This window comes from Daldinia decipiens (assembly GCF_022478715.1).
Source record: "Daldinia decipiens strain CBS 113046 unplaced genomic scaffold F4813scaffold_7, whole genome shotgun sequence".
Classification (NCBI taxonomy): domain Eukaryota; kingdom Fungi; phylum Ascomycota; class Sordariomycetes; order Xylariales; family Hypoxylaceae; genus Daldinia; species Daldinia decipiens.
The window spans coordinates 694-516,597 of NW_026054550.1; the positions used below are offsets into that span (position 1 = coordinate 694).

Below are 515,904 nucleotides of genomic sequence, written 5' to 3' on the forward strand. Positions count from 1 at the left end.
CTGGAGTCCGACATGATTACGAATGGACACCATCAACAACTCGTCATCGTTCCTGAACAAGTTTGGTATCATTCATCGCCACGCAGAGATCAGCACAGGGCCAAAACTATTGCATATTGCATATTGCATACATATCGCCAAGATGTACCCTGCGGGACTGCGGGAATACACTAATAGTATTGACTTGTTCCAAAAGTACAACCAGATTAATCCGTGCCTGAGTGCTTGCATGTATGATATGATATGGCTATCTATGTAGGTAAGGAGCTCCTAAAAGGTCGGTCTGAAGTTACTTGGAGAGGTCGTATTTGTGTGATTCGTGACACGGTAACGAATGGCTTAGCACGTCTAGTTAGGCTTAGTTCCCTTGGTACTGATAGGCGTCGGTAGGTTTAAGTTGGAGCTAAACTTAAAAAGAGTACCTACATACATGCATGGGGGTACCTAGCATATGCATCCGTCTCTCCCGAACATTAAATCTTTCTTTTCCCACGTATTATGTACATACATAGAAATTCTTACCAAACGGACTCGACTCCTACTTATCCTACTACCATGGTCATATTCCAACCACGCAGTTGCTAAAGACACGAGACCTAATGGGTTCAAGCCGTTAGATATATGTTCGTATCGAAAACATGAAGACGCAGGAAAGATTTTCACCTGCGATGTAGGTCTTTCTCGGCCGGTCCTGTCCTGACTAAGAGGCAACGATATGCAGCCCGGTCTCTCATTTTTTGGAAACACTACCGATAGAGGAAATAGTCATGTTGTATTGGCCGCGCGATAACCCCCCAATGCAACTCTGCACTGGCATCTGGCACACCACCCACCCATATCGGCTTATCTTCACTGATCCTGTCGAGAGAGAAACGCCCACATGTAAGACAACTGAAAAAGAGATAACCTTCCAGCTACCCGAAGCCACACACACACGTCTTTTATCACTCCTAGGCTGAGAATGTCGCAACCCCCGATCACCCGGAAATCAAGGTTTTGCCCGTTCAAGCATATGGTTTTTTCAGACGACAGATGCACCTAAGAAATAGCCTACTTTCGCCTCCGTATACCAGGGGCCCCTGCCGGTCAGTATGTGCGGTTAATCTTGCAGATGCGAAGGCCGAGCAAGACCGCTTTTCATGTATGCGGCGGCTAAGCGATAAGAAAATAGCTGGTATTCGTTTCACGTGATTGGATGTTGTGGTCTGTGGAACGAGCTGTTTATATTGGCTACCATATTGGAGCACGAGTATGCGTGTTGTTTATTACCTATTATTTGATTGATAACGGGCATCTCGGAATTCCTAGGTTGGATCTGTATTGTCCTGCTGTATGACATGGCAACGATGATCTGCTCATGGTTGTTGGAAATATATAGAGGCTCGTACCTAGTCGAGCACGATGACATGACCTCCGGAGCTCCGTAACGAACATATGTTTTTTCTGGGGAAGATAGATAATTGTTGGTAAGAATCTATCTAACCTGTATGTTCGGAATTTGAAGCTCGCTACGCTGACTAAAGCCTGGAAGACCTGGATATTGCGCATACTATAATCCAGGTGGCTTCACGTCTAGAAAGACAAGTTAGCCAGCCTTATACAGCATATACAGTATAGCAGGCTTGAATTCGGAATAGGTAAGGCCTAAAAATATCAATGGACTAAATAACAAGCACGCTGTCATCGAATTCAGAGTATATACCTAGCCCTCTTAGAGAACCCCTTCGAAGTATCCCACCGAATATAACTATTCCAAAGCCATAAAGCGATATACTACCGAATTGCCCATTCCCTTGCCTCTATACGATCTCATCGTAAAACAAGGCAGGCTTGTCGCAAACTCAAACCCTAAACTCTCCACCCGTTTCTTTGTAGGGTAATACCGGAACCAAACTTAGCCAGCCAGAGCCCGCTCCCTTGCGTATGTAAATGTACGAATATCAGGGAGGGGACGGCCCGGGCGTACGTCTACGTCTACACACACCGAGAGCGTGTAGCCTATTAATAAACTCTGGGCCCGTGGGTACGGGTGCCTACGTTATTCCGCATATCACGAACGTCAGCTTTCTCGTCCTGACGCCCGCTGCAAGTAGCCTGCCGCAGCTACCCGTGTCGTCCCCGATTTCCATTCCACTCCACTGTCGACGTATGTTCTTCTTTTCCCCTATAGAATTTCAGACTGCTGGCTCATGTACTTAGGATAGCCCTTAAGTTTAGCAAGTTTGACCAGCCTGGGGTAGATTAGATGGCTCGGGTTCACTCCTTATCCTATTGAAGTTGATTATAGGGCTTTCCCCCCAGAGCTTCTTAGCCTCACATATAACCTGTGACTTGCGATATTACTTGTCTCGCGCTACCATGGTAATGAACCGGCGCGGTGGTCTCGCTTATGTCAGGTTGCCCCATATCTGAGTATAACCTTGATGTCTTGTACAGGAGTATAGGAACTTGAAATACCTAGACATAGTAAGTCTCAGCTATGAGCTAAAATAGACTCGCTTATTACCCGCTTCACGAATATATAACCTTGAATCCATTACGTTCCCTGAACTGACCGTGGAAATATGTATGAAGTAACGCATGTATTAGCTATGCCACTGATATTTGACAATCTGATCCATTCCGTGAGTTCAATATCCGATACCGCCCATCCCGAATCATTCTCGATACATCGTCGGTTGATCGCAATACCCGGAGGAAAGTTCAAAAACTATCCATCCTCTGTCGCGTTCCCAGCTCCGGGGGATCGAATATCATATTCTCGTTAAAAGGAAACCGATGCCAAATCAGCAATTCACAGACGAGACTCCATGCAATTGCAGGAATTCTTTCTTTTTAATTGTTGATGCTAGACGCAAGGCTGGAGCCTGATACCTTGCCTAACCCAGATGCAGCCAATCATGAGAACCGTCCACACTACCAACTCCGGCTCTAACCCATCTTATATCGACGAAGGGTAGAGCATGATACGAACTGAAGCACCGAAAGACTTGGAGGGGAGGGGAGTGGCGAACTTCGCTCGGACGACGCCGGAGTTGCCTGATGTAATTATTAGCATTATACTTTCCAATATGGTAAGGTAGGCAGAAAAGACATACCGTGAGGTCGGGTGACCTTGCCCCAGATCACGCGGATCTTGGTTCCTCGGATCTCCTTCTGGCCCTTGTAGACATACGCAACCTTCTTTCCTAGGTAGAAGCTGCGCCAAATATGTTAGGTTCAAATTCAAGCAGTATTGATAGTTCCTAAACCTACTTGGCGGCGTCGGTGTCATCGACACCCTCGATCTTGATCAAGCTCGTCTTAGGGTGGGTGGTGTGTCGGCTACGTTGGTAGCTTAGGTGACGTCCCCTAAAATACGAATCCCAGTCAGTATTTGCTTCATTTTCCCGCGTGCCTGATTGAACAATGTCGTCGTGAATTCCTATGAAAAGGCGGTCGGAATGTCGGGGGGGAAACTCCGGTTCTTCTCGCAAAGAATTTGGTTCGGGGGTAAATAATTTATAGACTACTCACTTGACGTATACTGTAGGCAAACAAATTAGTATATATTTAATAATTGAATTGTTTCCAAGTAGATTGAAGCCATTAAGTTGCAAGGCGCGAAAGGAAGTACTTTACGCGACCGCGATGCCGGATCAATCCCGTAGGTAATCATAGTACTTACATCTGTGACCTGCTTCGGAAGGCATCTTGACTGAGTTTTCCACGGCTCTCAGAAATCCGAAATGGTACTGGAATCCGGGAGAAGTCTTTCGCAGAAGAAGACCTTTGTACGCTGGGCGAGTTTCTGTCGTCGAATGTTGTGATGACCAAATCTCAAGGTGGGTTAGGCTTGACGATGGAGGTTGATTGATGGAGATGGATTGGTGCGAAGTGCTAAGCGAAGCCCTGTTGCAACCACAGAAAAAACATTTTTGACTTTGGTGTGGTGGCTGAGAATTTCTTATCACTGGCCACATGTGGCTTGGATATAGACCCCACGTCCACTACCTACACTATAGGTACCTAGGCCCAAGCATCACGATCCCCCACTTCACTAATACCTACCTAGGTACCTAAGTATTCCGTACCACCTTCTAGAAATCAACCTTAAGCTCTCCGAAGAACGCCCTGAGACGCCAGAACAATAATCTCAAAACTTTGATAAAATCATAAGCACCAAGAAGCCAAAAAATGAATCATTATCACATGTGGCCTCCAAGACTACAGCAGTACCCAGCATATAAAACCAGACTATACTAGAATCCACAGTGCTCATGACCTTGCGTTTTTGAATCGGATCTAATCGGTAGCACTGCAGAAATCTTATCTCCATTTAATTCCGCGAGATTGCAGCTCTTGAGTGTTGCTCTAACTAACAACTCATAAAGACAAGCGGATGAATGGCATGCATGGATAGTAGTAACACCCAACAGATGACTTACCAGCATCGCGTACAATAACCCAACCTTTATAGCGTACAAGAGTGGTTTGGCCATCTGTGCCACTCAAGTAGGGGGCCAGCAGCTAATAAGTCAAAGTGTTGACAAACACTAATCCAGCGTTCTCTTCATCTTACCGCAGTCATAGCTATTCATTAACCTTTCATGTATCATTGCTATGTCTTAAGCTATTAGCATTCAAGATCTGAGTGTCTTGTTTGCTACCTAGTCTTAGACACCTATCCCAAATCCCGAAGGATAATGTATTAGCGAACACAGCACATGGCTACTCGAGTCCTCGCGGTGCTACATCTCATGTTGGAGGCGAATTTGTGTTCATTACAGTAAATCACCGTGTCAAAGTCGTGCCGCGGCCTTCCGTGTGATACAGCGGCACTACACGCCCTCTTTTCCGCCTCATTACTAGTCTATCAATAATCCCTCACACATTTGTGTGTCAAGTAGGTGTGACCGCTGCAAGAGGCTCACTCTACTACCATCCCGATGCAACCATGTATTAGCCAGGTGGTTTGCTGCCTGTAAGACTTGGGAACGATAAAAACAGAAATTATGGCCCAGGGATAGCAGAATAAATATCTGCCGAGGCACGTAGTAGACACCGCTGAGTGAGGAGGGAGGCTTATTACACAAATCCATAAGCCCCACGGGATGCAACAACAAGAAGCGCTCGCTCGTTCGCTTGTTCGCCCCGCGGCCGCAGGACCCTTCCGTTGAGTCTCAAATTACCCCGCGGCCGGCGCAGCAATTGACCTGTTCTGTTCTCCACTAATGGACTAGCTTAACCGTCCCTAAGTTGGTAACAATAAAGGTAAGCTTTCGAGTGAAAGTTTAACCTAGATAGCTTCAGGTAGGAGGTCTAAGCCGCGGTAAGGGGAGGATTCAAAAGAGGTACCTAAAGCTCTCTTCGGCTCCCCACTACCCTAATAATACCAGCTGTAATAATATGTACAAGTCTATCCACTATTACTACGGTCAATTTAAGCCGTTCTCGGCCATTTCCCCTTCTACCGCCGATGTCTATTGGTCAGCAGTTATTGAGCGATCAAGGCACAATACCACGGTGCTATTATAAGCAAGTAATGCATACCTACATACGTCAATAAGGGCTTCTCTTTTCAGAATTGTACGCGTATCTTTGCTCAACGCTTACTCATAACGTTTAGTTAATAGCTAATAGACAAGATGTATTTACCAAAGCGAGGCTAGTAGGCAGAGTATGTTGAAACCTTATAAAGCTAACAAGTCAAGTTTTTCTTCTTCGTTTATTACCGATATATACCTCATAAAGCAGATGCTCGAGTTAAATAATTAGGGTTAAAAAAGAGAATGAAATATAAAATAAAAGCAATGGTAAAAGCAAAACTGATGATCATACATCATTATCCAAAAAGAGTTTAGAGGTGCGGGTGTTAATATTCTAAAAGTGCTTAGACCGTGGAAATAGCGCTCTTGCTAATACGGCTCCTATGACATATCTGAAGGACCAACCCACTCTTAGCCACCTAAAGTGAAGTACCTAGGCATCCTATGGACCTAATGTCGGCCTTAACAATCAATTACCGCCTGTGACCGACAGCTATTCGCCCGTCCCGCCCGGCCAAACCAGACATTACCTATTACTTCCTCCAACGACTTGATCCCTCCGCCTTCCACTCGGTCCTTCTCATATTTTCACGACATCATTTCCCCTAAACTACATAAATACCCCTCTCCATCACCCATTGTTATAGTTATTTCCGTCTTTACAATTATCATCCTGCCCTACCGGCAAACCAGTCGCAATGGATTCCCCAGCAAGGTAAGCTCACAAATACCCCGCCCCCGCCCCGCCATTCAATCGTCAAACCTGGATACAGAGAGCTTCAGGGTTGCGCTTGCGAAAGCTTTTATTGCGTAACTCTGTCTCTTGTTTAAGAAGGATGGAATATATGGATTTGTGTATAAGGAATTGCTTTTTTACGTATGGAACATGTACTAATAATCCCTCCCTAATAGTGGTATGGAGCTGAAGGACAACACGGTCATCGTGGTCCTCGGCGCATCGGGAGATCTTGCGAAGAAGAAGACGGTACGTATAATAAACAACTGTTTTACCACAGTTAAAGCTCCCCAGCTAATTTAAGTATCATAGTACCCTGCCCTCTTTGGCCTTGTAAGTATTTACATCAAATCCGACGTGCCCGGCGCGGCAGACTGAGAACTAACGCACTCGGAAGTACCGCAACCAATTCCTCCCTAAAGATGTTAAGATTGTCGGATATGCGCGAACAAAGATGGAGCACGAGGAATACCTCAAGCGAGTCAAGTCATATATCAAGACGCCTACCAAGGATTTGGAGAAGCAATTGGCAGAGTTCTGTGAGCACTGCAGTTACGTGTCTGGCCAATACGACCAGGACGAGTCCTTCTTGAACCTCAATGCTCACCTTGAGAAGCTGGAGGACGGTCGTCACGAAACACACCGTCTCTTTTACATGGCCCTCCCACCTAGCGTATTTACTATCGTCTCTCAACACTTGAAGAGATGTTGCTACCCTCCTAAGGGTATCGCGCGAGTTATCGTAAGGACATTTTCTTCAATATGGCACCTCGAAACACGTTTCTAATTTTTCTATGCAATTAGGTTGAGAAGCCCTTCGGAAAGGATCTTGCCAGCTCGCGCGAGCTACAAAAGTCGTTGGAGCCTGACTGGAAGGAGGATGAGTTGTTCCGTATCGACCACTACCTCGGAAAAGAGATGGTGAAGAACATTCTAATTCTTAGATTCGGTAACGAATTCTTCGGTGCTACCTGGAATCGACACCACATAGACAATGTTCAGATCACATTCAAGGAACCTTTTGGTACAGAGGGTCGTGGCGGTTATTTCGACGAGTTTGGAATTATCCGAGACGTCATGCAGAACCATCTGCTCCAGGTTTTAACGCTGTTGGCCATGGAGCGACCTATCTCTTTCTCGGCGGAGGATATTCGTGATGAGAAGGTCCGTGTACTGCGAGGTATCCCGGCTATCGAGCCGAAGAACGTCATTATCGGCCAGTACGGAAAGTCACTCGACGGTAGCAAGCCTTCTTACAAGGAGGATGATACCGTTCCCAAAGAGTCGCGATGCCCGACCTTCTGCGCCCTGGTTGCTTACATCAAGAATGAGAGGTGGGACGGCGTTCCGTTTATTATGAAGGCGGGCAAGGCCCTAAACGAGCAAAAGACGGAGATTCGGATTCAGTTCAAGGACGTTACTAGCGGTATCTTCAAGGACATTCCCCGAAACGAGCTCGTGATGCGAATCCAGCCGAACGAGAGTGTTTACATTAAGATGAACTCTAAACTGCCTGGTTTGAGCATGCAGACGGTTGTCACAGAACTCGATTTGACATACCGACGACGGTTCTCAGACCTCAAGATTCCCGAGGCGTACGAGTCGCTGATTCTAGACGCGCTCAAGGGTGACCACTCCAACTTTGTCAGAGATGACGAGCTTGATGCTAGCTGGAGGATCTTCACCCCCCTGCTACACTACCTTGATGACAACAAGGAGATCGTCCCGATGGAATACCCCTATGGTGAGTAGAAAATATAAGCTCGTGATACTAAACACGCACTAACCTGCATGATAGGCTCGCGAGGACCGGCGGTCCTTGATGACTTTACATCGTCATACGGGTACAAGTTTAGCGATGCTACAGGTTACCAGTGGCCGATGACATCTGCCGCGCCCCCTAACAAGTTGTAAGTAGATATCGGCATGGCGTTTCAGCGATAGATTTTGGGCAGTCTTGTAGACTTCCATAGAGCAAGCAAACCCACTGATATATTCCCCCGATAGTTAATTGTTAGTCTTGCATCGGCGGTATCCGTCGTGTGCGATGTTGATTAGACTACTGGTAAGGGGCGCATGAGAATGTCAAGCTTGGGGCGCAGAACGAAAAATGTGATCTCCTTTCGACGTGGGATCCTCGGATAGGGGGTGCGGGACTATTAATAAGGTCTGCACCGATATTTCCATAGAAAGCAACGTTAAGCTCTAGTTTAAGTAGCTTTTAAGTAGTGATTAGTTTTTGTCTTATAATATGAAGAGCCTCCTAGATATTGTACAGGCTGGCCGGAATCATTTATTCCACTAAGACTTGTAGCAGATGCGTCGTGAGGATTGCGGGGATCCATTGCTGTAGGCTGTAAGCTGTAAGCTGGTAGACATTGATATAAATGCCAAGGCTAGAGAGTATGGCTCATAGTGATATATCTTGGACAATAAAGATAAATGTCGGTCGGCTGTGTTGCCAAGATTCAAGATTCATGAGTCTCTCTGTGTTCATTTACTCAGCCGCATTACCTTTTTAATTCGAAGGATTCTATGATGTTTCTGGCGGATCATGCTGACTGAGATGGCTAGCCTAGGTTAGTAGTATAGTAGTATAACTCGAGGTAGATCTCGGGTCGGGCTAAGCCGTGCTGATTCTAGTCGTGTAAGCTTATTGCATCTACTAACTCCTTGTCTCATAATTTGGTTTAGGAGGTGAGTACTGGTATTTCCTGGTGGGTTGCATGGTAGGACTTCAAATTAGCCCGATCGCCTTCGATTTGACATCTACATGTAGAATATGCGTACTATGTAGTGATTATTTGCAGGGTATGGATGGACTAGACAGGTAGCCAAGACCGGGGTCGGGGAGCCTATGTAGGACACCGAAGCTACCCACACCCACGTCGTTGTCCTTCCCGTATATACGCCGTATTTAGAGAATTTTATAGGACTCGCGATTGGTCTAGGCTTCGGTTAGATCTTGATGACACCGGCCTCGCGTATTGGCGCAGGGCGGTCCGAGATAAGGTATAATTAAAGATTCATGGGTTCGATAGAACCCGTCACGACATTGTTTACCTGGTTGATCATTTCAATCTGCCTCCTTTTGATTCGATAGTTCCCCCAAAGCGGGTTCCGCCCCCGACACCGTACCATATGTAGACTCTCGCCTTTGACGTGCGTTTTTAAACCTTGTCGAGAAAGCAACAGAAAGGTTATTAGTTGCCTGTTTCATCTCGGTTGGGTTCATTAACCCAGTCCTTGGCAAACCCATCCATCGCCTCCAGGCTAGGTACCACATCTTACATAAAGTACTACATAACCAGTATCGTTTCCTTATGGTCTTGACGACTTCACGTGTACCTATGCAGGGTATATGGCAAGCTGTTCGCCATGGGGACTGAAACAATAGACTCGAAGGCGACTTTAGGGTCAGCCTTCGACGAGAAGATGGCGCCGCCAACTGCGTCTACTGATAATGCCATTGCTACGAAAGAAGAGGAAGCGCAGCGCGATGCTAAGCTGCGGCCGGAGAGGGAGGCTGTTTTTAGCGACTATATTGTTCGTGTCTCACCAAGTAGCATGATATATCTGGATATTGCTAATGTCGGTTTAGAGGATCTTCAAATATGCTACCTTCTGGGATTTCGTTCTAATGGTTGCTGCAGTTATAGCAGCCGGAGGATCAGGTGTCGTACGTATAGATGTTACAACTAGACTTATGAGTATACCGGGTCGACTAATAGCTTGTCTAAATCGAAGACTCTTCCGCTGATGAACGTTGTATTCGGTAAGGCTCTTTACAAAGGCACGAGTAAAAGCTCGCTGTAGATGCTTATTAGTCTAATAGGTGCACTTGTCGGCGACTTCAACGGCTACTTTCTCCCTGTTCCTACGCAGACGGAGGCCCAATTCAGGGCCTCTCTTAACAAGAATGCGTAAGTCTAAAATGTGACGCTATGAGCTAGTCGCTGATACTATATACAAGATTATACATCTTTATTCTATTTATTGCGCGATTCGTTCTTACATACATCAACAAGGTATATTGATATTCAGCACTTGCCGTTTAGAATACTTACTTACAGCAATAGTTTGCCTACCGGCTGATTGGCATTCGGATGTCTGCAGCTATCAGACTTGATTATCTTCGCTGTCTGTTCAGCCAAACGATCCACGTCCTGGACTCGATGCCCCCTGGTGCTGCAGCAGGGACGATCACGACGACGGCGAATACGCTCCAGCTAGGCGTTTCAGAGAAGCTTGGCGTCTTCGTCGAATTCGTCGTCATGATCGTTGCCGCCACGATCATCGCATTCGTTTACAACTGGGCTCTCGCTCTGGTAACATGCTCTGTTCTCCTCTTTATCCTCATCGTCATAAGTATTATCATCCCATTCTATGTCAAGGGAACGACCAAAGTCACCAAGGCGGAGACCAAATCGTCTTCGGTAGCAAACGAGGCTTTCTCGGCTATCCGTATGGTGGTTGCGTGCGGTGCCGAATCCCAAGTTGCGAAGCGTTTTGCTGTCTGGGCTCAGCAAGGACAGAAGCACGGCCAGAGGATTTCCCCCCTTATTGGCATGCAGATGTGTTTAGTTTTCTTCGCATTTAACGCCGCGTTCGGGCTTGCGTTCTGGTACGGATCTAGATCGTTTGTTGAGGGCCGACTCGATAATGTAGGTACCATCGTCGTGGTGCTTATGTCGGTCATGATGATGATTATTTCCATCGAACGAATCTCGACGCCTCTCATCGCAATGGGTAAGGCTACGGTAGCTGCTTGTGAATTTTTTACCGTCATAGATGCCCCTCGACCAAACACCGGCGAACTTAAGGAACCCGATGTTTCAGCGAGCAGCGATATTATATTCAAGGACGTGGATTTTGCATACCCGAGTCGACCGCATGTCAAAGTCTTAGACCAACTTAACCTTCGAATTGAGACAGGGAAGCTTACGGCTATTGTTGGGCCTTCTGGGTCTGGTAAAAGTACTATAGTCGGCCTGATCGAACGATGGTATACACTACATGACCAATACATCATCGCGAAGGCTATCGAAAAGGACCCGGCAAAGGAGGCAGCGAAGAAGGGTAAGGGAAAGAAGAAAAGCCAAGACGAATCTGACGACGAACCCCCCGCTGCCGAAGTTGAAGACGCCGGCCCGGCCGTAGAATTAAAGGGATCAATATCTACCTGTGACCATGAGCTAGAAAAGATCAACCTAAAGTGGTGGCGGTCTCAGATCGGGCTTGTGCAGCAAGAGCCATTTTTGTTCAACGACACTATCTATAAGAATGTCGCGTACGGTTTAATAGGTTCGGAGCTCCAAGATGAGCCCGAAGAGCGGAAACGAGAGCTGGTGAAAGAAGCCTGTAAGGAAGCCTTCGCTGACGAGTTTATCGACCGACTTCCGGACGGATACGAGACTCTTGTCGGTGAAAGCGGCACGAAGCTATCAGGTGGCCAGCGCCAAAGGATATGTATCGCTCGAGCCGTCATCAAAAGACCTAAGATCCTCATTCTCGACGAAGCTACATCCGCGATCGATGTCCGAGGCGAGCGTATTGTGCAGGCAGCGCTCGACAAGGTATCGCAAGGCCGAACTACCATTACCATCGCCCACCGACTCTCGACGATAAAGAAGGCCGATACTATTGTTGTTTTGCAGAAAGGAAAAGTTGCTGAGCAGGGGACTCACGATTCCCTCCTAGAGAATGAGAAGGGCGTTTACTATGGTCTCGTCCACGCCCAACAGCTTTCGCTAGGAGAACATACTGATGCCGAAGATTCCGAGGGCCCGGAGGAAGAGGACCTAGGGGCGATTCTTAGCCGCGAAAAGAGTGCTGCGTTCTCTGAAGCTGCGAACGCGCCCAAGGCAGCTCCGTGGAAGAGAAGAGGTTTATTTGGAAGCTTTGGACGGTTGCTGTACGAGCAGCGAACTCGGTTCCCCTTCTATGCAGTTATCATCCTGGCTTCTATGTGCACAGGGAGTAAGTTGGAACAATCAAAGTCCGTGAGAAGGCTTGAGCTAACAAGTAATATCAGCATCGACTCCTCTACAGGCGTACCTCTTCGGAAAAATCATTGTCGTCTTTGCTTACATGGACGATATACCTAAGTTTACAGCCGAAGCAAACTTCTGGTCCTTGATGTGGGTGGTTCTCGGCATAGGTACAGGCGTGGCATACTTCGTCCTGGCATTCACGTCAAATCATCTTGCTCACGTAGGTATCCCCGCTGCAGTAAATTGTCTATATGCTGAACTTGCAAATGTAGTACATCTCTGCGACATACCGACAGCAGTATTTCGAGAGTATCTTGTATCAAAAGACATCCTTCTTCGATGAAGAGCAGAATTCAACGGGCTCGCTTACGGCTCGAGTCGGGAGTGATCCGAAGCAACTGGAGGAACTTCTTGGTTTAAATATGGCTATGGTTTATAATTCGTGAGTATCTATTTATATATGACATTATGTCTACATTCTTGCTAACACGGTCTATGTAGATTCTTCACTCTCATCGGCTGTTTAGCTATAGCCTTTGCCTTCGGCTGGAAGCTCGCCATTGTCGCTACATGCGTCACGATGCCTATAGGATTTGCAGCGGGGTATCTTCGCCTTAAGTACGAGATCGAATTCGAGAGACTGTACGCAGAGGTCTTTGCCGAGTCATCTAAGTTCGCTGCCGAGGCTATCTCGGCTTTCCGAACCGTTTCTTCCCTTACCCTCGAAGATACCATCGGTAACCGTTACGAGAACTTGCTTAGCCATCACGTCGTCGAGGCTTACAAGAAGGCGAGGCTGAGGACGTTCGTATTTGCTTTCTCGGAGAGTGTCGGTTTAGGTTGCCAGGCTCTTATCTTCTGGTATGGCGGCACCCTTCTGGCTTCGCGAGAGTATAACGCTTTGGAGTTCTTGATCTGCTATATGGCGGGTAAGTGAGGGTTAATTTTTACTTGGATGACTTTGAGTGTCTCTATGCATGGAGCGCCTAAGATATACCAAAAAACCCCCGTGTTACTCTTAAGGAAACGGTTTACTAACTATAATCCTTCAACCAGTCATTCAAGGAGCCGAGTCAGCAGGCCAGGGCTTCGGCTTCGGTCCCAACGCCGCCCAAGCCTCAGCCGCCGCCAACCGCATCCTAAGCATCCGCGAGACCCGCAACAAGGACCTAGGCGACAAGAACACTAATATCCCCGACACACAAGGCGGCATTAAGATCGAGCTCAAGGACGTACACTTCAAATACCCTACACGTAACGTCTCTATCTTCAAAGGCCTCAACATCACGATCGAGAAGGGCCAGTTCGTAGCCCTAGTCGGCGCCTCCGGCTGCGGCAAGACGAGTATCATTTCTCTTCTCGAGCGCTTCTACGATCTTCAGCGCGGGCAGATCCTGGCGAACGGCATAGACATCGCACAAATCAACGTATACGACTACCGAAGGCACTTATCGCTAGTGGCTCAGGAACCGACGCTGTTCCAGGGTACACTACGCGATAACATTCTGCTAGGCGCCGACGTAGCGGACGTCAGCGAAGAGGACCTGCATGCGGCGTGCCGCGACGCGAGTATCCACGAGTTCATCATGTCGCTGCCCGAGGGCTACAACACCGAGGTCGGTAGTCGTGGTGTCTCGCTATCCGGCGGCCAGAAGCAGCGTGTTGCAATTGCCCGCGCCCTGGTCAGGAAGCCCGAGGTGCTCCTTCTCGACGAAGCCACAAGCAGTCTCGACTCCGAGAGCGAGAAACTTGTCCAGGGCGCGTTTGAGCGAGCCGCTACGGGGCGCACCATGGTGGTTGTTGCGCACCGGCTGGCTACGGTGCAGAATGCCGATGTCATTTTTGTTCTGGGCGAGGGCAAGGTGTTGGAGAAGGGGTCGCATAATGAGTTGCTGAAGAAGAGGGGTTTTTACTGGAACATGGTAAGTCGTCCCTCTAACCCCTTTTCTATGAGGATAATTGAACAATTACTGATCTTACTTCGCTTTTAGTGTCAGAGCCAGGCCCTCGATAGGTAAGGGAGGATGTCAAGTATAATGAGGGATGAGTATACGTAATAGATAATACACATGTTGGATGTATAGGGACTGGACGATGGCTATTAAAAAAGGACGGCATATACATGCAGCATTATCTCGAAGGATCATTTGGGTTGGGTTGGTTGGCATACCCGATTTTTAGAAATACCTTTTCAGCTCTGGTCTTTTGTATAATACGAAGTCAACTCAGTGTAAGCTTCTTTCCTTTTACGATCGGGATGGGCTGCTAGTCGAATAATAAGTGGTCGTGGTAACGCTATAAAAACATCGATCCAAGGAGATCAACGTAGACAATTTGATGATGCCGCAACGAAAATATAACTTAAGTCTCTTCTCGGGCAGATATCTACCTAACTTATCTTTATATTAGGTACCTATATACGTAACTACCTACCTATCTGTCCGCTTTTCGAGGGGAGGAGGTGAATCGTTGGGTCGGGCTCGTGTTTCCGATATCCATGGCGCCAGGTCCCACGACGCAGTTTTTCGGCGGTCCTGGGTTCGATCCCAGTTTCGTGCTTTTTTTAGTCTTTTATTTTGTCTTTTCTGGTATTATTTCTTGTCAGTTATCGGTTGCCTATTCCTATTCCTATTCCTATCCCCTACCCCTTTTATTCATCAGTCGTAATCACGTGATTACTTACATTGGACACAATACAACACTGTCGTTTATAATAAACTGTTTCTTTAATAGGTACCTAACATATAGGATTAAACTGTTAAGTCATGTATTTATTAGATGTCACTTAATCCGGCGGGTTCGGTGATATGAAGGATTTTGGATTCTTTTGTCCCCAAGATGGCTTTTGTAAGATTCTAGCTAAGTACAAGCAATTGAATCAACAACATGTAGCGATGCTAGTAGTAACATATCGAGAGTTTTAGACTATTTCGTCTCCTTTCTCTACACGAACTTCAAGCCACCTAAATACTTCATTTCGTCCGCTGGTGGGGTTGATAATAGCTACTTAGTTTTGGGTTGGCTAGGGTTGGCAACTTTTGCTAACTGAGCGGCGGCTTCTTTGCGACCGGCATAGATTGCATCCATCAACATAGCCATATGGGCACAGTCATCTCGCAGCGAGTCAATCCGCTTGCTGATCTTCTCTTCGCAAGCTACCCGCCTCTCGAGCGCTGCTATTAGTCGTTGACATTGCTGCAGATTATGGTTGGAACTAAGATATGTGTTAGTGCGTTTATATATTTTAATTCGAGCAGATGAGATAAAATAATCTTACATTTTCTGTGTCTCGTCATGATAATGCTTCTTAATCTTATTCCTTAGGCCAGTTAACTTTTCAGTATAATCTTTGTCAATGCTCTTCTGGATCTCGGTCCGCTTCGATTTCCATCTGTCCTATAACACAGGTTAGGAAAGACGTTAGCATCAAATATTTTGTGGATGGTCTATATCTAATAACACTAAATCATGATAAACCAAGCTGATGAATGGTAGATGGGCATACGATGCTTTCCATAGCCTGCGGTATACTCGTGCTTGGTTTATAGTTGAAGCTGAAATTCAACTCGACATCGGAGCCTGAATCGGCTTCAGTTGGGGTAGGTTCTTTGCGACGAGAAGCCATTGTCATATGTAATTTCTAATGTAACTGGTCTATGATATAGTTTGGATCGAATGCACAGGAATGGTTATCAACGGGGATCCCAGGAACTGGAGAATGTGATCTTGGTTGACTGGATTCACGTTCTGGTTCAATTTGATGTAGATTGCTATTTGGAGTGAATTCTGGGTCCTTCAATTTTACAAAATCTTAAGGTTCAATGTTCTATTAAAGGTTTGATGTTTTATATTCTAGGAAACGGCAGCCATTACGGACCTTTACACATCGTACTTACCCTCCTGATGGCCATAAGTTCAATACTCTACATACCCCCTTTCATTACATAATCACACAGGTGCCACTATTTATTCCGAGGCATTGCCGCTTACCAGGCTTATCAGGCTTATCAGCCAAAAAAAATAATTGACAGCCAAACCCCACTGAAATTCGGCCTTCTCAATTCCCCATACGGTATTTGACTTGCGTTTGACTTGCGATCGATTTGCGATTGCGACGAGGTCAATTCAAATCACGATGGGTCTTGCAGGTCCTAGGAAGTACAGAAGCCCTTATATATATATATCCCGACTTAAATATGTGCTAATTCGTATACTCCTATAGCCGGCGAAAGCTCCAGCACGATCCGAATAATACGAAATGGAGCCGTGACGAGACGACCTTCGGTCAGAAGATTCTGCGAGCACATGGTTGGGAGCCGGGAAAGTTTCTAGGAGCGCAAGATTCCTCGCACTCTCATTTACACACGGCTGCGAGCGCCGCCCCTATAAATGTCCTCCTAAAAGATGACACCATGGGTTTAGGAGCGAAGCCCCGGCACAAACAAAACACCGAATGCACTGGCCTCGATGTCTTCAAAGATCTCCTCGGTAGACTGAACGGGAAATCCGAAGAGGTAATTGAGAAAGAGAGGAAGGTGAAGTCAGAAGTTAAGACTTGTTTGTACGTAGAGAGGAAATACGGTACCATGAGATTTGTCAGTGGAGGTCTCTTGGTTGGAGACCAGATAGCGGGATTGACTAGCACGACCGCCAAAGCTGAAACTCCCACAGAGGACGTGAAGGAAGAGGATATCAAGGAGGAATCAGTCACCTCGCTGGAGGATGTTCCTGATCGCCCCGTGAAGAAGCAGAAGAAGGAAAAGAAATCCAAGAAAAGGAAAGCAGGAGACGTCGACTCCGCCGATGAGCCCGATGCTACCCTCGAAAAGAAGCGAAGGAAATGGTTAAAGGAAAATATCTCACAGGAAGACTCGGCTTGTACCGTAAAAGCCGAAGGCTCTAGCAAAAAGAAGAAATCCAAGAAGTCTAAATGGAAAGACATTGATGGATCAGAGCCACTCGAGTCGGAGAAAAAGAAGAAGAGCAAAAAATCAAAGAGGGACAATGGGTGCGAGACTGAGAACGATGACACATCTATTCCGTCAGAAGAGACCCCGGTAGAAAAGTCCAAATCAAAGAAAGAGAAGAAAGAGAAACACAAGAAGGACAAGAAGCAAAAACAGTCGAATTCGTCAGCGGATGCATATATTTCAACGGGCACTTCAACTCTTGCGTCCGACGCTACCCCTCAAGAGAGTGGCACGTCGACGCCCATTGGGACGGGCACTTCAACTCCTCAACCCATTTCTGCACGACATTTGGCTCGGTCCCGCCACATCGCATCGAAACGGATGGCCATAGCTGATTTGCAAGCAATGAATCAAGTAAGTATTGAAATATGAAGTTATTCTGTATTGGATTGCCAAATGCTAATCATGGAGGCAGATTTTCATGGTAAAACCGGTTTGATATATAATATTAGCGATTTGATTAATCGGAGTGTTTGCATTAGAACGCTTGGGCTTTGATGCCCGTAGATATGATTCAACAATATAAATAAGCCTCGATCGAAAATAGAGAAGAATGATGAAGCTTTAAATGGGCCTTAATACTAGCAAAGAGACCAGCTGCGCAACTAAGTCTCTTGTGAGCTGCCGTAGACAAATGTTATTACCTACTGTTTATATAGACGGAGATAGCTGCATGTTTTTCTAGTAGTAAGTAAACATCGTGTTAATATCATGTTACATGGCGGAAGTAATAGAGAACATCCTACCTCTACATGGCTAGGCTTGGCTTGGGCTTGCATACCCGGGGTCTTGGGCAGGGCAGAGTTAGTCCCAATTCATCTCACCGCACAGCGCGATGCTTACTTCTTTTAAGATTGTTATAATATATTTGAAAGTACTATGCTGTTAAATTCTTTCGTTCAATAAAGATAACTACGTGAAGAATAAATAGTTTATTTTTATCTCACGGTTATATAAAAAACATGACGGATGAGAGACCGAACCCATTGCGCCGGGCCGGCTCGTTCCCGCTCCAAGACCAACTGCATTCTTCACAGCAACGTCGGAATGACTCTTTACAGCAATTCGCAGATAATGTACGACATGTTTCGCCTCAGGGTCGGGATCGTGTCCACTTCGTAGCTGAACCCGAGGAGCTTCGTCCGGTGAGTATCGCTTATGAGGGACTTTAGGCCTTAGCTAACATACCTATAGTATGAACTTGTCACCGATAATCAATATGTCCATACGCCAATCCTCTTGCCCGTTTCTCGTGCAGGGAGAGATTATGTCAATCCACAATATGCATATGCTCAGCCGACGCCAGTGAATCCGACGCAGTACTCTCGATTCCATGTACCCGAGGCTGTAACGCCTTATGCCACGCCGTGGCTAGATCGAGATCATCGTAGCCGCCGCTCTACTGCGAACTCATATATCTCAGATCGTAGCCAGTCTTACATACCTGCGAGGAATGAACGCGGAAGAGTCAGGTTTGCCGAGGCAGAGAGTCTACCGCACCGTTTATATTCTCAAACTTCATCGCCGTCGCCGCCTGCACCACCTCCTAGGTACCCAAGCGTCTATACGGAGGATGACTCTAACAGTTCCGACTCGGAAGCCTCTCTTCGTAACCGGTCCCGTTCGAGGTCAAGGCATAGCCGGTACCAGAGCTCATACGTGAGCGATTCGGACGAAGAAGAAGGCTTCGATGAGCTCATGGGCGGCAAGGTATTTCTATTTATCCCTTCGCGAACTTCTAAGGCACTTTCAAAAAGCGGCCATAGTATCGAAAGCGACATTTCATTTGAGAAGTCCGAGGATGGGATCTCTAGTGCAAGGGACGAGCCAAATGTTCCCAGGGCCAGCGACATGCTTCACATATATCAATCTCAATACACCGGGGATGCGGTCTCAGACGGAACACATACTGCAAAATTGACCGTAATACATGACCCTAAAAAGCAACGACAGCCGCTTTTTAGATGGGTGTAAGTGGCTCGAGATTATAGATTGACAGTATACTAACGCGCCTCAAGGCATCTGGAGCAACGTATGATGAATCTTGATGAGCTCTCTGTACGTTAGACAAGTCAAGTCTATCCCGCTATCTGCTAACCTAACGGTTAGGCCGAGATTGCACGAATCCCCGCCATTACCGACTCAGAACGCAACGGGTTCGCGAAGCTACTTGCCGAAGTCAAGAAAGCTTCTGTTAAGGTCAGGCCAACGGCAAAGGGGAACAATGTACGACATATGGATCCGAAGCCTATTCGCGTGACCATCCCCCCCGATGGGCGTACAAAGGGCCAGACCTCGAGGTTTGTGACTTGGCTATGTGTGCCGTACTTTTCGCTCGAGAAGTATTCGGGACTTCTGTCAGCTAGCACAGTCTCTTCTTTTCCAATCGAAACTTTACTTCAATCGGAATATGCTCGCACTACGGAAGAGCGCGACATGCAACAGGCTGTCTGCAAGAATGGCGAAGTTCCCGATGGCCACTGCTTCCATATTGCACAACTGTGGTGTATCGTGTTAGACAATAGTAAGTCTACACAATTGGGAAACCATCTAGTAATTCGAGCTAATCACCGAAAAGCCTTGCTTATCACATGCGGTCGAATGCCGAGTTCAACTTTACGAGGTGATATTATACGTATAGCTAACGAGCCTCTTAAGGAATCTATCGGCAAAGGGAAGAAAGTATACGTATCTTACTATGACACTGTTCTTTGGGAGCTTCCGTTGGAATCCTGCTTGACTTGGTTTGTAAGTTTCTTACTCGATTAATAAGACTGAAGGCAAATCACTAAAATATCTAGGACTTCTTGATACACTTCCGCGAGTTCTGGCCACAGGCGATAAGGATTTATCATCGTGACCGTGTTCTAACAGGAACCGATTGGCCCCGTATTCTCAATATGGTGAAAAATGTGAATACTAGAGTTGTTCTTGACCTTCGTCTATGGTATGTCTCTTTTACACTCATTATAGAGAAAGGATCGACTGATATGAAGGAAGGATACACCCGTCTCCTCCAGCCATTGGTATTTTACAGCCAATTAGAGAAGCCGAAGACGCCGAACGCAAAGAATTGGCGACAGAGAATGACGATAACAAGAATACAAAAACAGAGAAATATCAAACTACTGACGACAAATTCCATGTATTCTCGTGGTTGGAGATGACTGAAAGTGAGGGTGACAATAGGGGGCTGGACGTCGAAGCACTGGTTACAAACCTCCGAGAAGTAGAAGAATACCTACTTACGTCGACAAGTATGAGGGATCGAAACGCATATCACAACTGCAACGTGTCTTCACAGAGCTCTGTCCATGCGTATCTAAGAGGTAAAGGGCTGAGGATAGAAAAGACTGACGAGAATTCCGAGGAAAAGCGAGGGTACGAAGCCAAAATCGATTTATACAACGCGGCCGATATTGTCTTTTCTTTCTTTCTCCCACAATCCTTAAGCGAAGACGCACCGACAGTAGGGAAGTTCTGGGGTGCGGTTGAGAGCTTAGTCGAGGTACGGTTTCTAGTTGGCCTTCAGCCGTGGAGAAGTGATCTAACCGGGGACTAGATACCAGACGCAAGAGTCAACGAGGACGATCGAGCCCAACGAGAAAGAGTATCACGACGGAATGCTAATACGCACAATAATCTGCACCCGCTTAGATCCACTCTCAGAGGACTGACAAGAGTGATACAATCATTTCAGGATATCCTATCCCACGCGCCAGCATCGCTCCGAACTAAGGTAGAGGTGCCCGACAGCCTCGATCGTGCTTGGCTGCATTTAGTCATTGCCCTTATTCAGGCGTCACAAAACGACGAAGCTTGGAACGAAAACATAAGTGTCGCGGAGGCTTTGATACGAAGAGGAATGAACGACATCAGTAAGTGACCATTAAGGCAGTTTTTGCTTTTTCTTTTACGTATAGCTTCGAAAGACTATTTCTATATCTACCTATAAAACCCGTGCTAAGACGTCGCCGTCAAAGTGGATGAATTGTCTACGGAGGACCTACTCTCCAGCTCCGTCATCCAACCGATGGAACTCGTTACATTAATCAGCTTAAAGCTGCTCCAAGACTCTACGGGGACGTATTCGAGCATTAATGACACGTATTCCGATTATCTCAAAGGGCTGGTAAGTTTTACTGAACCTCTAGATTTACATGTTGATACGAAACAGGCCTAGGAAAATGAAATTACCACCAACAACTCCGATCGTTCGCATCAGTTCCGCATCACTTTTTTCAAGCAAGAGGTCGCCGTGATTCGTCGAGTGATTGCATCACAGTTGAACGTTGTAGATGGCATGACCATGCCTCAGAGACCATCTTGGGGCGACCAAACCCGCAGGGAGAGGGAGATGCTAGATAGGGAGCGCGATAAATCAAAAGCCGAGGCTGCGAGGATGCGATCGCGATCTTATCAAAAACAAGGCACAGCATACGTGGACAAGCTCGACGCGTACGAAAGTTATGGCCATCACTATCCCAAGAGCGTATCAATCCTCCCCGGCCCCTACTTCACGCCAGCCGGCCACCCTGACGCTTTCTCTAAACTGGCATCCACCGATCCTGGCGGGTTCAGGGAGCTCCTCGGCCGCGAGTGCAAGGCCTGGTTGGAGCGCAGGGACAGCGAATTCCTGGAGCTCGACGTCGAGGCGTCACGGCTCGAGATCATGGTAACGCTATGATGCACGGCTAATAACATAGAGCGAATCGCTAACACTCCCCCGCAGAATGCCAACAAGATCGAAGTGACTAAGGATCGACAGGAAGCAGCGGTCTACGCCTTCACCATGGTCACCATTATCTTTTTGCCACTCAGCACCATCAGCTCTATCTTCGGTATGAACTCGAGCGACGTGCGCGACATGGACCTCGGACAGTGGGCGTATTGGGCGGCGGCCTTACCTACTACCATCGCAGTAATCATCATAGGTCTGTGGTGGATGGGCGAATTACATAACTTGATCGACTGGGTGAGAGGGCTCCCCTCCCGGTCGAACAGGAGCTATGCACGAGTGTCGCGACCAGCTGCAAACGGCGTCATATATTACCCCCAGGGAGACTATGCTGGGAGAGACCCGCAACAGGTGATGAGACCATATAGCCGGGCGACACTGGGCCCGCCGGTGCCGCGGACGTCATGGCGGTACTAAATGTAGTACCTTAGCACTATAGTAACCTAACCTAGCAGCTTGGGATAGCTTGAATCCGTTGTTTTCTCCTGTTTGGGAAGTTCGCCTATCTAGATCGGATTCGGATATCAAAAGCCATGCAGCCACGTCGCGCAAACCCGCCTCACTTATTCCTGGGGTCAGGTGGCGCTGGTTGGTGGGTGGTTTGCTTTCGATAATGCCGTCGCAGATCCCTTACACCATGCAAGCCCTCTCGCAAGCCCTCAAGCCTTCAAGCCCACACAATATACGGTAGAACATGTGCATGCAGCTTATGCAAGCATCCTGCCCGTCGTGCATGCATCCATCATCCATCCCACGTCGGCGTAAGAAGGAGCAGCAGCAGCAGCAGCAGTAGCAGTAGCAGTAGCTTTAGGTTGAGAATATGATCGCAAATCCGTCCTATCGCATCGTGCCACTTCGGCTCGTAGCCTACCTATGGAAGACCGATTTGTCGATGGACCAGTAGCACAAGGAGTCTGCCAGTAACTAATGCCATATAGTGCGGATATGTGATTGGACGACGAATTCCCCCCTCTCGGAAAAGAACCCCCAAGTCTTTAGCTCGAACTTTTGTTGGGGGGGAACCGGCTGTGAGCTGCCCAACTCAGCCCGCAAAGGCGTCATGCAAGCTCCTGCCTCGTCGGGAGTCGAGAACTTAGGGGTCCTTTACATCCCCCTCCCCCCATCCTCCCCGCTTCCCCCATCTTCAGCCTCTCGAGCCGGTCTACGGGAATCGGGAACGTTCCACCCGGTTCTAGGGAAAATAAACTGGGCTACTCGCGGCTAATGCTGTCGAAAGACGTCGACGATGCGGTCAGAGCGCACCCCGGGACTGCGAAACTAAGCTGCGATAGGGGGAGGGGGGACGATACTACATAGCTTACGCTCGCTACGTCATTAGATTAGATCTTGATCCTTCGCACCGGTAGTGTGATATCTTATAACCCTACTTTGTTTTGCATGGCCGGTCCGCATGTAAACAAGCTGCATCGATATGCGAATAATAATATTGTGGGTGGGTGTTGTGTTTAATCGTATAACTAATATAGTTGCTTTAACTAACCTAAATAGCTTATAGGCTTATACACACGCAATGTGTTAAAGAGGACGAAAAAGCAATATGTTGCATTTTATAACAACCTTCTTTTGCGCACTTGGAGAGATGGAAAATAGTATAATCGGTTGTAGTTAATTTAAAACTTATAGCTAAAGGTAGGTAATATGTCAACATGTTACACGGGCCGAGTATACAACATGTATAACATGTGTAACAGTAGATCTCGGAGTTTCCCATAGTTCGTTTTGTATCCAAAACCTGCGCTCTTGCGTTACTGCATGACCTAATCTTATTAATAGTACGTCACGCGATTTTGTTGCCGTCTCAGCAGACAGAATACATCAAATTAGATTGATTGGTGTAAATCTATACATTAGACTTGACATATAATCACGCTGTTGCTCTTTTAGGATAGCTTTGGAAATATGATCCACATTGATCTTTACGAATCGAATTAGACGATTATTACAGGTGAAGCAAAGTCTTTCAAGCGTTGGTAAGTATGATTCTTATTGAACGATTAAGTATAGTTAACTAGGTTAGACTATATTACTCTAACTTGATTCTATCAACAATTGTTTAACCTAGATGAGTTAACACTAATGCTTTCCAAGCTAGATAGTTAAGAGAGGGTTAATATTATAAACTAATAAACATGCTTTACTCAACTTTGCATGAGACTTTTTTCGACGACATCATTTCATTCCTCGCCTCCTACACTAGCTATTATCTAAGATCGATAAAATAGGGCGACCAATATATTGTCTTCGATACAGCATCATATGGATCCTTGGAATCGATCTTCGGGACTTTTTTTTTCGGTGAGCCTAAAGTACAATTTACGTATCGGAAAAGCCTCAACTGCCATTCATTTTTCAGGGTCCACACTTACGTGTCGGCGTGAAGCGCCACGCGTGGTGAGGCTCGCCAATTCATATTATTGATATTCTGTCAGTTTCCCAGTGCAGTCAATTGCTCGTCCGGCTTCTCGAATACGAACGTCTCGTAATATGTTCCAATACGGCCTCTGCCGATCAACTAAGCACTACAAGGAGCATACCCATAAACCTGGAATCGCCATGCTATTACTCGTTTACCTTACAATGGAACCTGTACGTAAACTTTAGACTCGTAGGAATATTTCCGAAGCTGATTATGCCAACCTACTGCGGGTTGCTGCAATCGATCAAAGAATCGACAGGACGAAAAGATCATCACTCCACATCTCTGGAGTTGAGCTGTTGTTATTAGCTATCATAGCGAGGAACATCAGATTTAATATACGCTTTGAGAGCCACTTACAACATTCTGTCCAGAGTAATTACGCGTAATAGTTCCGATTGTCAAAATGTGGGCTATTAATATATACTAAGAAGAAAAGTTCTGCAGTATGCATGCAGGGCAAGACACAAGTGTGTGTCGTGTACCTGATCATGTCACAAATAAGGTTATATTGTAAATATATTGTGTGTTGTTGATCTTTTCTCTCTACATGATAGGGCCAAGTTAACGTCCCATATGTTCCGTATGTTCCATATGTCCCATATTCCGTTAAGGGCAAATATTGAAGGGTCTACCGAGAAAGACGTCTGCAAGGTCGCAGGTTGCAGGTCGCAGGTCGCAAAGGACAGCGAATAAGGTCGTATATGAGTTAAAGATAGATATGATATAAATGGTAATTCCGAGAAAACAGGAACAACGCAGTTGTGTAAAGCAATATAAAAGCTGATACGTCAGGTTTTGGTCGATTGATGAACCCCACCACCCTTTACCTTTTAACTACCCTTTAACACAAGCTCGCGAGCTAATGCCAACCAATGTAAGCCACTGAAGACGTGCCCATGATACCATGCAGCCCATGATGCACCCCTGCAACGACCCCTTGTAAGACTGATGAGATTTTACATACATCCTGACCCTACCTGACCGTGGTCTTGCAAGTTATGGGAATACAAGATTGTGGCAAAGGTTTCGGAGCCCAAGCAAGCCAAGGTCACGCTGTCGCCACAGGATGAGCGTTGGGCTCGTGTTAGTGTGCTACTGACGCTACCGACGCTACTGACACAACCGCGCGCCGAGAAGTCTTTGATCTGTTTTTCGAATATTTAACTTTGTGTCAGTTCCCGTTCTCGGTTCGTTTGATTCTGCCTACTTCTCTACATACTCTTTAGGGGCGATAGCTGGGCGAACCTATATTGGGATAACTTCTAGAAATTATTCTTACCTGTCTGTGGTTTTATTGTGGTTTTATTGTGGTAAAAAAGGAAACTCGTCGCACAAATCGCATAATACGGCGCTGTACAGAATATCGTCGTACAATAGCGTCGCACCGTTGTACCTACGCTACCTACCTAACAGTCGTACTTTAACCCTACGGAATTACCTACCGTTTTCCAAGCTTTTCTTTTTCAGCAGCAAAGCAGCCGAGCCACTTAACTCACTGCCCCCACACTGCACACTGCCTACTGCCCACTGCATAGGTGTCTCATAGCCGAAAAGACCCAATTACACGGCACCTTCCTGTCGTATTAGAGTTCTGAACGTTCTGGGCCCTGCAGCCAACTGCCTTATCGGCTTTATCGATAGAAGTAGCGGCCTCCTAGACGATCGAAAATCCGGTTTAGATAACCGTAGAACTTGTCGTGACGTCCCCAGCGTTCGTGAGTTCATGACGTAAGCGGCATCGCGATTCCGGTTATCCCCCCCCATCTTCGCTTTCCATATCTAGATCCGAATCCCCATCATGTGGTTCTACACTTCAACAGGTTAGCTTTTCTCCTCTACACTCTCAACCACCTATAACCTATAATTACCAATTACCAATTCGACACAACCTCCCATTTATTCATTTGGTTGCGAGGGGATAATTCTCTTCATACCATTTGTCTCTATCCTATCCAATTATTATCCTATCCAATAGTATACTATCAATTGTCAATTGTCATTCACGTACATCAATAAGTCTAACATCATGACTACCTACTATGCAGCTCCCCGCGAGAAGCGTTATCACAAATATAAGAAGGTTCTTTACCTAGAACCTCCCACCAACGGTAGCAAGACCGTTCGCACCCGCGTTACCACCATTGTCCCTCCCCCTGAGCCCGAGCCCGAGTTTATGCACTGTCCATCACCCGCCCCGGCGCTCCCAGAGCCCAGGTATACGCCGCCGCCGGTCATAGTCGAACCCCTACCGCCGCCGCCTCCTCCACCTGCATCTGTACACTACTATCCTCAGCCTGAGCCTGAGCCTATGCCTATGCCTATGCCTATGCCTGTACGTGAACCCTCGCCGGACGTCGGGATCGAGGTCATCGCAGTAGACGTAGACCCCGACCAGTCCAGCAGATCCGGCAGGTCCAGGTCTTCGAGGAGCTCCAAGAGCTCGTCGCGAAGCTCCAAGTCATCGTCGCGCAGCAGCGGCAGCGGCCACAGCAGACATGGCCGAGATCGCGAGGTCTACATCGAGCGGGAACGCATGGTGCCCGTTCGCGTACCCGTGCCGTATCACGTACACCACGTCGAGTACGAGCAGCCCCAGCAAGACTCGTTCCGTTACATAGAAGCCCCCAGGCGGTACGAGCCCCCGCGCCGGCGGAGTCCAGATCACGAGATCGTCATCGAAGATCATCGTCACCGGAAATACATCCGCGACGGCTAAACGCAACAACCCTGCGATCTAGCTTGTATTATATATATACCTACCTATATATTACGATAAATGTTTTATTTACCTCATGAGATATGGGCGGGAGTTTGGATTAACGTTTTAAGATTGTCACGAGACTACGAGTACGAAACCGTACGGAAGTCATGATCTGCGATTGGGAGTCTTTTTATATTTATTTGGAACTTGGAGCCTCAGAGAGAGAGAGAGAGAGAGATACGAGGAATTTGGAGTTTGAAAGTACGTTTTGAGTTTGCCTGTACACATTTACGGGGACATACCGACTGCCGGCCAGGCTATTTCCTATATTAATACTTTATAATGTATATCACATCACGGAGCAGCAGTACTGCCCGGACTGTTTGATGTTAGGCGGTAGTGGTACTACCCATACAATTAGGACTAAGACTTAAGAGTTTGCAGTCTTCGATATTCAACGTTAATATGAATTATTATTCAGATATATACCAAGAACTTTGATGCACCGAAGTGATGCCCAGTGAGATAGTATATCAGCCTTGGATTTAAATGGCCGTTCTTATACACTAGCTCTACTTCAGGACTCTAATTGTACAGGTAGGTACCTAGGTAGTTATTAGCCTCCACAAGAGATAAGAGTTGGACTTCCTTGCGAAGCAGTTTCCACTCCTTCCAGGTCCACCTCGCGATACAAGATGAGAAATCCCACTTGCCCGTCTAGGTACACTACATATTGAGTCTCCAGCAAGTTGTTCACCGCCATATTCCCTACCTATGTATTCGCACCTTGGTCGGCCGGTCGGGCTGGGTCTTTGAGTTGTACAAGAGACAGGCTGCTGAGTTGTACAAAGAAAATCAACAAAGCCCCGATCGTAGAAATTCCCGATGGCTTGTAACACGAGGATTGCACCGATGTTGTGTATCTTGTATCTTGTATCTTGCAATATATCGTTTTCGGGGGCAATGCATCAGTACCCAATTTGAATTTTTAATTTCAAAAAGCCTCGTGGTCGATGGCTGTGTGTATATGTACACTTTGTTTAGGTACCTACCTAGGTAGGTCATGGAATTGCATTTCCAGTGAACATATTAGGTATCTTGCATCAATGACCAATTTTGCTTTAGTTCTTGAAATATGCCATGCAATGACAACAGTGTAAAAGGGCAACTAGCAAGGCTAAATCTAAATTGTGATTGTTCTTTGCATGTGTTTGTTAGATTTTATGCAATGATCAGGCTAATTGCACCGGCGTTTACCAATAATATACATACCAATAATAAGGGGATGATGGGTTGATTACATAAGCGTGAAATAGGGGTAAACAGTATAAGTCATGAATATTCCGTCAGCATCACACATCTTGCTATCTACACGCAAAAAGGCACTCATACGCATATATCTGCAGCTATCCGCCAATATATATCGTTATTCCATTGTCAAATCTGTTGTAGTGTTGATCTATCTCTATGTAAGTGCATATAACCCACCGCTTTTGCAAAGTCATGGATAATTCACATGTAACTAACTATTCATACTATCTGACATGTACAATTACAATAGGATATATATAAAACCAATATCATGATGCACACTTAGCACTTCTTTTTAGCTTCAATTCCAGATCATTAGCCACACATCATCCATACCGCTCATTAGATTCTATCCCCAATGAATGTTTCTGTAGATTCGTCAGGCCACATTGCACGTCCTTGGAGTAGGTATTTATTCATGCCTTCGTCTCCTTAACACAAGAGATTCTTTCCTACATTTCTCTTATCATTCTACTTTTTGGCTTCTTCTATTCGACTTTTAGGCAAAGCCAATTCCCTCATTCACAAATCTATCTAAGTATCTCTCTTTTTAGCCCTTCTTAGAGAAAATTACCTCAGCCATTTCTAACGAGAAAGGGGTTTTGATTCAGAGCACTCTACTAGATGTTTATCACACGGGAAGAAGTCTTGTCTTTGCTGATATGAACAGAGTTTCTTAATAGGTAGGTATCTATGTTTCTATATCGCATGATACAATCTTTTCCAACAGGCTAATTATCACTAGGACATCAGGCACACCATCCTTCCTCTGATTGGCGGGCACATTAGTCCAAGACAACAACAGAAGAACCACCATTGAACATAGCTACAATGTATTGGAACACACATCATCACAATTCATCAATATCAACCAAGAATGGGGATTTACGTTTTGTTAATAACTGGGAGGGTCTTAATCTAATGAACAGAAACAAAACATAACAATAATAGCAAGTCGCCAGAACCGACTGCTTTGGCCTTATAACATGAAGGCGTTGGTCTCTCCTCATCCAGCCCTACCCTGAGGCTCCTCATAAACTCGTCATAGGTTCATCCATTCTTTAGGGTATCATTAACCGTTAACCATTATCCACCAACTCCTGAACAAAAGAAAATAACAATGATAAGGGAGTGCCAGAAAGTCGGCAAGTTCCCGAAATAACCAAAGGGAAATTCGTCAAGTTCACACCAATGGCTAGACTATCCAAGGTAGTGTTTATGCCTGGTTGCCGTCATTAAAGAATCCCTGGTAGTCAAAGAAGGGGATGTCGCCGCCATTGTCCACCTTGCCATCGACCTGGTCTCCTGGCTTGGCCGGGTCTTGAGATGTGCTCGTTGGAGACGAGCCAGAGGTTAGAGCATGGGTATAGGTTCCCTCTGCTTCTTGACCCTGAGGCAGGTCTCCGCCCCGTGGGGGTTCTTGATTCCCAAGACCTTCCTGGGCATCATAAGAAGATGGAGCCTGGCCCTGAGCTACACCTGGCGCGGCCTGGCCCTGGACTTGAGCCATAGTCGGATCAGAGTTCTGCATGAACATGGAACCCTGAATTTGGCTCTGGACTTGGCTCGAGTAAGGAGGTAGAACAGGAGTGAGCTGTTGTGCAGGCATCTGTCCCGCTGGAAGTTCCTGTACACCTTGCCCGCCCTGCAAGATCTGCATCTCCAGTTGGTTGATTCGCGACTGGAGAGAGGCATTGTCGCTAGCGAGCATGGCGATACTCTGCCCACGGTTCTGGATGTCAAGCTGGTAGATGTTGATCCTCGCATTAAGCTCGTGGACCTGCTGGGACAACGCCGCGTTCTGCTCTTGGAGCCTCTGCACATTACTTCTAGCATCCTGCAGTGCGTCCTCCTTCTTCTGACGACTTTTACGAGCCGAGACCCTGTTCTGGTCTCTCGTGTGAGCAGCCTTGCACTTAGAGATCATCTCGTTTCTGATCCGTGTCGCCTCCTTTCTCTCCTCGGGCCACGAGTCAAGGATCTTGGTCAATCTCATTCCCGGTTTCCACTTCAGAGTTGACGAGTCCGACATTGACAAGTCGCCGTCTTTGTCGTTTGTTCGCCTCTGCTTTCCCTGCTTCTTCGTGACCCTATGAGCAGGGTCCCGCTCCGGACCAGACGTACTAGAGTCCGCGCCGCTTCCAGAGGAAGAGCCGACCATGCCTAGTCGGCGTTGTGGCATAGGCGGTCTGGAGCTAAGGGGACGAGTCATGGCAGGTCCAGGAATAGATGCCGGGGAAGGCATTGAGGACTGACCAATTTGATATTGGTGAAGCATCCCTTGGCTTTGCAAACCCATCGGCATACCAGGGGCATTCTGGTCTTTGAAAAAGAGTTAGCAAATTCATACATTCCACTACTCTTCATTCCTACTTACTGGTCTGGCGAGAACCATAGGCTAATGCCATGTTCATGTTGCCTGCCCAGCCTTGATAGCCCTGGCCCATAGAGGCAGCGGCCATTGCCCCAAATACAGTTGGGGTTATAGGTGAAATAGGTGACATGGATGGCTGCGGCGTGGGAGGTAGATGATGATGCATAAGGGGCATTGGCGACATAGAGCTCGCCGAAGACATCCCTGAAGCCATTCCTGATTGCGTCGTCATAGTAGACGACGTGGCGTTGGCATTGTTGAATGCCATGCTGTTTGCCTGACCTGTTGACGAGTTGTCAGGGATGCCTCCGTGTGCAGCATAGATGTCGCTTGCCCCAAGAGGAGGAGCAAGGGGGTTGAAGTCAGGGTTTCTGTATTATGTTAGCTCTTATGTCTATAGGGACTTTTATTAGGGTACTATAACTTACCCCTCTCCCTGCCAGTTAGAGTTGTTGTCTTGACTCATCTTGATAGGACTTCTCAACGTCGTCTTTGGAAATACGTAGGTAATGGCGAATTGTAGAGGAGTGCTGGAAGTTGTGATGTAACGTTAGATGTGTAATGATGGATGCGTAGGGGAAAAGGGGCAAGGCTTACATGAATTTATGTAGAGAGGTAGACAGGCCCTAGATAGAAAGAGTCAGTTACTTGTTGCGAAAGTATTGTATCATGAGTCTTCAATGTCACTCAAGTCTAGTCATTGTTGGACAATAGTTTAGATGAAGAGATCATACCTAACAAACTAATGCTACCGGGTGTAGTCTTAATTGAAGTAAGACAAGGTAGACTCGTAGTCACGAGTATTCTATTCAAGGTTAAAGACCATCCGATGTATAGAACAAACATTCAAGACGCGACTTGACTAAGGAAAGTTGCGGTAGGAAAGTAGTTTTGGGTAGATGGGAGAGACTTACCAGAGGTTGGATTGATCCTTTGGATTAATCAAGTTGAACCGGTAGTATGACTTGCGACTGTTAAGGGTTGTGTCGCGTCGAGGTATGTAGTAAGGGGTAAGAGGTAAAGGGCAGCGGGAGGGCAAGGTGATATGTTGTTCTTGTTCTAGCTGTAGTAGTAGCAGAATAAGAGTTGTGTAGTGAAGAAATGTTGAAAGTGAATTCTTAAGATTGGTTGAAGGCTGTATTGTTAAATAATTAATTTCGAGAGGCTGTTTACCGCCTTTGGCATATTAGGAACATAGGTACGGACTCGAATTCAGTTGGAAAGAACGTCCGTTGCTATACGACTTGGCGCTAAAATATAAGGAAAAGAAAACTCTACAGTCATGCACAGACATAGTTTGGTAGTCTTATCAGTGTGTTCCTGCCGTAGAGGCGACGAACCTGTGAATGGGGCCATTTGTTAGCCCCCCTTTTTCAGTGAATCAGTAGCAATCAACAGCTGCCATCCCACTCACCTACAGTCACCTACAGTTACCTAAAGGAACTTACAGACACTTACAGACACTTACAGACGCTTACAGACCCATACAGTCACTTACTTTTCAACAATGACTTAAAGAGCAAGCACTCCTCGTCATGCACAGACTGTCACTAGGTGCCACAAATAGAAAACTTCAACCTCAGATGATAATTATGGGGCAACAGGTTTCTCGGGGAGTACTCTAAGAATTACTTTACTCTGGCAGCTACGATAAGCGACACCAGTTGGCAGACTTTTTCTTGAAACAAACTGTCCTAGCTGCTGGGTAATTAAGGCGCGTCGGACGACCCTTCCCCATGATGATGTACAAGTTATGTTCAATGTTAGTAAACAAACCAAAAAAAACCTTTTAAAGAGCCTCATGTACGTAGGTACGTATTTCCAAACCACGGAACCAATGCCGTGAAGAAGTAGGTAAGTAACCATGTTCCGTACTTACCATCTGCTAAAGACCGTTTGTTTACTTGCGATATCACAACTCGAGAACCAGTTAATATCTCCCCTTCCTTAGATCCCGAGGCTTCTACCCTTCCTACATCCTATTCTACCGTGTCCCTAGTTGTCTCCGAAACAGGTCTACAATACGCAACAAAAGTAAACAAAACATTAGCACTTTCTGAAGTATATCTGAGGTCAATTGAAGAAAATAGAAACCAAAATAATACAAATAGCCGGGAATATATTAGGTATGGGTACTGTTTGGTAAATTGTAGCCCTTATTACTGGAATGTATCTTGTGATAGGGGTAAAAGAGGAGGTAGGTATCTACAACAGTGCCTATGATGCTGAAGGATTCTAGACTTGTTATATTCAGTATGTTAGATCGGGTTCCCGCAAAAATATTGAAATAAACAAGTCGCAAAATTACAGCTTGTCTTGTTGTCTATGAACTTAAACATATGCTAAATATCCAAGAATACCAAGGTATAAAACTCTGCATACAAAAACTATCTTATAGAACACAAAGAGTTCAATACCACAAATGGCGCGTCCTATTGGTCAATCTTGTGCTTCTTAGATCTTGGGTCTCCTTAGAGGAGGTTCTCGTTTAGGGGCTTGATGATAACTAGAAGTAATGTCTATTTCATGTGATAATGCCAATAATCAAGCAAATCACATATATGATCACATCTCCAAAGAGAAAATAAAACGGGGAGGACTATGGGAGACAATATAGTGCAAAGTAGTATTAAGCTAGCTGATTTATCGTCCCGGAATCTGAAGTGATTGAAGTAGACGAATTATAGGGGTAGATTCTGTAAGGCGACCCCCCTTAATCAGCTGTTTGTGCCCTAGCACTATCCCCATTCCGCTTCTCCTGACTGCCTAATCTGTTGTTTCCTTGGTCAACACATCTTCTGTCACGTCGTCTCTGCACCATGGAACTATATAAATATTTTTGTGAGTGGGGAAGTCGGCAACCTCAACTTCAGAGTCTGTGTAATAGTCATCGTCGCAATTATCTACATGTTCTCCGCACTTCCGGCAGGGTCGTACCCTGCAGTAGCAACTTTAAAGACAGGAATGTTAGTTACTTGCTAACCCAGTAATATGGAATGGCACAAGGGGGGTTAAGAAAGGAATAAGAACTTACGGTACAGTGCAGTCGTCGCTATCATAGCCTTCTGTTTGACTTATGTGGCATTTGCAAAAGCTCTTTCGGTCTTGCTTCTCAGCCGGCTCTTGTAGACTGTCATCCAAAGAGGGTTTGGCCTCGTTGCCATCCTTAAAACACTTGTTGCAAATGGGCAACCCAGGATCATGGGCGGCGACGGAACTGCCGGAGTTATTGCGACTTTCGGAAATAGGGACGCCGGAACTTTCTTCTGCGCGTTTTGCAATAAGCTCCATGCAGAAATCTTCGCCGAGTACCGCTGCTATTTGCGACATGAAGGCAATAATTGTGTTGCAACAGCGAGGGGCAAGTTCATCGTGGTTAAAAAACGAAAGGAACATGCATCGTAAGCAGTTCACGCAGTAGATGTGGGAACAGGACGCCTCATATGTGAAGGTAGGAGGGTAAGAGCCAAGACAGGCATCACACAACACCACGTTGTCGATGCACGAAAAGTCTGACTGACTCATTTTGAAGGCTGTAGACGTTAATGATCGGGTGAAAAGATGGATATAGAAGATGGAAGTGAAAGGAGAGTTAGTGTTAGGTTATATATATACCCTGAAGCCATTAACGATCCAAAGCCTAATTATGGGGAGAAAGCTGGCAGGCTATTCATACGATTATTCAAATTTGATGATATATTTATACCATAGAAAATATGAAGTATTAAGATACTATCCCTTAATCCTCAAGGTTTAATAGAATCAAATATCAGTATATCCAAGATATTCCATTAATCTCATAAACATGGTCTTTCCTTTTATATAACCAGCCCAAGTTAATAAGCAATCTTCATATGGAAACTGCTTAGGTATAGCCTATAAAGATAAAGCCTACTGCTGAGAGATAACAGTTAACCCGATTCCCTTACAGAGACTTATTCCGAAGATCACGAAAAATCGATTCCGAGAAGCCTTTTCAACAATACGTTATTTAAGCCTCAACGGTTTCCCTAGCTTGACGTAAGCTAGAGTCGCCCCGGGACTAGGGAAAACTTACGCTCAACCTACCCTTGTCAAAGGCGGTTGGCTTATGGGGTTGGTTGGATGCCGCGTGGAAGGCATGTGAATACCACGTTGACCTTTTAAGACTAGGTAAGTCCTGGTGTATGTACTCTTACAGCCATACCACCCCTGTGCATATATCCACATCAGTCGCTATGTGTGTTAGATGTGACCAATCAAATATCGGCGTGATGCTTTCGCATGTCATACATATGCCCCAGAGGGCTCACACTACCTAATGCAAGTCTCAAGGCTGAGGAAGACTTCCTGGACTGACAAGGTTAGCGGAATCTTACATATATTCTGCTTGTATGCGCGTCATCTCCGGCTCAGATGAGTCTAGTATGATGAAGTGTAATATTATTTTTTATTCCGGCCTCTCTTTACCCGAGATATAATTGGTAGAACTTTCAATATTTCTACCTTTTGTGCCGCCTCCCCAACTACGTCCCGAATTCGCAGCACTCCCTCCGAAGTTTTTCTACAGAGAATATACATCGTGAACCAAATAACATGCTCCAATACGCGAACACCATGCCACACCAATTATTACGGAAAACAACCCCGGTAAAAGAATGGGCTTAAAAGGTGGCAACGGCAATGGCTATGGATTGCGTTTCCGAGTGTGAGATGGATACACTGATCTCCTTGACGCCTGCCTTCTTGGCAGCATCTTGGGCATCACCGTGAAGCTATAATCAATTAGCGAACTGGTAGTTATGGGAACCATGCGCGGTCTACTTACGGAAACAATAGGGGCACCTGTCTCGTTAGGGAGGATCTCAATATCTTTTAGGGGAGCCCCTGCGCCCCTACTTTGGACGCCTAGACTCTTAAAGACTGCTTCCTTAGCGCTCCAGCGCCCGGCAAAGGAGCTCTGTGGACTCGGCGTCTTTTGGCAGTACGCAATCTCCTTGTCTGTGAAGTTACGCTCGATAAAAGTGGAGTTTTCGATGTTAACAGCCGCAATGTCTTCTACATCAACACCAACCTTGTTGTTCTTTCCTGTCTGAAGACTCTGGGCTAGGCCTTCCACCATTTCCTTCGTGCTTCTCGCCTTCATAATATGGGGCTTGGCAGCCCGCTGGGCAAAGTCGGCAGGGTAGATAAGCTCGGCAGTCTTGCCGTTCTCAGAGACTCTGGCATCGGGATTGAGGAGGACAGAGGAGAGCTGCTCCTCAGTGTACGGCGCGTGGTCCTTGGCTTGGAAGATGGCATTGTTGACGATACCGTTGTGCATGTAGCGATAGGCTTTCTTTTGACGAGCAATTACCTTCGCGGAATACTCTGCATATATGTCCTTGTCTAGGGCCGCATATAGGTACCTTGGATGAACACCGATCGCCTGTGCACCCTTCTGTCCAAAGCCGAACGAAGTGAGCGAGAAGGCCTTCACACCATCGGTCTGAAGGCTTCGGCTGGGGTAGACGATTAGGTCGAACTTCTCCATGTCCTTATCGACATTGTCGGCATTACGATTGCCAGGAACTAAACCACTGTTGAGAACTTGCAAGCAACCGTTGAACATCCAGGCTCCAGCAGGACCCTTGGGATGACCAGTAAGGTACTTCTGGAAAATACCTAGAACGGCATTTCCCTTCTTTCGACCAAGGTGGCGCAATTGTTGGCAGATAACTGATGACTCGTTCTTGTCATTGGCTTTGGTTGATGTACCATGGAAGGATGCTACATCTAAATCATCTATCGTCAGACCCCAAGTAGCAAGGGCGCCACGAAGAGGGGCAATTGTAGGATCTTGTTTCCAGAAATTATTCCCGAGACTTCGCAAGGCCTCCTTCTCTTGTCTCTCTGCTTCTTTCTCAATATGGACGGCACGAGCCTGGGTATACTCTTTCTCGTCGAATTCGTGACCTTGAGCCCGCATAGCTGCTGCCTCTTCATATAGGTATTCTAGCTCGGACTCTTTCCAATTGCGAACCTGCTTCTTGCGAAGCTCAATCTGCCGACGGCGGTACTTCAGGTCTAGCAGAGGCGATGGGAATTTGCTGGGAGCCTCCCGAGCAGTGGTCAATAAACCTTGTCCAGGGGCTGGGACAGACCGTCCTATCTTGTCACTTGCAGTAGTGGTAAGAGCAAGGATACCATAGATCGGTACACCCATATCAAGTGCTAATTTGGCTGTCATAATGATTTGGATACCGCAGCCCTGGGATTCCATAAATCCACTTCTCGTGGTAGTGGTCGGCCGTGACATTTCCTGCGGTGTACGCCCGTGGGCGAACTCGTCAAGACTGTTGCTCGTTGCCTTCATGTTGGCAAACTCATACGAACCTTCTTCGCCAAAGTCGTCAAAACCACCAACCAAGCAGATGCGTGCTTTGCCCTCCATGATAGCCTCGTAACCAACATCAACGGATTCGACTGCTGTAGCACAAGCTCCGACAGGGGTCTTGATAGGGCCAGAGGAAGATAACAGAAGCATGTTGACCCAGGCAGACATTGTGTTGATGAACGACTCTTGTAAAATATCCTTCTGGACGTCATGGTCCATCTTGCGCTTGGTGTATATCCCATTAAGAGCGTTTATACCACCTTGACCTGAACCAACGCAGTTGCCGACTTCGGATACGTGGACATACTTGTAGAACTCATACGGGTCAGTAATACCTGAGGCGAGGAGCGCTTCGGCAACAGAGACAAGCACAAATAATGTCACACGATCGACCTGGGAGATAATATCGTCGGGCACACCATATTTCTTGGCATCCCAACCTGTGGGGATCTGTCCGGCAACGAGGCGGTCGAATTTGAGAGCCTTTGGAATCCAGAGGCTAGCACCCTTCCTGAGACGAATAGTGTATTCGCCGGTCTCTGTAATCTCAAAAATCTCGCACTTTTCGCCATGTTGCCTCTTGAAGTCCTCAGCTGTCTCCTTAGATCCCTCAAACGGTTCTAGATCTTCTTCGAGCTGGACTTCGTGCAACATCATCTTCTTATTGGGATCATACCCATCGAAGAGTTCTGGCTCAATAAGACGTATGCCGGAGTGCTCGAAAATATACTTTTCGTACTTCTGCTTGACATCCTTGTCTTCGACTGGCTCGCCGGTCTTAGCGTCGACCCAACCGGAGTAGGGCTGGCCTTTGATGGGGCCGTTGTGGTTCTTGATCAAGCCCATAATCCACGCCATCTCGACACAGCCCTCGAGTGAGAACTCGCCATAGGCCTCCATCTCCCAACGTGTTCTGGAGTTACCCCAGGGTCCTATTTCAGAAAATCCAGTGACGACAACGACCTTCTCTAAGTCTACCATACCCTTTAAACCGTCGTTAAAAGGTTGAATTTCCTTCTCCCAGTTCGGAAGTGGCGGGAAATCGAACTTGATATTGGCACGCGGTTCGATAATCTTCTTCTTGTACAATGCTTCCGAGTTCTCGCCGTTTACGATCTTATTCTCGATAGCTGTCTCTTTAGTGACCGCTCGGCGAACTTCACTCGTTTCCATAATATCCTTACGCAGTCGAGTCATGGTATCATTTAGGTTGGGAATAAACTGGAGGCCGCCATTCAGATCTGCGAATACGGGTTCAATTTGACACAAGTCTACGATGTCAGGAGACATGAGACCAAGAAGGTTGAATGCCATTTCCTGCTGAGAGAATGTGCGTACACCGAACTGCTCGACGCCTTCAGCCACGATATTGTTGCCAGACATAAGACCCGTGCCACGGGTCCAACCAATGACGGCGCCGCAAATGGTGAGATAGTTGGCCCAGTCTTCCGAGTGCCAACGGTTGAAAAGAGTCTCGAGGCCTAGTTTAGATTCTGAATAGAGACCGTCGCTGCCAAATGTACCGTGGTTGGGAGACAGAGGGATTACGACTTGGGCGGGACGAGTTTCAAAGCCACGCTCGGATTTCTGTGTCTTGACGCAACCCAAGAGCCGGATGAGATTTGTCAACATGATACGGTGAGCAAGTTCAGACTTAGAATCAATGCCGTCGATTTGGCGACCGTTCTCAGATATCGCAGCGAATGGGACGATGTAATCGAGATCCCACCCGAGCCCATTCTTGGCATCGTAAATATAGTCAACAAGTGCTTCCACATCCTGCTTGCTGCCTTGATTGAACGGGACAACAACGAGTTGAGACCCACGAGCGCCACACCTGGCGTACATTGCCTGGTAATACTCGGTCACCTGTCGCGAAAATCGACTGGTTGTTACAATGACTCTGGCACCTCCGCTGATGAGGCCCTGTAGGACTTCAGCACCAATCGAACCGGCACCTGCTCCAGTCATGAGAACATATTTGTCCTGATAAGTAACTCCAGATTTAGCAGCTTCCTCGAGGCAGTCTAGGTAGATGCCAGTTAGTCGTTTGCTATATTCCCAGCCGTGCAAGTTGTGACGCTTCAGATGCAAGAACGGAATAGTCTCCATTTTGCCCTTGCCGTTTTGGCCATTGGCTTTCAAGGCAGCCTTTTTGATCAACCCATTTGCTTTTCCGGGTTCCTTCGGTAATATCTGACTCTCATTCATCGCGAGCGAGCGGAGAACGTTGCCATAGAGATTCTTGAATTCAAGTTTCGCGGTCTTGGACATTTTGTGCTGCTCTTTGATGAGCTTCACAAGACGTCCAAGATCATTTTGCACTTTAGTCCGATTGCCGTACTCGGAGATCTTCCCACCTTCTGCCATTTGTTGGACATAGTGTTCGAGCTTGCGGCAACTCTGTCGAGGAACCTCTTCGTAATTGAGATTTCCGCGAGCGTCGATGGACGTGTGGGGGCCGGTTGGTACGGCTACGTCCTTGTAAGCTGGCGGGACATTCAAGACTTCTTTGCAATTTTCGATGAGCTGTTGCCCAAGCTCCTTAGCAAGTTTATAAGTCTCCCCACGTTCCGTCGGACAGTTGTCGATGTGGTACTGCATGAACTCGAGCAACAGGGGGTTTGACTTGCTCATGATGCGGATGCATTGGCTCACAATTTCTCTGTCGACAACCTGCAACCGGCCGAAAATAACATCATAAAACATACTAAGAGCGTCTTGACGCGCCCAGTTCCAGGAAGAATCGTAAGTACGTGCTTTAAGAGGACTAAAAACAGGCTCGATACCCGTTGCGTAAAAATCGCCATGTTCAGCACTCCAAAGGTCTAGCTGCGCCTGTAGCACCTGTTGCGATTCTTGTGATGCCTGTGCAGCCTTATCACCTGCTCGAAGGTCCATTTTCAGGTATCTCGCGAGTAACTCTAACTGTTGTTTGAACAAAGCTCGTTGATCTTTGGTGAGCGCATCAATGGCAGCAGGATCCATCATCATGCCGCCAGAGCCACCGGATGCCGGGCCAGCGGCAACGGCTGTAGACAAACTAATACCAGCGTTTGTAGCATATTTCTGTGTAACGTCATCTAGATATGCCTTGGCATCGTTTTCAGAGCCTAGACGTGATGCTGGTTCCATAGTAAGGGCTAGTATAAGGGCACCATCTTGTCTGCCAGGACCGAGGCCCCATCTCGTCTCCAAGTACTTGCGTGCACTTGTCATATTAAACCCACCCGGCATCTTGGAAGAAATCAGGCGGGCAATAAGTGATTGGGACTGCTTTCCAAGCTGACCATTAAAGGTCGCCTGCATTAATCCTGATAACTCATCTATAGGGGTATCTTCTGGTTTTTCGGGAGTTGATCCAAATTCTTTTCCTAAGTCACCGACGATTTCGTTCTGGAGTGTAGATTTTCCTGTACTTTGATTAGCTCTTGAACCCTATACTCGACGTAGCATATACGGACCTCCGACTAAATCTTTGATAGCTTTGCTTAGAGGTACTTCTAGGAATGGCTTCTTCAACTTTTGCGCAATCAATGCTCTAACTATCTCAAGGGCAGATATCGGAGCATCGTCTACAGCTGCGGCAGGACCTGTGCTAGGTGCGGGAGCGGCAGCAACCGGGGCTGCGGCTGCCGCAGGTGCTGGCGGAGAGCTTGATGATGCCGCTGGCGCAGCAGCAACAGGCTCTGGTTCCTCCTCAATCGGGTCTACGTCGTAGTAAATCTCTTTTGCGTCTTTATTATAGCAGAGGATCTGTCGTTGGATAGATTTGGCAGCATCGAAAGCTTCATACTTAGACGCGATTGTTCTCTTTGCCATAACGCCTAGGGTATCCGCTGGCCCAACTTCGACGATACGCTCGGCTGTTTTCTCGCCGAGGAAGACATCTTGAGTTTCGATCCATCTCACGGGGGAGGCAAACTGGTAGGCAAGAAGCTCAACTAGTAAGGTGTGAGCGAGCTCCTGCTCGACTTCTGGACGCATTTTGGGAGGTAAGGTCGAAATAGTTGGGCAAATGGGATTAAGGATAGGCCGCAAGCAAGACGAGTTTGAAAGACTGTAGTGTCAATACTCTAATGGGTTCTGCTTGTTTGATCTTACGTCGGCTAGGAAGGGACGGATTAATCGGTGAAAGACGCCTTGTCCGTGTCTAACAAGCCCTCCCCTCTACGATCAAGTAATGCAACGAGGATTCGGGGTGGAAAAGAGCGTATGCCAAGCTCAACTGGAAGCAGTGCAGCCGGCAAGTTTCAGAGGAAGATGAGAGGGAAGAGGGAGGAGGGAGGAATTACTGATCGATCAATTGAGTAATTAGGTTTGTAGTATGGAGATTATGAAGCGTCGCCGTCGTATGGCTGGCGATCACTTTTGACAAAAAGTTTGCCTGGGAAAGACAGGCCTGAAAATGTACAAAGTACGAAGAGGGTAGGGTTAGTTTACATGTACTATGTAGGTACGTACATGGGTAACTCTTTCTCAGGCGGGAAGGATGGCCAAGTGTAACAGTCGAAAGAGCAGAGCTTTCCCAAATGTTGAACTGCGGCTATGGAAAATTTTGGTGGGATCATTAAGATAGAGGGTTGCTGTTCCCCATTTCCGGGCCAATGGCTGGACTACATGTACCTACATAGTGGACAACAACCTTAGGTAGTGTAGAAGACAACGGCCTAGAGCAACCCCTCCCCCCATGCCGCAGTCATGCAGAAAAGCTGCAGTGCCACCGCAACTTCTACCTAGGTACGCATTAAATTACAGCAATAGGTACTCAATACTATCAAAATTGTATCTTTTAGGGTCACTACAACGTCGCCAGCAAGTAAACAAATACATGTATATACATAGGTAGGTAGGTAGTGAAGACCAGAAAAGAGATACACCTCTACAAAGCATTCATTTATTTCACTATGATTTGCCGTCGAAACATCTTTGCCCCACTATTTCTCAACCATCTTCCATGGTCTATGCCTATCGTAGATTAGTCTCTTATCAGACCCCTTCTCCACAGAGACCCAGCCCGCAAAGTCGGGGTTCGTCGATTTACCTTTGCCTTCCTTGTTAATACTGAATAGGTGCATGTATTGTCTTATTCCGACATGTAGGTCTGGGTCTAACGAGCAACTAAGAAACCTTCTTCGCCATTGACTTCCCGAGGACAGATTAGATTCAACGGCTAATACTAAAAGAACCTCGTGGTCTTGCCCATAATTTTAGCTCTTGAAATATTTTATTTAGGTATGTATGCAATTTTGTGGCTAGTCGTCATTCGACTTCAGACTAATGCAGGCTTGACGAGTAGTGTCCCCAGGAATCCTATTCCGTGATAGGTACCAGGAACCACCCCAGCAGCCTAGTGGTGCCTCTGAATGGCTTGGCGGTAGTTTGCCTGCCGTACCATTCCAGCGGTCCAACCTCTACTAGACCTCCACAAACAGGGGTTTCCCAACCCAAGTACATGTACTTGTATGCGAGTTACTAACGTACATATCTATCTATCAGCGATAACTTCCATGCATATTATTATCTTGATCGTTTCCGAGGATGATTCTCATTTCCCAGAGTAGGATTTAAGAAGCGAGGCTACGAACGCCATTGATCTCACATCGTATGGATTTTGCGAGGATCTTCAAATGCACACTGACAAATAGGGGAAATTCTTACACAGTAATTGGCTAACCCTATTGTCTTGATCTCGAAGGCGTAACAATCTTCTATGATATTGCATCATATTACCGTCTCTCTGCATGCTGAAGCCTGTGTGGTACATACATAGTAGTTCCGATGACACGCATCGAGAGCGGGTTTGGAGATCTCTTCAACCCTGTATTTTGTTTAAGCAAAAGCCATCCTGCTATCTGTGATGAGGACTCGGAAATGCATGGTGTGGAGGCATGCGTACCCATGCAGACAGGCCACGTTCCAACGTTCCAGCGCTCCTTTAAAGTGAAGACACGATAATGGCCCGACGGTTCTCGTTCTGCTTTCGTAATCGTTTTGGTTACCTGTATAATGTGTAGTAGCGTTTAACTTTGATATACCATTCGATATACCGATTTGACTAACAACCAACTCGGAATCAGTCAAGTCTCCACGTCCCTCCACACTCAGCATCTGCCGACTCGAGACCAGCAGCATGTCCTATCAAGTTTGTGAATCTTGAGCTAAATATTTGCCTAACGTAGCTGGGGTTATGATCACAAATCATTCGAAAATAAAAGTCGATTTGAGATAGAAAGAAGACATGGGGTCTAGAACTTTGATATCTTAGAGTAAGGAGGTTAGGTAGGATGGGATGAAAGTTGGAGGGGTACATAGTGTATAAACGAGTACCTAGGTACCTAACACTTACAAATATTCAAGTACAGATACAAACCACTGCTGTGGTACCATTAGAGTGGGGCAAGGCCACAGCTGCAGGGTTAGGTAGTTTTACAATGTGGCACCCTAACCCAAACAAATCCCCAACAAGAACTTAAATTTTTTTTCTGTCGAGGGCGATGTCTTTTGTGAATATTCGCTAGGCCTGTTTACATAGATATTTACGTCGGGTAAAAGATACAACGTTGAGAGGGGCTTGACAGGGGCTTTAATACTGAAAACCGAATTCCAAGGTACCACAAACCTTAACTGCGTGCGTATGCATTGGATGTCGGTAACGAAGTTCTCTTCAACTGCATCCGACCCGCCACGACGCTGTCTCTTACATATCGAAGCTGCAATACCACATCTTTCCCAGCTTCAGTCCTACCCTAAAAAACTTTTCTTTCATGACTCTGCCCTCGTGACAGGTAATTGTCTTCGTCAGTCAGCTCTTCGATAGCGAGGCTGCTATTTACCTGGTCAAATCTGTGGGCGCAATTCCCAAGTTTACCATCCGAACCACATTGAATAATTTTTCCCCGCCGAAAGATTCCTAACATTACATCTCCTGCTCTTTACTGAGTTCACGGAGATATAATTAATAGTAAGATAGACCTCCCAGAAGAGCCTGATTAATATGTTAATCTCTAACATAAAATCAAGCACCGATACCTGCCTGCCTCACCCGTTATTCTTCGATACCCTTAATCATGTACGGGACCGCGGGCCCAGGCCCTCAAACGGGCGTATCTACTCCCAGATCAAACTCATCCCTCCGACCTCTCACCATTGTGCATGGATCTCTGGAGGCTTCGTTCCTCGTGCCTACCGGTGTTCATTTCCATGCGTCCCAACTCAAAGACCGGTTTACAGCCGGCCTTCCAGCACCCACCGATGAATTAGCTCTAGATGACGAGCCGTCCTCCATAGCAGAACTTGTTGCGAGGTACATGGGATTCGTAGCGCACGAAGTCGAAGAGGGGGAAGATGATGCCCAGGGTTCGTACGAGGAAGTCTTAAAACTCGTTCTTAACGAGTTCGAGCGAATGTTCCTTCGGGGAAACGATGTTCACACCCTAGCAAAGAACCTGCCAGGTATTCTCGCAAAGCAGATTGCTGTTGTACGATGCTATTATGCAGCTCGTTCAGTAGCAAATCGTGCTATCAGACCACATGAATCTGCGCTTCTGAGAGCTGCAGATGAGGGCACTGCTGGTATCTATAGCATCTTTGGTGGTCAAGGAAACATTATCGAATACTTCGACGAGTTGCGTGAAGTATATGAGACGTACCCCTCTTTTGTCGGGGAGCTCGTCACGACATCGGCCGACCTACTTCACACCCTTGCTCTAGAGTCGAGGGCAGAAAAGTTATACGCAAAGGGACTCGATGTAATGGAATGGCTACGCAACCCAGATGCAACTCCCGATCCTCAGTACCTCATTTCTGCTCCCGTGAGCTTACCTCTAATCGGGTTGGTACAGTTATGCCACTATCAAGTCCTAGGAAAGGGGCTTGGTGTACATCCTGGAATTCTGCGAGATCGCATTCGCGGCGCGACCGGCCATTCTCAAGGTGTTATTGTTGCAGCAGCTACCGCTGCCGCAGATTCGTGGGAGTCATACGAAAAGCTAGCGAAAGATGCCCTTACAATTCTATTTTGGATCGGTGCTCGTAGCCAGCAGGTTTTCCCCAAAACTTCGTTGACTCCCGTTATGCTTCAGGACTCGATTGATAACGGCGAAGGGGACCCAACTCCCATGCTGAGTATCCGGGACCTACCGCAGAGTGAGGTACAAAAACACATCGATGCCACGAACCAGTATCTTCCCGAAGATCGTCACATCGCGATATCGCTTGTGAACAGCCCTAGGAATATGGTTGTTACTGGCCCGCCAATCTCACTTTATGGTCTAAATCTTCAGTTGCGAAAGGTTAAGGCACCAACGGGTCTTGATCAAACTCGAATTCCTCACACAGAACGAAAAGTTAGATTTGTGAACCGTTTCTTGCCCATTACCGCACCTTTCCACAGCAAATACCTTATCGACGCAACTAAACTGATTGATGAGGACCTTAAAGATGTGAAGATCGACTCTGCGTCTCTAGGAATTGCTGTTTACAACACTTGCACCGGCGCTGATCTGAGAGATGAAGTTAAGGGAGATATTGTCCCCTCTTTAATCCGTATGATCACACGCGACCCAGTCAACTGGGAGAAGGCAACTATTTTCCCTGGAGCAACCCACGTGTTGGACTTTGGCCCTGGTGGTATTTCAGGACTCGGCATCTTAACTAGCCGCAACAAAGAAGGCACGGGCGTACGTGTAATTCTGGCCGGTACCATTGACGGTGCCGCTCAAGAAGTTGGCTACAAGTCTGAACTCTTCGACCGTGACGAAGAACACGCTGTGGTATACGCGAATGACTGGGTCAAAGAATACGGCCCTCGGCTAGTCAAGACATCAAGTGGCCATACGTACGTGGACACTAAGATGAGCAGGTTATTGGGCGTGCCTCCGATTATGGTGGCCGGTATGACGCCAGCCACTGTCCCGTGGGATTTTGTTGCAGCAACCATGAATGCTGGCTATCATATCGAATTAGCCGGTGGTGGTTACTATAACGGTAGGACCATGACCGAGGCGCTGTCCAAGATCGAAAAGGCCATTCCAGCCGGACGAGGAGTTACGATCAACTTAATCTATGTCAACCCCCGTGCTATGGGCTGGCAAATCCCATTGATCGGCCGGCTCCGTTCCGAGGGTGTTCCTATTGAAGGCTTGACTATCGGTGCGGGTGTTCCTTCGATCGAAGTTGCCCAAGAGTATATAGAAACTCTTGGGCTCAAACACATCGCCTTCAAGCCAGGCTCTATGGAAGCCATCCAGGCCGTTATCAATATTGCAAAGGCAAACCCGACCTTCCCTGTCATCCTACAATGGACTGGCGGTCGAGGAGGAGGTCATCACTCGTTCGAGGATTTCCACCAGCCCATCTTACAAATGTACCCGCGTATTCGACGGTCGGACAACATCATTCTTGTCGCTGGCAGCGGATTTGGTGGAGCCGAGGACACATATCCATACCTTACCGGTGAATGGTCCAAGAAATTCGGCTACCCACCGATGCCTTTCGACGGTTGTCTCTTTGGCAGTCGTATGATGGTCGCTAAGGAAGCGCACACGAGTAGGGATGCTAAGCAAGCCATCATAGACGCCGAGGGGCTTGACGACGAGGAGTGGGAGAAGACTTACAAGGGTCCGGCTGGTGGTGTTATCACTGTACGATCGGAGATGGGTGAGCCCATTCACAAACTCGCAACCAGGGGTGTCAGGTTCTGGGCAGAAATGGACAGCAAGATCTTTAGCTTACCAAAAGAAAAGCGCGTTGCTGAACTGAAAAAGAACAGAGAGTACATAATCAAGAAGTTGAACGATGACTTCCAGAAGGTGTGGTTTGGCCGAAACAAGGCTGGCCAGACCGTAGACCTCGAGGATATGACCTACGGCGAAGTTGTGCGCCGGATGGTAGATCTTCTCTACGTCAAGCACGAGTCACGATGGATTGACCCATCATTCACCAGGCTCACGTGTGATTTCATTCATCGCGTTGAAGAAAGGTTTACTCACGGTACTGGGCAGCCTTCCTACCTGCAAAACTACTCGGAACTTAAGGAGCCATTTTCTGCTATTGAGAGGATTCTTTCGCATTATCCTGAGGCTGAGACTCAGATTATAAATGCTCAGGACGTTCAGCACTTCTTACTTCTATGCCAACGTCGGGGCCAAAAGCCCGTGACTTTTGTTCCATCTCTTGACGAGAATTTCGAGTTCTTCTTCAAGAAAGACTCGCTCTGGCAATCAGAAGATCTTGCGGCGGTCATCGATCAAGATGTTGGGCGTACTTGTATTCTTCAAGGCCCTACTGCTGTCAAGTACTCAACCGTGCTAGATGAGCCCATCAAGGACATCCTAGATGGAATCCACAACACTCATATCTCTAACTTAACCCGGGACATATACGCCAACAAACCCGAAGCCATTCCAGTCATTGAATACTTCGGTGGTAAGCTCATCGATACCGAGGTGCCATTGGATATCGAAGGCCTTATAGTATCATATGACCAACACAAGAACACATACCGCTTATCATCGTCTCCCGGTGTTGTTCTACCTTCCGTTGACAGTTGGCTTGCGCTGTTGGCAGGGCCAAACCGCAATTGGCGCCATGCGTTATTCACTTCTGAGGTATTAGTGCAAGGTAACAAGTACCAGACAAATCCGATGAAGAGAATCTTCGCGCCAATCCGTGGTCTTTTCGTTGAGATTCTATATCCTAATGATCCAGCTAAAACATCCATCATCGTTCGCGAGCAACCACGACACAATCATTACGTCGATGTGATTGAAGTCAAGCTAGATGGCAAGAGTGAGATTGTCGTTAGCATGATCAAGGACACCACTGCTCTCGGCCAGCCCGTGTCGCTACCACTCCGGTTTACATACCACCCTGAAGCTGGATATGCACCAATTCACGAAGTCATGGAAGGACGAAATGACCGTATCAAAGAATTCTACTGGCGTGCTTGGTTTGGAGATGAAACTCTTGACCTCGACGCTCCAGTCACCAGCAAATTTGACGGAGGGCGAACTACCATTACTAAGAAGGACATCAACGACTTCGTTCACGCTGTTGGCAACACCGGCGAGGCGTTCGTTGATCGACCTGGCAAGGTTATGTTTGCCCCTATGGATTTCGCTATCGTCGTCGGATGGAAGGCCATCACAAAACCCATCTTCCCCCGAAAGATCGATGGCGATCTTCTTAAGCTTGTTCATCTCTCTAACGGCTTCCGTATGATGCCAGGTGCAGATCCCTTGAAGAAGGGTGACGAGGTTAAGACGACGGCTCAAATCAACGCTGTAATTAACGAAGAGTCCGGCAAGATGGTCGAAGTATGCGGTACGATTTATAGAGATGGTAAAGCTGTTATGGAGGTCACATCACAATTCTTGTACCGTGGCGTTTATACGGACTATGAAAATACCTTCCAGCGCAAAATGGAGACGCCTATGCAAGTCCATCTTGATACTTCCAAGGACGTTGCAGTTCTGAAGTCCAAGGACTGGATTCAGTTTGACAGCAATGATATTGAACTGCTCGGCCAAACATTAACATTCCGCCTACAGAGTTTTTACAAGTTCAAGAACAAGACTGTCTACAGCAGCGTCGAGACCCGTGGTCAGGTGCTACTGGAGCTTCCTACCAAGGAGATCATTCAAGTAGCAAGCGTTGACTACGAAGCCGGTTCGTCTCATGGTAACCCAGTTGTTGACTACCTCGCAAGACACGGTTCTTCCATTGAGCAGCCGATAAACTTTGAGAACCCTATTCCCCTCAGCGGCAAGGCACCTCTACAGCTAAAGGCACCGGCTTCAAATGAGACATACGCGAAGGTATCTGGTGATTACAACCCTATCCACGTTTCTCGTGTCTTCTCCAGTTATGCCAACCTTCCTGGCACTATTACCCACGGCATGTACTCGAGTGCTGCGGTGAGAAGCCTAGTAGAGACTTGGGCAGCCGAGAATAACATTGGCCGCGTCCGCAGTTTTCACGCCTCGCTCGTTGGTATGGTACTGCCCAACGATGACATCCAAGTCAAACTTGAGCATGTTGGTATGATTGGTGGTCGCAAGATTATCAAAGTTCAAGCGAGTAATAAGGAGACCGAGGAGAAGGTGCTACTTGGAGAGGCTGAAGTGGAACAACCGGTAACAGCGTATGTTTTTACTGGTCAGGGATCTCAAGAGCAAGGCATGGGTATGGACTTGTACAATTCCAGTCCCGTTGCCAAGGAAGTCTGGGATAGGGCCGATAAGTATCTCCTAGATACATATGGTGAGTTTACCCCGTATCTGATCATAGGTGCCGACCTATTAACATGCTTTAGGCTTCTCTATTTTGAACATCGTGAAGAATAACCCGAAGGAATTGACTATTCACTTTGGTGGTCCTCGGGGTAAAGCAATCCGCGAGAATTACATGCAGATGAACTTCGAGACCATTGCTGCAGATGGTTCCGTGAAATCCGAACGCATATTCAAAGAGATCAATGTGAAGACGACATCGTACACGTACCGGTCACCCACAGGTCTTCTATCAGCAACCCAGTTCACACAGCCCGCCCTTACCCTCATGGAAAAGGCTAGTTTTGAAGACATGAATGCCAAGGGTCTCGTACCACGAGACAGCACCTTTGCTGGCCATTCCTTGGGCGAATACTCTGCCCTTGCCGCGTTAGCCGACGTTCTGCCCATTGAATCACTAGTCTCAGTTGTATTCTATCGTGGTCTGACAATGCAAGTCGCCGTGGAGCGAGATGCCCAAGGCCGATCGAATTATTCGATGTGTGCTGTCAACCCTAGCCGAATCTCCAAAACTTTTAGCGAGGGCGCCCTCCGATACGTGGTTAGTAACATCGCCGAGGAGACAGGCTGGCTGTTGGAGATTGTCAACTACAACATCGCCAATATGCAGTACGTCTGTGCTGGTGACCTACGCGCTCTGGACACCCTCACTGGCGTCCTGAACTTCTTGAAGTCACAGAAGGTGGATATTAACCAGCTTCGCCAAGACTTGAGCATTGAGGAAGTGAAGGCGCACCTCGTTGACATAATCAAGGGTTGTGCTCAAAAGACTTTGGAGAAGCCCACACCCCTAGAACTCGAAAGAGGGTTTGCTACTATCCCTCTTAAGGGCATAGACGTGCCATTCCATTCCACATTCTTACGATCAGGCGTCAAGCCTTTCCGAAATATTCTCCAGAAGAAGATCAACAAGACTTCGATCGATCCCGCCAAGTTAGTCGGAAAGTATATTCCTAATGTAACAGCCCGGCCATTCGAGCTTACGAAAGAATATTTCCAAAACGTATACGACCTCACAGGGTCACCCAAGATCGCGCAGATCCTGCAGGATTGGGATAGTTATCAGGGAGACGTCAATGGTGCCAACGGTGTTAACTCACCTCCTTCGCAGGTGAACGGTTACTAAAATATGGGTCATACGAGGAGGCGCTGTGGTATTGAAAAACAATATCACATTGGCGGTGTTTTGGGCTTGTATTCATCAGCACCTGTGCTACTATATTTACGACGTTCGGATGGAAAAACTTGGTGTTGGGGTCTGTCCGCAATAGATAGGTTTGGGGTGTATCTAGCTATCCAAACAATGAATTATTTAATAATTTTAACACATCTTAGGTTGTATTTGACATGGTGCGTATGATATACACATGTAATCTATCAGGTTACGGTAAAGGGGATTGAATTTTGACCTAGGTGAATTATGTATGATGGGAGCTTATTGCGTTGTTTTACAATATAAGTTCTGCCACGCTACCAGTTTATATGATCCTAACATAGGTAGTCATCATTGCCGTACTTTCGTCTTGAAGATGCTGTTGTTGAGACTACCATGCTAAGCTACCTTAAATGCTTTCATAGTATAATTTAAGGCTATAATCGTTTCTATAGAGCCCATATAGGACCACCATAAACCCATTCCTTTATATTTGGAGGTCCCATGCGTTCCATAAGCAGGTAGTGTAGTAGAATGAATACTCTGCGTCTAGGAACAAACGCTAGATGAAAGACTTAGCTTCACCTTAAGTCCATATCCCGTAAACGCTATCTAGGTTATGTGAAAACCACAAGACTCTTTTATCCTACACAAGATAGCATAGCAGTCTTCTACGGTAGTGCAGTCTTCTAGAAGCCAGCGTTTGCCCACGCAGCAGAATCGGTTCGTCCCGTCGCGTCCAAGTCCTTAAAATCATATCCAACCCAATCCGGTCAATTTTATTCCCACCTTTCCCGCCACAGCTTCATAGCTCGCCGTCTTCCACTATTCCCAGGTCGACTAGCTTCTTATACAGTATATCGGCAACAGCCTTCATGCCCTCGGCCCGCGGATGGTACGCGCCCCCCGCGTAGAACAGCTTCCACGTGAACCCCGAGACCCAGGGCTCCGGGGCCCCGATCGCATGGTCCTCGCTCGCCGCGCCCACGGAAACTAGCTCGGCCCAGGCCTCGCGGCCTTGGACGGCTCTAGCCGTCGCTTCTAGGAGCCGCTCGCACACGGCGCGGTGGTGCGCGACTCTGTCCTCGCCGAAGGGCACGTCCGTGCCCGCCTGCGTGTGCGTTCCGAGCATCGTTAGGTACTCGACGACTAGGACCTTGGCCCGGGGCGCCTTCTCGTGGATCGCATCCAGGACCCCGCCGTACCTAGCCGCCAGCCCTGCGACGTCGAGGACGGTGGTGGCGAGGGGTGCACCGCCCGTGCCGCGCACGCGCATGACAAAGGCGCCTAGCCAGGATGCGCTTAGGGTGTCCTCGAACAGCCCCCCGATGTACCCGATGTCGTTGCCGCCGCCGAGCACGAACACGACGTCGGCGTCGGCAGGCAACCCTTGGATCTGCGGCGGGAACAGGCGGCCGCCGCGATCTTGCGGCTCCGTGGTTATGTTAGGCAGGACGGCGCCGGAGACCGTCAAGTCCGTGAGCTGGGCGCCGGCGCGCTTGGCTACCAGACACGCGAAGTTTGCGCCGGAGCGCCCCGCCGCGTCGTCTACGCACGGCGGGATGCTGGGGCCGGCAGCGAAGGAGGAGCCGAGGTTGGCTATGTGGAGGGGCATGGTGGGAGATGGAGTGATGGGGGATATATATATATATATATAAGATGTTATAGATCTGCTAAGATGGGAAACGGGAGATTGTTACACAGGATCAGGGTTAACCAGGGGGTTACAATGCTGGCTGTTTGCAGTCTGCTGTTATAGTTATCACAGCAGTTTGGTGTGTCGATCAGGTCGCCCCTCTCTCTTAGCCAAGACCGGGTGGGTAAGAGTTAGATATCGGGAGGTTGCGTATGTAAGACAAGATTGAGGAAACGAACGCGTTGACGACAACGTAATGAATGGAGCTTTCGGATGACGAGAGCGAGGATCGGCTTCGGGCTTTTTTTTTTTCTTTTTTTTCCTTTCTCTTCTTCTCTTTTAGAGGGGGAATTCTGTTTCACGACGTTTGGTGTTGCCGGTCCGGGGAGTTTCTATCCTTGCCCCCCCTCTCTCTCTCTATGTATTTATCCTTATTTTTACTTTTGTTGCTAATAATAAATAATATGTCGGATTTAATAGGCGTAAATAGGCGTAGTTAGCCGGATCCTCGGTAGTTTTTGTCTACGTCGTGTCTCCGGTACCTGCGCTGGCCAATCAGGATGCGGGTTACGGTATTATTTCCTGTCACACCGCTTTGCTATGCGACGGCTGGCCTTACGAATGCTGGAGCTTGTCTGTACGATGCTATTTGAGTCTTGTCTTGTGATAGTAGTGAGCGTAGTAGAGAGCGTAGTAGATAGACTATAACTATTTACTCTCTCGAGTAAGACAGTCCGATGGGCCGATGATTGTGTTATTTGTACCCGGGTAACGGTGAATTCTAAGCGAACATGTATTGTATAATGTTGCAACTTGAGGATGTCGTTTGAATTAAGCTATTAGACGTCATCGCCTGTTGTTCTACTAGTCATACCCATAACCCTTGAAGTACCACCACCGGTGCAACGCCATGCAAGACATAATAAAGGCGAGCTAAGTACGAAGTTGTTGACATTTACTCTCAGCTATCTCCTTAAAGAGAAAGTGAAGCGGAAGAGGAATAGGAAAGTAAATCATTAGTGGAAAACGGAACTTGGAATAATTGTTTGGAGTTAATTATCACCTTTAATACACAAGTTAACTATAACTAATGTAACTAACTAGTTAGGTAGTTGACTAACATCAAGTACCTAAAGATAAAAGATAATATTCCCTTACCTAATGGTAGACTTGGAAACAATATGTATAGTTAAAATATATTGTCGCAGCTGAACTAAGACATGAGAGCTAAGACATGACCTAGGAGGTAAAGATAGCGATCGATAGCTTAATTCTCGGCGGGGTTATGGGGGACTGGGGCTGCTGGAGAAATTCGTAGCTCCAAGGACAAGCACTAATAGGTCCAATAGGTCCAATAGGAATGTGGCCCCGGGTGCCGGCGTTGACCGACTTCCATCGGACGTGACCATAACGCTGTGCACATGTTATCCCTTAAGTCGGTACCTTAGCAAAAACTCTGGTAAGTTCCGGTCCTTGGTTTGATACAGGAACCACCAGTGGGATCTCGCCTAATCTAGAAGACTGCCTTATCTATGTAGTGTACCTACCTTCATGTAGTTAATCATCTAGGTTAACCTGCCTTTTAGTAACCTGTACTTAAGTACCTAATGTACCTATATACCTAAGTACATACCTACCTAGGTACAATACCTTAGGTAAGATAGTGTACCTAAACTTCTTTGTTATCACCAAAGTACAACCATTTTTTCTATTTCTATCCCTCCCCCTTTTAAATTCTCCGTCGACGATACACCTCCCTGTCGACTTCGGTTACGTCACTTGCATCGTGTCACGAAATTTGATTACCCATGTTGAGATCCTGGGTGCATAATTTGCTAGGTTACGCGTTTGGGTTAACCATAGGTTGGAACTGATATAGTTGAAGACGGGTTAAATGGAATTATATTGAGCAGACATAGTCTTACTGGGCTTATGATATCTCGCCGCGCTGCTCCTGATTGCAACAGGGAATTTGAAGAATCAGCAAGGGTTTATTTTGGGGTTTGAAAATAAGACCAGACACCCGCGTTTGGGTTATGTCAAGAAAAAGAGAGACCGTCGAAAGAGTCAAGCAAGAGACCAATTCACCATGGCTCCTCTAGGGAACGAGAAGAACCAGCTATATCTGGGCTTGTTCATACACAGTGTCAAACTCGGCGAGCTCCAATATCTTCATGACACCGCAGTCTGCGTGGACAAGTCCGGCAAGATCGTTGCTGTCGAGCAGCAATACGATCAGAAGAAAGCCGAGGAGACTTTATATCCTAAGCTAGGCTGGAAAACAGACGATGTCACCGTCACGATAGCAAAAGAGGGCCAATTCTTCTTTCCTGGGTTTATTGGTAAGAATACTCTTCACCCCCTTTCACTTGAAGTTATCCCTTTGCTCACCAGCGGCAGATACGCATATTCACGCACCACAGTATCCTAACGTGGGCATATTCGGCAAGTCTACGCTCCTGGACTGGTTAAACACATATACTTTCCCCATGGAAGCATCCCTCTCCTCACTCCCCAAAGCTCGCAGGGTATACACACGCTGTATCCAGCGAACCCTGGCCTACGGCACCACCACCGCAGCTTACTACGCCACAATCCACGTGCCGTCCACAAACCTGCTTGCAGACCTATGTCTATCCCTGGGCCAGCGTGCCTTCGTCGGCCGGGTGTGTATGGATAACCTTGGCCCGGACTATTACCTCGATGAATCCGCGTCACAATCCTTAGCCGCAACACGCGCTACTATCGACCACATCCGGAGCATCGACGCGGACTTCGATCTCATAAGCCCCATTCTAACCCCCCGCTTCGCACCCGCGTGCAGCGTAGACGCCATGGCCCAGCTCGGCGCTCTGCACAAGGAAACTAACCTCCCGATCCAGACGCATATCGCGGAGAACGTTGACGAGCTCAAGCTCGTGCGGGACATGTTCCCCGACAGCAAGAACTACGCCGACGTGTACGACCGCTTCGGATTGCTAGGCAAGCGCACGATCCTCGCGCATGCGATCCACTTAAGCGACGAGGAGGTCGACCTCGTCGCGAGTCGCGGGTCCAAGGTCTCCCATTGCCCCTGTAGCAACTCGGCGCTGACGAGCGGCGTGGCCCGTGTGCGCTGGCTGCTGGATAAGGGGGTCGGCGTGGGCCTCGGCACCGATGTTAGCGGCGGATATAGTCCCAGCGTACTCGATGCCGCGCGCCAGGCCGCTCTCGTGTCGAATCATCTCGCTATGCCATCGCGAACCGGGGAGAAGCAGATAGACGCCGAAGCAGAAGACGACCGTGAGCGCGTCCGGCTAAGCGTCGAGGAAGTACTACACTTGGCCACCCGAGGCGGCGCCGAAGTCGTTTGTTTAGGAGAGAAAATTGGCGGATTCGAAGTAGGCAAGGAATGGGACGCACAGCTAATCGGGCTCGGACTCGTTCCCGACGAAGACGACGGCACGGAATCAAAACAAGACGAAGACCAAGACCAAGAACACGATACCGGAAACGTGGATATCTTCGGCTGGGAGCGATGGGAAGACCGCGTCGCAAAGTGGGTATTCAATGGCGACGACAGGAACGTGAAGAAAGTTTGGGTGCGCGGACGGCTTGTGCATCAGCGAAGATAGAGCGAGCGAGCGATACTTGGAGCAATTTCAACTCGGCTTACTTTAGACACGATATGCTGTAGATAGCTTGATACATAGACAAAGCCTGTGTTTATACATACCTAGGTACCTACCTACATACCTGGACCTACTGATTACTCTAATTTGGTATGTTATGGCATATATGTATTCCTATTTTCTCCTAGGGTTTATAGACAGAATCGCAATAATCGAAGGGACGGCACTTTGATTAAAATATGTGTTATGCGCAACGGGTATATAAATTTCGATACGAGGAAGATATCTCGCTCCTTAGGAGCTCGTTCCGCACTGCAATGAGCACGGGTACTAAGATGGACGATAAAAAAGTCTAAAACACATCACATAGTGGTATCGTCAATGTAACTAAAGCAGTTATCCACATGAAAAGCTATAGCGCATCACAACGCGCCATGTGGCCTGTTAGAATAACAACGCTCGCATCTCGGACTAATGCCGTAGCTAATACATATATCACAGCATCCTTTTCCTGTCTTGGGTATAAACGTATTCCTTGTTGTTGTTGTTGTATATTTAACGCCGGGGGCACGTAGTGCGAGGCCTCCCTAGGGGCATGCGGCGTGTGGGGCTATCTAAGTCTATATACACGGTATATTCCTGATATCCCACAGATCTAACCCGAAGGCATACTATATTCAAACCGTTTCCGTTCGCCCCGCCTTTTAGGCTCGTGCTCAGTATCGTAGGTGTTCGTAGTTGATCCCTTTACGGGGGAGCAAGCCAGGGTCCTGATACAAATACAGATACAAATATTATGAAAGGTGTTTGCTGAAGGAAGCAGCAGTTCTAGTTTCGGTTTCCCGAGGTGCGTTCGCGCCCTATTCGGGGCTGTAAACGTATTCCTTCATCCATCTGTACAAGTATATAAATCCTTCGGCCGAAATCACCGTCGTTCCCTAATATAACATATGCTCAAATGGACAAAATCGCCATCAAGGGTAATATAGGCATGTCCTAATGTGTAGAGCCGTTGGCCCTTAGCAACTCATATATGCTCTGGTCGTCCGACCCAGACCCGTAATTGTGCCCAGGGTAGTTGGACATGTTAGATCTGTGGTTGCTATACGCGGTCAGATTTGAGCTTGCAGTACCGCCGTAGCCGCTGTTTCGATTACTGTAGGCGTTTTGGTTTGCGCCGGCGCTACTATTATTGTTGGCGTTAAAGCGGTACCAGGTTTGCTGGGGTTGCTGGTGTGGCTGACTCGTGCTCGGCTGCTGTGCTGAGTAGGAATTGTATGATTGAGGCTGGGATTGGGTGTAAGGGGTATTCTGATGGGAGGTCCGTGACTCCGCAGAATTTGTGCCATAGTTATTAGAGGTAGATGCAGTAGTTGATGCCATAGGGTAAGCATTGGTTGCTTGTGGTTGGGCGTGTGCCTGGCTACCTCGAGCTTGTGAGGTGGGCCATTGAGAAGTTGCAGTACTACTGCTGGTATTATTGTATCCGGACGATGAGTTGAGGGCTTGGGAGAGAGGGTTCGATGAACTTGTAGTCCGGGAATAATCATATGCTGGCGCTGAGGAATAGGACGCCGACGTTATAGCAGCTGTATGAGCCTGGTACGAGCCAGGTTCGTACGCAATGCGAGTCGAATCCTGGTCGTTGTTTGCATTATTATATTGACCATTAATTGTGTTGTCATAACGTGGATAGGGGTCATAGCTTGGAATCGAGGCTGATGCAGTTGTACTGTAGGACGCACTGACAGCAGCTTGCGGGGCCTGCGGAGGAGGGCGAGATGTGGATACAACGGGTGTATTGGTCTGTGACCTATGGTCCTGTCGCGACTTTGCGCGAGTTGCAGTCTGGTACGGTGACCCCGTTGCAGGCGACGGCTGCCTCTGATTTTTTGCTGCGACCTGCGATACGGCCGGCGGTTGTCTCATACTGTCATTTGCCTGCTGTCTAACTTCCACGTCAGACTTACGTGACCTTGACCGCCTAGATGTTTGCTGCTGGGTTAATGTCGGCGACGCTGTAGTAGCATGCCCTGTTGTGGAAGGAGAATTCCAATTGGGGACATGCTGCGGTATGGTTGGCGGTGGTACTGGTGTGGGTATCGGTGTTTGCTTATTTTGGGTGGCGGGAAGACTACGTCGGTCAGACATGGGCGTGTTTTGCGCCTTCTGACTCGTTTCTGGGACCGGTCGCGGAAAGGTTGAACCGGATGGGTGCTCAGTCTGATGGGATGTCGACGGAAAGACTAAATTAGGAGACTCGGATTGGGTTTCACGGGCTTGAGATTCTGGGAATGTTAAAGTCGACATTGATGTCAGTCCAGTCGAGGACTGCGGATTTTGGGGAAATGTGAGGCCATTGCTATGGCTCTGGTAGTATTGCGTTGTTGAATGTTGTATAGAAGGTTGCGTGGTAGCGGGAGGATGCTCAACAGGTCCCGACAAGATGTTTGGATCTGGGATGAATTCTTCATTATCGGGATCTGGGATTGGCGGCGCAATAGCAGGTGCTTGGTACTCTACTAGGATTTGCATTGTTGGCATTGGCGATGGTGCCTCCTGAGATTGGATTTGGGCCTGGAATTCTTCCCTTTCTCCAGGTAGGTCGGAATCTTCGTTTTCAACCACTTCACCAGAGATTACCACTCTTTTCCGTCGTGGTTTCGGTGGCAAATAAATGCATTCTACCTCAGCTGCAGTACAGACAGAACAACTAGGATGTTCTTTAGTGCACTAGAATGTGTTAGTATTAGATTTCTATTTAGTAATAAAGTGCAAGTTACCTTGAGCTTCCTGTCTCTGCAAGTCTCACAACTTCCGCGTGTTTTCTTGGTCGTCAGTTTTAGAGTGGAAGTTGTCGTTCCAATTTCGCCGCTCTGTTGTACTGACACTACCGCACCATCACCGATAGAAACTTCAGTTACTGTCCCGTCAGACCTTTTCTTTCGGGAACGCCTCTTCTTCGTGGGCGTCTCGGTTATTTCAGGAGCAGACGCCTGGCCTGGTACAGTAGCAGGGGTTGTATTGGTAGATTGTTCTTCTACGGGAGTTGAATTGGCATCCTTATCATCTGGATGGACAATTCTCAACCTCTCGGCGCCATACTTAGCTAACATATCTAACGAAGTTGTCTGTAGACTTGGTGCCTGATTTGCAAATATGTTGAATTGTTCCTCAGAGAGTGTCGCAGGATCGATGTCCCTTCCGTTAAGGAGATCTATCGCCGTTTGTCTACGGCGTTTGACTTCATCAGGGGGAACAATCGGAACCGATGTAACGTATACACCGCCGTGGTTTACACCCTGCGATTCGGCCATGTTCTGGCTATTTTGGCCATCCCCAGGAGGGGGACCTCCCATCGGTGCTTCTGGAGCCTTTTCCTTCTTCCTTGAACGTTTCTTGCGGCTCCCTTCTTCGCCTTCCACTGGTGGGGGTCGCTTGGCCCTTGGCGTCCTCTGGCTTCCCGTGCCGCCATTGTTGACGGGAGGGGGCGGTAGAGTAGGTGCTATAAGGTCTACCAACTGCGCGACAGTCTTGTGTATGGGCGTGTGATCATATTTAACGATGACGCCTCTAGCGGATTTCGAAAAGGCAATCGTGAGGGTTCCGCGACAATCAAAGGCAGGACGAGCTATGATGATGTCAGCGGCTTAAGCACGCAAGATTTTAACATCCATACTTACTGGCATTAATTGGATCCAAGCCACCTGGCCCGCTATAACTACCAATTGCATGCTTCTCGGTGTTTTTCGCATTCGCGCGATTCCATGCCTGCAGCGAGTCTTTGCAGATGTACATGAATGCCCAGCCTTGTGAATCCCGAGAAACTTTTCGTACTATCCATGAACTGTTATCTACAGTTCCCATCGCACCGACGATATGCTTTGCGACGGCGCGCTGGAGGATAGGGTCATCGCTAGGTTGGTTTTGTACTGTTTCGATGGCATTCACGGATCGGGTAATGGGTTGATGGTGCGATTGTTCGGTAGGGTTGACGATATCGTCGGCGGGACTATTTTCGGTATCTGGATTTAAGTGAAAGACTACATTATGTCGAAGCTCGAATGTAAAAGAGGCATGGTCTGCGCGCGTATCGGACGATCTAGAAGCGAGGAGGCGGTGCAGTCTGTCTTGTACATCTTGAACAGAGTTACATACCAGATTACCCCTGGTTGATTCCAAGAGGGCATCCATTCCGCCGATGACTCCAGGGCCGTTCTGCTATTCCCAGAAACCGCTGGCTGAATTAGGCGCTATGTAGATGGAGCGAAATGAACAAAAATAGATGCAGGTGGAGAGCTTGACTAAACGCGTTGGAAGTCGCAGCTCTGGGGCAACTTGGTTACCTAAGGTTAGGTAAGGCGTAGCTGAAGTACCTAGGTAGGTAAGGTTCTACAAGTCGCTAGGATGTCCAAGACTATTTAGTAGAGATGTTACTTAAAGGAGAGAAGTATCAAAACACTCGAAATATTATGGCAAAATATAATTATAAATATATTTCGTGATGTTTAGGTGACTTTTGCCACTTAAAATTACCTATTTAAGCAAAGACTAAGCTAGAATATTTAAATAGGTTTGTATTTTGCTATATAAATAAAGCAATATAATATTTATTAACTATTTCAAATAACATCTCCACCAAATAGCATTGAAGATCCTAGCGACTTGTAGAACCTTACCTACCTTAGATACTTAGATACCTGAGAACGCGGGGTTGGTATGCCCGAGTTTACGAGGGATATTGTCTTGGGGACCTTTTTTCGAAAGAGGAAGTTCGTCCGTGCGGCGTTTTTTAAGCGTTTTGATTCGGTGCATCCCCAAAATAAGTAGAATTAGCCACGTGCTTTTCTAAGTCCCCACTTTTATCTTTTTCTCGAAATACATACCTATCTTTATAGAAGCTTAGGTTCAAACCCCACACGTTTTCCCCCTTTTCCTTTTTTTATTTTTATTTTTATAAAGGTCGATATTCGAGGTTTCCAGGTGCCGCTGCCGGGGAATGGCGCGCGCAGCGCGCCATTCCCCGGCAGCACCATATTACCTTCGTAAACTCGGGCTATTATGGCGCATCGCAGGGGTGCCCTCATGTTTAAGTATTAAATTAACATTTGAACTTATACAGGTTAATAGCACCTTACGTACTGGCGTACTAATGATATGTGATGTGGCAAAAGGCCAACACCTACCTAACTTTCTATCATAGACCTTTTATATTGATTCATTGGCAGTTGCATCTATACCTACCTAGGTACTTGGATACCTCCTATTTCTCGTGATAGAGACTTGCGTGTGGTTAAATGCAAAATTAAGACAAGTGAGTATAAACAATAGGAAATATAATTACCCAGTTAACCAAAGATCGCATCGGTTGGTCATATACGTAAGGTACCTAGATACCTCCTAACCGCTGCTCCTCAGTAGATGTAAGGAGAATTACAGCTGGGATGCTCTCGGGTGTGTAAAAGGGATAACTGCGTCTCTTACTACTCATCTGGAAGTGATATCGTTCTCAGCGCCGAAGCCAGGCCTACACCTAGCCGCCTTGGACGCCGATAGCTACATAATTCAAATCCCTCGATTTATACATTATCCTCAATCCATTCCTCAAGCCTCTCGATGAGAGTCTTCTTCAACCCCTTCGAATCAATCCCTCGATCGTTCAAGATCGGTTTCAATTCAGCTACTGTCAGCTTTGACAAGGTTCCTTGTTCATATCTTTCCTTCAGTTGTGCGTTGTTCATACCTGTACTACTAGCGCCCACTTTCGTTGCAGTTGCCCTCGATTTCTTCGCTGCTGGCCTAGGCTCATCGTTCCCCTCGTCAATGTCCATCTCCCGCTTGATAGCATTGGCATCTCTAACCATGCCCAAAACGTTATCCGCTGTCCGTGACCACTCTTGGATATATGCACCACATCGGTTATGGATCGCCTTGTACTTGGGGACGGTCGCGTCGTCTGGTTTGTCAGGTACCTCTTCCTCTAGTGCAAGGGCTTGAAGGATTTTATAATGCCATTGAAGTGCGGGATTAGGATATTTTGATGGATTATAGGTGGCAGTTGGCAGCTGCAAGTTTCCAATAATCTTGTTCATCGTATCAGTCAACTGGTTCGTGGTTCTGACGAGATTACCCTGGCCAGGGCTCTCGCGCAGGTCGTCAGCGTACGGAATCGGATAAAGCCATAAGCCAGCCGGTACGAAATATATGCCCGACTTGCGGTCTGATTGCGCAGTAGAGGGAATAACAGCTACTAGCTGAGGGTTTCCGTTTGTTCGAGCAATATGCCACGCGATGCCGATCTTCTTAGACTTTAATAGTTTCTGCCATAATGCAGTGAAGACACGCGAGGACCCAACGTAACCTTGTTCGCTTGGGAAGATGAAGATGGATGTTTTGATAGATGCCCAGAATCCTAGCTGTGATCTGTCTTTGAAGCCAATGATTCGGATTATCGGACCACCGAATTGTTTGATGGATTTCTGCTCTTCTTCGCCAAAATAGACATATTCATTGCCAAATTTATATGCTTTTTTGACTTCGCCCGTATGTACCGTTCTAGCGCTATCTTCAGCGATATGGGCACTCTCGCCAACGGCAATCTGTGCTTTCTCACCATCTAGCCAAATATAACAGCTGCGTGCGGGGGTCTGCTTGTGAATTATGTTATACCCTTTAACTGAGATCTGAAGTCCAGGGCCCAGCTCAAGCGGCATATTGCTAAAATATGCTCGCTTTGGAGTCTGTCTAGAGTTTATATTTGAGGTTAACGAACTCAGAAGTGTCTGCCCGCTGCCAGACTTCGATGTAGAAACCCTCCCAAGATGTGTTTCTTCGACAACCGGGTCCCGATAAACAATGTCCTAGGAAAGGTTAGTGAACGAGAATAACAGTCAGATCTAAATGGGCGAATTACGTCGTAGAACTTGGTGAAATCAAACTTTTCGTCCTCGCGAGTGATTGCGAAGAGTTCTATAGTGACACCTAAGTCGTACAGATCTTTTGCGAGGCATGCTGCGTTTTCCCTAAGCTCTTTGCTTTCCTTATGAGGATCATCATTGTCTGTGATAATGAACAGTCTTCGGGATCCGAAGTTCGGTGCCTTGGTGGTGAAGAGATTATTCGCCAAGAAAAGCAATCTTCCTATTACAACTCCTTCACTAGATGGTGTGAGAATCTCATCAGCATCTTCCCCTCCCTCAAGAAGGTCTTTGAGATTCTTCACATCTTCAGCCGCGGGAACATCGAGGTCGGTATAGACATAGCAGTGCGGATAAGGAGGGTTCTCCTCATCTCGGTACTTCTTCTTTTCGGTGCCGAAGAGAATAATGCCCATCATATCTTTCGGGTTAGATATAATTCGCTGTTGTATCACCTGATATGCGCACTTCAGAGCAGCAAACACGGGAGGATCTTTGTCTGCCTTCTTGTCATTTGACTCAGGAGGTGGTCGTAACATTGAATTGCTCACATCGATGGCGAAAATGAGGGCATCTTTCTGAGCTTTGAAGTCCTAATTGATGATTAATAGGAGGGACTAGAATATATATATTTAGACGAACGAAATACCTGTTCGCCAATCTCTTCTTCTTCTTCTTCCTCTTCCTCTCGTCTCTCATAGTGATCTGCCATGGCGGATGGTGAATTCTTCCCCTGTTAAGTTGGGTATGAGAAGAAAAAAGGTCACATATGATTCAGGTAAATTGAGAATGTATTTTATTTGTTTTTATATGGACATGTGTTAATAGCAGTAGATCATGAAACCTAAGGTACCTAAATTTAGGCAGACATCGCGCTTAAACGCGTATGATTTAAAGAGGTTTCTTATGAAATAATCGCGTTATCAGGTGATTTTCAAGTAAACCCATATATGTACGAAGTACGATACTTACATGTAGGTATCTAGCCAAGGTACTTGGCTGTCTAGCTCCTGCTAGGCAATTCAACATGTTTCATTGGCCCTCTAAGGTACCACTAACATTAATCGGACACTCGGGCCTGGTCCCTCGGAAAGCCGGCCCCGAGCATTTCGTCATTGATTGGTGAACTTTTTCGAGACTAATTCAGATTTACTTACCTGTCCTATTAGAGCTACCCGTGCTTTTAAATAATTTCAAGAAATGTTCTATACCCTTTTGCCGTCAAACTGTCATAAAGTAATGAGTTCGTGCAATATGGCAGCACGCCATTATATTGCGCAGCTCGCGCGCAGAGCAGCTGGTACTGCTACTGCTAATTCTACACCATTATGCATCCAGCCATTGAAGAACAGTGCCCTACAGATGAGATCATTCGCGACGCCAGCGCCCCCTGTCACACAAAATGCGACAGGATCGAAAGGCCCAACAGCCATGGTTTTCCTAAATATGGGCGGTCCATCCACGGTAGACGAAGTTGGCGACTTTCTGAGCCGCTTATTTGTACGTTTAATTTCGTACGGTACCATACGTCTCAGTGTATGTCTAACATATAAGTAGGCAGACGCCGACCTAATACCATTGGGACGACTTCAAAACTATATAGGCCCCCTCATCTCAAGCCGAAGAACTCCAAAGATTCAGAAGCAATATGCAGAGATTGGTGGCGGTTCCCCAATTCGAAAATGGTCAGAATATCAAAGTGAACATATGTGCAAGATTCTCGACCGAATATCGCCTGAAACAGCGCCTCATAAACCCTATGTCGCATTTCGCTATGCAGACCCTCTAACCGAAGAAATGTATAATAAATTGCTGGCGGATGGCTTCGGAAACGGCAAGGGAGGAAGGGCTGTGGCGTTCACACAATATCCTCAATACTCTTGCTCTACAACGGGAAGCAGTCTCAATGAACTATGGAAATGGCGGCAACGATTAGAAGGGAAATCCGGACCGGGTACGATTCAATGGAGTGTCATTGACAGGTGGCCGGTACATCCGGGATTAGTAGAGGCATTTGCTAGCAATATTGAGAAAACGCTGGCAGAGTATCCAGAAGACCGACGGAGTCAAGTCGTCCTATTATTCTCAGCTCACAGCTTACCAATGACGGTAGTCAATCGAGGTAGGGATTACACATATTAGTCTCAAGCCATCTCAACTAACAAATTTTCAGGCGACCCGTACCCCGCCGAAGTTGCCGCAACAGTATACGCCGTCATGCAACGACTAAAGTTCTCTAACCCTTACAGATTATGTTGGCAGTCACAAGTCGGTCCTCAACCGTGGTTGGGTCCTCAAACCCAGAGCTCGGTTGAGGAATATATCGCCAAGGGACAAAAAGACCTTGTTCTTATCCCCATTGCGTTTACTTCTGATCATATCGAAACGCTCTTTGAGCTCGACAAAGAGGTAATAGGAGAGTCCGGCCATGCAGACACAGTTAAACGAGTAGAAAGTCTTAACGGTAACCCCATATTTATTGATGCTCTCGCAAACCTTGCGAAGAGTCACTTGGACAGTGGCGTTGCGTGCTCGCACCAGATGGGCCTGAGGTGCCCTGGTTGCAAGAGTGAACGATGTTCCGAGTCGAAGAAGTTCTTTGCCTCGCCAGAAAATGCTTTTGCAGTATAGGATATGCAACTATTTTCTCGGGAATCATCATGCTCATTAAGACATCAACACATCTGTAACTGATTTTTTGGTAGTCGAGAGTGACTAGAAAATTAGGCGTTTTGGTATTAGCCAACTACTTATTTAGTGTTTGGGTGTGTTATACGAATCGCGTTGGATTAGAAATCAATCAGTTTTGATTGAATGAACCTAACGACTCCCAGTTTATGTATTAATAAATATGAATAGAACGTTCAAGACTCAGCTGTTCAATATATATCACTACTTCAAGCAATTCCCCTTATCTACCTCTTACATACGCCTAAATATGAATTGATAGGTATACTAAGGGTTATGTTATGTAAGTTAAGTCTAGTTATGAGGTAGGTACATAGTGGAGTTTAGAAATCTGTCAGTTGTCGGATCCTGCTGGACCCCGAATTCCTGCACCCCACGAACATCTGCATCATCAATTAGCTGGCGATAACTTGAGCATGTCTCCCCACTCTGATGATTGCCTACATACACTTTGTACATAGTCTAGCATTACACTTGATTTGAGATTTAGTAAGCAATGCCTTCTCTTCTTGCTTCGTACATCCTCCTTTATTATTGCCTTCGTATACCGTATACCAAGAGTATACACTACAGATTACGTAGGTACCTTTTGCTGTGAGAATTATGTACGTATGTCTCTTGATTTACATCATAGCTCAATGATCAAGATCCTAGATAAAAGATAAGATTACGAAGTATACCTCGTTGTACTGATTAGATCTAGGAACTGATGGGATCCTTAACACCCTTCCTATCACATCACGCCACGGCCTCCACCTCTGACAATATGTACTTGTACCTACTAGGTTACATTATTGTATTTCTAATACATACATCTGTAGGTACCTAGGTAGGCTTTACATCGCAGCTAGCGCGCATTTCATCTATTGTCTCACGCTAATTACGGATGCGAATTTAAAAACGCGACTCGCGTATAATGACTGAATGAAATATAATGATGTATAATAGATCAAGTATGCATATGATGAAAAAAGAGTCGTCACTTATCCGATAGTCTAAGTTACGTACGTACCTATGTACGTATAATGTAGACATTCAATGTTATAGAATTAGGTAGTTACATACATGTACCATTTAATGATGTTGATATGTACCTACCTATGTAACATGGAATGACCTATGTACCTAACGGATCCATCAACCCACGGATCCACCCACTCCCAAAGATACGGGATTCAACTAGGTTAGGTTAATAGATAATCCAATATAACCCACACGTAACTTTCGCATCACTTTCTCTAACGCTTAGCGCTGGCATTTTTCGGCCGTTGGGTTGTCGAGACACCCAATATCAAGCAAAGCCAGGCTCTAATTGGAATCCTGGAATCCTAACTACACATCATCAACGTAGATCGACCAATGGTATCTTAAACACTTATAATATAACTTTCGGCATGGAGCTTCTCTCCACCTTCTTCTCTCATTCCCTCTTTCTAAACCCTCTAGGTCAATGACAGACCTCCGTCGGGTTCCAAATAAGACATACCATCGAAGCGGAGGTGATCGCCTTATAGCTGATTATATAGTTCTCTATTCAGGCGTTCTAGTTAGTTACATAGTGTAACGGCGCATCATCAAAGCACTAGGTTACGGAATCCGTCGAATACTCCGGCGTATCCGGTTCATCGTTTCATATTTGGCGGTGCTAGATATTCGAGTTGTTGAACGGCTCCTAGAACTAGCCCGTAATCGCGCAATAGGCCCCCAGCCAAAATGACGAGCAATGCGCAACCCGTCGAAAGAGATAGTAGGCCGATCTTGCTTATAGACGAAGAGGAAGACCAATGGGAGGGAGCAACGGAAACGAGTCCGCTGGTCGGCGCAAGCACAAGTAATGCGACAGAAGATGACAGGAATGGGAAGGGTCAGGAGAGCTGGATAGGACACGAAGATTTCGCCGATCTCCCATGGTGGCGGACACCATCGGTGCGTTGTATACAGATGAGATGCAAAGAAACTCCAATAGCTAACTTGAAATCAGGTATACTGGCTTCTAGCGCCGTATCTTCTGTTCTCTCTTGCATTTGGCGGTATTCTCGTGCCGAAGCTCAATTTGTAAGCCATACAACTTCAGCGCACTTCCATTAACAACAATCGCTTACTAGAACATTACTTCCTTTAGAATTGTTCAGTTAATATGTCGTACTCACTTCACCGACCGCCAGCAGCTTGAACCGAATTTTATAAATCTACTAGGACCTTTAGGCGCCGATGATGACTTATGCACCAGCGCCCCGGTCCAAAAGAAGGTCGCTGCTTTCACACTTATAATAAGTGCTCTTACCGGCGCCTTAAGCGCGATCACGGCACCAAAGGTAGGAGCACTATCTGATCGGCACGGTCGAAAGCGCTTGATGGTGATGGCGTCATGTGGCGGTTTAGTCAACGAGTGTATCACTATCTTGGCTGCAAAGTTCCCAGATACCGTCAGCTACCAATGGCTAGTCCTAGGCGCGTTCTTCGATGGCATAACGGGTTCCTTTACGGCGGGTAGCATATTAACTAACTCGTATACAAGTGATTGTGCACCTCCATCTAAGCGCGGAGTACATATTGGCTACCTACATGCTTGTCTATTTACTGGCTTGGCGTTTGGACCTCTGATTGCTGGTTATTTCGTCAAATGGACGAGTTCCCTGATATCGATATTTTATGTCGTCTTGGTTTGCCACGCCGCTGTCATCCTATATTTCTGGTTTATTCTTCCCGAGTCGATATCAAAGAAACGTCAGCTCGCTGCACGCGAGAAGCATCGTGCCGAAAACGAAGCTGCAGCCATTGAACTTAGATCCGGACTTCCAGATTCAGTTCAGGTCTTCATTGGGCCACGAGCTGCTTCTTTTGTCGATGACCATATGGGAACTTGGCTTCCCGCAATTCTGAGCGCCAACCCATTTGCTCCCTTAAAGATACTAGTCCCTGGTGGGAGGGATAATAGTCCTCTGCGGCGGAACCTGATTATCCTTGCTCTCATCGACACGATGCTCCTAGCTGCCGCTATGGGTGCTGGTACTATTATTGTACTCTACTCTGAACACATCTTCCATTGGGACACCCTAGAAGCCTCGGAGTTTGTATCGGTCGTTAGCTTGGCGCGCGTTGTCATCCTTCTCTTCATACTCCCAGCCATCAACTACGTATTCCGCGTCCTGCCACTGCGCCGTCGGAGGCGTGAGAATGGCGACGTGAATGTGATCGAGAAAAGCTCCGGGGCTGATAACCTAGATGTATGGCTCCTACGTTTTGCTCTCCTTAGTGATGCCGTGGGTATCTTTGGCTACATATTCGTGCGTTCAGAAGAATTTTTTGTCCTCTGCGGTCTGGCTACCGCATTTGGCGGTTTAGCAAATGCCACTATCCAAAGCGCGATCACGAAGCATGTTCCAGCCCAGCGTGTGGGCTCCCTGCTGGGAGCTATTGGCCTGTTACATGCACTCGGAAGGGTTATTGCTCCCGCGCTTTTCAACGGCGTCTATGCTGCAACAGTCGAGACTTTTCCACAGGCTTTCTTCGTCCTGTTAGCTTCGATGTTCGGATTAGCGATACTCGGAAGCTTCTTCGTAAGACCTCATCGTGAGTCTCACTCCACCTCGATGCCTTAAAGGCTATAAAAACTAATTTTATTCATAGTACATTTGAAAGATGACGGCTATATTGCAGTCCCGGTTCGAATTCCCGGTGATACCCAGGACCCAAATGTCATGTCTGATGAAGAGATTATCGGTGATTCCTTACCACGGGTTTAAACGACTTATTGTATCGATATAATACCACATACGGCAACCTTATATATGTACGAAAGGAAAGATGTAAGTAAAAAGTCGTTGACATCTAGGTCAAATGACTACCTTTATATATATGACATTTCAGATGATATACATTATACCTACCTACCTATGTACCTAAGATATATTCATATGTACGAATTCAAATCGGTGCTGGCGTAAATATTTTCTGCCTGCCTTGCACCAATATATGTACAATCTAGTGTAATATTGGTTAATTTTAGATTTGTTTATACTGTTGTCTGTTAAATATAGGTAGTCTTACACCTTAGGGGTAACAAGATTTACTAAGGATTCGAATCTATAGACACAATTTTACGCACGCACGGCGATAGAATATGCTTGAATAGGACCGGTCTCGCACAAAACTCCCGATCCCAAACCCAGTGCTATCTTCCATCAATCTACCCGAAGCGCCTAATTTAATATGCCGAGAAACCAACTGGTCATTTGCATGTTCCCTTTAATTCTATCCTCAGGTTACAGTGAAACTGGTACCAGAGCATCAATAGATTTCCTTTACTCCCCAACTAACAGCCAATACGCGAGCTCCAAGGAAGCAGCTCGTTGAGATAGCATACGACAGCGCTGCAAAGAGAATCAGCGCCAACCAGCCTTGACGCTCGTCGCTGCCGATCCCCAAAAGTGCACCGGCGATAGGGAGGGCGGTTAGGGTACCGAAGCTGCCGACCATAACCGCCGTAGAGTAAACGCGGCCATAATCACGGGCGTCGCAAAGCTGACCGATACACACGGGGTACAAACCCAAATTGCTTCCGGAAACGAACCCGAAGGTGACGGCAAACACGATGAGCAAGGCACGCGAATCACCGGCAGGAAGCCAGAAAGCTAGGATAGTGACGACACACAGCGCGTTCGTTATTGTAATGACATTGAAGCGGCCGAAGCGGTCCGCTAGGAATCCGGGGAGGAATCGACCGAAAAATGACCCAGCGTTAAGAATCGCGAGGAAGGTGTATGCATCGTTGGCATCTTGGCCGTGAGCTGCGGCGTACGAAACGATGTACGCCAATGGGGTAAAGATCCCCCACTCCATAAACCAGACGCCGATGCAACATAGAGTGAACTTGACATCCTTGAAGAGGGTCCAATCCGGTAAGATGCGTATTGGGTGGGCACTTGGGGGTAGGCGGGAGCGCACGAGGAGGTTGGCTATGACTGATAGGAACAGCAGTATGAAACCGATGATCCTCGTGCTCCATGCAAAGCCAAGTTTTGGAATGACAGCTTGGAGGAAGAGGGGGAACACAATTCCGCCGACAGATCCCGCCGTCGCAGCGACACCAACAGCCAAGCCACGACGCCTCTTGAAGAAGTGTGCTATCACTCCATAGGCAGGCACGTTGAGAAGAGCACCCCCTATACCCCCGAGGACCGCGTATGCGAGGAGGATCTGGTAGTATTCTATTTTCAATTATTTAGCACATGTTTTACTAATAGATATGATAAACATAAGGGGTTCTAAATAGGGGTACTCACCTTCACATAACCCTAGGATGAGCTGACTGGCGATGACTAACACGCTACCGATGGCGATAAGTAGTCTGGGACCGTGCCTGTCAAAAATAGGACCGACCTGGACGCCAAAGAAAAAGACGATGAATAGATATACGCTAAAGACCCAGCCGATAGTTGAGGAGCTGTAGCCGGTAAGCTGGTGTGTCGAGAAGTACGATTCAAAAACGCCAACCGAGTTAATGAGACCGAACAGACAAAGCATGGAGCAGAAGGAGCCACAAACTACGAGCCAGGCCGCTAGGCCGCCTTCAGGAAAATTATCGTCGTTATTACTGTCGTCCCCATCCAACGATAAAGACGATGGCGATGCCGCAGTTGCATCCTCGATGGAACGGGAACGCCCCTTCTGGCTCTCCTTGTCCTCGCCGGAATTAGATATGGAATTGGTATTGGGAAGTTGCTTCTTTTCGTCAAGGTACTCCGACGGAAGTGACATGACCCCCGTCGGGACAGTTTGATTTATGAGGCAGCTGTCATCTGCATTCTGTGGCGTGAGGGTCATGGATGACCTCCCTCGTCTCTAATTACAATATGGTTCTTAGTACGAACAGCGAATCGGAGCTAACTTATTAACAAGACTCTTTGAAGATATAGCCGTCTTCTCTGCCTTACGCTTGAGGCTCTCTTTCGACGTTGAAAGAAGGTTAAAATTGGGAACGGCAGAGGAATCCCGTCCAAGTCTTGTCAATTATACGGCGGGAGAATCTGGGGAAAGATAAAGACAATTCCATTATAACTACTAATAAAGAGTTCGTATGTCATACGAGCCCACTCGGAATAATACCGTTACATAAAAGTTTCCTTGTTAGTTGGTAGTATCATACCACCCACTCCGCCGTCCCCTTTCGCGTCTTACACAACTTCCCCGATCTTCCCGCGCCCTCCTGTCCTCGTATTGGTGTATGTAACTGTCACCTTGCGGCTCGCGGGGATCTACGGTGACCGCTAGGTCTGTACTTATTTCTTATTCGTCAATTACAATGAGGTGACCGCTACGGATGCGGTATATAGGTAGTCTATGTCTTAGATAGCTAAGATGCTTCACGAACTCCCCACAAAATCAGACGCGGAATTGGCCAATGAGATATTGAACGTCGTCCCAACAACACTTTTAGCTGACTAGGTCATGTCAACTTATGGAGTAAAATGCGAAGCATAGCCCATGCTCGGCGTTTGACATTTATATTGTGGCAAACCTCCAACCTTGAGGACTTAGTACGTAGGTATACATGGATTTTACTGGATGGCAGGTAAAGACAAAATATCCCTGGCTAGGCCTCGCAAGTCGCCATCGGGTCCACCGAGCTGAGAAGCATAGTCCTAGTTTTCCATACGACCTCGCCAATAGCAACGGTTGGGATTACTTATGCATACCGCATATAAAAGCAGAAAGTATAGGCGATAGGCGATAGGTCTTTAGTTTAAAGACAATAGGGGGGAAATCTTCACGTCCGTCTTTAATTTAATTGAGTGATATATTACGCTTGCTTAGATCTCGTAATAGTGCTCATATAAATCATTAAAAGTGTGATTGTTTAGTAAGCGGTAAACGGTGATCAGCTCTTATTTGTACGGATATAAGATGTGCTTGTCATAGACATTCATTCGATTGAAAATGTGTATGCCTGGGATAATGGCACACTGGAACATAGATAAGACAATATATAATCACATGAAAATATAAATACTTATCGATGCTAATAAATTGACATCCACGCGTTTTTTTACTATTAGTGTTAGTGATCGTGTTGTTGTGTTAGTTCCAAGTCGTTTAAATAAAGCAGAAGACACATATAACTTGAAGACTTATTACTGCTTAGGTAATTATACCTGGGACTTATAATAAACGATCTAACCTAACCTAGCAAAATGATATGGTGCTAAGATGGCATTAAAGAAGATGACATATGATATTCAAACTTTAAGCATCTAAATTAACGACGTGATAAGTTCAATGACGATGTTTACTAAACAAACTTCATTATCGGGGTACAGCGTAAACCATATATCGTACTACTAAATTATTCGCGTCTAGACGATCTGCCTCATGAGGAGTATGATGCATTTATCCGAGCTATACTCAATCGAACATCACGTTTAGCGTCACTCGGTTCTGGTCAGTTTGCCAACCCTTGATTACCATTCTCCAAGTCAGCAGTTTTGCGCCTCATCGTAGTAAGACTTAAGCCAAGACGAAATTGGAATCTGAAGCGTTCCTTGTTTAACCGCAGGGCAGTCCACACGCTTTATATATAACATGGCTGCTAAGCAATAGCACACTCTATATTACCCAGGCCATGCAACGAAATCGCATCTCGATAGTCAATCTCATATTCAGAAACATCGCTCACAAACGAAACATGAGTTCTCAGACGGCCGGGCCAATTCACTTTGGCCCGTTTGAGGTCACGCCTCAGGTAAGTCAACTTACATATAACTATTTCGGAATTGTAGCTCTGGCTTGAAAAGACACATAGCCTACCTAAGTCCAGGATGAGAGAAATAAGAATGAGATGAATCTTGACGGATAGATGAATAAACACCATCTACTTATTATAACCCTCTCTACCAACCAAACCAAACTAACCACGCCCAGGTCTTCCTCACAACACCGCACTCTTTCGCCCTCGTCAACCTCAAGCCTCTATTACCCGGACACGTGCTGGTCTGCCCGCGACAGCCACACAAACGGTTAACCGAGCTCACCGCGCCCGAGCTCACCGATCTCTTCCAAGCCGTGCAGCGGGTCCAGCGCATGCTAGCACGGCACTACTTCACATCTCCCTCGCAGCAAAGCAACAACAACAACGACGACCACGACGACCACGCCGTCGGCACCCCCGAGGCCGGGTCCTTCAACATCGCGATCCAGGACGGCGTCGAGGCCGGCCAGACCGTTTCGCACGTCCACGTCCACGTCATCCCGCGCATCCGCGGGTCCACCGCCAAGGAGCAAGCCGGCCCCGGCGACCAGATCTACGAGTCGATGGCGGCGGAGGACGGGAATGTCGGCGGGGCGCTGTAAGTTTATGTTCTGCACTCCCCCCTTGTTCTATCCTATTGTCTAAAAACAGGGGAGAAGAGAACCTGTAGTCCGAAAGTGAGAAGCTGAAACGAAGTTTGTGTATAACTACCTATATATATGCTAATGATAACTAACCGAAGATGGGATCGGGAACTAAGGAAGCTCCAGCAGCAGCTGGGCAAGCGACCTGAACCCGGCGGAAGCTTCCCCAGTATCGAAGATTCGGAGCGGCACCCGCGGACGGCGGAGGAGATGGAGGCCGAGGCGAAGGTGTTTCGGAATGTATTGGAGCAGATGGGAGAGGAGCCTAGACAATGACTGTCCTGGTGAAGGGTCCCGTAGTTTGAGCGTGGGTGCGCCTTACTCTAATCTAGTGTATAATTGGTGAGCTATATTTTATGTATAATGTCTATGTCAAGTGAACGATTCATGACGAACGCATTATATCATAGTATGCGATCCAGGATTTACTAGCCATACGAGCTTCTATTTCTCACCGCCGGAGATACAGCGAACCTGTCGAAACCAAGAGCAATTAAGGGTGAATCATTAAAAACAAGCGCTAGGCTTCATTCAACAATGAAAATGCCATTTATAACCTGAACACCATACGCATGCCCCCAGCCAATGCCATACCCCAGGACCCCAGGACCCCAAGTCATTTACACGTCAACCACTATTATGAGGTGCTTATCACAAACCCCTGAGCAGTTCATCTAACGATATAGGCTTTCTCACGGCATTATTCAAGCCTTCGTGAAACGTAACCCAGATCTTAGCCTCGCCCTTTTCTTGCCCTTCTCCGGCGGCCCTGCTTCTAGGCCTACCGCTGGCATCAGTCTCCCTCAGAGCGCGAGTATCTGTGTTCTCGATAACGCGTCCGAAGAAGTCTTTCTTCACGCCGAGTATAGGCAACCCCGGCAGTTTCGACGTCTTATTCTCCTTGTTGTCGTTGAATATAAAGGAGGTGTCCTCAGGTGCCGCGCCATGCGGGTCGCCGCCTCGGAAGCGCGCCTGTCGGGCCAGCTTCTCCCGCTGTAGTTTAGCTAGCTGTAATTCCTGGTCTAGCACCTGCCGCACGGCGTAGCGTGTCGGGGCTTGTGTACCGTGGATGACGGCTGCAGATGTTTCGAAAGTGACGAGGGCATCGAGGTCGCTGTAGATTTATTAGTAACCAATTCCGGAAACCCGACGTCGTGAAGAATGTTTTACTTACGGTTCCATGCGGTAAACCCACTCCGGACCTCTACTAAAGGGTGATTCGCTCTCTATCTTCCCCTTTTGAAGCTCGATACCGACTTCAGCTAGCACATCAGCGGCTCGCTTTACCATGGCCTTCTCTGTGTCCTTCCGGACGCTTGCCGTGCTCCGTTGATCTCCACTACCCCCAACGACAACAGGTTTCACATCCGGAGACACTAGGCGGATGAGATATGGAAGGAAGTCTGTAGCGATATCCTCAGCACTGCGGAAAGAACGCATGAGCGTCGGCGGTAGCTGAGCCTGCATTGCTTGGAGTATTGCGCGGTTCTCCTTCCCGGTCTCGCGAGCGACGAAGTCTGCTCTCGGACCTGAGAAAGGCAGCGGCGGAGCGTCATCATCGGCATTACCTCCACCCCACTTTTGGTTGTAAGCTAGATTGGCACGCCGGATAGGCATTGCGAATAAATGGTGGCATGCGAGAATAGGTTGGCTAAGATAAGGGGCTAACTCCCAGTCTTGACTTCCGAACAACCTAGACGAACATGCGTCGTGAAAATGCATCCACTCGTAAGCGCAGTCCGGCTTAGACAGGAATGAGTCGTCATTAAACTCATGGTTCGGATAGTCTAGGAAGACCTCCGTCATTACTCGGTCCACATCGCCGCTGGTCTCGACCATCTCTCTCAGGCGCTCCATTCCGTACTTCTTCTGCTGTTCCGAGAATCCTAGCTGTGCTTGTGGCTGTTCACTTTGGTGTTTTGGGATGGGAGCCGTAATGAGTACATTGCTCTTTGGGAACCCAGCGCCATCTTGAAAGATGCGCGTGACGATATCCCTCACGTTACCGCGCCCCACGCCTCTCGCACCACCACCGCCATGGGACAGATCATGGACAATATTCCGTTCAACCCATTGTCGTGTTAAACTCGGCGGACCTTTGAGAGATGCAGACCTGACACGGCCCGCAACCCATTCGCCCACGACCATAATACCTCGTAGATCTCCCTCAGCTGTGCTCTCTGCGCCCTTCTTTGCATCCATACCATTGCTCATGCCCCACGCTGCCTCACATAGCTTTCGCGCGGCGTCCTTTTCGCATGGAATACCCTCTTTCTCGAACACCATCTTGAGGCGAGTCACAACTGCGTCAATAGTAGGTTTGCCAACATGGATAACCTCGGCTAGATTTGACTGTCGTAGAGGCCTGAGTGACGGATGATAAATATCATTGCAGATTAGAATAAGAGGCCGCATTTGGCGGAAATCATCACCTTTCTTTTTACGACGCCCTGACTGTTGAGTAGTGTCATCTTGCCCGGATGCGTTTTTCTCTCCGATAGTAATCAGGTCCATAAGGGCTTTAATAAATCCACCTTCTCCAGAACCACCAGAACCGGTCACGACACCATCAACTTCGTCAACAATTACGCACACGGGTCGTGCAACTTTCTGTTGTTTCCCGTCCTGGGGCTTATTTTGCTGCACAGTTTTAACATTTTCCGTTCCTAAACTGGTGCGAATCCGGTTTTTAACGACATCTCGACTGCGGTCATCACTGGCATTTATTTCCACTACTTCGTAACCTGCCTGCTTCGCGCAAACATGAGCAAGCGTAGTTTTCCCCAGTCCAGGAGGGCCAGTGAGCATCAAAATTTTTCGGTGCGGCTTTTCTTCTTCAGCTCCCGCTTTTGCGCCCAGTCGTCTCGTAGCAGTCCTCGATTTTGCTGTTCCCGGAAAAACTATCGGATCCCATCTTTTTAGCCAGCGTAAGACTTGCCGGTTCGTAAGGTCATCGCCCACCAAGTCCGTAAAGTTCCTCGCTCGGTATTTTTCAGTCCACAAGAGTGTCTTCTTCGGTTTCTTGATAGCTTCCACGGAAGTCATTGGCTGATCCGGTACGGTATTAGAACCCGAGGTCGTGTTGGTGAGTTCCTTGGAAGCAGCCTCTATTATCTCGTGGATCTCGATGCCATAGTAACTCTTCTTTGCTCGACCCTCTTTCGTTTTCGAACGCGCGGCAACTATCCTTTCATAAGACACACCAGCACCAGCCTTCTTCTGCTTGACGTTGACTATATTACCTGAACAGGTAGTAATCTTAAATGTGCTTTGCGCTTGACGAGAGGCAAATCGGTCAAATATGGAGGGTACATTGTTCGATTGGAACAACGTGCTCGTTATAGAGGGCTGGCTCCTATTGACGTCTTGGCTCGGCTGTGAAACGGTCTCGGGAGGTACCGAACTAACTTTCTTAAGGTCAAGATTGGGAATTGTTGACGGAGGTGAAGACGGCTCGGTGTACTCTATGGCTGCTTGGTCACTAGGGCTACTAAGCATCCGTCTTTTAGTTGCTGGCTCTTGCAGCATATCCTCATCGTCGGAGTCATCGTCAACGAGGAAGCCACTTTTCGCACGGGATCGAGGATTCGGATCAGGATGTGGTTTCGTGCGCTTTGCCGCTGCCACCGGGGAGGAGCTAGCTGGATATATAACGGGAGACGAAGCAGATATCATTTTTGACAGGCCAATTCAGTTCTCTAGAATTGATAGCTTTGAGGTCACCAATGTGTCTTGTTGCTTGGACGTACCGTATTAAAATTGGCCCTTGTACAGTTGTACAGGGTAGGTATAAAATGTGAATGTGAATGTGAATGTGAATGTGAATGTGAATGTAAATTGAAGACGCGCGAACGCGTCCTAACACGCGTTTGGTGGGGCTTGGGTAATTAACGTATGTGACAAGTACCTAGGTATATGCACTAATGCAACACTACATACATAGCTACATAAGGTACCTATGTCCATATCCTGCTGGATTGAATTACATGTATTGGTGGGGTAAGTACATACATGTAGGTCTTACGCGGTTTGTAGGATACCCCGTTATATCAGTATAGAAATGTTGGTGTCTTTATGGAACTACCTAACTAAACCTCCTATCTTAGGTATCTATCTACCTACCTATCTACCTACCTACCTAAATATGTTGAAATATTCATATCTATTCGAGCTCATAATATCATACTATAGGTCCATCTAATGGAGCTTTGAGTATCGAGAAAATTCGCGCTAAAGTATCTACGATAACTTCCTATTGAAAAAACTTAGCAACATAGCATTCGAATACTAATAAGGGATAGCTTACCGCATGCTCATTCAACATGGTGTTGAATATTTCCCAGCTAAGTTCTTCGGTACCCAGTCGCTCGATCGAGGTAATAAAATCAGCTCCAATGTCTGGCTCATTATCTTCTTCGGAGACTAGTTCATTTTCCTCGTCCGAGTCGTCCTCGGCGTAGAGCAAGGGGAAGAGACTCAGAACCTTTATTGTTGGGACGTGAAGGTCAGTTAGATCGTATGGACGATGTGGAAGAAAGGGTAAGGCAAGCTTGTAGCCTTCTCGTAACGGGTCTCCTACCATGGTATGGTGATCAGGGGGACATTCTGAGATAACATCTTGGATATCTATCGTTCGCTCACTCTCTTTCTCGACGATAACGACCTGTTGCAGATCCTCGTCCTCAGAATCATCTCCAGAATACGGCTCGTCCTGCCGCGATTGGTACATCAAGAACCTAGGAACCAGAATTGTTATTTCAATGCCTGTTTTTGTATTGTTTGGAATAGCAAGGCTCCGGAATAGTCATCTCATGTAATCGTTGACATCGGTACCGCGGGCTGAAACGAGCCAGCTGAAATGTGGCCCCCAATTTCCGGTGATAACACCGTGGTAGGCGCCCTCCCCTCCCGCATATGCGCACTATGGTGTGGCGAATAAGTCCACACCAGCTGACAGACAGCGCGAGTGAAAGCATCTTCATCTATACAGAATTCTCCTGAGGTGGTACACGTTGGTGGGAAGGGGAAGAACGCATGCCAACTAAAGATATCAAAGAGCAGTACCTCGACGCCTGAAGATGGGGTAGGTAATATTCTCTCAAATAAGTGCTTGAATTTATTCCGTGAGAGATCTGCAGGATAGTTGATTGTCAGTCCTGAATATTGAGTGATCTTCGGCTGTAGAGCTACCTACATCCTGTCTCCGGGCCGCGTAATTGACAGAATACTTGTCTTATGTTCTCTCCTGGAGGTTCATCTTCTCCAATGCCTATATTATATTTAAGATCCTCCGTATATCTCTGATACACAGCATATAAGGTGAGTTAGAGTTGATGTGGATCTTAGCGCGGCGATGTAGACCCCACATACCTTTACTCATAAGACCGTGATCGTGATCAATGAAATCTTGGACGCTTTGGTTGGTGTCACGGCGTTGGTGGTTGAGCCCGAACTTCTCATAGCTCTCGGCGCTTATGATACAATTAGGCTCAATGTTCATATTCGCTATAAATATGAAGGTATGGATGATTGGCTAGGCATTTGTTGCGACCTTGGATATAAAGAATACCAAATGTGGTGATTTGGTAAGAAAACAAGTCGGTCTGTTACAATCAACATAAACCACTGCCTGATCGACAAAGTGTTGGCAATATTCTATTGCGCTTGTATGTATATTCGCTTAAATGGATACATCTTTTAATTTCCTCCTCCTTTTGTTATTACTCCCGAATTCGTATGGTGATATATGACACGTCGAGTTTCACCTATTCAGAACCTCACTGCCTAGACTTTTTCATCACCTTTCCCTTATATTATTCAACATTAGTATGAAACATAACTTTAAACAGTGTGATCACATAAATATATGAATGAGTCCCCGAGATCAAACATGTCTCTGATATGAGCTAAAGGTAACACATGTTGCCTCCTGTCTATAGACTATGATAAAGTTAAATCTCGAATAAAATAGCCATGTGCGTTAGAATATTATCATGAGAGTATGTTTTGGGCGGGCTTCCGTCTTAAAGTTCTCAGACATGGATGAGAGTGCAATATTAAATATTGAGAAGTACATAATGGCCTTTTAATAGTTGTCATAAACTGTATCAAAATGTAAATGCATATGCTATATATTGGGTTAGGGTTCTAAGACATTTCGCGTTTTCTATTCAGGTTTGGAATATCTTTTTGTCATAAAAAAGGAGTAGGAAGGAGCAAGAAAATAAAATAAAAGATAAAAGGGGACAAAAAAGCTCGGGTCCCAGAATTCGAACCATTGTCATTTGACCTGAACAGTTGGCCTTACTGCCGCCCTGACAATGATTCGAACCTATGCCCTACGAAAAACTCGTCGTAGAATTATTTCATCACCCTTCTTCAAATAACCGCTTGACCACGGCCGTGTTGGGTTTGCAGCATCTGATAAGGGATGGCAGAGTGTTTGCCTAAAGAACTATTTAAGTCAACTTCGGATGCACCACGCTGCCTAGCAACCGGCAGATGCCAGCAGATGTATCAGCAGCCTTTAAGTTGCTACTTGAATAGCACCTTGTACATTTCTACAATAGCCCTCTGCTACACTACTACAATATTACACAGCTCTGTCGATATATGCTTCCTGCCCCTGTCCCTTTGCTAGCGCATGCAGTTTGTATAATAGGAGGGTATGTACCTTGATGATCATATATACAATTCGCCCAAATCAAGGACCAACTAATTTAATTAGAGTACAGCATCGTCCGGGAGAAGGCCATTCCTCCATTTCATCGCCGAATGCTTATTTGCCCAAGTTAGCACAGCATCGTAATCGGCGCATTCGTGTTTCGATCCCCAGCCTGGGCCGTATTCCGACTCTCCCTCTAAGTTGGTATCCGCGGAACACATGATGGATTGGCGGAGATAGTCGAAGCAGTGTGACGAGTGATGGGCTACCTCTTCCGTCAATTTGACGCCGGCGTATCCTTGCTGGTAATGCTTGACGACATATGACAAGCAATGAAGCTGGTGAAAAACTGACATCATGTATGCGGGTCCGTCAGACGTCCGGTTGATGGCTACTGTATGGGGCTTTCCGAGAATATCGTAGACTTCATAATCGGGAATCTGGACGTAGCCTCTGGCGTCTATAGATGCCAATCAATGTCAACTAGTCAGACCCCATTCATATACTTGATTCATGATCGTACGTACCTGCGCTTAGCGGTATCCAGTTGTGAAGAGTATGGAGGGTGTCATGCTCGTCGAAGAGCATGTCGTCGCGTACGTATTTAGCATCCGGGAGGAATGTGTATGTCTTTCGGGGAACTTCAAGCATGTGAACAATCAGGGTCTTGTCGCTATCAAGTTATACTGCGAAGGGGAGCATAGGTACAATTCGGAACTGGAGTTTGTTTGCCATCTATTCGTTGGTAAACTATATTGCCCAATAGTAGAATTATGATGACTGCCATTGCAATCTCTAGTGCGAGTCGCAGGTATCGTGTTGCCTTGCGAGGACCTCGTCCTTCCCGAGACCAAGCAACATCTTCCTGGGGCGCCCCAGGTTGAAGGAACGCTTGCTCTTCCTCGTTATCGTTTTCCTTGGTGGATGCCATGGTGGAAACTCGCGCGAGATTTTGAAGAGGCTAACGATTAGTTCAGAATGCGCTCTAAGCATAAAGTCGCGAGACAAGAACACGAACGATAACAGCTGATAATGGGAACGGCGTGGAGTGATAAATCGTTTGGGGCTTATTAGGCAATGTCGAATTTACCTAAAAAGGAAATTCTACGACGCTCCGTTCCGGGTTGGGTCTAACCTAGGAGGTAGCGGGGCCTATGAATAATCTAGAGTTGCACTCGTTGGATTATTCAATATCGATGGAAGTCGAAATATACCATTCATTGACTACCTAAGCGAATAATAAGCAACAAGAAAGCCAAGTTTAAAAGTGTTGTATATGGCGTAGAGACAAGGGTTGAAAATCCCCTATATCCCGGCAAACGGGATAGTAAGTAGGTTGGCAACTTTTGGCTTTATATCAGAATGTTTTATTCTACACTCTATATTCTATGCTCTATAGTCTATATTTGGTCCAGCTACCTGTTGCTGCTTTCCTAGTCTCAACTCCAGTGTATCTTATATCCCTTTCAACGACGGTTTTGCGTACCGCAAACAGGTCGCGGAGTAAAATAGGTTTCCTGCAATCACTTCTACCATTCCACGAGCAAATCGCCACTGGTTACAAGAAAGACCGCAGTGCGAGAGCCGTGCAAGCTCTTCGTTGATTTGAAACTCGAGGTCCCATAGATATGCTCGGAGAAGGACCTTCGCTGCTCGAGGCGAAGTATTGAGAAGAAGTTCTAGAACTCTGACGCCGTTGATCAGTGCAGCGCCATTGTTTTTCATAGCGTAGACCTCCTTATCGTACGAGTATAAGTCGTTTGCTAATGAGAAGTGTGTCATGTACAGGTGGTGTAAGGTTGCAAGAGGCTCCATTTCGGACGGAGAGACGAAAATCTCGCATGACAACATTATAGCTGCATTGCAAAAGCTATGGATAGTTCAGCACTGTCGCGCGTTGATTCTAACGAGGAAACTTACTCGACACCTAAGTCGCCAATGCGGTAGTCAATATAGTCGTTTAAAGACTTAAATGTCATGGATCCGGGCAGGTTATCGCGTGTATGTTGTACCCAGCTCAATATGCCCTTCACGAATAGTGGCCCGACAACGGGGTCCTCTTGTATGCATTCCAGTGTAAATTCTTTGAATATGTTGTTTTTACACAAGATCTCTGTACCCTTTTCTTCTTGGCCAACAATGTCGGCGAGAGCATCATCGATGATTGTAGATTGCTATGTCGAGCGTTAGTAGGTAATGCCCAGAGGCGAAGTTGCATGGCAGTATCATATATATACCTCTGTGGATTCAACGACATCTGCAAAATCCTGTTAGTACCACTGGCATTGATTCAAAATACTGAAAAATACTGATTAATAGTATACCATTAAGTATCTATCACTGGAGACCACGTGTTTAATGCATGAGAGAGCATTGTGTGGTTTTTAATGGATCGCGTTCTTTCCCAGGGAAGATATTGTAAGAAGAGATACCCAAAGAAATGGTTACTCTCAAGAAATGGGAATATCTTACCGTCGTGCATGAAAGTAAGCAAGGTTGCTTTAACCATTAGTTTCGCCCGAGCCAAGTTCGCTGCAGGAAACATGTTTATTGCTGCCGTAACACAGGTATCGAGGAGTTCCCGTTGCTTGGCCCCTTTCAAACTCGAATTGGTAAACTCTGTTGGCAAAGACCCTTGTTGCCCTGGTGCCGCAGAGACAATCTGATGCATTAGGGCTTCTGCTACCTCCTCTGCTTCTCTCCAATACTTGCACTGTGCTACTGCAGGTATTAATGTTGGCCATGGAACTCCTACAGAGCGCGGATCAAAAACATCGCAATTTTCGAGACCAGAAACAGTGTTAGAAATTCCTTCCTTTAAGAACTCGAAACTTTCGTATTTGGTGTCTGAAGTGAATGGTATCCCGACGGGATCGAATGAACAGGTTATAGGTCGCATGCTGTACTTCGTTGGGAGTGAGTAATAGATATCGGACTGGCTGAGAGATAATATGAGTAGAAGTGGTAGCTTTATATACCTTGTATCCGTAGTGGTATAATATATTCGAGCTTCGTTCCTCTAATGGTCTAAACGGGCATTATAACTAGGCTGTCGAGGTAGACTCATGGGTTCTAACCGCTGGTTTTGGATCTGCAATATTAGACAAGTAATAGGAGCGACGGAGGTGGATATCTCTGTAGACTCATGTTATATGTGATTTGAATGCATAGTGTATATGTAGGCAAGGTACAGATCCGTACTCGGGAGGATAACTCCGCCACAGAATGCCACACATAAGGCAAGGTAAAACTCTTGAATATTTCGAAAGCAGACTAGCGGTGTCTGTGTATACCGTTTCTGGAGAATGGACGCTATCGGGATGAGGTCGCTGCTATATCCTGGCTTATCACTAAGACGTATGAAGGTCACTTCGGGATGGACGGTAGTACCATTACAGGGACTAATCCATACTTCTAATTAGACGGTAACGATATGCAGCAGATCCATTTCCACTAAAGCAATGCGTTGTGTATATGTAGGCTCCCCCCCCTGGAAGTGGTGTTGGCTTCTTTGCTAGGTTATCCATGGCCTTCGGTAAGATCATGACGTCTTGGTGGTTACTGGGGATCTGTTGTAGGATATGTAAAATCGAAAGTTTAATTGAAGATAACTAACCAAATAAAGACACTTTGTAGTTTATTTCGATGCCTAGGCTCACTGTGGAGATAAATATCGGCACGTCCCGTTTTGATATTGTCTGTGGAGTGGATGCTTGTACATATATACGGTTACAAGGGTATCGGTATTAGACTATTGTATAACGACAGTTAGAGAGTATAGGTTTCTGTTAGGTAAACATATTTGATTGTTGCCTTTACAAGGTGAATGATACCTTCAATGCTTGGCTGATATTCAAGTTTGGGGATACTCTTACAACAATGAATTGCTTAAACCAATAGCCGAGGGACCAGGATGCTGCCTATCTTAGACATCTAAAGTACAAAATAAAACACCCTTAACCTAGAACTTTCTTTACTGATGATATTGAACAGTACTAGCGTAGTTGCTAGACACTTCGTGATGGTAATTCAAGGCTATGAAACATAGCTAGCCAGCCAGTTGCCAGTCAGGTTAGTAGCCTATTGGTTGAAATCCACTCGTATACATATCTTCCAGAATAGGTATATTTCAACATAGATCTTCGCTCGGACAGTTTTAACACCCAGATGATGCAATTTAGATACTATAGTATATGTTTAGGATAAGCACCTAGCTGTTAGCTTGTAAATACTAGATCAGCTACTAGCCTGAAATCCAAAATATAATTTCCAGTAATAAGTAGCATGCAAACCCGAAGGGGCTTTATCTAAGGCGATTCCACCTTGCTCTTGACGTGATATATAGAAGTTGATATATTCTGATATTCGATTCAGTATATTTTATAGGCAGATGTCTGTATAAACGTTTACATATGTGTTATAGAGAAGGGGATATTGTTTCAACGCCATCTTGAATCCAGCTAGGTATTACAATCCTAGAATAACTGTCGGATAACACGACTCTGATATTGCTACCGATGGCGCGGGAGGACCCCCCTAGTACCGCTGTGGAGTTAAATAGGATCACCCACGGACATGGATTAGGACATGCATGCTTAATTTAACGTTGAGGCTGAGAGTGGCGCGTAAGCCAGTAAACGTTTGTGCCGCTTTGAAAAGGGCTTCATGAAGGTGTGGCTCCGAGGATGGACAACAGTACGTATATACACCACTGTAATTCCTCCACTGCGTAACGATGTGCCCCTTACCGCGCTTCTGAATCGCATCCTTGGGATTTTGTCGCTTTAATAAACTGCTATTTCCCTACCAACGGTTAGATACACCCATGTCTGATCGTATGGCCCCTAAGACTCTAATGAACTAATTTGTTAACATCGTGAATCTGGCGTGATATCTGCCCCTTGGATCATGCTAGATAGACTGTAGAAAAAGGAATTGCTCCACGCTCGGTTCCCAAGGAAATGGCACAGGGGAGGCGAACCGTAGAAAAAAAGTCGCCCCCGACCTCATGCCTTAGGTACCTCTTACATGGGTAGATACGCTTTGACATTTACATACCTATCTAGGTATGATTAGCAATGTTCTAGATGACGCACCTACCCGAAAATGGTTATTCCAAACATTCTCCAGTAACCAAGTTGAATGTTTGAGCTGTAAGATAAAGCCCCTGCTCTCCGGAGAGAACATATCCATCTAGCAAATCGGAAACAAAGGTTCATTATCTGATCCACTACTTTATATGTGCTAGTTAAAGAAGGACACAAAGAAGGATATTTTTACTCCACCGAACAAAAGTAGGCCCTGGCTCGGGAGAGTGTGGAGGTATGTATTGTACCACAAAAATCTTTTGCCAGGGTCTCCATGGAATGGAACGACATAGGATAATCTTTTCGTATCCCATAAAGCTCCGGACATGGGTAAAAAAGAATTGTCCCCACTACTTAAACCTTCGAGGGTCACGTGCTATTACAACATTATAATAGTTTAAATGTTATAAAGAGAAAAGAAAAGTGGTTTAATTTTAATTTAATTCATTAAGTATTTATTATTTAATGACCCTTTTAAAAATATTTTATACAATTTTTATTTATTTTAAAATATTATTTTAGTTGAGTGGATATATTTTTAACCCATGTCCGGTCTTTTATGACGGTAGGCTAGGTCCACTACCCTTCCTTCATATGTAGTGTATCTCTTAAGGCACTAGTTCGCACCCCTTCTCTTACGTGATGATGCTATTGGGACCTAACACAACAAGTTCTGGAGCGAAACAAAGACACTCTAGTGAGTACCCGCAAAGAAATGATCAAATTAGAACCATGAGAATACGCGTATTTTTGTAGAGACGTTTACAGAACCTGTCTTTCTTCTTGCCCCGGTGATATACAAACAACCAACCAATAAATTTATCATGATGTTGCTAAGAACTATACTCAGTTAATAGATTATGTAGCCTTGCTCTGGACTATTTTTAGGCTACTATTTAGATTAGCATACTTGAAAAGGGGCCCGCCTTGTTATTTGTGTTGTCCTCTGCAAGAATTCGTGGCAATATATTGCGGATTGAAGATGCTCATACTTCTAGGTAGGTCACCCCACAGTTCCTTCTACTAGGTTAGTCATTCTCGGCGAGAGCGTGTGAAGGATTTGATCTGTGTTGTTCCATCTCAAATGTATCTTAGTGTGTACAGAAACAAATCCACATAGTATTGAGTTTGCCCATTGGGCAAATGATACGGTCATCATCCCCTCATATGTTTCTTCACATCATCTCCGCAGTGGGCCGTACCAGCTGGCAACTCCCGCAATTGCCCGTTAGGCCTTTATCCTTGCTATGTAAACCTAAGAAGCCCTTGGCAGCTAACTAGTCATACAAGACCTTACCCATCCTAGATATTCTGCGTTTTCCCGTTTATAATAAAAAATAAGAACATCACTACCGCAAGTAACATCAAGATAATAGCATATAGTATAAAGCTCCTCGGCGAACCTAAATGATCGGAGCGAATAGGGCTGGTGTGGTATTAGGAAGCAGAGGAGAATTTGACTTGGCTTTTCTTAGCTAGAGACGACTTTTACATAGCACATTTCGGTGTATGTACATAGAATCCATGTGCCTGCGTTTGCGAGGGTAAGGTAATATTACACAGGGTACAAGGATTGGTAATACCGCCTGTTCTGGGTCTCTGTAAGCTCTTCCCCAACCACCCTTGGTTTCCAATACGGATATCCCCTATTGGCACCTTGGCGCCATAACAGTCACGATCACCCTTGTACATGAGGGAATCGTAAATAATGCATAGAATAGGCTACTCCATAAGGATTTGAGCGGCCCAAAATATGTTACGTGTTTGGTTGATAAAGATAAAGCCAACTAGACGAAGGTTCGCCATGAAGTAAATGGGGAAAATGGGGAGAATGGGGAAAGAAAAGGTAGGTAGGGGACTCGCTCTTAAGGAGAGGTAGACGAACTATCAACGAGGTAAGTATGCAAAGCAGACTAACCATTAGTCGCGCTATTGGTAGTAGTGTATATGGTATGCATGCAATCAGGATACTGCTTGCTGCGCTATGCTTGGAAACTTACGGGTCCAGCGTTGATCACAGATGCAAATACCCCGATGAATGACGAGGGCTGTATGCCATTTTCACCTTCCATTTTCGCTGTGTCGTACATTATGCCGAGAAGCCGTAAAATAAGATCTGTAAAAGAAGTGACATAATATCGACGAATCATAACGGATGGTAGGACCTATTTCGAGAGGCTGGTTTTTAGGTTCTCGTTCCAAGAACACGAGTCTATAGATAGAGGCTTTTCCTGATAGCTTATAATGTCCCGAGGCCTTGACGAAACACATTTAAGCCCGAGAAGTCCCCCATTTCCGTAGCTCTAGATGGGCGGGTTCTTTCACGGATTGTACATAACAAGCGATATAGATGGTATATGTATTTTGTACTAGTGTATCGGAGTACCTATATAATGAGACTACGGCAATGAACTCATATTTTTAACCTATAGTAATGGTTTTCAGAGAAATAAATAGACAAGAATAATACCATCCTTATGCGCCAGTCCTGCGTTTTCCCACCGAAGCCCACTCGGTTTACACACTTACTAGAAAGAATTATGAACAACTAATAGCAATAAAATTGATTTAAATTTAACACATATTTTACTTCTTTAATTAGCCTTTATTTACTAGATTTTATGGCGAGGCTTGGTGGGGGGAAGTAGGGGACTGACATATAAGACTAAGAGGTTAACTGTACATAAGTAGATATAGACGATAACTATCCGCTACACGAATTTAACTAATGGTAGTGTAGATTAATCATAATGACCGATAAATATTGTCTATGATACTCAACTTCTATCACTAAGAGGACTTAGAAGTTCTTACAGCCATATATGAGACATCTAGGTTAGAACAAAGGATAATCTCGGTGCGTATAGTTAGTTGTATGCCTTCTTATCTTACCATCTTATCTTATCATCCATGTTTGGTCCTGGCTTGGGTTTAAGATTAACCACACATGCGTAAGAATTTGCTTAAGCGTACATAAGATATCCTTTCTTCTTCCGTAGGTAGCTTCCGTACTTCATCACCCGCTAATTGCTTAAAGTGCTGGGGACCATCAGTTCTAGAAAATAGATTACTCTAGGCAGTTTAAGTATATGCGTCTTTTTTTTTTAAAAAAAAAATGAATACTTGAAAAGACGCTGAAAGAAAAATGCGACGAATATAATTTAGGGAATTGTACGTCAGAAGGAGGGGAAGTAAAAAGCTGAACGAAGTCGCCTATTCCCAAGATCAAAAGGGGTTGAAGTTGAAGAATGCGATAATAAGAATGTAATTTAAGTACAAATATTTATGTATGCAATATATGCTAGTATATGGGGGATATGGTATAAAAGATAGGGCGTATACTGAGCTTCCCGATATTTTGCCGGTGCTTCTCTAGGTACCTAGGTACCCACCTGCAGCTTTTATCGACAAGCTCTTGGCTTCGCGCCAAGGCTTTTTATCATCCGTCGCCTTCGCAACAAGGAATTTCCAACAAGGCTGGCTACTTCAAACCGTCTACTACCTCCCACCTAAAGTCGCGACACCGAACGCGAACATAGGTAATCAGGATGCCGGTTGTTAAGGGAGGAGTGTGGACTAATATCGAGGATGAAATCCTCAAAGTTTCTGTTTCCAAATATGGTCTAAATCAATGGGCGCGTGTATCGTCGTTGCTACCGCGAAAGACGCCTAAACAATGCAAAGCCAGATGGAACGAATGGCTCGATCCCAGCATCAAAAAGATAGAATGGAGTAAGGACGAGGACGAGAGATTGCTTCATCTGGCCAAGTTGATGCCAACTCAATGGCGGACAATCGCTCCTATTGTTGGCCGCACTGCAAACCAGTGTTTGGAACGTTACCAGAAACTTCTCGATGAAGCCGAGCAGCGAGAATCCTCAAGCCTTGGCCTAACCGGTCCTGAAGGGGGCGAGACCCAAGCACCCACAGCCGACGATGTACGAAGACTGCGACCAGGCGAGGTCGACCCAGATCCCGAGAGCAAACCCGCAAAACCCGATACCATCGATCTCGACGAGGACGAGAAAGAGATGTTAAGCGAGGCGCGTGCTCGCTTGGCTAACACGCAAGGAAAGAAGGCAAAGCGAAAGGCTCGAGAGCGTCAACAAGAAGAATCGCGTCGGCTTGCTGCTTTACAGAAACGCCGGGAACTCAAGACCGCTGGTATTAATATCAAGGTGGTAACCCGCAAGAAGGGGCAGATGGACTACAATGCCGACATCCCATTCGAGAAAGCACCCGCTCAAGGTTTTTATGATACTGCGGACGAACAAACACGAAACGAGAAGCAACGAGCTGCTTTCGATCCTCGGAAGCAGCAGCTTGCGAACAAGCGTAAAGGTGAACAGGATGACGAGACGGAAAGGAAGAGACGAAAAAACGACAAGGATGCCCCTTCAGCTTCCATGCAGGCTGCCTTGAAGGCCGGACAGATGCAAAAGATTCGGGAGGCAGAGCAAAGCAGCAAGAGGCGAGCGCTCGTTCTTCCATCCCCCCAAGTTAGCGATGGCGAGCTTGAGGACATAGTCAAGATGGGTATGATGGGCGAGCGAGCAAACCTGCTTGCCCAGGCCAGCGAGAACGACGCGACCAGGGGATTGGTAAACACTTACTCTACCCTGAACTCGCAAACGCCGATTCGAACACCTATGGCTCCGCCACAGGAAGATCGGGTTGCTAATGAAATAAGGAATATTCGAGCTCTTACAGAAAACCAATCGGCATTGTTAGGGGGGGAGAATATTGATCTTCAAGAGGGGGCCGGTTCGACGGGGTTCGAAGGTGCCACCCCTCGAAAGCAAGTAATGTCGACGCCTAATCCCTTAGCTACGCCTTTACGTACCAGCATAAATGAAGTCGGTGCTACGCCTCGAAGGCCCGGCCAAACACCACTACGGACTCCCAGGGATAGCTTCGCGCTGAACGCTGGCGATGGGGATATGTCCCTGGTAGGGGGGTCAACTAATGATATGCGACTCCGAGACTTACCAATGAAGCATCAGCTCAAGCATGGTCTCGCCTCCTTGCCCAAACCGAAAGAGACAGAATGGGAGCTCGAAATACCAGAGGACCAACGAGAAGTCATAATGATGGATGAGACCGAAGAGGATGCTGAGGTGCGGGATCAACGGGAGCGTGCTATTAGGGAAGCTCAAGAGCAACTAGAGAAGAAGAGGCGGACTCAAGTGATGCAAAAACAATTACCACGACCGGAATCTGTCAACTTCGAAGCCCTTATCCAACGGGCATCCTCGATTTCCGACCCTATCGAGGCTCAAATTGCTAAAGAGGCTGCTTTACTTATTGCGAATGATGCGGTGAAGTTCCCGGTACGAGGTGTTAAATCCAGTGTTGGCCCTTCCCAAATACAACAGATCGATGACGCCTCACTGGCTGAGGCACGACTAAAGATTCTTATGGAGGTTAATACTAAGCCTAAACCCGAGGAGATCCAGGCAAGTTGGGAGCGAGAGGGCAGCAATGCGCTTCTCCTTGGATTGGGCTGCTACGAAGATGATGGCGAGGAAGAGCAGGTAGTAGCAATGAAAGCCGCTTTCGATGTGAGTAGACCAACGTTCCTAAAAAAAAAAAAAAATTATTTATACATATTTGGTAACTCATACTAATATTTTCTCTATAGGCGATACAAGACTCTACGATGGAAACCGTGGAGAAGTGCGCAAAGCTTGAGAAGAAGCTCACACTCCATCTGGGCGGGTATCAGCAGCGAGCTAAAACGCTCCGCTCAAAGATGGGTGAGGCATACGAAGCCTTTGAAAAGGCGAGCTTCGCTCTTAGCGCATTTAGAACGCTGGCTGTGTCGGAGGAGATTGCTGCCAGGAGTCGACTAGAGGCCTTGAGGGAGGAAGTTGGCTATGTCAGCCGCAGGGAGCGCGAGGCGCAGGAAGCGTACCGCCAGACCAAGGAGGAGCTCGACGCCTTAGTGGACGGCGTCAACGGCTACCATTAATTTCATCATTGGAACGGGTTCGGTTCAATTGCATAGATTGTATATTATTTAACGCATAGTTACCTACGTACTACTACTGACTGCAGGATAGTAGAAGCGTCGAGAGAAGGGTCACACTTTATGGTACAGCTTTTATTTAGCAAAGGATACCTAAACTGACTATTGCAACCTAGATCAAACCCCGTTTAAGCTTATGAAATGAGTTCGAGAGCAATTGAGAACGTAAAACATCATGTAAATGAATCAAGCGCTTAGACATGAGGCCCTGAAATTGCTATATCCCTCCTTTTCCTTGTAATTTTCTTTTTCTTTCCCTTTCTCGACTAATCTACTATTTGACTCGACTGCCCCAACAACAATGTTCACTTACAGATAGTTTACCTAGGTACCCAATTAACATCCTACTTCCTTGCCGCAAGCCTCGGCAGCTTGACGGGCACAACCAACAAAACACTAATAGCAGCGAAGCCTACGAGAAACAGGAAGGTAAGTCGGATCGACGCCTCGTAGCTAGCCACGACCTGGTCGCGCACGGGGCCCGGCGGCAGCGCGGCGACAGCCTCGACGCTCTCGCGGACCTTCTCTATCAATGCGTCCTTCCAATCCTGGCCCAGGCCCTCGGGCGGCACCACCAACGCGGCCAGGTACCGCACCAAGGCGTTCTGGAGCACGAGGGACGAGAAGGCGACGCCGAGGACGCTGCCGAGGGCGCGCCAGAGGACGAGGGTGGAGGTGACGACGGCCTGCTCGCGGTGCTCGGAGGCGGCGAGCACGGCGAGAAAGGTGCCTGGGAACTGGAAGCCTTGGGCGGCGGACGAGGGCACCAGGCACAGCAGGTACGCGTAGGTGGGCCAGCCGCGGTGCATGGTGGCGAGCAGCGCGGTGCCGCCTAGGTACAGAGACGTGCCGATGGTGAGCGGCCACTTGAGGCGGCGGGTGTACGAGATCAGGAAGCCGGTGAGCGTGCCGGTGGTGCTGGCCGTGGCGACGGGGACGACGAGGTAGAGCCCGGATGTGGTGGCGCTGGTGAGGAGGACGGCTTGGAAGAAGAGGGGGCTGCGAGGTGGTTTCTTATTAGATCTTTTGTACTTTCTTTTTCTCTTTCCCTCTTCGTGCTGTTGTTTTAGGTTTCCGTGAACTGTGTACTCTTGATATCATAATTTCTTATAATATACGTAACAATGAAGGTTTTGAGGCGTGTGTTCTGTTAAAATGCAAAACGGGTATGGGGCAGGAGGAGGGGGGGCGGAGAGGACTCACGTGTTAAATAAGATGGCGTTTAGTAGGAAGGAGGCGATGAAGTTTGAGAAGATGATATTAGCTCTTGGTGGCTGATGTAGGAGGATTAAAGGCATGATAGGTCGTTCGTGCTTCGATTCTACGTATAAGCATGCTGGAACGCAGACGATGAAGATAACAAGCGAGGCGATTATGAACGGGTGCGACCCTTATTTGCGTGTTAGTCTATATTGTCATAATAGCCCCCTTTCTCCCCAGGGAAAGCATATTGTTACTTACAAGGCAAGACATTGCCTCCGAGGTTCTACACAATTGCAGTTAGCAGATATAATTAAACCAATGGTTGCAGGTCCCTACGTACTATTCCCAAGATCAAAAATGTGGTAGATATAGTTAGTAGGATGGATCCTTTGAAATCGAACGTCTTCATTCCCTCTTTAAAAGTCTGATGTTTATCCTGTAGGCCCAGATCACCGGGGATGCCGTAACAAGCCACCACTAAGCAGAGGATGATGGGAAGGACCTGGATGCCGAACTCCCAGCGCCAGCCGAGGCTGTCTGCCATGAGTCCGCCTAAGGCCGCCCCCAATGCTGAAGCTAACCCATAAACAACGTTAATGTAGCTTTGATATGAACCTCGACGCCTTTCGCTCTGGTCAGTATTAATCTATTCGCGATGACCATTTTCCGTCTTTAATTGGCCATGACAGTAGGACGAAGGGGGACGTACTCGATAGGCACCAGGTCACTTATAATGATATTTCCCATCCCCAGCACACCTCCAGCGCCGAGCCCGCAAGCAGCCCGCGCAAGGATGAAGCTCGTCATGCTCTGTGCAAGAGCACACCACAGCGTCGAGAGTGCGAAGATGACTATAGCAGCTAGGTAAGGCGGCTTCCTACCGATAGTATCAGAGAGGCGGCCAATGACGGGCTGGAAAGCCGTGCTCGTCAGGAGGAATGCAGTCGACAACCAGCTAGCGCTATTAGAGCTGCGGAAGTAACTTGTGATAACCGGGTGTGAGGATGCCATCTAGTATATTGAAGCGTCTGTATTAGCTTTGCAACCCTACCCTGTATTAGGTATATACACTTCGACGTCCTCTCTTGAGAAAGTCGAAATGATAGGGTTTTATTCCACTTACTATTAACTATTAGCCACTGCAAGCAAACCATTTTAGAAATAACAATACGAAATGTCTTTTTATAGATACATACCAATAGTCCCATCAAAACACGCAATGAAATGCGTCAGCATAATACTCAGGAACACAATTTCGAACCGCTTCTTATCCGTGTCTATCAAGTATGCCGGCCTCAGCTTGGCACGCTGGACATCAGCAGCCTCGAGGTCGGCCTCGTCGTCGCTAACAGCACTCGATAACGAATCTTCAGGCTGCCGCCCGTCCAGCGTAGGCCGCGGCGAGAGCGACGTATAGCTGCGGGAAATGGAAGCGCGGCGACGCATCGTGCTCCTAGATCGGCGACGCCCCCGAAGCATGGCTGACTCGAAGGATTCGGGCGCCAGACCCGACGCCCCCGACGTAAAGCTGCGTGCCACCAGCAAATCCGACTCGTTCGGGTCAAGGTCATTTTCGCTCCCGCTGCCGTCGTCGGCGATGCTGCTTTTGCCATTGGCCCCGCGAGGAATCGCGATAGGGCGTGGTTCTTGGGAGTGTCTATCCCCCAAGAGAGCTGTTCGCTCCGTGACAGGTTCGGAGCCATTCCCGTGCGGTCGAGCATCACCGTCGTCGCCCATCGTGACGGCGAACAGCTCGGGATTATTCCAGCTGCTAGGGACTGTTCTTCGAAATTGAGTATAGTAGCAAGTTTTGGTCTCGTCGAGCCACCAAAGAGATTAACTACCAAAGGATTTGACAATTCCCGACGCCGTTAGAACGAGGCTTTGCTTAGATAGATATAAGTGACCTAACCTAGTATATATTAGGTAGCTGTTCTCGACACTGAAAAGAAGTTATTGTCAGAGCAATTAATATACTAGATTTTCTCACATGGAAAGAGAGAAAAGTACGATTTATAAGTAAAAAGTCGACAACTCTAAGACAGAAGGAATAGACGAGTCGGTGAAGGAAAAGAAAAGAAGACAGAAAAAAAAAAGCTCATTGCAGGTGGAACTACATAGATGGATGTTGATGATAGGATAGGTGCCCCTTATAGAAGCCAACCGTGGTACATGCGGGTTGCTACTATGCGCACAAGGTGGACTGGTGGACGGACTTGGTGAACGGTGGGTTTTCATGAGAGGCAGCAGATCGTTTCCGAAATATGCGGGGAACCGTCGAGTGCCCGATCCTCGGTCTTCAGCGTTTGGCCAGAACTGTCCGTCCGCGTGACCATTGCTCGGTCAGACCCCAAGGTGTAGTTTGTAATTTGTAGTTTGACTTCTACATAGATACTATGTGGTCTAACTACCTACCTACCTACCTAATATAAGTCAGTCAGCTAGTAACGCCAACGCTGCTTCATAACGTACGATCGTCCTTAACGGCTTAATATTTCCTAAAGAGTTCGTATGCCGCCATACACCATTGTTTTGGTAGACTCTAGTATTCAACTTACCTTGCCCCTAGTTTTCTTTTCTTTGCACGATAAAATGAGGTTGGTGCACATATCACAAGTTGAATTGTCTTTTCGCTGGGCATGCCCACTTCGGCGATATTCACGGCACTAAGCCGTATTGCGTGCTCAGAAATGGAGCTTATCAAAGTGTAAATATGAGTAATACCCATTTCTAGCGTATGAGATTTTCTATCATAAGAGCGTACCTGTGCTGCTGCCATAATATGCAGCGGTCATGATGATATTCCTTTCCATGTTGGTGTGAACGTATGCCTCTCCAAACTCCGGAACATCCCTAGTCTATATTATGATGTTAAAATCCTAGACGTCAACGTCTTTGGACTTCGCTTGAGAGGCACCGCATAATACACCTGCCCCAGTGATTCCGCCGTCGTGACAAGGGCTCATGACGACCCTTACAGGAGCAGCATCTCCAAATTCGGCTTGAATTATCGAGTCGAGAAACTTCTGACAGTCTGCTAAGTAATCCTGAAAATGGACGATGCACCCACCCGTGTATCCCACAATCAACTCTACCTTGGGTTGTGGCTTCGTCTTAACGGTATGGCTGTTGGTCTTATCTTGGAGTGATTTTCGAATAGGAATATCCCCCGCACAAGCAAGCAATCCAATTATGGCTGCTGCAACAATAGCGGCAGCCCTAACTTCAATAGCCTTAGCTATCCTATATAAAACTTCCGCGATTTCTTCCGTCCACCGGAAAGGTGCCTTAGCAGTCGATTCCGGAAATTCAGCCTCCAGCTTCTCCAGTAGTATTTCTGCAACCGGAGGGCGGAAATGACTAAGAAAGGTAGTTGTAAGGCCAAAGCGTGTTAAAAGCCGCGGGGGCAAAATATCCGAAGGGATATTTAGGTGGTTTTCGATGTAGTCTAGTAGCATTAGTCGCCCAAGCTCGCCCAAGTATCGACCCGCCGTCATGTATTCAAGGGGTTGAAACCCAGGTGCCTCGCCTTCAGAGTCGAGCTGAGTATCCCATTGACTGATTAGGTCAAACTTTCGTAGGGCTGGTGCTGTTCCGTTAATACTCCATTCAGTATTAACAGCAATTTTCATGTCATCGCTTGAATTTTCATCCAGGACTTCAACTTTTCCGGGTTGCTTGTCCTTGTGGAGAGTGCTCCTCTTAAGGGGTATCGTTGCGTTGCTACCAGTGCCGCAGATAAGTCCCATTACCGCCTTATGGGTTTCATCTTCTTTAGATTGGTATATGAAGGAGACCAATGTCGCAACTGAGTCGTTTAGGATAGCTGCAACTTTGATAGGAGGTAAGTCTGGAGTCCTAGACCTCTCGTATCCATTGACCAAATGAGTCCCAAGGTGTAGCCTAGAGGTGATAGCGAAACCTTTTCCCATTGCCATTAGTGTTGCGTCGGCTAAGGTCTCCTGCACCATTGGAAAACTGAACGTGACTCCCATAGGAAGTTCTTGGTCGCGAGGTAGGTCAAATTCCCGACAGCCTTCCCGTACAACTTCTGCAATGCAAGCCCCGATCCACCTGAATAGCGAATCGGCATTCTCATTTTTAAGTACATCTGAGATCGGCCATGATTTCTCAAGTAATCGACGGATGTTGAACGTCGATTCTCCGTTTAAAGCCCCCAAGTCGCCATTGGTACTACCGCCATTGCCGATTTTTTCGTTCCCGAGTAGCTCAATAAAGCCAACCCTTAAGTTAGTACCACCACTGCTAGCTGTTAGTTCAAGTTACCAGATGCATATACGTTATATTGACTGGATTCGTTCGTACATATCAATAGCTAAATATCTGTACTATAAATTAGCCTACCGGTCGAAAGCAGGCGGAGCTTCAAAGGCGAAGTCTTCCGAACGCTCAATTATAGTATTGGTGGGTAAATTCTATGGTAACATACCGTCCCTTTTCTCTACCTGCGGTGGGCCGTAATACTGACTCAGATATCGGGGTCGGGAGGAATTGATTCAACGAATTGGCAGATAGATGCTGAAATGTTCGGTAGAACTCAAGTGATAACGCATGCGCCTTTGCCTCATCAACGGAAAGGGGCCCAAGGAAGTCTTGAACGCCGGATTTCATAGTTGCGATTAGCATGCCCATTATCTAATTCCTGAGTCGTGTATAAAATGCGATTTTAGTGTTAGTTAAGGAGTAGGACGACTTCGTGATGACGTCGAGGTCATGTCTACGATAAGTAACAAGTCGATAAGTCGTGAGAGGCGGCTGGGTTTAGGCGAGTCTAAACGGAGCACAAATACTAAAAGAAAGTACGTATGCTCTGATAAAAGATAGAATTAGGAAGTTATATATGTTCTAAGATTTGTCTGAAGGAAAGTTTGCGAAAATCAGCTTCGAATCGAGACTACCCTATATAGTACGAGTGCTATATGTTCGTTATGTTCGCTGGTAGCTTCAAGTGACTTGATTCTAAGAGGGTAAGAGTCAGAACGAACTGCCGAATCAGCGACTGTATATTTCTAGAAACGTTACAGTTGCAGGGATGTTCATTGGGTACCGCTGTAGGTTAGTGGACTATAGTGGGTAGAAGGACTGAATGTATCGACTTGTATCGACTTATGCAGGTAAGGGACAGCAAAAATATGCGTAAAATATGCGCGAAGGTACGTGTAGCATGGGAAACTTAAGTGAAAGTAATAATATCGAAACATCAGGCAATCGCTCCTAAGACATATCGGAAAAACTGGATGGAATAGGTAAGTCAATGGTAACGTTGAACGGCCTTATTCACCCTGACTCGATTCCGAATGGTGATGTGTGGGTTAGAAGGGTCAGTCTCATGGTCCAGTCAGAACTCGTAATACCAGATCTACTAGAAAGGACTGCCAGGGTTACTTGGACTAGGGGACCTAACCAGGGTATGTGTATGTACATTCGTACAATTTGTAGGTAATGTAAGGTTCAAAGTCGCTGCCACCGGAAGCTACCATGTAGATTAACAGGCTGACAGGTAAGGTTAAGGCAGGTGGGTGGCAGGTGGGTTTTATCAGCCACATCGATAAATGCGACCTGCGCCCCACGTTTCTAGATCTCTTAGGGCAATTCTTTTCACGTAAGCAGAACAGAGAACAAGGCAGATAGCAGAACCAACCGGCGCCTGACTTGCCGACTCGGCCCAATTTCAAGCAGTACATGTAGCTCCAGTTAGTTTCCATAGTAAACCTTACGCTTTTGCGCCCCCATGCATGTACTACCATTAGGTACCTACCTATGTATGTATGTGCTGGGCCACTTAGTTACATGAGATCCGCGACAGGAGGCTCCTCGGGAAAGCCCCTTAGGTCACCTCTTGAATCCAGTCCCGTGCCTAACGTTAGTCACGATAAACTTGCATCCCTTCCCATACCATCGTGACTTGATTTCGTCATTTGCTATCCAATAATAGCAATTCCAGTCTTCATTTTTATTGTTGCAGTGCTTTTCTAAAATTTTAATACGAGATGCATCGTAGAGCATTTCAGTAATCACGTTGTTTACCAGTCTTTAGAAAAATTAATAGGCCAGACTACCTGAGAATATGGCTACCAAGATCAGTCTTCCGATAATGGAGGAGAAGCCGGCGACGCGAAATCACTGTCGACGTCAACGCCGACCGATCCTTGCAATGACCCTCATCGTCGCATCTCTCTACGCGCTTTACATAGTATTTTACAACCATGCCGTATCCGCATACGCTATTATGTTTGTCCCTGAACCCTCTCGACAACAATCATTGACGCCAACCTCTAGCATTTCTGTGTCGACGGATTCAGAACTCGTCCCTCTAGAGGCGCACATAATGAGCAAATGCCCTGATGCTAGGGATTGTCTTAGAGACTTAGTGCTACCCGCTATGATGCGCATAAATGAGAAGGTCAACTTTACATTGTCGTATATTGGAACGCCGACCGAAAATGACGGCGTCCAATGTAAACACGGCCCCGCCGAGTGCATGGGTAATATCATCGAACTCTGCGCCTATCATCTGTACCCGGACCCCAAGAGCTATCTCGGTTTCACCATGTGCTTGACGAGGGATTACAAGATGATCCCGCAGCGAGAACTAGTTGAAGACTGCGCGCTGGAACACGCTATTGACTTTGAGAAATTGAACGATTGCGCCGCAAAGGATGACGGAGCTATTGGAATGGCTATGCTGAGAGAAAGCATCAAGAGGAGTACTGATGTACGTTCTACGTATTATTATCGGAAGTAATATTAGCTGACTGATAATTTAGGCGGGCGTCACAAAGAGCTGCACGGTCCGACTTAACGACGAAGTATATTGCATTCGAGATAACGGGGAATGGACCGACTGTGCTAGCGGGCCGGGTGTTAATGACCTTGTCATTGCGGTTGAGAAGCTTTACCGGAGTTCTTAAGTGGCTCATAAATTTCGATCCACAGATCCGATGCTTCACCCAACGTGTAGCCTATCGAGATACTATCCATCCCAACCTCTTCATCTCCTGACATGGATTCGAGTTGTTCGATGATACTATCCAACCCAATCGCTTTCCCGACCGACTGAGTAGAAGTTGCCTCTAACATGACGTGCACAACATGGATATGGAAATGGTAATAAGTTGGCTGGTAATGAACAAACAGTTTCAGTTGATCCGTGTCGATTTGTGGATATGTCTTCACCGTGGCGTCTATCAGCTTGGCTTTCATATGTTTCAGCCAAGGGATGTGTTTTTTCTTAAGGTCCCTCAAGCTCCAGATATCTCGTCGTTCGACTATACCCAGAAGGTGTAACGCTTCGATTGTCTTTCGGTCCCAGTGCAGATTCGGCAGCATTAGGAACCCTTCGTCTCCATCCTGGCCCAATGGTGTTCTATAAATGACGTCTTCGACTTCTTTCCTCCCTTCGATGATGTTGAAGACCCAATTCAATCGGCCCTCTTCTCGATTTATCTGCATAAACGGTCGCACCTTATCGCGGTAGATCTCGGGTGTCTCTGTCACGAAACGGTATCCCTGCTTGCTATGTTTCTTGATATGCTTGTCTGTGCAGGGGCATATCATGGATATCTTGAAGTCGGCAAATTTGTCGTTCTCATTTTCCTTGAGGATGGGCCCTCCCGAGGCTAGGAACCACGAATATATATCATTATTGCCTAGGTTTGTGATGCTGCGTAGATTAACAGGCAAGATGGACAGATACTCTTTGGCGTCGGGGATAGGAGCGCGTTCTAGTATGAGAAGCGCAGGTTGCGAGTCAACTTGTCCATATAGCGTGATGTCTCGTCCTGCTTCACCTTTTTACGCTGTGTCAGTTCTTATATCATATATCCTAATCTTATAGCTCTAGAGAATGCACATATGGAGGATATCATTTTGGGTAGCATTGTCGATAATAGGATTCTTTTATAACCATGACGCACCTTGATTAATCACGCGCTCAAATTGGAACTTGGGGATTAGCGCTTCAACACGACGTTTACTTTCTTCAGTCGCCATCCTCGGTATAATTTGGATTATATTGGGGGGGGGAAGACATTTGAAGTCAACTTCTAATATGTATATAATACGGCCGTTTTATCTCGTATCGACAACGCCTTATCGGAGCTACCCCTCAGTCGGTGTACCCCATCTAGTATGTAACTCGGCGAACAGGCCAACTAAATCTAACTCCGCGGGCCGTACCTGGAAATGAGCCTGCCTAGGGTACATGTATGTATCCGGGAGTGAGATCCATTCTAGCATCTCATCTAGGTACTAAGGTATCATGCATTTAGCCATTCACCTTGTGGAATACAATCTCATATTACCAAATCCTGTACAGGATTAATGAAGTCGAATAGGTACGGAATCATCAGTTTTTGATAACGAATAGCAAAAGACATGAACCCTTTTATAACTCAAGTACCTAGGTACCTACCTAGGTACCTATCACAATATTCAATATATATATGTGATGCATAGTAGCTTAATAGATCAAACGTGAAATTCAGCTAAGACAGACAGCTTCCCGTGTCAATTTATCAAGGTATGTTAAATAACATGTAGGTATGCGAGGCTATGTAAAGACCCCTTTTTAATTATTCCATAATAAAAGCTGGTAGCAGCCGATGCCGTCCTAACCGATACAGCCGCAACTTTTCCGCTGTTTGCTCACTAACCTCCTTATTATCCGATCGTATTACGGATACCGCGGTATTTCATATGTTAATTTCCAATTTTTTTTAGCTGCTAAGGTACCTAGCGCAAGACTTCCGGGGGGAGGAAAGGGGGGAAGCGGAAGATTTAAAAATCAAAATGATTAAAGACCGCCTAGCTTTTCGAAGAAAGATACTGGGCGTGGTAGGACAGGTTAGCAATGGGGGATGTATAGATGACCTATATGTACAAGACAGCTTGATTAATAAGATATGTATTTTTCATCTACATCAGTATTTGACACCTGGTTTAGATGTAACATGCAGCCTTGTTTATAATGTTTGAAAGAAAAAAAGGGGCAGTCATCCCTTAGGGACTTTAACCCCCCATGCTACATACGAGCTGTTTCTTTTTTGCCATGCCAGTTTTAGGGGTTATTAACAATATAATAAAACTAAAACTAGGTTAAGCACTGGATAAATCTGAGCTTAATATTTAAGGGTGATGTGGTGTTGGAACACATGTAGTGGAAATAACTGGGACGGACTTACTTGTCATCATTGATTTAACCACTACCTAATGTAGCAACCATATTAAAAAAAAGAACTATTAGTAAAAGAGGCAACGAACTATAATATATCTGCCTGACTTAGGGGTTTATTGTAAACCCTTAAATAGACAATTTTAATAACACCATATTTAAGCATTCCCAGTTTTCATTATATCGAGACACTACATGCTAATAAGAACGGTATATGAGCAATATGTGTGAATTAATTAACTAACTAAGCTAGTTATTTCATTAGTGAAGACAGAAGACTGACTTGTATTCAGATTCTCATTAAGATGTTTTGTATTTACTGTGCTTAACAGTAGTCTCTTTAATCACTCATTCCAGTGCTATAATCTCACATTAGTCTTATAATGTGGCAAAGTGAAGTTTGGAGCTGAAAAATGCCACCTAGCTAGCTGCCTTCTAAGTTATTTGTATGCAATCATCAAGCGTTTAGGTAATGTCTCAAGCATCTTCCATTAAGCTGCTAAGCTCGAAAACCTTGTTTGTACTACACTCACAGATTTATATAACCCAGTGTTAAGCTCAGAAAGGTGGCCAAAGCAATTTAATTTAATATATTTGTGGACGCCATCTCATGAGTTTATCCTTAGTCATAGGCGTCCTACTTACTCGGGGACATTACCCTTTATACCCTTTATATCAGTCCCCAGAGGATAAGCCAATATAAACAGGTGACTGTAATATGCCAGAGGTGACACCTAAGAATCGATCAAGTGTTGTAAGTGACAATGGAACTATACTACAATATCAATTAGTTACATGATCCGACATATCATATTGATTTGCGATATGAATGAAGTGGGAGCTGCAGTGTCTGTCATTAGCCTCGGAAGGGGCTCTAATACTGTAGCTCGAAAATATTAGAAAATAACGTATCTCAATACGTATCTACTCTTTCAGCTCTTTTATCAAGTCGTGCTAGATACCTTTATTACTCTAATAGCGAGTGACATGATGCCGCTCAAAACACAAGGCCAGTGGACCGCATCAACATCCGGAGCATAAGTATCCTCGATAGCATGGAAATGAATTATCTAACGGACTATGGGCTTTATAAACGACCATCAGATGGCAGTGGCCCATTCCCAGGAATTCAGTGATGACCGTCTAAGTTTAGTATGCTAGCTATTAGCGGCATGTGGAGGCTTCACTAGACTGACCCTAAGCAGTCGCTGTGGGAAGTTACAGAGACCATGTCCGAAACTATCATGCGGATGATGGGGATTGTCAAGCTAGATGTCGAGGTATGGGAGTCAGAACTCAGTAGGAAAACCCTACTTCTCAAATACCTTGCAAAAGAAACTGTCTGCGTGTAGGAGAGTATATAAAAAAAGAAGAAGAAATATACAACACCGGGGATTCGCTGGTCGTCACCGACCCAACTACTGATCCGGCGATATCCGGTTTATCTAAGGGGGAGAGCGGACGGGATCCCGAGCTTTCCAGATTCTATGGTCGTATGTGGAAGGGTGTGCTTTAATAGAGCTTATATATCATCAATGATAAGACCACGGAGGTTTACCTCCCCTGAACTAGCACCCTGGATATCTCACCAAGTAATTCTTATGTTCATTATAAATGGTAGCATCTGATTTTCACAAAGACTTCCAGGATGTGTGTTAACGAATATTTACTCATACAACCTCGACTACGAAATAGTTGAAACATAAACCAAGACGACAGTGTAAACATCTCTAGCAATATGAAATTTACTTAAGCCAGGACTCGACCCTACACTATTAAGCATGGGATATTAACTAATATCTACATTAGCTTCATAGTTCTAGAACCCCAACCGTACCTGCGTTAGATTAGGTACCTACCCTCTCCCACCAGAGATAAAGAATGGCGACATGGTAGTGAGGATGACACCACAAGCTACATTTCAACTACCTCATCCCATGACACCATGTCTCAAATAGCAGCCGTAGTAGGAAGGTAAATACCGAGGTTTACCTAGGTATGCTCCGCGGCAAAATAAGCACTCGGCAGCCCCTGACCACGGCAGAGCATCGCGTCAATGGTCAGACTTAATATATCGGCATGGTAGGTGGCCCCCAATGGAACGTACCCGATGGCTTATCGATTCCACGTGTGTCTTCGCTGGAGATAAGTCAGTAGCAGTGGATGGCTGTTAATGCCGTGGTATGTTTCACAGCATACCGTTACCATGCAGTAGACATGTCACCGTCCATGATATTCAACGCGTCTGCATTATGCACTTAGCGACCACAATTCGTCTAGTCTGGGTCTACGACGACAAGGGGATGAGTTTGAATCAAGTCTCTTCTCTAATTGGGCTCGTACGTGTACGTAACTATCCGACCACCCCCTTCGAACTCCACGCTTCTAAACACATCTCCTCCCAATCCCATGTGAACAACGCCCAGGGCTCTGTAGAATGGCTTTACAAGAAGCCTAACGCGAGGTATTTGTAAGTTTGCCTCAACGACTGCTCTTATCGGCTTCAAACGTCGATAATCGACCCCTTATCAAAAGCATCTTGCTCGTCTCCGGGCAACCCCAATTATTCAAACAATTGATCATTTGCACATTGGCCTTTTGTCCGAACCTAATTCCTTCATTACCACCAAGGGAATACTTTTGGCCATCCGTAAATCGAGACGCCAGCCACTCCACTTCGTCCGTTTTATAACGCCATTAAACAAAATCCACAACACCCGCCACCTATCTGGTATTTACAGTAGAACAAAATATGTATATCGCGAGTATATATCTCACAAGGCCAAACCTGTACCGTCGCCGGTCCAACGGTACAAAGCTAGAAGTTCCCGGCGACGCTGATGCTGCTCGCCAAGGTCTTCGGGCACGCGACCGCGAACTTGGGCGAGAGCGCTACGCATCACCTTGCTGAAGTTGCGCTAGAAAGATGTTAGCTTAATTAAGAAGAAGATACTGTGGACTTAATTACTCACCTGATATTCGGTGTTTAGCGTAACAACGCACGCTTCGTGGGCGCGGATGATAGTTTCGCAGGCACGGACTACACTAGCCGAAGCCTCGAGCTGTAGCTTGTCGGCAATTAGTAGTAATAGGAATGAGCCTTGTAGTAGATATATCCCGAAGAAGAAAGGCATGAATTCTAAGCCTGGGTCGTATTCGAGTATGTTGCTAATAGCTTCTGCGGCAGATACGGCGTGTCCGGTAGCTGTGATGAAGCCTTGTGACGAGATCCACAGGTCATTATCATCAATGAGATTTATGGGGTCCCACTTTCCGGTGAGCAGAATATGCAGTACGTGCATGACATGTGTTCCGTAAGACATGACGATACGGGTTTGAATATCGGATTCGGTCATGCGTGAAGAGCTGGTATGTACAGACCGCCCTGATGGCGAGCCGATCTGGTCTAGTTCAGACGGCATCTCCAACGTAGCAGACTGTTCGTTCTTATCCTCAGAACTGGCGTTAAAGTGTTTTTGCTCAAATATCTTTAGGCTTTGCTCGTACGCCTCGAGATGTCGCACAATCTCAGCCTGCTGGTCATCCCATTCCCTGGCCGAACGGAAACCAATACCAAAGCGGGGGTGATTACGAGCATGGTGAAGATCAACGATCTCGCCTAGTATAGTCATCAGGGGCAGGAAGTAACCAAAGATACTATGACCAGTACACTCAAAGTGTGGCCCACGCACCCGAACTCCTTCAGATCCTGACTGTTCCGATAAGGCAGGATCCGTGGTATTGGCATTAAAGTTTCCGTTCTGCCATTCGGTGTCATCCATGGGCTGGAGAAGACCCTCGCACTCGATATCCAATAAGAATAGTGGCCTGTTGTAGCACAGTGCTAGGTGACGGTCTACAATATAGGTAAGCCACCATATCCGCCTTCGCTCTTCTCGTTCCTCTTCGCTAACAGTTCCGGGGGCGACGTTGTTACCAAGACCATCCTCGGTTTCGCCATCTGCATCGACATCGTTGCCATTATTACCTTGGACCATTGAAGGTACGCTCGCCGGGAGCTCTCGGCCAAGTTTTAACTCTCTCGCGAGAGACCACGCAGCATTCCACCATCGAAGGCTAGCACCTTTGTATTCACTAGCGGAAACCACCGTGGCTAGGTGGATATAAGTGATAACGTCGTCAAGCGTCCCAGCGGCGCCAAAAGCCCCAGATTCCCCCGTGAGATTTTCCATACTCATAGAGCCAGGAAGGGCTACACCTAATCCTCCTAGGGCTACACCATCTATTACTGGACTGGAGACTGGCGAAGCCTCACCAGATGGAGTGTGTATTAATGGCTTAAGCAAGCTAACAGTGAGTTCAAGCAACTTCTGGCAGATCTTGCCTCTCGCAGACGGAACGCTGGTTAAAAATGGGGCATCGCTCGTCTGTGCTGCCACCCAAAGAATGCTTGCTAATAGTGCTGGCTGGCATTGGCGAGGCTTGCTAGGATGCAAGAATGATCGTTTCCGAAAGACAAAGCCGAGAACATAGGGTGACATTGGGTGAGCGTGAGCAGATGACGAACTGGCGAAATACAAATCGATCAAGTCGCAAGCGAGAGAGACAGGAATGATATTTCCAAGGTGGGGTATTAGAGGGTTAAGAACTGGGTATCTTAGCTGCTGGTGGTAGTTATTTTGGGGGATGTGAGATTGGAACTGCGGTGGAGGTGAAGATATTGACATCCACCCAGGCGACGCAGGCTCTCCGCCTATAGGGTATGCGCTGAGGGGGCTGGTCCCTATACGAAATGTCGGCTGGGCGTTAGTTGAGTAGTTAGTAGGACTTTGTGTCTGCAACGTGTAAGGAATCTCAGGGTAATTCGAGAGACTGCCTTGGTTTGAGTTGTATGTATTGTGCGTAGTCCCGCCCATCAAATGACCCATTCCTTGCCTGTCGTACGGGTTCTGAACATTCCCATATCCATTAAGATCTAACGAAGTAGGGCTATCAAGCTGGTCCCGCTCCATACCACTAGGATGACCTGCTAAATGAGCCTGGTGAGAGCTCAACTCCGCTAAGCTATCGAGACTCCCTGTCCTTTGACTGCGCTGTATGGCATCTTCGTTGATATCGTTCAATGCCTTATCACTAGAGGCTGTCTGTTGTTCCGGCTTCGCGGAAGACGCACTGTCCATTTGTTGCTCGCCGGAGGCTTCGTTGTCGTCGGTTAGGTTTGGCGATTTCTGGCCATTTTGAGCGGCGGCGGCGGCAGCCTGAGCAGCTGCTTGCTGGGCAAGATCCTTGCGGGACGCTTTCCCTCGCTTTTTTCGTTCTCGGATATACTCACAGCCCAGTCCAAATTCTGATTCTATTAGTAACCTTAACTTAGTCCTAGGATGCCTCGATATGGTTACCAACCTATGCAATGGGCACAAGGGTGCTGTCCATCACACTTGGTCCTCAGCTGGTTGCACTGGTCGCAAGCTCTGCTTATCCTCCTTCTGATGGGGCCGGCTGCTCCTGTAGCCCTCGTACTAGGCCCCCCGTAGGGATGTTGTCGATGTTTTGGTTGTGGTGCTCGGGCTAGATGGGGGGCATGAACTCCTACATGTTGTTGAAGGTGCTGGATAGTGTATTGAGAGCCATGACCAAAAGTGTCGAGGCCAGCCGCGTGGAGGTGACTCCCAGGCACATGGCCGTTTGAAAGTAATGTATTAGAAGGTAAGGCGTGGTACGGTGAAAACCGCTGGAGTGGGTTAGACAACATATTCGAGTAATCCGTGGTTGCGAATTTTACGCGATACGTTTTAAGTGAAAGCAGTGGTCTGTCGACGATCTGGTCTAACTCGGTAATATCATGAACGATAGGCGACTTCGAACGAATGCAAGCAGTTAGGGCGAAACATGAATGCGTCCAAACTGTAGCAGTGTCCGATTTGTGTCGGAGAGGTGCGAGATAGCTTAAGCTATATGTTTGTCAAGGAGTGGTTGTGTCCTGCAGCTCTTGGCAAAGTGTAGCCTTTCTAGACAGCGGTACTTGGACGGACCGAAGACCTTTTCACTGTGGAGATCTAGAGACATGAGCATGACACTACGTTCAACAGCATAAGGGACCCCAAAATAGTCAGGAGGGATCGCCACGGTAGTATATGAACGGCACTGGTATGTCAAGCACGGATGTCAAAGCATGTGGCGGGGTTGGAGAGCCAAGAAAGCAGCGAATCGAAGACGGGATGTTGTACAAGGGTCTAGGAAGACTGAAGGTGAAGATACATACAGGGCAAGGTAGGATATGGAAGTATTCCATAGCATTGTAGTGAGTTGGACTATCTGCTACTCTGTCCCGGTCCTTAGCAATAGCGGTTGCTTTAAGGGAGGGACTACTACTAGGTAGAGATTTCGGAAGGACGGTGGACCAAAGGAAGTATAGAAAAGGCCTGGTCTAACCAAGGCAATTTCTATCTAGGTCTGGAGTACTCTCCTAGAAGAGGGCAAATAAATTCTGCGTCCTTGGCATGCATACAAGGAGAGGTTCCTGCTTGCCTCTGTGGATTCGATTGGAGAATGGTTACCCCTTCTTGTCGGAGCAATATAGACAAGCGCAGGTAGATTGACGATGCAATATACAACGGCGGAATAGGTCCAAGGAGATGGAGTGACAAGACGGGGATATGAGGGGTGACTTGTTGGTCATTCTAGTAGCAACTCTTCCTAGGAGTCCTTGCCTCGGGCATTTCTATTATATGACCCGCTTTCTCACTTGAGTTTACGACATGGTTGGTTAGGTTGCAACGAGGGTACAGGGGTTCGTATTGACATACAGACGACAGTACTTCGCATATTAGAGGACTACATAGATTCGGGCGACTAGTCACCAGGACCGACTAGGCTATGAGATAGTGGATGGGAGAGAATTCGGGTTAGGAATGACGACCCCAGAAGAGGGCACACTAGCTCAGCGAGGCCCACAACGACCGGTGTGAATCTTTGGAATATGTGAAGAGATTCCGCGCCTCTCTAAACGGACTTAGAGGGTGAGTATACGATGTAGTAGGGTATAACGGTCAGTTCATAGTAGATATGATTGGATAAAAAGCATTATTGTAAGTGGCGAGATAGGTAGCAACATAATGCTGTGTTGCAGCCTCGTCTCCATACAGCTGTTGTGCTTGCAGAGGGGCGGCACGCTTGTGAGAAACAAGCGCGAAGAGTAGTTTTACTCATAGTCTATTAGGGCCGTTCTGTACTGGAGTACTAGATGATGGTGGAGGGGATGAAGCGCGAGTGACTGTCAAGGATATTACCTATGTATGTACCATCCCTGATACCCCGTACCCCAGTTGCCCAGTTGCCCAGTTATTACCAGTCTTGGCAAGCATAGAGACCCACGAGCTTTCTTGGACAGCTTCATATTCGGCCAGGTGTCGCCGAAAAGCTCTTATCAGTTTTTAGCATAGGCAGTTCTGTTAGTAATTAAACGGAGACGCATCTTAATGCTTGAGCTTGATATTTTTTTCTCTTTTCTTCGGGGACGGCGTCTAGTATTTCGTATACGCCCGTGGCCGTGACTATTTCAACGGTACCTTCGATTCAGGTACCGTACTCAGATGTGCCCTTAATCTGTAGTCATACTATGTACCCGAGATCTTGGTAGTCTCGGAAACAGACATTAGTCTGTGCACAAGTTTTACCCAGTGATTTGGTCTCATGCTGCTAAATATCTAAAGTTGTAGGTTAGATGAGATCAATAGACAGACCAGTTGTTCTGGACATTCCTTCCCCACGATCTCTCTGATTAGATGGATGGTCGTCTCGGTGAGCCGATAGCTCGTAGATTGGCCCACCGTAGATGTAAAGGGTAGTAATAGTAATCAGGGTCCATAGGGGTAATGCTGGAGGGTTGACAGCTTAGGACTTCTTTTAATGTCGTTGTCAGGAAGATGTAGGGTTGCAACAGGACATATTGCTTTATGCTGATCTTGTCTGGATACGGCCCTTCGATGAGGGAAGTTGGTGAAAATGTTATAAGCTTAAGTTGAGATCGTAATCGTAACTTGAAAAAGGTTGAAAAGGGCAAGTGAATTTTGGATGACCGAATAGCGTGTGCCTAATACAGCATCTGAGTGCCCTGTGACTGCCACTCTGGCGGGGATGGGGGATGACTACATATGTACTAGGTTACATATGTACCTCTAGTAAATGAGCTAGATGTAGCTAAGCGCATCGCCTAATAACCCCGTATTATGTAATTTACTTCTACTTCTAGTTAATTGCTTGAATTCAACTTCCTCACACTGTATTTTCGAAGCTTGTCTTTCTCAACACGTTGCTTACTACCAGCTTTCTATTCGAAGTTACGAAAACAGGCACACTTGCAAATACTACAGGCTTTCACATTCAAAAGCTCATGATGCGGATGATCATCTACAGGTAGGTCTGGTATGTGTTACGGATCGACGATCATGTCAAATCAGGGTTATAAGTGATACCCCGGAGCTAGGGGCCTCCCGCAACCCAATCCTAATATTCAAAATGCTTATTCTGGTCCTGCTGCATCTATGACAGACTGCAGGGCGCCCCATATCTTGACGCATCCCCGGACATAGGTACTATACGAACCATGCTTCCTGCGATATAGACTGCATATTTATTACTGAGCACTTGTATTGACAGGCGTGCTAACCCCCAGGTAATGCGGCCCTATCCCATGTGCTACTCTTAACATGTTCGTTAATGGCCGAAATAGGGACGAACCGTTACGAATACGGGGCCTTATATCTCTCCGTATGTTTGGGTAACGATGAAACACCCCTTCGGATTTTCAATATTAGCTAAGTTAGTTTCGTATCATCGTCCTTTTTCCTAATGTGTTAACCTAAATGATGACTACTTTAATATCTTAAGGCTGCCTTGGTTTATAGCTACAGAAGCGACTCTTATATTTAAACCAGTCGCCATGTCGCTCTGATAAGCATCAAATGGAAACCTATATCTTTCTAGGATCCAGTAATAGCGATCTCTATCAAAGAAACTCTTTCTTATATTAGTAGGGTTATCAAGAGTAAAAGCAAAAGGAAAGTCTTATCGAGTACGCTTATCGGCACAGAGATCCCCGGGGATCTCACGATTGGATATTTACTCTATATTACAAGGAACTTTAGTCAACACGGCACTTCAATCTGTTTGATGGCGATATTCATACTTGATTTCATACTGCAAGCCATCCAAAGTTAGCTGGGTAAACAAGTATCACACCTAAGCTTATTTAATTGCCCTACCATTCTTTTCTGAGTGGTGGTTGTGCTTGGCACGTCATAACTCCTAGCTTCGGCTACCCGTGCAGTCGCAGCTTACACAATGGCTCACAATGTGACATAGTAAGAGATACAACAGACATCTCTAGTATATGTTGCTATAGTACTCCGCTTCTACTACCAGAGGTTGGGATGAAGCCTCAACTTGGAACTACATATCTATGCTAGCGGCGGCTTAAGAAGGATCCATTCCAACTTTTAATAGCCGCAATCTTCGATCCTCATGTGTCCTAAGTTGCATCGCGGGAACCCACCATACCGGATGTCTACTGGGTTGTAAGCTGGATAGTCGAGCCGGAACTCGGGCCCCCTAGTTACCAAGGGTAACCGGACCGAACTTCCCATTAGCACAATGGAACTGCACCAAATTATCGCAAAAGACCCCTGTTGGTGGATTTTCACCAAGTCCCAGTAGATTTTTTGTCACTTTAATTCCACGAACCATCCGAATACTTCTAAGAAATTCTAATGTTTATACAGCTGACAAGACACTTTATGGTAGGGCTAAGCGCTAACATGACTTCCCCAGAAAGCTACATGTACTCAATAAGGGAATGCTATTAAGACACGGAATACGACGCACGGTATGTCCGACTTGCACGGTCGCCATTGACGCCGAAAGTCTGGGGAAGTTATTCTGGAGAGAAACTTACATCTCATTGCTGCAGAAGGCGTCATGCTTACCTTGATATGGTATCTGGAGAGACCTGGAGAAATATGCTATGCATATTCGGGTGCCTAAAGCAGCGTATGACTTCAGCCCACGTCTCTAGTTCTACAGTTCGACATCATGCTTCACCTCTAACCATATAAATCGAAACTGGACTCGGGCATAGCTAGCTCGATTATACAGCATACATGACGACAAGCGAATTTACGATTTCATAAATCTCGCGATCTATGGCTGCACTAGTCTCTCTAAGATCGAAGGAATGCGTAAGTAGCGTCGAAGCTCGGAGCTTGGAGAAATTGCGCGACTGGCTCCTTTAGATATATTGTCCGGGGAGCGATACGCTACTATACAATACTATGTAGGAAGTCCACTTGCGGTCACCACTACGACTAACCCACGGCTGTGAAACAGCACGCGGTTCAAACTAGGAAGGACTCTTCTCACTACATAACCCGACATGGAATTAACTTATTAAGATGATGAAGTTTTCGGAAGTTTAAAATGTTAGGCAGACTCCACTGATCGGTAGTTGAAAACTCGGCCACCTTACCTCCCCAGCTTGGAAATGCGTGTAGGTATTCCCGTGCCAAGATGCCCAGGGTGCGATCCAACGGACACTGCAATTTGAGATGTTGGAAGTCAAAGCGGAACAAGGTCCGACTTTCCACCACGATCGAACAGGGACCACTCTCGTACAGAAAAGTTGCTCAGAAACCAAATGAGCATTTCTCTTCTTTATTGAGGAGAGATGGTATTGTCTCGCAACATTATGGTACTAATTTCCAATGCGTCACTTTGGCAGCCATTTATCAATACGTCTCGGCGCCTATTTTACTCTGGAACTGGGTACTTGACGCTACATATGAGGCGTAACGTACGGCTATTTAGCCCAACGCGCTTGACAAGCGCCGCGTCTGCAGGTTCGCGATCTAGGCTATTCTACCATGAGCTTTACGTTAGGTATACGATGGCTTCTGAATAGCCCGTTGATCTAGGACTATATCAGCTGCGGGATACCGGAGAAGTAACAATACCCATATGAAGAATACTAGGTTAGGTTTATACGTAACATATATTGGTCTTGAGCTCCCTATGTTTCTACCGCAGGAGGAAAACCAGGTTTGCAAGCTAGCTGACACACTGCTAACGATGCATAGTAAGAGCGAATAACATCGATATCCCCAAGGGTATCGTGTAACGAGACCGCTGCTCTAGGTTCACGTGATATTGCCTTTCTTATGGTCATTGCGGCTTCTTTCCCGTGGCGACAAGGTCGGAAGAAAGGAGGAAAGTAAATTGTTACCACGTGGTGGTATTCTTTTTGGTTAGGGTATACCATATCTCCCCTGCTACAGAGTTGGGTTACAGTGAGCATACATGCATTACCTCTGAATGGCAGCTGCACCTCAGCAAGAATGGGCCCTATCAGAGGGATGTCTGGGGGAGAAGTGGTAGACTCGCAGCATCATGCTTTGCTCTATGCACTTAACTTTCTCCAAAGGACCGGAAAACTAAAACTCAAGATCTACAATAACGGAACTACGCCATCCAAAATCTACTTCAGGAAGTGATTGGCGACCTTTTTTGGTGGTCTAGATTAAAGATAAACATCTTATACGTCTCGATGCCACATGTATCGCCAATCCGGTACTACCGCATCTCGTAGATGCAATGAAACGGCAAGGCTCGTACAGATGGGCCTTTTTAAACCACTCGAAGCTCGAGAAGCCGTCATAATACACGCTACCAAACCCTACTATACGTACCAGTCGGCATTGGTGCCTGCATCAGTGGGAGCTGGCCGACATGTCATGCCCAGGTCCCCAGATCGTGCAGGTAAGACATGGCATGCTTGCAGACGCCCACAAGGCTTAAGGCTCCCGATGTTCCGTTCGGTATTGGGGGCGACGGGAATTTTTGAGAGTTATGCCAGCCTCTCTCAGTGGTCGATCTTAAGACGGAATGTTACCCCAGAGATGGCGGGTCTGCTCCCAATTCAGACTGTCCCTCCGAGGGTCCATTGGGTTACCATTCGGCAAACTGCGATCTGGGGTAGGACATGCAAGTACAGATATTTGCGGTCCAATATACCATAAGCCGTACGCGCTAGATCCAGACATCCGCGTGCCTTGCAGATCGAAGCATCAGCATCCAGAGATCCGTCGTCGCTGATCCGGAGAGACCCTTCTCTTCTCTCCCGGACTCGCCCTCACCCCGGCTGACGAGATAGCTACGGACATCTCGCTAGACGTCCCGAAGTCATGCCCTTTCTAGCAAAGATTTGCGCTTCGTTGTCGTACCCCGGCATGAGAAAGAGTCTTGGCCGCCCTTATTTGGAGATCACGGAGCCACCCCAGATTCTGAACCAAACAAAGAATCAGCTATGCTATTCCAACTTGCTAGCATCGATGCACGTTATGATGACTCGAATCTCAAGATATACTGACGAATATGGCACAGCCGAAATCGCAGGTAAAAACGGACAGCGGTTCATGGAGTAACCTTTCTTCCCGTCCCAGAAGTCTGGCGTTAGAGATCATGCGAGAATTACCTAGGGCCTCCTTGATCACATCTAACATGACGCCTTGGATCAAGCTTCACGTAGTTCGTTGTCATCATACTCATTACTAGATATGGGCTACAAGTGATCACATGTCCATATCCTATGTATCAAGTTGACGGAGACTGTCCGTTAAGTCCTAGCGATTGGGGCATCACAATACTTCACTATCCTATATTAAACTCAACTGCTTTACCACAAGAGCTTCCCCTAAGTAGCTAAGTCATTAGTGCTACTATCTCTCGGATGATAAACATGCCACGATCTACATACTCTCTTCTACAATTTGCCCCTTTACCTAGTCGTAACTTCTCAAACGAGTCGAGATTGCTTAAAGGGGTTCGTAAAATAGATGAAACGCGGTTCCAGACCGATGACAGCAATCAAATATTTTGCCACTGCCACTCAAAATATGCACATATACCAGGTCGCAGTAACATATGAACGGTCGATCTTTCTTCCATTCGGCTCCCTGCATTGTCGATATTGTCTTAATACTAGCATCTTCTAGGTAAGAGCAGAAAATCTAGCAGATCTCCCAATCTAGATGCTTAAGAAACATATAAGCAACGAAGGCCATGGCGATATGCAGTTCCACTGTTAAGGACTAGTGCAGAGTTTACTTGTTGGGCCACGTCCAAAGAAGCTTTGCTCATCCGCACGTTGAAGCCCACTATGTTCCATTTTCTGATCGTCGGTGGAGAGTCCGGGGGTGGATCTCGACCTGTCGCTCTTGGGGCCTCTTGGACATCTCTTGGGTTTCGCCTCTAGTTTTAGCGTTCCCGAACGGTCCTCATATGTATCTTGGCATTATAGACATCACGAACCCCTTCGATTTGCAACTTCAATTATTCACTGTTTGCTAGTTCTGACGCCGTTAGTAGTAGTAAAGCCATTTAACTTGAAGAAATATAATAATTGTTACCTCAAAACTCGAATAGACGTATATTCCATAATGCATTCGAGGTAGTAGTCTGTCTTGTTCAGTTGATAGCCCTGAAGCGTCGCTTTGGAATTTATTATGCAAGAAAACTTAGGAACCCGCTGTAGAAAGTAGTTGTTAGTACCAACTGAATCGTAGAGCTTTCTATTTCTCAACCATATATTATGATTTGTACAGTCAACGTTCAATATGAAAGTTCATTCAGGTCGTGACCATGCCGATATTAAAAGAGATACAGAGAAAAATGGACGAAATTGGAATAACTATAGTGTCGATTAATAGGATCTGACAAAGGAGGAGACGTGTAAGTAAAAACTGTTAGTATCTTGAAAAATTATGTTGTCTTTAAGCATAGGTAGATAGGTAGGTACTTACCCAGTATTCCTATAACTAAAACAACCACATTAATATGTCTAACCTAGCTGGTTCCAAGGTGTGAACTCATTTTGCATTTTATATAATTCTCGTCATCATTGAACGACAGCAAGGCTAGGAACAGACGTAATATCATTATACAAAGCATACTGTCGTAATTTTCTTAAATCATGCCCCTCGCTTGCCCAAGGTCCTTATATAATTTCAAGATTTCACATAACCTAGCACGCTGGCTCTAGCAAACGCACGGTACTAGAAATACACACTTGAGTGTTAGCCATCTTTTTACTCCAAATTGGGAAGATCCCATCCGTCCATGGAAGAAGATAAGTTATTGAGGCCCTCGAAGTTGAAATCCATGGAAGCAAGAGAACGCCCAGAATTATTGCCGGGCGGATTTGAAGTGAATATGAACATGGATGGATCCGATATATTCGAGCCGGATGGCCCGTTCCCCATATTCCAGGTATCGAAGCCAGACTGCCAGTTTACACCATCCTTAAGATACCAGTCTTGTCCATCAACGGCGTAAATGGAATTCGAAACCTGGTTTCGTCTCGCATTTTGGGATGCTTGGTTAGAGCCAGCATTGTCTGGAATTCGAGAGAAAGCCTGCGGATAATTGAGAACGTTCTGTGTAGTCGGAGGCTGGCGCCAATCTGGACTAGCTAATTCGTTTGTATCTAAGGGCACAGAGTTGCCCATAATAACCACACTATCCAACACTGGTTGCAGGATTTGTGCGTCAGGTGGGAAGCTGGGTGGTGATAAGGTTAAATTCTGCATTCTCTCGGGTGGGACGGTTGATCCTGGGCCGCCTGTTGGTGATGGGACTGAAGTCGGGGGAGTATTGTGACTCGTGGGACTGTGTTCAACTTTCCCTGGCGATGACATCGCAATAGCTGGAGGCGATGGAGATATAGCCATGTGCGAACGGGGTGAAGGTACATCGGATGTCTTGAAAGTACCCCATCTTTCATCCGTACGCTGTAAAACATGAGAAGCCTCTTCAGGAAGCTCAATATTCCACTTACGAGCGAGAACGCTAATTATGCTAAGAGTTCGTCGCCCACAGAGCCAATCTTCTGCAATCTCCTCGAGATGCTTTACACCGTGAATGATATCCCTCCTTGCAGTCTTCTCAGGGAGGTTGAGTATATGAATAGTACAAGCAGAATGTAGCATATACACTGCGATATTACAGATTTGGCGCAAGTTGTAGAGCTTTTTATACAATCTCATCAATTTGGAGATAGCACCTGCATTTGCGGTACATATTCTCCGGGGAGATACATGAGGTGGTAAGGGGGACGTAGCTGGACAGTATTTGAGAAAAGGGCGGAAGAGGTGGATATATTGAAGGTGGAAGAACATGCTAAATTTGATCAACCACGCTATCTCGACTCTGATGATAGAGAACTTACTGCATTAAAATGACGTTGGGTAATTGGCCCTCCTTAGGTTCAAGTTCCTTGGGCAACTCCTTTCGCCAATCCTCAAGGCGCCGATGTAGTTCACTCAACTTTTTGAGCTCGACTGACTTGCCGCTCGATCGCCCTATGTGATTTGGATGATAGAAGAATAAGAGAAGGTCGCCACTAATTTCACACAATTTGGATAATTGTAGACCGACCGTACGGGTTCGCGACGGCTGCCTCGCTGATTCTTCAAAACCAGAGTCAGTATATGGACACCAGGGTTCGGCATCTTCGTCCGGGAAAACGTCATATTTGGGAACGCTGTAGGAATTCTTTGGTAGTTGAGGAAGTCGACCCAAGTAATTTGACCAGCATTTATCGAACACGAAGCAGCCCCAGAAAGTGACTCTCCGCGCATCTATCTCGTGGTCGTCCAAATTCTCGTTATCGCCCTTGATGCCACCGATATCTAGGTTGAGCCCTAAATCTTGTGCCATCCTAAAACTCATACCGCTATATACCCAACCTTTAGCCTCTCGACCACAACCCGCTTCTCGAACAGACATTAGAGCCAAAGCCTGAACTGTCGTTAACCGGGGCTTTTCATACTCGTCGTTATCAACAATCAGTCTCTTAGCCTCGGCGAAGAAGTGATCTCCTTTGGTCCAGCTATCTCCATTCGTACCGAAGGCGCAAGCAGCATCAGTAAAGTGGCACCCTAGCGCGAGCATCGCATTGACCAATAAAGGCGAACAATATGCAACCTTATTCGGTGAAATATTTGATCTCCCCTTTAGAAAGTCGCGATAGAACAGAGCCCGTGACAACGTGGTGAAGTACGGATAATGCCAGTTGAAGTACATATCGAGAAGATGTTTGACAACCTCTCGATCCTTTGTTACATCAGACCAACTCGTGATAGGATCTATATCGGCTGCGCCGGTAGTATTCCGGGACTCGTATTCAGGATTCGGCGCTCCATGTATATCCCAGTGTATCAGGTGAGACGTACCACCGATGAAGCGCGTCGAGCCGTTCTCTAGCCGTAACTCACCCATCTTCCTGGCAAGGTCTCTCTCACCCTCAACAGGCATATCGGTAGTATAGTCATTCTCTATCTGATCTTCATCTTCTATTGTCACACTGCCGAACTCTTCTTGCTTGAGGATTGACTCGGCCACGGTATCCAAGCTATCGCAGGTTCGTATTCTCTTGACTATTTCAGGGACTTCTTCTTCGTCTGCATTAAGGATAGCTTCGATTAGGATTTGGAGAGTAGAGTTCCGCGCCTTCATACTGTCGATTTTTTCTCTATAAACTCCTTTTCGGCGATGATCCGAGTTGGGATCATAGACACACTCAGTACCATACACGCTTGCGCACGCGGCGCAACTCGGGAGTGCGCCATCGCATTTCGACTTCCGACGACGACAGGCTATGCATGCGCTATATATATCAAGGTCAATTTGTATCATAATGAAAGAGCAGCTGAGAAGATATTTGGGATATTTGGGGTATCACGTACGTGCTGACGCATCGTCGCTTTTGACTGGACGGATCCCCGCCCCTCCTTGACTTCTTCTTGGTTGGGGGATGAGAGGAGTCAGTAAGAGAATGGCCAGAAGTCAAGGCGGCCTTTGGTCGTAAACCCGACAGGTTGGGCCCTTCCATAATAAAGTCTTACAGCAGCGGATACAGCAGCGGACCAAGTTAGCTTAGCAATTGTATCGGTGTATCAGTGTATCGGGGTATCAGAGCGAAGTTGGCGGTAAAAGAGAAACGTAATGGAAAGTGCGCAGTTTTTGGGACACATGCAAGCTAAAACTTGATAGACATGGATGTGACAACGATAATATTTCCGGGGGAGTGCTAAAATGGCGACGTCCTATCCGGCAGTTTGGGTCGATTGAGAAAGCGGCCAATAGAGGTAGCCAATAAGTGTTGACGGATCTCGACGGATCTCGACGCTGATGCTGATGTTGATGCCGATGCCGATGTTGATGCCAATCACTTCTTTAGGGTTTTATTTTGCAAATAAAATAAGTATACGAGGAGAGGAATTCCTCTCTTATTCTTTGGCGGTAATTTCCAAGTGGTAATAGTAAGAGACGATAATGGCGTCGCGACCATTGGCCCATGGAGGGCTCGGCGGGGGCGAACCCTTACGGCAATTCGGTTACAAGATAACACACTTGATCAAGAGGTTTTCGGATTCATAGATGAGATCTTGAAACAGAGTGAGATTATAAGATTACTTTGTCGATGGCGTACGCTCGTCGCCCAAAAAAGCAATTACACGACGGTGCACGACGCAAAAGATCAGCAACTTAGAACGAATAGATTTCATCAGCGGAAGTCAGTCGCAGATAAGAATATGAAAGATAAGTCGCGCATCTCGTATGTATTATATAATCTGCCAATTAACGAATAAGGAGACATCCCGCTAGCCCACTAATCCGCTAGTGCTTCCACTCTTACATGCGTTGAGCCGCCTGCTTACCTGAATCGGGAATAGGTGCATAAAATGTACAGTATCTTTGAATACATCTTATACCAAAAAGTAAAATAATTCATTTGGTTTTGATGATTTCTTAAACTACCTAGGTACCTACCTATTGATAAAGAGGAATGTAATTTGAATGTAAAAAGCCAATAAACGATAAGAGGTATATTAAGAAGTAACTAGTTAGGTCCTAACCTAGGTACCTAACTTTAAAGAATTTAGTTACATTTCTTAAATACTTGTTATTATATGTATTGTCGCTATTATCAATAACGTTGCCTTCTATAAAAACTATATGCAAACAGCCTTCTCTGCCTTCCCAAAGAGTTATAGCATGCTTGATGCCAAGGTGTTACGCCAGTTCTATTCAATCCTACGTTTTTACAATGTTATGGTCAAGAGCCAGATCCATGTGAATTTTCCCCTGCAACTAGGATATAAACGAACCTGGTGCGACGGTTACATATATCCTATTTAGTCTACCCCATCCAAAACAATCAACTTAGAGGTTCGTATACTAGCCTGAACTATCATCTCATTAACACCTGTTCATCGACGATGTCGGAGATGGCGCAAGGACGTCTAATACTGAAAGTTCCGATGAATCTGAACCTTTGTTCTTGATAGACGATAGAATATACGGATGAGCATTCCAATTCTAAGGCGAAACTTTAGAGCTGTTGGCTCTAACCTAAAAGACCTTACATTGCAACTAGGACTGATTCGAACTTGAGTGTTGTGTTCCTTATACTAGTGATACAAAATCAAATACTCGAAATAGAAAACTATTTGCGAGGAGACTGTCCAACGTTGATGTGAAGGTTGACACAAACAATCTAATAACATGCTATTCTCATAGGTGCAAAGTGCGGGGCATAATCGGACCCAACACTCACTCCCTTAAGAGTACCTTGGCCAATCAAGCTCATCACTGTTCACTCTTCATTACCTACCTAAAGTCATCGTGGTACCGGGACTTACCGATGAGTTATTCGGGATTAAATTGTGTTATTATTGACATGGTCAGTCCATGTAGAATGAACAAAGAAAGGCTTGGCTGAGGCGTTGGCTACGTCAGTTCAGATAGAAATGAAGTCTGTAAACCAACCTATTAAAAAGACTTCCGCATCGGTCAGCGGCCGGGCCGGATTCGGTTATTAGAAAATCCCACGGGATCCGAAGCAGTGGCTGGGGATTCGTCAATGTACGATTTGTTTGCTTTGGTGGAGAGTTCTAACAACAATTACTGCGCCGTAATTCAGAGGCCCTCGTGGATTATGCTCCTTTCCTACTACACGTGGTTAGGTAAGTGCAAGGAGGTGCGATGTTACAATATGAGGTTCTGGAAAGCTGTCGCAATGGGAACCGCAATGACCGATGTCCAGCTGAAATATAAATACGGGAGAGGGAAGCAATAATCTTGAAGTACCTAGCTACGATCAACCTAAGCAGCTACGACTTCACTCTCCTAATATATCCTACAGCTCGTCTCTTCAAGTCCAAAAAGCAAAAGTCGTATCAAATCATTCAAGGCACTATGCGCAATAATATCCTTCTTTTCTCTGCCTTCGCCCTCCAGGCGTCGGCCTTGAATGAGACTATCTCAGGCTACAAATACTTCCTATCCGGCCCCAAATTGGCCCAGACGAAGACCGAGTACGAGCATGCCGCAGCAGAAAAGGCCCTATCTTTAGTTGAGGCGCGTCTAGATGGGCCTCTCCCTGTTCTCCCCGAGGACAGTGTTGCCGCCATTCTGAAGCTCAAACAAGATATCGGTACCGATGAACTTAAGGTGCTCCTAGCGCCTGATCAAGACGACGCCGACAAGTTCTGGCATGACGTGATCAGCAGGTCGGGCGACGGATGGGTACCTGCCGACGCGCGGGGCGTCGTTTTCCTACCTAACGTTTCGTTTGCGCAGTTCGCGGCTTGGTACGCGTCGCCGAACGCAGATGCTGCCAACTTGGCCGCCAACCCTGAGCACTACGCAAAGGAAACCGTGACCACTCCCACCGGTCTTGCATCCGAGATTCTAGAGGGCTGGGGAGGCGTGACCACCAACTTCACCATTCCCAACTTCAACGCGCCAGACAGAGCTAAAGACCCATTCTTACGGGAATTGCCTGACTTCCCCGTCCAGCAAGCCGGCGACAAGGTCCTGCGCGACGGAACCAGGTTCGGTGCTCTGCACATCTCCCTCCGCCCCGTGAAGGGTGCAGACTACGGCCAGCCGATTGATGGATTCGAGGTGTACTCGACTGTGTGGTACCAGGATGGTGCTGAGGATGACCATTTGGAGCAGGAGCGCCGCCACATGGTCATTGAGATTGTCAACTTAACCCTCCAGGCCCAGAAAGATATTGAGAGCGGCATGTTCGCTGCTTAAATGAAGTGACAAGATTTTGAATCATGTACCTAATATATATCTGTTAGTTAACTACCTGTTCAAAGAAAGAAAAGTATATATTAAGATGGGATGTCCCCAGATCGAGAATTAAAGGGCAGGTCTAAGGCAAGGGCCGGAAAAGATGGGTTCAACTTAGCATTAATATGAAGAAACCCCGAAATGACTATCCAAGCTAATGCGTCGTGTCTTATTCGTAACGGATGAGTTCAAAGAATCAGGCGACTTTCGAACGCTCTCAATGCTCGTGCTTACCACTTCCTACTTCAACTGTCTCCCATTGTTAAACGTAAATTAATAATGATCGAAGCCCAGAACCATTTATATTTTACGTATTTAGTTCCCGTCAAGATAATCCATGGGGACTTGGGAAAAAGAAATAGGGGCTATATACTGTAGATTTCGTTAGTCTACTGTACGTTACGGATAACTAAGTCATTTATTTAGGAACCTGCTTGTTTGATCTCCGGGCTGTATCGTTATCATACTATAGGCCTACTCGGATATAAAGCATTACGAGCCTTTAATGAACAGATGTAAAAGAACGAGGGTCATGGTGATGGGTATATACATTAACTTACACTGGACCTTTTGTTATGTTATCGTGTCATAGTGCTTCTGCTGACCTTCCGTCCTCTCTTCTTGAGACATGCAGGGATTGCGCGCAAATGACCGATGAAACTTATAATATAAGAGTAAGATAGGTATTAGAGTCAAGTAAATTTCTCATACAGCCGTGCATGTGCACGATCTCATATAATAACCATAGCTAAAATGGGGCATCCAGTCTGATTTAATTATCATGATGAAGCGCCTCGGCTTGTTTCGGTGGTCCTACCTCGGCTTGTTTTCAGCTCGGAGTGCTACCCATCTTATGCTTCACTAAGTCTACCTAATTCGAGGTTTGAATATCAGTATCCTTCAACATATTATCGTTGGTTGCCGCAAGTACGTCATGGGGGACTTATATTTAGGATAGGCCCTTCCTGATGTACCTACGTACAAATAGCATTAGGTACATGTACTTCATCCAGTTTCTCGAGGTTGCCCCTCACAGGGTCTTACTTGGTTTAGCTCCGACCTAAATCCTTGAACCGGTTTGCTGGAGAGATCTAGGTTAGCTAACTGAGGCAGGCGGTGAATTATGCATTAGCTCCCCAATAGATGGATATAATCCCAAAGCCAAATATCCATGCAAGATCCCGCATTGTGGGGGTTGTATATGCCATATACCGAGCAGTTTTAGGGGTTTGGACCAATCAGACACCAGTAAGAGTATCTATTAGGGTACTTAGTCCCCCTTTTATTTGATATAGTATACCGAGTAGCAGGGATACATAACTTTTAGTATTCTGCCAGTCTCGTGCGTCACTCACTATTTACTGGCAGGTGCCACAGGTTTTTGCTCTTCCCAAGCACCTCGGTCTGTCCGGTCTGCCCGGTTTTGATACCAGATAATATTTTCGAGTCTTCGTTGTCACATGAGTCTGTAAGACATCATATGCCCGTTACGACGCTACCGAGCTGACATTTAAAGGTTCGGATGCGCCTCTGAACTTACAAAGTTTTCGATTCTCGTCTGTATGAAAATACTCCATCTATTAAGATATCCGTTTGCCTCTTCCTTCGGATTCCCTACCTGCGCTCGAGTCTCACGGAAATCCTTCCTATCGTATAATTATACTAGACGCTTCTCACATTTCTCCACCATGACACCGGGATTCTTAAGCGCCCACGGCACCAGAAAGCACAAGGTGACCGTGATTGGCTCTGGAAACTGGTGAGTCTATCTGTAGTCTGTTCTCTCGTACCCGAGGATACTAATTGCGACGTGGAAAGGGGTTCGACAATTTCCAAGATCGTTTCTGAGAACACGAAAGAACACCCTGATTTGTTCGAGGAGGAGGTTCAGATGTGGGTGTATGAAGAGGACGTAGAATACGAGGGCAAGACCCAAAAGCTTACATCCGTTATCAACACGCACCACGAGAACATCAAATATCTCCCAAACATCAAGCTCCCCACGAACCTCGTTGCGAACCCCTCCCTCGAGGATGCCGTCAGCAATTCGTCTATTCTAATTTTTAATCTGCCTCACCAGTTCATCCACAGAATCTGTGGACAGCTCAAGGGGAAAATCTTACCGTTCGCTCGAGGAATATCCTGCATTAAGGGTGTTAATGTTACGGATGAGGGTATATCGCTGTTCTCGGAATGGATTGGCGAGGGTCTTGGTATTTACTGCGGCGCCCTGTCAGGCGCGAACATCGCATCTGAAATCGCAGCTGAGAAATGGTCCGAGACTACGATTGCGTATGATCCGCCACCCATAGACAACTCGCGCAACCCGTCTCGAAATGCAACGCCTCGCTCCGCGACTCCAAACCGCAACTCACCACTAGCGTCTGCCGACGAGCTAAGCATCACCCCCTTGGCCGATACGCAGCACCGGGATGTCAGGGGTAGGATCAGCAAAACTAAGCTGACTCCAGTCCCGCCCGAGTACCACCCTCTGGACCACGACACTTTCAAGACGCTTTTCCACCGCCCCTATTTCCACGTACGCATGGTTTCGGATGTTGCAGGTGTTTCTCTCGGCGGTGCTTTGAAGAATATTGTCGCTTTAGCCGCAGGGTTCGTTGACGGCAGGGGCTGGGGTGACAACGCGAAGGCGGCCATCATGCGCGTGGGACTACTCGAGATGGTTAAATTCGGCCACGAGTTCTTCGGCGAAACCATCTCAACCGGCACATTCACCGAAGAGAGTGCCGGCGTAGCGGACTTGATCACGAGTTGCAGCGGTGGCCGAAACTTCCGATGTGCCAAGAAGGCTGTCGAAAAGGGCATCTCTGTCCAGGAAGTCGAGCAGACGGAGCTCAACGGCCAGAAGTTGCAAGGTACTAGTACGGCCGCCGAGGTAAACTCATTCCTGAAGCAGCGGGGTCTCGAGCAGGACTACCCGTTATTCACGGCTGTCCACAATATCCTCGAGGGGCGACATACTGTCGACGACATTCCCGACCTTGTTGCGAGGACTTAGATATCATCACGGCATGGTTCAAGTAAGATTGTAAGCAATCTAGGTAGTTGCTAATAGAATAATACGATGAACTGATGGGAAAAGCGTAACGGGAAACGTTTGGACAGGGCAATGGTCAATTGGTCAGGCTGCATTATTCACAAGGGGGTGCGGTAGAAATAGGCTATAAGGACATTTCAGCATGGTATGATATCCCATGACATTATTAGATTCGTCACATAAATTGATTGCCATGCTCGTAGTGCAACACCGCTTATGCTACCAATCCGCCAGCAGAGCATTCTTCTCGCCCCCCCACGCTCGTGTACGTATTCTGCTCGTCCTACCCGAGTCATCTTCCTCTTGTACCGTCCGCTCCCCGTCCCCAAACAGGGGCTTAAATACATAATCGTAGACTTTCCACATTAGATTCCGCTGGATCGTTATTGCTGCCTCCAACCACTTTGGTATACCGCTGCCTTTACCAGCTAGCAGGTAACCAAGCAGCGTCAACAGCGCGAATGGCGGCACCACTGTGAGTACGAATAGCCAACTTCCAATATATTGCATCCACGTCGTGATGGTATACGCCTCCAGACGTGCGAGGTACGTCTGATAGTCCTCCGGTAGATAATGCTCGCGGGCGCCGTCGCGGATCAGACGCAGATACCGCGGGCTCGGCTGCGCATAGCCCGGGGTTCGTCGAACGGGCAATAGCAATTTCTGCCACCAGCGCTTCTTATCGTCGCCGCTGTCGTCGCCGCCGTCGGGGGGCTCGAAGGAGGGCAGTTGTGGGGCATATAGGGTACGCGCGAAGAACGGTCTCGGCAGCTCGGGAATAGGGGGCTTTTCGGGGACGTGGAAGGGCGGCGGCAGCGCTAGACACGGCGTTAGGATTTCTTCGTAGGCAGTGCCTTCGGTATGTATGATCCGGGTGTAGTCCTCGCGCGTGACCTCGTAGACCACGCCGTAGAGCCCTTTAGACCAGGACGGGCTGTGGTCCGGAGGGAGCGAGGGGAGCAGTGTTCCCGGAAGCCATTTCTCTTCTTGGACTATCTCGTCTTGTCGGTCGGATATTGATCTTGCGCTGGATGGGGGAGGGAATGGGGGTCTCGGCGGATCGCCCGGGATAGGCGGCATGGGGATCTTGCGCGGCGACACGTTCGCAAAGCATGGCTCCCAGTAGGCTAGCCCCGGCAGGTCGAAAGCCAGGTCGAAAGTCGGCACAGATACGTTGATCATGCTTAGCGGTTTGATGTGGCGCTTGCCGAGGAAAGTCTCGGCGGAGAGATTGGAGCCGTAGGCGAGGTATAGGACGGTCGGCGCGGATGAGGCATCGTCGGGAGAGTCGGGAGAGTCGGGAGAGGCAAGGGCAAGACGTTCGGGAGATGTTCGTGGGATGCTTGAGAGGGGAGGGTAGGATCTGGGCTGAGGCGCACGGCGAGGCTTGATAGAGTTGTAGATGCGGTGGATTAGAGTATGCGCTTGTTGGGACGGGTCAAGCCGGTAGCTAGAGTTTAAGAGGTCATCCTCGATAGTATCCGAGCGTATGGCCATAGCTGGGTGTAACGAAGCAAAATAGAGAAATGCAATGTATTGGAACTAAGATCCTAGGTAGGTAGTTTAAGAATACGTAACTACCTATCGTTAGGGAAATCTAAAGTGTGAGATATATGTAGGTAGGTACCTATGTATGTATGATCTTGAGAGTAATCGTTGGAGAAGATTATCAAGATAGTAGGTACCTAACCTAGTCGTGATAGGGACAGCAGAAATGACAGGGATTGAGATACCTTGTACATATGTACATACAGGTATGCAGTATGTACTCGGCCTGTAAGCTCTACGAATCCCGATAAATGATTACCTGATTAGGCAATTAAGGTACTTGTAGTAGGTATTGAGCTACAATTATTTACTCTTAATAATAAGTCAAGTAATATAGGTACCTGTTAACTATAGGCTTCACTTAACAGTATAACGTCGTCTATATGATCATACTTATAGATAAATGTGGTCTATCAAAACCGCATAACTTGTCAGGTACGCATACAAGATCGATTAATCCCGAAGCTTGTCCCGACAGGTCGGTCCGTCGTTGATCACTAGGTTACCTATCTAGGTACCTAATGTATGAATTATATTCCAAGAATGGAATGTGGACCTACCATTCTACGCTTATGATTCGCTCATCATACGAAGATAAAGAATTTGACTATGAGCCGGCGATATACCTAGAGGCTGAGCCGCTTACACAAGTCGGCTTGCGTAGGTTCGCTTACTTCTTGAATCATAGCAAAAATATATGCGGCTGAATTCGCCGTCCTATAATTGCGATTCATTATACATTTACATAATAAGATCAGCTCCAGCTGCCTCTTACCCCACGTAGGAATCGCAACAACATTGGGAATGGCAATTTCAATGACCCTATGTAGGTCTCAGGGGTGATTTCGATAGCTTAACAATCCAATGCAACTCTAGACATCATATTTCTTTTCCCCCCCATCTTTGAACTTCGTCTTGCTTATTTTTTCCTTTCCCTGAGACGTTACCGAGCGAGCCGGCGGAAATTACACATCAGCTCGGCGACTCCATCGTATTTTTGCTGCGCTCATGATTCCCGACTACGACACGATCAACGAGGCGTCAAATCAATGCATCACGATCATGTAAGTGGTCAGCGACGGAGGGCCGTCCCGTCCAACGGCATTTGCCCGCCTATCAACCCTCATTACTTGGCACATAACGGCGCAGAGGCCCGTTTAAGTCTCCGCCAGGACAATCATTGGTCAACTCCGTAATACTTGGCTGTAGCACAGCGTAGATCGATGCTGTTTTAGGAACTTTTATACGTTTTGGGCACTCATGCTTCTAGTGACGAGCTGAATGAGCCGCATTACTTATAAAATATATAGAAACTGTTTCAGTATCATGGCTTAAGGGGTCTTGTGGGTTAGCGGCTTTGGATTTTCTTTTGCGTTGTGGTTTTATGTTTTGATATCGTATGACCGTCTGCGCTTAGTTGGGCCGGGAAAAACGGAGCAGTTCACGATATGGCATCATTCTTCAGCGCACTACTGCGACTACTCTTTAAGAAGAGGCAGCAAGAAGGTCATATAGATGAGGAACAGGGAGCACAGAATGCCGCCTCCGCGGCAGGTGTCGGCTCAACTCCTATGGGCTCGACGTTGGGGACCAGCACAAATATTCTCCCCCACACCCATCAAAGCTACCTCGTACCTGAGGGCAACCGCCTTACCCTCTTCCGTCTTATGGTGGGTATTAGTACTTCGCCGTATCTCGGCTACAGCGAATCGAGCCCCGTGGGAACCCGCCCGGCCGCTAATATCGGCATATACGCGCGGGTCGTACACTCAGAACAGAAGTCTAAAGACCGTTACAAAGTATTTTCAATCCTTATAAACGCGTGCTACTTCTTTCAGATCGTGGTAGCAGCATCGATCACGGCTATGGGCGCAGCAGGAGTTAGCCACGGGGCGGTTACGGCCTTCGGCGCCATCAACACCATCATCGCTGGACTCTTGACGTTCTTGAAGGGCAGCGGCCTGCCGGCACGCCTCAAGTACTATGGGAACGAATGGAAGAAAATACGTGAATTTATCGAACAGCGCGAGCGTGACTTCTCCCGTACGGGCTGTACACTTGACGTTTACGAAGTTGTCGCAGCCATAGACCGAATGTATAATAACACCAAGCAAGAAATCGAGATGAACACACCGGATAGTTACACGTCGGTAACGAGAAATGTGCGAAATTTCAGAGACAGTAGCGATAATATCGTGGATATCTCGAAGGTGGACGGTTTGGCGCACAAACTGGCAGCGAATATGGAGAGCAAGGCGAAGAATGTTACGAATCACGTTCGCGATCAGGGAAGGCAAATGCAAGAGGCTGCTGCTAGGGAAGTCGAGAGCCACGCGGCGTATCTAGATCGCGAGGTCGAGGAGCGGCGCGCACAGGCAGTTCGAGCAGTCGATGAAAGCCAGCGTGAGATATCGAATCAGAGGGATCGGATAGAACAGGCTGGAGCACAAATCGTGAGGGACTTGAACGATACGCAGAGGACAGTGGCAGGGGAAATGAGAGCAGCGGCATCTGCTCAGATGCAGAGAGTTGCCGACAAAATAGGCCACCATCATGAGCCAAGGCACGAAGAAGATGAGAAGTGATGCGGGTCGAGGCAAATGAATAGGTAGCTAAAATATTTTAATGCTCTGGGATATCCCGTACTTTAGATTGTACATATTATCGAAATAACTCTGCATAATATTGTATTGTTGCACAATACAGTTCTCACAGATGATAATTAGGTACCAGGTAGGTAGGTATCTACATGATGCCCTCCACACCCCCATATATCGACCCAACTGGAAAAGTAAATACTGAATAGCGCCAAGGCCAATACTATAAACAAGTAGATGGATTTCGTAGAGACGCGGTTGATATTTCTTGCACATTATTTTAGATATTCCATAAAATTGAAGTTATCTAGGTTAGCTCTTATACAGTAATATACCACTGGTCTGACATTACACTTTCTGTTCGACATCTTTGACCTTACTACGTCTAAGCCAAACCTGTTCTATGCGATGAACTTGATCCGTTGCCCTGGCCTTCTGGTATACGTCCTGAATATCCCCGTAAAGCACCCAGGAAAGGAGCGCGCAGGTCACGGGTAGGGAGATGGCCCAATAAACAAAGAAATAATCCTCACCCGCTGCAAACCGCCCGCCCATGGAGAAGATAGATGCGACGAAGGAGCACGGGACGATGATTGTCACAATCTTGGTCAACTGTCCTGAAGTCCGGGCTAGTCTGTTAGCTGCCGCTGTCTGTACCAACGTTGCACGCTGCGACCACATTTCCATGTGGTCGGCTATAGTCGACTCTACCCTCGCTAATTCCTCGTAAATCATCGTCCATGATTTCCCTTCTTCCTCCGAGCTGTCTTGTACGCGTTCCTGCTGCACATTGCCATCCTGTGATAGATTGCGTTGCGGTGGCGGAGAAAGGGTATCTCTGCACCGGAATTTCCACATGATAGAATTAACGGCATTCTTTTCGTCGTGGATAACTTGTCGGATTATCATGAGAGCTTGATATGAGTCAATTGTACTGGTATCCCAAGACGATATCCTCGCCTGATATTTGCCACTGTTGGATGTGTCGTGTTCCATTTGGTCTTCTATAATTAGATCGTGCACTTCCCTCGCGCGACGAATAACGAAGTCTTCCCAGGCAGAACGGATGATATTCCGGACGAACATCGTACCTGTAAAGGGATCCTTCGTATGTGGTAGCTTGTCTAACTGGTCTGAGCCATAAGCCGCAACTGCGGCGTCGAAGGTGGATCGCTGGGACGACTGACGAGTATCTGATCTAATGCCCGTGTTCATTACTTCATACAAGAAATCTCTATTGAAAGATATATCAGTCAACTCGTAGCGGGCAGGTGTGTTCGAAGAGTCAGTCGATTTTGGACGAAGGTAAGTCTTATATGGATCGATCAATACGACGGCTACGGGTCTCGATGATTAGCACACGACATAGTATAGGGTAAAGATAAAGAAGCTCTTCACATACCAGTCCACGAATCAGGCTCGTAGCTCTTTCCCCAGTATGATACAAGACTTTCGAGACTAGCATACGTTAATCTCGTGTTCTTTTGAAGTTCTAGACGGGAGAAATTTCCAGCCTCGACGTAATAGTCCCCATTAGGTACGTTTTCAGGTATACTACGCCATCGTGGCACCGTGACCTTCCAGTAGGTTGAACTGTTCTGCTTGGCATACGCGTCGTCGATAACACTAAGATCCACGAATCCATCACAATGAGCCAGAAAAAAGTGAGGTGGAATGTCTAATTTAACGCCCAAGAGCTCGATTATCCGAGGATGCATATCCTGGACGAGAATTATCCGCCGATTCTTGGTTTCAGATGTACCGTCCTTTGGTGTATTCTCCCAGTGCATGAGCATGTCCCTTGCATCGTCAAATTGAGGATTGTCTTTGCCACGATGATCCCCCTCAAATTCGAAGATGCAGACCCTGGAATCAATGTCAAAGCCAAACTCTTGCCAAGGATGTCTGATGTGCTCTCTGAAAAGCGGGTTTTGGGTGTTATTGACAACAGCCAGAGCCCATTCCTTGTAGGCTTTGGTCTTCTCTCGCATGACTGGGTCATTTTCCCAGTAAGTGTCATGGTCTATTAGTAGGTTAGCTAAGTTCATGTATCTCTATAAAATTGAAAGTACCTTCAAAATCCAACCTCTGCATCTTGAGCAGACGTGGTAGATGTAATGAGGTTACAAGGCGTGTAATGGCGGTATTGCTAGAAAATTGTATCAGCTACAGGCTTGATAACCTCGAAGATTCCTCTGATTTATATAGTAGTTATTTGGTTTGCTAAGGATTAAAGATTTCGCTGATCATTATCCTACAAGGATGCTCTCAGCCGCTGCGAAGATCCCACAATTGGAAAGATGCAGGCAATATTATCAATATTTCAGCCGCACTGGAGCGCCTAGGGCGGCATAATACTGGTAGCCGACCGGAATAGCATCAAAAAAAAGGGGGGCGCATCCTGCCAAACATACTGACAACACACAAACTTCTAACAGCGACATTTTGATAGGCCCAGCATTGAATAAATAATGAAGTGTACGGTTCCAAAGCCTAGTTTATGCCTTATTTAGAAATATATTTTACTTGAAATAAAGGCCCGTTCACGGGTTTGCAGGTGACGGTGGCTTTTCTTTAACATTTAGTACTTTATATTAATATTATTCCTTATACCTACCTAGGTATGCAACCAACCGAGTCCAAGTAAATAGTAAAAATGATATAATTCTTGTTCAAAAGTTTACTTTTATTTGATACCATTTTCAAAATATAGGTATATGTTGGTAGGGGTGCGCCAACTTTTTTAACGCTATTCTGCCGATTAGCGTATCATTACACGCCTGAATAAGACCTAAATGTTGAAATAGCCCATTTAGATTGCATAATTAAATCACAAGTTATCACGTACTAAACGGTACGATCTACTGTGTAATTCTGCCGTATACTTATGTGCAAATAACACTACTTAGGTAAGTATGTTAATGTCACACAACTAATACGTACTGAATAGGCCATATATGAGGTCTAATTGATGATATTCATGATGATCTGATTGATTGAGGTAAAATCGTGGGAACGCGTGTTACACCGCTATTTTACATGAGACTAGGGATTTTCAGGTCACCTGACATGGCTGACTAATCTGACAGTTAATCAAGGTTGTAAAAGTCTGATCTACAGTACACATATTAATAAAAAGATTTCCTTATAACTAGACGCACATCTTCCTATTTGTAACGGCACAGCAAACCCAGCTATGACAGTTTTATTTTCTTTTTCTTTTAAAATGCAATACTCCGAGCTAATCCAATTATTCAATATTAAGAACTATAATTTTAGATGCATCGAGTTTAAAGGAGCGCCGAACCTAGAGAATAAAACATCGTATCCCACTTTATGCCTAAGCAAATAGTCATTCTATATAAGTTACAGGCTATAAATTCTATAGTTTAAATAGTCACTGCTATATTATTGAACCTTATCGCCGCCAATTTAAACTCTACCCTATAAACTACAATTAGTGGAAGTATGTATCATCGGGAAAGCCTCGAATAGCACGAGGCCCAAGCGATGAAGAAGGTCATCAACACAAAAAAATGCAATACGTGCGTACCGGTCCTGCAGATATATAGTAGAGGCACAGGGACGAAATATTTTCCAAGCTCGTGCTTAATATCTAGTATAGTGCATTAATATATAATCGCTATTATACCACGAATCACCTTCACTTCACCATAATTTCGACACATCATTGGTACAACTAAAGCCAGTTCAAGCACATCTATGAATTCTATAACTCTAAAAATGACCGGAGAATCATCAACTCGCACTCAATATTATACAGAATACTCTCAGTCTATATCGCAACCATTTTCTAATAGCGAATCCCCCGACCAAGCTGAGCTTGGGCAATTTGGCTGTATCAAATCATTCGGTTCACACAGCTCAAACAGCGGTCATTATCCGTACTGGGGACGCGAAAGAGATCGTTATCACTGGCAAGAAATGCTCGTCAAGAAACTCGTACACGCCAAATATACGCGTCTGGATCAGACCCAGCATCCCCTTCTCTCTTATTTCCGACAGCTTGCCAGGGCCGAGGAGCTCGAGCTTTGGTATCGCAAGAGGAAGTTGAGAAAGGAGCAAGAGAAGAACAAGCGCTGCCGAAACATCCCATGAGATATACAGGAAATATGATGGCTTTAATATAGAAAATTTGTATCTGTAAAACCTCGCTGCCGAAGAAGATATTTGGCAAAATGGCAGAAGCATCATCAATCGGGTTGTTAATAGACGGAAGTGTTGAGCATTAGACTTGAACAAAAGTCGACATTGGTTCGGTTATAAAATGATCATAGAGCTTATAGCATTACTGATCTAAGTTAATATACTAAGGACTCTTAATTTTAATAATTAAGCATTCTATGAACTACCTACTCTTAGTGCTTATCAAGTCCTCATATTATTCCACACTGAACTTGGCTCGTGATAATGGTTTCGTAAAATAATACTGGATGTGGCATGGTAGCTCACGACGTTAAATCAGAAGTACAAGCTTAATAATTGGTTCCTGTTGCTACATAGATAGAGTGATGTGTAAGAGTTACGGTGACAGTTGGTACAAGGGTGATAGCCATACCCTCTGTGGTGAGCACCAGAATATCCCCTCGTCCAATATACAAGCCCTAACGAAAGCAACCTTTAAGGTCGTCCTAAAATAGAATATGACTGGAAATAAAATGCGAGGATCTTGTTAGGTGTTGGTATACAGCCTTCTTGTATAATACCAACATATGGTGGTATGTGGCGACTGGTGGAGATGTCATGCATCCCTTGCTTCGTAAATACGGGGAGCATTTTCCAGAAATATGTGAGTTAGATAAAGGGAATAGGATACTAGAGGTGCGTAGCTCTTTTGCCGCGTATTACTTCTGGCCCTCGTTACGACTTACTTCATACCTACTATAGACCCCTGAGTATAATCATAGATATATCGGGAACCAAAGAAGCAACATCCGCTTTGGCAGAGCAAGCTGCGGAGATCATCTATGCTGTTCGGCGCGAGTAAATATAGATCACATCATGCTATCCCGAGTGAGTGAATTAGCGACTGTTGGTAATGCAAGTCATCGAGGAATGCGTATCTGCATAAGGTAGGTAGCTAGGTCTCCTTTAGCCATACGGGACCTACAAGAAACGTTTCATACAGTTAAAGAGATATATAGCTAAAACTTGAAGCTTGAAAGCTCGATAAATTGCTTTCATTCGTTGCTGTGATAATAAGGGGGCCCTCATACTTCGTAGTGCTGACGACTAAATACATCCCGCGGCTTGGATAGCACCGGTATATTCTCCTTCAGGCCTCTGCAGTACCAGAAACGTCCCAGCGAATCTCCAAGATCCCCAACAAAGATCCCTTGGGCTCAAACACCCGGTGAAGGACGAATCGTTTATCTGCCGCTGCGAGTAGAGCTTTCCATTCGTCCAGATATCTTTCGCGACCATTGAAGTAGCATTTCAGACTCAAATCCACCGACCTATTGAATTTCTGTTAGCAGGCATGTTTTTTTTCATCGTAACCTCACATCGACACCTAGCGGCATACCTTTGAATTCGCTCTCTCCACAATGGAATAGTGTCTGGCTCTGGCATGCATACATCCTGAATGAGGATCTTTGCCCCGGGTCGGAGGGCCGGAATCTGTGCTTTCAAGATTTGGAGAGCGTATTTGTCGCCCCAGTTGCGGAAGACCATGCGGAAGAAATAGATATCTGCCTGTACCGTCTGCGGATCGAAAAGCTCATGTTTCATAAACTCGACGTGTCCTTTCAGCTGTTCGGGAACATCTGTTTCTGCGCCTGCGATCATCATCGCCGCGTCTTGGACAAGTAGCTTAACATTCCCAAAGTGATTCGCCAGCTCTATGGCCGCTTGACCTCTTGATCCACCAACATTGACGATGAACGCGTTTCCTAGGGAAGCCCAATCGTAGACGTTGGAAACGGCTTCGATGGCGTAACCCGGGACACGGTCTATGGCTTACATCAAAGATGCAAAGCGCATCGCCCGCGTAGGGTCCGTGCCGAGGACCTCGTAGACCGACTTGTCGGTGTTGTTGGCAAGACAGAAGCCCTGTGAATATTAGCACGGGCTGTAGTTTAATCATCAAGTTTCGAAACGCCCGAGCAGACAAGAAATATAATCAGCTCTAGGACATAGGACATGGGACACACTCACCGTCTGGTTGGGTTCTTCGGACGATGGCCATTTCTGTATCGCGTCTACAATCTACAGCAAAGCATCTATTTTAGCTCATTCCTATGCGGTTTTCCGATCCAAAGGAATCTTGCATGCTTACCCTAGTACAGGCTGGCCAAGTATCCTTGTTTTCAAAGTTAACCCAGGCATTGATATACGGAATGGTCAAGAATTGGGAGACCTTCGTATGTGCCACCATGCCAGGCTCTGGTTCTCTCAGGATGCGCATAGCCATCGCATGCCTAAGTAGGCGTCTAACAAGCAGTTTATCCAGACCTGTTTTTTCAGCAATTTCTCCAAAGGAGACCTGGCCACCAGCAGGTATCATATCCGCAATATGGAATCGGCAGATTGTGTCAATGCTGACCAGGTTGGAGATCTGGAAGCATTAATTCATGAAAAAGCCTGGCTAAATTTGAGGAGGTCTTACAGCACCAAATTTGAAGATCAGCGTCAGAGGATCCATGAGCAATTCATTGAGTTCAGCAGTTGCGTCAAGAACAGCATCCTGAAGATGGGCCACATTAGCGGGGAGGAATTCGGGATTGTCCTCGGCAAAGGATGGGGATGGCACCCCCTGGGCTGATAAACGCTCTTGCAATTCGGCGACGGAAGTGCTTATCTGAGCAGCTAACTCGACGATTCTGGGAGTGGTGTTAGGTGATGCCATTGTTGCTGAGAAATAGGATTGAGAAGCAGGAGAAGCGCGAGGGTTGACGAGACGTAAAGCGTAGTTACGATAGGGGAGATGGTTTATTAGTATAAAGATAGAGCTCAAAAGGGGGACTTGTGATGACCAGTCTTAGGCTGAGGCGATGTTAAGACGAGTCATCGAGATTCGCCTTTATTCTTAATATTACTTTCGAACTTGAAGGTAAGGGAGCGATCTCCCACCATTGTTGGTAGCACAGCAGTTGTTGCTGTCAGGAAACCCTTGACCGAATACAAGGCTGCAAAGCCGAAGTATCACTACCTCACTACATTGGGCACGAAAGTAGGTCCATGGACATGAAGTACATCGAAGGTAGGAGTGCCAACAAAGGAACTGATCCTACAGGAAATTGTGTGTTAGCTATCTCAAATAATTAACAAAAATTTGGTTGGAGCCATATCTTGCAGCCGACCCCTCTGGCTCTCGCCGGTGTAGAAACTAGGTTGTTTTCCGCTTTGGCAGCTAAGCCTCGCTTTCTCAACAGCGCAGACGCATTTGATCAGTGACGAGATCTTCGCGATGTCGGTAGGAATGAAAACCTCATAGCCGTAGTGTCTATAACTACATCGAGATCGCGAAATGAAGCTATTCAAGCGCTGTTTCGTATCATGCGTCGGTATTTCCCCCGGTTTCGTGTTAGTTTCGCAGGCCTTACATCCCGGCAAAAAGCTGTAAAGTGGAGGATTGGAGGATTCGAACCAGGCGCAAAGATTAGCCGAAATTCAGCCGGCCATATATATTTGTAAGTACCAACATACCAAATCTCACTTTCTTGTCTTACCTAGGTACCTAGGTACATAACTTGGCGAAATATTCGATCATGTCTTTACAACTTATAACTACTAGAATGAAGTTTAGAGTCTATTCCATATTAATATGACTGTTGGTATTTTTTCCGTTTAATGTATCTCGAGGGCATCTTTTATAGAGTGAATACCTTTGTCAGGCATTTATTTTGACACCTCTTTGCCGCGCCGTGTTGGCTGGCCATTTTGCATATGTTACGATGCATGTACATAGATCATGCGACATTATGTTCTTTCCACCCCTAGCACATAGCCTAACAAAATGCTCTGTAATGGTGTAGAATATTTGCCCACACCCTCGGACAGCTATGATCGTTAATACCTCATAGCATGCATTCGACATTATGGTTCTCCTAGAGTTAACTGCGCCGCTTCGCTGATGCCATCTTCGTTAATATATAACATGGATTAGGTAGTTATGCATTATGCATGTCGAAGTCACTCGCCGTGGACTAACACGTCAACAAGTTTCTGCGAATCGTAGAGTAGCTTGCCGAGTACTGCGGTTTGCCTTGGCGATGGCTTAACAGGTATCACCGACTTAGTCGTCTTTCTTGTGTACGCTGCGAAGATTATACCGCGATTTGCTGTCCCACCTCGTGCTAAATGCTTCTCACCAATAGCATCCCGGGCCGTCGAGGAACAATTGGTATAGAAAGAGCATGCCCACCCACGAGATATCATCTCAGGGGATGCGAGCTCATCACGGTACTCATTCCAGCCCCTGCACCCAAGCATTTTCCTATGAAACTCACCGTGAATTCGAAAAGGTGACCCAAATTCACTTAGGCCATAAGCAGCAAGTATCTGGCCAGTCATTTCCAACTTTGGATGTGCAATGACAGAACACTGAGTGGTAGCATCATCTACGTCCTGTGCGTTATGTTGACCATGGGAAAGGATAGATTGATGAGGATTCGAGCCGTCATCTTTGTCTTTCGGCCAGAGATTGACGACGTATACCAAGTCAAACTTGTATGTTTTTGCGATTTTAGCAGCCCACATTGCCCCTGAAGTCCCCGATGAAGTAGTAGGTGAATAAGTCAATGAGAGAAATTGAGAGTCAGTAGGTGTACAGGGCGGGGTGAGTTCTCCAGGTACAAGATTGATGGCGGCAGTAGGCGCGATCGGCACGTGTTGAGTAGAACGGCTTCTGCCGACAGGAGTCTTTAGTGAGAACTTCGGAGGTGGTGTTGGCGGTATATCGGCTTCTGGCATGGGAATAGCGGGCAGACTCTCTGCAACGTCTTCGTCATCGAGAGCATAGAAGTCATCAAGTGACGGCTCTCTGATATCGCAACTCTTCGTTAAATATCTAGTAATAGTTGATAATGAAGCTAAACTTGTGGATTTTCGCACCAGTTGCGGTTGGGAAATAAATGTTATTTCACTCTGGGCATTGTAGATCAGCGGTGGATCCTGGATCTTGGCTCCCCATGATTCTCGAACGGCCCGTAAACGAGTTGAAATTTCCGTACTGCGCCGAGTGTTAGAGTCGGATGATGGTCGCGGCGCAAACTCAATGGGTGAAGATAAGCCATTAATCGACGTTGATCCATGGATCGTAGTTTGCTCATACTCTTCCTCCACATCTGATGCGGGTGGAGAATCGGGAGGATGTGCGGAAATCGGATACAGCACATGATCTCTTGTCGGAATCGTTAAATCTTGGGCTAAAGCTTCGTTTAGTCTTCGGGATGACTTTCTGGGCGGTAGATTAATCAAGTCTCTCTTCGTCCTAGGAGAAGGAGGAGATGATGATGTGGGAGATAGTCTCGAGGCTAATGATTCTATGTCATGGTTGGAGACTCTAGCTAGGCGATTGTCAATAGAGTCAATGGAAGTATCTAAACCGAGATTATTGAATAGCGAAGATAAACGCCGGGGACACCAATCTAGTATGTTCTCCGCTTGGAACTCTTGGATAGTATGCTCTCGTGTCGGTCCTTCGACAGTGCCGTCTATAGCAAAGGTCTCCGCATTTTCGTTCTTGATAGTGTTATCCGGAAATCTGAAACGGGAAAACATCCCCATACCGTCTGGGCCCTCATCTTCGACCAGCAGTGAGATTAATCGAATTGGGTCGCTAGGATGATGCCGGTGATTAGGAACGATGCTGATCGAAGATCGTCCTTTTAAACCACCATGCGGATCGGGCAAACTTTGAGAGCGCTCTTTAACTACTTTACACCATGGATTTGGTTCTTCCCGAGGTTTCATATGTATTGATGTTGGGTGCATGAAAGATGGTGATGGAAAATGAGGACCACTGAGCGATTGCGTTGGAGTTGAGACAATTGAGGGATCTTTAGTTCTTGTTTCCCTCTCCTTATCCCTCTTCCTTGAAGTACTAAAAAGCCTCTCTAGCTTCTCTAGCCCGTTGACCATCCTGTCCACCACTTTGGAAGCTGTTAGTGGTTCTGGTTTTGCCATCATGTTAGTTTGTGTACGGTAAATATTTGGTATAAAAAATCGCATATAGCATCATAAAGATGTAGGATTAGAAATTAATTGTACCTAATGCTTGATATTCCAGGCGAAGGAATACACAGTAGAATAAAATGGTTACTTATTCACAAGTGTGACCTTATTCGGACGAGGACGATGAAAAGCCGTGAGTCAGTGTGTGGTTGACGAACCTGACTGTATGGGTACGTAGATGTGTCTAGTCCCGAAGAACACAATTAGAGGTGTCTAGCAAGTGAATAATGTAAGAGGGCAATTCGTGACGAATTGGGGCGTAGACCAGGTGGCCTTGATGGTGTCACGAGTAGGAGATAATAGAGTACATCTCATCTCGAGGTCCGCCGCACCGGCATTACACGACAGATGAGCCGAGGGCTAGTGTTAGATGGTACAACAGGTTGGCTCAAGGAATACCGAATAAATTTGAGGGTTGAAGTATAGAAAACAAGATGGGATAAGCAGATGTTGTGTTGCCAAGGTGTTTATACATAGTAGTGTTGAGGGCTTCTTTTTGAAACAAAAATCTACCCATGAGATAACTTGGCAAACTGACATGCCTTAACCACGGCTGGGGTAATGAGTACAAGGGATAATAATGGAAAACGGGCCTAGATCATAGTGGTGTCTGGGGCGGTTCAAGGCTGGTAAAGTTCAATTTCGGCATATGTGCAGACATAGTTCTTGACGAGGTGAGCTCAAATAGTGACGGCATAATACAAATGAAGTGGTACGATGAAAAGGAATGACCTAACTGATGGTTATTAAATGCTAGGAGGTGTATCTGTGGTTGGACATGAGAATATCTGACCACTAGACTACCTGGCTGAGTATGCGAATTGACCGGGATCGAGATGAATAAATTTGATGGAGTAGTTCCAAGGTTGTGGTTGTAGTCGTAGTTGTAGTTGTAGTCGTAGCTGTGGATAGATCGCGTACGCGTGTATGGTCTTCAGCTTGGCGGGTAGCTGGGCCATGCAATTGATTTTGTGGTGGCGGACGATGCAGGATACAGATAGGTATGAACTTTAGAATCTCATTTCATCTGAAGTTTCGCGCAGTGATGGGGGCTGCGATGTGGAAGAAACCAACCAGTCGTTCGATTGATACAAGGTAGCCACGACGCCATTGGCTGTGATGGCTGGTAGATGACCGGTTTGGGAATGTAGACTAGTTGGCTGGGGGTCAGGGATTCTCACCTGTTCTAAACAAAGCATGAAACAAAACTAAAATACCTAATAAGAATAAGTTCCTCTGAAGTTCATTCTCGGAGAAGGCAGTTACGACCAAGTCTGATAGTCGTATACTACGTAGTATGTGAGACTTGTCCCCCTTTCCCAAAGAATCTAGGAAGTCGTGGGGTACACGAATACATGAATACCGAGGGAGGGCCCGAGCCATCTCGAGTCTTCCGAGTACAACAGCCTTGTACACGGGTTTACCGGTTTCACTCAATTCAATGGTAGGTACTTAGCTATTAGTAATGATTACCATCACTTACATAGTACCTTGAGAATTGGACGGATGGACAGGTTATTGGATACACAGCACTTCAGGTCTGGTTGTATGTAGTCTGGAACCTGGATCTCTCGCAACGGTTTTGATGGAGCTATTAGCCAGCAATGGTGGGTTGCGTAAGACAACTCAAGCCACTCGAGCCGGGGATAAGCCAGCCCCCCTTATCCCTTCTTAAAAAGAAAGACAAATTCTGGTCATGAAATTCGGACCACTACCGAGAGAGTTGCATCGAAGTCGACAAGCCTAGTGTACTATGTAATGAGCGGCAGGAAGAGCTAGGGGTGCTCCCATGGTTCCACAATAGAAGTAGAATCCCTTTCCTTTGAAGGACTTAGAAGTGCCAAAGGGAAAGGTTGGTACCTAGTGACTTCCTAACTCCTAGTGTAAGGGAGTTTATAGAATACGCAGGTGCTATTAGCGGTATAAAAGCAAGAGGTCCGGTGATTATGTAGGTACTTGTAGTTATGCACTCAATAAAAACATAGTTCGATGTGCCTAATCCTAATAAGATTTGAAGTTGAAGCTGGAGAGACAGGACAGATACATACGTAATACGAATTTACCTGTACCTATTTGGGTCTAGCGGAAAGTCAATCTTGGCAATGAAACACGCTAAACTTAATTGGATAGATTAGCGTAACTGCGGCAGTAATAGCACCACTGCAAGCCTTACCTAACTGCTCTCGTAATTACATACATCTTCATCATTCTTCTTGTCTTAGAATATCGAACGCATTCGAACATTCGTGGAAGTTATAGATGAATTCTAGTTTAATGAAAACACTTTATTGAAGAGTCCATTGGCTGCCTCTCGGACCCAAACGTCCGTTGTTGTCTCAGTCAAGATCAGCCGCCTAAAAAAATAAAATAAAATAAAAAAGTACCCTACCTACGATGATCTCGTCTCATTCTCAGTCACAACGTTCGAATATCGAATGTTTTCTTTTCTTTTTCTTTTCAGCTTCTCTGCGGGCGTCGAAAGCTCTGGCTCACTTAGCCCAGATAAGATTTCTAATGCTTCTAGGCATATACACTGAGAAACCAGGGACTTGAGGAACTTTATTATGTCGGATCCCGCGCGTACGTAGGCGGATAGGCTGTACCTCATAACATCGCAAGCTTCCGCCTGGACTACGCAAGATACGCAAACTACAAGGAGATCATTTAAGCTCCGAGCCCTGCATCGGGAACTAACAGATGCCCCTGGACCTTTTTCTTCTTCTCGTCCCATCTTATTGGAAGACCGAATGCGGCCGGCGAGGTAATCCTTGGCAGGACGCCATGCTTCGAAGACTAAGATCTGATAATGCTTGGAGAGTGTCCCAACCGATCGGGTCACATCAAGGTCAGCCGACATGCGTGAACTATCGTCTACTTTGTCACATAAAAATGGCTTAACGTTAGCCAATCACTCCCAGTTCCTGTCAAAATTCAGATTGCAACAAAGTCTTTGCATATGCAAGTCGGGGTTGACTCACAATAGCTCATGGTCTACTACATCATCAGGAACCATCATTACTATAGCCGGTATCCGGTCCGTGGAGTCAGATCCGGGCGATTTGCATGCTGCATTAAGCCTGGCATTGCTTATTTAGATAGGCTGTCTTGTTAGCCAGAGTCGACATGTCATACCAGACGCAATCTACCAGCTTTCAGGGGCATATGGTTCATTAGCCAAAGGAACCCTAGATTCTCAATCTACCCGACCAAACTAAGAATCTGGGGTACTTCTATTCAGAAGGTTCCATTGGAAGACCATACTTCTGTCAGCAGCAGCCTTGCTGAACGCCTCATCCGAGTATGACTCTATATTATCAATAGAGGCGGAGGCTTCGCCGTAAACTACATAGCCTCTCTAGAACTACTTGTTCTGGCAAGACGCTAAGATTGGCTAGCTCATGGATGAAGGACAAGGAGCTCTCGCGGTTCTCACACGTCGTACGTCTCCGGGTTTTATGTCTCGGTGCACGGTAACCTGCGTTCACGAACCAATGAGCCTCGAATGGAAGCGAAAGGCCCGATCGGTTGACTTATTAATTTAGTGGACGAAGAGCCCAAGCTCCATATAACCCTTATTACCCCCATGTCAGGTTTGTCTCCAAATCTACACAGATGCATCATCCTGTGACAGTTGTGCTGAAGTACTACGGTCTTAAAGTCAATTAGAGGTATCACATCAATTTTGATCTTAGGCGTTCAATTTTCGGGTTCAAGATTGACTGTTATGACGAAAAGCTTCTTTGGCGGTCAGATACATACCTATACATTCTAAGATCCGACTAGTATCCCATATTTTTCTGTCCTTCCATATCTTCTAAGCCTTCTCGCATCATCAACTCTGTATCCCCTCTCAATCACTTCGTCTTAATCAGAGCTGAGTCTGTGCGTGCACTAAACATTCTTCCGAATAGCATGCTTTCGCAATCCACAGCAGAAGCATGTGGATGTTAACGAATCTCCGAAATTTGAAGCCGTCACGGAGTACACAAACACGACAGATTGTAGAACTCGTCTAGACTCCAAATTTTGAAATTGAGTGCCACAAATATCGAGGACTAGTCTCACTGCAATTCAATGTGTATTTCGCGGGAGCTTAAGCAGAAAGGCAGACTCTCTCGCCGGGATGTTTCTAATCAGATATGTGGTGGCGGCATTATGACATTGCCTCTAAGTTGCGTTAAGTTTCTGGATATTATCATGTTCTCGCACGAATGAGTATCGCAATATTGTAGCACGGGGGTCTGACATTTGTCAGAGTTACAAGGCGTGATCACACTGCATTTTGATGCCTATCTGACATAGAACTAACTGCTAGCTTGCATATGACAAGAATCTGTATATCATGGTCACATATACCGTCGGTTCTCTACTGAAATTAGCCTATGTACAAGTAAACATTTGGTCGAACTATGTGAGATGACCTTATACGATATATATCGGGCTAGATTCCAGGCCATGCAAGCTTGACAGATTTGGATGAGCCGTCTTAATACAACAGTGATGCTAATTGCATGTTATCTTCATGTGAGAAAATCTTTTTGGCTCATAGTCGTGGCTGTGCTGTTGTTCGTAGACCATGGCTGGTTCTAACTGCAACTAATTAGCATCGAGAGGGAATGAGATAGAACAGGGTAGTCTATGATATAGATATATACCTTTGCTTCTCAGTCGGTTCCCCGATCACGTTCAAGAATGCTGTGTGGACCTCGTCCGTCAGATCACTAGCCTGTAAACTCCTACCCTTCTTCCCAAAGGCAAGGCGGGAACATTCCTATAGGCACAAGTTAGCAAGGAGAGCACGGCTTCCTTGGCTTCTCAAGGCAACTTACCCTTGTGATAGCCGCGCCTCCGAAGACAGCTAATCCGAGTGTCTCTGCCTCGCTAAGGTTGCCGCCGTGGTCCCAGATCTTTTCTAGGTACGCATTTCGCCAGGCCAAGAACGTCGCAATACTTCCCGTAAGCGTGTCTCCCTGGCCGCCGCTTCTCTTATACCCGCCTTGCACATCGACTGTTAGTGTCGTCTCGCCGTTGCTAATGAAATCCTTGCCGCCCTTCTGCACGATCGTCACGCCGCCGAGCGCGCGCGATAGCGCCTCGACTTGTTTGGGCGAATCTGCCCCGCTGCCCGCCTCTTCGCTCTGAGCCGACGAGCCCATCTTGATGCCCTTCCACAGCCGCCCGAATTCGACTACGTTCGGCGTAAGCACGACCTCCCGCCAGCCTATTACCAGCTCGGGAGTCTTGAGCACGATAGCCAGTGCGTCTGCGTCTAGTACTACGGGCATCTTGCGCTCGCGCGCTGCGGCGAGGACTTTGGCACAAGTCTCCTGCATCAACGGATCCCGCCCCAGCCCCGGACCCACGACCAGCGCGTGCAGCCGCGGCAGCATATCGATGATCTTGCTGGAGACTTGCGCGGGGTCCGTGTCGGCGGGGGAGCTTGAGTCGGAGCCCGGGGGAGGAGATTGGCGCATGAGCGGGTGCACCATCAGGTTCGGGCTATACGTCTTAATCACGGCGGCGGCACCGGGTGTGCAAATGACGTGGGACTGGGGAAGAACAAGTCCCGAGTTAGCTTGTCGTGATCTCTTACTCTTAAGCTATATACCAAGAAACCCGTGCTACGTACCATATCGCAGCCCAAGCGAGCACTCGCCATAGCTGAAAAATACGGCGCGCCAGTATAATCCTCACTACCGCCAATAACAGCCACGCGACCCAATTGACCTAGAGCAGGATATCCCAACCATCAGCATTGAGTTCCTCGGCTCATCTTAGCTTCGTGGTAGCTAGGTGGGCATCTAAGTTGGCACCGAGAAACAAATCCACATCTATCCCGATTCTCCAGCTCCGCCATAGAAACCTATTCGCAAACAAATAAATAAACATACCTTTATGAAACTTCTCCAGCATCGGCGGCACCAGCTGGCGCACCTTACCTAATACCTCGCGCGTGGCCGCCGACATCTTCTCGGTGGTCTCGGAGCTCATGTCTTTCCTCTTTGTGGTGGGGGGGAACGTTTGACGATGCCGCTGTTCGTTCCGATTAAGCCGCGGGGTTATAAGAATAGTATAGGTAAGCAAAATACTAGATACAAGGGCAATTACTGCTGAAGTTCAGGTTGCTTAAAGAAGCAATGCAAAGTATTAAAAATGAATGAAGTAAAGAGAAAAAAAAAGGTTGCATGAGAATGTTATAGCTTTATCCAAGCGGTAGTTGGAGAATTATCGCATGTCCGATATGCTATAATCTAACTACGACATTCGATACGGAACTTATGATGTCACCAAGGGTCACTCTGGGAATCTAGCTTATTGTAACCTTGGAATCTCTATGTACCTAAGGCACTCTTTACCTCTACGATATTTTTAGGGGAGAAAGACAGCTTAGGACAAGTTTCAGAACAAAGGAATCGAGTGCTCTTGAGTTTTTGTCTCTAATTTACAAGGGTTTGGAGTTGGAGTGATTCCACCTCTAACCCGTATCCTCACTAATCGGCACCCTTGAATAATGTACCTCTCTAAACGAAACATGATCCGCCATCAAAGGCCCCTAAGGTATAGATAGTCCCCCTCCCGCTTGAGATATCATGATTCATTTAAGCGATAAAGCTCTTGGTGAAGGTGGAGACGACGTCCTTTAATCTTTGCTCGAGGCCCTTGCTGAGCGCACCCTCCTTGTCGATAGTAGCGAGCAGGTCAGACTCGTTCGTCTTCAGGTGAGCCAAGAAATCGGCCTCCCACTGTAGAACCTTGTTTACGGGTACTTGGTCGAGGTAACCGTTGACACCGGCGTAGATAAGGGGAACCATCTCGTTGACGGCCATAGGGGAGTATTGCTTCTGCTTGAGAAGCTCCGTCAACTGCACATAGATACATTAGTTAAATTCCATAGTAAATACAAGTTCCAGGTACTTACACGTTCACCACGGTTGAGGGTCTGTTTGGTAGCGGCATCCAGATCGGAACCGAACTGGGCGAAAGCAGCGACTTCACGGTACTGGGCCAAGAAAAGCTTGAGCGAACCAGCGACTTGCTTCATGGCCTTAAGCTGGGCAGCGGAACCGACACGAGACACGGACAGACCGACGTTGATGGCAGGTCGGATACCCTTGTAGAAAAGTTCAGCCTCCAAGAAGATCTGGCCATCGGTAATGGAAATGACGTTGGTAGGAATGTAGGCAGAGACATCACCACCCTGGGTCTCAATGATGGGCAGCGCAGTCATGGAACCACCACCGAGCTTGTCGTTCATCTTGGCAGCACGCTCCAGCAGACGGGAGTGGAGGTAGAAAACGTCACCGGGGTAAGCCTCACGTCCGGGGGGACGACGAAGGAGAAGAGACATTTGACGGTAAGCGACGGCCTGCTTGGAAAGATCGTCGTAGATAACGAGAGAGTGCTTGCCGTTGTCACGGAACCACTCACCGATCGAGGCACCAGTGAAAGGGGCAATGTACTGTAGAGGAGCGGCCTCGGAAGCAGTAGCAGCGACGATGATAGAGTATTTCATGGCGTCGTTCTCCTCGAGGGTCTTGACGAGCTGGGCAACAGTAGATCGCTTCTGACCAACGGCAACGTAGATACAGTAGAGCTTCTTGGTCTCATCGTTAGAGTTGTTCCATCGCTTCTGGTTGAGCATAGCGTCGAGAGCAACAGCAGTCTTTCCGGTTTGACGATCACCAATGATCAACTCACGCTGACCACGGCCGATAGGCACCATGGCATCGACGGACTTGAGGCCAGTCTGGACGGGCTGGTTGACGGACTGTCGGGGTAAGATACCAGGGGCCTTGAGCTGAGCACGGCGCTTCTCCTTGGTGTTGAGGGGGCCCTTGCCATCGATAGGGTTACCCAGAGCGTCGACAACACGTCCAAGTAGTTCCGGACCGACGGGGACATCGACCTAGGGATAGTTAAACCGTCTTGTTCGATCGATCGGTTTGCATCATTAAACACTCACAATTTCTCCGGTACGCTTAACGGTTTCTCCCTCCTTGACGAGACGATCGGAACCGAAAAGCACAACACCAACTTGTCCAGCCTCCAAGTTCATGCACATTCCCTTCACACCGGAAGCGAACCTATTCGATGGTCAATTGTATGCCTCCCATCTTATAAGTAGTGGGGAAACCTACTCGACGAGCTCTTCGGCCTGGACGTTGGCCATACCGTGCACACGCGCGATACCATCACTGCACGAACCTTAGTTAGTAAATATAATTCAATTGGTCAAATGCATATATGGAAATATTCGGCAATGGTGACAAGAAGGTAGGAACCGCTCGGGGCCGTAGTTTGGTGATATGGGGTAGGAATGATTTGCGGCGGGTTGAAAAATCTCGCTTCAAAGGCTCCACACGTACCCGACGGAGAGGACACGACCGGTCTCTGCTAAGCTAGATTCCTCTGATACACCACGAATTCTCTGTTCAAGAATGGAAGAGACCTCTGTGGGGGAAGCTTTCGCATCGGCGTAGGATCGGGCCTGAATGTTGAAGGCGGCGGGTGCGGCATTTCGTGTCTGCAAAAAAAAAGCCCCGGTCAAAGTTAGCCGACAGTCCGAAAATGTCAACGTGCGTGAGCGAGTATGCCGCAGTTATATACGAGAAGCTTTTACAAGCTCTATAACCCCCCCAATATCCTTCATGAATACCATAAAAAGCTCTTATAAAGCTTCATATATGCTCCGAGAATGCATTGGGATCGATCGCATATCCTTTCAGATGGAATTGGGATGGGGACTCGACAGGACCGGGATTTAAACCTACCGCAACGACTCTACCCGAGGCAGAGATTGCGCTCACGGCGCGTGTGGACTGTCTGAGGGCGTTACGGAACATATTAAAGAGGGATATCTAGTCCTCCGCAATAAAAGGAAAAACCAATTGCAATCAGATTGCAATTGAGAGGGAGAGGAGATTAAGGAGGACGGGTGTTAATATTGAGGTTTTGCAAATGGAGACTTTTTCGGAGGGAGTGCAAGAACTGGGTGAGGCGCTAGAAAACGAAGTGGCAGAGAAAAAAGACGCACGAGCCTTATTTTAACTAGACCCGAAAGGCCCCGACTATGTAGGTAGTTGTGCGAGTAATTGGAGCTAACGTGGTCAGTGCTTTCCCCCACCTACTAATCTTTGTATGTATTAGGTACCTAGGTACCTAACCTAGATCTTTAAGGTTGTATAGGTACCTAGGTACTATTAGTTGCCTGTAAACTATGACGTTGAACAGTTATATATACAATGCTTGTTAGTTACCCCATAAGTCTATAATAATATAACAAAAACAAATAAAGGGCTTCATTTTCATTCTTGTCTTAAAAGAAGTGTAGTTATATGTTCACTTTCTCTAGTTAGTTATATCTAACTACTAATTATCATATAACTACTTGGAACTGTTTCTATCAAGTCTACGATAACAGAACATGAGAGTAATTAATGAGAAAAGGCAGGAAAGTATACGAAAAGAGGTCACTTTTCTTGATTGGGTACCTAACTATGTAGCCTTTGTTCCGCCCGAATTTACCTAACTAAGACGAAAATATTTGATGGTACGATGAGTTTATCATTGGAATTCACATGTCGTTTAGTGGTCACCCAACAATACAACTCACGACTCATTCCAAGGCTTTGGATGGAGACGACGAGGCTTTCTTACATTCCACAATACCCACCAAAGAGATAATTAGCTATAGGTATATGGATGAGATTATGCGAACACTGAGAACGATCACTATGAAATGTTCAATAAATACCTAAGGTACTTACTTGTAGCACCTTCTGCTTTATGTACTTTTACCATAGTTAAACCAGTCCGGTTTGCAATAATCTCGAACTGCCGCTCGGATCACTGTAGCGAAGCTATAGTCAGCATCACCGTGTCCATGCTCACGACAAATCGATGAGGGGGTCGGTCATAATTTGCTCGTTTATCAAGACCCTCGTTCGTGGTTCTTCTTCAGGAAGCGAGTTAGCTAGTATATTGCGTATATTTACAGATTCATCATCACCGCAATCATGGATACATCGCCGAATGAAATATATAAGAGCTCCTATATCCAGCGTCATTAATCAGCCAGCAGGTGAGCCGCGAATATTAAGGGGTATTGCTTGCCCTGAACTGGCTGTTTTTTATGGAAATCTGTTGCAATATTTTGGGCGTCTCTCATGATTGGGCCATTTTCGTGTTCTTTTTGTATATTGGGGATCATATCTACACGATCCTCAACCGCGCACCTGTTTGGTGGAATGCTAGGAAATTTGATCAGATTTGCACATAATGCATATCCATAACTACCTCCAACATCGATGATCAGAGGTCTCTCTGAATTAACGGCTGCATACTCTGCAACCCATTCAAAATTGTAGGCGTCCGTTAATGGCCATGCATAATTGGGCATCACCCCCGAGTGCAAAGCTCATAGGTTGAGTGTTACTCAGGGGTTCTCGTGGACCATACTTTTCGAAGAAAGCTGGAAATTTTGAAAATATGGGTTGGTAGTCATCATGAATCATGGCGAACCAGCAACCACTAGGATCACCGCTCTTATAGGATGTGATAAACATGAGTGGGTAACGCGGTTAAATGCCGGCGACACAAGCTTACCAGTCGAGACAAGCATTTGACCCATCTGGGCTGAGAAGTCAGAGATACAAATACGAGATAGCTATTGTGAGCCAACGTACAAACAAGAACCTCTTGAGCTCTAATAGAGTCTGCTAGCTCCCCATACGAGATGCTACCTTCGGAGGGAATCTTGTTGAAAAGTTTCCACCTCATAAACATACGGATGGCAGCCCAGTCACCAAGCTACTCAAGCCGTCATTAGGTACATTGGGTGCCTGTTATAATACTATCATGAAAATATATACCGTGACGGTCTGTTCAGCAGCCAACTACTCAGGGCCTATTAGTTCATCCATCAATCTTCTCGCGATTCCCGCCGCCTCTCGTCTCATAAGAATATCATTGTTGTCAGCAGTACGCAATTCTTGGATTTGATCTGAGAGCTTATTGGTTAAGGCCTCTAAGCTATCAAGCGATAGGTTCGTCATTATTCTCAAGATTACGATTCGAAACGATATATAGAATGCCTTTATAATGTTAAATTCATAATCGTTGTTTAGTTAATACCGCCTCGGTTTTATAAAGAGATACAATAGACTAAGTTATTATAGACAAAGCTATAGTCTAGATAAATAAAGAATTCTTTCACGTTCAGGTGTGTAACGCGCGAGTGACAATAGATGACTCTTTCCAGGGAGGCTCATTATATTATTAATCTTTGAGAATTAATATATATATAGCTACTTCTCTTCGGTGCCATAGAGAAAAATATTAATTATATGGCATGTATTCTCTCGAATATACCTAATAATATTATATTATTCAGCATGTCGACTCCGGCGAGTTTTAAATACTATCACCCTGGGGTGCTTATTCCAACCCTGGATGTTTCAGAAGAGGACCAATGGTCCGAAGACCCTCTGATTCTTAGGGATGGTGTAGTATTCATTGGTTCCATCAAATTTAATAAAGTATTCAGTGTTCAATCTAGGGGCACAGGGGAAATCCTCATCAACAAGGTTTATAATGTTGGTGAATGGCCTGGGACCGACGACGAAGACCTACCTTTAGAGCTTCGGGTTTCCACGGCACCAATTTCAGGATACCGCCGTTTGCCGAGACCTATCGTGGTTGACGGAGTCAAGAGAATACTATTCAACGAACTGGTCGCTTGGCAGCGGATACGAGACGGCGAGAACGCAATTTATTCTCTGTACTTTAGGTAAGTCTTAGGAATAACCTTCCTCTGGATTTCATAATTTAACCATTCGCTACAGATATTGCAACGGCGGAACTTTGCAGCAATTAATAGAAAAATACACTGAATGGAACCGGCCAGTACCAGAGCATTTTGTTTGGGTAAGTACCTCTTTATAAAGCTCGTGAAGCATTTAATAATAATTATATTCACATTAAAAAAGGAATACTAATAGAAAACGCTAACTTTCAATGTTATAGTTGGTAGCTGAGAGACTTGCCACAGCCATCCGATTCTTAATGTTTGGTATGCCGCCAGGTAGCCATGACGAACCAGAGGACTGGGAATGTAAGTATTTAAGTGAATATCTCCTATCCTTCAAGGTTCTATAAACTAATTCATCTATGAATAGATATCTCCCACCGCGACCTTGTGCAGAACAACATTTTCATTCACTATCATCCCCGTCGTCCAGGCCGGCGACCAAATATTGGTTTGGAAACTAACGCATTCCCCGAAGGTAAGTGTTCACATTTATTTTAAGATAATACTCTGAACTCCTAATAATTCGAGCAGTATTTATTCTAGAATGAAGTTACTAACTTTTATGATTTTAGTCATTGTAGGTGATTTCGGCGAAGCAAATATGGAGAACGATCCCGAAGGTATATTATCAAATGCTATCATCGCGGAAATAGGTGTTCGTCCATGGGATGACATGGTATGTACCCTAGAAATGCTCCTCTTAGGAGTATTCCTCGAGGAATTCCTCAAACTCCTTCATCTGCAGTGGCTAACTTATAGTAGTAGGTTATAATCTCCTGTTAATGTTAATTTGAGGAAATATTAACTATAGCCTCAAGAGGTTGGAGTAAAACTGACTGGCATATTAGATACTTCATGGGAGAAACCCTTCGATTAATGGTTCAAGCACATATACCTCTGGCCGAGGACGAGAATGAAATTGACAGACCGAATCAAATCCCCGTAAATACAGTGAATAATCGCATCGCCCCTCCTGACACCCCTTACTCGGAAGAACTTATCGAACTACTCGAACACTTTGAATTTCCCAATTCTGAAGACCTCGTACCCATATCAGAGACAATACAAGACGAAGACGGAAATACCGTACCTCTTTCTGATTACCTCCCTACTGCTGAGTGGATTGTCGACACGATGTTGCCGCTAGCTCGGAGAAAAGTTAGGCGATATCGAGGTATCGGCCGAAAGCCTGTAGGATATTTCGACGCCCTAGACGTATCGTGGACGAAGCCCGAGAGAATAATGCCTTTCAGGTAAGTTAAACCAGATTTATTTGTTGATTAACATGCACTTAAGAAGATCCATAAGAGTGTCTTTCACTTTCGTAATTTTCCTGGGTTAAGTACTCAGGTACCTATTATAAGAGGATATAACTAACGCTAATATGTTTTGGACAGTTATACACATCCACCGGGGTAAGTAAGCTCTAAAATTATACATTACCCGAATTATTCAAGCTTGAAATCACTGACTAGAAAATATCTGAATAGTGGACAGGACGCCGGCAATACACACAACGGTGGTTTACGCGCATACACAAACTGGAACCATATAGCCCCTAATCATACAAGTTTTCAATATAGGAACCCGGCTTTTGAGGTCCTTCCTACCAGTCCGCCGGCCGCTCCGCTCCCACCTCCGCCGCCTGGTGGCGACTCAGACGTAGAGTCAACTCCAGATCCTGATTCAGATAACGATTCTGACAATGATGGGCCCGACGGCCCGGATCCCGACGAAGATAGGACTGGCAATTACAGGCCCGGTAATAGATCCTGGAACCCATAATGAAATCGTCGATAAGTATAGGTTAGGTACCTATTATATGGTTCGTATTTAAACGCTTTTCTAGGTTCTTCGTTAAGCGTATTTGCTTAATGAGTTTTATTTTACTAATAATCTAAGCCGCTTAAGGTTTTAGACGTTGGCGATTGTTTAGGGATTGTTTGAAAAAGTTTTTGATATCTTAGAGAAAATGTAGGAAGAATATATTGTATTTTTATCATCCTAGATGCATAGAATTTATACACTTGTTATATCTTGTTGAATCCGATGTAGACTAGATATTAAATAGTAACCTAATGTATATGGAACTTGCTCTACGTGCTTAGTGGTGTTGGGTAATTGAGAAATTATCGTCGCAATACCCGTTTATATTATTAACCTTATTTCTAGATCATGTTGAATTATGTGAGGCTCTTTGGGAGAATGATATCATGTAAGGGGTCGTAAAGACTGCTGTCGGCCGAATTACGGCTGGCAATTGAAAAGAGTTATATTTGAACAAGCCGGCAGATACCTCCGGGTCAGTGTCAAAGATCTTCTGCTTCATAGTTCTGACATTTCCCACGGAGAAGCCATTGGAATACTTGATTCATTCACCCTTCGTGTTTTAAATCTAGAAAGAGCATACTAGCGTTATATTTGACCGGGAGTGATTTGGGTATGTATAGGGGGTTATGGATCCGCAATAGATGTTTAGGAACGGGCAAGACGACACAAAATTGTATCCCGTCCAAGGAGCCAATAAGTTAATAAGTATAAGGTAGGCACATACACGTTCAATAATTATGTCGTAAAAGTAGGTGCCTAGGTAGGTAGCTGATAGTCTACGTCCGTTTAGACGGGGGTAGGTTCTTTGGTGGTTGGACGTGGTTTATTATACGGATACGGCGTTGTTCTAAGTCTAACTTATCAACGACCTTCCTTTATAGTACATTTTCTATTACCACTCCCTCAATTCATTCCCTGGACCAGAGAATACTGGACTTACCCATGCCTTGGAGTCCTTTGATAAGGCCCGTACCTGTACCTCATCAATGTCAATGCCAAGACCTGGCCCGCTCATCAAGTCAATATACCCATTTGTGACCTTCCAAACCTCAGGATTCAGTGTGTAACTTGTCAGATCCTGCCCACCAACATTGTAGTGTATACCGAGACTCATCTCCTGTATCGCGAAGTTCGAGGTTGTAGCGTCAACCTGGACGTTTGCCGCCAACGCGATTGGCCCTAATGGGCAGTGCGGCGCCAGCGCAACGTCGTATGTCTCACAAGCAGAAGCAATTCTGCGCATTTCGGATATACCTCCAACGTGGCAAATATCTGGTTGCAATATATCAACACATCCAGATTCCAAGAACGGTCTCACATCCCATCTGCTGTGAAGACGTTCGCCAAGCGCGATTGGGCAATGCGTACGAGCTGCAATATCCTTGATACCACCAATATTCTCACTTAGCAAGGGCTCCTCGATAAATAGAGGGTCGTAAGGCTCTAGTTTGGCAACTAGTTGCTTTGCCATCGGCTTATGCACTCGTCCGTGGAAATCTACCCCGACATCGAGACCCAACGCCTTCACTACTTTAACACGTTCCACACATTCATCGAGCTTACGAGGAGAGTCTAGCCATCCGAGATCTTCGGTACCGTTCATCTTGACCGCATTAAACCCTTGGGCTTTACGGACATTTCTGATTGAATTTAGAATCGAGGTATAGTTTGAGTGGAATGATACTTACGCTTGTGTCTCCACATCACTTGGGCGATCACCCCCTATCCACGCGTATACGCGCAGTTTATCTCGGACTTTTCCACCTAGCAGCTGATAGATTGGAACGTTTAGTCTCCTAGCTGGAGATCTTTTAGCACTCTAGATTTTCAACATACTCTCGGGGTGTTTCGTACCTTTCATGTCCCATAGCGCAATATCTATCCCGCTCAAGGCACTCATGAGAACGGGCCCCCCTCGGTAAAAACCTCCACGATATGACAGCTGCCATATGTGCTCGATATCACTTAGTGTTTGGTCAGTAATCGCGATAATTTGAAAATCTCAAAGGATGGTGTTAATAACTCACTCGGCTTCGTATCCTATATACTTTTCCGCCCAGGCATCAAGACAACCTTCCACGGCCTGTGTATGTCCTTCTAAGGAAGCTTCACCCCATCCATAACAACCTGTGTCATCCACGATTTTGACGAATAACCAACGTGGCGGCAGCCGAAAATACTCGATTTTGTTTATTTTTCCCATTATACCTTCGAGAAATTCCGTGTACGTTTCGAAGCTCTAACTATAAAAATAGGGTTAAGACATGCTAGCAGCCTTTATTAATATAACGGGTGAGGGGTATAAACAACGTTCTCCTCGGAGGGGCAACCTGGGGTACCTGTGGGGTACTGTCCAATAAAATACTCGCTCACATGAGAGCCATTCCCTAATTTGTCATAATATGGCCTGATTGATGATCGTAGCTCTAGTTATGAAGAATCCACTTGGGTAGGTCACTAATCGAGCCTAAAGTACTGAACAAATTTTCTGAAACGGTTAAAGAGGCATTTATGTGGTAAGGGATAATGTCAATGCGACTGTTAGTTACCTCAATTATGAATGTCTCGATGGTATTATTAAATATTAGGTAAATAAACAGAGCTGGTGTCCTTAGCCTACGGTTGTATAAAAGGGGAGTAAACAACTTTAAATAATAGGTACAAGGGTGAGAGCTAGCTAAATATCAAAGAATATTCAATTGATTAAAAAATGAGGTAACTATTCCAGTCAAGATGTTTCTGTTTAGTTACAGATAAGTTACAGGTAATAGAATAAAACGGTAGCAAAAGGTTTGACTACAGAAAGTAGCTTTGGAGGGGTTAAACGAGGCCTTTCTTGCTATTTCTGACCTTTGGTTTTCAGTTAATATTAAGGCTTAAGCTATGTCAACTTCGTTTGGCGGTGGATATTGAATGTAATTTGAAATCATCCAGGCCAGCGGCAGTAGCGTAGCAATAATAACAAGGACTCTAAATCATAGAACAAATATCTAATGCCCCTAGAGGGGATCCAGCGAAAGGCTTTACTCAATATACATAGAAGTTTGAAACGGATGAGCCATCCTGTCCTACCCTCTTATTCGTCCTCGCGAGCATAGTTCGCAATAGCCAAGTGCAGATAACAACTCCTACTGAGAAACCAATAGCTGCTGACATAGCCTTGATAAACTGCGGCGCATCTGAATCCGGCCACAGGTACTATGAAAATAGTCAGGATTGCATTTGCAGATACAGTGTTCATTAAACCAAGCCACAAGAGAATTACCCTAAGGTATGCTCTTCTTGGTGGGCCAAAAAGGGGTGGGGGTATAGTACTGACAGGACTGTAAACCGTGGCAATACTACTAAACATATTGCACATAGCAATCGCAGCAGCTTTTTTCTCATCTGACTGGTTTAAGGTCGAGCTTGTCCACCCCAATATGATATCATTTACACCATAGGTACCTCCCACAAAGATCACTTTAACCGAATAAATTAGCCATAACTTCTTCTTGGTCTTACCAAAGAATTAGTAAAAGGGATGTTTTTAATGTTACGTACTTATCCCCACGTAGCGAGCGGCGGTATTAAGTGTCGCCATACTAATGGCATATCCGATAATACCGACTGCTTTTGAGAGCGTGATGTGCCATGTTCGCTCGTCAAAGCGACCGCTAGACCAGGAAATGGCGACTGATACCAGAGAGCCGAGGATATATGGAGGGCAGGTAAGAACGAGGGCCGTCGTGGTGTCCAGGCCGAGGTTTTTGACGACAGTTGGTAGAAAGTTCCGAAAACCATGACTAGATAGATGAAGGTTTAACGCCAGACAGAACAACCAGGTTCTATAATCAAGAACAGCTTCTTTGAAACCCTTCATAACGCTCATAGTACCTTCACGCTTCCATGTAGTATCGTTAACAATACGGTCATGGGCTAACTGTCGCTCTTCCGGAGTCAGCCACCGATGCTTAAGTGGACTGTCTGGCAAGAGAAAGAACCCAAATATGGCAACTACTGTCGAGAGTGACCCCTGAATGATGTATAACCTATAAAAGTTAGCCTATATTAAGTTTTATAGGCTGGTTATAACTTCTTACCATTGCCATCCAGCAAGGTCATAGACGCCCCCTAATTTCGTAAAGATAGGGGCAGCAATGAGCCCAGAAAAAGCACTTGCTGCCGTGCTACCTGTGTGAAAGATCGATATCCGTGTGGCAATCTCTCTCCTCGTGTAGAACATGCTTAGCATATATAGCATCCCGGGATAGAACTTTATATCCAATAAGTCAGCAAGAACTCAACAATGTCAGGGATTCTTACCGGTGCCTCTACGAAACCAAGCACTAAGCGTGCGATTAACATTGTCGTATAGTCGTGCACTAAGAACGTACATAGAGTCGTGATGGACCATGCTGTCATAAACCCTACACAAGCCACATTAGTGCGTGCCATGCATGCTTTATAGTATGACATACCGGCCATGAAATATGACGGACGGACCCGGTTTATAATCATATTACACGGGACCTGTGCCACTATATAACCCACGGAAAATATCGCTACACAAGTGTTATACTGATATCCTTTCATGTGTAACTGCTTGTCCAACCCGTCGAGCTTGCCGTTAACTATCGCGTTTCGATCTAGGCAGCTTATAAAGAACATGAACCACGGAATAGGCTATCACAAGAGTAACAATCAGTAGCTCGACTGAGGAGACTGTAGAAACACCATCTTACAAGAATATACAGGTCTAACTTCTTGACCAGCCTCTTTTCCGCTGCAGCACTATTGGTATTTTGGCCAAGGTCGTCTGTCTTCGCTTCGGGCCTTTCGAGTGAAACATCGTCTGTAACTTGTTCGATGTACTCGAGTCTTTGGCTTTTCTTGCTGTTCACATTTGAAATATGCTCCATATTGCAAAGAACACACTTGGCAACGATGGATTCGATAGAATTGAATATATTAGGACAGTAATAAAGTTACTAGATTCAGAAATTCAAACTGAAGACAGACACGAGCTTTAAGGTGCGTGCCTCCTATGAGTAATGCACCAGAATAAGACGCTCAGGCACAAATCTACAAGCATTGACGCCGAAACTTAGAGACCCAAAAGGTCTAAGGGCAGCAAGCCAAAACATTCTCCTTGACCCCTACTCTGGGGTATCACAACAGTTTCCATCCAATAGTAAATATGTACCTAAGCATTGGAACAGCAAGGATCGAAAAAATCCAGTGGGATCTAAGGATATGAGGCATTTCAACATGATATAATATACCTAATAATAATGCACCTTATAGTCTGAAAGCCAGTGCGCTCCTATGTCGTATACTATTGAGATGCGGAGGTGGAGGAGGCACTCTTCGGTAGATTCACAGCGTCGTATACGTGACATCTAGACCAGATATCTCCTGATTGCGAGAACACCAAAGCTTAGATTATTGACAGGTTAACCAGCTTAGAGGTTGTCAGTTGACCCAGAAAAAATCTGTTTTCTGCATCACTACCTTAGGTACCTAGGTACCTTTTAAGTTTTGGTACAGTCTCTCTTATACATGAGGTATGTTAGGTACTGTGGAATAATGTAGTAAAAGGATGTTGTATTAGAAAAGAATTATAATACCCCACTTTAAGTGGTGGAAATCTTATATATGCGTTTAGACGTCGCACCTTCCAACAGTACCTAGTTAACCGTAGCGGTCCGTATAAGCGCCCCACCCCGAAATCTACTCCGAATCCGACCCATTTTAAGTCCGAATACTCATAGGCACGACATTATATAACTTACCTAGGTTAGGAGGTAGGTAGCTGCGCTTTTCTTCACAGTTATGATATTGTTAAACTTACCTGCCAGGAACTTATTTAATACACATATTCCGTAATTTAAATCATTACCTTTCATATTGTGAACAATGGCAAGTATACCAACTTTCCCTATCCGGGGTCCATCATCGGGAACAAATTTGCTTGTACAGTGGTCGCTATCGGACCTGAAACTGATACAAAGCTCCGCGTAGGGGACCTGGTTTGTGGTATGGTGTATGGATCTAATCCATCTGGTTGTGAAAATGGTGCCTTTGCGCAATATGTTCGCATACCTCCCACTCTAACTCTTCGCATACCAGCCGGTTGGAAGGTTGAACAGTGTCAGAGATACCCGTTGATTGATGTCATACACAGAGTGAGTGTCTAGGGTAGGTAGACCAAATAATATATTGTATTGATCTAGTAACGCCTGGCCTTCTATCCTCTTTCGAGGGCGCTGTGCGCCCCTTATATAGTAGATGGACCCCTGTAGATACCCCTACCCACTTATACCCTGACAAACAGGCGGCGGCCATGGGACTAGGGCTCGTTACCAGCTGTATTGCACTTTGGGGAAGTGCCTTTCATCTCCAACCGCACCCCGAAAACCACGCCCAAGAGCCTTTTCCTGTGCTGGTATATGGCAGGAGCATAACTACAGACTCGGAGAGCTGTTCGAGCCGAATTTCCGATTGCGTATGAAATTCTCGGAGAAGATATCCATTTGTCTAACGGGTATGAAAGGCAAGCAAGTAAGAAAACTCGTGATCAGGCGGTACAATGGTCCAACATGCTGCAAGGCCTTCTCGATGAAGGGAAGTTGAGAGCACATCCGATGCAAGTACTACCAGGGAGCTTTAGAGGAATTCTAGATGGGCTAGATTTATTAAGGTCAGGTGCAGTGTCAGGAGAAAGTTTAGTTGTTATTATTGAAAGCTAGATTACCTCTTAGGTACAATATATCAGTAGATGCAATAATAAAATATGGAAGCCGAAATCGACATTGTATGGATAATATACAAAGGGTAAATTTATAATACAATATCAAAACAAGTTTGATTCCTACTAACTAGTCACAATGCGGTACGGTCTATCCGAACTGCTAGACTACTTCTCTGAAACCTCCAGTACTAGCCCTTTTCTCTGCTGAACTACTTTCCAAGGTCTTCATATCTTCTATATCGCCATTTGGGGGGTTTCCCATAGTTTCTTTGAGTCCATACTGTGTATCCAGCTCCTTTCTCAGGGGTACTTCTCGCTCTAATAAGACTAGCAACGTTGCAAGGCCAGCAAAAGCTACTCCGATCAGAAACACTCGTTTCAAGCCTTCTCGATACACGGCACGAATCTCCGTTTGAACAGATGGGGGAAACCGTGTGACAAAATTGGCCGCCGCTTGCTGATACGCACCACCGCCGGAGAGTAGCCGGCGTGCCTCAGGATCAGATACCATGTTCAATAACTCATCGATGCGGTTGTTGAAGATGGCGGCTGGTATGGCAACGCCCCAAATGCTTCCGAATGCGCGGACAAAACTCCACGCAGCGGTAGCAGCCGCTTGGTATACCTCGGCCACGGGTGCTTGAAAGGCAGGCAAAAGGGTATCAATGACAATGCCAATGCCAAGAGCACTGATACACTGAAAGACAGCCCATACCGCTACGGAGGTATTCTCTCCCATTGTCGATAACAAGCCTATACCAAGAGTAGTAATTGCGAACCCAGCAAAATGTAGCGGCGTAAATTTGCCCCAACGACTAAGGGCAATTGCCGCAATCGCAGCGCCCGGGATCCCGAAAAGAGATTGGGGTAATAGGGAATAGCCCGTGCGGTACGGCGAATATAAAGCGACAGCCTGGAAATAGACGGGGAGGAAATATAAGAACCAGTAGTACACCGTGGAGTTTAGAAAGGTATTAATGATGACAATGATAGACGTGCGATGCGCAAATAGTCGCACCGGCATGACTGGCTCTGCTGAGAAGCCGCTCATCTCAAAACCTGCGAATAGGAAGAGGCCAAAGAATCCTAAAATAAATGGTACTAGAGTATGCCACGACGACCATGCAAAGACGGTTCCCGCATACGTCAGTGCATAGAGAATTGCTACAGTGCTAGCCATGAGTATACCGTTGCCTGAAATAGGCAATCAGCGTTTATTCATTCAGTATAGTAAATAAGAAGGTTGTTATCACCTACCTATAAAGTCGATGCGCCTCATTTTCCGGGAAAACGATATGGATTCGCCATAGTTCACATGTAGAAACAGAAACATTACTATAAGTGATGTCCCGCCAATTGGGAGGTTGATCCAGAAGACCCAGCGCCAGGTCGTCGAGACAACGATGGCGCCGCCGATGAAAGGGCCTAAAGATGTGCCAATCCCAAATATAGCCAGAACAACAGCTGTATATTTACCTCTTTCACGTAATGGGACTAGGTCAGATATTATGATATCTAGTAGTAAGGAGTGTGTGAGCGCTTCCTCAGGGGCCCCGAGAAAAATGCTTGAATTAGGTACTCACTGTTCATCATAATGATACCTCCAGACCCTACACCTTGCACCGCGCGGCCTGCAATCAACATAGCACCAGTATCTGCCCCACCACATATACCGCTGCCGAGAGTGAAGATGGCTACAATAGTAATGTAAATCCATCGTCGACCAAAGATGTTGCATAGTTGCCCGAGCAGAGGTTAGAACGCGGCACTGTGTGGCAGCCACTAAGTTAGCATTGAAAGGCGAATCCCTCGTCTGCAACTGAGCGAAAATAACAAACCTGCAAATAAAAAAGGCGTTCGTTGTCCAAACGAAATTCTCTCGTAATTCAAGCTCTGTCAGAAACACGGGTGCTGAAGTTGTAACCACAGTATGCTCTAACGCAGCTAGAAGGGACGTAATGCCGAGTCCTATGATGACAATCCAGAAGCGGAACCCACGTCTAAAGTCTTGAGGGATGTTGTTGTTGGGCCTAGGGGAATCTGTTCCTCCTATTGAAGATAGGGTATCCGACATTTTTGCTATAGAAGGTAGGTAGTTAACTAACTACCTGTTTTCCTAACCTCCAAACATAGGAACACTTTACTGAGGGAGAAGAGCGATGTAAATTTACATCCGAATAATTAACAAGAGAAAAATATACTAGTAGCAAATAATGGGAGGCAGGTAGTATGGGCCATGTACATGAAATTATGTCTCTTATTAAAACGCCAAGGCAACAACCAACAAGAGACAAATTTGCCATTTACATTTTGTCAGATTGACCACTTGACCAAAAGGTATCTTGTAATTTCATAAATGTCATTACTTAACATATGCGGCATTATCCAACAAGGGGTCTATGTAGCCACTAGAAGAGCATAACCATTATCCCTTACGTCCAAGTCTCGAAGCCAAGGATATATATCCTCATCATGCGAAGAATAAATGCCTAGCTACCTCTACTTGATGCTATCAATTCCTTTCATTATTATTCCTCCAATCGTAGTAGGCGGTAGGTACCTAAGTTAAATGCATTATCCGCACACCAAAGCTAGGATCACGCGAAGACTCGTATTCGACTTTTTTTTTTACATACTGTTAAATTATAAAGACCTTGATGAGGTGAAACCATCACAATTAGATTACTTTAAAGCATCTTTGCCAATTGAATATGCCCACGTTTGGTTCGGGCAGCAGTGCCGATTGGAAGCCACGTAACACAGCAGTGAACAAGCACAACGGCAAGGCGTATAAAGCAATCACAATAGTTTCATAGGAATAGTAGCTATAGCTTTTATATAACTCCATAATTCGTAATATATGTTATTGACTAACGCCTAACCCATATATTCATAGTTCTAAGCGCAGTATTATCATAGAACAGAGCTTACAAACAACAACATCGCCTTCAAATCCTTTACTTACCTCCTACACATCACGATGCCTTCCAAAGAAAGATACTCCAGATCCATAATTATCATAAACACGTTACATTTGTTAACGCCGTTAGTCCTCGCATCGCCGTTAGCGTCGCCTACAAAGCCACTATTATCAGTCTCGGATTTTACAGACCAACCGGGAATAAGCAACTCCGGAAGCAGATATGGCAACGCCACGATTGAAAAAAGACAAATGTCAGAGGGATCATCGTGTGAAGGGTCCGAGGGCCAATGGAACTGTCTTACGAACCAGTGGCAACGCTGCGCCGCTGGACAGTGGAGCGTCGTGATGGACTGTGCTGCAGGGACGATATGCACACCTGCAGGCTTAACAAACGATTTCTTCGTACAGTTTGCAAACGGTGCTGCCGGTCCGTCAACGAGCGATAGCACACGGGTATCTGAAACTAGAGTTATGCATTCGGGGTTAATTGTAGTATTGGGAGGTATAAGTCTGATGAACACTTTAGTTACCAGTTGAAATATTCATTCTAGATATCTACGAGAAGCATAACATTCCGCAGATACTCGGAGAGAAAGTGGGTAGATAGAAAAAAGACTCAAGCATTAAACTCTTACTGTATAGAAAGGTAAAAGAGCACATTAGGTCCCTTAGCTACATACCTACCTAACTTATCAGCTCTAAAAGCTGTAACTACGAAAAGACTGAGATGGTTATAAGGTGATAGCTATTTTAGGTGGGCCAAGTAACTCCGTAGCTCGAGTCTTACTTCGGAAGACCGAGCGGAAACAGGGATATCTACAGGCAAACTATACGACAGATATATCAGCCAATAGACGCTTTAGATACGTTGCACAACCTACCCTATTAGGCTCTTCAGCAACTGAGAGAGAAAAGCAGCATACCACGTGCCATTTATGACTACAGATAATATCCCAGGCTAGATAATCGATTCTTTGTAAGTTAACTAGGTTAAGTCTTATATAGTTATATTTTATATATACTAAAGTATCAGTAAAGCTAGTTACCAACAATTAAAAACTTTTAAGTATCATCTGCTTTTCTGTAACATTCTCCCGCCGTCGTTTCAGTATTTACTACAACATATTGTCATAAAACCGCTTCGTCAATCGTTGTTTTCAAGGGTCTATCTACGCAGCCTCTGGCTTTCGCGCATATACAACCCGCTGTGGTATGTATGCGTGGATCGTCCTGCTAGACCGTAATTCTTTGCGGAAACTTGCGAGAAATACTTGCATTTCCTCCAAGGAGCGGCCTAAGACCGTGTTCCACATAAACACAACATAACCTATGAGAATATGTTAGTTTCTAACAGATTTACCAACCAGATAGTCAAATAAGAGAAAGTCACTCACCTTCTAGGTCCTGCTCAAGAGTATATTGAGCCCATTGCCCAATCTCCTTCAACTTCGGGTCTGCCGGCCAAGGACCCATAGGTACCTATGATATGATTAGAAAAGCTGGACAGCCTAAACTCGGAAAAGTCAGACAACGCACCTTAATATCCTTGACCGTCATGTCTACAAAACCAGCGTCTTCAATCCCTTTCCTCTGGACGTCGTCTGAGATGAGAGTAAACGATAAGCCTAGCTTCTTGCCGCCTTCGGTGAACAAGTCGCGCCACATAATCATAGCCGAGTCGGGTTTTAGGGTGCCATCGTCGCTACGGTAGTCGGCCTCGACCTCGAAGCTCTCGATCCATCCACCGGGTTTGAGCGTTTTGAATGCTTGCCTGAATAACTTCGGCCAATCTGCCACGCTGCCTACCATGTACCGGATGTGTATGTAGTCGAAGCTGTTAGGGGCGTATGTCCATTCTTGCTCCAGGTCGTCGATCTCAAATTTGACGTTGGGTGGGCACCACGATGGTTGGATCGGTGATAAATCTGTTCCAACAACCTCACAGTTCGGGAATTCGTCTCCTATGTCACTAAAGCCTTGTTAATTTTCCGAATGCAATATGACATGGAACAATTTGATTACATTGGCCATAACCCTGAATAGTCGGTCAGTAATAAACTAGTGATTTATTTTGAGGGTTAAATCACCTGTTCCAGTACCAATGTCAAGTATTCGCTGTAGAATGTTAGCCAAACTCCTGATAAGGTAGATCTGTACGCTCACTTTTATATCATCCTTTAGAGGTGCTAGGAAAAGATTGCCACCGAGACAAAGGGTCAAGAAATGGTGACTAAAAGTCATTAGAAGATTTAAAACAATTCGAGTCATTGCGGCTCACTTCATGTCATGGCTTCATTTTGCCGCTCATCGTTGGGCCCCCAGTACTTATCTGTTCCATGCCTGCCGCTGTTATACGTACGACCATTAAGTGTGCGATATTCCAGAACACTCTCAGTCAGGGATGCTGTCGAACTCGCACTATCGCTTCTTATTAGACTTGTGTTTTTATATCGTCATGACTATACTAGCTTCGGCAGGGTAACCCTTATTAAGAAATGGCACTTCTTACTTATCACCTTCTCCTAGAGCAGAATCTGCATCATCATAATCATCACCCTCCTCCTTATAGATAATTGTCAGTTAATTACACGCGCTACAACCCTTCTTAAAATTGATGGCTTTGAATATGTCGGATCTTCTTACATGTGGAGCAACTTCAATTGGCTCATCTGTCCATCCTGGTACTACATTCGGCGCTGGTTGTTCTGTAGGGCTAGCGGGCCCAGCCGACGTAGCTGGTTTACCTAAAGTCGTCGCCGCTGGCGTGGGCTCATCGTGATTAGCCATGTTAGAAGAGTGATGAAAGACCTTAGATAATATCTTGGTAACCTCGAATGCATCTGAAAATGAGGAGAAGTGGATAGTTTAAATAGCGCCGTTAGTTCTACATGTAGGATTCGGATTTGGGATGGAACAATACACCAACTGCATGGCTCATAAACTAGTCGGCATCGAATGTTAGTCGCTAGCCCGGTCTAGACTAACCTTTTGATGGGTAACTACATAATAAAGAACACGAATACGCACCTAATTTGGCATAGAGATGCTGTTAGTTAATTATATCCGATCACGTGGAATCGTCTTACTATGATAATCGATGACATTTTGATATCTACAGTTGGCCGGTTAAATGGTCTAAGAGAGTTGCAGACCGGTGGCTCCTCATTGGACACGTAGAATTTTGCGAATGTTGGTGTACATACATAGCTCCATAGCTGGGAATACGACTTCCCCATATCAGCCCAAGGTTCATATCACATTAGATTACCAACAAGGTCATAGATTTAGAAGATGTTGAATTAAGTAATATGGAGATTGCTTATATTACATACCTCTAGAAGTCATGAAATTCAGGAGTTTGGCACGCTATGAAGTAGATATCACGCATATGGGAGTCGATATAAGGGGTTTCAATCTATTGGCTCCATCCGTGGGGATTAATCCCTGGGCACAAAATTGAAAAATGGAACCATATATCACAACGTCTCGTGTTCCAACCATGACCTCGTATCGAAACCATTTGCATCTCGTACACTACATGAATACCTCAATTAACCAAGTTTGAAATTTGTATATCTATTTACCTCTTCGTACCTTCATTTCTTACGGGAAACTATAATATCTTCATAACCATAGTAGGATGTGATTCCTAGAATAGTGATATTGTTGGTCAATTAAGATTAGAATAGGGTCTAGCTATTGTTTATATATGCATACGATGCAAGCTGCAACTGCCTCATTGTATGAGTGCCTGGGTCACTCTAGCTACGGGATCCACAGCATTGAGAGATAATAAAAGATTTGCCCATTCTCAAGTACTAAACAACAACCTCCCTATACGGTTGATACGTGCTATTCCTATGAATGGCTTTTGTTGGACTTCCTGCCCGTATATTTATTTGCCTAGTAATGCCTGAAACTTCAAAAGGAGCAGGCCGACTCATAAAGTAAAAAAGGAGTTATATTTGTCCCAGGTACTCAATAGATACATCTTATTCTATAGTAATACAATTGGGATCGGTGACTTAATATACGCCAAATTCTATCGTGCTGGTGCATTTATTATTAATTCATTGTTCAGCATGATATGTCGCAAAAGGCAAATTGTACCAAACTATCAATTAAGAATGGCTTTCATAGCTACATTAAGTATAGGGATTAATTCGGATATAATGACCTTACTCTTCTGATAGGTTCGTTCGTTTTGCCTCTTCCCGAAACTCATACTTATAAAGATATTGTGAACTAGGTGGTACGTAGGACTTGTCAAACTCAACCTAAAGATAATATCCCAGGGTTGGTATAAAGATATTGCTTATGCGCAAAGATCCTCCACTCACAGCACCAGCGTTTAGAGACTTATACATCACAGAAAATCATCTAAGACCGTTGGCGAACACGGCCCCAGCCCAAGTTGCCTCACGGATAGCTGATCTAACACGGTCGTGTTGTGCGTCACGGGGATTCCAGTCTAGGCTGAAGTCGAATCTGAGGTTGATGCCAGGCATTGTCACGACTCCAGCGGGTGTGGCAGCCCAGCTATCAATCCCAGGTAACGCTGGAGCTCTGCCAATATTGTAGTTGAAGAAGTCGGGTTCCCAGAAAGCACAGTTACGCATCACTCTCGCCTTGAAGTTGTCACACCAGATATGGGGGTCTTGACCGTCTCCCAAAATCTTGCCAAAACGGTTTAAGGAGTATTAGTACCGAAGGATCATGAAAAAGATGGGACTATCGCAGCTTCTCACATATGTAGCGGATGCGATGGTATTTTTTGCCCCAGTTGTAAGTATCGGCCTCACAATACTCTGTGCACTCGGAACTGACGACGAGGACATTTTATATATATAGTTCATGGCCCATTTGCACTCATCAAAATTGTCGTATTTCCAATGTTCGTTGAACTGGTAGGCCTTGTTAGAATTTGCTGTAATTTAGGAAAGGGGGAAATAGTGACATGTTAAAGGGGTAGTACGAAATTGGAGGGAATAGGGGCCAGCTGTTCAGCCAACTTATACGTTCATCGCCTGCTGTCACATTGTTGAATACGACAGTGCCATTCGGAAGGCTTGTAGGCCAGACGCCATCGACAAGAAACGTAGGGTTTGAAATGCTAACATTGGTATCTGCCGTAGGGTAGGCAGCTAGCTACCCGCGAAATGAAGGTCAGAATGATAAGGATAAGGGAGGACATCATGGCAAATATGATTCAAGTTGTCTTTACCTTTGGGTAGAGAGTACTAAGTGGAGGATACCTCTGGGTGAAGGTAGTGCCTAGTTCATGTTGAGAGGAAAGTGAGTTGATAAAAATTCCCGTTGGATATGGAGATTACCACCCACGAGGAACGAGATAACAAGCAAACAGCAATTGCAGGCTAAACATACGTACCTATGTAGGTAACTAAGGTTATATAAATCTAGAAATAGACAGCTTCCAGTGTAGTAGCCTTAGGAATAAAATCCCACGAGCACACCTAAGGCATTAACATTGTAGTGAGGTGTCTATCTAGCCACATTTATGGAACTTATACTTGGAATACGACTAACTACTTACAAAAGAAGGAATTTTATTACATACGAGTCGGAAAATGCTGGCTGGTGACAATATCACCTTACAAGATAGACTTACTTCATAACAATGAAACTTTCTAGGCGTGCAAGTAATTCAAGCAAACTAATATCAACATGGGCTTGAACTCGATTGAGCATCTTTATATTCCGTAGATAGAATCCTTTATTTTCCACCTATAGATAGTAATACCAGCCAATACTAGCTGTAAATAAAAGACCGAGCGCTCAATAACATTGCCATAATTCATCATATCTGATGTAACCTCCGCAGGTTCGTCGAGACCATTTTACGCATCAGCCGCAGCAACCAGTTTTCCAACAACCATGTACTTGCTGTTGAACCTCTCCTCCCAGCCCTGCAAGCTCTCCCACTCCTCAGGTCCAAGGCCCTCGAGTTTATCTAGAGGCCCATCGAGATCCTTAGTCAGCATATCCTCGTCGAAGCTATGGAACGCAAGGCCGCGCGAAGCATCGCGACCGGCAAAATTCTCGTAGGGGCCGCCGGGGCCGTAGAAGTTACGACCGCTCGTGACGTCGAAGACGCGGCCGCGTACTGCTAGGTACACCGGCTTGCCGTCTTGTCCGTTGAAGGGTAGCAGGGTGCGTGGGGTGAAGGTCCGGAAGACGATGGCGGGCGGTTCGCGCGGAAACGATACCGGAGGAGAGGGCTTGTAGAGTACATATGTCGTGTACAGGGTGATGAGGAGGAGTATGATATTGAGCGGCGTGACGAAACCGGTGCTGCGATAACTTTGTTAGCTTGGGTTCCGGCGATAACCCTGGGTAGCTGTAGGAACACACTATATCTCAGAGGGGTCCTTAGCAGCCTCTTGGGCCACGCGATGGTTGACGAAGTCCATTGATTAATATATTGACAAACACAAGCTACGCGATAAGAAGACGATATCGTAGATACTCAAAGGATAGCGTACATGTATGTGTGGCCTCTGAAGGAGTTATAAAAGTGGTGTTGAAGGATAGGCTTATAGTTTAGTAACCTAGAGGTAAGCAAGAGTTAAATCGCGGGCAGTTCGGCAAATGTGGGGGCTGCATATCAATCGGAGTCCGGGTATTCCGCACATGGCTTGAGCTCGGCTTCTAGGTACATATCATCCGAAGCCTGCTTAAACTTTCGGATAACTAGAGTTAACTAGCCTAACCTAGTAATGTTTAAACTATTTCACCTTAACTACCTAACCTAACTATTATTTCTATTCTCGATATGTTTAATATCACGGCCCATGGCAATTGAAGATATCCGAATCTTTACTATTCACGATGATATTGGATAGATTTGTTGTGACAGCGCATTTACAAAATGCTTTAAGTATCCTCATGCTGTGCAAGTGAACTTTTTATGTGATGGATTATGACGCGGCTGTGCTACCTGGAATAGCGAATTGGTGATGCCATCAAGTTATATAGGTACTTGGGGTAAATTTGTAGGTTGGGTATTACAGGTTTAGGTACATAAAGTTTTAGGTACAGTTCGTCCCTTCGGCAATGATGACTTTGAATACCAACCTTGGAAGTTGCAACCCCATTTAGGTATCCTAGGAGGTATACACGTGTAGGTACCTACCTACCTTAGGTATCTAGACGCAAGCTAAAGTACCTACATGTAGTACATACATGTACCTGCTATTCAAAGGAGGGCGCAGCTCATCCCAAAGTTATCCTTGACCATCAACCCAAAGTCTAACCCAATCAGGCATATGTGGACCATTTTACACCATAATAGTACTAGCGCACCCAAAACTCAACTACCATTTCACTAACATTATATTTATGTAAATATACGCTTTTATATAGCATTATAAGACTTAATAAAATATAAATAAATTTAATATAATTGATTAATAATTAATTATTAATCGATTAACCATTGATTTTTATTTTATTTTATTTAAATATAAAAAGTTTATTTTAAAATAAATAAAAAATAAAAAATAGGTAAGCGCATATCTAATCAATTCCTAATCGATTAAGAATTAATTAGATAAAGCGCGCTAAAAACCTAAGTGCTTAGCGCTATAATACAGGGAACTTAGTAGTTATAATGCGCTGTAATTACAGGGCATTTAGCCTTATTCTAATGATTAAAAACGCTAAAAACTTACCCCAAAGTCGTACAAAGCTCACCCCAAAGCGGACCCCGTCAAATGCAACCAATCAAAATGTTGGATCCAAGGCCCCAGCTTTTGCCAAATCGGGTTAGACTTTGGGTTGATGGTCAAGGATGACTTTGGGATGAGGTGTAGACTCCTATTCAAAGCCTTCCATCCATCCAACATTAGGATGTCACCTGGGACCTGCACCAGGCAAGAGAATCCAATCCAATCCAATCCAAACAAAACCAAATAAAACTAAACCTCGACAACATTCAAATTCGCAACAAAAGAGAATGTAGTACTAACGCTGACGGTGGGCAAATCCCATCTATTATCACTCACCGACAATTGGATTTTGGTGTCAAAACCATAAGACCATAATACAAGGACCGTGGCTCATTGAAATGAAAGATTTCTCCTATTTTTACTTAATTCTCCACGCTTTGTGTTGCATCCCCGTCCAATTTTGTTGCAGCTCAGCCTCACTACCAATTGCCATCTGCCATCCATCCAGCATCTAAGCCAGCCCAGTCCATCTTCCTGGCACCTCTCAGCTTTCCGTGCCGCAGAGCGCAGAGGCTTAACCCCGAGCCTGCAGCCTGCAGCCTGGAGGTAATCAGTCCTAATCGGTTGGAAAATCACAGCTATCAGGCGCGTGTGTGGATTTTGTTGCCTTTTTGTTGCCCTTCTTTTTACATGCTGAGGACCCTTCTCCCTTTTCTCTTGTCCCCCTGCATTATTTTGATTTATCATTTGTCATAGTCCAATCGATCCCATCCTAGCTATCGATATCATTTTCCCGACGTTTTCCTCGAATTTGCAGGAAGACACACTTGGACCATGATCTGAGAAGGGCACGAGGACAGAACCCGTACCATGTTACGACGGATTATCCGTCCCGCACGACGACTGCCACTCTGGCTAATACTTACTGTCGTTGGGCCTTTTATTTTCGAAGTTGTCGTACACCAATGGCAATATAGCGTGCCACGACCTGCGAGCGAGCTTGATGCACCCTTTTTCACCTCGTGCCAGGAGCCCGACGTCAGCGCGAAACGAGAAAATGCGGCCTTGGTAATGCTTGCACGGAATAATGAACTGGAGAAAGCCAACAGGACAGTTACCTCGATAGAACAGCAATTCAACAGGTGGTTCAACTATCCCTACGTATTCCTAAACGATGAGAAATGGGATCCCAACTTCATAGAGGTTCTAAATAAAACGGCCCGAGGGCTGGCCACCTTTGATGTTATACCGCAGACGCAATGGACGTTCCCCGAAGGTGTAGATATAGATGCAGCGAAGCAAAATATTAAGGAGCAAGGAGAAAGGGGTATCCCACACGCTGGGGAAGAAGGGTATCACCATATGTGTCGCTTCTATTCGGGGTAAGTTTCGTCCCTTGTAGAGGAGAGTTACGGACGTAGCGTATGGCGCATTTAGAATCACCATCCGAACTGACGAACCTTAAAGCAAATTTTATCAGCTCGATGTGCTAAAGAAGTACAAATGGTACTGGCGGCTCGAACCTGACGTCGATTTTACCTGCGCGATTACGTACGATCCCTTTGTACAGATGGCACGACATAAGAAGGTCTACGGGTTTACGATTGCGTTATGGGAAGTGGGAAAGTCATGTCCGGGTTTATACCGCTCAATCGCCGACTGGAAGGAGATGATGGGTATTCCCACGAGTAGCCTCTGGAAGGCTACGGTATCAGCTTCATGGATGCCGTACCCATTCCGCCGGTTCATGAGCTGGCTGCCGAACCGCGATGCGTATGGCGATGGGTGGAGTCTGTGCCACTACTGGAGCAACTTCGAGATTGCTGATATGGATTTCTTCCGAACAAGGGCGTACCAGGACCTCTTCGACTATTTAGATAAGAAGGGAGGATTTTACTTTGAGCGGGTAAGTAGTACAATAGAATCTACGATTCCCGCGTCGAATTGAAGACGATCAAACTAACAGTATCATAGTGGGGTGACGCGGCGGTGCACTCTCTTGCCATAGCGATGCTTGCAGACCCGCGAAAGGTACACCATTTCGAAGATTTCGGATATCGACATGCTCTCCTATACCAATGTCCGGCCAACGCGCCAGGCGGACAACTCCCAGAGTCACAGCTACTCGGGAGCGGAACGTGGGCGGCGGAGGAGGACAACGGTATCGGGTGCCGTTGCGAGTGTCCCGGGCCATCACCAAGGAACTATGGCTCGTACTGCCTGAATAAGCTAAAGCAGCCTACCACCATAAAACGGCCGTGGTTCGCGTCGTTTCTATAGTATAGAATACCGTGGCGGCCGTCGACGGTTGCTGCGATCGGCATTCTGGCTGTCTATATCTATTGTTACTACTTCCTCTCGAATTTCCACTGGGTCACTAGTCGCATTGGATATGTATCTGGGAAAAGCATAGCCTTGGCGCTTGCGGTGCTTTTGGCGTACGTGTACTTATATCAAACCATCGCATGGGAAAAAGGGACGGGAAGAACTGGATACCAAGGGGCAGTCGTTTTATAGACCTACTGAACTGTAGGTAGTCGCATGTGCGCATTTGATGAATTCGAAACGAATAATTGAAGACAATAACCTAAAAAATGCATTGATACTAGGTGACGACGGTTGATAGAGAAAGTCAGCATAACCCTTTTTAGAGAACTCGCTACATGCCATGCCGATGAACGAAGTCCCGAGTAGAAGTATATAGTCTGTCAACTATTTACATGTGAAACATCCGTCAACAATAGCCTCAAGAAAGCTCACTACATATTCCTACGCCTCCAATGATGATATATACCCGGTTAGCATATCCTAGTACTATATTAGCTAGCAATCAACAGCCTACCTGCTTAACCGTACCTAGTCTAACAAACAACGCCTGCAATGCAAGTATGACGCCAAGACGTGAACATATATAGGACAGACATATACACCCCTTATTATATTCTCATGATCCTTATAACGTGATGACACCCCCTCCGTGATACTCCTTCTATTAAAATTTTCGATAGATCTATCTTCTGATCCCATATCGTGACCGTCCTCGTCCGATGTTCCACTCCTAGTCGTCATCTTGATACCTGGGGCCTTGAATATTGTTATTGTGGTAGTCTGGGAGTAGGATGTCGTCAGCACCAGGACCGGCGACATTCATATTACGAATCCATTCGGTCTCGACACGGAAGAATATCCACACCCATCGACGGAAGACTTCGAGCAACTCGATCACGAAGATGGATCCCTCCCAGTCAGCCATCCGGCCTAGGTGAGGGCTTATCTTTAAACTCCACGTACATCTCAGCATCAGGTCCATCGCGATGACGCCGTAGTACAACGCCGGTGGCCCGACATTCAGACGCCGCCGTAGGCCGAACGCCGCCAGGTCTGGTGCATTCCTCGCATTTGCGTCGAATAGTGTTAAGTCCCAATCCTTAGCTACGTCCCAGTAGAAACTGTACAGGGAGTTAATGATACAGGCTACGATCCACGCCCGGTAGTAACCAATAGGCGGAGGCTGTCCACCCGTAGAGTTCCGCTGCAAGGTGCTGAAGATGATCACGGGGAACGCGGTGGAATATTTGAGCGCGTTGGCTAGATGCTGGCCACCCCAGCCTGTGGACTCGGTGATACGCCCGCGCCGCACTCGGCCGTACTCAATGAGGCACTGGCGCAGACGGATAAGCGAAGGCACCGCCATGACAAGCGGCACCATGAAAGTGCCTCCGCAACCGCGGTCCGGACGCGCAGTCGCGCTACCCTCGGACCGGAAGAACATACACATTGCAACGTACAGGTCTGCGAAGACCTTGGCGTAGCTAGTCAGCACATCAGCCAGCAGAATATCGCCAAACTTGCCATCCTTGGCCTCGGCAAGCCCACCAACACTAATGCGGCGGAGCGTGGCGCGCAGGCGCGTGCGCCCGCTATGCGATAGCGACTTGAAGAAGGGCGCGAAGACGAGGATGCCGATGAGCACGGCGAGGTACAGCAACGGGAGCCAGTCCCAGGCTAGCACCAGGTCCGGATCGCGGTGCGTAAAGGCCCAGAAGACGAGCAGGGCGAAAGCGAAGACGGCGGAGAGCACGGTGGCGAGGCGGTAGGTGGACAGGTGGTGCGTCGGGTGGTGCGGCGAGGACCGGCCCGGGTACCGGATCAGCGAGGGCACGTCGATGCCGGATAAGTATAGGTAGTGTAGGTTGATGCCCCAAGCCCAGACCGCTGTTTGAGGATGTTAGGGTCGAATTGGTGGAGAGTACGACGGGGGAGGAATAAACAAATAGTGAAGGGGAATAAAATACACACCTAGCACAATTATAAAGGCGACGCGGTACGGCAGGGGAAACGTCAAGCTGAAGGAGTCAAGCTCCGGCTCGACTGCTGGATCACCGTCCATGGCGCTGCCGACTCCGAGAACCTAGCATCGAGACCCTGCTCCGTGACCAAAGTCCAGACGGACGCTAACGAGTGAGATCGGGGGTTGCAGAATTCGAATTGGTGAGATACCGAGGTTGTGAATATCTTTGTTCGTGAGGTGTAATTGGTGGACGGTGTTTGTGTCAATTGTTTAATAGATAAGGATCGATATTCGTAACATGCCAGATAATTACCTTTTTTCTTTTTTTAATTGAGCTTAGCATATGTATTGCCGACGTCACCTTAGCGCGGTGCATACTATGTACATAGGCTAACCTGTATGTAACGAAGTACCGTGGATCCCTGCCGCGCTAGCGTTGAAGCAGCCGAAACCCCTGGCCGGCTAGCCTATGGTAGAGGTAAGAACGGTTATCCAATCGCCGAGGTTCAGTTCAGATTAGGTATGTACTTGCAGGTGCATCGCATATTGACAGCTTCACCTGCTTCACAATTTAGAACTTTACAGCTTCAACAAACTGTTACAAACAAACGTACAAGACGGACAAGACGGCTTGCTATACTACCCCTAATACCGACGATATAATTTAATTCAATCTCTATTGATATGCCATCACGACCAAACATCTTATAACAACTTGCACCACAATGGCCACCGACACGGCGCCACCGCCCTCCAATACTCCATCCTCCTCTCCATCCTCATCAGAACCCCCGACATCATCATCACCATCCTCCACCACCACCTCCTCCTCATCCTCCCCATACCCCTACGCCTTCGCCCCCGACATAATCCGCGCCCACCAAAAAGACGCCTACTTCCAAGGCCTTCTCACGAATCAAATCGCCGACCTGCACCGACACCTCCTCGGCGCCCGCTCCGCCCACGCCTGGGCCCCCGAGTCCCGCACCCTCGCCGACCTCCTCTACCTCTCCCTCACAACCCTCCTCGGCAACCGCACCCTAGGCGAGGAGTACTGCGGCCTAGTCCAAGTCGAATCCGCCACAGGCGCGCTCCCCGCCATAAACCGCCGCGCCGCCTACATCGCCGGCAGCATCCTCGCGCCGTACGCGCTATCCCGGCTGCTGCCCAGGCTCCGCGCCCGGATACGCGCGCGCCTGCAGCACAACCTAGGGCTCCCGTCGTCGTCGTCGTCAACGACGAGCGCCGCCGCCGACGACGAGATCAACGCCCGCCTGAAAACCACGCCGACCTGGTCCTACAAGCTGCAAGCGTACCTCCTAACTCACCTCCCCTCGCTGACCTCCGAGTCCCACGTCCACGCCCTCAGCCTCGCGCTCTTCTACTTCAGCGGGTCGTACTACGAGCTGGCGAAGCGCATCGCCGGCCTGCGGTACGTGTTCACGCGCAAGGTGGGCGAGTCGTCCGACCGCGCCGGGTACGAGCTTCTAGGCGTGCTGCTGGCCGTGCAGATGGCCGTGCAAGGATACCTGCACGTGCGGACCGCCTTTGCTGCTGCATCCCCCCCGTCATCCACCTCCCCAGCCAGTTCCGAGCGCGCCAGACCCGATGGCATCCTCGCCGTGTCGCTCGACGAGAATACCTACGCTTCTAATAACGAGCTCCTCCTCGCGACCGCCGCGAGCTCTTCCCAGGGCGCCACTCGTATCGATGTCTTGGCTGCGACGCACACGCCCGCACCGCCGGGAGGCACCGGTAACCCCCGCTACGACTTGTCTGATGAGAAGGGTATGCGCTGGATTAAGGGTACACAGCAGCGCAAATGCACGTTATGTCTCGAAGAGCTTAAAGATCCGTCCGCCACACCATGCGGTCACGTCTTCTGCTGGGCTTGCATCGGCGACTGGGTCCGCGAGAAACCCGAGTGTCCGCTGTGCCGCCGCGAGGCTTTAGTGCAGCATATTCTACCACTACGAGCTGTTTAATATGACGTTTTATGTATGTGTAATATGGATAGGGGGCGAGTTTTTGTCAGCCAGGAGGGAATAATACACCATAGCATGGCGATATTTATCATAATGAAAAAAAAAATAAAGACTTAACGACGTTCATATATTGGAGACAATAGATATGCTCTACATGTGATCGGAAATTCTAATAGCCTCTCTCCTTCCTCTTATCCTCCACATTACCTGCGTGCCCATACTCAAACATTCGAAAAGGACAACCAAGAAACGTACAGGTAGTGATGACAAGCCGATAACCAATCCGAGCCGACCCGCTCTGCTATTCCTTACACGACCTCCTCTATAATGAGGCTTCAAGACCAGCTCAGAAGCAGCCAGGTTTCCATGCGGAAAACCGACGGATCCCAGATTGTCCGCCCTTCCCCATTTTCCCCTAAACCGCCATTCCGCACGTAGGTATCACATTAATTCCCCAGAAAACAACCCTATTAGAACGCCATTACGCTGCTCTTCTCGATCGATACATATTCTCAGACTTCAACCGAGAACAAGACAATCTCACCCTGTTCATTACGACGCATACGTAATGACCGCCAGAGCTCCTTCTCCTCCACTGTCTTGCCCAAGCTGGTACCCGACTCCGATCGTTCGCGATGGAATCTCTTCAGAGCCTTGTTTACGCTGCAGCCCCGTTCGCTTTCTGGGCCCTTGTTACACAGGCTCAGGAACAGATCGGATCTTGGTCGGTAAAGAATCATCTGGCCCGACTCTCCATCCTTCTCATCCCCTGACTTCGTTTTATATTCAATTAGCTTTGGGGCTTTTTCGGAACTCGACCGACGGTGGTTTTTCGATTTCTCGTTTTTATCTTTATCAGATGAATGCTTCCGCTTCTTAGACACCTTCGACTTTGAAGTTCCCGATATGAAAGCCCTGAGTCCTCCACTAATTGTATCTGTCCGACTAGATTTAGTCTTGTGGGACTTGTGTTTTGTCTTCCTAACTGGGGCAGTTGGTGATTTCTCGGCTACGTCGCCTCCGGAGTAGTCTGGCGATGGAGGGAATTGGGATGGGCGCATCATACGGTTCAGACCACCGGTCAAGCCCGAGTGTAGTACGGGTGGCGCATCAGTCATTACTTCGTCGCCATGCACCGCTTCTAAGGCCAAAGGACCAGGCGTCTCGATATGCAGTTGCTTGCGTTTCTTAGTCTTCTTTCCGTCGCTATCCTTCGTCTTCCTTCGCTGAAGCTTAGGTGCTGGTGTCTCAAACGTGTTAGCTGGAACGGAGCCAGTTCCGCAATGGACCATTGCACCGTCGTCGACCATATATCCTGTCGAGTCTACGTAATCTTCTGTGGTCTGCTCGAAGCGCACGAGCTGCCGGCCGCCACTGGGTGGTACAGGGTCGTTGTAAAATTGTAGGTTGACATTAGAAACAGTTGGTGTAACCAGGAAGTCAAAGACGTTCACATTAGGATCGTCAGAGGCAGCAGGGGGGGGAGTGGGCGCTTCCGGCGGCAGCATTGTCCCTATGTGTCCGTCTTCGCCATCGTGAACTTCATATTGCCGGTAGTCTTCGTACTCTTCTGTCACGTCTTCGACGTACGCGTTATGGGCCATAGCTTCAGGTTTATCGTTGGATTCGACGCCGTTGGATTTCTGTCTCTTCGGTTTGTATAGGGAGCCTTGGTATTTTTGTTCTTCTGACATGCAACTCTAGTAAATACACGTTAGATTTGTTTATTTCATTTAGAAGATAGACTTGCGACCTACACTATGCGCGCGATATTCAGTTCCGGAGAAGTGTACCATACAATCAATGCAGGTAAAGGAAGCGCCGTAACATCGATTTCTGTGTGGGTCGAGTTTCTTTTTGGTTAAAACGTCACCACAGGCCTGTGGAGAGAAGAGGTCGAGTTAGATGGATAAAAGTACAATGCAAAGAGATAGTGGATTTAAAAGATGCGATGAGGGATATGGAGAACGCAATTGGTTTCAGGGGGCGTGTGTTTTATCTGGTTGGAGGGGCAGAGGGGTGGGCAAGATCAGGAGACGAGACAGAGCAGCGGTTCGAATATTATGGGGTAAATATAAACAGGGGGGGTAACGGTAAGTGGGTGTGAAGGATGGTGGATGGTCAATGCCCAGGTGATGTATTGGCTATGTATGGGTGTAATGTATGGTGTATGTATGGTGTATGTATGGTGATCGGAGGGATGGCGCGAAAGATCTGAAGGGCTAAAGGGGGGCAACGCAACGCGAAACGTCGTGTGTTGCTCGAAAGGGAACGCCAGAAAATACTAGAAGGGAGGGTTGAGAGCCGTGATGTCAGGCACCGGGGGGCCCTTTGGGGGAAGGGGGGGGATTAAAATGATAGAATTGGCAATATTACCTCACACGAAAAGGAAACCATGCTTCTGAGTGGTCTAGAACTGATGTGCTGTCGGATATGTAAGATATGTAAGATGCTGATTAGATGCTGATTGGCGCGCAGCTGCACGATTTCGTGCGTATAGCTTGGCTGTGAGGTCGAGTTGTTAAATTTGTTGATATTTTTTGTTTTGCCTCTTTTGCTTGTTTTCTTGGGGACCTTGGGGCTGCAGATACAGAGATACAGAGATGCAGAGATAGCAGTGCAGCGTCAGATAAATGCAGATGGGCGAAGTCGGATAAGAAACCTGCGCTGATAGGACGAGAAGGGAACCAGGCTGATCAGGATCTGGGAATTCCAACTGGGGAACGATATTATAGTAATGATGATTATAGTAATGATGATAGACGGCGCGTTCCCAGCCCGTATGACAGGATTACTATGGATTGTGGTGTTTTTCTCTGCTCAGGGTGCCACGGTTTGTTGGAACGATACACTTTTAAGTATTTCGTCTTAGTGCTGCTCACAAGTACGTCGTTGCAGACACCAAGTCGTATAAAGTCGTATAATTGGACAATCAAGTATGACTCTTCTCAGGCAATTTCTCAGGCAGTGGTGATAAATGCCAGCGAAGACGGATCCGGACGTATTCAGACCAGATCTCTAATCGGGGACGGAGTTAGCTGGGCGGTAAATTATCGCCCCAAGTCAAAGCTCTCTTTATTATTAGAACAGCGAGAGATCTCGTCCGTCCGGGGTAACGATTGCAAGCTGATCTATTACAGGATCGCGGAAAAGGAATTAAAGGAATTGGAGGCGGGATTGGCCAGAAAGAGAACTGGAGTATTATACCGAGTTTAAAAGAGTAAATAACTTCGTCTAGGAATCTCAACAAGAATAGTTATCTTGCGACCCGACAATGGGGAATCCGAGATTCTTGCGATGATGAAATTTTTTTTTTTTTTTTAAATTCGGGTGTGCAAATGTGCAAACTTGCATTGAAGTTTTTCCCGTTGGGCGCCGTTGCGTTATGCGCTGCGGGTCTTCTCAATTGGGGGCCAGTTGATTACCGAGAGGGGCAGCTGTCAACAGACGCTAGAGCTGCGACAATGCCCAGGATGATCTTCAGCATTGGAAGTAACGAGTGTGCTGATTCGCTTATTCAACAGCCAAGCATATAGCATACATGTAGCTAAGGTAAGGTACCTACATGTCGGGTATGGAGATGCCTTACGTACATACATATATCTGTACCCAATATCATATACCCAAGGGCAGGGCATATCATAATTGTATGTAGTCTCAGGTGCTTACCTATTCTACACCTGTAATATATCTATCTACCTTAGGTACTTAGCCTACCTAGGTATTCATCCTATTACTTGACATTAACAAAGTAGAGCCGACGCGCATAACGTTCGTCATTTACGAAGGTTAATGCATGCAACAATACGAACAAAGTAGGTCGGTAAATCGATCCATACTTTCGCATTATCCTGATTGATAAGATATTCCTAAGTTGGTAACTGGTGAGATTCGATAAGAGCCGACTCTTATTGATACTACCTAATTCAAGGTATGTACTAATATAAAGTAGAGACAGAAAAGTAGAGACAGACCAGGAACGGAACGGCATCGAAACTTTTGACCAATAACAATCCGGATTGACGTCGTTTATATTAATGCAAAACCGTTGCGGGACCTGGCGCTTGTAAGTTGTGATCTATAATTATCCAATCTCGTGACCATGGGTAATAAATACCGTTATGCACCAATATGTATTTAATCCAGACTCCAAAATGAATTCACATAGGATCTATGCATATTTTCCAATAAAACTCAGCTGCCCTGCCTATACTATATATTGGTAGCCAAGCATGGAAACGATCGGCATCACTTAGAAAGATCGGTAATTACGTGAGATACTTACACGAGAGCGGTCGTAAGACCAGAAGAAGAAAAAAAGTGATAAGAACATCGAAGGGTTATGTAGATCAGGTGTCAGGTGAAGATGAGACCGCCACCCATAATGGACCGTCTCAAAAGTCTAAAACTCAATGGGAATTGAGGTCTAGGTAAGAAGTAGTTAGTATGTAGCAATGTACTTTAAAGCTAGCGATGGAAGTTTGCCAGATTTAGCTATATACATACTTCAGCACTACATATGTAAAGTTTGCCTATGAGGTACATAGGTATGTACACTACCTGGTAAAATCGATCCCCGGGCAAGCTCGACCGTGGCTCGCCTGTTGTTTGCGGGTGTTTGAGATTTTTCTAACTGGATGTTCTTTCACTTCCAAGACTTTCAAAGACCCAGCCGACCAACCGACCAACCGACCAACAACCCCCTGCCCGATATTTCCGTCATCAATTCCCAAATTCCCAAATCCGCGAGTCAAGACCCTCCGCTCCACATGAACGAATGCAAGCTTTCCCCTAGGTACTCCTTTTGTGCGTTTCATGTATTTTGGCTATGTAGTACTTTACATAATAGTATAAGCCACTTCTTTCATATCTCCCTTCCTTCTTTCTTTCTCCTAGAACAAAAAGTCCGGGCTACTTTGGTTAGGCCATGTCTCCTTCAGGAGCATCATCGTCACATCTGAGCAATCTGGAGCAGGCCGCCTCGCTCCTTTGTACCGTGGCCGCTTACATGCGTTTGCCAGCTTTGGCCTCCACGGTATGCCTTCACGCTCATCCTCTTTCCAGTCTTCGGCATCCACCTCGTCTACTTCCAAGTTCTTTCGTAGAGCATGTCGAAACACGCAAATCGCCATTGCCAGACAATGCCGAGCCGCAACCGAGCTAACAAATGTCACTCAGGGTGTTGCCGCCGTTCTAACCACCCTACTGTACTTCAAGCAAAAGTGAGCAGCCCGGCGCTCTGTCGTATACCACCCACCCCTCCAGTCTGAGCGTATCATCTGTTATAGAAAGCTAACCACCTTACTCACCCCCCTTTACAGAGCGCTAATCTACCCATCCCACATGCCCCCGAATGCTCGAACTAATGTACCTCGACCTTCGCAATTTGGCATCAAAAATTTCGAAGAATTAGTTATACCTACCAACGATGGCGAGAAGCTATCGGCGTTCTATATACGCGGCCCGAAAGGTGGTCGTAATTCCAAGTGTACTATTTTAATGTTTCACGGTAATGCTGGCAATATCGGGCATCGGCTACCCATAGCTCGCATGCTCATCAACTATATCGGTTGTAATGTTTTTATGCTCGAGTATCGAGGTTATGGTTTATCGACTGGGGAGCCGGATGAGAAAGGAATCGCAATCGATGCCCAGACCGCCCTAGATTATCTACGAAGTCGAGCCGAAACAAGCAGTCATAAGCTTGTTGTTTATGGACAGAGTCTAGGAGGAGCCGTCAGCATTAAGTTGGTGTCGAAGAATCAGCATGCGGGAGATATTGTTGGTTTGGTATTGGAGAATACGTTTCTCTCCATGCGATCATTAATTCCATCCGTTATCCCTCCGGCCAAGTATTTGACCATGTTGTGTCACCAAGTCTGGCCAAGCGAGTCTATTTTGCCGTCTATTACAGAAGTTCCCATATTATTCTTGAGTGGCCTTCAAGATGAGATCGTCCCGTAAGTTAACCACATTCATTCTACCAACTTTCTTACAAGACAAAAACCCATGTGATGATTTAAAACAACCATCCACAAAACCTGAGCTCCCTTTCGAGCGAAGATTAAAGCATTGTTCCTGATATAGAGCCCCTCCACGCGGCTGGCTTGGCATGTCTCAATTGAAGAGCTCAGCTGATTTGTCGGCTAACATCACATGTCTTAGACCCTCCCACATGAGAAAACTATACGAATTAGCTACTACACCCACTAAGATATGGAAGCCGTTGCCGGGTGGCGACCATAATTCTAGCGTATTGGAGGAGGGATACTTCGAGGCCATATCAGATTTCGTATCCAATAATGCTGGGGATGAGAAATCATAATATTAATTACGACAGATGCTTCAATATTTCTGACGACCGGGCAAGATTGGGCATAGGATTTGTCAAGGCCAATCGTCTTTTTTAATCGTTTACCTTGAAAGATACCCCTACCTTCACGTCAGATTGCGTGATGGGTCTTACCTATAGAATATAGTATATTGATATTCTTATGCATAACAGACGATTGGTATTTTCAAATATTCGCATTGCTAAATAAAATGTAGCAATACGCTCTAATGACACAATATCTCATAAGGCCTTTACGGTTCGCGTTCCGGGAAAAAGGGGCCCAAATTCGTAGGATTCTGTCAGCAACAAATCCTGCGGCTAAATGCTAACAGTCCCCTTTGCGCGCTTATCGGATCCAACTGAAGTCGATTTATGCAAATCTCTTGCGCCACATACGTGTCACCTATCAGCAGGGCTTCTCTAGGTTGAAGAAGTTGCATTCATTAGCCATCGCCGATTGTCCCATACTTCATCTTTGTACGTCTCGCCCTTAAAAGCTTTGTATAGGTAACCATATAGAGTAGAGATTACGAAACCTTCAAGGCTCATTCGACATCTAAGCGGCCTGGCTTGGCTAAGCACATTAAAAGCCACTTGTTATCCTCATCGCCACCCGACCCTGAATTGAGTCGATGAAGTTGAGCGATGGAATAACTAGGTTCTACAGTCCTGGATAAGGGTGAAGACCCGATTCGATAATTCTTATCATATTGTGCTTATGGTATCACAACTCAGGCCCAGTCGCTTTTATAATCAGAGAAATAGCCCAACCCAGTGACTCATTCATTAGCTCGATTGAAGGTCAACCAGGAGGCCAGTACGGGTCAGCTTAGCAAATCAATATCTTCGATTCCAATAATCAATCCCGCCCAACCTTTTTCATCCAACATAATCTTTTTTATCTTAGACATTGTTAGGCTCAACCGAGGCCATGTGATATGTTGTCTGTCCAGTTAGACTCCCCAGAAGAATAACTCTGAGTCAGTGTTACTCGGACTGAAAGTCGGCTAAGGGGGTCGTTCTAACATGTTTCCCTGCAATAGAGGAGATGGGAAGGTTAGGGTTTCAAAGGTTGTGCAGGTGAATGAAGGGATTTGTATGGATATATTGCAAATTTGACCCATCATGAGGCTCTGCAATTTGAACTTATAATAGTATGACTTTGATATACAAGTCTTACTACAAGCAATGTAGTTGAAGATATAGAACGATTAGACAATACAGGACTCAAGGGGTAGTTGTTAACCTGTTTATATTAGGTAGTTTTCAATAGAAGACATTTGAACGAAACGAATTAAAATTGTTATTCATTTTAGCTGACTTGTAAGCGCGAGTATAACTACTACTTATTAGCAAGTCCATATATCGACGATAGCTGATTAATAAGGAATCTTATCTCGAAACAGTTTCACATCCTAATTTAATCCTCTTGTCCAGCAATATACCAAGGTCTAAATTTGGTCGGACCCCGATTGATCTTGGGTCTTCTCCGCAAACCCCCGGATCCTAAAGAAATTGCCCAGGTAGCGTATTAAACAGGTACTTGCATTAGCACAGGTAAAATTTCGAGGCTAAGTCGCAGCTGATCCGATTATACGATTCAGCTGAAGAAGCTATAGATTCAACTAACCCCGAATTTGACTCTCAAATTCAATGTTATAACCCCTTCCCTGTCTCTCAAATAGCTCTTTGACCGTTTATGCATAGAGATCTCCTTAACCTAGTTGATCTCACCTTAGTGTATGCAACTCATAGTACTCAAGTATACTTCGCACATGCTTAACGCATATCCACTGTTAATAAATCAAGTAGATAGATAAGTATGGGCTTTCCATCGGTAGAAGAAGTATCAAAGAGCCCGGCATTTCCGACGGCGATATGGAGGCTCCAGCCGCATCAGTGCGGCCTCTTGCCTGTCGCTGCTGAGAGAGGGGGGCCCCTGAGTATCAGCTGGGAAGTCCACGGTGAGGGTCCTATCAAGCTTATTGTAAGTATCTTCCTTAGCCTGTATATTCCTCTTCCCTTATCTATGATCTTCTTCCCATCGTCTGACGATAGTTGCCCTAACAAATTCAGCTCATCGGTGGCATTGGCCTAGCGAAGGCGGATTGGCAGCAGCAAACCTTGTACTTTGGTCACGAACGTGGAGATAGGTACTCCGTGCTCGTCTTCGATAATCGAGGCGCAGGCGAGTCGGATAAACCGGTGATGCGGTATAGTACGTCGGAGATGGCGCGTGATTTGCTTGAGGTCCTGGATCATCTCGGTTGGACAGCAGATCGACAACTTCATATCTCGGGTGGCAGTAGTAGGTATCTTCCAACCCCCCTTTCTTTAGCCCCTCTTTCTTTTTATAGATACCTTCGAAGCTAGCCCCTTTACTCGGGTCACATATGAATATCATATCCTATAATGGTCATTAATTTAAGGAACTGCAGTGGGTGGCATGATCGCGCAGGAGGTTGCAGTCCTAGCACCGGAGCGCATTGCTAGTCTGAATTTGCATTGTACCGCGGCCAAGTTAGAGAACAAAGGCACATTCGCAGAGAGTATGGGCCGCCTTGGTGCTTTGCTGCCCAGAAGTCTCGAGAGTGAGATCCGCTCAACGGCAAATGGCTGTTTCCCAGAGGAATGGCTCATAGCCCCAGATGAGACAGAGCTGCCTAGCGAGAAAACACCAAAGTGCGAAGTACCTACTGGCGGGTATGGGAAGTTTAACAGCAACTACGAGCGATTTGCAGCGCAAGAGATACATATGCGGCGGAATAAGAACGGGTTTCTATTGCAAGCGGTCGCTGCCGGGTTCCACCGAAAGAGCCCTGAACAGCTGAGAGACCTGGCAGACCGGGTATCTAGGGAAAGGATCATGGTCTTGCATGGAACTGTAGACAGGATGATTCCGGTGGATCACGGCAGGAAGTTGATCGAGTATCTGAACCCTGGGAAGGCTTTGATCGTCGAAGGGCTAGGACACGCACCCATTCAACAAATGACGAAATGGTTTAACGAGTTACTAGAAGAGAGGTGTGCCTTTGGCGAAAAGTTGAGTGGGAGATAAGCTGAATTCTACATTTGTAAGATAGGGGGGAAATATTAATGAAGACGACTTACAATGAAAATATACTCTACTCGTCTTAAACGCTATGTAATTTAATTACACATATCGTATCACTTCCAGCGCAAAGCATAGTATTAGGTAAACATTATTATGCTGAGGACCCGGACAAAAGCTTCTACTAATGGGGAGAGCATAAGTGAAGAGGCCTGACAACGATATGACAACAATTTTACGTGCACACCCGCAACAATGCGTGATATAAAGGTAAGTATAGTTGTGGCAGTTGTCGAGTGACAGGGTGCTAGTCGCCAGGTGTTGTGTCGGCGTCTAGTCGGCTGCCATGTCATATACCTGAGTCAGATAAAGGTTATATACCATAATAAAGATCACCTTTCAAGCCGGGTCAGACTGTTGGTGAAGTCGCCTGAGGAATAGTAGTCCTGATGTTCCAGTTAGCTCAGTGGGCTAATGCGGTCAAAACGAAGTCAATGACAACGTGTAACAGTACACGAGGAGGCAAGCGGAAGGCTGAGTCACATATAAGAGCACAGCTAGAGGACGGACTGTTACGAAGGAGAGGTCGGTTCGAATCCGGCACCTGGTAATATTTTTTTTGTTACGTTTTTCTTTATTTATCCCTATTAATTAGTCCCCCTAATGTGCTTGCTTATTCAGTATTAACCCCCCTATTATGGGCACGGACCATTAAAGCTGGCTTTTCCCATAAGGATGTCTGCATCCGAGACTCGCCATGCCAATCAAGAGTTGGATCGACAAGTTGCAAGTCATAGACCCAGAGCAACTTCGCAAGCGTAGTCCTCAGTTCTAGCCATGCCAAATTTCTACCAATACATCCTCTTGGGCCTAATGACCATGGCTGACTGCAACCCAGGTTGTCGCTTCCGTTAGATTCGAGCCATCTTTCTGGCTTAAATGACCATGGGTCCTGGAAGTTTGCCGAGGCTAGACAGGCTGAAAGAGGACTCGTATACACGGTAATCTATTAAGAAGTCAGCAAAGTCCTTTATGGTACTCGATAGAAGTTGGTATGGTAGGTATAACGTACCCCTCCGGGAAGAGGGCAGCCATCGACTATGTCTCCACCATCCGGTACAAGACGAGGGAGGCCCATTGGTGTTGGGGGGTATAAACGCATTCCTTCTAGAATGGCAGCACGAAGGTAAGGCATTGATGCGGTGGAAAGATAACCAATGTCTGAGTATTTCTTGAACGTTCCTCGGATTTCGTCAGTCAGCTTAGCCAGGGTGTATGTGTTTTGCAGGAGGTAGTAGACTATGGCAGCCAGACTAGACGCAGTTGTATCGCTCCCAGCAACGACAAAGTCAGAGGCGTGAGCAGCAATTTGTCTATCTGATACGATCCTAGGATCTCTGTCCTCGAGAATTCGGGTTAAGAAGTCTTTGCGGTCTGTTTTTCTTGTTATCCGTCTTGTTGGGGTTAGTAAACGTAGCAATAAGTTAAGCGTTAGGTTTATTTTATTACACACCTTTTAACAAGCTCGTAACATAATCGTTCGTTGGTTTTTACACCCTCCACAGCTTTCTTGAACTTGGAACGCATGAGCACGCAAAGTATTGCCCTGAGAGTTGGATAGCGGCTGAAAATGTCTACAAACACTCCTTGCATCAAACCATCGAGGGTTGTAGATATCCAAGGGTGCCGTTCATCTGCGTTATCGTTTAGCTAGAGGCCAAATGAAGAGTTTCGAGCAAAAGTTGAAAAGACTCACCATTATCCAACGCACCGAATGTCTCCCCGAAGGCAAGATCGCCGGTAATATCAAAAGTCATCGATTCGAAAAGTGTCGATATATCAACCCCCTTTTCCGCGGAGCCTTTGATGCCAACTAGCCGAATAAGTTTATCAACAGAGGTAGCAATGAGCGACTCTTGCTCGACAATGGCACGATCTGAAAATGCGCCAGCTAGACTACTTCGCATCTCCTTGTGAAATTCCGGTCTCCTCTCGCTTATAATCGAACTGATTCCGTTTCCAGCGAAGTTGCCGCCGTCGTAGAAAGTTCCTTTTATGAATATTTGGCGACCAGGTTTCTGGCCATAGATGTCTTTCCATGACTGCGCGGTGTTGAAGGACACCTCGTTTGGCGCGACGCGGACAACGTGGCCTATGTCATCAGCTCTGTTACGCTCATAGGTACACATATATATATATATGTGGCCAACATACCATATTTATTATGTAGTTCAAGTAACTTGTAAGGTTGACGACCTCCTAGCATCCAGTAACAGTACGGAATCTGTAATATACATAAGCGTTGGTCCTATAATACACAGTGTTGAACCTACATCACTAATAGCGGCGATCCAGGGACCCGGGATCTTAGAGAGCGGATGAAAGTAAAGGTTGTATATTATCTGAAATGCCCAATAACCGGCAACCTGTGGATGTTAGTTTTGACTATAAAGCTCAAGGGAAGGTCTATTAACTATTGCAATTAGAACAAGTGGTGTTATTCCAGCCCGAAAAAACTCGGCGAACGTCGTTCGAACTTGTAGGAGCTCCATTGTCGAGGGGTTTGATGTCTGTGTTCCCGTTCCGAAGATCGTTTATTTATACTATGTGTATAAGGTAGGTATATATATATACCTATATATAAACTAGGTAGATTATCCTTGCCTTAGCCACGCGAATTGTGGGAATTCGAGTCTCATACGCGTACGGACTTCTCTATATATATCAACCAGGCCCTTTATTATAGGATTGATATGACGCTACACGCTACATGTCGCACAGGGTAGCCCTACTCGATTTCCGAGAGCATAAACCCCCCCAAATTACACGTCAATGCTACACACATATCGTGATACGAATTCCAATGCTACACTTTGATAGCCAGATACCGTAAAACCGGCCAATTATGGAGACTAGTCCACTTGTGATGTAGGTATGTCAGATCCAATCCAGCGGGTCCTAATCACCTCCGCTTACACACGAGGCTGTTTGAGGTGGTACAAGATTTAGTTTTAGACGTCATATATACGATATTGGTGGCCTTCTCTCTTGGCGAACTTCTCCCTTGGTGAATTGGCAAATAAGACAAGTCGACCGACTGTCAGACTCGTAAGAGAACTTGAGTCTCTAGGCTCTAGGCACCTGCCTCACCTAAGATTGAAGTTGTAAAAAGTCCGGACCGAATGTAGCGCAATTCATGCTGTTGCGCCACTTGAAACTAGTAGTAATATATTGACGGGCGCTCCAAGGGTTTCCCTTGTAAGAAGCACATGAAAAAACAAAGGGCGTAGTTCTGGTTTTAGTATCAGTTCTGGTTTAGTATCGTAGCAGAGTAGCATTCTCGGGATGTTGCCCGAATTAGTAATAGACGACTCCCGGATCTTGACCGCCAAGGAATATCGCGTTCGTCACGCTAGACCGCCTGGGTCAAGAGTATGCTAAAGAGGCGGAGAGGGGCATTATATCGAAATTTTAAAAAGAAACGAGTATAGCCTCGTCCGTTCTTACCAAACTTTTGGAATTAACAGCATGAATTATTGAATGATCGGCTATACATATAACAGGGGTCGACTACATATGGACATACATATGTAGCCTACTGAACTACCGTGCACAACTCGGCTATCTTCGAAAACAACCGTTAACCGCATTTAGAATCTCCACTAAAACAAACGAATAGAGTTCCTAATGTAGATAGGTATAGACGAGAATATATAGCAATCTCAACCGGCCAGCCCGAAGCTAATTGGTAGTAAAAGGGGGGGACAAAAATAGGTCGGGATAGCCTCATATTGCCTATTTGAGCGAGAACTCACGATGGAAGATAAAAGATGCAAGACGAAAGATGCAAGACGAAAGATGCAAGACGATCGATCGATGGTAACCTAAGCTATTCGACCGGCAATCAGGTGTATTCGGTGTAAGAATTGGCCGTCGACATCCGTCAATGTCTCGCTTATTGGCTCGGCTTCATGCGCCTCCCGCACACAACCAAGTTGAATTAACGCGATGATTGGGCTACGTCCCCGGATTCACGTCATATGCAGGCAATGGCGTCCTAAGAAGTAACACAACCTGCATCGAGCCGGCTTAATTTCGTGCGGCCTCGGAGCCTTATCCGATCGCATTGGCCCAAAGAGAGGCCCAGCGCATATAAACACCCCGCGCAAACTCCAGCCGTCAGATTTTTTTCTCCTCTTCTTGCTAAGCATTTCGGAGGGGGGAGTCGGGAGATCGCTTCTCGACCTTCGCAAAAGTAAGTCTGGGCTATAATATTTCTTTCATAGCTTCGGTATGACTGACCACGTTTTCTACAGCTAAGCCAAGCTTCACCAATTGTTACAATTTTCATAGAGAGTCCCGAGGGAGGGCATAGTCTGTCCTCCCTCGTACTCAATTTCGGAACGATGCAGCAGTAGTCAGGCAAGTAAAGGCTCCGACGGTAATCCGCCAGAGGCCGGTCTCGAGGACGCTTTTGTTGGACTGGAAGCATCTCCTGACCTCTTCGGATGTCCCGGAGCCTTTGATGTTCTCGATTACTATACGGGGGACGATCCAGGGGGGATATTTGGGGAGAGTCTTCCAGATTTACGTCCGGATGTATGTCCGGAGGTATATCCAGATGTATATCCAGATGTATATCCAGAGATATGTCCGGATGTGTATCCGGATGTATGTCTGGGAGGGAGTGGGGGTGAGAGTTGTGGAGAGTTGGGGGATGTGTGGTCTGGCGTGCCGATGCCTGGCCAGTTCCCGATGTCGAACTGGTTGGTAGGGAGATTCAACGTCACTCATGGTGACGATGAGTACAGCCTTTCACCCGGGCAGCCTTTGGAAGCCCAGTTCACCGATATCAGCCAAAACGGACTGGGCTTCGGTCCAAATATGGGCTCGGACTTAGACCTGTCGTCACTGAACTTCATCGATCCCAGTGCTGGACAGCCTTCCTTATTAGAAGAAGAGCAAAGCGGACTATCCACGGGCACGCGTTCAGAAAAGGGCTCAGCAGAACATCTTACGGGACCAGATTTCGTGTGCGAGATATGTGACGTCTCCTTCCCTTCCCAGGGCAAGTTAAAGTATGTATTCCATGATAAGAGATAGGACTTCGTGCTCACCATTCTACAGTACGCATAATAGACGTCACGAGAGAAACCACCGTTGCAAGCAATGCGACCGGCGTTTCTCAGAAGCACGAGACCTACGCCGCCACGAACAGTCGATACACCAGCAGGAGTGGGATCAATGCCCCCAGTGTGAGAAGAAGTTCAAACGACGGGGCGATAACTTGCGACGGCACATGACGCAGTATTGCAAGTTCAAGAATAGAGATAGGGTTTAGGGGGATGAGTTGGCCAGTCGCATAGGCACGCCGGAAGATAAATACGATGGCAAGGACATTTTTGTTATCGTTATAGACATTAGGACACCGTGCTTTGAGGTAACCGCGGAGCCTTGATCGATATAATGATGTATTATATAGCATTATAATACATCATTACATCGATCAAGGACGTGGTTCAGTCCAAACTCTGGCCAAATTCCGTACTATACCTACGAGTGAGGATGCAGACCTTGATGGCCGTGAGGCTGGCTAGATCAGCACCCTCACTGGTAGGTCTAGTGCTGTCATTAATTTAAGTAAATCCCTTGCCATGCAAGTTTACTTTGGATACAATCTCTCGAATCTATGATTTCGCCTTGTATCAACTGACGTATCCCTATGTCGACAAGATCGACATTATATAAATTACTAGGTTAAGAACAGAAGTGTCTACCGTGAACTAACTCAAACATCATGGCTAGATACAATTCATTCATTCCATGCCTTTATATTTTGATCTATATCAACTACTGCTCACTAGCTATGGGTATACCTTTCCAGCAAGCGTGAAGGTGGACGGATCCGACGTATCGACAGTGTATTCCCATATCTGGTCATCGGATATCCCGTAGAACGTCGCGTCCGTCGTCATCGCAACAGCAGAGAAGTTCGTCGACTCCCCGTTGACAAAGTTAATCTGCGGAATCACATTATAAGCTAACCCATCCCACCGAGCCCCTTTTACGCCCCCGTCTGTAGATAAAGCGACGAAGAGCGCTTCGTTCCAGTTGTTCATCGTAGTGGCGGCGAATTGCCGTGTCGTTAGAGGGTCGACGTCATCCAATATCATTCCGTCTGGTATCGGTTAGCATAGGCTTCGCGTGTCGTGCAGACCCGACCTTACCATCTTGCTTCCAGTTCCAATTTCCTACGAACGTCGTCTTGCCCATTGAACTCGGCCTCCTTTGGGAAGCAAGCGTCAGTCCATGGACATAAGTTCCGTTGAGCGACGGCACCAAAGCCAAGCTGGCCCCGGCAGAAACGGCATTAGCCCTAACCACCGGCTCTGTGTTGTTGTCCCAGTTGCTGGCGTTTGCGATCCTGATGAAGCCTTCTCGCCCCTGGTACGCGAGAACCCAGTTTCCCACGCAGTTATCCCTCGGACAGCGCTGCCAAGCTACCGCTAGCTGAGTGTTGTTCCACGTCCGAAGTATCGACGAGCTATACGTCCAGAAGTTAGGGTTTCCGATCGGATTGTTCAAATTCACCCAATTGATGGTAGGGTCTGGGTCGGTCGAAGTCTTTATGAGAACCAGACGTGCACCTCGTACAGGGAACCCCATTTATTATCAGCCGACGAGCACGCCAGGGACGTCCCTGGGATTGGGTGAATAGGCCCCGTCGTCGATGATGACAGTAGCTGGCTGACGTTCTTCGTCGTCCACGTCTTATTCTCCGAGTCCCATTGCCGAGTAATGATAGCACTGTAAGGATCTTGGAAAAATACGTGCCTATGAAAATTGCCTTGGGGGTCTGTCCAGTTGGAAGCAGCAAGCTTTGATGTACTTAGGATATTAACATTTTCTGTCGTCCCTGGTTCTTGTCTCGGGTCTGGCGTTGAACTCGAATCGCTGTGGCTGCTAGACGAGCCTCCAGCAACACCTCCGGCGATGGCTCCGATTATAATTAGTATGACGACTGCTAGGACAATGTAGAAAGTGCGTGGTGATAGCCCACATATCCTTCGTTTTGCATTGCCGCCATTCTGTCCCTGGGCGACTGCTGCTTCCGTATCGATGCCGTTCGCTTCTGGCTTTGGGGCATCCTACGCGTTGAGTGTGGAGACGGGTTGCGGATATTCACTTTCTGGATGAGGCACCACTTTATTCATAGCTACTTCAGACAGTAGCTAAATGTTAAATGAAGACAAGACTTCCAGCGGCATCGCCGTAGGCGAGTTTCCCTCGCACTCCCAAGGGGGCGTAGATATTTAAACGATCGACGTTCAGTAGCGTGCTTCTCTGCTCCATCCCTGGCTTCATTTCGTATCCTAAACACTCTGACGTAAAGTCAGATTTTGGATTCAGCTTGGCAACGAAGCCTACTCTCAATTGGCACAAGGAACCATTCGAAGGGCCGAAAACAATAAAAATATGGATAATAGTCAGCCTTCACGTGTAACGAGTGTTGCAATAAGTGATCCACAACTTATGGAGCTCGGTATATATCAGCCTATAAGACTTATTAGCACGTAGTCAATACAGTACAGTACTAGGCCAGGCATCGATCGTATTAATACTATTATTTGCCATTCAAGCCATTCATAACCCATGTATAAGTTAACTCCGCCATCCTTCTTCGTTCCTAAATAACATGGTATCCAAGCATCTTATGCTCGGTACTTTGAGATGTATCCTATCTTACACGTGCATGCCGATCCTCATAAGAGCATGAACGCACCGCTATGTAGTACATAGTATTACATAGGGCTGAAGATGGAACTTTCTTTTTTTCAGCTTCTGTACTGTCAGCATTCCTGTAAACTTGTCCTTGATGCATGTCTTTCTCGAAGCTTTAACCGAAGCTGCTGCGCATTGGAAGTTTGAAGTTTACCACAATGTTTCTATTTAGGTAGTGATGTGTCTTATGAAGGCTGGAAAGTTCTAAGACATTGAGAACTCATAGCTCGAGCATACACACACATACGTACGCACATATTTATTTGTTAAATCAAATTCTTCTCGTCTTGAATGGCTTGAGCTTTGAGCGTTCTTAAAAGGGGGGATATATATTATTCATATTCTTCTATGATAACTTACATATATAGCTTCAAGTATCATTCCTATTGCTCGTAGCTTAGTTGTATAAAATTATTGTTAAAGAACTTATTCAACTTGATGCGCGGGTAGAATTTGTGTGATTGACAAACAGTAAAGAAAACTGGTTGCCCAAACTCTTTCGTGCTTTGGCTAGTTACATTCAACAACGAGATGTCCAACAGGATGAGTAGGTACCTTAGGTAGCTAATATCAATAGCACCTACATGCGAAAATCGCTATCTGGGCAGAGCTTCATTAGCCAGACTACCGAGTCGTACATACCTTGGAAACATCTGGCCACAACAAGTTGATGAGTGCATGCGGCCCGGACCGGTTAAAAGTGGAGCCTCCGGAATCTACCTAAGCTGAGGTCCGGGAGCTGTCGGATATGTTGAAATGTGGTGTAACTAGTCGATAAAAATCTGAATATTGAACCAAGTTCGAAGAAAGCACCTGGACAACTATGGCGCAAGCGTATTGAAGCAGATATGTTGCGTAATGTACGGTTTCCGGGGATGGAAAACCAAGTAAGCATATGTATGAAATGCACAGTCTTGCAGAACCATTCCAAATGTGCTCTTGTTACTGTATAGTTTAGCCATCAATGCTTTTAACTCCCCGCTAGCTGACAAAAAAGTAATGTACTTTTGAGGTGCGAACCCTTTGCATGTTGCTTTCAGTGTCGAGAAATGTATGTACGATGCCCATATTCCTACAACATTACCCCCATCACGTATCTGGTCGTCCGTGCCCTATATCCGACCCCGCCTGCCCGTCCGTTTACTTCCTTTTCCTTTCCGCGGCGTCCATCTTCTCTTCGAGTTGCTGGACGTACGTGTTCAGTCGTTGGCACGCAGCCTGTAGAGCCTGTTTCCCGGACACCACAAGTCAGTCGGGGTGTTGCTTCCGAAGGAGTCGAGGTCGAGAGGGAGGAAGATGAGGAGAAATTCATGGCTAGAAAAAGAAATCGCTGAAGGTGGTCCCCAACTCCAACGCTGGAAAGCAAAACGCAAGATTCGGAATAATCAAATGCAGTAACGCACATAGATGTCCTCCGTTAATAACTCGTTAGAGGCCTTATATTCTCGTCTATTGAACTTGAGGTTAGTATTTTGTTCTCGCCTATCTTTATAGACGATGCTCTTGGTTAAAGTCCCTGTGATAGAGACGTCGTCATGTATTCGCATAGAGCGTATTCATAGATTCTAGAGGCATATGGAGCGTAGTTGCGAGGCTATACTGACAAGACATAGCTGTAAATGCCAGCACCCGCGAGAGTGGAACCGAGGAGGAAACCAAAGAGCCTGCAGCAAGTCGTGTGCCATTAGTCTCTAAATAAACCCATATATTGTCGTATATCTAACTTACCCCCCGCGAAAGGCGCCCACGGGCTTGCGAACAGGTAAGGGAGTCGTTGCGTCGGCCATCGTTCGTGCTGTCGCGTGGAAGCTGCGTGTAGCGCGCATTGTAGCGGCCATGGAGGCGCTTTGAAGTCGGCCGAGTAAAACCCTCGACGCCATGGTTTTGGAACAACGAAATTTAGATATTTCCGTGCGCGATGTTTAAATGGATTCCACCAAGGTCTGTGTTGTTTAAAGTTGGGTGGCCAAAGAGCTTCAAAGAGGACGTCAATTAATTAAGTTACGAGTTCCCAAGGTGGGTCCTAAAGTTGTTAAGGCGGCGGATATTTCTCGGCAGGACCTTGACAGTTGGTCAATCTCGGGGACAGCTCACTAGGTTAAACGAGTCCCCTTGGTTGGTTACTACATTTACCTAGGTTAGGTATGTACTACATTGCTACGCAAGGCTAGAAATATTAAATATTACCTCACTACGTGCGGCACATTATAAATAAACAGCATCAAAACTATCAATTCATTAAGACCAAAACAATCATGAAACATGTAAACGGAAAATTCATGACCCTTTATGCTGAACTACCTGAAGTCAACATTCGTATCCCAGTCCCAGTGACCCGGCGTCCCGGCCGATTAAGATGTCCGGTTCATATAACTAGAAAGTGTACATTTGCTTTTTCTTGACTCATTCTCGATTCCCTAGTTTACAACTCGTCGTGCGTCGACTCCGCAGCCTCGCTGCTAGTAGACTTAGATTCAGTTGCAGCAGGGGAAACGGGCGTCTCTTCCTCCTGTCCTTCCGACACCTCGGCCTTGTATTTGCCGTTCTCCTTGACAAACTTGATCAGGTCCTCAATAGTTCGGCTGCCAGAGTAGCTGATCGGCTGGTCCTTGGCGCCAGCGGGGTACAGCTTGATGGTGGGGAAACCCTGGATCTCATCCGGCACATCGTTGGCAGTGGCGTCAACTTTTGCGATGACGACCTTGTCCTTGAACTCGCTCTTGCTGTACAGAGAAGCAAGGTCTTCGTACTTAGGGGCGAGAGCCTTGCAGTGACCGCACCAGGGAGCATAGAACTCGATCAAGACATCCTTGGAGTCGTCCAAGACAATCTCCTCGTACGTCTTGCCAACAACGACGGTGACCGCGCCCTCCTGCTTCTCAGGAATGGGCTCAGACTTAAGACTAGGCTCAATCTTTCCAGCCGCGAATTCGTCAACAAAAGCGCTGATAGTGTCGTAGGTAATCTCCTTCTCCTGGTCAAAGGGGAACTTCTGGTTCTTAACGGTCTCCTGGATGGCGAAGGACGGGAATTTGTCGGCCTTGAGGTTAAGGTTGTTGGCATGAGCACCGAAAGCCTGGGCATCGATGGTAGCAAAGTTGATCTTGCCACGGTATTTCTCGGCGACGGGCTTAAGAGCATCGCTAAGCTCCTTTCGCTCCTCGGCAGTCTCGGAAAAGATGTAGGCAAGAGGGATACCGGCGGACATGTAGCCGGAGTAGGTGTCAGGGCCAACCTCACCAATCAGAGGTGTGGAGGCAACTTTGGCGAACTTCTCAATAGCCTCCTCGTCGAACTTCTCCAAGAAGGTAGCCTTGCCCTCATCGAACTGCTTGTAGAGAACAACAGCCGGTGCCTTAACACCCTCGGCCTCAGCCAATGCAGCATCGTTAGTGGCACCGAAGAGATAAGAGTCCCTATACTTCTCAGCGACCTTGGTGTAAGTCTCGTTAGAGGCCTTGTCAGAGGCGTCGATGTAGGCGACCAAGACAACCTTGTCGGCGGTCTTGAAGTCCTCGAGGGTTTCCGAGGTCAGAAGCGAAACGGCAGGGAGGGATTGCTTGATCATGTATGAAGTGATTCTATAATTCAAGTCAGCAATTACAAGTGGACGTAATTGGATATAGTGGATCACTTACGCAGCAGCTTTCCTTTGGCCGGTGTAAGGAGTGATGCTTTCTAGACCACGGAAGATCTTGAGCGTTGGGTAACCCTCAACACCATATGTTTGGCAGAGTTCACTCTCCTCTGTGCAATCGACCTTTGCCAATTTGATCGATTTCTCCTTCAACGTAGTAGCGGCCTCTTCGTACTCAGGCGCAAGCGCCTTGCAGTGACCACACCAGGGGGCGAAGACTACGTGAAGTATTAGCTATAGCTCTAACACCTTGTAGTTAGAAGCATAACTTACACTCTGCTAGAACAAGGTCATTGCCTTTTACGAATTCCTCAAAGGTGTCCTTGCTCAGTTGTGTGACATCTGATGCGGCGTCTGCAGCATTCACGCCTGTGCTGGCTGCAAGCAGGCCAAAAAGAAAGTTCCGAGCCGTGTACATGATGAAGCGCCTAAATAGTAATTGACTAGGTTAGTTATCTCAGATCGCAATTTCCAGGTGGAGGAGGTTGCAGAAGTAGAGCTGGGGGAACCTGTAGAAATGCAGTGGGGGATACCATGGAGAAAAAAAAATAGTTTAACACACCTGTAATATTACCACTGGCTACCTGTAGAAGAGCAATGAACTATCGGAGAAAAAAAGTGAAGTGAACGTAGAATGTAGATGAAGACGTTTTGTATTCTCCTTACAATGGCATATGTGTCCCCTTGAGAACAGGGAATGTGAATTTGGAGAAGATTGACAAGTTGGATAAATGGCTGAATGGTTCCGAATATCTGGCCACAGTCTGTCCAACCCCAAGCTTAATCATCAGATACACTAGTTCAGAACCGTGCCCACTAAGTGTCTGTGGCTTACGCAGCTCTAGCAGATGACCTAGACAATTATTAGAAATGCAGGGACGTGGAAAGGCCCCACCTCTCGATAGAACTAAACAACCTTATCAAAGCGGTGTGGGGTTCAATTGATGGGCAAACTTAATGACAAGTGTTCTCTTTTCTACCCCTCTTACCACTAAAAATCTAGGAAAGTAGGTACCTAACCTAACCTAACCATGTACGGAGAGCGCACCGCCACCTATCCGATGGGATTTTTGGGGAACCCCTGCGTTGGTGTGCAATGGATCCACCCGATTTTACGGCGTACCTTGCTACTAACTCCACAGGTGCCTCAATTGCAAATAAATTAAGTCAGATCAACACCCAGATCAGTAATTCCGGAAGGAAGGGCTCGAGAATTTAAACAAATATAATGACGGAAATCACAATACCCGGCAGGCTAGGTTCATAAATCCGTTGATGTAACTTATGAATGCTTAATATACCAAACACTATTCCAACTGGCCAGTTGTTAACTTTCTAACGTCATGTAGAACAATGGCTGTCGTTATCAGGTGGTTACTAAATTGTCGCACTAGATATTGATTCTTACGAATCAAGGGGATTATCAACTATGAGACCTTGTGATATGCATATCGACATCGGCAGCTTACTCAATTGATCAAATCTACCATCCCTGCATACGGAATGTTGATTAATGCACGCTGCCAGATTTATTGCATAGGTAGATTACAGTCCATTCCGCAGCAAGGCTGAATATGAGCCCCATCACCCCATCCCAAGACCCTGAACGTTGTAATAAATTTAGTATTTGCAACGCTACCACTTCCCATAGCATCGTCGATGAGAAATTACAAGTAGTTATGCCAACCATCGAGTTTGTCTAAGGATCTAGCATTATTTATTTTCTTAATATTAAAGCTAATATGTTGATATAGCAACCTGAGTAGCTCATGTTTATTGGTTTAGGAACATTTGAAAGAATACATTCAGCAGCTGGTCAAGCAGGTATATAAGAGGACGAAGGAGAATTAGCAAAATGCATAGTATCTCAAAATGCAAATACCTACCTGAGGTTTGGTAGATAGGTATTTAACCCCCTCAGAGATTTTTCTAAATATTAGATACCTCATGCAATCTACCGCGTAGAAAATCCAAACCCAGATTAGATATTTTGAAGCATTTGGAGGTGAATGGCTACCTACCTAGGTACGCTTCTATGTGAATTATGCACAGGATATCTAGCAATAATAACTACTAACCACCCAGTGGCATCTATGCTATTATTCATGACTCGTACAGAATTAATAAGAAGTGCTTTTTTTGACTATCATCAGAGCATACCTAGGTATAGAAAAGAGATAGTTCTAAAGAGAACGAAAAAGAATGTCGTGTTGATTTATAGACTCATATATATTATATATTTTGATATCCGAGTATACCGTGAGAGTTATGGCTGCCTCTTATACATAAGGTAGCTGGCCAATCATGTCAGCTCGTCTCTTACATAAAGCTTAAATGGTTATGTACCTAATGTAGCAGCTTTAGATATATGGAAGGTATCTACGAGTTAGTAGATTCAGAAGGTACGATTGGTATTTGGTCAGGTGAGTGGTCAGATGAGAAGTGCTCTTACCTTCTCAAGTTCCCCTATCACATCTAAGGCGTTTAGTGATTTGACCTTGCCTTAAATATTTTGCTCGCTTCAGGTTGTTTATCTTTTAGTACTACACGAAGTGTATAGGTACTCTCGCAATACCACAGACATTTTCCCACTTTGTCCGACTTCAACATCCTATCTCGTCTGGCGACTTTGTGAACCGATGAAGCCTCTGGACCCAAAAATTAGGCTCGATGTCGCTCTAGGTCCAGCCAGCTAGGATCTCTTCTTAACCCCATGTCGAACTCAAATTACTTTATTAATTTCATCATCTAGTGCTCTTCCCTTCTGCTGTGCCGGTCTCTCCATCTGAACAGCTTCTCCTGATGGATCATCATCGCTTGCCGCGGCATAGCTCGAGTCATGGCACTCTTTATAGCAGTTATTCTCACGGGCGATCTACTCACGGGCCCTCCCCTGTCCGTCCATTGCACAAACCTCTCCGAAGTGTCAACGAGAATTCTGTTTTGCTACCTTCGCCGGGTGCATTGGAGAGCATGCTAAAAACCACGACAGAGACAGGAGATATCGGAATCTTCAGCATTAAACCCGTGCCTCCGTTACCTCAACGAAGAGGTACATTTTCTAAAATCAGTCAACAACGCCCATCGCCCCGTCCTTCTGTTGAAGAGCTACAACGTCGGAATAATGGCAAAATTCCCCTATGCAGAGACACTGCCTCCGAAATAATCTCAATGCACGACTCGGAGAGTCATAAATCTACTACAAGCACGTTGACTCCGACATGTTCAGAGGACATTGGGCTGCGTTCGTATTCAATGACTACCTGTGGATCCCGCCACCTTTCTCATCATAAGTCGACAACGACTTTGCAGAGTCAAGCCAGTGGGGGTCTGCTTCAACGTCCTCGATCGCCCTTCCCGTATCCAACTCGCTTGAAGAGACCGGGAGTTCGCCCAGCTTCTCCGGCCCTTACAGAAAACGGGCGAGTTGACTATAGTCGTATGGTGGAAATTGATCGAGCCTCATATGTAAGTATCAAAATCCCTGTATGGAATTATTAAATTCTTACTGAGATGCTTCAGAGAACTGTCCATGGCCCTTATAAACCCTCTTATCCCCCGACACCACGGAGGCCTCCTCCTCTAGGTCTCCGAGCAGACGCTAACTTATCCACTGTCTCGCTACCCTCGCAAGGTCTGCCGCCTCTTAGCCGTCATAGACCACCTAGACCCTCTTCAATTCGGACCCATTCCACGGCCTCGATGGCATCTTATAATGCCCCGTATCGTGAAAGGTTCGACAGTTCCTCGTCCAGGACGTCGAGTCTCACCTCAATCGTGAATATGTACCACAGGACGCCACACACACCTAGAATTGGTCCGAGTGGACTTTCCACTACTGTACCACGTTACTACGACTATACCGAAGGGTTCGAGAGTAGGCAACCGCGCGCTATAACTCCAGTTCAGCCTTTCGCGCCGGTCCCTACTCGCATATCAAATTGTCACCGCCCACTAGTACTGCAGGATTCCGATGAAAATCTAGCGGTTGTATTTGGAGAGCGGGATTCGGCATTTTTCGAGGCTGGTAGTAGCAGCCCTGGCATGATAGACGGGCTGGAAGCTTTAAGCGATACGAATGGGTGCCACGTTGAAAACTATCAAGCCACGGTGGATCGAGTATCGTCCCGTTGCCGCACTGGTTCTATCCGTTCTGATAGTAGGTTTATCGCATTCGATGGATTAGAGGTGGATATGAGGTTAGAAAAGGGAAGCGACATTGACCTGTTACCATCGCAAGTAGGTAGAGATTCTATGGATACGTTCAACCCGAGTCTTGATCTGGAGTCAAAAGACGCCCCAACATACAGATACACGGACTACCGCTTGACAGCGACGCCGAGGACGAAGGCAAATTCTCCAGAGAGGCAGGTTCAGGTCCTAGGCGGTAGAGCTCCTACAATTCGAAGCGAGCAAGGAGTTATATTGAGGGATGACACCCAGGGTGAGACTCTAAACGAAGATGATGTGGGTGAAAGTGGTGTAGGGGATATAGTTGAAGGACAAGCCAATCGAAGTCTGCAAGACCATTCTATCATAAAACGTCCATGTTCTGAACCAACTCAAGAGCTCTCGAGGTCTTATAGGCACGAAACCGAATACGAGACTCAAAATGGATTTGGCACGATAGCCCGTGCTTATTCAGATTGTGGTAGAACTGCGATTCGGAGTAGTGACCCTGGAATGACGGTTATAGGTGGTTCCGATATCCGCGAATATAACACTCGTGATAGTGTCACATTTTCCGCTAATAGAGAAGACTGGGAAAATAAGCACGGTGGCGTTAGAGACGGCAATACTATCTCATCCTCAGCAACCCAAACAACAGTCGTACAGAGACAGCGGTTTCAACGTCATAAGAGGAACCAGGCAGTCCCTAGAATTAGCACCAGCAGCTTGCCCAGAGATGACAACGAAGGCTTTCCTTATATCTCGCCGTCTTGTTCTACTACACCTATCGTCTCACCGAAACCGATTTCACCTGCACGTCAACTAAAGCTGAAGAACAGCATACCTCAACTAATGAAAGCCCTGCCGCCTTTACCTGGCGATCCCGATTATATGCCGCCCCCAACACCAAGTATACAGAGCACGTCAAGTAGAGACACTGAATTTGTTGAGGTTCTCGCCCCGTTTAAATTTTCTAGGTCTCCTACACTTCATCAGTTTAAAGACGCTGTAGTGGTAGTACCGGAGCGTAACCTCAAAGATAATCGAGCCATACGATTACATAAAAGTGCTCCGAAGTTGAGGCTCAGAATTAAAACGTCTAATAGCTCGGAAGCTGCAGTCGCCCCCGGGACTGGGCTCCATAATGATGGTATGGGGCGATATTGGCCTTCTGGAACTCCTAATACATACCTTGGGGGTCAAAATGTTGATAGCGGTATTCGAACGAGAAGCAGGAATAAGCTGAGACTCAGGTCATCCAGAAGCACTGTTGATAGTACTGCTCCATCCGCTAGAGTTCGCCGGAATGTGGATGGAGAGGCACTAGATCATGCAGATGGCATTACACGACAAAAGCCGAGGGACTTGTTTACATTCTCAACCAACTTAAGTCCTACCCCTTCTTCAACAAACGGAAAGTCGCCACAACCACGATGCATTGAGGATTCTTCTGCCAGGGGCACATCTGGCATTGACCCGCCAAGCGGAATAGCACCCCAATTTGAACAGCGGACATCGTTGGAGAATAGAGAAGCTCGGAATAAACCACTATATGACTCACGATCTTTGGAAACCCGTGCAAGCTCTAATGTCAGGCAGCCTCGGGGTTTAAGAAGACGCTTATCAGACCTTCATTGCTTGCTAGCACGACATCCAGGGCCAGCTTCAACAATAACAGACACGACTATCGAGCAGGAAGGGAAGGAAAATAAGACGGACCGAGGTGTTACGCCATCAAATATTAATATTGTTAGTCGTCAATCGGCTTCGAGAGATGAGCAGTCAATTCGAGGAAACCACGGTCGAGCTGGATTTAGTCGAAGGGTACGGTCCAAAATCCTCAAATGGGTCAAAAACGCTAAAACGGCGGTGCGAGCATGTGCAAAGAAGAATCGCGATGCCTGAGAAACGAAACGGGGTTGGAATATTACCTTAGGTACTCAGCTGCCCGTAACATAAAGTTCCAAAACCACAGGTTCGACCTTCGTTGGATTACACTACAAATAGGTCTTAATCAGCTAGTTTTTGGAGCAAATTTTGGACCCCTCGCCGGCCAGGTTCGGACGGGTGCTTTTCCATGTTTGCTTGCTGTAGTCGGATCGGTAATAATGGGGCAGGAAACTTGGTATACACCGTCGTTGAGGGTCCCCTTAAGCAGGGTAGATCGGGTTTGGTGAGACTTGAGCATGCCATGTACTTGAAGTAGCTAACTACCTACCTTTCTGTTCACTTTATGATAGTCTCGAACAACATGACGTACTTGATGGTCCATATTTCCTAACCTACCCTGAGCTTCTCTAAACTTTTTGAGGCTGAAGTTCCATGCCCAATTTAGCTCTGGTGAATAATTAACACGAGGGCTAGGCGGAGAGATAGACTTTTCAGCATGATTACCTGCTGGGGATAAATAGGTCTCAGAGAAATGGAGATAGGGATTAGACTAGTTGGATTTAACAGCATCTAAGCAGATCCTATGCTACTCCTATTTAACTATCAGCCGTCAATGATGGAGTTTGGGGAAGCATGTGCATACTTTTGTGTGCATTGTGACTATTCAAACTGTGACTAAATGCACCCAACAGTATTATAACTTTCGTCTTGTCTTAGCCAGAGCTGAAGAGGGTCCAGGATAAAGTGCGCTCATACTCTAATATGAAGGGCTTGTGCATTTCTCCCACCTTTGATCTGTTCCTCCTATTTCCCTCTTTCTCTACTTTCGCAGCAATTAATAAATATCTAATAACATATGCTTAGTTAGGTACCTGCCTAGGTACATGTCTAAGGTAGGTTCTTAGATTAACTTGCTGATAACAGCATCGCAATCGGGAATCTATACTGAGCATACTTCTTTACATTCGTTCATACCAAAGCAGTAGTAGACAGTGCCATTTGGAACAAACGATTGCTTAGCAACGAAATCCGTCGTCAACTTCCCCTAATACTCTTCAGTCAAATAACATCCAGCTCCGATAGAAATGAGAACAAACCCAACTCATCTTGACGCATTTGGGTATTTTAAAAGTGCAGATACGTACGGTCGGAATGGCATCATCTCCTACGGGCTCTTCTAGCCAGCAACGGCCTACGTTCTTGCATACCAACAGCAAGGAAACAACCATGACAAACCCTTACAAAGATAATCTGCCTGGCGCTAGTGGTGCCAACGCTATACCAAGCAATAAAAGTCTATCTATATTTGACATCGATATCGATGCGCATAGCCGATCCTATTCCTCCACTCCCGCATCTGAATACCCAGCTGAATCATCACTTGCCCGCAGCGCCGCCCGGTATACCAACCTTTCTGCGCTGGACTCATCTCACCCTCCTAGCCCTGAGTTCAAGTACCGTGAGAAGGGACTTAGCAACCAGATCAGTTCTTCTACGTTGAGTACATTGGCAAACGACGCGATACCTTATCCCATGACGATAAAGCGGCTGCCCCAAGGAAAGACGTTTGCTGAACAACCAGCCCCGCCACCTCAATACGATGGAATAGAAGATGTGAAGCTGGAGTCATCTTATGTTAACCAAGAAAAGCGCTCTGCACCTGCCGTGTCGGTTCAAAGTTATCTGCACAGGACACCGCTTTCGTCCAACTATCGTGGTCAAAGCAGCAGCAGCAGTCAGCAGCAGGATAACCAAGGAAACTCCAATCCACGACCGAACGGAAGCAGTGAACTGAGACTGGTAAGCAACCAGCTAAACGGGCATTGGAAGGGGACAGTGGGTAGCACGGCAAATGGGAGATCCAACGGGTCGGCAAGCAGACCTACAAATGGTACTGCACACGGAGCTACCAACGGACAAAGGAACGGGAACACGCACACGTCTGCGCCTAGCCAGAGGAAAAGCCAGAGAGCTCAGGGAAAGAGAGATAGGATTTGGCCTTGGAAGGTATGTTCTCATTCTTCAAGCCGCAAGACAAGATTGTTCAAATTCTAACAAAACACCTAAACGCACAGGAGGGAACGTGCCACAAGATCGCTGCTGGTACTTGGCATAAGATAAAAGTCTTCTTTGGGCTCGACACAACGCCTCGATCCGGCATGGCTAATGGGAATGCCGGACCAGGGGAAGTCGAGCTGAGCGTGTTATCGAGCGAAACCCCTCGTTCCCGGCAACGAGCACCTAGCTCTGCGAATCCGACATCGCGGCCCCGAACAGCTGCCAGGCATGACAGGAATGGGGATGGGAATTATAACCCCTTGCAGCGAACACGGGCCCACTCTGGATCCCGCCCGAAGAGGCCTGCGCCCAAGGATCCGTATGATAATGGCTTCCTGTCTGCACCTAGAAGCACCCCGTGCCCTGCCTCGAACCGAGGAACTTCATCCAACGCCAAGGCGAATGGCGAGGGATCCAGCAAGAAGACTCCCAGCAGCGCGAGCAGGTGGTTTTCTAGGCTCTTATAAACCCGCAGGATACAGATGGGTGTCCTGCTCAAGGCACTATATACGATAGCAACAGTCATCCGATTGAAAGCCGGGGATTCCATTAATACCTCAGGTTAGGTACTTACAGGGGAGGATAGGGGAGATATTGCAATACGTAATTCGCGATGGTAATTAAGAATGGTAATTTTAATGTTTTCAAAACACGCCTCCGCCTATGATAAACAACCGCTCCTCCTCGCGCTTCGCCCACTGCATGATCTTATTAGCGCCCTGCGTCATGACGGTCCGCGAGGCGTTGGGCCCGGCTACGCAGTAGAACTCGAATATCGGCGTGATCCACGCCAGCGAGGTGGTGTCCTCCCCGACGCAGTGCAGTACTTTTACGTGCGTGTGCTTGGCGTGGATGGTGGAGTGCAGGTTGTGGTAGAGGGACATGAGGCGCCGGTGGGGGACGAGGTTGGAAAATTTCGGATGCAGAGATGGCATGCAGAACTGGACATTGGCCCGCGACTTGAATAGGAAGTGGCTGATGTGGGTTCCTGGTGCGATGTCGTTCATTTTTGGGCGTCCCTGTTGTGCTGCAGTTTTGATCATATCCAGATGTCCTTTTTTCTTTAGTTCAACCACGACGTCGTCTCGCATGTTTTGTAGGTCGAAGAAGCTCTCTTTATCCGGGCTTATTAATATAATTGCAATCTCCTCGCCAGCCGCATTTAGGTTTCTCTCAGACTCCGGATCGACATCCAGAAAACTAACATACATGTAAAGATAACCGCGGTTGTTGAAGGCTGGCAAGCAGAGTGGAATCCAGTTTTCACCACCCCCGGCTTTGACACCGCCAGACTCGAATAACATATTGAAAATAAGCTGCAGGTCGCTTGGGTGAAGAGAGTGGCGACGTGGCCGAATGACGCTGACTAGTCTTCCGCCTGCGACTATTAGACCGTAGAGGAGTTTTTCGGTCTTCGTCTTTAGAAAAGCATTATTGATGGCATGTCGGTGCGATTTCCTTAGTCTTAAACATTCCAATGCTCCTAGTAGAGCAGATGGGGATCCTCTGGTGAAGCTATCTGCTAAAGAAGAGAGTAGCGATTCGGTTCCTTGTAGAGGTTTCCGTAGATCGGTTGACGGCCGATTAGCGAAAATATTAGTGAGAGCTGGGAGCGTCAAAGTTGATAAGATTTGCATGTAGAGGGCATCAAGCTGAGCCCTCAACTGAGAATCACTCTCTCCAAGCTTGCTTATAGCGACGAGGTAAAGGGGACCTTCTGTCACGATAACGAACCGGGTATTTCCAGCAGCAAAGCCTAAAAGAGGGTTCTTAGCCCCCTGATAAAACGAGATGATGGTTTGTACAACGCCCATCGAAGAGTTGATCATTTCCAAGTCCCCATATCTACTATAAATCGGTTTGCCAGCCGATGATAAAATCATGAAGTGTTTGAGCTTAGACTTCCAAAGTTTTAGTCGGGTCTCGTCGCTCCAGGTCTCGCCGGGCTCGGGTATGTCATCGAATTCGCGGGCGAAATCGGCGAAAATCGTACCCTCATCAGCCCTGATAGTTTCAAAGGGCTGCACAGCTGCGGACTGTGAGTGTAAGAGCATCCACGCGGGACTCTTCTTGCTCATGTCTCCGACAAGCAGACTCTCCAAGTCTCCCGGTGGTCGTAAAGTAGGTGCAAGACTCATGATACTCATAGAATCGTCTATGTCGTTGCCCATAGAACTAAAACCTATGCTTGCTACCCCAGCATTTGTCGAACTAGACGTTTGCTCCGCGCCTTGGGAATTATTCTCCCCGGCTGTCGAGAAGGTTCCACGTGACCCATCTGGAAATGAAAGTGTCTGGATATTCATGGATGAAATTGCAGTAGTCGGTTTTGACGATAAGTTTGGCCTCTCTGGCACTGCCGTAGTTGATCCATTGCCTTGTGTCTGAGATGGCCTAGGAGGTAAAGGGGGAGGCCGTTCTCCGCCTAAGGCGGCAGCGTCCCCTGATGAGCCAGCATTCTCCGCGCTCATCGTACCTCCGTTTCCGTAATGACTCGCTGTACCATCCTTTTTTATTATTAGTTTATCGAATAGTAAGTCGTTTTCGACTTCAGCCTCAACTATCATTCGCCATTTTGTGATAGGTTCTTATTAGGAGAAGAAGTTGAGGAATTAATAAGTACAAAGTCTAAGAGGCATGTAACCTAGTAACTTAGTCACGTATAATACAGGAGTTAAGGCAGTGGATCACCTTATCGTTATCTGTTAAACGTCATCCCTGGTTATCCTCATTCTAGTGGTGGTTTCGGAAAGAGAGATATCTTTAGCATAAAGCCGGGGGAGATGTTAGGCTAGCCAATAAGATAGCTCTAAAACCTGCCCTGTTTCGAGGTACCGCTTTTATGCAATCATGCAATCGGAAGGTACCCTGACAGGCTGAGCGGGACGTAACTTGTACCGGTTTAGCGGGTGCCTGCAACGTTAGGTAATTCGCAAAAAAAAGATCCAATGCGCTTCAATTATTTTAACTTGTGCCTTGTTACCTTGTACCTTATCGTCTGTGGCCTTTCTTGAACCACAAACGAACCTCATATATAGATGCGCCGCGGTAAAGATATGCGCCCCGATTCTTCTGGTCTTGAACGCGACCCCATGGTCTTACGACTAGTGCCTCCTTAGTATCAGCTACGTTAGGTAACTACTATGGCCCTCGAACCCGGTCCTCGTCGTTCCATCTCTCCGGATAGCTCTGGGCAGAACACACCCATCGTAAGACAATGGAGGAATCAACTGGGCGCAGGTATTTCACACCAATGCCGATATTCCACTTCAACTACTTATGCCTTGCTAACATAGTTAAACTGTAGAGGATACACCTATAAAAGATAAGCACTACCGAAAGTACGCGTCAGGTGTTGAGCGAGCCCTGTCGCTGTTTGATACAGCTTTAGAAGAATGGGCGGATTATATCTCCTTCTTAAGCAGGCTGCTTAAAGTAAGAGGCTCGCCTCTCACATGTATACCCCTAACTATTGCGAACCAATGCTAAGCTAATATGTTTCTTATAGGCCTTACAAGCACGCCAAGCTAGCATAACGTCCATCCCTTCGAAAACTCTAGTCGCAAAGCGCCTCTCGCAATGTCTAAACCCTTCGCTCCCTTCCGGCGTACACCAGAAAGCGCTCGAGGTCTATACCTACGTATTCTCAATTATAGGGAAAGATGGCCTGTCTAGGGATCTTCCTCTTTACCTTCCAGGTCTTGCGCCCACCTTATCGTTTGCGTCCTTAACGGTAAGGGCCCCGTTCCTCGATCTTCTCGAAGCCCATGTTCTTCATGTGGATCCCAGGTCGCTACGGCCAGCAATGAAGAGTGTTATCCTAGCTCTTCTACCCGGATTAGAAGATGAAACGAGTGAAGATTTTGAACGAACGCTCAAGATATTAGAGAAATTCAAGGTGGTTATCCGACCTCCAAATTGCAGGGACCTTACGTCAACAGATTCGACTGGGGATGATTTCTTCTGGCAGTGTTTCTTTCTAGCTACAATCACAGGCCAGAGCCGGCGACCTGGTGCTCTTGCGTATCTCATTCGCAGACTACCAAAGTTAGGGCACCCAGTTACCCAAGACGTAAACCCAAATAAAGCCCAGGAGATCGAGGCCGATGCGCTATCATCTGAGCTTTCGAATCTTGTAACTTCCCCTGAACCGGGTTTACTCCTTAGATGCTTTGCATCTGGATTGGGAGACGAACAGCTCCTCATACAACGAGGTTTTCTGGACCTTCTGGTTACACATCTTCCCCTACACTCGAAGGTGCTACAGAAGAGAGTCAAGAGTGACGACTTAGAGCTTCTGCTTCGGGCCGCTGCTTGTGTTGTCATCCGAAGGGATATGAGTCTCAACCGGCGACTTTGGGCTTGGTTTTTAGGACCCGAACCTTCAGGTCAAGAACAAGAGAATGGCGCGAAGTCGCCCACTTCCCCGTCCGACCAGCATAGGTTTCTCGGTTCCAAAACGAGTTATTTCGAGGAATACGGATTGCATCCTCTAACTCGAGCATTATTATCAATGATCAATACCGCTTATAATAGCAATCCTACAGAAAGAGCCCAACCATACCGAATATGTCTATCACTCATGGATAGGTGGGAGATAGGCGGTCTGGTAGTACCAGAAATCTTCCTGCCCGTAATGGTCAGTGTTAAGAATTTCGAAAGTAGAGCTTCTAGCAAGGCCGAGTTCAATGAAGTGTTACGCAGTGCGAGTGTGTTCTTTGACGGTGTTGAGAGCGGTCTCATATTCGGCGAGATGATAGGGCTTATGGCTCAAGCCGTTGGTCAGGGTAATGCAACGGACGCGGAGCGTAATGAGAAATTGGCACTTGTCCAATTTATCATGGCACATTTTAACATCCGGGATGAGGAAATGATAACCGTCCACGCGCCTCTAACTGTCCTCTCCATCTTAGCAATGCTTGAGGACGTAAAGGATCATAGAAGCACATCTAAAACACCAAGTGGGAACGACGCCTCGGCTGTTCAGTCCCAGGCGCTCGATATTGCTCGCAATTTAATCGAGCTTATTCCCCAGCGAGCGTTCCCAAACAGGTCAGGAGAGCGAGGCTCGGTTGGATCCATAGAGGAGCCGGTGGTGGCGTCTATGTCAAACAGCGAGGTTCTTGAAAGGGTTAGGAACTTCTATGACGCTGATCAAGGGAATCTCGAGGCTACACCAGCGCCTTTTGCGCCGCGGACAGTAGGGGCTCTCCTTATCCAAAAGGCATCCAACCTGACCTGCGATAGCCTAACGACTGCTAATCAGGAGGCCGCAATATCTATTAGAAGCCGACTCATGGGGCTTCTTTTATCTAAAATTCCTGAAGAGTACACTATAGATACCGCAAGATTACTCTCTGCTATGCAAGCACGGTTATCAGCACCCAACATACCCTTCATCTCGTTCAAATCAATTCTTTTTCTCTCTACACAACTTTATACCAGTGAGCGTATACCAATAACTCACCTATCAGATCTAGTTGAGCCGTTAGTTCGCCACGCGTGGGGTTTCTTATCTTTAACAGAACCCAAGTATCATGTCGAAACTGTGAGATGTCTCTGGCAATTGCAAACAGCCCTCACAACTGCGAACCGCGATATTGAAGCGGTGATCGCTGATTTAATGCTCAAGGATGATACGACAGGCACATTCGCCATAAGACCGGCTGACCCAGGCCGGAGTTATACCATTCTATGGTCTCATACATTACATGATAACGCCTCTCATTCCGACCGAAGAGCTCCAAAGACCCCTATTAGTGAATTTAGGCCGCCGACTCGATTGTCTGGAATTGATCACTACGATGTCATGCTCACTAGACCCCTATTTTTAATGCTTGATTCTTTACTGGATGAGCGAAGCCAATTATTCATGATGGTAAAGAATTGGCTGAACACCATGGGTGGTATTGATAAGTATGTTGAACTCTTACAAAACGAGTATTAAGAGCTACGTAGCTAATACAAATACCCAGGTTGTTCTCGATTTTCGTCACAAAAATATCGCAGCTTAAGTTCCTTCGAACTTTCCCACCGTCAGCTAATCCCGTTGCGTCGAGCCAATCTGTTGAATTCTCAGCGGAGGATGACCTTGACCTAGCATTCTATTATCTCCGTACCCTGTCCAACATATTCCGGTGGGCCCCTGACGCGTTCTGGGGGGTTCTTGCGACGAGGATAATTGAAGAACCTAATCAGAGTCTAATAGAAATAGGTGAGACAATTTCACATGAGAGTCTTTGAATCTTTACTAATAGCAACTAGCTGGTACGGAAAATAGCCTGTCCCTCCTGGAGTTTTTCCTGCGTGTTTGCATGCGATGTATTGCCGGTAATATACTTCCGAGTGACAATCACCTACAACTTCGAATAACTCAGCTTCATCGTTGCGCATTGAATTTTCTTCACCAGATTCTATTAAATCCTTACGCAGACGGATTGTCTCGTCTAAAATTAGAAGACACCTTAATTGATCGACTCACTCAGTCCCTTGGGGGACCTGACCCATATATTCAGGTACTTCTACTCGACGTCACCTTCGACGTGTTAAAACTTCGAGATGCATCACCCATGGAACCACCGTCTTCACCAATAGGAGAGAAGCGAGCTATGAGCTACGCGTCCGGTAGCGTGCGGTTGTCTGCAGCATCTCTCGAGCATTTTCCTGAGGTAACCCCACCACCGCCTTCATTACTCAAATGTATACAAGCTGGTCTTGAGTCGCCCAATAGTCGACCTGTCCTAGACAGCTGGGTAGGCTTCCTCGCAGAGTGCTTGCCCTTCTATTCGGATTCTATCTTCCAAGTTCTGATTCCTTTAGTGGAAACGCTTTGCGGTCAGGTTGCCGGTACATTTGGCAACCTACAGGAGACTTTCAAGCAAAATGGGAAGCCACCAGAGCGGATTAACGCTCCGGAATCGACTCTTATATCATTACTCAACGCACTCGAACAAGTTCTCGCTAAGGCGCATGACCAATTGCTGGCCGCAGAAGCTAGGGTTCAAGCCATAAAGAGTCCTGACCAGCCTCAAGGATTCTTCGGGAACATGGTATCTGGTGTGTTTAACTCAGATGCTCCGCAGTCTCGAAGCGCGACAGCCAATGACAGGCTGACTGTTCTGCTTGCCTTCCAGGATGCTGTCCGGATGTGCTTCAAGATCTGGTCTTGGGGACAAGGAAGCGAAGCTACTAGCCTGGATATTGACTCGGCTTCCTCGTTCAAATACACATCGCTGCGCATGCGAAATCGGGCTAGACGCCTACTAGAACACGTATTCGCCGCCGAGGCATTAGAATGCTTAGAGACGGTAGTTGACATTTGGCGGAATTCCTTGAGTGATCCTGACACAACAAAACACTCGGAAGTGTTCAATTTACTCCCTGCTCTAGATGGATCTCGGCCAAGGCATACTATCCCCGCCATCTTCAATGCGATCTATAGCCGATCGAACCCCAGCGCTTTAGAGACATCCAGAAAGTCAACATTAACCATCGAACTACAAGATACAGATCTAGTGATCTTCTTAGTTGATTATGCGCGGTCTCTTGAAGATGACGCAATGGACGAAATCTGGCAAGATTGTATGATCTTTTTAAGGGATCTTTTAGGCAATCCTTTCCCGCACAGGCAGACATTACCGAGTCTCTTGGAATTCGCAGCAATTCTAGGCGAGAAGGTCGATAACACAAACTTCGGAGAGCAGAGAAAGATGCGAAGGGAGCTCGGAGTGCGTATTCTATATGTGTTTCAAATACGTTGAACATGCTGTTAACATTAAATTAGGATCTTTTTCTGCGACTGCTCACGGCTATTTTCACCACGAGACCAGCTTCTTTTACAGATGGCCAATCACCCCTACAGTCGGAGAAGTCAAAAGTCGGCGAGGGTCGTCTTGTATTGCCAGCCGAGAGGGCAGATGATGTGGTCGGCATCTTATCTCACATCGTGCCTAACCTACCCAAAATCCTCGTAGAATCCGATCGCGTTTTGACAGCAGCAGGCGCTATTTCTACAAACGTGATTGGCCCCTCTATTCGTTCGAAGGCCTTTCCCGACACTATTTCCAAGAGCACATTAACTCTACTCCAAGAATTGACCAGGCTCCCAAACAACCAGAAAACTTGGAAGAAAGACATCGGTGACGCTTTTAACGATTCTAGATTCTTCAATTCGTCCGTTATTCTAGTACGAAGCGACTGGTTACCCCTATTGAAGCTTTGGACTGTTGCAGATAAGGAACGGATGCCCGAAATTTTGGGACGAATAACGCCGCCCACAACAGCTGGTATAGTCTTCGGAGTGGGTGCTACTTCTGCAAGATTAGAAGCAGACCGAAAGACACAGCTCAATCTGCGCCGCGTTGCAACCCTGATTCTTGCGTGTGGTATGGACACATTCGTCACAGACCTTCCGCTTATCCTCGAACGCCTCATCGAACTCCTTGCGGCGACATCCACATCTTCGCCTTCCTCAACTACACGCTCCGAGATTTACATGGTGGTCCGTGCCCTTATACTTCGGACGTCCGTCATCCACCTTGCGCCTATCTGGCCAACCATCAATGCTGAGTTACACGCAGCCATATCCTCTGTGGCAGCACCAGACAACAGCGCCTCATCGGACACTTTTAACAACACGTCCATTCTACAGGCTTGCAAGCTATTAGATCTGCTCATCGCTGCAGCGCCGGACGACTTCCAGTTACACGAGTGGCTTTTTGTCACGGATACCATCGACTCCATCTACCGATCTCCTAGCTACCAGCCAGTAGCACTCGTGGACGAACTGTCAGAAGAACTAGGCAATGTAGCATCTAATGTTACTACTGCGGCCTTGCAGACAGAATCGGCAGCCGCAACAACTATAAGTGGACCGCCTCAGCGGAGGCCGCTTCTAGGCCATCCGGGAGGTATCAGCGACGAATTAACGGTGGATAGGAAGGACGAGCTGGTAGCCAAGATATTGCGGCCGTTCTTCGCACAGTTGAGCATCTACGCGTTTGAGTCTACGTATGCTATGGGTACGTTGGACGTCGGGACGTGTGTGGATAGTCTGTTGAGAGACTTGTTTGATGAGCGGACGATTGTTAAGGCGTTGTAGTTGTAGCTAACTAGAGGGGAAGGGACTATAAGGGGCAGGTCGAAGGTTATCCCGTGTATTAGATCTAGCCGTGTAGCGTTTTACCTCTCGGATTAGAACGCTACCTAGTGAGATAGGTGAATAAAGTAGATGACGACTTATTAAGCATCATATTAATGCTGTATATTTACACTGCTATGTGCCTCTTATTGATTATACTAACTAGTGTTGGTGCCGTGCAGAGCGCTTGGGGGATGGTTAACTCAACCCCTTTACAGAACTCACCCTCGGCATGTTGATTAATTCTCATATTATAGAATAATTTTACAAGACCCATTTCCCCTTTTCTATGCTTTACGAATTCTATGAACATCTGTATTGTTTCTAGAAGACCAATCTAGTCCTATGTTATTCGCATCGTATGCTCTGCTTTGCTTCTAGTCGTAGTTATGTATATACCCGTTCGTTCTCTCTCCCTATGCCGTAAACAAAATTTACCCTATCCCCGTTACTTCTTCTTCTTCTTCTTCTTCTTCTTCTTCTTCTTCTTCTTCTTCTTCTTCTTCTTCTTCTTCTTCTTTTCTCCCTCCTCCCAGGGGAATAGGCATCTAACCTAACCTAGCCTAACCTAACCTAACGCATCGAGATACTATCAAACAACCGTCCCCCCTTCCGAATACCCAGCCGGCACGGCACTCCCGCCCCCGCCAACGGGAGGCCCCATAACCCTCTCAAGCGTGCCCTCGAAGTCGGCGCGCCGTATCACAGCGCCGTAGAATACGCAGTCGACGGCGGCGGCCATCTCGGCGCGCAGACGCCCCAGGCGCGCGGCGTCACGGAGGAGGGCGGCGGCGGCGCTGTCGCCGTACAGACGCGCGATCTCGAACCAGGCCTGCACGGGGGCGAGCTCGGCGGAGTCTTCTGGGTTGGGGTTGAGGGCGGCGGCTAGGCTGCGCAGGTTGGAGAGGGTTAGGTCGGCGGTGGAGGTGGAGGTGGAGGTGGAGGTGGAGGTGGAGGTGCTGGGGGTGGGGGTAAGGGTGGGCCAGGATGTTATTATGTTGGTGTGGGGATGGGGATGGGGATGGGGATGGGGATGGGGATGGGGATGGGGATGGGGATGGGTGTGGGTGTCCGAGGGAAAGGTAGAGACGGGGGGAGGAGGAGGAGGAGGAGGAAGAGGAGGTGCAAAGTGCGACTGCGAGGGGAGCGAGGCCTGTCGAGCCTTTTCCGCGCTGATTTGCGCCCAGGCTTCCGGCGGTGCGCTGCGCAGTGCCATCGTGCTGACCATGAGCGAGTGGCCGTGCTCGGGCGCTTCTGGGTCGTAGTCGTTGTGGTCGTACATCGAGGGGTGGAAGTGGTCCCAGCAGATGCGCTCGAGCCTATATTCGATGGTGTTAGCTTTGCCTCTTGTTCCTCTTTATGACTGTTCCAAGAGCCAAGGGGAAAGATCCCTTATATATAATAAGAGCAACGGGGAAAGCAAAGAGAGAAAAGAATAATCCGTACTCTAGGATAAAGTTGATTGCCTGATCAGTCTCCGTCTCTGTCAACAACCCCTTCCCCCTTACTCCGGCATCTTCAAACCCACCACCCGCACCGAAAGCCGTCTGCTCGTTTGCGAACCCGCCGAGCGAAGACCCCGATGACTGCCCCGACACCCGCTGGACTTGGAACATGGGCTTGTTCGGGGCCTCGGACGAGTTAATAAGACTGACCGTGTACTCCGGCAGCGACGTCGAAGACCCATACGTCAACGCCGGCGGCATCAGACTAGCCTGCGGAGCTGGAGCCGTCGTTCTAAGGAGACGACGGCGGATAGTCTCGTTCTCGTTCCTGATGGCGAGACTCTCCCGCTCCGTCTGCTCTATCAAGTCGCGCAGCTTGGCGACGTCCATCTCGAGCTGATTAGTGTAGTTGACCTTTCTCTGGCGATGCTGTTTCTGCGCCTTGCGGACCTGCTGCCGTCGAGCTAGGGCCTTAGCCTGCGCGCTCTGGTGGCCCTCCTGCTGATCGTCGTCGTCGTCGTCGTCCTGATTCGAATTGGGTTTCCTGGGCCCTGTGTATAATAGCCAAGTGTTAGTCTTGACTAGCACGACATGCGACATGGCCATACGTCTGATACATATATATATATATATGTGTGTGTGTATGTGTATGTGTATGTATATGTATGAAAATAGTCATGCGCAGTCTAGTAAGCTTCTACCCGCGCTGGATGACCAGTAGCGAGAGATGCAGACCATCTGCTAGGTCTAGGCAAAGGTAGCATGAAATCAAGATGCGAGTGCTACTTATTAGTCGTATAGGGGATATAATAGAGGAACAAACGGGACATCTCCTTGGCTGCTTCGTGCCACCCCTATAACGCCCCTTAAGGCCGGCAGTACTTTGCGTTGGTGCAATACAGCAACCAGCCAACGCCGCGCTGTGATTTGATTTCTACTACCAACCAACACCACGCTCGTCACGCGGCGCCTCAGCCCTATGAGTCTATGACAAATACTCCCAGCCCGTTTGAGAGCATGTGTACGATAATGACATATCATCACGTACCTGTACTTTGTTCCGGGTTACTCGAGACGAAGGTAATACGTCTCGCCGCCTGCTTGGTGCGTTTCCAATAGTCGGTAAACGAGGGTCTCGCTCTGCCACTTTTGGTACTATGACTGTCTTCCGCCGCAATGTTACCCGTCCCCTCCCCTTCCAACGGCGACCCGGCCATATTTCCTAGCACACACACACACACGCACGCACACACACACGCACACAACAGCAATACCTTAGCAAAGACGTCCGGGACCCCACGACGCTGAAGTTACGTTACCCGGGACAGCGGTACATACGGCGACGAGTAGACAGAAGAGATTTCACCGTTATCGTTACGGCGGTGGTGCGGCTACAAACCGAACAAGTAAGCATAAGCAGACGTGGGGCTATTCCAGGGGTTGTAGAGGCAGAGAGGCCAGTGATTTGGAATCTCCGTCTCCTCTTCTGAGAATCGAGCGAAAACCTGGGGCGCACGTGCAGGGGTTATAAATACTAAAGGGTACAATACATAAAAGGAAATAGTGATTTATAACCTCAAACTTATTGATTCCTTTTTATTTTGTGCTTGTTGAATCTCGAGTCAGCTATTATGGAACTCGTGCCGAAATGCAACATTTGCGGCGAGTACATGCAATACCTACACAAGTCTCATCCTCTACTATAAAGCGGATATGCAGGTTAGAGACCAAGATATCTAACTTCAGATGTAAAAAGCGTCATCGACTAGAAAGGTAAAACGCCCAGCATCCTAGAAACATGTATCAAATCATTATTACGGTCAGTTCTGACCGAGAGCGCCATCCCTAAATACAGGTATCATTCCCTTTTTGTCCAGCCCCTCCTTACCATGTACCAACGCCGATTAGATGCATGTCGTAGAATCTATATCAAGTAACCTAACCTAGGCAACTACTCGTCCTCGCCGACCTCTTCTTCTGTGGCGGTATCTTCGTCAACTTCTTCCTTCTCATCATCACGTTCCTCCTCGTCACTATCCTCATCCTGCTCGTCTCGGTCGAGGCCGGGTATAGGCCGCCATTGGAGATAATCCTGCTCCACCCATCGCTTACTTACTGGGAGTTGGTATGGGTCGAACGGGAAGAAGGATCCTAGCTGCTGCCAGCTCTCGTCATTCACATCGAAAGACAGGTCGCGCAGGGCGCCTCCGCTAGAGTATGCCCCGGCTGAGAACTGTGATAGACGAAGTCGCTTATTCGACTCGATAGTTGGATACACATACATGAATCCAAACCGATGGGCTAGCTTTGCGAACTGCTCCACGATCGCTGGCGAGCAGACCTTGAGTGGATTTAGCTTCGAATGGATATTACGACGCATGATATCTTTGATCTCTGGTTCCCATTCGATTTCCTGGCCTAGGTACGATGAAAGGTCATCTGTATCCACTTCGTCGGGTACCGACTTGATGAGGTCCGGCCATCGAAAGCAGAAAACATACATCAACGCCTGTACTAGCGCGTAGAATGGCGCATATCGGCGAACGTCAGGCCCACGGCATGATATCTCGTAGAGGGCTCGCATCTGATCCAAGTGGAAACCCAGAACTTCAAAAATCTTTACGACAATATGGCCTGGCACGTGAGCTCCACGAGCGACGAAGCTCGCTAAATAGGCGGACGCCGCCTGCTGTAGGATCATTGGGCGTTGAGATTCGAAAGCGATGTTGATGCACGTGCCGCAGAATGCATCCATGAGCCTCTCGGATTTCTGGCCAAAATGGAAGATCAGGAACTGAGTATGTCTTGACTTGATTGTAGGTAAGATGATGCTCGAGAATTCAGATAGTAGGTCCTCAAACGCCTCTAGAGCCTCATCCGAGTCCGGATCGGCGAAGCTAGGCGTATAAAGCTCGAAGAGGGTGTCAAGGACAGAATCCATCTTCTCAATGTTCTCCTTTGCTGTTTTCACGCGCGTATACTCGTCATCTTCAGATTCGTCACTGTCTACCGACTCGGCATCGCTCTCATCATCTTCTTCTTCGTCCTGATTTCTGTTCTCTCGAGAAGAACGGAGAGCCATCGCCACCATTGTGGTAAGCCTATCGTCCATATCGTCCAGGTCCATTTGCATTTCCACATCGATTTTGACTAGGCGACTGACGATTAAGTCCATAATCTCAGTCTTCAGGTCGGGGCAGTATGACCGTAGTCTCAACAGATTGTCGACATATACCAAATGCATCCGCTTTGACTCGTCATGGAAGGGGTACTTGGTAGCCGTGAGATGCTCTAGGACGGGCTTGGCGGCGGGAAATAATTGTATTAGGTATCGTAGTGCAATGTGAAGTCTTTCTTGCGCAGTCTCGCGGTTGACGTTCGGGTAGGTAGGGACCGCCCAGTCAGAGGGTCGAGAGTCGGTAAATCTGCCGACTATGGATGATAAGACTTGTGTTAAACGGGCGCCTTGCGCACTGACGAGGGCCGCGAGGAATTGGACATAGATTTTCGCAAATTGCTCGTCCCGCCCAAGCCATTGGCATTGTAATATGCTCTTAACAAGACCATCGCATGATCTCCCTAGACGAGGAGAGAAGCTCGCAAGTGAGATCAAGTAGACCTTAAGTTCCTGACGTTGCTTTGCTGGTAAATTAGGATCCGCATCCTCGTCTTCGTCATCTACATATGACGACTGCTTCCCAGATAGCGTCTCTTTCAATATATCGTAATCCTCGTCGTCTCCCTGATCATGACGATCCAAGGCCTTTCTAACCTCCTGTTTTACTTCGTCTACTGATCGTATTCCAATCTCGTGAATCTCGATATTATTTAGATCAAACTCTACTTTTTGGCGTTTTCGGGGACTCTCAGGGGCTTCCATGCTATCACTGTCGAGGCCAGCGTCATCGCTAGTTCTCTTGGTGTTGAGTAATGATGAAGACGACTTCAGTATGGGTTTAAGCGGAGTTGCCTTCGCCGGCGGCCGAGCAAGCTGCTGCGGGGTGGCACTGGTCATAACGAGTGACATAGAGGTTTGTTTACGGGATTTTAGGTTGTTTTCAAGTCTGCTATCGAATGCCAAGTCCAAACCGCCGTAGATTCTATTATGCGGTACTCCGGCATACTGGTCCTAGTGCTGTTTTATGGTGAAATCGCGAGGTTGACGCGGGTCGGCAAGGCTGTGAAGAGAAATTTTAGAAGAAGCAAAATCACAAAATTTCAGCGATATGCAATATGCACGTCCTCATCCACAGAAAAAAAAAATACAGGGGTCTTCGGATAACAAGTAGGAGGGGCAACGACGGCCCGTTTTAAATGCTATAATTCCAGCCATGCTGCTTACGTAGTAGGTACCTAGATACCTAAGGTGTTCAAGCAGATTTTTGTTAGACCAATCGACTTACACAAACCTCCACCACAAACCTCATAAAGTATACTAATGAGCTACCCTAACATATCAATCAAGGACCTACGTATATAAAATTTGAGTTCTTTTTACTAGTGTCCAAAGCATTTGGCCTTTAATATCATAATCATAAATGACATATGAGAATTCTGTAATAATACTTGTTAAAAATCTGTTTTGTGAGGGTTTATAGCTAGCTATAAGCCAACATGGTAGCAACCTTTTGAATATACCGAAGAAAATAATAAAATAAATTCGTTTCTCAACATAATGAAATAATGCTATATAGGTAGCTTGTAATGCTTCGAGAATTGGTCTGTTCTCCAACGCTCGTGAAGCCAGAATAACTGCCAAATGTAAACTGTCGCGGAATCTCAAGACTGATCATGAGAAGCGTTGAGAACCGAATAGGGGGGGAAGAACGCCTTGGGGAATCTATCGAAGTGAAAAGTGCGAAACCAGACCCTTTTTTAACGCGCAGTCCCCCTTCCATCGCCATCCATTGCGAGTCCATATACAGGGGTAAAAGATGGACACTCATCCCTGATCCGAAGAACCAATCTGGGGATGAATGCGCCGAAACCCTCAGAATCCCAGTAGTTATACACACTTGAAAGTAGTATAGACCGTCTCAAACTAGATATTAGAAATCAGGTCGAGGTTCTATAACCCGGTTATCTCGTCTGCGGACGCTGAGCGCAAAACTTAATAGGTCTCGCCGGCCGCGCCGTTGTGACTAGGCTGGGCGTAAATGTAGCCTTCGCCTGATTCACCAATACCTCCCGCCCCGTCACTTCCTTGGAATCCCGAGGTTCCAGCAGCACCGGATCCGCTCGGCGCGCTGGCTCCGTAACCCTGGCTGTTCGGCCTGTTCTGTTGGTTTTCACCCCGGTTGGACTGGGACTGCTGGTCATTGGTTAGCACTACTCATAAGCAAGGTCAGGCACAGACGGCGCGCGCGCCTCCAAGCAAGGGACGCCGGCGGAAACAGTACCTCTCGGTATTTGGATAGGTAGATCTTTAATGCTTCTGCATAATTCTCGAAGCCCAGAGATGTCATGGCGAATAGGATGTCTTCGCCGTTAACGGTTTTCCTTTTCTCCTGGTGGCATTTCTCCGATGCTGTGTACGGTGTTAGCCTTCGCTTGCATCAGGAGGAATAAACACTAGCAAGATGAAAGATAAGGTTGCGCACTCACCTTCGCTGGTAATGAAGGAGATGAACTCGCTCACGCACTCCTGCATACACTCCTTTGCCTCTTTTGCGATCTTAGCATTCTCGGGTAGTGCGGTTTTCATGATCCGGGCAACTGGAGCGAAGTTTCGTATGTTAGCATCGTAAACATCATACCTGTCGGCTTTAGAAGCGCGAGGCGCTTCTGGCGACTTAGACGACGAATCGTGAGACATGGACGCCTTCTGCTGATGCGCGGCTGTCTCGAGCTAAGGGGGCCCATAAAGCACCAATTGACGGACGCGCCGCGGTCAGAGCTCCGCAGGAGCGATACTCTTTCGAAGCTTGCAGGCCAGATCCCAAAAGCAGACTCGGATGCACCAAATCAGAGACAAGAGTCGGAGGAGGGTCTCAACTCACCATTGGCTATGGGCAACCACCTGTCCTGCTCTTTTACCTCGAACTCATAGGCAAGGCCAGAGCCGTGTGGGTCCTGAGGGTCGTTCATTTGTGCTTCATCGTCGGGTGACTGTACACCTGGCTCAACGTCCTTTGGAGGAGATTGGGGGGAATCCGACATATTTGGCTACCTGCAGCGGGTGGTAGCTTCTTGTAAAATTTTCTTGGACTGCCAGCTCGCACAGCTGGTTACAAGGTAGAGATGATGTGTCCCTGCCTCTGACACGTTGCAAGTGGTAGGGCTTGCAACTGAGCGCGGCTTAGCTGCAGACGAGTGCGTCAATCCTGCCCTGTCGCGCGGGTCCCAGAATTATGACCTAGAGCTATTTACTTGTCCCGCTGGCACGCCCTGTCGCGAACTTCAGGCTATGACGGAATCTGCAGCAACAGGCGATATGTAAGGGTATGTACGGGACGTGTATGGATGTGTATGCAGCAAGCCTGGGCTTGGTATAGTGTAGGTAGTATACTGTAGCGTGGTGTAGTGTAGTGTAGTGTAGTGTAGTGTGTAGTGAGTAAGTAGTGTGAGTAGTGCGGTTGGGTGGTGTTTGGTGTACGGTACAAAGTCACAAAAGACCGACGTGACTTTTGTGTGGACAGACTCGACGGAGATGTGGATGTGGATGTGGGAGAATGGGACAGGATGCGATCTGAGGTACAAAAGTACCTAACCTAACCGGTCCGGGTTTGGAAAAGGGAAGCGGGGATTTGCTGCGGGTCCTTCCATCTCTCTCCCTGAGAAGGCGCCGAGGGTTGCGTTACTTAGGAGACCCGCTGTTTCCTTTTAACTAACAGACTATGTAACTACATACTACATGCTAACTACCTACCTATGCAAACGTACCTACCTCCTTCCTACTAGAAATCTATACCTGCTACAGGTACCCTCCGTATAGTACCCTATATTTCAGCTATCGAAGCCAGTCTTAATTGCTACTTCGCAATGTCCTAACATACTAACTTCCTAGCGCTGGGGTGGCAGGGAGGGCGACCTAGTTTTTCAAAGCAAAATCACCTTGCTGCATCATGTAGATTGGGATGTATGTAGAATGGTACATAAAATTGATGTATGTATGTATATAAGGTGCCCGGTACGTGGGGTTGACGGGTTCTCTCCCAAGTATGAGGAATTAACGTTCGGAGTTGGCAGTGGACAAATGCGGCTGCCTTATAACCCTTACAAACAGTACGTGGTTTGTCATAGCTACAGTAGCTACAATAGCTGGCTAGCTCAGCAACGTTTTACTATAGTAGGTAGTTCGGCTAAGGTTGACTTATTCGTAAGGGTGTGGTGAATATGTACAGTATGGGTTACACCAAAAATTAAACTTGTTAGAATCTCTTTCTATGGACAAACGTTCAGAAAGACTTATTACATAGTTGAAATGTAAAATGTAAGGAACATACGACAAAGAAGCAAGACTTCAGGTTTGACGAAAACTGGGGGCGGTTTTCTGGAAAACTCCAGCTCGAGGTTGGATGCACAGAAGTGGATTTTTCTACGGGCTGGCCGCATAGCGCGTTATCATCAACATGGTATATACAAACAAGATATGTTCCCATTATTCCTTGTTATAATTACGTAGGCTATTCGTTAAGTATCTGGTTCAGATAGATTCAAATAGAAAATCAGCGTCTGGCTCAGCAGACTGATATCTGAGTATTGATTTAGGTATATTTCATAGCCCCTATAATATACCTATCCTCAGGATACAAGCTGCAAATCCAAAATATAACAAACTACTATAATACCTCGTATTTCTTTTGCATGTATAAGTTAAAAGCAAACATAATGAGCACAGATGTGGATAATGAATTACCTAACCTAGTATACTACACTAGGTAACTACCTGGCAAGTAGGTCATGCACGTCCCATAGGAACGTTGAAGCTTGCATTTACGTGGGGAACGTGCAGGAAACCACTTAAGGAAGAACCGCAACGTAACTAATAGAGCGTGGGAAAAGATTGGACGTTAATAATAGAAATTAATTAAGAATCGATGAGTCAAGGAGACAGCTGTTTGACTTGTACACGAATGAAGAGATAATATTGGAAGAAAACAGGCCAGCAAGTTGGCGCATCTATAGGAAATAGGAAAGAGTAAATGCTAGATGGCAATAATTACTCTCTATATTCCCATACGTTTTTAGAAAGTACCGAAGGTAACTATATGTATAGACATGTATAATATGTATCGCGCTTACTTCAATTCCAAATCAACAGATAAATACCTAAGTTACCTTAGGTAACTTACATACTTCTATACATCCATGTAACTATACCGATTACCTCGATCAAACATCAATACCTTAAGGCTTAGTTACTAACGTTAGGTACATATTAACACATTAGGTATCCGTGGACTTAACATTATACCTACCTAGGTACTCAACAACAACTTTCGTCCTCGAGGTTACCTCAAATCTGAAATCTGCGCATAAATCCCTCCCTTGGCTATCTTGATTTTCTTTTCAGCTCAAGTCGCAAGTAGCTTTCGGGTGCTGAGACGCAGCAATACTGTTGGTCTGTAATATGCCATCATATCCGCCACACCGGCCCATCCCCCCTACGGACCAAGCCGGCCGATGCATCTCATACATCAAGCGGTGAAGTCAACTTACCCCAAGTTGGCTGAGCGCATGATGTCCTGAGATATAGGCAGCCCTATTTTCATATTATCGGCATCTTAAACCTTTGCCAAACGTCCGTTGTCGCTTGCCCCATGCGGTCGTTGCGGTCGTTGTGATACCCATCTAGGTAACGCACTCACCTTCGACGCGGGACGGAGTGGAGGGGTGATTTCATCGCTGATTCGACAATCCCCGAAATAAACAGCTGTCCCATGTATGTGCTTACCCGACAGGAACAGGAAGCGCGGCCTGGCTTATGGCTCCTCGATCTTGGGGGCCGCGACATCTGTTTGGACAACTATTTCAGCATCTCGAGATGAAGAGGATGACGACTGGCTGTAAAGACGAGCCTAGGTAGGTTAGGGGTTCGCATTAATACCCTTTACCGGCCAATTGCAATACCTAGCACCGAGTTTCGGTTCTGATTGGAAGTAAAATCGCAATTCTAATTCAGGAGCTTCTTCCTGTCCCGGAATGTGGAGAAGAGAATGATAGGCTTTGAAAGCTTCCATGGCGATATCGCCGTCATCGCTTAATCCTGGTAGCCCATCAAATCGAGTCCTTCTTTCTTGGCCGGCCAGCCCTGCAAAGCTTAGGTGCTACATACCACCGTACTTGCGTACTTGGTCGACCTCAAATCTGTACGCTTGAGCACCTGGTACCTACCGACATGCACGTTGTATGCGGCCTAACTGTGTCCTACGAACCCACATATATACGTACGATCCCATGGATGCCCAATCGTCGGATGCGAAAGGGATGCGAAAGGGATGCGAAAGTAGCCTTGTAGCCGTCTCATGCGGTACTTAGCAGATGTAATGTTTAAATATCCCATCTAAACTAAGATTCGCTCTAGGATGCACTAAAATGACAGTTACCGTTGTACTGGGAAAGCAACTCATTGGCGACAATATAGTGTACATCTAACGCGCTGCTATATTAAAAAAAAAAAAAAAAATCAAACAGCCCCGAGGCTCTCCCGTCCGGTTCGGAAAGGGACGTGGGATATTCCCCCCATCTTCCCCTCCGGATTAACACCCTGCTGACACTTGGGCAGAGGTGCAGCCGTGCAGCCGTGCGAAGCTCAGAAGTACTCGTGTGTAGTTCCCTATTCAAGCCAGCTGAAGATTTACCTCTTCGATCGAGCGACCTACATAGAGCAGCATTGCGCCGTACCTTTCGTCCTGCTAAAGCTGCCCGGGAATTCCGTATCACGTCCAAGGCAACCCAGCACTTGCAGACTACCATGTGTTGGGCCGAGCTTTTCAATTAGGATCGTAGCAGTCTTTATCGTCACTCCCCTCCACGAACTTATGTTATCTCATGTTATGCACGCCTTAGGTGGGCGAGTCGCGGTTTGCGCAGTCTACCATGTATCTACTATGTAGGAGGACCGTCACTCCTGTCTCAGGCAGGCAGATCATTGTCATCAGCGACACGTTGTCACTCGACCACCTGAGCATCGCCGGCACTCTAAGGAAATCGTCATGTGGCATGTGGAGTTCCCAAGTGCAATGCCAGGGACCCCGCCCTCGGAACATCTGCCGATAAACGAGGCAGATAAATCCATATGTAGTCCATCATCTCTTCAGGCCATATTCTTCGACTTTTAATACGGTACAGGGGTGTTGTATTGATGGCACGCTATATCAGTGTGCCTCGTAGATGCAGAGTCAGCGTAAGCCGCCCTATTTGATCAGATCATTTACGACCAGTCAAGACAGCCAACTCTTTCCGCGGCCTGCCTTCCAATCACTACCGCTTGCAAACGTTGATCATGACAGCCTTGACAGAAGCCTGTCGTTAGGCACTGAGACGCTCTTAACGCTAGGCTCCGCCGCCTGCACCTCCAATTGTACAACGCATCAACACCATCTTTTTGATATCGCTGTGCCTTTGCCGACGACTTCAAGGCGAGGGCTATATGGCACCATCTCACCTATCTCAGCGTCGTACAACAAGTCAGTCCGGCTCGATCTCGATCGAGTCTCTAATATAGTTATAGTGCCTAAAGACCAACGCACTCTATGAATCGGTCGTACTTAGATACTGTCTGACTTGGTAATCATCCATTAGCCTATTCATTTCAAAACGGCTATCGAGGGCCTCGAAAACACGTCTATCCGTATCGTAATCCTAGCATGGTTTCTATAGCTACTCCTCTGCATTGCAGCGCCGAGGCTGCGTCACGACTGTACAACCTGGATGTTGTTCTTCTTCTGTTCAAACGGTTGTGTAAGTCTATGACAGTTGAAATGGGGCAGAGTCATCAAGCTGGATAGGCCGGATATTCCAAGTTTGAGAAGGTGACGTACCTTCCACTTTTCTAAATCGTCCTGTTTGATCTTGTACTGCTTGACCAAGTCGTCGAGCACCTTCTTCAACCCCTCAGCATTTGTCCTCAAAGCAGGGATTACGTCTTGGACTGTCCGCTCCACCAGCACGCCGTTGATCATGCGGAAGCACTTGCGATCCCGCGGAAGTGGTTCCAAGGTATCAAGAACAAGCCTACATAGTCAGACAGAACAGTTGCCAGATTAGCGGTGAGTTCAGCAAGTGAAGCGGTGAGGTTCGTGAGACGATCTAGTCAAGACGCTAGAGAAAAAAAAAATAACCCTGGTAGGGCTGAGGCCACGCGAGCGGATTGCCATGCCGTGCCATACCAGGGAGCTCACGAATGTGGTTCCGTGATGTCAAGAATGAGAGGGTAGAAGAAGAGTCTCACGAACTTGTGTTCTTCGGCTTCTTGTTCAACATCACCAATCTTCTGAGCCAGTTGCTGCAGGGTATTCTTATAGTTTGAATATGTTGTTTGCAGCTCTGCAAGATAAAATCAGTGAAAGCTCTCGGTCTTCATGTAAGTTGTTCTTAGCGACACACCTTGCTGCTTCTTGGCCGATATCCCCTTAGATGCCATGATTATGATTTTATGTGGTTGGCACTATAAGGAGACGGGATGGAGTTGATACGGGGAGTAGTGTATGGGAGTAATACACTACTAGGTATCTTAAGATAAGATTAACTTTTATCTAGAAGCTTTTGAATTAATTGACGTTTGTTGTAGTGAGCAACTAGAAATTAATTCATTGGAGGGGTTAGAAGGGCTGGAGGGGTGATTGTGGGGCCTATAAAAGTGGACCATGCTTTGCCTAAATTTGTTCCTTGTCGCGACCAGTTTTTGGTTGGTTTGCGACCGAGAGTGGCACCATTGAGACCAGTCAGATCATCTTCCTACAACCTCGTCTCGAAGTCTATTTTTCCAAGACATTTAAATATGCATCCGCACTTACACACAAAGGATAACATTGGTATGTCTTTACGTCTTTTAGCCTATCAACACCTACGAATAAAATAACTAATGGGCATATCTCGTAGCTTGCGAAGAGGTTATGACCGCCCTTGAAGAATGTCATGCCAGGGGATTCCTCTGGAAGTCGATGGGCATGTGCAACGACGTTAAACATCAAGTTACCCTATGCCTCCGAGCCGAGCGATTAAAACGTACCGCAAAGAACCGAGAAGTTGCTAAAGCCAAGCGCGACAAGATTAAGTCGGCATGGGCTGATATCGACGAGAACTCGTGACGAATATATGACGAAACCTACTAGTCTCCTGTATTATAACCAGCGAGAATATGTCGAGGGTATTCTTGAGTTTTGCATGGCATGGCATGGCATGGTGTTCTAAAGAGTGTTGTAGCATTTTGGCTTGGTTTACACTAGCAGGTTGGTCTGTTCGCAAGAGGATACTTGGATGGTGTTTACACTCTACTCTGATAACGGTTCCAAAGCTTGTTTTTACCGAATATCCTTTCAATTTGACAGCTACATACTGGTTGACCTGAATTCGTTGCGCCACAAATTATCGCAGAAACGTCGACCCACACTGCAATCAACCACTCCCTCACAAAGTCTTTCTGAAGGCATTGCCGAAGGTCAGTAAACCGAAGGCGGAAATGAAGCTTAGAACAGTCGGGACTGGCTTTCCGCTACGGAGGGCTCGGGGAATAGAGGCTCCACCGAGGACAACGGAGGCGAGGAGAGCGAGTTCGATACCGAAAGACTGACGCGATTGCAAACGATATCCTCCCAAGGCATCTTTGCGACATCAAGTTAGTTTAATCCATATTATAAATCAGCCTGTTCTTGGCCTGGGAACTCTGGACGTACACAATATACCCACTGTCAAGCCAGCTATGACAGATGGGACAGATCCCGTCTTGACGTAGCCTATCGTACCGCCGCTTGCGGTCAAGGCGCCCAAGATAAATGCGATAGTCTCTAGAGCCTGCCACGGAACCCCACGTCAGCTCTGACGGATCATCGGATTTGTTCAACTCACCATTCTGTCTCGAAACTTGATGATTTAGAAGTTGCAGAGTATTTTAACGGCAATATGGGAGGTTCTCTAGCTTTGCTCGATGCCAATGGTGTTGCTGGAAGTCAAGTTTGTAAAGTTAGACAAATGTTAAGGCTGTAGGTATCATAGATGACGAGCTCGGAAGGCCGGACCCCCGGGGCCGCAGCACCGAGGGGATGCGATGGACCTGGCGAAGATTCGAGATTCAATTGGATACAAGGTAATTGTACCTAGGTCCTGTGGCGGAAGCTCTATCGTACCAGCCACATTTACCCCATGGTACCTGACTTAACGTACCCACAGCAAACCCGTTTCATTGGCTGCTTTATCGTTGATGTGAACCATGAACTTTTTGAAGCTTTCGTGTCCCTTACACGCAATCCCGGACCCATTATTTCGACGACTAAACCGTAACTCAACAAGCACTCTTCAAATCTAATTCACACCTTTACCAGTACCAGACTCGATATAACCACCATGGCACCCAAAAAATCTGCTGCTGCTACCACTCCTGCGCCCGTACCCACGCCCGCGCCCGCGCCAACCACACCAGCAGCACCTACGACAGCTCCCAGCGTTGCCGTAGCCAAGACTAGCGCTAGCGGTCCTCAGGCGATCGACCATGTAGCATGGAATATAGTCGACCACTACCAGAAGACGACGCCTCAGCGCACCAAGCTACTTGACGTCTTCATGGCATTCTTGGTTGTTGTCGGTGGTCTGCAATTTGCGTACTGTGTCTTGGTGGGCAATTACGTATGTACCTTGCTTCACTATGCTCTCGGGGGAGCTTGCTAACTGGTGCTTGATGCGTACAGCCATTCAACGCTTTCCTCTCGGGTTTCTCGGCAACAGTTGGCCAATTCGTCCTTACCGGTACGTTTTCTGGAACGAATTGGACAGGGGAGGCTAATTGGGGTGCTAACGATGGGAATAGCATCACTACGCATACAGACTACAGAAGCGAACAAGTCCGAGTTCCCTTCGGTATCTCCAGAAAGGTACGCATCCTACCTAGCTCTAGTGTCAGATCGATGAAGCTAATATCTCCGTATAGGGCATTTGCAGATTACGTCGTCGGCAGCCTAATCCTACATTTTTTCTGCGTCAACTTCATAAACTAAACAGGACAGCTCGTAGGAGGTATATCGAGACTAGTACGGAGCTTCAATGGCTGCTGGATTCAAGTTATAAGGCGGAAAATCTCTGTATTAAGAGAAACATTACGGTCACGGCCATGTATAGCAAGCAAATGAATAAATCGTGCTTCTTTGAGTTTCTTGCTGTATTATATCTCCATTCAAGTCGTGACACTACGTCTAGTCGACATCATCATCATCATCATCCCCGCCGTCAGCTTTCGGCTCCTCGGCCTTTGGCGGCGCTCTCGGGGGAGGACCACCGGCTTTAGGAGGCGGCGGCGGTGGTGTCTTGCTTGTAGAAACGTTTCGATCCAGCTCTCTGCTCCTCTTTTCTTCTTCCGCAAAGTAGTCGTCCATCAACCTCTTCGGAGCATGGTTGTGCCTCTCTTTCTTCTTACTACGCGGCGGCGCACTGCCTACTGGTGGAGGAGTACTGCCAACTAGTTGCGCGGGGACGAGGAAATCCGGCGATGCTGCCGGTACGAACGTATTAGCTGCCGTATCGCTTGGCGGAGCTAATGCCGTGAATTGGTCTGCGCCGGCACCGATATTGGCGCTTGCACCACCGCTGTTATCGCCGTCGAACATAGTCTCACCCGGCGCATTGACAGGCTCGCTCAAAGGCGCAGGAAGACGATGCAGTGCGCCGTATCCTAGAACGCAACCCAGGGCGCCCTCACCACCCCACTCGCGACTCGGCACGATCTCGACCTCGCGCGTGACGTTATACTCGTTATTATACACCCACAGCCTCAGCGGGCGGCCCACGTAGTCGTCGACCAGCTCGCCCAGCCCGCCCTCTCCGTGCAGCACGCCGTCCGGGGTACCCAATATGTAATCGCTGTACGGCAGCAGGCCGGCGTGGTCGGCGGGCGAGTTCGAAGCCACGTCTAGCACGTGCCAGACGTTCGAAGCGACGTCGAGCGGCGTCCATTGCAGCGACAGGCCGAGCGATCGCGTGTCGGCCGGGACGGGGACGTGCAGGACTCGCGTGCGCTGGCCCTTGGCGCTCCAGAGCCCGAGGGCGACGCTGCTGCCGGCGCAGTTGCGGATTTCTTGGGCGAAGAGGCGGGGGTCGGGGTTATCCTGTTTGCGACGCGTTGTTAGTTGTCTGGTTTACTTTCTTGCCTGTCTCCTCGCTACTTGTGAACTTGAGGGGAGATGGAGGGTCATACAACTACACGGCCGTTAATTCCAACGATAAAGTCAAACCATGGCTCGATGCCTAGCTCGAGGTTCGTGTTGCGCAGCACTTGGAAGCCGTATCCGTGGCCGTCTTTCCTCTGCGGCCGCGCGTCGCCGTCGAGGCGTGAGAGGTAACGGTTTAAGGCGTTGAACATAATATGTATATGCGTCGCTATGGGCTCATGTATAAGGTGGCAGTGTAATTTACCTAAAGTTAAAGAAGTTTATTGTTTGGTTGTCTAGTCAGCTATTAGGTTAAGATGCTGATATGCGCCTGCTTGGTTCACATGAAAGTCACAGCCTATCAAGAAAGCTGTCATTTCCTAGCTCGCTATTAGCCTTACGCCGTCTAGGCGCTAAATGCTAGTGGTGGTCAAAGCTTCTGGTATAGCTGAAGTGGGCCTAGGGATCCGTACGAAGTACCTACTGTATCTACAATTACTGTTAGCCTCCTTCACTCCAACTTCAACGAGTCTACAAATATATCAATTTTGCTTATTCAGTATATACAATTCGAGTCTAATATTTCCCACAGATATATACACTAAGAACTCATAATTAATTCCTCATCTTTAAGTTTTCCAAGATCAATAGGAATCAGGCAGCTCATGCATGCCAATCCAGCACTTTCAAGATGAAACGAGTCAACAAGCTCCCCCTGACTGACGACTGTCACCACTGGACTCGTCTGGGCGAAGTGCCTTGGGACTTACAAAAGTAAGCTATTGAAGTAGAGTACTTGCTACTTATATAGATGATTTACTTACGCGGTCGAAAACTATAGGTACTGGCAGCAAAGATACACAATTTTCCCTTACTACGATGATGGTATCTACATGACTCAAGATGCCTGGTTTGGCGTGACCCCCGAACCAGTTGCGAAGTAAGTTTCATACCTCGATTCCCATCCGGATCCCATTTCGTATTATACCAGTCTCGATACGATCTGACACTAATCTTATTCTAGCCAAATCGCGCGAGAGATGGGTTCTATTATTAGCGAGTCAAAGACCACAATCATAGATGCATTTGCTGGCGTAGGGGCAAATTCTATTGCCCTTGCCCTGGCTACAGCTGAAGACGGCTCAACGCCCCGCTGGGACAAAGTGATCGCCATTGAGCTAGATGCAGCTACTCTTGCTTGTGCGCAACATAACGCCTCCTTGTATGGTGTGGCTGACCATATCGTCTGGGTCCTGGGTGACAGCTTTAAGTATTTTGATGCTTTGGTGAACTCTCCAGAAAAGCTAGAAGATGACCTACGAGTAGATGTGACATCCACGGTCGTGTTCGCATCACCGCCCTGGGGTGGGCCAGGATACAGAACCGATGAAATATTCGATCTGAATACCATGGAGCCCTATAACTTGGCCCAATTACATGGTGCCTACAGAACTATGGACCATGCCCTTTACCTACCACGCACAAGCGATCTAAGGCAAATCGCCAAGCTGGTCCCCGATGGGACTAAGATCGAAGTTGTGCAGTATTGTGTTGAGGGTGCAAGTAAGGCAATGGTGACCTACATACCCGCTGCCGAAGACGAAGATACTCACATGGAAACATAGCCTTCCAACTTGGCTAACGACCCCTCTCACCGATTTTATAACTAAGCCGAATTGTTCAGTTCAACCAGCAACCAGGCCCGTACGTAATGAGGTCGGTTCCGCAAAATATTTCTTTTAATTGATGCTTCATACGATACGAGTTGTACTACTCCACGGAGTCTGGCCTCCTCCCATTGGCCCTATTGGCTCCATTGTGCTGCGGCGACTAGCCATGCTATACTGGCTCATACTATACTGGCTCGCCCTAAATTGGCTCTGCCTATATAGACTCTCCCTGTTTTGAACATCCAAATGTTGGTTATCGGCGAGTTGACTCTCTGTGGGTTGGCTCTCCGTGAGCTGGCTCTGTCTATACTGGCTCTCTGCATATTGGCTTCCCATGAACTGGCTTATCCTCTGCTCCTCCGTCATCGCACTTGTACTTCTGCTGCCTAGTCTCTTTTCTATCCCGTCCCGTAAGAATGTTACGGGATGTGCAACACACAACCCAACAACAGCCTCCGCAACAAGAAAGCTGTCTAAGCCCGCAAATAGGGCCTGATTCTTCGCAGTGTAACTCCCCAGTCCGTTAGCTAGTACTATTGCCTGGTAGAGTGCTCTCGCAAATAGACACATAGCTGAGATCAGCAGCATCGCAAGGAAGAATTTGAATCTGTGTGCCATAGGGACGAAACCATGAACCGGATGGAACGTCGTGTATCCAAATTGGATGTTTGCTACGGCGGCTCGAAATAAGACGATGCCGAAAAGTATTATATAAATGATTAAGGAAATGGATTGTATCACCATGCCAGTGGCGATAATGGGACTACCGACGCGAGCGTTATGACCAAGGCCCGTGTCGGAGGAAAGGTCCGAGAAGGAGACGATGAGTCCAATAAATTGGAAAAGAAACCCAAACGCGTCGATCCAGGTTAGGAGGGCATAGCGCGAGACGTTGATCGGCGAGTGCTCCGTACCTAAGATTTTAATTGCTTCGGGTACGGTAAAGTAGATGCTTTAAATAAGTCAGCATATTATTCAACAGCCGAGAATATCCGGTGAGAGGGGAGGGATTCTACTAACGCTGCCGATATGAAGGCCGGCGGTATTATCATAAACGTTGTCGACGCCGCGTATAAAGACACGTTCCATGGATCGGTCGAACTTCCGATTCGCATAGCATATCCGATACTCTCGAGAAGACAGCCTATAGAGATTGGAATACTAAATTCTAACCATCTATTCCTCTCGGCTAGGTAGAATGAGTAGACCAGGCAGGCGACGAAGGATCCGAGGTGAATGGCGAAGAAGATGACTCCCGCTGCTGCACTTGGCGGGTAGCCATAGGGGGACGCGGCGACTGGACATGTGTCAAAGGTGCATGAAGCTATAGATTTCATGGTGAGGAGGAAAGGTAATCTCGAATATCTATCGGCATCTCAACTCATAGAAACGACATTCGACGAGAAAGGCGGAGGGTAGGTTGATGGAGCGGAAGGATAATTAATAATGAAGTAAAAAGATTACCCAGCTGCTGCTAGAAATATACAACTGCGTCGAGAGAACTCCTTACAATCTACTTGGGTACAGGATGAAGTCGGCGCAGTCGGAGCGGTTTCAATATCGCGTAGCTCCTCGAAAGACTACCTACTTAACTACCTCTAGGCATATAATCACCTATTTGTCTAGCTGCGAGGAGCTGGGTTTTAAGGCGACTTTTCTACCCGAAACATGCCCGTCAAAGCTAGAGCTAGATCCTACTGTGTTTCGATATTCAAACCTGATACCTTCCCACTAAGTCCGATACCACCCGGCGGCATCCATCATCTTGACCAGCAGCGTGGTCGAGTCGGCCGAGGATCACTCTAACGGGGCTAACGGGGGTGAGGTGTCAGGGGTCAAGGGGTGGCAGTGCTAATTACACATATATAAGTCTAAAGTTAGGTGTGTGGAGTTACTGGAGCGTAACAGATCCAAGGCTGACAAGCCACTCGGGGCTGCTACCGAATAACACCAATGATAGCTGCCTAGCCGGGTTTAGGGTTACATTTATTGGTAACTCTGGCTTAATATTGGCCATCTTCAACGACGTGCATCGGCCCCAACGTTGCCTACCCAATTCCCCAATTCCCCAATTCCCGAGCTTACAGTCTCCTGATCGAGCAAAAGGACTGTTGACGACTATTCGGTGATTTCCTATTCTTCACAGGTATACCTGCGTGATATACGAGATTTTGATAATTGTTGATCTGGGTTCATGCATACATAGTAGCCTCCCAATTCTATATATGTTGTCAATTGACCCATCAAATCTATCGCATACAGTTTCTATACAAGACCAACTGCCTAACACGGTCGTATGCTGATTCCTTTTCTACAGACTTCATGCTCGAACAAATTAAGGAACGACCCATGACAAAATGGGAATAATTATTAATTAAGCTACTGCGCCGTAGAGATCACCTTGGCAAGGCCAATGAATAAAACGGTCTTACCCAACTCTCTGCAACCAGCATCGAGATCCGTAACGCTGCAGATATGCACCTCGATAATATCATCTACTCGCGTCTGACAATACCTTTTCATTTCTCGTCGTCTATCGCGTCAATGCGTCAACGCGTTGGGGCCGAAAGGGGCCGAGTTTATTATAACTATAGAATGCAGTACATATTAACTACACATATCCAAGCATAGGTAGTCACAAGAACGAAATACAATTACCCCAAAAGTCATCTAACATACAGAAGGTCGACTTAATTTAACCCGCGTCGAAACTCCCGTGGTCGCTTACGCGTCTAACGGCGAGGACGGCAGGCTTATATAAATGCGACCGCGGCAATCCCCCTGCCATGAGGCGTCCGACCCCTGAAACGCACATAGCCAAGACGAGGTCTCGATTACTTAGTAAGTCGATTTTCTTCGCCTCAGCGACACTTATTAAAGACACAACCACCCACCTCTATGACTGTTAATACTGCTCTCGTTCCGATTCGGTCAATATGCCCCGAGCCTACTGCAATGTCGCTTGGGGGCTAATGCTGCAGTCGTTCTCTATGTATAACACCGTCATTTGGAATCTGGCCCTCTTGGTACCTGGTAGGATTCTGACGTGAGGATGGATGCATCGCGATCTACTACTCCGGAGACATGCGGGGTGCGAGATGGAGGACCGAAGAATTGCTTGACGCCGTTTAGGGACATGCTATATATGCACGATATGGCTTGATGAGCAGATCATGTCGCTAATGGTGGATGACATATAATATGAGCTCGGGGCGGAAAGCAATATTAACAGGTATATTGAAGGGCGCGCTTCGAAGTGCTGCGGTGGTATGATGAGGGATCTGGACCGCTCGCTACTCTCACTTCGCAGAAAGATGCCGAATAGGTATTAGAGATGGATGAGAGATAAGCTGGGCTGCTTACTCAAGCCGAGAAGTCCTCGGCAGGAAGTCTATTTAAATATATGAGAGGCTTAGCTGATGATGACTAGAGTGACATCGAGGTATAGTTACACGGCTACATTAAATGCATGGTTAAACTTGTATAGAAGTGAAAGCACTCCTATAGCTAGTATATATAAAGTACCTAAGGTATTTAACTTAATATTCGGCAACTACATGTAACCATAAAATTCTAGTGCAGCATAAGATTCGGGATACTTCACGTTCAAGAGTCCTGTCACTGACTTCTGGAGAATATAAAGAATTATATATTTGACTCATATATTCTCTCTCGTCTATTAAAACCATGCTACCTAAGTTAGACATGTTTTGTTGTATATCAATAATCAAACGCAACTCAACGTTTCAATACTTCTATATTAGTATCGCCACTACCTTCTGAGCTTCTATCTCCAGATATATATATATTCATCCTAAATATACCTATGTCGATCTCTTTAACACTCTCAATTCCTCTTCGTAAAATAGGTCATATATAAAATATTAACGACCGGACCACTGAAAAAGTTTCATGATAGAGAGTCCCCCTCTTTCCCTCCCCTTTTTTCTTCTTCTTCTTTTTCATATAAAAATAAAAGATAAAAGAAGGAAACATGTCCATAGATACATACAAAACTCTTCAATAAAACCGTTATACCTTGATGACCTAATTCCCAATATTCGCAACTTGGTTTACGATGACATCCATGTTGCCCTGCTCCCAAGAAATATCAACAACCTGCTTGCTGATTCGCCAGGGGTTCTCACCCTTTTGCTCTAGCTGTGGAATTCGAATGACGTCGAAGTTAAGTCGGGATTGATTATAGGTACTACCGTCAGTTGATCCCAATTTGAAATACTGAGGGTATTGCACAAGGGGGAGTAGACTCACGCCGACATGCATTATAGGCCCGCCTTTCACTACCTGGCGAACCATATGGGCGGTTACGTTAGCGAAAACCCGGCACTTGTCAGGCCTAGGAGTATTATTGAAGGGCTGGGGGAGTTCTATGATGAGACCCCTAGGATAATCGAATGTGCTTCTACCCGATATATTGTAAAGAAAGGAAACATATGTTTCTAAGGGTACCTAACTTAGGTACGTAACTATATGCTGGCACTTGTCGTAGGTGGCCGCCGCCGATGTAATAGTTTTAGCCCACTCTTCCTTGGTAGTCTCAAATGGTTGACTGCCAAACATGGAAGTGTAGTCGAGGGCGATTTGGGGAGCGTACACGTCTTGAACGAGGCCGTTTCTCGATTTTCGGTCGCAGTTGAACGTCTTATTAAGAAATAATATATTAACGACTTTGGCCACTTTAACGTCCTTTAAAGCCCCCGGATGCCAGGTTTACTTACGAACCGTGTCACCGTGTCGTGGATATTGGTCCGGTCGAGGAGGTATGTCTGGATGTCGTAGGAGGCGGCCATTATTGCTGCTATCGTTACGGGATATCTTTAGGCTTGTAGTTTATATACCCAGTTGAGCCCGAGCAATGAATCACAAATGATGGGTTCACTAATGTCTTATAAGCGAACAGAGTCTGGATTTAGACCCGAAGTGATATAGCATCTTCCTTCCGCTATCCCGACACACCATAGCCTATCTACTGCTACCGTTATGGTGTTTTCACCGGTATAATTGTTTGACCGTATTGCTAATATACTCCTCGATTTACGAGAATAGTAGCTTTGAGACCCCCTTAACCCCAGACCGGATCGTCTTACACCGCTTGAATCCAATTAAAGCCCGTACACTGTGAACCAAATGATTGGGCTCGGTATAATAAAACAACATCGACAACTGTTACCATTGCAATGTGTTTATTCAAGAAGTTCTAACATCAATTGCTAGGCGTGGCAGTGGTCTACGTATACTACGACTCGCTATAGCTAAACACACTCCCCGGCACTATGTACATTCTTCTATCGGCATATGGCGGTGTCAACTTGACCGGACGTTAGGGCACCGTGGAGGAAGCCACTGCCGTTCGGACTATGCGCTACAAACTGCATGCCATGCTTACGTACCAGATCAAGCACCGGCCCTTCGTGTCGGCGGTCGATGAGGTTGTAGAGACCCTGGTGCACTAGAGACCCTGGTGCACGGTCGGCTTAACATATCCCTCACGTTCGCAGATGTCGATGAACTCGGCAAGCATATCAGCTGGAAAGTTACAAACACCCAGCTATAGCTAGAATCAGTAACGACCTAACTGTTCTTCTTCCTTGTTCTACGAGGTATGGAAACACTTACCTTGTCAAACAATCCCTTTTTATATTGTTCGTGGAAACCAGCCGCTTGATCTTTCAAGGGCGTGGCTACGTCCGGGGCATGAGGGTAGAAGACATTGATACGTTGGCCGTCTCCGAATCGCAGGGCCTCGTGGCTCTCCGCAATAGACTTGGCGATCTTCTCGGGCTCTAGAGTCCCTTTGAAGCCAGACATGCTAATCAATACCTTGGTGTCAATGATGAATCCTAGTCGCGCTGCTCCGACTTGTCCGAGGAGACGCTGTGAAGCACCAATGTCCGAGGGCGGATACAGGGCGGCCGTATCAAGCCGATTTATGCCCGCCTCCTTGAGCAATTCCAAGAGCTCTCTGACCGACGAATTTGACGAATTCGTTGCACCGACGAATTCGTTGCCAAGGCCGCCGCAGCCGAATATGATGTGTGGTGCTTCTGAGGACGCCATGATCGTCACGATACTAGTATGATGATGCAATGAGATGAGGGAACGATATGCTGAGCAACAAGGAGTAGGCTTTCCGCCCTGGTTAAGGGAAGACAAGCAAGAGCCTGAAGGTGTGTTGTACAGCATTTTGCCATATACGTAACCTAACATACATGGCGAAGCTGCGGCTCACTCCGTACAGACGGCCGGCCCGAGGTCGCGGTGGTGGCAAGGATAGGTTCTCGGGCGGTTCCTAATTGGGATGCCAGAAAGCGGGTCAAATCCCCCTTGCATGTTCACAGCAGTAGGTAAAAGGGGCTGAGACAAAATAGGGATTCGGAGTATCAAGATAGCCAAGTTGGAAATGGGTTGACCGAAGGCTTTCGACTGAATGACGTTTCCGCGGCATAAAGGGGCAATAGAGCCAACAATATTGTATGCATGTAAATATACCAACCAACCAGTATCTTCTCGCTCACTACTTCGACGCCTTTTCGTATTCTGAGCTTCTTGTCTTTCAAACTCATTGATTTTTATGTTAATATATTGACTGAACATTTTTTTTAAAAAAATATACTAAGCACAGAATTACCTATCTACTTTCTCAGCGTTGAGATGGCCGTAAACCCCGTCGATCCGGGCAGTATTGCCTCTCTTATCGAACAGCTCGGCAGCCTCGGCTCGAAACTCGAGCTGGATAATGCTCAATCCACCAGAGCTGAAGCTATACGGTTAAGCAAAAAACTCACCATGAGTCTAGAGCGGCCTGAAGACGTTGCCGCCGAAATGGTCTTTTCCGTAATTCAGCCAACTCCAGTTTTGTTCCCCAACGCCGTAATACTCATGCTAATAAGCTAAAACAAGCCTTTTATCCCAATTGCTGTGAGAATCGTTGTCGATATGAAACTTTTGGAGTATATTGTGAGGCATGATAAACCAATCACGTCTGAAGAACTCTCCTCGCTCTCCGGTGGAGAAGCGCTACTTATCAGTACGATCTATCCAACACCATGGGCTGCCATTGCTGACGATTCTAGCTCGACTGCTCCGGGCTTTGGCCTCGGTGAATCTTTTGAACGAAGCTGGCCAAGAAACATGGCAAGCTACTCCAGTCACTGAGGCCATGGCCAGTGAGGGGATCTCTGCTGGAATCCGAATGATGTGAGTTTTTTCGTTTGTCTGTTTGTCTGTTTGTCTATTTGTTACCCACTCTACTTCGGAGCATTCCTTGCTGAGATTTTCAAGCGGGGAGATGGTAATGGGGGCCGCCAGCAAGGCGCCGAAGTACCTCAAAGAAGCTGGTTATAGCTGTCCGACGGACCCGAATGACGGATTCATGCAATATGCTTTTCAAACAAAATTGACTAGCTTCCAACTTTTCAACTCGATCCTTCGAGTTCAGAAGGACTTCAATAATTTCATGGGGAATACATTGGGAGCGAGAAAGATATGGCTCGACTGGTACCCAATTCAAGAGTTGATCGATGGTGCAGTACCAGATTCGGCCTTGCTTGTAGATGTTGGCGGTGGCAAGGGCCACGATCTTATCGCCTTCCACGAGAGGTATCCTCATAAGGGTCGACTGGTGCTTCAGGACTTTGTGATCGATACGATTGGAGACCTTGATCCTGCGATTGACCCAATGTACTACGACTTCTTCACTGAACAACCCATTAAAGGTGTGCTTACTTCCACTTCTTACTCTTCCCCTATACCCCTATCTTGTTGATGCCCGCTTATGTTTTACTAGGTGCAAGGGCGTACTACTACCATCACATATTGCATGACTGGTCTGATTATAAATGCTTGGAAATACTGAAGCATGTAAGAGACGCCATGAAGCCGGGGTATTCCAAACTACTTCTACACGAAATGATCGTACCAGAAACCGGTGCTTCCCCATTCCACGCTATGCTTGACATGACGGTGATGTGTTTTAACGCAGGCATGGAACGCACCGAGCGACAATGGCGCGCATTGTTGGAGACAGCTGGCTTCGAAGTCGTCAAAGTCTGGCCATCCCCGGAAGTGGGGGGTAACGGTATGGTAGAAGCAATTGTCAAAGAATGAAATTTATGCCTTGAGGTTTGAAGTATCATATATATACATGTCCAGGATACTAAGAAATCCAGACTAGATGATTATGCTGGCAGTCTATCAAGTTCATATATCCTGATACATCAACAGAATTTATTTACACTTCTTGCTCGTGTCCTCATTTACATACGTACATACATCAAGGATGAATGAAGCTTTCACCGAATTCGGTAACTATAGCAGGTATAAGATGAAATAGAACCGAAACTTCAAGCGTAATAATGGACGCAAAAGAAAATTACTTGATAAATAGAAAACAACAGCAAAAAGAGAAAAAGAGCAAAAAAGCTCGGAACCCAGAATTCGAACCGCTGTCGATTGACCTGAACAGTTGGTCTGCCTGCCGCCTCGACAGTGGCTCGAACCCGAGTCCTACGAAAAACTCCTCGAGGAATTATTTCTGACCCTACTTCAAGCAACTGCTTCGTCACGACCAATTTGACTACACAGCCATTGATCAGGGGTGAAAGAGTGTGTTGCTAACGCGTTACTTATGTCTATCCGTGCCGCCTGGCAACCAGGTAGCGGGGCTGTCTAACGACCTGCTTGCAGTTGACTTTGAGATGCAGCCAGTACACTTTGAAAATATTTCAGTTAGGGCTTCATATGGGACGTGTTACTTATTGCTGAATAAATTCCATAATGCGGGCGTCCCTAAAGCTTCTGCGGAGAGGTAAACGGCAGGGTAGGATAAACAGAAACGACAAGAAACCCTACCCTATCTAGATACTGGCAAGGACAAGACGAAAGAAGCAAGATGCTAGGCGCGGTATAGATATTATCTATTACTGATACTAATAGGATATAACGGCGGTTTCTCTGCACTCCTAATTCCACGCTTTTCCTTCTCTTCCCCTTCCAGTTCCTAGTCCAGCCCCTTTACTCCGGATCAAACCAAGCCCATACATGTTCTTCTGTCGAAAGCCACAAGACCATTCCTAGCTATTCCCGATGAAAATAAACACTAAGTACTAGGGTTTGAGCACAAGTAAGCATAGCAGTAGGCATACTTATAATACAAAAGCGCGCAGCTTTTTCAGACGCCCGGTCGAGTAAAGTCATCTCCTGGCGGCCAATTTCCAAGCTTACCCGGGTCGCCTCCGATACGGACATAGGTGCCGACAGCCGGTATATTATCTTGCAAAACATACATCTGATACCACCCAGCGGGGGCAATGTGAACCCTCGGGGGTGCGACGACGGTACAGTTAGTGCCGTAGCACGAGACCTCCGGGAACAGGGTTCGCGCCCCCATCGAATTGCCATGAGTGCTAGATACCGCACCGAGCAGCGAGACTTTGATCTCTCCCTCAGGTTCCTCGCCCAGCTCGAAGCTGACTTCATCGTTGTAATCCCAATCTTTGTTCGCGATGGTGAATGACGGGCGTGGTTTATTGCTGTAGAGGTATGGAGGTGTGAAGACTTCAACGCGGATCTCTTGCGGATGTTTTCCATCCTGGGGGTCAGAGCCTGTAATCAGGACGCGGCCGTCGAGGAGAGTAATAGCTTCGCTGTGGTAGAGACGTGCAACGGTTGTGTTGGCCATAACGGACATGCGGGAGCCAATAGGCTTAAACGGATCGTAAAGGATAGCGTTGTAGTTGGGATCATCTGCAAGACCGAAACCGGCAACACCTTCGTGGGCGCCGTTGGCAATAAGATAGGTTCCATCTGGCAAGGGTGCCATGCAACTCATGACACGCTTGGAAGGCATCCGCTCAAGAGTCCATTCGGGGTTAGGTGCTTCGGGATACATGGATACGCAGTTGTCGAGAGCAGAGTGGCCATCAGTCGAACCGCCGCATAAGAGGATACCAAGAGGATCGGTATAAGGAGAAAACTGAGGCAGGAGAACAGCAGCTCCCTCAAGAGGATAGGTACGACCCCCAAGGTCATCGTTGACAGCGCCAGGCATGTTTGGTAGAGTCTGTATCGTGTCAAAGGTAACTTCGTCCAGGATTCTGGCTTCGTTCCAGTACGCAACAAAGATGCCACCACCGGGAAGGACTGCTAAAAATGGATACAGATTGTTCGGATCTGTGCGTTCAAGCCAGTCCATGTAAAGATAGGGGCCGACTTTAGGAAGAATCTCAAGAGAAGGTTCGGGCTTGTCGTTTGAACCGATCTCACCACCCACGACTAAAATGGACCCGTTCGCCATAAGCATAGCGCTTGGGTACCATCGTCCTCTCTGAAGCTTTAGAGTATTGACATTTTCTTCCCAGTCGTTTGTACCCTTTACGCCGTCTGATCCATCAGGCGCGTATAAACGGATGCCGTATGTCGAATCGAGAGACCAGCCACCGACGGTAAGCTGTCGTCCTGCCTTATCGGGCAGAATGACTCCCGCAGAACAGAAGATATCAGTCTTAACGTGCATGGTTCTCCAAGCAGCATCGAAATCGTCGAGTCGACTAAGGTCTAGCTCATAAGCCCCCGTGCTATTTGCTGCACCAGTTCCCCATTTCTCCAGGAAGGTAACCTTGCCGGTGATCGACTGCATAGTCATTAGAGGGGTAACAACACCGCCGACTAGGTTGGAGTAGGAACCTGCATCATTTCCTTGGGGGTAATTAAACACGTAAAGGGGCGTTTGGCCAGTCCAATAGTACATCGAAAGCCGAGCACCACCTCCGCATATCGCAGAAGCCTCTCCGGCACATACGATATTGCATTCGCTCTCAGGCCTTATGGTGGCTCCGGAAGCATCAACATCCATAGGGTCACCACAATAGCACTCTTCGCCATACTCCATACCGCCGGCGGCATAGCCAAAAGAAGCGCATTTCCCTAGACATTGCTCAGGGGTCATAGGGGTAGGGAATCTTAAGGACCAAAAAAGGGTCCTCTGATTATTAACATTGTCCTCGTAACAGCCTTGATACGTCCAAGTACCGTTCACTTCTTTTAGCGGAGCAGGCTCTTTGTACGTCTGCGGTGTACCCTTCGAGTAGATAGACAAGTATCCCGCACCTCCGCACATAACTTGACTATTACCTCCACAAGGTGTTGAGCATTTCGAAGCGTCTTCGCTTCGCACACCACCATTGTAGATAGCATTGCTACAGAAGCATTGCGTATAGTACTCGGTTCCCGAAACCGTATAGTTGTCATTAGCACAGAGTTGCGCACATTTCTGTGGCGTCAACTGAGGGTCGTCGGGGGCTTGGAAAGTTGGCATAATACGACCATTGGGCCCATCTTGCCAGCAGCCCTGGTCAGTCCAGCCATCAGGAAACCCCGTAGGCCCTGGTGTCCCAGGATCACTACTAGTCGGGCCCGAACTACTGGTAGTTGTCGCGACCGAAGTTCCGTTTTTGATATATACAGAGAGGCGATTGCCACTGCCGCAATATGCCCATTGGTCTCCAGCACAAAGCATATTGCAGTCGCTTTCGGGAGCTTTGGCGGAACCCGTTTCGAATTTATTGCCACAGTAGCATTCGCGGGCATACTCAACACCAAAGTACGTTGTCCCCTTGTCGTTGCAGAAAGCCTGGCAGCTACCTAGTGTCATAGCATCATCGGCGTAGGTATACAGGCTCAGTGCACGGATGTTAGTAGCTTCCGTCTGGCAACCATACCAAATGTAATCACCTATTACGGAGGGCTGTGAAGGCGCCGTAGGACTTGCGCTTGCGGATGGAGCGCTGCTTGTGCTAGTAACAACCGGCTCAGTAGCAGCATCTCTCGGGATTATTGAATGAGCAATAATGGACAAGCTCGTCGCTTTTACGAGAGTGCTGGAGAGCGTTTTAGGGACAGGCCTGGAACTGACCCTGGTGGGTCTATCATGCGTCCTTGTGAAGTTATATACATTCAAGCGGTCGGGTCCACCGCATACCTCGGAATCATTTGCCTATGGTACTCGACGTTAGTAATAACACCCAGTAAATATGATTTGTACTCTACAGTGCCACCCCTTGGAAGCTTATGATTTATGGATAATTGAAAATATATAGCCTGCTTGCATAGTAAAAGAGAAGGGATATAGAAATGTGTCTGAAGGACCATACCTTACAAGCCGTATCACAGCCATTGGATAATACGGCTCCATTTGCAATAGTATTGCCGCAATCTGTTACTGGTAAGTTGACACCACCTTAGGTAAAGTCAAAGAGTGGCTTACAACATTCATCGCCATTCTTGGTACCAGCAAAGGTGTATCCAGCTGCACGACATACAGACGTACAGCTCTCTGCGTTAACCGGTGTGGTAGGGATGGGTGCCTTATATGTCAAGCACCGGCCGTCGATTCCTTCGCTTGTGGAACGTGTTAACTACAACTTGAAGCAAATTGAGGCTGAGGCGTGGCAGGGTTATGCCTATACCAGTAGCGACAGACAGATACTCACGAGTAGCAGCCAATATGCATCCAGTCTGGAATGTCGAGATTTGGCCTAGGGCCTGCGCTATACGGGTTAAAGAATAAGGCCAACCAATCTAACCCTTCACATGCCTCTGTGTTATTGCTCGAGCAACCTGTTGAACATTTTCTCACTTTCACCGCCCCATTGGCTAATTCATTCCCGCAATCTAGCAATAGTTAATACGAATAGGATCACGGCCAGGTAGGGAGTAAACTCACGGCACTCGTTATAGTATTTAGCTCCAGCGTAAGCAAACCCCCTACTATCGCAGAATGCGACACAGCTCTCCAGGGTCGTAGTATCCAAAGTAGTTGCGGCCACATTGATCATCCGACCAGCGTCACTTATAGTCACTCACTTAGCATAAACGCTCATAGTCTGGGGGACAAGTTACTTACACATAGCAACCCTTGTAGTGCCATTTCCCGTTGAGTTGATTAACTCCTAGGACTGTTTGCTGTGCTATAGAAAAAGATGTTGATGTTAGGGATATAGTAACGAAAAGTGACGAGAGGGTCTGAATAGCCCGCATGATGGAAAACTTCCTAAGAAGCCCAAGAACCTATCCACAAATTTCGGCTGTATGAGTCTAAAGCTGTGGGGATGGGACTTGCATAGGATGCCCGAGAAATTGTTCACGAAGAACTGTAAAGGTATATATAGTCTTAGTCTTACCATAATACAAGATGCTATTATACTTTCCCCACGATAATGGAATCGGCTAGACCTCATTGTAACCCACTCTGGGATGTAGCATAGTTACGGTCCAAGTCAGGTAGATAGAAAGACCAATAGCAGCATTCATGCCATCGCTTAATAGCAATGTCTAATCTCCACACTGGCGTGAGTCGGTTGAAGGGCTGCGCAAAAGAGAGTCCAGACTCCGCCAGAAACGTATAAGTATTCTCTTGTATAGGTACGTAGTAGTTGCCCTTTTCTCGAATATGCGCCAGTATCTTACGATAAACTCAGCCGTGGGAAGAGAGGGGTTATAATTATCCCTCTCCGTTCCCTCTTGTATCGGAACAAATCTGATGGCGACAGTCCCCGATCTAGAAAGTGATATCGTCTTGGACTATCGGGCAATTTGGTAGGTCGGTTGAGAATATGCCTAGCTAGATGATAAGTCTGTCGAACTCTTGGAGACAAGCCGATAAGGGGTGTTGATTGATACGAGTTCAGGGGTAAGGATTAAAGAGCGTGGGACAACGCATGGCAACAGGAGTAATAAGATATGGTAACCTTGGAAGCGCGGCGTAAAGCTCACGTAAAGCTGCGTGTCAGTATGCGTGTCAACATGTCTGTTTCTAATGACGCACCTAAGCGCCCAAGAAGAGAAATGAAAGAGAGTCGTTAAAAATAAAGAGTCACGGACTCCCGTTAACACGGCAGGTCTTAGACGTTCAACACCGTCTGGGTTGTACATGCCCATCCCAGACTTACCATCTGAAGAATGGCATGTACACATTGTATGCACTTGCAGGGGATTGAGTAGTGACATATCATGAAAGTATAGAAGATTTTAGGATGTTGCATTAAGTGGAAGTTGAGAAGCAACTGCCAATTCTGCGCTTACCTCTTTGATGATGTGGCTTTTGAACCGTTGCATCACCTCGCTAAGCGGCGGTGCGACCAGTGTATCTTTTCTATAGGCTGCATTAGCCTTACCAAACTATTTAAGCCACTTAATTATGAGTTGACTGTAGACTTCTTTCCTTCTCCATATACTTTGCTCCTAAGTTATTAGCGAGCCGACCTATGGCAGTTGGGTTATTAGAAGCACTGCGTTCCTAGAAGTTATTAAAGATTTTAAAATTCAGACAACAGATAATAAGCAAATTTGACTAGAAGACAAGCACCACGTCTGAGGTTGATATTGGTGTTCGCCAGGTGATGATAAAATGTAGTTGATATCGGGTTGTATTGCACTTCGAGCAGATATGAGACAGCGGGTAGTCTCTTTAATGCAGGTCTCCCAGTGCCAATACTGCATACGAGGTTGGCTGCAGGTATGTTGATTGTGAATGGCTTTCTTATCCTGCTTGAACCAATAGCAGAGGCCTAAGAGTTCTCGTTCTTGGTTGACACTGTCAGCTCACGGATCATATGCTGCAGGAAGCTGTAACGTTGTGATATTTTCCATAAGGTTGCTTTTTGCTACTAAATTTGACTTTAGCTGCCCAATACATGCATCCCTTCCGAAAATTGATACGCAACTTTCAGCACCCAGTGCAGGTGTAAGAGGCGTATTTCCGCGAGTTGGAGAACATTAGGCAGTCCCCGGGCGAGTTTTCCATGAAGGTCTTGTTGTTGGAGACCGGCAGCACCGTTTTTTATATTTAGGCTACATCGAATTAGCCTCCATCAAGTACGCAGGCTTCTCTATCTTTTACTATCAGCTTCTAACTAATACTTACAATCCTACTTACAATCCTACTTACAATCCTACTTACAATCCTTACTCTAGTTCATTCATCGCTGCCCTAAGCTTTGGGGATGCGAGACATATAGATGATAAGTGATAGAGAAGCAATCCTATTGAATAGGGCCGAAAGCTCTTCAGCTTTTCAGCAGGCTATCACCTTTAAAATCGGGATATATCAACTACTTACCTAGGTAGGTAAGCGTGATGATCTTGTAGTCTTGTTAGATTCGTCATATAAAGAATCTCGCGCCATAAGAGAATTAGTAAATAATGATTTAGCGTAGAGTCTGATATATCTTAATGTGGGTAATCGGTATCCCGAGACATCAATAGCTCGTAATGCCTGATGGGAAATCCGCGGACCTAAATTCAGAAGGGAAGATTTTCAAATTGGAGCAGATTAAAACATTGAAAATGTCATTCTAATTGAGGCGCCTCATTGCTCTGTTACTTAATCCCTGGTCGTACAATACACTAGGTTAACCTAGTGTAGTTCCCGCGTCTTCACAGGTCGGTGGCCGGTGGCCGCGAGCACTAAAACTCGCCTCGGTTAGACGGCAATAGTGGATACTACGTACCTAGATAGTGGGCCGCATCCTTACGATCTTTCAAGGCTCGTTTGTATGTAGGGTAGAGGCTTTCGGGTCTAACAAAGCCTCAACCCTTACGAAATCTCCACTAAATCCGAATTTAGCCATCCTTTCTCGACTTTGACTCATAGCCTTGCATACTACACATAATGATCTCATAACACAATAAACACTACCTATACAAGGATTGTGTTTTAACATGCCTACATATTGTTGCCTCACCTATACTTTGATCTTGGTGGATATAAACTAAGATATCCGCCACAAACGGCTTTATGAAGCGTTGGAAGTGGTATCCGAGTTTTATCACTGATTAACTCACGAATCTTACGAAATTCTTCTCCATTTTTTCTTTTTGCAAACGTCTTTCTTTAATTCACATCTTGCCGCGCAGCACTGCATAAGCGCTGCTTACAAACGTTTGTATCAACAACTCGTTGATTTTCGCCTATTTCGAAGCCGCTGTATTTCAAAAAGCGCATTACGAGGCGGTCTAGTCATAACCCCCTCAGTCGTTAGATTACCTAAGGTACCTGGGCTTTAATAAACACATTTGAAGTTAACAACTACGGACGGAGCAACTATGGAGGGTTCGCAATCCTCAGAACTGCCGTTAGATCCAACATCGAGGAATCGTGGCAATCGCCCTCGAGGAGGGAGAACGTCCGGTAGTCGTGGGGGTCGTGGGAACCGTGGAGGCCGCGGCAATCGAGGTCTGCGTGGCCTGCAAGTCGTTGAGAGGAGCGAACCGTTACCAGCAAATCCCGAAACTTCCGTCGCTTCTCCAGCCACGGCGCCCTCGAATGCCGTTAGTCGAGGTGATAGAGGTCGGAGAGGCTCCAGGGGTCAAAGGAGAGGACGTGGTGAAAATGCCCAGAGAGCGACAATGAGCAGACCCCGACATTTTGGCGGTCACCTGACAACCAGCACCGGGGAGTCTGATGCTACGAGTTCGACGTCTTTAAATCCTGATGTTACAGAGTTTATCCCCGGTCGACCACTAGTTGACCGAAGTAATAGTACCGCCATCAAACCTCAGGCGAAGAATAGTGCCGGCAGAAAAGCTTCGAAATCTAATGCCTCCGATCTTACTACGCGTATTTCTGAGGATATCGATAACGGACAATATGAATGCGTGATTTGCACGAATGAGGTTCTGCGGAACTCAAAGGTCTGGTCATGCTCCATATGTTGGACTGTAACACATATGACCTGTGTTAAGAAATGGTTCTCCAACCGGACAATTAATTCGGACCAAATCAACTGGAGGTGCCCGGGATGTAATTCCCCCTTGACCGATGAGCCTACTACTTATCACTGTTGGTGTGGCAAGGAGATCAACCCTCGATCGGTTCCCGGAGTTGGTCCCCATAGTTGCGGTCAAACATGCTCAAAGCCCAGAGCTACTTGTCCTCACCCGTGTCCTCTAGAATGCCATGCTGGCCCCTGCCCACCTTGCCAGCTCATGGGGCCGACTCAATCCTGTTTCTGTGGTAAACTTACGTCTACAAAGCGCTGTGGCGAGACGGATTATGTTAATGGATGGAGTTGTCACGGATTTTGCGGGGATCTACTTCCCTGCGGAGAGCATGAATGCCAAAGGGAATGTCATTCCGGCCTCTGCGGCAGTTGTGATGTTCCCGTCTTCTCTTTCTGTTATTGTGGCCGGGAGTCTAAAAGCATTCCTTGCGACCAGCGTGGTGATAGACGAGAGTCTTATAATCGCGGCCAAGTCAAGACCGGAGGTGACGTGAAGAGCGAGGATTTACCTGATCATTGGTACTGGGGTACTTTTGATTGTAATTCTGTCTGTGGCAGATTCTTTGATTGCCAAAGGCATCGCTGTAAACGGAGCTGCCATCCTCAAGACGAGAGGGACGAGCATTGTCCGTTCTCTCCTGATTCTATTACCCACTGTCCGTGCGGGAAAACACCACTAGTCGATATTCTAGACCAGCCAAGGCAGAGTTGCGAAGATCTGATTCCTAATTGCGGGAAAACGTGCAATAACCCATTGTCGTGCGGGCATTCTTGCCAAGACACTTGCCATACTGGACCTTGTGCGCCATGTATGCAGGCAACGGAGATTAACTGCAGATGTGGTCGGACGAAAACGAAATCGATCTGCCACCAAGGAACAATTGCGATCCCCGAGTGCATGAGGATTTGCAGGGTTCAGCTCAATTGTGGGAGACATGAGCACGGCGAGCATTGCTGCTCCGGAGAAAAGAAGGCAATGGAACGAGCAGCCGCCAGGCGGAAGAATAGGAACGCTGCTCCGACAAATAATGATGTGGAAGCGGAACACATTTGTACTCGCCCCTGCGGGCGGGCATTAAAATGTGGAAGACATCAATGTCAACAAATGTGCCACAAGGGACCTTGTCCTTCGTGTCCCGAAGCTATTTTCGAGGAAATCAGCTGCAACTGCGGCCGAACAATTCTCCAACCACCGCAGCCTTGTGGTACACAGGCGCCAGAATGTCGCTTCGACTGTACCAGGCCTCGCCCGTGCGGTCACCCCCAGGTATCTCATAATTGCCACCCCGACGGAGAGCCATGCCCGAAATGCCCGTTCTTAGTTGAGAAACGATGCGTCTGCGGTAAGAAAGCGCTGAAGAACCAGCCTTGCTGGTTTGAAGAACCACTTTGCGGCTTGCCCTGCGGGAAGAAGCTCAAGTGCGGCGCTCACACGTGCGAGAAGACCTGCCACCGCCTAGGTGAATGTGAAGATGCTGATGTTGCAGGATCTCGATGTAAACAGCCCTGCGGCAAGAAACGGGGTTGTGGGCATTTGGACGCCGAACAGTGCCACGCCCCATACCCGTGTAAGGAGGATAAACCCTGTCAAGCGAGAACATTTATCACTTGCGATTGCCAACGTAGAAAGCAGGAGGTTAGGTGTCTGGCAACAAAGCGCAATTCATCGCCCCAGCGGGATACGATCAAGTGCGATGATGAATGTCTTCGATTACAGCGAAATGCTCTCTTGGCAAACGCCCTAAATATCGATCCACTAACTCACACGGATGATTATGTGCCATACTCTAACATGACTATAAAGCTTTACAAGGACGATCCGCAGTTCGCACAGACTTACGAGCGAGAACTTCGCCTCTTCGCAGTAGACTCGACGCAAAGGTTTATCCGGTTTAAACCAATGAAGTCTTCCCAGCGAGCTTTTCTTCATTCCCTTGCTGAAGACTTCGGATTTGACAGCGAAAGTGTCGATCCAGAACCTCATCGGCATGTGTGTCTCTTCAAGACACCGCGATTCGTATCTGCGCCGATGAAGACGCTCTCACAATGCATAAAGAATAAGTCCCCAGCACAAGCCCTCTCTACAAAAGCATCAGCAGCAGCTAGTGAAGATATCTCGACGAGACATCCTTTTAACGCTCTTCTTTTGTCGGCACCGCAATTTGGGTTGACTATCGAGGAACTTGATTCAGCACTTCAACGAGAGTATGCTGCCTATCCAAATATCAAGTTCGAGACAAGTTTCCTACCTTCCAACGAGGTCGTTATCAAGGGCTCTGGTCCGCCAAGTCCGCAAAATCTAGAATCTTCGCTTTCATCTCTCAAACCTAGTTTATTAGCCAAGGTTACGAGCTCGGGATTTGCCAGCGGCGTTTCTCTCTGTCATACCGATGAGCATTTGAATGTGCTACGGAGCGAAAAAGATACCCAGGACAAAGGGAATGAGGGTTGGAGCTCGGTTATGCGCCGCTCTGCCCGCCCAAAGCCACCTACCACTCCGGCAACTTCCGCTATGCCGCGTAGGGGTGGGTTCGTCGCTCTGAGGAAAGAACCAAGGAAGAAGATCGAGGAACAATCTGTCGAAGAGGACTGGGAGGCAGCGGCTGAAAAGCTAGACGAAGAATGAAAGCGTTATGATATTTATAACGTGAGAAATGCTACTTGAATAAGTAGCTCACTATTTGTAGTCATATGTGTAGTAAATTGAGACTATGAAAAAACGTCCAGATAACGGTATAACTAATAACTATTAGTAGTTAAATTGATGTGATTCAACAATATTGTAATCTTCGGGGGCTGTGTAAACATTTCGAGGCTATATACTTAAGTTTCAGTTTCTAGGTTAATTTCCATGCTTTAAGGGGTAATAAAAGAAAGCAGCCCTACTAATTGCCTAAGACTGTGTAGACATACTAGTTCTTATATTAATATAGAACAGTTTTTTTTTTTCAACTCCTCGTAGTTAATAGGTTGGGCCTGTCGGTCTCAATTCAAAGCAAAGGGATTGTTCAACAATATTAGAGAGCAACACTCTATCGAAAAGGAGTCATTCAGGGGTAATGGATCTGATATGTAACTTACATAATCGCAACTACGGCCCACTAAATATACGCCCCACTGTAGATAAAGAATTAGATAAAAAGATGATCGTCATAGGATGCAGGGACCTGCAAAGCTCCCATTTCCCATTTCCTATTTCCTCAACTAAAAATCGTCAAGATGAACAACTTCGGCGTGATAGAGCTTGCGAGTACCAAAACCACCAATGCCCCGGGCTGGGCCTACGTGCCCGACACAACCCCTCACTTAGCAGCAGCAGCAGCAGCCGCAGCATCGCTCCAGACAGGGAACAGAAAAAGAGCTGCTCGCAACCAAGTGACAAACACCAGTGCCTTATACGCCGACGCCGACGCCCGCCAGGAAGCCAAACTACGCAGGGAGATCGAGGCCCTCGACCGCGATAACTACCACCGCGACGTGAGCATACCCATCGTAGCGAAGAGCAGCAATACCAAGGCTGGCGTGAAGAAACACACCCCCAACGTCCGCAAGATCCTGCAGTCCCAGAAGACCTTCGCAAACCACCTCGACGACTTCGAAGCCCTCCTCGCACAAGAGAAATCCAACCCCAGCGCCTCATCTTCCACAGCCGCCGCCTCTACTGCTGCCGCAGCAACTTCTTCGACCGCAGGGCCTTGGCCTTCGAAAAAGGGCGGCGGCGGTGGTGGTAGTGCAGCAGCAGCAGACAAACACCAGCCAAAAACCTCCAGCAAAAAGTCTTCCAAGCCAAACCCATCCCGCTCGGCATCCATTTCCAAAGCCGCACCGGCCGTGAAACAAGAAGAAGAAACCACCAACACCAACACCAACAACAACAACAACAACATCTCCATGCCCGACGCGCCCCAAGACGATCCCTCATCATCCACCACCACCACCACCACCTCCTCCTCTTCTCCGTCCCTCCTAACACCCTCCTCGCACCCCAACCACCACCACCACCACCACCACCACGCCCAAGACACCAACCCCGACCCGCTCCTGACGTCCCGCGTCCCCGCGCTCCCCACCCCCGCCGAGCTGCGCGCCCTCGTGTCCGCGCCCCCGCTGAACTACGCCGAGGCGCGCGGCCGCTGGACCGCCGCCGACGACGGCCGGCGGTATCCCGCCCGCGTCTTCTGCGAGGTGTGCGGGTACTGGGGACGCGTGCGGTGCATGCGCTGCGGCGCGCGCGTCTGCGCCCTCGAGTGCCTCGAGACGCATCGCGAGGACTGCGTCTCGCGGTATGGCTTGTGATGTCATGATTTGAGGGGTACCTACCTACCTACCTACCTTCCTACCTACCTGTCCAGTGTAGTTAAATTCGAACGGGGAGCTCTAGTTATAGGCACGGAGATTAATTGCGGTGTGACGGCTCGAGTGGGAAGAAGTCTGGGCTGTTGGGAAATTTACAATATAGGTGGTGGTGGTCTATGTGCTTTATGGGTTAGCGAAAGACTCTGGCGTCCGGTTATAAAAGGGGGTTCTCGATCATTCTGTTATATGTCAGAGAGAACAAGGCGCAGAACGATCATGTTAGAAAGATACCCAGTCACAATACAAGCAAAATCGGTATTTAAACGAGTTTCGTTAGTTGAAGAGTATAGTATATACAGCGTTCATTTGTTTCCGTCAACCCTCCAGTTCAGCTGGGGGTGAAGGTTATGTGTGTGTGTGTGTGTGTATCTTTTATACAGGTCTGCCTCACCAATGCGGCAGCGATATTCGCGATAGTGCCGCATAGACGAAAGAAGGGGATGCGCGCCAAACCTGCCAAACGCCCTGAGTCCCGATGTCCGCCAGGGTATCTGAGACCCTATACACGTACGCCTCCCGCCAGATCTCTACAAAAGAAAAGCATAGCTCTTTATTTTTTTTAAGTCCCCCTCCGTGTCCTTCATAATGCGAGTGATTCCGAGACTTTTGTACATTGCAAACTAATTGGCTAGTCCACTCCTTTACAACGGCGAGTCGAGCGTGAAGTCCACGTTGCCGCTTGATGCACCGCCCGCGCACGTGCCCTTCATGCTGCCTGTTGGGCAGACGGCCCTGGCTGCGCGAACACATTGCTCCCATCGGCCCTTGGAGATGTTGATCGTAGCACCGGATGTCGCTGCGCTCAGCGTGAACTCGGCGCTGCCGGATCGACCAGTCGTGGTCTCAGGTGCGCCGCCGCACTTCTGGATAGACCCTGCGATGCCTCCACAGATAGCAAGTTCTGCTACATTTTGATCGTGGAACACAATGTTCCTATGTTGACAATTAGTCGGAGTCCTTATATGCTTCACGTGTAGTTGAAAAGATATAGTTATTTATAGTCTATGAAAACTTACTTATTTCGGTCAATACACTCCACACCCGACACTGCCGCGGGATTCACTGACGTCGAGGCTCTCATGTGAAGGACTTCGAGGTGCTCGCCATCGATCGAGTAGTGCGGCCAAACGGGGCTTGCCGCCGAGAGACTCGCGCCGGCGACGAGCAGGACAAGGGACTGAAGAAGAGTCGTAGAAAGCATCTTGGCTGGTAGAAGGTAATTCGAGTCTAGCTCGGAAAGAAAAGAACAAAATCGAAGATGATGAAGAATAAAGAGTGAATTGAGCAGTCGAAGGAACCTATGAAGAAAACAGACGTCAAGTCTGGAATGTCGAAAAGGGAGAAGAAAAAGACGAGGCGGTGACCTGCACTTTTCCAGCCGCAGAAGAAAATTGAGATAGATCGACGACGGGTTAAGGTAAGGCTTAGACCAGAAACGAAGTTGACGAGGAGAATGTGCGCAGAGAAATGGCCAGGCTCAAAATTTAAAAGAGAAACAGAGACATGACACGGGGAATAAACAAGGCACTGGCAGACTGGCAGACCAGACAGGGACCACAAACCACGGACACCATGACTACTATGTAGACACCATGACTATTTCCGGATCCCCAGCCCAGGCGCAATCCTAGTCGGGGCCAGGGCGGAGAACCCTGACCCCGGCGGCTTAGTTCCCAAGTGGTGCGCTCGTCGATCAATCTGTGACGAGCCTCCCTTGGGACGAGGGCGTCCGGGGTGGAGGCGGCGATACGCAAAGGTGGAAAATATGAAAATATGTTCGGCCGCGGACTAGACGATACCGATTCTAACAGCTTGGCCGTTCTCAAACTAGAAGTGGTTGCGCGTGCCTTACGTACCTAGGCAGCTAGGTAGTAAAGCGCATAATCTTACACATTAGCTCTTAATAGCGATATTGTATAGCCAGATGTAGTTATTTGACTTCGTAAGTATAACTAATGCACACGTGTATTGTATTGTACTTTGTAGGCCCGGGCAACTCTGTCGATATCGGAATGCGGGGATCCCGTCCGATCATTTTATTCAAATTCGTCCGATGAAAGGGATGTGCCATCAATCTGCCTCGTTAGGAAGGACGGGGAGATCTATCACGATTATTTCTTCCAGCCATATCCATACAAGCGCTGGAGATCACATACCTTCAAGAGACCGGAGAAGATGCGAGCTTTGAAGACATCGGTGGGATCGAGCCAACATGAAACGGTGGCGTCGGGGGTTGATACAGGGGTAACTGACAAATGGCGACATCGTCTCAACCCAGATCGGGCCACAATCCAAGCAACCCAAGTTTGTTTCAATGTTTCTGAAACCTGCAATTCCCGATAGCTCTTCCAACGCCTCCAACTCTTCCCCCTTCTAGAACTCCATACTACCAGCTAGAGATTCGGAGCCATTCGTCACCACGTTACCATGGATTGACTCAAGTTAAGCATTTCTGTGCCGTAAGATCCTATGGTAGCTATTAAAAACAACGTTAGGATGAGCCAGGCCGGGAAGGATTAAAAAGGTTCGAGGCTGAATACGTACGCTGCCTTATTAAGAACTTAATAACCAACCAATGACGAAGATTCTCTCTTCGAGGAAACGTTCAGCATGTGACGAAAGATAAAAGTGCCTCTAATCGAATTCGGTGTGCACGTTGGTTACGCTCCTTTTCGTCCACCGCAAACACCACAGATTCCGGAGTCCCCGGCATTCAGATACAAGCTGTCCCGGCAAGAAGAGCTCCTGCATTTCCACGAGTTCGGTACTTTGTTAGAATCTAAAACGTGAGAGCAGATACCACATATAGTAGCTCCTGAACCACTATCGAACGAGCACATAGGACAAGTGCCCCCAGCTGAATTAGGGATACTACTAATGGAGATAGTAGCGCTGCTTGCCCCTTCTGACGGTGAACTCTTGATAGTCTTACTCGACTTCTTCTCGCTAACACGTCGTTTCGTTGATCCCGTTGCTTGAGGTATAGTTCTTATCGGTGCTACCACTTCGAGCTTCTCGGGCTTCACTTTAATAGTGGATTGGGAAAGCTCCTTAAGTTCGTTCTGTACATCTTCGTCTCTGGCGTCTTCGTCCTCGCATACTTTGACCAAATTATGGCCCTTAGTATCAACAAGCCGTCGACCGTTGATATCTACGGCAGCTTCGCCCTCACTATCGCTAGTCGTCTCCGATTCGCTGCCTTCTTCTTTCTTGACGTCACTATCTTGTTCGTCTTTCGTTTCTTCGGCCTTCTTCTGCTGGTCGAACCGTGCCAGGGCTGCTGCCGCTCTGAGTTCCCGGCCTCGTTTGCTTCCTGCCACACGGGGCTTCCCTTGAGCCTTCTTTCCCTTCTCTAGTTCGGTTTTAATAACTCCATCTTCGCCGAGGGGGACTCCGTTCGCACCGAACTTCTTCAAGATTCGGCGCTCTTTTCGTTCTTGGTAAGACAACTGCTTCTTTTGTTTTCGCTTTCCGCGCCTTGAACGATAGGTTCCGCCGCACAGATGCTCCGGCAGATCTTTGTCTGACGATACAGTATTCTTTTCGAACTCTCCAGTTTCTAATAGGGTGCCTCTTCCCCATAATCCCTCACCAGTGTATTTGTGCGACCACAGGACTCTCATTTGATCTGCGTAGCTATTTCTGACGGCCCAAAATGCCTTAGAGTGATTCATCTCCTTGCAATGAGCCAGCCTTGTCGGGGACACTGTTAGCATTAAACATACACAGGATTATAGACAAATACATACTCGTGCATCATCACCATCTGGACATAGTTGAAGGGTAGCCATTGTTTGGTAGAACGTGATTTCAATACCAGCTGTATAACTTCTCCAGCATTGAAGTTACGGCCAACAAACTCCCTGTTCGGTTCGTACTCTTCCAAGGATACGACTGAGATATGATGTTCTTTCATGATTGGTACTACTAGCGATTAGCAAATGAAATCGGCTCCAACTTGATATTGTGTATATAATCAAGACTGCCTGTTTAAGTTAATACTTACGACATTGTGCTGCGATCCGTTCTAAGAACTGCTGCGCGATCTCTTTGTCGGGGCCTTCCAAGGGTTTGATGAAAACGATATGGTCATTTGGCTGCGATTTTTTTGCATTGATTCGCTCGAATCCAAGAGGCATCGTGATATATGAGAAGTTTGTTCAAATAATTAGATGGGATTTAATAGTAGAAAGGCATTTAATGATTCTTTGACGCGTACTGCAAGTGAGATGATATGAAGAACGTTGTTTGTTGTTTACGATCAATGAGAAGGGTTCAACTTTCTACGGCTCTTCCGAACCAATGAACAGATTGGGTTAAAATAGCTTTATGAAGAACCTCTAATGATGAGAATAGATAAGTACCTAACGTTGAATCAATGACCTAACCTAAATGATTTACTTTTTCCTTGCCTCGTAACGGGAAGCGATGTGGCGGTTATTAGGTTTAGGCGGTTATAGGGGACATCTTATCGGCGTTGCAGGGAGAACAGCCCATAAGCCCCACTATCATCACCTAAGGTCCGAGCCCCGACTCAAATTGTTATCAAGGTCAATTACTTGAAGTACCTAACTCAACATATAAATACTTGAAATTGCTTGGAAATCTCATTTTTACTCCATGACTATATTTACTAGCATCGAGACATTTTGCTCATTTGTTCTTTTATGTACTGAAATATACTGAAATGTAAAACATCGTCCCTTTCTTTCCTTCAAGGTAAAAAAAGAACATCATCTTCTTCGACCAGCACCACCAGCACCACCAGCCCCTGAATCACCTTTATCGGCTAGTGACACAATCTCACCAATGCCAGCAGCTTCTTGTTCATCTTCGAGGGCAGTAATCTCCTCGCGGCAGTCCCACCACTTTTCTTCGCTGAGCTCAAATGCCTTGGTCTTAATCTCCTTGACTGTAAGAGTTTCTGGTTGAATGCCCTTCCATCTCAGGCTCATCATAAGGACTTCTTGCCACTCGTTCGAAGTCCGGACGAAGAACTCCCTTCTAGACTCAAAAGGCTAAGTATACGAGGTTAGTCATTTGCTATGAATGGGGTTTTATGGGGAAACATACCCGTGGATGTGGTAATCCATCATCAACTGTAGTTGCAACCGTGCCGGCTTCTGACACATCGTCCCATATTGAAGATCCTGCAGTAGATGCTGTGTCGGCCATCGACACATCGTCCTCCTCATCTTCATCTTCATTTCCATCTTCACTATCGTCCTCCTCGTCTTCGTCGTCTTCATCCTCCTCGTCGGAGCCCTATAATACTCGTGTTAGACCAAAGAGACCAAATTGAAGTTACTAATAATAAGAAAACGGAAATCTTACGACCCAAGTATCGTCTTCTCTCTTGAAGATCTGCTTGCAGCCATCCATCTTGCCGAGATCGATAGCGTACATATCGTCAAACGTAAACTCCCGGTCTTTCGCCTCAAAGGTACCACCATAGATGTACAACACATCATCCTGCACTGCTAATTGTGCGTTAAATCGTGGGTGTGGAAGATCCATGGATACCGGCATCTCTCGTGTTGGTTTTTCTGGTTCTTCTGGCTCTTGCATAGCTTTTAGATCTATATCTATGTCGCCTGCGTCTTCTACAGACGATCCAGCCTGTAAAGCAGCAAGCTGCTTTAATAGTTCCTCCTCATTTGCTTGAGCCCTACCACGCCTTCCAACTCTCTGCTCCGATGCAGGGGTTTTCTTTTGGGCCCTTGATTTGCGTAGTGTCAACGGAAAGAACCTGTTTCGTTCTACGTTCCATGCGTAGAGCTGGTTAAAGAACTCGCTTTCCATACCCTCTTCGCTCTGCTCAACATCATGAACGCCACCAAAAAGAATACCGCGTCCCTTGTGGTAAGTCATAGTTGATCCGGCCCGTGCCGGAACAGGCGTATTTGCTGGCTTCTTCCGCTTCTCCCACCTTACGGTTGGCGGTGTATTCGGTGGAGAATCTGCAGGGGGTTGGGTTATTCGCAAGAAGAAGCAATCTTCGTGTACTGAAGGTTTAAGGATGTTTCTTTGCCCTTGCGATGCGCCCTTAGCCGACTTATTTGCCGATACAGTTGTCTTTACTCTGGAGTATCCTCCAAATAATACGGCGCCTTGTTCGTGAGGGAGAAAAGTAAAGGACGACCTGGCGTCTGGTTTTAGCTGCGCTGGTGGAAGCGTAGGGTTATGCCAGACGAAATTCTGTATTAAACATCAGTACCAATATTATTACATGAGCTACGAAAATAAGTTACTAACCTGGGTGTCATAGAGCCAAAGATCACTTAAATACTTTGTCTGATTAGAAGTATCTTGAAAGCCTGGCTTGATGTTAGCATATCTATTCAAACCAGTTCATAAACTCACGATGTCTCTTACATACCACCGAAGAGGATAATGTAATTCTTATAGTAAGTCATACGGTGCCCACTCCTTGCTGGAGGGGTCTTGCCCTTGGTTTCTATGCGTGTCCATTCCCGAGTGCTCGGCTCCAGTCGCCAGAAATCATTGTAGTGATAAAATGTACCTTGCTTGGGGCTATATGTTGTGCAATGTTAGTATAGGATCTTATAAGCAACAACAACACTTGTGTAAGACACGACAGAGGTATTGTATGACGGACCTGCTAAACTCGCCACCAAATAAGAAAACCGAGTCTTTTTGGTTTCCTCCTCTACACCAGGCATGTCCAGATCGCGGAAGGGGCGCATTCGGTGAAGTCACGCAATGCCATTCATCTCTATCTGTATAGTAAATATTGAGGTCATTGAAAAAGCTCGCAAGGGCTCCATTCCAAGTTTCTCCGCCAAATAATAACAGCTGGTTGCTATTTGAAGGGGAAGCTAAGAAGGTCGCGGACGACCGCGGCTTGGGAGGGGATTCGGAGACGGTCTCAGTAACCTTAACAAACTCCTCTTGAGCCTTCTTATATTCAGCAAGAACCGCATCTAGATCAACATCTTCGGCATCACTCCCTTCGACCTTTGAAGCCTTGACCTTTTCCTTCTTCTGAGCTTTCTTCTCCTGCTTCTGCTTCTTCTCGGCAAGCTTTGCTTTCTTGGAGTTCGACTTGGACTTCTTGTCTTTTGCCATGGTGAGATTTATTTATATAGATGACGTAGGCATAAAAGTACCTAACCTATTTAACCTAGGTAGGTACATGTATTCTTCTTATGCCTTATCAATGTACTTGGTGGGCACCTAGACGAAAAGATCAATGGAAAGGTAACCACATGTAACTAACCTAGTCCAATTTGAACTTGCACTTCAGCTGGCAGCTGGCAACAGCTGTGCCAGTCATAAAGTCTGTTGGGAAGGAGGCCTTTTGCCACCTGTCAGCCCCTTCCCCGCACTAACAAAAGATGAGGCTTAATTCAATGTAACGCCGAATCAAAATTTAACAAGCTTTGCTCCGCGACATAGCCAACACATTAGGTTATGTACTTTGAGGTAGCTCACCCTTTTTTACTTCAAATGTTGTAGCTAAAAGGGGGAAATCTGGTCATAGCATCGCGAACGGTTTTAATTAGTAGGGCATTGCAAAACCTTGGTGGAGGCACAGTGCTTTATAAATACCTATATAAATATCCCCTTCCTTCTTTTAGGTACACAATAACAAAAACTCCTCTAACCTACCTGAATGCCAGTAATAAGAACCGTGATAATGCCCAACATGATCTGCAGTTTAATATTAAAAAAGCATTGCTGCTTTTCACTTTTATTTGGCCGTCTTTTCCGAAAGAATTATACGATTCAACCTCAAAAAGAGGTGTCATACTTGATGAACCTCCCCGTCGAGATAATCTATCTTGTCTTCCAACATCTTCCGAATGTCGATGCGGTATGCTTTGCTTTGACCTGCAAAGCTACGTTTTCTATAGTAGATAGAAACGTAATGCAACTCGACTCCCAAGCGAAAGAAATACTTCTGATAAGACTAGAGAAAGAGGTTCTAGGGCTAATATACCCCCCTTTTTTAAACATACTATTGCCATTCTACAAGAACGGCGAGATACCCTTTGATCCATTCTTGAAAGATGGTAAATCCTTATATTTTTGGGCAATGAGTTTTGGGCGCAGGGGGAGAATAATAACTTACGAGCAAACCCGGCTTGTTCGAAACTACCGACTGTTTGGCCCTGGACATGGCGTTCCCCTATCGTCTCTATCTTTTGAGGGAACAGGACGCACAAGGCCGATACGATTCATGCACCGGTGGTGTGAAACGTATGTCGAACAATCAAGGATAGCCAAGTGGGTTAGTGAAGAGCTTTTTCTATTGTGTACGAAAACGAGGTATTTAAACAAACTAGAGAAAGAAAAGGTTAAGATTGCAACCTTACAAGACTTTCTTACCAATGTAGATATATAGACAAATATATGTCATCATTGCTTCATCGATGGCCGTGATACCAATCACTTACGCTACAATCCCATGTATGCGGACTTTCCTCAGATTCAAACAAAACTATCCGAGAACTCTGTGTACAAGAGTACGGGATCTTGCAATTTTTGCGAGACTGACTGGGACATTTCAATTTCGTGGAACGATTCTATGAGTGGCTTGGTTATTGCGTATATAACATACCAGGATCTGGGTACTTGCTCGTTCCCTCATGATACGACATGGCAGAGGATGGCTAGCACCCCTTGGGACGCCAATTTACTCAAAATAGAAGGACGAACGGGACGAGAAGGGATTTGTGGCGACATAAAGCGTCAATGGATAGAGGCAGTTTAAGATTTATTTGCACACATATTTTGTTGGATTCTAGATGAGATATATAGAACAAATTATATATTCAGTACATATAGCCACAGGCTTCCATAGTTAGGTTAGAGTTCCTTGCAAAATAATGAAGTTGTTTCCATGCTGTTTTGTTCCATTTGGTGACACGGCGCCCATCGTGGCCTTAACAAACTGGTTTCGACTTCTTTTTGCCAGCCAACCTATAGTCTTAACAACCTAGCACAGCAATAAGACAGTCTTGTATACCGAAAAGGAGCTGTTTCGCAGGATGCCGTAGCTATCATAGTTCAACTAATATCTACTTCGGTAGAGCGACATGGCTAAGGCACACACTTTATTCCATTCTATCTAGACTCATACACGATGCAACCACTAAACTACTAGATAACACGTGTGGTATTAACATACAACTAATTTTGACGTCCACTTCCCAGCCAGATATGTACACCTTACGTCGTAGTACTAGTACATAGGCATATAACTTGCTAATAGGTAAACGTTGTTTAGTTATTTAGATATTGGATAGTACAGTGATCCTATTATAAAGGATAGGTAATTAGCTGGAGGATTGATTCTTGACTGGCGCACCGCTATGTCTACCCCTTACTGCTATTGCTAACGCCCTGCTAAATTATCCCCCCTAGTAAACGAGTGCATAATTTATGATAGGTAATTGAGTACCTATGTTTTTATATTATCTGCCGCTTGCATGTATATTCTACCTAAGGTTAGGCTGAGTCGAGTTGGAGTAATAAAAGTATTAACTAGTTTAGTAAATACAAAGGCCAAAAGTCTTAGCACTGTGTTTCATACGTCTTTTAACTTACTAATACTGTATAGGCCCTATGCTAAGGCTCATCCCATCCGCTAAATTCAAGCAGCTCACCACTATATTTATAGCAATACGGAATATTAGCCACTGCTTTACCAAGCTCAGATGTGAAAGACTTTTGACCCGGTCCCGGGCTTGCAAACCCGATTCCATTGTCGTAGGTATTTTAAAAAGAGTGATAAAACCTACATACATAGAGGCAGAACCTTTTATACAACTACCTACCTTACATGCTACCTACTGCATACTACCTTGTTCTAACACACTTTCACCGAGCGAAGACTTCTCGGAACCTCCACCTAAGGTTCTTGTAATACATGATGACTCTTAATTAGGCAGTTGAATTTATTTTCACCCACTTTTTAAAAACCCTCTCATCTTTTATTTCTCTCACTTAACCTAGTCGCCGAGATGGCCCGATAGGCGCTACTTTGATAATGGCATTTGCACCCACTTAGCACTTAGTCGCAAGCGGTGACTCTTGTCCGTCGCATCTATTGAAAAAAAAAAAAAAAAAAAAAAAGAAAACCGCCGCCGCCGACCTCAGAACTAGCTCCACTTCACCGCGTCCACCCGTGATAGTATCGATATGTTCTAGCAGTAACTCAGCCTGGGTTTCGTCGCTCCCATCTGCATCTATCATACGTGACTGTCCTATTTCTAGCAATCAGCTTCCCTTCGTGGTTCTAAGGCTGATACGGGATTCCAGCTAAGCGTTTAATATCGCGCCTCTCTACTCTTTGGATCTCCACGTTGGAAATATGGCAAGCACGGAAATAGAGACAATGGCGGCGAAACCCTCGCAGACTCCTACCCAAGGAAGGTCGGCTGTACTGGAAGCCGTACAAGACATTGTTTATGGATCTGTGAGTTTGATTCCCAATCAATACGTATTCAATTTCCAGAGCGCTCTAACAATAGTAGACCGCTGGTATTGTAGGGAAATACATTGAATATCCTTTCGACACAGTCAAGGTTAGGCTGCAGTCTCAACCGGACCATCTCCCTCTTCGTTATACTGGTCCGCTGGATTGCTTTCGGCAGTCTATCAAAGCCGATGGCTTTCTAGGGCTATATCGTGGAATAAGTGCGCCGCTTTTCGGAGCCGCGGCTGAGACGAGCAGTCTCTTCTTCTTCGAGCGCATAGGGCGCGAGGTGGTATACGCGTCGGGATATTTTTCGCGCGATCGGGTGCTTCCGCTTTCGGCACTATGGTTTACTGGCGCTTTCGCGGGAGCATTCACATCTTTTGTTCTTACACCAATTGAACTTGTAAAATGCAAGATTCAAGTGCCCGCAACGACTAGTACAGATGGGGCAACGCCGAGGCCCCCCCGTATCATGTCGGTCGTTCGAGACGTATATAAGCACGAGGGCATAAAGGGCTTCTGGCATGGTCAAATGGGTACATTTCTCCGAGAATCTGGCGGCTGCGCAGCCTGGTTTGGTTCCAAAGAGACCACAACAAAAATGTTCTATCTCCTCAACGAGCAATCTGCTACGTCGCAAGCAGAGAAGGATATCCTGGCTACAGAGGCATTGCCGTTATGGCAACAAGCTGTTGCTGGCGCCTCTGCCGGTATGTCCTATAATTTCTTGTTCTTTCCCGCCGACACCGTCAAGTCTCGCATGCAGACCGCACCTGTTGGCCGGTCTACCCAGCCTAAGACGTTTTGGCAGGAGGGGAAGGCATTGTGGAATCAACACGGACTGCGCGGACTCTATCGTGGATGCGGCATTACAGTTCTGCGATCAGCACCGAGCTCGGCGTTCATCTTTATCGTTTTTGATGGCCTAAAACGGTATCTTCCGATGTGAATGATGCTTCGGATGACATTTTGGCCATATATCGATATATACCGACGTATGATAGAGAAGGTATAGACAGAGCGAACGTTAGGAGCACTGGCGTTTGGGCGTTATTATTCATAGTTGGTTGTCATAGATCTATTGAGCAGTGCCTCGTATATTTCACATACGATAGTGAGTACGGATGTTTCTACGTGAGCATGAATCTAGTTACAAGATCCAAACACGTCTCATAAGGATTGGCCTAAAGCAAATAAAACGTGTCCAATCTTCACTTATATCCTCTTCGCCAATGTTGCCTCCGAGATATCCCAATTGTTCAAATATCCAACGCCCGCTGTTAGGTACGTCGCAAAACCTAACCATACCATGTACGGCAGTTGACACCAGCCCGCTGTGCTATCAACTGAGAAGTACAGATATGTTAGGTAGCCGTTTAGTCCGACTAGTGATACAATGTCGGCTAACGCAAGAACTGGTTTTCGTAGCCCAAAGAAGAGAGGCATCCACAACAAGTTTAAGCCGAGTTGCGCGGAATATAGTGCGCGCACCTCGTCGGTCGAGGCGAAGGGAGATGGATACCTTGTCACGGCGCGGTGAGCTGCGTAGCCCATCAACCCGTAGAGTACTGTCCAGACAGGGCCGAAAACCTGTGGCGGAGGTCGTAACGGCGGCTGCTTCATGGCAGCATATGTGGCATGGGTTTGTTTTGCTGTATGTGGTCCTGTTAGCGGCACATATCCGAATAACCTGATACTTGGGAATATAAAGCACGTACGTCGAGAGCTGAAGCCTACAGTAGTACCCAGCGCAATAGGTAACAGTATCGAGGCCGCTGGGTTCGCGAATACATCATACGGTATTGCGTTGAGACGAGGAATATACGCCGTCATCTTGAGGAAAGTACCAGGTTCGTATACTATGCTGGAATATCGTAGGTATTAAGAGACTACTCGTTCCTTACGTGTCTATCTTCAACCTGGTGTGTCTAATTAAGATTCTAAGGTATGTGCACACAAGGCTCGCTTGTCGTATTAATGAGAAGCTTAAGCCTCAAAGGTGCAATGACGTAGGATATTTTTACGTCGGGTACATCCCTAGTTTAAGGTTAAAGTGGCTTCATCCTTAAGTCTAAAGCTAATGCAAAGCTTCTAACCGCCGATTTGCCATTGAAATATTTGAGTTGGTATCGACGCTAAAGTTTCTAATACGGCAACAGCTATGGTAGGTATGTGAGCTACCCGTTTCTCGGATTACATAGGTTAGGTACCTACCTAGGTACGCTGTGTGTTCCCCCGGATTTGTTACTACGGCAAATGAATATATCGGCGGAAGTCGCAAACTAAGCTGCACGGGAGGTAAATATCATCATATGCAGGATATATGCAGGTATCTAGTACCCAATGCTAACGACGGCAGGAACGAAACACCGGCAAATGTCAATTTACAACCGCCGCATCACTGCCGTAATTTGGGTTTATCGCACATATATACATACCTCTCCTAGGTACATGTAGTTCGCCGTTACAGGTACATAGGTTAAGTACTTACCTGTTATTCGTTACACCACGCGCTCCACTACCTATTAATTGCATTCGACGGCGCTTCTATCCCCAACTTTATTCGACACGTGCAGCGCGCCACAGCCGCTGACTAATACATATCTGACGCGCTTTCTTTTGTCGACATTCTCTGTCGCATGCCATCGGGGATTAGCCACATCCGCCCGTTGTTAGTTTGGTTGGTCCGCCGGATAGTTCTGGTTGGTCCCGTCGATCGTCCAAACATCCAACTTCTCTTCCCTCTACAAACAATCAGCGGACATCCAGCTTGGGACATCGCGCCCTCAGGAATCCTCCGCCATCGTCATTTATAGTTCGTCTATCCTTTCTTCTCACCACTTCCTTCTTATCAAATGGCCTTTTATTATAGCACCCCCATTGTTATCCCCCCGTTTTCCTCACGATCTCTTCCCCCTTTTAGAAACCTGTACACCTTGACCGAAGCTCATCTTCCTCTTACCATCATTCCGCTTTCCATGTCCACCCTCCAACAGCCGTGAACAAACTTTTTATGTCTTCCTTGCTCCCCAATTTACGGTTTGCTTATTGCAGAGCTCATGCTCCTGCCCATGCTCAGCTTCTCAATTTAGCTTGCCGATAAACATTATCTCGTGATCTTGCTAGACCAATACCTTTTATTCTTCTCATTGCTCACCCCCAAACATTATCAAGATGGTTTCTCTAACGGCAATCGCCTCGTCAAACAATAGGGAACAGATCCAACTCCAAATACAAGTAATCGGTATTACCTAACATCCGACAATTATCGCATATAGAAAACCAGCGTCTACGCCGTCGTCGTCGCCTTGTTAAAGGACATCAAGAACCCCTTTAATACAGCGCGAAACCGAGAATCTCGAAGCCAAGAATTGCCAATGCCAATTGTGTCGCAGTAAGCAGACAAGATGGACTCGTACTCGTATCGCGACGCTCCCGGTCGTTCTCCTCCCGATCGCGGTTGGAGTGGCCGTGATGATCGTGTCAAAGATGAGTCTCGCGACAGCTTCTACCGTGGTCGTTCACCTGGTGCGTTTACAATCACTTGCTGGTTTTTTTTCTTATTCATGCTACATCATATGCTAGTTGAACTATACTATGTCTTCGTTTCACATACTATTTCAAATGGCATTTTGTTCAAACTATATAGCTTCAAATTGGGACTGACTATAATAGGCCATGACCGCCCACGACGTAATCGATCGCGCTCCCCCCCACCAGTTGACCGCTACGAGCCCAGAGGACGTGGCCGAGAGGACCACACTAGGCCCCGTGACCAAGATGATAGACGACGCATTAATTCACCTCCGGCGAACATTGACCGTTATGTTCCCGGTCCAGGAGGCCCTCAGCCTCCTCAACCAACTGTGAACCCGTTGACAGATCCTGTCAGATTGCCTTTCCAAGTTGGATTCTCTTACTTTGGCGAATGGTGGCGAGCCAATGAAAAGATCAAAGAGGAGAAGGAGCGCGCCCGAACTGGTCGGAGACGCGACCCTGAACGACCTCGTAGAGACACGCAAGAAGATCGTGATAAAGAGAAGGCTAGAATCCAAGCTGCCTATGATGCATACAAGGAGGAGCTCCAAGCTAAGATGGCTAGAGCTTTCGTCGCCGAACATAAGAAGGAGCAATGGTTTCGCGAGCGTTACGTCCCCGAAGTCCGAGATCCCTTACGCAAGCAGATGAACGAATTCCGTCGCGGCGCGTATAGTCAATGGGAGCAGGATCTAGAGTCCGGCACGTTCGACGAGTTTTCTCTGGAGGGAATACCCAAGAGTGAAAGCAACGGGGCTGGTGGAGTTGTGGAAAAGGAAGAGGGTGAGGCCACGGCCGCCAACGAAGTTCTAGGAGTCGGCGATCTAGTTCCCGCAAACGGCAGCGATCTCCGGGACGAAAACTTATATCAGCCTACTCTCTTGATCAAGACAATTGCTCCTCACGTTAGCCGCCAAAATCTAGAAACTTTCTGCAAAGAGCATCTTGGAGAGGAGGAGGGTGGATTCAAGTGGCTATCCCTCAGCGATCCTAATCCCAGCAAAAGATACCATCGTATGGGCTGGGTAATGCTACATCCTTCATCCGAGACGGCAGCACCTGTTGATCGTGCGGATCCGAAGGACGAAGAGGAAGACGAGATGAAGGTCGAATCACCCGTAGCTACCACTACAGCTGACAAGGCCCTTGAGGCTATTAACGGTAAGACTGTCAAGGATGAAGTTCGTGGTGACTTTGTGTGTCATGTGGGTGTTCACAACCCCCCAAGCAATCCTCGCAAGAAGGCATTGTGGGATCTCTTCTCTGCTCCTGAAAGAATCGAGAAAGATCTCGGCCTTGCTCAGCGACTCGTCAATAAGTTCGAGGAGGATTTCGGTTCAGATTTCAATGCCACACTTAGGATTGAAGAAAGAGTAGAAACCTTACGCAGCGCTGGAAGTTTACAGCCAGCTATATCATCACCGACAGCAAAGAGGGTTAAGAAGGATCGTAATCTTGACTTTGATGAGGCAATGGATGATGGTGAAGAAGGTGAAATGGGCGAGTCTGACGAAGAGGGTGCCATAGATGATGAAGTCGACGACGAAGACATTCTGGTAAAGAAGAAGCAGCTCGATCTTATGATTGAGTATCTTCGCCGAGTCTTCAACTTCTGCTTCTTCTGTGTTTTTGAGAGCGACTCTATTCACGAATTGACACGAAAGTGTCCTGGTGGCCATCTTCGTCGACCCCGAAGCACACTCTCTTCCGCTGCTAAGAATGTTGCACGGGCCAGTGCCAGTGGAGAAGCATTTCCTTCTAAGAAACCTAAGGAATCGAAGGAGGAGGAAGAAGAAGGCGAAGCGCCTGAGCCTGATCGCAAATTCCGTAACGCATCTTCTAAATCTGAGCAGCAGCTTGAGCGTGCGTACAAGTGGGTTAAGACTTTTGAGGACAAGATTATGCAAATCCTCGAGCCTGAATCAGTAGACATTCGTAAACTCGGCGGTAAATCTACCGAGGATGCCCTCAATGACGAACTCTCCAAATTCGTCAAGCAAGAAGATGAGCACAAATGGAGATGCAAGGTTCCCGAGTGCACGAAGCTCTTCAAAGAGGATCACTTTTGGAAGAAGCACGTGGAGAAGCGCCATGCTGATTGGCTAGAGGTTATGAAGCAGGAGGTAATACACATTCAGTACTGTTCGATGATAAAAGAGCCGCAACTAACCATGAATTTAGTTTGACCTTATCAACGCATATGTTCTTGATCCTGCTCACATTGCGCCTTCGAGGACTGATGCCAATAGCAATGGCCATTTCCCGCCCTCCAATGGTCAAACTCAACAGGGTACTCCCCGCGGATTTAATCTCCAGAATTTCGCCATGAACAATATGGTTCCACAGTTCCCCGGCTTTCCCAGCATTCCTGGGATGCCTCCGCTGTTCACGGGTAATCACAGTGTCCAACCCCCCGGATGGGCTGCAGGAGGCGAGGAACGTGGTACTGGCCCTATCCGTCGTGGCGGTGCTAATTCCGGACGTTTTCAAAACCGCACCGGCCCGTATGACAGGCGTCAACAACAGGGACGTTGGGGCCAGGATGGACAGGGTGCAGGCCGCGGTAGGGGTGGAGCCGGTCGCTGGGGCGATGGTGCCGCAGGCGGAGCAGCCGTCGGTCCTCGTGAAGCCGTTCAAGGCCGTAGCCTCAAGAGCTACGAAGATCTCGACCACGTCGCAGGTGGAGGCGGTGGTGAACTGAACTACTAAACTCTCAACTCCCCAACAATTACCTGGGTTGAGTACGAGGTTGATAACCTCGCGCCCATTATGCTTTACTAATCTGTAGGAAGCCAGGTTTGCCTCTAAAAAGTCAAGCTCACTTGCTATTTATTGTACCATCAGATGAAATTCGATGGGCATCGGATCGTTTTCCTTTCTCTTGTGACAAAATACTGACAATGCACCCACTACCTTATTGTCTCCATCGACAAGGCAATCTAGCCTAATGCCTTACGGTCTATTCAGTGTTCACCACACCCTCTCTCTGAAGGTGAAAAGACGATCGCCTAATTTGCCATTTACGACGACGGTCACTTGACATTCCTGGAAGGAAGAAACGGACTCTGGCATATTACGATTACGGCATCCCCTTGTTGAGACAACCCGATAGTTTATCTAGATAGCTAGATATTCGCTTTTAGATTATTCACGTAATGAATTGTACAGTACACACGCATTATTGCAAACTTGTTGAATTCTCTGGCTGTGCCTTTTTATATTTGTGCTGTGTTTGAACTGAGCCTACTAACTACCTACTTACCACTGCTAACCTACACTTTGGAAGATGAGTGGGAGAGTTTAGTAAGGCTCGTGCTCATACATGCTGCTGCTACATTACGATGGTGGTGTAAGCTTGGTGTGTTGTGCATTTAGATATATTCATCTCTAAGTTATTTTGATATCTCGATTTCAGCAGTCCTCTCTTAGAGACGTTTTATTCCCAGACGGCAATGCCTTTACAGCCTGTATTCCTACGCAGATACCATATGCAGCCAAGCTACAGTTACGTACCTTAGCTATATAATTCCTCTCAGCACGTGGATTGTCGGCAATCCCGCATGCGGAGTACATCACAGGATCGAAGCTGCTACGACTTTTCCCTCCGGTCTATTCGTATAACGAGGGCATCGGATTCTTAAAGGTCAGTTAGTTAGTTAGTTAGTTAGTTAGTTAGTGTGTAGGTACTGCATATCTTTAGCTATTTTCGACGAGATAACCTACTTGACCTACAGGTTCTCCCTTTCGCTGGCGGGTCTATTTTCTACCAATACCATGTTATAGACTAGACGCGCGGAGTAGCGGTCAGGAGAGATGGGAGAGCAGGTAAGGTAAGTAACTACCTATTTGCTTACCCCAGGTACCTCATATACCGACACGTACGTCGAGCTCATAGACGGACTCGTGGATGGTCGAAGGAGCAAGCTATATTCTTGGTATTGGTATGACATGCAGAGCGTCCAAGTAGCGGTCAGTCGGTAGTAGGAAGTACAGTCGCATGGCAGATCCTCCGGCGATGTGAATTTATTGTTCTCCGGCATGGTTGTCGGCGAGCAGAGGAGCGAGCGAACGAGCGGGTGGGTGGATTGATATTTCGGACACGTGCGGCGCGGCGAGATAGTGCATATGTAGGTAGGTAGTTAATAGGCTATATAACTAAACATATTATGTATATGCGTACCTAAAGTATGCATCTCGAATCGCCGAGGTCCTATAATACTCCGAGCATGCAGTGCCTTAACATGTACCTAAGTAAGGTATCAAGACTTACTTACTTGCGATGGAGCGCGGTACGTCGCATATATCACAAACGTAGTGTAACACGCGGGAGGCAGTGTCTGCCTATGTCCATGTGTATCCAATATATATAAGAACAGCGCTGAGAGATTATACCAAATGGCGCTTTCCCCTAATAAAAAGGGGGGATGGTTGGCCGGGTATGGCCGAGACATTACTATATACGCTTACTATCCCCCCGCTCCCCCATCCGTGCGATACGACTTTGCAGGACCTCCTCTATTGGCAGCAATGCCGGAGTCCGACGTCGCACGGCGACACAGAGGGGAAATGGGTACCCAAAATCGAAGCCCGTGGCTTATAAATATATTCGGTCGCCGACCCGGGCTGAGCATTATCGCCCGACTACCTACTTCACATACCCACCACATTCGTGATATCCCGTCTTTGGTTCGACCGTCTTGTGAGTATCGCTGATCTCTTTACGTATGTATCTTCATGATCCCCTGCTCAATAAGACGAATACTCAACGTGCGCTACGCCGTTCTTCTCTAAATCCGGGCTTTATTGAGTAGGTACTGGTTGTAGAGTTGTTCCCCTTACCCTCCTCTTAGATGAACTATACTAGCCTTGATAGATTGACTCGCTCACCTTTCGGGAATAAGCGAGCTAAATCAGTTGCCTGGCTGTTACCAATGAGTAGGAGCGTAGTAGATGAAACTACAACGCGAAGCAATCACTAGTACCCATGCTTGCAACCAAGGTTCCTAACCTATCGGATAGTCTATTCCGAGGGAATATGACCCTCACAGAAGGACACGACTCTTGAATGGTTGGATTACCCTATGATCGCGGCGACGCCTGCTCCTCCAGCAAACATAGCAGCTACAGTGACAAAGCTTGAGATGGAGAGAAGCGATATGCCGGAAATCCCATGACCGGACGTGCAGCCGCCTGCCATTCTCGACCCGACTGCGAGGAGCATGCCACCAAGAATTGCTCTAATGGGCTCGATAGTGATGTCGGATGTCACACGTGTCGTCGGTGATGCCAGAGAAATGGCTAGTGCCCCTGTGATCATACCTGTAGCGAGCGCAATAGCGCTGTGTGACTTCGGCATATCTCTTTGCCCTGCTGCCCACCAGAAATAGTCGCCGACTTCCTCGAAAGAGCTTGAAGTTCCTAGAAGAGACTTTCGTGTCACGATGGAAACCGTTTGGGCACCCGCAATCAAGATACCACCTGTGACTGGACCTACCAACCCGCCGGATTCAGGGGAAGCAAGATAGACTATCGTTGCAACGGCACTCGCAAACAAGGTCTCTACCACAACAAGTACGCCCAGGTGGCTTGTACCTATCCACTTGTCTAAAGTTAAGTGGTAGTGGCCTTTACCATCCGATGACTCTGTACTTGACTTCGCCCTGTTGCGAAAAGCCGGCCGCAGGAAACCCGACCAGATTATGCCACCAAGTATCCCTCCGCCGAGCGTATAGAGGCCAGAGCGGATACCATCCCCTACTTGCGCAAAGACGGTCCCCGGGCAGGAACCAGAAACGGTCAAGCCAGCACCCAAAATCAAACCCCCTATTATGTTTCCATCAAGAGCACCAAATATGCCAAGTGTCGAATAGTCTCGCGGATTCAAGCGGAGATAACCTAGCTGTTGTAACGCGTGGACAAGGAGACTATTTTAGCGGTTAGCCATTTCTTACACCACGCCCTTGAGAAAGTAACGATGATGTTTTATCACGGAAAAATATATTCTTACGTGCTGGTACCGGAAGCTGTTAGGAATGTAACAACCATGTGCCAGTTCTGAAAGGTCATTTGCTCGACGATGACGTTCGGTGGGTGAATCGCCGCTGCTGTTAGAGCAGCACCGAAGGCGACGCCAGATATGAAAGGTTTGGACATGTTCTCAGATACCAGCGTGTAACGTCTTCGATGCAGAACAAGTTGCTATAGTAGGAATAGTTGGAAAGGGTGGGCGAAGAATCGTCAGTGGCGAATTTGAACTTGAAAAGCTCGATAGTATGTTATTATATTCGAGTCATATTGTATAGTTGAGTCGGCGACTCTAGTCCATTCAAAGCTTTGTTTCCATCAAAGACCCTTCTCCGTTTAATCTAGACATCCTAGAAAAGGACCCGCAACGGATGTAGAGATGGGTACGCAAACAACATGGTGACCTAGCAGCCTTAGGGAACTTTCCCTTATTTCCCATATCCATGTCCTCCCGCTGCACGAGTCCCATGGTCAATTTCAACGGTCGGCGACGCTAGTGTAGCAGCATCTATTGCATATCGACATATAATTCCATGCTATATTGGTGCCATATTGACCTCCTATTTTCCTCTATACGTTCTGACTGGATAGTTACTTCCCTGGATGCTATCAGTCGAGAGTCCTATGTTCCCTCTTCAGACTCGAGGATGGCACGTTATGCGCAGGGGGGGGGGTGAACGGATGGTTGCACGCGGGGACTTCTACACGACTTCGAAATCCTCCTCGAATTATTTAATCCATGTTTCGAGAACGTTATTGTGAAACGCTAAGATTTTAGCCCGAGGACCCGGAATTTGGCTCAAGGCTGATGAGTAGGTATATACGTATTAGTGTATATACTGTAGTAGACGGCGATCACTAGGAGTTAAGGGTATCGGGGATCTCGCATGGATCTTATCCGTGCGCCTCGCCGAAGTGAGTGGGGATATCGGCTCAGAATTATGGGCCTTTAGCCTTGGATCGAATTATGGATCTCAAGTTCCCAGGTGGTGGACTTGTTAATTAGTCTTCTTCGTCTAATTCATCTATAACATAGGTATGTAACCTACATATGTCTACCGTCTTCGCGGATATGTTCGTAGCTTTGCGTGAGAGTTGAATGAGTTTTCGCCAAGCTTAGTTTGCTAACTCTTAGATCATCGACCGTCGGTATTATGCAACCTTTGGAGTCAAACTAACGAACCCAAAGACTCGGAACCGTGATTGATATTGCAGGATACACGTGCTTGTCTCGGTCGCATTAAGATAGTAAAGCCCGACTATGTAGAGCGTCTGGTTACGGACGTCACGTCTCGCCTATTTCTGGAAATAGAACGTTGAGAAGACTTGGCAGCAAGATAGAACAATGCCACGGTATTTGGTATTGACGATCACTACCATAGCTAGGCCTGAAGAAATGAATGTTAGCCACACAGGGTTAGAGGGTTTAATCAAGGAGCCATGGCCGTTTTCGGACCTCGAGCCGAATGCGAATTCCAGGATATGGACACGATGTCTTTGTTTTTACAGGAACGAAGTCTAATCCGATTAAGAAAAAGGCAAGTTTCATATGAACCTAGGAGGTACCTAAAGTAATATCTTCTTTCTATGTACATAGGTGCTCCTTCCAGCTTCGAACATCTCGATATACCCAGCAGGTACGATGGAAAGCAAAGCTCCTATAGAAAGCGCTAAGTACCTAGGTTGCCTATATATATGTACCTACCTGCCTCTTATATCTGAAATAACCTTATTTTACCCCACCAAAATTACGTAGCTCAGACTAGACACGCATATAGGTATCTATAGAATTGCGGGTGTTTATTTATACCTAGGTAGGCTGGCGGTACCGAGGTTTTATAGCACCCCGCGGGGAAAGATTAGCCCAATATCGTAAATGACGTCCCAGAGCTGACAAATTAGAGCCTTAGAATATAGCAGCTCTTAACCCGATTAGATGCACCCTTACCTACCTAAGGTAGCTCTATAGACCTCCTTCTAGGTTATAGCTTACTCATACAATATATAACTATAACTATTGCCAATTACCAATAACCTTAGCACTTATAGAAAGCACAACTCCCAATGTCCGCCCTTACGTCGATGTAGCATCTCTCGATTTATTTGAATTGCAGTATCCATGATAGTAGCCACCACCATTGTAATCGTACAGCCAGCCACTAACAAAATCCCGCCCAAGATGCCACAGGCTCTCACCATCAAGAAAGTCGACGGCAAGCCCGGCCAAGTCTATTACCCGTAATCCCCCCCCCCCCTTTTTTTTTTTCCCCCTCCATTCCCTCACACCACCACACCACACCACACACCAAACTAACACCCCTCCCAGCCTCCAAATCGTCCAAGTCCCCAAGCCCAAACCCGGCCCCAACGAGGTCCTAGTCCGGATCCACACCGCGGCCCTCAACCACCGCGACTTCTTCATCCGGCAACACCTCTACCCCGCCATATCCTTCACCAACCCCCTCCTCGCAGACGGTTTCGGCACCGTCGTCGAGTCCGGCCCCGGCCCACAATCCGCCCCCCTCCTCGGCAAGCAAGTCGTCCTGACCCCGTCCCGCGGCTGGGCCAGCTCGCCCGCGGGCCCCGAGGACCCGAGCAGGTTTAGCGTCATAGGCGGCACCACGCTGTACGCCGCCGGCACCGGCCAGGACTACGTCCTCGTGCCCGCCGACGAAGTCGAGCTCGCCCCGCCGCACCTGTCCGCCCCCGAAGCCGCCGCCTTCCCGCTCGTCGGGCTGACCGCCTGGCGCGCCCTCGTGACCAAGGGCTTCGCCGGCGACGCGAGCCGCCACGTCGCCGCCGGCCGGAACGTCCTCGTCACCGGCATCGGCGGCGGCGTCGCGCTCTGCACCCTGCAGTTTGCCACCGCGCTCGGCTGCAACGTCTACGTGACGTCGGGCGACGCCTCGAAGCTGGAGCGCGCGCGCGCCCTGGGCGCCAAGGGCGGCGTGTCGTACAAGGAACCGGGGTGGGAGAAGCAGCTGGCAACGCTGCTGCCCGCGTCGCGGCCGTACTTGGATCTGGTCGTCGACGGCGCGGGAGGGGATGTTGTGGCCAAGACGGTGCGGCTGTTGAAGGCGGGGGGTGTGATATCGATCTACGGGATGACCGTCGGGCCTAAGATGGACTGGCTGATGCAGGCCGTTATGAAGAACGTCGATCTCCGGGGCACGACGATGGGGTCGCGCGCCGAGTTTCGGGACATGGTGGAATTCGTACGGAAGCACCAGATACGACCTGTTGTGAGCCGTGTAGTCAAAGGCCTCGACAACTTAAAGGCTCTCGATGATCTATTCGAGGACATAAGACATGGGAAGCAGTTTGGTAAACTTGTCATAGAAATATCCTCGCCCGATGAAGAGGCGGGCTCTAAACTATAAATCAAAGCCTGGGTTATCAAGTCAACGCGTTGCAATAATTAACAGTATTTCTCTCCTAAGAGAATCGTACAGGATCACATCCAGTGATCCGAGTAGCCAAACCATAGTAGCTAAGTTTTAGAGGTGCGAATTACATGCATATTTTTGTAATCATTGTTTTAATTTGTGCTATCCCTGTTTTCAGTCTCCGCCCGCCCGTTCCGCGTACCAACAGACGCTGGGGCTATTTCGCCAGGGTGGCTCATAAATAGTAATACAGTGACATGACATTCTCCAGGCCTGTGGTTATCGGAGACCACAACGTACAAAGCCAATCCCGGGTTCTGTAGGACCCTCGAGCCACAAAGTTCTGTCCTCGTTCCTAGACTCTCATCTCCTTTGCTCCTAGTATCTAGGCTTTATCCCTATTAGACACAGGGTCAAAAAGATCCCTCTCGCCAAACGCCGGCCGCCTTTCCTGTCATCACTGACGTACCGAAACCAAACCATGCTAGTACGTAAATAGGGTCCCGAGAAGAAAATAGTAGATTATTGGTCTTATCATGCCTCCTCATCTGATCGGCCTTGGCCCTGCCCGCCACCGCCCTTTAGGTTCGGGGAGAGACTGATAGCAATCTTCCTTGGTGCGTTTGCCGCTTCCCTGGCACCCGAGATACTCCTCTTCTTGCGAAGAACTCCGGATACGCCCGACGCGCTGGAACTAGCGGTCGAGCTATTTCGACGTTTGTGTTGGACCATCTTACTCAGGTCATCTTCCTCGTCTTCTTCGCGTCGGCGTTTCTCGGACAGGCGTTCTGGTGGAGGCGCAACATCTCCAGAATTATCATCTGTTTTCTTGGACCCGTCATCTTGTCTGTCCTCGTCAGCCGAGAGCGCCCCGGCATCCAAGTTCTCATCGCCCTCCTCGTCGGAGGCATAATCAACCAGGGGTTTTGCGTTTGATTCTCCATTTGTGCATGTCGTTCGATTTCCTGGTTTCGTCTGCATGTCTTCTTCGTCGTCAGACGTGTTCCAATACTCTTCCTCGGCCTGGTCCATAGCAATGTGTTCCATTAACGCTCCGGTCTTAGGGTTAATTATGTTTGCCCGTCTTCTCGGCTCGTCGTCCACTTCTATGAAGTAGTCCATATTAGCACTGAATCCCCCAGTCTGATCGTATCGCGTAATCAAGGTCCTAAAGAGATCCATGTAGGTAAGCCTCTGAACCTTGTCTCGGTAGTTCTCAACAATATGCTTGACTAAGTCCTTGACATTTTCTTTCCTGACGAATTCGAAGAATTCCAAACATGCAGAACTAAGTAAATTGTCTCTTGGCATAGTTTCAATGAGGACGTCGAGGACTGGACCGATAACCTTCTTTTCTGACACATGTTTTACGTAGAATTCGTCTTGTAGGCCAATTAGCTGTCGAAGGAACCGGATAGCAACTAAAAGAGGGTTAGCATCCCCAAGACAAATACGTGGTATCTAAGAAACTCACTAAGTTTTAGGAATTTCTCCGGGCAACTCAGAAGTTGGCTGATGCGGGAAACGATGTCGTTATTCAAGACGAAGAATTTGCTGCGGTGTTGATGTTGACGGATGAAGAAACAGAGAATTTCGATAAGATATGTGAAGATAGAGGCCTGCTGAACTGAAAACTCCATGTTTGTTCGACCCTCTAGGTTTATTAGGGGTTGGAATAGTCTCGAGGCTGACCTCTCGTAGAAGGTGTTGAGAAAATTATCCTGCTGCGGGTCTGCGCTTGGCGGTATTCTGGATGCGGCTCGAACACCATACTCGCCATTGGCCTTCGTAAACGCCTCCTGTTGTACTGGCGGACCTTGGTCAAGCAGTACCTTTAGAGCATCGGATATCTGCGACTTAACCCCTAAATCAACTTCGACCAAGAGCAAGTCGATAAGCGAGTCCGTCAAAGGTGGCTGTTTCTCTTGAAGCTGCCGGTATATCATAGCCCTTATCATCTGCGGGTCGTGATCGATCATAGACACCAGAATATCAGTCGCACCAACTCTCACTGCTACATCGCCGTGTCGCAGGCCAAAGTTAATGACTTGAAGAAGGCCATTAGCGAGAAAGTTGTTGTACAGAGTCTGGCGAGCTGGCGGCTGTAAGTTTTTAGCAATGGCGCAACATTGCTGTATGAATAGCACTGCCTCCTTCTTACGCCTGGGGTCGGTTTGAGGGGACTTGAATATATTAAATAGCTCGGCAAGGAAAGCCGCATTCGACTGGAGATGTTGTACGATATCGACCTGATTGAAGAAGATAAGTGAGTTCAATACCGAGAAGGTGTTATCGTCCAGAATACGCGCTAGGACGACATCCTTCAAATACTGAAGCCGATACGTTTGATGTATCTTCTTTAGTATCTGGATGTCCTCGATTTGCACAACCTCCTTAAAGCGGCCCTCCCCTTCCAACCATTGCCGATGATTGGCCTTGTGGCTCGGGAAATCCGGATCATATTCCAACGCGCCGACAACGCCGATTACACTTTCGTCCGATACGGCGTGCTCTATAATGCTAGTATCGTTGAGAAGAATAATAATCTTCATAATATTGCAAAGGCGATGCAAATCGTTGAGGCTTTCGAGATCCTCCGCGTCGGAAACCAGGGGGATCAGCTTGCCGATATAATCTTCTGCCAGGACGTATTTGGTGAGAGCATCGCGGCCATTTATCGTCCCACTAAGTCCACGCATTTGCGATTCTATTTCGGCGAGGTTTGCCATGGAAGCCGGGGGGAGAGAAATCGGGTTTAGGCCGTCCATGGCGAGATCATCAGATAGGCTGTCGTCTACGCGAGACTAGATTAGCGATCTATTAGTGAATAGAGGCGAATCAATGTATATATATATACCTGGCGCATTCACGGACTGATATTGCTGCTGGATACTATTAATGAACTTCCTACAATATGTTTAGTCACTATTTTCCTCCATGGATATATCAGAAGCAAGTGCTTGCAGTTAGCCATACCATATCATGGCGCAGCCTTCAGCTTCCTGAAAGCTGAGAGCCATGTCGACGCCATTGGTAGGTTCGGTCCAGACAATCAGGGTTTCTAAAGAGATAACTGTCAATAATCATGCACCTCGTAGCAAGTTTTTATGTTGAGCCATTAGCGTACCCTGCTGTTTGTGGAAGCCATCTTCCTTACAAATTCTCGTCTCCAGCAATACGCGATCCGGTTGGTCTTCAGACTCGACAATTACTCGTGGATCTCTTTGGTGGCCATCTTCGGACTAGAGGCAATGACGATCAGCATGTTAGCAACGATAGAATACAGGAGACAGGAAAGAAAGCCGATGCGATGGAACAGCAATGTTGGCGCAAAGCGCGTCGCGAGTTGAGAGATGCTTACAATATTGAGAGCAGCGGTGCAAAAGCCTGTACCCCGATCGAACCAGTCATTATTGCGCAGCTCGTAGACCTTTACTCGTTTCTTATCCGTCGACGGATGAGGCACAGGCTGTGCCGCCATCGTCAACGGTACGTCAGATTCGACGTCGACAGCCAGACGATTATACTGCAGAAGATCTGGTGCAAGATCTAAATGTTGTTGAAGAGATAATTCGGTGTCGGCCTGGCTGAGGAGGGTAAGCGCTGCCACTTTTTCCTCAAGATAGGCGCGCTAATTGACGGGCGCGCACGCGACAAATCTATGCTCGGAGGGGGATGGCAAGGTGAAGACGGAACTATCAAATTAAAAAAGGGACGCGGGGGCCGAAAATGAAAGCAAGGCGTAACGGACGATTGATTAGGAACAAGCAAAGATGGGGCTTTGTGGCTCGTGGTGGGTTGGATGGTTGGATGGGTGGATGGTGGACAGCGGATGATGAATATGGTTTGAGACGATATGAGGCGACGTGAGATGGAGATGTGAATGTCGAGAAAGCGTCGGGCTACCTAGTGTAGACAAGGCAGCCAGGTTAGGATTATCCTCCCCGTGCGACAGGGTCTAGATTGGTTTCGCCTAGGGTGGGTGGGGAGGGACCTCTTTTTTGCTTTGGGGGGAAGGGACGTGCCCAGATTGGACTGTGACGTATTTTTTAGTTTTTAGTTTTTTTGGGTGAGGCGCCAGAGACAAGACGGAAATTGCGACAACGGGAGTTATAGAAATGATGATCAGATTATAATAATCAAGTCAAAATAAGAATCAGACAAAAATGCAGAAAGACAGAATATTATCAATAATCCCAAGTTTCAACGTATACATGTCTACATATCCGTTACATGAAGGAAGGTATCAAAAATACGACCTGCGGTAACGGTAAATGCTGCTGTTGTTTTTAAAGTCGGGATTTTTTGGAGCTTTCGGACTGCTGCTTGAATATGTACATACATACCACCTATGACATGGTCCGTGCATGGTGGAACAGCAGGGGGCATACTGGGAAATTGGGTACCCAAATACCTAAATATCTTGGCAGAGGGGCGCTTAACAAGCTACCTAGGTACCTAGGTACTACATGTATAAATATGTACCTGACCTACCTATACCCGACTGCAGGTAGGCAAGTATTGTACCTATTGATAGAATATAGCGTGGATTAGGTAAGATATAATGACTTAAATGCGCCACACATATCGAAACAGGTGTATACTCTTACCTCTTTACATCTTCATAGGTGCTTTTCAACTAACTCTTTAAATCTCAAAACCCTCCATAATTTTCGTCGCCTAGCGTGGCTAATTTGATCGACGGCAATGTTCATGCACAATTATTCAACACATAACGCTAATTCTGCCCAGTTATTATTCTATCTTATGTGACGCTTTGCCCAAGACACATGGACATGCAATACTCAAGTTTCTAAATTTGGAACTAGGTATCCAAAGAAGTTCAATATCCCTTGTCAAGTCCAACTAAACGTATAATATAACAAACTGGCAACTAACGATATCATAACCTCTCCGTCTGTATTAGAATAGAAACCTGTTGTGTGGAGCTCTGGGTTTTAACAGGAAAGTATCTTGGCTTGAATGCTTGGGCCAATTCTGTCGTAAATCCCAATGTCTGTTATTGTTTGGCCGGTTCAGGCGACAGGTCCGAAGTTGCTGTGTCACCATATCGATTAATGTCAAAAACTCCCGCCACGAACTTTGTTGGAATTTCATTTGCTCCCTTCCCTCCATCATCAAGACGCGTAACACGCCCAAAAATCTGTGATATGCCTCGTCTGGCCCCCTTAAGTTTGATTTCATAGAGTTTGCGAATTGAACTCTTTGGTTTTGCCTTGCTTGGATGGATAACTGAGTACTGCGGCGCATTTCGTTCAAGTGATCTCTGGTCCCCGCCCGCATCAACGCCTCCCGCCAATGAATATAACGGTTAATAAAGTCTATCGACCACCTGAATACCTCTCTAATGGCCCCTGGGAGATTGGTCCAGTTCGCAAGATAAACTAGATAACAACATTAGAACTAAGTCGAAATATGGAGGTGGTCATGAATTTACGTACCCAATCGCCGACCCTCCCTAACACCTAGCCGGTAAACATCGAAAAATAATGCTCTGTGAACAGGTATAAACCACTTTGACTCAGCTAGTAGACAGTCGTCCTGCAACGAGGAAGTGTGAACTATCTCGTTGGCGTGATCTCCGGCCTCTCTAAAAGCCCTCTGGTCTGCTCTCATCCAGTGGTCTGGGTCGTCACGCAGATAATGATTCAAGTATCGGTAACGAACTTCAGCCCACCTATCAGCCCATCCCAAGACACGGGCCAGCGTGTGTGCTTTAGTCTCGTCGTCTCTCAGAATTCGCCCTCGAAAGTGCTCGTAGAACATATGCGTTATCCAGTCTTCAAGATTGTTTGGGTTGTCCCAGACCACCCTCGCCAGCTCAATAACAGCGTCCCATTCAGCTATAAGAGCTGCCGCGTTATCATTTCCTTGTAGCCTGGTTTCTGATATCCCAGCGTTTGATACCACGTAGTCCTTCCCAAGGTTTTGCCTACTTGTGAAGGCATTTCGAACAAGAGGCCCAACGTCCTGATCTTCGCTTATACCCTTCAGGTACAAGAGCAGGTTATAGCGATTCGCAGGTTGTGGTGGGCCTATTTTCCCTGCTCCTGCAGATGCTTTCCAGCGTGAACCGTCTGCTAGCAAAAATCGTGAACTAGGCCGCGGGCCATAGTCGACTACATGTCTAAAAATTACATTAGCCTATATACAACTATGATAGTGAAGGATTGACTTACGTTGTCTTACTAAGTGGAGGCGGCCGTTCCATCTTGATAATGTTCCCTCGAGATCTCTATAATGCTACAAGGCGAACTTAAAGGCCAATGTAGGGTCGTGAGAAGTTCGTAAATACTAACAAAAGGAGCATGTTGCAAAGATGGAGGGACTCGAGATTTAGAGCTACTTTGAATATTCTATATGCACAAAGGGGCACTATCGAATTGTCCGCAATGATAGCGAGGTGTCGCATTTGGTTAGTCTTATTGTCTAAACATCCGCATTTGGTACAACATTCTTTTATAAGGAAATGCTGCTGATCTTCCCCGAAAGTAGAATATCAGAAGTTGAAGGAAATGGCATAAGTAGTTGCGGTAGTTGCAGCTATAAAGCATATTGCGGGATACGTGATATTATAGACTTAGCTTTGCTTTAAGTGATGGCATAGAACCAACTACCTATCTCAGCCGGAAGGAGTCGGCCCCCCCTTTCTATGGTGTAAATATCAATTTGGTATAACGTCTCAAGAAACTGAATTAGCAAGTATTCTCATGTTCTTTCAGGGAACATTGGTCGAATAAGGCTTTTAACATATACCATGCCTTGTTACACAATATTAAACCCTCCGAAAACTAGATCCTTCTTTAAAGCTTGAGCCGTTTCTAATTGGGTAAATAGGTATTTTAAGCATGCGTTATCTTATTTATATATGAGGCAAATTCGACGTTGTTCAATATATCAATATTAGGTTAGGTAGTTTATTAAGTATCTGCCCAAATTGGTTTCTGAAAACTATCCTACTTAGAATCCTTATAACTAAGATACGAATAATAAAGTATAGGCATTGATATTTAGATCTATACAAATCGTGTGACACTCTTTTGAAGACAAGTGTTTCTATACCTAATACATGTAGTGTCTGTAACTGTGGGGTTAGAATACCTCGATTATCTACCTAACATAAGGTATTTTGCATTTATGTGTAGATACCTACATGAAGGTACCTTGCATGCATCTGAATATGTACAGGTACCTTAGGTACTTACACCCCACTCCTATTCAACGCCTCATCTCCTTATTATTCAACTTTTAAAGTGATAACTTCAGCTTCGCTTGACCTTTGAGAATTGTTACTCATAAGCTCCAGTTCCATTATCGTCGATTATCACATTGCTACTTAACCGTGATCAGTAGTAATACTGGTTGGGGGCTGATTAGTTCGCTAATATGCTTGCCAATGTGTCATTGAAACATTGGAGGCATTTTGCGAACCCACGAGTCTGGATATATATCGTCATGCTTGAAGTGACTGCATAAGGTGAGTGGAGTTATAGATCATATAGTACAGGAAAGCCAATAGATGCCTACTTCTGTACTCTTGCAGCATAGTTCCTCCGAGGCGGTGGCCGAAATACGAACTCTGGGTCGTCTATGCATACCTACTGTACCTAAGGTATCTATCGCCGCACATGGAAATCTCGTCGATGCGACCTCGCATGATAAGAAAATAAGCTCTGTATCGTTGGAGTAGCGATAAAGATTTACTTCGCTCTTTAAACGCCTTCTCCTCTTCCTTGGCTCTAACTTTGGGTGTACTCACCTAAAATAGCTTCCACCTCTGCAAGGTTCAAGGACAAGCTCTTATCTCTCATATCATCTTCCATATTATAGGAAGTTCATACGAATTCTACTCATCGCCGTCGTAGCTTCCGATGTTCCATTCCCTATTACCTATTATTTACACTCTTTCCCTCCAACGCTTGTTATTAGACTTATTCTTTTTTAACTATGTTTTATATATGACCAGACAATCTTAGGTCTTATTCGTCCTATGATTCCCAACATTCGCTACGGAATCATCATATTATCTATAGTGTTCTCCGACTACTACTCTGACCTGCCTATTTACCTTAGATGACGGCCGTTGTCAAATTATATATGATCCAAGGTCCCGCTAGTAAGACGATAACCGAAGCTAATGTTGACATAACCCCGTCTACGTTTGCGAATCTGGGGACTACATATACGTTGCTTCAATCCGATAATCCTTAAGACAATCCGGATTAGCCATGTCTCTATTTTCAAGGCTGAAGCGACGTCGGGTACAAGCCAAAGATAAAAATTCGAAGAATGATGGGAATGTGAAAGAGAAGGCGAAGGAAGAACCTGCCAAGGTGCCTTACAAGCATGTAGTTATGCATGCTGCTAGCGATATGTTATTAGTAGCACCCGCAAGTGCGAGAGAGGAAGACAACGCCAGGGTAATCGAGCTGAACAAGCAAAACATCGCCAAGGCAAGATCGGAATGTAAGGCGGCCGGCATGCCACGGGTTCGAGACTCGCTATCCATCTATAAGACCCCTATCTTTCCTCTACCAAAAAACTACAAACCCTACAGCGTAGACGACAGGCCCAAGCTCACATACTACCCCCCGCAGCTAGCTGGCTCCCAGAAAGGACCCGATAACTCGAGTCGCCCGGAAAGTTTAAGAAGCGTAGGAAGTAGGAGAAGCGGGATAAGCGGCAAGGGGAAAGAACCGGAATACATACGATCCCCTCTATCTCTACCACCGGTTCCGAGATTATCCCATGAACAGTCTAGTACCATCACATCGAGTAAAGGTAGAAACCCTATGCCACGGTATACATTATATTCGCTCTAATCGTTACATAGATGCGCCTCTTGAGGAAACATCGGCAATATCAAGTACCCCCAATGATGAATCTAGGATAAACAACAAGGCCGTCAACCGCCTTTCGCACTCTTCTAGCTATCAGCCAAGCATTTCTCAGAAAAGTCTCTCGTTTAGCGAGAAGTCGTATCAAACGCCTTTCACTATCTCTCAAACAACCGTCGGGGCACCTGTGAAGAGTGATCGGTACTATCCGCCCCCGACAAAAAGTGCCTATTTTTCAGCATCTCATACCGCGAACCAGGGGATCGAGAATAAACCGAATAGACAGGAAAATAAAAATATATCTGGTACAGAGACGGCCATCCCGCCAGCATCCGGTGTTGCGGAGAGAGATGATAAGAGCACTCCCCCAGTTGACGAAGCCTCCTTTGGTCCATCTACCACATCTATCGGTCCCGCTATTGCACCACCTCGACCGCCCTGCATCGTGGCCCCTCCACCTGCGCCATGTTCTACGGAAGAAGCTGCAGGTTTAGAACATAATACTAGCAAGACAACAACTACCAGCGGCCCCCGTGCGAAAACGCCACAGAACCTTTCGGTGGAAAAAGGCAAAGCTCCTGCATATACGACGGCAAAAGATGTTAAGGAACAAGATGCAATAGCACCTTTGACATCGTCCCCGCAAAAGAAAGCACGCAGGCTATCCAAACCTAGGCCATCGAGCAGCGGCAACGGCAGCGGCAACGGAAAGTCCAGGCTGTCGATCGATGCATCACAGCGTAGCAAGTCGAATTCAACTGCCCCCGGAGCCACTGTTTCCGAACTCGATCGAGCGAGCCATGTAGCTGAACCGAAGACCAGCGAGGCCAGTAAGGAGTCGTCCGAACTTACAGTGAAAATAAGGAAATTGCACAAGAAGCCGAAAGATAAAAGTCAACGGAGAAAGTGGTGGTCCTTTGGAAGACGATCCACCACTGCGGTACACTAGACGAAGGATATCGGTATTCATAACGGGCTTACACACAGCAGCAATGCGTCTGCAAATTGTTTTTATTCATTGCACAGGTACCTACTTATCTACTTCCTAGCGGCATGGGATGGTATCCCACAGCGTACACCTGTAAATTCTGCAGTTATAGATCTACAATAATTATGAAGCATTACGAGGAGTTCGAGTTCGACGTGGGTTATCAAGAGCGGATAGTTTAGTTATTTCTGGAGTATGGATCGACACGGGCTATTAGACGAACCTGTATAGTAGCTATTAACTACGGCTTCTCGCCCCGAAGTTGTAAATTATACATGGATTCGTCTGAGACGTGATATTCCTAGATGCCGTTCTTAGCTGTTAACATATCTCGATCTCGCAGTATTGCTATGAAAACAGAAGCTCTCCGCTACCCAGAGCAACTCGTAACGACAAACCCCTCCATCGAAAATGGGGGAGGTCGGGACGTCCCGAACGTGTCCCGCATGGCATCTGCACGCTAAGACGCACGATGGGTGGTTGATATGCACTGCCATAGGCCGAATGTAACCTTGGCCCATGCGGGATCTAGACTCTGACCGCGTTCTAATCTTAGTTTGGCAGGTTTCTCCTAGGTTGTGCGTCCGGAGAGCTATCGTGGCGCATGTAAGCCAAGATATGAGCTGACGCTAGGTTAGAGAATAAGCAAAGAGAGATAGTGCGTCCGTGTGTGCCTTCGGACTTAATAGAGAATGTTGCTTATTCCTTGGGTAGGTACGTCCATATTGATGAAGGACTAGTTATACGCCGTGGACTCTGGAGTTTGCCGCTGGATGTTTCTTGGGGAACAAGATCGTCATACGGCGCATCGCTTGTGTATCACACAGACTACCTACCTACCTACCTAGGTACATAATCTACTTAATACTAATACTACAACGGCAATGGATTGAGCCCTAAGATAGGTAGGCTAGCCAGAGGGAGACAAGACCTCCAGAACGGCTCTCGGGTGTACCTAGGTATACCAATGCCAACCAATAACGCCGCGACCAAAATAAACACAAGCCGACTTTCGTAACCCGTAACGCGAGCGACTGTTGCCTGCCTCTGCGAGAACTACTTACCTATCATATGTTAGATCCTCGAGCTAGCAATGCGGTTGCTTGCTTACTACCGCAGGCCAGTCAGCTCTCAATTCTTCCTACGCGACCCCCCCCTTCCTCAAGAACAACAACACAAGTACCAATGGCAGTTAATAGCAAACGCCAACGTTAGGCCGCACCTCGGCGCTGGAGCGGGATGGATTTCGCGCAGGTGGCTTGCGGCGAGCGAATCGAAAGGAGATGACGCTCTGGGAAATAGGGGGGGTGAGTGAGTGAGTGAGTAAGTGAATGGGTGGATATTTGCCTGTCAGATTGGGTGTCCAGCGCCAAAGGGAAGGAAATAATAAGCCTTCGCTTAAAGGCGATCGATGGGTGCTTCTCGTGTTCTAGGACCGGGGTCGTTCGGCCGATCAGCGCCTACATGTAGGTAGTATGTAGAGACTGACTGCTTCGCTTTGGGTTTGCTTGGCGACTGTAGTAACTGACGGAGGGTGAGCTAAAGTTGCTGCATATGCGCGTGAGCACAGGGGTGGGTGATTGTGTAGAATATATACGGACTGCCAAGCAAAATAACTAGGTAGGTTACCAATGTAAGGAGTATTCCCGTAGTCACCTTTCGGACTTACGATGTCTAGTAAACTGTTTACCATTTGAAAGGCAATGTTGTTCGTTTTCATAGTATTCTTATGGACCTACGTCAAGGTAACATGACAACAGTCTGCTGCCCGCTGCCATCGGTTTACTGCGCATTGAGCCAAATATCAAATAGTCGGGAGGCCGCATGCGGTTGATTGCATACGCCTTCCTAGGCTGAATATTGCTATTCTCTGTCTCGAGACTAGGTAGAGATGTGATGTGCTCGGTAGTTACAGCGGACGACATTATTCTTGGTATATGGTAGACATATATCGACCGTGATACTCGTATATAGTTCTATTCTCTATGTAGAAGTATTTATTTTTAACTCACGATCCCCGTACTTCTGATACTCCCTTTTATATTCTCCCGGAGTACGTGCTCCCCCTTTTTTTCAACTAGGCACAGTAGTGTTATTCGTCGAATTCGAATTAATAATCCACGTCAAAAGCGAATTCAACCCATCAGCAATACGGTCCTCGCCCTCGTCGTTGGGATGTATGCCGTCCTTTAGGAAGGTATTTGGGAACGGGTATATATCGTTAACGTAGATCGGCGACTCGGTCTTGTTCTGCTCGACTGCCCAGTCCGGGATCATTTCGTTGAGCCTCTTCACAGGGTTCATATTTGTCGGTAGCGGGACCACGGTGTTGACCTATTTGGAGATTATCTTAGCATTGTATCTTAAACTAGCTAGCTGTCGACTTAGATAGACTTAGATAGAAGACGGAGAACCCTACGATAACCTGTACGTGTTCGTTGTACTGCCGCATCGATTGCACCATATTCGTGTACGCCTCTACAACATCCTCCAACCGTCGGCCCCGAGCAATATCATCCGTACCAAGCATAAACGTGACGATGTCGGGCTTGGTATCGTTGAGCCACCCGTCGATATGGTCGTACGCTACATCGATCGCGAGATAACCCGTATGGCCTTCGTGGTGCTGTTTAGCAAACTCCGCGTCTTGCGTATCGCAACTCTGAGTATTGTTCATCGAGCCGACGAACTCGATCTTATCCGTCAAGTTATTTGCTTTCAAGCCATTCCACAGCTTTGCCCTCCAACAAGTGATCTCGGTTATGCTGTCTCCCAATGGCACTTTTCGCCTGTCAGTTAGGTGTATATTTGGTAAGAGGGGATATCGCAAGTTGGATCTCACTAATCTTTAACTTCGACTGGGAAAACACCGTGCCTATTAGGCAAGATGCTGAAAATACCCCCCTGAACTTCATGGCTGCAAGGCCTCTTTGAAGATGAGCATTTATCGAGGGTAGTTTGATATATAGTAAGGGATGAAGATACCAAATACTAAATTATAAGATGACCAGATGGCCAGCTCTTTAATCATATGTTTATCTTCATGTCGACTTATATCCTCAGCCTAAGAGATAGCTCAGGGTAGCCATTTACATCTGAGACTAGCCGTCTCACCACCGCATCAAACCTCCGCAGGTCTCCGAGAATCCAAAATCCAAAATGGCAGTGATATTCAACCATCATATTATCTGGAATAAAGATTTGGCTACTGATGATTTGCGTGCGGGGTAGGCAGGCATTCGGATGAAGACATTCAGGGGTGATCGCCTCGACGATATTTGTTATATAGCCTGAAAGAGAAAGCATAACCACTAGGTTAGGATGTACCACAACATAGCTACTCTACGATAATACATACCTCAAGTATCCCTCCTTTCTTAATCAATAGTTTCGTTGGGCAACCAGGAATCCTGCATCACATTTATAGATCTACTTTAGGCAAGCTTCATTGCGTTGGGTAATTACATATTGGGGTCTATCTACTTTACAACTTTACAGGCTCATGTTGACTTCATAACTCTGGTATGCGAATCTGAGATGGTGACTGGGTATATAGTATATATTATATATAACAACGCTACCAAACATCGTTATGATCAAATACTCGCACGTCGGGGCGCCATCGTCCTGCGCAATGCCTTCTTTGCCTCGGTTTCTTCAACTAATGGAAGCACGCCATCATCCTTCAGGCGGTCAAGGTATTGCCTGCCAAATTTATACCCTAGATCATAGATTTCGTCAAACTTCCCAAACTCCAAAGTCCCATATTCATCGATCGGCGGGCGCATGTAGAAACATCCCGGTATCATCTTGGCGCGCTCTAGAGCGTCTACACTCGATACGTAGGCTAATCGAGCTTGAATCTCCGCTAGCGTAGGAGGGTTTGGAATGCTTGAAAATGGATTCCATCGGTTGAAGAACGCCCAGAACCCCGAGAGCGTATCTCCGTAGCATTGAGGCGTATCATCATCTATGGCGCCTACATCGATAGCAAAAATAACGGAGGCGCCAAGGGATTTCATATGGGACACTGTGAGGTTGTCGATGTAACCACCGTCCAGTAACATACTGCCTTCGTCACATAAAGGTGGGAGTAGACCAGCCAACGACATAGATGCCCGCACATATCGCCAAGCATATCCACTAGTGTGGAATTCCTGCCTGCTCTTGCTGATATTTACAGTATTGCAGTAATACTCTAACCAGAAGTCTTCGATCTGGTGCTTCCCAAAAGTTTTGAAAATGCCGCGATTAAACTCATGTCCAGTTGTGTACGACGCAGACGGATATGTTAGATCGAACGCAAAACGCCACATGCTTGCCATCCTCCCGGAGAACTTTTTAGCCAGACCAAACATGGGCACTACATCAGCATGGCGTGCATAAAGGGCCCCAATAAAGGAGCCGATCGACGTGCCACCAACGATATCAATAGGAATACCGGCCTCTTCCATTGCCTTGATGATACCAACGTGAGCAATGCCTCGGGCACCACCTCCTCCAAGTACAAGCCCAATAGACTTGCCGCAGAGTCTTCTGGCAAGTCTTTGGAAGTCGCCTTTATAAGGGGCGTCGGGCGAGTAATAAGGCCTTTGTCGTATCTTCTGAACTGTATACTTTTGTATCTCAGCCTGTAGAATTTGTACTCGCTCTTTTAAGGTCGGCCCAGCCTTCCTAGAGGGCGGATGTGCGGTAACGGCGTTTGACTCGAAGACCATCTGTAGATGGTGATGTCCTCCATTAATCCAGACACGGTTTCTTAACCAACCTCTCGTCAGGCCAGGGGGCGAATAGCGCTCGGTGTGGAGGAGAACTAGTGTTTTGCGAGCGGTTGACTTCATGCCAAGCATAAATCGTTCGTATTCGCCAATCTCAGGGGACCCTTCGGCCAGACCTACGAGCAGAATGCAGTCTGCTTGTGTGATACAGGTTTGGGTCCAAGGTGCTGTCACGCTCGTATCTAGTAGTTCTAGTTAGAATTGTGTATAACTCGAAGCTCAAATCGAACAGGGAATTTGTATATTATGGTCAGGAAAAAATTAGAGTTTATAGCCTTCATTGACGGCGCTCTGGGTGTGATTTGCTCATCATACCAAGGAAAAAAGAACGTGGAAAAGGAACGGATTAAACTTACCGGCAACGTAAACAACCAATCCGTACTTCTCTTCAAGGTCGGCAAGATAATGAGCTAGCTTCAGCTTTCCCATTCTATTGAACGCATGTTTACCAAGATGGCTGAGAATTGCGGCTTGGTTCAGCGAAGTCGCACCGTTTGGTGTGCCGACTTGTGCCAGAGCATTCATCAAGCGGTTTCCAAATTCAACAACTGGAATACCCGACCTAACTGGAAGAATAGCAACGGTCCTTATGTTCAACGTAGACGAACTCCTATTGATGGACGTGCCAAAAGTCCCGTCCTTCCCTGTAGGATTTGATGGATCATCGACCAATAGCCGCATCCGAGAGGCGATGATCTTCGAAATTTTGATCGTGATATTAGGATGCTCTTGGGCAAGGCTGTTAAATAAGGTGCGAGGAAATTTGACCAGCTCCGTCGCACGAATAGCGTGCAGGGTTCCAGAACGAGTAGATTCAGTCATGACTTCTAGTTCGCCAACACTGTCACCTTGGCCGAATTCCGCGCGAACGTTTATCCCGCCATCCTTTCTGTCTTCTACTAATCGCAACCTTCCGTTGAGAACAATATAAATAGCCTCGCTTTCCTCATCTTTACGGAATAGGACTTGCCCGGCATTGACTTGGACCCATTCAAGGGCGAAATCAATATGCAATATGAGTCGCGGGAGTAAATTCGTGAGTCTCTTTGCCATTGTCAGGAGCACAATTGGATATCTCTCTACAATCTTCTCCAATGTTGCTCGCGGGATGAAGCCGACATATACATCCGTTTTTGCAACTACGTCGATGAAGGATCTGAATGAAGAAACAGTACCAACGTAGCCTGCAAGACCGCCGGGTTTCACGAGTCCTACTCGGCGGCGTTCCGGTTTCGCACCTCGTTTTGCATCAGACGCGCTTTTGTTGTCAGGCTTCTTGGTTGGAGCAAAAGATGACGGGCGTCGAGCGGCTTCTTCGGACTCCGCCCTATGCATCGCCGTTGTTGATGTTCTACTGGATGAACTCAGGATATTGCTTCCCGAGTCTTCTGCAGGGACACAAATATCGAGAAATCCGTCAATGACATAGTAAAGTCCCGGACTTCGCTCACCCTGTTCGACCAATACAGAGCCCTGTCCAAAGAAAACAATTTCCACTTCGTGCTTCATATCAGCCGCAAGAATCTGGGCATTCGGCGTGCCAGTCGACGAAATACCGCCAGAAGTCATTGATTCAGCATCCCAATCAGTCGAGCCATCAAAAGGATCCATGAACCCAAAAGCGTTACTACTGAACACAGCTTTCTGCCTTCTCTGATCATACGAGACAAGCCTCGGGGAGCCTTCCGTAGACTCTGGGCCTCGAGATGAGGAGCCACTGCTGCTCATGCCTAAGGCTTTGAAAACACATTCTAGTATAGACACCCTAAATATATTGTCCTCATCAACAGACTCTCGAGGATCAATCGATAAACGAGCTCGTTTCTGGGTAGAGAATGGGTTGAAAGTACGCCGAGCGAGAGGACTTGTATCTCCACTCCGAAAGGTATCCGAGTGCTGGAAAGATTCTGCTATGGGTATCTCCAAGGTACCACTTGATCCTCCCCCCCCACTACGGGCTAAGTGGACGTTGGCCAGCAGGTCCCCAGGGCTAGGAGTGTGAATCGAGAGGCGTTCTTGGGGCGGTGCAATCGTAGATGCCACCACAGACCGAGGTCTAGCACGACTCATTGCTTGCATGGCTGCCTCCTTACGCAAGCCCGTCGAAGACCTACGTCGGCGGCTCGTAGTAGATCCATTATGCAAAGCAATTCCTTTTCCACTTTCCTCTTCACCGGCTCTTTCCCTCTCCTGCTTAAATTTTTCCTTAAGGCGTTCTAAAGCATCACCCCGAAGGATGTTTGGCAGCTGGCAAGTGGCATAGCGAATCATATTCTTTTCTGTGTGAAGAACCTCGTTGGTTAATCCGAGATAGTTGTATGCGGTAGCGAGAGTGACACGTTGGAATCTAGACAATATGACGTGAACGATATGAGCAGTCGCTTTAGGATAAACCCGAATCAGCCGACGGAATGCACTGGCAGGTATGATCGCGATAGTCGTGTCGACTGTCGCCCTTCCAATAACATCGGGATGGACAGAGGTGGCTGTCCTTTTCATGGCAGGACGAGTGTGGCTCACTTGCGGTTCATCTAAGGAAATAGGGGGGATATTTGGTAGCCTAGGCCGAGTAGGAGAAGATGGCGTCGTGACTTGAGACTCGTCGGCCCGGAATGGACCGCCATGAATTGGGTCAAGCTCTGAGGTTTTAGTTAAAAAGCCCGTCATGTCATGCTCATGCGTAAAACTACCACTAACTAAACGTTCATGGTGCGACCGGTTACTGGCACTGTTGGGCTCCAGACTCTCCTCAGATGGCAACTTGAGCTTTACATCTTCTGTAAATAAAGACATTATCGAGAAGAGGGATGACATGGGGTTGCCATTCCGCACCTCAGTCAGTAGCTGATATCGTTGCTGACCAGGGACAGACTGCTCATCGTCCGAGAAAGAAGACTGCAACGGGCTCTCATCTAGTCCAGTGGATCGGCATGACTGGTTGGGGTTGGAAGACTTGACGAAGATCTCCACCAGCCCGTCTACAACAAGGCAGAACCCTTTCTCTTCTTCTAGGTTCAGCGTCTCGCCAGCAATCAGTTTCCTGGTCTGCATACTCCTGGTCAACTCATGAAACACAGGGCGTTCGAGATAACCAAAGATTTTGATGGCGCTAAGAAACTCGTCGAGATAGTTGGTTAAGCCAGGTTTAGCACCTTCCTCGTGGCTCTCCGGGAAAAGATCTAGATCGGGCTCTTTACGCTGTGGTTCCGGAGGGAGACGAGAATACACATTCAAGTATCTATATCTCACAACCCAAGTTACCGCAGAGAACATGAGCAACACTATCAACGCCCTATTTCCGTATATTAGTATATCAAAACTACGAAGAACAAGTGGAACTATTACAAGGTTGTGGCATTCATCGTTACTGTCCAGCTCGTGGAGAACAACGTAAACAGTAACGTCGGCACAGATATTGTTGTGAGCTTAAGACTCCAGTACAAAATTGTCGAGAGAATGTGGAATATAAAAAGAACGAGTCTAGCAAAGAGCCCAAGCCACGAAGAAGAGCCCTGGGTATCGGCAACATCGTTTACTCTCGTAATGGCCGAAGCAATAGCGGTTGAAGAACTATTCGCAATAGTCGCTACGGCTTGCGAAAGAGCCATCTCAACGGCGGTGGTGGTGCTAGATGGATCCATGGTTATGTATATGTGCAAGGACCTGTGGGACCTCTGAAAAAAAAAATCAATATTTCTTCTACCCAACAACTAGAGTATCATGATGAGAGTATCATCCTTTGGCGCGGTGGAAAAGCGAGGGTTTAGCTCTGTATGCCGAGTAGCTGGAGCTGGAAAAAGGATTCCAGCGGATTTGCAGCTTCAGAGACATTTGGGCTAAGTAAATGGTTGAAAAGTAAGAGTAGAAAAAGTAGAATTATTAGAGGAAAGAAAGCTCCGAACACATGTGCATTTGGCGGAACTTCTCGTCGATTTCCAAGGTGCTTAGGTGGGTCTCCTGCTACTAGTGTGAGCACGGCCTACTGTTTCTTCCGCCCTCCGTAGCTATTGTACCTCATAGCAGGCAAAGTACCACTCAAGGTTGGATTACAGGCATTAAATTTTGGCCAGAAGAGTTGGCAGGTGTAGCCAATTGTCTGCTTTGACCTGGTACGGGTACGAACCTTCGCACCGTTAACCCCGCCAAAAGCATTTGGGTGCCACACCCCACGCTCAGGTCATAAAGATTTCCATCATTGACAAATTTGTGACTCCCTGCACAGGACGAAAATAATAATTGATATACCAGCATAGTTCGCCACGTCGAAGCGCGCAATCCTGACAACAACCCGAAAAAGACCGATTGTCAAGAAACTATCGGTGAAGGGGCATCATACTGGATTTACGAGCCGCAGAGAAATTTTAAACCCCGCCTGCGCGCGTGCGATCTTGGGCCCATCAGATATTTTTAAGATCAGGTACTGCTATTTTCGCCCAAGATGTCGTTGACAAACTGTCGCTTTTACGAGGAGAAGTATCCGGAGATCGATAGCTTCGTTATGGTCAATGTGAAGCAGGTTCGTAGGCCACCATCATACAACACCGATTTTGCCTAACTCAGTTTAGATCGCTGATATGGGTGCTTATGTCAAACTACTCGAATACGATAACATCGATGGCATGATTCTCCTATCTGAACTTTCCAGACGTCGTATTCGAAGTATTCAGAAGCTTATTCGGGTTGGTCGCAATGAAGTTGTGGTCGTCCTCCGAGTCGATAAAGAGAAGGGTATGTGTGACAGCAAGAATATCTACACTGGCATATAGACAAACTGACTGGTGAATGTTAGGATATATCGATCTCTCGAAGCGCCGAGTCTCCCCCGAGGATATCGTTAAGTGCGAGGAACGATACAACAAGAGCAAGATGGTCCATTCCATCATGCGCCATGTGGCCGAGAAGACTCAAACCCCCATCGAAACCCTATACGAGAGCATAGCTTGGCCATTGAACAAGAGATACGGCCACTCCATCGACGCGTTCAAGCTCTCCATAACGTGAGTGTATCAGCACCTAGCGTTATGACTTCCTTGCGGCTAACCCGAACTTTAGGAACCCCGATGTATGGAGCGATATCACATTCACTAGCGAGCCGGTAGCAGAGGAACTGAAGTCGTACATTGGAAAGCGCTTGACGCCTCAGCCCACGAAGGTTCGGGCCGACATCGAGGTCACCTGCTTCGAATACGACGGAATCGATGCTGTTAAGGCTGCCTTAAGAACGGCGGAAGCGCGAAATACCGAAGAGAACCAGGTGAAAGTGAGACTAGTCTCCCCGCCGCTCTACGTCTTAACAAGCACGTGCCTGGACAAGAACGTTGGTATAAGCCGACTGGAGGAAGCTATCGTGGATATCCGCAGCAGCATCACCAGCGCAGGTGGTCAACTCGTGGTCAAGATGGAGCCTAAGGCGGTAACGGACTCGGATGATGCCGAACTGCAGGCGCTGATGGAGAAGCGCGAACGTGAGAACGCGGAGGTTAGTGGAGACGAGAGTGTTAGCGAGAGCGATGACAACATCCCCGTAACTGTCTAAGCTATCGTTCGACTTTGGTTCATTTCAATTAGTTCCACCGCAAGGGGTGTACGGCTAGGTAAAGGGTACCAACCTAGAGGTCTTTGACATTCAGGGGTCATAAAAAGTACCTAGCATGCGAATAGAGCATTTTGTGTTTTTCGGAATGAAGTAAATACTCAAGTTGCTGTCCCTGTCTTCGTACATTGAAACGACTTAAGCTGCTTGGTAAGAGTTGTGCTTCTTAACTGCCTGATACGGCTTATCCCATTTTAATTTGTAAGTTGCCCGTTAAGTTGATGCCGGGAGGCAGGATGATCCAGGAGGCTTGGTGATTGTTACATTTATTTGCCTATGCGGTGCTAGCGAAATGATATGCTGTGTAAAAGGATATCTCTCTAGTCGCAGTATCTGTTAGTTGGGGTAGTTAGTGGGATGTGGATTCAATTATAGAAAATCGAAGTTTATTGTTGTAATGAAGACAAAGTATAAATAAAACGTCTTGTTCATCAGCACTTCACTTAGTGACATTGAGATCTCACTTCAGGTTGAGGTCTACATTGATTAACGCCTAATGGCGTTCCGGCCGATATGGAATCGAATTAAACGTGATCACCAACATGCTGGCAGGTTCGGCTACCGTCTATTCGCTTTCGCAACATGGATTCCGGTGGTTTCTATGTTCAACCACTATATTGGAGAATTAGCTTGGATCAGCGGGCCGTCAATGTATCCTTTTTTGAATGCGGAAAAGGACCAGACGACTCGGAATGATGTGGTGATCAAGTATAAGTTGAATGCGCAGTATGGGCTGCGGCGAGGCATGATAGTCATTTTCTGGTATGGTTTTACAATGGCAAGTCTAAGTTCCTGCGATGCTAACACCAGCTCTAGGAATCCCTATGATCCAGAGGTTGAGGCTGTTAAGAGGATTGTCGGGCTTGAAGGCGATATCATAAGGACGCGAAGTCCGTATCCCTCTCCTACAGTCCGCGTGCCAATGGGGCATGTCTGGGTTGAGGGTGACGGAGGCGAGCGCTTGAGCAGGGACAGCAACGATTATGGGCCAATTTCGACGAATCTCATAACTGGTAAGGTCACCCACGTCGTGTGGCCTCTACATAGATTCGGTAGAGTCCAGTGGTGGGAATATGCAGGGAATATTAGGAATTAAACAACGAAACAACTACTACATATTTACTCATCGACTGCTATCTAACACAAAGGTACCTCCTACGTGTGATGTCAACTAATTGCTGGTATGCAGATAACCGTAAGATGCTGTAACCCGACCTCCCGATCTACCGGTAGATAGAGATATGTAGGTACCTATGTACCTACAGATTATTCCAGATAAGAGATAAGGCAAAGCCGGATAAGGTCCACAGGCGCCCACCAACTCGGGCGCGAAGGCCCGTGATAAACCGCGCGTAAACCGATATGGCCGATTAGGTACGATTTAGTGCTATTGGTACATAGAAAATTTCCTACCATCTATCTTATTCGGATTCAACGTTCAGTAGGTGGTCGCTTTCGAGCGCGATCGCCTCTCGCACAGCACTAAGTCTCGAAAGATTTGTATAGATAAGCGACGTCTATGAGCGGATAACTCGTGGTTATCCTAGTGGCGTTGCTGGTCTGTTCGAACGACCCATTTCTTTTAGATAGTTACCGATACCCATGATGGACTTTCGGAGCACAAATCTTTGGAGTAAATTATCACTTCTACGACGCAGTCGCGCGGGCATAAGATGACCTTCGACAATGGGGAATTGGAGGGGCGCCCACCCTATATCCACGTGAGTACTTCCATCGTATGGGTGCATGGGCGTAGGATAGACAGCCCATACTAATTATTTTATGTTCGCAGACCATGCTCGCAGGAGGGCTTGGTGGAACTACGGGTGATATGCTGATGCACTCGCTCGATACTGTCAAAACTCGACAACAAGGTGATCCGCATATGCCACCTAAATATACCTCTTTAGGATCATCGTATTATACAATATTGCGTCAGGAAGGGATTCGACGTGGGCTGTATGGAGGATGGCTCCCAGCCATGATGGGCTCTTTCCCCGGCACAGTTCTCTTCTTTGGTACCTATGAATGGAGCAAGCGGCATATGCTAGACTATGGACTCCAGTCTCATATCTCTTATTTGTTAGCTGGTATGCATTAGGGTTACCCTTGGCGAAGCTTGTCCTGGCTTATACTAACAAATTCTCAGGGTTTCTCGGCGACTTCGCCGCATCAATAGTCTACGTACCCTCCGAGGTGTTGAAGACTCGCCTTCAGCTTCAGGGCCGGTACAACAACCCTTATTTCAAGTCCGGATACAACTACCGCGGTACTTTTGACGCTGCGAGAACCATTATCAGGACAGAGGGAATTTCAGAATTGTTCTCTGGATATAAGGCAACTCTATATCGAGACCTTCCATTCTCTGCCTTGCAGTTCATGTTCTACGAACAATTTCAAAGTTGGGCCCGTGAATACAAGAAGAGCCGAGAGATTGGAGTACGGTTGGAATTACTAACCGGAGCTGCCGGTGGTGGATTAGCTGGAGTACTCACCTGTCCCCTTGACGTAGTGAAGACCCGGCTACAAACCCAGATCGACCTCATCCCGGTTGTGAGCAAACCGAAAGATCGCTCGGCTAGAGAGACTATGTCGGGGCTTAAAGAGTCGGCTTTAAAACAGACACAACCTTTATCTCAACCCAAGCTGCAAAAGCGCCCCATATCCACATCATCACCCTCGACACACACACCGCGGCCTGGTGCTATTCCATTAGACGAAGATTCGATAATGAAGGGGCTCAAGCTAATTTATAAAACAGAAGGTGTTGGTGGGTGGTTTAGAGGAGTTGGCCCGCGGCTTGTCTGGACCAGTATACAAAGCAGTTGCATGTTGTTCTTGTATCAAACCATATTACGAAAATTAGAGGTATGGCTTCCGGTAGAGAGATCAGACATGTCTGCTTAACTTGACCTTTATGAAGGGAGGGCGTTGGATCCTGTGTCGGTGGAGGGTTTAAGGGTATTGTAACAACAACCCAAAACAAGTGCACGGCGTTCAAGGAAGACGGGGGCAAGAGGTAAACAATAGATGGACGGATAGAAATCTCAATTGTATGTGATTTTAAAATATCTTGAATCTGTGCTTGAACATTAGGCACGTACCTAACGTACCTAACGTATCTAACGTATCTAACGTAGGTACCTACATAACGTCCATACCTATGAGATGGGGGTGCTCCTGATGATGTATCCATATAATTGCATATGCATATATGCAGAGTTTGTTATCTTCCACCATGTGAAGAGTGCAGGTGATATTCTGCTAGGCGGGGTTCTACATAGGTCAAAAAACTGGGCCCGTTGTTTGCAGCTAATCTTTGTTGTAGTTGACCCACGTCAATCATCGCATTATCAAACCATGGCACCAGCAAATGCAAATGATGATTCCGCAAGCCCGCAAGCCCGCAAGCCCGCAAGCCCGCAAGCCCGCGAAGCCTCTTTTTATACAATTTCGACTACAACCTTAGGCGCATAGCATCCGCACTCTATATCCTATATCTATGAACCTCTAGCTTAAGAATGCTATGGGTTAACATCTGAACCATTTTCTCGACATGGCAGCACACGCTTCGCAAATATGCCACTCCCGTTGCCTATCCCGTCGAAGGCTGCGATTCATGCCCTCCGAGGGATTGCCCTGGGTACCTCATGCGCAATCGGCGTCATAGTCGAAGACCGAAGACGGCGAATCAGTACTTTGAAGACCGCCGTATCAAATAAGGAGAAACTAAAGTCGGTTAAAAGATATCATGGTATGGCAGTTCCATCTCCGGTACAGTTCGACGAAGCAACTTTCACACACGGTGATCAATTCCAATGGCCTCAAGTGGAAGACGATATAGCCAGGACTCACGATAGTCCTCGGCCCAGATCCTGTCCTCGACAGCATTCCCCCGAGGATGTTTCTTCAGAAGCCAAGCCTCCGGCATTTTTGAAATCGGGAAGCCTCCTAGAATCTTCGTCGATAACCACTACACAAGCCGAAATATCGCCCTCGCAAACCGCACAATATGGCACAGTCCATTCCTTAGATAGCGCTTGGCGGCTAACAAGGTTTCCGGAAATGGGATTCGATGCTCATAAGACTTGGGGAATGTATCAACCTACGAGCCCTACACCAATTCTTAAGCCTCGTCTAAATAGGCGCGCCCAAGCACTCGCAAACATAACCAGTATCCTGGCTAGTAAGGATGAAGAAAGATTAGATCGAGCTCTTAAGAAATTCTCTGATGCATCCCTTTCGTGTTATTCTCAGCACTTAGACGACGAATGGTTTGCCCTTTCTATTCGACTTGCTGAAGATTGTCATGCAAAAGGCCGTTTAGAAGATGCTGCTAAGCTCCTCGTTTCACTAACCAGTACTGGTCCCCTCGAGGAGTCCCAATACTTCGCCCATCAGCCCATACTTCTTATAAAGCATTGCCTACAGCAGGTAGATGAGAATGGACACCTTCCCAAGGAAGTCATATCTACGGCGACTCGCATCTTCCTAGCAGCATTTAAAGAAAAGCCTCAAGTGCATTTTGGGGAATTAGAAGATTTTGGAAGGCAGCTGATGGCCCAAAATCTCATGTTGAGTGAATTTCGCGTTGTCCATAACATTTACTGGAGAGTAATCAGTCTTGTCAAAAACGCAGCCGAATTTACGGGGTGGGCTATAGAAAAGCTTCATGAACACCGTGACCACAAGAGTGTACTCAAATACTTCTTACTGAATTACTCAAAGACAAGCCCCGATAACAGATCATACCGCACAACGGTTGATTGTGTCGTCTCCTCTGTCGAGGCTCTAAAGGGCTTGAAAGCTGAGCACGTAATCGACGCTATCTATCGGATGGATTGCCCAGATGAAGGTTTAATACGAACCCGTTGGATCTTGAAATTGCTACATGCACATTGGAATCGGAACCAAGATTTTCCAACATTGAAGGCGCTCTTTGACGGGATGTTGTCTCTACAGCTGCTAGACAAGGTCACACATCCGCAGGTAGTTTACCGTACAATGGTCGAGTTGTCAGCTAAGGCTGAAGAGTACGATTTGGCAAGGTCATATTACGAAGAGCTTCTTGGGAAGTATCCTGAGATGGCTTCAGACGTCGCCTTGAGAGGTCATATGGCTTTGCCAATGGCTAAAGCTGAAGACTGGGACGGCGTATTTAATGCTTTCGTCGAGATGCAGACTCTAAAATGTGGACAAGAAAATGAATATGACGACGTTTTCATCCCAATCTTGAAAATATTTGCGGAGAACCATCCAGCTGTCGAGGTCCGCGAATTTGTATCGAAGTATACCAGCGTTCTAGGGATACGCATGCATCGGTATATTGTCACGATGGTAGCAAACAAATACGGTCAATGCCATGACATGCCAGGCTTTGTGGCATGGTTACAGTACTGTAGCAAAGCTGGATATGCCATGGATTCAAGTTTCTGTAATTCACTCCTCCACAACTGCCGGACTAAATGGGCTATGCCCTACCACGAACTACGAGCCCTCTGTTCCGAATTCAAAAAGATCGATGCGTCCCTCGTCGACGACACAACGCAACGCATCTTAAGTCAAGCAGCGCTAAGGGCCGGCAAAACCACCAGGGATGGTGGTGTCAACCGAGCACTGTGTCCATCTCACATTGCAGTGGACAAGTTGGCGTACACTGGGAGAACGACTAATAGGCGGGACATCTACGAAGCAATGAATCAAGAAATAAGCAATAACAAACCGGCGACGGCGATTTCGATCTATCAGCGTGCCATACAACTTGGGATGCCCCCTTGTCCGCACTGCCTTCGCCTAGCTATATTAGCGACACTGAAAAATAGCAATAATGCCTCTGCTTCTGCGATGAGGTTGATTCAGGTTGCACACAGACGCGGCGAGGATGTGACCTCAGCAGTGTCAGTACTCATCAAATTCCAACTGGATAACTTCCAGGCGGAAGCAGCGGATGTTCTGCTTCACATGCGGAATTTAATTACTCAATTTGAAGCATCACACATCGTTATCGGTCCAGATGTGCTCACGCACATGGCCATGTTCTGCGTCAGGCTAGGCCACTACGAAAAGGCGGTTTCGCTATGCAGCCTGGCAATGGACAAGAGCGGGACTGAGAACCTCTGCTTCTCAAGACAGTGCTTCAGGGCACTACTAATGTCCTACCCGAAGCTGTTGGATTTGAAAGGGATGAAGCAATTGATTGAGGATTTACTCAAAAGCGAGTATGCCGCAGACAGATCCGTATATCTGTATCTGAAAGCGACTACGAGGCTGGTCAAGAAAATGGACCCCGATCGCACTGTCGATTCTATAGTAGATATTCTAGAGTATGCTAAGGAGGAGGTAGCGAGACGGCGAGGAGAGACTAGGGCGGAAAGTCAGCATATCGCCAGGGAGACTCTTAAAATCATGAACGAAGCATTAGCAGACATGCAGGCGTCGGAAAGGGACAAAGGCCTGGAAAAGCAACAGTAGCAGTAAGCCTTACGAGAAGGTAGCGGTCCTTTGAGTGGCTGCTGCGCGGTGTTGCGTATTATTTGTATATACCCCGATATACTTCCTGAGTAACTAGTTGTTGATTATACAGGATATCTTTGAAACATGCACAGCATACACATTGTCTATTTGCAATGTTGGCTTTTAGTTAAATTTCAACTCGACAGCCACTTAACTCACCATTCCTCGAGTTGGAAGACCGTACATGTTATCAAGGTGTGTATAGTATACCTAATCAACTTGAATCCCACTGACCGGAGTTATTTAAATATTGCAAGAACATCCGTTAGGCCCTAGTTTTTCATATTTCTCCATGAGTTAATGAAGAACGGAGAACGGAGTATTTTGGTTATAACCTGACCAACTTACTATAATAAAGTGAAGGATAATGGTGTTGCTCAACCCGTGAAAGTATTCATGTATTGAACTAATATCTTTCCATTGGACAATTGACTAAGGGGACGGAGTGGGGTCATTGATATAACCACTGCCTAGCGGCTTCCAACAATTTAGCTATCGGGCTTGGCAAGCATGTGCTAGCAGACTAGCAATTGAAGCTAGCCAGGAACATGACCAAAAGAGAAGAAGGGGAAGAAAAAAAAAAAAAAAAAAAAAAGAGATGCTCGAATCTTTGGAATCGCGTGGTGAACCGATAAGGGGCAGAAAAAATGAATATCACTATACATGGGACGATTCGTCGAACCATTATGATCTGAGAGAATCGGTTTACTTAGGTTTTATTTTATTCAATACTTCGTACCATTTTATAATTCTACAACTCGACCCTTTTCGCTTTAGCTCCAATGACCCCTAATTATTATTCTAACCTAGTCGTGCAGCTCTTTTTTTAATACCGAAAAGACTAGTATTTAAATAAATATTCAAGTCCCATCCCGTCTTTCTTTCTATTACAGAACATTTCTTAGAGGTTTATATTTATTGCGATACCCACCCATTAAGACAAGACCGTCTCACCGACAAGACAAGACAATCCTTTTTGCCATCGACCTCGTAACTTGGTTCATTATTATTATTATTATTATTATTACTATACTTTAGATACTTCTAATAACAAAGCTCGCCTCCGACTAAATACCTCCCCCCCCCCCGCCGTTCCCTATGAGCGAAACTACAGTCGTCGTAGAAACGCTCGCCGAGCGACGAGCTAGGCACCACGAGGCCGAGGTCGTAATAGTCGGTGCCGGCGTCTTCGGGTGCGCCGTTGCATATGCTCTAGCCGAGCAGGGCAGGAGTGTTATCCTCCTCGAGAGATGGCTAAAAGAGCCTAACCGAATCGTCGGCGAACTGATGCAGCCAGGCGGTGTAAACTCTCTCCGGAAACTGGGCTTAGGCCACACCATCGACGACATCGACGGCCAGCCATGCCACGGCTTCAACGTCTTCTTCTACGGCAAAGACGTCCGCATGCCCTACCCCCGGATACAAGGCCTGCTTGGTCTGGACGGAGACGAGAAGGCAAATGGGAACGGGAGTGCAAAGGTTAAGAGCGACGAACCGCCACGACCCCAGGGCCGAAGCTTCCACCACGGCCGCTTCATCTCACAGTTACGCAAGGCCTGTCTCAGTCACCCCAACATCAGCGTGTTCGAGACGGAAGCCATAGGCACCGTCAAGGGCGACCACAACCCAGAAATCCTAGGCGTTGAGACGCGAACAGTCAACGCCACCACCGGCGAGAAAGAGCCCGACTGCTTCTTCGGACAATTAACCATCGTCGCCGACGGCTACGCCTCCCGCTTCCGCAAGCAGTACATCAACGAAACTCCGATAGTCCGCAGCAAGTTCTACGCCCTCGAGCTAATCGACTGCCAACTCCCTAGCCCCGGCTTCGGCCACGTCATCATCGGCGCCCCCAGCCCAGTCCTCATCTACCAGATCGGCACGCACGAGACCCGCATCCTCGTCGACGTGCCCGAGAAACTCCCCGAAGCCGCCCCGGCTAACGGCGGCGTCCGCGGATACATGTCCAAGGTGGTCCTGCCCGCGCTCCCCGCCTCCGTCCAGCCCTCCTTCAAAGCCGCCCTCGACCGCGACTCCAAGATCCCGCAGAGCATGCCCAACAGCTGGCTGCCCCCCACCAAGCAGTCCTCCACCCCGGGCCTCGTCATCCTCGGCGACGCCATGAACATGCGCCACCCGCTGACCGGCGGCGGCATGACCGTCGCCCTCAACGACGTCGTCCTGCTGCGCGACCTCCTCGCCGACATCCCGGACCTGTCCGACACCGCCGCCGTCGCGCGCGCCATGGACACCTTCCACTGGCGCCGCAAGAAGCTCACCGCGATCATCAACGTCCTGGCCATGGCCCTGTACAGCTTGTTCTCCGCGCGCAACAGCGAGCTGGCGAAGCTGCAGCGCGGGTGCTTCGCCTACTTCGAGCGCGGGGTCACGCGCGAGCCGATGGGCATGCTGGGCGGGCTGATCCCGGATCCCTTGGCGCTAGCGTACCACTTCTTCTCCGTCGCGTTCGTGGCGATCTGGCTGGATTGGAAAGCCACCGGGCTCTGGAAGGTGCCGCTGCTGTTCTGGAATGCGTTTTGGATCCTGTGGACGGCCAGCCGGGTGTTCTTGCCGGTCATGTATCGGGAGGCGTTTGTGTAGACCGGGTGGTGGTAATACGTTCGGTAGGTACCTAAGTTAAGTGCTATGTGGCGATGGTTCGAGGAGGGACTTTTGGTCTCGGTATACCCTGAAGAAGAAGAAGAAGAAGAAGAAGAAGAAGAAGAAGAAGAAGTAGGAATGTGGACTTGGACTTGGACTTGGACTTGGACTTTGAGGTCCGTTATCGAGTGATTATGAGAAAGGGGGATGTCTGTCCGCCCTAGAGGATGATACACACACACACATATACAAACATGCATGCATGCATACGTCTCTGCTCGGTATACTTGGGCTTGATATCAGTCGCCCAGCGAACAGGAGAAAGAGACATGAGAGGAAAATGAAGATTAATTAGATCTACGGCTTAACGGATATATATCAGTATTTAATTGTAATGATTCAAATGAGATTGACAAGATTGTTTAGTGGCTTGTCTGCGAGACGTGTTTGGATGTCTTAAGTTGGTAGGCTTCTACTTATGATCTACTACCTCATCCCAATATGAAGCGTATATATATGTAGGGACCTAAGTATACGAAGGTCTTAATGCTCTGCTTAGGTCTTCAACGGATGTTCAGAGGCAGAGGTCGTAATCGTCACATCGCAGCTTACATCACCGCTTAACATTTAAAGCAAGTAGGATAAATAAATCGGGGCGGAAATTTTCTCTATTCACTCCATCGGATATCCATACAGCGTTGAAATCAAAGGCCATGCAGTATAATACGACTGCGCTGATTGTATAGAACCAGCATGGGCTAATTCATAGCCTACCCCCTATTCCATCATTTTATACACCGAGCCCTAATGTTCTTATGCATCTCCTCCCCCTTTAGCGCCCTACGTCAGCCGTCGCCGGTACACGCCCATCATCCAGCTGGCCCTTAGCACGGCGAGGCCGATAGCCATCTTAACGCTATCCTGTATAACATTGAGCTTGCTCCCGCCGACCTCGTGCCAGTCAATCGGCACCTCGGCAACCTTGATGCCGGGGCTACTGCCAATAACAGCGCCGTCGCTGCCGAGCACCGGGACGGCGGGCGCGGACTCGGCCAGCATAAGCATCTCGATGTCGAAGATCCAGCCCTCGGCGTGCATGTAGGGCACGATATGGGGCAGGGCGGCGCGCGAGAAGAGCTTGAAGCCGCACTGGGTATCGCGGATGCGCGAGGTGGCGGGGGGTGTCAGGATGGTCAGGACGAGGTGGAACGAGCGCATGAGGAAGTTGCGCAGCGCGGATCTCTTGACGACGGCCTCGCTGCCGACCAGGTGGCCCCGGCTTCCGATCGCGACGCCCCGGTGGCTGCCGTCGACCACCTCCTCGCACCCCTCGACCAGCTTGCCTAGGTCGCCGAACCTGGACGCCCCGTCCGCGTCGGCGAACAGCGCGTACTCGCCCCTGACGTGTCGCAGCCCGTGCGTCACGCCGCCGCCCTTGCCGCGGTTGCGCTCGAGCGTCACCACGCGCAGGATGTCGTGGAGCTGGTGCTTGCGCGCGAAGTCGAGCGCTACTTCGACGGTGCGGTCCCTGCTGCCGTCGTTCACGACGATGATCTCGTATCCGGCCAGGTCCTCGCGCGGCGCGTTCTTAACGTGCCTGTGGGTGGGGATAGGGGCTCGCTTGGGGAGGGCGTTGGGCTTCGGACGAGGGTCGCGGCCGAATGTGGCGTCGAGGTATTCGACTGCTTCTTCCAGGGTCGGTAGGATGCGGTCTTCCTCGTTGTAGGCGGGGAAAACGACGCTCATGCGGACTTCGGCGGGCTCGATGGATCCGGTATCTGCGATGTCGGTTAGGGTGGGATCGTCATTTGTGGCCCTGGCCTCGCTTGCGTGTCGGTCGGCTAGCCATCGGTCATGCCAGCATGGGAGCTGCCGTCTTTCGGTCCCAGTGGGTGTGGTGGTGATATAAGTCTTCTCGGAAGGGAGGACGGCTCGGGGTTTGGGTGCGACGAGATGGAGTACGGCGTAGAGCTGCTACTAAGTTAGCCAGCCTACTAAGACATTATATTTATATTATAGTGAATAGAGGAGGTCCATACGCTGTAGAATGCAACAATGACCAATGCTGCAAATGCTGCAAATAATATATGCGGGGGCGTCTCCTTCAAGGTCGAGGCGATCAAGTTGAGAAGATCCATGGCTGCGATCCCCAGGCGCGACAGGAAATCAAGCACGTGAAGGTGTTCACATTGGAGGTGCTTTTCCTACTAGAGTTTTCCAGCGGAAGAGGGATTATGGTAAGATCGGATGAATAATTAAATGACGTATTGTTTGCATTGGCCAGTCGTCACTTAATTGTCTTTTAAACTTGCAGGTGCTCCCTTATCCATAAACTACATGTAGAAGTCGCATATCGATAATTACTAGGTACACCTACAGCTTTTGGAGCAGGTGCTAAACGACGCGGCAGAAGAAGCCACGTCTCTAGGGCTAGCCAATTAGAGCACTCAAATGCCTCAGCTCTAGCAGTTCGTCAGGGGATCTGCCGCTAATAAACTTTAGGTAGTTACATAGCTTAAAGACCCTTACAGATTGACGTCACATCTTCATCTCTTTTACATCTCGTTCAGCTCTTTCAGCTCTTTCAGCCTTATATCTATCAATTAACTTTGTTTTACCTCTTAAACTTACAAAATAGTTATAATAAAATATACAATTCGATATCCATATAGAGTATAGAAAGTCTTGACACTGCCTCGGCCATTAGCATCTGCACCCCTAGGGAAGTCGTCGGATACCTTTCTCCAGTGGGTAGGTCTATCGAGTACAACCATATCGATACCTAAAGCTGAGGCTGCTGCGTATATGCTTGTTCCAATTCCTCCATGGTCAGGGCTAGAAATAACCCTGTCTACAATAGCTAATGAGTTGGTATTGGTTGTCACATCTATTACGCTACCCTTAAGCTTAAAACCCCTAAGTCATCTCATAAAAATCATCTTGCTCTACCTCCTTTGGTAGTAGAAGAACGGCTTGAAATCAGAGTTTTTCTAACTTAGATATTAGATATCAGCTTGTCTCAATACACAATCTAAAGCTAACCGATACTTCTAGTAAATGCAATTGGTTCCTGGGGGGCGTCTCTTGGTGGTGCTCTCTGCCCATCAAGCCACCTGATTGGCAGATATGCTCCAATGACGAAACAATTAGCAATTATGAGTATGCAATTTAAGTCACCACCTGGCGATATAATAATAATAAGAGACAACTTTCCTTAGTTATCGAAAGTTCATCCGTCATTTATTTTGTATATACACCCAGCCGAAAAAAAGCAAATGGTGGCTTTCTTGACCGATACTCTACCGGAGCAAAATCTACGAAGCCACAACGATAGGCAATAAGAAAAGGGAAAAGGGCCCGCACACGGAACAGACAATGCATGCTGTTAGGCGAGGTCCTGCAGACATGCGTCAAGACCACAGGAGGCCACACGTTGAGACGCCCGACTTGGTCAGCATTTAGGGGCGAGCTTGAGGTGATCTCGCCTAGCGGTCGAAAATTACGCCAGCAGGTAGCCGAGCTATCATTCCTTGCTAGTGAGATATAGGAGGGGTTACCGTATATTCGAAAGGGATGAGACATCAAGATCGGTGAACACGATTCTTAATCCAATAATAGCTTAGGTTACAAGGGTCTATTTCTACGCATTCCATTTTTCAGCTAGGTAATCCGAGCACTTGGGAAACCAGTCAAGTCCATCTGTCAGTATGCAGCTTCGAAACACGACTTGATTTGACATGACAGTCCGTACGGCCTTACACAACCTTTCACTCGGATATGACACAGCCGTTTTCGTGTGGCCTACCGGGGCGTTTCTCTGCGAGACTGCAACAACATGACATGACGACAGGGCGGGAGGGGAATTATTTGCGTTGGCGTTGATGGCGTCGTCATAGCCGCGGACTAGAATCTCCTGTTGATCTGGGGTTGGCTCAGAAATGCAGAAATGCCAAAAAGCAGCCGCCAGACCAGATCGGGATTAAGCCACAGTCCCTCCCATTCACATCATTCACATCATTCACCTCCCCTGCTCCCGATCCTAGGGATGACATCATATCCCAACTCGACCCCTGGTCCTTCTTCCCCCATCGAATTAACCGCATTCCCGTTTATTCGATGATGGCATTCGACACGTATGTGTGTAGGTATGTATATGCCCGTGGAGTCTCGCTTCGGTTACTGCCGTGCGACTGTATCACGACCCCCTCGTCGATTGGTGTGTACATATTTGGTATATATATATGACCTATATATTCGGTATGGGCAACCCATATAAACATTTTCCCCCTACATTATAGTTGAATACCTACTCAATACCCAGTAAAACATATCATCCTCTTAAAACACATAAGACGAAGTGCTTAACCTAGTCCCTTTCTCTCTACCTAAGTTAAGAACAAACAATCCTCCTATTTAATACCACACACAACATGGTAAATCTCGCCCCAGTCAACCCGCGCAACTACATGCCCTCGCGGGCCCACCCAGAACACCGCTCACGGCGCAAGGAGCTCGAAAAAGAGCACCCATTTACGTGGAAAGAGCCGTTAGTACTAGGCATGATCGGCATCGGACTAGCCTGGAACATCGAGAAGCAAGTCCAGAAGCACGAAGAGCGGAAGGGGCGCGAGGAGCAGCAGGGCCGAGAGAACAGCGATCGTCGTCGTCGAAGAAGAGACCAAGAAAGCCGTGACGGCTCATACGATCCTTCGAGCCAGGGCGGCGAGAGCAGGAGGAGCGAGAGCACTAGAGACGGCGAGGACAGGCGGAGGAGCCAACATAGGAGCGGCGGCAGCGATCACAGCGTAGGGAAGGACACGGCGGACCTCGAGCGCAGCAGAAGAAGCACTCGTGACCGCGTGCAGTCGGTTGATATGAGACGGCACGAGGACCCGAGGTATATCACGAACGACCGGTATTACGAGCAATCTCGGTACGACAGGGGATACAACGACGACAACCGGAAAGAATGGGATCGGGAGTATCGCGGTAGAAGAAGCCGTCGCGACTCCTGGTGATAATCCCAACAATATCGCGCATCACTCTCCATCAAGGCCCAGCCCCCCCAGGTCTCGGCGCCCAAGCTACATACTACGCCCCCATGCTCCTACCTAATCCACATCATCTATAAATTGCATATGGCTAGATAGGCTGGGATCTATATCAGTGGGGAGAGTAAGTGGGTATTTACCTATTTGCGACCCCTTTTCAGGAAGAGTATATACTCCCCAGCAATGACCGGCGCCTAGTCGTGTCTGAGGTAGTGAACTATTGAGCCATATGGCCCTTTGTACTTGGGCCGTGGAGAATTGCCCGTCATGACAGCAAAGGTGACGCCGACGCTGCATATACACTTGGACGCTGCTGTATCATATACCGTTACATAAGAATTCATGAGACTATGAGCAATGAATAGCATACGCACATCTAGACTTAGTTTATTTAGTATTCTATTTACCACGTTTCTAAAAATGCAGTTCTACTTAACTCTGCTTCTTTCCGCAGTTTACCCCTAAGCGAGTGTCTTCTCAGCCACCTCAACTAGGATCTCAAAGTGCTTCCTAACGTGATGCTCCTCTACCAAAGGCGTGGCTGGGTTATGCCGGATGGCGAACACGCCGCCGACCACGGTGCTCGACAGGAAGATCCGGCCCTCCTCCACCACGGCGTCGTACATCTTCTTAGTGAGCTCGTTCTGCTCCTCTAGCGTTGACTCCTTCTTCACCAGCTTGAACACCGTTAGCGCGAATCGCGGGCCCGTCACGATCTCGAAGAGGTCCGGCCGCGTCTTGACGAGCTCTCCGAACGTCTCGGCAAGCTTGATGTGCTTCCGGATGTGCGCACGTAGACCCTCGATCCCATATGTGCGTATCACGAACCAGACCTTGAGAGATCGGAACCGCCGCCCGAACGGGATCTGCCAGTCGCGGTAATCAGTTACGAGCCCGGAGTCTGTGTGCTGGTTTCGTAAGATCGGTAGTGAAACGCTTAGGGCGTCTATCAGATGCTTGCGGTCGCGCACCCACACGGTGCTGCAATCAAAGTTTACTAGCAGCCACTTATGCAAGTTTGTGTTGTAGCTGTGAAAGTGCTCGAAGGGCTTCGCAAGGTACTGGTACTCGGGGCAGATTAACGTGGCTCCTGCGTACGCCGCGTCGACGTGCACCCAAATCTCCCCAGGGCCTGCAGGCGCTAGCTCTTTTAAAACCGATACGATACCCTCCATGTCGTCAATACCACACGTATCGGTAGTTCCGAGGGTGGCAGTTAAGTAGAAGGGCTCGAGGCCCTTGGCACGTAGTTCTAAGACAACCCGGCGCAGCTCCGCGCCTGTCATCCGGTAACCATCGGCAGCGTGTACGGGGACGGCGCGGAACCTAACACCAGCGATTTGGGCGCCCTTCTTAGTAGCACTATGGGTGGCGGCGCTACCAAGGGCCACAAGCTTGCTGCGGCGGATAGCAATCGCATCCTCGCGTTCTTCCTCATCGGCGATATGCGCCGTAGCCTCATGCAGATACTTATCACGAGCAGCCACTAAAACAGTGGCGATAGCCTCGGAAGCGGTGCCATGGATGACGCCGCCACCGTTAGTAGGTCCAGTAGAGAGGTAGCAAGATGGTAGGCCAAAAGCCTTAGCAAGCCAATCAAGCACGATGGTCTCAAGCTCAGTAACGGCGGGCGAGCAGATCCAGTTGAAGGCAGCACCGGTGAATGCGGCAGAGTACATCTCGCCAAGCATAGCCGGGAAGCTGCTGGAAGAGGGGAACCATGCCAGGAAGTTGGGTGATTGCCTAATGAATTTCCGTTCCTCGTTAATCTCGAAGTTCTCTTTAGACGGCGACTAACGAATGGATAAGTAAAGAAAGGGTACGAACCAATGTGTTATGCCGGGGAGGATCTTGGACTCAAGATCTTTCTGGATATCAGCCCAAGCCTCGCCATTCTGAGGGGCTTCTTCGGGTAGCAGTTTTCTCAGATAACCAGGCTCAACGTTTGAGACGACACGGCGCTCCTCGATGGTGTCGTAGTATTTGACAACTAGAATAATTTAGTTGTGGTGAGGTAAGACTTGAGAAGGTGAGGAGACTCACTGTCGTCGATAGACGATATAGCTGCCTCCCGAAATTGCTTAGAGTCCATTTTGCTTGCGTTGAAGTAAGTGCCCGTATTCAATTAAGATGTGGTGGAAATGAATTCCCAGTCTCGATGGAAGAATGTATAAGATGTAAGATATAAAATCGAGTTTGAGGATGACAACAATTTTATAATATAACAGGTACCTAAACTAACCTAGACCTAAGACATGCAAGTTACAACGGTATAGTACATTGAGTAAGGTACCTCTTTCCTACCTACGCACAATCAACTTGGTAACTTTGCTCCACCTCCTCCCTAAAACGCAGCCCGGCCCGAATTAAAAACGGTCGATTTCTCACTCTTACACAACCAGACTTATATCGCAAGAAGTGACGCGGATTTCGAGGCCAGTGCTGGATGACTTGGCAATGTAGAGACATGTGTACCTAAGTTTATACAGGTGTCTCATTTTAACTATCGAATTTCGGGACATGCCCCCTTTGGAAGTTACATATCTTCCTACGACCTAAACTTCTCCTGCCACTCCCTATAATGATCCAGCATATCCCTCGTAACCAACTTTGGCGTCTTCTGTATCGCCGTAAGCAGCACCCCCATAGCCGAGATCCCCTCATCCTCATCCGCATCCCAGAACGCCTTGTCGCAGATCCGCGCGACCTCTGCTCCCGAGTACCCCTCAGACTGGCGCGCTAGCTCGGGGATGTCAACGGTCCCGTCTTCCGGGAAACCTAACTCCTTGGCTTTGGCGGCAAAGATTGCCTCGCGCGCCTTAGCGTCCGGCAGTGGCACGTAGATCAGCTCGTCGAAGCGGCCCGGCCGCCGTAATGCCGAGTCTAGAAGCTCCGGCTTATTCGTTGCTGCTAGCACGAACACCTCACCGATGCGCTCGAACCCATCCATTTCTGTAAGTAGCGTGGTGAGCGCTTGTACGCCTCCGCTCGTACTACCGCCCGACCGCGATCCCGCGATCGAGTCGAACTCGTCGAAGAATATGATACTGGGACTGGCCTCGCGTGCTCGCTTGAATAGATTGCGGATCGATCGCTCGGTCTCGCCCACGTACATGTTCAGAAGCTCGCCTCCCTTCACGGCGAAAAAGTTGAAGTCGGATTCTGTCGCCATGGCTTGGGCTGTCATTGTCTTGGAGCAGCCGGGTGGGCCGTAGAGAAGAACTCCCTTTGGCGGCTTCGACATCCTCGCACGAGGACCCTAGTTTTCGTTATTAGCTGCTATTACTTAAATTAGATAGGAAGCTGAAGACGTACCGTAGGGCGCCGGAGAACTCTCTGCAAGGCAACTTTGACATCCTCATAACCGCCAATATCGCTCCAGCGCACGGTAGGCGGCTTGAGGTTTATGTCGTGCATAGCTGTAGGTCGCACCTCGTGCAGTCCTTTTGTCACATCATCCCATATCAGGGGTTCCGTTTTGGAAGGACTTCCCACTCGCTTCCTCCACGCCCTGGTAGCACGATAGAGGACTTTCCGTAGATCTGCGCCGGTATACGCATGCGTCCGGTCACCAAGATCTGATACGTATTGATCAAACACACCCGGGGCGAAGGTTGGTTTGTGATAACGGATGATTTCTTTGCGTCCTTGTGCATCCGGGACAGGAAGACCAACATGTTCCTCGAACCGGCCAGGTCGTTGAAGTTCGTGAGGGATATCGTTTAAGAAGTCAAGGCAGGTAGCAATAACTAAGACATGCGGTCTCCTGTTTTGTTGGCGCGCCCTATTCGATAATGCATCAAGCCCCTCGCCAATTGTCTCAACCATAACCTGGCGATTGGACTGTTCCTTGCCTATTATCTTTGTTATATCATCTAATAAGAGAATGGTAGGACTGCGCTGCTCCAGGGCAGTTTTAAAACAGGTCTGGATAGTTGACGACTTATCACTATAGCCTAATCGAACAACTCTGCCCCAGTTCGTCGCAGCGATATGATCAAGTAACATCGACTTCCCCGTCCCATGACTTCCATGTATAACTATCCCACAGGAGTAAGTTGGTGTAGTGTATCCTTCAAACTCGACATCGAAATCGTTGAAGAATTCGTTAAGTTCTTCTATTTGGCGCTTCATTCCTGGAAGCGGGCCAACTTCTAATTTACCCCTAGTCTGGACAGCGTCTTCGTTGGAAAACTCGACGACCGTAGATCCGGGAGCGTACTTGGCAACACCATCAGCTCTGCCATTTACAGATACAACCACAAACGAGCGCCGTGATCCGTTTAAGACGATTTCATCAAATGACATGCTCGGCAAGATGAATTCAGCTATCTCTATTGATGTTGTCAGACTAACGATACATGAATAGGCGCCGAAAAGTAAAGTATATCAAGAAGGACAGAAGTCAGATTTAAGAACAGAAAACGTTATGATTCTATCGTATATACTTATACATGAACCCATAAACACTACTCTCGTCTTGATCTAGGGGTATTCACCACCAACAGTAACCCAGCTCATGATTTGATGCTACTAAGTGTAAAGAACGAGATTTCGAAAACTCACCTAATCGATTCTCAAGATGATATTGCCATCTCGTCTGCTCCGAAGCAGGTAACGGGACAGGATCCGGGGTTATTTCTCTCATGATAACCGCCCCAGCGTCAGGAACCGGCCCATTGCCGGGAGTAACTCTAGCGAATTGGCCCAGTTCTAGACATGCCAGTTTCTGGAATACTCGACTAATAGAGATAATATTATTGGCAACATTCTTATCTGGAGCTGGCCACGCAACGGCCTCCCACCGAGTAGGCCCATCCGTTTCGACGTTGCAGAGATGCGCGGTAGTGAAGCCCCCTTGAGCAAAGGTGGTGGGATGGATGAAGATTTTAGCTGCGTTTTTATACGTGGGATTCTTCTGGTTGGCTACATCTTGCGGCTGTAGCCGGACTTTGAAGTCGTCTTTCCCCATCGCTGGTGTGTTTTATAGATATATGTATAAGAGGGTTTTAAGTGACTTGAAAATCTTAGTTAATAACCAGGCGGGTCGTTCTTAGTAGATTTATAGGTATGATTGATAGTACTGATTATAATAGTATTAATCATTGTCGGTTATCAACCCTTGGGTGTCTTCTATTTATTTATTTTTTTCGGAAGAATTCATTTATGAAATAGAATCATGAAGTACCTAGGTTAAAGGTGTAGATGGACGAGAAGATATCGCAGCTACGTCTCTTGTGGGATTAGATCACCTGCAGTTAAAAGCACAGTGTGGGAGCCACTACGGTGATACCAAGTAGGTACCCAATCAACCCTATTTGTACTACTCTATATATACCTAGGCTATCTTCATAGCGCTATACCAGAGATAATACAGTATAGATTGCAACTTCCTTTCCAAATTCTAAGCCCTACAAAAAAAAGAGAAAGTTGATTAGTTCAGCTCCAACTTTTCCAATTCTCTCCAGCTTCGACTTACTCGAATCTGCACTACACTGCAATGCGCTGGGCGTCACAACTCGCCCCCTCATGCTCCTACGACAGCTCCACAGGCCATCTTCACGATTGGTAGCCGTAGCAGCATGGCGATTATCCCATACGGCGTTGCTGCACGGTAGCACCACCAGTCCACCAAACCCCTCCACCTCCTCCCCAACACCCCCCCAGACCAACAGGGACAGCGACGGCGACAGCAACAGCAACAGCAACAGCAACAGCAACAGCAACAGCAACAGCAACAGCAACAACCAAGATGACGCACCACAACCCGGACGCCCACGCCCACGCCGACGCCCCTCCCTCTTCGCGCTGCTCTTCCCCGACGAAGCCAAAGCCCTCGGCAAAGACACCCCTCCCAAACCCTCCTGGGCCTCGCATCTCCTAGACGACCCCCCGCAGCCCTCCCCTGACACCGACCCCAACGACGCCGACGCCGACGCCGACGCCGACAGGAAGTCCGGCGACGTGCCCCTGCGCGCGAAGAGCATGCTCATCCTCTCCGCCGCGAGCAAGCACCTCGCCGAGAGCGACTTCCTGCGTCTCGGGCCCCAGGGCGCCCACGTCGAGGGCTGGGTCGGCGGCATCTCGCGCGTCATCCAGGCCCGCGACCCGGACACCCTGCAGCCGCTGGGCCACTACTTCGTGCTGTTCGACCGGGAGGCGGCGGCTGCCGCGTACTGCGACGAGGTCGAACGCCTGTGGCAGCTGGGCAAGGCCCACGTGCCGGGCGCGCATCACAGGAAAGGGCCGTCCCCCGCGGTACCCGCGCCCCCGGGCCTGCCGTCCGCAGATGGCAGCGGTCGCGACGTAGCGGCCGACCTGGCGGCGTTCACCCTGGTGCCGCCGAGCCAGCGGTACTACCTCGACGTGTCGAGCGGGTTCAGCCGCGTGCGGATCGAGGAGCTGGATATAGGCGGCGTCGCGTTCGTCGACCGGCTGGCCGACCGCGCCGGGTCCAAGCACCTGGTTCTTGTTTCCGTGGACGGGGGACGCATATCGCTTGATTGGCTGCGGCAGGCCATCGAGGAGGACGGCAAGGATCGGAATCTGCCGTGGCGAGTGACGGATCTCGAGAACGGTATCCTGCCCTTTGGGAAAAGCATCCTCAAGCAGGAGGATAAGGACGCTCATGACTTCGAGCAAATTCTTCGGGACCAGGCTGCACGGGTAGCGGGGGGTGAAGATGGGGCTAGTGGTGAAGGGGACGTGGAAGGGCAAGGGGTTGAGGCTAAGGAGTCGAGCATAGCAGACGATAGGGGGTATCGCCGGTATCCCCGCTTCATCATTCCGTTCGTGGATAATGCCGAGGCGCACCGCTTCGTGAGGTATTGGCACCGGCGGCAATTCAAGATACGTATGGACTTCGAGGGGGATAAACCGGCAACGTGGGACGAGACTAGGATACTCAATACCTCAGTACTGTGGTGATGAGTACATACATACATACATATACATTCCACTTAAGCCAGCCAGCCAGCAGTCATGTTTCACGGCCCTATTTTACGTACTTAGAAGTACTTCAGCCTTCATTAGTGACATATCATTCTACGCAATACTAAATAGAAGAGCGAATGGCCTAATACAGGCATCAAGGCTTTTCGTAACGTATATACTTGATCAGAAAGAAGAACCGACGATGACTGGAAAATGTATTAGACCCATATCAACCAAACTCCGCCAATATAGTATCGCCCTCACTTAAGCCCCCCAGGCCTCATTCTTCCTATGTAGTTGTGTGTGTTGTGTGTGTGTGTGTGTCATGTGTGGCTCTGAATGTCTATCGTGAAGCAAGCTAGCCTTTGCCCTTGCTCTCTTCTTTCTTTCTGGCTAGCTCCTCCTCCTCCTCCTCTGCCTACCCCCGTCCCCCCAGGTAATACAACATTCGTGCTTCTTTCGGTCCTCGGGGGTGTTTCCATAAGTCATATGCCTCGGTCTACAGTAAACTTTCGCTTGATAACATGAAATGTGTGCCAGGCCACCTCTCCCAGCTTGACTACCCAGCTTGGTGGCTGGCCCTTACTCTCTCTCTCTCTCTCTACCATCGCCATATTATCCTCTCGCTTCGAACAACTTCTCGCCAGCCCTTAGCAGCACTTGCCTAGGCCGCTGCTCTGTCCCGAGGACACATTGACGCCCTGGCCACCGGCCGCAGCGGCCTGCTGCGCGGGGCTAATGTCGGTGAGACGCTTCTTGATGTCGCCGGCGAGGCTATAGAAGGCCTTGTCGATGTTGATATTGCTCTTGGCGGATACCTCGAGAAAGGGGATGCCGAGCTCCTTGGCAAGCGCCTCGCCTTGTTCCGTCGACACCACGCGCTTCTCTTCCCAGTCGCACTTGTTGCCGATGAGGATCTTGTTGACGCCTTCCGTGGCGTGCTGCTCTACGTTTGCGAACCACGTTCGGATGTCTATATCACAGGGTCAGCACGGAGCCTCAAAAACGTTGGCGTAATATAAGCAAGCTGTTATCGATAATTCCTACGGCTCACTTGAGCTCCTCTCAACGCTTCCATATGAGGGTGTAGGGCATATATATAGCTAGGGTGATGATTGGGAGCTCTTACTCTCGAAAGATCGCTGGTCTGTGACATCGTAAACCAAGAGGATGCCCATTGCGCCGCGATAATAAGCCGTCGTGATAGTTCGGAATCGCTCCTGGCCAGCAGTATCCCAGATCTGCAGCTTCACGCGCTTACCATCGAGCTCGATCGTGCGGATCTTAAAGTCGATGCCGATAGTCGTGATGAAGGACGGTGTGAAGGAGTCTTCGCTGAACCGCAGCAGACAGCACGATTTGCCTACTCCTGAATCGCCGATTAGGAGTAGTTTGATCTATATATCAAGACCGCCGTTAGTATACTTGTGAATGCATATGGGCTAACAGCCAGTGCAAGACGGAAGGGAAGCCATGGCTTGAAGAGACCCTCGATGACTAAACCTTCGGGTGGTATATCATCTCTCCAGCCGTTGCGTGCGGCTCGAAGGGGGAGGCTGTGAACGTACTAAGAAGTCGTAGTTTCGGTTGCCCGACATTTTGTAAGAGGTCGCTCGTCGTGGACGGCAGAGAAAGCTACGGCGAGTATTTGATCGATCGTATTCTTTGTCGAAGAAGAGTTTGACGTAAACGCGATTCCTCGAGTTTCTTGATATTGTTCGGTTAGATGTCAAACGGGACGACGTGTCGTCAGAGGTGGCAGTAATGCTAATAGTAGCGGTAGCGGTAGCGGTAGCGGTAGGCTGGTAGCGTTTAATGTTTAATGGAGTTAATGGGAATGATAACTAATGATAATGATAGTGGCACATGTAATGTAGGTACTCTTGGCACAGGAGTAAAAAACAGCTATCTAACTCGGTTTGTACTAGCATGCAGGAGTACGGTGCACAGGGCTTATGGTTTCGGAAAGATAGAGCCTTCAATTGAATATTGAAGGTTTAACCTAGGTTTAAGATCTTTAAGATCGATAAAACATAAAACAACGAAAAAGGGTGGTCTACATGTACATACCTAGGTACTTAGGTATGTATGCATTTACACAGATGGCAACTACGTGTAATCAACAAACCTAAGCAACGGTGTGCATTTTTACAACCTAACAACTTAATCGAATCGTTGGCCCAAACGAGGCAGCCTCAACCCTTCCCAGGTCGGGCAGGTGATTTACCTCTATATATTACCTACCTATGTACCTACCTGTAGACACCTAAGTCGCATTAACCAAAGCAGAGCTATCACGCCCTAAGCGGTTGGTTTTTAGCGTGTAAATACCTATATACCTACCTACATACCTATAACCCCTGAGTACCTAATGTAGGTACCTAATGTAGGCACCTAATGTAGGTACCTCCATAAGGAGCTCAATGATAGGAAATACGTGGCTGCCTTTTGCCGGCGTACCTGGCTTATGTCAGAATGGTGGTGGGCACGAATTAGGTTACCAGGGGAGCGCTCCAGACATGTATCTACTTATCTACTATGCACATATGCATCTATTCAACATAGAGCTGCTTCGTTGAGACGCATTATCAGGTTAGGTACCTAATAGAAAAGGGGCTTATCGACATGTCTCATATTTACATGGTACTTCTTTTTCAACCGAATCCCATCATAATATTGAACATGTATTGAGCATCTCAGTTGTTTATTTGATACAACTATAGACAAATGTTATTCTAATCCGGAGTTTATAAGACATAATACCCCCCTGATCCGTCACATGCATTCGCTAAAATGTTCCAATAGCGACTTTGGGTTCGTGCAATTATTTCAACCACTTAGAATATGCCCAACGTATTCTATCCAAAGCTCGCAGCTGTGATTGGATGCCCTTGAGGTTAGCAAGGTCATCCAAGTCTTCCAAGAAGTCTTTCTCAATGTCGGCTGGGAGGAGATTATGTGCAAGTTGTCGAAGGACGTGAACCTCACATACGAGGAGACCGTGGTCTTTGTAGGATATGAGGTTGTTAGACGAGGGCGTCGCTTCGGATAAGATGCGGTCAATATTGCGTAGAACTCGGACGCATTTGCCGGCTCTCCGGTGTTCTCGGAAGCCTTTTCTGCCTCCGAACACACCACGGAGGTATTGCATCACTCCAATGGACACGAGAATACCAGGTGTAAGACCTACGAAGCCAAATACAAGTTCCTGGCTTTTCAGAAGGGCATCAATCCCGCTCATGGCGACTTCGATGTCAACCTTTGTCTTTTGAACCTGAATGAGCAGCGTTCGGACCAAGTCACCTCGCACCGTACCCATAAAGGGGCTGCGTAGGTCTTTTTCGTACGCGCGAAGAATCGGTGTCACATCTCCCTCCCGGACCTTGGCTCTGATTTCGGCAACCTGTAACTCTGATATTGACGAGGCGCCGGTTGCCACATTCGGCTTATCGAGAGCAAAGTCGACGACCATACGCTCTAAGCTTTCCCTGTCCGCCTTCAGGCTATCCCGACTCATGATAGCAATCTCGCTATTGTCGTCGTGGCGGATAGTGCCAACAACCTTTCGAACAGGATCGATAACCCAGTTGAACCAGAAGTCACGAACAGTTACGCCAAAGTCACTAACCCACTGCAAAATCTCCTGTTTTCTATTGACCAAGATGCGGAGAATCGTAGACGAAGAGAGGAGAAGCGCAGTGGCAGGGAGCCAGTATCTCACGAGTCTTGACGGTCGTCCATTTTCTGTTAGTAGTTTTTCTGCTTCTCCAAGGTGTTGCGGCAATTGAGTTTTTAGTAAGTCCTGAAGCCTTTTAGCCACTACAGCCGGGCGATTTGTTTCGTCTTCGTCGGCCAGGATCGACAACTCAGGATCCTCTTCAACGCCAGCAAAGACTCTATCTTCAAAATCGGCAACTCTGACATCCAATGTCAGGACGTCTTTGAGGACCATGTCCATTAGAGCGACGCTTCGCTCCACGACACCTTTCCATTCTTGATTAGCTGAGAGGATCATATCACTCTTACCGTCATCACTTCCGTTGCTGTTGAAGGCGAGACCCTCGTCGATTAAAACACCCAGGCCGCTCGAGGTCATTTCTCTAAGCCTTTTCAGCTTAGCTTGCTTCTTACGGGCCTCGGACCGACAAAGAGCAATGGGGGACAATATCTTCCTCTGCATGTTGGCGAGCGACCTTTCGTGTATGGTCTCTCGCACAATATTGTAGAATTGGCTCCATCGTTGAGCTGCTCCGGCCTGTATCGACTCTACATTGGATTCGCTTACCAAACCAGCGACTGAAGTGCCACCTCTAGTGTACTGTTGAAACCTAGTCTTGCTGTCCTTGTAGATTTCCCTAGTCCAAGCCCAGACTCGCATAGGGGAAGTTTGCACCAGGTATATACTGCTGTTCGTCGGAGACGACAGCACATCGTCCCAGTACCAGATGTGGTCACTCAGAGGAATGATCTGATCTAACAGAGTATCCAAAATAATACCGTATGTTTGCACAGTTGCCTTGCTAACCAATCTCCACTCGAGCTCAGCCTCGTACTGGTTCGCCGATATCTCCTCAGTCTCGTCCGAGAGTAACTCCGACTGAGATAGGAGAGACTGGATATTCCGTGCGGGGAGGGTACTTTGCGATCCCGAGGCAGCCGATAGGGCTTTGATGATCCTCAGCAGTTCTTTCGCACGAGGACTATCCAAGTCTATCGAAGCTTGGGTGGCGTCATAGCTCGTCAAGTGGCTAAAAGGGATGCGGTCTAGCTGCGCGTCCAACCGCCGTACTTGACTGAACAAAACAAGGTCTGAGCCACATTATCATCACTGGTAGAGATGCTCTTTTGTAAAACTTACTCCGCCACTAGGGACATTTTCTTTCTTTTTTTTTTTCTGTTGGAATTTAAACCACACGTACAAATCTTCTGTAAAAAGGAGAGATTATATGGGTCGATGCTCGGATGTACGGCCGGACATAATCGACTTGTCTAATTCTTCATATCATGACGGGGTCTGTTGAACCCTTGTAAACTGCGGTCTATCTAGGCAATCGAAATGGAAGCTCTCCGCAATGATGACTGGCAAGTTGCCGGGACCTTTTTGGATGTGAGTTAGGCTGACGGACCAATTGGGAAATTCAAATACAACCTTCCTTCCTTCAACGTTACCGTATGGATCTTGGGAAACGGCTACAATGAAACGATCTGAGGTTGCGGTGTGCCGGATGCAGATTTGTTTCTCACAAGTCGAACGTTGGTCAGTCGATGTTTATTGCTGAGTTGTGCCTGTTTGATGAGGTCATAATAGCGAAGAAAAAAAAATACAATTCAAAATTCAAGCTTCTCAAGCTTTGACAGCAGTGGCTGCTCTAAACTAAATAGGGTAAGGTACATGGGTAAGCACAGAGCAACATCACTCTTTTTGGCAATTGGTTGTTGGGTTAGGGTAAGAGCAAAAATTAAAGCAGATCGGAGCCGTCCCTATCCGATCAGGTGATTTGGCTGGGCTGCCGGAGGCTCGCCGTGGATTATCCGATAAAGTTATCTGATCAGCTAACATAAGTACTTAGGTACGTTGATGTATAGGTATTGTACGTTGATGCATCCATCTAAACTAAAAGGGTCCCCGAGCTTTTAGCGTTTTAGTGCAGATTTTCAGTGGCACTAAGCCACTAAACAGCTCGGAATACGAATACGATAGCCACATTTACTCCAAGTACCTTCACTATGTACCTAATGTACATACCTACCTAGTTCAATGCGCATTAGAGTTGTGTTTCCCCTGATGCAGCTTCTCCACATTTTGATGCGTGAGCCGGGACGGATACAGCAAATTCCAAGTGGTCTCATGGTGGCAGCATTCGAATGATTGGTCGTACGTCTGGTAATTAACCAGGATCTCCTAAATTTCGAAATCTCCAATCTCTCCTTATCGCCTCCTACCGCCTTTATTTTCTAAAGCTACAACAAATAGCAGCCGTTGTCTCGCCCTTTTTTCTCTCCCCTTCACAATTTCCAGCGTCGGCACAGCTCCTTAGCATTCCTACCTTAGCATTTGGGTCTTTCTTTCACTCATAGGAGGGTTTGTTCAATCGCTGTTGGTTTACCTATATTCCCCTTTTCGCCACCATGGCCACGATGTAAGTTCGCTTTACCCCTTAACTTCGAGCGCGTCTTTTAATTGAATTTGGATACTAACGCGCTTCGCAGAAATGCCACTGTCGCTGGCGTCTTCAGCCATCCCGATACGTATCTAAACGTATTCGAGGAAGTCACAAAATATAATGTTCACCTCAACGTGGTAGAGCGCGCTTGGGCGGTTAGTTTACCCATAAATTTCACACCGTCCAGGTACGAACAAGCGACTGACTCAGTAACCTAGGCCTGGTATCTATGGATGCAGAACGACACGTTAGCGACGGGTATCATGAGTTTCCTCATGCACGAGATCATCTACTTCGGCCGGTGTATACCCTACATGCTCCTCGACCGTATCCCTTTTTTCAACCGCTACAAGATCCAAAACCAGAAGATCCCGACGTGGAAAGAACAGTGGGAATGCGCCGCCCTGGTTCTTCTCAGTCATGTTACCGTCGAACTACCTCAGATTTGGCTTTTCCACCCTATCGCTACTTACTTCGGCATGGACTACGGCGTTCCCTTCCCTAAGCTCTCGACGATGGCCCTACAGATCGCCGTCTTCTTCGTTGTTGAGGACGCATGGCATTACTGGTTCCACCGAGCACTGCACTACGGTCCCCTATACAAGATGATTCACAAACTTCATCACACCTACTCCGCCCCCTTTGGTCTGGCTGCTGAATACGCCTCGCCGATCGAGACCATGCTCCTCGCTCTAGGAACAGTCGGAAGTCCCATTGTCTGGGCTTCTCTAACCGGAGAGCTTCACCTATTCACTATGTACATGTGGATTGTCGGTCGTCTATTCCAGGCCATCGACTCTCACAGTGGATACGACTTCCCCTGGAGCTTGAGGCATTTCCTGCCCTTCTGGGCCGGTGCTTTCCACCACGACGTCCACCACGAGAAGTTCATTGGAAACTACTCCTCCAGCTTCACATGGTGGGACTGGATGCTCGACACCGAGTCCGGTCCCGAGGCTGCCAGGCGCCGCCGCGAGAGGAAGCTCAAGTCTATCAAGGCCAAGAAGGCCGAGTAAAGGGGCTCCATAGCCTCGCAACATTAGGATATGCACTGGGACGGTGGGCAGGCCAGCTAGTGGCATTCCGCCGATTTCCGATGCTTGCTCCTGGCCATCAAGATTGATTGTTGGCCGTTGGGAGGAGAGATTGCCCGATTCCACAAGACGCGGCACCTAAGGGAACGATACTTTACGATTTTCGTCGATCGTTAATTCTATAGACATGGGGCTGGCCGACTTAATACAACTTTGTAATTGTGACGAAGAGAAGAGACAACTACTATCATAGATTAATAATAACCTGAACATCCTTCATTGGAACTTTCAAAAAGACTTATCGAGACATTTCTAGCCTTTGGGCAATAGCGGTGAAGTTGTGCTCGTGTTCATTCGTAAATTTCCTTGCTTCGTATGACTAGGTACTTGTGGTAAGCGGCCTAGTTGTACTTTATACTACATCTCACCTGTTGACCAGATCGGCCAGCCTGAAGTTGGTCATGGTCATACAGATAAAAGGTCCCAAAGATGTCTATTTTCCGTTATGGCCTGATGTCTCGGAGCTGCATGATCTCTGTTTTTGTTCTTTATTTCTTGGGAGTACAACAATCACCCGCGTTGGCGACAGCACGGTCAGCCACCCGTTTTAGCTCGCAGCTATCGGTCTCCTCGATAATCTCACCAAAGTCACTAGCGAGGCAGTCGCAAATCGCAGCCAGCTCGACGTCCTTGGTGGAGAGGCCCTTCAGATTATGCGTTGTCCACCGGATATATGTCGTATTATAGACCTGTGCGATAATAACGATCACATGAGTCAGCCGTTGTATTCCACAGGTCAGCAGATAGACAGCTCATGCGTTCCATCTGGTAATAAAAAAGATAATATAAGTCTGTTACGGCCAAACTCTCCACCTTTTCTAAAGACGACGGCGGCGATTTGTAGTCTTAGCTGACGAGCTTTGGTCTAGAGTTTACGTTGGCTCTAACACTGGCGGGCACGTGTGCAGGACGCATTCTCTTTTTATAATAAACGAAGGGACGAATGAAAGGAGTACAGTAGGGGGCACCTTACGTTGGACCATTCCGGGTGGTGGTTTCTGAGCTTGCACTGCAGTGACACTGCAGTCATAAAGTCCTAATACAACCAACACGATTAGTCGAGTCTACATTATCATTCGCAGCTAGGGCTTGTTGAGATGGATTGGCCATGCGGTTGTGAAGATCATATGGGCTTTTGAGTGTCAGGTCAGATCTTCCCGGGATCGACTACCCCGAGGACCTGGTGGCACCATTTCATCCAGCACTCGGCTATATAAAAACCAGTCGAGAGCCAAGACTGGCGAATAAGGACCCGTGTGGAGTCAGCAGAAGACTTCATTGCTCTCTCGTGACTAGCCATACGTTGCGTGGTTGGTCACGGCGCTTCTTTTCCCGTGTTCAGTATTGAAAATTGTATAGTGACGAGGTGCAACTCGCGCCGGGAACCCTGAAATTACGGTATCCCGATGTTTACGCCCCCGGAGGTCGACCGATCATGCTAGCAGCACCCAAAGGTAAACCTATCTGGGGAATAATTCGGGAAGCCATGTTACCCAGCTAGTCAGTCATTCAGGCTCAGCCCACCGGCAATTGTCGATGTTCCCCAGACCCTCATACACAGGTGCAGGTAAGGGAGATGATGCAAGAGCGGCTCTGTTCCAAAGAGGGGAACCCTCGGGAACGATTGCGGCCGAATAAAGCAAATGCCGTGGCCAGAGGTAGACGAGAAGGGAAACCAATGGTACGACAATGGAGACGCGGAAAATGGGTATGGTATGGTATGGTATGGCTTGGCTGACTCACCCACGTCTTCGCAAACGTCTTGAACTTGAAGCTCCTCTCCAGACCCTCGCCGCTAGCGACCAGTACCCACCGACCACCATACCCTGCTGATGCCAGCAAAGTCTCTAGGGTCCGTGTTAGAGCCGGCTCGTCGACGCCAGCCGAGAACTGGGGAGCAGGTTGGGAATTCGGGGGGCTTGCCATGACTGCTGCTGAAGTCGTGAAAGTTCGGCGAATCTGACCCTGATCCTGATCCTGATACAGGAGTGAGCACCGGCGAGAGGTTGCAACCGCCTGTGCGCCTCGGCGTGTCGCCCCGACGGGTTTGGTCGCAACTTGTGGTGCCTTAGCGGCAGTCCTCACGTAGTAAAGCAAAGGGCGCGTGTACCGGTTATACATTAGACGCGGCACAGACTATTATTAGATGGTAGAATGGATATGAGAATGGATATGAGGTGGTTTATGGTGGTGTAACGTGTAGAGTCTTGTCATATATACCACCTATAAGAGCTCTGGGATGCACACGGAAGCAGATTGCGAACTACCCTGGTATGGTCTTGGCTAAGGGTTGGGAAATGAATATGAATGGTTTAACGTAGCAAGTTGCTACAAAATATTTGATATTTCCATCATTTATTTTCTAACGCTTATATGGTGTAAGTCGGATAATCAGTCGTACTAACTTAAGTCATTTTCAGGTGGTCTAAGCTCATGTGCCACCTACTGGACGTACCTTCTCATATTGAGCTGCATGTATGGAAGTAACAGTCGTCACTATATAGAGTTTATTACATAGGTACCTACCTAACTTACCTAAGGTATTACAATCATATACATGTAGATATATGTATGTATTGTACCTTAGGTAATTTGTTATCTTCCACCAAAACTTACAATGGTAGGTAGGTACATAGGTATACAACGTAGCCCCTTTTCACTTCCCGAGACACTCGGCGATTAAAGCTGCAAAAGTTGCCGAAAATCGGGTACATTGTAAGGGCACGGGTCGCTTTATCATACCCCATTAGGGCTAACGTTCTCCTTTTCCAAATCTATGTCCGTGTCCCGACCCCCCGTATCGTCGATTGATGTGCTGTCAGCAGACGGCGGTGACAAGTTTTCGTCTTACCAAATTAAGTACAGCAGTTTTTAACGGAGGCAGGGTCTCTCTCCTTGTTAATTTCCGGTGCGTCGCGGACCGGACCACCTATGTTTCCCACGTGGAAATCTCCTTTCTCATCCCGCTGTAAGCCTGATATTACCGATGAGAAAATGGGAAGACAACTACACCGCCGCTGGGGCTGGATCTGCTTACTCCCGGTCGTAATGTTGCCCTGTGACCAACAGCGTCCAAATTATATAAATGAATGGATCGAGTGATTTTCCTATTTGTTTGTCATCGGATGCGATGATATCCCGTTTCGCGCCTCGCTCCTATATTGCTAACGTCCTTGAGGCTCAGCATGAGGATTATCATCTCCTAACATGTAAAACCCGGGTATTGAACTTCTGAATCGCTTTCGCGTTCGTTAAACTCCGGGATTTATGTACCCAGTACAGGAGATCCGGAGTTTTAAATACGTAACCGGGGTGTATTCCTGGCACGCGATTCCCTAATAAGCAGTATTTTTACACTTGGAGCTAGTATATTGGCTCAAATTGGAAACTCATTTATGCTTCCCGGTCTTAAGCCATGGATGAACGGCACAGGCATTTGTACTCAAGCACCGTGATCGATCAAACCCAGGTTGGTTTTAATACAATGACGTTCTGTTATGTCTGAGTTCAGTTGCCTAGCTTGCTAACGGTGTGATTTGCTAATATAGTCTTACTAAACAGGTTTTGATGGACTTAGACTGGCTGTGTTAGAGAAGTAATCCTCATTTACTCACAGACACAATGTCTTTTATCGGCGGTTGTCTTAGTCGCTAATGGGCACACTGTCGACCAAGTTCCTCCATGATACTACCTACGAGCCCTTTTTTGGCACAGTCAGCACCTTCTAGGTTATCCTTTGCTGATCATCAATATTCTCAGTCTGCTGGGGGAATAGCGCATATAGGAATTTCACACACGCAATTATTGTGTACGAAATCTTAAAAAGCGAGTTAAGTTTAAATAATCAGAAGAATGTATTTATATCAACAAAGATATAAAGACAAAAACTATTACGTAAACCTACTTACCTAAGTAAGTTGTTGATAAATATTTATAATCCTTTTAACCCTATCCCGCTATAAGAGTTATTAAATCGATTATTTCTAGCTAGGTAACCGACAGTTGGAGTTGTTTTCTCAAGCGTTATATCCGCTTGAAAATACCCGAGTTCTTACCGCGCAATATTATAAAAAAAAGTGTTGAGTTTAGTATAGACCTTAACACCAGTACTATAATATCTCGGGCTTTTTTAGTCCCAGTGTTTAACTTCTAAGTACACTTATAATAGGGCCGGTTTATGTACTTAATAGTTGCGGTTACTTCCAGTCCTATAAAAGGCACTGTTGTGTTAAGGAGGAAGGGTTATACAACTATAATGAGTAGTAATAAAACTTACATAGTACATAGTAGATTATCCTATAGCGATCGATGCCGAGCTATAGTCTCAGCACGGGCGTAGGTAGATCACATACATACAAACAGGTTTGTATCATATGCAATGTCAGCACCAACGCGTTCACGCCACTTTGAGACCCCTTCGTTCCGTATTCCTAATTGGGTTCTATTGCAGACCAACAGATCGGCGCTGCTGGCCTACATAGGTCTAAGATGACTTGTTCGAGGTCTGTTAGTCATCGGTGCAACTGGCTCACGGATGCACTACATATATGAGCGAATAACTATAATCATACCCTTATCTCCGACAGGGTTACGATCTTTACATATGTAATAAGACAGCAGGACGAGCTGAAAGATGCAAGCTACTTAATATGTAGGTACTATTCCATTTACATAATAGTAGTACTTAACAACAAGGATCAGTTTAAATAACTCTATCGGGATTACCGGGAATAATAGGGTTTAAGATCTTCGACTGTTTGTATAGATTATACATTTTGAGCTAATATTTATCGATGAGACCTTAACGACCTAGTTGGCAAATTACTATTGTCGATTTGTCTCTAGTATTCCGGCCCGAGAACATACGTTTCTACATTTTAATGGAACATATCGTTGCTATCCGTATAAAACGTGGAGGTTATTAATCTTATGTCAGTCGAAATGGCCGGTTTTAATATTGATTAACAGCGTACCTAAGTAGATAGGCTTTAATGATGCTGGCATGACGTGAGTGGTAAGTGCTGAAACCGACCTACAGCCTCTACATAGTTTATTTTATCTCCTAAAATATGAACCAGATCATGGCACATAACCCACTTATATTAACGAATGAAACACTGAGGAAGACTCGATGTATACTCTCTTGGGAATAGTGTAAAAATTTCAGCTAATCAGATCTGGGTGGAGTATGTGTTTACATTGGTATTTTTCATTTTAGGAGATAAGCCGCCTATAATTGGTACTGGGCGTGCATTCAAAATGTAAAGACGGTCTGCCATATAATATGATAGGATACCGCTGGCTGATATTAACAGGACTAAGGTAACATAAGGATCCTAGCTATTAAGTTGCATCTCCAACTTCAAAGCTGTGAGCGGTGTTGCGGCGCCGGGGTATGAATGCAATTCAACGAAGCAATTTCAGGCATCAATATGGTCGGCTGCTTACACGTTGCCAACCTTCTAGTCGAAGGCGCAGTAAACTCAAGATCATACCCCAAAAGGATCATACGGCGGACGCAAACCGGAAGACTTTGCCATGGGCGAAGGAAGCATTGCAGATACGCGAGAAACATTTCCTTCACCTGAGGGTATAGAGATGATAACTAGCCTATGGGTCAGGATAGTCTCGTAAATCCTTCTCGATTCTCCTTCTCCTTCTCCTTTAGTTATCATGAACAACCGGCCTATACATTGTCAAAAGTCGAGTGATTATCAGCCCATTGTATTGTGTTGATAACATAAGTAAAACAGGCGAAAATATATGCCGTAAGTTGATCCAGCATTCTCGCGATCAAGCGGAGGATGGATCGACCAGGATTACTAAAGCAACTATACAATATGTAGAATCGGCTTTTCACTTTGCCTTGGGGTAACTTAAGGCTCGTCTAAGTCGCTGAAACCCTTCCGTTTCTGTTGGCGGCAAACAGAGTAAGCGGTAAAAGACGCGTAATTAAAATCAAATGTGAACCTAACAGCGCAAAGGACGGACTTGTTGCCGACGACCGCCGCGGAACGCCAAGACTGCCAGGGAGGTGTGGAATATATTGGCCGGCGTATCAATCTCGATTTTTCCAAGACGGTTGGATTGGACGATGTGATGTTGAAACTAAAAAGAAATTACCTAGGTACCTACGTTAAATGTTGAGTATTTGCTACCTAGGCACTTAAGTATGTGAATAGGTATAAAAGTCTTATTCCCATTTAAATATTAAGGTAGACAGTCATATACTTCGTCTGCATCTGTACCCGGATACCTTAATATGAGGCTCTGAACTTTACGTTGGACCTATCGGCAGATTCGAATTAGGTACATAGGTACCTTAGGTACATGTACCTAACATACACGAGAGTACATACAGTAAGATTGTATGTACTATCAGTTAATATGCGATTACCTAAATGTAGCATTATACACGTGACAGTGTTACTAATATGAACGGTACCTAAGCATGAATAGGCAGTTAAATTCCAATTGTTTTTCAAGCCTTAACCGGCTTTGAAACTTCGGACCTACTCCATTTGATGTTGCTGTTTCGATAGGGCATGGTTAACCAGATCTCGTCACGGAAAGTTCCTTTTAGTACTTAGACTAACGAGGTTCCGTCGTGTCATCATCCAATCAACTTAGTATCGCATAGAACCATGTGCATACATACATACATATGCACATCGTACATCTCGATACCACATGTAAGTAGGTTGATATAACTGGGCTGCCGAAAACCCAAGCAGGGAAGCATGTTAAGTAATGAAACCGTGCCCTCGGAGGACAACCTCTTTTAGCCTGTTGTATCACGTAAGTCCGCGGTTGGAACCCGCGCATTGATTCGAGTTGAATGTTATTAGTTAACTAATGAAAAGTTGATGAAACTTTTTTTTTACGACATGTGTTCTAGCGGCCGTCATTTATCCAAGGTTCTTTTGTCATACTGTGACACCTTACGTAATGTAATAAATAGTATGTACCACCAACACGCAAAAGGATTGAAGATGCGAACCTTTATTTTCTTCATTAGAAGAACAAGGTGTCGCTCTTTAAAAATCCGTACCATACTATCGCCCCGGGGGTGTGTGTATAATAATTGGAGAACCGTATAGCCGAAGGAGTTCTAAAACCCGACGCTGAGCCTACAAAGTAGGTACCTAACCTAGGTTAGGTAACTATGCGAGAAAAGGCGTAAAAAAAGTCCGATCTTTATTACTAGTCTCTTCGTCACCCAGTCCAACCCCATATTATAATACCTTACTTAATGTTATACCTGAGTGTCGTAAGATGTGTAAATCGTCTTTACATATATACCAGCGCATGACTTAAGGAGGTCCTTATGCTGCTCATACGAGATGTAAGCACTTATTAAGTACTTGTAAATACGCTTTGATAGGAGTTATTGCGCACGTACACATGTTCGTACTAAGCAAAGTATGTACGGGCGTAAATGTGGGTTGGGAACAGTTGCCTAGAAGGGAAGGGGGCAGTCATAAGTAGTGCTGTAATGCTGTACGACGGCAGATGAAAGGAAGAGGAAGCGGGTACGCAAGACTAGCGAATATCATACAAGCGCGGCTATAGCAACGATTGGCTTTAGCTAAAGGAAGCAGCTCGGCCGATGGTGCGGATTCCGAATTTTGAATTCTACATCATTAGGTACCTAAAACTAAAGTTGTAATGTGAGGAGGTATCAAGGTATAAAAAATACGTTATGTACGTAAGTATGTGTAACCGCTACCTGGGGTTACCTAAGGCGCATTATGTACCTTAGGTACATATAAATGTACTTGACGTAGTGGCCTTAGGCAATTCTTTCTACCTGGGATCATTATCATCCTGTTTTGGGTATCAATTTTCAACTTGCTCGTTCGTTGTGGTTATTGCTATTGTTATTGTCATTATTATCATTAGCTAAGTTACACGGGTGACAAACCAACAATGATTACAAAGAGGGCACATCAACCATTCAGGTGCCTTCATTCCATTGCAGGTACCCACCAAATTCTCCCGGCAGTTCGCTATGCCTTGTCTACCTGTTACGCCCAAGTATTCTGAGATAGGGAATTGATTTTTTTCATTCTCCATGTTCATATTCTTCTTTTTCGTGCTATGGATCTATCATCCTTACAGCCCTACAATTCTAATTTCCATTCGTCCACTTGGGTTACGCTTGGCTGCAGTGGCACCTAGCTACCATTAGGTACCTACCTAAAGTACACTACCTTACACAGGTACTTAGTCTTGGTAGTTACGCATCGGTTGCACATTTAGGGCCAACACAAGCTGCAGAGTGCTGACAAACCAACCTCACCTTAAACAAATCTGTGATCAACCCTCGTTAGGTCTTATCCTCGGACATTTCGGCCGTCCACATATACTGTACCTAGGTAGGTAGGCAATTAAACCGCCAACAGGCAGCTTAATAACTTTTAATACCCCACCTATATTGCCTGTTTACCTATTTCTCTTTGTTGGCGGCGTATCCATTTTTTTTAAACTTTTGGACACTGTGTATGGTACTTATTCAGTTAATCCAAGCATCTTCGCACAAGCCACGGTCCCGAAGCAAAAAAAAAAAAAACCAACTAGTTTGCGCCTTGTTCCTAAGTTTTCCTCGAGGTATTTTGTTTCCGCATATTTCTCTTACTATAGTACACTACGCGTTCATCATCTGGGACAAGATTTACCTATGCCTAAAGACCCAACCTCGCTGTTACCTAATCTATTTTAACGGCGCTGAATAATCCATTACGATAGAACCAGAACCAGTCACGTGGAAGCGCGGGTATCATTGGGTCCTTAACTCCGTTGAGGTCACCTTGAGTTCTGCCGACGCCAGATTGGACAGGCTATACGATTAGGAAACCCGGGGGCTCTCTCACATTGGCCTATTGCCCCCGTTACTCATCCGAATCTCGCCTAGAATCCTCTTTCGAAATATCGAAGTTTTCTTGTTAATTGACATTAACTACTACCTTGAGTAATCAATTCACGGTTAGCCACTCCGCCAGGCGCATCCAACCTACCAATCTGCGAATCTACGAAACATTAACCCTACTACGGATTACAAGGTTCCAAGGTACTGCTGCAGGATTGCAGTATTGATATACGCAACAACTCAACGACAACAACACCACCTTACATATTCATCCTATGTGTTGAGGAGTACTATACACTAGTACGCTACAGCTGCTGCAACTGTATAGTCGTTTGCCAAATCAGCAACAGCAACAGCAACAAAACACAACGGCTTCGCGCGCTATTTACACTCTAGCCGCATCGTTCCTTTAACTTTGGCGTGCGATAAAAAGAGACATATCCTAGGGACAAGACATACTATCCCGGTGTCCAGATTGACTTTCCACCCCTGCAACGACAAACGCCGTCCTTATTCCGAGCGGAGCCCGTCGCGAGCTCCTCTTTTTAATAGTGCGTTTTGGACGGAAACGGTTCCGTCCCTGGGTATTCAGTGTGTTTCCGCCTATTTCGTTATTACAGATACGGTCGCACCAAGTTCGTCACGACACAAGTATCGCGTTATCCTTGATGCTGACTCAGATATTCAAAATGCAGAATCACGGTAAGTAACCGCTCCTTCTTTAGCTCTTTAGCTTTTAGCTCCTGCTCGTTTTTTTTGCCCGGTGCTGCACTAGAAGCGTTTCCAACCATCATCGAAAAGGAAAAAAATTAATAAAAAACCCCCACCCCCCCGTACTTCTATGTTCACCCCTCCCACCGTGACGCCGCATTACTGCGCAGTTACACACCCCCCCTCGACCACCCCCCAGCTATGCTCTGACCGTCTAAGTCGCTTGAGGTCACCTTTCACTGCGAATATGTAATCAGACATACCTACCTCATATGCTGGCGCCAGGAGTTTTCTGCTACTGTTGCTACTGTTGCTACTACTACTTTTGACGGCTTCGGGGTCGCGTTGCAAGGCCAATTTGGGATCCATCCACTTGCTTTTCCAGTCCCCATATCCCTTCATTACGAAATACCCGCCTACATCCTAGACAAACTTTCCTACATACATATTCGGTCTGTAGTCCGCCTCACTTGCTCCGTGGCTCTACTTCTGATACCTTTTATGTCTCTTTTCTCCATTTTTGGATATATACTCCGGACCTCTACCGATATTCTCATACTGACATAATATCTTTGCTTTTTTTATAGAGGAATCTGAAGTGCGCGCAAAGATCGAACCGGGAGCGAGTTACTTGAACCACTCACCACCTACGTCAGCGCCGTCTCCATTAGCTGCTGTCGCTGCAACTCACCCTGCTCTTAAGCCTATACGCCCTTCACCTCACGCGCATGGATACGGCTGTTCCAGTTTAGAGGCGCAGTCGCATATTCACCCTCAGCTTAGAACGTCTTCTACAGGTGTTCCGGCATCTGATATGATGCAGAGAGGAGTCTCACCTCCGTCCGACGAAGGCGCACCTATTTCTGCGTCTCCCGTGGCCAACATGGCTGCTCAAGGCCTCCTAGGGCACGACCCTGATGATTCAGTGACAGACGGGCGAAAGGCGAAGCGGGAATTATCGCAATCGAAAAGAGCCGCCCAGAACAGAGCTGCTCAGGTGAGTGGGGCGCTTCCTTTGTTTTGCCATGGTTTACGAACTGGAGCTGCCGTAATCAAAACGGTTTAGAGATCCGAGTACCTCGCTCGCGTGTATACTAGCTTGGCTGCTCCACCATATTAGGACTCATCCATGCGTCTAAATACGTAACTAACCTGTTTCTCTAGCGTGCTTTCAGGCAAAGAAAGGAGCATTACATCAAGAAGCTCGAGCAGCAAGTACGCGATTATGGAGAGATGGAGCACAGCTTCAAAGCGATCCAAAACGACAATTATGCTCTTCGAGAGTACGTGATTCAACTACAGTCCCGCCTCTTAGATTTGCAGGTCGAATTACCCCAGCCACCACCCAATGTAAATATTGGCCCCCCTGCTACGGCCTCCACTAGTGCTCGTGGTGCGCACGCGACCACGGCTCCTGAGCCCGGTCCTAATAATACCAATGCTGGAACCCTGGCAGACGTTGCGGCAGCAGTAGCCGGGTTAAGAGCCAGGGAGCCCTCGGCGGATGGCCTGTATACGAAACCCGCTTATAAGTCGGAGTCTACCGAGGACTCGCAAACAGCCGAAGAAATCCGCAGGCAGCTCCAACAAGAAGGAGGACCGGCCCCCTCATCCCTGCGAGCCTAGTCATCTCAGGAGAGAGGTCCGGATACCGATCCCGAAGGATGCCGACATACAGGAGACTTCCATCAGCAGTATATTTATCCCGAACCAAGAAATTCCCAAGGAAATATGGATATTTCCGAATCCGACGAGAAAGGGGGCGAGCGCGTATTTTATGGGGATCAAAACGCGCCACTATGGGAGAATGGTGGGTGATTGGGAACTACGGAGCTAAGGGAGACAAAATAAGAGGTTATGATCCCCAGCCTCGTTTCTTATTTGTCATATCGTGGCGTTATGGACTCGCATGGTTTCGAAGAATTGGTCGGATCAGGCGTTCGAGAGCATCATACCTTGGTTTGCGATGGCCATAGTTGCGACGGTTGTTCGCAATTGATGTTTTGTGATGACTATAGATGGTTATCATCGAATCCCTGGCTTAGCTTAGGGATACAAGGGGCGAGACGATAGGAAGTCTTGGCCTGAAGGTGGAGTTCGAAGCATCGAACGTGTCTGGCTGCAAGAGAAAGGTCCCCGTGTTGGAGCAGAAGACCGACGCTACAACACAAGGTCGAGACCCAAGAGAGACGGGCGTTAATCACAGAGCATTTGCAGGCGAGGCTTCTCAGTCAAGTCAAATCATTGCGAATCCGACGAATAGTCTCATCCCTCCCCTCCCCTGATTAATGAGACATGTTCGCTTAGAGAGTTATGATGCGAGCTAGTCTTGCTACTTACCGATGAAATAATAATATTGCCTTCTACTGGTCATTTTGACATGTCTAATCTCATCTCGTGGTGCCTTTTGATAGGAATATATTCGCCTCTCCCCTTTGTCTTCCTCAACTTAAGCAGCGTTTTTCCCTTTTTTATTATTATTCCTTTTGCGCCTCTTGTGTAACCAGAACCACAACCGCAACCGCAAACACAGACGTAAACGCCTATCCATCTACGACCTAGGCTAAGTAACACGAACCAAACTCTGCATGCAGGCGGATGGAACTAATCCTGACCGCTTCGCAAACAAAACCACGCCACTAGTTTAGGGTATGTAGTTGTTGATGTGTCGTATTAAGCTTCATTGCCTCCGGTCCGAAGCAAGCTACGAACTATAGTACTTTACCTGGGTTAGGTAGGTAGGTACGATAGCTATACCGAATTAGAATGGAGAATGGAGGGGCATGCGAGACGAAAGAACTATAGTATGTAGTATTGGAATCGATCGCATAGTACTTCCGGGCGCTGGCGCGGGCTGCGTGTTTTTTATATTTATTTTTCTCTGGCGTTGCGCCTATGTATCGTTACCTAGGTAGGTATGCTTAGCATATTATTACCCTACTCTATCCTATCCTACCCTGACCATCATCGTCGTCGTCGTCATCATCATCATCATCATCATCCGCAGACGTGCTTGCTAACGTAGTATCTGTCTGAAGGTTGTATTTGTTTGTTCTGTATAGGTGGGAAGTGGTAGAGGTAGGTATGTATATGGAAGCAAGGTAAGGGAAGATAAATTAGGTTAGGGTACCTAAGGTATCCATCCATCCTTGTTCGGTCGCGCGGTACAAAGCGTAAGTGCAAGCCCGAAGGAAAAGGGCATATGGAATATGGCATAGATAGGTAGTTAGGTAGCTAATGCTGCGAAGTGCCAAGACCGCAAGTGATTACGGGATCTGCCCATTATTAATTCTCATCCTCTCCGTCTTCCCGGTCCTAGTTGTGACACCCAACTAGGTAGTAATAACTAATTGACCTAGTATCATCGCCTGCTATTGAGTCTGATAATATTCTTACATACATATAGATAGATAGACATGCCTCTTGATTCATCCACGTACCTACGTATCTCCTATGAGATTGTAGAGAAGGAGGCAAAAGTAGATAAAAGTGAGTAAGCATTTCGTCACTGCAGTGATATATACCCACGTGCCGCGTTGTGTTATACGCTCTTAAACCTAATAGGGGAATGGAGGGTTACCTCGAGCGCGTCTAGGTCGATTACAGTAAAGAGCGCCGTTCTTGTGTAACGACGGCTAAGCTCTCAAGAGTAAGAGTTGCCCATATCGTGCTCCTATTTTTGTGACGAGGCGGAAACGGATTAGCGTATGGTATTACATCAGCTGAACGGGATACCTAATTGTATACACATTCTCGTAGGGATGATCGCCGATGGGATAGGATAGGATAGGATGGGATGGGATGGGGTGTTGGTTACTTAGATCCACACTCGTGGCTGAGAGCTGTCTGCTGATCGTATCCCTGACCTGTGCTATCAATGTAGAACAGGTAAAGCACTTCCGACGACATGGCGTAGATCACTGCTTTACTACACACCACATTGTGTAAAGTATACATATGACAGCTGTCATAGTACGACGAGTAAAAGTTGTGACAAGAAAAAAGGAAAATCAAAACATACCTTTATGTAATCATGCCCCTTCTCCTGATACTCTGCCTTGGTCACTAAAGATGATTTCCAGCTGGATGTTCCGACCCATTGAGCGGCACCCTTCCAAGCGTCAAGTATTGCGTCGCCGGCGCGACGAATCTTAAGCGGCGAGTTTATGGGGAGTAACGGGGTTAAGCCCTGGCGGAGACGGTCGTCAAAGCCCTCGAAGATCGTGTTGCCACCAGTTAAGAAGATGTCATTTAGGAAGTCATTCCGATTTAGACCCGGTATACCCCCGAGTCGTTGTGTAAGTATATCGCCCGCGATCTCGACAAGCCCCGCCTGGTCGACCCCAGCGATGGAAGGTTGGAAGACAACCTCCGGTACTCGTATACGCTCGACGTTGAGATGTATCTGGTGGATTTCCGCCTGGGAGGAAGGATTGAAGGGTCGCGGTCCACGCATAAACGCATGTAGAAGACTTTTGTTCCAATCGTTCTGCGCCTCCCACGTGTGTTCATGTGTGAATCCCTCATCGTAACGAAGCAGGTCTTCTTCGAGTGTTTTGAGAGTTCCTTCAAGATCCTCTTCACCCTCTTCGTCATCACTACCACCTTCGCCTACCTGAATTTGCCTGTACACGCCCCAGTCGTCATCGTTCGCGCCAAAGTTATCGTCGTCGTTACCGCGTCGGCGCTTCCCTCGAGGATTATCAGAAGCGAGATTTGCAATTGACTTCATACGGATCTGAGAAGCTAAGGATTTGCGGTTTCCTAGGTCAGCCTTTAGGCGATCCCGCTCCTTCATCTTCTGCAACGTAAGATTTCGGGCCACGCGTTTCTCTTCTAGCCATCCCTCTAGATCGTTCTCTCGGCGTTCTCTGTCTGCCCGCTCTTCCTCTGCAACACGCGCTTTTTCGGCTTCCTTCTCGGCTTTAGCACGCGCCCGTGCTTCGTGATTCGATTTCAGAAGACGCTGGTGTCGTTTCGCCTTTAGACTAGCCTCGTCAAGCTGGTCGTCGGGTACTTCGAGAAGGCTGAAGTCGGGTGCTTCCTGCTCCTCCTCAGGATCGCCACCCACATCCTTCGTCCGGGCGCGCTTGATCGACTTGTCTAATTCCTTGATAGTGCGTTCAAGGTGTTGCTCATCTTTCATATCTTCTGCATCAAGAAGGCGTTTTATATCCTTCTTATTTGCATTATTAATCTTCTCCTGTAGCTTCTTGTAATATTCTAGTTCCTGCTCCTTTCGCATTAGTTTCTCTAGGCGCATTTTAGCTGCTTGTTCCTGCAACCGTCGCCCGCTCTCTTTCTTTCGCTCGGCTATCCGAGCGAGCTCTTCCTCGCTCTTCTGAACTATCACCTCTTCTGTAAACGGGTACTGAATCACAATATCTCGGTCTTCTAATCCTGTCCAATCTAGGTACGACCGTAGTTCTTCGTCATATGATTTAGATATATAACAGTGATCCTTTATCATATGCTCGGTCTGTGATGCGTTGAGTTTCCCTGGGAATGATGGATATTTAAGGCGAATGAGTTTGAGTAAGTATTCCGCGGCGTGCCACCCTCCCCAATTGAGTCGAATAGCTTGAGCTAGCATGGCTTTCGAGTCGAAAACGGGAATGACATGTGTAGAGCTATAAGAGGAAGAGACAACCAATCCCGTCTGTCCCTTATTGTAGCGATAGGAAAAGAGAGAGTCGATACCCGTAGCCAGTGAAGGGGCCTGGTAACATTCAAATATGATTTCGTTCATAGCTATGCTACGTTAGCCGGTTACAAACTAGAATCAATTTGGGGGTAACACACATTTTCGCGAATAGGGCAAATTTGCTACTGCCTCAGTCATGACGATGGGTACGTCGACAGCTCCATCGGCGTTGTTCATGCCCAACTTTAGAAAGGTCCAGTCGAGTATGTGTTCTTCTACATCCCAGTTGCTGACGATGCCAGTTCCAGCTTCAAAAGCGTTTCTGATATGCCCTCGAGCTGTCGTGTCGGAGTAACAGTCGTAGCCAGCGAACGAATAGGTCTTGCCCAGCTTTCTGTCTCTGTACTTGGCCATGATAGGTGGGATACTGAATCTCGGGTTCGACTCGAACGACCACCCAGCTCTAACGGCGGATGAGCCTGTAACGACAAGTCCATATTAGCAGATTGATAGTATAAAAGATATTTTGAGGGCGCACCATTGTCGATGACGATCGCGACGCTGCCAGGAGGTTTTGCTAGAGCCTCCTCGCGACCATCTGGCTGTGGAGAAGTAGGCTTCTCGAACTTCGTTTCCTTTACATTGTAAATCCGAGCCGGAGGATAAGTCTTTTCCTGTCGCACAGGAAGCGCCGGAAGGTCGATCGCTGACGGCGCCATGTTATTGGAATACGCAACTTTGGTATTTATAGAGAGCTAACGTATCGCATGTTAAAGTTATTGTGGATGATATGATGGCGTATCGAAAATAGTCTTTGGGATTGAGGGTGGTTTCCTCTAGGTTAGAGGGTTAGAATACATGTAGGTAATGAGATGTAAAGTTTAATCTTGCGGTACGAAAGGTGAATGAAATGTAAAATTGTAAAATTGTTGTATGTACCTGGATTCTCTTGTTCGAAGGTACGAGGCTGACAAGTAAAGATACCGCTAAACAGCTGCCCTTGCTTCCATCGGAGGTTCGTACCTTAGGTACCGTGCAGCTAAAGCTTAGCTGCTTCTCGGTAGTCCATTCGATAAGATGCTCGATAAGAATTGGTGGGGCTCACGAATAAGGCTGTTGTAACTCTTACGTACCATGAATATCGCGTCTTTACGAATACTCGCGTTGTTACTTGCGTAGGGGAATTTACCTAGGTTACGGGTGTTTTCACTTTTGTTCTTTGTGAGTGCTTTTTATTATACGGGCCTTGTCGGGTAATATGCTATGAGGGCTTTTATTATTAGGAGTTTTAAGCTCGATAACTACCTAGTCAGTTTATGAGTATAACATCGAGTCTCCCTATAAGTAGACAGAAAGCTTCTTATGTAATACAGATATCTTGCTCGAGTTCATAGCAGCATATCAATATAACCCGCTAAAAACATTCCTCTCATGAAGGCTCTTTCAAATTATCCGTAGCTACACCATAGTTTAGAATTTATAACTAACTCCAACATGCAATTAGTTGGGATATAACCTACCTTCTAGATGAAAGAGCACGTTGGACTGGTAGTTCTTGAACATCTGAGCGACGAGCTCAATATTCATATTCTGGATGTTGATCTCCTGAAGGCTCTTGTTCATGACGACGATGGACTCGTTGAGTTTCTCCTATAAACATTGTATAAGTCGTTTGGGCTTGTTAATTAGGGGCGGGGCTCGAGAGCTATGCCACTTACAACGTTGGTGATGATACGGGATAGCAGAAGATTCTGCTGATGCTCGTGAGGGCTCTCCTGTATTTATCTATTAGAATCTTTTGTAATTAATTAGGTTGGGCAATATGCATGATACCATTTTATTCAGCCTTGGGTTTTGACTTGCATCAATGTGGAAATCGGGTACCTAGTGTTGAACGAATTGTTTATTTAGTGAAGTGTAAATGGAACGGATACGAAGTACATACCTAGGTACATAAGTGACGACAGGGCGATGACCCGGGCTGAACTGAAATTATGTACGTAGGTACCTAGGTAGCTGTCACCCTTCTACGTGAGCAAACCCAGGCGCCTCAAAGAATTTAATCCACAAAGCCTAAGACTCAGCAAGCAACAACCTCGAATCTTAAAAACATCACTAGAGTTATCGAACGACCCATCGTATTTATCCTTCGCACCTCTTATCCGCAACACTTATCTATCTGCACGAACGCCAAACCAACAATGGCCGCTCCCACAGAAGCCCAGGTTGCCCATCAAGAGCTGATCGACAAGCTTGATATCCATTCCATCCACAAGAGCTTCCGCAACCCTCACTGGCGACCAAACCAGCGGCGCAATAAGAACATCAAGACCATCATAAGCGATGCCTCGCGCAAGGAAGCTTCTGTAATCGTCACGCCCCAAGACAACAGCGGCACCGCCACTCCCGCACAAGGAGATGGTGACGGCCTCTCTACCAGCGGTTCTTCGACGCCCGCTCAGCAGACGGCCAGTGGTAACAACTCGAACCTGCAGCCGAACCTCGCCCAAGCCTCGCGTAGTTTATCGAAACTTGTATTAGAGAAGAGCCTGCGGCCCAATGGCGCTGGTGGTGCACCCGTCTCGGCGGCGCCCAGCGCGACTTACACAAACATCGAGTCAGCCCCTTCGCTCGCGCACACGAAACGGTACTGCGATATCACCGGTCTTCCTGCCCCTTACCTCGACCCGAAGAGCCGGTTACGGTATCACAGCAAGGAGGTGTTCGGCTTCATTCGCACTCTACCTCAGAGCGTAGCGGAGCAGTATTTAGAGGCAAGAGGCGCGCATACAATTCTGAAATGAAGGGGAATTGTCAATATGAGAGGTGCACGGGAAATTTTACTACGCAGTGCAACAATAGTGTCATTTTGGCTTTGCTATATCTATTCCGACCATCGACGCATTAAAACGGTCGGCTTCTTATATGAAGCTTAAGAAGAGGAGGCTAAGGTATAGAAATATTTATATTGTATGAGAGGTCACTGCGTAAGAAGTGGTAATTACAATATGGAAATGTCCGGCCAACAAAGTCAAGCCTATCCTATGCATCAGTCACCTCTCGGCGACGGATGGCAGGTTACGCTCCGGCTTAATCGTGATCGGGAAAATGAGATTTTGTTCTCCGCCTGTGACTGACGGGTACCGAGATCGAATGGAGGAGGATCAATCTCAGTGACCATAGCTTGTGAGCTAAGGACGCCGCGGCAGGATATCATATCTAGGATACCGTAGTGATCTGTTAAGCAAGGGCTTTTCAGATGCTGGTTTGCCAGTGCATAATTGGTAAAGGCATATATATAACCAGTCTGATTCTCTTACCATTTGTTCTTACCGTGAATATCCTTACCCTTACTGGGCCTTGCTTTAATACGGCTTTGAATGACTGAATGGTCACACCCAGAACGAGCCAGGGTATGATAAATGTATTGGAACTTTACTTATTCATGCCGGATTGGTGGTGTGCTGGATTGTTATCATAGCTATCCCGGGGAAGATTTGTGAAAATATGTAACTCGGTAAAAGACAGAAGAGCACCAAGATTCCCTTATCGATTTTAAATTAGGATCCTCCCATTGGCAGCTGCTAGCCAACTGCTAGATATATTATACGGCTGTTATCGCCCGGGGTGCGAGGTACATAGGTAGTACCTACATGTAGGTCCTGTTTCAATTCCGCGATTCGTGTCCCGTCCACCGTCCGCCGTCCGCCGTCCCCAGACGCATCCAATGTAGCTTTACCTAAACCAAACGAATTATTTCCCTTACGAAATAGAAAACCCACGACACGACATTGAAAGGCCCGAACCTTTGATATACCAATTACGCCCGCGCTCCCTCGAACAATACGAATAGGTACTCGTCATTAAGTCTGCTGCTCCATACATGCCTCAGTACAGAGCTTGAAGCTTACGGAGCTCCCTTTTCTCCATTTATACCTACATATATATATACGTCACGCCTTATTAGACGGCCGACTCCAAGATGCCCACCATGTGGTTATCAGACGCCCAAAGTAAGACCGGACCTGCAAAGATCCTAAGTGTTGAATTAGGTACAATGCCTATATAGGACCACATGGACTAACCATTGAGACTGCGCGCAGAAATCGGGGTCGCCTTCTGCTCTGGTGGTACGTGGTAATCAATCTAGCATGCTCATGCTCATGCTCATGCTCTTGCGCCCGCGTGTCTGTATGCCTTACAAGGTACCTACGTTTACGTGCGCGAGTGTATGGCTACCTATGTTTTCCCCGGCAGCTGATGTGGTCTATTTGTTCCTACAGGTGGCTTCTTCCTGATTGGAGGTGTCATGCTGTTCTTTGATCGAGCCATGTAAGTTGTGTCCACGCGCCGGCCTTGCGCATAGATACCTAGATATCCTTCGTACCATCGATCAAGTATACTAATGCGCGAATACACAGGCTTGCGATGGGCAATGTACGCCACTCATTTCCTTGACACGAGCATTTACTCCCCCCTCCGAGCCCTGTACTCGAGTACCCCATTGCTATTCGCCTCTAACGATTCTAGATCCTCTTCCTAATCGGCTTAACGATCATCATCGGTCCACAGAAGACACTACTCTTCTTCGCGCGGAAGCAGAAAGCTAAGGGCACCGCGGCCTTTTTCTTAGGATTAACGCTAATCCTTATGCGATGGGCGCTGATTGGGTTCTGCGTTGAATTATACGGCATCGTGGTGCTGTTCGGAGACTTCCTCGGTACGATTGCGAGTTTTGCACGAAACGCCCCAATTGTCGGTCCTTATATTGGCCTCGTTATCGATCGTGTCCCAGGCTTTGGAGGCCTACGGAATGCTGAGTTACCTGTTTGAAAGGGGCAAGCCCCTTTTTACCTACCTCTTACCCCTAATTACGGCCCGGACTATACACTCACCTCCTTATTTCACGCCACCAACGCCACCAGGGATGGTCTAATTACGATTTTAAACGCCATGACATTTTCGGATCACATGAAAAGGCGTTAAGACGGAAATGGGAGGATCTGTATGATATTGTGTATATGATAGTATAGAGGATTTTGGGGGACAGTACCAAACTAGGTTCGGGGATACCCAGAAGCAAATTAGAAGATATAATAAGCCTGCAAGGTTGTGAAAAGAAAAATTTGCCACGAGCAGAAAGCGTTGTATAACTTTTCTACATGTGAAGAGAAAAAGGCCATTGTCATTTGCGCCTATGCAGAATCTAGGGGGGAACGGCCCGGGGGATGGTTGCCTCGAAGCGACAAGACAGCCTGAGCCGTCCATCGAGTATGTCATCAACAGAAAATTGCTAAGCTCTCTCTCGCTCTGCAGTCCCAAAGTATGCTCCCAGTCGGTCTGGGACATCCACTCTCACACGATATCTACCACTCCTCGACCCACACCCGCTCTAGTATCCGGCCTTGATGAGATAGTCGGCCAACGCCTCGACAGTCTGGGTCGAGTTTCCAGTTACGTGGGCCTCGCCGTAGTGGCCAACTATAATGGCCTGCTTTGTCTTGACAATGACGACACCCGTTCGGCCCTATGCGGTTTTATATTTTAGTCAACAACCACTTCTAGATCGCCGATAAGACGGAAGAGGAATCATTTCTTGTTAACGCACCTGCCGTCCGTAGACACTCCGATCCTCAATCCGGAAGGCAACGTATCGCTCGCCCGCAACGTAGACACCATCTGCTTGGGCCTTCTCAACGGCGCCGGCACTTTGGGTTACGATGTTGGCGATGGTTTTCATTTCCTCAGGCTTAATCTATAATTGCAAGACTTATATCAGCTAAGATCCCTCTCTTATATATGAATAGTGAAATATCGTGCGTCCGCGTGCTCGATACTATGCTCGTATCTAGTTTGCGACTAAGGCGAGGAGGGATGAATAAAAGACAGGGGTCATCAAAAATACCGTAAATCCGCTCGAAGTAGCCCAAACGCTGTCACCCGCAACACTAATGATAGCAGCCTTGTCGATATGGCCGCTGCCGACCAGGCTGTCGTTACGAAGGAGTGGTCAGTACATGATGGCGTGTAGCTACGACGCTGCCGGGTCGCGGGAGATGATAATTACCTGGAGTCAACATAGGCTATGACGAAGAATCAGCCCTGTCCCCTAACAAAGGTGGGGTTGAAAGATAGTTACGGGTTACGGGAGGAGGGGGGATTTGTTTACCTTGCCACGACATGGTTGCTAGACTTTATTATTTGTCTGTCTGGGTGTGCAGATGACTTCAAAAGCAAAAGGAGTAGGAGGAAGAGAGAAAGGATGAATTATGGCGAAGTTGGCGTGTTGGCGTGTTTAGGGAAGATTCAGTCTAAAGCTTCAGATGTCAAAGGGGAAAAAAGAATAGGGATGCGCGGTCTGATGAATGAGGGGCTGTTTTTTTTTCGGGGTTGGATTATCCTAGGTACCATCTGATTGCTGCCCGCCAACCCACTGCCAGCCCATTGCCCAGGTGTCAGCCCACCCTTGCTTGGATTTGCGCTGGGGCGGTGCGCTAACTGCTACCTAACTGCTACATAACTGCTAACTGCTAACTGCTAACTGCTAACTGAGTGGCAGGTCTTTTTCAGGTCCTATTCCTCCCCGCCCTTTGGCCTAATAAAATTCCACCTAGCAATTCGCAATTTGTCAAGCCACACGCAACATCGATAATGATAACCCATCACCCCGCCGTCGTACATCGGCCCCCAATGGGAAAGAGAACCGAGGTCCTCGATATTATGTACTTACCTAGCTAAAGTGATAGTGATGTATGATGTATTCCTACCGGGACATTACACATTACAAACTCAACTCTTTTCATGACCGCGTATCACACGAAACAAAAACATTTATGCAAGATAAATAGCGCATATTCGTGTAATCGAGATCTTGTAAAACTATTTATCTATATGAGACAGCTCATCGTCTCATCGTCTCACCGTCAATCAGACTATTGTCATCTTTCCATGGTTCCCCAATCGTGAAATCAACTCTACATACAATATAATATACACCGACATGTTCATCTCGACAAAGTTCGTCGGCCGAGTGGAAAATATCGTCTCCAGTCCAAAAAAGACACAATTTCTAATATCCTCTTCGAACCCACTATCCCTCCTACATAGGTATTGGTCTAAACGCCAGCGGTGTATCCCCTGCCAGATAGTTTGGCGCATGAAGACGATCCGACACTCTCTGTCAGACCCATTCGCTCAACATGTTATTCACCGCCTTCGTTACCCATTTGGTTCTCGCGGCCGTGAACTTTGTGTCTTTTAATAGAAGACGGTAGGAATAACGTCATTGTTATGTTATATATTTTATATCATAGGAAATCTGCCCTCTCTTGTGTAATGTGTAATATGTATGCATCATCAAATCAGGGTAGGCCTAGGAGGATGACTAAAGAACTCCTAAAGGACTCCTGGTAACCGTAGCATATGATATACGACTCTACTAAATACCCATGCTCTCCCTATTTAGCTCGAAACATTTACCGTGGCTACCATATTAATATTTCTTAGATAGCTAGCTCATAACGCGATGTCTTGTAACTATACAATGATTATAAAGTAATATGTAGGTTGGCCTTGAGGCTATAAGTTGTAAATCTGCAGATTATCGACCTGTTTCAATTTTATCAGCACATGGCGCTACGAGCCCAGCACCTCAGAGCTATTAAAAATATATAGAATCCAAGAGTAGTATAGCTACTTACCATTCGCAATGAAAGCCACCTCGTCGCGGATTTTAAAATGAATGGTGATAGGACGTATAGGAAATCATATACGCTTTACATAGATATGACATGCCGAAAAAGTCTTGGACGTACAATTTCGAGTCTCACAAGCATACATAGGTACCTATCTATAGATAAGTAGGTATTTAACTTATTCAATACCAATTTAGTATTCATGTTGAGTTAAAGCCGTTTTGGCTTCGTTGACACATATTCGTATGGAGTCATAAGCTCTTAGGAAGTCTCTATCAACGGCACGTGTGCTACCACCTATGGTATTTCTAATAACTCTTGTGGGCTATCTCTTCATTAGCTTAGGATAGACGGATTCGCCAAGCTTCCTCATGGGCTTAAGTGGCTCGACGGCCGCAACCTCCGTTCCGCCCCCCGAAGGAACCTTGATGCCGAGTTCAACCCTGTGAGCCGCGTCGACCATTTAAGCATTCGAACGGACAGCGATGCGACTTAGATCGTCTCGGTCGATCAACTATGTCGATCGCTAATGATCCAAGCCAGGTCGCCCGGGGTAATATCTCTATGCCGCCGCACTGACAGAGAGGATCGTAAATACTACCTCTTATAGAAGTAGAGATGGCTCGATGTAACTCTGAAAGCCGACTTCGATATCCCCTCAGAAGAAACCACCGCGCGTTTCGAAATAATACTTTATTTTTTAGAGTCCGACCTTAGCGTCGCCTCAAGTACCTGAGGTGATAATTACAAGGCTTAGTTGCGGCGCTGAAGATAAAATCTCCGGGAAAGTTACCGTGCTACGTGACATGATGGGAAGGATTACCCCGGGTCCGTCAGTTCTGTAAGGCGGGGCGGGGTGGACAGCACAGACTAAGGCCGGACTGGCATAGTTTTGCAGCTTCCATGTTTCAAAGACCGGGGTTTACCTTTTTAGGTCTCATGAAACTAGCAAGGAACTATGTATACATAAACCCCTTTTCTAACCTAACGATATTTAGCTTAGAGTCTAAACAAGTCGTACGCAATTTGCTCAACTCAACTTGCTCAAAGGGACTAATTTATTGAGCCAAGCTTGCTAAAGAATATCGAGACGATGTGTCAATTTATCGAACACCGACATTAAGTTGTGATACGTCGTTTAACTAGTGTCTAATATGAATATAGTCTCGCTGGCAATCGTTCATTTTACAACAACCGACATGCTCGAACATTCTTAGAAGTGAGATGTTCTGATTAGAACTTTATCTTAAATGAGCAGAAAGTTCCGGGGGTTGTTCCATTGCAGATGAACAGTTCCATTGGAAGATGCAGGTAAAAGGAATCTGGCAAGTTGGAAGTTGGACCAAGATTCCCTGCTGGTCGAACATGCTTCTCGTCCTATTAGATCGGAGAAGTACGACGGTAATATGCAGTCTTGTATCCAATGCACCGCTGCAAGTACGATGAAAGGAGCCTCCTTTTCATTTCCTAGTCTTGGCTATTCGGTGCCGTATCTGCTCCTCCACAAGAATTACACCGCATACTTTAATCAGCTTAGAGCCCCGACCCTCTAACTCGTTCGAGACTCTGTCGATTCTCCTTGTCTATCGAGCCATTGGGTGAAAACGGGGTCTAATTTGCCAAGGAAACGTTGCTTCAGAATATTCCTTGGTAATACGTACGCACCGCAAACGATACAACCCCGTATTCAAAAACTTCTCGAATGCTTCTGACAGACGCCGCGGTTGAATACCTGTCTAGCACAACTGCCTATTATGACACTCTGTATCAGCTCTTCTAGCCTAAGTAGTTCGGCTACGAATCAGCTTACTGGGCTTAAGATCTCGTCAATGTTGGTGCTGGCGTTTGATACACGACACCATCGCTAATTCTACCCTTTTCCCCTAGGATCCATTCCCGTCCTTCCAGGAAATACCCCGGTCGCCATCAAAAGACCCAGGGAGACAAGGGTCACCCTTGACGCCGTCCATAATGCATTCTGGAGCTGAATCCTAGGCGTTGATCACCCTCTTCAAAATAACCGTCCCATGATCCATTAACTTCAAACAGCCACCAATAACATCGATATTTTAGCATTATCTACATACATGGGAGATATGGAATTCCCCAGACCGCTATAGGTATCAGAACCGATGATTTATGGTGTGTGGTAGGTACTATGTCGGGAAATAACATCAATTCCCCTCCAGAGTCCGAGAGGATCAGCTGCTGGTGGCATAAGAAACTCGCACCGGGTTTCCTCCTACCCTCTGTTCAAACGGCCGACGACTCAAACGTCGACTCTTTTAAGAGTTTCCTTGAGTCCGTTTGAGTCCGTCTTTAGAATCTCCGTCTATAGAATCATCACAAATCAGTGCTTTTTTACTAGTCTCTTGGTAGGTATTCAAGGCTTATATCCTTAAAGTTTAAGGAGCCTGAATCACTCAGGGATCGTAGTTCTCGCCTATGTAACCTGGCTAGTGCCGTTACTAGACTACCAACGCCGATGGGGGCCATGCAAGTCCGGATGTGTTCGTGACGCACGTCCCCGACTACCCCGTTCTAGGAAGACTAGGTTGTGTATCAGATCTCGCCTTACCATAACTCTCTTATAATGATAGCAGTACGCGTTACCCGAACTTTTTTGCAACCACGAGTTTATGCTATCGTCCTCTACTTGCTACGCCGCTACCCGAAGTCAATATGTCACTGAGACCGAGCTCCTCTGGGGGCCCGAGTTCGAAGAGTTCAGCTAACAGCTTTAAGTATGACAAGAGAGTCTCTAGAGACGACTCTTTTATCAATCATAGAGCAGGTGCTGGAGCGGGATATAGGGTGTACGGTTTTACACCAAGGCCACTCCCTACTCCAGAGTCTAGTCCGCGGACATCACCGCCACAAAATAATATATATATTCCAACTATCAGGATGCCTACTCCCGAATCCATTAACGAGGTTTATCCTACGGAGATTGGCATGGCACTTGGGAGTCCTACGATGAATCCGGCGAATGGGAGCTTGCGAACACCTCAATCTATGACCAAGGCCTGGCAAGGGTCAACTGTGTCTCTGGTTTCACACGCATCTGGTGTTAGCACTGCTGATTCCCCAACAAAATCTCTGCGCAGGAAGCAGTCAGGAAAATGGAGGTTGTTCGGTATGTTTGGAAAGAAGTCGTCGGATCATCTACACTCAAAGACGAACGAGCAGAAAGGCACGCCCTTACCCGAACGGCCGGCGGATTTAGCATCCCGACCTTGGTATGACTCGAAAGTGGAGAGGAGTAACACTGTCGGCGCACGAAGAGCGCCAGGGCATAAGCCCGTTGTATCCAGGTCTCAAACAATGCCTTACCAGGGAGACAGCTCGGCGCAGGAGTCAAAGTTGACGCTGAGAGAAAGGAGTAAGGAAACGCACGGGAGAATACCGATAACGTTAGACAACAAACCGGCTCCAAGTGGCTCCCTATTAGATGTTGAAATCCCTCAGATTACGATGGAGAGATACAGCGTGATGTTTGGGAGCGTCTTACAGTCACAGCCTTCCTTATTAGCTCGACGGCAAGTTACCGTTCAGAAACTAAAAGGCCCAGATGAGGCTGCAGAAAATAATGGGGTAAGTTAACACAGGCCATTATTAGCTTCCACATTCTAATTCTTGTAATAGGGTAGGAAGCATCATGATGTCTCGAGAAGAGAGTCGTCCCCTGCGGGAATGTCACCATCACTTGCTTTATTTCCCCTGGCTCCTTCTAAGAAGCCAGCACAGGGATCTCATAGCTCGCCGTCGCGTTTGAGATCCAGCACCTCTCCAGCACAACTTCGGTCACCTTTGCAAGAAAGCTTTGATCACACTGCATCCCAGCAAAAGAAGCCGTCTAACGATGAACTAAACTCTTACCTTCGCAAAGGACCATCTGTCCATCGTTATCCACAGGAGAAACTCACCATTGCGACTCTAGCCAGAGCAAGGGAGCAACAGGCTGCCGCCAGGGAACATCAGTTCAGCCCCGAAACATCGAGTTTGATACTGGATTCCCCGACCGACCTGTCCTCTCCCGAGTTTGAGGTCGTCAAGTCGGAACCTCTACGGCCAAAAGCTTTATATCTGCAAGAACCCCAGTGGCAAATGATAACACCGCCAAACCCCACGCCCCCAACTACATCATCCTCATCAACGAGCGACAAAAGGCCACCTCCTTTCCTTGCGTCCCCTGCACACTCGCATCCAGGCCAGACATCCCAGGACAACGACGACGATGACGACGACGACGATGATATATTAGATAGCTCTAACATGAATCCCGTCGAACTATCGATCGCGAGGCAGATATCGATATCCAGACAGCAGCGAAAGATGCTGAAGCCCCTAAACCAGGCCTCGGTTAGGAAACAGCCGCCACCGGTCCCTAAGATTGCTATCGCACAGAACGAGAGACTCGCTGAGACGAAGACCGCAACGCCGACCTTGGTTGTCCCTGACGAAGAGCTGATAGCACAGTCTCCCCTAGCGTACCATCGGAAGAGCGAACGCGTCGTTTTGGACCAGGTGTAACGTGTTTCGGACTACCCAGATCGCATTTGTTTTTCATGTCTGTCCTTACGGCATTCCCTACTTTCAGCTTACCCTATAGGGAGTTACTTTGTCAAATTCGCATTTTTCACTTCTCTTCGACCCGGCGTTCGCAGCGCCTCGCCCATTGGATAGTTATCCATACTTAGCATTCGTATAGACAGGTTATAGGGTATTATTACGACGGGATTTTATTGATTGGCTTCTTTTTTTCTTCTTTTTCTTCTTTTTTTTCTTCTTCTGGCTCGGAATATACCCCTTGGAGGAAAATATAGTTACGGAAAGAGTCTGCGACTCGTTATTGTTATGCAGCTATATCGGCTATCTACTACTGGTTTACTATGTCGCCGAGGGGGAAAGAAAGGAGGACAGAAAGAAACGAGGGGAGGAGGGAGATGACCATAGATTAGGTGGGTTAGAGGACGCACGATGCGCCTTGATGGTAATCGTTTGACGCCCTACTTTGGACTGGAGCCGTTGAATGCAGATAGAAAGAAAGTCCTACTAGGAGTAGAAATAGGGGCAATTTGGAGTGATATCAAATTTCGTGGTAGTCAAAAATCTGAATCTAGTTCTTGGGTGGTTGGTTGGCTTAGAACAACACAACACACCTATGCCCCTATATAATACGCTCCATGATAAGCTCCATGTCGTATCGACGCGTCTGTCCATTCATATAGTATTATGCCAGCCCGTCTTTGTCGGTCGGGAATGTCTATGTAGCCACGTCTGCGTAATTCTCTCCGTTCCCTCTCAGCTCAGCCCATTCTCTTTCTACCTTGACGATATCCCCCCGGTCTGCCAACGAACGACTGCTCACTCATACTTTCTCGTTCACATAAGTGTTTGGGGTAGTAATGCCCATGGATATAGATAGACGAAATAAAATAATATCCATCCCCATACATAGTCTGCAACATACAAGTTCCATCACTATGCCGGGACGGAGGCACGCCAGGTCGCTTAACTAGTACCAGCCACAATAGCTAGGCAGCAAACAATAGTGATGGGGTGTCTACATGAGAACACAGCACGAGTTCTGCTTTTTCGCTTGTTCTACGGAGGTCAGCGTTTCACCGTACCCAATACGTAGAAGCAAAAAGGGGGCGGGGGCGGGGACGGGGACGGGGGGGCAGCAACAGGATAGAAAATGAAAACAGCGCAATGCAATGCAATGCAACAACATACGATAGAACATCTTGCTCTGGCTACTAAGCCCATCGCTCTTCGCGACAAGATCATCGATCTTCTCGCCGCGCTGGAGGACGCTCTCGATGGTCTTGTGCAGGGTGATCTTGGTCTCGTCGAGCTCGCGCTGGATCTTGAGGATGCTGTCGGCCTGGTGCGGGTCCTGGTACTTGGCCAAGTAGTCCTTGAGCTCGGGCATGGAGAGGGTCTGGCCGGCGGACCAGGACGAGCGCGGGTGCGCGGCGAGGAACTCGTCGACGACTTTGGATAGCAGCTGGTGCGCTACTAGGGCCGGGTACTGGTGGTCCGAGATGATGATGCCGCAGACGCCTTCGGTGCGCCCGTACGCGTGGAATGTGTAGTCTGTTGCCTGTTTAGCCGGGTTTGCTCGAAGCAGGTTATTTGTGTTCTCTCCGCTTTGTGTCGGGGGGGGAGGATGGTGATCGCACCTTGTTCCTCGACATCTTGTCGCTGCCCTGGCCTCGTTCGCTCTGCTACCGTCTTCGCGAACATAGTCATGAACTCGCCATAGCTAGATCAACATTAGTCAACCATCTCTTTCCTTGTACCCGTGTAGTAAGCGAAAAGGGGGACCGCAGGCGGGCTAATCGGAGTCGTACTTTTGACGGGTGAAGCGCGAGTAGGCGCTTAGCTCCTTCTCGGCGACTATCTCGACGCCCGGCTTGCTCTCGTTCTGGATGATCTATATAGTAAAGATACCTAGTTAGCTATCTGTTGGAACGTATGCAATTCATAGATATTTAGGTATGTTTCGTGGTCGGGAATCGAGGTTGGCGGTCGAGGCGCATATATACGTACTCCGATGTAATGCAGCTTCATGATGACAGATAGATAAGAGACGGTTGGATTCGGGAGAAATAGGTAGGACGGATATAGTAAGTTGTTGGTGGACTATTCTCTTCTTGATGGAAGGTTGGGTAGATTTGGGGGAGCGGTCTCAAAAAGAAGTTAGCCAAGTTTAGAAGTTTAGTTGGAAATGCAATGTGATATCAAGAAACTGTTAACATGAAAGTTGACATGGATCCAAAAGTGAAGTCGGTGTCACAGCCTTCGTCACATGTACTATGCATACCTATGCATACCGCTCTTGTACATAGGAGAACAATGTAGGAGTAACTTAGGTGGGGCCGTAGCGTCCGTAGCGGGGCTTTAGCTCTGGGGAACTAGCGCTATTAGAAGAAAGTCAGGGAAGTTTAGGTACTTCGATGCCTGAATCCTACATACCTATGTATGTACCTCCTATAGGAGATTCACTATTAGGTACCTACCTATCTTACCTAAGTAGCCTCAGCTAGTCATCGGCGTAACAGTCATCAAGAACCCGTTTGTATGTAATCAAACCGCTTATAAATAAATATTAAAAAATTTTAATATAAGAGACATCTAACAACTTATAGATCGATCTATAACCTAATTCCCTACGGATCATTGCACTCGAAATGCCGTCTTCTATGAGCGAGGCGGAGGCCAGATGGCGCGAGCAGTTTGCCGCCATGAAAACTGCCCTTGAAAACTTAAAGCTACCTGAAAAAATCCATCCCGTCCAAGCAGAACTAGACTTGGACTTCGACCTGGACGATGAAGACCTCACCTCTGGTAACAGTGGCGATGATGTATGGGACTTCATAGACGATAGCGAGGAAGACTTGTACAGTAGCGATTTTCCCGAGGAATCCAATGACCACGTCGATAGCGGAAGCTCCGGCTTGACTTGGTTCATAGAACAATGCTTCAACATCGCTACTAAGAACGGCTTGTCTTCAGATGTTTTCCAAGCACAGACTCTAGAAATCTTAGGATCTGAGCGGTCCGAGGACGAGTTACAATCCTCACTCACTGATCTTGTTGGGTTTGATGACTTCGACTTCATCATTGAAGTGTTATCTCGCAGGCATGAAATCACTTCAAGCTTTGCCGCCGCCCAGGAGACACAGAAGCCAACTGGCCGACTCTTGACTAGAGCCGAAAGAGATGAAGCTCTTCGACAGAAGGACCTTGAGCATAAGAATGCTACTCTAGCCCCTAGTATGCATAAGGAGACCCAATATCCGCACATATACAGAGCATACAACGCAGGCAATACCCTAAGCCATACCGGAAGCAAGTATGGTATGCCAGATGGTACTGAGCGGAAAATGCATGACAAGTATGAGGAATTTGTAGTTCCTGCTGGGAAAACCGACACGCTTCTTCCTGGACATAAACTTATTAAGATATCCGACATGGACGGGCTTTGCCGGCGAACATTCAAGGGCTACAAGACACTGAACAGGATGCAGAGTCTAGTCCATCCGGTAGCCTACAAGACCAGCGAAAACATGTTGATCTGCGCTCCTACCGGTGCGGGTAAGACAGATGCGGCTATGCTAACAATATTACAAACGATTAGCCAATACGTAACGCCAAATCCCATTGAGAATACAGACGCAACGGATTTTGCTGTTGATACCCAGGATTTTAAGATCGTATACGTCGCCCCGATGAAAGCTCTTGCTGCGGAAATCACCGGGAAACTAGGCAAGCGTCTCGCGTGGCTCGGTATACGCTGTCGTGAGTTTACGGGAGATATGCATCTTACTAAATCCGAAATTGTGCAAACGCAAATCATCGTTACTACCCCTGAAAAGTGGGATGTCGTTACAAGAAAGGGTACTGGGGATACCGAGCTCGTTCAAAAGGTTCGGTTGCTCATCATCGACGAAGTTCATATGCTTCACGATGAACGAGGTGCTGTTTTGGAGTCTTTAGTAGCGCGTACTGAACGCCAAGTTGAGAGTACCCAATCCTTAATCCGTGTTGTCGGACTCAGTGCTACCCTTCCAAACTATGTCGACGTTGCCGACTTCCTCAAGGTCAACAGATATGCCGGTCTTTTTTACTTCGACGCCTCCTTTCGTCCAGTTCCTCTCGAGCAACACTTTATAGGGGTTAAAGGTAAAGCTGGCTCGAGGCAGTCCAGAGATAATCTTGACACTGTAGCCTTCGAAAAAGTCAAAGATATGCTGATAGAAGGCCACCAAGTTATGGTATTTGTCCATTCTAGAAGAGATACTCTTCTTACCGCCAAAATGCTTCACAAGAAAGCTACCGAAGACAGTTGTACGGATCTCTTTGATTCTATGGAACACCCGTACTATGAGCAAGCCATCCGAGATATGAAGTCCTCAAAAGCGCGTGAGCTTAGGGACCTAGTGCCCAAGGGGCTAGGTATACATCACGCCGGTCTAACTCGATCGGATAGAAACCTCATGGAAAAATTGTTTGCCGAGGGTGTTATGAAGGTGCTCTGTTGTACGGCAACTCTTGCATGGGGTGTCAACTTACCGGCCGCGGCAGTTGTTATTAAAGGAACCCAAGTCTACAGTGCACAAGATGGAAAGTTCATCGATCTAGGTATCCTCGACGTGCTCCAGATCTTTGGTCGTGCTGGACGGCCCCAGTTCGAGGATACTGGTATCGGTATGATTTGTACAACACAAGACAAGTTGGATCATTACCGGCGGTCAGTCACCGCACAGCAACCTATCGAATCAAAGTTCTCTTCAAAATTAGTCGACAATTTAAATGCCGAGATTGCCCTAGGCACTGTTACTTCCATCCCGGAAGCAGTGCAATGGATTGGCTACTCGTATCTCTTCGTTCGGATGCTGAGAAGTCCCATGACTTACGGGATCGAGTGGGCCGAGATTAGGGATGACCCAAATCTTGTCCAGAGGCGACGACAGCTTGCTATTCAGGCAGCTAAAGTATTGCAGCAAAGTCAAATGATTATCTTCAATGAGAGTACAGAGGAACTAAGAAGCAAGGACATTGGCCGCATTGCTAGCCAATACTATATCCAGCAGACAAGTATACAAATATTCAACACGTTAATGAAACCTCAGGCAACAGAAGCAGACAACTTAAAGATGATTAGCGAGAGTGGAGAGTTTGACAACATACAGTCCAGAGACAGCGAAGCCGACGAATTGACCAGGCTAAGACATGACGAGGATGTGGTCTTTTGCGATCCCGGTCGTGGAATTGATACGCCCCAAGCAAAGACAAATATTCTGTTGCAGTCCTATATCTCTCGGGCACAGCTGGAAGACTTTGCGTTGTCAAACGATCTGAACTATGTGGCTCAGCAGTCTGGGCGAATTTGTCGCGCCTTGTTCCAGATTGCGTTAAATCGACGATGGGGTCATCAATGTCTCGTTTTGCTAACCCTCGCAAAGTCTATCGAGAAACGTGTCTGGCCATTCCAGCATCCATTGCATCAATTTGACTTACCTAAGTCGGTGCTCAACCAAATCGATGAGAAGGATACCCCTATCGAAGTCTTACGCGACATGGAGAACGCGGAAATTGGTAGTCTAATCCATAACCATAATGCCGGCAAGAAGATAGGGAGAATTCTTGACCATTTCCCAATCGTATCAGTAGAAGCCGAGATCGCGCCTTTAAATAGAGATGTCTTGAGGGTTAAGCTCTATATCACTCCAGAATTCACCTGGAGCGACCAAATACACGGAACATCCGAATCTTTCTATATCTGGGTCGAGAATTCCGAAACGTCTGAAATCTACCACCACGAATTCTTCATACTCAATAGGAGAAAGCTCTACGATGACCACGAACTCAATTTCACAATCCCTTTATCAGACCCTCTGCCTAATCAGATCTATGTCAGGGCGGTGTCGGACAAATGGCTTGGAGCAGAGACAGTAAATCCGATCTCTTTCCAACACCTTATTCGTCCGGATACGGAGAGCGTGTATACGGATCTACTCAACCTGCAACCACTACCCATTAGCGCCCTAAATAACGCGGGCTTGGAAGAGGTCTATGCGAAGAGGTTTCAATACTTCAATCCAATGCAATCGCAGATATTTCACACGCTCTATCACACGCCAGCTAATGTCCTATTAGGGTCACCTACTGGTAGTGGCAAGACTGTCGCGGCAGAGTTAGCTATGTGGTGGGCATTCCGCGAGCACCCGGGTTCCAAGGTTGTGTACATCGCTCCAATGAAAGCTCTAGTACGCGAGCGAGTAAAGGATTGGGGCGCTCGACTTGCTGGACCTCTTGGTCTCAGGTTGGTTGAGTTGACGGGTGATAATACGCCAGATACGAGGACTATCAAGGACGCCGATGTCATTATCACCACGCCTGAGAAGTGGGACGGTATCTCTCGTAGCTGGCAAAGTAGAGGGTATGTTCGTCAAGTTTCACTTGTAATCATTGACGAAATCCACCTGCTTGCCGGTGACCGAGGCCCCATTCTCGAGATCATCGTGTCTCGTATGAATTATATCGCCCAATCTACCAATAATGCCGTGAGACTTCTTGGGATGTCCACTGCCTGCGCGAACGCGACAGATCTGGCTAATTGGCTTGGAGTAAAGGAAGGTCTATTCAACTTCCGTCACTCTGTACGGCCGGTACCATTGGAGCTATACATCGACGGGTTCCCGGAAGTAAGAGGATTCTGCCCCCTGATGCAATCTATGAACCGGCCAACTTTCTTAGCTATCAAAACCCATAGTCCTAATAAACCTGTCATTGTCTTCGTGCCATCACGACGGCAGACTAGACTGACTGCGAAAGACCTGATCAACTATTGTGGCATGGAAGACAATCCTAGGCGATTCGTCAATATGTCAGAAGAAGATCTTCAGCTCAATCTTAGTAGGGTTAAGGATGATGCACTCAAGGAGGCGATCAACTTTGGTATTGGGCTTCATCATGCAGGTCTCGTCGAATCTGATCGGCAGCTGGCCGAAGAGCTTTTCCTGAACAACAAGATCCAGATCCTGGTTGCGACGAGTACGCTGGCCTGGGGTGTTAACCTTCCCGCCCACCTGGTCGTCGTCAAGGGCACACAGTTCTACGATGCAAAGATTGAAGGCTACAAAGACATGGATCTAACAGATGTATTGCAAATGCTGGGTCGGGCCGGTCGTCCGCAATTTGACAACTCTGGTGTCGCGCGCATCTTCACTCAAGACTCTAAGAAGGATTTCTATAAGCACTTCTTGCACACTGGTTTCCCAGTCGAATCATCGTTACATACTGTCCTCGACAACCATTTGTGTGCTGAAGTATCAGCCGAAACGATCACAACTAAGCAAGACGCACTCGACTATCTGACTTGGACTTTCTTTTTCCGCCGGCTACATAAGAATCCTTCGTACTACGGGCTTGAGATCTCCTCCGAGGAGCATAACACCGTTGCTGCCCAACAGCTCGCGAACGACTTTATGATTGATATGGTCAGCAAATCGTTAGATGAGCTTGCTGCTTCGAAGTGTGTTGAAATATACCCCAATGGAGATGTAGATCCGACGCCCCTGGGTAAGATCATGAGTTACTACTACTTATCACATAAGACAATCCGGCATCTAGTCAAAAGTGCAAAGCCAAAAGCAAGCTTCTTGGATGTCTTATCCTGGATGTCTCGCGCGACAGAATATGACGAGCTCCCTGTCCGACATAACGAAGATCTTATTAATGCGGAATTATCGAGTAATCTCCCATTTGAGGGCAACAGTTTCGACTTGCCAATGTGGGATCCTCACGTCAAAGCCTTCCTGCTTCTACAAGCACACATGGCCCGCATCGATCTTCCTATTACGGATTACGTCGGTGATCAGACCAGTGTTTTGGACCAAGCTATTCGTATCATCCAGGCGTCAATCGACGTCTTGACGGAGCTAGGATATCTTTCCAGTTGTCTCGAAATGATCAAGCTGCTCCAATGCGTCAAGTCGGCTCGCTGGCCACAAGACCCGCCCCTATCCATCCTCCCGGGAACCAGCTACGATAATTTGAAAGACAATAAGACTGCCCTCCAAAAGCTAAGCAGCTTCCCCCGACCGCAGGTCGAGGATCTCGCTCGGAAACTCAATATCCCAAGCTCTCAACAAAGCCACTTCGTCCGCGCAGCCTCCGTCCTACCCAACGTCAGCGTCAAAGTCGAGGACGTAACAGCACAGTCCCTCAGCGTCTCGCTCGAGCGTCTTAACCCCGTCGTCGAGCGCGAGGCCCGCATCTACGCCCCGCGGTATCCTAAGCCCCAGACGGAGGGCTGGTTCGCCATCGTCTGCGACGCCGCGCGCGACGAAGTGCTAGGCGTGAAGCGCGTCTCCTGGAGCCAGGGCCCTGGCTCCAAGGGCAAATCCAAATCCAACACTAACACCAACGCTAAATCTAACGCCGTGCAAATCGGCTCGAGGCCAACGGCCAAAACTACGCTGCGCCTCCCTAGCCCCGATAAGGACGGGAAAGCGAGGAAGGTCGATGTTTTGGTCCTGAGCGATGCGTATATAGGTCTTGAGTACGGGGTTATGGGCGTGGAGATACCGGCGCTGCCGAAGGTGGATGATGATGTGGATAAGTCGAAGAAGGGGAGGCAGGAGCAGGAGCAGGAGCAGGAGCAGGGGAGTTCAGCATGAGAGGTTTGCTGTATAAAGGGGTGATATATACTATGAAATAGATGGTGTACGTAGATGAGTTTACGTCGATATGATATGTATGAGTTGCTGCTCAACTCGAAATTTGATACCTATCATCAATCATTGGTATTTGAAAGGAGACTAGTTAGTTAGTTGTGTATAATTCCTCCACGAGCTTTGAATTATATTCGTTGCAATCAGTACTAAGCATGCACATACATAACTCCATGCTGCTAAGATTATCCCCCGAGCTACATATGCAATGCTCCCTTTCCAGCCACATGCAAATCACCAGCCAAATGCACCACAGCACAAGCAACAGCCCAACGAACAAACATACGACAATAGTAAAGAACCAAGTGGCCAGGAATAATAACGATTCGTAATGCATTCGTATCTCGTAAGGAACCAATCGATATACTCCTCGTGACCAGGAACAACGGCAATGAATACCTACGCAAACTCCAGGATCCGAGACCAGCCCAACCTAACCTACCCTGACCCTGACCAGACCTGACCTGAACCCGGATGCTGCTCCTAAATATGCATTTCCAAACGCCGTACTTGATGTTGATAGACGATATTTCATCACCGTTCCTTGGCTATATAATGTCATGGAACCCTCTTTTGCCTAGACCAAGTGGTGATCTGAAAAAGACTACCATCCCTTATGCCCGCAGAAGGCCACCTTTGATACGATAATCGTTGAATAAGAACCAGCCACCCTTTCGTAGTTCCCCATAATCCCATTAAGATATCTAGGCCATCAACAACAGCGTCTCCCTCTCCGTCCCTGTTCCTCCCCTTGCCTCTGCTGCTCCGCACCGCCCACATTCGGATTTTCCATCGTAACAGCTGGGGAGAAGTTTGGGGAGGAAAATAGCCAACTCCGACGGTCTTTGCCGACGCGGAAGCTACCGCGGGGATTCGCGCCGTCGAAGTATCCCCCATCCATGCCGTTCTCGTACCCGGGAGTACCTGGCGTGGCGGTGGCGGCTAAGATAGCCTGCTGCATCTTGCGGTTCTGCTCGACGAGCTTGCGCGTTACGACCCGGAATACCTCTTCCACGCCCTCGCCGCTTTCGGCGCTGATCTCGTGGCACGCATCCCAGCCAACTTCTTGGCCCCAGAACCCGCTGCTTCGCTTACTACTCGGGCTACGCGGTTCCTGGGCGCTCGACGCGGCGGGCGTGACTACTACGCTCGACTGGCTTACCCCCGGTCCTATTGGCAGGGTAGCTAGTCCTGATGGCGTTGCGGTTGGTGGTGGTGTCGATCCGAGGCCTGGAGCGAGGTGTTCGGCGACGTATGCTATGCACCGTTCGAAAGGCACTTCGCGACGAGTAGGGTCGCGGGCGACGATGTCGGCCTTGGTTCCTACTACGTGGAGAACGATATCGGGTGGCAGGTTACGGCGTAACTCCGTTAGCCACACGCCCATCTCGGCGAAGGATTGGGCGTCGGTGATACTGTAGCAGAGGATGCAGGCGTTAGCTCCGCGGTAGTAGAGCCGCGATATCGAGCGGAATCGTTCCTGTCCGGCTTTGTGGTTACGTGGGTTAGCCTTCATATTTTACATGACATGTTTGAGATATAAATAACAAGGAACAAGTAACAAGTAACAAGTAACAAATGGAGAATTAGGTAGTACCTGTATCCCATATCTGTAATCGGACGACAGTGTCAGTGTCACCGTCTAGGACCCTCTTGGTCATAAAACTAGCGCCAACGGTAGAAGTATTCTGGGCGGGATTGAAGGCGCCTTTGCAGTACCGCGTCACTAGCGATGTCTTGCCCACGCCTTGGGAGCCGAGGACGACGATCTTGGCCTCGAGGGAAGACATGTTGTGTAGTCAAGCTACGGTAGTGGAGGGCCGACCTGGGTTAGAGTTGAGTCAAGTCGGGAAATATATGTATGTATATATGTATGTATGTATGTTATGTTAGAATGGAACCACCGGGGAAGGTTTCATTCAGTGCAGTGGAGAATTATGCGAGTAATAGCTGGGCACTTGGATGGCAGGTATGGCAGCAGGGCAGGTGCTGGGGAAGCTGGGGGAGCCTGGGGGAGCCTAGGGGGAAATGCTAGGATGAACGACTTCGCCTCTGGAAGTTTGGGTAGTTTGGGTTGCGGGTCTGAGCGGTCTGGATCGTCATGCTCCTTCTCGAAAGCGGTTGCGAGCAGATAGCAGATAGATCGAAGGTGTTGTACTGAGACACCCGTGCCGTGTTAAGCCGTGTTACGTCTTACGTCTATATCGGGATTTCTTATCACGGGTCGGAAGCAGGAGACGTAGTAGAACGAATGATTGTTGATGCGGTACTGTGTTAGACAGGTAGATAGGTAATGAAAAGCTGGTGTTGATAGCTGGTGTTGATAAATACTAGGTTACCTTAGGTAGTTAATGTTGATAAATGCTGTTGATAAATGCTAGGTTAGTTAGGTAATATTGATAAATGCTATGGGTGAGAGTCTTCTACTATGTATAAGACGGTGCTGACTCGTCATGTACACTAACCTAGTAAGGTCACACCGTGTCCAACGAGTGACAAATGAGTCCGACGGTCTGGGGTAAGCTTCGATAAGCCGGGATTGGCTTCTGTCAGGTGCCAATCATACCGCCAATCATACTGCTAAGTAAAAGCCCTGAAAGTGCTGACATGGTAACTAAAGTGAATTTAGAAAGATGCAAACTAATTTAACTAGTAGGTACCTATTACTAGTTAAAATATGATATGATAACTACAAGAAATGATACAAATATGAGATGGCGATGTCCTTTCTTTTCTTCTTTTGCGACCTTGGCGTCTCGTCTTGCGAAAATGTTGTGTTGGTAGGTATTGTAAAAGGTTAAATAAACGAAGTTTCGCAAATACATACAAGGTATTATCTCGTATGTGACCTCATAGCCCCTCAGTCCACATGCACTGCTCGAGTCACGTGGTTCTGCTTACTATGTAACGTAGGTACCTAAGTCCACGGGCTAATGGCTTGTATGTAAATGGAAGCTACCTTGATCTTAACTTATATTGGAACACATTTTTTCTATCATGAATGCATTTCCACCCTTTTTTATTATTTATTTTTTATCATCAATAAAATCGAGCCTTGCGTATTATGCAAGACTACAGTTTACCGCCAGTCAGGAGGATAACATTATTAGTATAGACTCTAGAGTCCTCTCGAGCTTACTGCATCACACAAACCGTCTTCAGGCTGAGCATATCCCGAGGGATATGAAATGTCAAAGGATAGAGGATTATGGGAGCACATCCCGCCGTATGAAATTTGCTCCGGGCTCCAGGGACAAAGGCTACGAAGCAGAATATGCTCTTCCTTGGTACCCTCCCTGCCTTCGGTCAATGCACCGAGCCAAATGGTAAAAATCGCTTCAGCAAGGACAATAAATTGTCTAGCCTTCACAACTTCGTTAGGCTCGGAGGACGTGACATCCATGGAGAGAAGGGTGATGAAGGGGCCCTTTCTGTCCAGGCCCTGCTTCCGGATCCGACTCTTTAAGTAGGGAGAACTGTGCTTCCCTCCTTGCTGATACTGATGCTGGAACTTCCGCCTGGACAACCCCTCGCCATATTTTGTTGCCGAGCCGACATAAACATAGTGTTCCGGGTAAAATGGGTTGTATAACTTATGCGTTAGGATCCAAGTATAAACACCCATCTTGTTGGTGTCTTCCCATTCTAGAGATCTCAGTCTAGAGATCGTTGGGGGCGAAGAGGCCGCCAGAATATGGCCTACTGGCGTAGGAATCAGCGCCAGAATCCGTTCGACCCATTCTGCTCTAGGTGTCCCCATAAGCACGCGACGCCATTTATCCGTTTTGTCTGCCTTAGTGAGTCCCACCAAGATACGATCAAGCCGAACTTCAAGAGTCTCCCTCTCTGATGTGCTAAGCTCATTATCGAGAGGGATGTCAGCTGATAAGAGCGGCATGGGAGCGTCTCGCTCATTAGCCAGCTTTTTAATTTGACGCACGACGCTGTCAACTTTCCGACCAATCCGTCGTGCTATCATCTTTTTATTTGGCACGCTTCGCTCCTTTAGGTGTTCTAGAAGGACATGTTCCTCCGCCGAACTCCACCTTCCTGTCTTAACTTTCCTTAGGAGACTTGCGAGTCCGTCATTGTTGCGAAGAGAGCGACGCACATCCAATTCACTTCGTCCAATACTGAGTGCGATTTCCCAGACTTGAAATCCCTTTAGTAGTAATACCTTCATCTGCTCAATTTCGAGGTGTGTTAAAGGTGGGTACTTCTTGGACGGTGCTCTCCTTAAAGGAGAAGAAGTATGAAAAAAAGCGAGCCCAGCCTTACACCACCTAGTAGAGGACAGAGGAAGGATTGAATCCCTCCTGCCAACGCGCCATGACACTAGCCATGGCACTACTGGGCATTTCCACGGTGTGGCCAGCTTATATAGTCGACCATCGGCGATTGCGCTTAAAATCCGTGGAGGGTAGTTTGACATGATGTCGGACTTCACTTCTATGCCAAAAAGTAGGCCGTAATGGTTAAGTTTATTGTTTAATACATTAGGTACGATACCTCTTTCGATTTTCAGCTCCTATATACATTAACGGGAGGGATCTAGGTACTGACATGGTCTCGGAATTGGTGTTAATATAGCTATAATCACGGGCCCCCAAGGCCTTGCCAACAAGCCACAGCTCTCGGCATCCAGCAAACGCATTGATATTTTCCTACATGGAACAACCCTGGAACAACCCTGTCATCCGTTTGCGCTGCGTAATAACAAGCCGCAAGATAACAACCAACACGGTAGACGACGGGATAGTAAACGCCCAGTACACCCAAAAGTTATCCCCCACGACGGCCTCCTGATCCCAGTGGAGCAACGGCACCGAAAATAGCGACGCGAAGAACATCCCCGGTAGGAATGCCATGGTCATCGCCGCAATAACTTTCATAGACGAACTGCAGATCGTAGCCGAAGAAAGTGCTAAATCCGTCCAGGGCGAGGCTTACGTGGCCCGTCAAGATGAGTAACGGTAAGAAGCAACTACTCTGATAAAGACTACCGCTCCTCCTCGGAAATTTCGCCATGCACTCATACTGTGTATTCGAACTCTTCTCCTCTAGTGTGAATAGAGACAGGTTGTAGACTTCGTGCGAAGTTATAAGATGCTAGTAATACCGTGATTAGCAGGCAATGGCCTCCCCTTTTTAAATTTCAACAGCACGTAGGTCTGTAGTGGCTGTAATACTTGGAGCATAACATATTCAAAAGAAGGCCACTCCGAACTGCATCGTCACTCTAGAGCCTGTTATATGTGACATCGACTTACCTAACACACGTGAATCAGTACCGTTCATGAATATACTAAGAAGCTTTCGTAACTCACGGCTAAATAACAAATTTGATTCACAGCGGTCTTATCACAAGCATACATGTACCTATCTATATACAATCTGAACCCGCATACAAGCCAAGCTGGTATATCCAAAACCCCACACGACAGGAAACAGACACTACATAAATAGTATGTCCTAGATAAATACGAACATCATCGACGTTTCACGGAAATAAGACACACACCCAAGTCACAGCTTGGACGACTTGGGCGACTTAAACGCCGGTGTAACAAGCGGGTCATACACCTTATGGCCGAGGTGGTCTCGCGGCACACCCGTAACATGGCTACCGAGGTTTCGCGTATCGACGAGCGACGTATTGAGCTGGTCGACGCTGGTGCATCCGATCAGCCGCATCGCCATCTCCATCTCGTCGCGGAGGAGCTGCATCGCTCGGTCAACGCCGTCGATGCCGTACGCTGACATGGCGTAGAGGAACGGACGACCGATACCCACGCCCTTAGCACCCAGACACAGCGCCTTGATAATGTCGGTAGCGCGGCGAACACCTCCGTCTACAAAAATCTCAATGCGGCCTTCCAGCCCCAGTTCCCGCAGCACCGGCACCGTCTCCGCCAGGACCTCGACACCGGACCGCGCAAAATCAAGCTGTCGCCCACCGTGGTTCGACAGCACAACTCCTTGGACCCCGTACTCGATAGCTTTGACGACGTCTTCAACGCGCTGCACGCCTTTCAGCACGATGGGCATCTTGGTAATAGACTGGAACCACGGGATGTCTTTCCACGAGAGCCCAGGGTCGATGAACGACGAAATAGCGCGCGCCGCGCCCTGCGAGTTGTCCGTCTCCTGGCCGGACTGGACGTTAGACCCTTTATCCGTGAACTTGGACCGCATATCCTTTTCCCTCCTGCCCAACTGCGGCGCATCCACCGTAATAAACAGTCCCTTGCACCCGCGCTTCTCGGCGTGTCGGACGATGCGCTCGGTAATCGCCCGGTCCGAATTGACGTACAGCTGCAGCCACTGCACCTGGTCTCCTTCGGCGGCATCTACGATCTCGTCGAACGAGCACGATGCTAACGTGGGAATCATCTGCACGACGTTGTGCTTCTTGGCGGCTCGGGTTAATACCACTTCGCCCTCTGGGTGTCCCAGCTTGCCCAGCGCTGTTGCCGTGACGTAGAAGGGAATGTCGACTTTGGCGCCGAGCATAGTGGTTGAGAAGTCTACTTTCTTGACGTCAACTAGAATCCTGGGCCTGAACCATATCCTGTGGAAGGCCTCGTGGTTTTCTCGGAGCGTCTTGACGAATCGGTTAGGAGATGTTTGCGTAGTGTAGGTGTGAGTAAGAACTTACTATCTCGTCATCGGCGGCACTGGAGTAGTATCCCCAAGCACCTCTCTTCATAACCCTCTTCGCAACTGATTCGAAGTCCATCAGATTGTAGCATTGTGATAATAGCGGCTTATCCGCAATACGTTGTTGCCGCCCAGCTTCCTCGGGATCCTCTTCTTCCTTGATCTTGGCAACGGTTTTCAGATCAACAGGTCCCAAATGCTTCGATTTGTCCAGATACTTGTCTAAAGTATCCGGGGGATGTATAGGCTCGAACTCTTCAGTCGCATCTTTACCCGCATACCTCAAGATGATGCCCATTCCACCGGGATGTTCTATAAATAAATCAGTCTTGCAGTCTTAATATACGGAAGGCTGTGAGGTACCGACCGGGTAAGAATTCCGTGACATCATAGGCTTTCCCCTAAGACATTCAGTGGGTGAGACATTGATTCTTCGCATGAGATACTCTGTGATCAGCCAACTTACATGGATTACCACCCAGCAAGACTCCTTGCTATCGTGCTTGGCGACTTCAACTCCTGAAAGCGCCATGGCGAACACGCTCGCTCGCTCGCTCGCTCTAAGCAACTCCTTTTAATGATGTACTTGGACCACGTTTCGTGACACCGTAATTTAACAAGGGATGATAGGTTACAGTGATGGTAGTTACAATATATAAAAGAATTATAAGGACGTGAAAAGTTCAAAATCAATCAATGCGACACGTGGAATGTTTACATTAAAGATGGAAAATTAGCCACTGAAGCTTTCACAGGATGAAATACTTTGTATTGCCGACGTTTGTTTCGTTAGCCGAACCAGCGATTAACCTAACCTAGCCTCTAGCGTCGCAACGAAGACCAAGAGGTTGGAGAAAGCCTGGAGACGGTGGAGCAGCGTGGATCCGTCTCGGGCGTCGGGAGAAAATCTAGCGGGGTTTTAGATGCCCGCTCTTGGAAATATGTTGACTATTATTCGCCATGATTCGCTAGTGGAACCAGCTAGCCGGATGGACTCTTTATTACTCGGTTTGCTCTTTATACTGCACAGTAAATATAAGCAGTTGATAACGGTAGATATACTGTACGCATGTTATACCCCACAACATCGCTCTAGCAAAGTAAGTACTCAATTGATGCATATGGCAGAGTACTGAAAATGTACCTAGGCACTTGTATAATACAAGTCATACATGTATGTACGTATTGTACTTCATCCATCTTTACCACATGCACTCAACTCTAGGTGTTACAAGAGTGACGGAATCCTTCTAGAAGCTGACTACCCCGCAACACAGCAGACAAGCACATACTCTAATAATATAGCGCCATGCAGCACCGTTATTGTACCACTATATTAGGTTAGGTACTATAAACACTTCTTCTTACATAGCACATCCCATCCCATCCCATCTTACTTATCTACACTCTAACTAACCCTTACCCACCACCATCCATTTATCCATAAGAACCCAACCCCAACCAACCATGCCCTCCGGCCACGTCCAAGCCACCGTCGGCGACACCGTAGTCGCCGAGTCCGAGACCTACGAGCTCGTCGAGGGCAACGTGTACTTCCCGCCGGCGTCCCTCAAGCCCGAGTTCTTCAGCCGGACAGACCTGCACACGCACTGCGGGTGGAAGGGCGACGCGGACTACTACACCATCAAAGTCGGGGGTGCGTTTACATGTTTATCTACCTACCTACCTACCTACCTACCTACCTACCTTAGGTACATACCTAGGTAACTAACGAGCGGTCGGGGGGTATCGCAAGACTGACGTCTATATATATGCCTAGATACGGAGCTCGCGAATGCCGCGTGGTTCTACCCCGCGCCGCTTGACAAGGCCAAGCATATTAAGGACTATGTCGCTTTCTGTGAGTGTTGCTGCTCTCTCTCTCTCTCGTTACACATTGCGGTGTCTGGTTTAAACGGAATTATAACCAAGTCTAATAATTCGGGGATAGATAAAACTAAAGTAGATGTGACGGCAGTATAAATCAATAAATATCGGCAGTTTTTATAACGACTTAAACTCTAGTTGCCGGAGATGAAATCAAAGTTCCAGTAGTTAGTCCTTATAGAAACAACAAATAGGAGACTTACTTTACCAATAGTAACTCTGCGTATAATCACATAGACCTTAACTCAACTCAATTATGTCATCCATCACTTACCTCATACCCTCAAAGTTAGCAAATCACGATCACTCGCTTGGTAGTAAAATTGTGTATAAAAATGCTACACCAGAGCTAGCCACAAGAATCAAATAGAATAAGCAAGTCCCTTAGGTAGCTAGACGAATAGGAAAAAAAATGTAATGATTGAACTGGGTATATTAATCTATGTTATACAAAAACACAAGGGACCAGATGTTGTTCGTATCAGAGTCATCGTACGCCGATTAGACCGCCCCCGTTCGCATAACAGACGATACTCATCTCCATAGAACCTTCACCGCAGCACGGCCAGTCCACGACTTCGTCACAACGTTCTTCGCGTCCGCGTACGGGCACGAAACATTCGTCTCTCAAAAAGACAAGGAAAATATATTTATAGAGACTCTGCGGTCTTGCTCTGGCTGCTAGCCTCGGCAGCCGGCAGGCGCGCGGGCTGATCCTCGCCCGAGAGCTCTTCGAGGGTCTTGCGCTTGGTCTCGGGGATGAAGAGCGTGGTGAAGATGCCGAGGAGCATGAACAAGGCATAAATCTCGAGCACGTGGTCCATCCAAGGGTTCTCGTTGTCCTTAGTACCACCGTGCGTTCGAAGGATGGAGATGGCGCCCTGGCCGATGATAGAGCCGATCTTGCCGGAGGCGGCCGAGATACCGTGCGAGGTCGATCGGTAACGAGTGGGGAATACCTCGCCGGGGACGATGAAAGTGGTCATGTTGGGACCGAAGTTGAAGAAGAACTGCGCGAGGACGTAGATGGCGAGCAGTCCGTTGCTAGATATGTGGTTGTAAGCAAACCCCATGATAACAAAGAGAATGGTTAAGATGATGAAGCCACCCATCTGGATGGTCTTTCGGCCGAGAGTGTCGAGCGTGGCAACCGAAACCCAGTATCCCGGGACGGCACCGGCCAGGACGATGATAAGGTTACCAATAGCTGTATTGTACAAGATTTCGTAGACATTCTTGGCGGTAGCGGTAGAATAGCCGATCACCTCTAGAATAACAGCATTGTTCAAAGAGAGGCCGTAGACTGCGTTCCACTGTTAGTTTCTCTCTTCGAAATTTAATCGAGCCTCAAGGTTACTTACAAGCCACATCAAGCATGAACCACGAGCCAGCAGTGCCGAACAAAAGTAGACCGTTCTTGGGGATAGAATAATGACGACAAAAGTCGCTCCAGCTGGCCTTCGGGATGGTCATCTGGGCCTGGGCAGCCTCGCGAGCTTGGATACGGGCGACGTCGTCAGGGTGACCTTCTCGTTTGCCAGATATATATGCCTTGACATCGTCGGCGGCCTTCTCGACATCGCGGCCAATATCGAAAGTGTAACGCTAATACTAATGTCAGCAAGTTCTGTTCATCATGTCTCGGTATAGGTAACTTACAGGAGTCTCAGGAATCGTCAGTCGGTAGTAGAGAGCAATGCAGGCCGGGACAGCGCCGAAGCCGATCAGAGTCCTCCACATCTTGTCGACGGCGATGGCACAGTAGCCGTCGCATTCAGTGGTGCGCGGTGCAACGGACAGTGCTTCTTTGAAGCCTAGAGTAACGAATAACATGACGAATGCGCAGACGAGCTGACCAATACCTTGCATAGCAAAGACGGCACCCATCATAGCTCCTCGCCATTTCGTCGTAGCGAATTCGGAAGTAATGATACTGGATAGCGGGTAATCTCCACCAATACCGACTCCGAGTATGACACGCCAGAAGATGACGAGACCGACGATATTAACCGAAGGAGAACCGGAGCTAAGGGCCTGGCCGAGAGTTGCGAAGATGATAATAATCAACTCAAGACCGTACATACGCTTTCGTCCAACGTGGTCCGCAAGCCAACCGAAAACTAATTGACCAACAACAGTACCGGCGGACGTCGACAGCTTGATAGCATTGTCAGAAGAGTTAGGCAGCTTGCCCAGCTCCGGGTAGTAGACAATTCCCAACATGGTGTTTAACAAGCTAACGGCGAAGATATCGTAAGAATCCGTGAAGAAACCAATACCGGCGACGATACAAGCTCTGCATCCCAACATGTAGTTAGCTTCTCGCAGTATTTGAACTACCGCAGGGCGGGGAACGGGTGCCTACCTGACATGGTACCACCCGAAGGGAGCCTTGTCGATCTCAGCGAGCGCGAGGCGACGGCGCTCGTTAGGATCTTGGATGTGCAAGAAGTCATTGTGAAAGTTGTGATAAGCGTTGTTACCGCCTGAAGTCTTTGAGGTGAATGCTGGATTTGCCGTATCGGGCGCGGCGTCAGCCATGGTTGGTTGTGGGAATGAGAAGAGTGTTGTCCGTGCGTGTTCCGTGGTGATCGATCTGATCTGGGTAAGTCAAGGGTTAAAATCTATGCGCGAGGTAAAAAGCAGGCAATAGATAGATGTAGGCAAGGGAGGGCCTATCACCCGATAGGGACTTGATGCTAACAGCAGAAAGCAAAAAAGCAAAATTGTCTGTAGCTGAAGGGACGTGCTATGCTTTTGTATCTTTTCTTACCAACCTATGATCCTAGCTATAGGTAAGCCGCGATTTACACAATGCAGGTTAGGTCTTTGTGACAGGGGACGCCGAGTCAGCTAACCAACAACATGCGAGATGTACAATTCAGGGTAGGCCGTATGTAATGCTTGACGCTTGACGCTTGACGCTTGACTCTTGACTCTTGACTCTTGACTCTTGACACGGTAGGACGGGGACGCAGGCATTACAATCCCACCAGTCCGGGTGGTCCCTCCGGGGCTTCTACGCCTATTGGTAGTCTGTTCAACGTGAGATAAAAAGGCAGGCTGCATGGATCAGTAACTCTGCAATGCAGGTGCAATATTGTAGAACGGACCAGACTCGGGCAATTCTCCCATTACGTCGGTGTCCACAAGCAGCTCCAACTACTACCTATTATACCTATTATACCTATTACACATAGTAATGCATATAAGAAGGGCGGCTGGTCTTTTGCAGCATGCTTGATGCACTGGGCAGACTCGAGTGCGCCTACGAATACGTAGACTTTACTTTCTTGACTGTATTCCGTACATGGGACTGTGTGGCCCCTAGCGGGCAAACGTCTAAATCGAGATGGTAGATCTCTAAGGGCGCATGTTTTCAAAGGGCATGTTTGTTTGGCGTCCAAAAGGACCGACGAGAAATGAATTATTTTTGACGTCGTGGGACCACAATGCATAGAAGCTAAATCGAAGGGGAACCGAAGCTGCTGATTTTCTTGACCACACTTTTATGATCGATTGATGCACGCGGCAACGAGGTTAGGCTGATGAAAAGCTTTAGATGTTCGATATTAGCGGCTTAGCAGTCGTAGCTGGCAGGTTGAAAGGGTTGAAAAGGTTGAATTGCTAGAAACTGTATCCAATCAGAGTAAATGTCGTTGGTGGTTGAAGACGAATTAGAGTTGTAGCTTAGAGCACATGTTGAGGCTCCGACGATCTGATTCGTCAGGGATGTTGGAACCCTGGAGGACGCCTCAATTCGTAAATCGGTGGGGTTTGTTCGGGTCGGTTGCGGCATGGCGACCAGGGAAGCTGGGGAGTAAAAAGGTATGTAAAGGGCTCCGAATGTCCCCTGTACCTACGCTACGTATGTATGTACATAGGTTAGGTACCTATGTATCCCTGTATTCCTTATCATCCCTGTAATTATGGGGCAACTCGCATATGGTGCCTCGCATGCACCATACCCCATCAAGGATCTTTAAGGGATTGGGATTGTAGTGTACATACTATGTAACCTAGTAGATTGATATTGCAACCAACATCCTCTTGAAATAACCCATTTTTAGTCCTATGGAAACATCGATCTGAACATCGCCAAGTTATCAGGAAGTCGAAACAAGACTTCACCAAGAGACCAAGACTTGACGACAAGACGGCAAGAGAAGCTTGTTATCCATTCCCGTAATTATGTCAACATATCATTGTATGTTGTAAGCTTTTATGTTTTCCCATCACATATATAACACCCATAACCCCTGGAACTTACACGTACGTATCCGATGGGATCCTCGGTTAGGGTAGTCTCGTTTGGGCTCGGCTTTATTAGAAATTTGTAACACCTCAGTTTCGATGCTCTCAATTTCCATCAGACCAGATTCCGCAGGTGAGCAGACACCAGGACTGGCCGACTGACCGACCTTGCTTCAAATCGTAGGTGGATCGTATAGATGTTAATTAAAGTAGCCTTTTAGCAACATCTAATGAGTAACAGCTGTTTCTGTATATTTAGTGACTGGTTGCGGTTGAACCAATTAGGTGCTAGAACTCATCCACGCTCTCCATCTTTAAGCGTTCCGAGCCCCTACGATGATGATGACTTGACGGCTCCCTCTCGGGTAGGTAGAACAAAAAAATTCAGGATTCATAACATTAAGACCTACCTCCAGCCGAATACAATCACGTTGACTAGTCATAGACACAATTTAGTAGGGGTTTGTTAGCTTTTAGCCCTAGGTGTGGATTGATCGAGTTACTATTTTCGTCGAGCAGGTGGCTAGAACCCTTAACAATTTTTCACGTGTAGGTCGCCTTCGTGAGAATATCCTCGGTATCGATTTTGGTATTATATTCGTGTTGAAAGCCTGACGCTAGCTGCTGCACCTACTCGGATAAGCCCTCTATTCTAGATGGTTATAATTCCCAAGGAACCAGAGGCGGCAGGCTAGCACCGCGTGATTCGCCTTGGCTGATGCAACGGAAGCCATCTAGAGGGGGCGTGACTTATGCTGCCCTCCCACCTGTCAGCCACAGCTCCTAGGTTCAGGGCATAACATTAGCCAAGAATCCTAAAGGGTTACCTATGGCTACCTAATATAATCTTGACGCAGTGTACCCGCTAGAGAATCCGAGCTGAGCGACTTGCTTTCAAAAGGCATTGGTATCCGTTCTGGCAGAGGTAGTCAAACGGCTCGAATAACCCTATAGGCCCTAATAATTCTTAGTAGGCATAGGACAATTTTACCAATAGGGTATTAATAAGTTCACACATGCTGTGCGATCTACACCTCGACGATTTGGTCATCATCCTCTTCGTTGCCGTCTTGATCATCCTGTCCAATTTCCTTGACACGATCCACCTTATCCGGATCTTCTTCATCACGCATCAGAACCTGGACTAACCGCTCGCAGGCATCTCGAACGCCTTCATCGTTAACATGCAAGTGGGTTTCCCGAATGATTGGGTACACCTTGACATTACGCATCTGTTCTCTACCCTCCCTAGTGCTCGACAAAAGCAATAGTGTCTCGACGTGCGTCTGAATGATGTTCGGGTCGTCATCGCGCTGTTTGTCAGGAGGAAGAAGCTGAAGATCAGGAAGCATTGACATCATCTCATCTTCGTCGTACTCCTCGTTCCCCATTATCGGCAGCAACACATATGGCAAGATATCAATATCATCCTCCGATAGAAATAGTGGATGCGAAGGTACATCAAAGGCGACGTTCTTTAGAGTGGATGCGACTCCCTTCCGCCTGACGTTCGACTTATACTCAGTGAAGACCTTCAATTTTGTGATAGGTATTACCCCATCATATTCTTGCTTCCTTACAAAATAGTGTCGGACCTCGGCATGCTTTGTTAGATCAGCAAAGAGGTAAGCCAAATGGTCGAAATCTGCGTTCTTGTTGTAAGATCCGTCCGCGCCTTTAACGAATAAGTCGACTAGCTGGTTTAAAACTAGCTCATTTGATCCAAGCTCGGTTGGCGATGGCTGCTTCTTGTTCAAGACCCTCTTTAGGGAGTCCCATTTTGAAAGGTTTGCTAGGAGCATGGAAAGGAGATTTGCGTTAGGTTCGGTTGCGATCTATTGCACGTATCAGCTGGGTGTTCAACGGATCAACAAGTATTTGAAGCGAGCTGCTAGTCATGCGTTTCTCTACTAACAACTATTTGTCTTAGAACCTCATCTAAGAACCTGTCATCCGTAGCTAAGCTTTCCAGAATTTCTCGATCAGCCGCAAGGTTGATAAGTATAGTTATAACATGCTCGGCAATTTTCTATTAGTAATATTAGTTATGGTCCTTAGTTGCTTCTAATCTTGGGGAAATAATTTATACCGGGTGATCTTTCACTAAGAGCTTCAAGTTTTTAATAGGCTTGGAATTATCCACCTTGAAGATGCTGGGCTGAGATGTCGAATAGGGGACTAGATGCTCCGTCGCAAGAGCTCGAATCTCAGGTTTAGGATCGGCAATGAAGCCAACCAACTAATAAATTATCAGCAAGAATGAGACGATATAAATTTTCTTGACCTGACCTCTTCTAATTCCGTGGGCATCCTGGAAATGTTTGAATATTTAAATTATATAGATAAAAAATCTTAAACCTAAGTGTTTCTTCGCTATGAGTTGTGAGGTAGATTCCTACCAACTAAGAATTTTGCGACGGGATAGGGTTGGAGGGGTTGAGTAGCTCTATGGAGGGGCTTAACAAAAATGACGTGGGTTTCTTCGGTGTTATGCGTATATCCGTACGTAGGGATCTGTATTATCATATACACTATGTACGTACAAGAAATCTACCTACGATCTCGGATCTATGTAGCAAACAGGTAGCATAGGTAGATAGGTACCTATGCAGAGATTGACCCACTTGCCCACCCGGCAGAATCACGGGATGCAACTTCCTGCAAGTTATAAACCTGAAAAACTTTCGAAGTTTCATTCAAAACCTGAAACCTTAAACCTTAACTGCTAGGTTAGTTCTTTGATATTTCCATTTCCAGTTCCAGTTCTTTCCTAGTTCTGGTTCTGGCAGTCCTCATTCCTGGCAGTTCTCGGGGTCTAGGTCCTCAGTTCTGAAAAGGCAAAAACAAGTCTTCGTGGCTCAGTAGGTTAGAGCGTTGGTCTCATACATTTCCATGATTCAACCTGTAGGTTGGGATATCCAAAGGTCGTGAGTTCGAACCTCACCGAGGACAATATTTTTGCGTTATTAGCCATGTTGCGTTTATGGTACAATGTGGTTGGCTTTTTTTTTTTTCCTCATCTCATATACTTTAAGTACTGTGGGGAGGTACGATGCATAAACAGATATATAAGATTTCCACTACCTAGTTAAAAGTGAGGTGCATAAAAATCTTTATAATACAACAGATGTGCTTTCCTTTTACATCATTTACATATGTATCTATTAGTACATATGTAGGTACATGTACTTATCACCTATAGCATAGGTGCTTTTTTTTTTGCTGGAAAAGCACCTCGCCAAAGGTACCTACGTACCGTAGCTGACCTCAGCTTAAGCCTAGAGGGAACTAATCCGCTAGTCGGCTTGGCGGAATTGGTTCCGCTCACCCCTCAAAATTTTTGAATTTCTTTTGGAAATTCATTCACACAATTAATTTGCGCCCCACGTCGTGATACTTGAATTCACCATCGCGAGCCGACAATTTTACCAGTTCAAGGAAAACATGCCGAAGGCGACCACACCAACTGCTGTCCGTCAAGGACGACGGCATAACCCCCTCGAGGATGATCTCGTAGCTACGGGACCCCTACGCGCAAAGGCTCCCAAGAGGAAGTCTAAAAGCGGCGACGACGACGAAGAACAAGAAAACTACATAGACTCTAAGGCATCGAGGAAAATCTTGAAGATCGGCCGAGAGTTAGCAGAAGAAATTGATGTTGCACCTCCGCGACCGCCGAAGGAGAGCAATGCATTCGGTTTCGATTCTCGGTTTGACGAAGATGGTGAAGATAACGAGGCGTTCGAGGACGAAGAAGTATGGGGCGATGAGGAGGAGATAGTAGAGGAGATCGAGATTGAGCCTGAAGACTTAGACACATTCAACAAGTTCTTACCTACGGATGACGACCCGTTACTGACACATGGTTGGGGAGGTCAAGCATCTGCACAGCAGCAAGGTTCGGGAGCCAACCTTGCCGATTTGATCCTAGCGAGGATAGCGGAACACGAAGCTGGAAACGACAGAGGGCGGGAACTGGGGCCTGTGGATGACGACTATGAGCTATCGCCGAAGATTGTAGAAGTGTATACAAAGTAGGTTTACTGGATTCTACGACGAGTCTATTTAGCCTTATTAACCCTGTATAGGATCGGGTTGATATTATCGAGGTATAAGTCTGGCCAACTCCCCAAACCGTTCAAGATTCTGCCGACGGTACCTCATTGGGAAGATATCATCGAATGCACGAAGCCTGACCAGTGGACCCCGAACGCGTGCTACCAGGCTACGAAGATCTTTGTATCCAGTAACCCGATCGTCGTCCGAAGATTCATGGAGATGATCCTCCTCGAGCGCGTGAGGGAAGATATCCACGAGACGAAGAAGCTAAATGTACATTTGTTTAATGCCCTTAAGAAAGCGCTTTATAAGCCCGCGGCATGGTTCAAGGGCTTCCTCTTCCCTCTCGTAGAGAGCGGCACGTGCACCCTGAGAGAAGCCACGATCATATCCGCCGTCCTGGCTAGGGTTTCTATACCGGTGCTGCATTCCGGCGCGGCTATCAAGGGGTTGTGCGATATCGCAGCACGGGAAGCTTCTGCTGGAACAGAGGGTGGAGGCGCCACAAACGTCTTCATCAAGACCCTCCTGGAGAAGAAATACGCTCTTCCCTACCAAGTTATCGATTCCCTCGTATTTCACTTCCTACGCTTCCGAAGCGTGGATCCCGCGTCCGTCAGGGAAGGCGCTTCAATGGACATAGGCAGTGAACGAGCGGCTATGCAAGTGAAGCTACCGGTGATCTGGCACCAATGCCTGTTAGCCTTTGCGCAGCGGTACCGCAACGAGATCACCGAGGACCAGCGAGAGGCCCTCCTAGACCTCCTATTAACGCATGGACACCACAAGATCGGACCAGAGATCCGAAGGGAATTGCTAGCTGGTCGTGGCCGAGGAGTCGTGGTCGAGCAGCCGGAATCGGCGTTTGATGGAGACGATACTATGGTGGTCGATGGATAGACGTGGGTGATCTTGGGGGTAGTTAACCGTGCTAGACGTGATACCAACGAAAATACGGATAGGCATATTGGTGTTTAAGGCGTTCTCTTCCGGGCTCATATGCCTGTCCTAGGAATGAATACACTTGCGATTTTAAGTCTTTACTGCTTTTTCATTTCAAGCTGCGTTGCATATGACTACGAATAACCAATGCGTATATACTACTAGCCCAATAATAGTGACCTGCCTAGCACGACAGAACATTAATTAAGGGAAATATAGCTACAAGGTTGAGTTCGAGCATTACAATCTAATCTACCCCTTCATGCCATGAAAACCACCAAGCCACGGCCTCATTGGGTAGTGTATCTGAAAGGTCAGGAGTGCCCTTTAACTTTCTCGACTTTGGGCATGTTGGTTGGTTGCCTGGGAACCGTGTAGCTAGGTACGTAAAGTACCTGAATTGTCATCATCTACGCATCACGAAGCTAGTTATATCTGAAAGGATAACACCTCCGAAAGCCTTGATGTGATGGATGCGCTTTCGGAATTTCGTGGGTATCGTAAGGACTTTCGAAAAAAGAAAGAAAAAAAAGAAAAGGTCACGGCTGGAAGTAGTAATACATAAACCCCCTGTACAGGCGACAACGGTACTATTACTACACCTACTCGTCGTCTTTGCTCTTCCGCTTCTTTTTCTTCTTCTTCTCCGACGACCCGTTTTCTTCTTCCGGCGCGATGAAGTCTTGTTCTCGCTGGCGCTTCTTCTCCTCCTGCTTGACCTTTTGCTGCTCCATGCGCTCCTCGTGGGCGATGCGCTTCTTGGCCTCCTTGGCGAGGTGGTACTCACCGGCCTCGATCTGCATGTCGACCTTGCTCTTCTCCTGGGCCGGCGGGAAGGGCGTGTATACTTTCTTGCTCTTGTCCGTGACCCTGTACGGCACTATGCGCTTGCTTAGACTGCGCTTCTTGTAGTTGGGCAGGAACCGCTCCCAGTTCTCGTGCGCTAGCTCCGGGTCCTTGGCTAGCTCCCGCTTGATCATGAGCTCCTTGATCTGGTAGATCGGATGGATGTTCGCCATGCAGTCTTCTACTACTCGGCGCACTTCCTTAAGCCCCTTGTAAGGTCCAAGGACACTAACGGTGTTTCCTTGGACGAGGATGTAGGTCTGTGTGAGGAGCTCGAGCGCTTTTAGGGTTTGACCGTTTGGTCCGAGGATTCTTTGCCGTCGCTTTATGAACTTGTCCTTGTTACGCACTAGGTTTCTTATCTTGATTATATCGCACGCCATATCGTCCTGGAGTATTTTTAATGCTTGCGGCGCAGGTACGCTACGAGCTAGTAGTTTGATGAGGTCGCGAGCCTTAAGGATGGCAGCGGGGTCGTATGTCTTTCTCGTCGTCTTGACCGTCATGCATCCTGCCATCGCTTGGTCAGCGCTAATCTAGTAGGCAAGATGCTATTTCTTACCTTCGACAAGATCCAGTGTGCACGCGATGCCTTGTTGCTGGAGCGCCTGCGTCACGCCAGGCCATGCCTCCTTCAAATAAACTTCACGATATCGAGGGAATAGGCTGATGATAGGTTAGTTTCTGGAAGTTACACCTTGGATTTCAGCTAGGGGCACTTACACTGCAAATGAGGATTCTTCCGCAAAGGTTCCACCAGCATTATCTGAAGGTTTGAAGGGTTCGACTTTCCACTTGTCTGATAGTCGTGTTAACTAGATATTATAAAGAATAAGTTTTCGGTTTCATGAGAACTGACCTATATCGTCGGTATCCCACGGCTTCTCTTTTTTATGTGTAGACGGCATCGTGATGGTGCTGATGTCGTATAGAACTTGGATTTGCGATGCAAATGAAGATAAGTGATTGGCAATGGTGAATGATTGGGACTTTTTTTTTCTTTAAACATCGGTAGTCGGAAGTTTTTTAATGGAGACTCTTAGCCCCTCCAGTGGTCGAGCTAGAGTGGATACTGATTTGGGTACCAAGGTACACAGAGGCTCTACAATAGGATTATTAACGTTATGACATGTAGCAGTTATGGAAGACTGTCCTTAACAAAGTATACAATCTATATTAAAATCATGGCTACTTAATCCTTTTGATGTGACGGCTTAAGTAATGCTAAGAAAAGATTAAAAATAAAGATACTCCGTTTCATTCAAGAGCTATGCGTTTAGCAATTATCTTGGTAGTTAACTATCCTTCTTCGATAATATAGATATTATTTGGGAAATATGGCACTGTGAGACAAGATTGGAATAAAAGAAAAAAAAATGATATGGTCGGCTAGGGAATCGAACCCCAGGGTCTAAGGATACTTCATAAGTATATTTGTTGTATTAGGTTGCGGAATAAGGAAGTTCTTAGGTTTGGAGGATGTGAATGTTTCGCTTGACCGTACCAACCCGACCTTTTGGTTATTCATTAAAGACCCCCTAGGCTGTTTAGATATATAAGTTTTACTTCGGACGGGTGAATATAGAGATATAGAAAGTAGCTTGATATAAGATTTATATGGCTGTGCTTTGATAAACTCTACACTGCGCATAGGCGTGTGCTTCTCTCCATGGCTGGTGATAGGGACATCGCCACAAGAGCGTCTATTATTGATGGCTTGGTGTTCTTTTTGCTTCGGTATTTGCTTCTATTTGTATAACTACTCCTTATGTAATGCATAGTTGGAATTCCTCACCTGAACAGGGGATGATTTTGTAGAGCTGAGCTGTTAGTCTATAGAAAACATTACTCTTATGATCCGTTTTTTCTGTGGGTGTTAAAGTCAAGGACTTGGAACACTTGTATAATGGGTACATTTGTTGCGCTCCTGGTAGCAACACCACTGACTACCTACTGCTTATATGTGGCTCTAAGGCGGCTATGGGTTGATACTATCCTTCTATACTTGTAGACTTTGGAAGACGAACGAATAGCAAATAAAATGAAATGCAGGAAATTAAAACAGCTCTTCGTTTAATTCTCGAATCTTATCTTGATAAAGGCTACATTGATAGGTAGTCAAAAGACTTGATTCTGGAGCCGTCTATAGCTCCTTTTTTGAGTTGGTCTACGCTGGCTTATCTACGAAAAGATAAATGCTACCCCACAAATCGTCGAACTGTCTCTGAATCGGGGAACCGGGAGATATGTATATAGTGTACGAAGTATAATATAAGATAAAAGGCTATATGATAGGACATAGCGAAGACAAGCTGGCGAGATAATAGGAGAGAAGCCTAAGGTGCCAGTCGGTGTAATTATTATACAAATGCAGGACTGCATATACAGCGCCTTACCCGATCAGGACTAGAAAGATACCTTAGAAGGCAGTTTGACAGGGGAATTAAGGTAGCCAATTGTAATCCAGATGATCTTAAAAATCCTTAGCGTCTACATAGATTAGAAACAATTTTCCCGTCGCCAAGAAAATGAAGTCTAATCTACGTATTGTACATAAACGTAACGAAAAAAGCAAGTAAGGAGAGTATGTACTTTCCTTAATAATATCTACCAGGATATACATCGTATCTTAAGATAACAACAATAAATATTTTTTTTATCAAATTTCTGCGTGTCTACCCATCCTACATCGAGGCTCAGGGGATTTTTTTTCATTCTCTCCTGGCGCGTGCCATCTTACTTACATACCTTTCCTTTTCTTCCGTATAATTTCTTACTTCGAAGTAATTGACTGACTGACTGATGTTACCTACTCATACATATCTATTTGGACGAATTTTATGAGTTGCCATCCTTTTTAAGTCTTCTCTCCGTTGCTCCACTCTTGAGCTACGAGCTTCCAATCGGTTCGTCCTGATTTACGATTTACGGTCCAGTATACAGTGGGTTTTTAGTACATCTCTTACAGTGCCTACCTATGCGTGTTGTTTCTTTGCAACCACCTACATTCAAAAGTCGTTTTCATACCGCTAGATTATTGGCGGTCAAGGTGTGACGCTCCTGTTATTCGCGCCGATTAATACCCGCCCTCGATTCCTGTCTTAACCACGATCGTTTCGTCCCGAGGAGACTCGGGGCCTTGAAATTTTACCCACCACGGCGTCCTCCACACTGGCATCATTACAGGCAAATAGCAATCTACCACCAATCACCTCACCGGTCCCGACACGTACGGCATCACCAGCATTGCCACCTATCAGATCAGTCATGGAGGAGGGCACGGTGCCGTTACCGGCAACCCTTGACCCAATCTCGCGTCCGAGTTCGACTTCTTCGACGACAGCCTCGGTAGCACAGCTTCCAGGCGTTTCCGCGTTGGCAACCGCGGGATCAGCAACTAGCTCGCCGCAATTGAGGTGAGTTTACAGCTGAATAATTATATGATTTTGTACCAAAGTCTTTTTGGGAGGTGAAAGGGGGAAATTGTCATGGCAATGGTTTTATATCTCAGGAGGGGGTTACGACTGGCCTGCGTACCTATGTTACCAGGGAGACAACGAAATAGACATCTCAAGGATTCAACACCGAAGTGTACACCTGGCGGCGGTATTGTCACCGTAACCTTAGTCACTAGGAAGCGTCAGTATGCCCGTCAATGGTGCAGGTGCAGGTGCAGGTCTCGTTGACTTGCTTCCACGTATTTTAACCCTTCGCTACATCTTGAGTCGCGAACACTGAACTGTTTATGGCAACTTAATCGCAACCTCGACCTTTAAGAACACATACCTTTTCCAACATTACATACGTACCTACATACACACATACATACCTACATTGGCGATATCCATCATTCTAACTTGTGATTATCACATACAGAGCGGCACATACACCAGTTCCCCAAATGAATTCCTCTCCTGCAGCACACGCTCCGACAGCGTCGGGTAATTTGGTGAGTTATTGAGCTTTATTCTTTTATCTCAGCACCTCTTCTTTCTTTTTTCCCTTTTGAGCATGACGCGCATTATTAGTTTGATATCTTGGAAGTTGGGCTATATGCAGTGGAAGGGCAAGTGGAATGTTGCATTTTGTTGCATTCTGCTGCATTCTGCACCTGTTGATTTACCAAGGTTTCGACGCGGGATAAGTCCAGACATGTGCCGTTAAGTGTACAATTAAGTGTACAGGTAAGGAGGCTTTCTTGCCTATGCACATCTGTATGCTGTTGACATGAAAGGTGGAAATCCCCCCCTTCAATTCGGACGTGGAACCTTCGAACTTTGGGAAATCGCAGGTATCGCACGTACCCTTGTATATACAAGGGTTGTACCTTGCTACGATTGGTTGAAACCTTATCAGCACCCACTTTCTAGAAATTCTTCAATCTTTCCCGTCTATCAGTTCTATCGGTTCTATCAGTTCTATCAATTCTATCAATCAACCTATCCTTCCCTATCGATATCTCTCCCCAGTCTCCCGTCGCGATACTCTATCCGCCGGTATAACCCTCTTTCAACTGAAAGCTTCATTACTCATTTTCAAAATGATGGCCTCACACCCCACAACAGCTGCAGGCGCTAACGGTGATACTCCATCTACGCAGCCGACTTGCCAGAATTGCGGTACTTCAACTACTCCGTTATGGCGTCGCGACGAGACGGGATCCGTCCTATGCAACGCCTGCGGCCTATTCTTGAAGCTGCACGGCCGCCCGCGTCCGATTTCCTTGAAGACCGACGTTATCAAGAGCCGAAATCGCGTAAAGACAATGCGCCCGGACATGCAGGTAAAGAAGAAGGTATGGAACATGCCCCCTTTAAACCCCGCCCGCGGAAATCATGAAATCATAAAATCATGAAAATATGAAATCATGTCCACAATGCTTACAACTCTCTGCAGCAAAGCCTCCCTGCTAGTACCAACGGTAACAACTTCAACCACGATAACGCAACCGCCGCCCTTGCCGCCGTTCGCGCGAACCAACAGAATGCCACAAACGGACATGGCCACGGTACAGACTCGCCCGTGTCGCGCACAGCGACCCCGTCTATATATGATCCCCATCTGACTGCTTTCCAAGCTATGGATCATTTCCAGTCGGACGGTCTAACTCAGTATCCCCTTCCCGACGGCTCTCCTAGCCACCAATCCCCTATGAACGGCGACCAGCAGATCACCGATGTCCCGCAGACTCACGAGCAGTTAATTGCCGCCAACTCCAGCCTGAAGACGCGCGTTAGCGAGCTCGAACTTGTCAACGAGCTGTACAGAGGCCGATTGCAACAGCTGGAACAGGATATGCAGACCGCCGATAACTACCGCCATTCTGCCGAGAACTCCGCGAAGGAAGCTGCTACAGAGCGCATGCAACGTGAAGAGATCCAGCGACAGCTGGAGGATAGCCATAGGCGAGAGAACATCCTCAAGAGGCGACTTGATGAGATGGAACAAGAGAACCAGGAACTGAAGATGAAGGTAGAGGAATCCGAGTCAGAGCGCGCTGCGAAGAAGCCTAAGCTGGACCTGGACGAGACGAAGGTTGAAGAGACAGAAGTGCCGACACCGCAATCTGCATCCTAGGGAGCAGTTTTGGATCCTTCTCGCTTACGTTCAGTGATACCTTTTTACTATTCGTTTCCTATCTGTAATATTATCCTCTCACGACTTTCCTTGCGTTAATTTTTTAGTTTTCTTTGTTCCGCAAATACAGACATAGGAGGATGCAGAGGCATATCGGACTCAGGCAGGTCTACGGCTTCGTTAATTAGTTGATGTGGAACGAGGAACTCGCAACGGTGGCCCTTCGCATCGGCACGGTCAAAATCTTGAGCAGTATTGAGAGGTGGATAAACTTCATCATGATGATGGGACGGCTTGGTCTTTATGGCTATCAACCCCATGGTAGTTATTAGGAGGACGGGGAATACGAAAGGAGTTCTAAGGAGTCACCAAAGTTGCCGGATGCTAACCCACCGGCTAATGGTCAATAAAAGTTCAATTGCATTTCTGACAATGATGCTAGAAACTACCCTTCGTCTATAATTATTTTGGTTCTGAGCTACTAAGTGAGATGAGATAAATATGCTGAACGCTTGAGCTTGGAGTTGTGTATTATCTCGAAGATAGAGCTTCAAATAATAGATAATCTCGAGTAATGCGATATGCTTGTGCCACTTACCTAAGGGTTCTATCTCTTCTAAAGCTTTTAAATGCAAGTGGCCGTCTATCAACTTTCCGGGGTCATACAGAGTAGTTCATCTTTTATTAACTACCTGTGATAATCCTAATGTTGTGTGGAGTAATCAGTAACTGCAACATATTCTTCGCATGGTAGTATTATACACATTGCGAATGTAAAGTTTCCAGTGGATTTTCCAACCTCACGCTCGCTATTTTCTATGTATTATCACTTGGCCCCTTTCCTTCGTCCGCTTTCGACTTGCCCTTAAACCCCATCAGCTCACCAATGACGCCGCCCGGTTTGGGCACGGGGCATTCTCTTTCTTTCCTTGCCCTCGTAGCAATGCCGCCGGTCTCAGTAGCGACCCTTTCCAAGTCCTCGGTCGGGCTTTCGAACTGGACGATGCCGTCCTTCACGACCGCCGGCTCGGGTTTCCTCCGTCGCCGCCGCCTCGTGCCGTCTGCGGCTATTTCCGAGTCGGCGTAGGTCACCCGCGGCGCGGGACAGGGCAGAATGTGCGGGAGCGTCACGACGAAGAAACTTGCTGCTACGGTCGTGGCGAAGAGCGAGGAGGTCATTCGCGACCGCGGGTGTAGGTGCGGCGGCATAGTGCGGGCGAGTTCGAGGAGGAGTAAAAGCTGAATGTCAGAAAACTTGTTAGCAACTGGGGATCCTTTGTAGGTGCGGGCTTGGAAATGGCCAATTGATGCAATTAAGCTAGGGGCGTACTTAGATTATGCCTGTATGGTCCCGCGGCATGACGATTGGAAGCTAGAGGCTAGAGGACGGGTGAAGGTTGCGATACTCGTTGCTGTTGTCTAAGGTAGCGCATCCAAGAATTCATTATCTGAATTCCAGCTTCAATGCCAAATCCCACGGACCCGATTCGCGGTCTTATCCGAAGAATTGCCAGATAAGGTGGCAGGGTGGGCATGGTGGGACGACTTATGTATTAAACAATGACAGCTTATCGATTTTACATATTACAGAATTCCCAAGAGCGCAGATTACCTAGGTAGGGTCAGAAACGGCTAGTAAGGGGGAAGCTGCAGGCAATTGAGGGGCCCTGACCCGCTAAAAATGACTTCAGAAATTGAGTGCCGGTACCATATCGCGCTCAGTGCATATAGTACCTAAAGTACCTAAAGTACCTAATTTTCTAATTTTGGATTGTCAACTGTACAATACTATGTGAGATGCCGCACGCGACGAACCGAATCTGTCGCGAACCACATCTCCATATCCCCCATATCCCAATTGCATAGCATAGAGAAGAACCGTATCGCACATCACGACTGCAGTAGTTATCTACGTACACCTCTTAGACCTACTAATCATCCTGATAATGTTATGAAAACGACCATACGAGTATTCAAAATTACCCCCTGGCTCGGCGTTAGCTTCGATTGCAGCCTCGGTCCTATCCCCTTAGCATCTACTCCCAGCCGTAGACATGAGCGACCTTGATAAGTACGGTGCCCTCTATGGATATATGGATATATATGGATATACACACGGCGCGAGACATGTGCTAACCATATGAACCTATACAGAGCGATCGCTCAACTCCGAGCATGTCGTCCGATCCCCGAGGCGCAAGTTAGGGAACTTTGCCATAAAGCCCGAGAGCTCTTGATCGAAGAAGGAAATGTCGTTACAGTCACAGCTCCCGTAACGGTATGCCTTAGTCCAACACAATGGTATAATATCGGAAAATATCTCTGACTTAATGCGCGCAGATATGTGGTGACATCCACGGACAGTTTCACGATTTAATGGAACTTTTTAGGGTCGGGGGCGATCCTCCAGACACAAACTACCTTTTCATGGGTACATATTCCAAGCGCGATACCCACCCTTTACCAGATAGCATCTCTGATCAAGTGTACTCATATAGGCGACTTCGTCGACCGTGGCTTCTACTCGCTAGAATCCTTTCTCCTACTCCTCTGTCTAAAAGTCCGCTATCCCGATCGTATGACACTGATTAGAGGCAACCACGAGTCTCGTCAAATAACGACGGTTTATGGATTCTACGACGAGTGTCTTCGAAAATATGGCAGTGCTAACGTGTGGAGGTATTGCTGCGACGTTTTCGACTATCTCGCCCTCGGAGCTATAGTGCTCAACGCGTCGAATACCCTCTCGCCTCCCAATGAGATGACACCTAGCGAGGAATATACCCAGCAGGATATTGAGATTGAAGTGTGCAATGCGGATGGGGATATCATGAGCCGATTCATGAGACGAAACAGCGATCAATCCATAGACCGCGAGCGGAAAAGCCCTAACGGAACTCAACCTAAGACTGGTCCTCCAGGGTCAGGCGCGTCGGGCTCCAGTGGGGGCACCATTGGCAATCCGACAGGAGCAGTTTTATGCGTACACGGCGGTTTGTCACCCCTGATCGATACGGTGGATAAGATCCGCCTATTAGATCGCAAACAAGAAGTACCTCACGAGGGCGCCATGTGCGACCTCTTGTGGTCTGATCCGGACGAGATTGACGGCTGGGGTCTGTCGCCACGCGGCGCAGGCTTCCTCTTTGGCGCGGATATTGTCAAGGTCTTCAACCATAAGAACGACCTTTCGCTCATCGCGCGCGCCCACCAGCTCGTCATGGAAGGTTTCAAGGAAATGTTCGATGCGAGCATTGTTACGGTTTGGTCAGCGCCCAACTATTGTTACCGATGCGGTAACGTGGCCGCCGTCCTAGAGTTATCCGAGGACCCGACCGGAGAGAGCTTTTTCGCGCGCAGCAACGGTGATGTGGGCCGGAGCGATGGCGGAGTAGAGGGTGTTATGATGGAGAGCGAGAAGAGGCTCAAGAACGGCCCAGCAAGGAGATATCGCGTATTCCAGGCGGCGCCGCAAGACTCCAGGGGTATGCCTGCCAAGAAGCCGGTAGCAGATTACTTCCTATAGGACCCCCCCTGGTGTAAGGACTGGATTGTATAATACGAAATGGTTGGCAGCAACGGACGTGGCATTCCGCTTAAGACGGACCATCAACAGTGTTTTACCCCTTTTGGTATGATACCTGGCGGAGTTCCGGAGACATATCACAGAAAGAAGCAGATTTCGGATTAATGATTAACTAGGCGGCGTATTCTGGTCTCTCATGAGAATAGATGCAGAGGAGATATCCATGTAATGAATTATACTAGGATATATTCCTGTTCAGCCTACTGGCACATTTTCACTGCAGTGAACGGGATGGGACGAGACGATTCGGCGTTGACGAATAGGAATACTAAAGATGATTTATTCTACAAAGGAAATAAGAAAATTCTGCCGTGTAGATGTGTAAGTGCCCTCCCCTGCACACAATGTCTAAACTATCCAATTTCTCCCATCATACAATCTAATCTTCCTGACATTATTCCATAACCCCCTCCTCCTCTTGTTGTTGCTGTTTATCTAGTTATACGTCATTCAGGTCCCCATCGAAATTCCGTCTTGCCATCCATCTATGTTGTGTGTGTATCCATCTCCTTGTCGTCCGGCACATGTGCCTGCCTACCAGTCTTACCTTGAGTCCATCCACCCCTTCCCGTCAAACACTGTCGAACCCTGCCTCCGTCTCCTCACAGCCTACGCCCCTCCCCTAATCCACACGCACCCCCCCTGATTAGATCAGATCAGCAGATCAGATCAAAACCCGCCGGTCCGTCGTGTTATCAAAGACAGGCCGCAGACACCCCGGGATGGCGTCGGCGCGCCCCACGGCCATGGTGCCCCCCCGCTGGACGATGGTCTGCGAGGCCATGACCGCGGTGCGGTGCGCCCGCGCGAGGTACTTGAGGTCCGGCCAGCCGTCGTGGTGCGGGACGACGGCGTCGGGCGGCAGCTTGGCGGCGGCGGCGGCGGGGTCGTCTGGTGGTGGTTGCTTGAGGGGGCCGCCTGGTTGGATGGTGGGTTTGGGCCAGGGCAGGGGGTTGGGCCAGGCTTGGGGAGGGGGGGCTGGAGCTGGAGGGGGAGTATGTGCGGGTGCAGGTGCAGGTGTAGGTGTAGGTTCGGGTGCGGGTGCGGGTGCGGGTGCAGGAGTTGGCTTTATTTTTGGTCTTGGTCTTGGTCTAGGTCTAGGTCCAGGTTTAGGCGCAGGTGCCGGTGCCGGTGCGGGTACAGGAGCAGGAGCAGGAGCTGGTGCAGGAGCTGGTGCAGGTGCCGGTGCCGGTGCCGGTTCGTTCTTGACAGGCTGCTCCGAGGGAGTCGGTGGCACGGGGGGCGCGTCTTTTTTGCCCTCTTTGCTGTCTGGTCTGATCTTAACACCCGAGACAGGCGGCAGAGCGTTACCCTTGGGGATGACGCTCGGCCGGTCCTTGCGCTGTTGCGGCGGTGGTTGAGGGGTGGGATCCTGTGCTGGTGCTGGTGCTGGGGTAGGGTCCTGCGCTGGGGGAGGCGGAGAGGGAGGCCGGTGCCTCTGGTCTCTCGGTTTTCTTTCACGCCCTATGTTTATCCTAGTTACCCTACCTCTGGGTCTCTTGTCGTACAAGGGGGGTAGGACCTTGACAGGCTCGTTCTTGACTGGAGGATCCTGCTGTGGGTTGGACTCGGGAGGTTCGAAAACATCACCAATAGGTATGATGTTGCGCCGGCGTCCATCTTCCCCTCTTCGTGTGATTGTCTCCTGTTGCTGTTGCTGTTGCTGTTTCTGTCTCTGCTGGTTTCTCCTGACCCTATGTCTGTCGCGGGGTGGGATGGAGGCTGTGTAGGCTATTGGGCCGGCATATGTGGATGGATCGGCGTCATCGATGGGGTCCTGAGTAACGTCTTTAATTACCTGGGAGGTAGCAGCTAGAATCAGTTGGCTATCGCTAAGATCAAGAATAGGGGCGAACATAGTATTACCTTTTTTTTTGGCGGCGGCAACGCTGTGCTGCTGCGTCGCCTTGTTAATCGCGCTTCGTCTGAAGTCGTAGAAGTCTTGCTCTGTCTTATCCCACTGCGACTTTTCCTCTGCGGTGAGCCCTTCTAGATATTTCTCGAACCGTTGGTCTACGACATCGCCCCAGTCACTCCAGTCCCAGTATCTGGGATGTTTTTGAGGCAGTTTCGAGATCTTCTTTGGGCTGGGCAACTTTTTCACTCCGGAGTCGAGTGTTTTCTTGGTGCGAGGGGTGACCTTCGTCTTATAAGAGGACCAAGGAAAGGTCTGCTTTTGCGCTGTGTTCTGCTGCGCATACTTGGTACTAAGTGATTCCAATGATGCATCCGGGGGCGGTTGAGGCGATGGGTTTACTATATTGGAATACATGGCCTTGGCGACATCATCTAGGCTTGCTTGAATGGCCTCATATTCCTTATAAGCAGTGTCCTCGTCCACTCTGCCTTCTACAGGAAGCGAATCGTAATAATCTTCGAACGTCATGTTCGCAACATCATTCATATTCCACTGATGGGTGGCCCTGCTCTCAGTCCAGCCTGGCCTTCTGGTGTTCGAATACACCGGAGACGGCACCGGGGGTTGATCTTGAGGGGGTTGGGGCTGGGGCTGGGGCCGGGGCCGGGGACGCTCTCCAGGTGTATTGTGCGTCTTATTGATATCTGTTACAGTACTCTTGATAAGATCGTAGTTTGCCTTCGCAGCAGCCCGGTCACGTTGGAGACGGGGCGGCAGCGATGCGAGATATTGCTCGAAGGTCATCGTTGGCAGCTCGGACCAAGCCCAAGCGCGAGCACGAGACTGCACCTGTGTCTGTACAGACGGTACCGGCTGTACTGGATGTGCTGGCGGCGCTGGCGGCGCTGGTTCCACTGGCCGTACCGCCGGTACTCGTGCTGGCGGCTGTACCGGCGGGACAATCCGAGCTGTTCGATTCACGTTAGTCCTCGGGCCCCGGAGAGGGTTTCGGCGAGAGCGAGTTAGACGGGAAGTGGAAGGGTGAATGCGCCCAAGCGGCGGTGTGGACTCCTCCACGGCTATGTCAACAACCGAACGACCCGGTCGGCTCTGAATCAGGCGGCGGATAACCGGGTTAGGCCGAGAGTTACGAGGCCGAGGTGCGTAAGGAGGGTCAGGACTCTCAGCCCCAGATTCTTCTTCCGACAAGTTGACGACGGGAAAGCCAGCGCGGTACTGTTTAAAGACTTGAGACTGACCTTGATTGTTGTCCTTCACAGGAGCCGGAGCCGGAGCCGGAGATGGGGAATCGGGTTCAGACACAGGTCGAGATCGAGGCGGCGGAGGTCGAGGCCAGACCTTGGGCTCAGGTTGGGGTTGAGGTCGGGGTTGAGGTCGGGGCTGAGGTTGAGGCCGTGGCCGAGGTTGGGGCTGAGGCTGAGGCCGAGGTTGAGGTTGAGGTTGAGGTTGGGGTTGGGGTTGAGGTTGGGGTTGAGGCTGAGGATCAACCAGTGGCCTAGGAGGAATTACAGGACTCTGCTTAACCTCCGGCTCGGTCTTCACAGGTCCAGTCGTCTCACCGGCAGCATCAAGAGTGAGAGGGTCATAGCCGAGGTCATCCGGACCACCCACGAGGACCCTGGGAATCTTCGGTGCCGGGCGGTCGCCAGGCAAGTTACCGGGTGCGAGACTTGTAATATTGGTAGGGAGATCCTTGTGGCCTTCGAGCCTCTTAGTAAACTTGTAGAGCTCATGGGCCGGTGCCGGGACCTCGATACCGTTTTGGGCACTCCTACCGATATTCTTTCCCGGATTCAGGCTTTTCATGTTGTCGATCTCGATGTCCAAATTCCAAATCATATGGTTGTACATCTTGATGTTGTCATTGTTCGCTCTTATCCTCGGTGCGTCCCCCGGGTCGCCCCCGTCGAGCAGGTTGTTGGCGTCAATATAAGTCTGGAGAGTCTTTTCGTATACCAGACGCAATTGTTCGAGCGCGATACGACTTTGACGGAAGCCCGAATTGCTCGAATTGCCGTTTGTACTAGTCGAGGGACCAGGATTGACAGTATTCGATGTTTGCTCGCCTTCACTTGGATCCGACGGTTCGTTGGCTGAGCCATCGTTACCTGAGGGGTCATCCTCTGGCAACCCGAATTCACGCTTGAGAGGCGAACTGTCATGAGGCGTGTGCGTATGCTTTAACTTAAATCGCTTTTCTTCTGCCTCTTTTTTGACGGGCCTTTTTTTAGACCTCTCCTCCTCGGCTGTCTCGGGGAACGCCTGTAGGCCATGCTCCTCGAGTTTTGAAAGTATTTCTCCATATTCCTCGATCTGCTCATCCCAGTAAGCTCCCAGGGCCTTTCGTAAACGGATACGGGTAAGTATTGCATCCCTTTCAGTCGGACTGGTGCGCGTCCAGTAGATTCGGAATTTATCGTACTCCCCCCACAACTCTTCATGCCTCTTCAGGGCTTCTAGATATTCGATCTCTGCAGAAACTAAGTCGTTGATTTTTATTTCCTCGAGATCTAGAAGCTTATTATGCAGAATGAGCCGAATGATACTGCAAAGCATCACGGTGAAGGCCTCCAGTATCGCTCCAATGATTCGTTCCTCCCCCTCGGCCGGGGTGTCGAATTTAAACCGGTTCTTGCCTACAACATCTTTCCGAACCCAGTCATGGATAAATGCTTGCCAATCTACCCTCATAGAATCGATAATTGAGTCGATTTCCGTTAAGAGGGCCTTGATATCCGGGACCGTGTCGTACTCTTTGGCAGCTTCGTACCGCGCGCTCTGCTTCTCGATCTCGGATTTGAGGCCACGCGATAGCCTATCGCGCAATTCTTCACTTATAGCTGAAGATGGCACCATCATAGGCCCCTTAACCTTGATATCTTCAAGCTTTTCGGGAGCCTCCGTTAAATCTACTTTTGCAAGCAGTCGAGCGTCTCCCCACATCTGTCTCGGTCTCGTCCATCTAACGCCAATCCGCCTCTTTATATTGCGGGTTTCAATCTTGAGTGCCCTAGACGAAGGAGTGCCTGCATCAGAAGGGCTCGGAGCAGCTCCTCCTCGCATCCTTCCGTAACCGTCGGGTGGAGTATTTCCTCCTAGAATGTTTCTGACTTCGTTGAAGCATGGGTTGCCATTCATGGGATCCTGATCAAACCTATTCTCTTCGTCATTCCATGTGGCAGACACATAGCGAGGCGCATAATGCCGGCGGATATTTGTAGAATGAATATTCTCGCGGGCCCTAAATGCACCGAGATGATTCCCCAGGCCGATTGCCTCGAGGGCTCGTTTAATGAAGTCGAAGAGGTGGTTAACCTGCTGTTTAGATCCGTCAAACCCCGGATTGTATCTGTAGAAAGTCTCACACTCCTTGATGATATCTACGAATTTTTGATTAACAGACAACTTCGAATTATATTCCCCATACCAAACACCCGCCCGGTCCGGAATTGGCTCGGCAATACCCTGTGCCATGCTAGCTAGGGGATCCTCCCGGTCAGACATTGGAGTGGCATCGATGTCCTCATTGTCGTCACTCTCGCTCAAATATCCCCTGAGGGGGTTGTCAATATGGGTCGGCTGGTATGGCATATTGACTCTAGGGGAGAATTGATTTGTTTCGAATGATGAGCCTAGTCCATCATTCTCCTGTTTTCACAGTATCAGAAAGTGTCCGATACAATTATTGTCCTAGTTCATGTTTACTCGGAGAATGCTTACCCCAAGTACGTTCATCTTGTATGTTGCAGTCGATTACGGCAGGTTGACGAGAAAAACGCGACGGCGGGAGCCGCTCAAGTACACTGTCGACTTCCTATCCAATCCAAGCTCCACTCTAGCTTTCAGATTTATTTTGGTTTATTCGAACGATCAGAGATGATAGAACCTCAGTGCTGTATAAGTCAAGTTATTTGTGATTTTTTTTGAAGCCAGTTAAGAAAGGTGGCTCGAAATGTGGTATTATTTCACAACGAAGAGACTATTGATGCTTAATTCAGCTTCGGTAATCAGCAGATGAAAATTTACGTTGTCTATTATTTTATCGCGTAAATAATAAGAACCCTAGACAAAGAATTCATGTTCAGCTTTGTATAACATAGATCCATCGCGCTCTCACGCTGAAAACAGCGACTAGGCTAACACCGGCGTTTGCTTTCACACTACGGTTGCTTGCAGATGACTATCCCATAAATTATGAGACAAAGGCGCATGACTTTGTAAAGATGTAGGCTACCAAATGCGGCTGGTGGTGGTGGACGCTCTGGAATGTTCCAAGAATATAGGAGTAGCCCGCACTTAGAGCAGTCCCTGTCAGAAATTTAGCCCATCAAGTCGGATTCTATAAAGAGGTACTTACGCAATCCGCCCAGTAACCAGCCACGGTTGACTCAAAAAGACAAACAGCTGCCTTGCGAGTTGGGGGATATTTTTGAGGTCGATGGTAAACAGCCTGCATCATCACTATTGTTCGTGCCGTAGTGTACAGGGGAGACATAGTCTAGATGTGTCTGGCTATGTTGTAAAGTAGCAGGAAGTAGAGCGTCGGCTGCAATAGAGTCGATGGATCCCGTTGAAGTATGAGATAGATTTGAATACGGATCTGCCATGTGGCCTGTCTCGAAAGACTGCTCATAAATGGTATCATCTTGATGGCTAGAGCTTGTGCTACATTGGCTGGCGTGAACAAGGGGTTTGTCTGCCAGCTGGTTCAAAGTTTGTGTATATTGCGATAGTTCACCCTGAGCCTGGCATGGGTGTGTTTGTGATGATGATAAGTATCCTGTGCTTGCAAGACCAGCGGCATCCTGATCCAAGATCGCCACGTCGCGTAATTGAAGGTGTTCGTTGACGTTATCTGAAATGGCATCTAATTTCACTTGGTCGTATGTTGAGGAGCCGGTAATATTAGCATCAAGATTGCCGTATATGGGTCTGCTGGGTCTGCTGGGTCTGCTTGGTGATGGGAAAGCGGAGGTTACAGCTTCACCAGGATTGATGTTGCCACTTTGGAGAAAACAGTTTATCTTCTCGTCGTTAAACCCAAGAGTATTAAGAAGGATTCTCATTTTCTGATTGTGTTCCGCTACTCTCCGCGCGGCTCGCTGGATATGTGACGTAACCTCAGCTCCCTGACGCTTGTAGAGCCTTAGGCGTTCCTCGAGACTCTTCACGTACTCCTTACGCCGAGCACGAGACCTTCTTTGATTATCCCGAATCCTGTTAAGGCCTGCTTGGCTTTGCGATGACATATCGATTACTTAAAGGCGCACTAGAACCGTGATAAAATATTTCCTCGCCGAGTTGTTACCTATAAGGGATCTACCGGATGATTAACGCATAAGACGGAATCAAACTAGAAAGACACCTATCTAAGGAGCCTGGCTAAAGAACAGTCATCCACTAGATGCGATGAACCGCAGTCCTGGGAAAACCGGCCAAATACATACGGGCGCCTGTCAAAGCAACTCTCATCCCGTGTGAGGTAAGTATTGGCGATAAATCTTTGATCAGCCGGCGTCTGATAGGTAGTGACTTAGGAGCTGTTGAGCTGGGTATGTCAACGTGCATAGAATGTAGTTAAGAGTGTGATTAATTAGTTACTAAAAGTGAAAATGAGGATTATAAAGTTACTTGACTTGGCTAGATAGTCAAGTAAGATACAAAGCTATATTATTATCTTGAATGGACACCAGTCTGTAGATTGACTACAATTTGAAAGCATACAGTATACCCTCAAGCCCCTTGACTCTCATGCGGCAATACGCCTATCTCGTCTGTACATCCAGCCCGCTGGATCCTACATTACGCTACACTGTCAATACATGACTATTTGGTTGGTCGAAGTCAGGGAGGAAGACGTCCCTGTATATGCTTTCGACGAGATGCATCTATTGAAACCTAAGTAGCTACATTGATATCACGAGGACGTCACGGCATTTTGGCGCCACTTATTCTATTGCAGAATCTCGGAGCAGGTGATCCTAAATCGCATGCAACCAGGTGAAGCATATGCAAGCAACCAAAATATCTGTAGTGATTTGATTTCGTGCATATGCGGGATGGGTACTTGGTAGTGGAACCTATTAGATATATCTTGATCAGATATATCTTGGTGAATAGAGGTAAAATGTGAGCAGAGTATAACATTGTATCAACGAGGTTGACTAGGCTGTACCCGTTCAAGAAACATCATCATATATATGTATTGTTCTTATTTCATCGACGAGTCTTTAACAAAGAGTCCAGCTACATACCTTAAGTACCCAGCATATGTAAGTATTTTGCCCCTTGGGACACTGGAACGGCCGGGTATAAGTAGAAGGCTTGTGGCTGCGTTTTGGCGTATAATAGTTGTATTCTTCGGACAATTACGTATATCTAAGCTTTTAAGCTCAGAATAAGAATATCGATCCAGCACTGCGATAGCGATCGCTGCACAGTCGGTGATCATTCATGCTTGAAAGTAAATAGATGCTGAGTTCTCGGAGTAACAAATCACCGCTTTGCTTTTAAGGATTCTGATGTAATTTATATCCAGGACCGCCTAAGACATGCTGACCATTCTGTATCTAATTGGTTTATTATGTTTGAGGTGTGATATCGATTGGTAAAGTGTCAAGTATTTCTTTTTTTTTTGTAGAGGTAATTTGTATAGTTAACGGGCTAGTACATATAGTATCCATGAGTCGAAAGACTGGCTGGTAATGGAGTTGGAGTAAAAAGGAAGATGCTTTGTATGTGAGGGAAATCGGAAAGTGGCAATAGGGACGACATTTTAGAATGTTAAGTATGCTTGATATGGTCTAATGATCTTTATGGGCTAAGCCTCTCAAGAGACCATTCTTCAACACCTTCTTCCGTAGATATCTTCTTATCGTAAACAAACCGATCATGCAGGCGATTCTGTCGACCTTGCCAAAACTCCACACATTCGGGGATTATTCTCAAGCCACCCCAGAAGTCCGGAACCGGAATACTTTCCTCTCCTTCAAACCTCTTCTCGGTCTCCTTAACCCACTCGTCGAGTATCTTTCGCCCATCATCTTCCTCCTCACCACTAGTCGGTTTAAGGACCTGACTCTGGCGACTTGACCAAGCACCGATACGGCTGCCACGAACCCTGGTGTCGAAATATTTCTGGCTCTCTTCCCGGGTGAGCCTATTTGCCCTTCCCTCCACTCTCACCTGTCTCTCAAGGTCTTCCCACCAGAAGGTAAGGCTTGCCCATGAGTTTGTAGCAAGGTCCTGAGCCTTTTTGCTCGTACCGAAGTTACTATAGATAACAAATCCTTCGGCATCTAGCTCCTTTAGATAAACCATACGAGAAGATACACGGCCGGACGGCAGCGATGCAGTAGATAGGCAGCAAGTCTCTGGATGAGCAACACGACCGGACCGTTGGGCTGCGGCAAACCACTTGTGGAACTGACGAATAGGTGAGGTTGCATCAAGGTCTGAGCGAGTTAACACACCCCTTGTAAATTGTTCTGCTTGCCCATGAGCCTCTTTACCCGCGGGAGCGACTAACAATAATGTAAGCACACAAACTTGTCCAAGTATTATTTCGGGTGAAGCAGTGCTACACACATATTAGTTTACTATCCACACATGCTGAATGCAAAGCCATCCTGTGCGTAGTTGTCAAAAATCGGCAGGAAATTAAGACCATAGAGATGTAAGAATTAGGTAGGTTAGCCTTTTAATGCTGAGATGGAGGTGAAATGTGTTTAATTATGTTACATAATTATGGCAAGAGAGTCACGTTGTATAGGAGATAGGTAGGGAGGTATACATCAGGTATCTCATATGAGAAGACCTGCCGTACGACAAGCTGCGGAGCTCGCCTGACCTTTAATTTTAGCGCAGCTCTTTTTACTGGTCTCGGTGCCCTCTTTTTAAAGTGTAGACGTAACAGCAGGTACGAACCTTACCTGCCTTAGTATACCTCGTACATAACGTCAATTCCGTGCAACTACCTGACCTAGGTACATAATTTTACGTAGGTATCTTAGGTAATCCTGTACCATATGTACCTATGTAGATACCTAGGTAGGTATTTTTGATCTAGAAGGCTTGTTAAAAGGGAAGTGGTAAGTGCGAATAACCATGAGTTATTTACCTTATCACTAAACTATACCTTCCTACATCATAGTTTAGGGGGGCGAAACATAAACTTACAAAAAAAAGAAATATGGCATGTTGTACCATGACGATCAACAAAAAGAAAGGTCTCCCCGGGAATCGAACCCAGATTGGCAGAATCAGAATCTGCAGTGCTAGCCATTACACCAGGAAACCTAGATGTTGGATGGTCGTCAGCCAGGTATTATATACCAAGGTACCAATGCGTGAAAAAGAGCGCTATGTACATGCATGGATGTACATAGTGTACCTAGGTAGATTAGATACTTCCAAGGCATGAGGTACCTAGTGCGGAGAATTTTTCTAGAGATCTTGATAGAGGGGTTGCCTGCATTATCGTACATACCTAACCTACCTAGGTACCTACCTAAAGTACAGCGCTACATCTTGATAGCAAAACTTTTGGTGCAAGGTCAATGTCTGAAATTCCCCTCCGAAACTTTCGGTCTTTTAATCGAACTTTATTTTTATTTTCGTCATCTCTTCCATATATGTTTGGTTGAACCCTACGGTATCTTACAGTTTGGAAGTTAGTTAAATTTAATTCACCATGGCATCCGATACAGATACAATAGCAACTATCGCGAGCCTTCGCGAATCTCTTTGCTCCGAAGCTACCCCACTACCCGTCCGATTCCGCGCCCTCTTCTCACTTAAGCATCTCGCACGACACGAGACTGGTGACCGAGCCCTCGGAGCTATCGAAGCTATCGCGGCCGCCTTCGTATCCCCATCGGCGTTGCTCAAACATGAGCTGGCTTACTGTTTAGGCCAGTCCGCTAACCTAGCAGCCGTCCCCCACCTTCAGAAAGTCCTAGCAGATCTGCAAGAGGACCCCATGTGCCGCCACGAAGCAGCGGAGGCCTTGGGTGCTCTTGGAGATGCTGGTAACTTGGAGATTCTGCGCAAGTATCGCGATCGTGAGGGAGAGGACGTTGCTGTTCAGGAGACTTGCGAGATTGCTATCGACCGAATCGAATGGGAGAACTCGGAACAACGAAAGGCGGAGAAGCTTCACCAGAGGTATGTATATCTATTGGCAGGATAATTGACGATCTGTATGAGGGATATACATCCTAACTATCAGAAAACAGCGACTTCGCTTCTGTTGATCCAGCTCCTCCGATGCCCGACTCTACGCAGACTGTCCAAGAACTAGAGAAGAGCTTGATGGACACGAGCCAACCCCTCTTCCTCAGATACCGTGCCATGTTTGCACTCCGCGATCTTGCATCGCCGCCGGATCTCCCGACAGCTGTTCCTGCCGTCCTTGCCTTGGCCAAGGGATTCGCAGACCCGTCGGCCCTATTTCGCCACGAGATCGCGTTCGTCTTTGGCCAGCTCTCCCACCCGGCTTCGATCCCAGCCCTTACCGCAGCATTAAGCAACCTCAAGGAAGCTAGCATGGTGAGGCACGAGGCGGCAGAGGCGCTTGGAAGCCTTGGCGAGGAAGAAGGCGTCGAAGAAACCTTGAAGCGATTTCTTCACGACGAGGAGAAAGTCGTGCGCGAGAGTATCATCGTTGCTCTAGACATGGCTGACCACGAGCAATCAAACCAAGCAGAGTATGCGCTCATTCCGGAGGCTCCAAAGGTAGCAGCATAGATGGTGGTTTAGAAACTGGCGTTACGTCTGGGTTGGCTGGAGGATACCAAAAATGATACGCATGATTTGATTTTATAAGATTTGTTCTAGAGTTCGTCACCTCTACTTGAGAAACCTACTAGGTAGTCCCTACTAAGAGAATCTCAATTGTTGGTGTTCCATCTATTCCGGGAAGCCGATTAGCGATATCCAATTTATTACCATGTAGGGGGACAGCATACTTATGACCACAGTCGCAGGTGTAGAAGATAGTGCTACCTTCATCAGCACTACGTAGCTGTACTGCTGAGTACTTGACTTCGGTACGCCCGCATTTATCGCACGTTTCGTTAACAACGGCTTCCGTTTGGATTTTGTGTCGCTCGACCGATTGCACGATGGAGAGCTTTTGCCGAAGCACAGAAGGGAAATCCGAGGGCTTACTCTGGGTGACGGTCGTCTTCGATGCCGTATCTATTGGCCATTGCATTAGAAAGTTACACCGGCTAATCATGGAAAAAATCATGTAATGCTGGTTATCTCGCAGCTATGACGAACCTCTGTTTTCGGCGCCGCAGCATTCGCAATGTAAGATATTTTTGACATTGCCTTTAGAGACGGGGAGTAGGTTCCCGCAGTCGGTACAGAAAACTAGAGAGCCAATAGCAGCCATTTTCAAGCTAGAGGGGTCGTCGACTGTTTCCAATGAGGTCGTGGTGGTGTTGCAAGTAAGATAAGAAACTGGATTAGATTTCCAGAGTAGGAGGTATTCTTGTAAGAAAAATTGTATTAAAAATGTACCTAAACTACCTACCTAATAATTCATTGCAGCTCCATGCCGAGAAATCTAAGATTGTTGCACTAGTTATCGATAAGATAATAAATTATGGTTTAACATACAGAATGTATGTACGTACATTATGTACATTAGGTAGGTACGCAGGTACATAGGTAGGTAGGTACCTGAACGGAATGCGTAGGCATGGTAAGGCGTGGCAGGTTCCCCGGTTTTGGGTAGGTACCTAACCTAGGCAATGTCCCGTCGCAGCCTTGAAACCCGCTCTTTAAACCGATCAATCAAATTACCTAAAACTTCCCCGAGTTACGCAAGGCTGTGCTATCAGGCTGTTCGTTCGCGTCCAGCTAACATTTTCAACATCAAATCCTCGCCGCTTCTTCTCATATTTACTTCCTAACCAACAACCCTCATCGTTATCGCGTCGACTTTCGAGATCGCAATTCAACTTGTTTCATGGTACTACGAATGGAACGACCTACACTTTTACCCTGTTTTTCACGGTAAGGACGATACTGCAATGAGTTGATAGCATAACGGCTTCGACGCAGCGGGAAACCGAGTAGCTTGGCCGTCGTGGATAATACGAGTAAGGTATCGATAGAGCGATCATGGCGAACCCGTATCATGGTGACCAGAATGGCATGGTGCCTCATTTCGACCAACAAGCCTATCCGCAAGCCAGTCCCGATGTCCTACAGCGACATAATGGTTCGAAACCCTTCACGTTGAACGAGGCCCTTCCTTATACCCCATTCACCTCGGTCTTTCCTTTTGAACCAGGTGAGTCAGCCCCTGAAGTCGCTCCTTCCTTCTCTATTTCTGTAGTGTTTTGCGCGCACAAATTTCAAAGTTTTCTCCGCGTGACTTGAACCTAACGAGAACTTAAAATGTCAAAAAGATATTATCAGCAATCCTACAATTGGATCCGGCCCTTTCGCACCGTCGCTTACCCGCCTGGTCTCGAGAGAGGATTACGATGCCTTGAATCAGGAAGCCGAGAATCCTGGCCATTCTAAACGTGTCGAGGGAAGCCTTGAATTTGTGCAGAACCTTCTCAAGGCCGATAAGATCACGAAATTGTGAGTATTTCCATCGCTATCTACTCGCAATGATGGTTTCCAAGCTACGCGTAGCTAGCCGTGATAACTAATATCACTACAGTCAATTTAAGTCTGCGCCGAAAGCTACCTCTCTAGTTAAGCGATCGTCCCAAAGTCTTGCCAATGGCATGTCCCCCTTTGCGAAGATGGTTTATGATAACACGTCTATATCCTTCCACTGCTCTGCTACTGAACCCCCCAACATCTCAACACCCAATGGCCACAGTATGTCGCCACGGATCGCGAAGAAATCGCCCAAGGCGCGTAGACAAGAACCACCTAAGGTTGTTAAGCACAATCCTGCTACTTTAAATGCGCAGGCGGTTGCTCATAATAAATCTCGGATCGAGGTCCATCTTCCTACGCGAAAGGAATTAGACGCAGCTGCGTCTATGTATACATCAACAAGACCGCCTGGTCCGTCTCCCTCCCCTGCAATGCCAGCTCAGTCCCAGACAGTTTCACCTGCGGATTTAGTGGTGACGCCAAAGACACCAGCTCTATCGGCCTCGCAAGTCCCACGGGTGGCTTCTCCATCAGTAACCAAAGTGAAATCCGAAACACCCCAGCCGACACATGCCGCTCTGGAAACCTCCGAACCGCTGGGAGTTTCTAGACATTCATCTTATGTAACGGGCCAAAGCCTACCCAGTTCGTCATCAAGCTCCTCTAAACAGGGTAAAATTAGTATTGAAATACCCGCAGCGAGCTTCAATAAAAACGAGTTTGCCGTGGTTCCTGATTCGCCTGATACCCCTGCGCACCTCTCAACGAAAAGGAAGCTTACTTCTCATGAAGAATTTGAAGATCCTCTCGGGGGTGAGCTCAACCAGCGTGAACTCGCTAATGCCGCATTTGCAGACTTGCGAAGATGCTTCCAAGAGATATTTACTGCCGAGGATCACCTGTCAAATCAGTACGCATCACATTTAGTAATATTGACGAATGAGCAGGAACCTACTATGACGATAGCTGCGCATGATAAAGCTCAAAGGCAGATAAATAGAGCCATTGATCTTGGATGTTTCCGCCAGGCACCTCTAGATGACCTTCTCCGAATCCAAAGTTTAAGCGAGGGTTCTTTGAAGCATGCCGATACGCTTGAATTCAAACTAGATGAGACATGGGGTGAAACCGATGTTGGCTTTTGGGTTCAGCAGCTTCACGATATCGAAATGGGCCTTAAAGCTGCTCGTACAGCGTTTCGCATTATGTGTGGCGGTCGAGAGGAAAAGCAACTGTACTCCGAAGATTTGATTCAACAAGGCCTGAATCTATTCAGAAATGTCATAGAAGATATAATCATCCCCACGGCTGAGCTACGGAGCACCGGTTCAACGGGCAATTTATTTCGCCTCCTTGCGATACATAAGAAGGCCATTAGTACTCTATTCACAACCTGCCAAAAGGTCTTTTCCCTAATGTCAGACCTAATAGCTAGCATTGACCTCTCCGAAACCGTCGTGCATACTCTTGAGTTCGTGGCATCGCGTCTCATTTTCGTTGAGAACGCGCATACAGAGAAAGATTCGGTCGTCGGTGTCCAAAAGTTTGACACGCTTCGCTTGGTAGCTATGAATGTTCTATCGCAGATATTTCTCATGAACCCCCCCCAGAGGGAAGGCATCTTCAATGAAATTCTGACGTCCCTTGAGAAGCTGCCTATCGGTAAGCAAAGTGCAAGGCAATTCAAACTTTCGGAAGGAAAAAGTATCCAGCCTGTCTCAGCACTGATCATGCGACTAATCCAAGCAAGTGCCGGGAAGGTGGATGATCGCAAAGAGAGGCTTCGCGGCCGGATGATGCAAACCATAGCAGAAGATGACGAGGATAGCGACCCCATCTCTTCTGCTGAAGGTATCAATGGGAAGGCCGAGGCTATATATACGATCAAGACGGAAGCATCTGCAGCGGTTCAGCACTCGACAGCTATTCAGGAGCTTCAAGCTCTTGCAAAACCTCTTACCGATGGCGCTTACCGCAATGCTACGTATGTCGTCAACTTCATTGTGAAACGGGCACTAAAATCGACCAAGTCCGGAGATACCCCGTATCGCAATTTACTAGATCTGTTTATAGAAGACTTCACTACATGCCTAGATTCCCCGGATTGGCCCGCGGCAGAGCTTTTGCTTCGGCTTACGATGTACATTATGTTCCAGCAGATGGACGGCGATAAAAATGCGGCGCCGGCAAGGAACATGGCATTAGAACTCCTTGGCGTTATGGCTGCGGCCGTAACAAGGCTACGATCCCACGTCAGGAAGACTGCCACCAATTTTGAAGGCAGTGACTCGGACGAACTCGGACGGTGGCTTGCTGATCTGGCTCTAAATGTCCTGGAGGGTAACAAGTCGATGGAAAAGACAGTCAGTTGGCTAGGGCCGTATCGTGTTGTCTTAGAATACCTGCAAGATCGTCTAAGCGACGACCCCTACCTTAAAGGAGCTATATCATATCTGATAACGGACTGGGGATCACAAGCCAGCCTTGGGTACGATTCTGCCGAAGGTGAAGATTCGGAGGAACGAGACCGTGAGTTTGGGAGGATTGCATTTCGCCTCCGTAATATGATTGAGGATCCGAAATGGCTCTCCCGGGAGTACAGTTTCAAGTCCGTGATCTCTAATCACGCAAAGCTCTCCTACTCGATCATCTTGCTCAGATCGAGTTTCTGTGCATCATTCAAAAACATTCTGAACATACTCATGGGATCCATGACTACAGATCAGGCAACCGTGCGCAGCCGTAGTCTCAAGAGTATTAACCACGTTCTTGAAACTGATCCTACTATTCTTGACGGCGACAGCGCTTTCATCGAGCTCATTCTCCAATGCTCTAACGATTCTTCACCTCAAGTGCGCGACTCAGCTCTTGGCCTTATAGGAAAGTGCATGAGCATGCGCCCTAGGTTGGAGGAGAGGATGACATCAACGGTAATACAACGATTCCTCGATTCTGGCATCGGCGTGCGGAAGCGGGCAATGAAGCTGGCCAAGGACATCTACTTAGGGAACGACAGCAAGGCAGTTCGGAGCAGTATTGCGAATGGATTATTACACCGTACGCAAGATCCAGATGAGGGTGTACGAGAGCTCGCCAAGCAGATGATAGAAGAAGTTTGGATTTCGCCTTTCTATAAGGAGGACGACTCGGTAGCTTTCAAGCAATCTCTCACCGAGCATGTCGCTCTCATGCTCCAGACTGTTAAACATGGAAATACCGCACTCGTTCTCGATAAGCTCTTCCAGACGATACTATCACCCAACTCTAAACTTGTCGAAGCTAATGTCAGAGTTTGTACAAGACTTGTTGCAAACTTGGTTGACCTTATCAACAACCCTGAATCGGATGATCCATCAATTCCATCTAGTAGAGACGCCTTCCAGGTTCTCGTGATATTCGCAAAAGCGGACCCGAAACTGTTTACCTTTGAGCAGATCCGACAATTAGAGCCTCATATCGCTAGTGTTAGTACTAGTGAAGATCTAGCAGTTTCGAGAGCCGTTGTTGTCATATATCGCCGTGTACTACCACAGGTATCCAGCGTGCATTCGAAATTCCTCTCCGATGTTCGCAAGGTTCTTATGCCTGCTACCTCTAAAGTCACCAGAGCACTCCTTGACGATGTTGTGGCTTGTATATGGATCATCAGTGAACTTCTCCAGTCGTCCGAAAACCTCGCACGTCTCGTGCTGTCATGCCTTAAAGGTATCCAACTAATAAATAAGAAGGGACCACTTGACAAAACGAAGATCAGACAGTTTGACCGATATTCTCTTATCGTTGGGATGATCGGTAAACATTGCAACCTAGATAGCCACGAGGACCGTTTCAAGTCCGATTCTAATCTACCAAAGTGGAAAGGCTCCGTGTCGAAACTCATGGTAGACGTTCTCGTCCCTTTTGCAAACCCCTCTCAGCCAGCGGATGTGAGACGACCAGCATTAGATGCTATTGGGCTAATCTGCCAGACCAACCCTAGGAACTATGTTGCCGCTAATGTCTATACAACATTCCAACAGGCCTTCGACGAGCATATCCCTGTTTTAGAGTCAATGGTTCTCCGATCTTTCAAGGAATTTCTCCTAATAGAGGAACAACGGTCTGAGCAAGCGGCCTCATCAGCAGCTACCGGCAAGGAGTCCGTTAAGAAAGACTTAAAGGTTATGGGTAGTACTAGCTTTGATGATGTGGCAAGCGCGACCACACAGCGGTTCCTCAAGGACATTACTCGCATTACTCTATCGACCTATGATGACCACGCCTTCCTAGCTATGGAAGTACTGGCAAGTATTAATCGGCAAGGTTTAGTGCACCCGAAGGAGACTGGCGTTACCCTCATTACACTTGAGACTTGCCCAGTGCCTAAAATTTCAGAGCTTGCATACCACGAGCACAGAGCGCTTCACGAAAAATACGAGAGCGTGCTTGAAAGGGAGTATGCAAAAGCCATACACTCAGCCTTCCAGTACCAACGTGATGTCGTCAGGGATCCGCGAGGTGCGACCAAGGAATCGTTTACGTCAAAACTCCATCTTCTCACCGAAGTACTGAAGATCAGCAAATCCAAGAGTCGCGTTAAATTCCTTGAGAAGCTTGTTGGACAAGTCGATTTTGATCCATCAAAGCTTCCCAAAAATCAGGCACTGTCACCGCACGTCGAGTTCTCCCGCTTTATAATTGAGAACATTGCTTTCTTCGAGTTCGTCACTGTCGGCGAGCTGCAGGCTACAATTACTGCCATGGAGAAGATGGTAACTGTAATAGGATCTGGTATTGCCCAAGCTATCGAGTCCGAAATCTTCCAGGTACGCATGGACCAAGCTTCTCTCCCCCAGGAACCTGTTAGTGGTGGGGAACAGCCGGCGGCCCCTGTGCCACCTCCTGTTGATCAACAGCGACTTTGCCAGTTAGCAGCTGGCTCGACTATCCTCCTTCTTCTTTGGGAGGTACGTACTCATCTACGCCGATTATACGGGCTGAGCCCCAATCGACGTGAGAATAATAAAGGGAAGAGTGTCCCGAAAGATCTTACTAAAACCCCAATCAAAGCCCAAGGGATTACCGGGGATAAAGTCTGGGATGACCTCTCCACAATCATGTCTAGATTGGATACGCCGGAACGCATGATGGAGCAGTGCAGGGCGTTTGTGGAACTTCTAAACGTCGACAGCGAAGTCAAAGTCCCGGATGAAGAAGAGGAATTTGACCTTGAGGGTGAGTCAATACTTACGGATGCCGAAGGTGACGAAGACGCGGTCGATGTTGACCCTCGCGGTCGAAAGAGAAAGGCAGGAGCCGCTCCTGGAGGACGAAAGAAGCGAGTACGGTCCAATTCAAAGCCTAGGCCCCGAGGCCGACCCAGAAAACAGAGTATGGAGGCAGTGGAGGCAGACTTAGGCACTGAAATGGAATGGATTTCATAAAGATCATTGACCCCGGAGTTTCCCATGGTATAAACATAATTTTCAATTCTCTATTATACCCTCGTAACTATACATATTCACGGACAACCACCCCCGCATACACAAAGGGATAGAGGGTGGGAAGTGCGGCATTACCGCACAGCATAAAGGGTACATTTATGAGCATGAAAACCGGCGTTTAGAGAGCGAGAAAAGGGGGGTATCCGATTCATGGTATCCAGAATTTCTGAGGATTCTTTTTTTTTTTTTTTTTCAAACGTGCTGATGCCGAGCAAAGGAAGGGGAGGTGCGATTAACGAGGACGAGCTGTTCAGATCTGCTTTTTCTTTTCTTTTGACAATGATACCTTTGATCTGCTTCCTGTACCAGAACATGTGGTGGGCAATTGCCTGCTTGGAGGTTCCTTAGTGTGCTAGCCAGCTATATACCCGCTTCAGATATCTTGGACGCAGAAAGCCCTGGGTGAATAGAGGCTTTGCCCATCTCTAAACATATAAGTTTGCCATTTTTTGTTTGCTTGACATGATCTAGGTATGATGAAGAAATAACGAGTAAATTTTTGTGTTTATTAGGTTCGGTTCTACCCTGGATATCACGGTAACGCATCTATGGATATCCATTCATGCCAACGCCGCACATCATATACTCCTATCCTAAGTACCTAGGTATGCAACCTCGACGAAGACGTATCCCCTATTTCGTTTCACCTCGTAACTTATTCTCTCTAACCGACGTGAACATAACCCCCCGTAGATTAACCCAGCCTGAAATCATGCTTTAGGTACTTACCGGAGCCTCGCGCCCCTATTATTTATTATATTGCTATCCAGCCAATACATTCCGTACCATATGCCCCATATCCCAAATATGTACATCTATCACTACGTCAAAGGCTCTTCGACCTGAGACCAGGCATCCTCGTCAATCTCATCGCTGTCATCAGATTCATATCCGTCGCTATCGTCTCTATCCAAGGTCGCCGTTGACCCTGCCGTGCTCGCTGCCGGTGTGAATGAGATGCGGCTGTCCGATGTAGATACAGATGTACCGTCGTGGACGGTGCTGGGTCCCATATTTGACGGCACGGCGTTTACGGACCGTCCGGCGGTTAAGGTGGCGGTACTGGCTTCGCTGGGCGTCTTGTCGGATTGGCAGATGCTCGAAGTATCTGTCGCTACTGTATTACCCGTGCGGTAGGCTGGTCCGGGGCCGATTGGGCCCAAATCAGCGTCTGGGACGGTGGATTGAAAAACGCCGCCGCTCCCGTCGTTGAGTCCGCCGGCCCAAAGGGGGAGATACTGGAACTCGTCTTCCGATAGTGATAGGACGATGTGTTGCGTTCTAGTGAGTGACACTTCCAAATCGGGGCTTGTCCAGGCAGTCCATAAGTTTGTTACAGCAACGTGAAGCTCGATGCGAAAGTTCTCCAGGTGGAACCTGGTCGCTACTTTATTAGAGCTACCTCGATGGGGGAGGTAGGGTGTCGCTTTGATTAGTCTGTCGTTGAAATCGTCCACGTATGGAGTCAGAAAATCGACGAGATAGCATGGCCCCAGGTAGTCGACAGGATATGAAGCCAGATAAACCCAAAACCACGGGGTTAGAAGATGTTGGGCATCGGTGAAATTGCTGGCGATAATGGAAGTAGGAATTCGTCTTGGATGTTCCACATAACATCGGCGATCGCGATCGTAGGCGCTTTGCTGGTCATACTCAGCTACGGCATGTGTTGCCGTCTGTATTATATAATCCTTATATTCTTGTAGCTTTGTATAAAGGGTGGAGAACGAATCAAGTAGTCTATCTAGTAGTTTATCGCGTTTGGAATCTGTCTTCAAGATTGACTGGACGCTGCTAGGGCTTGAGCCGGTAGAAATGGCCGTGCGAATGATGTCGCCGGCTTCTACGAACTTTCGATATTCCGATATTTCAAACACCTCATAGAACTGATCTGATCTAAACTTTGCAAGTGTCTGGTGAACACGATCGGCAAGTTTTTGTGCTGCATATTGAATAACGGTCTGCAGATCGTCAGGTAGATCTACACGAGGGCGACCGAAAATTGTATACTGATTTTTTTCCGCCGGGGGTTGAGCAGCAAGAGTATCCAGGGCCTTCTCAACGACGAGGATGCGAAACGCGGCTCGGGTGATACTATCTATTTCCAACGTCCACGCGATTTTAAACGCAACTTCGGCATTGATATCAATAAACTCGGTGTTGGGTTCTGCTAAAAGCCAAGTATACACGGAGTCTCGCTATAATTAGCAAAATTAGTAACATAATATTCTAATGTTACATTTCCACTCACAATAACACGTGTGCAATCTAGTATGCTGGCAATACTTGTGAGCGTATAGACACGAGATGCCGAATTCAAGACTAGATCATAACCCTCTATCGCCAAAAGGAGACGAACGATGTTGACGCGATGACGGATAGGGCAGTAGTCGTCAATAGTCCTGGATTTTATCGTTTCGATGTCAACTAGGTCGATTGTTGGAAGACGTTCTCTGAGTCCCAATTCCTGTTCTATGTATGCCGACTTATTTACACAGTCTATAGGAACTTCGTCGTGATGGGGACAGTGATCATCGTGTCCCGAAACTAGATATGGCGATATACCAAGTCTCTCCTTTGACGTCCACCAATCGGTAACGCCAGGAGGTAAAGACAAGCCTATGAGCTGGGCAGCTAGGTCGTCTCCCTCAGCCGAAGGAGTGAGATCAATAATGAATTTCTGTAGAAGAATTTCACCAGCAAGTTCCAGTCTCTTCCGGAAGCGGGCTTGTTTCTTGGACGACAATAAATTTGCGAAGACCTTAGAACCAGTAGCAAGGAGCTTCTCTGAATGGACGCAAAAGCGTTTTGAGATCCACTATAACGGAAGCTGATTAGTTACACTGAGAAGAGACCAAATACTTCAGACCCCTATTTGATCTATAGCGTTAGAAATTGACCTACCTCTTCCCTCGCACAACTTAAATAACCTGAAGGGAAGTCAACGATAACTAGAGTATCCCCATCATTACATTCAACGTGAACGTGTAGAAGCCTAATGAGATCTGACTTCTCTCGAGACTTGGAAATGTAGTTAACGTCATCTTCGCTGGGTTGGTCTTTTAACAACTGGTCGATTGCCGCATCAATTAAAGAGCCACGAGGAGCAGGAGTAGGATCTGATAGAGGAGGAGGAGGATCTTGAGACTCTGCCCTTTGCTGAGCTAGTTGTTGTGAGAGCATGATTACTCGGAGGGTAAGGCTCTGAAGCCAGTGATATGGATAGATAGAGTAAGTCGGCCGCAGTACTTATTATAATGACAAGAGGTAAAGTAAGGAAGGGTTACTTAGATGACTACCTCCCAAAGGATGTGGAGGAGGATTTAGTAAATAAAAGTAGAAAGTAGAAAGTAGAAAGTAGAAAAATATTAAGTATAAGGCTGTGGTTGCCTCCTTTGATATTCTGACTAACATGGAACTGCCTGCTTATATGCAAGCTTCCATGCTGCACGCGGGAAGCATGGATTATGTATATTTAGGATGTATAGGTACATCTAAGCTACGTACATATACCTAGATAGGTATGATAAAAGTAAAATTGCAAGTAGCAAACCGTACATGTATAAGTACTGTTACATCTCCAATTACGCCGCTACAGGTAGAAGCCACATAAATTCATGTTCTATGTACATGTATCTAGTGTATATCCTTATTGGTCGGTATCGCGCAGACAAGGCAGGCGATGAAAATCAACAATAAGCCTTACGAGACAGTGTAAGCGAAACCAAGTCTATACCGTGAGATTCCAAGCACTATCAATCAAGACGGCCATGTGTTTTCCATTGCCAGCTAGCTGATTTGTTTATACACATAGTTTCAAGTTGACTTAGCTAACTACCTATATTTATGCCTAGTCAGGGGCTTATAATTGTGAGACTTGACAGGTCATCAACATTGGTAGCTTGCATACTAGGTAGCTACTAAACTAGGTAACCGGTGAGCTAACAACATAACATATGTACAATACAATAGGTACCTACATCGAGTACTATACGCTAAGTACTGCAGATCAGAAATAAATGATTAGGTTAGTCGGATCTTGAAAAGTTATCGCCTCTTGGTATTAATGATAAACCCATTCCCCGCATTTTAGTTTACCGTTCTCGCCCCTCCTAACCTCCCCTAATGCCCTAATGCACACCTACATACAAAGTCACCTACATACAAAGTTTACCAAGGCTCCAAGGGCGTTAAGCGTATCTTAGTGCGCCTCTCCTAAGCTTTCCGGAAATCCTCCCGATAAGGTGTTACCCCATTTCGCTCGCGTGCCCCTTATCCCGAACCGGTCAAGCGTAGGGCAAACCCGCCCGTTTCCAGCTTCGCCAGCTTCCCTTAATTTTTTCGTTTCCCACCAAGATCGCACCACCGAACCTCATCAGCGTCTGCCCACCCTACCCGAAAATCTGGGGAATCTAGACCCTTGTATGACATAAAACTGGAGAATATCTTATCAATTAGGCCCCCCCGTCGGTATGTAGCGGTCAGTAGAGCATGCTCTCTAATAACTTGCATACATAAATCCGCCCGTCTGCCCGGCGATCCTCTTCTAAGTGGCTTCGTTTCTTGCACTCGCTACCTACCTATGTATAAAGCTGTCCTGCTACCAATATAATAATCCAAGGCTTTGCTTCCCTCATCTAAGAGCTTCAACCATTGAAACGTTCTATAAACAAATCTAAAATTATCAAACACCGAGCTCAAGCACTCTCCCAACCCAGAAAACATGGACCGCACCCGCGCAGCCAGAATGACCGCCGGAGGACCTCTGTAAGTACACCAAATCCCACAATTAGCACGTACACACCTACATACCTGCGTGAGAGTCCACCAGACTAACCCCCAATCCCAACCAGGTCCCGACACCCCGGCCTAGCCCTCGCCGCCGTCGCAACAGCCGGCATAGCAGTCGCCGTCCAGTACCGGCGATCCGTTCTAACGCGCAACGAGAAGGCCCAGAAGAACTCGCCCGAGCACCCCAACTTCTACGTCAGCGTCGACCGGAGCGGCGGCGGCATCTGAAGCTTCAGGGGGGCGAAAGTATAATCTTTAGTAACTTAAACCTAAGATATATTTAGAGAGGAGCAAGCAATTTCTCGTACCTCGTCGGACGACACGAGAATGCTGGCTGGGTTAATTGGGAATTTCATGACACAGTTGGGATTTATCACGACCAAGGGCTAGACACACCTCACCATTAAGACGAGTATGCGTACATTATAATGGGGTAACGTAACGGCAGGCGTTTTCTGTTTCTTATTACCCATAACTACCTAGACATAAAGCATAAAATCAAAAACAATGTTAAACAAATGCAAATAAGTCTTATGAATAGTAGCCAGCTCTGATAAGCTGTCTTATGCACAATCCACTTCTGCGTGATAATACATGTAAGTCGTCATACGGCATGTCACATCGCATGCCAGATCAGTCATAGCTGATAGGTATATGCTCAACCACCATTCCCACCCCTTCTTTCCCTCCTGGTATCGTACCAAAAACTCAGGCCTTTTGCTTACCGTTGCCTTCTGAGCCCAAGGCAAACCAAAACGCCAAAATGCATGATTTATGAGTCGGCCTCACAAAATAGAAGGGCCCTGGCAGAATCTACCTAGAACGCCGCTTATACGGAGTTTCCCCTCTTAAACCATTCCGTCACCGACTCGGCCTCCAGCTCGCCAGCGCTTGTTGTCCCCGCGACTTCCTTCCCTTTCCCCTTGAACGGACGACTCATTGGAATGACCGTCTCCAAACCATCCTTTTGTTCCCTATTACTTGCTGGTCGACTTCCCTCACTCTTGCTCTTTATCCCTGATTTTCTCTTGCTGCTCGATGGCCTTTCGCCGCTTGTACCAGTTCTCCAACCGCCCTCGTCGTCTGAATTCTGTGCCGTGGGTACTGTACTTCGCGCTCGAATCTCCTTCATAGCATCCGCGAAGTTCTCCTCAAGGTTCTTCATCCTGGCTAGAATTAATCGGCTGATTCTATCTGAATCCTCGCGCTCTTGGCTGCTTTGGTTCAGAGCCTTCAGCTGGCCAGTGGCCATAGCCATTTGTGTTGCGAATGACGATGGCACGGCACCAAATTCATTGGTCGCATCCAACCCTATGTCAGAACTAATGCCTCCGTCAACAGACGAAAGACGTCGGTTTCTCGGGGCGGCATTGTGAAGGATAGAGCGATTAGGTGCCGATCTTGCAGGAATCGGTCTCGGCCGAGTTGCCAGGGGCGGCCTATTTTGCGTCCTCCGTGGCGAACGTGTGCCACTTGGTACGGATGACTCTGCCGCTGTGGCCAGTCGGCTGGTTCGTAGGTGGGAGCTCACACCCAATGGCTCTTCCGAGACCAAGGATGGACTTGTTTCGAAGTGACTAGGTCCCTGTGGAGCGTAAAGGATTGTATTTGTGGAAAGTGTGCGGCTGTGGAGGCCTTGGCGACGAGTTGTATTGCTAGTTCTAGGTGATGTGACGGCCATGCTCTGCTGGTGTGAGGAAGAACCCAGAGACGATGGAACTAAAACCTCACGTCTCAAGTCTAGAGAGGACGTGAAATAGTCTTCACGTTCTCGTGGAGTAGCATTGCTGCTACGGCGGCTCGCATTTACCATATCATCTTCTTCCTCATCGTTCGTTACGAATTCATCGTCGCCATCTGCTTCCGTCTGGTCCCTATATCGTGCCTGTTGTTCGTCAATTTGACCGTTGAGTTCCCTGACATTAGAGCCAGGAAAGCCGCTATTCGACACAAGGTCGGCAGGGTCACTTGCAGCCGATCGAATGTCGGAGACGTGCCTAGACCTCTTAGGAAAATCACGGCCCATGCTCATTCGTCGTTGAGAAAGGCTCCGACGACTGTCAATCGTAGGCCAATGAGAGAGACACTCACCAATCTCATCATTTTGTTCCATCCAATTGCGAATAGCTGTCTGCGTCTTCCTCCTTTCTTGTCTTCTCTGGCTGCGTATCGTGCCGGCATCAGGAAGTCGACGGAAGACTTCTTCCAGAGCACGGTCTTTTTGAAACCCAGCAATCGATTCCTCACGTGTCTTCATGCTTGGGCTAAAAAGGGCCGTCCCCCTACTAGCAAGGTCGGTGAATGATATTCCTCTTGTCTTACGACGCCCTTGATGCTCGACCAGATCCGTTGGCTCGTAAATCGACGGGGCGAGAAAGTATTTCTCATAAATGAATATGCAAAATAGAAGAGGAAAATGGGTCAATTTAATGACCGTGCGGTTCAAAATCACAAACTGTCTTATGGACATTAGGTATCGTAATGGTGTCAAGATCCAAGCGAGGATATTGCTTGGTGCAACGTAAGAGAACATTGCATCGTTCTTGACCATGGATATAGTATTGATCGCGAACAAGAACCTAGGCAGGTGTAAGTAAAACTAAAAAATTAGGCCGGAGATAATCACGTACTGGTGCTCCTCATTCGCATTCGATACGATTGCCGTGAATGAGTTTGTAAGTACGGTAATCAGTATTGTACTATCCCATGTTAGAATTGCAGGGCCTCTGTGCTAAGAACAGACTTACACGACGAGGAAATGGCATATAATGAGGAAAGCCGCTAGTAGCGTCTTGCCTAAGAAAGTATACTCTGGCCATCTAAAAATCTTGGTTAGCTGATATTATCTCGAAGAACCCGAGGTGTTTCTGGACGTACACATCCCACGCAGCCGGCGTGAACCCCATGAGAATTTGGAAGATCTTATAGGCAACCTCCGGTGCGGCGTTTTGGTTGCTAGAGAGTGTAAAGAACACGAAGAACCCAGAACAACTGATTAGGACAAGAATGAAGACAGCCGCAAGATCCACCGCCATGAGCCGAAAGGCAATCAGGAGCTGAGAAAAGTATCGATAGTGATCTAACACACTAAAGATACGTGGCAACAAGAGTATGGCGTTCGCTGCCAGAACATCATATGCCATCTCATTCCAACGATGGGGGTCAACGACAAACACAGCATATACTCTCAAACAGTAATATACGATGAGTAGCAGTAGAATGCCGAGATCAAAAATATTCCAGAAGCTCATGATATACAAGGAAAACCCTTGCTCGTTGAAACCAACGACTTCATCAAGCATGAAACCCGCACTCCAAAACCAGAAAACCAATTCTAGTTCAGTAATGCGACTAGAGCGTTCTATTAGGACCGCTAAAAATAGACATATTAGGGCAAATAAGGAGCATGTTGATAGGAACTGTCTATAGCGAGGAACGCGGAGGCGAGATAACTTCAAAGGAGAAGCTTGGCGTGGGTCGTACAGATTTACCGTTCGTCGTACAGGTATTTGATGTAGCGGTAATTGAGATAGCTGTTCTTTAGGAATTTGGTGGCTGAGGAGCGGTGTTCGAACTCCTGCTAGGCCGCTTTGGGCATTTCCACTTGGAGTTGGAGGCTTGGACATAATCCGATGGAGGTTGTCTTGGGACGAATAGAAGCTAATGGCACCATTCCAAATGGCCTCGAGTTGTTGAACCACGAGTGGGTGCGCTAGGAAGTGCTTGGCAGAAGCACGGATAGCCACCTCGAGCGTCGAAGATCGGGCTACAGATGGACGGTTCTTGCTGTCGGGGGACTTTACATGTGTCGTCGGTGTCTCAGGAGCACCTTGGAGCGGGTAGAAGTCATAGGACAAAGCATCAATAAGCTCCCTCGTACTGTATTCCTTCAATAATTTCAAGGCGAGAATTTCGCAGACCCTCGCCCGTGTCATACTCGTACCTGCGTTACCCGGGTATAGTTGTCCCTCCTTCGCAAATTGGAGGCAGTTCGCCATTAAAGCGTACAGCGTTACACGACTAAAATGTTGGGTCCGAATCTGCTGTTGCATAGGTTTGACCAAGAATTGAGAAACTTGAGGTGATCGAATTTGGTCCCATGTCAATGTAGTCTCAGTTCTTGCTTGAACAATTATTCTAATTGCGTGAACGACATTATAAATGGGGATAGAATCTAATCCAAGTTGTAAGTCTAGAGCTCAGTATGTAGTGTACACACATCAGAAGGTAACAGTAAACATACCAAGGTAGGTAGCGGAGAACAGTGGTATGATCGAAGCCGAACTTCTACGCGCATTCGTTTCTCGGAAGGGCCGACTTAATCGACGCCCAGGCGGCCTGTCATTGAGGTCGAAGTCGTCTGCATTTTCATCTTCTTCCTCTTCCTCCTCGTCTTCGTCTTCGTCGGCCTCGGTGAAATCGGCAGTAGCACGTCGCTGTTGACCATAATCGCGGCTCATGGGATCAGGGGGCGGGGGCGGGGTGTGATCATTCAAACCAAAACGCGCCGAGTTGACATGCTGAGAGGCCTGTCCCGGCCGCAGTAGCAGCGAAGAAAGCATCTCCTTCGCGGGAGCGGCCATCGTTATTCCCAGTTCCCCCTTGCCTCCGCGCCGACAGCTAAGAAATATATAAAGGCATTGGGAGGACAGAAGCAGGCCAAGTACAATAGGTTCGCCGATCAACCTTGCTTGCTTGTTCGTGTGTGCAGGTAATACAGCCCAGCCCCAAGACTTGACCGCGTTGCGCGGAAAAGACAAGATAGTGGGACAAAGAGAGGAAGGGAGAAAGAGATAAGGGCGTTGCGAAGATCACGACTAGCGTTGCTAAGCATTGATATTGATACCGACAAGGAAATCAGCATATCCACCCTAGACTGCCTAGGTATGTTACATCCTAGGTAACCTTAAGTACCTACACATGTATAGTGGAACCGTCCACTATTGCGTGCAAGAGGCGCTGGTAACAGGTACCTAACCTAGTGCACACCATTCATGAATCACAAATGACCTGACACACTCACCCCAGTGTATCTTATGGTCAGGTCAGGCGTAACTAGCAGCTAATCCGTACCTGGTTTTTCGAGCGGTGCAGAATTGAGATATTATATTAATTTTGAATTGCAATACAGCAAGAATTCCATGACGACAGTAGAGCTTAGGTATGTTACCTGTATATAGTCCGTCCTTTCGAGGGAATGAAGGTTGAGGAATGATAAGTTAGCAAAATTGGTAAGCTGAGAAAAGACGAGATGCAATTGAATGCAATGACTACATACATGTAAGTCAGGTAATTACATGGTTACCTAAGATAGGTATGCCCTCCCTCCCTCCTTTCTCAGCTTCTCGCTTGCAGGAAGCTGCAGGTGCAGGTTGCATCATGGGATGATGTACTTCGCATACACTAGTGAACCTTGAACCTCGCCTATGAGAAGTTACCGCTTTGGGCCATTCTATACCACCAAAGTGGCAGTCAATTGGTCATTTAGCACTGCTATCGCAAAAGGTTTCATCTATCCCAACCACCAACTATGTATCTCCGCTACTTTAACGTAGTCGATCCAACCGCCCCCGCGCGCAGTATACGCAGTAGTTCTTCACACCGCTCACCTCTTTGTCTCTAAATCATTGGCAATTCTGTATTTCATCTCACATGTTCCCCGTGCGGGTATAAGCTCACCTCCTTCGGCGGTGTTTTTCTAGAGCTACCCGGCTTACAGCCACTTGCGCGGATGATTGATCTGCAGACTGACCTACCTCACATGCATCTATATATGTACGTAAAACCGATGAGGTATCCTGCATGGTTGGCAAGACCCGCTCATTGGCTTTGCTATCTCGGAACAACTTGAGCATCTACATATGTAGTGTACATAGGTGAGGGAGCCTCTTCACCATATTTATCGACAACGATATTCTCGCCACCCACCATCTCGGCGCCGTAAGAATGCATCTCTCAAATTTATTTCTCCGAATATTATATCAGCACGATAATAGGAAAAACGAGGACATGTTCCGTAGCGAATCTAAGCGCGCTTATTTTTATGTGCCTAGTGTATGAACTTACTTGCCACTTACAGTCTCCGTCTACATACGCTGCGCTTCTAGTTCTGTTGAGCTTCCTCATTGGTCGAAACAATTGCAGTGCCTCATCTCTCACTAACCTAACCTAGTACATACTAAGACATGCGCACTTAGTCTATCGGTACCACCGAGCTTCGCCATGTAGAATATGCCACCAAGACGAACGTTTTCTTTCCCCCCAATCTTCTCGAGAACATTCACCGCTCCTTTAAACATCTTCGAGTCTACCCTCTCTGATTGGCACAATTCTAGGGTTGCACTCATCTAGCTCGAAATAGCCGGCAGTGGCACATGACGAGCATGTTACCTTGCATCGCAACCCCTACGATATATCTTTACCCCACGTTTCTTAGACCTAGGGATTCCGGATCACGCAAAAGTGCATGCATGTGGTATGTACGATAGGCACCAGGCATTATGGAGTAAGCTATCCCTAAGATGGGATTTGGTGTTTGCGATATGAGAGATTGCCGCGTAATGCATCGGCCAAAGAGGTGAGACATAGCTGGTCCTCGGAGGAAAGCTAAGGTTGAGCATAGTTCAAACCCGAGTCTCCATTTTAAGGAAGTAGCCAATCCCTCGAATTCAAAGACTAGAAGTTCTGTTAATTGTATCATTAAATATATTAGAAGGCATTCGAATAGAGCATGAGAGAACCTAAAGGTACGAAATAAGAGGGGGGAGGGTCGTGTCTACAATACTAACCAGCATACCTTTTCAGAGTTTACCTCGGGATTTACCTCAGCGATATTTTTAATAATAAGGCATCTTATTGATTAAGTGATAATTCAACCCGGCAACACATTGGCCATTTTGGTAGGTATCTCGAGTTCAAGTTTCAACTGAATTCAATGTTTAGAGTATCTTGATACCACCATCGTAGCAACTAGGCACGGATAGGGATGGTTCGGTGAGCATGCTGAACTAGAGATTTGATAATCTCGGAACTTCTGCCTGGGGAACTCAAGGACTAGGATTGACCTCTAGTGCTGATCAGAGAGAATGTGAATATAGTATTTGATAACTAGCACGACGGGACGTTAATCTAACATGCTTAAATTAAGCATAACTTTGATATATAGGTAGAAAACGTTGTGTGAATATAAATATCAATAATGTGTCAATAGTGGCATCTGCACCTAAACGTTTCCGTTAAATCCTTAATGTTAGGTAACCCCTAGGGCTTAGCTGTTTAGAAGGACCACCAAAAATCCAAGTCCCGAATTTAAGTTTAACAGCGGCCGGGACTTCATATGCCGTAAATAGAAAGCGGAAATTTTCATTGTACGTTTCTTTCGGAGTCAACCTTATATTAACTTGAGGGTCTTTGATATTCAATATGTATTATTCTATGTTGTTAGCTAGGTTAGGTGGTTACTAATACGAGCATATAAACGATTTTCATGATAACAAACTGCCATAAGATCTTGATAATTATTTTGTGGCTTACATACATATTTAACACCCTAACTTGGTTTTAAAGACCTCGGCTATCTATGTTAGGTAGTTGGATGTTTATTTCTACCCTGTTTTGATTCTTGGTATTATGTGAGTACTTAACTTACCTAATGCAGTAGATGTTCTTCTACATAAGCTTTTCAACTTTTCTTTCGACGGCACAACAATCTATTGTTGCCTATAATGGTCTGTAGATGACTCTAGAAGCTTATTTTATCACCGAAAAAAGAAAATCTAACAGCAAAATTATATTTGATTGGTATAGGCTTAAAATAATCAACAGTGCTTATTGCCATTAGAGGCATTCATGATATGAACCCATACTTGAGTGTCCTTACAAACGGTAGACAAGACTTCTTATCAATGATATTTTCTCACAAAATACACGAATCCACGACGATTTATTACATCTCGTGGTCTTGAATCATCTGTTGTTCCTAATCGTCTTAAATACGACCTACTGGTTTATCAACGAAATATTATTGCATTCTTTCATTCAATTCCTCAAGCTATAAGATGTGCCGGAAGAATCAAATCCCCAATTTGGAAATATGTTCTATATACTAGTTAGACATGCTCTGAAACAAATAACAAGTTGATGATGTTGGCACTGTCGCCCCTGAGAAATCGATACTTTATTTGAGTCACTTACTTACACAGGTACAGCGATGTTTTAGATGTTGTGTTACAACCTGTCAAATTATCTAATTCATTGGCAACTCACATTCATACAGTTACCAAGTCTAGAAAACCTCATCTGATAATAAAGCTTCATATAAAGGTAGAAAGAAAATTAGGTGAGTTTATGTATGATGACCCCCATGTGCATACGCATGTAGGTACCCAAATACTTCAGAATGTAGATCGAGTCTAAAATGTATGAGCCACTTAGAAGGCAAGATTTTCTGCATTTATGGTCCAGATCCTAGTCCCGCTAGTGCTTGATGTACAATACGAAACTCGTCGCTGATTGGACCCCACAGTGTTCGAGGCGGGACTCTTACGTAGCACCGCATTGCAATTCGCAGCACTTAGAGCGGGAGCTTGTACGTAGGTACCTAGGTACGAATAAGGAGGGACGAAGAAAAAAAAATTGCTTGGTGTATGTAGGTACATTATGAATTTTCGATGAAATTTTTTTGGTCAAACTTATTTTTTCTCACACTACACAATTCTTACAATTATCATACGATTGTCAATTGTACTCTACGGCGACATGAGATATTGATTAGACTACTGTTTTGCGGCCTTAGAAAGCTCTGCCCCCGAGCTTCCTAATTGCTGCTTTCAGATAGCCCCTCCCCCTCCCCCTCCATCATATTTCTACCTAGGTAGTCATCATCGTCAAGCTCAGACTCAGACACCCCTCTCGAGCTCCCCCCCCCCCAGCGCGAGTCGACATGGCGGCACCAATCCATTACCAGCCCGCCTCTGCGCAGATAGTCGACTCGGAGGATGAAGGTCTCATGTGCCTCGACCTCCAAGACCATTCCTCCTACCAAGGCTACAGCTTCGGTGCTAAGAAGAGCATCGCTGGAGAACTAGTCTTCCAAACTGGTATGGTGGGATACCCAGAGTCGGTAACAGACCCTTCGTATCGTGGCCAGATTCTTGTAATCACATTTCCTCTTGCAGGAAACTATGGTGTACCTTCTAGAGAAACAATGGACGAACTACTTCGTGACCGCCCCGCGCATTTCGAGTCCTCCCAGATCCATATCGCCGGTCTCGTTGTATCTTCTTATGCCGGCGAGGAGTTCTCGCACTATCTAGCGACCTCATCCTTGGGAACATGGCTAAAGGAGCAAGGAGTTCCTGCTATGTATGGTGTCGATACGAGGGCTCTAACGGAACGTATTCGACAAGAAGGTAGTATGTTAGGCCGAATGCTACTGCAAAAGCAGGATTTAACAAATGGAGCCACCAACGGTGTTGTAAGCCATCAAATTAAGAAGGATTGGAAGCCTTACTTCGATTCAATCGATTGGGTTAATCCCAACACAAAAAATCTCGTAGCAGAGGGTAGGTACTCCTTATAGATGGACTGTCAATGTCATTATGCTTATTGGCTTGCAGTTTCTATCAAACAACCCCAACTATATAAGCCGGATCCCGCCACAGCCTTAAAACATCCTTCTGGACGCCCTCTTCGCGTTCTCTGTCTAGATGTTGGCATGAAAAATAACCAACTTCGGTGCTTCTTGAACAGAGGCGTCGAAGTACTTGTATGCCCATGGAATCATGACTTTGCTAGTGGTGCCGGGTCCGAATATGATGGTCTCTTTATCTCGAACGGACCTGGTGACCCTGCCGTTATGCGGGAACCCGTAGAACAGATTGCCAAGGCGATGGAGGCCAACCGAACACCCGTGTTTGGTATTTGCCTTGGTCATCAGCTACTCGCTCAAGCGGCTGGCGCCAAAACCGCAAAAATGAAGTTTGGTAACAGAGGACACAATATTCCTTGCACAAGTATGATCACTGGGAAGTGTCATATCACTTCGCAGAACCATGGTTTCGCGGTTGACGCCAAGACACTTGCAGAGGAATGGAAAGAATTGTTCGTGAACGCCAACGATGGTAGCAATGAGGGAATTATGCATGTCAACAAGCCATACTTCAGCGTACAATTCCATCCAGAAAGTACACCTGGCCCTCGCGATACTGAATTCCTCTTCGACGTTTTTATAAATACTATTGTCAATTGCGCCAAAGACCAGGCGCTTCTGGATTCCCCAGTCAACTTCCCCGGTGGCACCACCGAAGAAAACGAGTTGTTACATCCGCGTGTCAATGTTAAGAAGATTCTCGTTCTCGGAAGTGGTGGTCTCAGCATTGGACAAGCAGGTGAATTTGATTACTCAGGAAGCCAAGCTATAAAGGCTCTGAAGGAAGAAGGCATTTATACCGTCCTCATCAATCCTAACATTGCAACGATCCAAACCTCGAAAGGGTTGGCTGACAAGGTTTATTTCCTTCCTGTCACTGCCGAGTTCGTTCGTAAAGTAATCGTTTACGAACGGCCAGACGTGATATACGTTACTTTTGGAGGTCAGACCGCTCTGCAGGTCGGTATTCAACTCAAGGATGAGTTCGAAGAGCTCGGTGTGAAAGTGTTAGGCACACCCATTGACACTATCATCACGACTGAAGATCGAGAGCTCTTCGCCCGCAGTATGGACTCGATTGGCGAGAAGTGCGCTAAATCTGCCTCTGCAAGCAGCGTAGATGAGGCCATGCGTGTCGTCCAGGACATTGGCTTCCCTGTCATCGTTAGAGCTGCTTATGCTCTGGGTGGTCTGGGTAGTGGGTTTGCTAACAACGAAGCCGAGCTCTTAGACCTCTGCAACAAGGCTCTAGCAGCAAGCCCACAGGTGCTGATCGAGCGAAGCATGAAGGGCTGGAAGGAAATTGAATACGAGGTTGTGCGAGATGCTCAAGATAACTGCATCACTGTTTGCAACATGGAAAATTTCGATCCTCTCGGTATTCATACAGGCGACTCAATCGTTGTGGCCCCATCACAGACGCTATCAGATGAGGATTACAACATGCTACGAACAACTGCAGTCAATGTTATCCGTCATCTAGGTGTTGTCGGCGAGTGCAACATCCAGTATGCCTTGAATCCGTTTTCAAAGGAGTACTGCATCATCGAAGTCAATGCGAGACTGTCAAGATCATCTGCATTGGCATCTAAAGCAACGGGCTATCCCCTCGCGTTTATCGCTGCCAAGCTAGGGCTTGGTATTCCGCTAAAAGAAATCAAGAACACAGTCACAAAGGTAACCTGCGCCTGCTTTGAGCCTTCTCTGGATTATGTTGTTGTCAAGATGCCCCGATGGGACTTGAAGAAGTTCACTAGGGTGTCTACGCAACTCGGTTCGTCGATGAAGAGTGTCGGCGAGGTTATGAGTATCGGAAGAACTTTCGAGGAAGCTATTCAGAAGGCAATTCGAGCTATTGACTTCCACAATCTTGGCTTTGGTGAAACTAAGGCGCTCATGTCAATTGACGACGAGCTACAAACACCATCTGACCAGCGCCTCTTCGCTATTGCAAATGCTATGCACGCTGGATATTCGGTAGATAGAATATGGGAGCTCACCAAGATCGACAAGTGGTTCTTGCACAAGTTGATGGGCCTGAGCCAATTCAGCAAGGAAATGGCCACATATACCACCGGCCAGATCTCCCAGCGCCCAGACTTACTTCTTCAAGGCAAACGACTTGGATTTAGCGATCGCCAATTAGCGAAGTTCTGGGACTCCAATGAGCTGGCAGTGAGACGTATGAGGCTAGAATTCGGCATAACTCCTTTTGTCAAGCAGATTGACACTGTTGCTGCCGAGTTTCCCGCCTATACCAATTACCTCTATCTCACATATAATGCTTCAACACATGACATTGATTTCAATGATCATGGTGTAATGGTACTCGGATCAGGAGTCTACCGCATTGGTTCCTCGGTCGAGTTCGATTGGTGTTCAGTCAGAGCGATCCGCACACTTCGGGAGTCTGGTTTCAAGACTATCATGGTCAACTACAATCCCGAGACTGTCAGTACTGATTATGACGAGGCAGATCGTTTGTACTTCGAGAACATCAATTTGGAAACCATTCTTGATATCTATCAAATGGAATCCGCCAGCGGAGTTCTTGGTGCTATGGGCGGTCAAACACCCAACAACATCGCATTACCCTTGTTACGTTCAGGTGTTAAAGTCTTAGGAACGTCGCCGGAGATGATCGACAGAGCTGAGAACCGTTACAAATTCTCACGTATGCTGGATGAAATAGCTGTCGACCAGCCAACCTGGAAAGAGCTTACAAGCTTCGAGGATGCCAGAAGTTTCTGTCGAAAGGTCGAGTACCCGGTGCTAGTTCGACCTTCGTACGTCTTGTCAGGTGCTGCGATGAACACCGTGTACTCCGAGGCAGATCTCGCATTATACCTGCAACAGGCTGCAGAGGTTTCGCGTGAACACCCTGTGGTGATTACAAAATATATTGAGAACGCCAAGGAGATTGAGATGGATGCAGTTGCGAAGGACGGAACTGTCGTGGGTCATTTTATATCCGAACACGTCGAAAACGCCGGTGTCCATTCTGGTGATGCGACTCTTATCCTGCCGCCGCAGGATCTTGAGCCGACTACAATCCAACGTATCGTAGAGGCCACCAGGAAGATCGGCGCTAAGCTTAACGTTACTGGCCCGTTCAATATCCAATTCATTGCAAAGGACAATGATATCAAGGTTATCGAGTGTAACGTCCGAGCCTCGCGTTCATTCCCCTTCGTGTCGAAGGTCATGGGAGTTGACCTGATTGAGATGGCAACTAAAGCAATCATGGGAGTTCCGTTCGCTGAATACCCGCCGACGACTCTTCAGCCGGATTGCGTCGGTGTGAAGGTCCCGCAATTCAGCTTCTCAAGACTGTCTGGTGCCGACCCAGTCTTGGGCGTAGAAATGGCTTCCACCGGAGAGGTTGCTTGCTTCGGCATGGATAAATATGAAGCATATCTTAAGGCGTTGATGTCAACTGGATTCAAGATTCCAAAGAGTAATATCCTTTTGTCAATTGGCTCTTACAAGGATAAAAAGGAGATGCTTCCATCGGTCCAGAAGTTGCAGAAGATGGGATATAAATTGTTTGCTACTGCAGGTACTGCGGACTTTCTTCAGGAACACGGTATTCCTGTCCAATTTTTGGAGGTCCTCAGCAACGAGGAAGATGACCAGAGATCTGAGTTCTCACTCACACAGCATCTGGCAAAGAACATGATTAACCTCTACATAAACCTTCCGTCAAACAACAAGTACCGCCGCCCTGCCAATTATATGAGCAAAGGATACCAGACCCGACGAATGGCTGTGGATTACCAGATCCCGCTGGTAACGAACGTGAAGAATGCTAAGATTCTAATCGAGGCTATTGCAAGACATTTCGAATTAGAAATTAGCAATCGTGATTACCAGACAAGCCATCGCACGATAGTTCTTCCAGGGCTGATCAACATCGCTGCTTTCGTACCTGGAATTGGTGCTCAGGGTAGCCATGACCTTCAGGCTGTTACAAAAGCTTCAATCGCTTCAGGCTTCAGCATGATACGAGTTATACCTATGGGCATCGACGGCTCCATTACCGACGCAAGAACACTGAAGATTGCTCAGCAGAGTAACAAAGAAGGAGGTTATTGTGATTACAACTTTTCCGTGTCGGCCACATCTAGTAACGCCGACCAGATTAGCCAAGTAACCAGCGAGGTTGGATCGCTCTTCATCCCGTTTAACCATTTGTCAGATAATATTAGCAAGGTCGCCGCGGTTACTGCACATTTCGACTCTTGGCCTACCCACAAGCCTATTCTGACTGATGCTAAGACTACGGACCTCGCCTCTATTTTATTACTTGCGAGCCTTCATAATAGGCGTATCCATGTCACTAGTGTCACGACTAAAGAAGACATCCGGCTCATTGCTCTTAGCAAGGAGAAAGGCCTGAGTGTCACATGCGACGTGTCGGTTTATTCGTTGTACCTGTCGCGGAAGGATTTCCCAGAATGCCAGTATCTTCCCAAACCCGCCGACCAGCAGGCGCTTTGGGATCATCTTAGCACGATTGATGTCTTCTCTATCGGCAGTCTCCCGTATCAGCTTGCGCATTCTATACAATCCAATGCAGACCCTACAGTTGGTATCGCTGATGCCTTACCTCTTCTGCTAACGTCTGTCACGGAAGGCAAGTTAACATTGGATGACGTCAAGACGCGGCTGTACGACAATCCAAAGGAGATCTTCGAGCTTCATGAGCAGGTCGGAACTTCGGTTGAAATTGAGATTGACCGCCCGCACACTATACCCAAGACAGCGTCGTGGTCGCCATTTGCTGGTAAGACGATGCGTGGTGCGGTACAAAGGGTTACTTTCAACAGCAAGACGGTCTGCCTCGATGGAGAACTTCTTCCTTTGGCACCTCTCGGGAAGGATATGTCCACCCATGGCAGTATGCCCGCACCAATGTCACCGCCTATGCCTCAACAAACACATTCTTTTGATGCTCTCCGGACTCGACGCTTCTCTAACATTGGAAAACCAATGGGCATGTCACGGTTGACTGACGGCGAGACAGACGACCAGCGGCCTGCTTCAAGGAATGTGCCAGCTACAGAAGAGTTCAGTTTGCCGGGACCCGCACGAGCACCATTCGTTGATTCCCTGCATGACCTCCTTATGCAACCCTCTGCCTTCAAAAGCTCGCATGTGCTCTCCGTGAAGCAATACACGCGATCTGATCTTCATCTGCTGTTTACTGTGGCTCAGGAGATGCGCCTCGGTGTTGACCGAGAAGGTGTCCTTAATATCCTACGCGGCCGGGTTCTATGCACCATGTTCTATGAACCATCGACACGTACCTCGGCATCTTTCGACGCAGCTATGCAACGACTAGGTGGCAGGACGATCCCTATCACCACAACACATTCGTCGGTTCAGAAAGGAGAGACTCTTCAAGATACTCTCAGAACACTTGAATGTTACGGTGATGCTATCGTTCTACGCCACCCGGAAGAAACGTCGGTAGATGTTGCGAGGAAGTACAGCAAGGTCCCTATCATCAACGGTGGAAATGGAAGTAAAGAACACCCTACGCAAGCCTTCCTTGATCTCTTCACGATTCGTGAAGAGCTTGGTACCGTGCAAGGTTTGATTATCACCTTTGTGGGTGATCTCCTCTACGGACGACCAGTACACTCGTTAGTATATCTACTTCGGCACTACCAGGTCCAAGTTCAGTTGGTTTCGCCGAAGTCGCTAGCACTGCCAGCAGAAGTTCGCAGCCTCCTAAAGGAATCTGGGCAGTTACTTTGCGAATCTGAGGAGCTTACCCCAGAGATCTTGTCGAGGAGTGACGTGTTGTACTGCACTAGGGTGCAAAAGGAGCGCTTCCCAAGCATTGAAGAGTACGAGAAGGTCAAGAATTCGTACCGCATCGATAACGCGACCCTTAAGCATGCGAAGCAGACTACCCGCGTGCTGCATCCCCTGCCGAGGAACGAAGAAGTTGCGGAGGAAGTTGATTACGATCACCGCGCAGCTTATTTCAGGCAGGTAGGTGCTTGAACGAGCTTCCACGCTTCAGAAATATTTACTAATATGTCTCTAGATGAGGTACGGCCTCTACTGCCGAATGGCCCTGCTAGCTTTGGTCATGTCGGGCTGAGAACGGTATATTTCCGCGTACCGGCCGCCTTCGCATCCGTAGTCAATGTTTTATATACACCGACGAAACGTAAGGCACACATCTAGGAGCTCAAAAAGTTAGATAGCTACTTCGTAACCATCCTCCGTAAGGTTTTAATAAGTTACTCGACATATAGATAGGAAGACTGCATTAGACACTATTTAGGCTCACGCCGCTCATGAGTGCATGATTAACGTATTAAAGGCATTGGTTTGGCGTATGTGTAGGTATGCTTTGTATATGTCTACGAAGCTTGTTTTGGATGTATGTATTTATGTAGTTATACCTTGTACTAGTTATATTTTGTATATATTGTATGCATGTGCGTACGTATGTACGTTGTGTATATAGCTGCATAATTCTATTTTTCGGCCATGCGTGTGTGTTCGTCTCGTTTTGGTGTTTAACTGTTCAAGTTTTAAGTAGCTCGTCTTCTTTTATACCCACATAGCAGCGTTTACTTTAGCAGCGACTAATTACGTTATCATAGAAATCATAGTGTACCTACACTATAATGTAGGTACTTATTCTCCAAGATTAAAACAACCCCTCTAATACACACAAACGCGCCAATAGAAATGTTCAATCAGTTCAATCACCATCAATCTATCTCTAGCAGTTGATGAGCCCTACGTACTACGATTTACCTTTCAAGGAGCGCTAGGTACTTTGAATGTAATCACCACGCTTAGTTTATTCGGCTGATGAACCGATTCGCCTACCACCCAATCATCTCATCACCGCGACTCGTACGACTTATAGATCGCTTTGCTTGCGAACTACTCACTTACCGCACAATGGCAACATCATCATCCCCTCTAGGCCCAGCGCCCTGGAGACAGCTCTTCCTGGACCATGTCCAGGCGATGGCATCGCCGGAATTCACCCTAAGCACAATCCGGAAAACATCTTCCCCGTCTGGCACGGTCTACTCATCACCGCGCGCTCGCACGTGCGTCTTCCGCGGCTTGTTCGCGGACCTGCCGGTGAATCCTAAGAACGATGCTGAGCTGAACCCGGACGTCTACGAGACGGACTTCCTGTCGTTCACGACGGATTGCCGGATGGACAAGATGGCGGAGCTCTTTGGTGCGGAGGAGGCTGGAGAGGGGCTCCGGGGCTCGGGCGGCGGCGCGCCGGTCGAGGCGGTTTTTTGGGCTCGGGAGATGGGCACGCAGTGGCGCGTCCGCGGGAAGGCGTATGTTCTGGCCCCGGACGTCGAGGACTCGCCGGAGGGGAGGCATGTCGTGTCTTCGCTGGCGGCGCGGATGCGGCGCAAGGGCGCGAGCAAAGACTGGAGTTATAGCCGGGAAATCACGGCGCACTTTGGCAATTTGAGTCCCCTGATGAGAGGGTCGTTCCGGAACCCGCCTTCCGGCACGTCGGTGGCGCTGCCGGTGGGGGATGAGAGGTTGGGGTTGGGGCAGAAGGTGACGGATCTTAATGACGAGGTTGCGAGGGCGAATTTCAGAGTCGTGGTTATTGTGCCGGAGGGGGTCGATCGCACCGACTTGAGCGATCCGGAGCGCGGCCGTAGGTGGTTGTATACGTTTGTTGGAGGTGAGTCGGAGCGTATGGCGCCGGGCGGGCTGGTGGAAGATGGGTGGGAGAAGGTTGAGGTGTGGCCTTAGCTGGTGCGGGAGCAAGAGACGAGCAAGAGACTGAGTCTACGACGGCTGCGTACGTAGAAGAGGCCCTTGGAGGGATGGAAACCCCTATTGTGAAATATCTATCTGATTACCTTGTTGGTCACCTCATAGTGGTGTATATGCGTAGCTCTGTCTTGCCGAGGTGCTTCTACTACCCCTTACCTACGGGCAGTATCATACATGTGCGTGTAGGAGTCTTGGCATAGCAGAATAGCGTCAAAAAAGATACCCCATACTAGCCATCACAGTATGGGGCATATTTTTTGACGCTATTCTGCATGGCTAGATCTATTACAGCCCTGCAGGTTTCGAACATGTGATGTGATACGCAGAAGCTTTTCCTCTCGGGCCGAGCACATGACAATCAGTCTCGCTCTATGTATCCGCGGACAGGATGCCGTGTGCTAAACTACCTAGACATTACACTCCGGCAACTACCGCGTGTTTTTTTTTGTTGTTGCTCTTCGGCATACTACGTAATGTACGTGCGGAATACATACATATGAGGTACATACATAGATGATCCCATATTTAGCCTTGCGGTTTTATGACCTCGTGGTGCGAGGCTAGGTAGGGGTAAAACGGCGATTTTTTAAATTGGCCTTTGATCAAACAATGTCACATTACTTCTTTTTTTGTCTCCCCTGCTATTAATATTTGGGTAGTAAGTGAGATTAATCGCGCCATGACCGGTGGGCATACATACCTACATAGAATGTCTATTGTATGTATGTATGTATGTATGTACTGTTGCTCTGCAGGATAACTCTGACACCGGGTTGAGGATCTAGGGGAAGGATCGTCTAGTGCTTACGGTTCGAAAAACCAATGCTTCTTTTCGCAGGTCTTAACAGAGGTAGATGTTTCGTTTCGGTGGTTTGGCGTATATACGAATTACTACGGAAACGGTATAGGAGAAACATAATTGTGGATAGGAGGTAGATTAGATAGGTTAGGTACCTGTTATATTTCTTTCAATTCTTCTGTTATAGAACTATGTATTGTGGAATACCTCATAACATTAGGGAGCGTGATGTCTCAGTACGGGGGTTTTAATCCTTGAATGCTAGACTCCGGATCTAATACACAGCATCTACGAATGTTTTAGCGTAGAAGGTCAAGAGTGGGGGACAGTAGAACAAAAAAGCTTCCATTTGGAAGCTTTTAGGCGTTCTGTCTCAAGCATGGGGGCACCATCGCGACTTTCCCACGTGTTCAAAGCCGGGGTCCGTGCCGAAGGAGGCGGGGTGGGAAGGGGGGGGGGGAGAAAGAAGAGAAGAAGGAAGGGGTTGGGTTAATGTGATATGTAGTTAATGTGACGGCTACAAAATACAAATCGAGTCTTTCGAGTCTTGGCGATAGATACCTAGTGTATGTATGTATGTATGTATGTACATGTTTTATTATGAGGCTGGGGCCTAGAATAACATGTCCAAAGTAATCCAAAATAATTATCCGAACATCTGTGCTTGCTTTTGTCGCCTTGTTTTGCTCCCGGATGTGGAATGCGCATAGCCGACTGCAACCCCTTTTCCTTATCTGGCAGTTTGCCAATGACTGATTGCCCCCACCGCGACCCCGGCCGGCAGGCAAAAAGGCATCGTGATTTAAATTTAGGGAATGCCCTTTTTCATAAAACGGGGTTTGCTTTCGAGTTTTATAAAACAAACTATTGTATACGTTTTGTTAAATTATTAAAGGTTATTAATAGTAGATATGTATTGTTAATGAGCAAAGCGTCTTAATAACAACGATCGTATACCTATATATTTTACGTATAAACCCTTTATGAGGCGAATCGTACTACCTACCATATGACACGAATATGTAGTGTATACATATGTGCTTACGTATGTACGTATATAGAGCTTTTGATTTTCGAGCGGGGTTTGGCGCGAAGTAGCGAAGAGGTAATAGCGAAGTAATCTTATACGTATGCATTTTCATATACACTGCTAGGTCATGTTTCAGGCATAAGCCAATCCGATATAAATGCGAATATGTATGGCACGAATTCGATCGGTAGGATGGACTGTGCATATTCACCGCTTAATTCATGCACATATATGCAAAGACAACTATATGCATGGCTCCCCAACCATATTGGGCAATGGCATCAGTATTATAATTTATATTATACGACGACGAATGCTCAGGTGATGTCAGAGGCTGTATGTACGTATGCAAATATCGTAAGTACATAGGGCTGGGTAAAGAGGTCATGTTAGGTTAGGGTCAGTACTTATTTATGTAAGTGCGTCCTTTAGGATAGATATGAATGAGTTTAGTTGGTTAACTAACCTACTTAGTTAACTACTTAGTTAATAAATGATAACTACCTTAGGTAGTTATTCAGTTTCATATGTAGTGTATTGGTGTATTAGTATACGACGCATACACAATAATAGAGCAGATATATATCTCATTATAGCCGAAACATCATCATCATCACATTCACCATCAGCTCTCAATTCTATCCTACTAAAAATACCGAGGCAAGTAGGCAAGTAGGCAAACAAGCAACCTATCATATGAGCAAATGTACATGATATGTCTCGTTGATCTCGGAAAGCATATTCTCGATGCAAGCCAACTCACTGTTATATCCTGTTTAGGCACTGCATCTCCGGTCACCCTCCATCTTATGCCGCAGCTACATGTGCAGTACCTAGTACTACGACACAAGGCTATTCCCGTCCTCTCTCATGCTCATACCACACTACGCCCCCAGCGTCTACTACAGTAGTGTCCAACCGCTAAAGACGGTCCCGCGTGTGCGGTGACATGCATCGTGTTAGCTACCTATGTAGCTTACAACTTTGCGACCTGTTATGGACCCCATACGAATTAACTCGATGGTGACCGGCGCCGAGCTGCCGCCAATCGCCAAATGTCAACTGCAACTTGTTGATCCAAGGCAGATGCGGCCGGCTTATCCTTAGGCTAAGAATCCTCCTTTTGGCAGTGGCGTATTCCGATGGGGTCCGAAAGGTCTCTGCTCTGTCCAAGCCTTGTCGTAAGACTTTTTTGTATAAGAGTTTTCTTGTCTTCTCCACTATGGTCTCATTATTTACATGAAATCCCGTAACGGATGCGTGTCTCCTGCCTCTAATCTGCAAAGAAGACCGTGCTGCGTGTGGCACGTACGCATTATTGTAGTGGTATGCCCCCAAAGCTGCTAACGACCTTACGAGTTTTATATGTATCAGTGACAGTATCAGTGATAGGTGAGAATGTAGAGGTTGGCTAGAGGCTGGCCGGCTCAAGTTCGAAACGTCTCTTCCGATCTACTTCTTGGAATGGAGACACATTTTGAGGAATAGGCTGTTCGCATTACTCAGATAGGTCAATCAATCACCAAGGCCACGTTGATACCCTCCTTCAACTTGGCTACTGTATTTGGCTACTGTACTTGGCTATGTACTGTGAAGCATAAACCACACCGGCCATGTGGACGTTCCCTTTTCTGACCGACGGCCGAAAAAAAGTGGCAAAATGCAATACAGCTTTGCTTCCTTCACAGATTTCGTGTAACGCAAGCATGAGCATCTTCCCAGCCGCTCCCATAGGAATTACTACCACGGGCAGGAGAGGATGTCCAAAATAAGAGAACGTCCATATTCGAGAGGGCCAAAGTCGCTTTTTAATAAACCAGAACGGCAGCCCGTTAATTAGTCGCCGATCAACCTGTTAAAAGAGAAGAACTTGCAGGCGGGCGTCAGTGGACAAGGGTTCTTTACCGCTAGGTGGCCCTGGTCGTGCATCTAGGTACTACACGTAGCTCTAGTTTAAGATGTACCTCGTAAGGTACCGCTAAATGTACATGATCACCTGCTCGGCGTGGAGTCCCGATCGAGTATGCACGTACCTAATATACTTAGGTACTTCCACGCAACCCTAGCCTAACAATTTAGGTACCTAGTCCCCTGCTTCCTTGGGCATTTAACATGTCGCGGCTAGCAAAGCCCCAGGCTAAGATACATATGTACGTAGTACATGGACATCCCAATAGGTACCTACCTACCTACCTACCTACCTAACGTATGTACTAAAAGCAAACGTACATGATGGATCCTAGGAAGCAAGCCCATAAATAATCGTACCGTAGCTGCTTTTAAACCAACCAGCATATGTATCTCGATACCCCACAGAACTGCCAATTCTCATAATCTTCCTTCGATGTTCAACTCTGTTTCCACTCGATCCGATTCCTTCCTTTCTTCTCCCCGCCATATCCGCGTGAATTAACCATCCCATCTCTTGATTCGAAGAGCAATTGATCAAACTATCGTGACGTTTATATTACATCGACTAAACAATCTTCTAATTGGTTAATATTCGAGAGACGAGACATCGAATTGGCCTGCCCAGGTCTAAATTGTAGCATTGCAGCATTGCAGCGTCGAGTTCGTTAGGTAGCTCAGGTGCCCATCGTGCATGGGCTTGGCTAGATGTCATGACCAGTGGCATATCAACTTAATAACCACCTAGCCTCCCTTTTACCTACCCTGTTCACCTCCTCACCGACTCCTCTGCCTCCCAAGTAGGAGTTTGATGTCAGGGTACGGTTGCATATCTGCTTCTTAGCTTCGACCTCGAACTAAATACAACATATTTTACATTCATATCTATCCGGAATGGCGACAGATTCCTTGAAAGCCCTAATTACTAACATTCCCGACTGGCTTAAACGCCTCGAGGAGCTCAATGGACAAATCGATCAGCGCCAGCAGGATCTGGCTATGCTACCTGAGAACCAGCCCAAGTCCTCAGCTCGATCAATTAGGAATAAGGGATCAACAGAATCTTTAAGACCGAGGGACGAAGGCGCACCCGGCCAAATACTAGACACGATACGCGTCTCGACGCCACCTCCCCTAACCCCGATTGAAACTCGACAGCCAAATGACGGTGCTGAGGTACCCTCGAGTCCCATGAGTGAGCCACGATCGAATGCTTCCCTTCAACGTCAGACCAACGAGGTTATGGCAACGGCACAGCGACGAGCGCGTGCTGTTGTTCGGAAGAAGCCGAAGACCGAATCCATGATGAGCACCGAGAACACCGTCCAAAATTATAGATCACGGAATATGATCATTGTATACTACGACAGTTACGTACAGTCATTCTTTGAGGAATTGGTCAAGTTCGTGTCGATGCAGCGTAATGCCATGCGCAAAGCCAAGATGGCTGCCAAGGTGGCCCGCATCAGGCGTTTGGCCGAGATTGAGATGCCCGATGACGACGAGGAGGACAGACCGGGTAGTAGGAATGGTGAACTGAAGCCCAGGGATAATCTCATCGCCGTCGCCGCCGACGCCACGGCCGCAAAGGAAGAATCGGCGGAAGATATTAAGCTGCGCTTCAAAAGTACTCGACAGATGGGACCGCGAAACGTGGTTGCCGGTAGGGTGAGTGCGCGGGTGGCCCGATCAGGTCTTAATGGCGGACTGGGCGCATTCCAGGAGAGGGGCGATATTTGGGAAGAGCTAGACAAAGGCCTGGAGTTCGTCCAGGGTATGTGTGAACAAGGAGCACATCAATTTCTTCGAGACGGTGACTGCGCCGAGGAGATCGAGAAGATTAAAGCGCGCCTTGCGTTGACGAAGGAGGCTGCCGACAAGGAGCTAGCACGTCCCGATACAGAAAACACTCTCGAGCTAGCCTCGCCCTGGCCCATCCAGTCCCGGAGCTATCGCCCCACGATGATGCGGAAGAGTATGGGCACGCCAGCGTTAAAGACACCTCCTAAGCAAGAAGTTATCAAGCAAAATGTTATTGAAGTGGAGGACGAAGGGATACAGGATATGGACGACTACCAGCCGATCTCCAAACCGACAGGGCAAATAGATGGACCTACGTCTTAGAATGACGAGGTCCCTTTGCTTTGTTATGCTTCATGCACATTAAGTAGTCTCCCTACTACTATTACCTACCACCGTCGTTTACGTATATACAAACCACATCTCAACCATTCAAAATTGTTTGCTCGCATGCAGCATCGCGACGGAGTTGGATTACAGAGAATGACGGCTTTATTGGATGCTACTGCGACAGGACTACATACTTCCCCCTAAATTATGAAATGTCACCTTGAAAATTATATATAACTCTATTTATTCGTGTGGGGTGCGGACAGATAAAAAGCATGCACATATTTTTGAGTCTTAAAATGTGCTTGGAGTTGGATACAGGGGAAAGTTTTTGATATTTAACATCAACAGCCCAGACGGGATTTGAATACATTTGGGATCACTCTACTATGGTGCTTACCTGCACCTATCACGATTTTACGGGACTCACGGCCGCGAACCAAACATGTGCATACAAGGCTATATCAATGCGTCCTCTCTCAGCTTCATCTGGAGGGGGCGGATCAAATAATGCCGGATAATACGGCCACTCTTTCATAATGAGCAGCTGGGGGGGTTTCGGAGAATAAAGGTGACCCAGCAGTTAATGTTGTTATGGAGGGGCTGAAAAGTTTGGTACACAAGAGACTAACAAGCCTAATAATATATCTACCTAACTAGTTAAACTGGATTACCTGATTATGATGTCCATGACGATGATGATGATGATGATGATGATGATGATGATGAATAAGTTACTGTACCTATTCGGATTTAATTGTTTAGATTCTGTTGTTTCACGTTCCGTGTATGATGTGCGAATTGACCACAATTGTCAAAGCTTTGTCCACGAGCCGTTAGAATAAAGTAAGGGGACGACGGGAAGAGCCGTTGGTGGCGAGAAAGGTGCGGCCGCATTTTGTGGGCACCGTATTAATTGGATGAATGGATGGATGGGATGAAATTGTGCGTTGTAATGTTAATGCTAATGTTAATATAATACGAGGATAAGAAGTACCTAACGTGGAAATGGAAATGGAAATGGAAATGGAAAAGTGAAGGGAGGGAAGGAAAAGAAGGGAATATCCGTGTCGCATCCATTATCAGGTACCTTACCTTAGGCATGTATGTAATGCACAAAATATCGATATCGATTTCGATATCGATTTCAATTCGTGATGCCGATTCGGCCCGCCTGGACGCTCGCCAAGATTCGGCTGTGTAAGGGAGAACTCGGAGTGTGCGGAGTTTCAGCGCTCAGGAGGTTGGGGGGGGTGATGCGGTGCGGTGCGGTGCGGTGCGGTGCGTAAAACCCACATGTGCTCACGGTCACGTCGTATTATACAATACATAACTAGGTTAGGTCTTGTATATGGTATTACTTACACAGGGAGGCCACATACAACAGGTACGCTCGAGCCAGCTGGGATCAAAATTACCCAAGGCATGGAATATTGGTTTGGTTCGGTCTGGTCCGATTTAGTACTTCCGGTCTTTCCTGGAGGTCGATATCCGCTTGTCCGAGCCGAGCCGAATCGAAGGGAGATAGCAGAGGCGGGCTTGTGGGCGTCGGTGAAAGTTGCCTTTACGAGGCCGTCCCGCGATCTGGGATGGGATGGATGGATGGATGTAGAAGGGTATGTATGTATGTACATTTGTGAGTTGGCGGTTCGCGAGGCGCGACTAGGTGCGGTGATGGGAACCGGTCCGTGCGGCGCGGTAGGGGTTGGCGGACTGCTTGATTGATTAAATGCGGTGTCGTCTCTAGATCAGATACACTGATGGTCGATGTGATGGGCAAATGCGAGATTCTTGTGCTGTTGGTTTGGGTTTTAATATCTACCGACAGCTCGATGCTGCGGGTTGATAAGGAGGTTCGGACGATTTCCTCCTTAGCGAGTGCCTGACGCGCGACTCGGTGGTCTGGTTTGTGTTTAGATGACTGAGAATCAATCGGACGGGCTATGCGTGACTAACCTAGGTTAGGTGAATGTTTTAGTTACGTCCTCGCGTCGTATATTATTACGCACGTTGGTGTTGATTAGGTGGGTTCGATGTGTATATGGACACATAAGAGGGGGTTAGGATTGTGACGACTTATACATTACCGAGTAGATCAGGGGAACTGATGTTAGAGCTTTCATGGTGTCTAAGTAGTTCCGTATTATCATAATCTCCCAGCCTATGAATTAAGTTCTTTATTCACTCTCCGGACCTCCTTCACTTGAGCCTGTTGTATTGGCTATCAAGACCCCCTTTCCCTAAAGATATCTCGTTTAGTTGAGTTGAGATGAGAATCTAGAGTGATATTCTAATATATAGACATATAATTAGAAATATTAGGTTACATGACTTTAAAGTAAGTTAACAGTTGACTTAGATTGCTCTTTCATTGTATCCCATCTCTTGAACCACCCCCCTTGAGCTCCTCTATTACCTGATGAAAGACTTTTCGTAGCTTGAGATAGAATGGTCTTACCTTATACTTTGTAGAACAGGTACATAACCTAGAGAATTCAAACCCCCATTCACTCTATACCGTCAGGTCGACTAACAAGGGGTTGCAGAGAGCAAAAGTCAGCTAGCCCGCATGGAAAAGCTCGTCAAGAGCCTCTGGGTGGTTCTTAGTATGGAAAATGATACCCAACGAATAATTATCCAACCATGTACAAGAAGGAGTTACCAACAAGATCACCACGTACGTAGCCCTTATTGGAAACAAGCCCGTCCTTGGTGGTGTCCCATATTATTCTCATGGGTAGGAAATGGCCTTACGTAGGTAGTAATGTGGTATTAACTCACGTAAGTTCGGATCGTGCGTCAAACTACCTAAGGAGTGCAAATATAGTCGTATCTACTATGTATTACTGTTGGTTTAAAGGCTATATGTTCTAGGTATGATATGGCCGTTGGATATATCCCAACTAACTCCCACTGTTAGCACCCACTGACACTCGAGTTGATCAAGCTCTACAGGATCCATCTGTTCAATTCGTTTTTTGAGGACTCGTGCCGATTAAGTTGGATATATCATGTCCAATAAACCCTTAATGCCATATTCTTGTTTCTTACCCATCTCTCTCCTTTATTGTCGACTCTCCTGTCTACTACATCACTAGTACCTGATAAGGTAAATACATGAGATAGACATTCATATAATTCCTAGAATAATGGTAGTATCGTTGATTGATTACGGTTAGGATATGATTTAACTACCGTTTATATATGCGTACGGAGGCGGTAAGTAAGTAGCCCAGTCAGGACTCAGTTATCGCAGCTTCAGGATCTATATTCACGCCTTGACTTCGAAACTAATATCAGCAACGACAGTTTCTAAAAGGCCCGCCTAGTAATGATAGCAGGTCTAGATGTGGCTACCTAGCAAGTGTGTAATATCATATGAGGTAGTCTATAGGCAAGACGAATTAACGGTAACCCCTCGACGTGAAACGATATGAGCTGCTTTGTTCACAACCCCCTTTAGGTATCTTCGAGATGAACTAAATGCTGTACGGGTATCATGTTAAAACCAGGCCGAACTCTTGTCAACTTAACTATACAGGTTAAACATCCTTAAATTACAAGTTATTGTACTCATTAAGGAGATATGAACCACGTCCCTTGCGACTGATAATAATTCATAATACGCAACGTCAAAAGAGATATCATCTAATGCCTGCCCAGGAAACAACATACCGACACGCCCGGCTTGTTGTAAAACGGCAATTATATATCAGGTACGATGATCATAATGTGCATTAGAGTCTATATACAAGTTCACCCCACCCCCCCTCGCCCTCTTTTACCACCACCACCCCATCTTCACAACCACCCACCCACCTACCCAACCTACCCTACCTACCGTAATATCTACAAGAACTCGCTCAAAACCGCCACCCTCGTCCTCGCGTCATCAGAGCCCCACTCGCCATCCGCCATCATCTTCATGATCTGGACCATCCGCGCTAGGAAGCCCGTTAGCACTCGAGGATCGAAACCAAATACCAAAAAGCCTATTGGACCTGGGAGAAAGAGAGAGAACGTACTTATATCCGCCCTCGCCCTCGCAAACAGCGGATCTCTCAGGAACTGATCCGAAGTCGCCGGATCTCTCCCCGCCTCGCGCAGCACGCTCCCTATACACAGGGCCTCTAAAAACGCCCTGTGGTGAAAAACCCACCACACCCTCGCCTCGGGGTCGAACAGCGTGCACAGCACGAAGAAACACGTGATGGCCTCGTGCGCGGCCTCGAGCGTCGCGCGGATGTTAACAGGGACGTCGGGGCTCTCGGAGGCGTGCACTAGCATGAGGTTGTGGTAGTAGTTGCTACTCAGAAACAGCGTCTGCCGCACCACGCGCTTGTTCGTGCATGCGAGCTGCGCGATGCTCTCCTGGTCCCACGACCGGAACACGTCGGGGAACGAACGGTAGACGGCGCGGAAGTCCGCCACCAGTTTCGACTTCTGCCGCTGCGTGGAGCAGATGGGTACGTCGAGAGAGCGCGGGCTGGAGATGGTTTCTTGGACTAGGTTTGCTAGCATCCAGGACCCGCGGATGTATGCCGTGTCGATCGGGTTCGACTCGCCGAACCCGGATATGTCGTCGACGAAGTCCTCGACTTTGACGTCCGTGTGCGTGGCGTTGGGAGGTAGCGAGAGTAGCACCGTTAGAAAGGTATCCTGCACGAGGACGGCTTGCCAGAGCTTGCGCCGTTGTTGCTTTTCGAATTCGCTTGCGCCAGGGACCACTGGAAGTTTTGCATCAGCTTCTCGGAGCGCACCGTTACTAATAGCTACCTCAGCCTACCTATATTCGGGTCCCTATGCAGACCCATCGCATAAGCTTGCCTCACTGTACCGCTTAGAGTTAGCAATTCTCCGTCCGTGCTATCTATGTAATAACCTAGTGCACCCAACCCCTTTACAAGGTATAGACAGTGCTAAACAAGCTTGAGGCTTTCCTAGTCATTTTTAATGGAGGATCTCGCCCCCCTATTTAAGAGCGTAAGGGGGAAATGCTAGGCACTTAGGGGGTGCACGTACATAACAAGCCTGAAAAGGCCCAGCCGTCTGACGCATGGTTGTCGTTTATCAAGAAATAGCCAACTAGAACCATAGCTTGAACAGAGCGTAACGAAGCCGTATTTAAATAAGAGGACATACGTAACGCCTGATTGCCCGCCGAGGCGTAGAACTCGGCAGTTTGCTTGCGATCTTTAGGATTCGTGGTCATCACGAATTGCGTTCCCAGAGCCATCATGGTGAAGAGCAAGCCTACGAAAGCAGCATCGGTCTTATCGGAATCTCGTAAGGACCAGAAGTGCTCGTACTCGAGATAGAACGTATGGCGATCGATCATGGGATAGACCGGGTCCACGCAATCGTAGTACTGGCTGATGAGGATATCGGTCTGTAACTTGTCGGGTAGAACCCCGATGACCTCGGGGAGTCCACCCTCGCAAGTCCAGTAGTTGGCGAAAGGATGTTCTGAGCCCACCCCAAAGACATTGGATGCTGTTGGGTGGGATAGAGACACGTTAGAGAGGAGCCCTGTTGACAGTTCTACGGACCCACGAGATGTCATCCGACTGATGGGAATACCTCTATCTGCTATATTTGGAATCGAAGGCCTCATCCCACTCATCGTCACCTTCTTCTTCGGTGGTTTCGTCATCCTGCGGCCGTTGGTGGCCGACCGCGATGTCTCTCTGGGACGTGTTAGTCGCATTGCCTCCTTTCAACCAAGCTATTTCTAAACGGTAACGGCTTACTCGAGGAGGTTTGCCACGTGCGCATATTTGCATTCCGTTTGTCGTTTTATACCTGACGGGACCTCGTAAACATAAGATCGTGTAAGAGGATCGAAGATTGTAAGTATGCTTACAAGCTAAACAGTGAGGTCTACCTCGATCGCACTAAACTCGAAGCCGGACATGTTAGTAGCTGCGGATGTAGAACCATAGCAGTCGACTGAAGGTAGAAAGATAATTCTTCTAAGTCACGCTAGTTTCGGTTGCAACACAACGCATGCTGATGCTCTGTCGAAGTCCCTCCATACCCCAAGGTGTTGTGTTGCTTTGACGTTATACTGCTATTCCTCCTCTTTTATAGAAACTTATTTCAACAACGGCTTATAATAGAGTCGTTAGTTTCCCGTTGTTATCGTTTTCTCTCCCGAGACATGACCTAGTCAATGGGAAATTAAAAAGAAGAAGAAGAAGAAGAAATGCATAAAATTTTGAATAATTTGATGCACATTATTTCTCCGTAGTGCTACGTGATACTGACGCAACCATGGGGAAAAGGAAATCAATGTGGTCTAACACTGGCTAGACGCAGAAACGTGGCATCGGAAAATATTTTTTTAATTTAATGTTTAATGGTTAGAATTGCATGCAGCATTTACTTGCCTTCGTCTTCCGTTCAACACATTCATAACACGATAGTGTCGGTTTGTTGCGCTTCTGTTTCTTCTTTAGGGGTTCGGAGAACGGAGGTACGGCGGTGACGCTACCTCCGCTGCTCGTGCCGTCGCCATCTTCAGGTTCAGACTTGGGGCCGAAAAAAGGCTGAATTGCCGAATCGGGCGAGGTGTAGACTGTGCTGGCCGAGGTCGGTGTAAGTATTGTAATTGGCGACAAAGCAGAGGTTGCGGAGGCAGCGGAATTGGCAGAGTTTCCAGAGTTTCTAGAGTTTCTAGAGTTTGCAGAGTATCCTCCGCTGCCGTACAACAAATCCGTCGGAACCTGAGATGACGACATGCGCGTTGCTCTGGTGTCTCTGGTTCTGTTTCTGGTATGCTGCAATGGCTGCAATGGCTGCAATGGCTGCAATCTGCCCGGAAGGATTCAATTGAGGCTGAACACAGAACTGCAGGTGGCGCATCCGGGAATAAGAGCTGATCGTCTGATCGTCTGATCGTCTAATCGTCTAATGAGGCTTGATCGATTAGACAAGGTTGGGGTGTTGGCGGAAATTGGGAATGGATGGATATAAAGAAACACAAAGTGACAATTGAGGGAAGAAGCCAAGACTCTTTGTTTTTGTTTTTGTTCCCGTTTTTCGAGGAATTTAGCAAATTTAATTGGGGATCGAAGAAGATCGGCTGGGGGGATTCGATTTGGGAAAAGACCAGGAAGAGTTTCGGCACGATTTAACGGTAAGGTTTAACTTACTTAAGGTTAAATAGTTTAAAGCTATTATAGGAATAAGGAATAGGAATAGGAATAAGTAATAGGAATAGGAATAGATAATAGATAAATAATAGATAATAGATAATAGGTAGGTTAAAAGAGTATCATATTTAATGTATCATATTAGATATGTCAGTTGACACACACATACAACATACATACAACATACATACAACATACATACAACATACATACACATATACTTTTCAAAGTACATTGTGTATTCTACCTCGCCTCCTTAACATGGATGGAGGTTTATGTATTTGTGGTGAGCTACATACCTAAATGCATCTTATTACCTACAATAATTACAGGCTTTGTATCATTATACTATACCGTACCTGTTATAATACAACCTTGACCCGATACAAACTCATACATAGAAAGCTAACGCATAGATTGCTTGGCCCAGCTCCTTGGCTCACTTGCTGCAGTCCTTGGGACGTCACGTCATGCCCGGTCTACACCTACATGAAATATAAGCCTTGGCCTGTTTGTACTTGTACGTATAAAAGCGTCTTTATCGAGTAGTGAGATACTTCTGACCGTGATAGTGCAGTAGGTAAGTTGAGCTCATGCATGTCGGTGTATTGCACTAATAAATATAACTTTAAGACACTGTACTTAATACAGCCCATTAATTGGATACCTAACGGATCCCCCCCCGCAAGCGGTCTAGCTAAGCTCTTTAGGTGCCGAAGGGGTGCCGCGTCAGACAGGGATTCAGCCCGCGGATGGAAATGGGTAGGGATCTTTAATGGGTCATGGATGACAAGTCGTAGAGTCGGAGGGCGATATGAATCTGCAACTTCGATTAGAAATGCCGAAAAATTGCGCTGTCTGACTAACTGACTGATACACTGACCAACTACTAACTGGATGACAGCATGGGCTAATTTATCGGTCGCCTTTCTAAATCTTCGCCGATTTGTTAGTATCGTGAGCAAGAACTAAACATCATGGCCTTTAGCAATACGTGATGATTTATGGTATCCCCCGGCTAAGCCGGAAGATAAGAACTAGTTAACCTAGCATAGTTATTACCTGTTACCCGTTTGGTTATCGCCGGCCAAGTTATCGTTACTCGGGTATTGTTACTCGATATATTCTTCTTGTCGTTAAAGTAAATCTAATATTAGAACTTGGCAGAATCTTCAACGACGACGAAACACCGATGTCGTTCATTTACAATAGTATTTACAATAGTATATTCCAGTTAGGTAACTTTAGGCGGCGGCGGCCCCCCCTCCCCTGAGTCCAACATCCAATCCTAGGGGTTGAATCTAGTTACAGTTACCCTCGTGCTAACCCAGTCTAGAACGAGATTACGTCAATGCATATTGATTGGGGCAAGTCGTAATGTGACAGGGCGCAGGCCTTGTCATAGATTCACGGCTTAAGTTCTGACCTTTTCTATTAAGATAATTAGTAAGATTTCTACAAGATGCCCCCCAGCCTGCATCCCGATTCCACTCGACTTATTCCATAAAATAGAGACTTGGTTACTACTTTAATCATGCATGTCATGGGCAGAGAAGTATAATCGTATGCAGGCGATTATGTGGAACGGGACTCAGTCTGACAGGCACGGGTTTCTAGAGTTCTTCTCGAGTCGTTCGACTCTCGTTAACGGGATTTGCTCTCATCAGCCTGGTCAAATCCCGCCACGCTGTCTAGCTATATGGCTATAGGAATCGTATTAGCCTCGCAGGTACTAAGCACTAAGGACCAATAACTTCGTCCCCGAGGGTCTGGTAGTGAGCCGACCTCATGGTAAAGTCGGGCTGCCTATTCTGGAGTTGCGTCAGGCTCTGCATCTCTTCTGCATTCGTCGGGTTGACTAAACATGGTGCATTGACGAATAATATAAGACATAGGCATTACTCAGCGTTCTAAAAACAAAACACCGATATTATATGCTGAATAAGATATCTTCTTCCATGTCAAAGCTTGTTCGTCGATTCTAAACAGCTTCGTAGCTTTTGACCGATCGCATTATGTTGCCCCAGTCAAGTTACAATGTCGCCTTCAGTTAAGGGCGGCGTTGGGGGGCCTCTATATTCGACACGGAGAAGTGGATGAGCTCCATACAATTACTGGCCAAGCCCAACCTCGCGAGAATCAGCATCGTCTGCCTGGTCGCCATAACTAAATTCATTGAATGGGAATTGCCACCTCCCTGAGACTTCTCTATAGAGCCTCGGCTCCGATATTTCACCGCTACGGCGCCCTGTTATGTACAGCTTGAAATCTCTACACCCTATAGACGACCTTCAACACCAAATTCGATCGATGTGTAACCATATTGTGCTTCCGGTATTGATGCAGTCATGGTTCAAGACCATACGATAACGCCTCTAATAAATACCGAATATTTCGAGCTGTTGAGCGTCTTCCTAGTTTAAAAGGAATCGGTAATAAAGAGGGTGTGTGAGACGGCGATGGTACCATATATGCCCTTTTGCCACGACGGCGGTGAATATGTCTGGGTTAGCTGGTATGCTCGGCCGTTCGGGCTCCGATGAAAAATGTGAAGGTAAGACGTTAGCAAGATCTGGAATAGTTTGTGGGTTCTATAGATTCTGGGGCAAGATAACTCTTGCTGGGCGGCTTCATTATGGTCCTCTGCGCCTTAGCACTTGAATGAGATGGTCACAATGATCATGATTATGGAATTGTTAACATTCGGAAAACGTGAAAGAACTATTTACCCTAACTAGCAGGTCTAATGTTTACCCTAAGACAACCTGGTGCACAGCTATGGCGCATAGGACGACTAGTACTCTAGTTGGAATATGCCAACTAGGACAATTCTATAAGTTGTTAGACAGTAAGATACATTCGTATACGCGTATTCAAATCACCGGAGATTAAGGGGCAGCATATCAACCTAACAGTCAGAGCTAGAGGATAGTGCCTCGTTACTCATCAGTATTCGAAATCTGCCTACTTGACTAACCTAGGCTCGGAGTATTTTACTTGTCCTATGTAGGTGACTTAATCTAAGTTGACTAAAAAGCAGACTATCTACCTAACCAATTGAATTATTATGACTGGAGGGTAACTTCATAGGGGCCATGTCCAAGAGTCCAACTACGTTATGCAAGATCTACCTTATAGTTTGGAACGGGGGTTCTAAAAGCCATCTCGGGACCGCGACTCAGAAGTTAGGTATAGCAACATCTTCTACTACAAAGCAGGACCTCGACTTGTAACACTTCCGAATAGCTCAAGGATAATTCTTAAAGAACAACATCCAATCATATCAACTCCCAGCACATCGGATAGTAGAGCGATCCATCGGAAGCTTAACAGCGACCCCTGCCCAAGAACATGCAAGTAAGACGACCTACGAATGAACCAGTCACATATTGACAGCCGAGGCCGGCCCAAGGTGCTGGTAGCAAGCGGGGGGGTGTGAAATCCCTCGTTGGGCCGCGACGAACTGTTTCACCCCCCCAGTCCGGGGTAGTCCGCTCAGATTAACCGTGTGCACTACTATCGCTGGTATCCGACAAGGCTAGGCTTCTGCGATCGATCGACTCCGGGGGGAAGGGTCAGGCTTAGACGTCAATGCTGATGCATCCCGGCTTTCCCTGCTGACCATACGTGCATCCTGGTTGGGCTTCCGAGTGGCGGTATTGAAGAGACTATCTCAACCTCCGCCCTCAGATTACGCCAGCAATACCAACTTTAATATGAAATCGTGCTAAAGCAGAAGTAAGTAAGACAATACTGCAGTGTGGTGCTTCCTGCATCTTTCTAGACGCTCGAATTCGACCGAAAAAAAACGCGCCCATTGGCTGATCCCAAGGCGCGGCTGCTTACGGGGGTATCATCGAGCAGTAATATAAAGCTGGAGTACAGAATGGCGGCCTGGTGAGTTCGAAAAGAAGGTCGAGGCGACGCACTTATTCATGATATCTGACAGAAATGCCGAGACCGATTGGAGGCAGCGAGTGGGCTGTTGTTACATAGACACATCGTCACTAGCACCAGCTTACACAATCAATCTTGACCAGCTAGCCTAACCTAGGTACTTCTACATATATCAGTTTATTGTCATTGTCTTCATCTCTGCCGGTCTTCCGAGTGGCCTTTTTTTCGACTACACGTGTAGGATAGTACGATATGCGTATTTATAGACGATGAATAATTATTCTTAATCATACGACGATATATTGCCTAATTAATTTATCGTTAGGATCGTACAGTCGATAATCAAGAAATAGGGGACACGGACCGTCCAGGGTAATATGCAATACTACCATATTGATTGTATGTAGTATACCTATGCAGTCCCTGCAAGCTGGAAGCATGACCCAATATGGAAGACCCCAAAGGTTGGGTTCCAAGAATAGGGGCAGTTCTTTAATTAGGTAGGTAGTCATCACATACTGGCACAGCCACGTTGCGGCTTGTACATGCCCCTTTTCTTGATTGTGGACGTATACTCAATATTTGAATTTGAACTTGAACTTGCACTCTTCCGGGTCTTATCAGCACTCTTAATGAAGCATCTATAACAAAGAATGTTCCCGGTATGTATATTCACTAGCCACCATAGTAAAGAGTTACCTGGAAAATAACTAAGTTGTTTTCGTACTCTTTAGGTTCGTCTCGTGAAAAGTCACGATGTAGTCTATGGATATATCTGTGACTTCGTAACTAGAGAGTAGCTACTCCGCTCAATTCAATTAGAAACAACGTTTTTTGTAATATAAGTTATCTCACTAAAACTTTTCCAGATAGATGAATCATGAGTATTGCTTCACATGGAGTTCTATATAAATTCTTAGGTAGGCGTCTAACCTGACCTCTAGCCTCTGGGATAACACCACCGCAACAACTTCACAAACCACCCCCCCCCCCCAACGGACATCACCTACCATATCGAACCATCTTCCCCTTCAGCATAACCCCTCTACCAACACAATGGCAGGTGACGATTCGTCTAAGGGATGGAAGTTAGAAAAAGACGGATGGAATCCAGTGCCCGGCACAGCCTTTGCCACTACAGCCAGTTCCAATGGGCCAAAGATACTGCGGAAGAAAAGTGAAAGCACCAGTGCCTCAACCAGTCCCGCACAGAGTACAACTACTAAGGCATCTAAGAAGCGAGGAAGTCAATAATCCCACGGTACTGGTTACTTGCTTGCCAAGGACGGAAAACGTCACTCAGGATGAACTAGTTGAACTAGTTTGGAGCAATACCCCATGTCGTAATTCTTGGAGGGAAACATGCCTAACTATTTTCCTTTTGATATGAGTTGACTTTTTTTATGATTCTTTTTGCTAAAGATGGAAGACCCCTTCATGAGTGAATAGTGTACTTGCCGTAATATTCCACAATAGTATTAAAGATCATATGTTACCATGCGAAGTAAAGGAGTGCTCGAGAGCAAGTTTTTTCTTCGTCATCCCTCTTCTCACCGGAAAGAGTCCTAACCTATACCGCTAAGCCTTAGATTCGAAACCAGGTCCAGATTCGAAACTAAGTAAGGCCTCGAGGTAAGGTCCTTTATATATTTCTTTTCAGAGGGAGGGTAGTAAAGGCCGAGGTGCTCAATAATTGTTGACAGGTAAGTACCTAATCTACCTAGGTATTTAAGGCTCTGAATATCTGTTAGATAGGCTCTTATTAAGGTTGCATAATATCAACTCTATCTTCTTAACCTCGTAATACAAGAAAGTAAATCAATACCACAGCCTTGCTGTGTCAATCGTGGTTGTATTATATTGTAGCTTGAAGCCAACTCTCTCGTCAATGTAATGAGACGCAATGCCCCCTTTATGGTTATATTTTTCTATTACCACCCTATATGAGAGTATATACCTTCCAAAAAGTAGGAAATTCTCCAAAAGCCAACTCAAACCAACCGACCCTCCGTATTCCAAACCCTTCCCCTATCGCTTGATAGTCGCCTAGTCTATAAGATACCCTTGGCGTTACCTAGGTACCTAATATATAGGTATACCTTATGAATGAAATCGTAACTCCGTCGTAAAGAACCAGATACCAGTCCATACTTGCCCGAGAAATGTACGGTTCGAAAAACAGAGGAAATTCCAGCGATATATACCCAGCGTACAGAAGGCTGTTCCCAAACAACCAGTCTGTCCCCTTTCATCGTATATCAACCTCCTCCAAATACCATTATCCACTATCAGAGCCGAAGTCGAAGAACACCCACCATGTTAGCAAAAAAGCCTCTCCTCCAAAAACAATCTCCAGTTTCCGGAATAACGATAATGTATCTGCTACGTTTCCCTCGCCTACATATACGTAGGCAAATTCCCTTCCATGGAGTTTTCTTTTCGGCATCATACCAAGATAGCATACTCCTATCAACAACACCCCAACACCACACCATAAAGTACACTTGTACGAAAAGTAAAAAAAAAAAAAACTTACGGAGACTCCTTGCTTCTTATTCACAACCATGCCTCCATCTCGATCTACCTCGACCCGATCCCGACGCCCCTTCGAAAACGGCATCACCCACGCAACCTTTGCGTTCATCGCTAGAATGATGGGCCTGCGCACAGGCATGACCCGGCGCGAGTGGGAGCGCCGGGAAGCCGCGCGCGATCGCCGACGACAGGAGCTGCGGCGACAGCGAGAGTGCTACACGCACAGCCAAGGCCGGCGACTCCCCGTCGACGAGGTCCGCGCGCGGGTGACGCTGGCGGTGCAGAACGGCGAGCGGGTTTCCTCCCGGATCCTGCACGAGCTCGCCGAGCGCGACGGCGTGCATATAACCCGCGGGAGCTGGGATCTCCGTCCGGAGCTGCTGGCTCGCATCGTTTACCTACGCGATCGGTACTACTTCCTGGGACACGACGGGCGCTTCTACTACAGCGTCAATCCGACCGGCAACGGTTCTGACTTTGATATCTCCCTCGATACCTACACGCCGATCCTCGTTCGGCAGCTTGCGTATCCGTACCGGCAGCTGTGCCGCCGGCGCTAAGTTCGAGACGACTTTGTCTCGGTGGAAAGGTGAGCACGTACCTGGAACTACTCTCTACTCATGCTCGACTATGGTAAGGGTAATATCGTACGCCGTCGTGTCAGGGCGGTCCTGAGAGGCGATTTCCTAACTTTGCAAAACTTGTTTCGACATCCTTGGAAACGGTTAGGAATTCGTCTCAGAACTTAGTAAATCGACCTGTAATCTTTGCCTAGCACGTTATTGTATCTCTAGGCCCGTTGGTAAGATACTCGAAGACACGACGTGCGATTCTGTGATGTCAGCCACCGACATACCTTGATACGTTGCTATTAGAAGTCATTGGGTGAGTACCGAGAGATAAGTTAGGGTTCGGGAGCTGGACTCTTATGCAAACCTATTCCCATGGATCTTCAAGGCATTGTTCCTTGTTCTTTATCTTGTTCCTTTGTTATTGTTCTGGCTTTCTGGTGAGTATAATCAGCTGGTGCTGTATCAACTTACCAAGCCAAGTTTAGAAAATTCCATAGAAAATCAATAAAAAAAATTAGGGGTACTTCCCCAGTCATTTTGTTATTTAGATCGTTGTAGGGGTTTCCTCGTTCTTAGTTGACCGTGATGACGAATTCGTAACGTCCAGTGAGCGCGTGCATGCTCTCCGAGATATCTATACACTTAAACACCTTATACGTTCGATGTAGATATTAGAACTCCGCTTGCGCCATACCTAGTATATCCATCGTATAGTATAAGAATAAAAACCAACGAAACCCGTCCCATATATACGAGGTAGTTGATAGTATATATAAAGAAGGCAGACTCTTCGTAGCTCGCAGCACGATGGCCGCTCACTACTCATCGTCTGCCTGGACCGGGAAAACATCCGGCAACCCCGGAGCGAAGGGCAGAATGCCTAGATATAGAGATATCGAAAACAATGGATGAAAGATGCTTCTCGTGCTGAAACGCGCCAAGCCTTGATTAATTCCCGACATGATAGAATAAAGAACTTATTCATTATACGCAAGACTTAGAGACTCGACAACTCTATTGTGTAAAGAATCAATCCCATTATGTACGTTGAACACTTTCTTAGACGACTCGGCCCTTCGGCGTTTCAAATACTTCACATTATAGCTCCTGAAAGGTCTCAGAAGTATTGTGAAGTAACCGCCTGATTAATTAATAATTTGTTAAGGGAAAATGTAGGCGAACTAACTCTGTAGATGATATAGTCTATAGATAATATAGAATACGAGGTTACGGAAACGACCATGTCATATTAATTACCAAGGTAGACAAAGACTCATAATGCAGACTTGTGTTGCGTTAATTCACCGCAGAATTAATTAGGTACTCATGAACGCGTGGAGATCTATTAACTCAGCGAAGACCCCTAATCCACTTTTGCTACCCCGAAAGCCGCGTGGACAATAGTCTCGTCCTAAACCTCCTTACCAGGCCTGTATACTTCACAGTTCTCAAGTAATCTTCATTATCCATCGGCCTGGGCAATTGGAAAGCCCCTAAAAGAAATGATCCGTCGAAGGGGGTCCTCGCAAAGATACTGGGATGTGATCTAGGCGACCCCTAAACCCAGATCCAACCCATTGGACACGCCATTCCTATGGTAAAAGACTCTAGCCACATGATTCATAAGGTCGCGGCTTTTTCGTGGAACTTCATCAAATCTAGGATACCTATGATCCTCGCTAAACCCGCGCTGTTGTGTTTTGGATTATCACCAAACAATGCCAAAATGCTTCATTCCAAATGTAGTAGAAGACTCCGAAAGGCTGAAACGACCGAGCAAGTATATATTTACTAGCGTCTGTCTCCTCTGAACTGGTCTCTAATCCAATGAAATGGGCCGCCGATAGAACCTCTTCCATCACGTGTCCTATCGCTTTGCGCCGAACGACGGCTGGAAGGAGAAGGGCTTCTAACCCTGGCCGAGCCCGTTCCAGAGTGCGTCGGGGGCGAGTTCGAGTCTCGTCTCAACGTTGACGCTCGGCTTGGAGAATTAGTCTGATCAGATCTCATGCGGCTTATCGACGGAGCACCATCTCGTCTTCGGTGCTGAGACGAAGTACCAGACGGTCCAGGCTGTGCATCCGAGGCCGCATTAACGGGACGGCCAGCAGCCTCACCATCGATGGATGCGCGGCAGATAGGACATGTGTTGTGTTGTTTCAACCACAAGACGACGCACTGTTCGTGAAACCAGTGTTTACACGGTAGCACAACGGCTTCATCCCCTGCTTTCACCTCATCGATACATATAGTGCATTCGCCTTTCAATTCAGGCCCTAGCATCTCCTCATTTAACTTCTTCTTTGGTAGATTTGCAATAGCCTCCTCCGAAGCAGGTGCTGGCGCATTTGACTGCGGGTTTGCCTCCATGAGACTCGTGATGATGCGGTCTAGTGCCTCCTGAGAATAAACCGCATCGCCATGAACTGTGTGAGGATTTATGAGGCTCGCTATTAGCTGACTTAGAGCTAACGAAAAATCTGCTGGCTGGCGGGGATTGCCCTCTCTGCCGGTTTGATTTGAACCATTTGGAGAGTCGCGACCCATGGGAGGAGGACCTAGGTCTCCCATTATATTCCCAAAGACTCTGTCATATATATTAGCAAGTCACAAAATAAATGTGTTATACAAATGTAATATAAACCCTGGAACACTCCAGGCTATACTCCAGGTTGAGCATCAGGAAAGGAAACCTTACCTTTGAAACGGATCTTCAGGGCCTAATCCAAGTCCATGGCCGGGCTCGGGGCGAGCCCGTGAGGAACTGGACGTAAAGGTAACACTACTAACACCGCCAGTGAAACCGGGACCGGAAAACCTTTGAAGCGTAACTCGCGGGGCTTGACTACCTCCGAATAGTGTGTCTGGCCCGGACCGGCCAATGGAGGGGCTTCCTCCTATATCTGATATTAGCTCCGTGAATCTGCGCATGATCTGGTCGGTATTCTCGGGAGCCGTTCGGGGGGCGGTTCTAAGGCCTTGGCTATCGGGGGACCGCAATATAGATCGATGGCCATAAAAGCCCCCAGGACCATGAAGTAGGTGTTCCTCGATGTCATCCTCGTCGGGGTCTTCATCAGAATCGAAATGAGGGTGATGGAAGCGGCGGTGCTGGCCGAAACCAGGTAGCGAATCGTTATCGTCTAGGTTACGAGGATCGCTTTCAGGTGAAACCTACTCGTTAATCAGTAAGATACTCCGACATAATGTTTCAAACCAACATACTATCTCCGTGATATCGCCGTGGCATCGGGGGCATTCTAAAGTATTGGGGCGTTGATCTCGGTACCACTCATTATCGCAGCCGTGGCAGAAGACTACTTCGCGATCGCCCGTCGCGTCTAAATGGTGGGTTCTAGACGCCATCTGACCCTGTCTAGACTGTTGATAGGCGACGAGGGCAGTGACTCCGAGGCCAATAGCTAGGCCGGCTGCTCGAAGGGCTCGGAACGCCAGAATGACAAATCAAAGTGTACGGTGGACGTATTGATCGCTTGACGATTCTGAACTCTTTGAAGCTATCGCGTCCAGACAAAAAGGGCTTAGGTTGGTTAGGCAAGTGGCGACTGAAGTAGTGAAGTCGGTTGAATTGGTGAGGTTGGATGAGGCTGACGTGGGGTGTTTGAAGTCCGATATGGTGGATTGTATGGATTGTATGGATTGTATGGATTATACATATGCAAGCCGCAACGTTAGGTTGATCATATACCTGGCAAGGCAGATTTTAGACCCAGAGTTTGTGTACGAAATGCAACAGTAGTAAATATATCAAAGGTAGGCTCGCGACAGCTGTTATACACCAGTTAGCAGCTGAACAATTTGGATGAGTGGTATCGTAAGGTATCAAATGTGGCGCACCTCGGAGTCAAGCACCAGCTACGAATACGTCAGCGGATGTCACGGAAGATCACACGAGTAGTGTCGAACCTGTGTATGTTGGTAGTTGGCAGTTTGACGGCAAAGAGAACTTCCAAGAGATATTGAAGAAGAAGAAAAGGAAGCTAGGATATTCGTCTTGCCACGGGGAAGTTTAGAAGGCCAGAGATCTGAAGTCCATGTGTACCAAGGGTTATCCTGCCAGAATCTCCAAGCGTCTCCTTGCTCTAGCTTCTGTGGTAATCATCCAATGGCCGGGGGGGATTCTTATTTATATTACTAGTCGAAAGGGTCTTTGTGCTTTAATGGCGCTTGGTGTTAAATAATGCGCCCTCAAGGAGCTTAAGACTAAGGTTTTTGAAGTGACTGGTTAGCAACGGTCAGTTGCCCGGTTCCTTTCGTCATTTACAGGTGGATATTTGGCCTAAAGTTTAATGCCCGTTCACCTACACATACATGTACCTAAGTACTACCTATACACGTACCGCGGGGCAACCTTACATGAGGTGTACCTAACCTAATGAGGTCCTCACACGGGGTACCTAGGTACTAAACAGCCACATAACCTTAGAAACGTGCATGGACCTAGGTACGGAATACTCTGCCCTTATTAGTCCGCAGGTACCTAAGTACATACCTACATGTAGACTCAGGTTCCAACATCTTCAGAATTCAAGGTTGTTTGCTTGAAATACCTATCGTACTGATTTTTTTTAGACCTCTTACTTGTAATACTTGGTTGCCAATGAATCAAGTACAAATGTAGATAATTTCTAATTCTAACCCCTTGAAGTTGTTTATATTCCGTTGAAGAAAAGGTCACGCGAGGTCATCTGGATATCATCAACAACATTACGCAAACCACCAATTTCTCTTGGTAAGGGCGATGAATTTGACACCAATCAGAACTAGATCTGAGTGATTTATATATAAATCGACATACTTGTACTGTAGCATAATGCCACGATGCTAGATCCCAAACACCAGTGCTCCGGTAAAACCGTTCCCTTGCCTCGACGGTCTAGGATTACACCTACGTCTTAGGCAGAACTACTATAACATGTATTGATAGGGATACGGCTCCCCGACACCAGCCGTTACAACGCCATCAGTTCAACACAACCGTAAACCTCTTACGGTGATCTATCATGTTACCGAGCTTTCCCTACGAAGGCTTCCGCCAAGCTTCTACCGCCTCTTGCCGCGGAACAAGATTCCACCAACCACTCCGACCGCAATAGCGACACCGCTTATGATCGCAACACCCATAAGGCCCTCTTTTGTTACCTTGTCGTCGATCAATCTGCGCAAGTCTGCCGCCTGATGGTTGGCAGGTTCCTTATCCAGCAACAAATCATTATAGCGTCTTGCCTCCCCATAGTTTCCAAGCTTGAAGTTGGCTAGTGCTAAGTAGTAGAGACATTCACGTCGGCGGTCGGGCGACACTCGAAATATGTCCGAGAGGAGACGTACACCTAGTTGTTGATCGCTTCGAGTATTCGACTTGATTAGGCCCTACAGGAGATGATGAGTATACTGCGAGGTATCTCTTGCGAGAAGGCGTATATGGACGTACCCATGCATAGTTGAATTTTGTTTGGATACCGGCCATATCGCCCTCTTTCTCATATTGTGCGCGCAACGTTTGGAGTTCCGCATCTTTCAGCGGGCTATCGGAATAAAATTTAGCTGACAAGTCAAAGCGGGGGAATAACTATAGAGGATTGTACCTTTCCGCGTCTACGGCATCTATAATTAAGAAAAACAGTATGATTTAGCAATTTTGTAGTCCCTGAGCGACTTAAACCGAGCGCAACAGACAGGCATACTCACAAGGTAGAGCCGTCATCTTATTGGTATTGGTAGAGTTTTAGCGTATAGCTCGGATTGTGCGGTTTTTCTCAAGTAGGAAGAGTCGTAGTAATGGTACACACTATAGGGTATGTGACTCGCGCTCGAGTTGTATATCTTGTCGTACGGTGGATATGTATTCGTAGGTAACATACGAGAGTATTGTTGAAAATATGTCCTAGCGACGGCAAAGTTATTAAGTACGGCTGCCTCCAAATGTGGCGGGAGCTCTCAAGTCATCACCTCCATGTCAGAAGGTGGGCTATGTTTGTGGCGTTAATGACGCAAAACGATAGGTGGGGGACATGGTATGTATTGTACATATGTACTTGTACCTAGGTATTTTATGTACGCTAGGTCGTCCTGGTGATACCGCGGTTTGTTTTGTTCAACTTCTCGACATTCCAACTTTTTAGCTTCATAGAGAAAACCACATCGAATACCTAGACTTAGGACTTATTGACGATTACAACAAAAGGAACAAATTCGTTATACACAGTCACGATGCTTCTAGACGAGGACCCAGCTACTGTAATGAAACTCCATTCTTTCTCTATCTCAAATTCAAATTACTGACACCATCTAGCTCATCCACCATACAATCAACAATTTTAATATCGGCCCCGATAAGCTCGCTGTTTCGCGCATCAGTGATTCTCTATCCACATTAAATCAAGCGCGAGAGCTTCGAATCAAAGAAGCCGAAACCTCGCTGAAGAGTATGATACTTCTATCATCTGATTAACCAGTTGAATTCATATTGACATAAACAAATTAGAACTTAGCCGTTCCCTCAACACACTCCAGGCACAACATGAAGAGCTCACATCAGCACACTCGTCATCCGTACACGCGTCCGAGATCTCGCGCCTCGATACCCAGAAATTCCGCATCGCGAAAGCAGTTTCCGATTTAGAGATGGAAGCAGAGCGTCTATCTTCCCAACAGGCCGATCTAGCAGCGCGTTTGCAGGAGCTCGAATTGCAGGGACTAGAAGGATCACCTGAAGATGCAGCAAAGAGAAGGGACCCCGTCGATGACGAGGTACTACTGCGCTTAAAGGTATATCGGAGCCTGGGAATCGATCTAGAGCGAGATGAAAAGGACGGCGAGTTCTCCAGAGCCATTGTGCATAACGATCGCAAAGGCGATGTTCATGTTATAAATATAGACAAGAAGTTCTCGCGCTTCTTCTACGCTAATTATTTTTGGCAAACGCTCTAGAGTTAGAGCTTTAGCCGAGTCTCCAACTCTGGGGATTTATGTGGGATGAACATTATGAAAGTTACTGCACGGTGTTCGGCGTCTTTGGTTGTTGGAATACCACAGGTTATCTCGAGTCTTATACACATACTAATTCACATATAAAACATATTTGAGTTGTGATACAAACCAGCGCCAGATCCCATTTTTGCCAGATAATCCAGATCAACCCTGTTGTTCATAACTTCTGATTTTGAGACCGCACTCCTAATCTTCCCCCCCCCCCCACGAACCCATACGTAAAAGTTTTTACAGAACGCCAACCCTTTTTGTCCAGCAAGACAATCTTTACATAAACCGATTATCTCAGATAACCCCTTTTGTTAACAACTCCCAAACGTGTTGTATCCTTCTCGTTGTTCTTAACACCGACCATTTTTAGCATGCTTCTTTTCTACTATGGGGAAATATTCGTTATCGTCGACCTTGGTAAAGCTACGTGGCCTGCTACTTGTTGGTGTTCTTGATCTTGAGCTGTTGGGCGATGTATATATTCTTAGTCCTTCTGAACCATAGGCCGTCGATGTATTCGCCCCCTTCATATAAAGGTTTAATCCGCTATTTCCTGGCAACACAACACCTCCACTGTGTGATCTGGTATGATGGCGGCGGTCTGGGAGTTCGAGCCGCGAGTTAAGACTGTACCACTGTTGGTCCGTGGCATCTGCATCGACATCCACGCTATCCAATCTCCATCCTCCCACACCCTCGAAGTCCCTTTCGAGCCCGGCGGTGGGTGTCAAGGTAAGACTATCAAAGCCACCACTAGGCGTGGCAGAGCCACTACTAAAGCTGCCTTGTTTCTTGCTGCGTCGGCGCCTATGCCGCGCTTCGGGCGAAGATGGTGGGGAGGATTCTAGCAAGTGTGGCTGGGTACCAGAAGGAGTCCGTCGGTGTGCCATAGATCGAGGATGTGCGGCATGGCCTACCAACACATAGCGCAAGGTCTCAAGACCGACGTCGAAATATACGAGGAATAAGCGTAAGAATAAGACCATGAATGCTAAGATAGTCGTGAAGCCGGCGCAGAGGGCAAGCGGAAGGGCGACGAAGAAGAGGAATGGGAAGATGAAGAACTGTAGTGGACTGAAGACCGCCATTGAAAACGTCCTGCAAACTGTGTCTGGCGGAATTGTTCGCTTCACTTAAGCGACGATTAACAAGCTGAAAAAGTTGTCGGGATCACATTGTTATTGCGATTTAGGGCAATCCAAATATCTCAGATGTTTGTGTTGGCGCATATGTCAGCGTTGAGGATGAGCTAGAAAACTTGATAGGGGAAAAAAAGAAAAGAAAAGGATCAGGATGAGTGTCGGCGGAGGGTAACACAGATGAAGAGAATGGGGGGAGCGATGGAGAATATGTAATAAGACATGAAGAAACTCGAGACTAAGACACTCTATTCGATATAGTCTCGATCATGAGAGGGTGTGGTGTAGCATGGCTGCATGGTTGCATGGCTGCATGAAAACTTTCGATTATAAACTGCTTGCTGTAAGTTGCATGTAGGTAGTTAGGTACATAGTATAACGGCAAGCAACTTTCACATGCCAAGTGTCCATGGAATTAAGGTGTGTTTTAGTAAGGTACTTGAATACTTCAATCTCCATTATGTACATACCTACCTACATAATGTAAAACTTTCCAATTGCTCCGGGGGGCGATACAAACATCTAATAGCTGATAACTACCTAACACTAAGGTGCCAAGTATAATACCGAATACTATCAACGAAACAAGTATATGTCCATGACTCTATAAATACGTCTACGGCGCATACCCGTCTATTTGATAAGGTAAAAGGATATAATTCCTCCAATAAATAACTTACATTGTCTGGGCAATCGATCGGCACTAATCCGCGATGCCTTTCCGCTAGAACCCCATTCCTCCCCGGCTTTACGGAGCTGTGGATAGGACTAGTATATGCATAACATATGCATACGATACCTACCTGCCCTATCATATGTAGACGGGATAAGGCGGCGATCTTACCTTACGTCACGAGATCTAAAATAGAACCCCTCAGATAATTCATCAATTGAGTGTAGATGCGCAGTCATTGGCGAATGTCAATGTTTTCGGGACCAAAGCACAGCACAACCAGCTATCAGAAGTTATTAGAGCAATCGTACCAGATCAGGTCAGGTACAAAAACCATACCTCGAATCAGCCCTTTAATTATTGTGCTACGTTTCTAGATAGTACCCTGCTTACCGTCTGGATCCTTTGCATGTGAGTCACAGCTATAAACTATGCTGATTACTGCTCTATTACTTCTTATCAGGAAAATGATGCCCCTGAGGCTCTAAATCCAGGCCTACAAACAATAGCGAGATTACTAACGACTGGTTTGAAGCTTAAACCTGTGGGTTTTTCGATACGCGAACGTCAAATCCCAAATCTAGCCATCCAAGGATACAAATATTGCTGACGGCAAAATCCGGACACTACTCTGGCTCAGATTACGACATCGGGGGTTCCCTCGTTATCTTGGCCCATTTGTCTAGGTACTTTAGCTCCTTCGCCGCAAAGGATCCCTCAAACCTGATGGCATGTTGGAGGTCTGCTTTACTAAGCTAAAAAAAAAAAAGACGTTGAACAGCTTCTCAAGGTTGGCTACCCAAGCGATGTGTCAACAGTTAGGCGAGGAAGGACCGTCCGCTGCTTCGGAACCACCAGTGCACGATGGATCGGATGTCTCCGAAACTTTCCCCTGGGACGTTGGAGTCTTCGACGCCCACTGTCATCCAACCGACACGATGACGTCGATATCAAGTATACCGGACATGAAAGCACGTGCTCTAACTGTTATGTCTACACGATCCCAAGACCAAGAGCTTGTGGCCAATGTGACCTCTAAGCTTGGCGTTAAAGACTCGGACTCGCTTGTCTCGTCGTCTTCCGCAGAAGACCGTTTAGTTCCGTGTTTTGGTTGGCACCCGTGGTTTTCTTACCAATTCTACGACGACCTCTCTGCGGACCCAACCTATGATGGAACACCATCTGGTAAAATCTCACACTACGACAAAGTGTTAACGCCGTTGCCTTCATCAAAAGATGTATCCTTTAGCGAGGGTCTTCCAGAGCCACGGCCCCTTTCTGAATTTCTGCGGGAAGCCAAGTCCCGCCTGGAACAATATCCTATTGCCCTCGTTGGTGAAATCGGCTTAGATAAAGCATTTCGGCTTCCCCAAAGCTGGACATCGACCCACGAAGTTCAACGCGATACGGGCCTTACGCCCGGCGGCCGCGAAGGCAGAAAACTTAGCCCTTATCGAGTGCAAATAACCCACCAGGTTATAATTCTCGAAGCCCAGCTGCGGCTCGCAGGTGAGATGGGCCGTGCGGTAAGTGTCCACGGAGTTCAGGCACATGGTGTGGTTTACGACACCATATCCAAACTCTGGAAAGGACACGAAAGACCAGTAACATCGAGAAGAGAGAGGAAACAGATTGCTGAAGGGGCGGAAGATTTCTCTAGTTCATCTTCAGATGAAGATGAAGGCTATGCCACGTTTATCAACAGAAGAAAAGAAAGAGCAGCGAAGCAGAATCGTATCAAGCAGGGACCGAAGCCTTACCCCCCGCGGATTTGTATGCATTCTTTCAGTGGTCCTGTTGATGTTGTTAGGCAATACCTTCATCCCTCGGTACCAGCAAAGGTTTTCTTCTCGTTCTCAATCGTGATAAATTGGAGCACGGGAGGTGGAGACAAAGCCGAGGAGGCAATCCGCGCCGTCCCTGATGATCGTATATTGGTTGAGAGTGATTTACACACGGCAGGCGAACAGATGGACCAGTATCTAGAACAAGTATGCAGGAAGATATGTAAGGTCAAGGGATGGGAACTGCGTGAGGGGCTTGAAAAACTGGGTAGGAACTGGAAGGAGTTCATCTTTGGGTAGTATCTGTCCAGAAATGTTTCTTGTGGTCCATCCTAGAGAAATAATCCACTGTATAGAGAGATGATCATGACTCGTCACAATTTGATATAACTTCTTGTGTCCTCGGTCTCTGGAACATTGCTTGCTGAACCAGCTTGAGATAACTTAGGATATCGAATTAGACTCTAGCATAAGGTCTGCTAGAACGAAAACCGGTGCCAATAATTTATATCGGATAGTGGCCGTCGTAAAAGACGAAGTTAACATCTAGTTAGGTAGGAGTATGCGAGCAAGTTGATGGTTGAATTAGGATAAGATGCATATATAAAAGTGGACTATACCGGGGTATGCACAGATAAGCACAACTAGTGGCCCCCACTTCCATATGCCTAGCTGGCCTGTAACAGGTAATTGCACAAAGTTAATTGCACAAAGTTAATTGCACAGAGGTAATTGCCGCAGGGAGCAGCACCATACCTAGCACCATAGCACCTGCACCTTTCTAGAAGGCGTTTTCCATTTTGCTTTCTATCTTCCCTGATTTCCCGCTTATTTTTCGCATATCTTCCAGTCACAAATCTTTCGGACGCACCCACCGGCCCTGTGTGCCCCAAATCTGCCCAAATTTATTGATTGCTACCTACGAAGAGGTACAGATCACAATACCCCCGAACGAACCCTCGCTTTATTTTTCTGATAGCCTGATGGGAACACAAGCATCCATCACTCTGACGCATCTTCCATCCCGCAGTGCCATACATACGTCCCACAGCCAAATCCTTGTTACAACTGCATAGGGCCGTCCTGTCACAGCCTTTTCCCCCCTACCAAACCTTTATTAGTAGTTTCTCTAGTCGCGCCCTCTTGGCTCCTCCAAGATCAGGCGTTAGGGCCCTCGATACATCTGGTGTTTGGTATCTGGTGTACGCAGTACGTACCTAACCTAACATACCTAACCGACCTAAAGAGGTACCTACACACGATACGGTCTTTTCACAACCTAGGGTCCTGGCTACTGGTCCTGGCAGCCTAGCTGGCCCACGCGGGAACTGTTGATATTCGCAGATTGGCGAATTGGCACTATCCTACGCCTATTACGCAGAACTGTGGTCCCGCTCTTATTACCTGTCTTAGCTTTTTGGCTCATCCTCATACCGAATCCTTGGCTCTCGTCTTAGACAATACTACACACGAGAGAAACGAACGTCGGAGAAGGTCTGTTCTGGAAAGGAGAAACCTGAACTTAGTTGGCGTTAGCCTTTTCCTGCCCTATACGCACGGTACGGTTGCTTTGGTACAATATAGGTACATCGGAACTAATCGGGCCTACATCTACTTCATCTACTACATCTATACAATATCTCTAAGTATCTTTCATGGTACTGATGCGTTGTGCCTGTCTCTCGCCGATTAAGGTACAATACGTACGTTGATACATACGTTGGAATCGCGCTGTACAACCCCCTTTGCGGTTTTCGAATTGGGTAATCAATTCGGTCCCAAGTCGACGCCGTTCATCCCAAACCAATCGATTAGAAAAGAAAGGATTACCGCTATAGGCCTGAAGCAGTTTGGCTCAAGGTTTAACGTTTAGTAAAGTGACACCAAGGTCTCGTTGTTTGGCTCGGGTGAGGGTTTCGGGGTGCATAGCTGGCACTTCATCGTCATACACCCTTGCTATTTTCGGACGCACCCCACACAAACGCGCGACACACCATATTCGCTTGTTGTGGTGAACAAATCTGAGCCCCAACGAGTCCCGTCCCAGATCTGCCCTCGCCCACGTCACGCCCGCGCCGCCCAGCCCTGCCAGCTGTGCCAGCCGTGGTGCTAGCCTATCGTGAGCCATGTACGCAAGCAACTATGGTCTTCCCAATGCCATTCCTCCTGCGGGATCACAATACAATGGCGGCGCCCCACACTCAGCTTCTCACAACCATCATTTGCAGCCCGGTCAAGGTCCTCCCAACCAGGTCTCGATGTACAATCAGCAGTTTCCCATGGGTACGCAGGCTGGCATCGCTTTCCCTGGAGCCCCTAACATGATGTCAGGTCCTGGTCCTGCAGGAATGATGCAAAATACCGGTATGCCGCACATGGCCGCGGCTAGTGGTCCGAGTAAGCACCTTTCCTTGCCGTCGGGCTTCTTTGTCTCCCTAGCTACACCCTATTCCCCGTAATCCTCCATGCTGCTGTCTAGGGCGGCTGATAGCAGATTCACACATCATCTCCCAGCGCGGAAGACACTGGTGGTCGTGTACTTTCTGTGCTTCTGCGGCTCCCTTGCTGGCCCAACAGACATGGGGACAGCTACTACTGCTTATTCGCCTTACTCGATAATGTTCATTATACCGATGAGTTGATTCGCTAATTTATACAGTGCCTAGCTACCAACCGCCATACACGAACTCGCCTTATGGTGCTGGTGTCCCTAGCTCCGTCGCGCCCCAGATGAACATCCCTCCCAACTACGCGATGGGGGGCGGTATGCCTATGTCTGGTTTCCCTATGCATCCTGGGATGAATCCTCAGCAGCAGATGATGCAGCGTATGCACCCGCCTCCAGCAAATACACCGGGAATGTCAACTCCTACACCCCAACGATCTTTTCAAAACCAACCTCGTCAAAATACTCCGACTCCGAGTAACGCGCCGAATGCACAGCAACACCCGATGTCAACTCCGCAAAATGCGCATAGCACGCCTCCAAACCAGACGCCGAACAATGCGCAGCAGCAGCAGCAACAGCATCAGCATCAGCAGCAGCAGCAGCAACCACAACAGCAACAGCAACCACCACCTAATAATATCCCAACACCGCAAACCCCAACGTTCCCGACATCAGTTCAAAATAACGGACCTAGTAACGCGTCATCTGGGTCGACGCCGTTAAGTCCCGGTCCAGATTCTAGAGATAAGGAACGGGTTGGTGTGATTTTGGAGATTAATAACGAGTTATTGTTAGAGGCTATGCAAATACAAAATACGCAGCAAATATTGAAAAAGGAGAGGACGTCCGCCAATGGTACTGATGGTACTGCAAGCGAACCGGAGAAGAAGCCCACCGAGGAAGATATGCTGGCACAAGACTACCTCCAGTAAGTTTGATCACGGTATTAGACAGGATACGGAAACTGACCTATGATTATAGTTGTATGCGACGACTTCAGACAAACTTGACGTATTTGGCGGCATTAGCCGACAAGAAAGGCAATGTCACAGCTGGGCCGTGTCCCAGTTACCTAAAACCACCACCACTCAATACTGGCATCAAGTTAAGGATGATGCTGGGTCCGGATGGATCAGAAAATCAAGAAGCCCCGGACCGGAGGGAGACGGCAAAATACATTCAAGAATTGTATAAAAAGCTTCAGGCTCTTTACCCAGGCATTGACCCGAACAAGGAACCAACGATCACGGCCTCATCCGGACGACAGAACGCTCAACAAGCGAATGCAATAAAACCTGGCTCTCGAACGCCTGGTCAACCTAGCCCAGGTGGGCAACAAACTCCAAAGATGGCTACTTCGGCGCCGCTATCTTCTGTCATGAATATAGCAGCCGGGCCATAGAATGATTTAACCTGATTAAAAGCATTTGATTTCAAGAAGAGTTGAGTATAGGTCGACTTTTGAGGGCATATAGTATACGGACCTTGAAAGTTTGAGACTTGAATGGACTGCCTTCTTTTTGCGAAGGCATTTTATGTTACGTTGCATCTTTGTATAGAAAAATACCCCGCTAAGATCAACGCTACGTGGCGGATATTGGGACCTTGAAGAGACATTTATGGGCGTCGGCGTTGCTCTTCAGGATGGTATGCTGCTTTACTTTCGTTAGATATGGTATATACCAGAGTCAAAAACACTGTATAGCTCGCATAAGGTCAAAGGCTTTTAAAAACTTCAAACTGAATAGCTATCTTTCGGGTTTTATCGTCTTACATTTGTATATCATATCCACTCCATATAGCTAGATGTATGAATAAGACGAAATGTTATCGGCAAGACTTAGGGACGGGTTTGAATTGAGTGACGGAGAATGGGCAGCAGGCTTGATATATATAATGGCTACCTATCTTAGGTAAGTATAGATATGCCAACTATGATACATGCCATCTATTATTTATATTTATATTTGATATTGAAGTATTACATGAATGACATATGCTCCGGTGGGGGTGCTGCAGTTTTTCCTTGCCATCATCCAACTGCTGCCTTACATTTTCACAATTGTAGCTCACCAGGAAGGAGTCTTGTCTACGTATCAATGGTTTAAATACATAGGTAGGTATTAGTTGCTACCTAGGTAGGTTTTGACCTCAGGCTTCCATGGACAGTGGTAGTAAGCACATGATAGAAGGTCGAGCTGCACGACCGACGACCGAAGGTTGCAACAGTGGAGAAGGGTTATGCGCTAACGTCGCGGGATTATGCGAGAAAGCGGCTTTAAGATAACCCAATCATGCAGAGTAAGTCGCTTCTGGAACTCTATGTATAAAACAGGGGTTAAGGACCGCAGACGAGCAGACTTAGGTTGGTTCATGCATGCAGGTATGTATACTACCTAACATATGTATATAAGGTACATTATATGCTAGACCGCCTCTCGCGTTGAAGCAAGCTCGTGCATACATATTTTATCTCCATAACCAGTCACCGATATGTATCATGTATGTAGATATCTTGAGTAGGTGAATAGTTAGGTACTTGAGGTATCTACGCGTAAGCAATGAAAATAGCTAAATTGTATATAGTATGTAAGAATGTAATTCATATGATTCACATTTATATGTTAGGGCTTATTCATAGGTAGTGGCGAGTTGGATATTTTATTTATACATACATAGGGGGATCATTGGGATTCAGGGTCAAATAGATTGTTTAAACAGCGGCTAATGCAGGGACGGGGCGATATTACTAACCAATTCATGGTTCTAATTGGATAAACGCGTCGAAGGTTTGGTGTAACTCATTTAAACCGATGATACGGGATGAATGCAACCTAACGTGATAGGGGAATTGGTTCTACATACATTAACCTTGGTAGTTAGACCTTAGCTGGGGGGCCACCCCCCTCTTTACCCTCCTGCCGCTTGTGAATGCCCTCCTTCTAGTGTTCGACTTTTAATTGATATCGTCGTGTTTCGTCTTGAATTGTTTCTTATTCGCTCGTTATATCCCTAACTAGCTAATTCGCTAATTCCCCTACCTAAACTAATAATAACTAATCATAATAACATAATTCTCCAGCCCTCGTTTAATCGTTCAACTACCGGCAACTACCTGGCTATCCACTCCTTACTACCATCATATGTTTTCTTTAGTTATATCCACAGGCAAACTGACAGGCCCCTAACCTAGACAGCCCAGACAGCCCAGACAGCCCGGACAGCCAGACTAACCTAGCAATTACCATTGCATAAACTTGAAATATCCCCTTCTAGACCAAACCCATCGTATCAAGTAACGATTTCGACCCTAGACAAGCCTAAGAGGGAAACGTCTAAGCTGATTGTATCCCCGAATCCCTGAAGCGAGCCCACTCTGTCCCCGATTCCCCCTGTTTCCTTGGCGGGCGGCACCCGAAGGCTGGTACATAGATGCTGTAGCTGTTTGAACGAATCCATTTTGAGTCTTAATGCGTGTAAAATACACCGCCGTTACCTCGATTTGCGCTAGACGCTCTCACCGTTTTTCGAAGCCGTTCGATTTGCTTTTGTGCTGTTCGTTGTCGATGCACCGGCGTACGAGACTAAGGAAATTCTGAGGTCAAGGAGGGATTCACAGCTTAAGCCCTCGAGACAAGAGACAAGAGACAAGAGACACTGGAGTGTAGATCGGCCATTCCAGTCACTACCGGCCACCGACCACCGACTACCGACCACCTTAGTTTCGATCCGAGAATTTACATGATGGAGGGGAATTCCGAAAACCAGCAGAAAAATGAAAGTCCTCCGGTCGATACGGCGCCAAGTTCGGCAGACTCAAGCGCACTGGCATCGCCCAAATCGCCGGCAGAGAAAGAAGAACGCAGGATGCCGGAACACGATTCTATGGTGACGGTTCGATTATCGGAGCCGCCTTCTCTATCGGTGAATACGGACCTTCCGTTAAACCCTTTACCTTTTAGAAGGAGCATCTGGGGACACGAATGTACGCCTACAAGTGCAACTGCACCAAGTGTGCCGCCCGTAATGGAAGTAGAGGAAGGCGACATGGAAGATGTCCAAGTACAAGATGTCCAAGTACAAGATGTCCAAATACATGATTTGAAATCACCCACTAGTCCTAAATCTCCGCTGAAGGACACTCAAGCAATAACAACAACAACTATACAAGAAGAGAAGGAAGTTGTTGACGACGATCTGATGGAAGACTCGGATACAGAAGAGGTCAATTGGGACCAATTACAAAAGACTGAAGATGAAGAAGTGAAAGATCAAGACGATAATGTATGTTGCAACTGGTTGACCGGTCTGAGCAAGGCTGGATTTACTACCATGATATCTCTCTACTATGACGACGATGTTAACATGATTCTTCACATTTTAGTCTACAGCATTGCTATTAGCACGACTTGAACAAGAGAATAATAAAATCGCCACAAATCCAAAAAGCGTCAAAGTCAAGGTTGTCGAACAACCCCCAATCCGCCGGCCGAGACCGCCATCCATGGCACAAATGCGGGACATGGTGAACGCTCCTCCGTCCACGGCTCTACGATATTCTGTTCTCCCTCCCCCGCCGATGACCGATCTCGAATTCTACATGGCTCTCGTCAAAGACTATCAGCAGACGGCTGCCCGCCTTCCTACTTTACTATCTAAGAAGATTCGAAAAGGAGTACCACCTCCGCTTCGAGGGGTTGTGTGGCAGAGTATGGCGAGCGCCCGCGATAGTTATCTGTTGGAGGAATTTGACAGGCTCAGCGGCGAGTCGAGTCCTTATGAAGGCATCATCGGCAAGGACCTGGGTAGAAGCTTTCCTGGCGTGGATATGTTCCGAGACCCAGACGGCGACGGTCAGCGAATGCTCGGAAGAGTTCTCAAATGTTTTAGTCTCTACGATACGAAGATTGGATACTGCCAAGGACTTGCTTTCCTAGTAGGCCCTCTGCTGATGCACATGCCGGATAGTCAAGCATTCTGCGTCTTAGTCCGGTAAGTACCTATTTTCCGATTTACCTATTTCCCGATTCCGTACTTGAGAAATGATTTGGCTAATTAGTATCTTTTTTTTATAAAAAAAATAGGCTGATGGAATATTATGACCTACGATCGTGTTTCCTACCCGACTTATCGGGTCTACATGTCCGCATCTATCAATTCCGAGAGCTACTCAAACAGCATTTACCCGCAGTATCGAACCATCTAGAGGATCTCCAAGTTGATCCAGCATATGTTTCACAGTGGTTCCTCTCATTTTTTGCGGTAACATGCCCCTTGCCAATGCTGTTTCGGATCTACGATGTTATATTTGCCGAAGGCGCGTCGGAAACGATCATGCGGGTAGCCCTGTCACTTATGCGAAAGAACAAGAGCCGCATCTTGGCCTGTACTGAGATGGAGGATGTCATGCAGCTCCTTTTATCTCGTGGTCTGTGGGACTGTTATCATTACAATGCCGATGAATTTGTCGATGATTTCGTTAGCTTATCTGGGGTCGTATCGAGAGAGAAATTAGCCCAACTTGAACAGGGGTATCGCGAGGAAAAGATCGCCAGTGCCAATGCCGCGCGAACGGCCGATGTTACCACAGCTGCCTCCCGATTTTTGGGACGTTTATGGGCTACGAGCATCTCCTCCCCGAAATCTGGAACACTTTCTCCAGGTTTTGCCGCACCTTTGAGACCGTTAAGTATGTTACGCCGAAGTGCATCGAAACAGAGCCTGGCCTCGACATTGAATTCAATGGAAGCCAGCTCTTCTAGCGTCCTTAGTTCGGCATCCACCGACGCTACTACCATTTCTCGCGATTCTACTTCTAATGCTGACGACTCGTCGATTCGCGAATCAACACCGGTTGTTGCAAAACAGCAATCCAGTCGCAATGCCGCCGACAGGAATCTGCACACTCAGATCGAAGATCTCCTTACCGCCCTTAGCGAATTGCAACGAAACCATGCACTATTAGCCACCCAGCTTCAACAAGAAAGGGAAGAGAGGGACGAGGACAAGAAGGCTGTAAAGTCATTGTTGGATGGATTGAAGAAAGACAAGGCCAACAACGAGACGACCGAGAGTACAGAGGATAACAAAGACATCGACACCAAAACAGAAGACGAAAGTGATGGAGGAGAGACACCTACCCAGAACCAGCTGTCTCTATTGGTAGAAGCAGTTGAGGATCGCTTTTGCAACGAAGGGCGCGAGCGCTCCGAGTCGTCATTACTAACCAAGGCACAACTCCGCGACGAACTAGCCAGAGCCAAAGATAATCTCAAAATTGAGATGTCCAAATCTCTAGAATTCAATCGGCGCATTGAAGAACTTGGACAGGAGGCGAACACGCTACGAGAACAACTTCGAGAAAGTCACGTTCATGTTCGAAACCTCCACCAGGACAAGCAACGTCTTGAGAAACAGGTCCATACTATGCGTGTGCGAGCTTCATCTGAGACGGTCGGGGCAGAATCTGGAGGGTGGTTTTCGTCGGGAAATAACCTGACTGCTAACAGCGCCACCGGTAACGGCGCTGGCCGTGGTCTCCGGGAGTTTAAGCTCGGACGTAGCAAGTCAACACCCAACACGCAGTTGACCTTTGGTCAGCGTTCTGGGTCATTGCTCAGGACGCAAACAGAGCCAATCGTATCAAGTGAACACGATGCACTCCTTCTAGAGCTGGTACAAGCTAAAACTGCCGAAGCAGTGGCTCGTCAAGAAGCCGACGAGTACAAGCAGAAGCTCGAAAGCCTACGGAAAGCTTACGGACTTGGTCCAACCGATTCTTCCACAGTAGCCTCGACTGCAATGGGGATGATTGGGCGGTTCACGGCTACAGTGTCAGAAGCAGGTAATGGTACTAAGAGTGCTCCTGCTACCACACCGACAGCGACAACGACTCCTGCCACTAATAATGGTAGTTTCTGGGGCTGGCGACGATAATAATCGTCCAGCATTCGATAGTGGGAGACTGGAGGATGGAACAGATAGCGCATGGCACTGCGCGGTGGGTGGTGGATGTCTTGGGCCCAGCTCTTCTAGTCTTAGAAGCGAGTATTATATTATACGGAAGGGTGGAAGAAGAATATGCATTTCTATGTCGACTCATCAGGACAGACTAAATCTGTAGGACGGCGGAACATTATGTTTATCTCAGTTATCATAATTACTTATCCCGGCCCGGTGTATATAGACGGGGGTTGGCTGGGCGACTTTTTTCTTTTGCTATTCGACATTTGCCTAGCTTGAGAAGGTATACGCGAGCTTAGAATACCTATACCGCGCAGAGCCGAAGAGCGGCAGCTTGGAAAGGCATGTTGCGGATTGCTTTTGCTTTATGGCTAGCAGCAAGAAAAGTATCATGATATCCAAATATAGCATTGCCTACCTGTCGCCCTTGGGACTTTGAGATTTTACGTGAGCTTTTAATGTAGTACTTGAAGTCTTTAGATGCTGCGTTCGAGCAGTCTGAACACCGGTATTATGTGTCTAGATCTTGCTAGGTTAGCTTATTGACTACGGCACGATGATATCCACGATGATATCCACGATGATATCCACGATGATGTCCACGATGATGTCCACGATGATGTCCACGATGATATCCACTATCTGGAGGTAAAGGGAGGTAAAGACAGCCTAGGCCCTAGATACATAGGCGGGTCGCGCTAAGCACCGTGTTTTACCATAGTGATGACGCGGTTGAGGTAAGCATGATCTCAAGGCCACGATGATGGCTGCTCATGGTAGAATGCGTCATTCGGGTTCCATCACACTTGAGATAGGATGTGTCGGAAGGGTTATGTTCTAACCTAGGTATTTGGTATCCATGGTAGCCAGAAGATCTGGGGCTATGGCATGGAACGGGACGTGATCGTGTGCTTCTTAGCGGATAATCACATGCAAGGTTTTGACTATATATTGCGGAGTGATGACATGGGTGGCTTTGGCCTCTGGTTTCTCGAAGGATGTTTCGGATTAGAAATGAGTTGCACGAGATACGGTAGAACAATGCAACAATTTCATTATTTATATAGTTAGTACATAATAGTTGTTGTTATTTTACATATTAGTTATAACGTGTGATAGAGCTGGTGTCCAACTTATTTATGTGTTAATTAAGGTTATATTCGAGATAAGACATATGTCTATTTTATGTCTATTTTAATAAAGCTCAAGTGATATGTACATGGTACTCGTGCTTGGCAATTCTAAATTCGTGACTTGACGGGACGGAAGCATGACGTTTGATAGGATTGCAAAGGACATCACACCTAAACTACATACATAGGTACCTACACAAGCAACTTCGGGGTACGTCTCCCTGCTGCAACTAACAGGTAGCGCACAATGTACAAACGTTGTATCCAAGTAGGGGGAGGAACCTTCAAGAAGCACGCGAGTTCCCCTTAGGTGTGGCTGTCACTGTAGCACCTGCTCATAGAAGTGGTTCGGCGGGTGGTTTTAGGTGATGGTTTGGTAGGTGGGTGCTAGTCGGTCAGGCAGGTGCATCATGCTGGCCCTGGCGTGGCGTCATAACGACCAACGCACTAGCCACATTTGCAGTAAAAGCAGCTCCGCTGGGCTAGTCTTGATGAAATCACTCCTTTTATTTGCCTGGCCTTTGCTTCAACCAGATCGCTCAATCCCACTAACCTCCCCTACCAATAAACCTGAAATTCCTCCCGCACCAAACAAGCAGCAGAAAAAAAGACCCAAAGACTTTCTTATCTATCTGTTGCTTTCGACCTCTCTTTTTTACTTTCCCACCTTAACTTACCAAACAAAAACAACAACAACAACAACAGCACAAACATACAAACATCGCCGACAGTCTTTAATAACAGGTACGTGATTTGCTTCGCTTTCCCTTCCGTTGGCACTGGCACTGGCACTCGCACTCGGACCCAAGTAACATTGGAGCTCACCCACAATTTTTGTAATAGAAAGGCATCAGGCATCCGGCATCCGGCATTCCGAATAGAACACACATCTGATCTTCTTTAGCTACGATAACAACATAGCAATTTGTATCACCAAGACCATTCACCAAGATCATTCACTATGGCCTCTAATGATCCCACTGCCAATGGCAGCTCTATTGACTCTTTGAAAGGCAGTAAGGTAAGTCTATCTAATCCAAAGATGATTCTTCCCCCCCCGCGCTCCGGAGAACACCTAGCTAACTGGCTCTACCTTGTACAGTATCTCACCACAACAACAACTATCTTCCTTCCTCGGCCCCGTCGGCCCCGTCGGTCCGTTTATAGCATAGCAACTAACGTTTATTGACGTAGATGCTACAGCTGCCTACAACCAGATCGCAAGCGGTATGTGAATTATTGTCCCTAATTTCTATACGTTTTTACTTGGAGAATTATCATGGCTGATAACAACATCTTAGGCCCTGTGGCCCAGAACGTCAAGGACCAGACTGCGAAGACATCTGCCGAGTTTTCCAACCTAGCCAATGCCCGGCAAACACCTTCGCAGGTCGCTGCTACCGGTCAACCTTTGACCCATTATCATTCGTTCTTCTCGGAGCTCTTGTCATGGAACAACCCTCGTAAGTTCTAGACCGCCCTCTTCTTATCGGACCACCAATACTGATAAGCCGTCATAGGAGCCTCTGCCATCGCCTACGCTTCTATCGTCTCGGCCATCTTCGTGGCTAGATACCTCGACGTCATCCGATACACCTTCAAGCTCTCATATATGGCCTTGGCCGTTACCATCCTTGCTGAAGTTGCCGGAAAAGCTGTCCTTGGCAACGGTCTTACTACCCAGTTCCGACCCAGCAAGTACTACACCATTCCCCGGGAGACACTTGACGCCTTGATCGGCGACGCCCATGAACTCCTTAACTTCTTTGTTATTGAGTCTCAGCGAATCCTATTTGCCGAGAATGTCACCGCCTCAGTTGTTGTATGTATCCCTATACAAGCAGTATTTGCTATACTCTAGTACATCTGACTAACAGTACGGTAACAGGCTGCCGTTGGAGCATTCCTTTCCTACTACTTGGTTAAGATTGTCCCTTACTGGGGCCTTGCCTTGATCTCCACTACACTCTTGTTCTTCGTGCCTCTAGTCTACGCAACCAACCAGGAACTCATTGACCACTACCTTAAGCAGGCCTCTGATATGATTGACAGCCAAACCGAGCAGCTACGTGAAGTTGCTGGCAAGTACACTTCTCAGGCGACTGGGCTCACTAAGCAATACGTAGGTGACTACGCTGCTAAGGCCCAGCAAATTCTCCATGGCCAAACTAAGGCTGCGTCAAAGCCTACTCAGACCAACCTAAAGGAGTCTGACTTCCCTAAGACCCCCAAGGAGACCTTCCAGAACAAGCAGGAGGAATCTTCTGAAGAGGAATCTGAGGATGAGGAGGAGCCTCTGGTCGCTGCTTAGACGAGCTCTGAGCAGTGTGACCGACGATGGACCATCTCCTAGATACATAATTTTGTCACCCACCTCTGTTTCTAAGACCCGACTGGCACGGCACGGCGACTTGATATGACTCATGGCATAGAAAGATACGCGAGACTGAGGAATTTTCCAAAGCTTCCTGGATGGGGGCCAAATAGTTTTTTTTTCGCCTACGACTTTCCTTGACAATGGCAATGGGCCGCTCTAGGCGGGATTTGGTTCTGACGTGGAGCTAACGGTTTAATTTACCTAAACAAATCGGTTCTCTCTTTTCGGCTTTGGCAATCTTCTCTTGCGATGGCTGGTGTCCTAGTCCCACCCGATAAGTCGATGCTGCATCCAACCAGACATACAGACAGAACGCAAGCATTGAACTGTGATAGGCGTTGGAGTGGTGTTGTTGATGGACGGTGGACAGCGGTGTAAGAATGAGAGAAACGAGAACGAAACGGTCGAGAGAAGGAACATGTGATTTAGTTAGGGCGGACGATAGGTATTTTCAGTGGTTGGCAGGGTGAGTGAGTGGATGGATGGACGGATGGATGGATGAAACGAAACGAGAATGGCTTTTGCAGTAGCAGTAGTACCATCGATGAATGTTTGTGTTAGTTACGTGAGTGGCGGGGATCGCGATGGTATGAATAAACAGTCCAGTGCAGACAGAGAAGTGCGATGCGGTGAACCTGAGCTTAGTAAGATAGTAATTTCGACTATTTCCCTTTTTATTCTTGATTGGGTTTTTTCGTTGTGATGTGTCTATGCGTTGTGTTTACAAATATTTTATAACTAGTCACATATGTGCTAACTTATGTAAGTGTAAATTTATACTTCTTAGTGGGTGCTTAATTCTTCAGTATGGATGGTATTAGTAGTTGACTTATAAGATTCTTGCTAGCAATATTTCCTTTCTCACTCCTTTTGCTTGTTTAGATGCTACCTACCCAATGTAACTTTATATATACGTAGTAGGCTGTGCTCAAAGCCCAGCACTGCATACATATGTATGTATGTATCGATCTACGAAGTATACTAGGTCCTTAATTCTGATCTCATACGTGTATTCACTAACTTGATCAAACGAGGGAAATGGTATATAGGTAGGTGGTCAACGGATCGTATTTCTTACGACTACCAATTTCCTTACTATAGGCATGAAAGGAACTTACCGAGTAACTACGCCATAGAAACTTGAATGGGGATTTGTATCGATATAAGGGAAGATAGATAGAGGCATTTGTAGGGAATAAGAATGGCATTGTTATTTTATTTTTAAAATTTGTAAAAGGGCATCTCACACACATATCACTATTCAGGAGTCAGGACTCATTCGTGAATAATTCTGTTAAGATGCCATCTCCTACTTATTGGTACCTAATACATATACATAAATGATGTGCCATAAATCAGGAAAAGGCGAAGCAACAGAAATAGCAATTAGGGACCAAGTCAGATGAACCACCAACGCCTCGTGATAAATCGTCACCCTCAGCCTCGTTCGTCCCCCTCCCTAAAGAGAACCCCTTTCCGCCTATTTAGTCACAAAAACTTGATGAGACTACGCCACGCCGGCTTCGTCTCTCATCGACACCAAGATGAATATAATCAGGGTTGTCGCTTATGAAAAGACAACCGCATTCTGCAACTGACTCTGCAACCGACTTTTGTTGAGAATGGTAGCTATGATCCACAAGCGTACGTGAAGCTAGTTATTATGAGAATCACTCGCTGTCGTCCATGGCGAATTCATCACTCGGTTCATCGTCGTCGTCATCGTCGTCATTAGCTAGCTGTAGGCTGTCCTCGTCTTCTTCTTCATCATCGTCGTCAATGACATAGACTGGCTTTGACTTGGCTGCAGCAGCTCGACCAGGTCTACCACGAGCCGCAGGTTTTGGCGGAGGAGAGTCAGGATCAGCCATTTCGACATCGTCGTCTTCATCGTCGTCCATGTCGAAAACATCCTTCTTCGGCTTCGCCTTTTCTTTCTTGGCAGCATAGGCCTTCGCTGCTGGCGACAAGTGCGCGGCCTTGGATGCTGGCGCCTTCTTCACAGGCGCAGCTTCTTTAGACTTGGCCTTCGTTGCAGCAGGTCGGCCACGTGCCTTAACTGCTGGCTCGCTGGTGCTTGCAGCGGCAGTGGCTGGTTTGGACCGAGGCTTGAGCTTAGGCTCCTCTTTTGAAGGCTTTGCCTTGCTCAAAGCTTTGGAGACGGGGGGTAGATCGTCGTCAGAGAGAAAACTGTCCAACTCATTCCCACGGTTATTCTTGAGAGGCGATGGTTTGGCCAGCATCTCATAGTTGGTGTCATCATGATCATCTAGGTCCAAGACCTTCGAAGGCTTGCTCTTAACCTTTAACCCAGTACTGTTGCCGCTGCTGCTATCCGGGCGCGACATGGAAAACAAACTAAGTCGGCCAGTCTTGTTCTCGGATGCACTGGTATTGCCGTTCGTAATACCCTTGACCAAATCACCAACATCACCAAGCATCTTGTCGTCATCGCTTTCTGATTCGTCGTCATCATCTACGATAAACCTCTTGGCTTTCGAAGCTGCAGTACGTTTGGCTCGAGGTGCCGGTTGGATCTCTTGAATCTCTATATCTGAGTCTTGAGTAGTTGCTTTTTCCTTCTTCGCTGGATTCTTTAGCTTAGCAAAGTCATCATCCGAGAACGGATCCGAGTCCGATTCTGCTCCGCCACCGCTTGCGGTGTCCTTCTTGGCGCCACCATTGAACATGGCCGCAAAACGTTGAACAGACTTTTCTTTGGGTGGTTCTTTTGGTTTGGCTGCGGCTTTAGGACCCGGCTTCGACTTGGCGGCTGCTGGGGCCCAGTCGTCTTCCTCGTTCTTTACCTTGCGGCCCCGTCCACCAGCACCACCAGCACCGATCTTCTTTGATGTGCGGCGACCCTTTCTACGGATACCAGTAGCAATCTCCTGTTCGAGGCGCATCTGGTTTTCCCACACTTCTTCGAAGTCTTCCAAATCTTTACACCAGAGATCCTTTTCGCTGAGGGCATCGAGTGCATCTCGCTCGGCTTTCTTCTTGGTAATCTGTTCCTTGAGACGGTCGAGCCGCTCTTGGGTAAAGGACCAAATCGGCATCTATAGGCTGTTAGAAACTACCTTTTCTTAGGACAACTATATAAACTTACTGAAAGAAGGTAGTCATAGTCATTTGCGGATGTATCGTCAACCGCTTCATCCTCATTGTTTTCATCCTCTTCTTCTTCCTCCGACTTGGTCTTCTTGGGATCCTGCCCTTTAGGGAAAGCCTCATATTTTTTCTCACGAAGCTCCTCAACGATGACCTGCTTCTTTTTACGGGATACCACAAGCTTGCCATCCATTATCTCTTGTATGAACCTGGCCTGGTTATTCAACTTGCGGAAGTCTGCATCGTAAACGCCGAGCCAATGCATCTAAATGAAGTTAGTATAATACTCGAAAAGCCTTGATATCATCGATTTACCTTTCGCAAAGTGTACATATTCAATCGGTAGTTGTAAAACTCCTCGAGAATATCTTCTACTTTGTCGTACTTGCGGATCATGCCACGAGTGTCGAATGCGACCAAGTTAGATGTAGCAACCTGCTTAACCAACTTGAACTTCTCGAGGAGACCCTCCTGCAAGGCTTGGTTCATATGCTTCTCGTCTAACTGAATCTCAAAATGGACAGTGTTGTGGTCGTTGAATTCCTTGTAGTCCTTGATAAACGAAGGAACCTTTTCACCTCGGATTATTTCCTCTAGCTTCGCCTTGAAATCATCCGTCCACATGCGAATGGGTAGTTCTGTGACCATGACCTCATTGGGTCTCCTCTCGTCTACGCTCACAATACCATTGAACTGATAGCGATGGGTCTCGGCGGGTTGTGCGGTACCCTTCCAACCTCTGAACCAGGGGATCATTGTCTCGAATGGTTTTTCATCTTCGCCATCTATACGCCCCATACGTCGCTTTAGGTTTCTAATGATGTCTAGCGGGTGATAATTCGGGATTGATGTACTCCAACCAGTACCGATACCATCTGCGCCGTTTACCAAGATCATAGGGATAACAGGTGCATATACCTTCGGTTCAATTCTCTTCCCGTCTTCGACTTGATGCTCTAGTTTAGGCTCGTCTAGAGGTGAGAATATGCGGCGGGCGAATGGAGAGAGACGAGTGTGGATATAACGAGGGCTGGCAGCATCGGAACCACCTTGAAGTCGCGAACCGAAGTTACCACTGGGCTCGAGATAGTTAACGTTGTTGGAGCCGACGAAGTTTTGTGCAAGGCCTATGATAGTCTGGTGCAAGGATACTTCACCATGGTGGTATGATGTTTGTTCGGACACATAACCAGCCAACTCGACGACCTTCTTATCTTTGGTTAGATTTCGTTTCAGACAAGCGTAGATGACCTTTCGCTGGCCAGGTTTTAGGCCATCGACAACCGAGGGGATAGATCGCATGTTGTCAGCCATGCTGAATAGGATTAACTCCTTGTTAACAAAGTCGTCGTATGACACTTGCTTGATAGCGTGGTCGAGGTAGGTACCCGGTACAAAGTTACCGAGCCATTCTTTACGGGCATCCGCCTTCTTCTTGGAGAAAGCGAGCTCAATCAAGTCGGCTTCTTGAGGGCGCATCACATCGAACGTCTTCAAATGGGTATCGAGATCTTGGAAATAGACCTGGGCGTCATTGTTGTCACTGGTACCCAAACCCTTGTAGTACTTCGACTCCCATCGTTTCAACTCATTCTTGTGCTGCTCCTTCCATTCCTCGTACTGAGGTTGGTTGAAGAATGATTTCAGCCTCAAGGGTTTCTTGGGATTTGGTCCTTGCCAGACCTTCACGATGGGCGTGATGAATTCTTGGAAAAAACCAGGGATCTTCAGAAGGGAGGGATATTGAACTTGGAGAAAATTGATAAGAAGACCTTTGATATGGCTACCATCGTGATCCTGATCCGCCATGATCATAAGATGACCATATCGAAGAGATTTAGTATCGGTATAGACCGTTTTGTGCTTCAGCCCGAGGAACTGTTTAATGTTCTGAATTTCTTGGTTCTTCATGATCTGGTCGATTGAAGCATCACGAACGTTCAGCATCTTGCCTCGAAGGGGGAAAACACCAATCTTATCGGGATCCAGAATGGCACGGCCAGCCACAGCTAAACTTTTGGCGGAATCACCTTCGGTCAAGATCAGAGTACATTGCCAACCATTCTTGGTACCTGCTAAGTTGGCGTCGACTAGTTTGGCATTACTGATTCTTGATCGTTTGCTGCCGTCACTCTTGGCAAGCAGCTTATCAGCTTTGGCTTCCGCAAATTGGATGATGTTGTTGATTGCATCCGTCTGGCTAATCTTCTTGAGGAAGCCTTCGGTCAGAGCGCATTTACTTCCAAACTGACTGAGCTTGGTCGTCATCTGCTCTTTAGTCTGCGAAGTGAAGGCAGGATTGGTAATCAGACAGTTGACGAAGATGAAAATGTGGTTACGGATATGGTTGGCCTTCAGCGCGTGTCCCTTCTTTTTCTTGTTCAACGTCTTCAGAAGTGAGTCGCAGATTTGGTCAGCAATGTAATTGACGTGAGTACCACCGGAGGTAGTAGCAATAGAGTTCACAAACGAGACCTGCTGGAAAGAACCGTCTGAGACCGCAAAGGCGATCTCCCACCGAGCATGGGCTTTGTTGTCCTCGAGGATGACCGTAGCTGTAGGTTCGGTACCCTCGTCGGCACCTTGCTCAAGAGCAATGGATTTAGCGTACATTTCGCAGTACTTCTTGAAGTCTAGCTTGATGTGGGTGTCGTTGAGGTAAACTTTGACGCCGCGCACCGTGCCAGCCATATCATAAACTCGACGGTAAAGCAACGACTCAAGATCATCGTCGATGCCTTCAGGCATACCAAACCTATTCCAATCCGGCTTGAAGCTGACACGAACAAAGTCGCTAGATTTGCTGCTTGTTATCTTGGCCTTGTCCATCTTGCCCATGTTGTCCCTCCACGTCTGCTTGTATCGTTTTCCATTCTTAGAGTCTTGACACTCCAGGGTGAACTCTGTGCTGAAGACGTTGCAAAGCTTGGCACCGTAACCGTTTCGACCACCTACGGTCTTTTTCTCGTCGTCATCAAAGTTGGAACCAGCAAGGAGGTGTCCAAAAACTAGTTCCGGAATATAAACCTTCTCCTTATCGTGAATCTCTACTGGAATACCTTTTCCGTTATTCTCGACTATGATCTGACCTTCTTCACGATTGACCGTCACCTTCATGTATGTCATGCTTGGGTCCCGCTGTTTGTTGTCTGCAGCGTTGACGAGAATTTCGTCAAAGATTTTGTAAAGACCGGGCACGAAGCCAACCTTGGATCGTAGTTCCATCAGGTTAGTCTCCTTATTGAACACCCACATCTGCTGCTCAGTACGCTCGACAGAGCCAATGTATGTGTCAGGTCGCTTGATAATGTGCTCGAGTTGTGTCAACTTCTGGTACGTCTCCGTAGCCGTCTTCTTCTTGGCTGGCTTCGAGTCATCGAGCACCATGCTATCGTTCTCGATCTCGCCTAAGGGTGGACCACTCGACTTCTTGGTGGCGGGCGCCTTTTTCTGCTTCTTCGCACTTGGGGGCGTGTTGGAGAAACCCGAGACATCGTCATCGTCGCCATCGTCGTCGCTATCAGGCTTTGAGCGTTTCTTAGGAGCAGTCTTAGTCGTCTTTAGGGTTGTCTGAACCATTTTTTTTGATGCAGCCTTCGCTGCAGGTTTTGCCGCTGCCTTCTTTACAGGCGCCTTGGCCTTAGGTTTCTGTAGGAGCGCGAGGTTAGTACTGAATATGTAGAGATAAAAGGTAAGTATGTTGTTTTGATTTTTTTTAGTAAAAAAAAAAAGCAAGACAAGAGTATTGTTTCTCATACCGGCTCTGGAGAGAAGCCATCTGACTCGTTATCGAAGTCGTCAAAGGCCGAGTCCTCCATAATGTCGGAGTCCATGATGAATGTGTTTGGTGTGATACGTTCACACGCGACGTGAATGACGTGAGGGAGGATAGGGGTTTACTCAATATCATCGAATTATAAAAAGAGCGCCGCAATTGACCAGAACTGCACAGGGATTTCACGAAAAGAAAAAAAAAAAGTTAAGGGTCAATATCACGGGAATACCAGTTGTTTTGAAACTTCTCCTTTTGTAATGAGAGAGGGGGGTTGTTACAGGGAAAGCAGCCTCGTCCTAGCAGTTGTCGTGTTGATGGTTGATGCATGTAAACAATTTATTTTCATTTGATAACTAGGCGTCGCGTCCCTCGACGAAGTGGGGCTCCGGTTACAGGCTAGCGAACTTAGTGTTGTGGTAATACTACCTATGTATTTTCGTACCGGAGTACGGCTGAAAAATGGCAGTTGCTCAAACGCGTCCGGCATGGCTAAACATCGGCAGGAGCTCAAGAGGTAGCAAACATCCAAAGGACTAACCTAGGTCATCCACTACCTAGGTTACATTCACGAGCCACATCAAGCCAGCCACAGATGATAGACTATCTCCTATGGAACAGTACGTAAGATACGTAGGTACATGCAAATGAGTTGACCTCTCATATCAATCACATTTTCGTACCAGCTTGCCAACTTCGTGAAGTATTCGTGATCTACTACCTTTAGATACCAGAGTACCTCATAATGAATTACTACTACTATAGCTATTATTAGAAGCTAGCTACTATTTATATAAAATCTCAATCGGATGCTTATCGCCCGTCTTCTTTTCTATGTATTAGTCTCGTCAAAGCAATAATCAATCACCAAGAAGGTCATGGTGGCCTGGGGCTCTGATGATGATAGGTTGACTAGGTACATTTACAACCTCATCTACATACACTCATGCAAGCTAGAAGTATCTATCTACGTTAAGACCGGGTAGTCTCTTCCCTACCCGGCTAACCTCTTCGTCCTACCAGAGCACATGGCCCGTCATCCAAGAGGGTCTTATGAAAGGGAAGAAACACGGCAAGCAATTGGTGCGTAATTCTCCGCCGTGCATGCGTCGTGTGATTCCACTTAGCAATGTTTCCCAAAATGTAACGAGACGTAAATTTCCCGAAGTCGAACTGTACGTCCCCGTAGCTTTTTTGTTGCCAAAGTCGCACCACGCATGATGAGAATCGCGGAGCCACTTCTCCTGCCATCCTACGCCGTACCACTGCAGACAGCATGGCAATCATCGCCCTGAATCCTTCCACTATCTTACCCGAACCGGCCTTGATGAGCCTCAAGCTTACCCTCTTTGGGAAGTACAGCAGGCGAGAAAATCCGACGAGGCAGGATCGTTTAGTCCATGCCATCTGCCTTCTTTGCCGCCGGTTCCATCTTCCGCGTCTATTCAAAGTCTCCTATAATGGTAGCCAGGATACCCTTTCCACGTTCCCGTCTACCGGAACCGGTGGGGCACTCCAGCCCTGACATGGCCTTTCGGCAGTACAAGAACGTCGCAAGCGTGAATATACATAGCAGACATGGAGTTTTCTCTTCGCTGAGTAGGCAGTTATACCATTGCTTGCCCTTGCTTAATACCACTACTCCTAGGTATTTAATACTGTATACTATCTCCTTACTATACCTGTTTGTTAGATTCGCATTTGCGATCATGCCATGCAATCTGCTTGGTACTGTAGAGTCTGGTAGCATATCGGAAAGCCGCAGGTTCTAGTGTAGTCAGAACCACAACTTGTTGAGAGACAGGTCCAGGGGGGGCTATGACTCGAGCCTTAGGTGTCCCACGAAGGTAGCCTACCGACCGCTCAGCTACTACTACTGGGCTTCCGGGCGTGCTTGTAAGGTGAACAGACAATTACTAGCCAGTCTGGTCTATGATCGCGGAATCAAATGAAGAGGGGTAACTAATCTTCTCGTTCTTCTCGTCAAGTCGTCCAGGTACGCCGTAATCATCTTTCAAGCCCATTCATCCAACTAGGCGTCCCTTCTGCGAGGCTTGTCACATGTATTCAAGTTACGCAAGAACTCCTTACAGCCAATGTGTTGATCCCTATTCTCTATTCAATAGACTATTGACGACACGGTCCATATATACCTCGATGGGGCAATATTGATACGAGATCCGCCTCTGTGTTGCCCTGGGAAGTATTATTACCCGTAGACGGCCTGACTCTCGTAGAAAGCATAAGCTATATATGTATGTGGTGACAGCTGTAATCTCCGCATTCACGACACCCATTGCCGACGGGAAGCCCCTTGTGGTGCTTCAGTTGCTTCTCGAAATGCTCAGGGAATTCTTTCAACCGAGAGAAAGAGTCCTTACGTGGTCCCCGGATAGGCACAGAACTCTCCACCAAGTGAATCGCCTTTGCGGCGGTCAAGCCCAAGACTTCTTCTCGCTCTCTGTCTTAAATAGAAGAACAGCAAAGAATGGCGTGGGTGACATGTTCCGCCGTGACATCCTAGGCCTACCCTCCTACAGGATGGGAGGCACTGGGTACACGTGTGTCGAGTCTAGCAATCGTTGTCTAGGGCTCAATATGCTTATCACTGGCCTTTCTTTGTTCTACCCTCTTGAGAAACCGCCTAGCCCTAGTAACTTGGACGGCACTATCTGCAGCTTCCCGTGAGGTTGCTTTCTGTCAAAACTCCCATATGAATTCCCAAACAAGCCTGGTCCTTGTTTGGGGTCTCTGTGCTGAAGTATTTGCTGTGTCAAACTCATTTGCTGTCTCTAGCTACAGGTCCGATGCGTCATGCGGTCGCCTGTGGTCGCCCCTTTTGGGCCGGAGTCAGAACTGGTGAGATGTGTTGAAACCTACCTTACCTCGATGCTGTCCTATAATCCACGGATCGACGTGATACATCTGGTACCGCCTGGGACTATCTTCGTCGGCAAGGCTCCGGAATCGAACGCACCTCTCTCTAGTAATCTGAGTTCTCTGCCTCCGAAACTAATCACCTACCACGCTGCCCTGCCGGTTGACGGTTTCCTGTCGTCCCCGTTTTAATCATTAATCGTCCCCGATCCGCCCTCGTTGATACGTACAAGGTAACTTAGAACTGCTTCGCTCGTCCCCTCTCTCCCTCGCGTGGCCTACCTCTCGTCATCTCTCACTTTGGTGGCTTTAACCTCGATCTTCTAAGGAGCGGTGGGTATACACAAACGAGCTCCTCTGCTCTCACAGGTCGATTCCAAGACATCTTCAACAAAGAACGCTGCACCGAATACCACGATCGCCAAGGCAGCACTGGACACCGCTCAAGTGCTCTGCAGAGAGCTGCATGACTGGGTACAGTCAAGAAAGGAAGCAATCTCGGTCCCCTTGTACCAGCATGGGCTCGCCGTCTCGCGAGGGCGTGCTTCAATAGTTCGTCTGTTTGCCAAGTTCAAAAGGACTTGGTTTCCTCTCTCCTTTCTGACTTGCCGCTGCAAGCACTGTCTGTCTTGAGTCTCCTTACCTAGCTCTTCCCACGGACCTTTTCGTAGATAGCCATCCACAACTTTGCTTGCATCAGTACTCTATCCGTATTCGAGACATCTTGTCCCCACTGCTTCTCACCGCCATGCTGTCACTGGCGTCTCTTCTTAATCCCGCCCCTCCAGGGCCACCAATCAACAGGTTTCCTCCAAGCCCAGCCTCGTCTTCATCCCCAACGGCTTCTCTCCCAGACGAGCTGGGTCTTTTAGATGATCACAGAATGGCCAAGCAGAAGATACCGAAGACTGCGGCTCTTTTGCCTACGAGTAGACCTAAGGGAGCTGTCAATTTCCCCCCATTCGAGAATCTAGACGAGGCTTCGCTCCGCCAAGTCCGGCAATTTCGCGTCCGTTTCTTCGGGAACATACAGGACCATTCCCGGCACATCCCCTACAACAGCGGGAAGAAGGATTTTTTCCAGAAGACAGGCCGAGAAAGCTTCGAAGGTAAAGAACCAGAATAAAACAAAAAAAAACGCATAATCCCCCGAGATGCAGTAATCGATTTTGTTGACCCGAACGTAGTTTTCCAGTATACTTTCAAAGTGCCCGGGGACGAGACCGAATACACCGTCATGTGGGATTACAATGTCGGCCTCGTCCGCATGACCCCTTTCTTTAAGTGCTGTAAATACCCCAAGGTCAGCTCGCCCCCCGGCTTCAACGGATAAGGAACTCGTTTTAAAACTAAGAACTAACCAAAATCGTAGACGACACCGGCCAAGATGCTGAACTTAAACCCCGGGCTCAAGGACATAACGCACAGCATCACGGGGGGTTCTATCATGGCTCAGGGTACGTGCTAATACATAAACCCCCCTTTCCAAGCATGAACTTACATTTCCTTCGCTAAAAAGGTTACTGGATGCCATACTACTGCGCCAAAGCCGTATGCGCAACCTTCTGCCACAATATCGCAGGGGCCCTGATACCCATTTTCGGCCCCGACTTCCCCTCCCGCTGCACGCCTTCGGAAGCGCCAGAGTACAGCCGCATGGTCATCGATCCAGCTACCGTAGTCCAATCTACCAGAGAAGCAGAGCATTTCCGCAGATTATGTAGCAACTCGGCCGCCTCTGCCAGCAATAACGGCCCAGCCAGCCCGGCCCAGGATCGACGGCCTTTATTCCGGAATCCTTACGACGAAGTCAGACACAGCCATAGCCACTCATACTACCGCCGCCGTCCAATCCCGAAGGCTCTCGCAACCCCTAGTAGCCCGTATACCACGGACCCGGACAGTGACACGTCTCCTATAACCTCGGAGCCCGGCCACCGCAATCGCTACCCATACTCCCCCATCCAGCCACCACCGCCGCCATCAGTAGTAGCAGCCCCATCTCTCCGGCCCACGAGCAGCGGATGGACGCCCGCCAACGTAGTGTCACCACGGCACTACGCCCCGCCCGGCCCAAGCCCCTGGCTCAGCGCCGTCCCGCGCTTCACCACAGAAACGCATATACAACCGTACCCCCTATCGCCCCGGACCTCGCATCCCCACCCGCAGCCATGGCGGGGCGGCAGCAAGCGATCGGCCGAGCACGTGGAGGCCGAATACGAGACCCACGGCAACGCCTTGGCGAAGATATCCGCGGCGAACAAGACTGCGGCGGAGAAGCCCCGCAACAACAACAGCAGCAGCAGCAGCAAGATAAAACAGGCATCGCCAAGTGACTCCCCAGTGGTGGGAGGCGCGGACAAGAACGCAGCGCTACTCCTGATGAACCTCAGCGTCGGAGACTCGCGAGGCATTACCGGCGGCAGCAGCAGCACAACGACGTCGGGCACGAGTTCGCCGCGCGACGGGTCCTTTCCGCGGGTTAAGCGGGTGAGGTCGAACTCGATGTAGCTAGGAAAGCCAAGACAACAACTTGCCCCAGCTACGTTGAAGACGAGCACAGGGGGGGGGGAAGGGACGTTGGCGTAGATAGTTTGGGGGGGGAGGCGGCTAGACAACTTCGTTTTCTGGGATAGACGCGTCAAATCGGATGGGCTAACATTGGGGGAAGGACCTGGAGTATTGGCGGCCAAAATGGAGCATGGCGGCGGCGGCGGCGGCGGCGTTCTACAGTGTATCTAGACAAGCGATCGTTTTACCTACCTAGGTACCTACGTAACCTAACCTATCTATGGATTATCCTGTGATGTGTTTAGTCAAATGCGAAAGAGCAAAAGACAAGACAATACTTTGAATGAGTCCTGGTAGTACTACTCCTATACGGGGATATCAGTACAGATATACAGACAATCTCGAACAACACTTTAACTACCTAAGGTAGGTAGACGCTTGAACAGAGATCCCCTTTTATTATATTCCCCTCCCATCTACCCATCTCCTCATCCCAACAAACACCTCCTACAAACCCCCTACCCCCCACCCCTCTCCGCCCTCCTCTTCTCCTTAAAATCCACCACCCACCCCGCCGCCCGAGCCTTGGGCAGCACAAAGACCCTCACCACCTCATCCACGACCTCGACCTTGCCCCCCGCCAGCATCTTCAGCAGCGGCACTTTCTTGCCGACCTTGACCAGCCCGCCGGCCGCCGTCTCCATGTAGCACTCGACGCCGTCGGGCGTATACTCGCGCGCCGCGTCCCACGGCAGCGGAAACACGTACCCCAGATGCTCCGCCAGCGTCGCCGTCTCCTCGAACGCCTTGATGAAGTCGGACTCGAGGTGCGCCGGATACAGCAGCACCGTCGGGAAGCTAAGGGCGCTGCGCGGATCGTCCGGGTCCGGCACCAGTCTGACGCCCGCGTCCTCCATCTCGGGCGGCCGGGCCGTCGTCCGCGTTTTGATCTCGCGGCTCTTGAGGGCCGCCCTGACGAGCATTTCCCGCCGCTTCTCCCTCGCCAGCCTCTCGCTTTCTTTCCTCTGCTTCGCCGTCGCTTCCTCGTGCTTCTTGACGATGTCGCGCGCCACTGCTTTCAGCGGGCCGTTGTTCTCGTCGAGCGCTAGGCCCCGCGCGCACGCGTCGTCTGCTTCGGCGATGCGGCCCACGGCTAGGAATGCCCTGGCCGACCGATAGTACGCCTTGAGGTTCGTGTCGTTGAGACGCAGGGCCGCGGCGCAATCTAGCCAGCAGCTGCGGTAGTTTTTCAGCTCCAGATGGCAAGCCGCGCGGTTGATGTATAGGGACTCTAGTACTCGTTTTTGCTCCTTGACCTCTTCCTCCTTTACCTCGGGATCGTGCTCACCCCTGGCACGCTTGCGCTCCTCGGTCGCAAGTATTAGCACGCCTTTCGTATAGAATTCTTTGGCGTCGGCCCAACGCTTCTCGCGGAAACACTCGTTGCCGCGCTCCTTGAAATCGGAGCCGTTCTCCAAAGGAGTACCCTCATACGCAAGCGCCTTGAATGCCTCGGTTTGGTCGTTCTCTTCCAGCTCCGTCATGAAAAAGGGTGTCTTCTTCAGGTCCGCGACAATCTCGTCTATAGACTTCTTATTGACGGGCTCCGGCTCTGGAAATACAGCAGCTGGTGTGGGTATTGAGGCATCTTGTGATGGTGATTGTGCAGTTTCTTGCTCTTGCAGCTGTGATTTTTCGCCCTCAGCCTGAGAGAGCTTGAGGCGTTCCGCAACCTCATCTGAGATTTCTTCAATGTGCATTTTGAGTCGCTACCTCCTTGTTTCCAATTTATTATGAGAAGTTCTTTTTGTTTTCTCTCGGAAATATTTTCGGATAGAATGACAGCGTAATAGGGCTGCAGATGTCATAAACTTCATAGATTTTTTACTTTCGAGTGAGAGAGGAAACCTATGGAATTCACAAGCAAGAATTACGTCGGTATATGCAATTTACAAAAGTTAGTGCCCATTTGATTGGGTCTTAGCCAGTACAAATTACAATTCCACAGGCACTTATGCAATTAAGCCAAACTTCACTCACTTCGCCCAAACCATTGGGTAGGGTATGGGAAATAGAAATGTTTAAGATACATGACTTCTCTATTTTATCATAGCCATAGAATTTTGTCTAGTTTTTATGAAGTATGTAAAACTCAACCATGAAACAGCCCCCCTCTCCTAAATGTAGAACCCCCTTTTCATTTATCTAGACCTTTTTATGTCTTAACCACTCAACCGTCTATGCCACAACACCATTCGCCTTAGTCTCTCTTTTCGCCTCGTCTGCCGGTACCTCCTCCGTCTTGTGCCCGTTGATCTCGGCAAGCGCCTGTTCTATAGCTTTTAGGAATCGAGTGACCTCGTCTTCCGTCCCGACCGTGATCCGTAAACATCCCAGACACCCGTGCTCCTTACCCCTGAACCGCACCACGACGCCTTTATTCTCCGCCAGCGTCTCGTACACCGCCAGCGCCGTCACATTATCCGGCTTTCCCTCCGCGTTCAACATCTCGAAAAGCAGAAAGTTACTGCTCGTTCCGCCGCGCAGCCGTCCAATACCCTTAACTTTAGGTAGTTCCTTGAGTAACCTCTCTCTTTGTTGCACAATCTTCTCCCTATTTGCGCGCATCGTCGCCAGGCCCTCGTCCGAAGCGACGTACGACGCCAACGCGCTAGTCGGGCTGGAGATATTGTATGGTGCTTTAATATTGTTGAGGAGTTGCGCGACCGGGGGCGCTGCGAACGCTGCTCCGAGCCTGATGCCCGCCATGCCGAACGCCTTTGAGAGCGTCTGCATAACGACCAGGTTAGGCCATTCCGCAACCCATTCCGCCAGCGAAGTACCTTCAGGCGCAAAGTCGACGTACGCCTCATCAACGACTACTATACCGTTCCACGTTGGGTGCTCCAAAATCTGCTTTATATCTTCCTTGGCCAGTAACGAGCCGGTCGGGTTTCCCGGTGAGCACAGGTAGATAAGCTTAATATTCTGCTCCGTCGAGAGCGCCTCTAGCACTTTAGCTACGTCAACTCCAAACGTCGGCGCTGGCAAAAGAGGAACTTTGACCAGTCCAACATCGTTGACCTGTGCTGATACGGAGTACATGCCGTACGTCGGAGGACATACCAAGATGCGGTCCCGACCGGGAACACAGAAGCATCTCAGCAGCGCATCGATAGCCTCATCGCTGCCAACGCCGACAAACAGGTTGTCCGGTGTTATGTTTTTGTCTGTGTGGTGGTGAGTGTTCCGCAGGTTGCAGAGCAGCTGCTTTAGATCCCTTTGGTGCGGGTCTGGATATCTGTGTAGTCCTAGGAAGTCTATCTCGACCCCAGAGCCCTTCGATACAGCCGATACAGCTGATACAGCATCCGCTGTCAAAGACGGTCCAATGGCATTCTCATTAGCGTCAAGAAGAATGTTTGTACCGTCGTCCTTGTAATCGCTATAATGGATGTAAGTGTTCGTCTGTCAATGGATAAGTTTTGATTGAGTCTTACTCTCGCGCACAGCGGTACGGTTCCAATGCTAGAATATTGGACCTTGCACAGGTCTCGAGATTGAAAGGAGACATGATAGTCCAGACTATAAAACCAAAGAGCTCAAAACAAAAACACTTGGCTTTTTTGGTAGATACAAGAAAGTTACTTGTACAAATAGGCCGAACTGTTAGTTTCTTATTTCTTAGCTTATTTTATAGATGGTAGTTGAGTCACCGCATGGGTCTAGGTAATCTTGTCTTGAGGATTTTATTTTATTTTATTTTACTAGCATCTTTAGTACCTAATGTTTAGTATTGTCCGTAGGTCATATTATTACAACATTAAATCGGGCTGCCGATCGGAGGGTTACCATCCCCACATTTGGGTGGGTCTTTTGTACCCCTTTTTCTACACATGAATGCATATTATACTAGTTTATGCATCTCAGCTTTATTAGTCATTTACTGAAGTCAACGATAGGCGTATTTCATTCATGACAAATCTGTGAATCTATAAGAGTTTATAAAAATTAATATTTATTCAAGATTGAAGAGACTAACCTCGAATTATCCAATAATAATGCATCTGTTCTTGAATATGGAATCTATTGCAGAACGAATCAAAGCTTTTCTCCAAGTGTTTGTGTATCTCTAAATTGATATCAAACCGCCTCTCAATTAAGTGGCCGAAAGTAGGGAAACCCAAACGCCAACTACTATGCTTATGCCCCATCTAGTGTATCCAAAACCATCCCATCATGCAAGGCCTAGAAATATGCTTCTGGTCAAGTTTTGACAGGGTAGCGAGCAAGTGCGCGAGGATCAATTACTTGCCAGCCGGCTTCGGTGGCACCTTGCCTGTGCCCTTGACGTGCTTGATCTCACCGGCCTTGAACGGAGGAAGCGCCTGCTGGGAGAGAAGTCCCTGAACCGTTTCCAATGCCGTCAACTGCTGGCCCAGTCCTGTCACCCCGTCGAAACCACCAGTATACCACTTCTGTCCACATACAGTACCATTTTGCCCTCCAGAGCAAGCTTTACCAGCTGCGACGGCGGAGGTACTCAGCAAAGATTGAACTTGGTTTACTGTGGAAGGCATCATTCGCGACGTCGCCCACATGAAGCGCGAAAGGTAGCCCTTGAATGATTTCATATCAGTATTGCAGAGCTCGTACGGTTCGCAGGCGTGCTCGAACATGATGTTAGTCGCGTTCGGATAGGGGCTGAAGTAAGAGTCTGCTGCTTTCAGGAGGCCGGTTGTGCGGGTTCCCCACGTCTTGTCGCCGTTTGTGTAGTTGTAAAGGACTGAGGCTCCATACATGTAAATTCCCTGCGAATATGAGAAAGACAGTTTGTTGGTCTTAGCGCAATCGTCCTCGATGCCGGCACCGTCGTAAACGTTGTAGTCCTGGTCTATGAAACCAATCTTCTCAGACCAATCCCATACTTTCTTCGCCCACTCGAAATACGTGTCATTGCCGGTTGCTCGTGCAAGACGTGCCGACAATTGGAAGAAACCGCCGTTGGAAACGCTGTTCTTGTATTTCATGCCGTTCGGGTTATCCTCGAAGATTTGCCAAAGAAGTCCACCTCCGCAGTTAGTCGTATTCCACCTCACAACCATCGTGTTCCAGATGTTTTCTGCGATATCGAGCCAAGGGGGGATACTGTCGTCAGGCTGGGGAAAATTCCGCTCAGCAGCGTTAAGAATAGAGAAAGACCAGAAAGCCTGGTCATCATTTCCTTCGGAACCAAAGTGCAATGGCATCATGAAGTCAAATTTGGGTCCGACTTGAGATAGTAAGGCCTGCGTAATAACTTCATCGTAGCTAGAATCACCCGTGTAATGGGAATAATCCAGCATGGCCCCCCAGGCTGCACCTGCTTCCCACCAGTCTATTTAATTCAGTCAGCAGCAATTCGAGGAGTAAGATATCAGAAGGTGTATCAGCAAGTCTTACAATATGGTTCAGGGAAAACTGCAATGCTCTATAGGGCAATATGTTAGCACCAACTCAAAGAATACAGGATTGGGGATCGTAGTATCTCATACCTCTGGGGTGTTCGTCACATTTCCGGAGTAATATGACATGAGCCCATACGCAAGTGTACTAGCCACACCGCGTATAGAGGCTAGAAAACCAATTAGTATGTACCATCTAGTGTTATATATATGAAGATATTGTAACTACTTACTTGGGTCTTTAATATCGAGGTCTTTCGGCGCTACGAATGCCGCTGCCGCTGCCAGCGCAGCGGCGGTGTTGACCGATTTCATGAACATGTTTATGTAGGTTGCTGAAAAGAAGCGTATCGCGCAGCAAACTCAATTTGTATGAATATTGGGAAATTGCAGGTGTCGTCTTGTAATCCCTTGTACTTCCAATTCTTGATGGTGAAGGGGAACACTAGGTGTAAGGGAGTGAGGTAATCTTAAGAGGCAAAAGAAGTGAATGGAGGAAGCGATGACGAAGTCGTCTTGTAGGTCGAGAGTAACAAAATAGCAAAATATCTGCAAGTGATTGTCTAAATCTACAACAAGTCAAGAAAGGAACGATGAGGAAGGAAAATAGAAAGAAAGAACAATCAACGCTGACTGAACAAGAGACACCAAAGAAAGGATGGACAGTGACTTGGAATAAGGAACTTGTCCGCGACAGACCATCACAATATGTAAGTGGGGAGACAATAAGCTTTTATTCGGATCTCGTAGGAATCGTGGCCAAGAGGCGATCCATAGCCACACAAAGGGGAGTTGTATTACCACGTACGTAGCGTATCGCGTTTATTGGCACTCGCAATAGGAAGTAGGTATGCCCTGGTATTCATCAGCAGACAGCGGCACCATAGGCCGACATGGCTGTAATCTAGGTTAAGGATTGATTGGTTGACATGTTCGTTTGAGAGGCCTAGAGCCATATATTTTGCTAGATCGACTGTGTTAGGTACCTAACTAATACAAGTAACTCAGCACCAATCCGATAATACTCTATATCCATCATCTAGAAAAAGAAAAAGAAAGGCCATCGATCGACATAACAACTTTACGCCGTACTGTGAAAGAATTTCGACGGCCTCTAAGAACATGTGGTTGAGAAAGCGGAAGCTCAAGACAGCCTATCAAATCTTTGTTAGTCGCCGAACGGATTTTCAGGGGTATCGAGGGGTAACAGGGGCTTCCCATGTCGGTGATCTAAAAATGCTACGTAGCAAGACAAAGATCATATTTGATTGGCTATTAATACAATTTAAGCTTCTTGTCAGGGACGCTGGAACGCCTGAAACATGAAACGAAGGCCTCTGGACTTCTGGACTTCCTATTTCTGTCTTTAGACGCCCGACGTGCCTCTACCGTTTCTACCGTTTCTACCGCGCGATTACAGCGAATGTCGCTTACTTGCCCAGTCTTAGTAGGTACAATACTTGCTAGTGATTCTAGCTTTTAGTGACCCTATTTTTATCCTCCCGTCATAATACGTGTAAGTAGTAAAGTTGTTGTTATTCATGGTATTTAGATCCTATCGCAGCGCAACTCATCGTCAACACGCGGCGAATTACGTAGCATGTAATACATCTAGTCATCCTCTATAAAATGTTCAATTTAGCCAACGTTCTATACCCTACACTTGTGTGCGCTTAGGACCAAGCTCGCTATCATTGAATATAGTCCAAGCACTGCTATATTCGATTGCAATGATTGCACGTACTGTCAGTCCTACGAGAGGTGCTTGCCCGCTTTGTCAAAAACAATCACAAGTAGAAACCCCCATGTCAATATGCAAACAAGATTGTCGTCACTGTCGAGTCCAGCGCACGTTGTCATACGATAGTCATTATTGTCAACAAGTATAGCCTCATGTATGTTCTCATGTGTGTACCACAGCGGAATGCTATTTTGACTTGGACAGCATATAAATCTTACGTAGGATAGTTGTGCAGATCAGGCACAGTAATAATCATCGTGTCCCGTAATCATCATACAGCAAATTGTGTAAAAGAGATTACGTATGACTCAATCTTTAGAGGAGGAAAAACGTTGTAAATTTAGGTGCTCGTTTATACTTCTCAAGTAAAACTAGAGGATACATATTTCAAGAGTTTGATCAACGTTACCGAACGAGAAAAAAGAAAGAAAAAAAGATATGGTATAGGAGGAATTTAACCTCCAAAGTTGGACTCGCGGGGAATCGAACCCCGGACCACTCCCATGCTAAGGGAGTATTATACCACTAAACCACAAGCCCTAACCACATGGTCTTAACAACCCCGTGGTGCCGTTGTGATGATTCGGTTGAGTTTTACATTTATAAAATCTGTGCGTGCTGGTGGGGCGTGGTGGGGCAGCCCTGCCGCGAGAATGGATTGCGCAGTCTTGGCATTCCCCTCCAAGCATGATATTAGATGTTGGTTATATTTAAAATAACTACGGAAAGGGTCATTAAGAAAAAGAAAGGGTAATAAATGGATGCAATAATTTCTCTCAAATATTACGATATATATTTTTATCCATTTACGGTAGTAGTTGTTAATATAGGTACCTACCTAGGTTAATTATTCATTCTTTAAGAAGGTCAGTAAAACTAATATGCCAAGACTGCGCAATCAATTCTCTGTGGGGTTGCGTTTGACAACCCCACGTTCTTCTAACTCAATGTATTCTATACCTGCATATATGCAAGATAGAAATTATGAACATAAAGACAAGCGAAAAGATAAACCGATTCCAGCTTCTTTCCGCGAACTATTATACTACAGCTATACGCTATACACATCGAGGAGATGAATGTATTTTCTGTGACGTGTTTATCTATTAAACTTGGGATCATATATGACTTCTCGGGAGTAGGTATGGTGAATTATTCTACTAGAGCCTTTGAGTGTATGTATATAGTCTTGGGTATATATTTTGAATGACGATCGTAATGGAATGCTATATCACCATTATAAGGCGATATAAACAGGGTCCTTTTGAGTATTGCACAATTATTAGATAAAACGTAGAATATTTTAAGGCTTCTTTTCGTATCTAAATATTACGCTCATAAAAAAGGTAATTTTATATAATTAATAACCGCTGGACAGTTGAATTGTTCAGCTCGACATAGCTAACCTAGAAACTAGACACAATCCTATCACCCATGAATTCACGCAAGATGTTTGTTTTTGAGAGCATATACTGTTAAGCATGTTCTATGTAGTATATGATCTCTTACAGGAATACCTATATGTGTACCGAGCTTTATTGTTGGAAGATATCACCCTTCCAAAAGTTCATAATTCTGACCGTGTACTCAGCGAAGAGGAAATTATACATACTCCCGTGAGCCAATGACATTTCTCTATTTATTTTTTCACCCGTACTCACTTGTTCTAAAGCCCAGCAGATTTGGGCCTTGCCTGATCCTAATTGATCAGGCACGGCTAGAATTAATCAACCAAGCCCCTCCTACAATGAATGATGATGCTTTCACCTGAGTCTCTATGGCTGTATTCAAAAGTAATTTAAAAAAGTTACGTTCGTGATATTGTCCTCAAGCAGGAATGTACAATCGAGTTCCGAGCAAAATTCACACTCAAATACACTCTCAAGTTACGAATACTAAGTTCGAACTTGGTATATGTATTCGGGCTACGAAACCTCTCTCTGCGATTAAGAACCTAGCAGCACCAGCTATATCGCTGTACCCCCTTAAAAGCGTAATGGTCTAAATACCAACGTTTACCAATTCGATGTGAGTGATTCTGGCCGAGAGATACACATAGACTCATCAGTTGCGTTGACGTATCGCTAGGGTGTGATGAAATTTGGGGATCCGGTGTACAAGTACGTGAGACCGGAGGTGTTTGGTCGGCATTGAAGTTGAACTTTGCTCGATCATCAACTCCCATTTCTTTAACATTTTAGATTCCGAAGTTTGGACGAGTGAGAACAAGCTATGAGACTTTCTTCATAACTTAACGCGTTCAACTATCAAATGCAACGTGCCACGGAGAACTGAGGAAATATTTGCTGTTTAGTCAAGATGAGAAGCAAAGAGTGGTTTGGCGACAGCTAGTTCCACGTTAAATGCTAGATTAGTCAAGTCCTGTATGATCCCAAAGCAAATGTAGGTTCCGCTAGTAATGTGACAGGAGTCCGACCGCACGTCAACGACGTGGAGTCCGGAGCTAGGCATAAACTTCCACTATGAACGCTCCGTGTCTACATGGCTAAAGCCGGTGACGTTTGCGATCTAGTCAAAGCGCCGTAAACAGCGCTCAACTCAAAGACGCTTAGACCTATTCCCGGCGTTCTGGTTGGCCTATGACGGGCTAGGAAAGTTATATCCCCGTGCCGACTGTTCATGACAATAGGGCTGAAGGCTAGAGCGAGCCTCATAACATTGATCACATGAAACAGGGGTCCTACGCGTGTTATTGGGCTCAAGTGTCCGGACTGGGTATGCTTGAAGCGCGTCGGTAACTAATGCAATAGAACAAAATCTCACTGCTTACTCTGTTGGTAATTACTGGCTTGCGTGGAGGTGTTTCACTGCTTAGTCTGGCTACTATTTACTCACCTTGTATCGTGATGCTAATCGTGACCTAACGGTCCTTGCCCGTCTATTCTAATCTTAGATCCAGGCCCGAGGTTGTAAGTAGGATAATTTCACATGGAATCATCTAGGATAGAGTTACGCACAACTGGTCACCTTGGTGGTTCAATCGTCAAAACACATCCCGAAGTATTAGCTACCTTCTCTTTCGCTCACTACGCCAGATGACGACGTTATCCACCATGGCGAACTCTGAAAATAACGAGTGCTGAATTGCGTTGAGGTAGCTGCTTCGCGATGTATATTGAAAGGGTCCGTTCGTACAGCTCTGATATCGTATAAGAAAGAGGCCGGACAAGAGAAAATTATTGCTCTCCTGTCAACAAACCCTCCTACATTCAATATCTAGACATCTAATACTCACTTAAAAATCTCGCTTCTCAACTCCAAAATGAAGTTCCTCGCAGTCCTAACCTTCGTCACGGCAGCCCTTGCTTACGGGGTTGATCCCGAAGACACCGAGCTATGCACGCCTCCAGCCTACATCTGCAAGTTCGACTTCTCGGGCTGGCTCGTCTGCAATGTTGACGGGAGTTTTCTCGTAAGCAATACTAACTACAAATGCTTCTCCCTTTTCTTCTCAGCTGACAATTCCGCGCAGGATGGTGGAGACTGCCCGGAGGGCACCGTATGCGAGTACATCAACGATCTACCGTACTGCGTTTAATATCGGCGTGCAGCATGAGGCCGGGGGCTCTGGGGGCTCTGGGGGCTACCAGGCAATATGGTTATACTATAAATTGATTATTAGGGTTATTTACATGGCCTGGACTGGCACGATACACGGTCGAAAAATCTAAAGGAAAAGCTTAAGGGGAAGCATACTAATGAGTTATCAATACTGTCACTCCTTCAAGTTAGTCGAGACTAGCATGTTATAATTTATACGCTCCTTTACTGCTATGCAAACTCGATCAGGCATAACCAAAATTAAATGGCCGTAACTCAATATATTGCTAGTATATATAAGAGGCATTTCGATTAATTAGAGCAATATCCAACCCTTAATTCGGTCGTTCTTGGCTTGGCTTCTTTTCTTTATCTTCCATTTTATCTTTTTTATGCCATCGCTCCAGGATGATGGCTAAATTCTTGCTGCCAACAACGACACACCACTCGCCGCCGGTGCTCCAAGCAACCTGGCGTCCAACGAAGTCCTTAACAGTAACGTTGCTCTGCGAATGCGCTCTGATGGGTTCCTCGACACGTGTCATGTCGTACTTTAATTCCCACTGCTCCAACGTCTCTTGCGAGTAATTTGTATTGACATCAAGGTGCGTTTCGACGTCTACGCTACCAGTGCGTCCTGACGCGACCGACTCTCTGTCGCTAGCAGCATCCCTAAGCTTACTAACGGCATCGCCCTTGTGTCTATGCTGAATGGGCGCTAACCACCCCGGACGTTGGATTGGCTGAGTCTTATCACGAGTAGGATCTCGAACTTCGCCGATGAAGTCGTGATAACTTCCCAGGCGTGCCAAATCCCAGAAGAAAATCATAGCCTTCGCATTGCCAAATGCTAGGACCGGATGCTTGTCTTTGTCGTGAAAGAGCTTGAAGCGAAGGTAGAATTGGTGACCACAATGAGGTGTCCAAAACTCTAATAGGCGAGTATACTGAGGTGGACATGCTGATGCTGTCGCAGGAGAAAAGGCAGAACGGGTCAGGCGTTCTGTGTCGCTCGTAGTTGGCGCCTCGGACATTTCAGGGGGAGGATCGTGAGATGAGAATCCCTCAATTCGCCACAGCACAATTATATCCTCGTGGCAGGCTCGTGAGAGAATGAGATCACCAAAGAAAGCCACACTTAATCTTATTAGAGTTTTCTCGACAGTTTTATAAGGTGACTTACCAGTCTACAATACCGCTGTGCACCTCCGAAGTGAAGAAATGAGGGTAATGTATTACTATTGGCTTCGAAGGGGTTTTGCCACTAGGTTCAGGAGGCAAGTCAGGGAGCGTCCACTATAATATGTTAATAAAACTACCTAAGTTCACATGTATTGCTAAAATCTGATGTGAAATCTCTTACCAGACAGATAACGTTGTCATGCCCAGCAGAGAGAACATAACGGCCACCATTGTGAAATGCCTAAGAGGGGTTAATATTCAAGGGGGCCACTGGTGCGGCGTTTGGAGACATACCACCGTTAACAGTCCCGATGAGTGACCTTCACCAGCAAGCAGGCAAACACATGGTTGCTTAGAGTGCGCAGGATCGAGACTCCATATTCGAACGGTAGTGTCTTCCGACGCGGATGCAATCAGGAGGAAATTTGTTGGGCATGTGGCAAGGTCATTGATTTCCTCCACGTCTTGTCAGTCTGGTATTCTAACAAGCTTGCTTTTAAACTCACTCCTCCGTGGCCTACGAGGACCTATATGATATTAGCCGGGGAATAGCTACGATCGTGTATAAACGTATATCTGACCTTTACTAGCTTACCCTGAACAACGTCGTAGACCTTGATTTTGGCGTCCCTGCCAGCTACACATAGATACGGTACTTCGGTTTCGGGGTCCTTAGTCCAAGTGCAACTACAGTTTAATGCATCTTTCTACATTTTTATAAGCTACAATGGCGGCAACATAAGTTGCAGCGGAACTCACATCATCGTCCCTAAAGAGCTGAACAAGCTCGTAAGGAGGTGTAATCTTGCTGGAGAGTCGATATATTACGACATGCTTCTTGCTAACTGCGGCGAAAACTGGATCGTGTGTGACGTCCCCGTATGGGTAGAACTTCACGTCAAAGAATTCTGGTAGGGGTTAGGACGTCCTCTAGAGCGTCGAAGAGATGCCTTACCTGTGTCTTGGTCATCTGATGCCAAGCTCTGGGAATCATCCTACGAGGTAAGAATTAGTTTATACCCCCACACCCAGGCCGAGTCCGAGACATATCGGCTTCGGGAAGCCTTACCTCGAAACCGATGGAGGCCTTCACGCGTGGGAGGTCCCACTCGTCACTGTTGGTCGCGGATGGCATCTCGAAAGAGTATCTTGCATACTTATCTTTCAAGTTGATAGGCTCGGTCTTAGGAGCGGGGCCGGGTTGTTATGAGAGTAGTGAGAAGGCAGGGCCGAATGATTGAAAGTGAAGCTGGGATTGAACCATTCAGGGGTCGTTCCCAAGGTGCGGCTAGGTGTTGACTGAGTGTGTGTGTGGATACGCGAATTTCGTGAGAGCCGGTTGAATTCGTGATTGTTGATCGTTTGATCGTGGATCGTGAAACCTCGATGCTCGACTACCTTGACATCTTCGGAGCGATCGGATTACCAATAATCAAATCCTGAATAGCTTCTCGAACTATTGTGGATTTAAGATAATGGTACCCTCGTTCAGGGTATTTTTGTTCAGTAATCAATTATTCCAGAACGAAGAGAGGCTGCATTGAGGGTCTTTGCGCCGTAACTAAGCCGCACCGTAGACTAAGTCAACGCTAGACAAGGTTGTGGCTGGAGCTTACCATATTATTCTGGCCTACCCTTAAAATGGATAAAATGGAGCAATGTGGACCTCCCCGTAATACGGGGTCTGGCTTGGCTCTCGACTGCCCTATGCTTCTTGTTCAATATGGTTTAATGGTTTAATGGTTTAATGGTTTAATGGTTTAATGGTTTAATGGTTTAATGGTTTAATGAAAAAGGGTACCTGCCTCTCTACGTTATGCACCTAGAACCTAGATACCCACTTGGTTGGATTGGGAACTTCTACATAGTACATATGGTTGGATACATGTACCTAACGCAGTACATGCAAACCTTGCACAGACCCCCATGATTACTGGAACTTTTGAAATTCTTTCTGGATGTCGTTTCGAACGAGCTCCATCAATACGGCCGTTCGACTGCTTGTATGCCAGGGTACCTCCAAGGTTTATTTGTCTCCAACCTGGAGTACCCAATTCTAGTCCAATTGTCGTTCGCCCTAAGCCGTTCAGCTGCTGGCTTTGCGATGAAGCCTAAGAAACTGGATAAGGAATCCTAGACTCCGCTTAACTTAGTGGCCCGTAGTATTGAAAGGGGACCCTAGCAAGGCGAATATACTCATTGACACACCCCCATGAACGAAAAGCGAAGAGTTACATGCGCGACTCGGTGTTCAGCATTCAGCATTCAGTCATGCTGACTGATAATGCGATGGACTATATTTCTGTATTCACATGCAACAGGTTGTAAATGTTGTAATTGCGCAGCCTATGAATTTTCAGATGATGTATGTAGATGTATGTAGATGTATGTAGATGTATGTAGTGCATAAAAATCGCTACACTCGAATGCAAGCCATTCTATTTCGTTGTTTCGTTGGGAGAGATGACGATGTTGTGTCATGCAAATAGCATAATAGTGCCACGGTATACGGCATAGCTTCCTCTTGGATTTTGCCCTTATTTGGTGTTTACGACTTGCAGTTTGTGTTGATAGGCACGGCTGATGCTGATGATAATACCGTTACGGGGTTTTTCCGACTTGGCAGCGCCCTTATAGAATATCCCCATAACTACTAAATTTATATCCCGGCAAGCGTGGAAAGCAGATATGTTTTAGTTAGACTGATTCTACGTGCGGACGTGATTAAGCAAGCCATCAGGACTGACGCAGGTACATGATAATTCTATAGCATGTAGATGTAGGTATAGGCAACGCCATCAAGGGATGAACTACGGCCACATTGCCTCCTAGGGGAAATAAACCAGATTGCAAGGCCCAATCAGTGCTCGCCGATGAGCAAGACCGTTCAGGGCAACTCAAAATCACAAACTCTGATGGGAACTCTTAATATATATTACCCCTGTCTACTGGATTCGATCTTGTAAGAGATTTCAGGTCTTTACAATCACAAGTGGAATTCGGTAACTTGAGCGTGTTCTCGATTATTGTCCTTAGGCCGTATCTTTTGATATTCAAAATCTACATAATATGAATTTGTCAATTAGATGCTTTCTCCGCACTTCCGTAGTAAGCAATCCTGTCTATTCGCTAACCACAAAAACTTAAGTTGCTATTATGCAAATAGGATCATGATATGATCACCTTCTCTATCAGTATGTACATATACCCACCACCTAAGAGCTTTGTTCGCGATGGAGCCGGTAACTGAAGACAGTTATGAAATATAGCAACTATGTATAGCAACCATGTATAGCAATACCGTACTACATTAAGACATCAAGAGTCTTCGACAACTCGACAACATTTCTACGTGAAATACCGACAAATTGCCGAGCGGGAAAACCTCGAAGCTATCTTCAATCCTAGGCTAAAATAAATCCTAGCAGCAGATCCCAGGGACCCGGTCCACCTATTCGGGATCGTTTAGATTTTGCAGGCTTCGAACGCACTAAACTTGGTTATCTTCTATCTAAGCTCAGCTGCGCCGTACTAAAGTCCCTTCATAAACTTGATAACCAAACAAAAACCACATCTTTAACGTTGGTTCAGCCCTTGTTAAGTGTACCTAGGTATCTAGGTACCTAAGAACAGGTAGAAATGGTTATCAATTCCACTGGATCCTTGCGGCGAGCCTCTATCTTGCAAGCCATTCCCGAATTGTACTGAAGATCCCTACTTATTCTGATATCATTTTGAGTCTCGCGCGAAATCGAAGGCTTGAACAAATACCTAATATGACAAAATAGTAAAAGGGTTTAGCTTGTAGCTTGTAAAAAGGGAAACTCATACATAGACATTAAGACATAATATATTTACACGTATAATAGGAATAAAAAATAGCGAACTCTCTCTTGTTAATCAAATGTTTATTATAAACTAAATTTATGACGTGTGAGTTGGCTGCAAGTTCCGTTGTGTGGAATGGATGCCGATTAGACCAAGAATCCGCCTAAAATTTAATGCTATAGGTGTACATGCATAATGTACCTACATAAAGGTGCCTTGGGACGTAGTGCTTTCCTAACTTCCTGTCAGCATGCATGATACATATGTAATTGTACAGTTGAAGATATTGAACTGTTAGGTACATAGTATGTATACTACATGTATCATATGGGGTCAGACAGGGATATTCGTATGTACATGATCCGCAACAATTACTGATATGCTTAGTGTCTTTGCTTTTCGTGGGCAACTGTCGATCACTACGTAAACAAATCCTAATAGAAAAGTTCGGTTTACGTGCGTGCATCTGGACTGCTAATGGGAAATAGGAAATGGGAAATGGGAAATGGGAAAGTACCTAACCTAACCTATAGTTAAAAATATAATACCTAGAACACTATGTATGTACCTATGTACACTTATCCCCGTAGCACAAGGCAACAACAATATGGCCCAAATACAGGCTACCTACGGTACATGATAGAAAAGTCGTGGATTCTCTTGTCAGAGCCTAGACTTTGAGAAGGAAACGGTAAGTTATATTCCCTTTCAGGGGTTCGCTCATGAGGGACCCCTGCAAATAAACTGGGCGCCGAGTTGAAGTTTGGACGGAACGCACGGGTGCGAAACAGGCGGGAAAGTTGGGCATCTGTAACATACATAACATGTGGAATACATGGGGTTACCTATGGGAATTGGATGCATGGTGTGGTAATATGTAAATGCTAGTAAATGTTAGTAAATGCAGTAATGGAATGTACATATATTGTAGTAAAAGTTAGGTAAAAATGGAAGCCAGGTGTAAGGAAGGTACATACCTACATATGTAAGTACATACATATACCTAGGTACCTCATAAGTCAAGTATTAAGTACCTAGGCACACTATTATGGCAAGTATCATCCAAGGTGGAAGCAGCCCTTTTTCAACATAGCTTGGACTTGAACGCAGCTAGAGAATGCCGTTACGCTACCTGCATTGCCGAGCACTTCACTTACATATAAGTACTAAACTATACATTAGCGAAACTATATTTTGTCAAGTCGTAGCTACCTTAGACCTTGCCTTAGACCGGCTTTCCTGCTTTGCCGGTAGCATTGGCAAATGGGATTGCGTCCTGCAAATCTGGCGTAAGAGCCTTAAAGACAACACAGCAACCTTCTTCGAATTCAACCCGATGTGTTTTGATGCCGGACTTCTAACCTTGCCTACGCTCTTCTCTCGCAGCTACACCCATTAACCCACTAACGGCTGTTCAAACATATGGTATATCCCTCAGTATCCTTTAGACTAATTACAAATCGACCCTTCGTTTGTTCATTTTCACCCTCCACTTCGCAAACCCAAGCCCGAGAAGAACGGGACCGATCGTTATATCAGAATATTAGACCTGGACTTATTATCCCCGCTACTCGTCACCCGTCACCCGTCACCCGAACTCCGTCAAACACGTCCAACACGTCCAACAACTTTTAGACTTCTTGTTACCTTTAGATGCTCGAGTAATATAGGCCTCTTATTAGCTCCAGCCCTACGCTCGCTATATGACAAAGCTGGTCGTTCTGGATGTCCCGTCTGGTTACCGCTGTCCGCCCCGTTCCCCATAATCGGTACACTTACTCAGTGGCTACCATTGCTTCCTTGCATTGCGTATGCCGGTCCTTGTTCACCTCTGCACCGAGCCGAGAGACTAAAGGCCGTTGTGACACCACAATCAACGTCCCTCTTAGTTGGCAAGTTACTGCGACGTGCGTAGAAGACATTTGACGGCTTCTTACTACCGTCTTTCCGCGCGAGACGACCGCCTCAATCTCGCCATTCTCTTCCTGAACATTACACGAAACCTGTTCTAGGGCCAGCTTGTATGACTTATCCACCTATCCGACGGTGACAGCGGGATCTTGGTCATACAATACTCGGCTATCCAGAGACACCTCGTTGGCTCGTCCACTTGAGCCTTTCCGCAACTGTCCTAAACAGCCGACTACTAATTCAGTCGCGAAGCACGAATTTCGGAACTTGCCATCCCATTAGATTTGCTTCTAGAGCTCTGGTGGGACACGACGTCCTGCTCGTCCCCGGGTTTTTGTTGGCGCCCTCCGAAACAAGCATTTAGCTGGTGCTGTTTGACTCTTAAAAAGTCTTGGCTTATGGGTCGAAGTTGGATCTTTTCGTTGAACAGCAGTAGCATCCTCCAGTAGTGGACATCGAATCAAATGGAGCAGACTTTTATGACTATCCACAGTTAGTACCCCTGATGCTCGGGCATGACGGAGACACCATCTTCCAAGGCAACACGCTCCGCCTTGCGCCGTTCATATTCAACTAGCTGAGCCGCGACTAATAATTATTACTCTACAGACCTGTCGCCCGACGCCAACATCCTCTTTGTTTCTGAGTCCATCGTCGATATTCTAGGGTACCAGCCGCAAGCTGTACAAGGCAAATCATGCTTCGATTACTTCCATCCGGACGAGGTCCCATTCGCACGCTCCGTACACAGCAGGGGCGTTCTTCTCGACAAAGCCGCAGTTTTACACTACGCCCGGATTATGTCGAGCAATGGCCAATGGGTAAGCTGCGAGTGTTGCTTTACGATAGTTCACGATGTTTTGGTGGCTTGCACAAGTATCTATAGACGTGGTGAAAGAAGTAAGAGTATGTTCCAGATGCCTTATCACGTCGTAGATTAGGTCGTGCCAGCTACTAACGGTCACCCAGGACGAGCGATAGAAGCACCCCATATCCGGCGAATATTCTCATCTTCGCCGAGAGACCCCCGGTATCATATGCTTGAGCATCTATCGCCTAAATTCAAGATGCAGCCTATGGAGAGGGAGCCACGTGCCGCTCTCATACTCAACAGGTTCACTAGGACCTTGTCGGTGATGTTCGCAACCAACGCCGTTTCTTCGATTCTTGGCGTAAGACCGGATCAAATTAAGGATAAAAGCTTCTACGAGTGCATTGCGGAGAACTGTCTAGCAGACGCCATTAAGTGTTTAGAAAGCGCCAAGGCCAACGACTCTATTGCCTATCTTCGCTTTTGGTATCGTGATCCCCGAAGAGACGAAGATTTCGAAGATGAGGATGACGAAGACGATGAAGAAGACGAAGAGGAGATAGGGGGTGAGCAAGATGATGAGCTATCTAAGGGTGGCGATGAGAAGTTAGATGGTCACGTTCATGCTGAAAACGCTATGGACGTTGACCTCGACGAAAGTTGCGGCATTAAGATAAAGACCGAGGCTAGCGTTAGCCCAGAGCTCTCTAAAGCTGCCGTTCTCGCTGATGGAGAACCTCAAGCTTTTACTCGGCCATATCAAACGTCAGAAGTAGCCTGTCACCAGATTCCGAATTCGGCTATGCGGGCAAATGGGCGACGGAGGAGGAACCGAAACCCAATTCCTACATTTGAGCTCGAAGCCGTTGTGTCATGCACTTCGGACGGACTCGTGGTTGTGCTGAGAAAAGCTCGACCACCAATCCCTTCTCTCCATCCGCCTTTACTTCCTGTCGATTTTGAGAATGGCCTCTTTGCTGCGCCTTGGAGCGAGCAACCCATCCGGCCTTATTACCCCCCGGAACATTTCTACACGTTCCGGCCGCCCCTTCTGCCACAGTACATGCCTCTACGGGAGCATGTAAAGGCAGCGGGAGGGCCGCCAGTCGAACAGCTCATGAAGTCGATCCGAGACGTGGCCGTATTTGCATGGGCGCTTGTAGGCATCAACGGGAATTATGCAGCGTACGGCCGCGGAGTACCGAGAGAGAGCTCGCAACCCCACGACGAATTACCAACGTCGGATTCTAAAGCACCGATGCCGCCGCATATTGGCTTTGAATCGCAACCATCCCAACATTGGGGAGGACATTCTCCACCTGAAGGTCGTCTGATCGAATCAAACATGCCTCCGGATGGAGGTTACGTGCCTGGCTTTAATGCCGAAGTATCACAGAGAGGTTACGGTCCTACTTTAACAAAATATGACAATAGGAGTCCTGGCTACTCAAGTCTACCGGGGTGGCCGCGCCCAAGGCCGTACACGCCTGGGATCGAATCCTGGCACCCGTATCCTCAAACACAACTGCCGTGTCAACCTCCATCATCTGGATTCAATCAGCACTCGGCGGAACCGTGGGCGGAAGCGTCGGCTTCGTATTCTAGACAGCATGCGAATAATCAGGCAATACACACGACGCAGGCACACGAATTTAGAGATAGCTCACGAGATTACAGAAACATGTGGTCGTAGGGTCAAGGACCCAGAGTATTTATTTTTTTTGGAATTTTGCGTATTATTGAAGCGGTTACCACTAGCGTAGGTCTGGTTCTCCGGCCCGGCTAAGGCGTTCTGGAATAATCATCAAGAGGTATTGAGCTAGGGTGGCGCATATTTAGTAGGCTATCATATTATGCGACACCTGGTTCACATGAGAGACGGTATCTGCATATGGGGTAATTTCGAGGGAGATATTACAAAGGGGGTTTTCACGATTGTTACGGCGGATGTTGAAAGATGAGAGAACATCTATAGTACAGAGATCCAGGCTCTGAAGAACGAACAACAAGCGCAGAAAAAATTTCGAGATACCCGCGCTGGATGTATGTTGTCGCATATAATTAGCAAAGAATAATGCAATATTTGTTGAAATTAGTTTCTCGGGTTGGATTTCTATATGTGACTTTCCTCATGCAGCTGTAATGACACAACGGGATCGGGATCGGTATCGTTATATAGGTGGAGTGTTGTTGGGGGATCGAACCGGTCGAACGGCTCGATTATCCGTTGAGAGTGATACCTGTCTTGCTTGAATCTTCTTTTAATCTTCTTTTTGCAAAATGCCAGAATGCCAGGAGCAGCACATTGAGTGAAACAGAGTTGAACCATGGAAATTTGTGGTTGATACATATGTACCTAAGGTAGGTAGGTAAGTATCTGCTGTCTGCATTACGTACATGCATACTTGGTGCATGCGTTTAGGTGGTAGGAACGAAGTCCATATGTACTACATACAATGTACATCCATGAATTATAGACCCACATTGGGAGCTTGGACCACATATAGCTTAGACTTAGAATTGACTTACTTAAAATTGACTTAGATAGAATTGACACGGTGGTACCTCAGCTGGCGGTACCTGAAGCTCTAAGACGAATCAATCAACCAACTACATGTAATCGACGACTTTAGACGCAACGAGCTCAGGGTTCTTGCCTCTCGATTTCGACAGAAAACAATAGAGAAATTATTGAAGAAGACATTGCAGCATTCGGGGAATAGCCTGCTGTGCTATACATTCAGCACCTACCGCCTAAAATGGCAACGTCCAGCCACCACCACTATGACAGTCCCCAGATCGAAGACGACGACCTGATCGATCCCGACGACGGTAAGTTGAGCTATGCCACAGCTAAAATCCATGGTTTCCTTCTATGCTATTGTTATGACTGGTAACTAGTAACTGGTAACTGGCAACTGGTAACTAACACAAACCCAGCGGACCTCAACGACTTCGACGACCCCCTCTCCAACGCACAGTCCCAGCGCGAGCCTCTCACCGGCAACATCGCCTCGTCGTCGTCGTCCCGCGCCCCCAACAACGAGTCCTTCCTCTCGTCGCGCATGATCCCCGGCGAAGACCGGCGCGCGCCGCAGAACACCATCGACGAGTCGGTGTGGGACACGCTGCGCCGCGACCTGCTGGCCGTGTGGTCCAAGATGCGCGAGGTGCTGTACCCGCGGTACCTGTTCGGCGGCACCATGTTCGAGAGCGCCGACGGCCTGCGCGGCGCGTACGCGAACCTGCGCGGCGCCGGGCTGGCCGGCGCCCGCGACGAGCTGACCAGCCTGGCCGGCAGGGTCTTGGATCCGGAGAGCCTGCTCAGCCAGAATAGCATGAGCCCCGGGCTGCGCGACTGGGACCTCTGGGGCCCGTTGGTGTTCTGTCTGGTGCTGTCGGCGCTGCTGAGTTATTGCTCGGCCGAGGGGCAGAAGGATGTGGTGTTTAGTGGGGTTTTTGCGATTGTGTGGATTGGCGAGGCGGTGGTTACGTTGCAGATTAAGTTGTTGGGGGGGAATATGTGAGTATCTTCTTCGTCTCCTTCTTCGTCTCCTTCTTCGTCTCCTTCTTCGTCTCCTTCTTCTCCTTGTTCCCCTATTCCTGTAACAACTGTTGGGATAGCCGTAGGTGCTAACAGATACGTGACAGCTCCTTCGCGCAGAGCGTGTGCATCATCGGATACACCCTGTTCCCGCTGGTCCTCGCCTCCCTCATGTCGGCCCTCGGCCTGCCCATGATCCCTCGAATCCCCGTCTACCTCGTCTTGGTGGCCTGGTCGATGGCCGCGGGCATTAGTATCCTGGGCGGGAGCGGCGTCGTTAAGAACCGCGTCGGAATCGCTGTTTACCCCCTATTCGTGTTCTACGTCGGGCTGGGATGCCTTTGTTTCATCAGCTAGACGCCGTGCGTGTAATAGAAACGGGATAGGCCGGTTAAGCCAGGAAGCCAGGAAGCCAGGAAGTCAGGAAGTCGGTTATGATGTGGATTTGCATGGGTTGGCGTGCGGTATTTTACAAGGATTCTATATCTTTTTTTTTTCCCTCTTCGAATATCGTGCCTGCTTCCTTGTATTCTAGGTCTCGTGGTATGATCAAAATGAATCGTGGCGTGGTTATAGCCGTCTATCACGAGGTATTCTAAGATAAGCTATGCGTATTGTCTTTTGGGGGTACTTAGACACAGATCTTGGGAGGAGTTTAGCGGAATGGATTAAGGTAGGGTGATATAGGAATAATGATCAAAGTGTCTGATGCCGTCTAGTCTTATAACTTGTCTACTCGACACCAAACTTTGATACAAGATTGAAGGCAGACGTGTCGTGAAACCTCTGTAGGGAGTGTTTGTGGTTTATATTGCTCGGGGTATCTACTCTCGAGTCTTGTAAGAGACGACAACAACAATAACAATAACAACAACAACCATAACTACTACCACCCACCATCCCTCCCATCCACCTCCTCATCCTCGCCCTCATCCACAAACTCCCGCACCCAACTATCCGCCCCCCCTTCCCCCTCCGGCTCCCCTCCCCCTCCCCCATCCAACACCTTCCGAAACAACATCCTCGCCCTCCCCTGCTCGTCCCCCCTCCTCGCCAGCGCAGCATGGTCCTCCGCCGTCTCGGCACGCGCCCGCAGCCCATCCTCGCCACTCCTGCCCTTGCCTTTCCCCGTCCGCTTCCCCCTCTCTTCCCCCGACACGCGGCTACCGTCGACGACAAGCCGCGCCGGCAGACACAAATCCCCCACGAACAGCGCTAGATGCGCCCGCAGCCGCAACAGTCCGCGGTGCGCGCCGTACGGCGCGTTTTCCATCACCTGGTCCATCTGCTTGGCGACTGCCTCGGCGGCAACCAGCGCGCGCGTGCGGATCTCGTCGCGCGCCGCGTAGGTCGCCTGCCGTCGTCTTTGGGCTTGGAGCTCTCGCTGCGATTCAAACGTCTCGTCCGAATACGCCATGTCCACGTCAAATCCATACCCCCCCTCGTCTTCGTCTTCGTCTTCTTCTTCTTCTTCTTCTTCGTGGCCTGGATCTTGTTCTTGTTCTTGTTGCCGCTGGAGACGATGCGTCGCAGCCCGCATTTCCGCATCGATGTTGTACACCTCGATGCCGAAGAGCGCGGGCCAGAAGTCCAGCGCGCTGGTGAGTTGTGGCCGGTGCGGGTCGTGCGGGTGTTGCTGGATGAGGGTTTCGAAGTAGGATCTTACTTTGTCGACGTTGGCGGCGGAGCCCCAGCGACGTAGTTCGTTGTCCCGTCCCTGCTTATATCTGAGTTGGCCTTCTTCTGACTCGCCATCCCGCATGAGGATCTCGGAGCCTATAGCCCATAGCCCGGCCTGGCGGATATCTACGTCCTTGGTCTGCACCAGTAACCCGAAGGCACGCTTCGCACGCAGGATGTCGCCCTCGCCGAGACAGCGGTGCAGGATCGCTGTTAACGTGCTTAGATGCTGTAGGCGCTCCGAGTGCTGCTTTGACGTAACGGCCTTATCCCGCTTCTCGGTAGCATTTTCATTGTCTTTGTCGACATCGCGCTTCCTGTGGCCCTTGCGCTCGGGCTGGATCGGCTTGTGCGGGAACAAGGGGTTTGCCTTGGACGGTATCTCCTCTGTGGGCGACAGTCCAGCAACGGCGAATTGCCGAAGGGTATCTGGCGTGTGGCTAAGGGGGTTGATAGAGTCTGAGGGGAGACGCGAGGAGGGCGTGTCCCATTCGGATTCGACCCAAACTTCCTCCTCATTTTCTTGGCTCTCATCTTTTTTCTTAGGTTTGTTTATGCGATGATGTGCACCGAGGCGATAGTTTGGCACCGGGAGAGCGAAAGGTCCCATGATGTTTTCTTTTACTGTTATATAGACACTGTTATATAGACATGGGCATTAGGAGATGTCCTGAATTATAATGCTTTTTAATCGGTGGTAATTAAGAAACTTTTGGTTGTCCTGGAGAAGAATGTTAACGTTGTGTTCCTCAAAGTTCCTCAAAGTCAGCTCCAATATTTCCGAGCTTCTGTGCTATCAGAACATTCGATCAGAACCTTCGCGGGCCGAGCCGCCCATGCATTAGCGCTTGCTATTCCCAATCATCACCATCGCCGTCGCCTTTCACTATCTCCTTTTTAATTATAATAATATTTTAATTTTATTAGGTACTTAGTTATATATTGTGCTATGGGTCTCAAGGAAATCCTGCCTTATGTGGTAGCTGTTTATACGTCCTTTCCCCTCTTCCATTCTAGAGGCATGTCGATGACTACGGGTTCAAACCTACGGGGTATTCATCATATGAAGCTCGAATAATTCAAAGTCTTACCATCTCCAATAAATCATAACATATTGAGATTCTTCGATAAGCCAGGCTCGGTAAGAGAAGATTCAACCAAAAGTAAATGCAACAACACAGCTTTCCCACGTTCAGACGGTAAACACGACATTGATCTCTAATTCATGCGGTGACAGCATCAAAAGTCAAAAGCGTTTGATAACGTAAACCGTCTTCCGTATGTACATGCTTTTATCTACCGTACACCTGCCCCGCGGTACACCGCCACGGAAGCAATTTACGGAACTTCCACAGCGGAGCAGAATCTCGGCGATGCAGATCCATCTATTGCTAGCCGCGCTCGAAGTAGGTCCACTGGCCCTCGGCAGGCTTCTCCTCTAGCTCCTCCCATCTGCCGTCGCAGTCAGCTACACTGCAGTTCGTAGTTCCCTCAAGTCAAAGAAAGGGGAAGAGAGTAATAAACTTACACCTTGTTTTCTTGCATGATATCCACAAGTCGTAACTCGTCCTCGGCCACTCGCACCACCTCCTCGATCAGCCCACCTCCGATCTTGCTCTCGATTTCCTCGATCCTATTGCCCTATCGTCAGCAATGCCTCCTCGCCTAATCTGTATGTATATATACATATATATATAATATAAAATTGACCCGGGCTAAGACATGAGAGTAAGTGGACACGGCAACTCACTGATCAGCAGTTAACTGCGGCTCCGGCTCCCACTGAACCTTATCATTCGGGCGATCCGTCGGCTCGCGCGTAAACAGCATCTCATGCTCTCCGCGCTCCTCCGCCCCCTTCAGGCCCTCCGAGCCAGGCCCCTCGTCCCTCTCCCCATTCCACTCCTCGTACCGGTCGTCCCTCGGCGCCGGCTCCGAGCGGTGCACGAACAGCTTGCCGCCCGACTCGACCTGCAGCGCAAAGGACCCCTCGGCAGACGTCTTGGTGCCGGCCGTCGCCACGCCGAAGCGAGCCGGGTTCGCCTCGGCGATCTTGCGCGCGCGCACCGCCCACTCGGCGTACCCCGGGGGCTCGGCGGCCTCGACGATGGCCAGTCGGTGTTTGGTTAGGGCCTCGACGGACTGGCGGTAGAGCGACGACTCCGGGACGTCTTGCAGCTTCTCGAGCGTGCGCGTGTAGAGGTATAGCAGGGTCGAGCGCGGCGAGCTGTGGGTGAAGAGGCCCGTGAGGCCCGTCGGGGTGCCGGCCTCGAGGTAACGCGCGGGCTTGATGGCCGCGAGGAGTCCGAGTGTCCGCCGCATCGTGCGCAGTTGTCGTTGGCTGCTTCGACGAAATGGGGTATTAATTGGAAGGGAAGTCGGCCCAATTAACAGAATTCGGTTTTCTGGTGTAAAGCACCTCGGTATTTCTTGTGAGAGGTTTAGAAGCTCGAAAACGTCAGAGCTCGGGGTCACATGATATTGTCCAATGAGATTTATCGAATTATTGTATGTAAGTACTCCTAACCTGCTGCGCTCTTGCTTTGGCCCCAAAGCACATTGGAAGTTGATCCCAAACGCTAACCTGAACAGGCAATTTACGGGTTCGATACTTCAAGTATGTAGTTGCTCTGATTTCTGAGTGCTTCAAATCCCTAAGATAAAGGCGCTGCATACGCTAAATCCCCTATAATTATAGCGCATCACATCCTTTACATCCTTTATCTCGCAACGCACCTCGTCGTATGAAATCCCTAAACAATTACCGGTTCGGCTTACCTTTTCTCTCCTCGCTTTATTTCTTCTATTTCACTTAACAGCTAATCAATTAGTATTTAGTAACTGACTATGCTTTTCCAATCGTGCAATTTAATTGTAAGGTAATATGTAGAAATATTGGTTTACATTGATGAACATGGCAGTGATAAAGTAGAAAAGTTGAGCCCAAAGCACATGAGTTTGGGACCAGCATCCCTCCTACCAAATCCGGTTAGCGTTTGGGTTCAACTTCCAGCACACTTTGGGCCATTCTGCCAGGACTTTCCCATCGCTCTTGCAGCAAAGCGCCCGCACCTACCTCCTCCTCCCCAGGTATGTGCATAGGTACATACATAATCCGTACCCACCCCACTAATAATTCTGCCGCCCCCAACCACCCCTCACCGCCCAAATTCCCAGTACAAAAGAAACGTCTCCCCTCCCGCTCTTAGGATTTTCTTTTCCCTTTTTCTTCTTCATACTTACCTTGTTCGAAGGACCCTCGCTCAAGCATGAGGGCCCTTAAGGGGGAAGACCTGCATCGCACAGCGCGGAGTCGACCCTCTTCTATTATCCCTCGTGGATCGTAGCGGGCGCAATTTTTGTTCTCTTCTCTTTGCGAAAAGAAAAATCTCGTTTTCGTTGTGAGCGGTGCCTTGCGCATCGCCATGAGGAAGATGGCCTTGATTGGAAGCAGAGGGAGTTCGCATTGATGTACCGTCCGTAGTTGCGTAGAACTTGATTATTTTGATTTCCATTCCATTGACGGCTAGATTAGAATACTAATTCAGTCTTCATTTGATTTCGGACCGACCGTCTTTCGCGTGTTATTTACGTAGACTACCTGCTGATAATAGCCCGCCTTATTACTAGAACTAACTACGCCCTCATCATAACTAAACCCTACCTATTATTCTGAACATATTAAATAAACTATTCAAGTTCTATATTGTCGTGCAATCATTTTCATTTCGCAAATCGTCTAGTTTTTACGGGATACAACATATACCTAGGTACCTATGTATCTGGGTAGAATAAGTCACTCATAATAACTTATCATACCAACAACACCCAGTTGTATCCCATATGATCTGAACTGCTAGTTGACCTACCATTGCGAGAATAATAATCTGTCCACCGCGATTCCATCAAAAAATAAAATAGGGAACGAGTATAGTCCTCACATCGTCACATCGTCACATTACGAAGCCACGAGTATCACATGTACAACCTTCATATTTGCAAAACCGTCTCAATTCATCGTCTTCCAAACGGAAGCAGAAAACAAGGCATCAAGGAATTCCGCTAGGGAATTTTTTTGACTGCTTCACTCTCGTCTATATCACACTTGCTCAAACACGCAACATGTCAGATCAAGCAGCAAAAAAAAAAAAAGTAAAAGTAAATAGAATCCTGACAGATCTGCCACCGTCCTTGTAGGCTTTTAGAGTAGCCCGGTCCCAGTCGGTTTTTGCAAAGCCCTACAATGGATATCTTCCGTCGTGTTTATGAGGTTTGCGGGTATCAATCATCTACGAAGCACTCTCGCGGCTCTTGCGGTAGTTGGCCTGCAATGACATGTTAGCTCTAACGTAGATAAGGGTTCAAAAGTGACACCATTAACTGACCTCCTGCTCAACCTGCAGACCCTCAATGATAGGAGAAAGCTCGCTCAAGATCTCGGCGGCCTTCTTGTGGTACTCGAGCTGGGCAGCAACGAGCTCGGCAAGGTTGCGAAGAGGCTCAGGAGTATCCAGAACCTGCGAATTCAATTTAGTTAAAACCCCGCGAAAGCAACAGCCCAGGTGCAACTTACGTTTTTCATGACGCTCACAGCCTCTTCGGTCTGAGTGACGAATTCGTCCTCGGCCTTCTCAATCTCCTCCTGGGCCTCGGCGCTCAGCTCCTCGGCGTGGTGATCCTCGCGCGGCTGTTGTCCGATCTTCCAGGTATTTCCCTTAACACGGGCCTTGACCGAGTCGAGGGTCAAGCGCGCCTTCTC

At 47.3% G+C, this 515,904-nt stretch overlaps 159 protein-coding genes and 3 non-coding genes across 162 annotated transcripts in view; 71 read left to right on the top strand and 91 right to left on the bottom strand.

The window, feature by feature from the left end:
- Positions 1-2,941: 2,941 nt before the first annotated feature.
- F4813DRAFT_386851 (60S ribosomal protein L33) lies at positions 2,942-3,692 on the bottom strand (the record flags this gene model as incomplete). Its single annotated transcript, XM_049246472.1, has 5 exons — positions 2,942-3,039; positions 3,099-3,199; positions 3,256-3,351; positions 3,517-3,526; positions 3,668-3,692. 5 exons carry the CDS (start codon positions 3,690-3,692, stop codon positions 2,942-2,944), a joined length of 330 nt encoding a protein of 109 aa, XP_049101947.1.
- A 2,798-nt stretch (positions 3,693-6,490) lies between these two features.
- On the top strand, positions 6,491-8,713 carry F4813DRAFT_350589 (glucose-6-phosphate 1-dehydrogenase). The gene is made up of 3 exons (XM_049242316.1): positions 6,491-7,006; positions 7,069-8,008; positions 8,063-8,713. The coding sequence occupies exons 1-3, from the start codon at positions 6,719-6,721 to the stop codon at positions 8,176-8,178; spliced, it is 1,344 nt and encodes a 447-aa protein (XP_049101948.1). The 5' UTR covers positions 6,491-6,718; the 3' UTR covers positions 8,179-8,713.
- A 230-nt stretch (positions 8,714-8,943) lies between these two features.
- On the top strand, positions 8,944-14,647 carry F4813DRAFT_350590 (P-loop containing nucleoside triphosphate hydrolase protein). The gene is made up of 12 exons (XM_049242317.1): positions 8,944-8,985; positions 9,062-9,810; positions 9,866-9,943; positions 10,012-10,039; positions 10,100-10,187; positions 10,238-10,292; positions 10,344-12,243; positions 12,299-12,477; positions 12,530-12,699; positions 12,759-13,186; positions 13,314-14,179; positions 14,249-14,647. The coding sequence occupies exons 2-12, from the start codon at positions 9,643-9,645 to the stop codon at positions 14,273-14,275; spliced, it is 3,987 nt and encodes a 1,328-aa protein (XP_049101949.1). The 5' UTR covers positions 8,944-8,985; positions 9,062-9,642; the 3' UTR covers positions 14,276-14,647.
- Positions 14,648-15,138: 491 nt separating this feature from the next.
- On the bottom strand, positions 15,139-16,084 carry F4813DRAFT_350591 (uncharacterized protein; the record flags this gene model as incomplete). Its single annotated transcript, XM_049242318.1, has 3 exons — positions 15,763-16,084; positions 15,535-15,653; positions 15,139-15,471 (listed from the first exon to the last, which is right to left on the bottom strand). Coding segments are annotated over exons 1-3 (452 nt in total), but the record flags the coding sequence as incomplete, so codon positions are not given.
- F4813DRAFT_350592 (uncharacterized protein) lies at positions 16,074-18,064 on the top strand. Its single transcript, XM_049242319.1, has 3 exons — positions 16,074-16,415; positions 16,480-17,581; positions 17,643-18,064. Exons 1-3 carry the CDS (start codon positions 16,393-16,395, stop codon positions 17,664-17,666), a joined length of 1,149 nt encoding a protein of 382 aa, XP_049101951.1. The 5' UTR covers positions 16,074-16,392; the 3' UTR covers positions 17,667-18,064.
- Positions 18,065-18,076: 12 nt separating this feature from the next.
- F4813DRAFT_309597 (uncharacterized protein) lies at positions 18,077-22,704 on the top strand. The gene is made up of 11 exons (XM_049240860.1): positions 18,077-18,372; positions 18,422-19,197; positions 19,246-19,285; positions 19,337-19,751; positions 19,806-19,975; positions 20,029-20,174; positions 20,228-20,735; positions 20,790-21,105; positions 21,211-21,359; positions 21,411-21,902; positions 21,960-22,704. Exons 1-11 carry the CDS (start codon positions 18,190-18,192, stop codon positions 22,380-22,382), a joined length of 3,618 nt encoding a protein of 1,205 aa, XP_049101952.1. The 5' UTR covers positions 18,077-18,189; the 3' UTR covers positions 22,383-22,704.
- A 3,596-nt stretch (positions 22,705-26,300) lies between these two features.
- On the top strand, positions 26,301-27,541 carry F4813DRAFT_309669 (uncharacterized protein). The gene has a single exon (XM_049240861.1). The coding sequence runs from the start codon at positions 26,432-26,434 to the stop codon at positions 27,119-27,121; it is 690 nt and encodes a 229-aa protein (XP_049101953.1). The 5' UTR covers positions 26,301-26,431; the 3' UTR covers positions 27,122-27,541.
- A 2,092-nt stretch (positions 27,542-29,633) lies between these two features.
- Positions 29,634-31,257, bottom strand: F4813DRAFT_386858 (uncharacterized protein; the record flags this gene model as incomplete). The annotated part of the gene is made up of 3 exons (XM_049246473.1): positions 29,634-30,739; positions 30,795-31,162; positions 31,220-31,257. 3 exons carry the CDS (start codon positions 31,255-31,257, stop codon positions 29,634-29,636), a joined length of 1,512 nt encoding a protein of 503 aa, XP_049101954.1.
- A 3,694-nt stretch (positions 31,258-34,951) lies between these two features.
- F4813DRAFT_309752 (uncharacterized protein) lies at positions 34,952-41,363 on the bottom strand. Its single transcript, XM_049240862.1, has 2 exons — positions 40,611-41,363; positions 34,952-40,559 (listed from the first exon to the last, which is right to left on the bottom strand). The coding sequence occupies exons 1-2, from the start codon at positions 41,131-41,133 to the stop codon at positions 35,458-35,460; spliced, it is 5,625 nt and encodes a 1,874-aa protein (XP_049101955.1). The 5' UTR covers positions 41,134-41,363; the 3' UTR covers positions 34,952-35,457.
- Positions 41,364-43,613: 2,250 nt separating this feature from the next.
- On the top strand, positions 43,614-50,768 carry F4813DRAFT_350620 (beta subunit of fatty acid synthase). Its single transcript, XM_049242320.1, has 3 exons — positions 43,614-44,110; positions 44,170-49,410; positions 49,463-50,768. The coding sequence occupies exons 2-3, from the start codon at positions 44,217-44,219 to the stop codon at positions 50,563-50,565; spliced, it is 6,297 nt and encodes a 2,098-aa protein (XP_049101956.1). The 5' UTR covers positions 43,614-44,110; positions 44,170-44,216; the 3' UTR covers positions 50,566-50,768.
- Positions 50,769-50,819: 51 nt separating this feature from the next.
- On the bottom strand, positions 50,820-52,347 carry F4813DRAFT_309787 (SGNH hydrolase). The gene has a single exon (XM_049240863.1). It carries the CDS (start codon positions 52,205-52,207, stop codon positions 51,398-51,400), a length of 810 nt encoding a protein of 269 aa, XP_049101957.1. The 5' UTR covers positions 52,208-52,347; the 3' UTR covers positions 50,820-51,397.
- Positions 52,348-54,073: 1,726 nt separating this feature from the next.
- Positions 54,074-56,339, top strand: F4813DRAFT_309803 (guanine deaminase). The gene is made up of 2 exons (XM_049240864.1): positions 54,074-54,570; positions 54,629-56,339. Exons 1-2 carry the CDS (start codon positions 54,318-54,320, stop codon positions 55,840-55,842), a joined length of 1,467 nt encoding a protein of 488 aa, XP_049101958.1. The 5' UTR covers positions 54,074-54,317; the 3' UTR covers positions 55,843-56,339.
- Positions 56,340-56,835: 496 nt separating this feature from the next.
- Positions 56,836-60,033, bottom strand: F4813DRAFT_386864 (uncharacterized protein; the record flags this gene model as incomplete). The annotated part of the gene is made up of 3 exons (XM_049246474.1): positions 56,836-58,572; positions 58,623-59,470; positions 59,523-60,033. The coding sequence occupies 3 exons, from the start codon at positions 60,031-60,033 to the stop codon at positions 56,836-56,838; spliced, it is 3,096 nt and encodes a 1,031-aa protein (XP_049101959.1).
- Positions 60,034-61,230: 1,197 nt separating this feature from the next.
- On the bottom strand, positions 61,231-63,620 carry F4813DRAFT_309813 (ku70 protein). Its single transcript, XM_049240866.1, has 3 exons — positions 63,406-63,620; positions 62,753-63,349; positions 61,231-62,699 (listed from the first exon to the last, which is right to left on the bottom strand). Exons 1-3 carry the CDS (start codon positions 63,466-63,468, stop codon positions 61,419-61,421), a joined length of 1,941 nt encoding a protein of 646 aa, XP_049101960.1. The 5' UTR covers positions 63,469-63,620; the 3' UTR covers positions 61,231-61,418.
- Positions 63,621-64,010: 390 nt separating this feature from the next.
- F4813DRAFT_401023 (ferrochelatase-domain-containing protein) lies at positions 64,011-65,678 on the top strand (the record flags this gene model as incomplete). Its single annotated transcript, XM_049248345.1, has 3 exons — positions 64,011-64,256; positions 64,314-64,878; positions 64,930-65,678. The coding sequence occupies 3 exons, from the start codon at positions 64,011-64,013 to the stop codon at positions 65,385-65,387; spliced, it is 1,269 nt and encodes a 422-aa protein (XP_049101961.1). The 3' UTR covers positions 65,388-65,678.
- A 1,350-nt stretch (positions 65,679-67,028) lies between these two features.
- On the top strand, positions 67,029-69,462 carry F4813DRAFT_309852 (MFS general substrate transporter). The gene is made up of 4 exons (XM_049240867.1): positions 67,029-67,370; positions 67,426-67,499; positions 67,567-69,017; positions 69,075-69,462. Exons 1-4 carry the CDS (start codon positions 67,158-67,160, stop codon positions 69,188-69,190), a joined length of 1,854 nt encoding a protein of 617 aa, XP_049101962.1. The 5' UTR covers positions 67,029-67,157; the 3' UTR covers positions 69,191-69,462.
- Positions 69,463-69,562: 100 nt separating this feature from the next.
- Positions 69,563-71,808, bottom strand: F4813DRAFT_309860 (MFS general substrate transporter). Its single transcript, XM_049240868.1, has 2 exons — positions 70,730-71,808; positions 69,563-70,654 (listed from the first exon to the last, which is right to left on the bottom strand). The coding sequence occupies exons 1-2, from the start codon at positions 71,268-71,270 to the stop codon at positions 69,735-69,737; spliced, it is 1,461 nt and encodes a 486-aa protein (XP_049101963.1). The 5' UTR covers positions 71,271-71,808; the 3' UTR covers positions 69,563-69,734.
- Positions 71,809-73,128: 1,320 nt separating this feature from the next.
- On the top strand, positions 73,129-74,111 carry F4813DRAFT_386869 (HIT domain-containing protein; the record flags this gene model as incomplete). Its single annotated transcript, XM_049246475.1, has 3 exons — positions 73,129-73,185; positions 73,365-73,789; positions 73,934-74,111. The coding sequence occupies 3 exons, from the start codon at positions 73,129-73,131 to the stop codon at positions 74,109-74,111; spliced, it is 660 nt and encodes a 219-aa protein (XP_049101964.1).
- On the bottom strand, positions 73,821-77,666 carry F4813DRAFT_309969 (uncharacterized protein). Its single transcript, XM_049240869.1, has 2 exons — positions 75,010-77,666; positions 73,821-74,949 (listed from the first exon to the last, which is right to left on the bottom strand). Exons 1-2 carry the CDS (start codon positions 77,508-77,510, stop codon positions 74,487-74,489), a joined length of 2,964 nt encoding a protein of 987 aa, XP_049101965.1. The 5' UTR covers positions 77,511-77,666; the 3' UTR covers positions 73,821-74,486.
- A 349-nt stretch (positions 77,667-78,015) lies between these two features.
- F4813DRAFT_386871 (uncharacterized protein) lies at positions 78,016-79,335 on the bottom strand (the record flags this gene model as incomplete). Its single annotated transcript, XM_049246476.1, has 5 exons — positions 78,016-78,087; positions 78,142-78,546; positions 78,669-78,967; positions 79,030-79,104; positions 79,206-79,335. The coding sequence occupies 5 exons, from the start codon at positions 79,333-79,335 to the stop codon at positions 78,016-78,018; spliced, it is 981 nt and encodes a 326-aa protein (XP_049101966.1).
- Positions 79,336-79,969: 634 nt separating this feature from the next.
- Positions 79,970-81,563, bottom strand: F4813DRAFT_350639 (uncharacterized protein). Its single transcript, XM_049242321.1, has 3 exons — positions 81,208-81,563; positions 81,027-81,140; positions 79,970-80,959 (listed from the first exon to the last, which is right to left on the bottom strand). The coding sequence occupies exons 1-3, from the start codon at positions 81,428-81,430 to the stop codon at positions 80,559-80,561; spliced, it is 738 nt and encodes a 245-aa protein (XP_049101967.1). The 5' UTR covers positions 81,431-81,563; the 3' UTR covers positions 79,970-80,558.
- A 391-nt stretch (positions 81,564-81,954) lies between these two features.
- On the bottom strand, positions 81,955-83,398 carry F4813DRAFT_386873 (terpenoid synthase; the record flags this gene model as incomplete). Its single annotated transcript, XM_049246477.1, has 4 exons — positions 81,955-82,369; positions 82,420-82,673; positions 82,737-82,756; positions 82,972-83,398. 4 exons carry the CDS (start codon positions 83,396-83,398, stop codon positions 81,955-81,957), a joined length of 1,116 nt encoding a protein of 371 aa, XP_049101968.1.
- A 5,580-nt stretch (positions 83,399-88,978) lies between these two features.
- Positions 88,979-91,673, top strand: F4813DRAFT_350651 (pre-mRNA splicing factor component-domain-containing protein). The gene is made up of 2 exons (XM_049242322.1): positions 88,979-91,147; positions 91,228-91,673. The coding sequence occupies exons 1-2, from the start codon at positions 89,135-89,137 to the stop codon at positions 91,555-91,557; spliced, it is 2,343 nt and encodes a 780-aa protein (XP_049101969.1). The 5' UTR covers positions 88,979-89,134; the 3' UTR covers positions 91,558-91,673.
- A 285-nt stretch (positions 91,674-91,958) lies between these two features.
- Positions 91,959-97,449, bottom strand: F4813DRAFT_379412 (MFS general substrate transporter; the record flags this gene model as incomplete). Its single annotated transcript, XM_049245453.1, has 9 exons — positions 91,959-92,613; positions 92,818-93,004; positions 93,076-93,100; positions 93,158-93,440; positions 93,527-93,828; position 93,869; positions 94,010-94,490; positions 95,735-97,080; positions 97,268-97,449. 9 exons carry the CDS (start codon positions 97,447-97,449, stop codon positions 91,959-91,961), a joined length of 3,462 nt encoding a protein of 1,153 aa, XP_049101970.1.
- A 1,456-nt stretch (positions 97,450-98,905) lies between these two features.
- On the top strand, positions 98,906-99,640 carry F4813DRAFT_386877 (uncharacterized protein; the record flags this gene model as incomplete). Its single annotated transcript, XM_049246478.1, has 2 exons — positions 98,906-99,545; positions 99,606-99,640. 2 exons carry the CDS (start codon positions 98,906-98,908, stop codon positions 99,638-99,640), a joined length of 675 nt encoding a protein of 224 aa, XP_049101971.1.
- Positions 99,641-99,714: 74 nt separating this feature from the next.
- On the bottom strand, positions 99,715-100,989 carry F4813DRAFT_401025 (scavenger mRNA decapping enzyme; the record flags this gene model as incomplete). The annotated part of the gene is made up of 2 exons (XM_049248346.1): positions 100,755-100,989; positions 99,715-100,628 (listed from the first exon to the last, which is right to left on the bottom strand). The coding sequence occupies exons 1-2, from the start codon at positions 100,828-100,830 to the stop codon at positions 99,715-99,717; spliced, it is 990 nt and encodes a 329-aa protein (XP_049101972.1). The 5' UTR covers positions 100,831-100,989.
- Positions 100,990-104,634: 3,645 nt separating this feature from the next.
- On the bottom strand, positions 104,635-107,901 carry F4813DRAFT_310263 (transcriptional activator xlnR). The gene is made up of 3 exons (XM_049240870.1): positions 107,375-107,901; positions 104,983-107,318; positions 104,635-104,928 (listed from the first exon to the last, which is right to left on the bottom strand). The coding sequence occupies exons 1-3, from the start codon at positions 107,721-107,723 to the stop codon at positions 104,785-104,787; spliced, it is 2,829 nt and encodes a 942-aa protein (XP_049101973.1). The 5' UTR covers positions 107,724-107,901; the 3' UTR covers positions 104,635-104,784.
- A 7,681-nt stretch (positions 107,902-115,582) lies between these two features.
- Positions 115,583-119,200, bottom strand: F4813DRAFT_310372 (fungal-specific transcription factor domain-containing protein). Its single transcript, XM_049240871.1, has 3 exons — positions 118,765-119,200; positions 117,246-118,685; positions 115,583-117,196 (listed from the first exon to the last, which is right to left on the bottom strand). Exons 1-3 carry the CDS (start codon positions 118,908-118,910, stop codon positions 116,107-116,109), a joined length of 2,676 nt encoding a protein of 891 aa, XP_049101974.1. The 5' UTR covers positions 118,911-119,200; the 3' UTR covers positions 115,583-116,106.
- A 2,079-nt stretch (positions 119,201-121,279) lies between these two features.
- On the top strand, positions 121,280-122,128 carry F4813DRAFT_386882 (uncharacterized protein; the record flags this gene model as incomplete). The annotated part of the gene is made up of 1 exon (XM_049246479.1): positions 121,280-122,128. The coding sequence occupies one exon, from the start codon at positions 121,280-121,282 to the stop codon at positions 122,126-122,128; it is 849 nt and encodes a 282-aa protein (XP_049101975.1).
- A 1,727-nt stretch (positions 122,129-123,855) lies between these two features.
- Positions 123,856-125,186, top strand: F4813DRAFT_379415 (glycerol-3-phosphate dehydrogenase [NAD+]; the record flags this gene model as incomplete). Its single annotated transcript, XM_049245454.1, has 2 exons — positions 123,856-123,926; positions 123,986-125,186. The coding sequence occupies 2 exons, from the start codon at positions 123,856-123,858 to the stop codon at positions 125,184-125,186; spliced, it is 1,272 nt and encodes a 423-aa protein (XP_049101976.1).
- A 129-nt stretch (positions 125,187-125,315) lies between these two features.
- On the bottom strand, positions 125,316-127,108 carry F4813DRAFT_310452 (uncharacterized protein). Its single transcript, XM_049240872.1, has 2 exons — positions 126,853-127,108; positions 125,316-126,802 (listed from the first exon to the last, which is right to left on the bottom strand). Exon 2 carries the CDS (start codon positions 126,720-126,722, stop codon positions 125,445-125,447), a length of 1,278 nt encoding a protein of 425 aa, XP_049101977.1. The 5' UTR covers positions 126,723-126,802; positions 126,853-127,108; the 3' UTR covers positions 125,316-125,444.
- A 367-nt stretch (positions 127,109-127,475) lies between these two features.
- F4813DRAFT_350690 (uncharacterized protein) lies at positions 127,476-129,641 on the top strand. The gene has a single exon (XM_049242323.1). It carries the CDS (start codon positions 128,222-128,224, stop codon positions 129,356-129,358), a length of 1,137 nt encoding a protein of 378 aa, XP_049101978.1. The 5' UTR covers positions 127,476-128,221; the 3' UTR covers positions 129,359-129,641.
- A 77-nt stretch (positions 129,642-129,718) lies between these two features.
- F4813DRAFT_386886 (uncharacterized protein) lies at positions 129,719-131,361 on the bottom strand (the record flags this gene model as incomplete). The annotated part of the gene is made up of 2 exons (XM_049246480.1): positions 129,719-130,707; positions 130,773-131,361. The coding sequence occupies 2 exons, from the start codon at positions 131,359-131,361 to the stop codon at positions 129,719-129,721; spliced, it is 1,578 nt and encodes a 525-aa protein (XP_049101979.1).
- A 1,703-nt stretch (positions 131,362-133,064) lies between these two features.
- On the top strand, positions 133,065-133,911 carry F4813DRAFT_350693 (uncharacterized protein). Its single transcript, XM_049242324.1, has 2 exons — positions 133,065-133,682; positions 133,748-133,911. The coding sequence occupies exon 1, from the start codon at positions 133,094-133,096 to the stop codon at positions 133,487-133,489; it is 396 nt and encodes a 131-aa protein (XP_049101980.1). The 5' UTR covers positions 133,065-133,093; the 3' UTR covers positions 133,490-133,682; positions 133,748-133,911.
- A 755-nt stretch (positions 133,912-134,666) lies between these two features.
- F4813DRAFT_386888 (sterigmatocystin 8-O-methyltransferase) lies at positions 134,667-136,238 on the bottom strand (the record flags this gene model as incomplete). The annotated part of the gene is made up of 6 exons (XM_049246481.1): positions 134,667-134,847; positions 134,916-135,248; positions 135,354-135,442; positions 135,548-135,598; positions 135,669-135,947; positions 135,999-136,238. The coding sequence occupies 6 exons, from the start codon at positions 136,236-136,238 to the stop codon at positions 134,667-134,669; spliced, it is 1,173 nt and encodes a 390-aa protein (XP_049101981.1).
- Positions 136,239-136,989: 751 nt separating this feature from the next.
- On the bottom strand, positions 136,990-139,752 carry F4813DRAFT_310487 (uncharacterized protein). Its single transcript, XM_049240873.1, has 2 exons — positions 139,604-139,752; positions 136,990-139,506 (listed from the first exon to the last, which is right to left on the bottom strand). The coding sequence occupies exon 2, from the start codon at positions 139,472-139,474 to the stop codon at positions 137,525-137,527; it is 1,950 nt and encodes a 649-aa protein (XP_049101982.1). The 5' UTR covers positions 139,475-139,506; positions 139,604-139,752; the 3' UTR covers positions 136,990-137,524.
- A 4,010-nt stretch (positions 139,753-143,762) lies between these two features.
- F4813DRAFT_350703 (Ribokinase-like protein) lies at positions 143,763-145,794 on the bottom strand. Its single transcript, XM_049242325.1, has 5 exons — positions 145,459-145,794; positions 145,197-145,294; positions 144,397-145,116; positions 144,223-144,338; positions 143,763-144,157 (listed from the first exon to the last, which is right to left on the bottom strand). Exons 1-5 carry the CDS (start codon positions 145,556-145,558, stop codon positions 144,154-144,156), a joined length of 1,038 nt encoding a protein of 345 aa, XP_049101983.1. The 5' UTR covers positions 145,559-145,794; the 3' UTR covers positions 143,763-144,153.
- Positions 145,787-148,701, bottom strand: F4813DRAFT_350705 (P-loop containing nucleoside triphosphate hydrolase protein). The gene is made up of 6 exons (XM_049242326.1): positions 148,339-148,701; positions 147,934-148,091; positions 147,706-147,762; positions 147,531-147,651; positions 146,487-147,473; positions 145,787-146,430 (listed from the first exon to the last, which is right to left on the bottom strand). Exons 1-6 carry the CDS (start codon positions 148,408-148,410, stop codon positions 146,167-146,169), a joined length of 1,659 nt encoding a protein of 552 aa, XP_049101984.1. The 5' UTR covers positions 148,411-148,701; the 3' UTR covers positions 145,787-146,166.
- Positions 148,702-150,960: 2,259 nt separating this feature from the next.
- Positions 150,961-153,161, top strand: F4813DRAFT_401031 (uncharacterized protein; the record flags this gene model as incomplete). The annotated part of the gene is made up of 8 exons (XM_049248347.1): positions 150,961-151,355; positions 151,411-151,492; positions 151,592-151,679; positions 151,744-151,851; positions 151,949-152,137; positions 152,188-152,629; positions 152,774-152,791; positions 152,867-153,161. 8 exons carry the CDS (start codon positions 150,961-150,963, stop codon positions 153,159-153,161), a joined length of 1,617 nt encoding a protein of 538 aa, XP_049101985.1.
- Positions 153,162-154,013: 852 nt separating this feature from the next.
- F4813DRAFT_310768 (enolase C-terminal domain-like protein) lies at positions 154,014-155,523 on the bottom strand. Its single transcript, XM_049240874.1, has 4 exons — positions 155,234-155,523; positions 155,061-155,170; positions 154,895-155,006; positions 154,014-154,846 (listed from the first exon to the last, which is right to left on the bottom strand). The coding sequence occupies exons 1-4, from the start codon at positions 155,407-155,409 to the stop codon at positions 154,099-154,101; spliced, it is 1,146 nt and encodes a 381-aa protein (XP_049101986.1). The 5' UTR covers positions 155,410-155,523; the 3' UTR covers positions 154,014-154,098.
- Positions 155,524-156,670: 1,147 nt separating this feature from the next.
- On the bottom strand, positions 156,671-158,107 carry F4813DRAFT_386894 (MFS transporter; the record flags this gene model as incomplete). The annotated part of the gene is made up of 6 exons (XM_049246482.1): positions 156,671-156,705; positions 156,750-157,237; positions 157,289-157,461; positions 157,512-157,615; positions 157,667-157,871; positions 157,931-158,107. 6 exons carry the CDS (start codon positions 158,105-158,107, stop codon positions 156,671-156,673), a joined length of 1,182 nt encoding a protein of 393 aa, XP_049101987.1.
- A 1,992-nt stretch (positions 158,108-160,099) lies between these two features.
- On the bottom strand, positions 160,100-162,281 carry F4813DRAFT_401034 (major facilitator superfamily domain-containing protein; the record flags this gene model as incomplete). The annotated part of the gene is made up of 4 exons (XM_049248348.1): positions 161,778-162,281; positions 161,523-161,614; positions 161,197-161,454; positions 160,100-161,133 (listed from the first exon to the last, which is right to left on the bottom strand). Exons 1-4 carry the CDS (start codon positions 162,011-162,013, stop codon positions 160,100-160,102), a joined length of 1,620 nt encoding a protein of 539 aa, XP_049101988.1. The 5' UTR covers positions 162,014-162,281.
- Positions 162,282-162,945: 664 nt separating this feature from the next.
- On the top strand, positions 162,946-163,462 carry F4813DRAFT_350710 (uncharacterized protein). Its single transcript, XM_049242327.1, has one exon. It carries the CDS (start codon positions 163,112-163,114, stop codon positions 163,397-163,399), a length of 288 nt encoding a protein of 95 aa, XP_049101989.1. The 5' UTR covers positions 162,946-163,111; the 3' UTR covers positions 163,400-163,462.
- A 569-nt stretch (positions 163,463-164,031) lies between these two features.
- Positions 164,032-165,649, bottom strand: F4813DRAFT_386896 (S-adenosyl-L-methionine-dependent methyltransferase; the record flags this gene model as incomplete). Its single annotated transcript, XM_049246483.1, has 8 exons — positions 164,032-164,189; positions 164,257-164,341; positions 164,399-164,831; positions 164,885-164,897; positions 164,950-164,977; positions 165,026-165,092; positions 165,372-165,424; positions 165,506-165,649. 8 exons carry the CDS (start codon positions 165,647-165,649, stop codon positions 164,032-164,034), a joined length of 981 nt encoding a protein of 326 aa, XP_049101990.1.
- A 1,589-nt stretch (positions 165,650-167,238) lies between these two features.
- Positions 167,239-167,700, bottom strand: F4813DRAFT_386897 (uncharacterized protein; the record flags this gene model as incomplete). Its single annotated transcript, XM_049246484.1, has 2 exons — positions 167,239-167,538; positions 167,611-167,700. The coding sequence occupies 2 exons, from the start codon at positions 167,698-167,700 to the stop codon at positions 167,239-167,241; spliced, it is 390 nt and encodes a 129-aa protein (XP_049101991.1).
- Positions 167,701-168,281: 581 nt separating this feature from the next.
- F4813DRAFT_350712 (cytochrome b5) lies at positions 168,282-169,485 on the bottom strand. The gene is made up of 2 exons (XM_049242328.1): positions 169,235-169,485; positions 168,282-169,174 (listed from the first exon to the last, which is right to left on the bottom strand). Exons 1-2 carry the CDS (start codon positions 169,291-169,293, stop codon positions 168,721-168,723), a joined length of 513 nt encoding a protein of 170 aa, XP_049101992.1. The 5' UTR covers positions 169,294-169,485; the 3' UTR covers positions 168,282-168,720.
- A 1,551-nt stretch (positions 169,486-171,036) lies between these two features.
- On the top strand, positions 171,037-172,879 carry F4813DRAFT_310805 (glycosyltransferase family 15 protein). Its single transcript, XM_049240875.1, has 3 exons — positions 171,037-171,932; positions 172,018-172,456; positions 172,525-172,879. The coding sequence occupies exons 1-3, from the start codon at positions 171,421-171,423 to the stop codon at positions 172,828-172,830; spliced, it is 1,257 nt and encodes a 418-aa protein (XP_049101993.1). The 5' UTR covers positions 171,037-171,420; the 3' UTR covers positions 172,831-172,879.
- A 475-nt stretch (positions 172,880-173,354) lies between these two features.
- On the bottom strand, positions 173,355-175,170 carry F4813DRAFT_310826 (EXS-domain-containing protein). Its single transcript, XM_049240876.1, has 2 exons — positions 174,850-175,170; positions 173,355-174,765 (listed from the first exon to the last, which is right to left on the bottom strand). The coding sequence occupies exons 1-2, from the start codon at positions 174,938-174,940 to the stop codon at positions 173,609-173,611; spliced, it is 1,248 nt and encodes a 415-aa protein (XP_049101994.1). The 5' UTR covers positions 174,941-175,170; the 3' UTR covers positions 173,355-173,608.
- A 26-nt stretch (positions 175,171-175,196) lies between these two features.
- Positions 175,197-176,947, top strand: F4813DRAFT_350725 (Pex12 amino terminal region-domain-containing protein). Its single transcript, XM_049242329.1, has one exon. It carries the CDS (start codon positions 175,567-175,569, stop codon positions 176,824-176,826), a length of 1,260 nt encoding a protein of 419 aa, XP_049101995.1. The 5' UTR covers positions 175,197-175,566; the 3' UTR covers positions 176,827-176,947.
- On the bottom strand, positions 176,933-179,200 carry F4813DRAFT_350726 (uncharacterized protein). The gene is made up of 2 exons (XM_049242330.1): positions 178,584-179,200; positions 176,933-178,526 (listed from the first exon to the last, which is right to left on the bottom strand). The coding sequence occupies exons 1-2, from the start codon at positions 178,620-178,622 to the stop codon at positions 177,339-177,341; spliced, it is 1,227 nt and encodes a 408-aa protein (XP_049101996.1). The 5' UTR covers positions 178,623-179,200; the 3' UTR covers positions 176,933-177,338.
- A 2,182-nt stretch (positions 179,201-181,382) lies between these two features.
- F4813DRAFT_310872 (alpha/beta-hydrolase) lies at positions 181,383-183,304 on the top strand. The gene is made up of 4 exons (XM_049240877.1): positions 181,383-181,861; positions 182,005-182,048; positions 182,148-182,786; positions 182,992-183,304. Exons 1-4 carry the CDS (start codon positions 181,754-181,756, stop codon positions 183,149-183,151), a joined length of 951 nt encoding a protein of 316 aa, XP_049101997.1. The 5' UTR covers positions 181,383-181,753; the 3' UTR covers positions 183,152-183,304.
- A 1,678-nt stretch (positions 183,305-184,982) lies between these two features.
- F4813DRAFT_386904 (alpha/beta-hydrolase) lies at positions 184,983-186,218 on the top strand (the record flags this gene model as incomplete). The annotated part of the gene is made up of 3 exons (XM_049246485.1): positions 184,983-185,147; positions 185,237-185,468; positions 185,599-186,218. 3 exons carry the CDS (start codon positions 184,983-184,985, stop codon positions 186,216-186,218), a joined length of 1,017 nt encoding a protein of 338 aa, XP_049101998.1.
- A 67-nt stretch (positions 186,219-186,285) lies between these two features.
- F4813DRAFT_401036 (benzoate 4-monooxygenase cytochrome P450) lies at positions 186,286-188,764 on the bottom strand (the record flags this gene model as incomplete). The annotated part of the gene is made up of 7 exons (XM_049248349.1): positions 186,286-187,218; positions 187,285-187,666; positions 187,726-187,906; positions 187,969-188,364; positions 188,427-188,496; positions 188,546-188,614; positions 188,687-188,764. The coding sequence occupies 7 exons, from the start codon at positions 188,762-188,764 to the stop codon at positions 186,886-186,888; spliced, it is 1,509 nt and encodes a 502-aa protein (XP_049101999.1). The 3' UTR covers positions 186,286-186,885.
- A 1,264-nt stretch (positions 188,765-190,028) lies between these two features.
- On the top strand, positions 190,029-191,553 carry F4813DRAFT_386906 (uncharacterized protein; the record flags this gene model as incomplete). The annotated part of the gene is made up of 3 exons (XM_049246486.1): positions 190,029-190,091; positions 190,566-191,290; positions 191,340-191,553. 3 exons carry the CDS (start codon positions 190,029-190,031, stop codon positions 191,551-191,553), a joined length of 1,002 nt encoding a protein of 333 aa, XP_049102000.1.
- Positions 191,554-195,011: 3,458 nt separating this feature from the next.
- On the bottom strand, positions 195,012-196,077 carry F4813DRAFT_311262 (uncharacterized protein). Its single transcript, XM_049240878.1, has 4 exons — positions 195,723-196,077; positions 195,599-195,658; positions 195,398-195,443; positions 195,012-195,221 (listed from the first exon to the last, which is right to left on the bottom strand). Exons 1-4 carry the CDS (start codon positions 195,872-195,874, stop codon positions 195,135-195,137), a joined length of 345 nt encoding a protein of 114 aa, XP_049102001.1. The 5' UTR covers positions 195,875-196,077; the 3' UTR covers positions 195,012-195,134.
- A 129-nt stretch (positions 196,078-196,206) lies between these two features.
- F4813DRAFT_350751 (protein disulfide isomerase) lies at positions 196,207-198,215 on the bottom strand. The gene is made up of 3 exons (XM_049242331.1): positions 197,905-198,215; positions 197,633-197,849; positions 196,207-197,575 (listed from the first exon to the last, which is right to left on the bottom strand). The coding sequence occupies exons 1-3, from the start codon at positions 198,047-198,049 to the stop codon at positions 196,417-196,419; spliced, it is 1,521 nt and encodes a 506-aa protein (XP_049102002.1). The 5' UTR covers positions 198,050-198,215; the 3' UTR covers positions 196,207-196,416.
- Positions 198,216-200,433: 2,218 nt separating this feature from the next.
- F4813DRAFT_401039 (uncharacterized protein) lies at positions 200,434-203,774 on the top strand (the record flags this gene model as incomplete). Its single annotated transcript, XM_049248350.1, has 2 exons — positions 200,434-201,099; positions 201,154-203,774. The coding sequence occupies 2 exons, from the start codon at positions 200,434-200,436 to the stop codon at positions 203,704-203,706; spliced, it is 3,219 nt and encodes a 1,072-aa protein (XP_049102003.1). The 3' UTR covers positions 203,707-203,774.
- A 1,069-nt stretch (positions 203,775-204,843) lies between these two features.
- On the top strand, positions 204,844-206,439 carry F4813DRAFT_401043 (uncharacterized protein; the record flags this gene model as incomplete). The annotated part of the gene is made up of 2 exons (XM_049248351.1): positions 204,844-205,698; positions 205,767-206,439. The coding sequence occupies 2 exons, from the start codon at positions 204,844-204,846 to the stop codon at positions 206,214-206,216; spliced, it is 1,305 nt and encodes a 434-aa protein (XP_049102004.1). The 3' UTR covers positions 206,217-206,439.
- F4813DRAFT_401045 (DUF254-domain-containing protein) lies at positions 205,874-208,465 on the bottom strand (the record flags this gene model as incomplete). The annotated part of the gene is made up of 2 exons (XM_049248352.1): positions 205,874-208,143; positions 208,461-208,465. The coding sequence occupies 2 exons, from the start codon at positions 208,463-208,465 to the stop codon at positions 206,394-206,396; spliced, it is 1,755 nt and encodes a 584-aa protein (XP_049102005.1). The 3' UTR covers positions 205,874-206,393.
- Positions 208,466-208,727: 262 nt separating this feature from the next.
- F4813DRAFT_350759 (Dopey, N-terminal-domain-containing protein) lies at positions 208,728-215,007 on the top strand. Its single transcript, XM_049242332.1, has 6 exons — positions 208,728-208,989; positions 209,057-209,184; positions 209,258-211,665; positions 211,725-211,963; positions 212,014-213,476; positions 213,533-215,007. The coding sequence occupies exons 1-6, from the start codon at positions 208,893-208,895 to the stop codon at positions 214,847-214,849; spliced, it is 5,652 nt and encodes a 1,883-aa protein (XP_049102006.1). The 5' UTR covers positions 208,728-208,892; the 3' UTR covers positions 214,850-215,007.
- A 917-nt stretch (positions 215,008-215,924) lies between these two features.
- F4813DRAFT_350765 (uncharacterized protein) lies at positions 215,925-217,901 on the bottom strand. Its single transcript, XM_049242333.1, has 2 exons — positions 217,382-217,901; positions 215,925-216,884 (listed from the first exon to the last, which is right to left on the bottom strand). The coding sequence occupies exons 1-2, from the start codon at positions 217,548-217,550 to the stop codon at positions 216,223-216,225; spliced, it is 831 nt and encodes a 276-aa protein (XP_049102007.1). The 5' UTR covers positions 217,551-217,901; the 3' UTR covers positions 215,925-216,222.
- A 9-nt stretch (positions 217,902-217,910) lies between these two features.
- On the bottom strand, positions 217,911-220,594 carry F4813DRAFT_350766 (RNA polymerase I-specific transcription initiation factor RRN3). Its single transcript, XM_049242334.1, has 2 exons — positions 218,281-220,594; positions 217,911-218,188 (listed from the first exon to the last, which is right to left on the bottom strand). Exon 1 carries the CDS (start codon positions 220,358-220,360, stop codon positions 218,285-218,287), a length of 2,076 nt encoding a protein of 691 aa, XP_049102008.1. The 5' UTR covers positions 220,361-220,594; the 3' UTR covers positions 217,911-218,188; positions 218,281-218,284.
- A 226-nt stretch (positions 220,595-220,820) lies between these two features.
- On the bottom strand, positions 220,821-222,943 carry F4813DRAFT_350770 (nuclear transcription factor Y subunit B-3). The gene is made up of 4 exons (XM_049242335.1): positions 222,333-222,943; positions 221,938-222,048; positions 221,733-221,860; positions 220,821-221,644 (listed from the first exon to the last, which is right to left on the bottom strand). Exons 1-4 carry the CDS (start codon positions 222,490-222,492, stop codon positions 221,444-221,446), a joined length of 600 nt encoding a protein of 199 aa, XP_049102009.1. The 5' UTR covers positions 222,493-222,943; the 3' UTR covers positions 220,821-221,443.
- Positions 222,944-227,189: 4,246 nt separating this feature from the next.
- F4813DRAFT_386916 (Prefoldin beta-like protein) lies at positions 227,190-227,920 on the bottom strand (the record flags this gene model as incomplete). Its single annotated transcript, XM_049246487.1, has 4 exons — positions 227,190-227,222; positions 227,319-227,511; positions 227,679-227,823; positions 227,884-227,920. The coding sequence occupies 4 exons, from the start codon at positions 227,918-227,920 to the stop codon at positions 227,190-227,192; spliced, it is 408 nt and encodes a 135-aa protein (XP_049102010.1).
- A 223-nt stretch (positions 227,921-228,143) lies between these two features.
- On the top strand, positions 228,144-229,392 carry F4813DRAFT_311464 (uncharacterized protein). The gene is made up of 3 exons (XM_049240879.1): positions 228,144-228,311; positions 228,379-228,728; positions 228,794-229,392. The coding sequence occupies exons 2-3, from the start codon at positions 228,638-228,640 to the stop codon at positions 228,943-228,945; spliced, it is 243 nt and encodes an 80-aa protein (XP_049102011.1). The 5' UTR covers positions 228,144-228,311; positions 228,379-228,637; the 3' UTR covers positions 228,946-229,392.
- Positions 228,278-228,587, top strand: F4813DRAFT_386917 (UPF0287-domain-containing protein; the record flags this gene model as incomplete). The annotated part of the gene is made up of 2 exons (XM_049246488.1): positions 228,278-228,311; positions 228,379-228,587. The coding sequence occupies 2 exons, from the start codon at positions 228,278-228,280 to the stop codon at positions 228,585-228,587; spliced, it is 243 nt and encodes an 80-aa protein (XP_049102012.1).
- Positions 229,393-230,584, top strand: F4813DRAFT_311465 (DAD family-domain-containing protein). Its single transcript, XM_049240880.1, has 4 exons — positions 229,393-230,118; positions 230,181-230,238; positions 230,300-230,363; positions 230,420-230,584. The coding sequence occupies exons 1-4, from the start codon at positions 229,840-229,842 to the stop codon at positions 230,484-230,486; spliced, it is 468 nt and encodes a 155-aa protein (XP_049102013.1). The 5' UTR covers positions 229,393-229,839; the 3' UTR covers positions 230,487-230,584.
- Positions 230,585-230,615: 31 nt separating this feature from the next.
- On the bottom strand, positions 230,616-231,968 carry F4813DRAFT_350777 (GRASP55/65 PDZ-like domain-containing protein). Its single transcript, XM_049242336.1, has 2 exons — positions 231,680-231,968; positions 230,616-231,590 (listed from the first exon to the last, which is right to left on the bottom strand). The coding sequence occupies exons 1-2, from the start codon at positions 231,842-231,844 to the stop codon at positions 230,682-230,684; spliced, it is 1,074 nt and encodes a 357-aa protein (XP_049102014.1). The 5' UTR covers positions 231,845-231,968; the 3' UTR covers positions 230,616-230,681.
- A 190-nt stretch (positions 231,969-232,158) lies between these two features.
- F4813DRAFT_311532 (RNA cap guanine-N2 methyltransferase-domain-containing protein) lies at positions 232,159-233,320 on the top strand. The gene is made up of 3 exons (XM_049240881.1): positions 232,159-232,406; positions 232,474-232,572; positions 232,657-233,320. Exons 1-3 carry the CDS (start codon positions 232,324-232,326, stop codon positions 233,255-233,257), a joined length of 783 nt encoding a protein of 260 aa, XP_049102015.1. The 5' UTR covers positions 232,159-232,323; the 3' UTR covers positions 233,258-233,320.
- On the bottom strand, positions 233,171-234,734 carry F4813DRAFT_311571 (RTA1 like protein-domain-containing protein). The gene is made up of 2 exons (XM_049240882.1): positions 234,323-234,734; positions 233,171-234,254 (listed from the first exon to the last, which is right to left on the bottom strand). Exons 1-2 carry the CDS (start codon positions 234,637-234,639, stop codon positions 233,384-233,386), a joined length of 1,188 nt encoding a protein of 395 aa, XP_049102016.1. The 5' UTR covers positions 234,640-234,734; the 3' UTR covers positions 233,171-233,383.
- A 2,465-nt stretch (positions 234,735-237,199) lies between these two features.
- F4813DRAFT_401047 (uncharacterized protein) lies at positions 237,200-238,113 on the bottom strand (the record flags this gene model as incomplete). The annotated part of the gene is made up of 3 exons (XM_049248353.1): positions 237,200-237,725; positions 237,804-237,964; positions 238,042-238,113. 3 exons carry the CDS (start codon positions 238,111-238,113, stop codon positions 237,350-237,352), a joined length of 609 nt encoding a protein of 202 aa, XP_049102017.1. The 3' UTR covers positions 237,200-237,349.
- Positions 238,114-238,204: 91 nt separating this feature from the next.
- On the bottom strand, positions 238,205-239,640 carry F4813DRAFT_350783 (NADP-dependent oxidoreductase domain-containing protein). Its single transcript, XM_049242337.1, has 2 exons — positions 238,940-239,640; positions 238,205-238,871 (listed from the first exon to the last, which is right to left on the bottom strand). Exons 1-2 carry the CDS (start codon positions 239,528-239,530, stop codon positions 238,773-238,775), a joined length of 690 nt encoding a protein of 229 aa, XP_049102018.1. The 5' UTR covers positions 239,531-239,640; the 3' UTR covers positions 238,205-238,772.
- Positions 239,641-239,683: 43 nt separating this feature from the next.
- Positions 239,684-241,744, top strand: F4813DRAFT_350787 (putative O-methyltransferase). The gene is made up of 5 exons (XM_049242338.1): positions 239,684-240,157; positions 240,224-240,350; positions 240,397-240,520; positions 240,605-241,038; positions 241,110-241,744. Exons 1-5 carry the CDS (start codon positions 239,975-239,977, stop codon positions 241,427-241,429), a joined length of 1,188 nt encoding a protein of 395 aa, XP_049102019.1. The 5' UTR covers positions 239,684-239,974; the 3' UTR covers positions 241,430-241,744.
- Positions 241,745-242,492: 748 nt separating this feature from the next.
- F4813DRAFT_386925 (putative glyoxal oxidase) lies at positions 242,493-246,358 on the bottom strand (the record flags this gene model as incomplete). Its single annotated transcript, XM_049246489.1, has 6 exons — positions 242,493-245,315; positions 245,473-245,534; positions 245,586-245,719; positions 245,812-245,992; positions 246,045-246,169; positions 246,225-246,358. The coding sequence occupies 6 exons, from the start codon at positions 246,356-246,358 to the stop codon at positions 242,493-242,495; spliced, it is 3,459 nt and encodes a 1,152-aa protein (XP_049102020.1).
- A 2,551-nt stretch (positions 246,359-248,909) lies between these two features.
- On the top strand, positions 248,910-253,168 carry F4813DRAFT_350818 (uncharacterized protein). The gene is made up of 2 exons (XM_049242339.1): positions 248,910-252,916; positions 253,015-253,168. The coding sequence occupies exon 1, from the start codon at positions 249,425-249,427 to the stop codon at positions 252,725-252,727; it is 3,303 nt and encodes a 1,100-aa protein (XP_049102021.1). The 5' UTR covers positions 248,910-249,424; the 3' UTR covers positions 252,728-252,916; positions 253,015-253,168.
- Positions 253,169-253,263: 95 nt separating this feature from the next.
- Positions 253,264-254,500, top strand: F4813DRAFT_350819 (uncharacterized protein). Its single transcript, XM_049242340.1, has one exon. The coding sequence runs from the start codon at positions 253,321-253,323 to the stop codon at positions 254,395-254,397; it is 1,077 nt and encodes a 358-aa protein (XP_049102022.1). The 5' UTR covers positions 253,264-253,320; the 3' UTR covers positions 254,398-254,500.
- A 448-nt stretch (positions 254,501-254,948) lies between these two features.
- F4813DRAFT_311853 (uncharacterized protein) lies at positions 254,949-256,145 on the bottom strand. The gene is made up of 2 exons (XM_049240884.1): positions 255,474-256,145; positions 254,949-255,390 (listed from the first exon to the last, which is right to left on the bottom strand). Exons 1-2 carry the CDS (start codon positions 255,656-255,658, stop codon positions 255,099-255,101), a joined length of 477 nt encoding a protein of 158 aa, XP_049102023.1. The 5' UTR covers positions 255,659-256,145; the 3' UTR covers positions 254,949-255,098.
- A 779-nt stretch (positions 256,146-256,924) lies between these two features.
- F4813DRAFT_311839 (WLM-domain-containing protein) lies at positions 256,925-258,871 on the bottom strand. Its single transcript, XM_049240883.1, has 4 exons — positions 258,464-258,871; positions 258,207-258,381; positions 257,002-258,150; positions 256,925-256,933 (listed from the first exon to the last, which is right to left on the bottom strand). Exons 1-3 carry the CDS (start codon positions 258,594-258,596, stop codon positions 257,118-257,120), a joined length of 1,341 nt encoding a protein of 446 aa, XP_049102024.1. The 5' UTR covers positions 258,597-258,871; the 3' UTR covers positions 256,925-256,933; positions 257,002-257,117.
- Positions 258,872-259,029: 158 nt separating this feature from the next.
- Positions 259,030-261,666, bottom strand: F4813DRAFT_350822 (galactose oxidase). Its single transcript, XM_049242341.1, has 6 exons — positions 261,077-261,666; positions 260,837-260,991; positions 260,713-260,774; positions 259,792-260,655; positions 259,531-259,722; positions 259,030-259,475 (listed from the first exon to the last, which is right to left on the bottom strand). The coding sequence occupies exons 1-6, from the start codon at positions 261,544-261,546 to the stop codon at positions 259,191-259,193; spliced, it is 2,028 nt and encodes a 675-aa protein (XP_049102025.1). The 5' UTR covers positions 261,547-261,666; the 3' UTR covers positions 259,030-259,190.
- A 2,861-nt stretch (positions 261,667-264,527) lies between these two features.
- On the top strand, positions 264,528-265,986 carry F4813DRAFT_311899 (mitochondrial carrier). The gene is made up of 3 exons (XM_049240886.1): positions 264,528-264,635; positions 264,745-264,901; positions 264,960-265,986. The coding sequence occupies exons 2-3, from the start codon at positions 264,797-264,799 to the stop codon at positions 265,851-265,853; spliced, it is 999 nt and encodes a 332-aa protein (XP_049102026.1). The 5' UTR covers positions 264,528-264,635; positions 264,745-264,796; the 3' UTR covers positions 265,854-265,986.
- On the bottom strand, positions 265,987-267,060 carry F4813DRAFT_311894 (TspO/MBR-related protein). The gene has a single exon (XM_049240885.1). It carries the CDS (start codon positions 266,735-266,737, stop codon positions 266,120-266,122), a length of 618 nt encoding a protein of 205 aa, XP_049102027.1. The 5' UTR covers positions 266,738-267,060; the 3' UTR covers positions 265,987-266,119.
- A 532-nt stretch (positions 267,061-267,592) lies between these two features.
- On the top strand, positions 267,593-271,620 carry F4813DRAFT_350845 (uncharacterized protein). Its single transcript, XM_049242342.1, has 3 exons — positions 267,593-268,432; positions 268,580-270,564; positions 270,623-271,620. The coding sequence occupies exons 1-3, from the start codon at positions 268,312-268,314 to the stop codon at positions 271,148-271,150; spliced, it is 2,634 nt and encodes an 877-aa protein (XP_049102028.1). The 5' UTR covers positions 267,593-268,311; the 3' UTR covers positions 271,151-271,620.
- A 1,691-nt stretch (positions 271,621-273,311) lies between these two features.
- F4813DRAFT_312139 (uncharacterized protein) lies at positions 273,312-274,680 on the bottom strand. The gene is made up of 2 exons (XM_049240888.1): positions 274,449-274,680; positions 273,312-274,365 (listed from the first exon to the last, which is right to left on the bottom strand). Exons 1-2 carry the CDS (start codon positions 274,592-274,594, stop codon positions 273,516-273,518), a joined length of 996 nt encoding a protein of 331 aa, XP_049102029.1. The 5' UTR covers positions 274,595-274,680; the 3' UTR covers positions 273,312-273,515.
- A 1,964-nt stretch (positions 274,681-276,644) lies between these two features.
- Positions 276,645-277,845, top strand: F4813DRAFT_386936 (NAD(P)-binding protein; the record flags this gene model as incomplete). Its single annotated transcript, XM_049246490.1, has 2 exons — positions 276,645-276,703; positions 276,792-277,845. 2 exons carry the CDS (start codon positions 276,645-276,647, stop codon positions 277,843-277,845), a joined length of 1,113 nt encoding a protein of 370 aa, XP_049102030.1.
- A 138-nt stretch (positions 277,846-277,983) lies between these two features.
- On the bottom strand, positions 277,984-281,885 carry F4813DRAFT_350857 (DUF625-domain-containing protein). The gene is made up of 6 exons (XM_049242343.1): positions 281,213-281,885; positions 280,979-281,093; positions 280,828-280,912; positions 280,709-280,758; positions 279,326-280,645; positions 277,984-279,272 (listed from the first exon to the last, which is right to left on the bottom strand). Exons 1-6 carry the CDS (start codon positions 281,330-281,332, stop codon positions 278,386-278,388), a joined length of 2,577 nt encoding a protein of 858 aa, XP_049102031.1. The 5' UTR covers positions 281,333-281,885; the 3' UTR covers positions 277,984-278,385.
- Positions 281,886-282,466: 581 nt separating this feature from the next.
- On the bottom strand, positions 282,467-284,306 carry F4813DRAFT_350858 (uncharacterized protein). Its single transcript, XM_049242344.1, has 3 exons — positions 284,052-284,306; positions 283,314-283,999; positions 282,467-283,256 (listed from the first exon to the last, which is right to left on the bottom strand). The coding sequence occupies exons 1-3, from the start codon at positions 284,081-284,083 to the stop codon at positions 282,775-282,777; spliced, it is 1,200 nt and encodes a 399-aa protein (XP_049102032.1). The 5' UTR covers positions 284,084-284,306; the 3' UTR covers positions 282,467-282,774.
- A 1,525-nt stretch (positions 284,307-285,831) lies between these two features.
- On the top strand, positions 285,832-287,991 carry F4813DRAFT_312403 (uncharacterized protein). Its single transcript, XM_049240889.1, has 2 exons — positions 285,832-286,653; positions 286,706-287,991. Exons 1-2 carry the CDS (start codon positions 286,101-286,103, stop codon positions 287,656-287,658), a joined length of 1,506 nt encoding a protein of 501 aa, XP_049102033.1. The 5' UTR covers positions 285,832-286,100; the 3' UTR covers positions 287,659-287,991.
- Positions 287,992-289,702: 1,711 nt separating this feature from the next.
- F4813DRAFT_312415 (carbohydrate esterase family 3 protein) lies at positions 289,703-290,878 on the bottom strand. Its single transcript, XM_049240890.1, has 3 exons — positions 290,540-290,878; positions 290,117-290,478; positions 289,703-290,031 (listed from the first exon to the last, which is right to left on the bottom strand). The coding sequence occupies exons 1-3, from the start codon at positions 290,610-290,612 to the stop codon at positions 289,771-289,773; spliced, it is 696 nt and encodes a 231-aa protein (XP_049102034.1). The 5' UTR covers positions 290,613-290,878; the 3' UTR covers positions 289,703-289,770.
- Positions 290,879-291,134: 256 nt separating this feature from the next.
- F4813DRAFT_312472 (lysophospholipase NTE1) lies at positions 291,135-296,362 on the bottom strand. Its single transcript, XM_049240894.1, has 3 exons — positions 295,821-296,362; positions 292,832-295,767; positions 291,135-292,657 (listed from the first exon to the last, which is right to left on the bottom strand). Exons 1-3 carry the CDS (start codon positions 296,114-296,116, stop codon positions 291,294-291,296), a joined length of 4,596 nt encoding a protein of 1,531 aa, XP_049102035.1. The 5' UTR covers positions 296,117-296,362; the 3' UTR covers positions 291,135-291,293.
- A 458-nt stretch (positions 296,363-296,820) lies between these two features.
- F4813DRAFT_312431 (translation initiation factor 2, alpha subunit) lies at positions 296,821-298,327 on the top strand. Its single transcript, XM_049240892.1, has 4 exons — positions 296,821-296,991; positions 297,041-297,203; positions 297,265-297,472; positions 297,528-298,327. Exons 1-4 carry the CDS (start codon positions 296,914-296,916, stop codon positions 298,009-298,011), a joined length of 933 nt encoding a protein of 310 aa, XP_049102036.1. The 5' UTR covers positions 296,821-296,913; the 3' UTR covers positions 298,012-298,327.
- A 1-nt stretch (position 298,328) lies between these two features.
- Positions 298,329-299,453, top strand: F4813DRAFT_312432 (LexA/Signal peptidase). Its single transcript, XM_049240893.1, has 2 exons — positions 298,329-298,830; positions 298,885-299,453. Exons 1-2 carry the CDS (start codon positions 298,565-298,567, stop codon positions 299,162-299,164), a joined length of 546 nt encoding a protein of 181 aa, XP_049102037.1. The 5' UTR covers positions 298,329-298,564; the 3' UTR covers positions 299,165-299,453.
- Positions 299,454-299,741: 288 nt separating this feature from the next.
- F4813DRAFT_386943 (mitochondrial carrier) lies at positions 299,742-300,975 on the top strand (the record flags this gene model as incomplete). Its single annotated transcript, XM_049246491.1, has 3 exons — positions 299,742-299,789; positions 299,861-300,158; positions 300,218-300,975. The coding sequence occupies 3 exons, from the start codon at positions 299,742-299,744 to the stop codon at positions 300,973-300,975; spliced, it is 1,104 nt and encodes a 367-aa protein (XP_049102038.1).
- A 380-nt stretch (positions 300,976-301,355) lies between these two features.
- F4813DRAFT_312425 (uncharacterized protein) lies at positions 301,356-304,890 on the top strand. Its single transcript, XM_049240891.1, has 2 exons — positions 301,356-304,776; positions 304,839-304,890. Exon 1 carries the CDS (start codon positions 301,648-301,650, stop codon positions 304,537-304,539), a length of 2,892 nt encoding a protein of 963 aa, XP_049102039.1. The 5' UTR covers positions 301,356-301,647; the 3' UTR covers positions 304,540-304,776; positions 304,839-304,890.
- Positions 304,891-305,154: 264 nt separating this feature from the next.
- Positions 305,155-307,690, top strand: F4813DRAFT_350875 (SE-domain-containing protein). The gene has a single exon (XM_049242345.1). The coding sequence runs from the start codon at positions 305,680-305,682 to the stop codon at positions 307,180-307,182; it is 1,503 nt and encodes a 500-aa protein (XP_049102040.1). The 5' UTR covers positions 305,155-305,679; the 3' UTR covers positions 307,183-307,690.
- A 332-nt stretch (positions 307,691-308,022) lies between these two features.
- Positions 308,023-309,603, bottom strand: F4813DRAFT_401063 (glycosyltransferase family 2 protein; the record flags this gene model as incomplete). Its single annotated transcript, XM_049248354.1, has 2 exons — positions 309,222-309,603; positions 308,023-309,153 (listed from the first exon to the last, which is right to left on the bottom strand). The coding sequence occupies exons 1-2, from the start codon at positions 309,318-309,320 to the stop codon at positions 308,023-308,025; spliced, it is 1,230 nt and encodes a 409-aa protein (XP_049102041.1). The 5' UTR covers positions 309,321-309,603.
- Positions 309,604-311,188: 1,585 nt separating this feature from the next.
- On the top strand, positions 311,189-312,246 carry F4813DRAFT_312554 (uncharacterized protein). Its single transcript, XM_049240895.1, has one exon. The coding sequence runs from the start codon at positions 311,613-311,615 to the stop codon at positions 312,198-312,200; it is 588 nt and encodes a 195-aa protein (XP_049102042.1). The 5' UTR covers positions 311,189-311,612; the 3' UTR covers positions 312,201-312,246.
- A 370-nt stretch (positions 312,247-312,616) lies between these two features.
- On the bottom strand, positions 312,617-314,460 carry F4813DRAFT_350881 (pyridoxal phosphate-dependent transferase). The gene is made up of 3 exons (XM_049242346.1): positions 314,277-314,460; positions 314,061-314,223; positions 312,617-313,976 (listed from the first exon to the last, which is right to left on the bottom strand). The coding sequence occupies exons 1-3, from the start codon at positions 314,323-314,325 to the stop codon at positions 312,695-312,697; spliced, it is 1,494 nt and encodes a 497-aa protein (XP_049102043.1). The 5' UTR covers positions 314,326-314,460; the 3' UTR covers positions 312,617-312,694.
- Positions 314,461-314,477: 17 nt separating this feature from the next.
- On the bottom strand, positions 314,478-317,505 carry F4813DRAFT_312624 (AAA-domain-containing protein). Its single transcript, XM_049240897.1, has 3 exons — positions 316,800-317,505; positions 315,549-316,567; positions 314,478-315,492 (listed from the first exon to the last, which is right to left on the bottom strand). The coding sequence occupies exons 1-3, from the start codon at positions 317,203-317,205 to the stop codon at positions 314,782-314,784; spliced, it is 2,136 nt and encodes a 711-aa protein (XP_049102044.1). The 5' UTR covers positions 317,206-317,505; the 3' UTR covers positions 314,478-314,781.
- Position 317,506: 1 nt separating this feature from the next.
- Positions 317,507-319,523, top strand: F4813DRAFT_312581 (uncharacterized protein). The gene has a single exon (XM_049240896.1). It carries the CDS (start codon positions 317,763-317,765, stop codon positions 319,158-319,160), a length of 1,398 nt encoding a protein of 465 aa, XP_049102045.1. The 5' UTR covers positions 317,507-317,762; the 3' UTR covers positions 319,161-319,523.
- A 293-nt stretch (positions 319,524-319,816) lies between these two features.
- F4813DRAFT_379439 (NCA2-domain-containing protein) lies at positions 319,817-324,041 on the bottom strand (the record flags this gene model as incomplete). Its single annotated transcript, XM_049245455.1, has 5 exons — positions 319,817-320,139; positions 320,296-320,501; positions 322,004-323,421; positions 323,452-323,959; positions 324,025-324,041. 5 exons carry the CDS (start codon positions 324,039-324,041, stop codon positions 319,817-319,819), a joined length of 2,472 nt encoding a protein of 823 aa, XP_049102046.1.
- A 686-nt stretch (positions 324,042-324,727) lies between these two features.
- On the top strand, positions 324,728-326,600 carry F4813DRAFT_312697 (C-4 sterol methyl oxidase). The gene is made up of 3 exons (XM_049240898.1): positions 324,728-325,306; positions 325,377-325,485; positions 325,549-326,600. The coding sequence occupies exons 1-3, from the start codon at positions 325,296-325,298 to the stop codon at positions 326,344-326,346; spliced, it is 918 nt and encodes a 305-aa protein (XP_049102047.1). The 5' UTR covers positions 324,728-325,295; the 3' UTR covers positions 326,347-326,600.
- Positions 326,601-327,319: 719 nt separating this feature from the next.
- F4813DRAFT_350900 (uncharacterized protein) lies at positions 327,320-328,879 on the bottom strand. The gene is made up of 2 exons (XM_049242347.1): positions 328,168-328,879; positions 327,320-327,460 (listed from the first exon to the last, which is right to left on the bottom strand). Exons 1-2 carry the CDS (start codon positions 328,543-328,545, stop codon positions 327,347-327,349), a joined length of 492 nt encoding a protein of 163 aa, XP_049102048.1. The 5' UTR covers positions 328,546-328,879; the 3' UTR covers positions 327,320-327,346.
- Positions 328,880-331,722: 2,843 nt separating this feature from the next.
- Positions 331,723-332,269, bottom strand: F4813DRAFT_350902 (uncharacterized protein). The gene has a single exon (XM_049242348.1). It carries the CDS (start codon positions 331,997-331,999, stop codon positions 331,787-331,789), a length of 213 nt encoding a protein of 70 aa, XP_049102049.1. The 5' UTR covers positions 332,000-332,269; the 3' UTR covers positions 331,723-331,786.
- Positions 332,270-335,982: 3,713 nt separating this feature from the next.
- On the top strand, positions 335,983-337,630 carry F4813DRAFT_386955 (uncharacterized protein; the record flags this gene model as incomplete). The annotated part of the gene is made up of 3 exons (XM_049246492.1): positions 335,983-335,995; positions 336,592-337,001; positions 337,169-337,630. The coding sequence occupies 3 exons, from the start codon at positions 335,983-335,985 to the stop codon at positions 337,628-337,630; spliced, it is 885 nt and encodes a 294-aa protein (XP_049102050.1).
- A 2,026-nt stretch (positions 337,631-339,656) lies between these two features.
- Positions 339,657-342,640, bottom strand: F4813DRAFT_350919 (actin-related protein, ARP5 class). Its single transcript, XM_049242349.1, has 3 exons — positions 342,187-342,640; positions 341,807-342,127; positions 339,657-341,755 (listed from the first exon to the last, which is right to left on the bottom strand). The coding sequence occupies exons 1-3, from the start codon at positions 342,365-342,367 to the stop codon at positions 339,972-339,974; spliced, it is 2,286 nt and encodes a 761-aa protein (XP_049102051.1). The 5' UTR covers positions 342,368-342,640; the 3' UTR covers positions 339,657-339,971.
- Positions 342,641-342,897: 257 nt separating this feature from the next.
- On the bottom strand, positions 342,898-343,576 carry F4813DRAFT_350920 (DASH complex, subunit Dad4). Its single transcript, XM_049242350.1, has 4 exons — positions 343,482-343,576; positions 343,367-343,423; positions 343,169-343,298; positions 342,898-343,106 (listed from the first exon to the last, which is right to left on the bottom strand). The coding sequence occupies exons 1-4, from the start codon at positions 343,482-343,484 to the stop codon at positions 343,078-343,080; spliced, it is 219 nt and encodes a 72-aa protein (XP_049102052.1). The 5' UTR covers positions 343,485-343,576; the 3' UTR covers positions 342,898-343,077.
- Positions 343,577-343,672: 96 nt separating this feature from the next.
- Positions 343,673-344,956, top strand: F4813DRAFT_350921 (uncharacterized protein). The gene has a single exon (XM_049242351.1). The coding sequence runs from the start codon at positions 343,850-343,852 to the stop codon at positions 344,450-344,452; it is 603 nt and encodes a 200-aa protein (XP_049102053.1). The 5' UTR covers positions 343,673-343,849; the 3' UTR covers positions 344,453-344,956.
- A 674-nt stretch (positions 344,957-345,630) lies between these two features.
- Positions 345,631-346,481, top strand: F4813DRAFT_386958 (Got1-domain-containing protein; the record flags this gene model as incomplete). The annotated part of the gene is made up of 5 exons (XM_049246493.1): positions 345,631-345,690; positions 345,752-345,839; positions 345,932-345,980; positions 346,070-346,085; positions 346,179-346,481. The coding sequence occupies 5 exons, from the start codon at positions 345,631-345,633 to the stop codon at positions 346,479-346,481; spliced, it is 516 nt and encodes a 171-aa protein (XP_049102054.1).
- Positions 346,482-346,663: 182 nt separating this feature from the next.
- Positions 346,664-348,211, bottom strand: F4813DRAFT_312937 (profilin). Its single transcript, XM_049240899.1, has 5 exons — positions 347,818-348,211; positions 347,716-347,731; positions 347,554-347,638; positions 347,257-347,403; positions 346,664-347,175 (listed from the first exon to the last, which is right to left on the bottom strand). Exons 1-5 carry the CDS (start codon positions 347,828-347,830, stop codon positions 347,041-347,043), a joined length of 396 nt encoding a protein of 131 aa, XP_049102055.1. The 5' UTR covers positions 347,831-348,211; the 3' UTR covers positions 346,664-347,040.
- A 3,813-nt stretch (positions 348,212-352,024) lies between these two features.
- Positions 352,025-353,875, top strand: F4813DRAFT_386960 (uncharacterized protein; the record flags this gene model as incomplete). Its single annotated transcript, XM_049246494.1, has 2 exons — positions 352,025-352,936; positions 352,988-353,875. The coding sequence occupies 2 exons, from the start codon at positions 352,025-352,027 to the stop codon at positions 353,873-353,875; spliced, it is 1,800 nt and encodes a 599-aa protein (XP_049102056.1).
- Positions 353,876-354,839: 964 nt separating this feature from the next.
- On the bottom strand, positions 354,840-356,147 carry F4813DRAFT_313003 (putative snare protein). The gene is made up of 5 exons (XM_049240900.1): positions 355,901-356,147; positions 355,702-355,784; positions 355,531-355,613; positions 355,082-355,444; positions 354,840-354,949 (listed from the first exon to the last, which is right to left on the bottom strand). The coding sequence occupies exons 1-5, from the start codon at positions 355,919-355,921 to the stop codon at positions 354,909-354,911; spliced, it is 591 nt and encodes a 196-aa protein (XP_049102057.1). The 5' UTR covers positions 355,922-356,147; the 3' UTR covers positions 354,840-354,908.
- A 243-nt stretch (positions 356,148-356,390) lies between these two features.
- Positions 356,391-362,611, top strand: F4813DRAFT_313037 (Sec63-domain-containing protein). Its single transcript, XM_049240901.1, has 2 exons — positions 356,391-356,429; positions 356,500-362,611. Exon 2 carries the CDS (start codon positions 356,542-356,544, stop codon positions 362,536-362,538), a length of 5,997 nt encoding a protein of 1,998 aa, XP_049102058.1. The 5' UTR covers positions 356,391-356,429; positions 356,500-356,541; the 3' UTR covers positions 362,539-362,611.
- A 505-nt stretch (positions 362,612-363,116) lies between these two features.
- F4813DRAFT_313070 (ras-domain-containing protein) lies at positions 363,117-364,788 on the bottom strand. The gene is made up of 2 exons (XM_049240902.1): positions 364,190-364,788; positions 363,117-364,080 (listed from the first exon to the last, which is right to left on the bottom strand). Exons 1-2 carry the CDS (start codon positions 364,380-364,382, stop codon positions 363,305-363,307), a joined length of 969 nt encoding a protein of 322 aa, XP_049102059.1. The 5' UTR covers positions 364,383-364,788; the 3' UTR covers positions 363,117-363,304.
- Positions 364,789-365,388: 600 nt separating this feature from the next.
- F4813DRAFT_313106 (uncharacterized protein) lies at positions 365,389-367,142 on the bottom strand. The gene has a single exon (XM_049240903.1). The coding sequence runs from the start codon at positions 367,022-367,024 to the stop codon at positions 365,711-365,713; it is 1,314 nt and encodes a 437-aa protein (XP_049102060.1). The 5' UTR covers positions 367,025-367,142; the 3' UTR covers positions 365,389-365,710.
- Positions 367,143-368,118: 976 nt separating this feature from the next.
- Positions 368,119-369,784, bottom strand: F4813DRAFT_379444 (FMN-dependent dehydrogenase-domain-containing protein; the record flags this gene model as incomplete). The annotated part of the gene is made up of 4 exons (XM_049245456.1): positions 368,119-369,195; positions 369,251-369,564; positions 369,620-369,653; positions 369,719-369,784. 4 exons carry the CDS (start codon positions 369,782-369,784, stop codon positions 368,119-368,121), a joined length of 1,491 nt encoding a protein of 496 aa, XP_049102061.1.
- A 590-nt stretch (positions 369,785-370,374) lies between these two features.
- F4813DRAFT_313117 (DUF427-domain-containing protein) lies at positions 370,375-371,512 on the top strand. Its single transcript, XM_049240904.1, has 4 exons — positions 370,375-370,430; positions 370,530-370,909; positions 371,033-371,113; positions 371,204-371,512. The coding sequence occupies exons 2-4, from the start codon at positions 370,720-370,722 to the stop codon at positions 371,233-371,235; spliced, it is 303 nt and encodes a 100-aa protein (XP_049102062.1). The 5' UTR covers positions 370,375-370,430; positions 370,530-370,719; the 3' UTR covers positions 371,236-371,512.
- F4813DRAFT_313122 (phosphate permease) lies at positions 371,411-373,976 on the bottom strand. Its single transcript, XM_049240905.1, has 4 exons — positions 373,505-373,976; positions 372,799-373,435; positions 372,501-372,744; positions 371,411-372,442 (listed from the first exon to the last, which is right to left on the bottom strand). The coding sequence occupies exons 1-4, from the start codon at positions 373,678-373,680 to the stop codon at positions 371,790-371,792; spliced, it is 1,710 nt and encodes a 569-aa protein (XP_049102063.1). The 5' UTR covers positions 373,681-373,976; the 3' UTR covers positions 371,411-371,789.
- A 1,876-nt stretch (positions 373,977-375,852) lies between these two features.
- Positions 375,853-377,822, bottom strand: F4813DRAFT_350959 (DUF383-domain-containing protein). The gene is made up of 4 exons (XM_049242352.1): positions 377,683-377,822; positions 377,483-377,632; positions 377,309-377,422; positions 375,853-377,228 (listed from the first exon to the last, which is right to left on the bottom strand). The coding sequence occupies exons 1-4, from the start codon at positions 377,701-377,703 to the stop codon at positions 376,422-376,424; spliced, it is 1,092 nt and encodes a 363-aa protein (XP_049102064.1). The 5' UTR covers positions 377,704-377,822; the 3' UTR covers positions 375,853-376,421.
- A 418-nt stretch (positions 377,823-378,240) lies between these two features.
- Positions 378,241-378,345, top strand: F4813DRAFT_t44. Its single transcript has one exon. It is a non-coding gene; the product is annotated as a tRNA-Met (tRNA).
- A 429-nt stretch (positions 378,346-378,774) lies between these two features.
- On the top strand, positions 378,775-380,537 carry F4813DRAFT_350961 (Bystin-domain-containing protein). The gene is made up of 2 exons (XM_049242353.1): positions 378,775-379,427; positions 379,482-380,537. The coding sequence occupies exons 1-2, from the start codon at positions 378,838-378,840 to the stop codon at positions 380,350-380,352; spliced, it is 1,461 nt and encodes a 486-aa protein (XP_049102065.1). The 5' UTR covers positions 378,775-378,837; the 3' UTR covers positions 380,353-380,537.
- An 8-nt stretch (positions 380,538-380,545) lies between these two features.
- F4813DRAFT_313327 (eukaryotic type KH-domain (KH-domain type I)) lies at positions 380,546-382,277 on the bottom strand. The gene is made up of 4 exons (XM_049240906.1): positions 382,100-382,277; positions 381,964-382,039; positions 381,803-381,906; positions 380,546-381,751 (listed from the first exon to the last, which is right to left on the bottom strand). The coding sequence occupies exons 1-4, from the start codon at positions 382,146-382,148 to the stop codon at positions 380,997-380,999; spliced, it is 984 nt and encodes a 327-aa protein (XP_049102066.1). The 5' UTR covers positions 382,149-382,277; the 3' UTR covers positions 380,546-380,996.
- A 3,503-nt stretch (positions 382,278-385,780) lies between these two features.
- F4813DRAFT_386971 (uncharacterized protein) lies at positions 385,781-386,817 on the top strand (the record flags this gene model as incomplete). Its single annotated transcript, XM_049246495.1, has 2 exons — positions 385,781-386,035; positions 386,137-386,817. 2 exons carry the CDS (start codon positions 385,781-385,783, stop codon positions 386,815-386,817), a joined length of 936 nt encoding a protein of 311 aa, XP_049102067.1.
- A 663-nt stretch (positions 386,818-387,480) lies between these two features.
- On the bottom strand, positions 387,481-388,383 carry F4813DRAFT_350977 (uncharacterized protein). Its single transcript, XM_049242354.1, has 2 exons — positions 388,148-388,383; positions 387,481-388,056 (listed from the first exon to the last, which is right to left on the bottom strand). Exon 2 carries the CDS (start codon positions 388,024-388,026, stop codon positions 387,634-387,636), a length of 393 nt encoding a protein of 130 aa, XP_049102068.1. The 5' UTR covers positions 388,027-388,056; positions 388,148-388,383; the 3' UTR covers positions 387,481-387,633.
- Positions 388,384-388,590: 207 nt separating this feature from the next.
- Positions 388,591-390,678, top strand: F4813DRAFT_350978 (serine/threonine protein phosphatase). Its single transcript, XM_049242355.1, has 4 exons — positions 388,591-388,888; positions 388,972-389,095; positions 389,158-389,248; positions 389,316-390,678. Exons 1-4 carry the CDS (start codon positions 388,872-388,874, stop codon positions 390,341-390,343), a joined length of 1,260 nt encoding a protein of 419 aa, XP_049102069.1. The 5' UTR covers positions 388,591-388,871; the 3' UTR covers positions 390,344-390,678.
- A 1,198-nt stretch (positions 390,679-391,876) lies between these two features.
- On the bottom strand, positions 391,877-396,190 carry F4813DRAFT_313480 (uncharacterized protein). The gene is made up of 4 exons (XM_049240907.1): positions 396,003-396,190; positions 392,270-395,930; positions 392,068-392,191; positions 391,877-392,011 (listed from the first exon to the last, which is right to left on the bottom strand). Exons 1-4 carry the CDS (start codon positions 396,015-396,017, stop codon positions 391,990-391,992), a joined length of 3,822 nt encoding a protein of 1,273 aa, XP_049102070.1. The 5' UTR covers positions 396,018-396,190; the 3' UTR covers positions 391,877-391,989.
- Positions 396,191-396,495: 305 nt separating this feature from the next.
- Positions 396,496-397,363, bottom strand: F4813DRAFT_350983 (uncharacterized protein). The gene is made up of 2 exons (XM_049242356.1): positions 396,640-397,363; positions 396,496-396,590 (listed from the first exon to the last, which is right to left on the bottom strand). Exon 1 carries the CDS (start codon positions 397,346-397,348, stop codon positions 396,671-396,673), a length of 678 nt encoding a protein of 225 aa, XP_049102071.1. The 5' UTR covers positions 397,349-397,363; the 3' UTR covers positions 396,496-396,590; positions 396,640-396,670.
- A 1,732-nt stretch (positions 397,364-399,095) lies between these two features.
- On the bottom strand, positions 399,096-399,909 carry F4813DRAFT_386976 (pyridoxamine 5'-phosphate oxidase; the record flags this gene model as incomplete). The annotated part of the gene is made up of 2 exons (XM_049246496.1): positions 399,096-399,805; positions 399,882-399,909. 2 exons carry the CDS (start codon positions 399,907-399,909, stop codon positions 399,096-399,098), a joined length of 738 nt encoding a protein of 245 aa, XP_049102072.1.
- A 599-nt stretch (positions 399,910-400,508) lies between these two features.
- On the bottom strand, positions 400,509-400,580 carry F4813DRAFT_t48. The gene has a single exon. It is a non-coding gene; the product is annotated as a tRNA-Gln (tRNA).
- A 291-nt stretch (positions 400,581-400,871) lies between these two features.
- On the top strand, positions 400,872-402,088 carry F4813DRAFT_313600 (deoxyhypusine hydroxylase). The gene is made up of 2 exons (XM_049240908.1): positions 400,872-401,447; positions 401,519-402,088. Exons 1-2 carry the CDS (start codon positions 400,975-400,977, stop codon positions 402,027-402,029), a joined length of 984 nt encoding a protein of 327 aa, XP_049102073.1. The 5' UTR covers positions 400,872-400,974; the 3' UTR covers positions 402,030-402,088.
- Positions 402,002-402,972, bottom strand: F4813DRAFT_313610 (uncharacterized protein). Its single transcript, XM_049240909.1, has 4 exons — positions 402,926-402,972; positions 402,567-402,869; positions 402,251-402,482; positions 402,002-402,191 (listed from the first exon to the last, which is right to left on the bottom strand). Exons 2-4 carry the CDS (start codon positions 402,679-402,681, stop codon positions 402,173-402,175), a joined length of 366 nt encoding a protein of 121 aa, XP_049102074.1. The 5' UTR covers positions 402,682-402,869; positions 402,926-402,972; the 3' UTR covers positions 402,002-402,172.
- A 142-nt stretch (positions 402,973-403,114) lies between these two features.
- Positions 403,115-409,833, top strand: F4813DRAFT_350992 (putative SCC2 protein). The gene is made up of 3 exons (XM_049242357.1): positions 403,115-403,587; positions 403,706-403,886; positions 403,969-409,833. The coding sequence occupies exons 1-3, from the start codon at positions 403,416-403,418 to the stop codon at positions 409,334-409,336; spliced, it is 5,721 nt and encodes a 1,906-aa protein (XP_049102075.1). The 5' UTR covers positions 403,115-403,415; the 3' UTR covers positions 409,337-409,833.
- A 48-nt stretch (positions 409,834-409,881) lies between these two features.
- F4813DRAFT_313633 (uncharacterized protein) lies at positions 409,882-412,792 on the bottom strand. Its single transcript, XM_049240910.1, has 3 exons — positions 412,301-412,792; positions 411,648-412,214; positions 409,882-411,594 (listed from the first exon to the last, which is right to left on the bottom strand). Exons 1-3 carry the CDS (start codon positions 412,577-412,579, stop codon positions 410,218-410,220), a joined length of 2,223 nt encoding a protein of 740 aa, XP_049102076.1. The 5' UTR covers positions 412,580-412,792; the 3' UTR covers positions 409,882-410,217.
- Positions 412,793-414,119: 1,327 nt separating this feature from the next.
- On the top strand, positions 414,120-414,415 carry F4813DRAFT_386981 (uncharacterized protein; the record flags this gene model as incomplete). Its single annotated transcript, XM_049246497.1, has 2 exons — positions 414,120-414,163; positions 414,250-414,415. The coding sequence occupies 2 exons, from the start codon at positions 414,120-414,122 to the stop codon at positions 414,413-414,415; spliced, it is 210 nt and encodes a 69-aa protein (XP_049102077.1).
- Positions 414,416-414,493: 78 nt separating this feature from the next.
- Positions 414,494-418,770, bottom strand: F4813DRAFT_401073 (uncharacterized protein; the record flags this gene model as incomplete). Its single annotated transcript, XM_049248355.1, has 5 exons — positions 414,494-416,766; positions 416,818-416,886; positions 416,935-417,006; positions 417,065-418,361; positions 418,431-418,770. The coding sequence occupies 5 exons, from the start codon at positions 418,768-418,770 to the stop codon at positions 415,017-415,019; spliced, it is 3,528 nt and encodes a 1,175-aa protein (XP_049102078.1). The 3' UTR covers positions 414,494-415,016.
- A 4,077-nt stretch (positions 418,771-422,847) lies between these two features.
- Positions 422,848-430,344, top strand: F4813DRAFT_351001 (carbamoyl-phosphate synth). The gene is made up of 3 exons (XM_049242358.1): positions 422,848-423,750; positions 423,805-429,839; positions 429,895-430,344. The coding sequence occupies exons 1-3, from the start codon at positions 423,129-423,131 to the stop codon at positions 429,949-429,951; spliced, it is 6,714 nt and encodes a 2,237-aa protein (XP_049102079.1). The 5' UTR covers positions 422,848-423,128; the 3' UTR covers positions 429,952-430,344.
- A 77-nt stretch (positions 430,345-430,421) lies between these two features.
- Positions 430,422-431,920, top strand: F4813DRAFT_351002 (pyridoxamine 5'-phosphate oxidase-domain-containing protein). The gene has a single exon (XM_049242359.1). The coding sequence runs from the start codon at positions 430,677-430,679 to the stop codon at positions 431,601-431,603; it is 927 nt and encodes a 308-aa protein (XP_049102080.1). The 5' UTR covers positions 430,422-430,676; the 3' UTR covers positions 431,604-431,920.
- A 3,655-nt stretch (positions 431,921-435,575) lies between these two features.
- Positions 435,576-438,223, top strand: F4813DRAFT_351005 (uncharacterized protein). Its single transcript, XM_049242360.1, has one exon. It carries the CDS (start codon positions 436,259-436,261, stop codon positions 437,486-437,488), a length of 1,230 nt encoding a protein of 409 aa, XP_049102081.1. The 5' UTR covers positions 435,576-436,258; the 3' UTR covers positions 437,489-438,223.
- Positions 438,189-438,579, bottom strand: F4813DRAFT_351006 (uncharacterized protein). The gene has a single exon (XM_049242361.1). It carries the CDS (start codon positions 438,568-438,570, stop codon positions 438,331-438,333), a length of 240 nt encoding a protein of 79 aa, XP_049102082.1. The 5' UTR covers positions 438,571-438,579; the 3' UTR covers positions 438,189-438,330.
- Positions 438,580-441,343: 2,764 nt separating this feature from the next.
- Positions 441,344-444,234, bottom strand: F4813DRAFT_386986 (fungal-specific transcription factor domain-containing protein; the record flags this gene model as incomplete). The annotated part of the gene is made up of 5 exons (XM_049246498.1): positions 441,344-441,438; positions 441,520-442,221; positions 442,281-442,325; positions 442,517-443,181; positions 443,915-444,234. The coding sequence occupies 5 exons, from the start codon at positions 444,232-444,234 to the stop codon at positions 441,344-441,346; spliced, it is 1,827 nt and encodes a 608-aa protein (XP_049102083.1).
- A 6,475-nt stretch (positions 444,235-450,709) lies between these two features.
- On the top strand, positions 450,710-451,996 carry F4813DRAFT_401077 (uncharacterized protein). The gene has a single exon (XM_049248356.1). It carries the CDS (start codon positions 451,110-451,112, stop codon positions 451,638-451,640), a length of 531 nt encoding a protein of 176 aa, XP_049102084.1. The 5' UTR covers positions 450,710-451,109; the 3' UTR covers positions 451,641-451,996.
- Positions 451,997-453,169: 1,173 nt separating this feature from the next.
- On the bottom strand, positions 453,170-455,018 carry F4813DRAFT_401079 (uncharacterized protein; the record flags this gene model as incomplete). Its single annotated transcript, XM_049248357.1, has 3 exons — positions 453,170-454,239; positions 454,351-454,826; positions 454,878-455,018. The coding sequence occupies 3 exons, from the start codon at positions 455,016-455,018 to the stop codon at positions 453,444-453,446; spliced, it is 1,413 nt and encodes a 470-aa protein (XP_049102085.1). The 3' UTR covers positions 453,170-453,443.
- A 1,297-nt stretch (positions 455,019-456,315) lies between these two features.
- F4813DRAFT_351044 (mitochondrial fission 1 protein) lies at positions 456,316-457,647 on the bottom strand. The gene is made up of 4 exons (XM_049242362.1): positions 457,362-457,647; positions 457,259-457,277; positions 457,105-457,198; positions 456,316-457,043 (listed from the first exon to the last, which is right to left on the bottom strand). The coding sequence occupies exons 1-4, from the start codon at positions 457,375-457,377 to the stop codon at positions 456,717-456,719; spliced, it is 456 nt and encodes a 151-aa protein (XP_049102086.1). The 5' UTR covers positions 457,378-457,647; the 3' UTR covers positions 456,316-456,716.
- A 113-nt stretch (positions 457,648-457,760) lies between these two features.
- Positions 457,761-458,747, top strand: F4813DRAFT_351046 (Spc24-domain-containing protein). The gene is made up of 3 exons (XM_049242363.1): positions 457,761-457,910; positions 457,966-458,098; positions 458,158-458,747. The coding sequence occupies exons 1-3, from the start codon at positions 457,884-457,886 to the stop codon at positions 458,601-458,603; spliced, it is 606 nt and encodes a 201-aa protein (XP_049102087.1). The 5' UTR covers positions 457,761-457,883; the 3' UTR covers positions 458,604-458,747.
- Positions 458,748-460,281, bottom strand: F4813DRAFT_351047 (uncharacterized protein). The gene has a single exon (XM_049242364.1). It carries the CDS (start codon positions 459,740-459,742, stop codon positions 459,005-459,007), a length of 738 nt encoding a protein of 245 aa, XP_049102088.1. The 5' UTR covers positions 459,743-460,281; the 3' UTR covers positions 458,748-459,004.
- Positions 460,282-460,839: 558 nt separating this feature from the next.
- F4813DRAFT_314160 (Cut9-interacting protein scn1) lies at positions 460,840-462,875 on the top strand. The gene is made up of 3 exons (XM_049240913.1): positions 460,840-460,877; positions 461,002-461,152; positions 461,237-462,875. Exon 3 carries the CDS (start codon positions 461,273-461,275, stop codon positions 462,548-462,550), a length of 1,278 nt encoding a protein of 425 aa, XP_049102089.1. The 5' UTR covers positions 460,840-460,877; positions 461,002-461,152; positions 461,237-461,272; the 3' UTR covers positions 462,551-462,875.
- A 1,749-nt stretch (positions 462,876-464,624) lies between these two features.
- On the top strand, positions 464,625-466,701 carry F4813DRAFT_351054 (uncharacterized protein). Its single transcript, XM_049242365.1, has 2 exons — positions 464,625-465,627; positions 465,681-466,701. Exons 1-2 carry the CDS (start codon positions 464,981-464,983, stop codon positions 466,099-466,101), a joined length of 1,068 nt encoding a protein of 355 aa, XP_049102090.1. The 5' UTR covers positions 464,625-464,980; the 3' UTR covers positions 466,102-466,701.
- Positions 466,702-468,566: 1,865 nt separating this feature from the next.
- F4813DRAFT_379456 (rab-GTPase-TBC domain-containing protein) lies at positions 468,567-471,635 on the top strand (the record flags this gene model as incomplete). The annotated part of the gene is made up of 3 exons (XM_049245457.1): positions 468,567-468,983; positions 469,084-469,691; positions 469,784-471,635. The coding sequence occupies 3 exons, from the start codon at positions 468,567-468,569 to the stop codon at positions 471,633-471,635; spliced, it is 2,877 nt and encodes a 958-aa protein (XP_049102091.1).
- Positions 471,636-473,275: 1,640 nt separating this feature from the next.
- F4813DRAFT_351060 (Reticulon-domain-containing protein) lies at positions 473,276-475,846 on the top strand. Its single transcript, XM_049242366.1, has 6 exons — positions 473,276-473,539; positions 473,700-473,811; positions 473,990-474,022; positions 474,097-474,258; positions 474,316-474,617; positions 474,684-475,846. Exons 2-6 carry the CDS (start codon positions 473,757-473,759, stop codon positions 475,104-475,106), a joined length of 975 nt encoding a protein of 324 aa, XP_049102092.1. The 5' UTR covers positions 473,276-473,539; positions 473,700-473,756; the 3' UTR covers positions 475,107-475,846.
- Positions 475,847-476,450: 604 nt separating this feature from the next.
- On the bottom strand, positions 476,451-482,378 carry F4813DRAFT_351065 (type II DNA topoisomerase). The gene is made up of 4 exons (XM_049242367.1): positions 482,042-482,378; positions 478,599-481,931; positions 478,282-478,548; positions 476,451-478,231 (listed from the first exon to the last, which is right to left on the bottom strand). Exons 1-4 carry the CDS (start codon positions 482,114-482,116, stop codon positions 476,843-476,845), a joined length of 5,064 nt encoding a protein of 1,687 aa, XP_049102093.1. The 5' UTR covers positions 482,117-482,378; the 3' UTR covers positions 476,451-476,842.
- Positions 482,379-485,333: 2,955 nt separating this feature from the next.
- Positions 485,334-487,527, top strand: F4813DRAFT_401099 (uncharacterized protein). Its single transcript, XM_049248358.1, has 4 exons — positions 485,334-486,041; positions 486,120-486,235; positions 486,305-486,389; positions 486,452-487,527. Exons 1-4 carry the CDS (start codon positions 485,681-485,683, stop codon positions 487,441-487,443), a joined length of 1,554 nt encoding a protein of 517 aa, XP_049102094.1. The 5' UTR covers positions 485,334-485,680; the 3' UTR covers positions 487,444-487,527.
- A 10-nt stretch (positions 487,528-487,537) lies between these two features.
- On the bottom strand, positions 487,538-489,392 carry F4813DRAFT_401103 (TPR-like protein). The gene has a single exon (XM_049248359.1). It carries the CDS (start codon positions 489,201-489,203, stop codon positions 487,962-487,964), a length of 1,242 nt encoding a protein of 413 aa, XP_049102095.1. The 5' UTR covers positions 489,204-489,392; the 3' UTR covers positions 487,538-487,961.
- A 94-nt stretch (positions 489,393-489,486) lies between these two features.
- F4813DRAFT_351068 (histidinol-phosphate aminotransferase) lies at positions 489,487-491,224 on the bottom strand. The gene is made up of 2 exons (XM_049242368.1): positions 490,944-491,224; positions 489,487-490,888 (listed from the first exon to the last, which is right to left on the bottom strand). The coding sequence occupies exons 1-2, from the start codon at positions 491,015-491,017 to the stop codon at positions 489,682-489,684; spliced, it is 1,281 nt and encodes a 426-aa protein (XP_049102096.1). The 5' UTR covers positions 491,018-491,224; the 3' UTR covers positions 489,487-489,681.
- A 252-nt stretch (positions 491,225-491,476) lies between these two features.
- Positions 491,477-493,418, bottom strand: F4813DRAFT_314313 (glycoside hydrolase family 76 protein). Its single transcript, XM_049240914.1, has 4 exons — positions 493,121-493,418; positions 492,978-493,057; positions 492,886-492,913; positions 491,477-492,820 (listed from the first exon to the last, which is right to left on the bottom strand). The coding sequence occupies exons 1-4, from the start codon at positions 493,206-493,208 to the stop codon at positions 491,751-491,753; spliced, it is 1,266 nt and encodes a 421-aa protein (XP_049102097.1). The 5' UTR covers positions 493,209-493,418; the 3' UTR covers positions 491,477-491,750.
- A 1,678-nt stretch (positions 493,419-495,096) lies between these two features.
- Positions 495,097-495,168, bottom strand: F4813DRAFT_t47. The gene has a single exon. It is a non-coding gene; the product is annotated as a tRNA-Ala (tRNA).
- Positions 495,169-497,911: 2,743 nt separating this feature from the next.
- F4813DRAFT_387001 (uncharacterized protein) lies at positions 497,912-498,187 on the top strand (the record flags this gene model as incomplete). Its single annotated transcript, XM_049246500.1, has 2 exons — positions 497,912-498,061; positions 498,122-498,187. The coding sequence occupies 2 exons, from the start codon at positions 497,912-497,914 to the stop codon at positions 498,185-498,187; spliced, it is 216 nt and encodes a 71-aa protein (XP_049102098.1).
- A 117-nt stretch (positions 498,188-498,304) lies between these two features.
- Positions 498,305-501,149, bottom strand: F4813DRAFT_351073 (WD40 repeat-like protein). The gene is made up of 9 exons (XM_049242369.1): positions 500,441-501,149; positions 500,327-500,366; positions 500,131-500,279; positions 499,953-500,078; positions 499,878-499,898; positions 499,666-499,827; positions 499,553-499,612; positions 499,373-499,485; positions 498,305-499,326 (listed from the first exon to the last, which is right to left on the bottom strand). The coding sequence occupies exons 1-9, from the start codon at positions 500,504-500,506 to the stop codon at positions 498,525-498,527; spliced, it is 1,539 nt and encodes a 512-aa protein (XP_049102099.1). The 5' UTR covers positions 500,507-501,149; the 3' UTR covers positions 498,305-498,524.
- Positions 501,150-505,350: 4,201 nt separating this feature from the next.
- F4813DRAFT_314423 (uncharacterized protein) lies at positions 505,351-507,685 on the top strand. Its single transcript, XM_049240915.1, has 3 exons — positions 505,351-505,602; positions 505,720-506,016; positions 506,080-507,685. Exons 1-3 carry the CDS (start codon positions 505,575-505,577, stop codon positions 507,612-507,614), a joined length of 1,860 nt encoding a protein of 619 aa, XP_049102100.1. The 5' UTR covers positions 505,351-505,574; the 3' UTR covers positions 507,615-507,685.
- Positions 507,686-508,017, bottom strand: F4813DRAFT_314424 (uncharacterized protein). The gene has a single exon (XM_049240916.1). The coding sequence runs from the start codon at positions 507,976-507,978 to the stop codon at positions 507,757-507,759; it is 222 nt and encodes a 73-aa protein (XP_049102101.1). The 5' UTR covers positions 507,979-508,017; the 3' UTR covers positions 507,686-507,756.
- Positions 508,018-508,508: 491 nt separating this feature from the next.
- Positions 508,509-510,010, top strand: F4813DRAFT_314456 (Yip1-domain-containing protein). Its single transcript, XM_049240917.1, has 3 exons — positions 508,509-508,753; positions 508,862-509,444; positions 509,573-510,010. Exons 1-3 carry the CDS (start codon positions 508,681-508,683, stop codon positions 509,820-509,822), a joined length of 906 nt encoding a protein of 301 aa, XP_049102102.1. The 5' UTR covers positions 508,509-508,680; the 3' UTR covers positions 509,823-510,010.
- A 187-nt stretch (positions 510,011-510,197) lies between these two features.
- F4813DRAFT_401105 (uncharacterized protein) lies at positions 510,198-511,890 on the bottom strand (the record flags this gene model as incomplete). The annotated part of the gene is made up of 2 exons (XM_049248360.1): positions 510,363-511,890; positions 510,198-510,289 (listed from the first exon to the last, which is right to left on the bottom strand). The coding sequence occupies exons 1-2, from the start codon at positions 511,753-511,755 to the stop codon at positions 510,198-510,200; spliced, it is 1,485 nt and encodes a 494-aa protein (XP_049102103.1). The 5' UTR covers positions 511,756-511,890.
- Positions 511,891-512,067: 177 nt separating this feature from the next.
- Positions 512,068-513,610, bottom strand: F4813DRAFT_351082 (ETC complex I subunit conserved region-domain-containing protein). The gene is made up of 3 exons (XM_049242370.1): positions 512,896-513,610; positions 512,674-512,778; positions 512,068-512,597 (listed from the first exon to the last, which is right to left on the bottom strand). The coding sequence occupies exons 1-3, from the start codon at positions 513,465-513,467 to the stop codon at positions 512,537-512,539; spliced, it is 738 nt and encodes a 245-aa protein (XP_049102104.1). The 5' UTR covers positions 513,468-513,610; the 3' UTR covers positions 512,068-512,536.
- Positions 513,611-514,797: 1,187 nt separating this feature from the next.
- Positions 514,798-515,904, bottom strand: part of F4813DRAFT_351085 (BAR domain-containing protein) — a 2,395-nt gene continuing 1,288 nt past the window's right edge. The window contains exons 4-6 of the mRNA XM_049242371.1: positions 515,719-515,904; positions 515,531-515,662; positions 514,798-515,470 (exon numbers count right to left, since the gene is read on the bottom strand). The exon at positions 515,719-515,904 is cut by the window's right edge and continues 409 nt beyond it. Of these exons, the coding sequence (XP_049102105.1) occupies positions 515,435-515,470; positions 515,531-515,662; positions 515,719-515,904 (354 nt within the window). The 3' untranslated portion in view covers positions 514,798-515,434. The remainder of the gene's footprint in view (positions 515,471-515,530; positions 515,663-515,718) is intronic.

What these genes read in the sequence shown, in the direction of transcription:
- F4813DRAFT_350589 (XM_049242316.1), top strand. Translation starts at nt 6,719, where the DNA reads ATGGAGCACGAGGAATACCTCAAGCGAGTCAAGTCATATATCAAGACG. An exon ending in AGGGTATCGCGCGAGTTATC is followed by an intron (nt 7,007 to 7,068) that starts GTAAGGACATTT and finishes CTATGCAATTAG; the next exon opens with GTTGAGAAGCCCTTCGGAAA. An exon ending in CCCGATGGAATACCCCTATG is followed by an intron (nt 8,009 to 8,062) that starts GTGAGTAGAAAA and finishes CCTGCATGATAG; the next exon opens with GCTCGCGAGGACCGGCGGTC.
- F4813DRAFT_350590 (XM_049242317.1), top strand. Translation starts at nt 9,643, where the DNA reads ATGGGGACTGAAACAATAGACTCGAAGGCGACTTTAGGGTCAGCCTTC. An exon ending in GCCTCTCTTAACAAGAATGC is followed by an intron (nt 10,188 to 10,237) that starts GTAAGTCTAAAA and finishes ACTATATACAAG; the next exon opens with ATTATACATCTTTATTCTAT. An exon ending in TTCTTACATACATCAACAAG is followed by an intron (nt 10,293 to 10,343) that starts GTATATTGATAT and finishes TTACAGCAATAG; the next exon opens with TTTGCCTACCGGCTGATTGG.
- F4813DRAFT_350592 (XM_049242319.1), top strand. Translation starts at nt 16,393, where the DNA reads ATGGGTCTTGCAGGTCCTAGGAA. An exon ending in GGTCTTGCAGGTCCTAGGAA is followed by an intron (nt 16,416 to 16,479) that starts GTACAGAAGCCC and finishes ATACTCCTATAG; the next exon opens with CCGGCGAAAGCTCCAGCACG. An exon ending in ATTTGCAAGCAATGAATCAA is followed by an intron (nt 17,582 to 17,642) that starts GTAAGTATTGAA and finishes TCATGGAGGCAG; the next exon opens with ATTTTCATGGTAAAACCGGT.
- F4813DRAFT_309597 (XM_049240860.1), top strand. Translation starts at nt 18,190, where the DNA reads ATGACGGATGAGAGACCGAACCCATTGCGCCGGGCCGGCTCGTTCCCG. An exon ending in AACCCGAGGAGCTTCGTCCG is followed by an intron (nt 18,373 to 18,421) that starts GTGAGTATCGCT and finishes ACATACCTATAG; the next exon opens with TATGAACTTGTCACCGATAA. An exon ending in CGGTTGAGAGCTTAGTCGAG is followed by an intron (nt 20,736 to 20,789) that starts GTACGGTTTCTA and finishes ACCGGGGACTAG; the next exon opens with ATACCAGACGCAAGAGTCAA.
- F4813DRAFT_309669 (XM_049240861.1), top strand. Translation starts at nt 26,432, where the DNA reads ATGACTACCTACTATGCAGCTCCCCGCGAGAAGCGTTATCACAAATAT.
- F4813DRAFT_309752 (XM_049240862.1), bottom strand. Translation starts at nt 41,133, where the DNA reads ATGCGTCCAGAAGTCGAGCAGGAGCTCGCTCACACCTTACTAGTTGAG. An exon ending in TATCAAAGATTTAGTCGGAG is followed by an intron (nt 40,560 to 40,610) that starts GTCCGTATATGC and finishes ATCAAAGTACAG; the next exon opens with GAAAATCTACACTCCAGAAC.
- F4813DRAFT_350620 (XM_049242320.1), top strand. Translation starts at nt 44,217, where the DNA reads ATGTACGGGACCGCGGGCCCAGGCCCTCAAACGGGCGTATCTACTCCC. An exon ending in GTATCTCCTAGATACATATG is followed by an intron (nt 49,411 to 49,462) that starts GTGAGTTTACCC and finishes AACATGCTTTAG; the next exon opens with GCTTCTCTATTTTGAACATC.
- F4813DRAFT_309787 (XM_049240863.1), bottom strand. Translation starts at nt 52,207, where the DNA reads ATGCCCCTCCACATAGCCAACCTCGGCTCCTCCTTCGCTGCCGGCCCC.
- F4813DRAFT_309803 (XM_049240864.1), top strand. Translation starts at nt 54,318, where the DNA reads ATGGCTCCTCTAGGGAACGAGAAGAACCAGCTATATCTGGGCTTGTTC. An exon ending in CTTCTTTCCTGGGTTTATTG is followed by an intron (nt 54,571 to 54,628) that starts GTAAGAATACTC and finishes CACCAGCGGCAG; the next exon opens with ATACGCATATTCACGCACCA.
- F4813DRAFT_309813 (XM_049240866.1), bottom strand. Translation starts at nt 63,468, where the DNA reads ATGGCAGATCACTATGAGAGACGAGAGGAAGAGGAAGAAGAAGAAGAA. An exon ending in AAGAAGAGATTGGCGAACAG is followed by an intron (nt 63,350 to 63,405) that starts GTATTTCGTTCG and finishes ATCATCAATTAG; the next exon opens with GACTTCAAAGCTCAGAAAGA. An exon ending in ATTTCACCAAGTTCTACGAC is followed by an intron (nt 62,700 to 62,752) that starts GTAATTCGCCCA and finishes AACCTTTCCTAG; the next exon opens with GACATTGTTTATCGGGACCC.
- F4813DRAFT_309852 (XM_049240867.1), top strand. Translation starts at nt 67,158, where the DNA reads ATGACGAGCAATGCGCAACCCGTCGAAAGAGATAGTAGGCCGATCTTG. An exon ending in CTCGTGCCGAAGCTCAATTT is followed by an intron (nt 67,500 to 67,566) that starts GTAAGCCATACA and finishes TACTTCCTTTAG; the next exon opens with AATTGTTCAGTTAATATGTC. An exon ending in CTTCTTCGTAAGACCTCATC is followed by an intron (nt 69,018 to 69,074) that starts GTGAGTCTCACT and finishes TTTTATTCATAG; the next exon opens with TACATTTGAAAGATGACGGC.
- F4813DRAFT_309860 (XM_049240868.1), bottom strand. Translation starts at nt 71,270, where the DNA reads ATGACCCTCACGCCACAGAATGCAGATGACAGCTGCCTCATAAATCAA. An exon ending in CATCCTAGGGTTATGTGAAG is followed by an intron (nt 70,655 to 70,729) that starts GTGAGTACCCCT and finishes AATTGAAAATAG; the next exon opens with AATACTACCAGATCCTCCTC.
- F4813DRAFT_309969 (XM_049240869.1), bottom strand. Translation starts at nt 77,510, where the DNA reads ATGATATCTGCTTCGTCTCCCGTTATATATCCAGCTAGCTCCTCCCCG. An exon ending in TGGGTTTACCGCATGGAACC is followed by an intron (nt 74,950 to 75,009) that starts GTAAGTAAAACA and finishes ATAAATCTACAG; the next exon opens with CGACCTCGATGCCCTCGTCA.
- F4813DRAFT_350639 (XM_049242321.1), bottom strand. Translation starts at nt 81,430, where the DNA reads ATGGCATCCACCAAGGAAAACGATAACGAGGAAGAGCAAGCGTTCCTT. An exon ending in ACAAACTCCAGTTCCGAATT is followed by an intron (nt 81,141 to 81,207) that starts GTACCTATGCTC and finishes ACATGCTTGAAG; the next exon opens with TTCCCCGAAAGACATACACA. An exon ending in CTGGATACCGCTAAGCGCAG is followed by an intron (nt 80,960 to 81,026) that starts GTACGTACGATC and finishes TGGCATCTATAG; the next exon opens with ACGCCAGAGGCTACGTCCAG.
- F4813DRAFT_350651 (XM_049242322.1), top strand. Translation starts at nt 89,135, where the DNA reads ATGCCGGTTGTTAAGGGAGGAGTGTGGACTAATATCGAGGATGAAATC. An exon ending in CAATGAAAGCCGCTTTCGAT is followed by an intron (nt 91,148 to 91,227) that starts GTGAGTAGACCA and finishes TTTTCTCTATAG; the next exon opens with GCGATACAAGACTCTACGAT.
- F4813DRAFT_310263 (XM_049240870.1), bottom strand. Translation starts at nt 107,723, where the DNA reads ATGTTGTCTAACCCACTCCAGCGGTTTTCACCGTACCACGCCTTACCT. An exon ending in CCCTTGTGCCCATTGCATAG is followed by an intron (nt 107,319 to 107,374) that starts GTTGGTAACCAT and finishes TAATAGAATCAG; the next exon opens with AATTTGGACTGGGCTGTGAG. An exon ending in CGCTAAACACCGAATATCAG is followed by an intron (nt 104,929 to 104,982) that starts GTGAGTAATTAA and finishes ACATCTTTCTAG; the next exon opens with CGCAACTTCAGCAAGGTGAT.
- F4813DRAFT_310372 (XM_049240871.1), bottom strand. Translation starts at nt 118,910, where the DNA reads ATGGAAGGGCCCAACCTGTCGGGTTTACGACCAAAGGCCGCCTTGACT. An exon ending in AAGCGACGATGCGTCAGCAC is followed by an intron (nt 118,686 to 118,764) that starts GTACGTGATACC and finishes TGATATATATAG; the next exon opens with CGCATGCATAGCCTGTCGTC. An exon ending in CCCAACGTCATTTTAATGCA is followed by an intron (nt 117,197 to 117,245) that starts GTAAGTTCTCTA and finishes GATCAAATTTAG; the next exon opens with CATGTTCTTCCACCTTCAAT.
- F4813DRAFT_310452 (XM_049240872.1), bottom strand. Translation starts at nt 126,722, where the DNA reads ATGGCCATACGCTCGGATACTATCGAGGATGACCTCTTAAACTCTAGC.
- F4813DRAFT_350690 (XM_049242323.1), top strand. Translation starts at nt 128,222, where the DNA reads ATGGCATCATTCTTCAGCGCACTACTGCGACTACTCTTTAAGAAGAGG.
- F4813DRAFT_350693 (XM_049242324.1), top strand. Translation starts at nt 133,094, where the DNA reads ATGAATTCTATAACTCTAAAAATGACCGGAGAATCATCAACTCGCACT.
- F4813DRAFT_310487 (XM_049240873.1), bottom strand. Translation starts at nt 139,474, where the DNA reads ATGGTCAACGGGCTAGAGAAGCTAGAGAGGCTTTTTAGTACTTCAAGG.
- F4813DRAFT_350703 (XM_049242325.1), bottom strand. Translation starts at nt 145,558, where the DNA reads ATGAGCTCCGAGACCACCGAGAAGATGTCGGCGGCCACGCGCGAGGTA. An exon ending in GCTGGAGAAGTTTCATAAAG is followed by an intron (nt 145,295 to 145,458) that starts GTATGTTTATTT and finishes ATCCTGCTCTAG; the next exon opens with GTCAATTGGGTCGCGTGGCT. An exon ending in CTCGCTTGGGCTGCGATATG is followed by an intron (nt 145,117 to 145,196) that starts GTACGTAGCACG and finishes GTTCTTCCCCAG; the next exon opens with TCCCACGTCATTTGCACACC.
- F4813DRAFT_350705 (XM_049242326.1), bottom strand. Translation starts at nt 148,410, where the DNA reads ATGTTCCGTAACGCCCTCAGACAGTCCACACGCGCCGTGAGCGCAATC. An exon ending in GGTCGTGTCCTCTCCGTCGG is followed by an intron (nt 147,763 to 147,933) that starts GTACGTGTGGAG and finishes AGGTTCGTGCAG; the next exon opens with TGATGGTATCGCGCGTGTGC. An exon ending in CCCTCAACCGTGGTGAACGT is followed by an intron (nt 146,431 to 146,486) that starts GTAAGTACCTGG and finishes ATCTATGTGCAG; the next exon opens with TTGACGGAGCTTCTCAAGCA.
- F4813DRAFT_310768 (XM_049240874.1), bottom strand. Translation starts at nt 155,409, where the DNA reads ATGGGAAAAATAAACAAAATCGAGTATTTTCGGCTGCCGCCACGTTGG. An exon ending in TGCGCTATGGGACATGAAAG is followed by an intron (nt 155,007 to 155,060) that starts GTACGAAACACC and finishes AAAGATCTCCAG; the next exon opens with CTAGGAGACTAAACGTTCCA. An exon ending in AGTGATGTGGAGACACAAGC is followed by an intron (nt 154,847 to 154,894) that starts GTAAGTATCATT and finishes AAATTCAATCAG; the next exon opens with AAATGTCCGTAAAGCCCAAG.
- F4813DRAFT_350710 (XM_049242327.1), top strand. Translation starts at nt 163,112, where the DNA reads ATGTCAGAGGGATCATCGTGTGAAGGGTCCGAGGGCCAATGGAACTGT.
- F4813DRAFT_350712 (XM_049242328.1), bottom strand. Translation starts at nt 169,293, where the DNA reads ATGGACTTCGTCAACCATCGCGTGGCCCAAGAGGCTGCTAAGGACCCC. An exon ending in AAGGACCCCTCTGAGATATA is followed by an intron (nt 169,175 to 169,234) that starts GTGTGTTCCTAC and finishes AAGTTATCGCAG; the next exon opens with CACCGGTTTCGTCACGCCGC.
- F4813DRAFT_310805 (XM_049240875.1), top strand. Translation starts at nt 171,421, where the DNA reads ATGTTACGACGGATTATCCGTCCCGCACGACGACTGCCACTCTGGCTA. An exon ending in ATGTGTCGCTTCTATTCGGG is followed by an intron (nt 171,933 to 172,017) that starts GTAAGTTTCGTC and finishes CGAACCTTAAAG; the next exon opens with CAAATTTTATCAGCTCGATG. An exon ending in GAGGATTTTACTTTGAGCGG is followed by an intron (nt 172,457 to 172,524) that starts GTAAGTAGTACA and finishes ACAGTATCATAG; the next exon opens with TGGGGTGACGCGGCGGTGCA.
- F4813DRAFT_310826 (XM_049240876.1), bottom strand. Translation starts at nt 174,940, where the DNA reads ATGGACGGTGATCCAGCAGTCGAGCCGGAGCTTGACTCCTTCAGCTTG. An exon ending in CGCCTTTATAATTGTGCTAG is followed by an intron (nt 174,766 to 174,849) that starts GTGTGTATTTTA and finishes ATCCTCAAACAG; the next exon opens with CGGTCTGGGCTTGGGGCATC.
- F4813DRAFT_350725 (XM_049242329.1), top strand. Translation starts at nt 175,567, where the DNA reads ATGGCCACCGACACGGCGCCACCGCCCTCCAATACTCCATCCTCCTCT.
- F4813DRAFT_350726 (XM_049242330.1), bottom strand. Translation starts at nt 178,622, where the DNA reads ATGGTACACTTCTCCGGAACTGAATATCGCGCGCATAGT. An exon ending in CTGAATATCGCGCGCATAGT is followed by an intron (nt 178,527 to 178,583) that starts GTAGGTCGCAAG and finishes TGTATTTACTAG; the next exon opens with AGTTGCATGTCAGAAGAACA.
- F4813DRAFT_310872 (XM_049240877.1), top strand. Translation starts at nt 181,754, where the DNA reads ATGTCTCCTTCAGGAGCATCATCGTCACATCTGAGCAATCTGGAGCAG. An exon ending in TGCCAGCTTTGGCCTCCACG is followed by an intron (nt 181,862 to 182,004) that starts GTATGCCTTCAC and finishes AATGTCACTCAG; the next exon opens with GGTGTTGCCGCCGTTCTAAC. An exon ending in CTACTGTACTTCAAGCAAAA is followed by an intron (nt 182,049 to 182,147) that starts GTGAGCAGCCCG and finishes CCCCCTTTACAG; the next exon opens with AGCGCTAATCTACCCATCCC.
- F4813DRAFT_311262 (XM_049240878.1), bottom strand. Translation starts at nt 195,874, where the DNA reads ATGGCGTCGAGGGTTTTACTCGGCCGACTTCAAAGCGCCTCCATGGCC. An exon ending in GTGGGCGCCTTTCGCGGGGG is followed by an intron (nt 195,659 to 195,722) that starts GTAAGTTAGATA and finishes GACTTGCTGCAG; the next exon opens with GCTCTTTGGTTTCCTCCTCG. An exon ending in TATTAACGGAGGACATCTAT is followed by an intron (nt 195,222 to 195,397) that starts GTGCGTTACTGC and finishes TCCGGGAAACAG; the next exon opens with GCTCTACAGGCTGCGTGCCA.
- F4813DRAFT_350751 (XM_049242331.1), bottom strand. Translation starts at nt 198,049, where the DNA reads ATGTACACGGCTCGGAACTTTCTTTTTGGCCTGCTTGCAGCCAGCACA. An exon ending in TGACCTTGTTCTAGCAGAGT is followed by an intron (nt 197,850 to 197,904) that starts GTAAGTTATGCT and finishes TACTTCACGTAG; the next exon opens with TCTTCGCCCCCTGGTGTGGT. An exon ending in GGCCAAAGGAAAGCTGCTGC is followed by an intron (nt 197,576 to 197,632) that starts GTAAGTGATCCA and finishes CTTGAATTATAG; the next exon opens with AATCACTTCATACATGATCA.
- F4813DRAFT_350759 (XM_049242332.1), top strand. Translation starts at nt 208,893, where the DNA reads ATGGCCCTCGAACCCGGTCCTCGTCGTTCCATCTCTCCGGATAGCTCT. An exon ending in TCTTAAGCAGGCTGCTTAAA is followed by an intron (nt 209,185 to 209,257) that starts GTAAGAGGCTCG and finishes TGTTTCTTATAG; the next exon opens with GCCTTACAAGCACGCCAAGC. An exon ending in ACCATGGGTGGTATTGATAA is followed by an intron (nt 211,666 to 211,724) that starts GTATGTTGAACT and finishes ACAAATACCCAG; the next exon opens with GTTGTTCTCGATTTTCGTCA.
- F4813DRAFT_350765 (XM_049242333.1), bottom strand. Translation starts at nt 217,550, where the DNA reads ATGGCCGGGTCGCCGTTGGAAGGGGAGGGGACGGGTAACATTGCGGCG. An exon ending in TAACCCGGAACAAAGTACAG is followed by an intron (nt 216,885 to 217,381) that starts GTACGTGATGAT and finishes TATTATACACAG; the next exon opens with GGCCCAGGAAACCCAATTCG.
- F4813DRAFT_350766 (XM_049242334.1), bottom strand. Translation starts at nt 220,360, where the DNA reads ATGTCACTCGTTATGACCAGTGCCACCCCGCAGCAGCTTGCTCGGCCG.
- F4813DRAFT_350770 (XM_049242335.1), bottom strand. Translation starts at nt 222,492, where the DNA reads ATGTCGGATTCCCCCCAATCTCCTCCAAAGGACGTTGAGCCAGGTGTA. An exon ending in GTGGTTGCCCATAGCCAATG is followed by an intron (nt 222,049 to 222,332) that starts GTGAGTTGAGAC and finishes ACTTCGCTCCAG; the next exon opens with TTGCCCGGATCATGAAAACC. An exon ending in ACCTATCCAAATACCGAGAG is followed by an intron (nt 221,645 to 221,732) that starts GTACTGTTTCCG and finishes ACCAATGACCAG; the next exon opens with CAGTCCCAGTCCAACCGGGG.
- F4813DRAFT_311464 (XM_049240879.1), top strand. Translation starts at nt 228,638, where the DNA reads ATGTCGAGGGTATTCTTGAGTTTTGCATGGCATGGCATGGCATGGTGT. An exon ending in GGCTTGGTTTACACTAGCAG is followed by an intron (nt 228,729 to 228,793) that starts GTTGGTCTGTTC and finishes ACGGTTCCAAAG; the next exon opens with CTTGTTTTTACCGAATATCC.
- F4813DRAFT_311465 (XM_049240880.1), top strand. Translation starts at nt 229,840, where the DNA reads ATGGCACCCAAAAAATCTGCTGCTGCTACCACTCCTGCGCCCGTACCC. An exon ending in GTGTCTTGGTGGGCAATTAC is followed by an intron (nt 230,119 to 230,180) that starts GTATGTACCTTG and finishes TGATGCGTACAG; the next exon opens with CCATTCAACGCTTTCCTCTC. An exon ending in TGGCCAATTCGTCCTTACCG is followed by an intron (nt 230,239 to 230,299) that starts GTACGTTTTCTG and finishes CGATGGGAATAG; the next exon opens with CATCACTACGCATACAGACT.
- F4813DRAFT_350777 (XM_049242336.1), bottom strand. Translation starts at nt 231,844, where the DNA reads ATGTTCAACGCCTTAAACCGTTACCTCTCACGCCTCGACGGCGACGCG. An exon ending in GAATTAACGGCCGTGTAGTT is followed by an intron (nt 231,591 to 231,679) that starts GTATGACCCTCC and finishes CGTCGCAAACAG; the next exon opens with GATAACCCCGACCCCCGCCT.
- F4813DRAFT_311532 (XM_049240881.1), top strand. Translation starts at nt 232,324, where the DNA reads ATGAAACGAGTCAACAAGCTCCCCCTGACTGACGACTGTCACCACTGG. An exon ending in GTGCCTTGGGACTTACAAAA is followed by an intron (nt 232,407 to 232,473) that starts GTAAGCTATTGA and finishes CGAAAACTATAG; the next exon opens with GTACTGGCAGCAAAGATACA. An exon ending in ACCCCCGAACCAGTTGCGAA is followed by an intron (nt 232,573 to 232,656) that starts GTAAGTTTCATA and finishes ATCTTATTCTAG; the next exon opens with CCAAATCGCGCGAGAGATGG.
- F4813DRAFT_311571 (XM_049240882.1), bottom strand. Translation starts at nt 234,639, where the DNA reads ATGAAATCTATAGCTTCATGCACCTTTGACACATGTCCAGTCGCCGCG. An exon ending in CCGGCCTTCATATCGGCAGC is followed by an intron (nt 234,255 to 234,322) that starts GTTAGTAGAATC and finishes ACTTATTTAAAG; the next exon opens with CATCTACTTTACCGTACCCG.
- F4813DRAFT_350783 (XM_049242337.1), bottom strand. Translation starts at nt 239,530, where the DNA reads ATGTTAGGTTACGTATATGGCAAAATGCTGTACAACACACCTTCAGGC. An exon ending in AAAAGGGATTGTTTGACAAG is followed by an intron (nt 238,872 to 238,939) that starts GTAAGTGTTTCC and finishes TTCTAGCTATAG; the next exon opens with CTGGGTGTTTGTAACTTTCC.
- F4813DRAFT_350787 (XM_049242338.1), top strand. Translation starts at nt 239,975, where the DNA reads ATGGCCGTAAACCCCGTCGATCCGGGCAGTATTGCCTCTCTTATCGAA. An exon ending in CCGCCGAAATGGTCTTTTCC is followed by an intron (nt 240,158 to 240,223) that starts GTAATTCAGCCA and finishes AGCTAAAACAAG; the next exon opens with CCTTTTATCCCAATTGCTGT. An exon ending in TCTGCTGGAATCCGAATGAT is followed by an intron (nt 240,521 to 240,604) that starts GTGAGTTTTTTC and finishes GAGATTTTCAAG; the next exon opens with CGGGGAGATGGTAATGGGGG.
- F4813DRAFT_350818 (XM_049242339.1), top strand. Translation starts at nt 249,425, where the DNA reads ATGGAGGGTTCGCAATCCTCAGAACTGCCGTTAGATCCAACATCGAGG.
- F4813DRAFT_350819 (XM_049242340.1), top strand. Translation starts at nt 253,321, where the DNA reads ATGAACAACTTCGGCGTGATAGAGCTTGCGAGTACCAAAACCACCAAT.
- F4813DRAFT_311853 (XM_049240884.1), bottom strand. Translation starts at nt 255,658, where the DNA reads ATGCTTTCTACGACTCTTCTTCAGTCCCTTGTCCTGCTCGTCGCCGGC. An exon ending in GAGTGTATTGACCGAAATAA is followed by an intron (nt 255,391 to 255,473) that starts GTAAGTTTTCAT and finishes TTGTCAACATAG; the next exon opens with GAACATTGTGTTCCACGATC.
- F4813DRAFT_311839 (XM_049240883.1), bottom strand. Translation starts at nt 258,596, where the DNA reads ATGCCTCTTGGATTCGAGCGAATCAATGCAAAAAAATCGCAGCCAAAT. An exon ending in ACGGATCGCAGCACAATGTC is followed by an intron (nt 258,382 to 258,463) that starts GTAAGTATTAAC and finishes AATCGCTAGTAG; the next exon opens with TACCAATCATGAAAGAACAT. An exon ending in CAGATGGTGATGATGCACGA is followed by an intron (nt 258,151 to 258,206) that starts GTATGTATTTGT and finishes GTCCCCGACAAG; the next exon opens with GCTGGCTCATTGCAAGGAGA.
- F4813DRAFT_350822 (XM_049242341.1), bottom strand. Translation starts at nt 261,546, where the DNA reads ATGGCAAAAGACAAGAAGTCCAAGTCGAACTCCAAGAAAGCAAAGCTT. An exon ending in TTTGGTGGCGAGTTTAGCAG is followed by an intron (nt 260,992 to 261,076) that starts GTCCGTCATACA and finishes CACAACATATAG; the next exon opens with CCCCAAGCAAGGTACATTTT. An exon ending in TTACATTATCCTCTTCGGTG is followed by an intron (nt 260,775 to 260,836) that starts GTATGTAAGAGA and finishes ACATCAAGCCAG; the next exon opens with GCTTTCAAGATACTTCTAAT.
- F4813DRAFT_311899 (XM_049240886.1), top strand. Translation starts at nt 264,797, where the DNA reads ATGGCAAGCACGGAAATAGAGACAATGGCGGCGAAACCCTCGCAGACT. An exon ending in AAGACATTGTTTATGGATCT is followed by an intron (nt 264,902 to 264,959) that starts GTGAGTTTGATT and finishes TAACAATAGTAG; the next exon opens with ACCGCTGGTATTGTAGGGAA.
- F4813DRAFT_311894 (XM_049240885.1), bottom strand. Translation starts at nt 266,737, where the DNA reads ATGACGGCGTATATTCCTCGTCTCAACGCAATACCGTATGATGTATTC.
- F4813DRAFT_350845 (XM_049242342.1), top strand. Translation starts at nt 268,312, where the DNA reads ATGGACTCGTACTCGTATCGCGACGCTCCCGGTCGTTCTCCTCCCGAT. An exon ending in CTACCGTGGTCGTTCACCTG is followed by an intron (nt 268,433 to 268,579) that starts GTGCGTTTACAA and finishes TGACTATAATAG; the next exon opens with GCCATGACCGCCCACGACGT. An exon ending in TAGAGGTTATGAAGCAGGAG is followed by an intron (nt 270,565 to 270,622) that starts GTAATACACATT and finishes CCATGAATTTAG; the next exon opens with TTTGACCTTATCAACGCATA.
- F4813DRAFT_312139 (XM_049240888.1), bottom strand. Translation starts at nt 274,594, where the DNA reads ATGTCCAAACCTTTCATATCTGGCGTCGCCTTCGGTGCTGCTCTAACA. An exon ending in ACAGCTTCCGGTACCAGCAC is followed by an intron (nt 274,366 to 274,448) that starts GTAAGAATATAT and finishes CCGCTAAAATAG; the next exon opens with TCTCCTTGTCCACGCGTTAC.
- F4813DRAFT_350857 (XM_049242343.1), bottom strand. Translation starts at nt 281,332, where the DNA reads ATGGCGGCACAGCCTGTGCCTCATCCGTCGACGGATAAGAAACGAGTA. An exon ending in GCACCGCTGCTCTCAATATT is followed by an intron (nt 281,094 to 281,212) that starts GTAAGCATCTCT and finishes CATTGCCTCTAG; the next exon opens with TCCGAAGATGGCCACCAAAG. An exon ending in TGGCTTCCACAAACAGCAGG is followed by an intron (nt 280,913 to 280,978) that starts GTACGCTAATGG and finishes TTATCTCTTTAG; the next exon opens with AAACCCTGATTGTCTGGACC.
- F4813DRAFT_350858 (XM_049242344.1), bottom strand. Translation starts at nt 284,083, where the DNA reads ATGGAACGGCCGCCTCCACTTAGTAAGACAAC. An exon ending in CCTCCACTTAGTAAGACAAC is followed by an intron (nt 284,000 to 284,051) that starts GTAAGTCAATCC and finishes TGTAATTTTTAG; the next exon opens with ACATGTAGTCGACTATGGCC. An exon ending in TAGGGAGGGTCGGCGATTGG is followed by an intron (nt 283,257 to 283,313) that starts GTACGTAAATTC and finishes GTTGTTATCTAG; the next exon opens with TTTATCTTGCGAACTGGACC.
- F4813DRAFT_312403 (XM_049240889.1), top strand. Translation starts at nt 286,101, where the DNA reads ATGTCTCTATTTTCAAGGCTGAAGCGACGTCGGGTACAAGCCAAAGAT. An exon ending in TACCATCACATCGAGTAAAG is followed by an intron (nt 286,654 to 286,705) that starts GTAGAAACCCTA and finishes ATCGTTACATAG; the next exon opens with ATGCGCCTCTTGAGGAAACA.
- F4813DRAFT_312415 (XM_049240890.1), bottom strand. Translation starts at nt 290,612, where the DNA reads ATGAAGTTCAGGGGGGTATTTTCAGCATCTTGCCTAATAGGCACGGTG. An exon ending in CCAGTCGAAGTTAAAGATTA is followed by an intron (nt 290,479 to 290,539) that starts GTGAGATCCAAC and finishes ACAGGCGAAAAG; the next exon opens with TGCCATTGGGAGACAGCATA. An exon ending in ACGAACACGTACAGGTTATC is followed by an intron (nt 290,032 to 290,116) that starts GTAGGGTTCTCC and finishes ATCTCCAAATAG; the next exon opens with GTCAACACCGTGGTCCCGCT.
- F4813DRAFT_312472 (XM_049240894.1), bottom strand. Translation starts at nt 296,116, where the DNA reads ATGGATCCATCTAGCACCACCACCGCCGTTGAGATGGCTCTTTCGCAA. An exon ending in ACGATGAATGCCACAACCTT is followed by an intron (nt 295,768 to 295,820) that starts GTAATAGTTCCA and finishes ATACGGAAATAG; the next exon opens with GGCGTTGATAGTGTTGCTCA. An exon ending in ATTGGTTGTTTACGTTGCCG is followed by an intron (nt 292,658 to 292,831) that starts GTAAGTTTAATC and finishes TAGAACTACTAG; the next exon opens with ATACGAGCGTGACAGCACCT.
- F4813DRAFT_312431 (XM_049240892.1), top strand. Translation starts at nt 296,914, where the DNA reads ATGTCGTTGACAAACTGTCGCTTTTACGAGGAGAAGTATCCGGAGATC. An exon ending in TTATGGTCAATGTGAAGCAG is followed by an intron (nt 296,992 to 297,040) that starts GTTCGTAGGCCA and finishes AACTCAGTTTAG; the next exon opens with ATCGCTGATATGGGTGCTTA. An exon ending in CCGAGTCGATAAAGAGAAGG is followed by an intron (nt 297,204 to 297,264) that starts GTATGTGTGACA and finishes GGTGAATGTTAG; the next exon opens with GATATATCGATCTCTCGAAG.
- F4813DRAFT_312432 (XM_049240893.1), top strand. Translation starts at nt 298,565, where the DNA reads ATGGCGTTCCGGCCGATATGGAATCGAATTAAACGTGATCACCAACAT. An exon ending in GGCATGATAGTCATTTTCTG is followed by an intron (nt 298,831 to 298,884) that starts GTATGGTTTTAC and finishes CACCAGCTCTAG; the next exon opens with GAATCCCTATGATCCAGAGG.
- F4813DRAFT_312425 (XM_049240891.1), top strand. Translation starts at nt 301,648, where the DNA reads ATGCCACTCCCGTTGCCTATCCCGTCGAAGGCTGCGATTCATGCCCTC.
- F4813DRAFT_350875 (XM_049242345.1), top strand. Translation starts at nt 305,680, where the DNA reads ATGAGCGAAACTACAGTCGTCGTAGAAACGCTCGCCGAGCGACGAGCT.
- F4813DRAFT_312554 (XM_049240895.1), top strand. Translation starts at nt 311,613, where the DNA reads ATGGTAAATCTCGCCCCAGTCAACCCGCGCAACTACATGCCCTCGCGG.
- F4813DRAFT_350881 (XM_049242346.1), bottom strand. Translation starts at nt 314,325, where the DNA reads ATGGACTCTAAGCAATTTCGGGAGGCAGCTATATCGTCTATCGACGAC. An exon ending in TATATCGTCTATCGACGACA is followed by an intron (nt 314,224 to 314,276) that starts GTGAGTCTCCTC and finishes AAATTATTCTAG; the next exon opens with TTGTCAAATACTACGACACC. An exon ending in CTCCCCGGCATAACACATTG is followed by an intron (nt 313,977 to 314,060) that starts GTTCGTACCCTT and finishes GAAATTCATTAG; the next exon opens with GCAATCACCCAACTTCCTGG.
- F4813DRAFT_312624 (XM_049240897.1), bottom strand. Translation starts at nt 317,205, where the DNA reads ATGGGGAAAGACGACTTCAAAGTCCGGCTACAGCCGCAAGATGTAGCC. An exon ending in TCATCTTGAGAATCGATTAG is followed by an intron (nt 316,568 to 316,799) that starts GTGAGTTTTCGA and finishes CAACATCAATAG; the next exon opens with AGATAGCTGAATTCATCTTG. An exon ending in GAGTTCTCCGGCGCCCTACG is followed by an intron (nt 315,493 to 315,548) that starts GTACGTCTTCAG and finishes AACGAAAACTAG; the next exon opens with GGTCCTCGTGCGAGGATGTC.
- F4813DRAFT_312581 (XM_049240896.1), top strand. Translation starts at nt 317,763, where the DNA reads ATGCTCCTACGACAGCTCCACAGGCCATCTTCACGATTGGTAGCCGTA.
- F4813DRAFT_312697 (XM_049240898.1), top strand. An exon ending in TGGTAGAGCGCGCTTGGGCG is followed by an intron (nt 325,486 to 325,548) that starts GTTAGTTTACCC and finishes TCAGTAACCTAG; the next exon opens with GCCTGGTATCTATGGATGCA.
- F4813DRAFT_350900 (XM_049242347.1), bottom strand. Translation starts at nt 328,545, where the DNA reads ATGTATAACCGGTACACGCGCCCTTTGCTTTACTACGTGAGGACTGCC. An exon ending in AGACGTTTGCGAAGACGTGG is followed by an intron (nt 327,461 to 328,167) that starts GTGAGTCAGCCA and finishes TGGTTGTATTAG; the next exon opens with GACTTTATGACTGCAGTGTC.
- F4813DRAFT_350902 (XM_049242348.1), bottom strand. Translation starts at nt 331,999, where the DNA reads ATGTTTCTCGCGTATCTGCAATGCTTCCTTCGCCCATGGCAAAGTCTT.
- F4813DRAFT_350919 (XM_049242349.1), bottom strand. Translation starts at nt 342,367, where the DNA reads ATGGCGCCGTCAGCGATCGACCTTCCGGCGCTTCCTGTGCGACAGGAA. An exon ending in CGCGATCGTCATCGACAATG is followed by an intron (nt 342,128 to 342,186) that starts GTGCGCCCTCAA and finishes TTGTCGTTACAG; the next exon opens with GCTCATCCGCCGTTAGAGCT. An exon ending in TTTGCCCTATTCGCGAAAAT is followed by an intron (nt 341,756 to 341,806) that starts GTGTGTTACCCC and finishes AACGTAGCATAG; the next exon opens with CTATGAACGAAATCATATTT.
- F4813DRAFT_350920 (XM_049242350.1), bottom strand. An exon ending in CCCGTATCATCACCAACGTT is followed by an intron (nt 343,299 to 343,366) that starts GTAAGTGGCATA and finishes CAATGTTTATAG; the next exon opens with GAGAAACTCAACGAGTCCAT. An exon ending in CGTGCTCTTTCATCTAGAAG is followed by an intron (nt 343,107 to 343,168) that starts GTAGGTTATATC and finishes ACTATGGTGTAG; the next exon opens with CTACGGATAATTTGAAAGAG.
- F4813DRAFT_350921 (XM_049242351.1), top strand. Translation starts at nt 343,850, where the DNA reads ATGGCCGCTCCCACAGAAGCCCAGGTTGCCCATCAAGAGCTGATCGAC.
- F4813DRAFT_312937 (XM_049240899.1), bottom strand. An exon ending in CTACTTCGAGCGGATTTACG is followed by an intron (nt 347,404 to 347,553) that starts GTATTTTTGATG and finishes TTGCAATTATAG; the next exon opens with ATTAAGCCTGAGGAAATGAA. An exon ending in GGAGTGTCTACGGACGGCAG is followed by an intron (nt 347,176 to 347,256) that starts GTGCGTTAACAA and finishes AAAACCGCATAG; the next exon opens with GGCCGAACGGGTGTCGTCAT.
- F4813DRAFT_313003 (XM_049240900.1), bottom strand. Translation starts at nt 355,921, where the DNA reads ATGAAGCTGCATTACATCGGA. An exon ending in TCGCGCTTCACCCGTCAAAA is followed by an intron (nt 355,614 to 355,701) that starts GTACGACTCCGA and finishes ATGTTGATCTAG; the next exon opens with CTATGGCGAGTTCATGACTA. An exon ending in ACAAGATGTCGAGGAACAAG is followed by an intron (nt 355,445 to 355,530) that starts GTGCGATCACCA and finishes AACAGGCAACAG; the next exon opens with ACTACACATTCCACGCGTAC.
- F4813DRAFT_313037 (XM_049240901.1), top strand. Translation starts at nt 356,542, where the DNA reads ATGCCGTCTTCTATGAGCGAGGCGGAGGCCAGATGGCGCGAGCAGTTT.
- F4813DRAFT_313070 (XM_049240902.1), bottom strand. Translation starts at nt 364,382, where the DNA reads ATGTCTTCCCTCGAGGCCAAGATCGTCGTCCTCGGCTCCCAAGGCGTG. An exon ending in ATTACAGATATGGGATACAG is followed by an intron (nt 364,081 to 364,189) that starts GTACTACCTAAT and finishes GTAACCACAAAG; the next exon opens with CCGGACAGGAACGATTCCGC.
- F4813DRAFT_313106 (XM_049240903.1), bottom strand. Translation starts at nt 367,024, where the DNA reads ATGTCAAACTACCCTCCACGGATTTTAAGCGCAATCGCCGATGGTCGA.
- F4813DRAFT_313117 (XM_049240904.1), top strand. Translation starts at nt 370,720, where the DNA reads ATGCCCTCCGGCCACGTCCAAGCCACCGTCGGCGACACCGTAGTCGCC. An exon ending in CTACACCATCAAAGTCGGGG is followed by an intron (nt 370,910 to 371,032) that starts GTGCGTTTACAT and finishes ATATATGCCTAG; the next exon opens with ATACGGAGCTCGCGAATGCC. An exon ending in TAAGGACTATGTCGCTTTCT is followed by an intron (nt 371,114 to 371,203) that starts GTGAGTGTTGCT and finishes ATTCGGGGATAG; the next exon opens with ATAAAACTAAAGTAGATGTG.
- F4813DRAFT_313122 (XM_049240905.1), bottom strand. Translation starts at nt 373,680, where the DNA reads ATGGCTGACGCCGCGCCCGATACGGCAAATCCAGCATTCACCTCAAAG. An exon ending in TTCGGGTGGTACCATGTCAG is followed by an intron (nt 373,436 to 373,504) that starts GTAGGCACCCGT and finishes GTTGGGATGCAG; the next exon opens with AGCTTGTATCGTCGCCGGTA. An exon ending in TGACGATTCCTGAGACTCCT is followed by an intron (nt 372,745 to 372,798) that starts GTAAGTTACCTA and finishes CATTAGTATTAG; the next exon opens with CGTTACACTTTCGATATTGG.
- F4813DRAFT_350959 (XM_049242352.1), bottom strand. Translation starts at nt 377,703, where the DNA reads ATGCCCACGGAATTAGAAGAG. An exon ending in TGCCCACGGAATTAGAAGAG is followed by an intron (nt 377,633 to 377,682) that starts GTCAGGTCAAGA and finishes ATAATTTATTAG; the next exon opens with TTGGTTGGCTTCATTGCCGA. An exon ending in AGGTTCTAAGACAAATAGTT is followed by an intron (nt 377,229 to 377,308) that starts GTTAGTAGAGAA and finishes TACGTGCAATAG; the next exon opens with ATCGCAACCGAACCTAACGC.
- F4813DRAFT_350961 (XM_049242353.1), top strand. Translation starts at nt 378,838, where the DNA reads ATGCCGAAGGCGACCACACCAACTGCTGTCCGTCAAGGACGACGGCAT. An exon ending in ATTGTAGAAGTGTATACAAA is followed by an intron (nt 379,428 to 379,481) that starts GTAGGTTTACTG and finishes AACCCTGTATAG; the next exon opens with GATCGGGTTGATATTATCGA.
- F4813DRAFT_313327 (XM_049240906.1), bottom strand. Translation starts at nt 382,148, where the DNA reads ATGCCGTCTACACATAAAAAAGAGAAGCCGTGGGATACCGACGATATA. An exon ending in GTGGGATACCGACGATATAG is followed by an intron (nt 382,040 to 382,099) that starts GTCAGTTCTCAT and finishes CACGACTATCAG; the next exon opens with ACAAGTGGAAAGTCGAACCC. An exon ending in GAAGAATCCTCATTTGCAGT is followed by an intron (nt 381,907 to 381,963) that starts GTAAGTGCCCCT and finishes ACCTATCATCAG; the next exon opens with CCTATTCCCTCGATATCGTG.
- F4813DRAFT_350977 (XM_049242354.1), bottom strand. Translation starts at nt 388,026, where the DNA reads ATGCCGCCGCACCTACACCCGCGGTCGCGAATGACCTCCTCGCTCTTC.
- F4813DRAFT_350978 (XM_049242355.1), top strand. An exon ending in CAGTCACAGCTCCCGTAACG is followed by an intron (nt 389,096 to 389,157) that starts GTATGCCTTAGT and finishes TAATGCGCGCAG; the next exon opens with ATATGTGGTGACATCCACGG. An exon ending in CACAAACTACCTTTTCATGG is followed by an intron (nt 389,249 to 389,315) that starts GTACATATTCCA and finishes GTACTCATATAG; the next exon opens with GCGACTTCGTCGACCGTGGC.
- F4813DRAFT_313480 (XM_049240907.1), bottom strand. An exon ending in TGCCGCCGCCAAAAAAAAAG is followed by an intron (nt 392,192 to 392,269) that starts GTAATACTATGT and finishes AGGTAATTAAAG; the next exon opens with ACGTTACTCAGGACCCCATC. An exon ending in AACCAGCAGAGACAGAAACA is followed by an intron (nt 392,012 to 392,067) that starts GCAACAGCAACA and finishes ATGGACGCCGGC; the next exon opens with GCAACATCATACCTATTGGT.
- F4813DRAFT_350983 (XM_049242356.1), bottom strand. Translation starts at nt 397,348, where the DNA reads ATGAGAATCCTTCTTAATACTCTTGGGTTTAACGACGAGAAGATAAAC.
- F4813DRAFT_313600 (XM_049240908.1), top strand. Translation starts at nt 400,975, where the DNA reads ATGGCATCCGATACAGATACAATAGCAACTATCGCGAGCCTTCGCGAA. An exon ending in GCGGAGAAGCTTCACCAGAG is followed by an intron (nt 401,448 to 401,518) that starts GTATGTATATCT and finishes ATCAGAAAACAG; the next exon opens with CGACTTCGCTTCTGTTGATC.
- F4813DRAFT_313610 (XM_049240909.1), bottom strand. Translation starts at nt 402,681, where the DNA reads ATGGCTGCTATTGGCTCTCTAGTTTTCTGTACCGACTGCGGGAACCTA. An exon ending in CTGCGGCGCCGAAAACAGAG is followed by an intron (nt 402,483 to 402,566) that starts GTTCGTCATAGC and finishes AATGGCCAATAG; the next exon opens with ATACGGCATCGAAGACGACC.
- F4813DRAFT_350992 (XM_049242357.1), top strand. Translation starts at nt 403,416, where the DNA reads ATGGCGAACCCGTATCATGGTGACCAGAATGGCATGGTGCCTCATTTC. An exon ending in GGTCTTTCCTTTTGAACCAG is followed by an intron (nt 403,588 to 403,705) that starts GTGAGTCAGCCC and finishes AATGTCAAAAAG; the next exon opens with ATATTATCAGCAATCCTACA. An exon ending in GCCGATAAGATCACGAAATT is followed by an intron (nt 403,887 to 403,968) that starts GTGAGTATTTCC and finishes ATATCACTACAG; the next exon opens with TCAATTTAAGTCTGCGCCGA.
- F4813DRAFT_313633 (XM_049240910.1), bottom strand. Translation starts at nt 412,579, where the DNA reads ATGCTCTCACAACAACTAGCTCAGCAAAGGGCAGAGTCTCAAGATCCT. An exon ending in TAAGTTGTGCGAGGGAAGAG is followed by an intron (nt 412,215 to 412,300) that starts GTAGGTCAATTT and finishes CTTCCGTTATAG; the next exon opens with TGGATCTCAAAACGCTTTTG. An exon ending in TAGATTGCACACGTGTTATT is followed by an intron (nt 411,595 to 411,647) that starts GTGAGTGGAAAT and finishes TGCTAATTATAG; the next exon opens with CGAGACTCCGTGTATACTTG.
- F4813DRAFT_351001 (XM_049242358.1), top strand. Translation starts at nt 423,129, where the DNA reads ATGGCGGCACCAATCCATTACCAGCCCGCCTCTGCGCAGATAGTCGAC. An exon ending in AAAAAATCTCGTAGCAGAGG is followed by an intron (nt 423,751 to 423,804) that starts GTAGGTACTCCT and finishes ATTGGCTTGCAG; the next exon opens with TTTCTATCAAACAACCCCAA. An exon ending in GCGCAGCTTATTTCAGGCAG is followed by an intron (nt 429,840 to 429,894) that starts GTAGGTGCTTGA and finishes ATATGTCTCTAG; the next exon opens with ATGAGGTACGGCCTCTACTG.
- F4813DRAFT_351002 (XM_049242359.1), top strand. Translation starts at nt 430,677, where the DNA reads ATGAACCGATTCGCCTACCACCCAATCATCTCATCACCGCGACTCGTA.
- F4813DRAFT_351005 (XM_049242360.1), top strand. Translation starts at nt 436,259, where the DNA reads ATGGCGACAGATTCCTTGAAAGCCCTAATTACTAACATTCCCGACTGG.
- F4813DRAFT_351006 (XM_049242361.1), bottom strand. Translation starts at nt 438,570, where the DNA reads ATGCGACACGGATATTCCCTTCTTTTCCTTCCCTCCCTTCACTTTTCC.
- F4813DRAFT_401077 (XM_049248356.1), top strand. Translation starts at nt 451,110, where the DNA reads ATGCCTCCATCTCGATCTACCTCGACCCGATCCCGACGCCCCTTCGAA.
- F4813DRAFT_351044 (XM_049242362.1), bottom strand. An exon ending in CAAAATTCAACTATGCATGG is followed by an intron (nt 457,044 to 457,104) that starts GTACGTCCATAT and finishes CATCTCCTGTAG; the next exon opens with GGCCTAATCAAGTCGAATAC.
- F4813DRAFT_351046 (XM_049242363.1), top strand. Translation starts at nt 457,884, where the DNA reads ATGCTTCTAGACGAGGACCCAGCTACT. An exon ending in TAGACGAGGACCCAGCTACT is followed by an intron (nt 457,911 to 457,965) that starts GTAATGAAACTC and finishes GACACCATCTAG; the next exon opens with CTCATCCACCATACAATCAA. An exon ending in AGCCGAAACCTCGCTGAAGA is followed by an intron (nt 458,099 to 458,157) that starts GTATGATACTTC and finishes TAAACAAATTAG; the next exon opens with AACTTAGCCGTTCCCTCAAC.
- F4813DRAFT_351047 (XM_049242364.1), bottom strand. Translation starts at nt 459,742, where the DNA reads ATGGCGGTCTTCAGTCCACTACAGTTCTTCATCTTCCCATTCCTCTTC.
- F4813DRAFT_314160 (XM_049240913.1), top strand. Translation starts at nt 461,273, where the DNA reads ATGTGTCAACAGTTAGGCGAGGAAGGACCGTCCGCTGCTTCGGAACCA.
- F4813DRAFT_351054 (XM_049242365.1), top strand. Translation starts at nt 464,981, where the DNA reads ATGAACATCCCTCCCAACTACGCGATGGGGGGCGGTATGCCTATGTCT. An exon ending in CTGGCACAAGACTACCTCCA is followed by an intron (nt 465,628 to 465,680) that starts GTAAGTTTGATC and finishes CTATGATTATAG; the next exon opens with TTGTATGCGACGACTTCAGA.
- F4813DRAFT_351060 (XM_049242366.1), top strand. Translation starts at nt 473,757, where the DNA reads ATGGCCTCTAATGATCCCACTGCCAATGGCAGCTCTATTGACTCTTTG. An exon ending in TATTGACTCTTTGAAAGGCA is followed by an intron (nt 473,812 to 473,989) that starts GTAAGGTAAGTC and finishes TTATTGACGTAG; the next exon opens with ATGCTACAGCTGCCTACAAC. An exon ending in ATGTCACCGCCTCAGTTGTT is followed by an intron (nt 474,618 to 474,683) that starts GTATGTATCCCT and finishes GTACGGTAACAG; the next exon opens with GCTGCCGTTGGAGCATTCCT.
- F4813DRAFT_351065 (XM_049242367.1), bottom strand. Translation starts at nt 482,116, where the DNA reads ATGGACTCCGACATTATGGAGGACTCGGCCTTTGACGACTTCGATAAC. An exon ending in ATGGCTTCTCTCCAGAGCCG is followed by an intron (nt 481,932 to 482,041) that starts GTATGAGAAACA and finishes GCGCTCCTACAG; the next exon opens with AAACCTAAGGCCAAGGCGCC. An exon ending in ATATGTACACTTTGCGAAAG is followed by an intron (nt 478,549 to 478,598) that starts GTAAATCGATGA and finishes AACTTCATTTAG; the next exon opens with ATGCATTGGCTCGGCGTTTA.
- F4813DRAFT_401099 (XM_049248358.1), top strand. Translation starts at nt 485,681, where the DNA reads ATGCTGTCACTGGCGTCTCTTCTTAATCCCGCCCCTCCAGGGCCACCA. An exon ending in AGGCCGAGAAAGCTTCGAAG is followed by an intron (nt 486,042 to 486,119) that starts GTAAAGAACCAG and finishes ACCCGAACGTAG; the next exon opens with TTTTCCAGTATACTTTCAAA. An exon ending in AGTGCTGTAAATACCCCAAG is followed by an intron (nt 486,236 to 486,304) that starts GTCAGCTCGCCC and finishes CCAAAATCGTAG; the next exon opens with ACGACACCGGCCAAGATGCT.
- F4813DRAFT_401103 (XM_049248359.1), bottom strand. Translation starts at nt 489,203, where the DNA reads ATGCACATTGAAGAAATCTCAGATGAGGTTGCGGAACGCCTCAAGCTC.
- F4813DRAFT_351068 (XM_049242368.1), bottom strand. Translation starts at nt 491,017, where the DNA reads ATGTCTCCTTTCAATCTCGAGACCTGTGCAAGGTCCAATATTCTAGCA. An exon ending in CCGTACCGCTGTGCGCGAGA is followed by an intron (nt 490,889 to 490,943) that starts GTAAGACTCAAT and finishes CATCCATTATAG; the next exon opens with CGATTACAAGGACGACGGTA.
- F4813DRAFT_314313 (XM_049240914.1), bottom strand. Translation starts at nt 493,208, where the DNA reads ATGTTCATGAAATCGGTCAACACCGCCGCTGCGCTGGCAGCGGCAGCG. An exon ending in ATGTGACGAACACCCCAGAG is followed by an intron (nt 492,914 to 492,977) that starts GTATGAGATACT and finishes ATTGCCCTATAG; the next exon opens with AGCATTGCAGTTTTCCCTGA. An exon ending in AGTTTTCCCTGAACCATATT is followed by an intron (nt 492,821 to 492,885) that starts GTAAGACTTGCT and finishes TGAATTAAATAG; the next exon opens with ACTGGTGGGAAGCAGGTGCA.
- F4813DRAFT_351073 (XM_049242369.1), bottom strand. Translation starts at nt 500,506, where the DNA reads ATGCCATCCGCGACCAACAGTGACGAGTGGGACCTCCCACGCGTGAAG. An exon ending in TCCTCGTAGGCCACGGAGGA is followed by an intron (nt 499,828 to 499,877) that starts GTGAGTTTAAAA and finishes CAAGACGTGGAG; the next exon opens with GAAATCAATGACCTTGCCAC. An exon ending in CACAGCGGTATTGTAGACTG is followed by an intron (nt 499,327 to 499,372) that starts GTAAGTCACCTT and finishes AATAAGATTAAG; the next exon opens with TGTGGCTTTCTTTGGTGATC.
- F4813DRAFT_314423 (XM_049240915.1), top strand. Translation starts at nt 505,575, where the DNA reads ATGGAGCAGACTTTTATGACTATCCACA. An exon ending in GACTTTTATGACTATCCACA is followed by an intron (nt 505,603 to 505,719) that starts GTTAGTACCCCT and finishes ATTACTCTACAG; the next exon opens with ACCTGTCGCCCGACGCCAAC. An exon ending in ACGTGGTGAAAGAAGTAAGA is followed by an intron (nt 506,017 to 506,079) that starts GTATGTTCCAGA and finishes ACGGTCACCCAG; the next exon opens with GACGAGCGATAGAAGCACCC.
- F4813DRAFT_314424 (XM_049240916.1), bottom strand. Translation starts at nt 507,978, where the DNA reads ATGCGACAACATACATCCAGCGCGGGTATCTCGAAATTTTTTCTGCGC.
- F4813DRAFT_314456 (XM_049240917.1), top strand. Translation starts at nt 508,681, where the DNA reads ATGGCAACGTCCAGCCACCACCACTATGACAGTCCCCAGATCGAAGAC. An exon ending in CCTGATCGATCCCGACGACG is followed by an intron (nt 508,754 to 508,861) that starts GTAAGTTGAGCT and finishes ACACAAACCCAG; the next exon opens with CGGACCTCAACGACTTCGAC. An exon ending in AAGTTGTTGGGGGGGAATAT is followed by an intron (nt 509,445 to 509,572) that starts GTGAGTATCTTC and finishes GATACGTGACAG; the next exon opens with CTCCTTCGCGCAGAGCGTGT.
- F4813DRAFT_351082 (XM_049242370.1), bottom strand. Translation starts at nt 513,467, where the DNA reads ATGCGGCGGACACTCGGACTCCTCGCGGCCATCAAGCCCGCGCGTTAC. An exon ending in CCGCAGTTAACTGCTGATCA is followed by an intron (nt 512,779 to 512,895) that starts GTGAGTTGCCGT and finishes ATAGGGCAATAG; the next exon opens with GATCGAGGAAATCGAGAGCA. An exon ending in ATCATGCAAGAAAACAAGGT is followed by an intron (nt 512,598 to 512,673) that starts GTAAGTTTATTA and finishes CTGCGACGGCAG; the next exon opens with ATGGGAGGAGCTAGAGGAGA.